Source organism: Culicoides brevitarsis, chromosome 1 (assembly GCF_036172545.1).
Source record: "Culicoides brevitarsis isolate CSIRO-B50_1 chromosome 1, AGI_CSIRO_Cbre_v1, whole genome shotgun sequence".
NCBI lineage: Eukaryota > Metazoa > Arthropoda > Insecta > Diptera > Ceratopogonidae > Culicoides > Culicoides brevitarsis.
Window position 1 is genome coordinate 34,537,554 of NC_087085.1, and position 576,716 is coordinate 35,114,269.

Below are 576,716 nucleotides of genomic sequence, written 5' to 3' on the forward strand. Positions count from 1 at the left end.
ACACCATTACAACAACATACTCTATCCCATTAAATGAAACAAAAAGAATTCAATATATGAAAAAAAAATATAAATTGTATCCCAAATAAAATAAAATAAAATAAAAAAACATTCACACACAATCACAGGATATTGCAAGTAATAAGTAAGCGACGACAACGCAAAAATCTGGATTTATTGTGCAATTAAATTGGATTATTTCTTTCTTTCCTCTTGTGGGTTTCCCCAACATATATATGTATGTACTAATAATATATAAAAAGCGATTGTAATCGAAAAAGAAAAAAAAGGAAGAAGACGATACATTTAATGATATATCATAAATTTTAGTAATATAAAAGCGGATATCATCATCAAGAAGTAGTTATCATCGAGTAAAGATAAAAAAAATATCTTATAAATCCAATTATTATATAAAAAAAATAATTATCATAAAATAATAGAAAATTAATGATAAATGTGTATATGTTAATTAATTGTTACTTCATATAAAAATAACATATATAATAATTATTAGTGTTCTTGTTCACTTTAAAAATTAACAGAAATAAAATTTGAATAAAAAAATAGTGAAAAATACTCCAGCCAAGCAAATACAAGACATCAAAAAAAAAGGAATTATTTTGAAGTTGAAGTAAGTATCATAAACTTTTCGATATTATATAACATTATACCTTGTTAAAAGTTTCCATTAAATAAAACTTGAGCATTTTACTTTGATATTTCTTCGTCAAATATTCAATTTTATTCAAAAAACAAACAAACAAAGTACTTGTTTCCATCTTTCGAGACAATCGATATCTTCGTATATATATATGGGAAAAATATTAATAATAACAATAATGAACATTGAACGTGATTGTTTCGCTCTTTCGATACATATATCGTTTAGGAGATGAAACAAGAGGCAAAAAACACACCATATCAATAGCTATTTATATTAAAATTGAATCTCGTTTCATCACGCAGCCAAGACATATTTTCCAAGACAAATGCTAGAAACAAATGGAAGAATGAGGAAAGGAAAAATGCGTATGACAGACCTTGAACTTTTGAATTATTTACCCACATTTTCGTTTTTTTTTTCTTTGTTTCATCACCATCATACATATTTAACAATCTGTAGGTACCGCAAAATCCGTGCCACAGTGCGTGTTTGTCTTTGTTTTCTTTTTATATCCAATTCTCTCTCGCTTTCTCGTACTTTCGTGTCTTAGTGCTTTAGTGTTAAATAATAAAATAAACAATCTTCAAATAAAATGTGTGTGGAAGTGAAATGTGGATGGCAGAAGTGGGAAAAAATGTAAATCGATAACGTTTTTTCGTCTCTTTGATTTTTTTTTCTCTTATCCATCATCAAACAAATGGCTCAAAAATTTTATTTTTTCTTTACTGAAGTGCGAACTCGTTGTTCAAGCTGTCCTTGATGATGATGGGAAAGCGGAGATGGGAAATATTTGAAATTTTCTCGGGATCCGTATTTATTTGTAAAAATGTTTATTTTTTTTGTTTAATTTTAGTTAAATTATTATTTATTATAATAATTATTATTAGATAAATATCAATTATAAATTTAAAAATTATTCAGTAAATTATGAGTTTTTTTTATATCTAAACTAAATTTACAATATTAATTAATAACAAAAAGTTATTCCCATGACTGGATTTAAAAATTAAAAAAAAAAAAATTAAAAAAAAGAAAAAAAAGTAAAAAAAAAAATTAAAAATTTAAACTTCATATGCGACTTTATAAAAATTAAATATTTTTTAATTTTAAAAAATTATTTAAATGTTCTAAAAATTTCAATACATTTTGAAAACAATTTTTTTTTGTATTAAAAAATTTTTTTATTAGGTATCTATGCAGTAAAATTATTTATAAAAAAAATTAAATCGTACAATTTTAATCTTAACATGAAATTTTTTTATATACCATTAAATTATTAAAAATCTATCTTATAAAAAAAATAATTTTACAAAAATTCCGTATTAATTAAATTAATGTGAATCGCGATTTTAATAATTTTTAATTTTTTTATTTAAAATTAAACAAAAAATTAAATTAAAAAAAAAATTAAAATAATTGAAATAATTAAAAAATTCATGTAATTTAATAAATATAAACAAATTATGGAAAATATTTTTTTATTTGAAAAATAATTCATTTTAATTAATTTTTTTTCATTTATACGAAAAAAATTTAAAAAATCCCGAGAACGTGGTTTTTCAGGCAACCTCACATTTTCCGCCACAGGATGATGGTGATGTATGCTTTCATCCAAACGAGGACAAGCAAAGTGTGTGAAAGGATAAATTATCTCAAAACTTTTTTTTCTCGTTGTTTTTTTTTTTTTTTTTGAATAAATTTAAACCAACCACACATGAAGCGCAAAAAAAATCTTACAAGTTTTGCCTTTTAAACGGCTGCTTGTCTCGATGTCTTAAGTGTTTTCTGTCTGCCATCAGCAAAAGGAAATAACAAACAAGCGAAAAAGATTAGAAGTTACGGCTTACTTTCACGTACAAACAACACAGGTCTCATGACAGATTTTTTTTCGTCTTTCTCTTCTTTTCAAGCAGTACCAAAAGAAGCGAAGATAAGACGACGCTGAACCCTATTTTGTTCTCTTTTTGGTTTAGTAAATCTCTATTTATACTCAACAACTTTACTTTTTTTTTATCTATATTTTCCACATAAAATTCATAACAATCATAAAAGTGTGTCATTGTTGTGGGAAAATTGTTGTGTGATGAAAGCTTAGGCGACACACACACACACAAAGGAAAATCTCGGATTTTTCGTTGTTGTGTCACGGTTTAACGTACGACTTTCATCATAAAGACGACTGAATGTTATTTTTGGGCTCGTTACATTAATTGTATAAATAATGCATTCCTATTGTTTTAATTTAACGTTCTTCGTTCGTTTTATGACTTTTAGTCGCGCTCCAAAATTCGACTTGCTGCAAAGATTTACGATTTTTTAACTGCGACAATAAAATTTGCTCGAAAGCTAACCCGTTTCGAGGCAAAATACGAAATTTTTTGAACATCCATAAACCTCTCAAGGACAAAATTATCATCATCATCATTCAACATTTCTCGTCATTTGTAACAATGTCGACGTCGTCGTCGACAACAACAACAAAGACGTCAACGGTTGTTTGATTATTTATATGAAAAGAGGCTTTGTGTTGGATTAAACATGTAAGCACTCGTTCTTTTTATTCCTCATTTCTTCTCTGTTTCTTTTTTTTTTTGGTTGGTGATATATTTCTCCTATCTCGCCTTCATCTATGCTCGGTTTCGCTGAAAAAAAAAAAGAAAAATTGTTTGAAACAGTAAAATTGCGTGAGAGTTGATGAATTTTATTTAGTAGATGAATTTTCACACTTACACTTCGGTGGGCAGAATGAACGAACAAAATAAAAGCAAAGGTGCGAAAAGTACACGGAAGCGGATTTAAAGGCACGTGTTTACCTGTAGGCTGAGAAAAAAAGCTTTAAAAATAGAAAAAAAATGTCACCTGTCTGTCGTTTTTTTTTTATCAACAAAAGATTTTCAATCATGGGACATCATTGACATCGCCACTCGTACCCTCATCAAAAATTCCTGATGTGTGTGATCAATAAAATAAATAATTATTTTTTATACCTGTCCCAAAAATATCCCCACTTAAATAAAATCTCCACACACGCGCGCATGGAACAAACAAAAAAAAATTTTAAAACCGATTTATTTTTACGGGATTTATATTCTGGACGTGTCGGTTCCTGATTGAAAATTTACATCACACATGAAAAAAATTGTAAAAACATTTTTTTTTTGCTTGTTTCGTAATAATTATTTTACAACGTAAAAAAATCTGTAATTTATTTAATTTTTTTTAAAAAATTATTCGCAAAGTTAATAATCTTGTTAGGCAGATATAGACTTAATATTAATAAAAAAATAAAAAGAATGAAAAAAAAATCCATGGAAACCCATGATTTTTATGGAAAAAAATAATAATGTGAATAACGGTAAATGTAAAGTAAACAATGATTTCATGATAATATTTTTCTTCAATTTTGTAATTTTTTCCATTTTTTTTTTTTGCTCCAACGTTCTCATTTGCATACAAATATCATGAATATATGATTTAATATTTATTTTTCATAAGTACCACGTTGTTGTTGTCGTATTTTTCTCTATCTACCTAAACGTCAGGTATCTAAAAGAGCTCTAAAGAAAAAGAGATTGCTTTTTGAGAACGCAAAAGAAGAAGCAGCAAAAAAAAGATGAAAAATAATATTAAATTGCCGATAACCTTTCATTTTCTATTTATTTATGTTTTTTCCCAAACATTTTTCTATCCTCATTTTTGCTTCCGCCTTCGTTCGTTCAAATTATTATTTTTTTTTTTGCGTCGAAAGACGTTCGTTGCATCGACGACACTGATGATAATATCAGGTACGTGCTCGAGTAAGTGAATCTAATAAATCGCTTAATATAATTTTTTGTTGCCTTCTATCGAAAAAAAAATGTAAGTTAACTCACTCATTCTCTTAAAAAAAAAATAAAATAAAAAAAAAAATCGGAAAAAATGTTATACAACGTTGTTTATTATTGAGAAGATGATTTTTTTTTTGTTAAAAAAAAAATAAAACGTCAAAAAAAAAGTAAAAACTTTAATCAGATTTTTCTCCGTCAGAGTGAATTTTATGCGAATAACAAAGCGATAGAGAAACGAAACGAAGGAGAAAAAAATATTATGATTTATGAATTTGTGCGCGTGTATGAAAATTTCACAAATCTTGAGAGAAGTTGTTGTTGTGGCGACAGCTGTATATAAATCAAAAATCCGAAGTTCAAATCGAGAAACTTTTGTCATTTCTATTATTTTACAATAATAATAAAATACATTTTTTTCACTTCTTGTTTTTTTTTTCAAAAAATAAAAAAAAAGAAAAAAACATCAGAGCGAGAAATGAAAAAAAAAATCTCGAGAAAAATGTTTTAAATGCCCTCGCGGCGTAGCAGCTGATTTTTGTTTTATGACTTTTTATAGAAAAAAAATGACAGACACGATTTTTTAAAAGATAATAATTAAAGTCGTTTTTCTTGATGCGAAAATTAAATTAAAAAAATTAAACGACAATTTTTTGATTAAATTTCATGAAAACGAAGCTACAATAAAAACTGCTTATTATTCATAACTTTTCTCTTTTTCTGCCGCTTTGTTAGTCACAAACACGACAAAAAAGTGAGCAAACGCATTTCATCCAATAAAACACAGGAAATTAAAAAGATATTTCCCTGTAGAGGGCATTCGTCGAAGAAAATTGCTTTGAAGAGAAAAAAAATAACATAACTTCAATGGCACACAAACAACAAATCGCAAAACACTAATTATAACAAATTAACATTTTTCTCATTTTTTTTTCTTTCGTTTTCATTCATTCCGGACATTGACATACATCGTCGTCGTCATCATACAGGCGTCAGTTATCGTGTTTCATGCCATTTAATTTTTTTTTTTCATTTTTTTTAAATGTTGTAGAAACACACCTAAACGACCGTCGGCGGTAAATTCTGGGAACGGGAAGTTGGTTGGTGTGTTAATAGCTGTTTAAGCTCGCTTATCACCCTCAAAGCACTTTTTTTTCTTAATTTTTTTTTTTTTTTTTTTTTTTGAGGAAATCGTCGATGGTTTCTTTTCTTCTTCGAACTTTTAATGACTTTTATTGCCATATTATTATTTCATAAAGAACCAGTTAATTTTTTTTTTGTACCGTTAGTGTGTGATAGGTAAATAATTTAGACCCCCGTTAATGTGCAAACAACACTCACGATAAAAAAAATTTCTTGTTTGACAAAAGGTCGAGCAACATGGCAAGTCAAAGTTAAATGAAGCTAATATGCGTCAATTATGTCATGTTACCGTACAAAGCACTTTATTATCATAAAACATTGCAGATAGCAGTTTTGATACAATTTACGTGATAAAATAATGACATTCAACACGACAAATGAGCGTTCCCTTTTATATATTCTGAATTAACTCGAACAAAACAAGCACACACATGGAAACAAACATCGCATGAACCATAACCTCAGTCACTATTAATGGGTTTTGGGTGAGAGGAGACTCTTTCTCTCTCTAACAGATAACACAAAAGTGACAAGATAATTTTTATTTATTTTTTTTTTCGAGGGTGGCAAATTGCTGTAAATTAAGGATTTTTCTTTTTTAATTTATCATGAAACAAAATTTCATCACGAATTCAATAGTTTCTTCCGTTTTTATTTTATTTTTTTGGGGAAATGAACAACAAAACAATTGAAACGAACAGAAACGAACGTTCAAACAAAAGCAAGCAAGAGTAGGTCACTTGCCTGTTATTAGCAATATTATTTTATTATTTAGTTTGAAATTCATGCTTGAAATTCCATTCCAGGGCACGATTATGAATGTTTGTGTATGAATGTGAGGCTTTTCATTTATTTATATTATATTATTATAAAATTTATTAGTCTAACAAAAATTCATAATATATATTTTCAAAATTTTCCTGGTAGCGTGGTGTTTCATTTATTTTCTATGTATTGACATTGTATCGCATTCACAAGTACAGATATAGAGTAAGCCTTTCATAATAATATTCATAATATAATATGAAATTTCAATGGAGTGATGCTAAAGTTAGGGATTTAATTGAATTCGAGAATTTTATTTGAATTATAAAAAATAAATATTTATTATATTTAATTTTAATTTTAAAATTAAAATTAATTAAATTAATTAAAATAAATTAAATTAATTAATTAAAATAAATAGCGTTTTAAATTAATTTTTTTAAATAAAATTAAAATAAAATTTAATAAATTTTTAATAAAACAAATAAATAATTTATACAGCATTTAAATTTAAGTATTTTAAAAAATGAAAATAAATTTTAAAAATAATTTGAAAATAAATAAACTTTAATTTAATTAATTTTAATTTATTTAATTTCAATTTAATTATTTATAATTTAATTTATTTAATTTTAATTTAATTTATTTAATTTTAATTTAATTTTTTTAATTTAATTTAATTAATTTTAAAAATATATTTAAAAAATTAAATGAATAAAATATTAAACTTAATTAAATTCAAATAGTAAATTAAAAAAATATTTATATTTAAATTATTTTAATAACAAAATATTTAAAATATATATTTTTCAACTTTAATGTGAAATAATAAAATTTGTTAAAAAAAAAAATATTTTATTTTTAATGTTACAAAAAATATGGAAAATTTTAAGATTTATCAGACAGACATTATTTTTTATAAAAAATGATCAAACATAATTTTTTTTCTTACTTTGGTACTTATTTTATCTAAATAACTTGAAATTTGAGTACTCAGACTCAAATAACAATAAATCATATTTTTTTCTTATTTTAATAATATGAACTTTGTTTGAACTTCCGAAAGCCTCTGAGCGTTTAACGTGAATTTTATCATGAGCTTTCTATTTTTATTCCCATCAAAAAATAATTTTGCCAAACAAATTAAACGGATGCAGACGAAAAAGAAATCAAATAAAATTAAATCTCATAAAAGACTAAAAGCCATAGATTAATCTTGAACTTTTTAGCAATATTCCGAGCTTCAAAGAAATTTTTACTTGGAATCACTCTGTCTGCTCAGTGGTTTAGTGTGTTAACGTTTCAAAGGATTCAAACAATAGATTGTGTGTATCTACGTCACCGCCATGCTACATAATAAAATTTGAAAATATCATATTTTTGCTAAAAATAAATGAAAATTGTGCTAATACATAAATATAAATTTTGTATGTCGACATGTGCGGAAAAAAGGATAAAATTCATATAAAATACATTATGATCATACTGTGAAAATATACAAATTTTTTTTTCTGTGGTTGCTTTATACAATTTCTAGGCAGAGTGGATAAAACTACGTGAGTTAAAAACTTTTGATGAAGGATAATAATATTAATATCGCAACTTTGAAGATTCGAGTGTCGTGCGGGGATTAATTTTGCCACAAAAATTAAAATAATTTTAATTATTAAAGTTACTTATCTATCTTTTTTTTCGTGGAGTGAGGCAATCCGATTAGATGCCGCCGAATGGATTTTTTTGTGTGCCTCCATTAATGATGAAAGCAATTAAATATCAACAAATCCATGACAACATCTTGTCATTTTATTTTGAATGACAATAGAGAAAAAAAAATCGTATAATGACGCAAATACGCCTGAATTTTGTCTCATTATGCGACGGATGATTGCTTATTATTTGTTACAGTTTATTGTGTCGCACACAGATTTTTTCATTGTGCCTTCATGAGATTTTTATTGTGTGCGCTTGACAAATATAGAGAAAAAAAACATAAAATAAAAGAGAAACAATAAAGACAGAAGACAAATATTGTTATTGTTGTTTAAAAACTTTTTTTTTTTTTGGTCGAACTTCTTTCTGAACCGAGCAGTGTCTTCTTCTCTCTCGGGTATATTGAACGGTCGGCTTCAGTGTCAAAAGACGAAAATATTGGCACAATTATCATAAAGAAAGATTGGAGCTATTTTCTTCTTCGTCGTCTTTTTTGGGTCGACAATAATGGTGAAAAAATGAATTTAAAGTGTACTTAGTGGACTTGAATCGAGAAATAGTTTCCTTTTATCGTTCCATTTTATTTTTATCCACTTTTATTATTTTATTCGCCTGAAAATCGAACAAAAATAATTTCCAATTAGGCTAAAATTGACGCAGAAAATTCTAATATTACAAATTTATTTAAAAAAAAAAATACCTTTTTCGGATACCTTTTCATTCGTCGTGATTTTGCCTAATAAATAAATATTTTTTGGCACAGTACATGAAAAGTAACGAAACGAGAAGAGGGATAACCTGATTTACAATTTTTCTTTTTTTTTGGGGACATTACCTTTTTTCAATGTTCATTCAGTTCGATACAAAAATAAAAATAATAAAACAAGGGGAAAAAGATGATAATTCACAGAGCCAATTCTGCCTTAAAAAAAACATAAAGCCGTAAGGGACAACACGCATACAAAAGATGGGGTTGAAGTCGGAATTTCCGATGTGATATCAATGTCTTTGTGCGATATATCGATTTAATTCCGGTTTTTTTTGTTGGTTGAGTGTAACAATTCCTCCGGAGGAATGTTATGTATCAATGCCAAAATTTATGATTTTATTTCCTTTATTTGGATTTTTCATTCAATATTTTTTTTTATTATTTTTTGCAAGAATTTTTTTGCTATATTTATTTATTTATTTAAAAATATTATTTTATTTTTAATTTTTTAAATTTTAATATAAAAAAAAATAATTTTTAAATTAATTAATTTTTTGATTGCCTAATTTAATTTGTTTTTAAATAAATAAATTTTTTAAATATTTAAATTTTTAATAATTTTTTTTAAAATAATTTTTAACATATTTTTATAATTTTTGATTTTTTATTAAATAATAATTTTTAACGTTAAAAATTTATTTAATTTTTTTTTCTTTTTTTAAATATTATATTATTTAATGATTTTTTTTAATTTCTTAAATACCTAATTATTAAAAAATTAATTTTATTTTTTCAAAATTTTTTTTAATAATTTTTTTTTGTTTTAAAAATAATTATTTTCAGATAATTGTTCATAATTTTACTGCCTTTTCATTATTAATATTCCATTATTAACAAAAAGTATGTTACCTAAAGAGAAATTAATTGCTACAAAAATAATTGAGTTACAACTCCTTGAAAGAGAATTAAACTGCGAGGAAAAAATTTTTAAATGGAATAATTAATAACGACCATCATTAAAACAAAAAAATATCTCATTATTCGATAAATATCGGTCCCACTTTTCATTAATAAAATTTTAATAACTCACCTCTTTTGTTGTGCGTTTTGTGTTAAAATTACCTTTTTTTTATCGCCATCGTTATTTTTTTTTCGAACGGGACAAGTTCCTCCTTTCTATTTACGTGAAAAATATGAAAAATGTCGGATCTTTATCAATTTGCCTGCGTCGCCAATAGACACAAAATAAAATATTTTGGCTCTTTTTAACAGGCATAGAGAGGAAAAAAAAGTCGCCACGCGGTTCGTTAATTTATTTTGTAAAATGCGATAAATATCTTTTAGGACGATGACATCATTTTTCGACACGACGACGACGACGTAACCAAAATATTTACTCGTGTAATACAAATTAAAAATTAATGAAAAAGATAATGATCTGTCAATTTCATTGTCCTCTGCGGTGTACTCGTTAAATTTGTGTCTTTGTCGTCGTCGTTCGTACCGAAAAAAAAGGAAAGACGAAAAAAAAAATGGAAAAACGACAGAAATTCGAAGTAAATTAATATAACATTTAATGATGTTGATGAAAGTTTTATTGCCATTACGGATGTCTCTTTCTCTTCGTTGACTTCGCACCGCATACCGAATATCGGTATCAAAAGGTATCGGATAAATGAATGAGCAGAGCGAGGCAGACCGATTGCAGACAAACTTTTTATGTTTGAAAATAATTTTCCCTAATTGTCATTAAGATGTAAACATTTTCTGTGCTACTGTGGAATGTGGTTTGATTTGTTGCTAAGCAAAAAAGTGTATGAATTTGCTTATTTTGTGGAGAAAAAAATTAAATTGTTACAAATTTTATAGAAAATATGCATTTTTCGTTAAAAATTTGATAATATAAAATTTTTGCAATTTTTATAGATAAAATTCCTTTGAGATTAGAATATAAAAAAATTATTTCTATCAAATTTTAAACAATTAAAATAAAAATTTAATTAAATTAATTTAAAAATTAAATTTAGTTAAATAAAAATTTAATAATTTTAATAAAATTAACAGAAAAAACAGAAAATCAAGAATCAAAAAAACAGAAAATCAAAAAAATTAAAAATTTATATTAAAATTAAATTTAAAAAAATAATAAAAATTTTAATTAATATTATTTAAATTAATTGATTTTAAATTAATTTTAATTAAAATAAAAAGTAAATTTTGATAAAAAAAAAAATATTTAAATTTCTCTTCAATTACGAGAAATCTTCCAAAATTATAAAAAAAAAACATTTTTTTATATAAAAAAAAAAAATACTAATTTTAACATTTTTTTTACAAAAAAAAAAAAAAATAAAATAAAATAAATAAATAAATAAAAATAAATAAAATCTTGAGATTTTCATGTTCCGCTGAAGCACTTCCGCACATGCTAATTGGCATAAAAAATAAACTTCTTGTAAATTTTTATCCTGATAAAAGCCTTTACAAAAAAAGCGGTGAAAAAAATCCAAAAGGAAATTTCCTCACTCGTCTCTCTCGACATAAGAACTCCATTTCAAAAATACTTCGAAAAATTATTTGAGCGAACAGCCACAACTAACACTCGTACCACAACCAACAATTCCGTGTTAATACATTTTCTCCCTCCGCATTTCGTAATACACTTCACGCTACTTGACGGAATTACATCACGTTTTATCCGGCAGGATTTTTAAAGTTACCTGTCATTCATTTCACTTCACAACCATCCGCCGCCGTTATTATTTTATGTACCTACACATTCACACACACGAACTTGCTTAATTAATTTTTTTTTACCTTTTTTTCGTGATTATTATATGAATAGCTGAGTCTACGTTGGAGAGGCATACTCGAGGGATGTTTTCTACTAATGTGATTTTCACGTTACAAAAAAAAATGCAACCAGACTAAAATACACAGAAAAATATTTTATGACTGAAAAAATGCTTTGGAGTGTTCCTCTTTAATTTAATGATAATTATCGCAGAGTGTGTCGTTGAACGAAGTGATTATTCATGATGTCACATGCCCGAAGCAGAACAAAAAAAAAATCCGTAGGAAAAGTTTTTCTTTACGTCTCGCAATTTTATTCTCTCTTTATTTAATGTTTTATTTAACTTTTTTCGGTTTAAAAAGTTTTGCAGAACGAGAAAATGCGGAGAAGAAAGAGACACAAAATTTCAAAATAATTTGGGACAACTCGAATTTAATGATGAGAAATAAATAAATATTCAAGACCGACATAACAACAAATGAGAAAAGGCAGCAGAAGAAGAAGAGCTTTCATGCGAGATAAAGTTTATAAGATTTTCATGTGTGTGCATGAAGCATGTGCGGTAAATAAATGTTTCAAGTGTTTTATATTCAGATCAGATGTTTGTGATAGTTTTCTTTCTCTCTCTCGCTTCGAAATATCTGAACTTTACTTGGTAAAAATTAAATTTTCTCTTCGTCTTGTTTATCGAGCTGCACCTTTTGCATCATCATCATTACGGCATTTATTCGTCGCCCTCGTTTACTCAATCAAAAGTGCATCCATTTACATTTTTTTTCTCTGTTTAAGCCATTTTCTGTGTTTTTTTCTCCATCTCTGATTGCAATTTTTTCTCTGTCTGCATCGTTCTGCGGCAAGCAGCACTCTGCACTAAACGTCAAAAACAATTTCAATTGTGAGAGTCTGTGTGTCGTTAGAAAATAAATTTCTGCAATTTTACCTATTTTGCATATAACCCCATTACTATTATATCAATTTGCACACACACAGACACAGAAAGATGCACATAGCGGGAGCACAAAAGAGACACAACGAAGTGTTTGTTCGTATCTAGAATCATTGCAATACTGAGTATTTTTTACACATACTCACATATGAGAAATAAGTGCAATTGAATTTCAATTTGAATATTGAAATCGTCGTCTTTTAGTATACAGGACGATGTGCGTTTTTCACGTCTCGCAGAAATTTCCGAAGATATTTAAAGAAAATTTTTATAAACTCTCAAATATTTTTGAAATTCTTTAAAATTTTATCGAATTTCTTAAAATTTTGTTTTGAACCAAAAACTTATGACTTATTACTTTATTTTTTAATCAAAAATTAAAAAAAAAGACTTAAGCTTAAGTTTAAGAAAAAAAAAAGTAAATCAAAAGTCAATATTTTTTTATTTTTATCCAAATTTGACTTAATTAGAATTTTTTGAAAATTTAAGAATTTTTATTTTTTTTTGTTGAAAATGTGATGAAGATCAAAAAAATATTTGACTTTTAACTTAAATAACTTAATTCTAACTTAACTTAATTAATTAACTTATTAATTAAATTATTCAAAAATATGGAAATTTATTGAGAAAATTCAAAATGATGAATTTCTTTCAATTTTTTTAAATTTTTAACTTTTTTGAGTTTTTCATCCTTAATTATCATATTTTAGACAAATTGAAACTCTTTTCTATTAAAAGTAGTTAAAATAAACCCAAAATTTGAGATTTTGATTGAAATTCCATAGAAAATCGAAGTGCCCTATTAGAGAATATGCCCTAACTCAGAGTTGCCCTATGATAGAATTTTCACTGTATTATTATTATTATTATTTATTCTTTTCTTCTTCTTAAAACTACCACTTCAGCATTTGCTGTTTTCGGTAGTAGAGAACATTAATTAGGATAACAATTCAGAGTTCTGACTAATTCTAAAACTTAAAGCTATCTTAAATTAAGGGACAAATCAATATACGTTGGTCAAGATTTTTTTCAGTTCAGTTTTGAAGTACACAACGTTATCAGTTCGACGGACATTCACAGGGAGTTGGTTGTAGAAGTTCAAACCCTCGTAAAAGATGCTATTCCGCGAGTAGTTCGTCCTGGATAGCGGGATTTGTAGTCTTGATCTACGTCGGGTGTTATGGCTGTGTCGTTCACTAATTAGGGGTATAGTCAAGTTCGTTTTTGTCATGCCTTTGATCATTTTGAAAATAGTCATGGTTCGCTCATATTTAATCAGTTCGGGAATTTTGAGGACTCGATATTTCTTGAAAAAACTGAACTGTATTTTGATTAAAACTTAAGTTTGAGTCTTTAAGTCATAAGTTTTTGACTTAATAACTTTTGCAGCTCTGGGTCTATTGTTTGTTTTTTTTTTTTGTTATACATGCCTGAACATATCTGAAATTTGTTTAAAATTACTTAATATCAATTAAAAATTCATGAAAAACTTACCTCAATAGTAATTTTTGGTTAAAATTTTGACTTTATTTATTTTTAATTTTTTTTTTCTATGAAAAATGTTAAATTTTCACACTTTATAGAAGGCACCTCGTTGATTTTTAATAAAAAGCTCCTATGAACGATCCACAAATCAACAACTATTCGATTATATTTTTATTTTGAATATTGATTCACTTCAGTTTTCTCTTTTCATTCTTCCTCTGCTCTTGTTTTTCTCTCTCATCTCGTACCTTTTGTGACAAGACAAGCCTTCACGTATAACAAATGTTTAAACGCCTTGTTTTAACTGCAAATATCAATTGCACATTTTTCTCTTTTTCATTTCTTTTCTTTTATTATTTTTCCACTCGTCTGAGATTCTGAGAAAAATACAATAAAAAAAAGTCGTCTTGAGAGCACATCTTGTGAAACGACGAGACATCACAAGAAAATGAATAAAAATGTCCAAAACGAGTAAAAATAAATGAATTTAAAAGGACATTATGAGGAATTTTTGTATGAATTTTGAATCATAAAAATTCCCCGGTGCGCACGAAAACCCATCGATTTGTCTTTATTTTCGGTCATGTCACATAACCCGTGGGAAAAAGTATACACATCACGTTCGAAAAATTATATAATCCCTTTATACTTTCACCAAATTTGTCTAGTTTCACCTCGTTTCTCGTGAGTTTCGTGTGTACGTCGAAAAAACAGCCCTTAGCAAAATGTGCCAACCACCCGCTGATGCGAACGTACACAATAGGAGTCGAGCATCGAGGGAGAAAGCTGACACATTTTAAAAACCGTGAAATATTCTGCCTGTCGGTCGTTTAAGCATTTCCTGTTACTCTGTTACGTGCATCGACTGGCAGCATCGCATCAGAAAGATAAACCAATTTACATGACCATGATTTTCCTCTTTTTGTGCGATGGCATGTTGGCTCGTTCGTTTGCATTCTGCGCGCGGGCACAAATATCAAACCGAAAAAGCTAATGATGTTCTTATAAAATACCCACATTTTCCTTGTCGCAAGTTACGGCGTACTTCGTCGTCGTCGTCGTCGTGTTTTTCTCGTGATATGCTAAGTGAATTCAGATGCTTTTACTAATAATACGCTAAATTACTGGCACTGGTGTTCATTGCAGCTGCCGCTTATTTTATTTGCTTTTTGCATGGAGAGGAGATTTGCGACGAGGCAGCACCAACATAACACAGTGACTTGATTTTATCTCTCTAAGGCATGTTGTTGCATCATGTTCTCCATTTGTACAAAATGGATTTTAATGAGCTTCAATGATAAAGAGCGAGTGTTGTTGTTTGAAACGAGAGACAAACGAGACATTAGATGAGAAAACTTTTGCATGTTATTACTTTTATATATCTCGTGCATGCACACTGAAAATATTCTCGGAAAATGCACACGAGATAATTTATTTTTAACCTGATTATGTACCATGAGAGCGTCTGGATGGACATGCTCCATGTAACAGGCGAAATTTATGGAGTCACGGGTCATGTGGGGAATAATTTTTGCTGCAAAAGTGATTTAATCCGTTTTGCCTTCCGATTCTCATATGACAAAAAAAAATGTTAAATTTTTTTTTCTGCAATAAAAAAAATGGAGAAGAAAGAAGGAGAAAAGAATAAAAATCAAAATATGTCATGCAATGAATTTGATATTATGAAATATAAAATAGAGACATATAAATATTTTGATACATTCCAATAAATTTTGTGTCATTTGTTGTCTGCAGTGCATATGTATTGACAGTATTGTAGAGATAATTCAAGTCATGTCACATTTGTAACAGAAAAAAATTGAGATGTATCACGTTGTTTAGCAGCATGGGCTTAGCTTTATAAACGATTGCTAGGTGATGTTGATTTATTGGGAATGGCTCGTTTGTCTGCTGCAGAATTTGTATTTTATTGTCAGAGATGGATTTTTTTGTCTGTTGGAAAAAAATGGACAGTGACAATATTTTTTGATTTGAATTTGGATATAATATGACTTTTTTTTTAGCTCTTGATGAGTTCTAATTTTAATATTGAAGTTATTCGTAATGAAAAATTTATTAGTTTTTTAATTTGAAATTTTTAAGGCAACGCCTTGAATTGAAAATATTATCTTTAAAAACTTTTTTTACTTATAAATTATCTTGAAATAATTTAAGTTGCTTAATTTTAACAAATTTTCTTTAATTAAAGCCCAAAAGTTGTTAAAGAAAGTTCAAGAGTAAAAAAGGCAACGCCTTAAATTATAAATCTCATTAACTCCATACATCTTGAAAAATTATTAGGTATTATTTATTTCTATTTAATCTGAGGATGTCGAATAGTGAAAAATTTGAATAAAAGCTGTCAAAAAATCTTAAGAAAGAACTTGAAAATAAAAAAAAGTCAACGCCTTACATTAAAAGTCTCATAAAATTTATGTAACTTAGAAAAATTTCTTCCGAATTATTTCTATTCAAATATTGTTTTAACATAAAGGATGTTAAAATTTAACGAAAAGTTAAAAATTCGATGAAAACATCTTAAGCCGAAACTCAGGCAAAAGCAACGCCTTATATCTAAATTCTTATTGGACTCATTCATTTAAAACAATTTTTAACGAATTACTTATAAATATTAAAATAATCTTAAATTGCGGGACTTTAATGAAAAGTTTGAAAAAGTAAAAAAAAACTTAAAGAAAAAAGTTAAAAATAAAAAAGGCAACGCCTTAAAATCCTTTTTTATAACCTAAAATGAAGAAATCTCTTCTGCAACCTAATTTTTATCTCACTTTAAAATCTTTTCACACACAAGAACATTAATTAAAGTACCGAAAAACTTCCAAAATCGGATGATATGTCAATAAAAACTACCTACATGTTCCCAACTGACCTTTTTCCTGTCACTCAACTTTTACGATGATGTCAACATTGATCGAAGTATAAATATAAATCCGTAAAAAGATATTTTGTCTTTATTCTCGGTAATTTTTCACTTTCGAAAACTTCAATAACACAAAAAAAAACTTTTTCTAAAATTTTCTAATCCTTTATAAACTCTATCAGTTTGGGAGATTTTTGACACACTTCCCATGAGCAATAAAATATATTTGCTTATCTTTTACGATCAACTTTTTCCTTCCGTTCTCAACTTGCTTTTTTGTGTGTGCCAAAACCAACTTTCGATCCCTAAATCCTTCGGTATCAGAGAGAGGAGAAAAAACGACCGAAGAGAACAAGAAAAAAGTTGCACCAATTTGTTTATGTTTCTGGTGTTTGTTGGCATTGGCACTACTTCTACGCAAGTAAATCTAAGTTTGAACTTATTTGAAAAAGTTTTTTTTTACTTTTTTTTTTTTTGGGAAAAAGGGAAGAAAAATTGTCCCAATTTATCTATCAAAATCCCTTCGTTTCGTTCCCTTTTTTAGTATTGACGTTTTATTGTCGTGTCGCAGTCAAACAAACCGAGAGAAAAAATGAAAACGAAACGAAAAGGAAGACATCATCCATTATTTATGCATAGTAATTTAAAACCAAAACTGTCTTTCTTCATTATATTTTACATTTTCCTTCGTGTTTTTTTGTGTGTCATACCTTGACCATTTATCATGAAAATCGGTCTTCATTGAGGTTGGAACGAGAACAACTAAAGCCAAGTTAATACCGCTCGCAATTACACTGCATGCAGAAGAAAAAAACAAGTCGACGAGGTGGATTTTAAATTCATATCATATTATTATGATATAGCAGCAACAACGACTGAACGACAAAAATGTCTGTTCTTGATTGCCGCAAACAAACTGTGTCATGGTTACCGTGTCATGTCGTCGTACTCTGTGTGTGCTTGTGTCATTTTTCGCAAAAATATATATTCAAGAAAAGAGATATGGAAATGTGTAATGATAAATATCATGTACTTTATAATAATAATAACAATGCAGTATGTTTGAGGCAGTCACAACAGTTCAGTCATTCACTCACACAAATAACTACGGAGAAGTGTGACGCAGAACAAGTTCTCAAAAAAAAAAGTGCTGCAAAATGTGCTTAGAAAACTTGTTGTGTGTGTCTGTGTGAAAACATGACAAATATGTCTATTATGCAGTGTCACACTTTTTCACACAAATCTCCTTTTATTGCTTGTCGAGGAGGTACAGGGCGATTTATGTACTAGACGAAAGCTCTAATTTTGGATTATTTTTGTGTTAAGCTATTTTTAATAATGTCGTTTAAAAAATTTTCTATGCATTTATTTTTTTTTAATATTTGGTAATTTTTGAGATATTGTAATAATTAATTTTTTTTTGTCAAGGATTCGATTTTTTAATCATTTTTAATTTTAATTTATTTTTTAATTTTTTTTTTAATTTTTTATTTAAAAATATTTGAAATATTTTTATTTTAATTTTTTTATAAAACATTTTTAAGAAATTTATTTTTTCTTAATAAAAAAAAATTAACACAAAATTAATCTTAAATTAAAATGTCTATAAATTTCGATTTATTTTCAAGAAATTTAAAATTTATTTTGTCAAATTTTTTATTTTTAAATCGAGTTTCTTTAATTTTTTAAAAATATTTTTATGTGCGAGTTTTTTTCATTGTTTTTTAATTTTTTTTTCAAATGTTTTAATTTCAAATTATGAAAAATTTAAATTTTATAGGTTTTATCTAATTTTCTTTTCATACATTTTAGTATTTTTTTATTTTTAATTATTTATAAATTTTATTTTAATTAATTTTTTTTTCTTTTTTTAATAAAAATCACAAATTTTCTCAAAATTTACCCTCAGATATCCAAAATGCTTCTCCTAATTCAAATTTTCTGATATTAATCCACTTTTTATTCAGAAAATGTCATCAAATTTATATTCCACGTCACGAACGCACGTCCGTACTTGCAAACAAAAAACTTGTATCTGCTGACCTTCACAGAATAACCTAATTAAAGACTTACGCCATTATGATTGTCCTTCACTCCGACACAGAACGAGAGTACAGGACACATAAACAAGGCACTTTATTGGTTGTCATCTCGCATGATTAATATCGAAAAAGACAAAGTGCATCGTTGAATCGACACAAATTGCGAAGGAAAGAAATCTCGGAGAAAAAATATTTAGTTTTTTTTGTGTTCATTATTGGACCTCTTCCAATTTTTTTCTCTGTTGTGTGCATAGAAAAAAAAATATGATGAAGGCAAAAGGAGAAAAAAAATCAAAGACATAAAAAATGGATAAAATAAATGAATGCCTTCGTCTCCTCTTGCCGCTTCTTGCCTCTCCTCAAATCTGTGCGTCTTAAATGAATAAAATGGAATAACGAACGACATTCATGTGGCTGCTGTCTATGACTTGGCTCAAGTTATTTGGATTAACAACGAAGAATGCATATGAAAAAAATGGCAGCATAAGTTTTCCTCTCTTTTATATCTAGAAATCGTATCGAAACCCCAAAAAAATAGAAAAAAATAAAAATGAGGCACAAATTTATGGATCCGTTCTGTGTACGGATCTAACATTTGCATATAATAGCATTTGGTGAGTTAGCTTTTTGGTCGGCAACAAAAAAAAACGTACTTAAATGAATGGGGTTGATTTTTAGGGCAAATATACTTTTTTTTATTGTTTTCTATTTTTATGCTTTTCTCTCGGTGAAGGAAAAGTTACATTACCGTTTCTTCATAAATTGCACACAGCACTTGTGATTCGTGCTCCTCCCCCCTTTTATGGACATGATTCAACGTGCAACATTTAATCTCAAATATTTTTCTTTTTGTTCCAAATATTTGCTCAGTAAATCGCACTTGAAGCTCTTTCATGACGTGAACAATTCGTTATCGAATCGCACACAATTCTCTCGAAGAAAGACAATGAATATTGAATAATAATAAAATACGACGATGATGTATATGGGATAAGGAAATCATTGCAGTAAAGTGGCTTCAACACGCGTTGCTTACATTTCTCACAGATGAATTCACAATAATTTTCTCGTTTCTTTTGTTTTTTTTGCCTCGTTTTGCCTTGTAAATGGAAGAGGGGGGATTTTTATGATGCTTTAATGAACTTTAATTTACTGAATTTGCTTTAATTTTCCTTTATGAGATTTTTTTAAATTTCAGATTGAAATAATTAAAGTTATTAAATTTAAGTTTTAATTTTGAGCAGCTTTAATTTAAATTAATTTATTTATTTTTATTAATTTATTTATTAATTTTTAAGTTTATTTTTTTATTAATAAAATAAATGTAAGAAATTTAAAAATTAAAGAGGTTTTCACGTTTCGACCATTTTTTCAAAAAAAAAAAAAAAAAATATATAATTTTCAGTAATTTTAATATTCCAAATTTTTAGTTGATTGATATTAAATTTTAGTCAAACTAATAATTGTTACAAAATTTAATTCAAATAAACTACAAATTATTTTTTTTTCTTTTATTCGGCCAAAAATCAATTTATATTTACTCAAAAATTTACAACAAAAAAAGTCAATTTTTTTTATGTTTTTTGTAGTTTAACGACCCTTTTTTTAATTTTATTTTGAGAAAAATGGGATTTTTGGTCATTTAAAAAATTAAAAATGATTTTTTAATTTTGCCGACGTTTCGAGTAAATTGGATTACTCATCATCAGGGTTTGTTTAAATATTTAAAAAATGATATTTAAGACAAAAATTTTAAAATATTTTTACGGTTTTAGACAAAAAAATAATAATTTTCATCTAAAACCGTAAAAATATTTTAAAATTTTTGTCTTAAATATCATTTTTTAAATATTTAAACAAACCCTGATGATGAGTAATCCAATTTACTCGAAACGTCGGCAAAATTAAAAAATCATTTTTAATTTTTTAAATGAGCAAAAATCCCATTTTTCTCAAAATATAATTTTTTTTTAATTTTAAAGAAAATTTAAAACACGAAACAGTCGAAACAAAAAATAATTAAATAATATTTAAATAAAAATTAGAAATTAATTGAAAAATTTAAAAGAAATAAGAAAAAAATAAAATTAATAATTTTTTAAATTAAAGTTCCGATAAAATATTTTTTAGCATCTAAAAATCTTAAATTCACCCCTTTTTTCCTCTTACGAAATACTAACACTTTTTTATGGAATATTATTGTCACCATCGTGATCTCTTCTAGATCAAGAGATTTCATATTTACACTTTGCTTTGTTTTCTCTTTCACTTTTTTTCCTCGCTGTAAAAACATTTTTTTACGTAAAAACACTTTCACGACACATAAAGACACTCGAGTTACACACACAAGAGATTTGTGAAGAAATTGACATATCCAATAAAAGCGAGTGAGCGACACAATGCGGAATTGAAAAATTTGTTGCGATCTATCACGGAAGTTAATGGAGAAAATATTGGTGACATTTATTGATTGAACGATTTGACGTCGTCTTTTTCGTTGCTGTTCTTGTTGTTGTCTCGACCTTCTTCTACTTTTTTTTTTGATGCGACGGATCTCACTCCTTTTGCAGACATTTTTTTTTCGTCGATGCCTAAGCAAACAACGCACCCTCGTCGAAAAAGAAGACACAGGATTATAAATTGCGCATTTGAACTTGATTTAAATTGATTGAACGGAAATATTGCTGTTTGCAATCAGATGGAACGCTTCAACGCAGAAATCTCGTTAAAAGCGATTTTTTCGTTGTTTTGGGTGAAATCGAGTTCATTGGAATGTGCAAAAGAGAAGAAAAACATTCGAAACCTTTTTAATATTTATTATTCTGTTTTTATTTTTTTTTTGTGCTTGAAAAATTTATCGTTTTTGGGGTTTTTTCTGCGTTATCGAGAATGAATGAATTTTCAAGAGCACTTTTCTCCCTAAATAATTGCGAACAATATCAATAACTCGGCAATTTTCTATGCCATTACGTTCTGAAGAGACCTCAATGAACTTAATTAGAAGCCCATAAAATGTTCGCTCTTTTGTCGGAGCGAAATTTACGTTAAATTAAAAGGGAAAACAATTTCCATTTCATTTCGCAGCGGCAACAAATTCGACCGCAGACAAAACTCATTTGCCATTCATTTACCTTTTGTTCTGATACACAAAAATTTCCTCCCCAACGAAAAAAACATGCTGAAGACAAAAGAAGTGAGTGTGTGGACATAAAAGATTCAAAGCTTTGAATAAATGAACGAGCAAAAAAAAATTGTGTGTTGTAAATTTATTGGATTTCAACCCCTCTCGATGAATAGTTACGAGAAATTTTCTCACCTAAACGATTCTGAGAAAAACTATTTTGCAAGTACGTAGAGTTTCCAATTTAACGAATTTCCATAAAGCGAAAAAAAATATCGCTATATAACGAATTCAAAGGTTTGAGTCAATTTCAGAAAGCCGAAAATGTGCAATGGGACGAAAGTTTTATATGTTAACTGGGGTAAAAATTTCCAAATGTCATCTGGGAAGAAATTTTTAAATGTGTCTTAGGTCAAATTTTTAAAATACGCATTGGGGGAAATTTTTTTAATGTACATTGGGTCAAAAATTAAGTTAATTGTGCATTGGGTTAATTTTTCCAATTACAAATTCCAACAATTACCCCAATTTTGACCTAATGCACATTCAAATTTTTTTTTTTACCTAATGCACATTTGAAAACTTTGCCCCAATGCGTATTTCAAAAAATTGACCTAAAACACATTTGAAAATTTCTTCCCAGATGACAATTTTTACCCTATTAACATTTTAGAATATCATCCCAATGCACATTTTCGGTCTATAGCAGTTTCATTAAATGGGAAGTTCTACGTAATTTTGAAAAAAAATGGAAAACGGGGGCAAATGATAACAAGAAAAGTATGAAAAGACGAGGGACACATTAGAAAAATATATATGTTCAGTCGTGATAATAAGTGCCAATGCATCAGATGTTCAATTTGTATTATAACGTACAAGTCTCTAATGTAGTTCAATAAGCTGCTCGGGCGGATGTTATGCTAGCTGGCACCAAATGGTGTAGAAAAAGTGCGAAGATTTTTATGTGTGTGAATATTAAAAAAAAAAAAAAAATAAAGTACATGGAGGAAAAAAAGGAGGAAAAAGTACGTCGGCACGAACGAGGAAGAGGAAAAAATAAACGGAAAGAATTTACAGATGGGAATGTCTGTTGAAATAGCATTTATAATCGATATAAATTAGAGAAGAGAAATCTTACATGATCCTGCCGATGCGATGCGATGGTGTTGCTTGCTTGCTTGCACTGCTTGCCTCCTGTGTGTGTGTTCCGTTTAATTTGAAACGAGAAAAAAGGGAGATTATGGAGGATTAGATGGTGGTGTGTGACGGCATTTAGCAAATTTTTAAGATATTCCGATGTAAGTAGGTCATGCTTTCTGGCATTTGATTGGATTAATCCTAATAATTATTGATTTTTACGTTACGTTTGTGGTTGTAACGATGCAATATTGCGTAACTAAGCCTCTTTTTTCATTTACGACCTATTAATTAATCTTCCCTCACGTCCTCATCACTGTCAAATAAAACCCGCTGTGACAAATTCCAATGAGAAAATACTTTTTCTAAAGCGGATTCCCCACTGCTAAACAATTACACAATTTTACTTTTATCTCCATGCCAACTTCGCATACGAAACACAAATTCCCAGTTAATTCTCACTTGCTCCGCACAAAAATAAATCTTTCTCAATCATCGCCATGTCATGCAATTCGCCATGATACGTGAATGAGCTGACTGACAGACGAATGGTTAGACAAGGACGTTGATGCAACGCACGATTGTTTGCGTCACAATAAATTCACGGATGCCATTGCACGATATCTACATAGCGGTAATAGCATTACTGCGAATCCATGTACGAAAAGTTCCGGATAAAGAACGGAGAAAAAGGAGATTTTCATGTCCCTCGTGGCATGGCACAGCTAAAAAATTATATTTTTGATCAAGTTAGCAACGATGGAGATGTGCGAGACAGATATGAATGAATAACACTCTCATCTCGTTCGTCGTCGTCGTCTCAGTTACAAAATTTAGATACGATATTTTTGGGATAGGAACAAGATTACAAAAATATTGATTGATGGGGAATCGAATAAATAATGAATTTTATGGGATATGGATGAGAACGAAGATTGGTTTCGAAAGTACTTTAGATTTTATAACGTTTGCTCGTTTTATTATGTATTAGCTGGGATTTTTCCAGATAAAAATTATATTTAAGGCGTTGACTTTTTTTATATCTCATGAGAATTGATTGAAGAATTATATTTTCATCAAAATTAATTTAAATTTAATGAAAAATTTGATAAATTACTAAATTTGATGATACTTACATTTTTTCTTTTTGGTTCTAAAACTAATAAAAAATATAAAGAAAAAAACTAACTAAAACTAAAACTAATAAAAAAAATAAAGAAATAAAAAAAAATTAAATATAAGGCGTTGACTCTTTTTAAAACAATTATAATTTAAATAAAAAATTAAAATTCAAAATTATAAATCAAAATTTTATTTAAATAAAATTTAATTTGTTAAAGCTTTATTGGACATAATTTTGACAATTTTTACAAAAAAAAAAACAAAAGAATTTAATCATATGTTAAGAATAAAAATTTAAGGCAACGCCTTTTTTATGGATGTCTTTATTTTCTGATTTTTTAAATTTTATTGAATTTTCAACAAAAACTCTCAAAAATTATTAAAAATTGTGGTTTGGAATGCAAAACAAATTTACCAAATAAAATTGAACAGAAAATTAATTAAAAGCGTCGCCTTAAATTCTCTAAAATCTGAAAATTTAAAGCATTAAGTCATATTTCTTCGAAAAATTATCTGAAATAACAAGCTTACATGTGTTAAATATAAATGGATTATGAATTCTTCACCAGAATTCCAAAAAGAGAAATTTAAGTGTATTCAAAAGTACATGATAGTATTCACATTCGTTACATTTTATCCACAAAACTATATTTATGCCATGTAATAAACAACAATTTTCCAGCACAAAATTTATTCTTCCTTGTAATAAATGTTAAGCATTTTTTTTTCTTTTGCTCTTACACAACTTTACTATATCTTATCCTCTTTTTTTTCATTACAGGATCATAAAAGCAACATCAACAATAATGTTAAAGATACAATATTATTACATCGTTTTAGTAACTTTTATGTTCTTTTATAATGGTGAGTACACATTCCTTTTGTGGCAAAAAAAAAAATAATAATAAAAATAACAAGAATAATGTTATAAATACATACACTATTTGTTTACTTTTTTTCTGCTTGTTTCGTGTGTTGTGACCTCGACAATAATTCGCGTATTGTCAGTCATGCAGTCAGGAATCGTGCAAACATCTACTTATTATTACACATGTTCGAAAGATATCGCGAAAAAAAAAGATGGAATATGTGTACAAGAAAAAATAAATATAAAAAAAACAAAAAAAAAAGATAACAATAACGATTATGTACCTTCTTTGTTTTGTTACACAACCACCGCGACTGGCTTGCTAGACAATGTTGTAAAAAGGAGGCGAATAGCAACGGTTATAATAATAATAATAAAACAGTTTTTTTATGTTTTATATGAGGTTTACACAACCGACAACGCAGACGACGATAATACGAATGTAGGAGTGTTACGATATCGACTAACCATAATATTACTCCTTTTATCACACTATGGTATCGGAAAATAGTTGTAAATAATAATCTAAAATTCTTGGAATTTTTTCATTGCAACCATAAATAGTTTCTCATGCATTTCATGAATTTACAAAATATTATTTTGCATTCGAAAAATTTTTTGTAATAAAATATTTTAACTTTTTGTTAAAAACTTTTGATGAAATCCATCAAAATAAAAGTTTTCATCAACGCAAAAAAAAAAAAATATCTGTCTAAACCAGTATCTATAAATACACATTTTATGACGTGCGGTATAATATTGAACATTATATTATGTTGGCACACGAGAAGAAAAATGGGCTCTATAAACAACGATAACCCTTTTGTTTGCTTTAATTAATTAGTTCAGGTATAATAATAAAATATTGACATTCAAAATAAATTTTATTTTTATTTACCACGCAACGTATAGCAACGTTCGAAAGTTAGTATTCCATAAAAAAAATGGGGGAAGAGACAAAGTATAAATAAAATTAGGAGTTGTTTATCGATAATTTTTTTTTGTGTTTCAGAAAAATTATTTTTGCAAGGTTGAACTAAAAATAGAAAAAATATTCGAACATTCTTTTTTTCATTTTTTTTATAAAATATTTTTAAAAAAAGTCAATACAGATTTTTGTAATTTTTTATTCATATGATAAAAAATTTTCCATGTATCATAATTATAATTACCGAATGAAACAAGAATTAATCGACAGAAAATTTTTTATATGTCCAATTAAACTCGGAATTAATGACGTTTATTGAACAAAAGAAAATGTTGACAGAATTTTTTATCTCAATTAAAAATGGAATTTATGTCCTTTTATTAAATTTTTCTTTTTATATTATTTTATCCATGCATTCATAATTATTATATACACTTAATGAGCATTGCCATTATTAAAAAAATTATCAATTTTGTGTATAAATTTTTTATTTAATTTTTTCGCAATAATTTAATCAATAATAAAAAAAAATGTAAAAAAAATATTTATTAATTTTTTATAATAATAAAATAATATTTTATTGGTCAAATATTTAATTTATTATTTATTTATCAAACAAATATTATTAATGAAATTTTCATTCCCACGGACATAAAATCTAATCAATGTTATATAATTTTTTGTCACTACTATTCCGTGTTCAATTTAAATTTAAATTTGATTTCGTTTGCCGCCTAAGCATTATTTTGTTCATACATTGAATAATTCCATCTAACTGCGAAAATTGGGCTGCCAAAAAATATTAAATATTTAAATAATTTCTCTTCATAATAAATATACTAAAACCTATAATACACGGAGGCGAGCTAATAATAATAATAGTTTACAGACAAGTTTTATTTAATTTTTCCATCCTTTTGTCGTCTTCTTTTCCAATTTATGCACGTTAAATGATTGCTATTGCAGTTTAAATACAGTGGCAATGGAGAATAAAATCCAATTAAATCAAAAATTCAAACTTAAATTAATTTAATTACAAAATTCAATTAAAACTTACAATTTATGTGACATCAAATGGCAGACATACAACTCCATGGAAAACTGATTTTACTTTTTTTCCTGTCTGTTTCTCTCTTTGTGTGTTTTTGTGTCACAAAATGCATTGCAATGACCACTCATCGCAAATAAAAATCAATAGAGGATTATTAAAATGGAAAATCAAAGCTAAATTGTATCAAATTTATTTTGAAATGTGATATATTTTTGTATTTTATAACGTTATTATATGCATTATATGTTTATTTTGTTAGATTTTAATCCGCATTTCAATCAATTTTATTTCAATAGTTGTCATTTATTTTTGGTGAAAATTGTTGATTTTTCAGTCGAGTGGTAACGAGAGTATTTTCATAATCAGGTTCAAATTCAGGGTGAAATATATTTTGTTAAAATTTGATAAATTTTGTATATAAAAGATGTGTCAAAGTAGACTAACAAGTATTAAATTTTGATTTGATATTTAAATAAATTTTTTCATTTAATTAATTTTTAGCTAAAAAAATAATTCAAAAAAAATGTTTATAAAAACAAAGTTTAAATTTATTTAAAAATTTTTATCTAAAATTTAAAACTTCTGAATTATTTTACGATAAAATTTTAATAAACTTTTAAAAAGTTTTATAAAAATTAAATTAAAATTAAATTAAAATTAAATTAAAATTAAATTAAAATTAAATTAAAATTAAATTAAAATTAAATTAAAATTAAATTAAAATTAAATTAAAATTAAATTAAAATTAAATTAAAATTAAATTAAAATTAAATTAAAATTAAATTAAAATTAAATTAAAATTAAATTAAAATTAAATTAAAATTAAATTAAAATTAAATTAAAATTAAATTAAAATTAAATTAAAATTAAATTAAAATTAAATTAAAATTAAATTAAAATTAAATTAAAATTAAATTAAAATTAAATTAAAATTGAATTACAATAATATTAAAATTAAATTAAAATTAAATTAAAAATAAAATAAATTTCTTAAATAAATATATTTGTTCATTTCTGATCAAAACCTATCTCTAAACAATTGCAACAAGCTCAAACAAATTTCCAATCCATCCGTATTGACACGTCATTTAATTCGTAAAATTATTGGATTTGCCTAAATATTGCACGAAATCGTCCAATAATATGATTAAAAGGTGTTTGTATTTTAAATTAGAAATAAATACGGTTGAATGCACGCTTGTTTCTCGCACAATCCCATTTTGCTTTTGATGTGAACGAAAAAAAAGCCATTTTCAATGCGAACGCAAACATAATCACCCCAGATATTGTTTGATTTTATCCACAACCTATATGTCTCTACATTAATTCACCTGTTTACCTGGATTTGAATATGCTCCAAACTGTCTATGAGGCACTTATGTGCTTGTGTGTGTTAATTAAATTGATTCAAGGATTTGTTGTCTATGTATAGAATGCTACAAGGTACAATACAAATAATAATAATAATAACATCACTTTCTTCAATAAACTAATTAAACTGTTGATGTGTGATGTAATTTCAATTTATTACGCTATTATTATTACGGGCACACACAAACGTCATAAGCCTCTTATGTGTCGAATCGGTTCGCAGGATGAGGAGGCGTACCTAACAAAGCGTTAAATCAAATCAAGTGACAGACTCACGCGAACAATAAAAATTATAAGGCGAAAAAAAAACGAAACCGGATGAACCACAAAACTATTAAATTGGCATTAATGCTCTTTTTATTTATCTTCCTATTTTTAACTTTTTTCTCTGTCTCAAATTTTGCTCTTCACGTTAATCCTCTTACTTTTCCTCGTTCGTTCGGACAACAACAACAACAACTCAACTGAATGGTGTGTTAAGTTAACAAAATACACATTATTGATGATTCAATTATATTTGTGACAAGCAAACAAGAAACTTTTTCCTTTCTTCTCTTGTTGATTGTTGAAAAAAAAAAATTTCGTTTTGTTTGTGATTGGAACATTTATAGTTGTGGCCATCACTTTAGTAACAAGCAACAAAAATACCTTCAACTTGCGGGGAAATATCAGTACTCGTTGTCATCAACGTCAGAGAAGCAAGGAAACGAGAAGAAAAAAAAAAAAAAAAGTTTTAAAAAAAACACAAATTCCTGAACAACAATCTTGTGCGGATGAACAAACAAAACTAACTTTTTAAACAACAACTTTCGTTTATATATTTTTTTTGCTCGTCGCTCCATCGTTGCTGCTGCTGCTGTTGTTGCATCCTGTCTGTTATTATTTCAATTTTCAACAGAAAAAAAAAATCGAAAAGTTTTATTGTACAGATTTAATTATCGGCGAGGGCGATAGAGCAGAAATACGGTTTGCGTTGGTCGTGTTAAAAAAAAAATAAGAAATGTGAAAGTTTTTTAACACCCAATGAATGAGGAAAATTTAGTTGGAAAGGAAATTAAGTGCGATAAAAATAAAATGACTTTGAAATGTGTGTTGGACAGTGTGTTCGTTTGAGACGTCATTAAATTTTATTTTTTTTCGGGATTTATTTTTTTTAATCGAACATGATTTTTTTTAAATTGGAGACTCACAGAATTTTTATATTTTTTTATGAGTTTTTAATGATTTTACAATGACAAGGAATTTAAGAACTTAAAATACTTATAAAAAAATTTAATTTTTTAACAATTTTCGATTTTTGTCAATTTTTTCTATATTTTCAAAATTTAAAAAAATATAGTTCAATGATGACTTAAAATTTATACTGAATTTCAACAATCATTAATGTTGTTAAAAATTATTTAATTAATTAATAATTAAATAATTTTCAAAAAAATCAATTATTAAACTATATTCAATTCTTTTTTAAAAGAAAAAAATATTAATTTAATTTTTTTATTTATTTATTTTAAACATTTTTTTTTTAATTTTTTAACTTCGTTAATAACTCCTTTATTTCTTCGATATTTTCACATTTATCGCGATTAAAATTTTTTAAATTTTAAAAAAAAATAAAAGTATTTTTAATCATTTTTATTTTTGTGTCTTAAAAAACAATAACTTTTTAAAGATTTTTCTTCATAATTTGTAAAAATTTCAAAAGTAATTAAATTAATTAAATAATTTATTTTATAATTATTTATTTTAATTTAATTTTTTTTATTTTTAACTTTTTTATAAATTTTTTCTTTAATAGAGATTTTTTTTATAAATATCTACCATGCAGAAATTTTTCAAATATTTAAAGTTTTGTGACATTTCAATTTCCAAACAACGTTCACGTCTCTCGATTTTTCCATGAATTTTCCCTTTTACCGAGAAACTTTCGCTTTTTCGCAAAAAATTCTCTTTTTCTTCGAAGCGCTCTTCAGAGAAGCAGGAATTGTCATCGTAATCCATCCTTTCACTTACATTCCGCTCCATATTTCCTCAATTTAACGTGAAAAACGCTCCTTTTTATTATTCATACACGTTTAAAATATTGTTATCTAACCGCTGTCATTTGTCCTTTTTGTGTCATTCAACAATTAGTGGGGCTCTCTCTCGTGCCATGTTCCTTCACCATCGTCGTCCTTGTTGTTGTTGTTGTCGTAGGTAAAAAAGCAGTCACTAACACGCACAAACAATTTACTCATAAATCCTTATGCAAATATTTTCACCTCTCACTCTCTTTCGTTGTCGCCGACCATCGCGCACGACACGAAACCATCTCGACTCCATCGCAGGTAGCAACGCACCAATTTTCGTCATATTGTTTAAAGTTAATAGTCATGTCACGATGCGATGAATTAAGATATATTGTCAACACGAAATACCTGTTTAAGCTTTTTGTTAGATACGATTACGCGGGACGAGAAAGAGAGAGAAAAAAGCTTACAATGTCATTATGTAGATTTTTCGGCGTGCCCCGTGTGCGAATTTGTGTCATAAGAGACAAACCCGAAACGAAATTTTCAAGAGACAGACCCATCTCAACAGAAATTAAGTTATTTTGCCAAAACTTTATTTATTGAGAATTTCCGTTTTTTGAATCCTTTTTCAAGGTTATTTGATAAAAAGTCGTAAAAAAAATCACTTTTTATGGCTTTAATTTAAAAAAAAATCAGTACTTTCGAGCATTTTATTGTCCTTTGTACCCTTTTTAGTTGTGACAAAAGAGAAAAGTCCCTTATGAACGTCATTCGTGGTTCGCTATTTATGATCAAACGACAGAGAAGGAGAAGGAGTCCTTTTTATTTATTATTTTAAATAAACTTTGAAACACAAACGAATAAATTTGAAATTACATCCTGTTTATAGAAATAAAGTGAAAAACTTTTATCTCCTTTACATTTATTTACATTTTATAAAGTTTCTGGCTTCGTCTTTGTATGCAGAAATTTATATTTTATTCCAGAACATTAAAAGCAAAGAAAAAGAATGACGAAGTAAAAGACGGAAATTCTTCAGAAAAGTCTTTTCCTTTGCTTTTATTTAGTTCTTTTTTCTCGTTTTTTTTATTTTAACTTTTAACTAAAAGGCAAAAATCCTTTTTATTGAAACATCCAGAATTTAATCAAATTTTTCGTGACATAACGTGTCTTAACAAATTGATTCCATTTTTCTCTATCTCTCTCTCGTACGAATTATGCAATGTGCATTGCACTAAATTGAAAAAGTTTTCTTTTAATTTTGGTGTGCGTTGATAGTTGAATGGGAAATTTTATAAAAAGCGCAACCCGTAACAAAAAGTCTGATGTTTTAATTGCTTGCACTGAATATATGCACAAAATTAAAACGCTTTGCTTTGTGTCTTGTATTAATTGACATCATTGCAACATAAAATATCAACTCAACGTTCATTTTTGAGATGGAAACAGGGATGGAAATGGAAAATTTTTTTAAAAATTTTGTGTTACTCAATTTTTTTTTTGTGGAATTTTTGATTTTTAATTTAAATTTTTTAAATAATTTTATTTTAATTATTTTAAATAATTATTTAATTTTTTTTAAATTAATTATTTTTTTTTTAAATAATTTTTTTTTTTAACCAATTTTTTTTAATTAATTTTTATTATATTTATAAATTATTTATTTATTTTAAATTTTAATATATATACTTTAGAAATTAATGCTCTAATTTTTTAAAATGGAGTTTTGTATAAAATTGTATGATGTTTTTATTTATTATTTTTATAATTTTTGCCTAAATTGAGATTTTTTGCTATCACAATTAGTTAATGAGGATTTTTATGAAAATTTTATTTTAAAAAAATTATTAAGAGAACCAACAAAAAATAAAATAATTTTTATATTAATATAATTTTGAAAAAAAAAATCAGTCAATTTTAAATATTTATTCAGTACAAATTTATTTTTAATTAATTTCTTTAAATTTTTCTTCTCAAATATACACACTTTTCAAGAAAAAAAAATTTGTTTGCCAATTTCTTGCATGAAAACTTAATAAAAGCTTCATATTTTTACAAGAAAATAATAAATTTTCCTATTCCTCATAAATTGCCTTTCAATTTCAGAATCGGGCCCTGAGCCACTGAATTTTTTCTCATGCATTGCCATGCAACATTATAGCAGACAAAAAAAAATCTACGACAAAAAAGTTCATTGCTTGGATGGCGTTCAAAAAGAAACTTTTAAACTAGAGATGCGAAAATAATTCATATATTCTTTTTTTTTTTTGTGCTCCCTCACAGTGCACTTTACGTGTGTTGTCTTCCTATTTGTTTCATAAAATACAAACAGGAAAAAGTATGTCTTCTCCTCTATTCTATTTTATATACAGGGTGTTCCGTATAATTTGGTCCGCAGTTTTTCTCAGTTTTTCGCAGTTTTTCACAGTTTATTACAGTTCTCAGTTTTGTGTCGTTTCTTCTGGTTTTTCGCAGTTTTGCTCAGTTTTGTAATGTTAGTGGTTTTTCCGTTTTTCTCAGTTTTTTACAGTTTATTGCAGTTTGCTTACATTTATTTCAGTTTTTCTCAATTTTGCCCAAGTTATCCCTGTTTGGTGCGGTTTATTACAGTTAGTACTGCTTTTACAGTTTTTCGCAGTTTTGTCATGTTTTGTATAGGTTTTTTAACGTTTCCTATAGTTTTCTAGAAAAAAATTTTTTTTCACAATTTTTTCAGTAAAATTTTAATTTGACTTTGAAATTTAATATTAAAATTGCAGTTTTATTAAAAAATTTTCGTCTTACACGACAAAAAAGTTCATTGCTTGTTTTATAAAATTTTGCCTTCAAAAAGCTAAACTTTTTTCCAAAAAATGTATAGAAATTACGAAACTTCTGAATGTTTTAATGCAGTTTTATATTGATAATTGGAAAGAAAATTTTTTTATTTAAAAACTATAGGAAACGTTAAGAAACCTATACAAAACATGACAAAACTGCGAAAAACTGTAAAAACAGTACTAACTGTAATAAACCGCATCAAACAGGGATAAACTGTAAAAAACTGTTTAACATTACAAAACTAGCAAAACTGGGAAAAAGTATGTCTTCTCCTCTATTCTATTTTATATATATTTTTTTCATTTTTTCATATTATTTTTTTTTTGCCTCTTTCGGATCTACTTGCTACTAACAATAGTTACGGGAGAGAAAAGAGAAGCCATATTAAAAAGTTATTATTATTGTTTATAACTTTATTGTTTGTGGATTTTAGTGCACTTGAGTGAATTTTTTCACAAAAATATTTTGCGAACGAGTGGAAAAGTAGGTCGTGCGCCTTATTTGTATAGCAGTTTGTACTTATTAATATTAAAAATTAAATTGTTGATTCAATCACATGGAAACTTTATCGGAATTGGAAAATTGTTTCGCTAAGACTTCTTTGTTGTTGATCTTGAGACAGTTGCTATTTGATTTTTTTTTTTGTTATAAGAGGATTTGGTGACCTTCATCGATTTTTCACTCGTTTTTGTCTCCATGCGATTTATTGTTATATTTTTCGTATAAAAGTCGATAGACAGACAGGCAACGATAATTAAATCAAAATATTAATTAACAAAAAATATTTGGGAATATCCCTCAATTATGGGGCGAGGATGATGGTGATATGTACACAAAACACAAAAAAAAATCAAAATTTTATCACTCACTTCAAAAGTGTCGGAAAAGGTAAATTTTTCAGGTGGTCGGGTTATGTTTACATATTGCCGCTATTATATTTTCGGTGCGTATATTTTGCGAAGAGGTAAACTAATTAAGTTGATTTGATTATTTTTGTGTAACAATCCCGCGTTGTAGGCATTGGAACATGTAAAATACAATGTTTCTTAATGTTTAAATTTCCGTTCTGAATTATTCATGGTGTTTATCGCGGTTTTTTCTCTATGCGGATAATTGAATATGAAATTTATTTCCTTCACCTTGCAAGGGAGTTATGATGAGAAAGACGAGATTTATGTCGGTAATTTGTTTGCCACTGACTTCGACAAAAAAATAAACGAAGGGGATGTCTTGTCCTAGTTGAGTCAGGGAGAAAACCATGAAATAATCAATATTCACCTATTTTGCATAAATTTATGATTTCTATCATTCCGTACACTGAAACGAGCGCAATCGAATAAATTTCCCCATAGATTAGACGTCTCAAGGAGGCAAATTGCGTGCGTTCGTCGGCACAAAATACAATTAGTCTTGATGTCAGAAAACAAGATGCCCATTACTGCCATTTATTATTCTAATTAAATTACAGGCAGCGCGCGAAATCGGCCAAGCGCGGAGGGGTGAGAGGTTCCCTATGACACGTGCTCATTTACGTGTATCTCCAAATGTCTTTATTAATGTTCCGTATTCGCACTACAATTATTATTCATCGCATGCAACAACCAACAACTTCTTCCCCATGCTGAAAAAATTGAAAAAGTAGTCGTTTAAAAAGAACTACATACTATACCGCATTTCGATACCTGCACTTTTTTGTACTCCTCACTTCACAATTCCGTACTCCTCTTTTTTAATTTTCGTACTCCTCATTTCAATTTTCTGAACTCCCTGTCATCTTTGGACTTTTCATATTAAAATGCATATATTTCACAATTTTAAACTCCTCACTTCACATTTTTGTACTCCTCATTTTACAATTTCGTACTCCTCATTTAAATTTTTCGAACTTCTTGACATCTGTGGACTTTTCCTATTGAAATGCATATATTTCACAATTTTATACCCCTCACTTCACATTTTTGTACTCCTCATAAGCCTTTAACAATTCCATACTCCTCAAAAATCCAAAGAACTCCCCATAGACCTTCAGAGTCTTCAAATAACTAAGAAATAAATCACACAGACAACAAGTCGAGTTTCATACCACATTTTTTTCTACGAAATGCGGTAAAAAAGCTCGTAAGTACGACAACGGAGGAAATAGTCATTGTCATGTTCAACTTAACGAAAACGATTCCAAAGTTGGTTGTGTCATCAAATTTAACTGTAGCTCTCATTTTGCTTTGTCTGTGAGTGTTGGAAATGTAACGCAGTTAAGTTACCCTCAACAGAAATTCTCTTAATACATCACACAAGGGAAATTTAGAAACGGTAACAGTAATTACAGCTTTACTTCCTCCTTTTATTTTATACTCATACACAAAATTTTCTTGAGGAATTTTTCTTTTTTTTTTCTTTCTCTGTGTGTTTGTGTTGAACATTGAGTGACGCCGACACAAAATAAAATCTATTACAATGGAAAAGTAGTAACACAAAAGTAAAATGATAAGTAATTTCTATTGTATTTTAGGTTATTTTTTTTTCGTGCGCGCGTAATTGTTCCAACGGTAATTTTAGCTCAAGCCAAGGAAAGGGCGGGAGTGAGAAAGAAGGAAAGAAAAAAAGAAAGACATCAAAAATTTAACAAGAAGTGGAACAAAAACAGGACGACGACAACGAGGATGACTGTCGTTAATGCTAAATAATGCACAATAAAAGTTAAAAGTTGCTCCATAATTGTTGAATGGAGACGACTTTTACTTAATTTTCCGAAAGACGAAAGGTGTCGCGCAATGTTTAACAATCAATGAAACAAATACAGGCAATAAAAAATGTAGCTATTAATGGAGAGTAATTAAAGTTTATGTAGTTTGACGTTAATCAATAAATTATTTGCATTGGGAAATGGGGGAGTTAAAGAGATAAATTTTATGTAAAAATTTTGGATGAAATTTTTAAATTTCTATTCTAAATTTATATCATTTAAAAAAAAATTTTTTTTTTCTAATTTTATTTTTTTTTTTTCAAATTTTAATCCAATAGGTCAAATTTATTAAAATTATATAGTAGAATTTTTAATAACATAAAAAATTAGTGAATAAATTTTTAAAAAATAATTTCTTAAAATATAAAAAAACTTTTCAATAAATTTATTAAATATAATTAAAAAAATTAGTCTCTTAAAATTAATAAATTAATTGATAAATAAAAATAAATTTTAAGAAATTTCATAAATAAAACTATACTTATTTAATGTTTTATATTTTTCTTTTATTCTTTTAAAATTAATTATTTATTGAAAAAGTTAAGAAATTAAAATTTTTAAATTTTATTAAAAAAAAAATTTTTAAAGGATTTTTAATGAAGGTTATTTTTTAAATTTCAATAATAATTTTTAATTATTGAAAAAGTTAAGAAATTAAAATTTTTGAATTTTATTCGAAAAAAAATTTTTTAAATGATTTTTAATAAGGGTTATTTTTTAAATTTAAAAAAAATCGGAAAAAATAAAATATATGAAAATAAATCGTTTTTTTTACAATTAATTATCTAAAAACTGTGAAAAATTTGTATTCTCATTAATTTTATATAATTTTTCTCATTAAAAAAAACCTTTGAAGTTATTTTTCAAATTCCCCAACAAAAACGCTTAAATCATCATAAACCCCCAACAAATGCAAAATATTATAAACGACGCAAATTACTCGCAATTCACTCACTCACCCACTCACATTTTCTCGTAAATACAACAGAAATATCCTCATAACATAACAATTACTTTTGAAATGAATCGTAATTGGAAGCGGCAATTTGGGAGGAAATGTCAATTTTATTGTTGCTGTTTATTTTTACGATACGAGACTTTAAATTCTTTTTTTTTTCGCCAAACTAATAGCAAAAAATAAAAATGTAACACCCAAAACAATCAAATGTCCTCGTGGCACGTAACATTATTATTTTATGAATTTTCGCCTCTTTTTTTCAAATGCAATACTTTCTAACCTCAAAACCGCACGTTCAGACAGAACGAAAAAAAAATTGCAAAAGAGCTGAAATGTCTCCAAAATAATAATATTGTCCTTTATTTATTATTAACGATCGAATGTGAGGAAAATACAAAGCGCTTTATAATGATTGAAAATGCGATGCAGAAGATGCTTCGTCTTCAATTTTTTTTTTTTTGTATTTTTTGGCGAGGCGTGCCTTGGCATGATGAAGCGACAGATGCAAGATAAATAAATTTATTCGTGTGGTGAATAAACTTTTTTTTTGTCTGTTCGATTAATCCTCAAAATTGCTGCATTGCAAGATTTCTAATGTATTTTAGATAATTGCGAAACTTTCTCGTGAATTTAGTTGAGTGGATTTCTCGTAAGTCTATCATTCTGTGATAATCGCATGAACTTTGTAAAAACATTTTTCTTTTCTCCTAAAGAGCTTACCTCTTTTATTTATAAAATATCATAAAAAAAAACGAGAAAAACTTCACAATAAATCTTTTATCTGGGAAAAAATCGTGTTCCTCTGTACAAAAACCACTCAAATAATTCCTTTCTCCGAGCTTTGAGAGGCAAACGAACGAAAAATTTTATTAATATTATTCTTTCTCCGACTCCGAGAAACGAGTTCGCAACAAACAACCGAATTTTCAATCCAATTTTGTCTGCATCTTTATTATTTCTACATGTTTTCGCTCGAAATAGACACAATTTCACCTTTCATAAACATTTGTTTTCCATTTCTATGGCCGCCCTTTGTTCGGAGAACGCGCGCAAAGTGCTCGCGAGAGCGTAAGAAAAACAGCTTTTACGCGAAATCTTTTATTCATAAGTTATAAATTTTGTGTCATATAAAATGGTACCTAAGAGAATTCCATGACAAATGTTTACTGACATTTTTCACTGCTTTCGTTCTCTTCCGTGAAAAACGAGCAAATTTCAAAGCAAAAAAGTTCTCCGAAAAAAAAAGAAATTATTACATAAACGATCCTCAACATAATTTCCGTCCATCATTAAAAATGTAAAACTTTCTATTAAAGAGATTAAGAAAATTTTCGTTTGATAAAAAAAAAATGACATGCTCATTCCCCTCGTTGTTGCAAAATTGTTTGACTTGAGAACTTTAGATCAAGATTTCTTTCTGCTTCAGGGAATTCGGCGAAATTATAAATAAAGGCGGAAATTGAAATTTATTTTTTTATTTATTATTTTTCGTCTTCTTTTGAAAAAAAAAATTTTTTTTTCAGATAATGACGAGAAATTTAACGTTTTTGCTAATTTGGATCCTAATTGAATTAAAATAAGAACAAGGTCGATAAGTAACGCGCCTAACAGTGACGACCTTGAGCTAAGGTTATTAATTACATGAAATTTATTCGGTGTGTACACAGAAGTTTATGATGTCATTTTATGTACGAGATCGGTGAGGATAAGGCGATCTGTGTTAAAATACTTAATAATAAGCAATAAAATAGCAAAATAAACAAAAGAAATTGTGAACAGGGGTGTTACTTGGAAATTTTCAATACTGAGATGATTGAATGGGCCCTGAATTGATTGAAAAATTAATTTTTTAATAAAAATTTGGTTTTTGAAGCACATTTTGGTTTCTTAATAGTCACAAATCTACAAAAAAAAAAGAATTAAAATAATTAAATTTTTTTTTTCGAATTAAAATAATTTAAATTTTTAATGTTCACTAAAGTGAACTATTCTTAAATTATTAAATCATAATTTTTATTTTATTTTAAAATAATTTTTTCATTGAAAAATTTAAACTCTAATTTGTTTTTTTTTTTTAAGATAAAAAATTTTTTTTCAAATAATTTTTTTTAAGTTTATAAATTAATTAATAAATTAATTATAAAATAAATTTGGAAAAAAAATTATTAATTCTTTGAATAATATTAAAAATGACAAAATATACATAAAATCTACTATTTAACTTCTTTTTCAATTAATTTTTTTTTAAATTTTAAAAATTTTTTAAAAGATTTTTTAATATTAAATTTATTTTTACTCAATACTTTTCCAATCAAATCGCTAAAATTTTTCAAAAATTATTTTTTTTTAATATTTTAAAATTAAGTTTTAAAATTTCAAATTTTTCATAGTCTCTCATAAAATGAAATTTTCAACATAAAATATTTTTATGAATGTCAATATCATAAAATTTACTCAAATTTAAACAAAACAAATTAAATTTAAAAAAAAATATAATAATTAAATGCAATTCTTGTAACGAAAACAGTCCCTGAAAACAATAAACAACGATCTAATTGAAACTCTATCTGTTCCGTGAAAAATTACCGTAAATAACCGGAGGGTGAGCAGAAAATTGATTTACCTTTTTTGTTGTTGTTGTTCGTTTTCATGCCATTTTTCTATTTTTATCCATTCATGCTCTACTACAAGACCAGTCGAGAGAGTAGATGTCATGCCAAACAATCGGATTTAATTATTTTTCCTCCCACTCTCTCCTTTTGTCTTTTGATTGGTTTTGCTCAGTAACAATTTTCGACCTTTTTTTCCTAAGCTGTCTGCCCATTGTCGAGCCATAAATAACGAGTAATTTCTTATCTTTTATTTATTGTCAATAATCTGATGATGATCGGAGAATTTTTTCTCGTGAATTTCTTGAATTTTGATGAAAAGTTGTTATTTTTATTTATTTTATCTTAGAAAAAGTACAAAAAAGACGAAACTTTGTCGTCGAATCAACAAATATGTGGCGAGGTTAACGCACAGCCATGATTTTCCACTTGAGAACGTAGAAACAAAAGACGCGCAACGTGATTGTCATGACGGATAACCACAAGACGTCATTCCAAAATTGGTCGCCGCGCATCGAAATGTCTTCCAGGAAAGTTTTCGGATATCTACGAGAGAGAAAAAAGCGAATGAAAAGAAGTTAATTACAGTAATTTTTGGCCAATTTCGGTCTGTCCGTACTTGTAATGACAGTAATCAGCTAAATTACAATCTAATGTAGCACGATTGCCGCCGTAAATAGCAGAGAGCATCCCTTCGAGGCCATATTTCAAGTACGAGACATATGTGCCCGGATACAGCCATGACGGCATGTCACGTAAAGTAACGCCAAAGCCAGCAAACATCATGAATGGCACGGCAATTGTGGGTCCCAAGAATGTGCCGTTCTGCGAAACACACGAAAAAAATTACGGGAAATTGTTAACCAGCAACGGGAATTTGTCACGAGTTGACTTACCACAACGTCAAACCACGCGCCAATCATCAAACCCATGCCCGATGCGACAAAAACGACAAGTTGACAAATGAAGAAGAACATAAGGAAGCGATCGCGCTCGAGTGGTTGGGCGCTCATCCAATAAATTATACAGGAGAAGATGAATGTGCAAATAATCTGCGGGCGAAAAAGGGAAGAAATTCATTTCTCGTTGTTTTTTTGCGTGCGTTACTACGGCGAACTTACCGAAATGGGTAAATCGATCAAAGTAACCGCTGAATAATACATTTTGAGCGAATACCATCGGTTAAAGTGCTCCTTTATGATAATACTCATCTCGAACGGGACTACAATGCGGAGGAATTTTGCGTTGTTAGTTTATGGAATGTTAGAACGGAAATATTTTCCGTCGATTGGACTTACATGTAAGAATGGTCAACATTTTTGTTGTCATCATGTGATGGATTAAAATGCCAAAGAGCAAATTGTAGTTGTCTAAAACGCGGGAACCTTCGTTGCCGGCTTGGATGAAAAGAAGTCCCAGCATCACAGCGACAATTATACTAACGAAAAATCTAAAAAAAAAAACAATTTAAATTTTTTTCTCAAATTTTAACAATTTATCTAAGATTTAATTGAGTAAAAATTGTTATTTTGAAAAAAAAAAAATAAATTAAATCTAAAAGTTACATTAAAAAATTTAAATTTGAAAATTAAATAAAAAATAAAATTACAAATTAAAGTAAATTTAATTAAAATTAAAGTCAAATTAAATTAAAATTAAAGTCAAATTAAATTTAAAAATAAATTAAATTACATTGAAAATTTAAACTTTTTTCAGATTTTATTTTTTTTAAAGCACAGAAATGAAAACTTTAATTTTTAGCAAATAATATTATGAAAATTTTCTCTTTATAAAAAACAAATTCAGGACACTGAGTTTTCTCAAAATTCTAAAAAAATAAATTTGTTAAATAATTTAAAAAAAAAATCTCAAAGATTTAAAATAAACTTAACATTTGAATTTTTTGAAACTTTGTAGTTTACACAAATTCAAAAATATTTTAAAAATTTTTTTCGAATATTTTTTTAAAATTATATAAAAATATTTTTAAATTGAGAAAAATTTACAAAAACTAAAGTTATCGTTCTAAAAAATAAAATAAATTTTTAAGATTTTTTAAAATTTTTTAAGAAATTTTCTCTAAAAATAATTCTCAGTATCAAAAATATTTACCTTAAATAAGTCAGCGTACTATCCCGTTTCGCTTTAATGTACGATCTCTTTAGCAAAACTCCCAATTGATGCGTTTTGCTTGTCGCATGAAGACTAGATGATCCCATTGACTCATTATTTAACGGATTTCTCTTCCGCAAAACCTCTAATTTTTGCACCTTTGACGGATCTGAGAACCAATCCAAACATTCTCCATTCGCCATTTGCTCTATCATTTTTTGCATGATTTCTTGTCCGTATTCACCGCTTGCCAATTCAATAACTGAAAAAAATAATTATTTAAAAAAACAAAATTATCACGAAAAATATTTTTTTTACCATAATCTGCTGGATTGTGATACAATGGGCATGGCATCTCGACACGTTCAAGGAATGGCAAAACGTTGTCCGTTGAACCTTGATACAAGCAATTTCCCTCCGCAAGGATGTACACTTGATCGAATTCCTTGAAAAGTTTCGCAGACGGCTGGTGAATCGTACAGATGATGGTGCGTCCTTGACTGGCGAGCGTTTTGCATAAATTAACGACTTGTGTGCAGGAGTGGCTATCCAAGCCTCTGTAAAATATCATAAATATTTCAACTTTTTTTCCACTTAATTGTTCTTTATTGCTTGTGTCAACGTTACTTACGTCGTTGGTTCATCCAAGAACATGATGGTTGGATTGTTGATGAGCTCCAATGCTATGGAAAGACGTTTCTTTTGACCCCCTGAGAGACGTTTCGTTAACGTGTGTTGATGCTCGTACAGCCCAAGCACCGTTAAAATGTCTTCAATCTAAAAAAAATCAATTTTTAACAAAAAGTTTTCTTTAAAAATGGAAATCTTACAATAGTTTCCTTCTCATGCGAGTGCAATTCCGTGCTTAACTTCAAATCTGCCGCTATCCGCATATTTTCCAACACCGTCAAGAGCATTTGTAGTCGATCCTCTTGCTGTATATAACACGACATTTTCCGAAATTGATCCAAATTACGAATTCGCCCATTGAGGTAAACCGCGCCTTGAGTATTGGTGATCCGGAATCCCGACAACACATCTAACAAGGTACTTTTTCCTACAATTTCACAAAAACATAAAAAAAAATAAATTTAATTATATTTTTCATTAATTACCGGCACCCGATGGACCCATTATGGCAATCAACTGACTTCCCGGAAATTTTCCATTGACTCGATGCAGGATTTCTTTCTTGTCTGCAGAAAAAAAATGATAAAAAAAATTAATTAAAAATATTTTTTTTTTATTTTTCGTCGGAAATCAGATTTGTGTCATCTTTGTTTATGACAACGATAGAGCACACTATCAATTCAATAGATGCCGTTCAAGAAGTGCGAGTGCGATAACAACTTTGACATTATTTCGTAATAACAGTATCAGTTCTCTACGCAACGTCATCTGAATGGACTTTGAGCCCACTTTGCACGCAGCTGTACGCGATGCGATATATGCAGTAGGAAGGTGAAACAAGATGTTGACACACATGAGACATTATTGGCCAAAGTATTTGCGGAATCTGTGTAATTAACTCGAGTTGCTGTTCAATTATTGTTTGTTGTGTTGCCACTTGATATACGAGGTTTGTTGACGTAACTTTTTGATTGAAATTTTGCTGGTTTGTCGGTAAATAGTAGATTTTTGCAGAAATTAATTTAATTTTTTTTCTAAAATTTTTTGAGTAAAAATTATTTTTATTTATATTTTTTTACGAAATTAATCTCAAATTAATTTTAATTAAAAAAAAAAAAGAAAATTAGATAAAATTAGAAAATTTCATAAAAAAACCCAGGTAGGTAAATTATTTAAAAAAAATAATAAATAAATAAATAAAATAAAATAAAATAAAATAAAATAAAATAAAAATAATAATAAATAAATGAAAATATTTTTCTCAAATATAAAATTAAACAATTGACTGATTTTGTAAAATTTTTACTTTTCAACGAATTAAAGTTTAATATTTATTAAAATATTATTTTTTATTTAATTTTTATTAAATAATTTTTTAATCAACTTTTTTTTAATTTTCGGCCTCTATTATTTTGAATTTCTCATATTTGATGGCAAATTAATTAAAAATTTCCAAAGACAAATACGCCAATTTTTGTTTTGTTTATTTTTATTTATCTTGAAAAGTAATTTTTATAGACAAAACAAATCAATAAATAAATAAAATAAAATAAATAAAAATATAAAAAAAATTAAATTAAATTCTTAAGGCTTACGGCAAAGAACAATTTATTTTTTTAGCGGCTAAAACATAATAAATTTTAATTTAATAAAATTTATTAATTTTTAATTATTTGTTTATTTTTATTTTTTATTATTATTATTATTTTTTTTTTTTTTTTTTTTGAATAAAAATTACTTTTTTTTATCAAGATAAAGACAAAAAATTTGTCAAAAAAAAAATACTTTTAAATTTTCAATCGATTAAATATCAAATAAAATTCTGTAACTCAGTTAATTTCAAAAATCAACTAATTCCGAATCAAATATCACTAAAATTACGTCAAATATCAACTTTGTACCGAATTACTATTTATCGGCAATAAAAAATTCATTGCTCACTTTTCACTTTCGTCATCGATCATCAATTATCCCAATTATCGGTCGCAAAAACATCGTTAACTTTTTTTTCACTCCGTTTTTTTATATTGCCGATGATTCATATATTCTACGGCCTCGTACTTGCAACTTGCTTGAGAGATCTTTTTTTACAACATTGTACATTGAACTATGTACAGTAATAATTGAACTGCATCAATTATTCGTCAACTATACGAAAAATAATCAAGAAACAGGTTGTTGTTATCACTTCTTGCTGTACGACGAATTGTGTACGGGGCGCTTCTTATACATACGTTAACAATGCAATCGTGTTGTGCAGCACTCAATTTATAATTTTATAATCTTTTCAATCAACATTGTGCTTCTTATCACCGTCAAAAGTATTGCTCGTACTTTGAACTTTTACACTGGCATTGTTTAACGAAAAGTCATTCCCGTGAAAAAGTTTCAGAAAAATTTAAGGAAGGAAATGAATTTTACAAAATAACAAAGGTTACAACGAGAAACTTCAACGAGTGATAAGATTAGATGTTTATTTGTGACCCTGAGCAATATCAAATCTAATCTTTGACGCAAATCTTCTTGGCAAAATGACGACTTACGAGAGCTTGCAACAACGACGCGCCACAAAAACAGGTTTTCTGTTGCTTCAAATGCTCGCTAATTTAATGCAAGACCTTCGCACGTCATTAAATGCACTTACTTTTTCTGAATACCCCAGTCTCGGCATAGTACGAAATGTCTTTAAACTGCAGATCGACGGGCGTTCGAGCGGGCAAATTGTTAAAATGTCTCAAATCGAGCGTGTCTTCGGTATCCACGACTGTCGCGCTGCTTTTTTGCCATGGAAACTCGAACAAGTCGTTTTTTTGGGACTTTGGCTTTACGTAGGTGGTTCTGTTGTAAACGGATTCCACGTTTAAATTTGGTGTCGATAACGCGTTACGCGATTCCAACCGAAGGAATTCCAATGTGTTCATTTTTTTTTCGTCGTTAATAAATAAATAGTAGTCAATTTTTTTGTGTCTTTAGAGATCGTTCATCTCAAAAAAAAAATATTTGCTTAAGAAATATTTGACAAAAATATTGAAGAAGAGGGAAAAAACGCGACTCTTTAGAGCTGTGTCCGGAATTGAACTAACATTCAATTAAAATGTTCAAAGATTGATTTGTGTGCGATGTAAAGTTTGTATTAACAAATACTTAACAAGTTAAGTACACATACTTTGATTCAATTATTAGTTGAGTGTAGTTCTCTCACACTTAGATTCGGCATACGAAGCAATATCGCTCATTATCTTGATAGATTTTAAATTATTGGAAATGTTACGATTGGAATTTCGTGTTTTTTTTTGACTGACTGAGGTGAATTTTGTAACTAAGTATTTAAAAAAAATTAAAAATTTAAATTTTAATTTACATTTATTTAAATTAATTTAAAAAAATTAAAAAATCAATTTAAATTTTATTAATTTAAAAATATTAAAAAAATTTATTTTTTAAAATTATTTTCAAAATTTCTTAAAGACTAATTTGACGATTTTTTAACTGAAAAAATTTATTATTTATTTATAGATCGCTGTATCAAATATAAGTAAGAAAAAAAATATTTGCTTTGACGAATTTTTGAGATAAAAAATAATATGTACTCTTTTATATAAATAATAAAAAAATATAAACATGAATAAATTTAAAAAAAAATAAATAAATAAAATAAAATAAACAAAAAAATAATTTAAAAAGTAAATTAAAAAAGTACCTGACGCCTCCTTTTTACCCATTTGATAATTTTGAATGATTTTTTTACATTTTTACTGATTTATCATTTACTGATTTATTTTACGGATTCTTAATTTTTTTTTAATTATTATTTTTTTAATAATTTAAATTTATTTAAATTAAATAATTTAAATTTAATTAAAATAATAATTATTTAATTTAAAAATAAATTTTTTTTTTTCATAAAAAAATCAACAAGCAAAAATTTATTTTTCGCATTTATAACTCTCCCTGAGTCATCACATCACATCATAAGCCAAACTATTTGTAAAATATAATCTGCTACTTTTCTCTGTATCGAGTGATTGGGTCAACAACCATCATTTAAATGCCTATTTACGTGTGTTAGTTCGTATCCGCATCACAACAGTCTAAATGAAATTTAAACTTAATTACACCTTAATAGATGAATGAATGACGAAGGGATGCCACTGGAGAGTCCCTTTGTTCGTAAAACATTTTCCTAAAAAGGTTACAAAAGGTGATAAAAATCCTCTTGAAAATACATTTTACTGCCACTTCTGCCATGAGGCAAGGAAAAGCAAGGCACGACACAAAAGTAAATAATTCGAACACACATCGGTAGAATGAGGGAATTGTAACTCGAGAAGGCAGTATTTCATAACACACAACAACAAGATCCTTTTTTGTTTATTCAAAAAAAAAAAAAAAAAAAACTGGAGAAGTATGAGTTGTCGTAACGTAATATGCTTACACATTTTTATTTTACCCTTGGGCAGCTGATTGAAGTATGAGGAACATCGACAGAGGCGAGTGAGACAAGTAATGACAGATTTAAGGATCAATACAAAAGGCTATGGCGTTCGACACAAAAACATACACGGATGGTTTTTATGGCTTTTTAATACCATTTTCTGTGCAGTTATCTGCCTCCCATATATCATCCGCACAAAAAGTACAACAACGGCGCCGTCATGTTTGGACAAAGCTATTAGAAAAACATGAAATTCCTTTATTAAATAGAATTTTGTATGAGGTTTTATGTTTCAATGTTTAAAATTTTTCATTGTTACTCCTTTTTTATGGGTTTTCCACAGTGCTGATGGCATCAATGCATGGATCGAGGGCATCCCTCATCAATATTCCGGTTTTTTTTTTATTAGAATTTGTTGAAAATCCCCTTTAAATTACATCAAGACCTAACCCAACTCTTTTTTATTACAATTTTTTACACATAAGCTTAAGTTGTATATAAAATCATGTCATTATTTAAACATAAATATAATGTTTTTTCCATTTTTTTTCTCTTTTCAGGTAAGCTTGTTTCACATAAAATTACGCTTTCATCGAGAACTTGATGTGGGACGACTTGACGCTCACGCACGCGGTAATTTGAAATATTTTTTCGAAACATATGAAATATCGCAATTTTGATAAAATAATAAATTGCCTATAAATGTTAATCGGACATGAGCATTATAATTATAATAATCATCACATAATCCTGTATAATGTTCTGTTCAGCCATTGGCACAACTATTGAGAGAGTAGATGACAGAGATGGAATGTCACAAGGGTTTATCTATGCTAAAGCTCTTAAATAACACAATAATATTGAAACAAGAAATTATGAGATTTAAGTTGGGTTTTAAAAGATTTTCGTTTCGATTTGTAAGTAAATAAATATTAAAAATTAATTAAATATTTTTTTTTCCTAAAAAGTCGATTTAATATGATTATTTTTAAAAACTTTACATTTTTCATTAGAAATTTTTCGATTTTATTTTTTTTTTTTGGAAATAAATTTAATTGTTTTAATTAATTTTTTTTTATTTAAAAATAAATTTTTATTTATTTTATTTTTATTCAAAAATAAATAATTGAAATATATAAAAAAAAATTATTTTCAAAATTATTTCACACAACAAAATTAACAGCTGAAAATTTATAAAAATGATAAAATTTAAAGGTATTTCAGCTTGAAGTAATATTAAGATAAAAATTATAATTTATTTGATATTTAAAAAAAATAATATAAAATATTCTCGACCTTAAAACTCAATAAAAAATAATTAAATAATTATAAAAATTAAATTAAATAATTATATTAAATAATTTAAAAAAATTTTTATTAATGATTTGATCTTTCAACCAGTTTTTTCAATATTTAAAACTATGAAAAATTTAAAAATAAATTTTCTCAAAAATTTAAGATTAACTTAAAATAAAATAATTAAGTTAAATAGATAATTAATAATTTAAATGAATTACTTAAATACATAGTTTAAAAATATTTAGAAAAATTAATGAAAAAATTAAATTATTAAATAAAATTAATAATTAAAAAAAAATTAACTAATTTTTACAAAATAATTTTAATTTAATTTAAATTCAAATTATTTTTAATAAAAAAAAACTACATTTTTAAAATTTTTTATGAAAAATTTATTAAAATTTTAAAATATTGCCCTTTATAAAAATTAAATTAGTTCCCGTCACTGTTTTGTAGATGAAAAAACAGCAATGTATCATGCCTAATTTAAGGCAATTTTGCTCAAAACGTTCTCATACACAATCGAGCGTACAGAAAATGCGAATAATAATAATAATAACAGTTTCATATTTGCATTGTTATCATTTTTATGATTATAATGATGATCATTATTATTATCGCGTCATTATATTGCGAAGCGTAGGAACAAAGAAGTTTCTTGTTTCTAATAGTTTTGTCGACGAGGATAATAATAATACTCGACGACACAAAACAACAATATGCGAACAACATACTTTTCAACAACAATAACAGCAATAATCGCACAAAATGACCGATAGAGCATCAGCATGATAATTAACGTTTCATTTAACATATTATTATCACATTATACTAATGACCTTTTGCAGTGCGCGCCATACGTTTGTTGTTTGTAAATCGATCATTATCACGGGAAAACACGCTCCTCAACAATCAATTTTCCAAAGTGCACCCGAAAAAACGTCGAAAAATCTCGACTTCAATCAATCAACATTAACAATTTGTCATTAAATTTTATAGATTTCGAATCGGTGCAAAGCAAAACTGTTCAATCATCATAAATGTTGGATTATCGTTCGGTTTGAGGGCTCGGCACGTCGTCGTCGTTGCATCCGTAAGACAACAACTCGGGGAAAAAGCAGTTGCGAAGAGGAAATGAGAAAAAAAAAAACATTTATTGATCACATCAGATTACGCGATTTATATTTTATTTCGCATAAATAATGACCTAGATCGTCTCTTTGTGCCACGAACCGGCATTTAATGATGAAGCACTCGGAAAAGCGCTGCAGAAAAACAAAACTCTCGGAAATGAATGACAAATCACAACCAATATTTAAGTGTTTGTGTGTGTATTTCATCAAAAAAAAAAGCGCTTCATTTATATTTTTTTCCGTATTTGTATTACTAATTCCCGTATTTATAAATCTAAATCGATCTAAATTGCCGTGACATTGGAAAAACTCATAGAAAAAAAACGCACAGCCCGAAAAAAGCGATATTTATGTGGGACAATAAAATTAATGGTATACAAATACAAGTTGATTTATAAATGTTTAAAGAAACGATATTCGAGTGTTTGTTCGTTTTTCCAATGATGATGATGACGATACGACGACGACGATGATGGTAGTGATGATAAATAAAAAAAAAGCTTTCATGTCTCTTTTTTTGGAGCATGGCCAGTTGTGCTCTTGGCACGATAGTAGGCGAAATGTCAGTTCTTGTAAAAATTACTGACCCAATGACTTTTTGCGTTGACCTGAAATCGTGCTGCGTTTACGCCCCATGAGTTGAGAATTGAATTTAAATTTGAATTGTGCTTGTTAATCGATTTTCGATTGTAAAACGCCTGTTTTGAGCTTTTTGATGGGCAGTGATAAGAAATTTTACTACAATTGTTTGAAAATTGAATTTAAGAATGGCCTTGAGCTTAAACTTTTAAAATTATAAAATTTTAAAGGTTATGTTTTAAACGAAAAATTTTAAAAAATTCAACTTTTTCAAATTTTTAATTTTTTAAATCTTAAATTTTTTATAAAATTTTGATAGAAATTTATCGTTTTTTTTAAATTATTTATAATATTTTTTTTTAATTTTTTTTAGAAAAGTTAATGAAAAAATGCTTTAAATTGAACGAAATTTTCAAAAAATATTTTTAAAATAATAAAATGTAATAAAAATAATTTTAAAAAACATTAAAATATAAATTAAATTTAAAAGATCCTTTAAATATTTTTTTTTTCAATTTTTTTTTAAACTAATAACAAACAAAAATAAAAAATTTTAAAAAAATTATTTACAATATTATAATGAAAAAAGTAAAAAAAATGAACAGTAAATTAAGAGAACTTTGATCCAATTTTTTTGATTTTTAAAAAAAAATTTATTTTATTTAAAAAAAATTAAATAAAATTAAAAATGAAGTAAAAAAAAAATTTAAAAAAATCAACAAAATTAGATGAAATTCGTTTAAAAAAAATTAAAAATTTACTTTTAAAAATTTTTTTTTCTAAATTTTTTGTCACTTTTTCATTTAATAAAATTCAATCAATTACTAAAATTTTCACTCATACCGTTTTAAAATTAATTCATGTCCCGAACAATAGTCTATAATTTACGTAAAAATTTGTTATAAATTTACAACCTAATGTCGAATATTGAATTTTTTATTTTTTTTTTATTTTTAATAAAAAACTAACTTTTACTGTGAAAAAAAATCCTGGGCATTGACACGAAGTTATTTAATGTTTGGCCATTAGTCGCGTTTTGTTGTTGCTGTGGTATTAGTTAGCAATCAGCAGCGTGCTCACTCGATGATGATGATGACGACGCACAAAACTACACGAGGACCATAAAAGTTTTTATTAATGTTTTTTTTTGTGTGTTATGATGTTGCTTAGAAAAAAATGTCGAAACCTGCGAGAAGAGGTGAATTCAAGTGCGGAATGGACGTTTTTATGTTGATTTATTGATACCATAAAAGGGTTGCTTTTTTATTCCGTTCGTTTGGCTGAATGAATTAATGATGAACTTTTTTTTTAATGGGTGGAAAATTTTTATTTGGAAACTTTTGTGTATTCATCCTTGATGACTTGATGCGGAGGGAAAGGGTCTTTGCCGATGTTGATGATGATTACATTTATTTACCTGACATGACCTACGATCAACACTGGATGGATGTCTGTGTTTGATGGCTAGACGTCGACATCGACATCGTCGTCGTTGTTGTTCTCGGTAGTGTAATTAAAATTTACACAAAAGGGTTTAGATCCGGCTAAATATTTATGATCTTGCTGCCTTCCACGAAATCCTCGAAATGAAAGCCGGTAGCATAATACGAACGATGCCAGTCAGGAAATTCACGGGAAAAGAATTACTTTTAAGATTATCGTTCTACGTGCTTCATTTTTTTTTGCGTTTTGGTCTACATTGCAGAAAATCTCATTAAATTTGAAAACAGCACACAGAAAAAAATTAGAAGCAAAAATTTAAAATGTTTGCTTAAAAAGCTACTTATGTACACATCCATTTATAATTGCGCGCCGGTTTCGTAGAGCTGTTACCACACTCATAAGAAGATTTCGACATTAATATTATGCTCTTGCGCTAATGCATCCTTGCCCTACTTTTCGAAATAAAAATTATTATCTTATGGTTTTATCCCGTACAAATGCCACTCGTGTAGCTGCGAACGTTTAGCAAAGTGTTCATGCAGAAGATTGTCGAGCGCACACGAAAAAAAGAAAATAAAACGGGAAACATGAAAGCATTTTAATTCATCTTTACAAAAATGATATGTTTTGTGTCCTGGCACTTATATTGTTTAATTTATCTCTCACACCATTGTCGTTTCAATTTCACGACGACGACAAAGACGACGAGCACCGACCGAAATGGGAGATTGGAAAACATTTTTATTATAAAAGAGCACGTTTTTACTCTTCATATTTTGTGTGTGTGAGGTATGCATGTGACTAAAATAATTGATCACCAAAACAGAAGAACGGAGAACGTTGTGTGTCACACATTAATTTTATTATGAAATTGGACCAACTCTTGGCTCTTCGATATTAATTACCATGATGCATGGCCTTGTTTAATAAAGAGTCTTCTTGTTTTTCGGTTCATGGTTATTTTTGCCAAATTAAGACTGATTTTCGATGGAAAATTTAATTAAAAGATTTTAAAATTTAATATTTTAATTTATAGAATTTTTATGGATTTAGAAAAAAATTAAATAATAAATTTAATTTTAATTTAAAATTTATAAAATTAAAAAAAAACAATTTTATTAAATTATTTAATTAAATTAATTGGATTAAAAAGAATATTATCAAAAATATAATTTTTATTACATTAAAATTGTACATTAAAAAAATAAATAAAATAAAAAATATTTTGGAATATTTTATTACTTTTACAAAAATTTTATCTAAATTTTTAATTTTGAAATTATTAATTATTTTCGAATAAAAAAAATATTTTTACAGTAATTTTTTTTATATAAAATTTAATATAAAATAAACTTCATTTTTTTAATATTTTAATTTAGTTCAATACAAATTTCAGTGAAAAAAATAATTAAATTAAGAAAAATAGAAATTTTCATAAAAAAATATATTTATTTTTTCAAGTAAAAAAAAAATTAAAAACTAATTAAAATTAAGTTTAATTAAAAAAAAATATGTTAATAAAAAAATTATGGAATCAAAATATATTTAAATGAGAAAAAAAAATATTAATGAAAATGAAATTTTCATTTGCAAAAAAAAAAAAAAAATTTCATTTGCCTCATGTAATTAAAAAAAAAATATTTGTATTTTTTTAAGTAAAAAAACGATTATTAAAAACTGATCAAAATTATTTTTAATTAAAAAAATATTTAATTAAAAAAATTAATAGAATTAAAATATAGGCATAAATGAAAAAAATCATTATTAAAAAATTTTAAATTTATGAACATTTTTTTTATAAACATTTTATTTTTTAAAAAAATATTTAATTAAAAAAATTAATAGAATTAAAATATAGGCATAAATGAAAAAAATTATTATTAAAAAATTTTAAATTCTTGAACATTTTTTTTTCTAAAAAAATGAAAAAAAATAACTTGATGCCTGCTAAAACAAATCTACAAAAAAAAATTACCCATGACCTTTCATTTCGAAGTGAAAGTACCACTGATTCCGTTCTACTTCAACATTTGCTATTTGTCCTAAACTAAAAGCGAATCTCCAAAACGTGACAATTTTTGAAACAAAAAGATTTGTCCTTTTTTCCTCGCACATTTTTGCCCATCAAATATCTAAATTTATCACATGAACAAAATCCTCAGCAAATAGAAATGCGAACATCTCCTTTAAAGTTTTGCGTTAATTCATTAAATAAATTCGTCAACCATCATCATACAAGTAACAATAATTAAATGCTACTTGCCATATTCGAAATTACTGTTAAGGATGAAATCATTGAATATGAAATAATTATTGTGTTATGTGATGCAATCCTTTTGAAGTACGAGCTCTTGACATCTCAATACGAGGATTATTATTTGTAATTATTATTAATTATAGAGCAGAACGTAAGCTTATTACAGGCTTTTGATTCATGCTTTATGCAAAACAAGCGAATTCTTGCGAATGGGGTCGCCATGTCGTCATCATCGTAAATATTATCGTTTCTCATTAAAATATTGAAATTTTTCCCTTTATTTCAATCTTATTTTCCGATAAGCCTTTTTTATGCGACCCGCGTCACCAGATTTTCTTTGTTTGTCTTTTGTCTTAAAATAAAAAAAAAATCATATTTTTCTGTGTGTGTGGAGAGATTATGACACACAAAACCACATCCACTGACTTGACGTTGTCTGCGATCAAAAAACAAAAAAAAAATGAGAAGAAAAAAATATTTACCCCCGAAAATGATTATCATATTTTTCGTATTAATAATACACAAACTCACACACAAGAACTTGCAAACTTTCGAGGATACAAAACTTTCGGAACAAAATCATCATTTATTCTCGTTATCATGTCTGCGTGTTCGTTATTGTTTGTTGTGTTGCCTTGTGGTGTGCTTTTTTTCTGTTTGCTTGTCCCGCATAATGTTCATTTTCTTGCAAAAAAAAAAAAATAAGCAGCAAAGTCAATGCGGGTAAAAAATATCCATAAAAATTAAAAATTTATTCACCAAAGGTTTTGTAATCATTATAACGACGACCTTTCCCTTTATTTTAAGAAAATTGAAGAAGTAAACAGCAAAAAGTAATTCTCATCATCAATAAACCGACCCTTATACTCTCTCCGAATAAAAATAACAACAACAACAACAACAATAATCGGGAACAAATGGACAGAAAAGCTTTTTAAAGTATTGATGATTTTTGCGTTGTTTTGTTATTTTTTTCTCTCTTTTCAATTTTTAACAACTTTTTTTTTGTCGTAGGTACCCGTTTTCTCATCATTATTCTAATGGAAATGCGCGACGTTCTCCTGTATTATGTAACGAGGTCTATTTTTTTGACGCGAAATAAAAAGGAAACTCGCAAATAAACCTGATGAATGAAAGAAAAAAAAGTAATAGAAAAAAATTGGAGGAAATTTTTCATTTTGTCGTTCGACTTCACTCAATTCGATACTTGGAGTGAATAAAAAAAAAAAAAAAGTGGGAGTAGTTAGATGATGTTTAATTAAGGAATTAGAATTGATTCATTTTTTCTTATATTTTTTTTTCTTCGAAAATGTATTTTTTTACGAAGAAAGTACTAATTTTTCATGTCATTTAATTCTTGATCAATTTTCATTTAATTCCAAATTGAAACATTATTAATGCCAAGTAATATTGGAAAATAATTACATTTTTTTCTGTGGAATTTCTTCAGCGCAGTAATTTTTCTTATTTTTGTACATTTGCCCATAAAATTTCGATATACGTGACAAAACAACGATAAAAATTATCATTATCAACAAAACAATATCCTCTTATCATTCGGAAAATGTCATGACACGATATTTCATTGGAACTGCTGTTCCTTAAAATGACAAAAAAAAAGAAAAAAATGATGATGATATAATAAGAAATAATAAAAAGTGGCGCCATTTATTCCAATTTTTCATGTTTTATTTTTATTTTTGTGCTTTCTTAAGTGTTTGATAGATAATGGAGGTTCAATGTGTGTAAATATATATATTTTTATCGTATCGCCAGTTATTTAACGTCTCTCTTATTTTTTTCGCTCGTCGATATCCCGCGCCATAAAACACTTTAATAAAAAATGATACACGCTAATAATTCTCTTTGCTGTCTTCTCTTCATATATATGTACTTAGACTTATATATGATTTCAATTTCATGGTTTGTGATTTCAATTTTTTGACTCCTCTTGGTGTGACAATCAGTGCAGGAGTTTAATTTTTTTTTTATTTGAAAAGGTATTTGGCAAAAAAAAAATAATCAAGAAATAAAGAATATAATTTTTCGACTAAAATTTTTAAAATTAAAATAACAAAATTTATTTTTTTAATTTTTTTAAATTTTTTAATTTATTTTTTTTAATTATTTAAACTAATTTTTAATTAAAATTTATTTAATTTTAATTAAAATTAAAAAAAAAAAATTAAATTATTAAAAATTAAAATTTATTTTTTTTTTTTAAAAAAATAATAATTTTATTTAAATTTTTGACAAAAGTTTAAAAAAAATTTATAAAATCAAAAAAATTTATCTGATTTTATTGCATTAAAACCATAATTAAAAATCTGTTAATTTTTTTGACCAAATTTTTTAAACAATCAAATCAAATAGTTAAATAAAAAATTAAAATAATTTAATAAAATCAAAATAATTAAATGATAGAAAAATTTAATTTAAAAAAAATTTAAATTTAATAATTTTATTTTATTCTTGATGGAAAATTTTAACAAATTTTTTTTATTTAAATTTTAAAAATTTGCAAAAATAATTTCTCATTCATAAAATTAAGCATAAGTCCATCCCTGGCAAGTACGAAGAATATGAGGCACTTGCGCGAATTAATGTGTCTTTTATTTTGTGAGTAACGACTTTTTTTTTGTTTTCTGAAGAGCTTTTGTGGAATGAGACCATAAGAAGGAAGATAAAAACTTTTGTCCAGAACAAAAAAAAGAATAAAACTGATAAAGCATGAACTTCTTTTTTTTTTGTGTTCCGTCATCATTTTTATTGTGAAAAAAAATTTTATACTTTTTAAACATCGTTTCGCATGAAATTCGATCGAAAAGTGGTTCAACAGCTGCTATACTCGGCGGATAAACGCAAATATTTGATTTTTGCGGTTACTGCGGGGTCAAAATATATAAAATAAAAAAAATTTGAATGCATAACGAGGGAAGCATTTTCAGTTGATAAAATAAAAAAGAAGAAAATTTGAAAGTTAAAAATTTATCGCTTTTTTATCGGATGAAGATTCCATTTCATGAATTATTACGCGGGGAACATAAAATGTTTTCCCTTCTTAATGTGTTATTCGATTGTGTGTGTGCGTATGGCGGTTGATAAATGCGTAACAAAATCTTTTACACTTTCCAACAACTAAACAAACACTCGAAATCAATGAATATATAAAACATGCGTGTTGCTGCTCTCTTTCGTCGTTCGTTAAATATTTCATGGAATGCAAATTTTTCTTTTGTGCCGAGGAATGTACGGCAAGAAAGAAAAAAGGAAACGCATGCAAGGAATGTTTCAGCAAAAGAACAAAACGAACACGAGAAAAGGAAACAACACATAAGTCAAGGCAAATTAAACATTTTGTAGAGATTAGTGCGAAAGATTTAATGGGCTTACGAATGTTTCGCAGCAGCAACAACAACATCTGACGTCACTTTACGTTACGTTCTTAGACATATGCTTTCGTTTCAGCGCGCATATCGATCCGATTTCTTTTTTTTCGTTTGATGACGAACTTTCTTGCAAACAGAATATTTATTTACGATTAGAACTTTTCCCTTATTACTCCACGACAGAAAAAAAACTCACATCATCAATAAAATGTTCGAATTACTCCGAAAAGAAAGTTTTATGGACAAACTTTTGCTTTTACGCAAAAAAAAAACTTTGGACCAGGCGTCTCCTCCTGAACCGAATTTAACGAGTCATTAAACGAACTGTCGAATTGCTTCTCATGCGCACGGAGATTAACAAGTATTCCATCGGTAATTTCGTAGTTGTTTGATGAGCAAATGTGAAGTTCAAACACACACGAGCTCACAAAGTTAATTTCGCTGTCATTCATTTTCATTTTCGTTTTTCACGGAGATACTTGAGCGGCACGAAGCTATATACAAATTAATTACGCCTGACTAAATACACAAATAATACGTCTATCCTTTTAATTTACAGAGAATTCTTAATCAAAAGGCCTATCAAAATGTGCAATGCATAATTTTGTGTATACGTGAAAAGTTTGTCTGACTTGCATTGCAAAATCAATTTGTGCGTCAATTAAATAATATATACAAGATAGGAGTTTTAATAGAGAAATCAAGCAATTAGTTTGCGCAAATTACACAGCTGTCAATTCGAGTTGGAAGAATTTGTTGGAAATTTTTGTGAGTTTATGAAAATTTTGACTCGAAAAACATCAATTGAGCAAAAAATTTACTTTTTTAATTTTTTTATACATACAATAATTTAATAATATTTTTAAAAAATACTTAAAAATCGAAATTAGTTGATTTGTTTTCAAATATTTTAATTATTTATTTTTAATTTATTTTAAAAATTTATTTTATTAATAAAATATTTTTTTTAATATATAAAAATTTTTAATATTAAAATGCAAACATATGGCGCAAGCGGTTTGAGCCGTTTTGAGCCAACTTATTTTTTTCATCAATTTTCTCATATTTAAGAGAGAGTTTGAAAGAGAAATGAAGTATGAGTGATCTTTATAAAAATTTTAAAAATTTTTCGATTGGCTCAAAACGGCTCAAACCAAACAAACCGCTTGTACCAATCGAAAGCTGAAAAAATTTTACGAAGATACTTCATACATCATTTCTCTCTCAAATCTATCTTAATATGTAAAAATTAATGAAAAAACTTAGTTGGCTCAAAACGACTCAAACCGCTTGCCATAATCAAAAATTGGGCGCAAAAACGTCTGATGAATGATCCCATAGTCTAATGACTTCAGTGCAAAAAATTGGATTTAAAAACTAATACAAAGTTAAATAAATAAATTAATCAAAATTAATTAAAATAAATTAATTTTTTTCAAATTTAATAAATAATATTTAGTAAATATATTAAATTTAAATTAAATAAAAAAATTAATGAATAAAACTAAATAATAATTAATTAAAATGAATTTAATTTTTTTTTAAATTATTAATTATTTATTTATTTAATTAAATTATTTATCTTTATTAATTTTTTGGAATTTTTAAATTTTTTAATTTCTGACAATTTTTTAAAATTTCATTTAAAAAATCGTTCCTTTGTATTCCTACAAAAACTCTTAATTACTAACAAAACCCAATTTAAAACTAAATTTCTTGCTAAATTATTCCAAAAATCATGCATTTTTCTTGTTTTCGGTGCATATATCAAACAAATTTCCAAAACACCTCGCAAAACATACACGAAATACGTTTCACATGAAATCAATTAACCTTTTTGTCTGCATCAAAATGTACTTCTCTCAAACAAATTAATGACTGTAGTAATTGAATCCTGCAAATAACAAGATGACACAGCATCAAATGAACGCTCAAACGAAAATTTCTACCCATTCAAAGCCTATTTAAAATAAATATATATTGAATCAGTTTAATTATTGACTGTGTGTTTTTTTTTCACTGCTGCAGGCAGACACTGAATTTTTTTTCGATCACAAAAAAAAATTAATTAAATTTCCTATCATTTGATCCGGTTGATCCTGTCAACAAAATATTTTTATCTCCTTTTAATTAAAACCCGAATGTGTGTCGTTTTGTGTGTGAGTGCGGAGAATTTTTTTCAAACAGAAAACAAATATATGAAAAGAAGTGCAAATAAAATTTCAACACAAATAAATTTCAAAAAAAAAAAAAAAAAAAATGTGTTACCTGAGCCCCAATGCAGAATATGGGACACAAAGCGACAATAAAAGCGCCAGTATAACAATTATAATTATTTGCTCAGATTTTATTAATGTTGATTTTTAATCCAACAAATGACCAATTTTCCACTTCAGTTTCAATTTTTTCGCGTTTACTGCAGCGTTCGACCAACTTTATGGGGATTAAGAGGATCATTTAAAATTAATTCGATCCACACATAAATAACGCAAGAGTGCGTGTTTGTCTCGTACCGCGCTTGATGAAACGGAGAAACACAATGTACAAATAATAATTAAAATATTTGAATTCACATAAAAAAAAACCTCAAAAGAACCGCGGATCAATAAAAAATTAATTGCGTGTCTTTTTGGGGAGTTCGCTGATGACCCATGAGAAGTGCGGCATTTGTGTTGTGAAGTGACTTGTTGAGCTGCGTATATGAAAATTTTTAATTAAAGGAAAATTATTGATTAAAAAAAGTTTTTTAAAGTCCAGGAATTTTTTTTAAATACTATTAATTACTATTGAAGCGTTAGAGGCGACATTTGACCTACTAAAAAAATTTACTCCCCTTTAAATTTTTTTTATGGTACAAAGTTTAAACGTTCTTGACGACGACATCACTAAAGCAAAAAAAAATGAAATAAAAATTAAAAGGAAGGAAAACTACATATTTTTTAAGTACTTCACACATGCCACACACACTTCGCTCCCACAATCCACTAAATTTTTATATGAAGCAAAGATTAAATTTACGCATCATAAAATTTTAATGATTTGCCAAGACGATAACTTCCATTTTTATTATTGTTGTTAAAAGTCAGCGCGCACACGAGAACTCGTTGTAGCATGCAAACGAGTCAAGTTTTCTGCAATAACAATGAAATGAATTGAAACGGACTTTTTACCGTTTCGTTCTCGTTCTCCCGTCTTTTTGCATTCCGGATGAGCACAGAAAAAGGGAAACGGAACAACTGATGAGCAGATCGTGCGTGCATTTTACATGACTTCACTCTAGACTTTCACGAGCGAGGCAGACTAAAAGAAGGAACACGAGCATGAGTGATTTGTTTGTTGTTGTTATTTGAACAACTTTAAGATTTTATTTGCAGGTTAAACTTTCATGAGGAATAAAAATAGAAGTTTTTTGAGAACATTTTTCAGTGTTGTATATGACAAAAATTCAAAAAAAATCTTATACCTATTGAACAAAAAAAAATTAAAATTTGTAAAAATTAAAAAAAAATAAAATTTTTTGAAATTTGTTAAAATTTAAAAAAAAAATTAGTAAATTTTTAAATTGAACTTACATTTAGTTTATTTTTTTTTAATTATTCATAATTATTTTTTATTTAATTTATTATTTTATTTATTTATTTATTTTTTTTTTTGATTGGACCTAAAAAATCTCTTATAAATAAAAACAAATTTATAAAATTATCATTTTTTAATTTACAAAAAATTCACAAAAATTTATTCAAAATTAAAAGTTTTAATTTAATACTTTTATCAAATTTGATAAAAAATAAAAACAAAAAAAATTAAAAAATTTTTTAATTTCATAATTTAATTTTTAGTATTTTTCAAATTTTACTTGAATTTAATTTTTCAGATCAAATTTTTAATTAATTTATTTTTTTATTATTTTTTAATTTTAATTTTTTGGATTTTCAAAAAAAAAATCATCAAATTCAAATAATAATCAAAATAAAAAATTTTAAATAATATTTCCAAAGTCTTGTTTTTTTTAAAAAATTGATTTTTGACAGTTTTATTTCGAAAAACATAAAATATTTAATTAATTAACAAATTTTCTTTTAAAAAAAATATTTGATAGAAAAAATAAATTGAAGAATATTTCATGAATTTTCCCATTTTTGAATAAAATCTGCCAAAAATCATCCCCTTTAGTCCTCAAGTTCCTCGTATTTTGTCAGTTAATCCAAAACTGCTCCCTCACATCCAACAATTTATTTAATTGCAATCCTTGTTCCAATGTTGTTGCCTCATCCTCGTACACGATTCGCCATCATTGGCCCATAAAAGTAATAAATATGCTTGAAGAAACCTTCCTTAATACGAATTTTGCTCCTTGTAAATCCTCGCATGTACTTCACTTAACTACAAAACATTGTAAGGTGTTTACAAAATAAATGTTATTTTTAGTACGCCAAAGCGTGAGAATGACACAAAGTCCGGCAGCAGCTACACACATGACTCAGTTTTATTGCCGCTTTTTTCGCACACGGAATTTTCTTGCAGGAACCGTCTTTTTATTATGATTGCATAAAGTTTAAGTGTCATTATGTGACTATATCTTCCCGGGCATCTTCTCGGCTGCGCTATTAAAAAATATGCCACATTACCATGATGACATGCGTAACTTAATAAATAAAATTATATATCTCATCAACGCAGTTTCTACCAATTTTCCTCGATTTTTCATCTGACTTCGCAGCTCAGCAGCTATTTATTTACTGACAAACGAGCGGGATTGAAGTTACGTGCCGCCACACGACGACGACGAAATGATAGAAAAAGTTTTTTCGACACATAATAATAGAGGGGAGCAATGTGTGACGTGTGTATGTTAATTTACCAAAAAAAAAAAAAAACTCACAGAGAAAAACTCCTGTCTTTTGTTGTTACGTTGTCAGAAAACACACAAAAGGGAAGATAAATGTACGTAATTGACAATTTACTTCAACAACAGCAAGCAATAATCGGTAGTTGGTTCCTTTTTTATGACAATGACGACATAATGACAGGTAAGATGGGACGTGAGTGCGTGGTACTTTTACGTCTCTATCCATCTGTTTTTCCATCCATTTTGCACCAAAAATTATTTTCTTATCAGATACGTTAAATGTCTTCTTCTTCTTCTTCGTATGTCCCCGAAAAATTTTACAATTTACCCTTTTTCCGCTGCCGTCTTTCAATTTATTTTGAATATTTGGCGTCGCGTGTGCTTTGCGGGCGACGATTATGACGAGCGAAACCCCCACAAAATTTTCAATCATTGAAGGGAAATTTTTAGTGAAAACACAATCAAATCATACCTTTTCATCTTAACGCATTTGAGATTTTCGACATTTGATAAAGAAACGCACGTTTTCGAACAAACACACACACACACGCACATTTAATCAAGTGTTTTCACGATCACGTCCTTTTCTCTATGCGTGAATGTGTGTTTTTAGTTTTCTGACATAACGTTGTTAAAGGTACCCTTTTTCTATGTAAAAATGTTTACATATGAGGTAAATGCAATTGGAGAAAATGTTTCACTTTTTATTTTTTTTATTTAAAGTTTCTAAGTTTTTGTTGAATTTTTAGGCTAAAATTTAAGAAAACGATATGAAAGTTCCTAAAAATTATTTAAAATGTAAATTTTTCAACAAAAAACCAAATCATATATATTTTAGATTTTTTTTTTTTTTGAAAAAAATAGAAATTAAAAAAAAAATTTAATAATTAATAAATAATAGAAAAAAATATGAATGAATTTGATTGATGAATTAACAAATAAATAAATAAATAAAAAAAAATATTAATAAATAGTTTAATTTAAATTTATAACAAATTTAAGGAATAATTAATTTTTAAACAATTAAAGATAGATATTTTAAATTTTTTAAATAATTTTAATTATTTTTGATTTCTTAAAATTATAAATAAAAATTATTAAAAGTTTAAATTATTTAAAATTAAAATAATTTTGAAATTTATTAAAAAAAAATCTCAAATAATTAAAAAAAAATTTTTTTTTGTATTTTTTTTATTTTTAAATAAAAAATTTTTTTTTAAAAATTCTTAAGAAATAAAAATTTTTACTTTTAATGACTTCATAGTTAAAATTTCCATTAAAATTCCTCTTTAATATTTAAAGATCTAAAATAATTTGAAGAAAAATTTGAACTGCTTTAACCTAAAAAATATATATTTAGTTTTCCTGCTAAATCCAAACAAAGCAAAACAAAAAAAAATCTTAGGTGATTGAACGGAATGACGCACAATCTGCGGTTTTTCTCTGATGCGATTTTTTTTTTTTTGTTTTTAAAGTTATCGTTCCATCCGAGACTGTCGAGGATTAGACGTCTACTATGAATAATAAGCACAAAGTCCCACAAGACTCGAAAATTGAATAAATCTCGTCTGTCTCTCTGTTTTTCTTTATTTCTTTTTTCATAGCTTTTGTATGGAAATGGAGTTGCCCGGTACAAAAAGCCACGCGGTGACAAATAAATTAAATCCTCTGACAGCTTTTCACATTTAAAGAATAAATAAATATAGAATGTGCGAGGTTAAAGCCACGACGACGCAGGATATGATGTGAAAAAATGCTAGAAATTCATTAGAATATTTTTGAATTTTTCTTTTTTTTTTGTCTTCAATCACAATAGAAGAACCGACAGAATAAAAAAAAAGTGGCAAAGAATAACAGACAAATAAATCTTATTTTTTCTACTGTCGCACACTCAAATTTTTGTATGAAAAATCTACTTAGCATTTTTTTTTTTCGTTTTTAGTAGAAAAAAGTGAAAATCTAGTTGAGATTTGTTTTTATAAGCTTTCTTGTGTTTAAAGGCAACACACATCATCATCATGATGTCGGTCGGTTTGGTCCTTCAAATAAAAATTACTATCATAAATATTTGATGAGACAGTTTTTTTTTGCCTTTGCGTTCCTCGAAGTTGCCTTTCTTGAGTTGTCATTTACTTTTATTATGTCAACTTCGTCGCTACGACATGAAATCAACGTAGAAAAGAGATTATTTTATTTGCTTTAATTTTACGAGGCATGTGATACGTATTTTTATCCCTTTCTAAAAGTCCGTTAGAATCGACGAAAGTCGTCGTATAAATAAATTGCACTACTCTGCTCGCTATCTCTCTCTCTCTTTTTCAACTAAAGTGGCTGTAAAATAAATTGAAAACACTCTTTTTTCGAGTGTCCTAGTTAGGATGTCATCCTATACGCCATCAACTGATTTTTTTCGTGTATTTACGAAAACGAAAAGAAAAAAATTCTGTCATAATGTTAAATTTATTTTTTTCTACAACATTTATAAAAAATAAAATAAAACGAAAAAGTTTGAAGGAAAAAAGTTAGAAACTTGTTAGGTCCTTTCGTATCGTTTTTTTTTCGTGCGCTGCAACTAAAAGACGCTCAGCTAACAAGCTGATAAAATAGTTGTTCATTTTTCGTTCGTTTAACGGTAACAGGATGCTCGTGGATGAAAAAAAGGATAATGAAATTTAATCTTGAAATGGACGACAAAAATAGACCCAAAAAAAAAGCAAAAGATAGCGGATGAGAAAAAAAAAATTTTTATATAAAATAAAGAGACAACGCGGACATGCCTAATTAATTTAAAAATGATACGAACCTTTTGCTAACGAAAAAAAAACCGAGGAGAGTTCGAGAGATAGATAAAAGGAATTTAAATGAGCAAGAAAAATGTTTAGCTAATCAAGGACACGGCTTGCTTATCTCTCGTTTTCTGTGTTTTTTCGTATTTTTAGAATTTGAATTTGATGATGATGATGGCGGGCGGCGAAAATGGTCTCCTAGCGATTTTAAGCGATTATTATTATTTTATTGTCACATCGGTTTGAATCTGAAAATGTAATAAATTTAACGGGATTATGGAATATAAAGGGATTGGAATCGTCATAAAGTCAGATTATGACAAGACATGGCCCATTCCATTGAGGCGCGGGCAGTAATTAGCAGTTATTCAAGCATGTATTTGTTTTTTCGTAACTTACACAAGCTGTAATTAATATGAACTGATGTTTAATGTTTCATAAAAAGAACAGTTTTTAACGATATGAGCGTTTTTTTTGTCAATTTTTCATCTAAATTTATTTTTATTTTTAATTATTTAAAATAAAAATAAATTAAATTCATTAAAAAAAAAATGAAAAATTAATTTAAAAAAAAATAAAAAAAAATTAAATTTATTTAAAAATTTAATTTTTTTAATTAAATTTTTTAATTTTAATTTTTAAATTAATTTAATTAATTTATTGATTATTTTATTTTTATTATTTTTTTAATTATTTATTTTTTTATTTAATTTTTTTTTATTATTTTAATAAATTTAAGGTAAAATATTTAAATTTAATAAATTAAAAATGTTTAACTTTATTTTATTTAAATAAATTTATTAATTAAAAAAATAAATCAATTTAATTTTTTAATTTTAAATTAATTAATTTTAAAAAAATAAAAAAAAATTTTAAAAAATTTTTTTAATTTCCCTAAATTATTATTTAATTTCATTATTTTTTTAAATAATTAATTTTATTAATTCATATTTTTACTAATTTAAAAAAAATTAATTTAATTTAAATATTTTATTTTTTTTTATTTCATAATAATTCCATTTAAAAAAATAATTATTAAAATAACCTTAAAATATTTTTTAAAAAATTATACTTAACGTTTGATTTAAAAATTTAATAAAAAAAAATATAAAATTTAAAAAAAATTAAACTTAATATAATAAAAAATACCATTCAACCCAAAAGAAACCAAAACTGAAAAAAAAACTTTATGAACTTGCAAACAAAAAAATCTATACTATAGCAACAAAGCCTACACTCATTGAAACAACGAAGAAACACCCTGCAGCAACTACCACGCGTCGTTCGTTACATGAATCTGATTAAAATAAGTTAATTAATCTAGGTCTCTTTTGCCGTAAATTTTCAAATTACCAAGAAATTTCGCCCACATTTTTCTCGTATATATGTCTTGTTTTAAAGAAAACTTCGCTATCTAGACCTTTTCCCTTCTCCTTATTTGCCTTTCGCTTGCCATTTCTCGGAACAAAAAGAAAAAACATCGAAACTTTACGACTCTTACCATAAATATGTAGATATGTAGATATTTTGTCTCGTTCCGGGCAAACTCAATGTTGTTTTGTTGAAGTTCATTAGATTCCAACTCGTATATAAAAACAAATAAATGACTTCGAAGTCAGTTTTTCTACGCACGAGAAACATAAATAACAAAGAAAAGCACGAAAAAACGAGGAAACAACGGAAAAAAATGATGCAAAAGCCAATAAATTGCCACGTACACGTATTTATGACCTTCTCTCCACACGTAAATAAATGTCCGAAAAAAAAAGAGAAGAGGAAGAAAACTAAAACAACACAAGCCGTCATAAGAATGGAAATGAAAGCAAATTGGCACTCATATTCATTAAGATGAGACGAGAGTGGCTTGCGTTCGGTGTGCTACGTGCGAGAAAACATGATGAGGACCACAACAACACTGGAATTAGTTATCGCATGTAATTATTCAGTATTCTCATCTTTGTTCCGCACAAAATACACAAAAAATAACGAAACAATGGTCATGGAACATCATTCTTGTCTGTATTCGACATCACAAGTGATCACAATTTTTCCACTTCCTTGCCTCCGTTTGCTTGCCACGTTCGTTCGACACAAATCTGGAACGAGAAAAAAAACTAAATTGAGGTTGGCTTGCTGTAAGACTTTTTGATACACGAAAAAACATCGGTAGAATAGACAAAAAAATTAAAATACAACAAATAACATCGAAAACAGGCAAAAAAAAACTACAAAAGTCACACATCCGAAAGAAAGGAAGATAGAGAGAGAAAAAGAGAGTTTTCTTGTCACTTATTGTTTAACGATTTTTTTTTTGTCAATTTTGTAATTTTATTTGTGTCATGTTTTTTTCTCCTTGTTTCTTCTCGGGATTCCTGGGTGTTTTTGTTTGCGTGTCACTGGGTTTGTTTCTGTTTTTTTTTCTTAAAAACAAAAAAATGCAACCTTGATCTAAGTTTTTTTTAGGAAAATTACCAAGTGCGTTGCCATAACTGTCTGTCAAGCGCGAAATTCGTTTTTATTTTTATACTTGAAGCAATTTTTCCCGCTAAAGCGAGAATTTCCCACTCTCGATGTGTCACACATCAATAATAAACTACCTGAAGGCAGATAAAATATACTTGTCTCAAGTGTCAAAACACAAAGTGAGTTGTCTAACAACCAATTATCCGGATTTTGTGAAATGGTCCCCTCTACGGTGTGTGTGTTTTCGTAACCCTCCCCGTAAAAATGATGGAAAAGAGTTGATAACGCTCTGCTCTAATAATAAACACAACAAGAAAGTGTGTGGGGTGAAACATCATGTCCTTGAATGATATGTAAATTGAAGTTTACAAATATTGACAGAGTAACATTTTTTTCCAATCATCTTCGGGACTTTTGAGGATTTCGCGGAAGAAACATTTTAAAAGTCGTTAAAATCTCTCGTGGTCCCTAAACGTCGCGCTAAATGCAGATTTTAAAGTGACGATAAAAAAAAGTGCCATTAATTTTTTTAGTCGTCGTGTCGGTTTTATGACGCAACACCGTGTTATTTATGACTTTTTTAGCGCTTTTAACTCGCGGGAGTCAAGTGTTCAGGCAATGCAGCGTGGTAAATGATTGGCATCGTAAAAAGAGGAAGAATTGAAGATGAAGAGGAATTTGGAGAAAGTTTTCATGTGAAAAATGACCAAATCGTAATTTGAATTTGAACCCAGTGAACATTTGTAAAGTTTCATATAAAAACAAAATTTAATTTTTTGTCCCAATGCACATTTTAAATTATATCCTAATGCGCATTTGAGATTTTTTGCCAAGAGTTTGATGAATTCTTCAGATAACAAGAATTTTAAATTTTTATCCCAATAAACATTTAAAATTCTTGTCCGATGGCACATTTTTCGAAATATTAAAATTCTGAAGGCTGAAGCTGAATTCATTCCAAATTTAATTTTTTTTTATTTTTATCCTAGTGAACATTTTGAAATTTTTTGTGAAGTTGCATATTAAAGAATTTAATTTTCTAGCATATTGAACATTTTAAATTTTTTGTCCCAATGCACATTTCAAATTTTATCTTAATGCGCTTTTGAAATTTTTAGCCAAGTGCACATTTAAAAATTATTAAGTTTCAAACTTTAATCAAAATTTAAATTTTTTGAAATTTTATCCCAATGCACATTTTAAGTTTTTAATTAAATTCACCTTGAATTTTTATCTCTATTCGAGTCCAATTGCACATTTTGATATTTTCTTTTGAGAAATTTTGTCGTTTCAACCCATTGCACATTTTTATTTCTTTATATCAAATTTTAGCCCAGTGCACATTTTAGATTTTTTTTATTATTTCATTATTTTTAATACTAATGTTCACATTTAAAACTTTTTATCTCAGTAGAAATTTTGAAAATTCATTCCTAGTTCACATTTAAAAAATTTGTCCCATGGCACATTTTGAAAAACTTCAAACAAAATTTGACACAGACATCAAAACGTAATAAAATCACTTTTTTTCTTCGAAATGTGAAAAAAATCATCGCTTCGTCGTCGTCGTTGTTTTCATCATTTTATCAGTCGCTGCGATTACGATAATATTTTTTTCCTTTTATTATTTGTTTTTCTCCGTACCTCCACGGATACGAATTTTCTTCTCCGATCGTGTACGAGAGAGATTTGTGTTGTTACTGCGTGCGCTTGAATATAAATTGGTGCTGTCACAGAGTTTTAATAAGCTCAATTCCGGTGTCATCGTAATATTTAAACAGGAAGTGAATTTATGTGCGCCTACGAAAAAAAGGGTGCTGCAAAAGAAGAAAGAAAAAAAAACGAATTGCTGATTCAAAATGATAAATTCATCCCTTTTCTCGCGATTTAAGCATTATTTTTCGAGTACATAAAGTGTGGCGGCACGTCTAAAATTTTTAAATTCATCCTGATTTACAGAAAAAAAAGAGCTCGAGATAATATCTTATGGCACTTTCTTAATCCATTTAATTTTTCACGTTGTTCATTTTTGTTTGTGTCGCTCGAACCATTTTTCGTGTGTTGTTGTTTTTTTCTCCCTTTTTATTATTTTCACTTCTTTGGTCATAATATATTTTACGTAATGCTCCCCCTCCATACACCTTCGCGGAAGACGACAAAGACCAACTGTTGTGTCGTTGCTCGGGGATAACACAATTTTTATTTCACAGGTCACTTCCTTGATTAAATGACGAGCCCTTTTCTCGGCCAAAAATAAACAAAGCAGCTCGCACTGATTATCTCCGTGCGTAAAAAAAGGCCGGATAATGTCTCGTAAATCCTGTAAATAAAAGGAAAATCGATGCAATCACGACAGGAAAGACGGACAAGAAACAACAAAAACGACGAAACGAGCTCAACGACGGTGTTAATTTATTTGGACTCACATTATTAATGATCCAAACATGATGAATGTGTGTCTTCCATACACACGTTCGCTGCTAACCAGCTAAGGTAAAAGACGAACGAGCAAAGGAAAAAAAAAACAATTAGTTAGCTGTCAGCGGTATTGTCTTCACATTTATTCAAGACACCTACGAATAAATAAAATAATTAGACGTGTCCGACATGGCGTTTCGCAACAAATTGCCATCGAGCAATAATTTTTGGGTGAACGGAGTAGAAAAAAAACCGGACCTCACGTGAAAAGACATTGATGAGGGAGGACAAACCTAATTTTTTTGATGACATGGCAAAGGACAAGATGCGTGAATTGCCTTTTAAATACACAAAAAACAACAAAAAATAGCACATGAGAAAAAAAAATAACGGTAGATTGATGTCATTTTTTATGTGGGACGGATTTACGGAAAAAGCTTTTGTTTTATTAAAAATATGACTTTTTGTCCATCAATTTTGCTAATTCATTCCCACACATTTTTTGCTTTAATTTATTAAATTGCGACAAGAAAAGTTGTGAAAAGTCAGTTGCGAGGTTTCTTCTTTTGTTGATGAACAATATAACAGAAAAAAACGTAAAACTTCATTCATAAATTGAGCTTCAGTGTTGGGTTTTACAAAAAATTATGAATGAAAATTTATCAATTGTGTCATCAAAAAAAAAAATCAATAAAAAAATTTAAATGTAAAATTTAAGGTTTCAAAGGACAATATATTTTTTTATAAAAATAAATAAAGGATTTTTTTACAAAAATAATATTTAAAAAAAATTAAATAAATATATTTAAAAAAATAATTAATTAATTAATCAAAATAAAATTTTAAAATGAATTAGTCTTAAATAATTTTTTTTTTAATTATTTTATTTTTTTCTTGTATTTCTTTTTCTTTTTTTTTGTGAAACAGTTTAATTTTTTTTATAAATAATTAATTTAAAATTAAAAAAAAATAATTAAAATTAAATCAAAAATAAATTCAAATTATTTTTTTAAATTTTTTATATTTTTTTAATTTTTTTTTTAAATAATTTTTTTATATTTTATATATATATATATTTTTTTAATTTAAATTCATTTATTTTTCAATAATATTTTTTTTTACTTTTTTACGATTAATTTAATGATTTTTCTGAATTTGAATAAAATTTATTTAAAAAAAAAATTTTAAATTTTTTATTTTAATTTAAATAAATATTTTATTTATTAAATTTTTTTTTAATTATTTGCTCAAATGACCGAAAAATTTCTTTTATGAATCGAATTTGAAAAAAAATCAACTTTTCTTGAACTAAAGACATAAAATCCTTCTTTTAATCTAAAAACGTCATGTATCGTCATGCAATCGTGACAACGTTTATGTGTCGTGAACGTGCGATGTGTGCGAAGAATCGCTTTTGTCACATCCGATGATGATTTTCTTCTGTGATTTCTCGTCATGCTCATGCTCTAAAATTGGATAGAAAAAAACAAAAGAAAGTTAAAAATAACGGAAGCAACATCCGATAATCCGCTTCTTTTATAAAAATTTTCTCTTGTTTTCACTTCTGCGTCTATAATAATTAAATTAATTGAATTTTTTTCCTCTTTTTTGTCTTAATTTCATTTTTTTCTAAAAAAAACATTGAATCAATATATAAAAAAAATAACTCAAAAAGTTCAAAGGAAAACGTTCAATTGCTCCAAGGGTCACGATAAATTATTCAATTTTCAATCAATAAACGAAAAAAGAAAAAATTGATAAATATTTGTGGGAAATGTTTTTCCACTTCCTCGGTCACGACAACGACGAATTCTAATTAAAAATATGCTAAAACATAATAAAATTTTCATTAAAAAAAAGGGGAACCCCAAAAATTTTAATAACAGACAACATTTAACCATCTTCTTCATCATCATGCTCGAAAATCGACACACGCACATTAATGCGTAGCAGTAATAATAAAATAATATGAAGAATTCATGAAAAACTCACCACAATTATTTAAACCCTCATTTTGCACAAAGGAGATTCTCGCTCGCGTTGTTTGCTTTTAATAAACATTTTTCGCCGATTTTTCACGATAAATGCCACAAAATGAGTAATGATGGAAATCGGCGATGAAGAAAATCGTCTCACACGCTGCTGTTGCTGCTTAAATGGTGAGGAAGACAATTACGCGTTTTCTGTGTTGTGAAAGTGTGTGAAAATAACAATAATGGGAGTTGCAAGCACACGAGCAGCAAACACAAAGAAAATAAAGCAAAAGAAAAAAAAATAACTGAACACAATTTGGGCTTGTAAAATATTTACTCGTGCTTTGAACTTTTGCTATGTAATAAATTTTGAAAGGAAAATAATTACACAGTAGAATTATTATATTAATAATATAATACCAAAAATGAGTGTCAGAAGGGCGCGCGCTCGTTTTTTCGTCTCATCCCTCGTCACGAGCGCGCGACAAAACATTTTTCTATAAATAAAATGGAATTTTGGTCGATTCCCGTTCATTTCACTCCGAATCACAATTAAACATAAATTCCGCGAAAACCTTTGATAAATTATTTTCTTTGTTTCACAAATTCGCGCAGTTTTTCTTGCCGAAAGCTGCATTTCCCGGCCAACAACTTTATTTATTTATTCCAAACTAATAATAAAATACAATACAAGGATCATCATCCAAGTTACTCGGGATTTTAATTAACATATTTTTTTTTTGTGTTAATAAATACGAAAATTCACTGGCACAAAAACAAATAACCAAAGAAAAATATCAAGTGATGGAACAAGAAACAGCAGAAGAAAATGTAGAAGAAGAAAATATTTACTTTGGAGAAACTTCCTTTTTTTTCGTGTTGTACAATATTTAACATGCACGAAAAAAAAAGTATTATTCCCGGTGCCATGATAAAGTTAATGCTAATTTTATAGGAAAAGACAAAGATAATTGTGCTCCCAATACGTCTTTTTTCTCCTTTTTTTTTCACAAAATCATGCAAAATACAAAAGAGCGAAAGGAGTAAACGAGTTAATTATAAAACATTTTAAAAGTTGTTTGGCGTGAAAGGGAAAAACTTGGCCCAAGTTACGATCAAGGGACTGCGTTTCGTGCGGCGGCAACGACGGCGACGTTCAATCCGTTCCATAATTTTAAACTTAATTTTTTTTTCTGATAAAAAGAAAGAAAAAACTTCGAAACTCATTAAAATAATTTATTCATGTTGCGTTCGCTCGAACGAACCTGTTTCGTACGGAAAGCGCAAGTAAATGGAGACGCCCAAAACGTACTTTTTGATTATTCATGATGATGACAGTCGAAGACGGGACATCAGTTCACCAAATTATACCAAAGTGGGTTACCATTGCGTGTCGACAAAAAAACTTTTAATAATAAATATTTATTATTATTTTATTTTTTTGTGAAAAAAAGGAACATTAATTGGACCGAATTCATAAATTCACGACTTGACATGTGACAAAATCTTTTAAATTTAATCTTTCATAAAAAACGAAGAAGAAGATCTTTTTCTAACTTTTTATATTTTTTCTTTTTTTTTCTTTCTAGGTAAGAGCTGAAGATGAAAGAAACATAAGTTTGAACGACATTTGCCATATGGAAGAGACCCAATTAAGAGATAAGCATCAAAGTTGATCCAAAAGAGTTTGCCAGATATTTTTTTTTACAACTTTTTTAGGGCTGTCAAACTCTTGACAAGAGAAAAAAAATCCTTAAAAAAAATTTGTTCAAATTGCGATTCGTTTCTATAACTCTCAAGGAACCACTTTATCCGTTTATTTTTTTTTTCTCGGTAGCAAGAAAATGTTAGAGTTCATCACTTGATATAATGATGATAGCATTTTGTCCTTTTTTGCTCACTAAACGAAGTAGTTTAAAAGGACAATAATGCCACTTATTTATTCAAATTGCTCGGATTTAGATTTTTTTTTGCCAATTTTGGTTCGATTAAATCCATTCACCCCGAAGATTTAAACAAATCTCTCTTCTCATTCATGAGGGAGAAAAAGCATAAAAAATGCAAAAGTTAAAACCCACACACCTGATATCGTTGTCTCTTCACTCTCATTGTCTGTCTGTCAATCTTCGTCAGAAAATTTTTCGTGTAATTTATCTCTTTTTTGCTCCGTACATTTTTCATATTTTATTATTTTATTACATTTTATAACAAAAATAATAATTTTAAAGCGACACGAAGAGCAACGAAAAAAAAATGTAATGCTCTGAAAATAAGCTCATAAGCAAACAAGCCATACAAAAAACCATATGATGTTCCGATGCTTATAAGATTTTTACAGCTCGTTCATGATGATGCTGCTCTGGTGGTAAAAAAAACTAGCAAAATATTTTTAAAAAAGTTTTTTTGTGTGTCATTCCTGGCATGCATGCAAAAATATGCGAATAAATATTTCGAGCATCACAAGGAAAGGATGTCGGAATTATGACTGATATGTACGGAAAAATTTATGTGTCTGAGATGCATGATAATGAATTTAATATGGGGACTCATCCCATAGATGCAATTTTTCCGGAGATGCAGTAAAAAGAGAATGACATAAAATGTGGGTTTTCTTGCGCCTCATGCTTTGCCATAAACGAGAAAATTTGCTCGAAAATAGAACGATAAATAGGATTATTTGTACAACATTAAATGCAAATATCAATTGATTTCCATATACTCCTCGCAAGCCACATCGCAAATGCGAGAAACGATGATACCACATTGCAAAGTCATTCAAATTAATTTTCGGAAGAGAAGGAGCTTGGTGTTGTGTATCATTTAAATAAGTATTTAAACCTATTAAGGGATTCAGCATGCTAATCGTTTGGAAGTCATCAATATCTCGGTAAATGTATTTGGAGCAGAGAATTAAAGGCGAAGAGGATCAATACAAGAGTTATTTGCATGTTGAGAGAAATTCTTAAGATGTGTGAAAATTGTTATTGCGGGAAAATCTTCGACGCGAGAAAATTCTTGCAAACGTAAACAAGTTTTCTATGTGATTTTTAAATAGAAGAAAATGTTTTTTATACCAAATAAGCATGAAAAATATCATAAAAATATTATTTTCTGATTTTTGTTAATTTTTTTTTTATTTATCGAAATATTATGAAAAATTATTTTTATGACCTTTTTGTGCAAGAATTTAAAAAAATTATTTTTAAAGTAAAAAAAATTAAAAATTTGTCAATATTTAAACAAAAATATTAAATTAAAATTTAATACAAAAAAATTGCAGAAAAATTTTTTCAGGCAAATTTTTTTTATTTTAATTTGACTTTATTTAATTCATTTGAAAAAAAATTATTTAAAGCTCTGTGAATTCTCTGAAAATTAATTTTCAGAAAAATTATAATGAAAATATTTTAATATTTATTTATTAATGAAGTCAATAGATTATACGCGAAAATTAATTTAAAGTGTTTAAAATTTATGTATTATTAAATTTAAAATTAATTATTAAAAATAAAAATTTATTTAAAGAAAAAAATATTTTGTTTAAAATAAATTTTTTACATTAAATTGAAATTTTTATTTTTAATTTAATTTAATTATAATTAATTTAATTTAATTTATTTATTTATATTTTGTTGAAATTAAATATGAAAGAAAATAATTAATTAAAATTAATTTACAAAAAAAAACAAATTTAATTATTTAAATTATTAATAAATAATTAATTTTTTGTAATTTAATTATTATTTAATTTAATTATTTTTTTGTAAATTAATTTTGTATTTTATTAATTTTTTTTCTTTAAATTTAAATTTTGTTTCATAATTTCAACCTTTAAAATACTTTCAGTCTTAATTTTTATTTAATTTCGTAGTTTTTACACGAGATTTTAGGACTTTTTGCACTCTCCGTTAATCTCCTCGTCGCCCACATGCACATACAAAAAACGTCATGATTGAAAGTAATGTGTGGAACTTTGTTGCACTCTGTCGCTTCAGTCCATTATCATAACAGTAAAAAAATAAAATAAAATAAAATTGCATGAAATTTCCACGCAGATACACAACGTCGCGAAGCAACAGCAGCAGCAACAACAAAATAATAATAATAATATTATAAACACCTGAGCAGTGACGAATAAATGAACATTAAAATGACATTATCATTTATATTTTTTTTATTCACTTTGCCCAAGCAATTTGCAACATTAAAATGCATTCAGCTTAGTTATTACGTGCAAACGACGAGAACGATGCCGTGTTGTCGTTGCCAATGTTGCCACGTTCCCATCAATAATCATAATATCATCATCATATTTAAATTACACGTAAAACCGCCGCATAAATGACCATTATCCTATTTTTTTTATACTCTGTTTAAATGCATAAATCTGTGGCGTACTTTTCCCCATCGCAGAAAAAAAAATTGTAGAAAAATAAACGTTGATTAAGGTAACGCGCGGTGTTCGCAAGAAAAATTCGTATTCAAAAGAAGAAGGAGGAAAAATAAACGTAATCAATATAGAGCGCAAATGAATTTATGTGTGCGACGGTAAATACGTCCTCGGTACAAAAAAAAGGTAAATTTGAATTTACAACGGATTTTCTAATGATTTTCAATGTTGGTAAAGGCTAATGTGTTTGCGGAACGAGCACGACGGCGCAGCGCATTGTTAATCGCATCGCAGATATGCCGCCGCATGTTCAAACAGAGAAAATTTCTAATCATAATCAAGGCAAATGTATTTTAATGGGAAATAATTGCGCACAAACTGCTATTTCTCTGCAATAACAATCACTTAAAATAGTTGTAGCTTCCTATCTTCATTTCTCGGGAATTTTACGTTTTGCTCCTTTTAATGACTGTGGAAATGACTCTGGAAATCTGCAGTAAATGGTGTTTATGTCATGCAAATGACTGAAAAACATATTCGGATAACAGGAGAGATACAAAGCAAGAAATGCACGTTTCTTGTATTAACAACATCGACCTCTATAGTTTTGAAGTAACAAGGGGTAGTTCATGAAAAATTTTAATATTTTTCAATTATTTACGAATTTTCTTAATTTTTTTAATTTTTTAATTTTTTTATTTTTTAATATTTTTTTTATTTACGAATTTCCTAATTTTTTAAGTCCAAAAATTTAAATTATTTCAGTTTCAAAAAATTTAACTATTTTTAAAGTTTAACAAAATGTGTAAGTTTTACCCGTGAATTGAAAATTTTTCACTAAAATATATATTTTTATTTCATTTTCAAGTTTTCAACAAAATTTCATATTTTTATGATTTTTCTATTAAATTCCATAATTTAAATATTTTTTATTCAAAAAATAATTTCAAAAAAATAATAAGAAAATTCATAAAAATATTTAAAATTTATGAAAAAAATGTATAAAATTTAATTTCTTCGACAAAAAAAAATATTTATTGTTATTTAACTTAAAAAAATATTTTTTATTGTAAATTTGGTAAACTCATTTTTTTTGTCAATCTTGGAAAAAAAAATTAAATAAATAATTTAATTCATCTTATTTTTTTTTAATTTTAAAAAGTAATTTGTTAAAAATTTTAAAATATTAAAATTAATTTTTTTTTATTTTTTTTTAATGTGCAGGAAGAAAAAATAAAAATTGTATTTATTTTAAATTATTTCCCAAAAACGCTTTTTAAAATTTTCTTGAACTATCCCTTGAACGCAAGTAACGAAGAAGTAATAAAAGCAACGCGCAAGATTACACTCATAATTGCCATAATAAATTTTAATTTTTGTACATTTTCTCTCAAAAGGAATAAAAAATAAAAAAGAGGACAAAATGATTGTTATTCATGCACCTTACCTTTTGTCGTTGTCGTCTTCCATTGTCGTTACTCTTTATATCGCCTACTCGTTCATAGGAGAGCAAAAATCCACGATAACACTCTTAATTCATACGGATAAAATTATTAAAATATATGAAAATGGGCATAGTCGTAAAATGTGCAGATAGGCCATAAAGCAAACGAACATAACTCTCCTCCACGCAAACTTTTCTCATTTTTTTTTTGTTTTCGGGGATTATTCATCTTTTTTACGCGCCACAAGCGACGAACGATACTTGTCTTGATGAAGTATTTTAATTGTTGATCTTTTTATGATGATGAGCCAGCCACAAATCATAATTCTGCTTTTGGCATGAAAAGTGTCGACCATTTTGTGAAAGAAAAACCACTGAATAGACAATGTGTCGTCATAATTTCCATTGATTTGCTGCTTTTCAACATAATGAACTAGTTAACTGGTAGAAGCAAAAGGAATTTCAAATGAAATTAGACCTTTCATGTATTGCGGCATTCACCAATTCCACAAATCGATTTGTCATTTCCCATAACAAGACTTGAGACATGACAAATAATACTTCAGGTGTGTCTTATTATGTTTCGTACATCGGTTGAATCTCTTATTTATTAGTTGGAAATGTATCTGTCTGGTTCTTAATTAAAATATTAGCTACTTGAAAAGTTTTGCCGAAACTTGTTCTGTTCGATGACAAAGTAAGAGCGTTGTTGTAACGAAATTATGCTTTACTTCGAGAATTACGTCCATCCTCGTTTCGATCCCTTCTTTGTTAATGCGTTCCGGAGTACATTCACTGGAAAATCGAATTAGTTTGTTTCAGACAAAAGATGGTACCTATTCAATTTAATAAAATAATAATAATCAGCTGTCTGGTAAATTTTTGTCTGTAACAAATTCTTGTTTGTTCTTTTTCGTACATTATGAAAAATACAAATTTCGAAAGCAAAAAAATATTCGCGAGACATGAAAATTAGGTAGATTAGGTAACAACTAACAAAAAAATGTGCATTGGGACAAAATTTTCGAATGTGCATTGGGACAAAAGTTTCAGAATGTGCTTTGGGGCTTAATTTCTGAATGTGCTTTGGGACATAATTTCAGAATTTACATTGAGACAATGTTTCAGAATGTACAATGGGCAAGTTTGTCAACCCAGTGTGCATTCTAAAATTTTACCCCAATGTACATTCTAAAATTTTGCCTAATGTACCTCATATTTATGAAATCCCAATACACATTCGAAAAATTTGCCCCAATGCACATTTTGAAACTTTGCCCCAATACACATTCTGAAATTTCGCCCCAATGCGCATTCGTAAAATTTTCCCCAATGCACATAATTTTTTGTTATTTGGTATCTAATTTTCAATAAAAAATTTTCATGTCTCTCGAATATTTTGCCTTGCGAGACATGAATTTTTCATAGACTGTACATTAGCTGTAATGTCGCAAATCAACGAAAAACTTTTGAATATAAATTAAGATTACGAGCGGCAGTCAGACAAGCAAATCTGTTCAACACATTTCAATAATTGCGTTAGAATTGTCGAATGACATGCCATTAGCAGAACACAAACAAAAAAAAGTCGTGCGTCATTTACTTGAAGAACAAAAAAAATGTAAAAATTAATCGTTTCTGAGTCTGCAATCAAAAAAAAACGTGAATGGCGCGATAAGCATCGACTTGATTCACTTTGCTACGTACTCACATTAAAATCCCTTTTGTTCTGATTGTGACATAAAACAAAACATTCATTAGCCCATTCAATGGCTTGTTCGCCATCCACGATAATGACGATCAAATATACGCCCGTCGCTTTGTTTCCCGTTATTGTTTTATTTGTACAAATTTAACATATACTCACACACGCTTTATCTCCCGGTCGTGTTATCATTATTTTATTCAAATCTAATCCTTTCTCGTCCATTCTCGTATTTAGCTCGAAATAATTTCGACCACAATTATTCTTCAGCCAAGTACAACGGCGAGCAACAACTATTCACCCCTTTGAGTTTATTTTCCGTATATTTTCCTGCGAACTCGCATATGGATGATGATGATGATTACACAATTAGAGAGTGAATGAGAAAGAGAATGGTAGTTACTCGCTACACATAATTTAAATAATGGTAATGGCACCACTGCTCGTAATTAACATAAAATATTTTTGGGGGTTTGCGCTGTGTGTTGGTTTATCATTCATTCTATCGAAAACAAGGAACGAGGAAAATTTGTAACGAAACTTACATAATAAATAGTGGGTCACACACTATTAACACAGTTTCAAAATTGTTACACATGTGTGGCTTTTTTCACAGATAGCTTTGAATTGAAATGTCATTAGTGTGTTGAGAAATTGGTGACAATTTTGTGTAAAGTTTCCTTTGTTTTCGGAATACTGTTTCATATAATAGAGAAGGTAAAATTTGAATTGTATTTTGTTTTATTTGGATTTATTTTTAGTTAAAAAGTTTTTTTTATCATTTTTTATATCTTTTTGAACTAAATTTTTAATTGGAGAACAAAAAAAGTTCAACACATTGAAAATTTTTAATTCTTTGGAATTTTAAGGCGTCGCTTCAAATATTTCAAAATAAATTATATGAATAAAATTGTTAAACTTTTATCCTTAGGTATTTAAAAAAAAGTTAAAATCAAATTAAAAGGTTTAATTTTTGCTTGAAAATTACAAAAAAAAATAACTTAATATAAAAATAATAAAAATTAAAATTAAAGCGTCGCCTTAAATTTTTTGATAAAATAAGATTTTATTAAATTTAAACCAATTAATTAAAAAATATTATTAATATTAAGCAAAACTATCAATAAAGACACTTTTCAATATAAGGTTGATAAATCTATGAGAGTTACATTTGTTAATAAAAAAAACAAAGCAACGCCTTATTATTAGTCCATTGTTCAATTTTTCCGTTTTTCTGTCACTTTTATTTTTAAAATGCAAAATTTTTTGACAAGTATTACAAAAGAGCACTCTTCATACCTGTTAAAACGTTGAAAAATATTCGAGGGAGCCATTTCCCGTTCTCTTGTTTCAAAAAATGTACAAATGCATGCATTTAATTTTTTTTTCTTCAAAATAATTTAACAAGTATTTTACTTGTTTCATGGAAAAACAATCTGACTGAATGGTAAATGAACTCCATTGTGCGTACATTTTTTTACAACAAAAATGGCTTCAAGTACAAAATGGAGCCCAAATTAACATGAAAAAGTATAAAATACTTTTAAATGTAAAAATACCTTTTTTTTATCGAGAACGTTATTTTCCGCGATTCATCACCTCATTTATTGATTTTTCATAATTTTTTCCCCATTTTTATTGCAAGAACGTTTAACGTCAACACCAACAATAAAAATGATAAACATCAACGTCGATGCATCGCGAATGCCTGCGATATTATTACTACGATTAAATATGCATTTAAATTTCACACTACATGAGATTTTATCCTCGTCATCAATCATTGAACTTGTGTCGCGGAGAAGTGGGAAAAAAACGTTGAAGAGCGATCAGACAATTTTTTTATGATTATTTAAAAGTTCCATGCATCATATTTTTCTGCTTCACTACAGGTGTTTCTCGTTTTTTTTTTTATTTTTAACATGATTGAGCAATAAACAAGCGCGACATATCCTCTTTCGCATCGTTTCTTGGTTTGCTGTGCTTGTGGATTTCATGCTTGAGCGCGTTCTGTTGACGTTGCATTCCGAACAAATTACGATGCATTTTTCCTGTAATGGATTTTATTCAAAAAAATAAATTAAAAATATTGAGAAAAAATTTTTTTAAATAATCCAATATTATTTTTTTTGATTCATTTCCATGGAAAAATCTCTCTAATGGAATCCAATTTCATTTTAAAATTACTTCGCACTCTACGGCATACCAGCATTTGTGCACAAGCAAAAGAGATGAAATTGCGATGATAACTTTTGTGACTTAACTCGGGGATGTTGCCAGCAGCGATGCAGTAATAATGATCAGCTATTTTTAAAGTGTGTAATGTAATAAAATGGACGATTAAGCTTATTGTAAAAGCATTTTATCGGATTTTGCACCGTCGTCGCCGTTCGCAGTTTTTGTTACAATGTAAAAAAAAATCAGTGCGACATAATTAAACATTTATATTGTATGACAAAATATTTGACGCCGCACAAAAGGACCTCCATCATAATGTGTCATAAAAATCTCGACGAAGATCTTTGACTTTTCAACGTCTCGTCTAGACATCTTAATTAAATAACGGATGAATGATCAAAAAAACTTTTTTTTTTCGAAAGGAATTTTTGGTATGAATTGTTATTACACCTATTCTCTGGTCTATTATACATATTAAGTTATATGGCAGACCCTTCAAGGAATTTTTCTCTTCCCCAACTTTTTTTATTATTTTATTTTTTTTTAAGAAAAAAAGATTAAAAGTTTAATTCACAAAAAAAAATCGTCGCACCTTAATTATAATAATAATAAATAATTAATATTGAAAACTTTCCAAGAAATCTCTTGACTTTTTTTGTTCTTGTAACTTTTAGATTATATTTTTCTTCGTAAGTAGATGATTTAAAACTTTTATTTAAAAGAAAAAATTGCAAGAAAAACAACAATAAATATCTAAACAGTCAGGAACAAACAAAAACAACAACAAAGAAGGAAGAAGAAGAAGACAAAAAAATATCCGGACACATTTCTTTAACATTCATTTGCCTTTTTTCTTGCTTGAATTTGACAAATATTTTATCCTATAAATATTTTTTTTCTTCTTCTTTCACATGCACAATGGCATAGAGACAACGGCAATATGTATGATGCCAAATGCCAAGCTCTCGTATCTAAAAACTGCCTGATGTACACAAAAATGCCTTAAAAGTTTTAATGAAAATATGCACAAAGTTTTTATAACTTTTTTCCGTTATATTTTTTTGCATGCCTCCCTCGCAGAGACACAAAATTTTATATTTTTCCCAATCCAACGCGAATCGAGGAAGTTCTCTCGTGTGCGTATATCTTGAGGGGCTTCTTTCTCAACAATGTCAGGTATGAAATTTCTCCGCGTTTTATTTCTGAGACGACCTTGTGACGATCGTTTTTTTTTTTTTTGTTTAAGTAACTCAATTTATCATCGATTGACTCGCAATGACTTGACTTGAATGACTGGTAGTAACAATGTAATTCCGAAAACAGACCATAAAATTCGTAGCAAATTCGTCTTTGCGATGTCGATGTCGTCGGTCGTAATATAATGTTTCATTCTTCATAAAATTCCATGTTTTATAGCGATTTTTTTTTGTGCCTCATTCACTTTTGCTTCACTCTGTTTGTCGTTTACTACTCTGTTGTTGTTGTCGTCGTCGAATATGGAGAATATTGTTTGTTTGTCTCTTGCTCTTGTGTGTGAGTGTGCATGAAAAAAATATAATAATAAAAATTAATAGTTTGGAAATAAATTCATTGTCATAAACGCATATGTACTGTGTGTGCAGGTTTTCATCTACGTCTTTGTTTCCTGAAAATATTTAAAAAGGGTAGATCAGTTTTTTCAAAAAAAAAAAAAAATAATAATAAATAATTTTTAAATTCATATAATTTCATGTAATTAAATTCAATAATTTTTAATTGCTTGAAATATTGTTAAAAAATTAAATATTTTATTGATATTATAATTGAAAATTAATTTTATTTTTTTTCTATTAAAAAATTAAATAATTTTTATAATTTAAATTTTATTAAAAATTTTAAAATATTTTTTATTTTTATCTAAGATATGTATTTAAGTAATAATTTTTATTGAAAAAAATAAATTTTTAATTTTAAAAATATATTAAAATAAAATTATATATAAAAAAAATATTTTTAATAAAAAATATTTGAAAAACAAAATTAAATTTGAAAAAATATTTAAATTTTTAATAAAAAAAATTTTTTAAATTAATTTTCAATAATATTATCTTTAATATTTAATTTTTTTGAATTATGGTAAAAATAGCTTTAAATAATATTTTAAAATATTTTTCTGTCTTATTGTCAAAGAGAAAACTTAAATTTTTGTTTTAAAATTTTTTCTACAAAAACGTATGTTAAATAATTTTTTTTTTTATATTTTCATTTTTTTTATAGCAAATAATAAATTGTTTAAAAATAAAAGTAATAAATAAATTTATTTATTTAATAAAAAATATCAATAAATTAAATAAATTTAGAAATAAAATATAATAAAAAAAAATTAGTAAATATTACTAAAAAATTATAAAAATATTATAAAATAACGACTTACAATTTTATTATTAATTTTTTTTTTTACATTTTTTTTTTAATAAATCAACTTTTTTCGAGAAAATTCAAATTTTCATAATCTACCCTGTATCAAAACCTTTCACGGCTTCCTCTCTGTGAATTTCCATCCAGAACCTCCTCATCGAACGTTCCGCATGCAAAATTTTCATACACAAACAAATAATAAAAAATAATATTTATCGTACATTTTTTCCGTATAAATAAATAAATAAATAATGGGAGAATATTTTTAGTGCTTACATACCTTGATATTAAACATTGTAAGCGAAAACGAGCGAAAATGAAACAAAGGAGCACAAAATTGTTGTAAATTGTAATATTTATTGGAGGCTTTTCGTTCTCTGATGCTCGTCGTCGTCGCCATCGTCGTTGTTGTTAATAATAATTGATTTATTTGCGTAAAAATGGAAGACCTGCAAAACCTCCGAGCAAAAAAAAAGTGTAATGACACGTCTATAATGCACTTCCCCTTTCATCGTTATTTCGTAATATTTCACGATAATGACACAAATACGACTTTTCACACAATAAATTGCAGTTTTTTCCATTCTGCACCACTTCCTGTTAACAATACCTTTCTATTTTTGTGCATACATTTCTTTTTTTGCCTCTTTTATTATTATTATCATTATGTTTTACATTATATTATTATAAATAGCTTGCCCTGCAGATATTGAAACAACAATGAGTTGTTGTGTCTTGACGTTGAGCATAAAAAGCGAAAAAAACCTTTTGATAGTACAACGATGATAATAATTGTGATATACAAGACAAACAAAAAGAATCACGGAGCGACCATTGAGAGTCATTTACAACAACTTGCAACAAACAAACAACAAAAAGATGTAAAGAAATGAAGATAACAAGGAAATACTAAAAAAAAACTCTCGCACATTTTCATGAATAATTGAATAATAAATTTAAACAATTTACATAATATTTTACTCGAATGTCGTAATAAATTTGATTATGATTTATTTCTTGTACATAACGGTGTTTGTTGTGTGATTGTCATTGTTTGTCACGCAGCACCGTACACCGGATGATGACTCAATGAAAGACGAAAAAAAAACAAATTTTCCGTCTTAACCTCAAACAAGCGAAATTTTCCCCCCATCCATCGTAACTGGGACACGGGAAAACTTTTTTTATGATTATAAATATATATTTTGTTGATAAATTGCATTCGATGATAAGAATGCCAGTTGTGACACATTTTACCGGAAAATAAAAAAATGTCTTTATATTCATGTTAATATCGTACAAGATGTTCCCGCATGTAGTTAAGCTATTTTTTTCTTCTTCCTCTACAAAAATATTACGAGCGTTAAATGCGAAGGGAAGAACAAAGCAGCATGTTACATGAAGACTGACATAAATTACGTACGTTTAAAGTTGTCATACGTGACTAATCAAAGTTTCAGATGCAAGGGATTCGTCAAGTGCTAATTCAGTGGAAGAGGGAACAAAAGAGTGCTTTACTGTTTTATCTCTCAAAAAAAAAAAAATGCGGAATAAAAGATGAGAAAAGTCCTTTGAGACAACCAAAGCTCTTCGGAAAGTCCGAAAAAAAAAACAAAAACTTTTTAATTAAATTCGAATTACAACAAAAATGCCTTTCCACTCTTCTTCGCACGACGGGTGTCATTTTTATCACGTATCATTCCGACAAATTCAATTAAACACTACCATGTACCGAAAAAAAAAATAACATGACACCATTTCGCTTTTCACTGTCACTCGTCCTTAACATCAAAGGAACTTTTTTTTTTTTTTGGGTAAATGACAAACAAACAAACAACATTGAAAAAAAATGCGACACACGAAAAAAAAATGCGAGCGAATCCATTGCTTTGTAATTTTATCTGGCTTGCTTAATCTATTTATTTTTATCATGACGGTTTTTGTCGTTTTTTGCCTGTAACTAACAAAGTTCGCAAGAAACAAAGAGAAAAATCATTCATCAAATAATCATGCTGAGAAACTTGCAAAGCGCTTTTTGGAATTTTTTGTGGAAAATTTCATTGAATTTTGTCTGTTTAAAAAAAAACAGGACAGACAGTGTTGCTATGTTACTCGACCAGCATCATAACGAAAAAAAAAATAAATTAAAAAAAAAGCTCAAAGAAAAAAAAATGTAATTGGAATTAGAAATTAAGACGAGAAAAATCTTAAACGAGTATTTAGTTTGCTAACATTTTTTTCGTGTCTCTCAAGCATGATGATCATCTTCAAAGACAAAAAAAAAGGAAAATATAAGATAACGGACAATCACTGTCAATTCGTGTTTCGCACATTACGTTAAACACAGCAGATTTATGGTCGGTCCTCGGTTTTTCGCTCTCGAATTATCTTACAACATTCACACTAATAACAAACATTGATCTGAATTTAATAAACCAATTAGGCCACAAGCGGCACAGTAACACATGTCTTCAAATACATAATAACATCATTGGTTGTTACGGTTATCTCTCCTTACAAATCCGGCGTCTCCTTCAAGACGAAAAATTTCATTTCCACATGAAAACAATTATAAAACCATTAGAACGTGTGTTTCATTATGGCATTGTTATTATACACGGATCAACAACAAACACACAGAAAGATAATCCAAAAAGGGAGCCAGAAGAAGATGTTCATCGGTCGTGTTATTTAATAAGTATTTTTGTTTTTTTGCTTTTTCTTGTCTTAATATCGAGACAAAGAGAACATTTGAACATCACAACGAAGCAATAATAATGAAAATAAAGCACAAAATGTGGACACATTTAAAATCGGGAGGCAATCTCACTCTATTACACGAGGCTACGAGAGGTTCGATAACAAAACATCTAAATGTGGATGGAAAATAATTTTAGGTTATGAGAACAGTAAAATCCAAATGTTACACTTATTAAGTACCGAACATACATATACCTACTATAATATTGATGTAGCTGTGTGTGTGCATGTTGTTTAGACATCACAGCGATTCACTCAGCTTGAAGCTAAAGTAATGGTTTGGGGTTTGGAAAATTGTGTTTTTCGGATGTTTCGATTTTTTTTTTAATTTTATTTTTTTTTTATTTTTCAAAATTGTCGTGTTATGTTTTAAAGTTTTATTTAAATTTTTATTTTTTTCTAAACTTTAAGTATTATCTAATACAAGACTTTACACAAATTCTAAAAAAATTAAAGTTCTTTTTTATTTTTGATTGTGAAAAAATAAATAAAAAAAAACTTAAAATCTCCTTAAATAAGCAAAAAAAAAATATTTATTTAAATATTTTATTTTTTATTATTTTTAAAAAATTTCAACTAATTTTGTTTTAAAATTTATTTAATTTAATTTTTTTAAATTTATTTTATTAAGTTTAAATTAATTTTTTATTTTAAATTTCTATAAATTAAAAAAAATCGCTCCAATTTATTCTTTTTTTTAATTTACTTAATTGAATAATTTGATTTTATTTTTTTTGAATAATTTAATTTAATTTTTTTTAATTTTAACTGTAATTTTACCAAAAGTTTTATTTTTTTTTTCAAATATTCAAAGCTCTTAAGAATAAACAGAAAAAAATCAATTTATACGAAACTGAGTTAAACTTTGAAAAAATATTTAAGTCCATTAATTTTTTATAATTACTAAATTATTCAAATACTAAAATAGATTAGAAAGTAAAAAAACTTAAACTTTTTTAAAAAATTAAAAAATATATATATTTAAAAAGTAAAAAAATGTGTATTTAAAAAATTTAAAAAAAAATTAAATATTAAAAAAATTAAAATTTGCAATTTTTGACAAAAAATTTAAAATATTATTGAATTTTTCTATTCTAAATTTAATAAAAAAAAATTAATATAAAATATATTGATTAAATTTGAATTAATTAAATTTAATTAAAATAAATTAGTTAAATTAAATTTAACAGATTAATTAAAAATTTATTTTAAAAATGAAATTTAACGTAAAAAAATTTTTAAATATATTTTCCTGCATAAAATTTTCTCGATTTTAATCTCCGATCATGTTCTTGCAAACCCCATGCTCTCTGATAGTTTTATGTTCAAAACACACATATTCCACTCATAAAAGTCTATCACACTGTTATTTTTATTCTGACTGTTTTCCGTTTGAAACGTTTGACTTGTTCACCGATTTCCTTGTTTTTGCTCTCCAAAGTTCATCCACACGATGGTCCATATTAAAAACGCGCGTGCAATTTATAGAAAAAATAATAATAATAAGTTGTTTTTGTTTCTTTTTTTTCTGGCCAAAAGGCACACTTGCCATCACAACGCAAAAACACACACACAAAAAAGCCATGCCACTTATTATTGTCATGCATGAATATGCGAAAAATTTTACAGAAAATTTTATCCATCGTCATCATCATCATCTTCTGGCGTCATCAGAAGAGCAGCATCACGTCACGTCGTTGTTGTTGTTGTTGTTGCTATTATTGTATCATCATTATTATTATCATTTATTATTACTACACTACGCTAGTTATGGTTTGAAAAGATGATGTTGACTTGAACACCAGTTAAAAACATTTGTTCAACATAATAATGATAATAATAATATTATAGGCTCTTTTATAATGTTAATCATGTATCATGTGATCTACGATGATGCTAAAAAAGGACGAATAAAAAAAGGCAAATGATCTATATTATTATGATGCTTTTTATAGGCACGCCGCATGGCAAATTTTTGTGGGTTTCCTCCTTAAAATAAAAATTTTTGATTTTTTTCATTTCATAAAAATAATATTAAAAACAAATGTTGCTAAAAAAAATCAAAATACATTTTTCAACAACATTAACCAATTTTTTTTTTCTTTTTTTTTCATTGCAGGTGAGCGTCACTAATTATTCAGTTTACAATCATTTACATGGAGAAAAAAAATCGTGTGCATGACAGCAACTAAAAACTGCGGATAAAAAAAAATTCGTTGTAGAACATAAATTAAGTACAAACAAAAAACGAATTGAAGCAAAACATTTTTCTACTCTCTCCTTCTACCGTTATTTATTTATTTATTTTTTTTACCTTTTTTTTTGCATGAAAAACATTTCTAACTTTCGTGTTTCTACACAATTTTAAATAAAAAAAAAATACACAAAAAAAAAACAAACGAAAACGAGATAAAATAACATTTATTTACATGCTGATCTACACGCATGCATAAATGACATTTCCTATGTGAGTGAGGAGGAGAAGTACGAGTGTGTTAACAATTTTATTTTATTTTTATTTTTAGCTCTTTTTTTGCCTACTGCGAGCTAGTTCCTTAACACAATATGATACCATCAGTGTGACAAATACATTCTTGGCATTGAAATTTAATTTAACTTCACATGGCTGTAGAGATCTGAAGATTGCGGGTTGGGTTTGGTGTGGTTTTCCTTGAATCTACCTAAAAAAAAAACGAGAAAATACAAAAAAGAAAGCAAAAAAAGGATTAAAATATGTTAATTTTGCCATGTTTTATGGCTGACATCATGTTTTAATGTATTTTATTTTGAGTTTGACAGAGAGCGACACGTTTTTTGCTGCTGTTTGATGTTTTTTGTGCCTGTTGATGATGATGGCGTTCTAGGAAATTTTCACAGAGAAAATAAAAAAAAAGTATACGGAAAATTGGCAAAAGTTTAATGAAAAGACTTTTATCGTTTAATTAAAATAAAATTTATATTACTTTAAAGTGGCTTTCTTTTCAACAATTAGACACATAAATAACCGAAAAGCAGCAGCAACAGCACATGCGATATGATATGCGACGACAAGTAGCTCAACTCACTCAACATAACTCATAAATATACATATTATTATTGTTATTATACAAAAAGGTAGTAGACACTTGCTTACGACGATGACGACGCAGGCAAAAGCAAAAGTTTCTCTTGGAAAATGTATTATAATATTGTTGAAACGGAATACAATATGCATACATATACTAAATAATATTTGTATGATTTATGTAGATGGAAACATCTTTTCATCCGATTTCTAACATGTGCACGTTGAACAATAAATCTGCATACACACACACGAACACGAACTAATAGAAGGATATGAAGTTGTCGTTGTGTTGCTCTTGTTGTTGTGTGCTAGGCTAGAGAAGTATCAAAATTATGGCAAAATTATATGCAAATTAATAAGAAATTTTCAAACAAACCGACACTTGTACACGCACGACGATGGAACATAAAGAGAAGCAAAAGAAGTAGAATATGAAAGGAGTGAAGAAAAGGATCCACAAACCATGAAAATGCTATACACCCACATGATATATAAAATAGTTCAGTTAGGATGGGGCAATGAGGAAAAATGTTTCAATTTTTTTTAATTAACTATTTTTTATTTTATTAAATTAATTATTTAAACTTATTTTTTTAATTAATTTTAATTAATAAATTTTAATTTAAATATTTTATTATTCAAAATAATTAAGTTAATTATTTTATTAATTTTTCTTAAATAAATTATTTTAAAATATATTTTATTTATTTTGATTTTGAGCTGAATTAAATAAATTAATTTAATTAAATATCATCATATTAATATATTAAAATATTGATAAAAATAATAAAAAAAATATTAAAATTATTTTACGAATTTTATCAAATTAATTCTAATTAGCTAATGTAATTCAAAAAAAATATTACTTTAATAATTTATTTTATTGAATAATTAATTAGGTAAATTAAATTAAATTATTAGTTAAATAATTTTTTTTATTTTTTTTTAATTAAATTAATTAATAAATTTTTTTTAGTATTTTTTTTAGTATTTTTTAGTATTTTTTAAAATATTTTTTTAAAGAGTGAAATAAATTTTTATTAATTAATTAAATTTAATATTTAAATAATTTGAAATTCAATTAATTTATTTAACATTTTTTATACAAAAAAAAAAAAAAAAATTAAATAAAAAAAATAGTTAAAATTAGTTAAGTTTTTATTTATACTTATTATAATAAATTAATAAAAAAATTAGTTAAATATTAATAAATTAAATTTAATTTAATTAATTATTCAATAAATTTAATAAAATATTATTTTATTGAAATTTTATTTAAAATAATTTTTATAAAATAAATTTTTAAATTTAAATTTGAAAATTAGACGTCTTTTATTTTAAAGAATAATTTTATATTCAAACAAAAATATAAATAAAATTTTGTGAAAACTTATTTCAGTGAAAAAAAAACATGAAACATTTTTTCCAATTACATCATCCTTAGTTATATTATTATATTATGAGGAATTTTCATACATATGTAAAAGTTTTTCCTGATCATTCATACACTCTTATGACACATAGTCTTTTGTTAAAGTTTAAACAGGAGCAACTTTTCTCATCACCAGCTAACGAGCGAACGCACGAACAACAGAGAGAGAGAAAAGAAAAAGGACTTTGCCAGCAACTCTTCGTACGCGTCGCACAATGGAACAATAGCTTTTGTTTTTCAACATGTTGTACTCTAAAGCACAAAAAAAATATAAAAATTATAATAATGTCGTCATCATACAACGACACAAGCAAAAAAGATGACTTGAGGAAAAGCACAAAAAATGGAAACGCCTTGTCAATCGTACGTTTGGGAGTCACAAAAAGTATATCGATCATGACTAAGCGAGACTGAGATGACGGAAAAACGACCCTCAAATTAATTGGAAATTTTTCACAATGTCATTGTTTCTCATTTAACTTCATCTTCGTCGCATGACACGAACGTTCTTCTCGTCACAACACGAAAAAAAATCCCACAAAAGGCACAAAGTTTGCCATATTTATGTGAACATTTCAATAAAACAACAGAAACTAACAAACTCTACGTCAAACTAAATGGAAAATTAATACATTTATATATGAACACATTGTACTAAATGATGATTATTTTGTATAGTTTTGTATAGTTGCTTGATTGCACGTTCCGCGCGTTTTGTTCTATGGGAACCTGTTGTTTCAATACGCTACAATGCAAAATTAAACAAAAGCGTTTTTTAATTAAAATTAAAACTAAACTTTGTAAAGTGGTACATTTTATTATATTAATTAATTAACAGTTTTGTGGTATACTATTTTATGATAAAAGCTCGCATTGTTCGAACTTTTCAGACATAACAATTTTTCATTTTTTCAAATTTTTAACGATATCCGTTAATGAGGTTAAATTTCTGCGGAAAAATGAAACTGTCGCGTCGTTGTCATTGCGCATCAAATTTCAAAACAAACATTTCATATCATTAAAGATATTTTGAGCTACCCATGGAAACCGTCGGTTTTATCATTATTTATCTAGAAATTCGAGTAAACATTTAATTTAAATAAAATTAAATATGTTATTGCCATTTTGCTGCTTTCGCTGTTGTTGAGGTTGCTTGTTTTTGTAAGAAAATGAGAATGTTTATTTAGAATTAAAATATTCTCATTATCATATGATATTATAATGTTTATTATATATTTTCGTCAAATATTAACATAAATAAATATACGAGAGTTGTTAACATTTCCTTAGAAAATATAAAAAAAGTTTTTCGATCGATATTTTGTTTTTGTGGAAGTAATTAGGGCGTTCCAAAATTATTATTTTCTATTGTAATATTTTTTCTAAGAATTGTTTATTTATTTATTTATTATTCTTATTTTTATATTAAGTACTATTATTATTATTTTTTAAAAATAAAATTAATGAAATCATAAATAAATGTTAATAAAAAAAATTAAAAAAAAAAATAAGGCGAATTAATTTAATATTTTCATTTTTCGTCCCATGAGGATTTTCTCGAGGGGGGGGGGGGTAAATAAAAAAATAAATATTTTTGAATTTTTTGTTTGTAATTTTTTAACGTTTTTAGACGTTAAACGTTGATTCTTAACATTTATTTAATTTTAGTTTATATTATTTTAAAATTTGAACTTAAAAGTAAAGAAAAATCAACAAAATCTCCCAAAATAAAAATTTTTGAAAAAAAAAAAATAATTTTGGTCACGTGACTTTCAAAAAAATGTTTTTCAATATTTCAATAGAAAATGTCGTAATTAAGCAAATTTCTTTAGTTTTTTGTATAATTTTACCATAAACAGTAATTTTCATGATTTTTTAATATAAAAATTCCAAAATATATCAAAAATATTTGTATTTTATATTTAATTTTTATTTTTCCCCCTGAATTTTTTCGACAAAATCCGAGGGGGGGGAGACAAAAAATGGATATATTAAATTTATTCGCCTAATTAAAATTAATAATAAATTTTATTTTTGTTATTTTTTTGTTGTCAAAATTTTCAGTATACATATTAGAGTAAAAAAAAAAATAATTATTAATATTTAATAAATACTTATTAATTATTAATAAATTATAAATATTTAAGTTTTTTTTTATTTTAACAAAAAAAAATTAAATTAAAAAATAAAATAAAAAATATAAAACTAAATAATAAAATTGAAATATGTAAAATTAGACCCCCTAAAAAATTAATATTTTTAGAAAAAATAATTTCTCGAATTAATTAATTATAAATTTATAAAAAAATACAATGATTGATGATTTATTCTCCAAAAAATATGATGATAAGCCAATTTTATGATAAATAAATAAAAAAATACGAATCTGTAAATAAATACCAAAAATCCAACAACAATAGGGACACGAATAAATCTGTTTTGGACATCTTTTGTAATGCTTATGTCTTTGTCAGTCATGTTCCATGTCAATATTTTGTCCAGATGACTTACAAGAAATACTTCTTTTGTTCCCATTCATGCATATACTATTTACTTCATATCGACAAAAAGTGAGTAATCAAGCGATGAGAATGGAAAATTATTGCAGATATTCGATCAATGAATGGCTTTTGTGCGTGATTTTGTCTAATTTTACTCTTTTTGTTCCGCAAATCGAGTTATTATATACATTTTCCTACAACTCACTACCGTAGAATTTATTTTAGAAAATTAGAAAGTTTGAAGCACAATCGAGGCACACAGACAACAAGACGACTGTGAGAAAGTGCTTTAGTTGAAATATGTCTTGCATTATTTTCCTCATTTGGATTATTATTAAATTACATGTAAGAGGTATGCAAATTATCACTACTCGGTGCAAGTTAAGCAAAAGTTGTTGTTGATAAACACATTTTCTTAAATGAATTAAAGGAAACATTAAGCGAGCAAATAAATGGTAGTTGCTGCAAGTTTTCTTTGTGTAGCGAGGGAAATAAATATAAACACATGCTAAAAGCTCTTTCTAATTATATGCTACGATACGCCAACTGCGTGGAAGAAAACATTTCTGAATAAATAACGACTCATTATTTGAAGACGAAGACGAGGAAAACGAAGAAGGCAGAGAACAAATGTGGCAACATAAACATTTGATTAAACATTTTGTACACAAACACCTGAAAAGCCTCCAAAATGAAACAACAATCAATCGCAAAACATTCACCTTCGTCATCGTCATCATCAACATGAATAACATTGAGACTGCTGCTACTGCTGCTGCTGCCATTATAAAACAATATAATAACAGAAAAACATGCAAAGTGAAATAAATCAGGAATTTTTGGTAATATTATTCACACTCACAATGAGAGAGAGACTTATTTTAGTTGCTGTTATGTTATAGTTGATGCAGATTAGTGTTATTGTTCTTTCTTATTATTCATCTGATAAACATTTTCAGTCGTTCAGTCGTCATATCAAGGTAGAATTCGTGCTGTTTTAACGACCACAAAAACAATTTGTTACGTGAATATTTAAAATAATGTGTTTTTAGGGGCTTTTTATACGTTGCCACATAGAATTTATTTTAGAAAATTAGAAAGTTTGAAGCACCATTCACGCATCAACGGAAAATTTTACTTTCCCAGCGGTCTGCATTTAAAATAATTAGCAAGAATATATATCGCGGAAAATAAATAGCATATAATTGAATTGATTAACAATTAAAAACGTTCATGCCCGAAAATGTTTTTACACGCAGAAAAATGTTAAAGTTAAAATATTTTTTTTTTTATAAAAAAAATAAATTTTATTAAGTACTTTTAATAGCAAAAAATTTTCAATTATTTTTAAATAAAAATAAAATTTTAATAAGTCAAGTTATTTTATTTAAAATTAAATTATTTATTTTAAATTAATTTTTTAAATAATTAAATTTAAAAAAATATATTTTGTTTTGAATTAATTTTAAAAATTTATATTCAAGCATTTAAATAAAATTTATTAAAATTTTGTTTGTTTTTATAAATTTTCATACAATTTAAAATTTTTAAAATATTATTATACAACTAAATAATGAAGAATAGCATTACTCTTTATAAAAAAATTAATTTATTTTTATTTTTAAAATTTTATAAAAATAATATTTTCAAACATAATTTTAAATTATGTGAAAATTTGTAAAAAAAAATAAATAAAAATTTAAGCTTCAAAAATTTTAAATATAAGATTTTTAGAACTATTCAAAAAAATATACATATCTTAAAAAATATATATTTTTTTAAATAAAAATTATATCATTATTTTAAAATAATTAAAAATATTCTTAAAGTTTTATAATTTATATTAGATTATAATACATTCATACAAATAAATAATAATTAAATTAAAAATAATAAAAAAATCTTAACAATAAAATAATAAACAATTAACATAACAACAAAAAATAATAAAAATAAATATAAATATTAAAATATAATAAAAAAAATTAATATATTCTAATAAAATATTAGAATAAAATAAAAAAATATTTCATTTTAAAATTTTTTTTTTCAATCAAAATTACCTCCAACACTTTTCTGAGTGTACAACACATTTTTGGTCATTTTTGTTCACAACATTAATTCATGTACCATGCATATATTTAAATAATTATCGGAATTTGTGTTTTTCATGTACGAAAAAATTTTATTGACTCCCCATTCGCTTGTATTCCGTATTGTTATTCACTGATTGATTACGCCTGAGAATAGTTTATCATAACTAACTGATACGTTAATGACTAAAAACATTTATTATAATGATTATTATTGTTGTTATGTTGTACAAATTACTGCTGCGCCGATAAAAAACCAAACTCATGCAATATTTTCAATATTTTTAATTAGTATAACTGCCGCGATAAATTTGCATATAAATTTTTTTTTAGTAGTAGGTATGAATATTTCAGTCATCAATATAAGTTGTAGTTGGTTTTAAATTTCGCTCGCATGAAAGTAGTTAATTTTTATGCATATTATTATTATTATAACAAGCTTCAACACTTTTATATTTTTTGAAATGCTCATACGGGGCCGAACATATGCTGCGAGCTTTTCACTCAAACAACATGAAATATTTTCCATTTTAAGAGGATATAAAAGGAAAGGCAGCAAACAATCCTCATTATGTTGATTATTATTATGATTATGTTCATTGCATTGTTGTAAATAGAAATAAAATGTTGTTGTTGTTAGGTTTTTATGCACTTTTTCAAACGTACTTTGCATCAATGTTCTCCATATCGCTCGTGAGTGTATTTAAACAAGAATTAAAACTAGAAAGCCATTAAAAGTGGAACAAAACAAACATAAAACTCACATATAACGATGTTATGTTACGTAAGTGTTTTTGCGAGCTTAAGCATGCATTTCCATGCAGAAATTCGAGCAGTAAAATGGACTTGATAACAATGGAGAAAAAGTTCCAGTTTCATCATTAAAATTTTAATTTTTAAATTTGCCTTGGAAAGAAGTTACGGGAGGAAAAAAATGATGTAGGCATCATTAAAATTTAAATCTGAGTAAATTAAATTAAATTCTGTGAAAGTTCTCTTGTTCTCTCATTATAATTTTTATTGCAACACCATTCATCCTAATTCATATTCATAATATTTACTCAAGAAAGCTGGCAACAATTTAAAATTATTCCAGGATTCGCGTAGAAATGCATAAATGCTAAAAATAATAAACTTATACACACTCACTATGCAAATTATATTTCACGCTATAATTTTACAACAGTGACTCTTGTGTGCTGGCGTCTCTCTCTAATTTCCATGCAATGCCACGTCACACCGAAAATTGCAAGCAAGCATCGTGTCGTCGTCGGTCTCGGTGTTCCCCCGAAAAAAAAAGAGTAAAACGGCAATATTGCACACATTTACTCCGTTCTGTCTTCTCGCATCGTACAAAGCGGTGTTATTTAATTCAAAATATTATTTAGTCAAGTCGCGTATTTAACCTACTTTACGTACGAAAAAAAAAATGTTTAAAGGCAGAGCGGGCGTGAATGCATATTAAACATCCTCACACACAGGGTTTACCTAAAGGGATGCAATGTAAAAAAAAAAATAAAATAAAATTGTGTAGGTGATAAATGTACTAACTAACAACGTATGTGTTGTGTTCTGGATAACAAATAACGTTCGCGCGTTCGCCAGAGTACAATGTGTGAAAAAAAAATAACGGAAAGCATTGTACACTTTTCTCTTTATTTTATAATATTATTCTTACATTTTTTGTGTGTGTATGTGTTGTTTTTATCATAAAGTGTGCAAGAAAAAAAAATTATTCAATGCAAATATTTTGCACCAGTTTTTGCATGTTGTGTGCTTACAATGTACACAAAGTTTATGTAATGTAAGTAACTTTTTTTTATTATTATTTTCTCTCGCTTCTATACATTTATTTTGTTTGTTAATTGGAAAAGAACGGAAATTTGTTTGGAAAGTTAGTCCTGAAAATCTTTGCCAGTTCTTCACACTTCACACACTGAATGCTTATAACATTTTTTTTTTTTTGCCAGAAACCCAAAAACAAAAATAAATGAGTGCAAGAAGTAATTATTCACTTAGGCTTTTTGAATAAATATTAATAATAATTTTCTCAATTTATATAAAAGTTTTGGCGAAACAATGCGGGAGTGTATAAGAAATTAAATTTCGACGATGCAAAATATATATTTTTTATTTTAATTTTTATTTTAAAGAATTTAAATTAAAACTCTATTTTTTTAAGTTTTTAAAAATATAAATATTTTTAAAATATTTTTATATTTATTTATATTTTTATAAATATTTTTAAAAATATTTATTTTTTTTAAGAATTTAAATTAGAATTCTATTTTTTTAAGTTATATTTCTCAAAATATTTTTTTTATTAATTTTTTGTATAATATAATTTCTATCATATTAAAAATATAATATTTAAAAAATTTTTGAATCAAAAATATTTAAATTAAAAATTTTACTAAATTAATAAATTTATTACAATTTAAATTTGATTTTAATATTTAGGTTTTATATTTCAAGTTATTTATAATGAAATGTAATATTTTATAAAAATATTTCTTAAAAGAAAAAATTATTTGAAAATTCGTAAAAATTAATTAATTAAAATTAATTAAATTAAAAATTATTTGTTTAATAAAAATATAATTAAAAAAATTGATAATTAGACAAAAAAAAATTTTTTTTTTTATAATTTTTAATCTTTCTTAAATATAATTAGAAAATTCAATTTAATTTTTTTAAATTAATTTAGTTTTTTTAAGTTTTAAATAAATAATAATTTATTTTTTGAATTAAATAAATATATTTATCAAAAAGAAAATTAATAAAAAAAAATCTAAAAAAATTAAAATTATTATTAAAAGTCAAATTATATTTAATAAATAAAATATCAAGTCAATAAAAAATTTTTTTTTTTTAAAAAATATTTAAATAAATTCTTTTAAAATTATTAAGCGAATGTTATTTAGAAATATTTTTTTTATTATTTGAAAAGATTGTAAATAAATTTTTCAGTACATCTCTGAAAACTCAAATGTCCAAAAGAACGAAAATTGAGTTAAAAAGTTTTCTTGGAAATTTTTACATGCACATGCCCCAAAACTCACAACAAGATACATATAATAATAAACAGACTTTTGTGTGAATTTTAGTAGACCACCGAGAGAGATAAGGCAAGCGTATATGTTTCAATTTTAGTCGCAAAATTTTAATAATAATAAAAGTTTCTTCCGAGGGAAGATTTGTTCAAATTTGAGTCAAAGCAGATTTCAAGGAAATTTCATTTTCTTCCATATTTTATTGGTTACTTTGCCTACTCAGCTTGGCAAACTGAATGAATGAGTTTAAAGAGATAAGTTTATCACCAAAACAGCTCTCTGCCTCACACACTCACATAATAATATTAATACAGATCTAACTGGAATACTTCCGTACTTTTGCCGCGCGCGCTTATAAAATGTGAAACTAAGCAAAAAAAAAAATAAATAAATTTCCAGTAGTTGCACAAAATACAAATAATATGGTAGGAAAAGTGAAATAAAATGTTTTAAAAGAAGTTGCATGCATAGACAAACAGATGAGGAAAAATATATTTGTGCTGCAGAGCCAGATGCAATTTCGGCATGTTTCTCGCAATTTTCTCAAGGAAACGAGCGGCACTCTTTTTGTGTGTGTGTGTAAGTTTTAATTTTAAAATGGAAAAGAAGCTGCAAGGCAATGCGATGCAATATAATGCACAGCAGCGAAAAAAAAAACTTGAGAATAAATGTTTTAATTTTTGTCAGACCGAAAAGGAGGCAATTAGACAGAAAATTTATGGTGTACCAGTAAATGTTAATGGTTTTTTAGGTAAAATTAAGTATTTCTCTCCTATCTATATGGCGCGACGGCATGCAGTTGAGTGTGAGTAAAAATTAAAACAGAAAATGAAAATGAGGAACGGAAGGAAGGAAAGGAAAGGCGCCAATTTTGTATCAGTTTTTTTTTCTTCGCCTCTTTGCGAACTTTGTAACTAGCATAAAACGAGGGTAAAGGAGAATTAAATCAAAACGAGAATTGGCGACGAGGAGGGTGAAAAATGTGTCAACTGGTCACCATAAACCACACAGTTATTGCAAAAATTTTGATATGACAACATAGAAAATGTGTTACAACACAAAAAAAAAATACAAATATGAGGCAAAAAAAAACGTGTGTCGCTTGCGAATGTTGGAAAAATATGTTATTTTTTTACATACATGAATATATACATTTAAATCTCGAAAATAAACATAGAATGTCGTAAAATTTCACATTTATTTTCTGTTCAATTTAGAACAAACATAACCTACAAATCCGACCAGATAACGTGCGACTGCTGGAAACTTGTACATTTTTATTTATGAATAGCAAAAAAAAAGTCAACTCAATATGCGAGAGCAGAGACACTAACAACAACCACCACGGAGTGTGTCACTTCGTCGTTCATTCGCCTGCTGTCTACTACTAATATAATTTCAGATAAAATTGTAATGCTGTCATAAAGTTTTTAACTTGTTCAGAAAGAGCGGGATAAAGTAAAAACTTTTTTTACTATCAGAGATGTAGACAACTAAAAATAACACGAACGCAGCATAATGATGGAATTTGATGGGAAAACATAAATCTGTTCGGTCACTTTTTATTTTTTGCATCATCAAATTTGTTCGCAAAAAAAAAATCCATGGCAAATTTTAGTTTCGAACAATAAAATATGAAATTCAATTGCTGACAAAAACCTAAATTCTGTGTGTTTGTAAATTGTTCAAACAAGAATTGGATTAGACGTGTGTGCAGTTAGATGCACATTGTGAAATTCTAAACGAAAACTGAACAAACAACGGAAAATTATTTTTGTTGTAAATATGTGAGAGAGTGGGAGAGAAAAAAAGTTTTTTACCTCGATTGTAATGGCATTTGTTGTTTGTGATTTTGCAGTAGTAAAATAAAATAAATATTAATAATTAGTTGAAAATTTGTGGATTTCAATGGAATTTGGTATATTTTTAAAGTTTACGCTTTGGGGTTGTTTACTACTAAAACTGAATTTTGAGTGGTTTTTATTGTTTTACATGAATTTCAGTTAAATATGAATAACTTTGGAAAATTATTTAAGCTATATGGAAAATTGAACAAAGTAGTTGTTTTAAGTTAATGAACAAAGCGATATTTTATGTTTTTTTTTAAATAATTTAATAAAAAAAAAAGGTTATGCTATTTAATGTTTTTTTCTTATTTTTTTTTATTTTACAATTTTTCAAACTAATTTATAAAAGTATAAATTATTATTGATTTTTTTATTTTTATTAAATTATTTATTTTATTTTTTTTTTATTTTTTAATTTTAAATTATTTTTTAAAAATAAAATTATTTAAATAAGTAAACTTTTTTTTAAATACCTTTAAAAAAATCTTTTTTAAGATTATATATCTTTTTTTCTAGCTATTTTTTAATTAAATTAAAAATAATAATTAGCTAGGTACTATTTTTTATTTATTTTTTTTTTTCAATATAATTATGTTAAATTTTTTATCATTAATTTTAATGTTAATGAAATAACAAAAATTAACCTATGTTAATGAAATAACATAAATAATTTTTTTAAACAACTAATAATATTTTTTTTTTTACCTTTTTTAAATTCCAGATGTTGTTAACGGCGACATCAGTTCCGCATCATCTCTAGCATTAAGTAAATTAGCATCAGGAGCAGCATTTTATACAGGTCCTTATTTAGATGGTAATGGAGTCACAAATATTACAACACAGATAGGAACACATGCATACCTGCCGTGCAAGGTAAGATTTTTTTTATCTTCTTCGTCACTTCCGGAGTTTCAAATTTCTATAAAAAAAAACTCATTCAAAGGGCATAAATCTTTTCCTCTAATCTATGAATATACACTTGCGTTGCTGTAAAGCGATCCATCACTATTGATGAATGATAAGTACTTTCCTTTTTATGTGTAAATAAATATAGTATAAAGAAAGACGAAACTTTCCCTAACTTCACTTGTTTTCAATCTCAATTCACACACATGTGAAGATATATAAAAGCAAGTGAGTGACTGATACAAAGTGCTGCTTTTCCATCATCATCTGTGATAAGAAAAAGAAGACGAAAAGTGTAATCAGACAACGAAAGTGTTGCTATTTTTTTCGTGCGCCGGAAGTACAACACCATGACTACTTAGCGCTTATCTTTATTGATTTTATGTGCAATGTTAAGCCATTTTATACTCTACGGTCGAAAAACGGATGATATTGATTCGTTAAGGGATCTGAAATCTTTAGAGGTTATTTAGAGGTCAATTTTAGAATTCATAGATTTAATCTCTTGAAGTATTAAAATTACTTCTGTTGACTTCTAAACAACCTCTAAAGGTTCTTAAGGATCGTTAATGAATCAATCTGATCTATTGAGAGGTCAATATGATTCCTTCAAGAGATTCACTGAACTTGAAGGACCTCTTAAAGGAATCAAATTGACTTCTTGAAGGGATCAAATTGAACTCTTATGGTATCAGATTGATTTCTAAAGGCTCAAGGTGTTAAATTAAACTCATAAGAGAATGTTCTGATCCTGATCCTTGATAAAAACAAACTAAACCCTTTAGAGGTTATTTAGAGGTCAAATTCATTACTTCAAGATATTGAATCATTGCTTTTGAAAATTGACCTCTAAATAACCTCTAAAGGTTTCAGATTGATTTCTTAAGGGATCAGTATCAAAACATTTTCTTAAGAAGTTAATTTAACTAATTGGACCTTCAAGAATCAATTTGAATCCCTTAAGACATAAATCTCACCCGTTTTTCGTCCTCTGGGTACCAAAATCCAACTAAATGCACAGAAAAAAAACGATGATACATCAGTGAGAAACTTTGGACAACTTTCTCCAAGTCTATGAACCTTTGTGGCACCTTAGCACACCGACCGACGAACGAACGAAAAACTTTCTTTGATGGAAAATGGCATAATCGGCATTTACTTTATATGTTATTCCGTGAACTATTTATAACGATAAGACATTATTTATAGAGACGGCAAACGCCTCACATTCGTTCACAGTGCATGATGATGCCGCAATGTAATCTTCTGTGCCAATCTAAAAATCTTTATTCATGAAAAAAGGCCAGAATGCATGAAACGAAGACTGAATGACTGAACATACACAAAAAATACAACAGGAAAATATATATGGGGGCTGTTTATCATACGTGAATACAAAGTTTGCCTTTTTCATTTTTTTTTCTTTTCATTTTTTTTTTTTTTTTGGAAAAGGTAAAAATCCTGTCAAATTGTAGGGGACGGGTTATATTATTTATTATTGGCAAATATCTGTTTGCTTTATACTTGCATGCGGAGACCTCGGATTATGATTTAATATTTTAAAGTAGCACACCAAAAAACACACAATTTTTGTTCGTTAATACATTTTTGCAGTACATAAAGGAATTTTCACATAAAAAAAATGAAGAAGAAAAGAATTTTTTTGTGATGTGTGTCAGATTATCTCCGGCATAGTTTTTTTTTTGCTTCTCGTTTCGCTTACATATGGGAAGTAGAAAGAACATATGAGACTTTTTGCGAGCGCGCTCTGTTTATTTTTTCGCATAAAACAAATAAACAACATTGAACAAAAAATTTAATATGTGAAGAAGATGATAAACAGAGGCATTGCATATTCGCAGCATGTTGATAAAATTGAATGTTGCTGCGACGACGGAAAAAAACTCACAGAAAAGTTGAACAAAAGACAGAAAATATTCATTTCTGCTGAAGGGTTTCGTGTGGGCGAAGGTTGTTCAACTTTTGGATGTTTTCATTCTTTTGTTTTTAATAAATTTTTAATTAGATCATTAGCAAAAGTTGAAGTCACGTCAAAAAGTACTTTTTTTCAAAATTTTTAATTAATTAAAATAATTAGATATTTTTTTCTTCTTCATAATAAAAATTTATAGATTTAAAATAAAAAATTAATTTAATAAATAAAATTTGTAAATTAAAAAATTAAAAATTTAATTTAATTTAATTTTAATTTTAAATTGTTATATATTTTTAATTTATTTTTTATGATAAATTTTTTTTTAAATTAATTTTTATTTTATTAAAATAAATGTAAAAAAATAAAATTAAATCAAAAGAATTATTAAAAAAATTTAAAACTAAAAATTAAACTTTTTAAATTTATTAAATATTTTTTAATTTTTTTTTTAAATATTTTTAATGTAAAAATTTTAACTTTAAGTTAGCAAGACAAAGTATTTTTTTTAATTAAATAAATTCAAAATTTATTTTAACCTTGAAAACAAATTTGATGTATCCAAATAATTTCTCCTGACAAAAGAGCAAAAATCACGCTACCAAATCAAATACCATCAAAAAGTTACACAGACGAGAAATCAATCCAAAAATCAGCAGATTTAAGCTAAAAATAAAGCGTTATTGAAGGGTTTGTTGTTGTTGTTGTTGTTTTAAGGCACACACTAAACAAACACACATAAACATAATCAAATCATGATATAAAAGTGTATTGCCTCCAACCTCTGACATAATACACCTCCTCCATCTACGACTCACTCTTTTGCTCGTTCGTCATGTGTTAAAGTCGGCATAAAGTGTTCATTATTTGTTTTTCTTTCTCCAACGAAAATTGTCGGCAATTTAGACAAATTTATGAAGTTAATATAATGCTCTCTGGCAAAAACACCTTCCCCCCTCTGTTTTCGGTACTTTTTTGATCTATAAATATAATATGATATTAAATTAAAGTATTGATTGCAATAATGTTGTATTTATGATAGACACTCTTTTTCATTTTTCTCTCGTTCTCTAACAAGTTCAATATGTTGTTGTTGTTGGCATAACGTTTCCAAATGCGCGCACCCTGAAAAGTGATTTTATTAATATTATTATAGCGTAGGAACGAAATGAATCTTAAACATGGCAAAAAGGGTAAGAACATAAATTTTCCCATCGTTCGTTGTCGTCGTCGTTTTAGCGCGCGCGGAAAATCGTGTGAAATTTTAAACAGGCTTATTATATTATTTTTCCAATTGCTTTATTACTGCTTTAACTTTATAACGTTAAATTTAATGATTGTTACATTATATTGCCCGTCTTCTTGTTTCTTTCAAAACATATTTTCTCTCATTTACGATGATTGCCTCCGTTTGCCTTTGCCACTAACGAACTAGTTTATTTACTTTTTTTTTATAACGAGCACAAAATGCTTTAATGAGTCGAACAGAGTAAAGAAAAAGGGGAAGACAGGTAATAATGGGCAGTTACCGGAGAAAAAAAAATAACTGAAGTTGATAGACGAGTTTTTAATAAGGCTGTTTTCCAGAATGAATTTCATTAAATTTTGTTGTTATTTGTAAAAAATTTTTTATTTTGTAGAGATGAGTTGTCTCGAACATTTTTCAAGCACTCTAGAAACGAACGCAATAAATAAAAGAGACTTTTTTACTAAAAATGACCTAATTAGACGAGGACATAATATAATGGCAGCAGCATCTGTCTTTACCCACGCAACGTTTTCTGGCACTTGTTTTTCGAATTTTGCTCGGAAACTGTTCCCTTCTTTGCGCATAACTTCTCGTAGCTGTATACTGAAGAGCGATTTTTGTTTTGTGAATATTTTACTTTTTGTTACCTAAAAAAAATATAAATAAAAATAAAATAATTTTAAAAAAATTTATTTATCAATTTTTTTAAATAAATTATTTATTAATTTAAATTATTTTATGTATTAATTATTTAAAAAAAAAAATATTTAATAAAAATTTAAATTATTAATAATAATTTTTAAATTTAAATTAATAAAAAATTATAAAAAAAAAAATATTTTAAAAAGAATCTTTTTTATTTGGGGCCCTAAAAAGTTGAAAATAAATGAAAGTTTTTCAAAATTTAAGCAAAAGAAAAAAGACATTCGAGTCCAACAATTTTATTTCAATTTCTTTTCACTTATATTTGAAGTTATTCTCACTTAGTTTGGCCTCGCATGCTTTTTTCTTTTGCTTAAATTTTAAAAAACTTTCATTTATTTTCAACTTTTTAGGGCCCCAAATAAAAAAGCATCTTTTTAAAATATTTTTTTTTTTATAATTTTTTATTTTATACTTTTTTATTACAAAAAATGTTTATAAGTCAATACAAATGTTTACGATGTTGCATTATTACAAAAAATGTCTTATAAGTCAATACAAATGTTTACGATGTTGCAAAATTTTCTCGAACATTCTATGTTTATCGAAGTTTCTCGATTCTATCCCGATTCTATGAAAAGCTTTATTTAGAAGCATTTTTCGAAGCTTTATGAAGTTTCTCGAACATTTTTTTCTCGAAGCTTTAAAAAGCTTCTATGAAGTTTCTCGATGAAGTTTAACATTTATGAAGTTTCTCGAAATGAAGTTTCTTAAATTCTATGAAGTTTTTCGAAAAAAGTTTCTCGTACTTCTATGAAGTTTCTCGAAGCTTCTAAAAGTTTCTCGAAGCTTCAAAAAAATTCTCAACATTCTATTATTTTCGAATTTTTGAAGTTTCTCGAACATTCTATGAAGTTTGAAGCTTCATGAAGTTTCTCGAAGCTTTATGAAGTTTTCGAAGCTTCTATGAAATCTCTCAACATTCTATGAAGTTTCTCGAAGCTTCTATGTCTTAAGTTTCTCGAACATTCTATTTTTGTCTCGAAGCTTCTATGAAGTTTCTCGAAGCTTCTATGATATTTCTTTTTTAAAAATTCTATGAAGTTTCTCGAAGCTTTGTGAAGAAATTTTCTAAAACTAATGCACATTTAAAACTAAATGCACATTTTGGGTCTCTTACGGAATTACCAAAGGCCCGCTACCTAAATGCACTGTAAAGTAAGAACGCCATCTTGTGGGAAGTAGGGAACTAAAAGCGTGACACGATGACAGAATGACAGACACCATTGGAATTTAAATAAAAAAGCATATAAAAATTAATAAATTAAATAAATTTTAATTTTTTTTTTTATTAAGAGAACATAAAAAAATTTCTTAAATAAAAAAAATGTGAAAAACAACAATTTTATATAATTTAAATTAACACGGTACTTTTATAAGAAATTTAACAATTTTTTTAAAATATTTAATTTATTTATTTGATTAATAAAAAATAAAAAATTTAAATTTAATTAAAACAAATTTATTGAATTATTTTTTTTTCTTTGATACAAACTTTTATATTTTATTATTTACTTTTGAAGAAGAAGAAGAATATTAAATTAAAATAATATGTTTAAAAAAAATTAGACAAAATATAAATTTCAATAAAAATTAAATATATAATAAAAAAATATATATAAAAATTAAAAATAAAATTTTAATTTTTTTATTAATTAAACAATTAATTATCGATTATCAATTTATTAATTTCCAATAATTTTCTAAATATAATATTTTAGTCGATGAAACCCCACGAAAAATTTCAGCAATACATGAAACTTTCACAACAACTCTTTCTCTTTCAACCAACAAGACAAACAAACGAACGAGAACGACGAAAAAGAAGATAAATTTGTATAAAATAAAACAAAATGTTATTATTACAACTTAAGTTCCCTCTTTCTGTTTCTTTTTTTTCGGTCATCGTCGTCGTCGTCTTATGAAACATCAACAACGTACATTGTCATCCTTTCTTGCCTCCTTTTTCATCATTATTACAGTCATTATTTTATTGTGATAAGAGAGAAACTATCACGCCATACACAAGAGCCATTAAACAGAACAAAGTTTAAGAAAGATTTTTTAATTAGTCTAAATGCTGCTTGTCGTTTTATAATATTTTTTTTTCTCTTCTTCGGTGCTTGAGTTTTCGGTCCGTAATTAGCTATGATCTTTCTCCAGCGACCAATTTTAACGCTGATTCAGATTTTTCTGCTCGACAAGCGAATTTCAACGAAGACGAAGCACAAGAATTGACAATAACATTTTAAAAAGTTAGTTTTGAAACTCCTTGAATATACAATTTTATGTTTCGAATAATATAATACAACAACGGGCATAATGTACAACTTATTATGAAAATTATACCGGGGAACAGCATCACACCGGACGCTGAAAGAAAAAAAACTTGTCTTGCCATATTTCACTTTACTATTAATTATAAAGTTTTAATAGGACCATTAGGAATCTCTTAAAAGTTCATTCAGAGCGAATATTTTTTTTTCTCGCAGTTACTCATTAATGCAAACATTTTTTTTTTAAATAAAAAATATTATTTAAAAAAACTATTTTGCAAGATTGTCGCATCATTTCGTTCTTGGAAAACTTGTGAAAATACAAAAAAAAAGTTAGGAATGCAAATAGAATGGTAATAAAACAAAATAAATCAAAAAGTTCTCTTTTTTCATCCTTTTTCCATTCCAGAGAGTAACTTTCAACAACAAACTTTTTTATTACATTTCATTTTTAAAGTAACAATTTTCTGTAATAATATTAATTAACCGTCCTATTAGCTTCCCATTACTTTGCATTAGTACCAGAAAGAGATTTTATTTATTAAGAAAATTTTTATGTGTGACCCGAAAACCTCAAATATTTGGCAAAAATGGCACAGAAATGTATGAAATTAAATTTTATGGTTTTTTGTGCCAACATATCTCGAAGGAGAACAAAAAATGTAACATTTTTTTTTAGAAAAATAAATAAAATAATAGAAAAGGACAAGAAAAGAGTTTGAAAAAATAGAAGAAACTTTTAATGAGGTCCCCTTGGATTGGCAAAAAGAAAAGGTCGGACATGATTGAAATGCCTGTGGCTTCCTAATGGAAGGAAAAAGTGGTCTTTTTATTGTAACTTATGATGATTTAGAGTTTTTTTAAACTTTTTTCCTCTCACATGTGCGAAAACATAATTTCATTAACACACTTTCCTCCTTTTTTTGTCTTTCTAGGTGAAACAGCTAGGCAACAAATCTGTATCTTGGGTACGAGTCCGAGATGATCATATCTTAACAGTTGACAGGTAATTAATTATTTGAATTTTGTGTGTCTCCGGTACGTCAGCTACATCAGCGGTCAGCAAACATACGTGAAATTGCAGTAGAGAGATGAAAAATAAAGGTCTTGACCACACATCTGTACACGTTTCTCGTCTCTATGTGTATGTGGGGGGGATGGAGGATTTTCGTTCGTTTTGTTTACCGCATCACACCACACATTAAATAATTTTCATGTGTGCGAAATATTTATTTGTTTGGTCAACAAAAGGAAGTTGATGCTTTGTGCTTTAATGTGCGAAAGATGAGAGCAAGTCCGACACTGCGTTGGAGGAATAAAATAAGACATTGATTAATCCGTATTATTTGTTAAGTAGATGAATGAAAGCTGTTTGCGTGTGTCTGTTTGTTTGTTTGTGTGCTTCGTTGCGAGGAGAAATGGAAATGAATTTAATAAATTCCTTCTTTGTGTGCGCTAAATGGATGTCAGAAGATGTTCGACAAAAGAATTACAATTATTTTTGCGTTCTGAGAGGGATTTGTGTGCTTAGTGTCTGAAAAAATCTTTTTATCCAAAAAATATTTCAAGGCTTTGAAATAAAAAAAGTGCTAATTGTTAAATAAAAAGTAATTCACATTTACAAAAACATAACCTTTAAATCTAATTTTTAATGAAAATCAACAAAAATTCGTGGAAATGTCAATTCAAATTTTGTCAGTTGACTAAGTCACGTGACCAAAAAATTTATTTTTCTTAAATTCGAACTTTGGATAGTCTCAATTAAATTAGAAATTAATCTATTTATGAAATAAAATCAAATTTTAACAAAGAAGGATCGAAAATTTGTGGAAATGTCAATTCAAACTTGACAGTTGATAAAGTCACGTGACCAAAAAAATTTATATTCTCTAAAAAACGAACTTTTGATAGTCTTAATTAAAAATAATTAACAGTTGATCAATTCACGTGACCAAAAAAAAGTTCTAATTTTTATCATTTTTAATTTATCGGAGGAAAATCTCTGCAAAAAACTCCATTAATTAAATTAGACCATCAAGTATTAAATAATAAAATAAAAATAAATTTTAATTTAAAATCAACAAAAATTTGTGGAAATGTCAATTTAAAATTCGTTAGTTGAAGAAGTCACGTGACCAACAAATTTTAACCCTCTTAAAATCGAACTTTGAATATTCCAAATTGAATTAAAATTTGATGTGTTAATAAAATGAAAACTGATAGAAAATTAAAAGAAAAATTTAGAAATGTCAATTCAAATTTTGACAGTTGAAATTATTAAGTCACGTGACCCAAATTAATTTAATTATGTATATTAAAACTAAGCTTTGCATAATTTGAACATCTTGTCATAAAAAAAATAAATTTAATAGAAAAATTCATAAATGTTGAAGAAATGTCAGTTCAAATTTTGTCAGTTAACATTTCAAGGTCACGTGATCATTTTTTTCTTAAAATCAACTTTTTTGAAAAAAATTAAAAAAAATCAACTTTTAAAAAATTTTTTCTTAAAATTGTTGGTTATTTCATAAACTTGTTGGTTAACAACAACTGCTTCGAGCAAAAATATGTTCGACATTTCCGTAAAATCTTTTTCATTTTGCACAATTGACATTAGCCTTAAAACTTTTTTAACTAACATCCTGAAAAACGCAAAAAAAAAATAAAAAGTTTTCACATATTTGTTTAGAAATGAAAGAGATTCTCGTTCCATTAACTATTCCTCCTCTTCATCGTCGTCGTTGTCGTGCGTCGTTGTTGTTGTTGTATATTTCATCATGATGAAATGTTTTCTTTTAATAGTTCCTTCACATACATTGTAGGCAAACATTGTGAGCTAAAAATTTTCTGTGTTTTATTTATTTAGTTCACACAGCTCGGAACAAGAAAAGCATAAATTCGAGCTTCCTACGCTTCTTCGTGCCGCACTCGTTTTTTTCCTTCTTTTGCTCCACAATTGTCTGAATCTCGAGCTATGAGCTATTGTTGCCCGCATTCACAATAAGAATAATAATAATAAAACAACTTTTGATAAATGTTTACTAAACTTTCTCCTACATAAAATATCCTGGATGTATGTTGCGTTGCTCGCAGTCGACAGTCGAAGTAGTACATGTGTCATGGAACGTCGAGTAATCATGAAAAGTAAAATAAAGTGAAATGTATTATATCATTCTTCATACATGTTGGATGTTGCTGTCGAGTGATGGAGCGACCAAATGAGAGAGAGAAAGGGATCGAGTTAAAGTAAAGCAAATAATAATAACAGAGAAAAAAAGCAGAAGTTTATTCCGAAGTGACACACATCCATGGATAAAACAAACAATAAATGAGTGAGTCCATCGTGTTAAACCAGATGGAAGGAAATTTCCTGAGAAACGCCAGAACAAAAGTTCAAGTTCGCATCGCACACACAAGCCGACTCAAGATTTCCTCCTAACAAGGTGCGGCAAATGTGTGCACTGCTTGAGACGACAAATAAATTGCGGAAATCAAACATGCGACAAAGCAACATCATTTATTTAGATAAATAAAATTTTTATATAAGACAAACATCGGAGCAGAAACAGCAGCAGAGAAGCTAGCAATATGAAGAAAAATATTTATTTTGAATTAACTTTGACATTTTTCTTCTTCTTCTTCTGCTTCGCATTTCGCACAATGGACAGAGTTACAGTTGGTAACAAAAGCATGGGATTTTATGAATTGCCATCACATCAATATATGATATTTATTTATAAGTCATAACAAGAAATTGAAAGGAAAACTTTCGGAACTAATGGACAGTGAGAGAAAAAGTACAAATGAAATGAAAATGATTGTCATTTTTGCTGGTTAGGTCTTGCGTGGTGAACTAAGCTGTTGTACGAAGGCTTTGATTTAAACCTCTTTTTATTGCGACTTATGGGGCGGAATGGACAGTGTTGAAGTTTTATTTGGAATTGAACTCGAAAAATATCGTTTTGGTGAGTTTTTATTTTTTTTATATTTTTTGAGCAATTTTTAGTTTTTTTTTTATTTATTTTGAAATTTTATTTTTTCTTTTAAATTTTTTTTTTTAATTATCTTTCGAAATTCGATTATAAAGCATAATAAAAAAATATTAAAGTTTTTTCCAATTTTTAAAATATTTTAAATTTTTATTTTTTTTTATTAAAGAAATTAATAAAGTCATTTAACTCAATTTAAAATGATTCTATAGTTAAAATAAAAAATTTAAAATAAATTGATATTCATTAATAGCATTTTAAAAAATTAATTTAATTTTAAAAAAGATTTGTTTAAAAAAAAAAAAAAAAAAAGTAAAAAAATATTGAAATTTATTATTTTTCAAAATAAAAAAAATATCTAAAAATTGAAATATATTTAATTTTTTTTTTATTTTTAATTTATTAAATTATTAACTTAATTTAAATATTTTTTCGTTAAAATTTAAAAAATAATAAATATAAACTGTATAAAAACATTATTAAAAAAAAATTAAAATCTATTAAAAAAATTCTTTTAATAATATTTAAATTTAATATTTAATTTTTTTTTTAAATAAAAGATTTATCAAAACTAATTGTCTAATTAAAAAAAAAATCTAAAAATATATAAAAAATTAAAAGAAAAATTAAAATTAAACATAATTATAAAAATAAAAAAAATAATATAATTTATTTTTATATATTAATATATTAATTTTTTTATTTTTATAATTATTTTTATTTTATAATTTTTTATATTATTTTTTTTTATTTTTTTAATTTTTTTTATTTAATTATTTTTTTTTTTTTTTTTTATTTTTTATCTATAAAATTTTTCATATAAAAAATCTCTTTTTGTTCAATGAAGCATTTTTCACAGTGTGCCTGTCATTAAGTGTCATTGCCGCATAAATCAATAGTCACCGGATTTACAGGTGAATCACTTTACTGCTGCAATACCCCCCTATACTCGCAAAAATAATAAATAAATTGATTAAGTGTTTATCATTTATGAGGTTCCCATGTCATGACTCACACACACACTGCTGATAGACATGAAAAACTAATAATAATGTTATATTAATATATCATCGTAGCAGCAACGAGAACGACACAACGACATGAGAAAAATAATTATTTATTTACTGAGTAAAAAATTAAGATAATCCCTAAATTTTTTGGTAGCAGCGATTTTGACATGATTGACATCCTGATACGACTATAATTATTAATGTGGTGTCAATTTGCAGCGATTTCCCGGTTAAATTAGATAAAATTTGCGCGATGACGACATAATCCCGCAAAATTTTGATTGGAAATGTAAATTTTTAATCGATATCCATCAGCAGGCATGCGACGACGCATGATGCTAAAAAAAAAGCGAAGCGAAAAAAAAACATCTTCAACATCTTTTCCATTTCTTGTGTAAACAGCGCGAAATAAATAAACACAGCGAGAAAATGAATGTGCGCTGCGCTGTTGTCTTTCCTCGGGGAAATTATGAAAGAATCATCAAAAATACAATAGACGTCGTAGATGGCGGCAAAGAAAAGAGACACAACGAGATGACAACTTTTTTCGTTTTTTTCGTATAATAATTTAATAATAAATACAACACCCGCGAATCACATTATTTATGATTAGGCCAAATTGAAATATGAGCAGTCGTTTAATTCATCAGTCAGGCGGTGCGTGCTACTAATTTATTAATACGCCATATCAGTGACATACCCGGCAATTGTGTGAAGATAATCGCAGTCATGACAAAAACAAATATCCGAGTGAAGCCTCGAGCGGCAAACTGGAGTTACGTAACTTTTTTTTTCTTTTTGCGTATTTGTCAAGCGCAAGGACTGACAATGAACCTGCTAATCAAATATTTTTTTTTGCAAGAATCGCCTCCAGATCCGGAACGAATGAATTAATTTCTTAAATTGGACCTCAAAAAGATGCCGCTCTCCATTAAACGTGTTATTGCTGTCTCTCGTGGGACGCCTTTTTATATTTAAACAATTTTCTCGTGCGAGTTTTCGAGTCTTTTTATATCGTCAAGTCGGCAAATAATTGAATTGCGAGCGAAATTACAACGGAAAATTGTTACAAGGAGTCCCACGTGTGTGTGTTCTTTTCACGCATTGCCTCTTAAAATAACTACGAAAAAAAAAATAAGTAGGTCATATGAATGCAGTTCATCTCGCATTATGTGACGAAGAGATGAGAAAAAAGCGATTATCGCACTTTTTCGCAATGAACGCAAACAAGCAAGCAAGTTGTCTCAATTAGACATTCGGAGTGTGTGCTCTGAAAATGGTGTGCGTTGTTGTTATTTAGAGCATGATGATGCAAAAATCTACACTTGCTCTCTTTTTACAGACGCACACACACTAAATTAGAATTAAGTGACAAGAACACTGCAGCAAAATTTTTCATTTGGGTGCAAAAAGAGTGCGGATGCGAAGACGAAGGTGTGTCGACGTCGTCATCATGTCAAACCGATTTTCATAGCGCAGAGATAAAACCACAGTTGGTGTGCTTTACAGATTTTCGGTTAGATGAAAGTTGCAAAATTTTGCATGGCGTTTCAATTAAAGGAACACAAACAGTCGAAAAATTCAATCAGTCAACGAGAAAAAAAAGTGCTTTTGATTATATTACGAAAAAAGAAACACAACCTACTTTTTTTTTTATCGCATTTCGAAAAAAAAAAATCGATTTTATACAGTTGAGATTTCGTTTTTTTAGAAAATTTTCAAAAAATTCATTAAAACTTAAAAATTAATTTATAAATTAAAAAAAATTCCTAATTGATTTTTTTAAAAATAATTTTAATTTATTTTATTCTAAAATCTCGAAAATTCTTTAAAAATTAACATGGCATTATTATTCGTAAAAAAAAATAATTATTTTACATAAAATTAAATTTTATATTTTTTTTTTCAATTGTTTGAAAAAAAATTAGTTTTTTTCACATATTTCTGACCAAATAAATTAATAAAATTAAAATTTCAAAAAATTTTAATTAATTGACTTTATTTAATTATTTTTTTTTTAATTAAAAAACAATAAAAAAAATAATTTTATACTTAATAATTTATATAATTAAATTAATTATTTATTTTAATTGCTAATGTTTTTTAATGTATTTAATTAATTATGTATTTTTTTTTATTTTTATTTTTTGACAAATTTTTAATTTAATTTAAATAAATTTTATTTTCAACAAAATAAAATGAAAAGAAAAATTTGGAAATTATTCAAATATAAAAAAATTCTAAAGGAAAACCTTTAAAAAAAAGACAACTCGCGATTGAAAATTTTAGAAATGCGATAAATGAATACTTTCAACTCACAATGAAAACCTTTTCAATCACATTTTTTTTCAAATCTGCACGTTTCGTTGCTGTCATCATCATCTAAATGAAAAATTTCATTAAGTCATTTTTTTCCCTCCTGCAACTTCCCTCTAAATCACAACGAAAAACGGATGCAAAAATTGGATAAATTTTTATTTTTTCATCAACCTCCTTTTTCAACGTTCAGGCACTCGAGCTCGTTGTACGACACGATTTGAAGAGGAGGACAACAGACAGACAAACAAACAAACATTGCATCGAGAGAACGATAACGACGACGTCGACAACATATTTTGTCATTCACTTCCGCATTTGATAAGTGAATCTGTGCAAATGTTTGCTTACTTCATGTCGGTGCGCGCTGCAGTAACGTGTGTGCATGATAAACGGACACGACACATCCGAGATTTTTCTTCTTGCATTATTTATTAATACGACGACGACGCCGCCAACGAAACGAGAAAAAAGGTAGAAGTTTGATTATTTTTCAAGAGTCCTTGTGAGAGAACGCAAAAAAAATGTTGGTTGATTAAAAAACGAAAGCGATTTTAATCAAAAAATTGGAATGTTTTCTGTCATGTCTTCATAAAATTCCTCGTATTTGTCATTTGAATTAGACATTTCAGCTGAAACGAACTCAAAAGTCATTCACTTGAAAATGTTTCCAGGTCAGGAATTTTCGGATTAGATCGCATTGCTTGAACGAATGGATATAATTTTTCACGAGAAATATTTCATCTAACATTAATTCGGAAAGCTTTGATTAGCAAAAAGTACGTCGTTTGCTCGTTTTTATCCATATTTATGAGAAAAGACGAGAAACAGGATGCACTGCATCAACTTCCGCCTTACCTGACTGTCTGTGTGTGTGTGTTTGGGGGACTTACATAATCGAGGTAGACCATTATCCTGCAACTTCTGCTTCGATACGTGAAACGATGACGACGAAAAGGAGGTTTGAGTGAATTTGTTGAAAAGTTTTTTTTTGTCGAAAAAAATTAGTTAAGCGCATTTTGAGTAATTTTATGTAATTCCTGTATAAAATTCTAAAAAAATTTATTTAATTAGAAATTTAATTATATTTGTTTTTTTTTTAAATTATTTATTTTTAATTTAATTAAAAAGAATAATTAAATATTTTGTAATTAATTAATTTAATTTATTAAAAAATGAATTTTTATTATTAATTTTTATTTAAAGTTTTTCGATAATTAGATTTTTAATTTTCGAGTTTTTCATATTTTTTTTTATTTTGAATTAATTTAATTTAAATATTTTTATTTTTTTTAAATTATCAAAGTTTGTTATTTTTTATAATTATTAATTAATTAATTTAAAATATTTTAATATTTATTTAAAAAAAAATATTAATATTTTTTATAATTTTTTTTTTATTTTTTATAATGAATTTTGAGCTAAAAAAAAAATTGTAAAAAATAAAATAATTAAAATTACTTCACTTATAAAAATTTCTGTTACTCAGACAGACATTTTCGAATAAAAATATGCTAAAAACGAATGCTTAACAACAAAATAGACCAAATTCATGTTGAGATGATATTAGAACGATGCAGATGAAAACTCATTTCCATTTGTATTTAGCAATGCACAACATTTACTCGTCTCTGGATTCAATCTAAAATAAACATACATTCATTATTGTTGCACACAAAGGCATAAAAAACCGCCTCACACCGCAAAAACATACAAGAAGCGACACATGCGGCATACACAGATAAAATAAACCACTATAACAGACAGATATCATCCGAATGTCATCAGAATTGTATTTAATTATATTTTTTCCTGGATATTCAACTTTTTTATTTTTTACATGAATGTCGAGGACGACTATCTCTCTTCCGTATGTCTGCGAGCTGCTTGCTGATACGTTTAACCGACAACAAAATATTTTACTTATTTTTTTCTGATGGTATTTTTTCTCTCTTCCTCGCTTGACAGAATAACATTTATTGCGGACGAGCGTTTTCAGTCATTTTATGTGGAAAGCAGCGGCATATGGACATTACAGATAAAGTATGTGCAGGCCCGCGACGCTGGCATCTACGAGTGCCAAGTTTCGACGGAGCCCAAAGTTAGTGCACGCGTCCATTTGCACGTCGTAGGTAAGTAAAAGTTTTGACATTTTAATAAAATGTTGAAAAAAAAATTACAATAACTCGATTTTTTTTTTCGTTGTAGTTCCTCGCACAGAATTAATCGGCGATCCAGATCGCTATGTCAAGGCAGGCAGTAATGTTGTGTTGCGATGCGTAGTTAGAGGCGCTCTCGAGCCACCATCTTATATCATTTGGTATCACGGTGCCCAGCAAATTTTCACAGAGAATCGACGTGGCTGGCGAATACAGGTAGAACGTAGTCCCGCAGATACAGACGGTGATAGTCATAGCACGGTAAAAATTTTTTTTTTTGAAATTTTGTTAATAGATTTGCGAATTAATTTTCTTGTGAATTTTGTAGATTGGCTCACTATCCATCGAAGCAGCGAGGAAAAAGGATTCAGGAAATTATTCGTGTAGTCCATCAAATAGTGCACCAATAACTGTAGCATTACATGTTATCAATGGTATGTACAATTTGTCCTATTTTTCTAAAAATATTTTTCTTTATGCATACCACAAAACGTTGGAATTTTGAATTTTTCGAGAATTTGTTTTTATTGAATGATGGTAGAATTACGAAGAAATAGAGAAAAAATACAAAATTGATGAAAATTGAACAAATTTCAACAGAAATTGAAAAATTTAATTATGATTTTAAATTGATGTCAACACTTTTCATTATTAATTCTCGATTTTTTTTCTTTTTTATGAATTTCTTGGAAGTTCATAACATAAATATAATAAATTTTACTGCAATTTTTGCCGCATTTCAATTTTTTTTAATTGATAAATTTTTCATTCAATTTTTATTATTTTTAATTTAATTTATTTATTATTTCTAATTAACGTAAAAAAGTTTGTTCATTATTTTAAAACAAATTGTAATATTTCGTGTTTTTTAATAATTTTTTTTTAAATTGTTACAATTAGTATAACTAAAAAATAATAAAAAATTAAACATTAAAATTAATATCATTATTAAAAAAATTTTAAAATTGAAAATTAAATTTAATTTTTTTTTTTCAAGAATATTTAAGAATTTTAACAATTTAAAAAAGAATAAGGCCGCTCCAAATTTATTTCGAACTTTTTGTCCCAAAAACATTTTTTCAAAATGGGGGGGGCAAAATAAAAAAAAAAATTTGAAATACTTTTTCATACAAAATGACAAAATTTAACAGTTTTTTGTCTTTCATCAATATTTTAGTTGATTTTATGGTATCTACATTGAGATTTGATAATTTAAAATATATCTTAGAGTATTCCAAGATAAAAATTTAAACAAAAAATTTTCGTAAAAAAAACTGTCAAAAAATTTTGAAAAATAATTTTTTTGAAAAAAAAAATTTAAAGAAGAAAATTCATGTTAAAATACGATTTTTAATACAAAAATTCTTAAAAATCAAAAATTTTTTTTTAAAATTTTGGGAAATTCCTTGAAAAAATATGGAAAAAGGCTAAAAAATGGTCAATTTTGATGAAATTTTAAACTTTTTTTGTATTTTGCCCCATTGGATTTTCGACTTTTTTGGAACAAAAATTTCAAAAAAAAATTTGGAGCGGCCTAAATATTAATAAAATTTTAATAAATGAAAAAAAATTCCCTAATAAAATTTTCTTGTTGAAAAAAATTTTTTAAATGAAATTTTTTTCGTATTGAATTTTTCTCTAAAATTATTTTTTTAATAAATCTATTTAAGTTAAAACACCAACTATTTTATATAAAAATTCAAATTATCGCAATTTTTCGACCATAACAAAATCTACTTGCATTTGAAAATTTTCCCGCATTTTCCTCACTTGAGTAACCCATAAAATTACAAATTAATAAATGATCCATAAATTATTTTTAATTGCATTTGCTTCCGTTTTTTGTAATCCTTCTCCGTTGTTGCTTTGTCTCCCCACACACACAACAATTTTCTGCAAGCCATCTGTCTGGCACACAGCAATAAAAATTGGATCACATTCAGTCCTTTTAAAAATGGCCTCAAAACAAATAATTACTTAATTGCCAATATTATAGCTGGAAAAATATCTCGAACAATTTATATCAATAAAGCAATTATTTCCATTAGATAAAAGTGCATCTTCAACCGCTTGTTTTTTTTTGTTTTGTTTCGTTTTGTGATCCTTTTTTTCTTTTCTCTTCGCATGAAAAAAAAAACAAAAAAAAAATAGAAGAAAAGAATTGTAGTGCAAATAGCAGCTCATCGTCAAACCTAACCACCATGTCCAATAATTGCATTTAATTTTATATAATTTTTATTTAAGTGTCTTCTCTTGTCGTTCGTTCTCTCTTCGATGCTGCTGCTGCTGCTGTTTGTTGTAATAATGGCAAAAGGTCATGAGAAAAGTATGATATTATTATTTTATTGGTCGATGTCTTCGATGTCGATGATTATGATGACGGCGATAAAATAAATAGAAAAATTTTCTGCAATTCTTCCTCTGTTCGATTTTTACTCGTCGAACAGTTGTTGGTCGATAAGCACTTTATTGTTTCATTTTATTGCTGTAATTGTAAAAAAAAGGTATTTTAATCGGCTTGTCATTGTACTCGAAATCGATGCACGTTTACACGGCAAAAAAAAAAATCATTTAATCTCGCTAAAAGAGCAAAAGTATTTTCATCAAGTTCGATGTAATAAACTATTCAAAAGTACTCAATAAATTTGTTGTGTAAAATCCATCCATTTAAATGTTAACTGCTCCGTTCGCCCGATGCCAGCCGTAGTGCAACGTCGTTGTTTTATGAATGTCCTTTACATGCAAATTGGCAAAAGCGCTTCATTTACCGACATAAATTTGAATCGATGTTAGTTACGTTGCCGAAGTGCATGAAAACGCGCGCCCATAAAAGTTAATAGAGTAAAATCTGTAAAATAGAGCACCAATTTCATCAACATGCAAAACTTTTCCATTGGCGAGGCAAAATTAAGACTTTTCATCTCGTAGGATTTTTTTTCCTCCGAAAGTGCTTGTGCGGTTTATGATAATGATTATTGATTGACTGACGGAGCCACAACCGCAGCAGTTTACGTGATAGCTTATGCAATTGCGAAAATCCACTCGACAACGACGAGAGAGATGTTCTTCCGACATTTTATTGTGCGATATGCAAAGTACACGAGATTATGCACCAAAAACTCTGTCTAGTGCGTTTTCGAATTCCATAGTGGGAGTGGATAAAAATGAGCTATTATTAAACTCAAAATTGTTATTTTTTTAGACAGTTTGGAGTATGTGTTTGTGAGAGCGGCGGAAAATAGAACACAAGTGTACTCACATGCAAAATGAATGAAGTGAAGTGAGTGTGTATGAAGAAATGAAAATGCAATTTATTTTCATAAATCACGTCAAAGGGTACGGAAATAGTGAAAAGATGAACGACGAAGAGGCAAAAAGTATAAAATTCCATTTCAAATTGCTTTTAAATATCAAAAAAATGTATTCCAGGCTTAAATATATATTTTTTTATTTTTTTTTTTCAATATAAAAAAATTATTTTTTGTTTTTTAATTTTAACAAAGTCGAAAATTTTACTAAAATAAAATTAAATTAATTTTAAAATAATTATTAAATTGAATAAATTTATTTATTTTTTTTTTAATTTTATTATTTATTAAATTTAAAAATTTTTTAGCTTAAATAACTAAAATGAAAATTAATTTAAAAATTTAATTTAATTTAATTAAATTTAATTTATTTTAATTTAAAAATCTAAAAAATATTTTAAACATTTTTTTCATCAATTTAAATTTTTAATTTAATTTTTTATCAAATATTAAAGATTTTAGATAAATTGTCCTTTTTTTCAAATAAAAACTTTTTTATAAATAATGCAAAAAAAATATATACGAAAAATAATAGAACGAACGTTATCAATTAGCAAATTGAACTTTTGATCAAAGAAAAAATCCATTTTCGAATTTTCCAATTTTTTAATGGTCCTAAAATCAAATCTCACAAAAAGAAAAAATAATCCTCTTGATATTCCATTTCCCCACAGTACTTTGCGATATAATATGATGCATGTCAAAATTATTATTTCATTCAGTAGATGGCTGAAACACTGCCTACTTACTACCCAAAAAAAAAACTTTGTACTCGGATGCCATGCCATCCAATGTTCCAAGCTATGTTGAATATTTATGCAAAACTTTATCAATTTTTATGTGAAATTTTTTGGATTAAAAAGTTTTTGATGAATTTTCATGTAGTCGAGTTTAGTCAGTGATGGACTCATATGTATGCTGCTGGAAAAAAACACAAACAATAAAGTACTAAATACACTCTCTTAAATTATTCCTGCATGTTGTCATTATTTATGTTACTTTTTTATCCGAGTCGACAGTTACGACGTGATTTTTTGGGAAAACTTTTTTTTTCCTGACTTTTTATAAGTTAATTAAACGGGAGCTTGAGCTCAGTGGAAATTTTCTTGCAATTATCTCGTAATTTTGCAACTTTTTGTGCAATTGATATCAATAATTGTAACAAATATCCAATGTTGTAGAACGTGATATGAATTTAATAACAATTCATTTTAAAGCGATTATTCGACGTCGTTGTTGTCTTATCTTCGTTCTTACCGCATTTCGTGGAAAAAATGCGGTAATTTATTGGAAATGTCGTCCGTTGGTGAAATAAAAATAATTTTGAGGTTGAATTTGCGACTTATGGATCAAAAATTTAATTTTTGGATGATGAGGAGTAGGAAAATGTGAATTGAGGAGTACAAAATTGTGAAATATTAGAATTTGACAAAAAAAAACTAACAAACTTTAGAAAGAAAGACTTTTTGGTCGATAAAATATATTTTAAAAATCCCGAGGAGTAAGGAATTGTAGAAGGGGGAGTACGAAATGGTACAAAGAGGAGTACGAAAATGTGAAATATTTGTATTTTATGAGAAAATCCACTAATTTTACGAGACAATCTTTCGAATCATGAATGAGGAGTATGAAATTGTGAATTGAGGAGTACCAAAATGTGAAAAATTGCTCTATAACATCAAAATGCGATAAAGTCCGACGTTTTTCTCATCACAAATTCAACACATTTTTTAATTTACAATTTTCTACAGAAAAAAACTGGAATAAGAGAATGAAAAAAGGAAGAGTGGCATCACGAAGATGAATAAATACCGACATAACATTGATCAGAATTTCAATTAGATTCAGCGTTGCAATGCATCCGTTGTCGTACAAAAACAGAAGAAAAAATAGAAAAGACATTGCACATTATTTAAAATGAAATGATGAAACAAACTACGTAACTTTCCAAGAGTGTCGAATTGCATACTAATCTCGTTGTCGTCGTATCCATCGAAGGAAAATGGATTTTTTATTGTTGTTGTTGTCGAACGTACAAAGTTGGAAAATAAATGAGTTTAATAATAAATTTTTCAATGTCTCTGCAAATAATTGCTCAATAAGTTATTTATTGTTGTCAGACTTGGGTATGTGAAGTGCGATCATTACAAAAAAAAAATAATTTGAGAAAAGGTCTCATTTTCAAGCACTTTGTGGTAACTAATTGCTGTGAAAAGTATACTTTTTCAAGAGAATTTATCACCGCATGAGTAAGTCTCTCATATTAAGCCATATGCAAAAATTTTACCTTAAAAAATAAATAAAAATTTTTTTTTTGCTTGTGTGCGTTTTTAAAGGTAAATTTCTACGACGTAATAATTTGAATAAAAAAATACCTTTAAAATAAATGTCGAACGATTAAAAAAAAAATTATCTGTTTCAAGTGTAGTGTTAATGACTCTTTCCTGTTTCTCCATACATTTTGTGCGATAAAACGAACGTTACGAGCAAAATTAATCCTCAAAGGTCCATCATTTATCCTTCTTTTGTCTTTTCCTTCTGCCTGCCTGCAAAATGTGCGAGACCACTAATGCCGTACACATGCCGACGCCACACAATAGAGGCTACTTTATGTTACTCTTTGGCAAAAAAGGCTTTGGACCGATACAAACACACCGCACATTGCTTGTTTTTCCGTTCGGAGTGTGACGTGTGAGTGGCAAGAACGGCATGAAAAAAAGGTAAAACGATAAAGTTTTCACGGTTCAAGTGATAAAATATATTTTTCTTCTTTTTTTCTTGCTGCTCCTTTGTATAAATTGATACTCAACAAATTCTCCGAGTTCATGTGTGCTTTTTTATTATCTCTCTTATAAATACTTGAGAGCAATAAAATCGCTCATCTAGAAATGTTGAAATCTTTAAATTTCACCCTTTTTCTCCCAAAAACAACACAGAAAAAAAAAGTTTTTTTTCATGTAAAATCCCCCAATAACACACAAACATTACTTTTACATAATCTTTGACCTTTAAATTTTTATCAATGAGACATGAGAGACATAATAAATAAGCAAAATAAACCATTCTTTATCTCCTTTTTGCGTATATATTTCGCACAAAATAGTTGTCAGACCGCCTGCCTCAAGGAAAAGCTGAAAATCCTTCATCATCAATTACGTTTCAAGCCTTTTTTACACTTTACTTCACATCAAACTATAATTTTTTGGTTTTCTCGTTCTCAATTTCGTGTGTATTTATTTAGATTATGACCACTCAACTGATCAATGGATCCTTTTTAATTGGTTTTTACGACTATTTGTAAATAATTTATCAGTTTCTGTGGTAAAATGTGAATATAAAAGGACATGTAATAGAGAAATCGCATCATTAAATACATTAAGGTGTCGTTATTATAGTGACCTATATACATTGAGATAGAACGAAAATTGCTTGAATGAGAGATATTTGGAAGTTTTCTTTGTGATTTTTGATAAAATTTAAATATTTTAAAAAATTAAAAACAAAATTTAAAAAAAAAATAAAAATAATAAAAATGGAACAGAAATTAAATTTTTATTTAAAAAAATTTTAAATAATTTTTAAAAAAATTTAAAAAAAAAAAAAATTTAAAAATTTATTTAACATTAATTAATAAAAAAAGTAATAAAATATTAATATTTAAAAATTAATTAATTTATTTATTAATTAATTTATTTAATTAAAATAGAATTTAAAAAATAACTAAAATATCCATCGCAAATTAAAAATAAGAAAAAAAAATTAAATAATTATTTCAAATTAAAAAATTTTAAAAAATATTTAATTATTATTATTATAATAATTATTTAATTGATAAATATTTTTTTACTATAATGAATAATTGATTTTTAAATAAAAAGAAAAAAATAGCAGGAAATTTTTAAAAAAATATTTTTTTAGGCAAAATTTGAGCTAAAAATTTTATTAAAAATTCATGTTTAACTAATTTATGAAAAAAAAAACTTTTCAAATATAATAGAATTTTTTTCAGAATTTTTTAAAATTTTTTTCAAAAAAACACAGCAAAAGTCGATAAAAATGTTATTCCCTTCTCTCACAAAATCACAATTTCAAGTTGATTTCAACTCCAACTTCATATTTCATTGCATTGATTTTCCAACGAACGATAGGTGAATGAGTCAGAAATAAGTCATGTTTGTTATATAGCACACATGCATAAACATTTAAACGGAAACTTTCAAAAGGCCCAAAGCAAAAAGAAAGACAGATATCATAATGGATCCTACTACAATATTTACATAAAGCATACGGGAGTCACCGATATCGTACCGAGCAACGTCAAACATTAAAATAGTCATAAGAGACCACACAATACAAGAAATAACACACAACTTTGTTCATATATCCCCCAAAAAGTTTTCCTCGCAAAGCCAGGCAATTCATTGATTTTTCATAAAGGCAAATTTTGATTTCCAATTGAATTAACATTTATATTTCTCTCAGGTCGGTCGATTGCTTCGCTCTCGTGCACGGTCGAACGCACGCATCATAGCAAGACAAGAGAGCACTTTTCTGTCAGAAGTCAATGATAATGTCTATAATAATAATACATAACAACATATATATGTACATACATTGCAAATCCAGTAAAAAGAGTAAATATTTCTCCAAGGTATTTCTGGTGTTCGTCTCTTTTATTATTATTATTATCGTACACACACACACATGATGACTGTAGTTTGGTTGCAAAATTGGTTGCGGTCAGCAAAATTAAATGTATGCAGTACGAACCGTATGTCGTTATCTGACGTTTTGTGGTTTTTAAAGCAACATTGTTGAAAAAAATAATGGAGACGCCCGGTTAATTATTACTTTTTTTTCTGTATTTACAGGTGAATCATCAGCATCTGCTGTGACATCGTCAGCGCAAAAACAAAATACATATGAGAGTTTAGTTGGTTTCATTTTGTCAGTTATCCTGCTTTGTAGGGCGTGACGGACTTCAATTAACGTTTAAATTATTTCTTACTTTTTTTTTAAATGAACACCAATATTGACTTGTAATGTAAAAAAATAAATTATTAGTTTATCTTTTTAATTCGTAAAATACTAATAATATTAATGATAAGAAATGTTAAAAAAAAATAAATATATATCAAAAAATGATAAAAAAAAAATACATAATATAATATAATTAAAAAATAAGTAAAAATTGATAATATTATTAAAATATCTCCCCAAAACATATACAAAAAAAAATTGCGCACTGATAATTTTCTGCAACAAATATTTTTTTATCATCGTAATTTGATATGATTTGTTTGTTCGGGAATTTATCAGTCAACATCAAAAAATACCTGTTTTATATTTTTAAAATTAAAAAATTTATAAATCAAATTACCGAATGAATGATTATTAAATTCCTTTGTGGAAATTGCAAACATATTCATGATCGTATACAATATTAATGTACATAAAAAATTTAAAAAAAATGGTTTTGTACATAGTTATATAATAAAATATTAATAAATAGCTGATTAAGCATGACTTTATAATAATAAATAATTAAAAAAAAATATAACATAAAATTTCATAAAAACAATAAAATAAAATAAAAACAGATAAATACACACTTCAGAAAAAAAAATAACAACAGCATGATTGTAATTGACAAGGATTAATTAAATTTAATAGTATAATAAATAAGTAAATAATAACAACATTTAATCCACAACAATTGAGATTGATGAAATATATCTGTGTTGATACAAAAAAAATATAACATAATTTCAAATATGTTACAATTTTTCAAATTAAAATTAATTGTAAGTATATTAATTAAATATAAATAAATAAGAAGGTAGAATAAATAATAAAATTGATATATTTATTGTAAATAATTTTCGTGTTAAGTTAAACATAATTTTTATATTGTTTATTATTTGTTTCACATCACTACCTACATTGAAATGTTCAAAAATAATAATATAAAAAATTAATAATGATAAATATATATGATAATATAATGTAAACTGAATCCAATGAATTTAAACTAATATTAATGATCTTCTACCGAAAAAAAAATATGATGAAAAAATGTTTTATTATTATAATTGTGAAGAGATATCAAAAATAAGAAAGGAAAAATCAACGAAAATTAATAATGTTTATTTATCTTAATAAATTTTATAAATATTATTAATATTGAATTTTTCTTTAAATCAAAAATAAATTAATTTTATATTTTTTTTTAAATAAATTAAAAAATATATATTTAATTTTCGGCTGAATAAACAATCATTAAAAAAAATCATATTTAAATTTTGTAAAAATGTTCAAAATTAAAAAAAAAAATGTAATCTAAATGGAAGACGCTAATAATTTTAATCTAGATCATTTAGTGTTATAATAAAAAGTAAGAAAAAAAATCTAAATAAAAAATACTTTTAAACGACAAATGTTTTGAATTACAGAAAAAAATTAAAAAATTTATATAAAAAAGTGAAATAAATAATAAAATCTAGATCGATCGCGAAAATACATGACATACAAGGAATGAAAGTTTTATTATATTATTATGAAAAAAAAAATAAATCCATAGGTAAATTATTATAAAAAATAAAAGAAAGTGAATGAATTAAAAAAAGAAGAAAAAAATAATGGAAGATATATAAATAAATAAAAAAAAATAAAGCTAAAAGTTGTAGGTTAAATCACGATTAAAATTAATAATTATTACTATTATGATTATGGAATAATAATAATTATAATAATGAAAATAAAGAAGGTTAATAAAATAATTTAAAAAAATTACTGAATGAAAATATCTTGTATAATGTATAAAAAAAATGTTTTTCTCTTATTTTTTTTCGATACACGTGTTCATATCAAATGTCAGATACTTCCTGAGAAATGGACATCCATCCATGATATTTTATTTCCCAAAATTTAAAAAACGTTCTGGAATGCAAAACAATAAAAAAAAATAACAAGGGAAGGGGTTCAGGAAAAATTCCATAATTGCCTTTAATTTTCGGTGCCTGTCTTAAAATCCACCTTTTTTTCGAAAAATTTCAACAACAAAAATAACATTGTATAAATATATGTTTATTTATATATAGGAAAAGCAACAACAACAAAAAAAAAACGTAGAAAAGAAGAACGAGGAAGAAAATTCATGAAACTGATGTTTAATTTACTATGTGTCAAAAGTTGATTGCTGTCAAAGTGTACAACATTTTTCTTTTCTGTTCGCTTTTTTTTATGTTGCACATAGAAAAGGTAAGAAAAAAAAATATTTGTGAACATGAGGCAACGAAAAGGTAAGACGATGATGGTAAAACGGAAATAAATAAGGAATGTTTTGGTGGAAAATACAATTAAATTTATTGTTATTTTAGGGATTGAAATTTTTCGAGTAAAATCCCTCATCCCTCAAATTTTCATAACTAATGACTCGTAAATTTCTTTCAATTATGACAAATGCTAGACAAAAAAGTTTATCCATCGACGTTAGACGACTCGTTTAATATCACACATTTACAAAAAAAAAAACATTGACTCTCAAACAAAGCAGAGGAAGAGACAAACATTTGTAAGTTATAATAAAATCAAATGAATCAACAAACTTTTTCGTTCTTTCGGTAGACATTTTTACTTTATGTTCTTTTTTTTATGACACACACACGAATGTCTAGCTCGTAAGGAGGTATTTTTTGTTCGTGCTATTTATGGAAAACATAACATAACATGGCACTGATGCAGACTAATAATAATAATCAACCGAATATTAAATGCTTCCCGCAGCCAGAAAAGCTGTTCGTGGAAATGGAATATGATTGACTGCTCGAGTGGATGAACGAATAATAAAAAGTTTGTTTTTGCATTAAAAAGTTTTTTTTTCTTGTTTAATATTTAATCGTATCCATGTCGTTGTTTTTTTTTTTTTTTTTTTTTCATTCGTTCATATGATTAACATTAGAAACGTTTCTTCGAATTTTTTTGACATATCCTTTGGAGAATATGAAAAATTAAAGGTTATCGTAAAATTAATTTTTTAAGCGCATTTTTATTTTTTGATTATATTTTATTTGTGATTTTTTTTATTTCAAATTTAATTGGAAATTAAAAATTTTTTAAAAGCAAAAAATTATATTTAATTAAATTTATTAATTTTTAATAATTAATCTAATTTAATTTTTACTTTTAATTTTTAAATAAATAGTTAATAATTTATTTATTAAAATCTTTAAGAATATTTTTTAATAATATTTTCACAAAATAACAAATTAATTTTTTTTTTGTTTAAAATTTTTTTAATTGTTTTTTTATTTTTTTTTTTTATTTTTTTTTATTAATAATTTTAATTTATTTATTTTTATTTTTTATTTAAATTAATTTTTATTCAAACTATTTTTTTATTTACTTAGAAATAAACAATTCTTCCCGATAATTCAAATTAATTATTTTTATTTAATTTTAAAATTATTAAAAGACATCAAAACATTTAAAAACCATTTTTGCCCAAAAATCTCAATAAAAATGCTTTTCAAAAAAATATTTTCGCTAACAACGCCAATAATCGGCGTGTGGGCTGAAAATTTTGCGTGAAACCATGCGAGGCACTTTCAATTTAATTACTATCATTCAACTCTCGTGGTCAATTGAGATGGCATGCCATACAGATGTGGTCTGTAGTCCACTTGTTTGCGTTGGCGGTCCATGAATTTTTAATGCTTTGCATAATGGGAAAACGTACGAGTGGAAAATTTAACCGCTTTGATATTGATATGATTTTAATAAAAAAAAATCGTTTTTGAGTTAAATGAAGGTCATTCAGCCAAATTCAAGAGAGAATTGAATAAATTTACTCCTTTCATTTTTTTTTTTTTTTTTTTTTTGAATTAAACAAACATTTATTTAAAAATACAGTAAATATATAATCAACTTCATGATAATATTTCAAAAAAAAAAAAAAACACAATAAGTATTTCATTCAGTCAAACATAACAAACGCAAACTCACAACTCAACACATGAACAACAAACGAGAGAGAGATCCGATCCACTTGAATGATAAATAAAATTTTTAATTAAAAATTGTAAATGTATATCATCACACATACGTTTTCCCAGTTATTATATTCTTCTGTTTCTGCAGAATGATTGTTTGTTTTCATTATTCTTACATATCATCATGAAATGCCTGCCTGCCTGTCTGCCATTCCATCGTTTCCAGGAGCAAAAGCAACCTAAGTACATTTACAGAGCAAAAATATTTTTTTTTTATTTTTTCAATGATAAAAATTCATCATAAACACAATCGTTTACGCATACAATAAATAAAAGTAAAGGAAAAAAAACAACAATATTGAACAACGTATCGATAAAATGACGATTGATGAGGACTTTCAAGTACGTTTACGAAGAAAAAAGTATTTATTTATCATTACTTTTCGTTGCAATATTGATGAATGTGATTCTGCAGAAAGAAAAAATAATAATTAACTTTGCCGTTTTGTCGTTCAGTTGTTTTGGTTTTGATCGAAAAAGGCTCAAAGGGAGTTTAAAAACAAAATATTTAAAAATGTATCGTAAAACAGGAATAATTATTCTGAATAGTGTTGCGCTTTGAATTTTAATCTCAACAAAAAGTTTTGCATGTATCCGCAAAATTTTAACGCTGGAAGGTGAAGTAATAATAATACATATTTGCGTAGGAGCAAATGAGAACTGAGAAAAGTTTTTAAAGTAAAGTTTTTTTTGTTAGTCAGGTGAGTTATTAATGATAGTTTTTATTAAAAATTAAAATATAAAAAAAAATAATTAGTTTTAAGAATATTTTAAAATATTATAAAAAATTAAATTTCAATCTCTGAGGCATAAAATTTCCATAAAGTAATTAATTTTAATTCCAAAAATCAATTAATTTTTGATTAAAAATAAAATTCTATGCGATAAAAATTAGTTTTTGGTACAAAATTCACCAACAAATTGGTTTAAAAATGGTTTTTTGGTTGTCCAAAATAATTAATTAATATGTATTTGGTACAAAATTTACTTTTATGTTTAAAATATTGCTTCTTGGTTGTTAAAATTTAAAATAATTAATCATGAAAAAAAATTCTCAGAATCATTAAACGAACTTTTAAGTATCGAAAATTATCTAATTTACGTAAAAAACTTTTTTTAGACCATTATTTATTTATTTTTTTTTTAAATTAATTTCAAATATTTTTTTTTATTTTTTAAAACTTACCTCTTAGCTCAGAAAATCTATCTATGATCTTCAAAAATTTATTCCAAGGTATCAAAAACTCACATAAAATAAATTTTAAAAAATTAAGTAAAAAAAATAAAATAATAAATATAATATAAAAGATATAAAATTAAAAATAAATAATATTAAAAATAATTTTTTGAACATCAAAATCCATATTTAAAGTTTTTTTTTACGTTTTGTTGTTCAAAGAATTTTTTTGACTCCATAAATATACTTTTTTATATCAAAATTTCCTTCAAAAGACAAAAAATCTGAGTTTTTCGAAAAAAATTAACATCCATCAACAATTTATCGATATTTATAGCTCATAAAATCCGCTCAAACCTGAAATTCCTCTAACATAAATTTACTTTAAAGAATTTTATATCGCTTCCACACGTTCCTGTCAAGCAATTTTCCCATCGAACAACTATGCACCAACTTCTTAAAAGCGCAAAACATGCACCTTACACTCGTTTTTTTTTATTCCTTCAAAATGTTTCATCAAAATTACTGCGAAGTAGAGCGAAGAAGATACTTGAACGACGAGCTTCATTCAGAACAGGAGTTGTAGGCAGCAACAACATAATATGTGATGTTAGTTGATTAGTTTTTGTGGTTTTGTTATGAAACATTGTAACGTTGTACATAACAAATTACAAGATTATTACCGTAGCAGAGGTGTGTTTGCTCTGTTCTATATTTATAATATTAATTTTTAGATTGAAATACCCGAACACACACACATGCATAGTAAAACTTACGTGTTACAGAGCTTTTAAATTTTATTTTATTATGACATAAAAGCATGACACAATGATGAAATTGATTTCGCAAAATGATGTTATTATAAAGTTTTATTGTCGCTTGTATGAAATTTTCACATGTTTCGTGTTTCGGTGCAAATTGAGTGTCAGTTTACAACTCATTTTGACACTAAAACAATTTAGAAATTGTTGAAAAAGTTTCAGTTTTCTCACTTTCTCAGTGTACCACGAATGTCACACGACGAAGAAAGTGTTGATCAAGATTTTGCACCGCAACTTGAAATTTTATTTAACGCCATTAGTTGCATTTAAAACAAAAAAAAATATGAGGAAAAAAATAATAATTATGTTTCGGATGGAATTTTGCACAAAGATCAACAAAAAGCTCTTTATGCTTCTCTTAACATTTTTTTTTACCACATTTTAAATAATTTTTAAAAAATTGCGATTTTGTGCAAATGTCCGTTATATTGTTGACAACATGTATTTTATTAAAAAAAAAAGATAAAAAAAAACAATTTTTTAAATTTAATTTAATTAATTTAAATTAATTATTAATTAATTATTTAATTAATTTATTAAAAATAAAATTTAGGAAAATTATAAAGATTTCGAAAATAAATAAAAAAAAAAATTAAGAAAATTTTAAGTATATGAAAAATAAATAAATAAAATAAAAATTAATTAATTAATTATAATTTATAAATAAATTTTAATAATTTTTTTAATGAAAAAAAAATTATTTTATGTTTTTTAAAATTATTTTTAAACATATTTTTGCCTTTTTTGTTAAGAAAAATATTTTTTTCTTGTTTTATAAATTCATATTTAATTTTTTTTATATTAAAAATTTTTTAGCAATAATTTGCTTCAATAATTTAATGATTTTTAACGAAATAATTTTTTAATGTTAAAAAATCTTTTTAAAAAAATAATTTAATTGAAATTAACGACCCAAAAAAAAATACGCTTAAAAAAATTAAAATACGCTTAAATTATTCCTTCCATGAATCCTTTTTTCCTCGTTTTTAACATTTTTTTTTTGTTGATACAAAGTACAAACAACAGGTTTCGTCGTTCTTTTTTCCTGTTTTTCTTTTAATGTCCTTTGCACCCTCTCGTTATTTATGAAGCGACGCTCACAGAAGAAATGCTCGAGTGAAAATTATGTTTAATATATTTTATCGCTTTGGGACTCATTATTTTATTGTAGACTGAGCACACTTTCAACTACGTTACGTTGCCGGAGTTGATGACGGCGACGATGGAAAACTCCTTTGAACAGGTGGCAATAATAATAAAGGGAATAATAAAAAAAAGAGCGAGGCAAAAAAAATAAATCATAGGTCAAATACCATGCACTCGAGCAACACTTTGAAGGACACCGCGTCGTTTTTATGTCCTTCTTGGAGATTTTTTTTTTATTGTGAGGCGTGGGAGAAAATTCCTTTTTCTCCTTTTCTCACTTTTTTTTTTGTTGTTTTCTCAAGAGATACCAACAAAATCCCAACTAATAAAAATAAGTACTTGAACATATTTTTAAATAATAATAATAATAGCGACACAAAAGCGGCACAGCACAAAAAAGCCCGTGCCATAAACTCACACATATTTAAAGACGTTGAAAGGTGCATTTTATTGCCGTAACACTCACTCACTCACATGACAACGACATGAATCTCTTCATTATATTGACAAAGTTTATGATAGGGAAATGTTTTTACATCGTCTTTTCTTCTCCTTTTCAGCTCCTCGTCGTTTGTTACCACTTAAATAATGGCGAGAGCAATGTTGATGCAAAATAATGTGAAACCGGATACACACACAAACGAGCAAAAGTCTGTCTTTGTCATCGACGTCGTAGCTGTTGTCGTCAAAGAAGGCACGGAACAGGAGAAGAGATCCATAAAATGGCATATAAGACAGCGTCAGTTTATGATCTTTCATTGTGTAATAAAAAGCTCACGTGTCTTTGTGTGTCGGATGCAGACATGCATTGATAATATATTTATTTAGCAGCAAGAGAAATGGGAGTGGAAAGTTTTCGCAAGGAGGCGATGTGATATTGAGGTGCATTTTATGGATTTTAGGGCTCTTAAGATTTTGATTTGAATTAATTTTTGCTACTCAATTGATTCCTTGGCGAATTTTTCCTCAAGACATATTTTTTTTTAGAGGAATTTAATTTTTCTTTAACAAGAATTATGAATTGCAGAGAAAAACAGAGTATTTATCAGTAGTCTTAAGAGATACAGCCTCCGAGTAAAATTTTCTTGAAAAAGCATCGAAAATGCAAGAAAATAGCGGGTGACCGTTTAATTTTTGAGTTTCGTGAAAAAATTTAGTCAACAGAATACCTAAAAAATAGAGAAAGTAGTCGTCTAAAGAACGACATACTATACCGCATTTCGATGTTATATATCTACGCTTTTTTGTACTCCTCATTTCACAATTTCGTACTCCTCAAGTCACATTTTCGTACTCTTCATGACCCTTTTGCAATTTCATACACTTTCAAAACAAAACCATGTCAAAGAAAAAAATTTTTTTCAGTTTCAATTTTTTGGCAGTTTTGAGTTATAAAATGATTAAAAATGATAAATTAGAGCCCTCTGACAAATTTTTATCCATTTGGAGCAATATTTGACAAAAATGGCTTTGACACAGTTTTTGACACAGTTTTTTTTTGCTCTTGATTTAGTTTTCAAAACAAAACTATGTCAAAGAAAAAAAATTTTTTCAGTTTCAATTTTTTGGCAGTTTTGAGTTAGAAAATGATTAAAAATGATAAATTAGAGCCCTCTGACAAATTTTTATCCATTTGGAGCAAGATTTGACAAAAATGGCTTTGACACAGTTTTGACACAGTTTTTGATTTAGTTTTGCTCTTGATTTAGTTTTCAAAACAAAACTGTGTCAAAGAAAATTTTTTTTTCAGTTTCAATTTTTTGGCAGTTTTGAGTTGTAAAATGATTAAAAATGATAAATTAGAGCCTTCTGACAAATTTTTATCCATTTGGAGCAAGATTTGACAAAAATGGCTTTGACACAGTTTTTGATTTAGTTTTCAAAACAAAACTGTGTCAAAGAAAAAAAATTTTTTCAGTTTCAATTTTTTGGCAGTTTTGAGTTATAAAACGATTAAAAATGATAAATTAGAGCCCTCTGACAAATTTTTATCCATTTGGAGCAAGATTTGACAAAAAGAAAAAATTTTGCTTTGACACAGTTTTTGACATAGTTTTTGACACAGTTTTTGACACAGTTTTTGCTCTTGATTTAGTTTTCAAAACAAAACTGTGTCAAAGAAAAAAAATTTTTTCAGTTTCAATTTTTTGGCAGTTTTGAGTTATAAAATGATTAAAAATGATAAATTAGAGCCCTCTGACAAATTTTTATCCATTTGGAGCAAGATTTGACAAAAATGGCTTTGACACAGTTTTTGACACAGTTTTTGATTTGGTTTTGCTCTTGATTTAGTTTTCAAAACAAAACTGTGTCAAAGAAAAAAAATTTTTTCAGTTTCAATTTTTTGGCAGTTTTGAGTTGTAAAATGATTAAAAATGATAAATTAGAGCCTCTGACAAATTTTTATCCATTTGGAGCAAGATTTGACAAAAATGGCTTTGACACAGTTTTTGATTTAGTTTTACTCTTGATTTAGTTTTCAAAACAAAACTATGTCAAAGAAAAAATTTTTTTTTCAGTTTCAATTTTTTGGCAGTTTTGAGTTATAAATGATTAAAAATGATAAATTAGAGCCCTCTGACAAATTTTTATCCATTTGGAGCAAGATTTGACAAAAATTGCTTTGACACAGTTTTTGACACAGTTTTTCTCTTGATTTAGTTTTCAAAACAAAACTATGTCAAAGAAAAAAATTTTTTTCAGTTTTAATTTTTTGGCAGTTTTGAGTTATAAAATGATTAAAAATGATAAATTAGAGCCTTCTGACAATTTTTTATCCATTTGGAGCAAGATTTGACAAAATGGGCTTTGACACAGTTTTTGCTCTTGATTTAGTTTTCAAATCAAAACCATGTCAAAGGATTTTTTTTTCAATTTCATTTTTTTTATGCCAAAAATTTTTTTATAAAATGTACAAAAATTATTCAAAATTCAGAAAAAATCTTTTTTCTTCAAAAATTTATTTAAATAATATTTTTAAAAAAAACTGACCACGTGACATAGTATTTTTGATAAAAAGAAAATAAAAAAAATCTCAAATAGACATCAATTTCCATCATGTAGTCGTGCTAACTGCACTTCCTTCCCATAAAAATGCAATAAAATGACACCTTCGTGTGCGACATAAATCCGCAGTAAATCCTTCACCATTTTGACGAAACTTTTATTTGCGAAAATTGTCTCCTCTCTTTTTTTCCGATTTTATTTCTCACTTATTTTAAAATCGACATTTTATGGCGCCAGTTAAATGTTCAATTTTGATCTGCTTTTATTCCGTGTCGTCGTCATCGCCGTTTTTATTATTGGGATAAATTATAACAATTTGAAGGGAATCGCTTGTACCGCAATAAAAATAAATTTTTGCTCTTTTTCGAATTTTAATTTTGATTTTATTTTGTTTTAAAGCCTTTTTTGGTGTGAATTTTGCGACGCGTGCAGTTTGGCTAAATATATAATTTTTTTTAGTCAGACATACATTTTTTTTAATTAATTAAAGAATAAATTTGACACTTTATCTCCTAACATTATTTAATAATTATTAACATGCTTTACATTTTTCTTCTTTTTTTCTAGTACAGTTGTGATTATTCATAATTTAAAAGGGAATGTTGCATTTTTAAAGAAAAAACAATTCAATTGTCTCCCTTTTCGAATGCAACATTGACGTAGGATCACAGTTTCTTTCGTTTCTTTTTGCGACAAGAGTCGGTTTTGGGTGTTTCGGGATGTTTTTCTGTGTCATTAGCAGTTTCGTTCGACGTAATTGCGGAAGTTGATTCCGTGGGGGCCGAATCTCATACAATTTGGACATTGATGCTCTGCAAAATGGCCTGATCAGCTTCACTCAACATCGGTTTGAACAAGGCAAATTGCTCCTTTTGACTGAAATTCTGGATAAATTTCGTGAGAGTTTCCTCCATGTTGCCCTGAAAGATGGGATCTTGCATGAGTTCAGCCATCATTTGTTCGTCATCTTCGTCGGTTTCGTCGTCGCCCTCGAACAGCATCATGGCGGAGAAGTTTTTGCCGTTTGCCGATGTGTTCAAGTCGCCGTTCGTGTCAACGCCTTCACTATCGTCTTCGGTATCGCCGTCGGAATCGTCAGCGTCGCGCACTTCTTGGATGTTATTGAGTTCGTTCAGGAGTAATTTGAAGATTTTCACGAGGCACGGGACATTGACCCATTGTTGTGCTGCTTGTGCTTGCGAACGAGTCTTCACTTGTGCCCCCGGAACAACTTGCAACTCTTTAATTTGAACATTTGTGAGACGAACATCGTTCGTACTGATGCCATGTTCGAAGAGTTTGCATAACGCCATGATGCTGACCTTGCGTTCGTACTGTCCGTAGAACAAATGTTGACGCGACAACCAGTTTGTGAGGACGAAATTCATGGCAGGCTCGCCTGTGGGTCCCGGAACTGTGCTTAAAAAGTTCAAAACTGCCTCCATTTGGATGAGAATCAAATGTGCGAAGGTCATCACGAGGGACATCATCACACTAAGTGCTTGGACAAGTTGCATCTTGCTAATTACAGCTTTCAACAAGAGATCGATGTGTTCGCCCAAGAAAGCGCCCGCCTTTGTGATAATTGTGATAACGAGACGCCCAATAAAAGTCGCTGTAAATTCTGTGTTTAACGGATTCAGTAACATTGTCGTGATCTGCATGACCCAATTAAGCCCTTCGCCATTTTTGTAACGACAAACTTGCTCCGGCGACGTGAAAAGATAAGCGCGAAGACATTCGCCGCCGCTTTGGATAACGGAATGATCTTCTGTGCGTAAAATGCAGTGAATGGCAGCAGGAAATGCGGAATCCATCAAGGCATCGGACAACGGGGCTTGCGAATATTTCACCACAGTCTCGAGAACATTCAAGGCGATATCTTGCATCGCTGAATTCGCTTGTTCTCCTTGCAAATTCAAGATACTAACGATCGTGGGAATCAATTTTTCCTGCAGTGCTGGCGAGCAATAGGGGTTTTGCGACAAAATTTTCATGACATCTTGCACATTATCGAGGATGTAGCGATCGTCGTGGTATTTTAACAGAATCGCAATCGATAAGGGGATGACTTTTCCACTAATTTGTGCTGTGAATCCTTGATCGAATGTCAGCATGGCACCAAAAGTCTCCAAAATGAGACCCAGCACGGTATTTTGACTTTGTTCGATGATCGGGAAAATGCCGTCAAACAAATTGACGAGTTTTTGTGAGACGCATTGACGTTGCTCGTCACTTCCTTTTTGCAAATTCGAACAAATTCCGTAAACGCTGCGTGTGGCACAGATTTTCAGGATGATTTCACGTTCAGGCGCCAGAGCTTTTGCTACGTTATCGATAAGTTCGATCAGCATTTGTGTGTTGTAGACCTTCGAGTCGACGTAACGTGATAAAATCCATAAACAGCGACCTGTGAGATATGGCGAGACGTCATATTGCAACAAGCCACGCACCATATTCAAATATTCGCCGAGATTAAAGAGACCTTCGTTACTTTCGATGACGGGTTTGTACGAGCCAACAGCCAACATGCTCGCTTCGTGGATTTTCCACCAATTTATTTGACCGGCAGTGCGATTGGCATCCGCTACAGCAACGTGTTTCGTGAGGGCATCCGAGAGGGGTGTCAACATTTTCTCCCCAAACTCTTCTCCGATGATCGAAAGGATGTCTTGACCCGAAGTGCGAACGCTGAAATTGACGCCTTCTTCATCTTCGTCCTCGACAAACTTCTCAGAGTCTTGTTTCCAATCAGTTTCTTGCTCATAAGTCATCTGCATGTAAACGATAACGATGTAAATCAAGTCCGTAAGTACCAAACTGACGTTTTGACGGAATTTCTTAGACTCGACGATCGAATGCACGAATTCAAAGACTTGCAAAATCATCTTTATGAATTCTTCGCTTTGATCCTCTTCTTCTGTCGTGTCAAAGGGGGATTCTTCCGAGTCGTTTACGATAACGGTGATGTAAACTTCCGCCATTTGGGTGAGTAATGTCCAAATTGGGTTCAAAATTGACGGTAAGTACGGATGGATGAATTTGGGCATCTCGGCAATCATAAAAGTAAGCACCCGAACAATCTCCATCTTCAGCTTGAAGCTACTTTGTTTGCCCAGCGGCGCTGTCAAGCCCGCAATTAGCTTCTGGATGAAACTCGTGAGTGTCGGATTGATCATATCCTTAATTTGCTGCTTGTTTTCGGCATGTACATTGATACTCTTGAGCACGGAACACAAAATTTCGACGGCACAAGCGCGCGTTTTGGTGTTGTAAATGTTCTCCGCCTCGAAAATGCGATAAACTTCCGACAAAATTAACGGACCAACTTCGATAATTTGCGTATTGAGTTCGTACGTGAACTCTACGAGCACTTGCATGGCTCCGTGAACGGAATTTTCGTTGCCGCCGTTCAAACATTTGACGATAATCTCGAAAAGCTCGCCCCAATCGTTGGGCCAGTCGAAGCTGGCAATTGTAGAAATGGTATAAGCAACTGCCGAGCGGATCTAAAAGACGAAAAATTATTAAAATTGATGGAAATTGTGGGGAAAATGACGTACTTTGCTGTTTGGATCGTAAAGTCCTTCAGGTAAAATGCTTTTGATCATCTTTTTCGCTTGATCCGACGCCAAAGGATGAATTTTCTCGGATTCGTCATTAATTGCCCACGATTCTTCCACATATTGTTTGAGCATGACTGATGCAAGTTGTCGTAATCCAAGGTCAAGGCCCGTATCTAACACCAATTCTGCGAGATATACCCCGTAACCATCTGAAAAAAGCATGAAAATGTAAGTTTTTGATGAAAATTCAAGGAAATTGTGTGAAAAACTTGCCTGTTACTTTCATCTGACTCAATCGCTCTTCAGCTTTTTGACGAATATTTTGGTCGGGACTCAAAATGTTCTTCAATTCATCGAATAACGCCAATTTTATGGCTTCCGTGTCTTGGAACGTCATTGCCATACTGCGATAAATGTGAATTTGCACAAGAAAACCCTCAAAATGCCTTAAAATTCGCGTGAAATATGGTTAAAAAGGTCCACAGTGTTCAATGTGCTTTTCTATTTTAGCGGGAACGATGAATGAGCGTGCGCCGTACCTTCTTCTACATACACCAATGAACGACGACACCATCGGGGACTTTCAATTGTCGCATGAACAACGTCAAAAACAGCTGATCCGTAATTTCAGTACGTGGCTCAAAAGCAAAACAACGTTCGGAGACTCCAAATCCACGATGGACATCACGCAGCTCTTCAAAGCGTGCATCAAGACGGCAAAATTGCAGGATGGAGCTCTTCCGGTGCCCGACAAAAATCGCATTCTCAAACAATCGATGAGCAAAAATGATTTTCTCAAGGCATCGCACACGATTCGGAACCAAGTAACGCAGTTGCGGAATTTGTTGATGGAGAATCGAGCTGCCTATCTCGAATATGCGTGCCATTTGAAGGATTCCGCCAAGATGACAGACAAGGAGCGTGATATCCTGGATGAGGAAACGTCGAAAATCATCAATATTTGCACACAAATGATCAACGACTTTCGCGGGGAGTGTCGAAAGAGGAAGCCAAGTCAGCAATTTGCCGATCATTTGGATGGCATTATCGAGTTACTCATGGATTACCTGAAAGCCATCGATAATTTGCACAAACAGCAGAAAGAATATCGCGTGAATCGCCAAATAGAGACTTATAAATTCCTAAAATTGGGTGCTGGCAAGTCGATTAAAGTGCGATTGTCGACGGGAGACAAAAATAAGAAGAAAAATGGGTTAAATAGCCATGGCGAGACAGATGAAGACGAAGAGGAAGAAGATTTGGAGACTTCTTTCGCAGAAAAACGCGAACAATCCGCAAGTTATAACAAAGTGCCTCCGAAAAAAAGTCCCAAACCGAAGAAACGCTTGTCGAATCAATCCTCAAACTTGCCGATGGACGACGAAGAGCTCAACCAAAGTCAAAGTTTCATCGCGGAAGAAGAAATTAACCCGGAAGACCTTCAAATGTTGGAACAGGAGAACAAACAACTCTTCACCGAACTGCAAGGACTCTCCGAGGAAGTTGAACAAATCGAAAAGAACGTCGTTGGTATCGCAAAACTCCAAGATATCTTCACTGAAAAGGTATTTTTTTGAATTTTCCCTTAAAAAATTAAAATTTTTAATAAAATTTCTTTTTTTAGGTCACCCTCCAAAAATCAGACATCGATAGAATAGCAAATTCCGTGGTCGGTTCAACGGAAAACGTGAAAGACGCTAATGAGCAAATTAAGCAGGCAATTCAGAGAAATGCTGGATTACGGGTTTATGTGTTGTTTTTCCTTCTGGTCATGTCATTTACGTTACTTTTCCTCGATTGGTACAACGACTGAGCGGAAAAGTCTCTCGTGTGTGTCGGTTTATGTGTAATAATAATAATAATACGAGATACTGATATTATGTTAATTAACTAGAAAAAATATGAGAGAAAATATAATATATAAGCTTTTTTTGCATTTATAGAAAAATTCAAAAAAAAATGTGTTAGAAATTTAAAATTTACTTAATTAGAATTCAGATCAATAACGAAGTTCCCTATGTTGGACTACTTAAAGCTTGATTTTTATTGTATTTGTATGGAAGTAACACATACAGGCAAAGGCAACAAGTGAGTCTGATTTGATAGCCGGCGTTTTTTGATCACAGAGAAGAAAATTTAACTTTTTAAATTGATCTTCGGTTTGGCCAAATAAAATTTAAATTAACAATTTTTATAAAAGTTTCAATAAGAATTTTTTGAAAAATATAAAAAAATTTATTTTTTCTTTAATTGAGAGATTTAATTACATAATTAATAAATTCAATTATAAATTATTTTATTTATTATTTTTTTTATATTTTTTAATTTTATTCATTTTAAATGGCTTTTTTTGGGAATTATTTTTTCAATTTTATTTTTTTACTATACGTTAGGTAATCTTACTTTTTTATATTTTAAAAATGGTGCGAGTTTTTATTTTTTTAATTCTCAAAATATTAGGCGAATAAATTTAATATATCCATTTTTTGTCTCCCCCCCCCCCTCGGATTTTGTCGAAAAAATTCAGGGGGAAAAATAAAAATTAAATATAAAATACAAATATTTTTGACATATTTTGGAATTTTTATATATTAAAAAATCATGAAAAATTACTGTTTATGATAAAATTATACAAAAAACTAAAGAAATTTGCTTAATTACGACATTTTCTATTGAAATGTTGAAAAACATTTTTTTGAAAGTCACGTGACCAAAATTATTTTTTTTCAAAAATTTTTATTTTGGGAGATTTTGTTGATTTTTCTTTACTTTTAAGTTCAAATTTTTAAATAATATAAACTAAAATTAAATAAATGTTAAGAATCAACGTTTAACGTCTAAAAACGTTAAAAAAATTACAAACAAAAAATTCAAAAATATTTATTTTTTTATTTCCCCCCCCCTTCTCATGAAAATCCTCATGGGACAAAAATAAAAATATTAAATTTATTCGCCTTATTAATTTTAAATATTTTTTAAAATTTTACATTATCAATTTTAAGTAATTTTGAGCTTTGAAAACTTTTATTATTTTATAGTTCAAAATATTATTTCCAACATAATTTTTTTTTAATTGCAACATTTAATAAATTATTATTTTAAATATTTTTTTTTTAATTTTATAAAATTCTTATATTTTTACTATTTATTTATTTTGAAAATTTTTGTTTATTATTATTTTTTTTAATTATTTTTCAATTAATTAATTTTAATTAGTTCTAATTTTAAAGTTAAGTTTTGTCCAATTATCTATTATTTTCATGATTTAACTTTTTAATTTTATTTTATTTTTTAATTTAATTTAATTTTTGATTTTTTTTTAATTCGAAAGCTAATTTTTCAGAAACTTCTAATTTATTTTAAATGTATCATTTTAAATTTTTATATTATTTAAAAATTTTATTTTTTTTTAATTTAGGCCGCTCCAAACGAAAATCAAAAATAAAGTCCAATGACCCATTTCAAAAGTAAAAAATCCAATGGGGCAAAATAAAAAAAAAGTTAGAAATTTCATCAAAATTGATCGTTTTTTATTGTATTTTCATAATTTTTCAAGACATTTTCAAAAAAAAATTATAAAAAATTTTCAATTATTTTAATTTTTGTTTTGAAAATCATATTTTAACTTCTATTTTCTTTTCTAAAAAAATTTTTCATAAAATTACAAAATTTTTTTTTCAAATTTTTTTGACAGTTAAATATTTTTTAAAAAATTTTAATTTTTAACTTAAAATGATCTTAAATCAATTTTTAATTTGAAACTTTCAAAGAAAATTATTAAAAAACAACAAAAATGTTAATCAACGATCAAAAATTGCTAAAATTTTGTCATTTTGTATGAAAATAAGTATTTCAAATTTTTTTTTATTTTGCCCCCCCCCCATTTTATTTTCAAAAATTTTGGAGTTTATTTTTGATTTTCATTTTGAGCGGCCTTAAGAAAAAATTGTAAAAAATTCTTAAAAATTTTTAAAAAATATCAAACAAAAATTCCAATAAAATTTTCTTCTCATTGTGAACTCAACATCACTACACATTCTCACTTCCCTTTCAACTCTCCAGCAAATCAACTCTGAATGATAGTCAATCACACACACACAACCACATCCTCAACGAATTACTTTTTAGTAGTATTCGCTTCAGTTGGAGTTAATTCGCCGGCCGATCAAGACGCATTTTTCGCATCAACTACAAGTTTCAACTGATTTTTTTTTTATTTTTCACAAAGTTTTTGTTCACGAGAAAATAAACAACATGCCGTACCACAAGCCCGCAGATAAAACCGTGCAAGAGCTCAAGGACATTGCTCACCGTTTGCGCATCCACTCGATCGAGATGACACAAGCCTCGAAATCCGGGTAAGCAACGAAATAAGAAAAAAAACGTGCTTCGTGACCTTTAGCAAGAAACGACGAAGGAACACTTTTTGCGATAATAATAAATAAAATTGAAGCAAAATAGGAATTGATGATACATGACACGTATTTACATCATCGCAAACTTCATCAAAGCCAATTGCAAGTGATAAGCGTCTTATCTGTACGAGTCGCGATTTGGCGTACAAGAAAGTACAAAAAAAAAGATTTTTTTTCTGGAAAAGACAAAAGTTGCATATGCTGCAGCATAAAACGTGTTCGAGACAACTTTCGTTGAATGTTTAGCGTGATAACAAGCGACGCTCGTGATTACCGGATCGAATTATTAAAATTATCATATTGAAAAGTGTAGCATTTTATGCATAATATTCGAGTAACCTCGCGCGATAATTCATGTCAAGGGTCTGTTTGGAACAAAATGACTTTCAAAGTTGTGTAATATGAACGTTCTATGACCTGACTATCGATGACGTCGAACAAAAAATGATAAAAAAGTGGAATTTTAATTGTTTGCTTTGGATTTTTGTTTGACAAATAGTGCGGTTTCACGTAAATTGTCTGTTAAAAAATACTTTTTCATCTCTTATCACTAAAAATGAGTAAATTTTTTTTCTAAAAAATTACTAAACAATGCTTGAAACACGTTAAAACATTCGTCGGAATACCTTTCGATCGAGTATAAACAAAAAACTTGAACACACAACGATGTCTTGTCTCGTCATTCTTCTTCTCATTAAATTTTTTTGATGGTATTGGTCGTTAGTACGTAATAAATGTGGCTTAGAAGTTTAGAACAGCGAAAAATAGGGGACGAGAACCGCGTTCAAGGTCAAACTTGTAAAAAATAACGAGATTTGATCGACTTTCATGGATACGTCTGGTAACTCGTGCCTTCTATTGTTCCCTGAAATGATATAAAAAATAAATAAGTGCGACTTTTACGTAATAAGGCGATTAAAATTATTTTTTAAATGTTTTGTTGCATGAAAATTTTGCTGAGGGGGAGTAAAATAATTAATATTTAATTAATTTTTTAATTATAAATTTATTTAATTAAATTATAAAAATATTTTATTATTAAATCAATAGTTATTGAATTAAAAAATTAATTTATTTTAATGAAAAAAAAATATTTTAGTCTCGTGACATATTTTTTTTATTTAATTGCTTAAATTTTATATAGTTAAATTTAATTTGAATTAAAATTTAATTTTATATAATTTTTTTTAATTCAGTTAAATAAATAATTAAAATTAAAAATTACTTATTAAATTATATTTTAAAAGATAAATTAAATAAAACTAAATAAATATTTTAAAATGTTTTAAAAATTAATTAAAACATTAATATTTTAACGATTTTCAAAAAAAAAAATATCTTGACTATTTTAAAATTTTATTTGAAAATTATTTAATTAATTTTTTTAATTCAATGTATTTTATAAATTAATGAAAATCACAATTTATTTATTTAATAATTAATTAAATTATTTTTTATTTTTTTACTATTTTTATTTATTTTTTTTTTTAATTTGGGACAAAACAATACTATATGACAAAACATTAAAAAAATAAATTTTAATCGCCTAAATTGAAACAAACGTTAAGTAATCGAGAGATAACGTGCTGTTTCACTGCTGTGTGAATTATTAAATAAATTTCGTTTAATCAATTTTCTTTCTTTTTTTTATTTTTTCTCCGCAGTCATCCGACATCATGTGCATCAATTGCGGAAATCATGTCCGTATTGTTCTTCAATACCATGCACTACAAAATTTCGGCACCCCGCGATCCCGCCGCCGATCGTCTCATCTTGTCAAAAGGACATGCTGCGCCAATTTTGTATGCCGCATGGGCTGAAGCTGGTCTCTTCCCCGTCGAAGACTTGATGAATTTGCGTAAAATCGACTCGGATTTGGAGGGACATCCGACACCCAGATTGAACTTTATCGATGTCGGCACCGGAAGTTTGGGTCAAGGAGTTGCCGTTGCCTGTGGCATGTCCTACGTCGGAAAAAATTTCGACAAAACCGGCTATCGCACGTATTGCATTGTCGGCGACGGCGAATCTGCCGAAGGATCAATTTGGGAATCGCTTCACTTTGCCGGGCACTATGGCTTGGATAATTTGTGCGTGATTTTTGACGTTAATCGTTTGGGACAATCCGAAGCGACTTCGTTGCAACATCAAACGGAAGTTTATCGCAAACGTTTGGATGCTTTTGGATTCAATGCGATCGTTGTCGATGGGCATGATGTCGAGGAATTATGCAAGGCGTTCTATGAAGCGGCAAATACGCGTGGCAAACCAACTGCCGTTATCGCCAAGACGTTCAAGGGAAAATTCTTCCCCAATATCGAAGATGCCGACAATTGGCATGGAAAGCCGTTGGGCGAAAATGCTGATGTCGTCATTAAGCATCTCAAGGGTTTGATTAAAAATCACGGACCAATCACTTTGCAAATTCCCGCTCCGTTGCAAGCTGCTCCCGTGGTCGATATCTCAAATATCAAGTTGGCATCGCCTCCAGCTTACAAAATGGGCGAAGCAGTTGCTACTCGTTTGGCTTACGGAACAGCTTTGGCGAAAATTGCTGTGAGCAATCCACGTGTCATCGCTTTGGATGGCGACACCAAAAATTCAACTTATTCCGACAAATTGAAAAAAGCCTTCCCCGATCGTTACATCGAGTGCTTCATCGCCGAGCAAAATCTCTGTGGCGTCGCCATTGGAACTGCTTGTCGCGATCGCACAGTTGCCTTCGTTTCGACTTTTGCAACATTCTTCACACGTGCCTTCGATCAAATCCGCATGGGAGCAATTTCCCAAACGAATGTCAACTTTGTTGGATCGCATTGTGGCGTCAGTATCGGCGAAGATGGTCCCAGTCAGATGGGTTTGGAAGATATTGCCATGTTCCGCGCCATTCCCGGAAGTACCGTTTTCTATCCCGGCGATGCTGTCAGTTGTGAACGTGCCGTCGAGCTAGCTGCCAACACGAAAGGCGTTTGTTTCATTCGCACATCGCGTCCCAATACGGCGGTTATTTATGGCAACGACCAAAAATTCGAAGTTGGCAAAGCACATGTCGTCAAACAGTCTCCCGCCGATCAAGTTCTTGTCATCGGAGCAGGTGTCACTTTGTATGAAGGACTTTCCGCAGCAGCCGAACTCGAGAAACACGGCATCAATGTGCGCGTTCTTGATCCATTCACCGTTAAACCGCTCGATAAGGCGGCAATTTTGAAAAATGCTGCCGAATGCGGCGGGCGAATTGTCGTCGTCGAAGATCATTATTACGAAGGAGGTCTTGGAGAAGCCGTTAAATCAGCAGTTGCTGAGCATCGTAATGTCGTCGTTAAGCATTTGGCGGTTCCAACTGTTCCCCGTAGCGGACCTCCAACTGTTTTGTTGGATATGTTTGGCATTTCCGCGAAGCATGTCGTGAAAGCTGTTCAAGATGTCTTGAAATTGTAAAAAAATCAAAATCTTCAATCGTTTCCTTAAACTTTTTTTTCATTTTTTTTATACTGTTAAAAGGCGAAATTTTCAACTAAATAAAGACATTTGTCTGAAATTCTTTTGTTTGTTTTTTATTTCATATTTTTTTATGAAATACTTTCATATTTTTTATAGAAAAAATTTTAAGAAATTAAAAAAAAAAATTTTGGGTAGAAATTAAACAATTTTATTAAAATTATTTAAGGGTGTTCCAAGACCGTTTTCTGTTTTGCGTTTCCTTCCCGCGTTGTTTTAGCGATATTTAACTGTTTTCTAACAAGTTTGACATTTTGCACTATTTAAGAGGTTATTTCGATTAAGAAATCAAGAATTAATTTTTTTGTCAAAAAATAACGATCAAAAACTGTATCAAAGCCATTTGCACTATTTAAGAGGTTATTTCGATTAAGAAATCAAGAATTAATTTTTTTGTCAAAAAATAACGATCAAAAACTGTATCAAAGCCATTTTTGCCAAATCTTGCTCCAAATGGATAAAAATTTGTTAGAGGGCTCTAATTTATCGTTTTTAATCATTTTATAACTCAAAACTGCCAAAAAATTGAAACTGAAAAAAAAAATTCTTTGACACAGTTTTGTTTTGAAAACTAAATCAAGAGAAAAACTGTGTCAAAAACTGTGTCAAAGCAATTTTTGCCAAACCTTGCTCCAAATGGATAAAAATTTGTTAGAGGGCTCTAATTTATCGTTTTTAATCATTTTATAACTCAAAACTGCCAAAAAATTGAAACTGAAAAAAAAAATTTTCTTTGACATAGTTTTGATTTGAAAACTAAATCAAGAGAAAAACTGTGTCAAAAACTGTGTCAAAACTGTGTCAAAGCTATTTTTGCCAAATCTTGCTCCAAATGGATAAAAATTTGTTAGAGGGCTCTAATTTATCGTTTTTAATCATTTTATAACTCAAAACTGCCAAAAAATTGAAACTGAAAAAAAAAATTTTTTCTTTGACATAGTTTTGATTTGAAAACTAAATCAAGAGAAAAACTGTGTCAAAAACTATGTCAAAAACTGTGTCAAAGCTATTTTGTCAAATCTTGCTCCAAATGGATTGAAATTTGTCAGAGGGCTCTAATTTATCAATCATTTTATAACTCAAAACTTTGCTCCAAATGGGATAAAAATTTGTCAGAGGGCTCTAATTTATCGTTTTTAATCATTTTATAACTCAAAACTGCCAAAAAATTGAAACTGAAAAAAAAAATTTTTCTTTGACATAGTTTTGATTTGAAAACTAAATCAAGAGAAAAACTGTGTCAAAAACTGTGTCAAAACTGTGTCAAAGCCATTTTTGCCAAATCTTGCTCCAAATGGATAAAAATTTGTTAGAGGGCTCTAATTTATCGTTTTTAATCATTTTATAACTCAAAACTGCCAAAAAATTGAAACTGAAAAAAAAATTTTTTCTTTGACATAGTTTTGATTTGAAAACTAAATCAAGAAAAAACTGTGTCAAAAACTGTGTCAAAGCCATTTTTGACAAATCTTGCTCCAAATGGATAAAAATTTGTTAGAGGGCTCTAATTTATCGTTTTTAATCATTTTATAACTCAAAACTGCCAAAAAATTGAAACTGAAAAAAAAAATTTTTCTTTGACATAGTTTTGATTTGAAAACTAAATCAAGAGAAAAACTGTGTCAAAAACTGTGTCAAAGCCATTTTTGCCAAATCTTGCTCCAAATGGATAAAAATTTGTTAGAGGGCTCTAATTTATCGTTTTTAATCATTTTATAACTCAAAACTGCCAAAAAATTGAAACTGAAAAAAAAAATTTTCTTTGACATAGTTTTGATTTGAAAACTAAATCAAGAGAAAAACTGTGTCAAAAACTGTGTCAAAACTGTGTCAAAGCTATTTTTGCCAAATCTTGCTCCAAATGGATAAAAATTTGTTAGAGGGCTCTAATTTATCGTTTTTAATCATTTTATAACTCAAAACTGCCAAAAAATTGAAACTGAAAAAAAATTTTTTCTTTGACACAGTTTTGATTTGAAAACTAAATCAAGAGAAAAACTGTGTCAAAAACTGTGTCAAAACTGTGTCAAAGCCATTTTTGCCAAATCTTGCTCCAAATGGATAAAAATTTGTTAGAGGGCTCTAATTTATCGTTTTTAATCATTTTATAACTCAAAACTGCCAAAAAATTGAAACTGAAAAAAAAATTTTTCTTTGACATAGTTTTGATTTGAAAACTAAATCAAGAGCAAAAAAACTGTGTCAAAAACTGTGTCAAAGCCATTTTTGCCAAATCTTGCTCCAAATGGATAAAAATTTGTTAGAGGGCTCTAATTTATCGTTTTTAATCATTTTATAACTCAAAACTGCCAAAAAATTGAAACTGAAAAAAAAAATTTTCTTTGACATAGTTTTGATTTGAAAACTAAATCAAGAGAAAAACTGTGTCAAAAACTGTGTCAAAGCCATTTTTGCCAAATCTTGCTCCAAATGGATAAAAATTTGTTAGAGGGCTCTAATTTATCGTTTTTAATCATTTTATAACTCAAAACTGCCAAAAAATTGAAACTGAAAAAAAAATTTTTCTTTGACATAGTTTTGATTTGAAAACTAAATCAAGAGAAAAACTGTGTCAAAAACTGTGTCAAAACTGTGTCAAAGCCATTTTTGCCAAATCTTGCTCCAAATGGATAAAAATTTGTTAGAGGGCTCTAATTTATCGTTTTTAATCATTTTATAACTCAAAACTGCCAAAAAATTGAAACTGAAAAAAAAATTTTTCTTTGACATAGTTTTGATTTGAAAACTAAATCAAGAGAAAAACTGTGTCAAAAACTGTGTCAAAACTGTGTCAAAGCCATTTTTGCCAAATCTTGCTCCAAATGGATAAAAATTTGTTAGAGGGCTCTAATTTATCGTTTTTAATCATTTTATAACTCAAAACTGCCAAAAAATTGAAACTGAAAAAAAAATTTTTCTTTGACATAGTTTTGATTTGAAAACTAAATCAAGAGAAAAACTAAATCAAAAACTGTGTCAAAGCCATTTTGAAAACTTTTTTAGATTAGATTATTTTTTTAGAAAAAAATTTAGTTCAATAATAGTTTTTGGAAAGGAAAAATTAAGTCAAAATGCTAATTTTATAACAATATCATAGAAAATAACTCAAAATTAAACAATTTTATTACTTTTTCATACTAAATAGTACTAAAAACGAAAATCTATATAAAATTTCTATATCCCCATTCCCCATGGATTTTTTTTCAAGCATGTAACGCGAAATAGAAAACGGTTTTGGAACACCCTAAATTTATCTAAAAATTACTTTTAAAACAATATTAAAAATTTTTGAAAAAAAAATTAACAAAATGGATTTTCAAAAAAAAAAAAATAAATTAAGGCAAGAAATTTTTTTAATTTTCGATTCTTATAATTATGTAATTTAAAACATTTAATTAATTTTGATTTTTTTTTTTTAGTTTTTAGTTTTTTTTAAATTAAAAAATTGATAGAAAAATTCAAATAAATAATTCGTCAATTAAAAATAAAAATAATAATTCTCAAAAAGTATAGGAAAAATCCCAAAGAAGAAATTTATCCTTCGCATTCAAAAAAATAAAAAAATAAAAAAAAATTAAAACATAAAAAAACTGAAAGATTAAAAAAATCAAATTTTAATAAAATATTAAAGTTTTTTTGAAATTTTTTTTAAAAAATCAAACTTATTTAAATTCGGTAAAGAAAAAAAAATATAATTTCATAGAACATAGAAAAATTATATAAATTTTTCTTTACCTCATCTCGTGGAAATAGAGAATTCTCGAAAAAAATTTTTTTTAAAAATATTTTATCGACTTTCAGACAAATAACAAAAAGTTTCAAATAATTTTTCTGCTTTTATTTGGAATTTATTTTTTCGCTATTACATTTTTTATGATAGAACAGAGGTTATTTTTGACTGAATTCTTTACTCGAAAACTGTTTTCAATCCTAATTGTGGTTTATCGTAGCCAATTTCCTCGACAGTCAACACACCGAGTTCATCCAAGGTTGGTCGGATCTCTTGCAAAATGTACTTGTAGACATTTTCATGACCGCCGCATTTGTCCTTAACGCCTTCCATCCATCTGGTAGCCAATGCATAGTCATTGTTGCGACGACAAGCTCTCAATGCGGCACAAATGATTTTGGGTTCAGGTACAAGATCCATGCCGAGCAAATCGTTCATGGCTTGACGGATTGCCCATCCATCGATATCGGGGCGATTGAAGTAGGCTTCGTAGCGGGCATCAAAAGCCTCATCTGACTCAACGGGTCCATGGCTGTAACGAACTGATCCGATGGCAGCCAAACGGGTTGCCGACAAGTTCATGGATCCACGAACGACGTTCATCAAACGACCTGAGACGGTGCGCAACATTTTTTCGCTTCTGATTTTACGTCTAAAAGAAACGAGAATCGATTAAATTTTGTGTGTTTGCGTGTCGGACGCAGCGAAAGAGTGAAATGCAAACAAAATTGATGGAAATAAGTGAAAAAGACGAAAGAAAAATGATTAAGTAATCACCTTTTTTACTCACGACAAGAAAAATTGTGGAAAACAGTTTCGTTCGACGACAAATATTTTGACGAGGCAACTCAATGACGTTTCAGACTCACCTCCAGATCATGCATTGCTCATGCATTACAAAGTTCGTTCGATATCGGGATTTCATGTGGATTTCATCGTGAGTTTCAGACCGTCTTCGACTGAATTGACTGAAAAAACCATTGAATCCGGAACAAAAAGTCGAATTTATCTGTAATATCTCCCAATTTAATCAATCAAATCTATCAAAAGATGACCTCAGACCAAGTGTAAGTACAAAAAAGGCAAAATTCGCTCGCCAATTTCCCGAAAAGTCTCCGAAAATCGCAAAAAATCGGGGCGTTTGACAGACATGTGAAAAATTTGACGCCGATTGGCGATTTTCTTGTGTCCCGACGAAACGATTCTAGATTTTTCGAGAAATTTTCGTGTGATGACCTTTCGTTGCGTCGTGCATTGCCGTGCAAAAGGCGACATTTAAAGCATTTTTCATTGAATTCTTTTGTTTTTGACAAAAATTAACCTAAAAATAATACTTGCAGTGTTCATCCACAAATCCTCTGGGCACAAGACAAGAAACAGCTATTCTTGACAGTGAGCGTCGAGTGCAAAGATCCCGAGATCAAATGGACAGACCAATCGTTGTACTTCAAGGGCGTCGGATCGCCGGAGAACAAAACGTACGAAGTCACCATCAACTTTCTACACAAAGTGCTGCCCGACAAGGCGGTGAGTAAGAACATTACGCGATGCATTGAATTCACGGTGCCGAAGGCCGACGAAACGCTCGGCTTTTGGTCGAAACTGACAACGGACAAGGGCAAGCTCGCCTGGCTCAAAGTAGACTTTAACAAATGGAAGGATGAGGATGACGAGGGCGACGACGAAGAGATGGGCGGCAATTTTGGCGATTTCGGCAACATGGATGACATGTTGAAGAACTTGGCGCCTCCAAAGATGGGAGCTGGCGGCGACGATAAGCCCGCATTCGACGACTCTGACGACGAAGAGGACTCGGATCAGGATATTCCGCCAGTAGAGTAAGGTGCTTCGTAAATTTAGAGAAGAAAAAAAGTGTAGCCAAGCTCATTTTACAACAACAACCACAAAGAAAGAACAATCGCGTTGTTAACTCCGATTTAAATTTAAAGATTAATTAAAAATACACCAAAATCCCGATTCATTCGTAAATTATCTAGAAATAATATTGAAATAAACTTTCAGCTGTATCACCCTCTCATGTAATCATAAAAAATAATACTTTTTTTTCGCACATTTGTTGGTGACAAGAACAACTTTTTTTTATTTGGTACTCTAGTCTTAAGTATTCAAGCAAAATCATTTCTTCACACATTGAGTTTGAAAGGTGTTTTTTTCGTACTGCATACCATGTAGATTTAATAAAGTAAACAAAAAAAAAATAAAATTAATCAGTTAGATGGTTTCATTTTTTAGACTTTTTATTGAAATTTTTTTATAGAACTCGAAATTTCTTAACCTTTGTTTTCCTCCTTGAGCCGTCAAAAACTTTAGGACTCTAGCTGAATAAAATGAACAATATTCACCTTTGGAATATCGAAAGAAGGCCTCGGGATCTAAATTTTATGGAAACTCCGAAGATATGAACACGAAAAGTCCCCATTGAGGCGAAGGAAATTGATAAAATATCGAATAAACTAATGGCAAATTCGAGAGATTGCAAATATTCGACCTTTTCCAAACTCGAGATTCGGGATTGAAGCTCGGTAATTTTCTTAAAGCTCGAATTTCGATTATGAACCTTTAATGAATTATGTTGTAAAAATTAATTTGTTTTTGCAAGTTGAGTGTTTGAAAAATTTGTAAGCTGACAACTAAATTCAATGAAAATTTAATTAAATTTAGTAAAAAAAAACTTCTTTTATCTTTCTTATATTTTTATCGAATTATTCCAAATTATTTTTTTTAATTTATCTCTAAACTCTGAATTGACTCTCAAAAAAAATAAATATCAATCGCATTTTTACTAATTGGTTTACTTAAGTTTTGAGTCAACATTTTCTCAAAAAACCTTAATTGAATATTCTTTCTTTCGACTTTCTTTAAAAAAACAGAAGTTTGCCCCAAAACTATGCAATTAACGAAATTTTCAAAATAAATCAAATAAAACTCTCATGATGTATGCAATGAATCTTACATAAAATTTTCTTAGTTTTGCACGAATTTTTCCAAAAATCATCCTGAAGGTTAAATTTTTCTTTAAAATAACTTAGCCTGACATGTTAAAAAAAAGTTCCAAAAAAACTCGTCAAGTAGAATTTAATTTCATGTTACAAAATTCGAATGAATTTTGAGTTTTCATTGTAAAAGAGAAATAATTTAGGCCGCTCCAAACAAATCTCAAAATTTTTGAAATAAAAATAGGGGGGGCAAAAAAAATTTGAAATACTTTTTTCCATACAAAATATCAAATTTTTTAAAAATTTTTGATCTTTAATTAATATTTTTGTTGTTTTGAGTTTTTTACATTGATATTTGTGTATTAAAAATTGATTTAAAAACATTTTAATTAAAATTGAAAAAAATGTATATCACAAAAATACTAATTGTCAAAATTTTTTTTGAAAAAAATTAAATAATTTTCTTGAAAATTTTTTTTTAAATAAAATTTTATGTCAAAATACGATTTTGAATACAAAAATTACTAAAAATTGAAAAATTTTTCTTAAAAATTTGTTGAAAAATTATGAAAATACACTAAAAATCGGTAATTTTTGATGAAATTTTTAACTTTTTTTTTGTATTTTGCCCCATTGGATTTTCAAATATAAAATGGGGCATCGGACAAAACTATTGATTTTCATTTGGAGCGGCCTTAATAATAAAAATAATTTTAAATACCTAATTCTAACAAAAATAATCAAAAATATCTTAATTTATCATTTTATCAATTTATCAAAAAAAATCGAAACTCCATGACTCAAAGCTCGAACCCCGAGCATTCAAAACATTCCGTGAATTTGCAATCTCTTCAAAAACCAACTGTCAACAGAAATTGAGAAAATTTGGAACTCCGTAAGTCTCGTCGAAAAACCCCCTGAAAACTGCGAAAATTGCATGAAAAACCACAATTACCGGATAAACGGATGCGACAACTCATAAACTAACGTAAGTACTTGCCAAAATGCACTTTGTGCCTTAAGTAATTAGCGAAATACGCAATTTGTGGGACGACAAGAAAAAAAGTGTAACACCACATACAGAGCGAGAGAGCGAAAAAATCGTTACAGAAAGCGAAAAAAAGTCAAATGAAGCGGCATATGACTCAGAATTGTGTTAATTATGAAGTTTCGCGGGCGGAAATTCAGGTGATAAGACGCCAATCGGACAATTAAGCGCGGAAATGACACAAAATCGCGAAATAGACAAAGAAAGCAAGTGACAAAGAAAGCAAGGAACGCAAAAAAAAAAGATGAAGGGAAATTCTCATGCACCGGGACCGAAATAACTTCACAACGCAGAGTTCATTGTGCAGCACTTTAACTTTTTTTTCTTTTTCGTGTTTGTCGTGACAAAAATTTCTAAAGTTGGCGGAATGACTCAGGTTTCAGAGTTATTTAGAGAGACGAAGCTCTTTTCATATACATATGCATGGATTTTATGGGAAAAAATTCGTTACGATATTGTGTGTGACGTACACTCGGCATACAGAATTGCGAACGACGACGACGAAAGAAGTTGATGTTATTTGGAACTGCGCGATGAGAACATAACAGTGATCAGTATTGTGTTGCCGTTCGTCTTGAACGGAGTTGTTTTTGTTGTGTTTTGTCGCTTTTTATTGTACTTTTGCTTTTGTTGCCGAGTTCTTGACACTGCAAAAGATTAATCTTCCAAGTAAATGAAGGGCAGGATATTGATCCAAGGACTTTGCAGGTGACCTGAAATTGCCAAAAGTGATTAAATTTTATCTTTATGGAAGGAAATTAAGTCATAAAAAGACTTTTTTAAGCTTTTGAGGAAAATTTTTTATGAATTTCAGACGAAAATTTTATTTGTTGACAAATTTTCGTTCAAACTTCGATATATGAAGTGCTTAAAAAACTAAATTTGAGTGATTTTTAGTGAAATTTTTATCATTTGACGACACTGTTCTTAAACATTCAATAAATTTTAGCCTTTTTTTTATCGAAAATTTAATCATTAAATGATTTTTGTGTCAAAAACAAGTGATTTCAAGCCTCTATGCGACAATTTTAGTTCATTTGAAGTCTCAAGAGACCAATTTAAGGAAGTTTAAGAGTTCAGTGTAACATAATTTAGTGATTTTAACACTTTTTTAACGAAAATTTACTCTTCCAAAGAGAAAAGTGCTTTAAAATTTTTAAAATTTAAATTTTTGTGAACTAAATTTATTTATTTCATATCAAAATTTAGTGATTTAAAGACTCTGGATGACAAAAAATTTCATTAAGACAAAAATTAATTAAGTAAAAGGGAAAATAATTTGACCTTGGATGAAATTCCTTAACAATTCCCATCAAATTATGCAAAAACTAACTTCCTGATTAACACTTCTTAATGGTTATTGCCCTGCCCCATCGCTAACGACTTCCTTTTTGACCCAGAAATTAGGAATTCACGAAGGGACGACAATGACGAGGCGCACATTGCATGTGTCAAGGCATAATAATTAACTATTTTTGGTCGTTGTCACGGAAAATCGATAATAATCAAACAAAAAAATGTTTTCCTTTCTATTTCCAGCGAGTAGCAAGTAGCAGCGACCACAACGATAAACAAAACAAACACAATTCAAGTACACAACCATCGGGAGTTTTTTAAACAACAAGAAAAAAAATCGATAAGTAACTCATTCGTCGTGCAGTTGTTTGAATGTTTAGACCTAAAAATAACGAGTGACAGTAATTTTTGAACTAAAAAAAAATAAAGTGATAAAAAATGGAAGAAGATACGGAATACAAGAAATTGCCTGTTGATGAGCGATGCGTACACAAATTATGGAAGGCTCGCGTCGATGGATACGAAGAGGCAGCAAAACTTTTCCGCACAATTGACGACGAAAAGGCGCCCGAATGGAACAAATATCTCGGTTTGGTGAAGAAATTCGTCGTCGACACAAATGTCATGGCACAGGAAAAGGGTCTCGAAGCCACATTAATTTTCGTTGAAAATTGCGGAAACGCGGGAAAAACAGTTGGAGAAGTAAGTTTTCATTAAAAATTATTTTTAAAAATTCAAAAATTAAAAAAAAAATTTTTTTCAGGTAATTTCTGGGATAATTTTAAAATGCATGGGCTCTCCAAAAGCCAAAACAAAGGACTTGGCAGTCCAAATTACCCTCATGTACATCGAGATCGAGCGACACGAAACAGTTCTCGAAGAACTTCTCAAGGGCACAGACCAGAAAAACCCGAAAATTGTCGCAACTTGCATCTCGACAATGACAACGGCGCTCCGTGAGTTCGGAACAAAAGTCGTAAATGTCAAGCCGATTGTCAAGAAACTCCAAACACTTCTTTCGGATCGCGACAAAACCGTACGTGACGAAGCCAAGAGTCTCACAATTGAAATGTATCGCTGGATTGGCCCGGCATTCAAGACACAAATTGCCTCCTTGCCTCAAGTGATGTTAACCGAGCTCGAAGGTGAATTTGAAAAGGTTAAAAATGAAAAAGCCGTCCCCACGCGTTATTTGCGATCGCAACAAGAAAAACAGGCGGCAATTGCAGCACAAGCTGAAAATGACGGCGATGGTGATGGCGAAGGAGGCGCTGATGAAGCTGACGACGCTGAAGAAATTGATCCAATGGATTTAATTGATCCCGTCGACATTTTATCCAAACTCCCAAAAGACTTTTACGAGAAACTCGAGGCCAAAAAGTGGCAAGAACGCAAAGAATCGCTCGAAGCACTCGAACCGTTAGTGGCAAATCCGAAGCTACAAGCGGGGGATTATGGCGATTTAGTGCGCGCCCTCAAAAAAGTCATCACAAAAGACACAAATGTCGTTTTGGTAGCGATGGCGGGCAAATGTCTCGCATCTCTCGCCAAAGGACTTGCCAAGAAATTCCAACCGTACGGCGTTTCGTGCGTGCAAGGCATCCTCGAGAAGTTTAAGGAGAAAAAACCGAATGTCGTTGCCGCTTTGCGAGAAGCCATTGACGCCATTTATCCCTCAATTTCGCTCGAAGTGATACAAGAAGACCTCATTGAAGCGCTCAACAACAAAAATCCGGCGGTAAAATCGGAAACAGCTTCTTTCATTGCACGAAGTTTGACAAAAACGCAACCCTCGGTCTTGAGCAAGAAACTTTTAAAAGCTCTCGTGACGGCTTTATTGAAAACTTTGAACGAAAGTGACCCCGTGGTACGTGATTCAGCTGCCGATGCTCTCGGAACTTTCTGTAAATTGTGCGGTGACAAGGCAATCGCGCCATATTTGACCGAAGTTGACGCCCTTAAACAAGCAAAAATCAAGGAATTCACTGAAAAAGCTGTCATTACGGTAAAAATTGTTGGAGCAAAGAAGGAGAGACCCGCAACTGGTAAGTGAATTGAACTTTTTCTACGATAATTCGTAACAAATTGTAAACAAAACGAGTTTGTAACGCACAGTAATTTTTTTTTTGTGGGGGAGTCGGAATTACAATTAAACCGGCTGACGAATGAATTAATTCAATTTTGACGTATTCAATACCTCCAATAAAATTGAATTGAGACACACAAAAGTGAAACACATGATAAACAAGAGAGAAACAAATGTGGGCAAAAATAAACTTGCTCTACATAAAATATTAAAATATAGTATTGATCGTCCGAAAAAATGCGTTCAATGACCATAAATGGACCAAAAATGTCGTTTCCACGCTAATTTTTAGATATAATTTAACGGTAGCTCAGAGGCGGAACGATATTGGGCATGAAAAATTGTTTTAAAAAATTCTAAAAAAAAAATCAAGCTAAAATTTTTCATTTTTAGGATCAAAATTTTTATTTTAAACCATCAAAAAATAAAAAAATATATATTTTTCACGATTTTTTTTTTAAATTTATAAAAAAAAATCTATTATTTTAATTTGAAAAAAATTGAAATTAAAGTCATAAGAAAAATTAATTAAAAATTTAAAAAATTGTAAAAAATTTTTTTTAAAAATTTTTATTTTTTTAAATTTTTTTATTATTTAAAATCTTATTTTTTTTTTTTTTGAAAAAAAATTGAATTTTTTTTTAATTTTTATTTTTTTTTATTTTAATTCAAATTAAAAAAATTTAAATTAAATTTTTATTTTTTTTTATTATTTTAATATTTTTCATGTTTGAAATTGTATAAAAATAATAAATTTATGACAAGAAATTTTAAAATGTGTCAAAAGTTTTAAAATTTTTCAAATGTCAATTAAAAAACCGCCAAAAATTATCCAAAAAATTGCTTTTTGACTTGTTAAAAGTTCAAAAATTTGTCAAAAAAAATTATTGAAAAATTTTAAGAATATCATTTAAAGTTGAAATTTATTAAAAATCAAAATATTTTGTAAATCTCTATGAAAAAAAAATATCGACAAAAATCTAGAAAAAATTAAATTAATCGATAATCAAATTGACAATAAATTCATAATTGATACAAAAATTCATTAAAAATTTAACGGATACGCCTCTGTCGTTATTGATCGACATTGAAGAGAGTTTAAAATGATAAAAAAATTAATAAATAAATGAGCTTGCGAGAAGACAAGAGAAGAGGTGTGTCGATAAAAATTTGTCACGAATGCCAAATATGGCAATTTATTTTCAAAATAAACAAATTTTTCAGCAAATTAATTGGTTTCAAGTTGCGAACAGCGCGCGTTGCATGACGAGATAAATATCAAATTAATTGCGTTTCTCCATTCAATTCAAATGATATTTTTTTTTCTTGCACTAATTAATCTTATTAGTAGCGATCGTTTCAAAGATGCATTGTTTTTTTTTATTTTTTTGGTTCAATCTCTCTTTAACCTCTATTAAATTTTCAAACTCTTCCATTGTTGTGCGATACAGACCGTTTTCGAATTAATTTTCTGCTTCATTAATTTTTGTGAACTTCAAATGAACTTTTAAAAAATTCTGTTTAATGATCCCTAACATTTTTTTTAAATTTTTTTTTAGCTCCTGCAAAGCCTCCTGCTGCTCCGAAAGGCGGAAGTACCGAACCAAAACCCGTAACTCGACCTCAAACGTCAGCTGTAGCGAAGAAACCTGCAGCGGGCATCAAAAAATCCGCGTCAAGTAACAATAATGCCGCAAAAACATCCGCTGGAGGTGCCAAAGCTGCATTACCGACGGAACGGGACATGACTCCAGAAGAAGTTGATGAGAAAGCTTCGGAAATTTTGCCGCCTGATGTGTGTTCGGGACTTGTAGATTCCAATTGGAAGACACGTTTGAGTGCTGTGGAGTCATTCCAACAAGCAATTACTGAAATTGAAGCAGGTCAAGGTGTTTCACAGACCTTAATTCGTACAATGGCAAAGAAACCCGGATTGAAAGACAATAATTTCCAAGTTTTGAAAATTCGTTTGATGATCATCCAACAAATTTCGGAGAAATTCGGGATCACAACGACCTCCGCTGAGTACATCATCAACGATATTGCCGAAAAATTGGGCGATCCGAAAAATAGTGCAGCAGCAGCGTTAGCATTACAAGCCATTGTCGACGGAATCAAACTCGAATGGGTCGTTTCTCGTGTCATGTCGTTCGCTTTCGAGCAAAAATCCCCAAAAGTCCAGCAAGAAATCCTAAATTGGGTGAATCAATCGATCAAAGACTACGGTTTCCAAGTGAATGCGAAGCAATTATTAGATGACGTTCGCAAAGCTGTTCAAAGTGTGAATCCAGCTGTGAGATCGGCAGGCATTGGATTAGTTGGAACGATGTATTTGTACATGGGAAATACACTTACGATGTTTTTCGACTCCGAAAAACCCGCATTGAAGCAACAAATAATGCAAGAATTCGAAAAGTATGCGGGACAAAAGGCTCCTGCTCCATCACGAGGCGTCTCGAAGAGCAGTAGCAAAGCATCTTTCGGAAATGACGACGATGGCGCTGCTGAAGACGAAGCTGCTGACGAACCAGAACCCGTAAATATTGGCGACATCATTCCACGCGTCGATATTTCCGGTCAAATAACGGAAGCACTCTTGAACGAGATCTCCGACAAGAATTGGAAGACCCGTAACGAAGGCTTGGACAAAGTTAAGTCGATTATTAGTGACGCAAAGTTGATAAAATCGAATCTCGGTGACTTACCGCAAGCATTAGCGCAACGCCTGATGGACTCAAATGCGAAAATCGCCCAAACTGCATTGGAAATTGGACAACAAATTGCCACAGCGATGGGTCCTGCATGCAAAATTCACGTTACGACACTGTTTCCGGGATTTTTCAAGTCTTTGGGAGACAGCAAGGCGTATATTCGTACGGCGGGCATCACGTGCATCAATACTTGGTGCGATCAATGCGGCTACAAGGAAGTTTTTAGCGGCGAAATGATCGCAGATGCCCTCAAAACGGGAAGTCCCGCATTAAAAACCGAATTATGGGGATGGCTTGCGGAAAAATTGCCCAATATCCCGACAAAGACAATTCAAAAGGAAGAATTAATCGCAACTTTGCCGTATTTGTATGCATGTCTCATCGATCGGAGTGCGGATGTGCGACGAAATGCTGGCGAAGCTGTCTTGGGAATTATGATCCATATTGGATATGATGCCATGATGAAGGTGTGCGAAAAGCAAAAACCCGCATCGAAAAAGGATATTCAAGCAGCTCTCGATAAAGCTCGTCCCAATTTGCCCGTCAAACCGTTGCCAAAGGGCAAGCAACAAGCTCCAATTGTCGAAGATGCGCCGAAATCCATCAAAACGGGCGTCGCTCGAGGACAAAAAGTTGTCGTTAGTAAGCCCGGCGCTGCTCCAACACGCGCCAAAAAGGAAGAAGAGGTCGATTTGTCGCCGTTACTCGCAATTAACAACACTAAAAGTCAACGTTTGCTCGACGAGCAAAAGCTAAAAGTGCTGAAATGGTCATTTACGACGCCACGTGAGGAATTTATCGACTTGCTGAAGGATCAAATGACGACAGCGAACGTTAATAAGGGTCTCATGGCAAATATGTTCCACGAGGACTTCCGTTACCACTTGAAAGTGATTGAATCTCTCATCGACGACCTGAACGAAAATATTCGGGGATTGGAATGCAATCTGGATCTCGTGCTGAAATGGATTTCCTTGCGCTTTTACGACACAAATCCGTCGGTACTTCTCAAGGGACTCGAATACCTGAACCAAGCGTTCCAGATTTTGGTCGAAAATGGCTACAACATGACCGAAAACGAGGGAAGTTGCTTCATTCCGCATCTTTTGACGAAAATTGGCGATCCGAAGGACGTTGTTCGTAACGGAGTTCACACTTTATTGCGTGAAATTTGTCTCGTTTATCCACACACGAAAATTTTCTCGTATCTCATGGATGCGTTAAAGTCTAAAAATGCTCGTCAACGCACCGAATGCTTGGATGAGCTTGGATACTTGATCGAACAATACGGAATCACAGTTTGTCAGCCAACGCCGCAGGCAGCTTTGAAGGAAATTGCTAAAAATATCTCGGATCGCGATAATTCCGTGAGAAATGCGGCACTTAATACGGTTGTGCAAGCGTATTTCCTTGCGGGCGACAAAATTTACAAGATGATCGGACAAATTTCGGAAAAAGATGCTTCGATGTTGGAAGAACGGATCAAGAGAACAAAGAGACCCGTGAAAAAAGTCGAACCGCCGCCACAACCGAAGGCGATAGCTGTTGCTGTGCCGCAGCAGGAGCCCGAGGAGGAAATGGATGACATGCCAGCTGACGATGAATTGCCGTCGGAAAGTGATTTGCCGCCAACGAACACGAGGTGAGTTTATTTTTTAAATTTTTTTTTAATTTTTCATGCAAAAATTTTCGATTTGAAACACGAAAAAGCGAAAATATTGGTTCCGAGCTCATTTCGCCGTCACAAATTAAACCAGAGCCGGAATTTACGATAAAACAAGAGCCGAACAGCTTCGAAGAGAAACCCACGATGATGAATTCTCCGTTGAGACCACGTCTGAGACCAACACTTGAACGTCAAACGTAACGTATTTGCAAAATTTTCTTCGATTTGTGGGTTTTATGGGAATTTACGAAAAAATATTTTTTGTGGAAATGGATTTTGTCTCGTTCATGTGTCGTCTTTATCGAATTTTTCTTTAAAAAAAATTCTAATTTTATTTTTTTCATGCATTTTTAGAACCTACGAGATTCAACCTGCGCAACCCATGCGTGTTACAGGACCTTTTGGACTCGATCCGACAGTTATCGAAGATATTGAACGCGATTGGGTGAAAAGTCATCAACTGAAGAAGACGGAATTCAAACCAATTGACATGACATTCATGGAAAAACCACTAAAAACGGATGAACGCTATCCCATTAGCAAATTGGAGAAGTTGATGTGCCATTCGTCGCCTCAACGAACGCAAACGGGAGGCGCAGTATATAACATGAGTCCGTTACAGGGAGCGCAAACTACGACAATGAGACATTTGCAGATGCAATCGCCGCATCAGAGTCCAAATGTGTCGCTTGATCGATCAAAGTAAGAAATTTTTAATGAAATTTTAAAAATTTTTTGACTTAAATTTATTTTTTTTTACAGCACAATCACCTTACCGCCCCGTAACGACCCAACAATGACAAAATTGATCAACAATATTGCAAGTTCCGATCCAACGTTGGCTCAAGCAGCGCTTATTGAGATGGGCGATCTGCTGGAGAACAAAGAAAAGTCAATTCTACTGAAGGACTTTGAAGTACAATACATTGACAGTATTCTTTTGCAGTACAAGGTAAGCAAAAAATATAATTTTTCACTAAAAATCGACTTTAAAATGATATTTTTGAACAGCATTTATCGAAAAGACCCGTTGCTGAGGCATTAGCTTTGTATCAACCGTTGCTCCATAGCACGTACGCCTTCTTTTTGGCTCCGAAACTCGGTAAAAACTTGCCCATCAACAGCATCAAGCAAATAATGTCAGTTCTTCTTGGATTAATGGCTGATAACAAACTCGATGGCGTCGATGATCCCCAATATATGAAAGTAATTAACGGAATTTGTCTCAAAGTGCTCGACGCGACGAACTTTACGAACCTTAATTGGTAAAAAAAATTATTTTTCCTCAAAAATTTTTTATTAATCAAAAATTTTCATTTTAGTGCATTGATTCGCTTGCTAAAAGAAACCTGTTCCACGAGTGCCCTGCCAAAGTTCACGGAGCTTTTGATGAAATGCATCTGGCGTAATGTCAAAGTGTTGCCCGAACGCTTGGATGAATTAGATTACGACGCCGTGCTGAGTGAGATTAATGAATTTTTGATATTTTTGCCGAGTACTTGGTGGCAACAACGACCTTCAGATACTCCTTTGAGGTAAAAAATCGAGAAATTTCTGAAAAAATCAGTTTTTAATGAAAAATTTTACTTTTCAGAACAATCCGAACGATCATTCACAACATGACAAAAATCAAAGGAAACGCAATTTTGGTTCATGTTCAAAATATCTCAGCAGCAAGTGAGTTGCATCAATATGTGCTGAAAGTATTGAAGGTAAAAATTCAAAATTTATATAAAATTTACCGATTTTTGAATAAAAAATGTTTTTTTCTTGTAGAAAGAGGCACAAAGCGGTAATTTGACAGATAATACAAACCCAAATCCTGCACGCGAAAAGCGTCTTAGTCGTTCGATTCATGAACAAGTGACAAATATCTTCAAATTAATCTCTGACAAAGAAACTAGTCAAGAGGGACTCAGTCAACTATACGACTTAAAGGTAGTTTTCACTCAAATTATTCTTAAAAAATAAATTTTTAATGAAAATTTGATATTTTTAGACAAAAAATCCCGAAGTAGACATTACGAGCTTACTCAAAGGTGCGAATCCGACGTTCCAGAAGTTCATTACCGATGCACTTGCGGAAATTGAACGCGAACGCACAGGATGTGATAATAAATGTAAGTCCCTTTTATCAAAAATTTTAAGTTTTTATTAATTTTTTTCATTTTTTATGTTTAGCTGGCGGTGATGTAACTCGTCCTGCAGCCCCGGATCAATGGATGGAGCGATTAAATGCGTTAAAGGTATTTTTTCTTCGAAATTCCTTTAAAAAAACCAGATTTTTTAAATTTTATATAATTTTAGCAAAAAGCAAACATGGCATCCAAAGGCCCTTCAGAACAAATGACACATGCAATGGTCGACAACAAGATTGCCGATGAGAATCTCAACATGAATCAATTTCAAAATGCAAAAGCAGCGGCTAATCGGGTAAGAATTTCAATAAATTTTGAATTTTCAATCAAAAATTAATTAAAATTTTAATTTCAAGGCCCATCCAAACGTCTCCGCATCACGACTTAACCTACTACAGGAACAATTGGCCAAACTAAAACAAGGAGGTCCATCGTAAAATGTTCGAATCCAACAGTAAAACTTACAATTAATCGACCAACAAGTGTGTTTGTTCCTGCAAGAAGAAGCCTGAAAGAAAAAAATGTACAACCTAACTAACTTTTTTTTGATGATAATGATGAAAAATTCCCTGAAATTGAAAAACAAAGAAAGAACAAAGCGACAATTGAATTGTTATTTGATTAGTACGTAAGCTATTGTAATGATAATTATATTAATTAAAAATTGAAGGTAATTCACACGACACTCATACACAAAAGAAACCCCCTCATATACCTACTGCTAAATATTCATACTATTTTTAATATCTACCTTTCCAATACCTAAATTAACTTATACAAGAAAAAAAACATAAAAAATATATTGACCAGTGTGATTATTATTCCATTAAAATATATCATGAAATTAAAATAAACATAAAAATATCAAATTATTGTCAAACATCACGTTTTTAATTGTTATATCAAACTTAGTTGTCACTTCTCGTTAAAAGACTAAAAAAAATATGTTCATTTTTAAACTTTTTTAGCAATCTCATTTTGTGTACTGAACTGAAAAATATTAAAAATTGTTAGTAAAATTATTAATTAAATATTAATGTTACACAAAAAACACTTTTAAAGCCATTTTAATTATTTCTTATCTCTTTTTTATAACTTTTTAATTTTTTTATGATTTTAAAAAATATTAATAATAATAAAATTTACTAAAAAAAATATTTATCCAACATTTATGTTTTTTATTTATTTATTTTTCCTTTTTTTATTTTAATTTTTCCCCAAGAATTTCAGAAATATTTTTTAATTTTTTTAATTATTATTTTTTTTAATTTAATAAAACTCCATCCACTTCATATTTTTACATAAATAGGTTTCCGAAGGTGCCAAGGCATAGTTTTTCTACATTTTTCTGTTATTATTAATTTTCTATTTTAAAAATAGGAATTTCATTCACCTTTGTAGGCCTTTTGTATCAGCTCAGTTAAATAAAAATATATACAATAATAGAAAATAGTAAAAAAAAATCATCGCTTCTCATCAACGATCATCAATATTGCACGTTTGTGTTAAAAAAATACTTGATAAAAAAATATTATTAATAAAAAAAATAAATATTGAATAAGACATGTGTATATTATCATATTTTAGTATAATAAACCTATATATTCAATAAAATAAAAAATCCTTTTCAATTATCAGTCGTTAATTTTTGCTCATTTCGTTCACTTTTAAAATGTCATTCAAGATTTTTTTTCACAGTCAAACGTCTTTCATACAGGAGTCCAAGCATCGAAGAATGAGCATCAAACTGACAAATTCTATCTAAAAAGGATTTTGTGACGTCATTTGTACGGAAGTGAAGAAAAGTTTGGGTTTAGCGAAATATGAGAATTAATTTTTTGTTAAAAAATTTGTCTGTTTTATATCGAAATTTAGAAAAAAATTATCTTTTTAAGTCTACTTTTCAAATTTGGCTCGTCTTAAAATTAAATTTAAAAAAAATATTTAATTTTTGAAACAAAAAAAATATCGTCAGTCATTTAAATTTTGCTTTTACATCAATGCATAACCAAATTAACCTCCGCACCATTTCAAGTCGATTTCAAGTTACCGATAGATCTCTCCTTGGAGTCCATCCCTGAAACATAATATTTCATGTTTCCGATAGGCCCTAACGAGCCTATCCATGAATTATTTCAGACTATCTATGTGTACTCCGCTAAATTAAGTTAGCATTTACTACCGGCCGAATAGTTAATGAAAAGCATCAGACTGACATGGAATGCAAAATGGTTAGTACTCCTATATATACTGAACGTTGCGAATTCTCGTTTTAGCGAGATATAAGAAAAGTTTTAAACGTAACTGATTTTTTAAAGTTTTACTACAATTTTTTAGATGAAATTCAGAGAAATTAGATGTTTTAGTTTCGTAAAAAGTAGATTTTATTTTTATAAATTGAAAAAAAAATTAAAAGAGCGAAAAAATCAACAATCAGTCATTGACTTTGCTTTTTCATTATGAGGAAACACAAGTGTCACGTACTATTCCTAGCATACGTTTGAGCTGATCGAACTCATCGTTTCTTGGAACATTTTGTACAGGTTGTAATGAAAAGCATCAAACTGACTGAATCAAAGCGAATATAATTTTGTTATATACTTTACGTTTAAAATTCTTGATTTAGCGAAATATAAAAGTAAAATTCATTAAATTCGTCTCAAAAATTTAAATATATAAATAAACTTTTTTTTCTCCTCATTTCACAATTTCGTACTCCTCATGACCCTTTTGCAATTTCATACACTTTCAAAACAAAACCATGTCAAAGAAAAAAAAAATTTTCAGTTTCAATATTTTGGCAGTTTTGAGTTATAAAATGATTAAAAATGATAAATTAGAGCCCTCAGACAAATTTTTATCCATTTGGAGCAAGATTTGTCAAAAATTGCTTTGACACAGTTTTTGACATAGTTTTTGACACAGTTTTTGCTCTTGATTTAGTTTTCAAAACAAAACTGTGTCAAAGAAAAAAAATTTTTTTCAGTTTCAATTTTTTTGGCAGTTTTGAGTTATAAAACGATTAAAAATGATAAATTAGAGCCCTCTGACAAGTTTTTATCCATTTGGAGCAAGATTTGACAAAAATGGCTTTGACACAGTTTTTGACATAGTTTTTGACACAGTTTTTGCTCTTGATTTAGTTTTCAAAACAAAACTATGTCAAAGAAAAAAAATTTTTTTCAGTTTCAATTTTTTTGCAGTTTTGAGTTATAAAATGATTAAAAATGATAAATTAGAGCCCTCTGACAAATTTTTATCCATTTGGAGCAAGATTTGTCAAAAATTGCTTTGACACAGTTTTTGACATAGTTTTTGACACAGTTTTTGCTCTTGATTTAGTTTTCAAAACAAAACTATGTCAAAGAAAAAAAATTTTTTCAGTTTCAATTTTTTGGCAGTTTTGAGTTATAAAATGATTGAAAATGATAAATTAGAGTCCTCTGACAAATTTTTATCATTTGGAGCAAGATTTGATTTTGACACAGAAACCGAAAGTTTTTGTAAATATTTAAAAAAAAATTAATCATCAGTCATTAAATTTGCTTTTTCATTAAGACTAACAAAGCCATTACCCACGCATCCTTGCTGGTCCATTCCAAGTCCAGTTTTTGCTCTTGATTTAGTTTTCAAAACAAAACTGTGTCAAAGAAAAAAAATTTTTTCAGTTTCAATATTTTGGCAGTTTTGAGTTGTAAAATGATTAAAAATGATACGAGGTCTATTTTTGCTTATTTAGTATTCGCACACCTTCTTACACACTTGGATCTGACAAATTTTTATTCATTACCATCATCCATGCGTTGCAGGCTCCGATGTTAGTCTTATCTAATTGAATAGTTAATGAAAAGCATCAAACTGACTTAAAAAATTAAGCGAATATAATTTTCTAATATACTTAACATTCGAAATTTTTGTTTTAGTGAAATATAAAAAGGAAAATTTTAAAGTAAAAATTCATTAAATTGATATCTTGGCAATCAAAAAAAAAAAAATTCTGGACACATCGAACCTTGAATTTTGAAAGAATTTTAAAAAATTTGTTTTTAATTAAAATTTAAGATTTTTTTTAAATTCACCAATATTTTAAAAATATTTTTTTATTTTTTTTTCAAAATGTTCCTTTATAAAATTACTTAAAAAAAGTTTTAAAAATATTTTGTTTGTTGTATAAAAATCATTTTTAGGTTAACTCCAATGTTCAGTTTTTCATTAAAACAAAATAAATATGTATAATAAAAATTACCTCTACCATTTTAGAACAAAAAATAATTTTTATAAAATTTTTTTCCGAAACTCTTTTAAATTCTTAAATCTCTTATTTTTAAACAAAAAAAATCAACAGTCAGTCATTCACTTTGCTTTTTCATTAATCTGCTTCATTATTCCAAATTTTCTTATGCATTACAAACTTTTTACAATTTTTCATTTTACTTTTTCCATTTAACATATTCCATATAACATTTTCTTTATTAGTACAATTTTCCATTAATTTCATTACAATTTACCATTTGTACAATTTTTTGTATCGATACATATTTCGCTAGCTCATATCACACTAATCGGCCGAATAGTTAATGAAAAGCATCAAACTGACTTATGAATCAAAGCGAATGTAATTTCCTCATATACGGAGTGTCTGAAATTTTCGTTTTAGTGAAATATGAAGAATATTAAAAAAAATAAATTAAACATTTAATATAAAAATAAAAATTGTAATAAAACAATTAAATTATAAATTTGGTAGTAAAAAAAAGTAAAAAAATAATATTAAAATAAATTATATAAAAAATGTCAGTCATTAATTATGCTCATTCATTAACAGGAAACAGAGTGTCTCACGCGCGCGACGAATCTCCTTTCATACAGTTTTTAGGCTCCAAATGGTATCGATGACCTATCCTTGAACTTTCAAATGTGTATATACTGTATAATGATGAGCAACAAACTGACACTTTCAACACCGAAGTTAATATCATTTTGTACCGAACATTTAAATTTATTGCTTTAATGAAATATGAAACTAAAAAATTTTTTTTAAATTCTGAAAAAAAATCAACTGTCAGTCGTTAAGACGTTCATGTGTTTAGAATTCACACAGAATATTCGGGGAGATCACACAGCAGCCCCATTTTTCTTAACTGACCACACAGTTCAGTTAATATTGTAACAATGAACAATGGACTAACTTGAGCTACGAGGAAATTAAAGTTGGTTATATACGAACAAATGGAAGTTTTTGGTTTAGCGAAATATAAAATTGAAGTTAACCCTTATTCGCCCGATGATTTAGCAAAATTTACTATCGATCAAAAGCAAAACTCAATTTTTGGCATCGAGAGGGAAAGGGTTAATAATGTACAGTTCTAGTTGTTTACTTTCGTTAAATTTGCAAGTCTATTTAATTATAATATTTAATTAAAATATTTTTAAAGAAAAAATAAATTTATTTAAATGACATTTTTATTTTTTTTTAAAGCAAAACATAAATTTTGATTTTTTTTTTATATTTTATTTAATTTTTTAATTATGAGAATAATCATTATTTTTTATTTTTCATAAAATTTTATTCGTTATTTTTTTTTAATTTTTTAAATATTTAAAAAATTATTTTTTTTTCACAAAAAAATATTTAAATTTTTTTTGAATAATTTTGTCATATTTTGAATTTTTTTATTTATTTATTTTTTTTTTATAAAAAAATGCGCCACGCGCTTGTCAGTCGTTAATTTGTTCATCCATTGTTAGCAGAATCGCATACTTTGACGGTTTTTTTTAGCAATTTTTATCCATTTTTATATTCTCGCACTGGCAGAGAAGATTTTTTAATATTCTTACTGGCGAAGAGTATTTTTTAATTTTCACGCACTGGCAGTGAATATAGGATTGTTTTATAAATACTGATCAGATTTTATGCATGCATTTTTTCATTGCTTACTTCACACAACACCATCAATTGAATTCCTCTGCTGAACTACTGGCCGGGTAGCACAACGATGAACATCAAACTGACTTGCTGAGACGACTTCATTTGTTCTATTTATACTAATCAACTAAGTTTTTAGGTTTTGCGAATTATAACAAGTGTCAATTTCTCCTCATTAAATTTTTTTTATGGATCGTCAGCGAAATTTTTTGTTTATTTTTCTTAATTTTTTTAAAACAATAATAAACAAAACATTCAACGGCAACAAAAAATCAGTCATTAAGAATTGCTCTTAACTTAAAGCAATGCAAACTCATCTCGCTGTTTAGGGGAGTGAAGTACGTACATTCTCGTAACGCCTTTTCAGGCGGTGATTTTTCGTTAATTTATTAAATTAATTACTTGTCACGTAGTAAAGAGCATCAAACTGACTAATTTTGCTAAGTTTTCATTTCATATTTGAATTATTCAAAATTTGCTGTTGTTTTAGCGAAATATAAAAAACTACAAAAATTTAAAAAAAAAATCAGTCATTGCTCAAATCCAGCTCATTCATTCTGATTGTCGTCCTTCGAACACATCGCGGTTGCGACAAACGTGACGATGAACTTCAAACTGATATGTTCGAGTACATAAACTTTGAATTTTCTATTAGTAGATATTGTCGAGTATTTTTACTTTAGCGAAATATATAAATTTTTCATGCATTTATTTAAATATTAAAAAAAAAATTTTCTTACAATTTCTTCAAATTTTTAATTTTATTTAATTTTAATTATTTAAAATTTGTTTTAAAAATTTGTATGAAAAAGTATTTCAAAAATAAAAATTAAAAGCGGCCAAAATAATCGCTATAAAATTTTTTTAGAATAAAATATAATAAAAATATTTAAAAAATAAAAAAAAAGTTAATAGAAATTAGTTAATTTGATAAAAACCTTAAATTATTTTTTTTTTAATTTTTAAAGGTACAAAAACTACAAATTTAACAAAAAAAATAAATAAATAAAAATTTGGAAAAAATCAGTCATTCAATTTTTTTGCTCATTGCTCTCGCCGTATTTTCGGCTCTACGCCGGAACTCGCGGCTAAAGGTGTAGCGATGAGCACCAAACTGATCTCAAAATACATAGATTCAAATTTCTCATTTGAACTTATCATCTAAATTTTTATTTTAGCGAAATATAAGTGACAACAAATTTCATAACCTCAATTTTTTTGACTTAAAATTCACTTTTTATTAACTCAAACAAAAAATATTACAAAAAAAAATATAAAACACTCAAAAAATTAAATTGACTGGCAGTTCATTTAAAAATTGCATTCTTTGTGTACTCAAAGACGTTTACAAAGCAATCCATGTAAGACCATAGCAAGTATAAGATGAAACCATAAACGCACAATTGGACAAATCGATCAAGATAGTACAGTCTAAAAGGAGAAAATTATTAAATTAAAGAAATTTTTAAAAAAATTTGTAAAAAATTACCTTTTCAGATTAGCCCTTGCTTTTGGCAACGTTTCTGGAGGCTCATTCAGAATATACGTTCTGGTACATTTTGTGTATTCCAACAAGTATGGTCGCCAATCCATCTAAAAAAATCAATTTTTGTATAAATTTTCGATAAAATTTAGTAGAAAAACTCACCGTTGACGTATCCATGTAAAATTTCTCCTTGTCAGACTCACACAAACTCTCTTCCAGCGCCGCGTAATTGTCTGTCTTGAACACCCATGGCTTCGTTGTGTAATATTGCAGGACCTTCAAGCCGTTTGAGACTTTTTTCTGTACGCGCCACATGCTGAAATTCAATTTCGTAAGTTTTTTGATGGATTATTTACGAAAAAAATAGCTACTTACAATGGTTTCTTCCGCAAAACGATCAAGAGACCATCGATCAAGAGTGCTGGCAAGTAATGGAAAAAGATGACACACAACAAATGATGATAATAATTTGACTTGAGCGATCCATCGGGATACCACAATGCAAAAGTGAGGGGATATTCGAAGAAATTTTCACGTCCAATGTCCAAACTTTCGCCCCAGGTGAGGAAATTTGAGCGTTCTGTGAGATTTACATAAAAAATATCCTTATCGCTGTGAAAAAAAAATATTTTTTTTTAAATTTTTAATTTTTTTTTCAGATTAAATGACTCACGCTCTCATTCCACGTTGCCATGCGATGGCAATAATGCCGTTAATTGTCACATCAACAGGAATTGCATCAATATTGTAGTCTGGATTGCAATGCATGGTACGAATAACGCCACGAGCTGCTCCAATAGCTAATCCAGTTGGTCCGTTCATGCCTTCAATCCATCCGGGAATGGGTTTTTTCAAGGCAGCAAACACTTTTTAGAAGAAAAATGTTGTAAAAATTATTTTTTTAATGCAAAAAATTAGTTACCGATTGAAGGTCTGGCAACAGCAATGGGAAATTTGTCTCTGTAGTCCCACAATAACTCCTCAGTGAGACCTTTTGTGTAAGCGTAAGTGTTTGGCAGTCCATTCAGGAGTCTAAAAATAACATTTTTTTAAGAGAATTTCATTAAAATTGAATTTTTTGTAATTTTTTCTTAAAAAATTTCAGATTTTTCATCAACTTACTTTGGAGTAATTTCCTCAATCATGTCCTCGCCCAACATATTGCACATTTGAGCGACTCCCAATGGGTGATGTTTCGCCGGATATCGTCTTTCCTCGAGAACTTCTTCGTTACACTGACAATAAGTCGTGCCAACATGCACGAACGCTTGCAATTTCTTCATATTTTCTGCCAATTGCAACATTTTGTACGTGCCCAATGTGTTAAATTGCACGGCGCCCTTCAACGGCTGATCAAAACGCACATTTGCGGCACAATGGAAGACAATGTCGATCTTTTCGTGCAACATATTTCGATCATTTTCGCAAATTCCGAGCTCTTCTTCCAGCACATCGCCTTGCACAAACTTAATTTTGTCCAGTTGACGCGGCATCGTTTCCCGCAACTCCTTGAAGACCAAATGGTTGATGTAATCTTTGCGACGATCCTCGGGTGTTTGACCCCGTTTTGCGCGAACCATCAAATATAACGCACACAAATCCGGACAATCGCGCAGAAGTTTCTCAACGAGAATTTTTCCGAGGAAGCCCGTGGCGCCGGAAATAAAAATCTGGAAAAATTTTGATAAATTAAAAAGAAAAAAGAAAAAAATGAGAAATTTATTACATTTTTGTCAGCATACCACTCCGGTATGCTGATCTGCTTGCCCAAATTGCGATTCATACGTTTCTGGGTGCCCTTGGCGGTGTGATGATGTAAGAAATCTGCAAGTAAAATGCATTAAAAATGAGAGCAGACGATGTGATGCGACGCATAATAAGCTTAAAAATGAGAAAAGTTGCGTAATTTTGCACATCAATAATTTTTTTGTGTACATAAAACCTTCATTGGTCATTTTTTGGTTGCTGTTTCTACCGAAACGTTACGTAACTTTCGCATAAAAAACTCGTAAAGTTCATTCTTTTAAGCAAAAATTGCATTTTAGTCATAAATCATTAACAAGAAGCGTCTCAAAGGGTCGCCTTTTCAAGATTTTTTCAACAATAAATTATAATTATGAGAAGTTGAGCAATTGCCACTCGCATGACAGTGCAACAAAAGACTTCACTTAACTTTGATACAATCTAAAATCATAATTATTGAGCGGTTAACCAACTTTTTTTTTGTTTTGTTTAGGAATCAAAAGGTGCAACGTTCTATGTTGCTTGACACACAGGCACTTAATTACCGTTGTTAAACAAAAAGTGATATTTATCGCAAAAAATGCCAATAATTACGAGACAACTAAAAATTTATGGATATTGCGTGATGTTGCGAAACGAGTGTAAGTAAGATCGATAACGGCTGATTGGTACTTATTCAATAAAGTTACTTAATACTTAAAAAAATTCTGAAAACTAAAATTTTTTACAAGGATTCGAAATCCAAACAAGATTTTTTTACAAGAATCGGTCGAGCACATATCCGATAATTATTATGATAAAAATTATTTATTTAAAAAATGAATATTATTAATTGATGGTAATTACTACTTCTTTGTTTAACTATCCATCCGCCCATTTAATTGCAAGTTTAATCAATTTTCAGTGAGAATCGGATAATAAGGTGAAAAATAAGGCTTGGAAGATGTAATTATTGGACATTAAATAAATTTTATGGTATTAATTTAAAAGGGAAATCGTAGAAATATTTAAATGGTAATTTTTTATTGAGTAATTTATTATAAAATATTGCAAGAATTTTGATTTAAATGGAAGTTGATCGTTTATTGAATGGAATAATTTAATAAATTTAATGATAATTTATTAAAATATTTTTAGGATGCGAAATAATATGACGGAACATGAGTGGAATGAAGTAAAATTTTCAATAAAGTTAAAATTATTCAAAAATTTTTATTTTTTTCTTCTTTATTATTTTTTAGAATTTTTAGAGGGTAGGTAAATATATAAAGTATCTCAAAAATTAAAAAAAAAACATTTTTTTTACATTTTTGACCAAAACTAAGAAAAAAATATCACAATTTTTATTAAAATTATTGCTCGGAGCATTCTTCATATTTTCTTATATTTTAAATCTTTTTTTTTGTGAAAAATTTTTAGTTTTGAAAAAAAAATATGCAAAACACATAATTTTGCAAATCTACATACCTATATGTACAAAAGCATATCAAAAATTTTAAAATATGAAAAATTATAAATTTTGATGAAATGTGAGAAATTTTATTTAAAAGTTTTTGTGGATAATTTTTAACTATAAATTGAGATGTTTAATGCCAAATATTTAATTTAATTAAATTTAAAATGGTTTTTCACACGACTCATGACAAATTTCTATATTCGACCAAAAAAAATTGTTCAAAAAAATATATTTAAATTTATTTTTATTTTATTTATTATTATTATTATTTTTTTTTTTTTTTTTTTTGTAAAAATTTTTAAATTTTTCTATCTTTAGAGCGTTTAATTTAGAGTAATGAAAACTTTTTTACGTCAAAATTTATATTTTAGCAATTTATTTTCAAATATTGAGAAATCAAAGTTGATTTTTTCACTAAAAAATTATTTTTGATTTTTAAATAATTTTTTCTACACAAAATCAAACACAAAATAATATTGAATAATTTTTTTTTATCAACTTTTTGACCATTTTTTTTTTTTTTTTTTTTTGAAAACTTTATTTAACAATCTTTAATCTTTTTAAAAAAGTTCGCTAATTTTTCTTCAATTTTAATTTTTAATTTTTCTATTTCTTAAAAGTCTTTAATTTTTATTTCCTTATTTTTTTTAATTAATTTTGTCATTCACTTAATTATTCAATAATATTTCTTTTAATTATTACAAGACACTTGTCACAAGAATTCATCACAAGACACTTTTTTTATTGAAAAACTACTCAACACATCACGATAATTCATCACGACAAGATTTTTGCTCACCTGTCGACTCCATTGCACTTCATCGAATGACTATTGTTCGATGCACTTGCCTTTAATTTATATATTTTTAATTGCACCCCTCAAACGCATTAATAATAAAAATGTTTTTTCTTGCAGTTGCTGTTGCATGAGTGCAATGCCCAACAAAATTACATGTCAAGCTGAATTCTAACAATATCGAAGGTTGACTCTCGCTTTTCATGTGAATTGGCAAGTAAAGTAGCAAAGTTGGTCACACATGAAAATTGCGAAAAATTCTGATGTAATCGCTTTTTCGAAGAAATTCATTCAATTTTTTTCGATTATCGCAAGAAGCTGACCTACAAAGAACTTGAAAAAAAGCGACAAATGACAAAATTACGACGAAACGTGAATGAACATTGTAACAACTTGTGTTCCGTCTTGGTTTATTGGCTTCAAACATCATAAGCAACAACTCGTCTGTGCATTCGCCGACTCAAACTCATGTCTGGTTTTTGTCTCATTGCGCGCAACATACCAAACAAGTTGCCATTACGCACGTACAACAAACAACATTTGGTCAAGTTCACATATTTGTTACAAATTTCAATGTTACGGTCACTCAAACGGATTTTACGTGCCCTTTTTGAAAGGGCTGTCGTCGATAAGAAACCAAAATTTTGACCGGTTCGGATTTTATGACGTTGAAAACAGCAATTAGCCTTCTTGCCACAAAAATTTCCGAAACCTGTTTTGTCAAAGAAGTTACTCACCGATGGCAATGAAACCGAAAATTGAAACAAAAAGTGATTTAATTACGGCACTAAATAGTAAAAGAACCGTAACTCACATGTGTGAATTGTGATGAATAAACATTTTTGGCGAGTGATTGAAACGGCGTACATTACTCCAAATTGTGACGTAACTCCCGATTTGTCTGAATAACTCGCATTTCTTCAGGTTTACGAGGCATTACGAAGGGCTTCAAGGTTGAATTTCACGGAATTATGAGTAATTTGTAAAATAATTCTCTTTCACTTGTCGATTTTTTTTTTGTCACAACATGATTTTTTTTTTTTGCAAACCATGGTTTTGTTGACAAAATAAACATGCAAACAATTAAAATAGTGCAAGTACGCACGTCAAGGTTTCCTTCTTACTCTGCAGTTGAACTCACTTGATCTCTTTTTTTCAAGATTTTTTTTTTTAATTTTTTCCTTGTTTCGCATTTTTCGCGTGCAAGTAATCAGGAACAATCGTTTAAATATTTTTGCAATAAATTGCGCGATTTTTTTCAATGATTTTTTATGACTTAATATTGGTTGAATTTTTAAAGGGAATTATTTTTGTCTCGCAGATGACCTGCTTTTTGGTATTTTCTTTATTTTTATTTATAAATATTTTTGATTTATTTTTTTATTTTATAAAATTATTTTTTAATTTTTTTTATATTTTTATTTTTTTTATTTAATTTATTTTTTTAAATTTATTTTTTTTTTAATTTTTATTTTTTATTTATTTTTTTTTTTTTTGATTTTTAAAAACAATTTGATTTTTTTAATTTTTTTTCTCTGAACAAAAAATATTCAAGAAAATGTAAATTTTTTAGAACGAGGGTTTCTAAACTAGTTTCGAAAGTTTACATGGTAATGAAGTTGTTTTTACTAATAGTTGGAATTAATTATTTTTTTTATTATTATTAAATATGAAGGTATTATGCATTACTTTGCGTCATTATTTTGAATAAATTAATTACTCTACCATTCATAAACAACTTTAAGAATTTTATTATTCTTGGATTCCTGTGATTGAAGTCCATCTTCCATGTCGTTGAACGTCATTTTATGATTTTTTGTAGTTCAATGCTCCTTTTTTTCAAATTTTCGAAAAAATAATAAAAAAAAATCTTATGAAAACATCAAAATTCAGGCAAATATTAATATTTTCAATAAGGGTAATTTTTAAAAAAAATTTAAAATATATATTTTATTTTTGTTTAATAAAAATCTTTAAAATTTATAAAAAAAACAAATAATTTATTTTTTTGAATTTTTTTTTATTTTGAAACATGCAGTTTAATATAATTTTAAATTATGTAAATTAATTGAGCAAATCAGAAATTAGAGTTTTTCAACTAAAATGAAAAAATAATTTTTTATAAAAAATAAAGGAAAGTATATTAAATTATTTTTACAATTTCAGGTGAAAATTTACAAAAATTAATTTATTTTAAAAATATTTATTTCAGAAAAAAATTAAATTTAATTGTAAAATTTTCAATTTCTCGAAGCAACACAAAATTTTATTTTAATTTATAATTTTTTAAATAAATTTTTAATCATCAAATGACAATAGCTTAAAATTAAATTTTAATTTTTCCACATAAAATATTTTTTATTTATCTAAAAGCTTGAAATGCACTAAAATTAACACCAACTTTGCATAAAATTTAATTTCCGTATATTTAAAAAATTTTTCACGATTTATTAAGTCTCTTTTGTTGCATTTTGCATGTTATCTCTTGATAAAACATTTAACAAAAAAGTTCCTGAATCAATAAAAAAAATCACAGTTATTTTTTTTAATGTCTTGTAATATCAGATAACTTCATATTACAATGTTTCTTTAATCGAATAGGAACAAGTTACAGTGACCTTATCTGCAAAATGACCTCCAATATCGCGCGGAGTACAAAAAATGAAAGGGAATTTTGTAAATCTTATATGAGACGAAAATTTCTCTTTTAAAAAATTAATTAAATAATAAAAATTTTTAACTTCTAAAAATTTTCATCTTCTAAAAAAAATCAAAAAAAAAAGATTAATTATTTTTTTTACCGTTATTTAATAATTAATTAATGATTTAATTCCATAAGACTTCACTTTTTTGTTGAAAATAATTTTTTTTATCAAATTAATTATTCTTTGATGTGAACGAAACGTGTGAATAAATTTAATTAGTATCACAAACATTAACATTGAGGTAGGTCATCATCATAATAATTCCAAAAGTAAACCAGCAGCATTCTCTCTCTCTCTATTTCCACTTTTAATTAAATAATATCAAAACATTTAATTAAAATAAACACTTTTAAACCACAAAAATTTTAAGCACTTTCCCTCGTTTACACGAAAAACCCGAAATTAATTTCATGAACAAACAACTCTCGTGCATGCACTTGCCGAATTTTTGATCCTTTTACATAATCGACTCATATTTTTTTTGTGGCTGCGATTACATTTTGTCTTACAATGGCATTGAATTCTCGTTTTTTATATAACTTGCACGGCGTCGCAGACACATATTAATTAAAATATTGAGTAAATTATTATCCAAGTAACTGTTTAAAATAAAATTAAAATAATTCCTTTTGATTTTTTTTTCGTCGTTGGTATTTTACACGTGCAAATAATCCAAAATTACAAGCCCATATAATTATCGGTCAATATTTAATTTTTTCTTTCGACCTTGCTTCTTGTGTGTCTTTTTTTTTCGAAATTTTGTGTCAATTTTAACAAGTTCCATTTTTCCTTGCAGCCATTTCGACAAACAAAAAGTTAACACTTGCATCACTTACTTCTTCTTCTTCTATTTCTTTTTGTTAAAAATATCAAATATTTTTTTTTCGGCTACGCAACCGTCGACGGTATTTAATTACTTTGTAAATTGCTCAAAATTAAAAATTGTTTTTTTTTCTCCCGCGTTCAAGGCGAAAAATTAAATCCAAGAGACGTCTTAACCGAGTGTCGACCGAATGATCACTGAATGTCTTGTCGCGCTGACTGCTTCTCCAAACTGCTCGCGAGACAATAATAACAATAATTTACTTTCATACGTTACCTCGTCGAACGTGAATTATTATTTAATATGCAATACGAGGCCCTGTACTTGTTGGCTGTGGCGTTGTAAGAGCGAAGAATGAGTGGCTCGGCTATGAATGAAATGAACAGCCCTAATAAAGTTTATTGGATCAGTTGCACGTTGAAGCAAGATGAAGTTCATGAGATACTGAAGAAGAAGAAGAAACACGATGGAGACGTCTCGTTGACGGAATTACGGAGTTGATGAATCTTGACAGATTGATAAAAGGTATGTAATTAATATGATAAAAAGAATGATCGTTGAGCGAGTCATCGTGCAGTTTGAATGATGTTCACGAGGTTTTAATGCGATTTTTTGAGAAAATTTATTAATTTTTGTTTTTTGAGATTTTTTTATGAATTGCATGATAAAATTTTATTTTATAAGAATTTCGATTTTTTTTTAAATAATTTAATTTAAATTTTTTTTTATGAAAAAATAATTTAAGAAATTTAACACTTTTTTGTCATTTTTAAAACAATATGCTCTCTGAAAAAAATTTTAAAAATTTTTCATAAGTTTTTTAATTTTTTTTTTTCTTTTTAAAAAATTTTTCCTTTTATTTGCAAAAATCGAATTTAGTCTTTTTCATAAATTTCTAAAAAATATTTGAAAAAAATTTCATTTTAAAAATTTTCTGTATCGAAAGAAGTGATTATTTTCAACATTTTTCAATTTTTTTTATACATATTGCTAATTTTTATATTTTCATACATATTTCGAAATTTTCTATGATTTTTTTTATTTTTTATATTTTAATGAAACGTTCTTAAATTAGCAAATATCAATGAAGATAATTAATTTAACAATTTATGAAAATTAATGTTTTTTTTATATCAAAAATTAAATTTTTTTGTCAATTAAAAAATAGGGAAAAAAATGTGGGACAGAAAATTCTTACTAAATAAATTTAGAATATTAGACAAATAACAAAATTTTCAATTTCATTTCTTGAAAAAAATTTAAAAAAAATTATTTGATCAAAAAATATTTTTTACTTTAATTTTTAAAAAATTAATTTTAAATTTTTAAAAATTAATTTAAAATTTTTTGAAATTAATTTTAAATTTTTAAAAATATTTTTGATATTTAAAAAAAAATATATTTCAATAATGAAACATTTTTTCAAACGGCAAATGCATAAAATTTTATTTTTTTTTTAATTTTTGTACTTTGAAGAAAAAATTTTGGTAAATTTTCTCATAAAATCGCATTTACAACCCACTATTGATGCAAACTTGTGTTTAACGACTCTCTTAGGTGCATTATTGCGGAAAAGAATTTATCAGAGTCGCTTAAGTCTGAAACAGGAATAAATTATCATAATTTGTTCTAAGTTTACGTAACAAAATTGATCCTTTTGAATGTTCACGATAAATCAAATACGCCAAAAACCAGTTTTTCGAAAATTTTAAAGACAAAAAATTGATTCAAATATATATTTTGATTTATTATTTTTTTTTCAATAGAAGCATAAATAATACAATATTGGATTGATTTTTAAATTTTTAAACAAAATTAATAAAAAAAAAACGGGATTAATCCGCAGGATTGCTAGCAAGCACATGAATCTGCAAACTTTTTGTCGAATTATAAATTTGCCCCGGTTGGAATGGCAACAAGCGAGGCGAATCTGTTTTTTGTCCCGCTGAAATGTATTTTGACAATCGAATACCCGGCAATGGAAGAAATCCCGCAGATAACGGCATGACATCCAACGTAATTGATTCCTCGTTATTTTCGGCGAGAGTTGCGACGCCAGCTGTTCTTCCACAAATTGCCCAAAAATTCTGATCTGCAAGTACCTCGTACATGAGTTGCTTATGTGGATTTTCGTTGACTTTCGAGATCGTTAGATGCAAATGACACACGGACCCAACTCTACAAAGTTCGGATGGCTCAATTTTCGCTTGGATCTTGAATAATGTCGTGTAATCCATGACATCGAATGTGCAATTGAAATTTCTCTTCTTCGCAGGAATCGTCGCTTCGCAATATTGTATCCCGAATTCGACTTGAATGACGGGCAACTCAATTTCCGTCTTCAGGGGTTCAACTTGAATCTCCCATAAATACGAAACTTGAACACTTTTCGTGATTCCGATCTCATTTTGCGTCTTCGGATTTATATCGGTTAAGGAAACGCCATCGGCAGTACATTTCATAATGGCATTCGACAAAATTAATTTGCCCTCATAAGCACTTTTGACAATTACTTGTAGGAACTTGCGATTTCCCGAGGAATGGAGACGACACGAAGCAAAAAGCGCCGGTTGGAAGTGCAACGGAATGACAACTTCGTTTCGGGTCCACGGGCATTGCAACTTGACTTGTTGCTCGATTTGTTTGTCATCACGACGACCTGGCATGAGATCACAAATGGCTTCCAGCTCGATAATGCGTTCTTCGAAAGACTTGAAATCCGTTAATTTGACTGTTGTTTCACGTTCAAAGAAGTTTTTTAACACGTCATCGGTTTTTTGACGCATCCGCAGATGTTTGGAGCATTTTAAGATGATACTGGCGTCTTTGGGGAAATGAAAACTGCCTCCTGACACGATTAATTTGACACTTTGCTCCAATCCGGCAATCAAATTTTTAAAACTCAGTACGACGGAGGAAGATTTTGTCGTTATTTCGAAGCCAACAGTCTCTGGCAGCGATTCTGACAAAAATTCAAAGGACTTTATGTGAAAAGCGGCTTGTTTAAGTGCCCAAAATCCAACGCGAGTCGCTTTCGTTGAGATTTCGATCATATTGAGGCCTGGCTTGAGTAAAATATTTGTCGCGGAGAGAGCATTTGTAAAGTCCGTTCGATTTGTAATCGATACTTTTCGTCGTGCACTGCTTGTACGTCGCACAGGCAACTTTCCTTTTGCCCCGCAAGCCACTGAAGCACAATTCAAAGTGCCATCTTGCTTGTAATCCAGTACGAGTCGCATCGGTAAACGCGCATTTTCGAATGCAATGCCTCCAAAATTGTCCGTTAACGCGTCCTTGTCGCACATTTCGAGCGAAACTTGGCATTTTTCCATGAAAATCTCGCGCGGAAAGTGACTATCGACCGTTAAGATGACAGAAACTTGCTGATCTTGTATCACGGGACCTTCGTTCTCCAAATGAATGTCAACAATTTTAAAATGATCTTCCAACGCTGCCATTACCGATTGATTTCCCGCCTCGACATGCTCCGGCGTCAATTCTTTCGGCGCCATTCCCTTATCCAGGAGCTTTAAAAATTCGTCAAAATACTTCATGCGATCGAGGATTTCCAATTCGACGGAACACGCAATTGCCGCACACGTTTTCGCGTAATTTACTTTGTCGTCGGTTTTTTTGTAGCATTCGACGAGTTTGAGCAACACTTTTCCAAGTAAGAAGCCCCAACTTTCGGTTTTAAGTTCACGTAGGATGTCAGTGTAAAAAACGACGGCTTTTTGCGGTTCATTCAGCGACATGTAAAAATCTCCGAGATCCAAACCGACGAGACGAGCGAAACGCAGACGAGAAACGTGCTTGTACGTGCTGATTGACAACTCGCTCAACTCCAAATAGAGCTTCTGGAAGGCTTGATTCGTGCCGAGAGCTTCTTTCAAACGTTCAATTGCTGATTTTCGGATGCGACGAGCAGGCGAAGCGACAACTGACTTCAAATCGGGTTCCTGAATCGGCTTGTCGGTGTTGTGTTCCATGCCAGCTGATAAAAGTACGACTTTGTGCAGTTGTTCTGACGTTGGGGAATGTCCCGGAAGCAGTCCGCACATCTCACCGAGCTCATAAAGCTACAATTTAAAGGTAAAAATATCAAATTTGATAAAATTTTTAATTAAAATTTAAATTTTTACTCACTTTATCCTTTGCTAGATTCCAAATCGCCGCCGAATATTGCGAACATTTGAGAATATCTTTGCTTTCTTGTACCTGATCGCACAAATTTAGCACTTCCAAGCCACAAATGAACTCCCAGCAAGCCAATGATCCATCTGCCGTCTCAATATTCAGGATTTCCAGCTCTTTTTCTGTCGCATACAAAAATGGCATCAGTCGTTCTGCCGTTTCCCATGGTTTTTCCGCTGCACTCAGTAACGTGCATTGTCGTTCGAACAAATAAGTTCGAAAATCGAGCAAACTAACACTGCCTTCGATGATTTTCTGACGAATTTGATTCAATTGTCGCTTCTCGAGGTTTATTCCGATGAATCTGTTGCATGGTTGCCCGAAAGTTTTCAGCCAAACGGGTTTGTCGCCATAAATTGAGTTCAAAATGAATTGCGAAAACATGGCTTCAAGTTCGTCATATTGCACCAAAGCTTCCATCGGGAGTCCCAGCATCTCCAAAACGAACGCCAAATCTTCCTGCAACAGAAAATACTGAAGAAAACTCCATCCTTCCTTGTTTCGTCTATCACGATTGCCTCGAATTAGCTCCTCGTACTTGTTAATGTTCTTGTTGTAACCGGTAAGCATGAGATACCGGATGCGCTGAAGGAGCGAACGAAAAGATTCCGTAGCACGAGACTCAAATTTGGTCGGATTTAAGATGGAAATGACGCGATCTCCTTGCTTCGACCCGAAATCGAGACGTAATTTGTCGAGAACTGTCGTTCGTGGCAGGATATTTTTCGTTTTTTTCATGTCGATTGTCTCTACGAGCAAAATCATCCAGTCTTCGACACCAAATGACGTCAGTTGTTTCAACCATTGTTCGATTTCTTCTTTAACAGTCGATTTGTAAGTCTCTACATCCTAAAAAATGGAAATTTTTCAAAAATTTTTAATGAAAATTAACAAATTTCATTCACTTACAGCACATTCTGTGACAAAAATATGCAAAACAGGCTGATCAATGACACTCCATTTGCCCATTTTATACGCCTCGAGCGATTTGGGGTCAAAAACCTTCGTGGCAGCTCGTTTAAAAGTTATATTTTTCGTGGGTCGCCCATACGATCGTCGCCATTCACACGAATCATTGGAAATTGACGTGATAATTTGATTTTCCAGCGACCGAAATAAAGGAATGTCCCCGAAATCTGAAAAAATCAATCAATTTTTGCATTAATTCAAAGTTCACAAGGTCAAGAACGATTCGTTTACATGAAATAATGGGCGTTACGGTATCCACAACGAACGTCTCCATGCTGGCACGTCACTGCAAGATCCCAAAAGTGACTTTACTGTGAAAAAAATTCACTTTTTCATGTAAAAATACACGAAAATTCGAAGGAAAAGTCTTCGGAAATTTATAAACTTTCTTCAATCAGCTGTTTCGGACGTAAACAAAGGATCACTTTCAGCCGACTCATTTTTAGTTTCATTTCCTGCCGTATTTCCGCTTTGGTGGCTCCAAACAGGATATGGACCTGGTGCCTGCAGCGCCATCTGGCGACGTCATCACTTTCAGCCGACTCAATTTTAGTTCAAAAAGTCCCCGCACTTCCGCTTTGGTGGCTCCAAACCGGATATGGACCTGACTAATCAAATACCAAATACCCCAAATTTCAGTGATATGAGCAAAAAATTGTCGAAAATTAGCGAAAAATGTCAATTTTAAGGAATTTTCGCTAATTTTCTGGATGGCAAGGTGTTGTAGAGGCGTTTTATTACCGAGACAAGTCCGTAACAAGCCAAATCCTCTGCAAATTACGATGATAAATGTTTGTTTACATTTTACGAGCCATCCAAATTTTTTGCACAACACGAAAAAATCTAAAATTTGGTAAGTTTTTGTTTGATTTTTGTCCTAAACCATCATTTGAAGTTCATATTTTCAGGTCAAATTGATTAAAAAGGACCTCATCATCTCACACAAAATATAAAAATGAAGACAATACCCTTGGTGCAGTTTGATAAGAAGTCCCATAATGTATTCCGTACATTCGAGTGGCGAGAATTCGCATGTGGCTGGGGAGCGGCCTTCGTTAATGTTTGTTCAAGCATTCTTTTTTTTTTATCTCGCATAAAGATGTGCTAATCATTTTTTTTCTGTAGATTACCGTCACATACCCAATTTACAAGATAATCTTTCGACAAATGTTGCACGGAAGCTCGATACGAACGGCTTTTCGTCAAATCAAGGGCGAGGGATTCTTTTATCTGTATCGCGGGATGTTGCCGCCGCTCGCACAACGCACGTTCTCGCTTTCGCTGATGTTTGGCGTGTATGATGGCGTCAAGACTCCCATGATAAATGAGCTGCATTGCAATCCGTATTTCGCCAAAACGATGGCAGGATTGTTTGCGGGAACAGTTGAAGCTGTTTTGATGCCCTTTGAGAGGATACAAACGGTGCTGGCGGATGCCACGTATCATGAGCATTATAGAAATACGCAACATGCTTTTAGGTAGATTTTTAAAGAGAATTTTGATGAATTTTTGCGAAATTTTAATTGAAAAAATGTTTTTTAGACTCATAATTGCTGAACATGGTTTCCGAGAATTGTACAGAGGAATCGTGCCGATTCTGTGGCGAAATGGACCCTCAAATTCTCTCTTTTTTGTGATGCGGGAAGAAGCGGAAAATCGACTGCCGAAACAGGTTTGTTAAGGATTTTTTTATTTTTTTAACAACATTTCAGAAATTGAATTTTTTTCTTAATTTTTTTATTGAGTTTTTGTCCTTCAAAAAAATTTTTAATTGTTTTCTTTTTATTGAATTAATAATTTTTATTTTTTTTTATTTTGAATTTGAATTATCTCTTGAACAGTTTTTTTTTGCAAGATTTTTATTATTTTTTTTATATTTTATTTTATTATTTTTTTTTTTATTTTATCTTTGATTCTATTTTTTACAAATTCTTCTTCTTTTCTTACATTTATTTAATTATTTTAATTGAATTTAATTTTTTTCTCAAAAATAAAAGTTTCATGGATAAAAATAATTTTATTCAATTAATTTAATAATATTTTGTTCTATTTTTAATTTTTTTTTTTTTCAATTTTTTTCTTATAAATTTTCCTTTTTTTTCTCAAAATTAATATTTTATTAAAAATTATTAATTTTAATATTTTTTTCAAATTCATTTTTTTTTTCAAAAATAAACTTTTTTAAAAATTTTAAATTTTTTTTTTCTCAATTTAAAAAAAAATTTTTTTCAAGACTCAAAGAATCATTAAATTTTTTATTTTATTTTTTTTTTAAATTTATCGTTTTTGTCGATCTTTTAAAAATAAAAATTATTAAAAAATTCTTTTTAATTTAAAATTTTTCAAAAATAAACTTTTTAAATTAAAAATTTAATTTTTTTTTCAGACATCAAAAGTGCGTCACAGCATACAGGAATTTCTGGCAGGCGCATGCATCGGGGCATTCCTAAGTTCCCTCTTCTATCCCATCAACGTACTAAAAGTCGCGATGCAATCGAGTGTCGGGGGACCCAGTCAACGTATGTGGGTCGTGGCAAAGCAAATTTACGAAGAACGTGGCTGTCGAATTAGCAATGTGTACAAGGGAGTGAGTGTAAATTGCACAAGAGCCTTCATCAGTTGGGGCATCATGAATGTCGCATACGAAAATCTAAAGAAAATGGTCTACTAATAAGTCACAAAAAAATTATTCGTACTACAATAGAGATATTCGTGCAACACGTAAACTAGTTAGTTAGTCATAACAAAAAACAAAAAAAAAAACTAGCAAGAACGTATTTTAATTAATTTTACGTTTTTTTACACCAGAATTTTTTTCTCTTGGATATAGTTGTCTAGTCTCTCCCTTTACCCCTTTTTATGGAAAATAATTGTAAATATGTTAAAATTTGTTGAGAAAAAAAATCTTGCATTTTGTGAGTCATATAATCATTAAAAATAAGAAAATTAATGGTTGAAACTTGTTTAACATACACAATAAATGTCAAATTTAGAAAAAAAAACGAGTTTTGATGCGAAAAAAACAAAAGAGGTAAACAAATCCATTCTCATTTTTAAAAAATTGTCTTAAAATATCAATGAAGTCATTTTTTAATGATTTTTTTGTATTATCGTTTTATATTTCACCATTAAAATTAATTTCTCACAAATATTCATTCAAAAAATAACGAAAAACTAACATCTAAATTAAAAACTAGCTAAATTTACTATGCAATTTTTTTAAATGACGTCAAAACGTGTCTCGTGCTGTCGACTCCAAAGTTCCAAATGCTTAAAAATGTGTTTGCATAGGTCCAGAAGAAGTACAAAATTAATCCCATGAAGAAAAGTTTCGTGATTCGGTCTAAAATGTACAATCTGAAACACAAAAAAATCAATTAAAAGACGAAAAATGAAGAAATTTCGAGAAAAAATTACTTTTTCAGCAATTTACGAGCTTTTGGAATAGTTTCTGGAGGATCTTTCACCACATACGTTCTCAAACCAATAGCGTATGTTTTGATATATGACTCCCAATCCATCTAAAAAAAATATTTTCAATGATTTTCTTTAATTTTTAGATAATAAAAAGGAATATTCTTACATTCCAGATGTCAAAGTCGAACGTTTCTCGATCCGAATCCGCTAAACTCTTGTAAAGTGCTCTCAAATTGTCATTTCTGAAGGTCCAGCGGTTGATTGTGAAGTGTTTGTACTCGAGCATGCCTCTGTGTGCCTTGCGATATAATTTGAATAAGCTGTGAAAATAGAAATTTTTTAAAAAATTATCGATTTAAGCAATTTAAAACGCCTTACAATGGCTTTTGTTGGAACAAAATGAGCAACGAGTCAATAATAACGGCTGGAATGTAATGCAAAAAGATGGCATAGATCATATAAACGAAATAATTTCCGTGATTCACGCCAAACGGATACCACATCATCTTGGAATAGGGATTTTTGTATAATTCATTTCGTCCAATTGTGAGTGCGTCATCCCAATTTATGCTGGTTTCGCTTTCGACGATGTTGTAATAAGGTAATTCGTTGCTGTGACTGAAATTTTTAACAATTTTTAATTTTTTTTAGTGAAAAACAGAGAATTTAACTTACGTTTGGACACCACGATGCCACGCAATGGCAATTGTAGCGTTCGCAACTTGATCTACGGCAACATAGCATGAGGGCAAATCACCAATGCAGTACATGGCACGTAAAATTCCATGTGCGCCGCCGACAGCGATGCCATTGGGACCATACAAATACTCCGTGTAACCCGGCAAAGGTTCCTTTTTAGCGATAATGATGACCGAAGGACGAGCAATAGCGATTGGAAGGTCATTTTTGTACTTTAGCACAAGAACTTCCGCCAACGCCTTTGTGTAAGTGTACGTATTGCAGTAATTTTTCGCCATGAGACGCGGTTTCAGCAACTCCATGCACTCCTCGTTGAGTACTTTTGTCATTTCAATCACATTCATGGGATCGTGATCTGTCGGATATGGTTTTTCCTCCAAAACAGTGCCAATTTCCTGACAATATGCCGTCGAAACGTGCACAAAAGACACGAGACGCTTCATTTTCTTCGCCATTTCGAGCATTCGCCACGTTCCGAGCACATTAAATTCGACACTTTCCTTCAGCGGCAAGACAAAACGAACTGTTGCCGCACAATGAATCACAATTTCGACATTTTGGAACAATTCTTCGCGATCTCCGTCACTTATACCGAAGCCGTCTTCCGTTACGTCACCCCGAATCAACTTGAGTTTTTTAAATGCATCGGGATTTTCTTTGTTCAAGACCGAAAAAGCTACTTGATTTCTGTAATCGTCGAACCGTTGTTTGGGACTAAGACCTTTTTTCGTGCGGATCAGCATGTAAATTGTGTCAATGTCAGGGCAGGAACGCAAAAGCTTCTCAATTATGATTTTTCCAACGAATCCAGTTCCGCCGGTTATGAAGACCTGTTAAAATTAAAAAGTTTAAAATAAAACAAATTAAAGAAAAATTTAAATTCTTACCTTTTTACCGGCATACCATTCAGGAATTGTACTCATAGCAAGATTTGACGACATTTCTCTTTAAAAAAAATCTAGAAAAAATTAGAAAAAATGCAAATTTAAGTAGAACACGTAAATTTAAATATTTTTTTTTCAAACACCTGTTAAACGAGATTTTGATTCAAAAAATTACACGAAGAAATGTTTGACATTGAACTTGATTTTTTGGGTCGATTTTTGTCGGGATCATTTGCATATTTTTTGAATTTTTATGGAAATTTGACAAAAACCGTAAGGAAAAAAATCAAAATTTAGTTTTTCATAAGAGGAAGTTTGATTTTCAAGTTCACATTATGTTGATGCGTGCCGTTCATCAACCTTTCGTGACACTTTTCTTCCGCCGACACGACAAATTTATGCAAAATTTTGGTTCCTGATTCGTCTCGTCTGCTGCGTTCATTCACAAATTTTTGATTTTTTTTTTGTTGGCATCTGAACTAAATGACTAACATAATTTTGACAAACAAAAAAAAATAAATTTCATCTTTTGTAAAGTAGTAACGTTGAAGTGCTAATCAAGGTTTTCAATGAAATCAATCTATATAAAAGTGACATCGTTTGACGAAAACACATTTTTTAATTATTACCCGTTATTGCCTAATTTTTTTAGAGCATTTTTTCTAAAAAAAATGTTTTTATGAGTCTGTCATTAATTTTTTTAACAATTTATTTATTTATTAATTTTTTAATATTTTAAATTAATAAAATTAATAAAATTTTAATTAAAAAAATTATTTTAAAACAAATTTTAAACTAAGAATTCGCAATTCATGAAAAGAATTTAAAAATTTTAATTAAATTCTAATTCCTAAGTTTTGTTAAAATTTTTAACTAAAATTTTAATTTTAACCAAATATCTACAGATTTGGAATTCTAAGCACTAAGCAAATTAAGAATTTTTCCTTTAATTTTTTTTTCTTTTAAAAAACTCTTAATTCTTCCTCTTATTCATCCTTGAACTTTTCTCATTAAATGCGCTAATGTCAAATTTCTTGTCTTTTTTTACCGAAATCATTGAATGACATCTCATATTATTGTATTGACGGACCCTTTTTGATGCGTTTATAACATTTTTGTTTTCAAAACCACGTAAAACTTGTATTTCCTAGTTATCTGACTTGTTTTGTTTAGTATTACGATCCCATAGTTTATTGGTTGATGACATGTTTCAATGATACTTTGCTACATCAGTGTTCCAGATGAATCATTTTTTCCACACAAAGGAGCAAAAAATGCTTTTAATCCATTTGACTTGCGATTTTTATTTTTTTTAAATAATTTTTTATCCTTTAGAACTTACTTTTCTTATTTAAAAAATTATCACTTTTATTTTTAAAGTTTATTTTTTGGTATTTTTAAATATATTTTTGCCACTTTTGGGCTCAATTCTATTTTTTAATTATATTTTTTTTTTAGATTTTTTGCATCTGCACCGTGCGAGCACCAAAAATAAACTAACGAAATTTTATTAAAGTTATATTAACTTAAAAACATCTAACATTTGCATGGAAATTTGCATAATTTGTACGTCAAACGATGATATTTTGGATACTTACCAAATAAACTGCTGTACGAAGACGATTTTTATTATAACATTGAACTTGGAAAACGACGAAACACGAGATTTAAACTTGTTTTTATCTAAATGTAGTGTCTCTTTTTTTGAATCTAATATTTTTTTTTGAGGAAATGAAATAGAAAAGACTTTGTGAACGGATCAAGGATCACAACTCGATTCTATTTTCGAAATTGCAGCGCGCGCAAAGTTTAATGGTAAAATGAAACGCCGACCCGGTACTTGTCGATCCTTTTATACATTTTTCTGAAGAACAAAAATGTTCTTTAGGAGTGGGAGAGTTGGTTCTAGCTCTTTGCTTATTTTTTTTCTTGTAAGTACAAAGAAGGTACTAAGAATTTAATTGTGAAAAATTGAATTTTGCATAATTTTTACTTTTAAAAAATTTGCGATTTTTAAAGAGAATAAAAATTAAATATTTTTAAAAAGTTTTTTTTTGACAATTTATATCTTCTAAAAATATTAACAAAAATAATAAATAAAAAATAAATATTTATTACAAACAAAAAAAAAATCAAAACGCCAAATTTCACATTTTTATATTTAAAAAAAAAATATTTAATAATTTAAATAAAAAATAAATTTAATAAAATTATAAAATAATTTAATTAAAAAAAAAATAATAATATTTTTCTTTAATCTTCTCGAATTATTTTTTTAAAGCGCGAAACTTAAAATTTTTACATTGCGTACGAATAACTTACAAGGAATTACAAAAAATAATGTAGAACAGGAGAAGAAAGAAACATATCAAAGAATTAAAAAAAATAAAAAAAATCGTAAACTAGTTCAGTGAAGGTCAAATAAATTTTTAATCGTCTTGAACATGAGTGTTAAGATATGTGTAATGATAATAATAATAAAAATTAAATAAAGAAATTTCGATTACAGGAAAAATTTTACTGTCTTTAAAAGCATAAAAAAGTTTTGTTTATTTTTTTTTTTAAATTTTTATTACATGTCGTTAAAAAATTAAGTAGTTAAGTATCATTATTTCATTAATAATATTAATTATTTTTTCACGTGCCTTAAATTGTTCATAAAAAAATTTAAAACTAAAGAAATTCAACTTGACATGATTTAATGGCTTGCCATTTATTTATGATAACATCAAAAAAGCGACAAAAACCATAAAATGATACGCGCTTTCCGGAATGCATCCGGATTATCTTAATAAAATCGGAAATAAAAAAAAGAAAGGTCAAAAATGTATTTTCTTCTATTTTAGTCGAAGAAAACAACCAGGCGTTACAATTTGCAAAACTTCCTATAAATTTTTAATTACCTTATATAAATAAATCTTAAAATAAAATTTAAAAAATTATATAAAAATAAGCAAAAATTTTAAAAATTATTTTTAATACATATTTTTAAAAAATTAAGAAATTTTTAAAATTTAATATAAGAAAAATATTAAAAAAAATATTCAAGTTTACCAAAAAGGTTAATTTTTTATTTTTTTTTATTTCATTTTTATTTTTATTTTTCTATATTTTTTCATATTTTCATTATAAAATAATTAATTTTATTTTTTTTTATTATTCTTTTAATTAATTTAATTAATTTAATTTTAATATAATTTTTTTTAAACTCTGGAAGAAAAAAAGTCAACCATAAATTCAATTCCTCATCAAATCAATCAATAACGAACCTTGGATTATTATTACACATCTTTCATTACATTAAAATTCTTACGGTACCATTAACTTACAACAAGGAATCATAAAATGAAAGTAAAACGAAACCTGAAAAACTGCATGACTTGCAATTATTTACTGCGAGAATGACTTGAAACGGTAATTCTCATTCCTTCTTCTCCTTTTAATTCCTGCCGTCATTCTTGAAAGGGCGATAAACTACATACAAGAATTTATGGAAAAATAAAAACAAAACAAAAACAAGAGAATTGACGTCATTTTGCGTCATTGACATGAGAATTATATGAAAATAAACAAAAATAAAATTGTTCTTATCATAAAAATAAATTTTATTATTATTTTTTTATTTTAAAAAATAATATTTATTGAAAATTAATATTATGAGAAATTCTCAAATAATAAAAATATGCGGAATTTATTTGTCCTTCGCTACAAAAATTTTTTTTACATTTTTTAGCAAAATGAAAAATAATGCAGAAGTTGACGTCAAATTCGCGTCAAATGATAAAAAAACACCGAATTTCTATAAAACAACATTAGTCAAGTTAGTAAAAGATCGTCTAAACCGGTTTCATGTTGTTTTTAGTAATTTGACGGTCAATCGGTTCAAATCACAACCAAAACAAAAATCTCACATTTTTAACAACCAACAAAAAATTTATATTTTATAATTAAATAACAAACTTAATTTACGAAAATGAAAGAATCCGTCACGTATTTGACGCCATCAAAAATCGGTGCGTAAACGGACCAAAGAAACCACAAAACAAGTCCACAAAATAGCAATTTCGTCAGGCAGTGTAAGACATAAAGTCTGTAAAAAAAATTATTTAATCAAAAATTTATTCATCCAACAGTCGAAAAAGTTATCAACTCACTTTTTTAACAACTTTTTACCCTTTGGTATGGTGTCTTCTGATTCCTTTGCGACGTACGTTCGCAATCCATAGGCGTACGAAATGATGTAGTCGTGCCAGTTCATCTGAGTGAAAACATTTGCATAAAGTTTGAGTGAATTAATTTTGGTTTTGTGAGTGTTTCGAACTTACGTTCCACAAATCGAAATTGAAATTTTGTTGGTCGACGTCAGATAAGCGTTTGTAGAGTGCTTTGAGAGAGTCGTTTTTGAAGGTCCAGCGGTTTAAAGTGAAATGGCGGTACTCGACGAGGCCTTTGTCTGCCTTTTTGTACAACTCGACCATCCTAAAAAATAAAAAAAAAAAATAATAATTAGATGAATTTTCATTAAAAATTTTAATTTTTTTAATATGTATTATATTTTTTTTTTAATTTCATTGAGAAATATTAATTTTCATCACAAATTTAATTAAATTTGATGTAATTTTTCAAAAATGCTTTTTTAAGTAAAATTTTATGTCCGAAAAAATTATTTTTAATAAAAATGAAAAAATTTAATTTAATTCAAAATTTTCACTAAAATTTATCTCAAACGAAGGATATTAAATTAAAAATTAACGAAGAAAAAATTAAAAAATTATAAATTTTAATGTTATTTTTTAACAAAAACTTAAAATTTTAATTCAAACGAGGGCCTTTTAAATCTTCTTACTCCATTATTTTGTAAAATTTTTACTAAATTTTAACTCAAAAGCATCATATTAAAATAAAAATAAATAAAAATTAATGAAATTTTTTATAAAATTTTTATAAAATTTCACTCAATTTGATTTTTAAAGTAATTTTTACGTTTTAAATAATTATTTTTATTTAACAAAAAATTAAAAATATCAGTTCATTATAGGGCTTTACGCACTAATCATTCAAAAATTTAATAAATTAATATTTTTTTTTATAAATTTTATATTTTAGAAAAATTTAAATAATTCAATATTGTGTGAATTTTCATTCTAATTTTTGAATTTTTTTAACTCAAAAGATGAAAATTTAATAAAAAAAATTGTTAAATATTAATTAAAAAAATAATAATTTTTTTATGTAAATTTTTACTCACTGTGGCTTCTTTCTGAACAACACGAGCAAGAAATCAATCAAATACGCCGGAATAAATTGCAGGAAAATCGTATGCAATCTATAACTCAAGTAATTATCGTGATTCCTGCCAAACGGATACCACATCATCTTCGAGTACGGATGTTCGTACAACCAATTATTGGCATGTGTCAACGCCTTGCCCCACGTAATACACGTTTCACTCTCGACAATGTTAAAAAACGGCGTCGGAACATTCAATCCCTTCGTTCCACGGTCATAAGCAACCGCAATTGTCGCATTTGCTACAACATCAACCGGCACATAACAAGTCGGATAGTCATCATGGCAATACATCACGCGTAAAATCCCATACGAACCACCCAATCCGACGCCATTTGGTCCATGTCGGTATTCCGTGTACCCCTTAAATGGCTCCGCTTTGGCACACAAAATGATCGAGGGACGTGCAATGGCGACAGGAACGACATTTTCGTACTTTTTCACAAGAACTTCTGCCAAAGACTTTGTATAGGTGTATGTATTGCTATGCCTTCCACGCATCAGTTGAGGTCGAATGAGCTCCATGCATGCCTCATCCATCACTTCGGTCATGCGAATCACTTGCATCGGGTCATATTCCGTCGGATATTCGCGTTCTTCCAACACGACGCCAATTTGCTGGCAATAAGCCGTCGACACGTGCACAAAAGACACGAGTTTCGTCATTTCTTTGGCCAGTTCGAGCATGCGATACGTGCCTAAGACGTTAAATTCGACACTTTCGCGCAACGGCAAGGTAAATTTCACAGTTGCCGCACAATGGATCACGACATTTACATTTTCAACCAGTTCGCGCTTGTCAAGTTCATCGAGCCCTAAACCATCTTCAAGGACGTCACCTTTTACGAGATGAAGTTTCCTAAAGACATCGGGCGAATCAGCTCGAAGGGTGCTGAAAATAAGATGTTTTGTGTAATCCGTGAAGCGTTGCGTCGGGGGAACTCCTTTTTTCGCGCGCATCAGGAGATAAATCTTGTTGATGTTCGGGCATGACTGCAAAAATTTATAAACCACAGCTTTTCCGACGAAACCACTGCCTCCAGTTAAAAATCTGAAATTAAAAATTTCTATTAAATTCTTTGAAAAATTAGAAAAAAATTAAAACTAACACATTTTTTCCTGCGAAAAATTCAGCAACGTCACTTTTTGTTCTCAAATCCATAATTTTTTTCCAAATATTTTTTTAAACCATCCAAAATTGCATCTAATCGAGTCAAAATCTAATACAAGACTAACAAGATTTCGTTTTTTGGGTAAAAATTATACGAGTTTGAATTTAATTAGCATATGTCGCAATGTTGATCAAGTTTTTGATTCAACCATGGATAAAAACGTTTTTACGGGGCATCCATTTAAAAAAATAATTTATTCGGTCATTAATTAAAGCATTTGTCGTTCCTCTGTTGAGTTCTTGTTAAAAAAAATTTTTTATTTTTTTTTAATTATTTTTGTTTCACTTCATGCTTTTAAAATTGCAAAAATTTGTCATTTTTTGTCAACATAAAGATTTTTTTGATACGATAACACATAAAATAAATAAGAGGAACCAGTTATAAAAATGATAATTTTTGCGTGTTTTGTTGTGATTCACAAAGGTCTGGGTTAGAAATTGCACAATTTAATTGTCAATGTTGTTTGATTCATTGGATGCATTTTTTGTTAGGTGTTTGATAATGAATTTTTTGCCATTTTTTTGTTTTCAAGTTCAGTAAAAACTTTTTTTTTATGTTTGGATTTAAATATTATTGAATAGCGGTAAGAGTAGTGAAAATACAAGACAAAATCGTAAAAATCATTCAAAAGGAGATTAATGGGACTGTCAATGAAAGTTTATGATTTATTTTGGTATAAAAAATATGAAAAAATTAATTTTTTAATTATTTTTTTTTTTTATTTAATTTTTATTTTTTTTTAAATCAATTAATTTTTTTAATGGAAAATATTTAAGAATAACTTACCTAATATTATTTTTTTAAATAATTTTTTAAATTTGAAAATAAAAACAAATATTCAACTAGTAAAATTTTTTTATTAAATTTTTGAAGATAAAAGTGCAAAATAATAAAAAACAATTATTTTTTTTTTTAATTTTTTTAAAAAAATTTTTAATTTTTTTATTTTTTTTAAATAAATAAATTTGAAAAAAAAAATTTTTAAAAGTCCTGAAAATTAATAAATAATTTTTTAATTAATATTTTTTTAATTTTAATAATTTATTAATTTTTTATATTAAATTAATATTAATTATTATGAAGTCTTCAAATTTTTATTAAAAATAATCAATAAAAAACTTTTTTTTTATAATTTTATACAACATTAATAAATTGTTTATTAATATATTTTTCCATTTATTTTTCTATATTCAATTCTTATCTCATACGTTATTAAAAAATTGTAAAAATTGTTTGTGTTAGTCGAGAACAAATTTATGACAAAAATTAAGATTCTTACAAAATATTAGTAAAAACTTAAGAATTATTATTTTATTTCAATAACATATTAATAAACAGTCAAAAAATCTTTGGTTAAACATTTTAACAAGTTAATTAATAATAAACATTAGTAGTAAAAATTTTTGATATTTGATATCATGAAAAAAATTTCAGAAAATTCCTTTTCAAAAAACCAGCATCACCATAAATTTGTACTAAATTCTGTTTTTTTTTTTAATAAATTTTATTTAGATTTGTAAATATTTCAGAATATAGCCATCTGTATTTTTATTTAAGTTTTGATTAAATATTCAACATTAATATACATTTAATATGTTTGTAATTCTTTTTTGTGTATAAATGATATTTTTTTCTTTTTTGTCCTTCATCATTCTTTATTTTTAGGTATAAACTTTCTTTTCTGTTTTTAAAAAAATGGTGTGCTTTGCTTATTAAGGTAATATATATATTTTTAATTTTTTTAGACAGTTAATAATTCAATGTTTGCTTATTTTAATGCAAATGCAGATTTTGGCTTTGAGAATGATCCACGTCTGAGTGAACTAATACTGCCGATCTCGTGATGTTCCAAAGACTCCGAAGAGAATGCTGTTTGTTAATAAATGTTCGTTACGAGTAAAAAAAGTAAAAGAGATAAAAGGCACAAAAATTGTCAATTTTTTTTTTAGATAAAATCGTTTTTACAACAACAACAATTCAAAGAAAATATTGCAACTAGAGAGAAAGTTAATTTAAAAAAAAAATTATATAAAATTTAGGAGGAAATAACAACAACATCGATAAAGAGAGGGTTGTTATTAACCTTTGTCCGTTGGCGAGCCGAGCGTTAAGCTGCTCAAACTCGAGCTCAAGTTGTATGGTCGCGGTGAGAGAGGAACCGGAGGTGTTTCCTCAACACTAAATAAGCAAGTTTCGACCATTGCTTCCAGGCAATTGACGAAAAGCTCGGATGATTCGACCATCATGTTGCACTAAAAAGAGAAATTTGTCGTTAAAAAATTTTTTTAGCAAAAAAATGTTAAAAAATTACATTTGTGAATGGTCCCGCAAACCTCCATAACCCTCCAAATCCACAAGTTTGCAAGAAATGCAATGGCTGCTGTCCCGAATCCTCGGATGCCAACATGTTCTGGATGATACTTTGCACGGAAGCCAAGATGACCTGATCGTTATTGATCACCGACAGGACATTGTTGATTTTTTGATCCAAAAGTGAGTGACTTTAATTACAAAAATTCATTAAAAATAAAATTTTTCGAATTTTTTTAAAGAAAAACTTACATAACTGGAAAAACTTTTGGAAAAACGACAGACCCTTCCGCCAGATATTGATACAGGACACGCGTTTCCTCGTCAGATGTGGAATACTTGACCATTGTTGCGAGTACGGTAAGGACCAAGGCCTGTGTTGACGGATCCGGAAGCACTTCGGGGTCCAACAAGACATTCGACTCGTTCGAAACTGAAGCACGGGACCCACGTTCCTAAAATAAAGTCATCGGTAAAAGAATTCACGAACACGCAAGCAGCTAAGGGGCATTTTTTTTTAAGCAAAAGCATTTTTTGTGATTAATTGTTTTTTTTTTTGCACAGCGTGTAAGTTTTTTTTTTCAAACATTGCTTTTTTATCTACTTTTTTTTTACAGAAAAGGAAAAAATAGGAAAGTGATTTTTTTTGCAATATTTTTGCTCGTCATTGAGTTTTGAGATGTGAAAATGAGTGAAATCTATAAAATTAATAATTATTTTTGTGTTTTTTAGCTACATATACCTGATGTTCTATTCCAGATTTACTACAACTATTTTCGTTAGTTGTCGGTACAGAAAACGATCGCTGTGTCTTAAAAAATTTGCGAGCTCTCTGTTTTTTTTTTCAATTTTTTATTTTGTGTCATGTTGAAATGTTACAACAATTTAATTTTTTTTTTATTTTTTTAGAAATTAAAAAGTCCAATCAAAGCAACAATTAACGAGAGTTCAGAAAATTCAGAAAATCATGCGAACCAAATGAAAAATAATTAAGTAAGTATTGAATGCGATTGAAAATTAAAAAAATGATTTTTTTTTGTGTGTTTTGATGTTTTTTTGATAGAGAATAGAATTTATGCCAAATAATCCAGAGAGACAGATTTTTTCACAACAAGCACCAATATGCGCAGGCAATATATAAAAAAAAGAATAGAGAAAAATTTAACATAAAAAATGTGAATTAACTTTTTTTTTTTTTTGAAAAAAATTTAAAAGTGAAAAGAAATTCCTCAAAAATTTAATTGAATTTCGTTTCACTTTAATTTTATTTTTTAAGTTTTACACTTTGGACGAACAAAATTAATTGAAAATAAACAAATAATTGGAGAGATAAAAATAAAAAACGTCCGCAAATGCACACAAAAGTCAAAAAGATGCACAAAAAATTTTCACGCCACAATTTCTTTTTCACTTTTTTTTTTTAGAAAATTATTTCTGGAGGCTTCATACGCGAGCTGAAGATGAGAAATGTTGCTGCAGTGCAAATGTAGTTTTTTTTCTATGGAGAATACATGAAAAATGATGATTCTAATTCTAAAGTAGTTAACAATAGTGAACTCAACGAGTGTCGTGATCGTTTTTTTTTAGTAGTAGAAATGCGATTTTTTGCGTTTTTTTTGGCAAGCAATTAACTCGTAATGGAGAAGTGGAAGCGTGTATGTGAAGTTGAGAGAGAGATAGAGAGACCATTTTTACAGGAAATTATTTAACAGAGCTTTTGATGATTTTTATGAAGATAATTGCCAAGAGTCTCATATTTTTTTATCTAAAAATTTATTTCAAGTAATTTTTTTTTGAAAAATTAAATTTTTTATTAATTAATTATTTTATTTTTAAATTTTTAATGAATAATTTTTTTTTAATTAAAATATTTTTTTTTAATTTTTAAAAAAAAATTATAATTTAAATCAAAATGCAGTAAAAAAAATTTTTTTAATTTTTTTTTTAACTTTTTTAAATTTAATTTAAATTTAATTTGACACAAATGAGAAAAAATAAAAACTTTAAGCAATTATTAATTAAATTTATGTAAATTATTTTTAAATTAAAAAATTTTATTTAAATTTAATTTAGCAAAAAAAAAATTAATTAATTTTTGAATTAAATTCATCATTAAAGAAATAAATTTATATTTAAGAACAGTTAACTTAATTTTAAATTGGCTCAAAAATAATTTTTTAAATATTTTTTTTTAAATTTTGTGACCAAATTAATTAAAATTAATTTAAATTTAATTTTTATTTTAAAAAAATTAAAATATAGAATAAAATTTTAAGTTAAAAAAAATAATTTATTTTAAGAAAATTTGCATAAAAAGCTTAAAAAACATCAAAAAGCTCTGTTAAATGCAAGAAAAAAATCAATAGAAGGATAGTAGAAGAGAGAGAGAAAGGAAAAGTTTGAAGAAGTAAAAGATAGATTTCCACTCGAAAAATGCGGAAAAAGTAATTGAACGTTTTTCAAGATGCTTAAAAACAACAGATTTAACAAAATTTATTCAAAATTTTAAGACAGAGTAAAAAAATCCTTAAATTTAAAGTAACTTTTGAACGTAGCAAACTTTTTTTTTTAAGAAATTTTTATTTATGATAAAGAAGAAAGGAAGAATTTTAAGGAGAAGATAGAGAGTGTTTGACAGAGAGATAGAGAGCTAAGAGAAAACTTTATTTTGTGTAATTTCTGGATTTTTCTTGGATGGCTTACTTTATTTATGTCTGTCATATTTTGTAGACAATCAATAAAACGGTCTTCTTTTGACGGAACATCGTCCTCGGGTAATAAATCGCAAGTCGCGTCTTTACTGTTTGTGGGAGTAAGGACTTTCGACGAGGTCGACGCAGTGCTCGATGTTGACGTCGTCGCGTTCTCCGCCGAACCGAAGGCACTCAGGAAAACCTGCTGGTCGTGCACCGGCTCGGACGACGAGCGACGCGTCTTAAAATCATAATGATTGCGATGCGAGCTAACTGTGAGGAGAGAATTTTGTGTTGTCGCGCCAGTACTACTACTACTACTAAAATTGGATATCGTGACGGCAGAGGATGCGCCACTCGAACTACTTGGATTGTGACTCAAGTCGAGACTGCGCCACGATTTGCCTCCCTTGATTGCCGGTTCCTGTTATATGTTATGGGTTAGTATTTTTTTTAATTTGTTTTTTAATAATTTTTCACACAATTCATTCGTGAATTTGAAATTTTTTAAAAAATGTCCTTTTTTTAGATAGATAGAAAGAGAGAGAATGAAGATTTAGACACATTCACACACTCTTGTATGAACTTCAACAAAAAAAAAATGAAAAAAAAATTTTTTTCAACTAAAAAAAATTACAGGGAAACATAAACTGCCAACTTTTTACTTGTCTTTTTTTGTAACAATTTAAAAGCGCCAGGTTTTCAAACAAAAAATCAAAAAAATTACATGGAGGACACTTAAAAAAATAAAAAACAGGAAAAATACAGAAAAAATCGTACCTGATGTGGTTGAACTTTGTGTTGACGAGCATATGTGATGGCACTTTGATCCAACATATCCCACGATTTCTGTCGACGAACATTTTGACCGCTTGGAGGATCAATCATCGCTTCGTTGGGCGCTTCAGGCCATCGGGGAATCGAATGTTTGACATGGCAACGTGATCTTACTTCATCAGAAACGCAAACAAGAGCTAAAAATAAAAATTTTTAATTAATTTCGAGAAATTTGAGGAAAAAATCAAAAACTTACCCGTTAAATAGGCCACACTATCAGCGGTGACTTCAAATTTATCGCGTCTTAAGGGTTTGGCGACAATTGCAAGTAACATCGCGAGTACACGAGATGTTCGGGAGACTGTTGTTGGAGTTGGATGACGGAAGCCCTGAAAAATTTAAGAGATTTTTAGTGATTTTTAATGATTTTTCACGTAAAAAGCCGTTATTTGTATTTTTTACGCCATCTGCTTCTGTAAAAATATTAAAAAAGCGCCTCATGCGACGACTTTTGAACTAAATTTTGTTGAATTAGCGTGCGGCGATTATTTAACAAAGTCGGGAAATCGGGGAAAATTGTGTTGTTAAATCAATAAGAAAAAGAGGAAAAATCTCGGAAAGAAATTCTGTATGAAAGATGAGTGGAAACGGTCTTGAAACGGCACCGACGAACGGCAAAAAAGACGGCGAATTCCACAAGAAGCCCCGCGAGGAAAAACTGCGAGAAGCGAAAATCGAAGACCAGGTACGAAGACGACACGGAAAAGCATGTGAAAAATTTCGCTGCACGGGAAAATTCTATTTTTGGAAGTAATTTTTATAAATAACTTTTTTCTCCGCACAGATAACAAAGGGTCTCTCAAACATCAATTCGGACGACGAGAAGATACAATTTTTGGTCAAGCGATGCGTGGAAAACGAGAAAAATCTCAAAAAGTTGCAGCAAACGCAGAAACAGTTTGACAAAGTAGTCGAGCAGGTGAAAAAAGAGAAAGAGAATCTGCAACAGGAGTTCAACAAGACAATTTTGACGAAATCCAAGCTGGAATCGCTGTGTCGCGAACTGCAAAAACAAAACAAAAGCATCAAAGATGAGAGTTTTTTGCGGATTCGTGAGGAAGAGGAGAAACGGAAGGAAACACAAAACAAGTTTCAAAAGTCCCTCAACGAGATTCAGCAACTCATGAGCGAAAATAACGACAAAAACATGAAACTCAAAGCCGACAATCAGGAAATGACGGACAAATTCAAGTTTATTTTGGAGCAGTACGAGTTGCGGGAACAACAAATGGAGAAAATCAACAAGCAAATGGAGTTGGTGCAACAGTTGAGTGATGCCAAAATTGCCAAAGCTGAGATTGAGGCGCAAGCGGAGCGGGAACATTTGACAGCGTAAGTGATTTTTTCTCAAATTTGAACGAAATTAGTAAAAAATTTATTTTTTTTTAGTCAACGAACGTTGTTGGAGAACGAATTGCTGAAAACCAAGCAAGAAATGCTCCAATTGCAGCAAGCGGAGAAACTTTTGCAGGAACAAGTGAACATCTATGCCAACAAATACTCCGAATTTCAGGGTTCTCTGAAGAAAAGTCACGATGTCTTCGCCGGATATAAAACCGACATGGAAAAAATGTCGAAAAAAATCCTAAAACTCGAGAAGGAAACTGCCGCATGGCGCATGAAAGCGGAAAAAGCCAACTCCATTGCCATCGATTTGGCGTCGGAGAAGGCGGTACGCGACGAACATATCGCCAAAACCCACAAACAAGTCTGGCATTTGCAGAAATTGTGTCGCACGCTGCAAGCAGAACGCACCGTCTTGATTGCCGCCTTGAAAGAGAACAAAATCGAAATTCCTCCGATGCCAGAAGTGCCGCCAGCGTCAGCCAACGAGAAAGAACCCGATTACGAAGCACCTGCGAGCAAAGGTCCCGATCGTTTGGAAGTCATGACAAAAAATTGTGCCGAACTCAAGAAGAATCTCGCCGCGTTGCAAGGACAACTGACAAGTATCGAGAACGAAAATGGCGAAAACACGGAAAATGTCGCGACAAACAACGCCAAAAAGGGCAAACAGAAGAACAAGAAGAATAAAAATGCGAATAAACCACAAGAAAAAGTCGAAAGTAGCTCAGAATCCACCGAAAAATCAGAAACAGAGACAAATGTCGAAGTGACAGAAAAAGTTGAAGCTCAGGAATGAACACGAAACTAGCAAGCGGCACACAAATTACTTAAATTTTAGGTTTTTTTTACACATAACGCGTTTCAGATTTTCACGGAAAAAATTAATTTGTACCAAAAATACTTGATTTTGAATCAACTTTGACTTGTCTTCAGTTAGAGCCAAATTTGTTTGAATAAAAAAATAAAAAAAAAACTTTTAAAAAATGTTTCTTACCTTCAATAAATGTCCAACAAGGGCGAAATGGAAGTTACTTTTGAAGCTCAAGCCTACCGCGTGATCTAGTTGCTTGAAATGCCATTCCAGCGGTTCACGTGTACTCATCATTACGTCAGCCAAGTTCTGAAAAAAATATTAATTTATATCTTTATAAATATAGGTTTTTATTTTTTTTTTTTATTTTTGTATTGAAATTTGTATTTTTATATGAATTTTCTTGACTTAAAATATTTTTATAAAATAAATTCTGAATTTATTTTTTTTTTTAATTTTTTGACCATAATTTTTTATGAAATTCTATTTTGAAATATTTGAGTAACTAGAAATGGTCTGAAATAAATTTTAAAATTAAAAATCTCAATGTCGAAAATTAAAAATCAACAAAAATCAATTGTCAAAAATTGTTCTAATTTTGTCATTATGTATGAAAAAAGTAGGATTTAAAAAATTTTTTTTTTTAATTTTTAATTTTTTTTTTTTTGTTAAAAGAAGAAAAATGAAGGCAATTATTGTAATTTTTTTTTTGTAAAAATTTTAAGCAATCGATGAGAAAATTTCTAAAAGTTGGAAAAATTAAGAAATTTTTCAATTTTTTTTTTTTTTTTGATGCCCCTAAAAAAAAAAAAAATTGGGAAAATAATTTTTTCTCATTTTTTTTTTAAAACAAAAATTTAAAAAAAAAAAAACTAAATAAGTTCTTATGTCTTCTCGTTCATTTTTCAAAAAAAAAAATATATATTTTATTTAATTTTTTATGGTGTTTTTTGAGGTTTTTAACAATTAAAATTTCACAAAAATTTAATTGAAATTCAAATTTATTTTTTAAAAATATCTTTTACATACTAATTGAACTAAAACTTCAGAAAATTGGACTAAAAATTTTTTTTTATGATATTTTAACATTTTTGATTAAAATTAAAAAAAAAAAATAATTAAAATTTTAAGAAATTTTAATTATATATATTTTTTAAAAAAATTTAATAAAGTTTCAATAGTTAATAAAGCAAAAATTATCAAAAAATATTTTTTTTTCCCCGAATTTTTTTCGAGAAAATTGCAGGGGTTGACTTATAGTTTTTTTTCAATATTTTCCATCTTTCATAAATTATTTCATCTATTGTTTTATGAAAAAAAAAAAAAATTCTTAAAAATTTCTCACCTGTTTATCGAACAATCCCTGCGAACTAAGCGTATGCAAATTTTGTTCCAACAATGCCAATCCCGCGGCATACAACGTTGCTTCATCCAACTGTAATACTGAAACAGCTACCCAAAAGAGAGCCCTATGAATTGGCGATTCTGGTCTCAACAACGGTTGCAATCGCGTGAGACACATGACAAGAGCTTCGAGCAAGACAATATTAAAAGACTCCAACGCCTTGACCAAAATCCTCAATAACTGCTTGACATCTTGATCTGTGATGGTTTTCGTGATGCACCCAAAAACAATTAACGCTCGCGGTTGCAACGCCGGATTATAGCAAAAGGCGAAACTCTTCGCAAGCGCAGTCCACGTCTGAAGCCAATCACAATCCGGAATGTCTCGCATGCAAGCTTCCATTATCTCAAGTAGCGCATCTGTGATGACTTCCAACGATGGCAAGGCGAGTCTTTCACGATCTGCCGGCGGGTTTTGCGAAACACGTTCATTGCCGAGCCATCGATCATTCGGGTGACGACAACTACTGCGAAATGCCGTAACTGCTGCGGATTTTACTTTGCTGATGCCGAAGAGAAGGTAAAATTTGGGGAGTGAAAATTCATCCAAGGAGAGACGAAGAACGCGCTGCGTGTCTTCCGAAAAGGACGGTTTTGTGCAGGTACATAGGGAGTGGATGATGTTGATGACGAGCCCGTGCGTGGATGCGCGCATCGAAAGACTGCCCGTACACACGAGAAATGTCACGCTATGGAACAAATAGGGCAAATGTCGTGCGACATCCAAGCAATTGTTGAACGACAACATGAGCAGGTAACGCGCCAATATCGCAATATCGTCCCATAACATGTGCTGCTCGAGATATTGGTACGGCGATGTGCAAGTTTTGTCAATGACGCGACACAATCGCCCAATTACCTTCTTCGCGACGAGCTGAACGTTCGCCGATGCCAAAGCAACTGCCGTATCTGCCATAATTTCCACTTGAATTGTTCCCAAACCAGCTGCGACACTTTTCTGGATGAAATTATCCAACACCATGTCGATTAATTCCGGTATTTGTCCAATTGATCCCCAAATTTTTGCCTGAATCGACGGATACATCTCCCGCTGTTCAACCGTCAAATTTATCAACTTTTCCAAAATTTGCGAAACTTTGCGACGTTTCATCTCGTCCGTTGTCTTGTGTCGCACCAAGTTCGGGAGCCACGGCGTCATGTATTCGAGACACAAATGTTTCAGCTCGATTGTGCTGCGTTGGAAGCCTTGAATGCATTCTTCCAAAAACTCCAGAGTCAAGTGTGGTTCATTCGTTGCGAGTTTTTCGCTAACTGCCTTGATGAAAATTGTGTTATTCGACGGGATACACAACCCAGAAGTCTCCAAAAGTTGTCCTTCGATCTTCAGATCGAACGTTGCTGTCAAAGCGCATAATTGGTTATACGCTGCAGTTCGTAAATTCGGGTCAGAACTGCCCAAATTCAACAATGCCATGTTCAAAAGTGTTCCGGGGACATCTTTCGGGCGAATTTTTTGATGAACTGTTACTGAATCTGGTTGACTGAGCTCCCAGCGGTTCCGGATGTGGATAATTGCTTGCACAATGTTGTCGCAATCGTTATGGATGAAGCTCAGTTGACTACTTTCGTTTGCGATGGACAACGTGAACTGATTATCGTCGACGAGACAAACTTCCTCGATCTCTGAGGCGTAATAGACGTCATTTAGCAGTACGGAGTGTGCAAGAACTTTTGTTTTTTCCGCTGACGTGATCTGAAGTGCAGTTGGACCAACCTTAATAGCGACTTTTGTGTCTTTATGACTCAATTTCAGGGCGTTATTGAAGACTTTCAAGTCCTCATCCAACGATAAAGTCGCTCCCGGCAGTTTTTGTTGCTCAATATCGATGACATCATTCAACTTCGCCGGCGAATCCAGAAAAACTAGCTTACGATTACCTTTCAAAGGCGCCAAAATGCGATCATGGAACTTTGTGTACTCCCGAACCCATGAATTGCAATTGTAGATGTAGGCGGCATGTAAATTCTCGTAAGCGACTTTCGGTAAGACGTAGAACCATTTTTGGAGGTATTCCGTGCGGAAGCGATTATCCGAAGAGGTGTGTGTAAAATCGATGACAATCTCAAAAGGTGATTGACAGAAGGGTTTTAGCGTTAAAATGACGTGATACATCAAGAGATCGCCATTTGTCTCGCCAATTTTGTAACGACGTGCGATGTAGTAGAAAACGGGATGTCCCGCACGACTTGTTCCAGCTTGGTAAAAGATGTTCATCGACTTGAGTGTTTTGAATTCTTCTTTTTCGTGCATTTGGTGCTTCACCATGATCTCCTCGAAGTTTGTCGAGGACATGTCAATTGAATTCCAGCGGGCGTACGATGAAAAAAGTAAGTGAGAATCGACGGGTTTGTGTTCCGGAGGTCCCAAATACGCCAAAAGTGTTGCCATTTTATCGAAAGGTCTTCGACCAACGGCTTTGTGATCTCGACTGCTGCTTAAGTAATCGCCGATTTTTTCTTGATGTGACCATAAAAGACGATGAAGTGCTAAAACATTTGCATCTGAGATGAAACTCATACTATGCGCAGTTTGATCCAAAGATTCGCAATCTGACGCGATTTGGATGAAAAATCTTCGGCCAGCTTCAAAATGTGCTTTTAGGAAGTCGTTGAAACACACCATGTGTTGCTCTTTTGTGAATTCCACGTGATTTGCAATGTTCTGAAGAATTTTTGACATCAACATTAAACCGCGTTTCACTTGCGGCGGGACTTGTTTGTCCAAAATGCCCGTTTCTTGCGGCGAAACAATCGCTGGATTGATGAAACGAAGGAAAATTACCGTTCCAACGGCGCCAATGTTGTTTTGGAGTTGTGTTGGGAAGCGTTTGCTAAGTACTTGGTACAAACAATGACACATGGAACGCAATTGGGGAGGAAAACGATCCGCAGAACTGATAATTGCATCGAAAACCTTCTGTGTGAGAGCGATTAAGTTGCGTCGATTGAGTTCGATGTCTTCATTAGCTTCCAAACGGGCAGGATCAACCTCGAAACTCGTCGTTGGATCATCAAGTAATGGTCTGATGAGGGGTTCTAACAACGCTTGTAAGTAACTTGCGCCATAAATCTATGAAAAAATGAATTTCAAGTCACATTTGTCGTCAAAAAATGATAAAAACGTAATTTACCTTGAAACAAAATGCCATAATTTTACTCCCCAATGAGTTTCCACGGAATAAAGTTTGCATACAATCCGAAACCTCTACTTCGCGGTAGAACATATTCCATAATAACGGGGAAAGTAAGTGTTTGGCATCGAATAATGTTACCAAAACACGCGCCAATTCATCCATTTGTGACGAGAGAACGACATTTGCTAATGCCATTGCTATCGGGAGTTCGCCTTTGTCGCTGATCATTGTCACAAGTTGAACAAGTTGTTCAAAGCGATCCGCTAAAACAGTTTCTGCTAATGTATCGAACTCTGTTCCTTGTTGCAAGATTTGGGTAAGTACTTCCATGAAAGCTGCTCGTGTTTGTAAGTCAGGATTGTAACCCAGATCTGAAAAATAATGTAAGTAAATTTATTAAAATTTATTCAAAAAATTATTCAAATTTTTGATCGACAATAAAATTTCCAAATTTTAATTTTGTTTAATTTTTTGGCAATTTTGAGTTATAAAACGATTAAAAATGATAAATTAGAGCCCTCTGACAAATTTTTATCCATTTGGATAATTTCCACACAGTTTTTGAATTTTGTTTGAATTTTTTGGCAGTTTCAATTTTTTGGCAGTTTTGATAAAACGATTAAAAATGATAAATTAGAGCCCTCTGACAAATTTTTATCCATTTGGAGCAATATTTGTCAAAAATTGCTTTGACACAGTTTTTGACATAGTTTTTGACACAGTTTTTCTCTTGATTTAGTTTTCAAAACAAAACTGTGTCAAAGAAAAAAATTTTTTTCAGTTTCAATTTTTTGGCAGTTTTGAGTTATAAAACGATTAAAAATGATAAATTAGAGCCCTCTGACAAATTTTTATCCATTTGGAGCAATATTTGTCAAAAATTGCTTTGACACAGTTTTTGACATAGTTTTTGACACAGTTTTTCTCTTGATTTAGTTTTCAAAACAAAACTGTGTCAAAGAAAAAAATTTTTTTTCAGTTTCAATTTTTTGGCAGTTTTGAGTTATAAAATCATTAAAAATGATATATTAGAGCTCTCTGACAAATTTTTATCCATTTGGAGCAATATTTGTCAAAAATTGCTTTGACACAGTTTTTGACATAGTTTTTGACACAGTTTTTCTCTTGATTTAGTTTTCAAATCAAAACTATGTCAAAGAAAAATTTTTTTTTAAGTTTCAATTTTTTGGCAGTTTTGAGTTATAAAACGATTAAAAATGATAAATTAGAGCCCTCTGACAAATTTTTATCCATTTGGAGCAATATTTGTCAAAAATTGCTTTGACACAGTTTTTGACATAGTTTTTGACACAGTTTTTCTCTTGATTTAGTTTTCAAAACAAAACTGTGTCAAAGAAAAAAATTTTTTTCAGTTTCAATTTTTTGGCAGTTTTGAGTTATAAAACGATTAAAAATGATAAATTAGAGCCCTCTGACAAATTTTTATCCATTTGGAGCAATATTTGTCAAAAATGGCTTTGACACAGTTTTTGACATAGTTTTTGACACAGTTTTTCTCTTGATTTAGTTTTCAAATCAAAACTATGTCAAAGAAAAATTTTTTTTTAAGTTTCAATTTTTTGGCAGTTTTGAGTTATAAAACGATTAAAAATGATAAATTAGAGCCCTCTGACAAATTTTTATCCATTTGGAGCAATATTTGTCAAAAATTGCTTTGACACAGTTTTTGACATAGTTTTTGACACAGTTTTTCTCTTGATTTAGTTTTCAAAACAAAACTATGTCAAAGAAAAAATTTTTTTTCAGTTTCAATTTTTTGGCAGTTTTGAGTTATTAAATGATTAAAAATGATAAATTAGAGCCCTCTGACAAATTTCTATCCATTTGGAGCAAGATTTGACAAAAATTGCTTTGACACAGTTTTTGACACAGTTTTTTTGCTGTTGATTTAGTTTTCAAAACAAAACTATGTCAAAGAAAATTTTTTTTCAGTTTCAATTTTTTGGCAGTTTTGAGTTATTCTGGTTTTTAAAAATTTTAAAATAATTAAATATGTATTTTTTTTTTATAAAAATTTTAGAAAAAAAAATAAACAAAACGTTACTTAAAGTTTTGTTAATTTTAAAATATTTTTTTTAACTTTAATTTTTTTTTATCAGATTGTGAAAATAAAATTAAATCAAGTTCATTTTTGATGCAAAAGAAAATTCGTAAAATATTTCTAATTTTAGTATTTTTTTTTAAAATTTTGCATCAAAATTTTTTTTAAAGTTTTGGAAATTTTTTATATAAAAAAAATTACTCACCAATTGAATGCATCAATCCCGAATCAATATTAGCACTCAACAAGTTCGACATCGCCTGAATTGTCGCATTCCTCAACGCACTCAATTTTCCCGCAGCAACTCTCGGTCTCAGCGAATGAACCGCAATTATCGCATCTTTGTCAGCTTCCGATCCATCGACGCAATCATTCAACAAATTCATGAAAAGTGTGAAATATTTCAAGAACAACGCACTTTTTGCATCCATCAAGTCACCCCGATCCGATTCTTCAGGTTGCAACGGCAATCCTCGCAATAACGCAGCAACTGCTTCCATGCAAGCTTGATCCAAATCACGCGTAATAATTGTAACATCGCCACTGGAAGGCGGCGCAATTTGATGCGACGTGCCCATAACCCAATCCGTTAAATATTCCACGAGTTTATTACGGAATTTCATCTCTTGTCGGAACGCCAGATCATCTCTGCGTTTCATCATGACTTCGACAAGTTGACACAATCGCGTTTTTATGTGAATGGCATGCACGGTCATATCAAGATGACGCACAAAACGCACAATTGCCAACATCATACCTTCGATACTCGTCACTCCGAGATGTTCTGACGACGATGGTTGCTCCGTGTGATCCTTACTTTGCCTTCCATCCAGTATGGATTTCATGATGTAAATTGTGTGTTCGATAAATTGCGTATTGATGTCCGTAACGACGACTTGACCCTGTTGATCGAAGAATTTCTCGACAATTGATCGAATTTGGTCGAATAATATTGGATAAAGTTGCGCCGACATTTCTTCTCCGATGAGTTCTTTGACGTATTTTTGAATTTGCGGTCCAAATTTCTCGTTATTGCACACCAAAAGACGCAAAAGTTGCCCAATGAACTGTGTAACGGGACAATATTGCACTTCTTGAGCTCCTGCTCCGATTGAGGAGACAATTGACGACACCGACATGGGATGCGAAATCATCGAACCGCGCCCGGAACTCGTTGTTGACGAAAGTGACGTCGTTGATTGCACAAAAGAACCCATCGCCGACCCCAAATTGCTTTGTCCCGAACGAATTGTGCGTGGGCGTTGCAAACAAACGCCTCCCAAAGCGAGAAGGAACCACGTCATATTTTTCCATTCCATGATTTGTTCCTCCAAATCGTGTTCGGAGCTTTGATGACTTGCTCTCCGTTTGCCCATGGTACGATGAAAGACCTCCGTTTGTGCGTCATCTTGTTTCCCCTTGGGATACGTTTGCAGCAACTTCGACATTCCCTCCCAATTGCGGAAAGTTTCTTCCCATCCGGGCTGTACGCCGTTCACACAATGCTCGATCCGGCGTAAAATCGACATAATATGCTTCTGCAATGCCTGTCGCCCTTGCGTATGTTCATAAAAGCAGTACCGCGACTCAACATTTCCCGTCGATAATGAACTCGAAGCTTGTGCCAGCTCCTGAAAACTCTGATAATTCGGCAAAATATACTGAACTGTCAACTCATCGGATCCCGATCGAATTTCCGCTTCCTCACACAAAAGCCCGAAACACGAAAGGGACGCCATGCACGCATCCAAATCGATCGACCACAAGTACATGAAGAAGACAACTTCCAATTTGATATGGGCTTGACGGCAAATCGCGATTTGACTGCCAACATTTGCGTAATCTTTGTGTCTCTGAAGGAAACTATTGCGACAAATTAGGATTTCCCGCAGCCATTTAAGCACATCGCTGTAATTCCCGATCTGATGTTGGATGAGTTTTTGCGAAATGGAGAAAAGTACTTGAGAACTGACATCCCAGAAGGTATTTATCGGCGATTCGGGGTTCCAAACCTCAATTTTGTCGGGGGCATGTAATGCGAGGAGAGCTTCCATGGCTTCTTGCGCCACATCGGGCATCGTTGGTTGATGTACGAGACTCACAAGACCATTAATGAGCTCCAATGTTGAACTTTGAACTTCATGCCCGGCTTTTCCAAGGGAATTTAGCATCAACATCGGGTCAGCGTGGATTAATCTGACCAAAAGTAACAAAAGTTGTCGATGGGCGACACCTTCCTCGGGGCGATTTAAGCGACTTTGGGTGTCTTTTGACTTCAACGTGAGAGAAGTGATCATCCTTAGAGGCGTATGTGCAATATATCCTTGCGTTGCTTTGTTCAAAGTATCCGTAAAAAGTGCTCGTAGCTCCCCAGATCGCGCATAAACCAAATCTATCTGAGGCCACCAACTAAGTCGCGGTTGCGTCACAATCTTATAAAGCGAATTCACGATGACAAAATGATAACTCGGGGGCGATGACATCAAAAGACATACTTTGAGAGCTTCATTATTGTGTGGCTTGATGCGGAAACAGGAAACCCAACAATCGATCATGAGATCGATATCGGCATTATTGTAGCCCTGACCTCGCGAAAATGGCTTTGACGGATTGAAAAGCAGGGATTTCAAGTCGTTGATCACACTTTGAACCAGCTGGAACGTCACGTTGTTCGAATCGTTGATGTTGATGTAAGTTGATGCCTTACAAAGTTTCACGCAAGCAATTGCAGCGGATTCTGTGAGTTGTTTCGACGCCTGACCCAGGTTACGTTTAATCAAGTCCATGAAATGTTTCTTTTTTAGGTGACGTGGCGAACATGGGGCACCTGTGTCAGCATTTACGATCTCTTCCAACACCTTGGGGCTCAAAATTAGCAACATTATTTGAAGGGGCCACACAGTAGAGCGACTTTTCTTGTTTTCCGCATACGAATCGAGGATATCGAAGAATTGTTCGCTGCATTTAGAGAGTTCCTCGTTCGGATTTCGTTGTAAATCCTCAAATTCCTTCGGATGAAATTCGATCCAGTTCCATAGCGCCTTCTCGAGGGACGTTAAAAGGACTAAATGTGCGGATTTTTTGAGTAACTTGAATTTTTGGATGGCTTCCGTGAGTAATTTGGTCAATTTATGCACATCCAAGTCAATGTGTTGTATTAGCTCGATGTCACTATAGTCGGGATTTTCTTCGCAACATGCCGACAGTTCTTGTAGTCTCGCCGAAATGCGATTAAATACCGCGGTAAAGTGATTTTGTGACAGTGCGAAGAGAACTTTTGATGCCAAAGCCTTTAACGCTTGCGCACTTGGATTACTTTCGTTTTTCTCATCGATAAATTGGCAAATTTCGCGTAAAAGTAACTTTACGTTCATCGCTTCTTCGTAACGGGCGGTGTCTTTGGTCTGTCCGGAGAGACATCGTTCAAGTGTTTGCAAAATTATGATGAGAGACTCAAAAATTCGTTCGGGATCGTGAGGACGACTCGGTTGAGGTTGCTGCTGAGGCTAAAAATTAATACAAAAAAAAAATTAAAAATTAAATTTTTAATTAAAAAAATTTTTCTTACATCATTAACTCGTTGCAGCATCTTGGTCAAGTTGGAAATAATCAGCGAAAAGCGATATTTCGAGATATGGATGAGACATGCCATCGTTTGGTCGATTTGCAGTCTTGCCTGTGTTCCGTGCGGGCCAGTGCGATATGGCAACTGTAATAAAAAATTAATATTTTCTTATCAATGAATTGCATTCATTCAGTTTTCTGCCAAACAAACGGAAAAAAAATCACAATGAGCAAAAACAATCCGATTTCATTGATAAAACGACGAATGTAGATGACATGAAGAAAAAAAAACGAGAGAGAACGAGCTTCTATGAATGAAATAGTAACGGGTGAGAGATGTAAACAATGCAACAAGTTACTACCGGCACGTTCATTCATAAAAAAAATTTGTTCTCTCGTTCTTGTTTCTCCTTGAAAGCAGCTGATTCAATTTATTGATTTTTCAAGATGAATGAAAATTTTTTCAATTCACTTTTTTCGCTACTTTACGTTCGATTTTCGTCAAAAAATCACTTTTAATCCTTCATTTAAGCCATAAATTACCCGCGAAAACTGTTAATTTCCGTGGAAATTTGAGATTTTTCACTTTTTATCGAATTGCACGCAAATTCCATGGCACGACGAAGAAAATTTAGGAAAAACGCGAATAAGGGTTTACCTGCTCCTCGAAACGCCCGAGCAAACATATCGCCCATTCACTTGGCTTTTGCGTCGTCATTTTGCGATATTTTCACTTTTAATTCATTGATTTTGCAGGAAAAATTCGACGAAAAGCTGGAGCTGATGTTTCGTGAAAAATTTTTGGTCACTTTTGAACGTCTCGGAATTTTACGTGAATTAGCATGAAGGCAAATTTGAAGCTTCGTATGTCTCGTACAGGCGTAGTGTTGACGATAAGCGTATAGCCCGTGCAGGCGTGGGACGTACAGCGTACAGTTATCGTACATAACGGGAAATGTGCCGTAGGGTTATCTTTTTGCCGTAAAACGTTGCTTTTGGTCACGTGGTTAGACTTTAAGGCGGAAATTAACTCGAAAATTCAATGCAGTATAAAATAAATAATTTTTTAGTAGAATTTCTTAAGATTTTGCATAATTTTTGTGCATCAATTTTAAAAATTTAGAGGGAAATAATTGAAAAGTTTTTTTTTTATTTTAAAAATTAAACATTTTTTACTCATTTTTTTATATTCTTATAATTTTTTTTTGTTCGAAATTGATTAAAAATGTAATAAAATTTATATCATCAAATATCTGAATGTGAAAATTTTTTGGTAGGTACCAATTTTGAACAAAAAAAAAATAGAAAATATATCGAAACTTCCGTTAAACGCTTAAAATCAGGTCAATAATTTTTTACTTTTTTAAGTTTTGAGTAAAAAATGTTCAATTTTGTGAAGAGAAATATTAAAGTATAAAAATATGCAATATTTTATTCAAGATGGTTCATTTTTATATTTTTGTGTGAACTTATACAACTTTCAATTAAAATTTAATAATCTTTGTTTCTAAATATTTTGAAGAAAAATTTTTTTGTTGGATTTTATCAAAAAATTTTCAATTTCTATCGACTTTGGCTTAAAAAAAGTTGAAGCCGACCAAAAAACATAAAAATTTTTAAAAAGATTGTTGCTTTTTATCTTCGAATGAGAAAATTATTGAATTTTCTTGATATTTTTCGACCTAAAAACCATAATTATTTCATGTAACTTCCGTTTTTTCCCGAATTTCCGGCATATTGATGAATTTTTGGATGTAATTTACGAGGTTACGATGTTTTTAACACTTGATGTTCTTCCGACAGCCGTATTTTTCCACACAAAATACACGCAAATTGGAATTACTGGAGCATAAATTCATCAAAACAACTTTTCAATGGGGAACTTTTCCATTGTACTTATCAGTTAATGGCCTGAAGACATAAAAAAATTCATAAATCCCCGAGAAATTTTTTTTTTCAAGCGAAATTAAATTCCATTCAATTCCAATCAGGGATTTCCAAGTACTTAAAACATGATAACAATTTCATCTTTCAACAAGATTATTTTTTTTTCTTTGTTTGATCAGTTGTTTCATCACCCGAAGTCGTCCATCAACGAAGGTAAATGTTTCTCCTTGCTCTTTGTAAACAAAATATTTGAACAACAGAACTTCCGATCACGTCACAAGCGTAAATTTTTTGTTTCATCGCTGGAACTAGAATAGTTCTCATGAATAATAATGTAGCAATTTCACGATGAATAAATTAATTACAGCGTACGAGCAGCGTAAAAAGAAGTGTGAAAACAAGCACGGGTAATTCCCAAACAAAATAATAATTAATTGGAGTGACACTTTGCGTTGTAGTTGTGTTTTTGTGTGTGAGTGTAGAAAAAAAAATATTTAAAAAAAAAGTTATCAGCAGTCGAGAATTCAGCGGTCAAACTGGAACACATTTACATTTTATGATTTTATTGCAATTTTTATTTTTTTTACAGATTTATTGCTTTCAATCAGACAGAATTTAATTAAAAATAAACAATTTTTTTGATAAATTTAAAAATAATATATGGGAACTATTTATTATAAAAGTAAAAAAAAAATTTTTATAAAATAATTTATTTAAATTATTTAATTAATTTAATTTAATTAAATAATTTTATTTAATTTAAAAATAAAAAAATTTTTCATTATGTCATATGTTTTTTCTATAAATTTTAGAAATTAGGGAAAAACCGCCTAATCCAATCAAAAATATTAAAAATTAATTTTAAATTTAAATTATTAAAAAAAAAATATAAAAAAAAAATTAATTAATTTAAAAACTATTTTTTATCAAATTATTATTATTAATTTTTTTTTTCAAAATTTATTTTTTAATTATCAGATATAACTCAAAAAAATTATCGATAAACTTACATTATCAATAATTTTTTAAAATTTAACAAAAATAGAAACATATCATAAATGTCGATTTTTTTTAGTATTTTATTTATTTAGGTTGTAGAATTGTTTCAAAATAAAAATTGAAAAATCATTACCAAATTAAAGTTAAAAAATCATTCGTTTAATATTTAATTGAAGACAATTTAAAAAAATATTATTAATTAAAAAAAATATAAAAATTAATCAAAAGTTATAACTAGTTTCAAAACTTACCTACTTACCAACAAATTTCACACAGCAAACGCAATAAAAAGATTTCATCGTAAACAATATTCGTAACGTAGTGTTCGTGAGCCAGACATCGACGACAACACATAACAAATCAATGTTTAAAACCAGTCTTAATCGAGCAGTCAAATTGTGCAGTTGTAAATAAAAAGTGAAGCAAAAATATCATAAATAATTTTTTAGCAAAGGTGTGTTGTGAACAAGAAAATTATATAAGAACAGTAAAAAAAATTGAACAATTGACAAAGGTAAATAAAAAAAAAAATAAAATTATTCAAAAGAATTTAAAATAAATTTTGACGCGTTCAAGAACCTCGAACCCTAAATTAAAGCAATTTTTGCGAAATTACTTTTAATGATAATAATGTACAATTTGACAATGAAACACTTTTTTTTGTTGTAAATTGAAGACGGAATAACAAGTGAATAATTGGCAAATCAAAAAAAGTGGAAATTCCAAGTTTCAAATGGATTGTGAGCAAATGCATTGTTTCAGCTCGTAAACAATGTTAACTCATTTTTTTGCTGTAATAAACTGAAGTTAATTGAAAAGTGATTCATTTACGTGACAATTTTTGCACAAACAAAGCTTTCCGGACAGTTTTAATCTACATTTTGACGAAACCGGTTCTCGTACTTACTCGAAGAGGCAAGAAGAATATTTGTAAACAAAGTTTTTAATTGAGTGTGATAAGAACCTTGACGCGGCAAATCTCGTGATTTTTAATACCAGACGTCTCCATCGAGGAAATTTCCTTGAAAATTAAATTTAATCGTTCATTATTGAATCGATTACCGCCTTTACATCGCATCGCATCGCACATAACACATATTACGCCATCGAAAGCGATTACCTCATTTCTCCGATTCAATTCACAGATCGTCTTACGTTCACGAAAGCGGCAGCGTCGGAACGATAAGTTACCCAGAGAGACTTTTACATGCACATGTAGCAGAGTAGAATAAGACGTTGAAAAGTGAATTCAAACAGAGAAAGTGAAATTTTGTTACTTACTCACTACTTGACTTGCTTACTTGTATTACGTTTCATCAGTTTCTTCATTAAGGCCGGTTCAAAATAATTTTATTAGTTTTGTGTGATGCCCTATTTTAGAATCAGAAAAATTAAAAATAAAAAAAAATAAAATATCGGTCAAAATTTTATCAAAATATCGATTTATAATAATTTTTTTTTACTAAATTTTCTGAAGAAAAAATTTTAATTTGTTTCATTTTAGGGCAGGATTTATTTTTAAAAAATATTTTGTTAATGTTTTCATCAAAAATTGTAAAAAAAAATATTCTGAATTTTTTTGAAAAATATTATTGTTCTAATTTTTAACTTAAAATTCCCAATACAAAGTCATAAAAAATTGATTAATTAAAATTTGACTAATTTTAATAATTTATTTTTTTTTAATTTTTATATAATTTTTATTAATTTAAATAATTAATTAACTTCAAAATATTTCAACGAACAAAGCAAAAATTTAATAATTTAATTTTTTTAATTTTTTATTTATTTTATTTATTTTTTTTTTATTTTGTTTCATTTAATTTATTTATTTAATTAAATTATTTTTTTAATTTAATTTTTTTACTGATATTTTTTTTTTAATAATTTTAGACAAAATTTGTAAAGGCCTAATTTATTAAATTATCTCTCGTCTTTCTTTCTTTTTTTGTCTTTGGTGACATTCGATGACAAACTGCTATTCATTATTATGCAGCGATTGTGTTGCAGTATATAATTTTTTATGAAAATTTTCCATTAAAAAATATCTGGAAAGAAATGAAAGAGATAAATCATCAAAAAATGATAATTTTTGCGAATTTATTTTATTTATTTAAAAAAAAATTTTTTTTTTCAATTTTTATTTCAAAATAATTAAATTTTAATCAAGAACTTACTTTCTATGGCATTCCAAGTCTATTCTTCTTATCAAAAAATTAAATTCCAAACAACATTTAGTCATTAAACCTGATTATTTAGTCATTAAACTGTTATTTTGTTGACCATTTGACGTCACAAAATGACTCACATTTCGAAAATATCACGGATATGAATTTTGAAATAGGTTTTTTTTTGTTACTTCACATTTTTTTTCATTACCAAACAAAAACATTTACTATCTCATATTTTTTTTTTTGTTTGCAGGAATCATGAAACACGTTTTCGCAATAATCGCGCTGTTATCGCTGACCCTGGCATGCGTTCTTGCCGCAGATGACGACTGTCCTGCTGTGTCAGATCAACAACCGGCAAACCTCGACACAAAAACGCGTCTTTTCAAAGGTCAACAGATGTTTACGATCGACTTTTTGGACAAATTGCTCAAAGCCTCGCCCGATTCGAATCTCTTCTTTTCGCCATACAGCTTGTATCGCGTCATGCTGCTCACCTACTTTGGCGCTCGCAACGGAACAGAAACCGCTTTAGTCGAAAGTCTCAAACTTCATTGGGCTCAAAGCAAAAATGAGGTTTTGACGGCTTACAAGCAAGACAAGGAGCTTCGCGTGCAAAATAGCAAACATGAACCAACCTTGGAGTTCGAAGCGGTTGACAAATTTTTCTTCGACAAGGGAGTCGAGATCAAAGATTGCATGGAGAAGACTTTTCCGATGAAATTGAGAGACTCGATATTGCAGGAAACGTTGAGGAGGCACGACTTCATATCAATAAGTGGGTCGAGAATGTCACACATGACATGATTAAAGATCTCTTGCCGCCAAATGCGATGGATGGAAAAACGCAACTTGCGATCGCCAATGCTGCGTACTTCAAGGGCTTATGGGAGTCAAAATTCGAAGCGGAACACACAAAAAAGATGCCGTTCTACGTGAACCCGGAGAAAATTGCTTTTGTCGATATGATGAGTCAAGAGGGAAGTTTCTTGTTTGCAGCGAACGAACATTTGGGATGTCACATTTTGGAAATGCCGTATCACAAATCAAATTCCGCCAATGATGGCACGTCATTTGTCGTATTTTTACCGCCTTTCTCGAAAGCGAACGCTTTGGAAGACGTTTTAAGCAAAATTACGCCTGAATCGCTGTCACAAGCCTTGAACGAGGGACATCCCCAAAAGGTTGACGTGAAATTACCGAAATTCACGATGGAAAAAACCGTTCAATTAGTGCCGGTAAGTCTATTTTTCTCTTGAAAACCTAAAAAAAATCTAAAAAATATTTTTTTTATCTTTCAGATCCTTCACGAAATGGGACTTGGTGCCGTTTTATCGCACGACGCTGACTTTTCGGGCTTTTCCGACACCACAAAGATCACATTTAACGATGCCATTCAAAAATCCAAGATCGAAGTTGATGAAAGTGGATCCCGAGCTGCTTCAGCTAGCATCATGTTCAGCTTCAGATCATCACGTCCCATCGAACCGGTTGTTTTCCATGCCAATCATCCATTTATGTTCATGATTTACGATCATAAGACACGTGCGATATTGTTCGCTGGCATCTACAGAGGACCCGAAGCTTAAATCTCTTGTGAGAAAAAAATTGAATCTCGAAAACTTAAAAATTTTATTTTATAATTTAAGTTTGAAAATATTTATAAATTAAATTTTGGGACAATTTTTGTTGTCCTTGAATTTAAAAAAAGAACAAAAATTTTAAAAAATAATAAACGTTGGACAAAAAATGCCAAAGTGAAAAAAAAAATCAATTTTTTTTATTAATATTTTTTTTTATTATTTTTTTTTTGACAATAACATTTAACTTTTAATGCATCTACAATTTTTTTTTTCAATTAGTTTAAATTTATTTTTATTTATTGCGGTTATTGAGTACAAGAAATACTTTTTTCTAAAAATTTCAAGCCTTTTTATTTATTTATTTTTTTTTTTAAGAAAGACCAAAGAAAAAATCGCGTATGAAAAAAAAATTATTTACAATATTTTTTAAAAATATTTGCAGTCTATCAAAAAAACAAATCTAAAATTAAAAAAAAAATATATTTATTTTAAACGCATTTCAAACGTTTTATTGGCGATAGAGAGTGATAGAAAGATGCAACATTAGGTTATTCGTAAAAAAATGTAACATAAAACTAAAGAAAAGTTGAATTTATTTACAAATTGCTTTGTAAAAACGATAATAATGTGGTTTCATAGTGTTTGCTCGCCTCCAAATTTCGGATCGAGTGTCGCTCGTTCGGGTAAATTTGCAGTTTATACGGTTTGTTGGCTTTAATAAGTGCATTTACGAGTTGTGACGTGTGGAAAAAGTGAACATTTTCATCGATCAAGCCGTGAATGATCAACAATCGATTGTCACTAAAACGAAAAAATTCAAATTTTAATTATTTTTTAAGAAATTTTTGATAAAATATCACTTACTCATCCGGAAACTCGTTAATGTAACTCAAAACGGACCCAGCCAGATATCCAACGCGATTATTTTCGGGCAAATCCATGTACCGTTCGGTATATCCGGTGTCGTAATATTCCCAATTCGTTACGGGCGCACCGGCAATTGATACTTTAAAGATGTCGGGGTATTGGATGAGCCCCATGAGACTTAAGTAACCGCCTGAAATTGGTTTTTGATGAGTTTTTAAGGAAATTTTTTAAAAAATTTAGATTTTTTGTACCGTAAGACCATCCATGAATCGCTACACGATCCATATCGATGTATCCAAGGGTGTCTGACAATTTTTTGAGCACTTCAACTTGATCCGCAAGCTCGACGGTGCCCATTCGATGTCTTATGTGTGACTCAAACTTCACGCCGCGATGCTGCGAGCCACGCGAATCGATGCAAATGACACAATAGCCCTGTGAGGCAAGCATGTGCATTCGTAATTGACGCATACCCTAAAAAAATTAAATTAAAAAAATAAAATTTTTGAATTAAAAACGAAAAAAAAATCTTACTTTGAAGGTATTGCTGACAGTTTGCACTTCGGGCCCTCCATAAACATTCAATATCGTCGGATATTTAACGCCTAACTTAAAATTATGCGGTTTGAATACCATTGCATACAAAATATCACCGCTCGAGATTTTGGGTGTGTAAATAATCGGTGAGTAGATTTTCTTCGGTGTCGAATTCTCGAGCAAGATTCCCATGGAAACCAAATTGATGCTATCAACGCCTTCAATTTCGTCGTCGTGAGCTATTTTTATCACTTCCCACTTCGGTAAATTACTTAAATTACATGATGCTTGAAGCATCATACTGCAGTCCTGTGAAAAAAAAATGCAAAAAATTAAAATTTTTCGAAATTTTAAAAGTAAAAAGTGACTTACGTCGTTAAGTTCTACAGTATAAGAGAAACCTCGTGTTGTAAGAATGCGCGTGTAATCGGCTTTGCGATAGCTGACGGCATACAAGTGTTTTTCGAGCGGCGTTTCTTTGAGCCCGAGGAAGTAAACGAGACACCGTTTCGTGTCGACCCAAATATTTTTGGCAAGAACTTCCCATTCGCCCTTCGTTAACGTAACTTTGCTAATAATTCGTGGCGATAAATTAATCTCTTCCTTACAACTAGCAGTACTAAAGATATTTTGATCCATTTTGAGGCCGTTTGGCGGAGACGACGATGACGACGCTTCGCACGCTAGACTAGAGGTGATTAAGTACAAATGGCGGAATCCCGTTTCCTCAGATGCCCACAAAAAGGTACATGTATTGTCAGTAATTTCGATAAATCGCAGGAGATCGTGCACGTTGATCCATGTCGAGGATGTTTCTTGGTAAATGACCTAAAAAAATATATTTTTTTGTTTAATTTCAGTTTTTTTTTGAATATGTTGACCTACTCTATTGAAAAAAATTAAAAAAATAAATTAAAAATTTTATAAAAAATTATCATTTTTTAATTTTTTTTTTAAATTCTTCAAGAAACTTTTTGAAAAAAAATTTATAAAAATTCAAGGTCAAATTTTTTTTCTAATAAAATTGGTATTTTTTCATAGATTTCCCTCTCGAAAAATAAAAAAAAATATTTTCTACAAAATTACTAAATTGAAATTAATTTTTAAAATTTTTTTGACAATTATTCTATACCTATAAATTTTTAATTTAAAAAAATTAATAAAAAATTGATAAACAGTCAAAAATTGTTTAAATTTTGTTATTTTACATAAAAAAATATTTTAAAATTTTTGAAAAAAAAATTTGAAAAAAAATTTTTGGATAAAAAGTTCTAAAAAAAATTAAAAAAGTTTTTAAAAAATTAAAAATTAATAATTTTACTTGTAATGGACTAGATGACTTATCGCTTGGAGACCTCCAACTACTACTACTTCCATCATCGTGACTCGGCGTTGACGATGCACTTTCATATGGCTCACAAAAATTGTCTACGGGTATCAATACTACGACTAAATGTTGTTGTAATCGGTCCAAAAGTTGTGCCCACAAACTAAAAAATATAAAATTTCGTTAGAAAAATTAAAAATTTCTTAAAAAAATTTAAATTTCATTGAAAAAAATAAAACAATCGTTAAAAAAAATAGAAATTTTCTTACAATTTCGAATTCGGGGTCCATCCAACACGCACAATATATTCCAGCCACGGAAACGAGTAATTCAGGGGACATTGCAAGTCCTTTATGCACACATCGGTAATCTGCAACGCTTCCGAAAGACGAAATTGCACGAGTTTCAGCTTGGATTTCGCATTTGGACTGCCAGCTCGCGGAAATCTATACTCTTCGTATTCCCCGCCAACGGATTGTGACGACGGAAAAGTATAAAGCCCAACGTCACTTTCATCAACTTCCTCATAAACGATGCGAAAAATGTCGTCTTCGCTATCTGGCTGCCACCAAAATCCCTCGTAACGACTAAACTCCTCTTGCATCACGTACGACGGCACTCCAGCGCTCAAAGGATCATCCGGCAAGGCTTTTCGCCCGTCATGCGCGTACGTGAGTCGATGTTCGTGCCCACTTTGCGTATGCGTTACCCAAATATCACCGCCGCAAATGTACGCGATGAGATCGGAATTTTTGGGACAAATTTGCGGATCGATCGCTGCCCATGTCTGGCAAATCCGCAGCTCCCACGGAAAGAGAGGCGTCGTATTGAAACCCGTATCGAGACAATGGTACAACGTGCTGCATGCGGGAAAGACGATTTTTCCGCTGGCATTGTGCATTTCGTATGACGTGATACCCCAAATCGAAAGACGTTTCCGTTCGAGTAGCAACTGCATTTCACGCGAAAAACTGTTGCCTGTTGCTAAACTACTTGTTGGCTCGAGCAAAACGTTCAATTGCAACCTGTTTCAATGAAAAATTCAAATTTTTTAATGAAAATTTTCTTTAAAAAGACAAAAACTCACCTTTGGGGATACATTTCGTGACTTGGGGTATCGGGCCCGACATCGACATACAAGAGTGTGGTGTCGCCCCATCCATTGGGGGGTATTGAGAGAAAATAAATCCGCACTCGATCATCCGCCAAAGTCCGAAATTTGATGTTCATCGGAAATAAACACGACAAATTTTGCATCTGCTTTCGAATATCGTTCACGACATTTTCTGCAAATGACGAAAATTGTTTATTTACTTAGCGATAAGGTTCAAACAATAACAAAAAAAAAGTTGAATTGTCACAAAAAAAATCACTTACTCAGCTCGGACCAAGTTTTTTGCGTTTTTCCAGCGGAATTCGTGTCATCAGGTTGCTTTCTTATGTAACCGCTGCCCGATCCGCTGTTGCTGCACGACGAAGTGCTGTCAGGTCCATTCATTTTCCACGTAGCCCTATTTTTAGACGCGATTTCGTGGATGACCAGCAAAAAGTGAGCACAAGAGACTTGCAAGAAAATTTCACTTGCGTTGAGCTGCTACGGAACACCACACAGAATGACAATGTAAAACAAAGAGAAAGGGGATGAAGACCAAAATGTTGACTAAAAAACTCGAAAATTCCAGAAAGTTTGACGAATTAACGCACTGCGCGGCTGCTCCGACGATTGAGCGACACTTTTTACGTGATTTCACGCGATAATTTCATCCTAAAATCGATTAAAATGCAAGAAATTTCGGAACTTTTACAATTTTCGGGCGACGTTTAGCGATATGGCAAGATGTCAAAACAATTCAGTGACGGAAATTTGCATTCGAATTTTTGGGCAATTTTATTTTTTTATTAATTTCATAAAATCTTACCCTCAAAAATGCTTGAAAATCAAATATTTAAGCGAAAAATCCTCAAAACTTTATAAAAAATTTTTCAAAAAAATTATAAAAAATTTGAATCTCAGTTCCCGAGCAATTTCAAACCCCTTGTCTGTCAAAACAATCGCGGCATGAGTCATTTCTGCCTTGTTTTTAGTGTTATTCACCTCGATAATTAGCAAAAAATCGCACAAAAAGTGCTCTGAAAATCCAGAAACGATAAAATTACTCAAATTTAATCAATTTCCGACCATTTACGAGCAAAAGCTGTTCAAGACATGACCGATCCACGATTGAAACAGATAAAAATCAAAGCAGGTGTAGTCAAGAGATGCACAAAAGACGTGACGAGCTATGAAAAGGAAGCCAATGTCCAACAAGGAAAGGTAGAAAAACTCAAAAGTGAGGGAAAAGACGAGCACGACATCCGAAAACAGGAGGAAGTGTTGCAAGAATGCTTGATGATGATTCCAGACTCGAAAAGAAGGTAAGAAAAAATCGCTTCGCAGGTTATGCCGGAAGAATTTCAACGCCAACTTTGCTTTTTTTCTTAGATTACGAAAGTGTTATGAAGAATTGACGAATATTTTGGAAGGCGAGAAGGAATTAGAAGAAGCTGAAGAGTACAAATTAGCTGTAACAATCGCTGAAGAAGCAAAAGCTCAGTTAGAACAAGAGTAACTGCGACATATTCAACCGCAAATTACCTCAGCATTTATTTAATCAACTTAATTTCTTTTATCTTATCACAAAACTAACACGTAATGCATCAACAATTTCCAAATTTTAACGTTCCGCCTCCGAATTTTGCACCGATCGATGCACCTGAAGAGGATTTTGACGCCAAAATTGATTTTTTCTTGAAGAATCATCATTTGGGACCCAGAAAAAGTCATAAAAAGGAAGAATTTGAACCAAAATTGAAACTTTCAGACATCCATCGTCGATTGGAAGACGTCTCAAAACTTAAATCCGAGTTGAAATCATCACTCGAAGCCATAAAATCACAAGTTCATGACCTAAGCGAAGAACAATTTCAAGCAAAAGTCCTCATCACAGAACAACTCCAACAAAAAATTGACGAAAACTTGAAATTTCTATCAGAAAATCGCCAAAAAATCCAAGAACTCATTCAAAAACGCAGAAATAAGCGAAAAAGTCAACGACGAAATAGAAAAATCCTCAAAGATCGAGCAAAAGAAGCCCTTTTAACTCGCGAACAGAAGCACAAAGAAATCGATCACAACTTGAAACAACTCCACGAAGCCTTGCGAATCGAAAAACAATCTCTTTTCGAAAAAGAAGAAACCAAAAGAACATTATCGCAAGTCCACAAAAAGATCCGAAATGCCAGAGAAAAATTAGATCTCCTCAAATCTCTCGTAAAATTACGTCAAATTCGGAAACAACAATCACAAAGACCTGAACTCGATGTCAATGAAGCAGATTTTTTGGAAGAAATGGAAAAAATGAAGCATTTATGGAGATTGGCACTCGAACAACACGAAGCGGAGGAACAAAAACTGCAAGAATATCTAAATGAAAAATTCAAACCACAAAAATCCGTCGAACAACAATGGAACGAAACAATTTTTGGCGTTCCTGAAGTAAAAATATCAAATAAAAAGGCAACTGATCATCCTTTGTTGAAAGCAGAAAGGAGTTTGGAGGATTTTTTGGGCATCAGACGAGAATGGGACGCTTGCCTATCGGATGAGGGATCAAAAATTCCCTTTTTTTGGGTGTTGCCTAATGGAAATAATACTGAATGGGATGATTATCGTTACGAAAATTCATGAAAAATTAATTTTTTGGTCTCAAATCGACTTCAAAAAATCAAAAATTAACTTTAACTAACAAAAAATCGACGTTTTTAACTAATTTTGACATTAATTTCCCTAAATTTAAGATTTTTCACACCTTTTACGACTGTCAAATAATTTTTACGGAGGACTTTTATAAATAATTCCACTTTTTTGCATGTAATTATTACAATTTGTATGTATTAAACTTATTTTTGTAATATTATTTAGCATTAACGCATCACAAAATTGTTTTATTTATTACTATTTTAAATTAGATTACAAGCTAAGTGCGTCATCGTCTCGAAAGTGAGGGTTTTGTTCAGTTACAACTTGATTGTATCTCCCAGAATAATTTATCGTAGAATGTTTCTATGCGTTAATGATTGATGAAATTTAATGAGAAAGTTAAAAAATCCATTTAAACGCAAAAATTGCCACTCAATTCATAAAATTAATTCCAAATCCCGGCATAATTGCCGATCAGCGTCGCTGGCAAGGGCCCTCCTGCGGTAAAAAGTCTCGTTCCACTTTGATCGTAGCAATGCGTATAGATCGCCGGCACATATTTAATCTGTTGAAAGCCATCCATTTCCTCCTCGGGGAAGACATATCCGCGACTTGCCTTCAGCACAACCGTTCTACTTGCCGAAATACTCGATTCGAGATATTTGTTCGCTCGCACGTCATAAAACATGAGCATTCCCAGTCCCGTGCCAATAGTCAAAATGTTTCCCTGAAAACTTGCGGATCGGATGCCGCAACCGCTGTAACGTGAAGCGATTTTTTTGACAGCTTGCAAGGTGCGGGGATCGAGTAGCAACGTATTTGAACGACATCCAACGGCATACAAGCCATTCGATTGGCAGGCGATGCAAACATTTTCCTGACAATTCGGGAGTTTGCGCGAAATTTTTTGTGTAAATGTTTCGGCGTTGAATAAATGCATGTAGCCATTGAGCGAAAGTAGAGCAATTTCCTTGTATTCCTTATTGAAGCAAATTGCGCGAATTTTTTGTGCGGCCCGCACTTCTTTGACACAAACGGCATTCACATGCGCATACGTCGGGCACGTTTCTTCCGTATTTTCCGGAAAATCCATCAAGTCTTCGTTAAAACGCCACAATGCGAGTTTCGTGTCACGTGAACCCGAAACCAGGAATTGATCGTCGAGCCAACACATGTCAAAAACCCAATCGCGATGCGCATTCTCGCCAATGCAAACGGGATCGAGCGTTGGAAGTCTATAAATTGCAATATCCGCTGAGTGACGAGCTCCTGTCGCAAGTAGCGTTCGACTCGGGTTAATTTGACACGCGTGAATGCCACTCTGCGTGTCGGGATTTGTACCGCGATTGTTGTGCAGCGTCGGAATTGCATCCACACGTCGCATATTCACGTCGTACACCATCAATTTATTGCATTTTGTGCCGAAAACTACTTGTCGATTGCTTAGCCATTGCGAACAGAAGACTTTGTTGATGTTTCCGAGTGCGATCGGTGTCTCCTTGAACATATCATGCGTCAATATGTGTCGCGATGCATATGAAGGATCGATCGAACGCACTTCTCGCAAGTCTGATTCGCGACTTCGCACGTAATCCACAAAGTTATAGGACGTATTTAGCACTTGCTTTTGCTGGGCATTTGTTTCCTCCTCACTATCGCTGTCTTCGTACGTCACAAAGTCATCGGGTTTGTCGGGTTTTCGTCTGCGTTCTTGGCTGCACATGAAAAATCAATAATGCAACGAATGTAAACAAAGGGGAAAATCAATGAAGGACAAAAAAAAAGAATTCTTACCGAATAAGTCTTGCTTTCTGTCGTCTCTCCTCTATCCTACTGAAAATATAAGTTGGTGGTTTGCGACCATAAATCGGTCTTTTAATTGTTTTCGACATGACGTCGACGATGCGAGAAACAGGTTCGAAATTGAAGAGAGAGATGAAAAAAAATTATAATAATGGAGGATTGGGATGAAAAATTTAAACTGGAATTTTGTTCACTTTTCGCCTGAATTTCACACAATTTTTTGCGAAATCGCAAAGTACGGAGCGCGTTGTTCGTGTTTCAATAGGTTTTTCTATTGATTTTCCACGAAAAATGGTCGATTTTCAAGTGAAATTGGGCAATCGAAGTTTTTTGTTTGCGATGAGTTAGCTTCGAATTGTGACATGGGAAGGATGCGACCCAGCATACAAAAAAAAATCGAAATATGCTAACTGGGTCGGCATTATTGACTTGAGCGCATTTCCAACTTTTAAAGCAGTTTTTGAAAAAAAATATTTGAAACTTTAACAAAAATTAGAAAATTAAGAAAAATTCGAGGAAAAATTTTTGGATAAATATAAAATCGTAAAAAATTCAAATTTCGTTGATATTTTTTTGAACATTTTTAATTTTCCTCTAATTATTTATAGATTTTTAAAAAATTTAAAATTTTTCTTAAGATTTTTTTATAATATTAAAATTTTTTTGAAAAACTATTAAATTTTAAAAGATTTATTTAGAAAATTTAGGTATTTATCTTAAAAAAAAATAAATTTCTTCATTCATAAAATTTTCAAACTTTTAGAAATGATTTGAAAATTTAAGATTAAAAATTACAAAATTTTCTTTCAATGAAAAAAATTTTTTAAATAATAAAATCTTTAAATAAATTCAAAAATTTTTAGAAAGATTTGGATTTTCTCTTATTCAAAAAAAAAAAAAAAAAAAAATTATAATAATAATTATAATAATAAAAAAAAATAATTTAATTTTTTAATGATTTTTTAATTAAAATTTCAATTTTTTTTAATTTTTTTATTGAGATATTTTTTTTTTTTTCTTAATATTGAACTTAAAAAATTAATGAATTTTTTCTTAAAACCACATTTTTTAAAATTAAAAATTAGTTAAAAATTTATTGAAAAATGTTCAAACCATTATGGAGCTCATTTCTTTCTTTCAAACGAACGCCTCTTAACAATGCACGAAAATAAACAAACAAAATTAGGAAGTCTCAGTCTAAAATTAGCCATCCTTTTGATAGGAATTTCAGCAGCTATTTTCGTTGTCAGCTCAAACGAAGACACAAAAACGGCAGCCAAAGGTCTTTCCAACATGGGAAAGTTATTAGCTTGCGATTTCGAGGTTTTTGGAATCGTTCAAGGTACAAATTAAAAACTTCACTCTTTTGAAAATAATTTTTTAAATAAATTTTTGATTTCAGGAGTCTTTTTCCGAAAACACACAGAAAAACAAGCAAAAGCCCTTGGAGTTCGTGGTTGGTGCATGAATACGCGAGACGGCACCGTAAAAGGTCAGATGGAAGGCGAACAAAAGCCGGTAGAGGAAATGTGAGAGTTCATTGACATTTATTTTTTTGTCATGGTTACGAGACTGAATTTAAATATTTTTTGTTAGGAAACATTGGTTACAGACAAAGGGGAGTCCCCAAAGTCGCATTGATAAAGCTGTCTTTTCCGAAATGAGGGAGATTGAAAAATATTCGTTTGATGGATTTGGCATCAAACGCTAAAAAACTCGAATTTTGTGCTCAAATGCCGGTTCATTGACACTTTCCTAAATTTTAAGTACCTAATTTATTCCTCAATAAAAAAAATATTATAAAAAACTTCAAATTTTTTTTTAACATAAAAATAATTCTATATTTTCAGCTTTTCATTTTAAATCAAATCTTCTTCGTAATTTTTGTTATTCGTTAGTAATTCAATATCGACTCTTTGTGCCACTTTTTCCTTACTGCTGAAAAAAGGATCATCCTTTTTGATGCTGCTTTCGAGTGTTGTTCTTCGTACGGAAGTCGGTTCTATCATATTCATCTGAACTTCATGTGTCGGCAAAGTATAAGTCAATTTATATTTCCTTGCACGTTGTTTGAACAAACCGAATCTTGAAAAAAAAAAATAAAAGAGAAATGTGATTCTTTATTTTTCACAATTTATTTTTTTTTCTACATGAAAGGAAATTTTTTTATTGAAGAAAATAAAATTCAATTGTAATGATAAAAAATATTTTTTTGGTAAAAAAATTCAATTTTCAGGAGAGAAAAATATATGAGACAAAAATTTAAGGTTTTCAGAAAAAAAAAATATGAACTAACATTATAAATTTCAATACGTACTCAATTTAAAAAAATTAAAATTTTAATACAATAAACATTTAAATGGTATTAATATCGAAAAATGTTTGAAATTGATTTTTAAAAATTTTAAATTTTAATTATTAATTTTTGTATAAAAATATTGATAAAATTATCAAAATACCAATTTAAAAATAAATAATTTTAAATTAATATTAATTAAAATAAAAAATTAAATTAAATTAATAAATTTAATTAAATTAATTTAATTAAATAATTATTTATTTTTTTTTATTAATTTAATTAAAAAAATTATTTAAATTAATTTTTATTTTATTGTCAACATTTTTTATTGTTTAAAGATTTTTTAAATTAAAAAAAATAATAATAATTTTTTAAAGAAAAATGATGTTATTTAACTAATTTTTTAAAGAAAAAAATAAATAAAAAATTAAAATTAAATATGCAAATTTTAAAAATAAAATAAATTTTAATTAAATTTTTTTTTTAAATTAAAAAAATTAAATTGATATAATACTTTTTTTCCAGTTTAAAACAAAAATTAAAGAAAAAACTTAAACAGAAGACTTAAAAAGAAAAAACATTTTTCTTTCTTGCATTGGCCTTGAAAAAAAGTCCCTTTAATAAAATGCAATTTATTTGTACTTACTTTTCCAACAGCATAAATAAATCTCTTCTGTACTGCGACGTTAGAATCGCATACAAATAGGGATTTGCACAAGAATTGATTGGATAAAAAAACACCAAGATGATCTTTGACTTGGTTACATCGATAAGTGGATGCCCAAACAAAGCCGTTATTCCGAAAAAAGCGATTGGCGACCAACAAATGAAATTAGTGAATACCTAAAAAAATAGTAATTAATTTTTTGTCGATAGGTAAATAATTATTTGAGACTTTTTCCTACCAATAAAGCCATTTTCTTGGCAATCGTCATTTCTCCCTTCGAGCCTTGTCCCCCTCTTCGGGTTTCCTTCGCTAACGAAAAGTAAATTCTGGCGTAGCAAAAGAGAATTACACAGAAGGCAAATCCATTCAATGCCAGTACAACAAATAGGAACACGATATCGTAATTATCACGGGCTTCCATGGGTAAGCAGATACTAATCAAAATGTATTTTATTTATTTAGGATTAATTTTTGTTGTTTTTTTTTTCGTTTCAGGTATGTAATAAAAATAATTGGTCTTGTTACCTTGTCGATGAATAATTGCTCACTCCAATTAAGGGTAAAGATGCCATAGAAACAGCATAAATCCATCCTAAAAACATCACGTAACGAGCAGTATTGAGTTTTATTCGTCTAAAAGCAAAGTAAAGGATATCAAAACGTCAATAAAGTTTTGTTTTAATTTACCGATTTAAATATATAGCATGTCGAATAGCGAAATATCTCTCCAGCGTGATGACGGTTAGTGTAAAGACAGACAGATGGCTTGCGAAAATTGTGAGAAATCCCGCAGCTTTGCATCCAGGTCCGTATTGCCAGTCGAAAGCAAAGTTGAAAAATTCTCCTTTTGACACATAATCAATGGAAGCAAGCAGGAAGAGATATACTCCCATACATAAATCGGCAAATGCGAGGTTACAAATGAGCAATTTGGGGACAGTGAGTTCCGACAAAAATGCAAGAAGAACGAGTAAAACGGCAAAATTTCCAAAAAGAGCCATGCAGACAACTAACCACACACTGCAGCGTAACCAAGATGATCCCATGACGTCTTCGCAGGGATTTAGTGCATCTGGTTCAGGGTAACATTTAATTTTTGTTTTGTCATAATACGTTCTGGAATGAGAAAATTATATAAAAAAGTTAATTAAACTGCTCCTAATTAAATTGTTCTTTATTACTTTTTTCTTGAATCTGATTTTTTTATTTATTCATATATTTCAAAGTTAATTTTGTTTAAAAAATTGTAATAAAAAAAATTAAATTAATATTTAATTTAATGTAAATTGTTATTTAAAAAAAACTATAAATATTTTTTTTAGTATTTTAATTTAATATTTATTATTTTATTTTAATTTAATTTAATTAATTTTAATTATTTTTGTAAAAAAATATAACAAAAAAAAAGAATACCTATAAAATTTAATTAAATTAATTTTAATTTTAAACAAACATAAAAGAATATTTTTTTATATTAAAATACCTAAATAATTTTTAAATTTTTTTTTTTTGAATATTTTATATTTAAAAGTTAAGAAAAGTTTAAGCTAAATATTTTTTTTTATTATTTTTAAAAATTAAAAAAAATATATTTTTTAATTTTATATGAAAAAGTACAAAAAAATAGATTTTGAGCATTAAAATTTTTAAATATTTTTTTTTGTCTCAAATAATTTGTTTATTAAAATTATTTTTTTTTTAATTATTATTTTTTTAATTTTTTTTAAATATTGAATTTCATTTTGAACGACTTTATTAATACAAAAAAAAAATACTTACTCCAATGTAATATTCCCACATCGTGCATCCACTTAGAAAAATGAAATTGCCTGATTAAAGTACTTTTCCATAATAGGAAAAAAACATTTATTTATTACCTAACATATTATTCGGTAGTAATGTGACAGCATCATCAGTAAATTCTCCCATTTCATCATCGTCTTCATCAACATCTTCCAACTGCAAATTTCTTTTGGATCTTTTATTATCTTGCCAGTCTTTGATGCAATTTTCCTGCAGTTTCTCGATCCATTTTAACTTTTTTTCATACAGGAATTTATCATGCCGTTTCGGGTATTTGAAGGCGCAACAATGGAATGAATGTGTAAGGTAAGCAAAACGTAAATTTTTGAAAAAATATAACGAAGGAATTTGCTTTAAGGAATGCGTGTTTTGAATTATTAGGATTTCAAGTTCCTGCAGTCCATCCGTTGGCAATTTTTCAATCAGTGTATTCGAGAGATCCAACTCATTTATGCTTATGCATTGGGAAAATGCGTGTTCGTGAAGGGCTTTGAGCCGCTTGTTATTTTTTAAACTTCTAAAATTAAAAGGAAAAATATTTTTTTTAGCAAGAAAAATAAAAATTCATGAGAAAAAACGTACAACTTTGCTATTTGTGAGCCTTCAAAGGCATCAGCTTCTATGTAACTTATTAGATTATTGTCGAGTACGCTGAAAAAAAAAAATTAATTTTTTTTTGAATAAATTTTACAAAGTTTCTTACAGTTGTTCGGTTCGAACTTTTACAGATCTTTCGTTCAAATATGTTATTTGATTCCCTTCAAAGTCTCTGAAATTGTACAAATAAAAAAAATTATCATAAATAAATTATTCAAAATAATTTTCAAGCCGTTCTTATAGAAAAATTATGGCATATTTTAATGTCTGAGAGCGAAATCTTCAGAATTCTCTCTTATCTCGGCTAATCCACGGAAAATTTCCCAAAAATAATGAGTAATCCTATTATGCAATCCACTTTCACTTGACGAAAATTAGATTTGGAAATAACAAGTGGCTTATAATTTTGTATTTTTTTTGTCTCTCGTTAAATCTTTTTTTGCTGATTGGATTAGTGGATCGATAAAATATTTTTTATATTGGAATGATTTTTTTTAAAGATTTTTTCTAAAAAATTTTAAAATACAGTTTTCCACAAAGGATATTCGATAATAATTTGTGTTGGTGTTGCAAGCATAATAATATTATCGGGACCATTGTGGTGTTTTCGGTAATAATATTAAAATATATCTATAATTAGCAACCTACATAAAATATTTTCCCTTTCTATAAATACATTTTAAAAACTTTATAAAAAAATAACAAATTCAGTTAACTTGATACAAAACAGATACGGGTTAAAAAGAAGTTCAACCTTATAAATAAATATAATCAGATGAAAAATATAAGAAGGTAGGCATAAAAAGGAAAAATCGTAGAAAAATAGAAAAGTTTGCGCTTGAATAATTTTTAATATTGTAAAAGTGTGTTTCTATTGTGCCTTTTTTTGACAAAACAATATGTTTGAATCCTCATCAAATATTAAAGAACGTCTAAATTTAGGTATTTCAAGCTTTTTTCTCATGATTTGATTTTTCTTTTGAATAGGGACGATTTTTGAATGATTTTTTTTCAAATAAAAAATTTTTCATTATTTGACGTTCTTTTTAATTTTTTTTTTGTTATTTTTTTGAGAAAAAAATATAATAAATTGAACATTTATTAAAGTTAAGATTTGAAAATTTTTTAAATATATAAAATTAAATTAAGTTTGTATAATTTAATTACTTAAATTAAATTAAAAAAAAATAAATTAAAAAAAATTAAATTAAATGTTTTAAATAAAAATAATTTGGATTTTTTTAAATATTTTTTTTAATAAGCAATTTTATTTATTTATTTTTTTTTCAAAGAAAATTTAAAATTTTTTATTTTATTTTATTTTTTTAATAATTTAATATCTAATAATTTTATTTTTTTTAAATATCAATTTTATATGAAATTTTAAAATTTTTTTCATGTCATGTTTAATTTTAGAATTTAAAATTGTACAAACGAAAGAAACAATTTTTACAAAGATTTTATTATAAACTTAAAAAAATTCCATAAAATTTTTCTATCGGCTGAATAAAAAGAATTTAATACATTTTTAATAAAATTACTTACACTACATGTAAAACGTGTCCTATAAACGACAAATCCGGAATGTTTCGCAAGCCACTGTATGTGATGCGCCTACAATTTTTATTTTAAATCCAATTAAAAGTTAAATGTATTGTTAAAAGTGTAATGTAATGTTAACAAACAACACTTAATAATAAGTGTTTTCACTATCAAATAACCTATCAGGCAATTGAGATTAGCAGAAAGTGATTCCGATTCATTTTTCAATAATCTATTTCTTTACTGGAAGTCATTTCAAGAGACAATATTTTATTTTATTGAGTTCTTAAAATAATTGGAAGTTAAGCTTCATAATAAAAAATAAACAATTATTTCAGAAAAATAAAATAAAATTTGTCAAATTTAATAACGAGTCATTTAAATTTGTTTTTCAAATGTTAAATAGGTTCGAATAAAAAAATAAATGATTTTTGATCACTTTATGCTGCAATAAAATTTCGATCGTAAAAAATTTATTATGCGAAATAATTTCCAATAATGAATTGTTTTATTACTTACAAAGTTTTGAAAGACGACGAGACATTTTTAAACATAGAAGCGCTAATTGACTGTAAATTTGGTGCTTGAGATATGTCAAAAGTGCGAATGTTTGGGAACTCAGACAATAAAAAATCATCTTGAATAGCAATCAATTGAGGAAAGTCAGAAAAAATTCTAAAAATTAAAGAAAAAAAAGTTAATTATTTTTTTTTGGGTTTTAAAGAAAATTCTTACATATCCCTGAGATAAATTCTTCCCTGGCCAATATCACGCATCGAAAGGAACCGTTCACTACATTTACTAATTGAAATACTTGCGAGTTTGATGCAACATATTTCTGGATATTTTGGTCCTATGCAAGTGCATTCATGTAAAAACTGAAAATTGCATTAAAATGAATTTTTAATTTGATTTATTAAGGGCTTTTGTTCCATTATTTATTCATTAAAAAAATATTTTTTATTGTAAAATTTTCGGTCGTTAACACTTTGTGGTGGTTTTTTCCTTTTAAAAATCATTATTTATTTTAAAACATTTATTTAATTAAAATTAAAATTAAATATGATAAAAAATAAAATTAAATATGATAAAAATGAAAAAAATAAAATATTAATAAAAAAAAATAAATTATTTAAAAATTTTATTTTTTTTCAATAATATTATTTAAATTTAATTTTTAAAAAATTAGAATATAATAAAAAAAAATAAATAAAATAAAATAAAATTAAAATTACGACAAAATTATAGAAATTTCTAATTTTTCGTTTTACTTTTGTTTTTCAGTACCATGAAGATAAGTGAGAAAAAAAGAGTAAATAGATGCGGGCAAATACTTTTGAACTTACAATGGGGTTAAACTCCGCAATCCAGCATTTGCAGTGCGTTTGGTTATTTAGCTTGGAGACATATTCCGTTGTTGACACACCGTGAGACAAAACATCCGGAAAATGTTGTACGTGGGATGATGATACATTTTCAACTTTTGTGTGTGAACTCGTGATAACAAACCAAATTTGAAGGGCAAATATCAGTTTGTTCAAAATACATTTATAAACTTTACACATTATTAAGGTAGTTACAGTACCAACTTTTAATTAATGAAAATTAAAACTTTTGCTATTATTTAATTTTTTACGATATTTTTGTTTCGTAGGTAAATTAAATATTGAAACCACATAGCACTTCATGATGTCGATGAGCAGCAGTAACATTTAATCCAGAGTAAGTTGTCAATCATCACATCACAAAATTTTCGGTAGTGTTTAAATATTTCGTTATTTCGCACAAATTCTCTTTTTTTATTTACATGAACAATCAATTTACAATAGAAGGAAACTCTGTAACTGGCCTGCAGAAATATGTTTTTATTTTTTGCACTGGTTCAGAGTGTAGTTGTAGTATAATGGACATTAATATATATGTATATTTTTTTGGCTTTTAATGATAATGGCACACACATTTTTTTAGGCCGATGGTGTGAAAATTAACACAGATTTTTGATTTGATTTATTTTTCATATAGACTCGAATTATTTCGCGAATGTTGTTCCATAACCGACGGAAGATAAAATAATACTGAGACACTTCATAGAAGTGCCAGGGGTATTGTGAGAAAATGAAGCTGAAATGTAGTTATAGAACATATGGGAAATGTACATTAAGAGCGACGCGACTTGCGCATCGACAACATATGAAAGTGGAGAACCACTTGTTGATATTCTCTATTTATAGTGTCATAATTTTATTTACATTTGATACGCGCATCTACCATTGTTTAATAGACATACGAGGAAAAATTAATGCATTTTTTATGAAAACGTAAAATTTTAATTTTTTTATCCTATTTTAAAATTGAATTTGATAATAAAAAAAAAATTGAATTGAAATAAAAAGAATTAACTGAAGATTTTTTGGTTAAAAAATAAAAAAAAAATGTACTGATTTTTGAAAATTGTTTAAATTAGCTATATAATGTTAGCAAAAAAATTGATTAAAAAAAATTTAAGTCGGTTTTGCGTTTTCGATTAAATTAAAATTAAAAAATAATAGAATCATAAAAAATAAAAATAGGTATAGAATTGTTAGCGAAAATAATTGATCAAAAAAAAATTTCAGCCAAAATCCTCTTATTATGAGGGCTCATGTACCGATTTTTCAAAATTTTTTCAACTTTTGTAGATCACGGTTCTCCAGCTCAAATTGAAGGTTTTGGCATTAGAAACAACTTTTGTTTTGGAATTTTTCTTAATTTTGCGTTTTCGATGTACAGGAGCCATTTAAAGTGTTAGGTTGTTAAAAATTAAATTTAAATTTTTTTTCTGACATATGAAATTTCAATTATTAGAAAATTATTAATTAATTAATTATAACTATTAACAGAACTTTTAATATTTTTTTTTTCGAGCTTGATATCTTCGAGTTATTGTTTTTTACAAATTATTTTTCTTTACAATATTTTTTACTTTATTTTACTTTTTTTAATTATTTAATTTAATTGACATTTTGATAATTTTTATAATTTTATTTGTTGAATTTATTTAAAATTTTAGTCCTTCAATTTTTAATTATTTGATGATTTTTCAAACAATTAATAAGGATTAAACTCGAAACATCGAAAAAAAAAATAATTAAATTGAAAGCCGAAAGCCATGATTTGTAGAAAAAAAAAACAAAATTCTTTACTCTTGTTTAATTTATTCAAATCTTCAGTAATTATTTCAAATTGAAAGACAAAATAAAAAGGAAAGCATCCGGAGGCAAGTAATTTTCTATTTTTAGTAAATCCCATCGGTTTCACAGGATTATCGTTATCTAACGATAGCACATTATTATTCTGCTGAACAATGAACTTGATTTGTTTGTTGAACCATAGACAGATTGTATCAGCAATGTTGAAGATTAATTAAAATATTTTGTTAACATAACTGAGAAAACGTTGACAAGAAATTTTGAAAAATTAATTTCTTATTGACAAAACCAATAATTGCTTGAAATATAAAATCATTCAAATTGAATTTCAATCATTGTATGATTTTATACAGAAAAATATTAAAAATTAAACCTCATTAGCTTTTTTTCCAACGTCATGACGAAAGATTGCATAAAAAGAATGAAAATTATTGAAAATTATCAGTTCCGATTGAAAAATCAATCATGGAGGAAGACAAAAAACCAAAACTGGACGATATTTTAAAACTTTTTCACAAAGCCGAGTTCCTGTCTGGAGTATTTTTCTTCAAAATCATCTCAAAAACTCCCGTTAAATGGACTAAAAAGGAAAAATTGGCACAAATCAATGCAATTTTGTATCCCTGCATGTCTTTTCTCTTCATGTATGGAACAATTGCTTCTAACCGATACTCGACCTTGCTGGGATGGATTTTTGTGACATCGAGACTCACCATTGAGTTAACTTCATTCACGTTGATCTACAATTGCATCATTAAACGAAAGAAACTTGCGGAAATTCTAAGTTTTTGTGAGAAAATGTACTTTAAGGAGACATTTCAATGGAAAGTACGAGAAATTGCGGAAGACAAAGTTACCTTGAATCATCATCGATCAATTAAAACTATGAAGTTATTTTTCAATGTTTTTGGATTGAACATTATTTTTATGACGATTGGCATAACTCTTGTTGGATTTTTGCTGCCTGAAAGCATTTATCCGAAGTTTACGTTGCCTTTGCCGTACTTTTTGCCCTTCAAGTGTCAGGATTCGTGGATCGTTTATGGAGTGACACTCATCGTACAAATTAATTATTCAATCGTGCTCGCATTTCAATCGACGATTGGTTTAGGAATTATTTTTTTCGTTGCCTTTTTCATCGTGACTTATCTGGAAATCATTCAAAAATCAATTATTTTCATGAATGATGAGTTGCTGAAATTATTAAAATATAACAATCAAAGAAAAATTACCAAAGAAACTCAAAAGTGGACTGCAATTGTCGTCGATATGATTTCCGAAGCACAAGAAAAAATTATCGATTTTAACGAAATTTTTTCGAATTTCTTTTTGACCATGGAATTTTGTTGTTATGGAGCTCTTTTCACATTTGGACTGCTGGTAATTGTCGTAAAAACTCAAATAATGTACGGAATTTGCTCTTCGTTGTTGGTTGTTGCAGTATTTTTCCAGCTAAATTGCATCAGTGTGAATTTGGAGACTACATTTCAGGATATCTTTGATAATTTGTACGATGGTCCATGGTATACTCTCAAACCGAGAGAGAGGAAACAAATTTCAAGGATCATGATGTGCAGCAAATTCAAAGCAGGATTGAGAGTAGCAACATTTAGTCACAGATTAAATCTTCAAAAGTTTGGAGAAGTCTTGAAAGCAGCTTTTGCTAACGGACTTGTCTTGAAGAATCTTGTAACGCCCTAAAAATTAAAATTAAAAAATTAAAAAGTAAAATTAAAAAGTAAAATTAAAATTAAAATTAAAATTAAAATTAAAATTAAAATTAAAATTAAAATTAAAATTAAAATTAAAATTAAAATTAAAATTAAAATTAAAATTAAAATTAAAATTAAAATTAAAATTAAAATTAAAATTAAAATTAAAATTAAAATTAAAATTAAAATTAAAATTAAAATTAAAATTAAAATTAAAATTAAAATTAAAATTAAAATTAAAATTAAAATTAAAATTAAAATTAAAAAAAATTAAAATTAAAAAATTAAAAAGTAAAATTAAAAAGTAAAATTAAAAAGTAAAATTAAAAAGTAAAATTAAAAAGTAAAATTAAAAAGTAAAATTAAAAAGTAAAATTAAAAAGTAAAATTAAAAAGTAAAATTAAAAAGTAAAATTAAAAAGTAAAATTAAAAAGTAAAATTAAAAAGTAAAATTAAAAAGTAAAATTAAAAAGAAAAATTAAAAAGTAAAATTAAAAAGTAAAATTAAAAAGTAAAATTAAAAAGTAAAATTAAAAAGTAAAATTAAAAAGTAAAATTAAAAAGTAAAATTAAAAAGTAAAAAGTAAAATTAAAAAGTAAAATTAAAATTAGTAAAATTAAAAAGTAAAATTAAAAAGTAAAATTAAAAAGTAAAATTAAAAAGTTTAAAATTAAAAAGTAAAATTAAAAAGTAAAATTAAAAAGTAAAATTAAAAAGTTAAAATTAAAAAGTTAAAATTAAAAAGTAAAATTAAAATTAAAATTAAAATTAAAATTAAAATTAAAATTAAAATTAAAATTAAAATTAAAATTAAAATTAAAAATTAAAATTAAAATAAAAATTAAAAATAAAATTAAAATTAAAATTAAAATTAAAAATAAAATTAAAATTAAAATTAAAATTAAAATTAAAATTAAAATTAAAAATTAAAATTAAAATTAAAATTAAAATTAAAATTAAAATTAAAATTAAAATTAAAATTAAAATTAAAATTAAAATTAAAATTAAAATTAAAATTAAAATTAAAATTAAAATTAAAATTAAAATTAAAATTAAAATTAAAATTAAAATTAAAATTAAAATTAAAATTAAAATTAAAATTAAAATTAAAATTAAAATTAAAATTAAAATTAAAATTAAAATTAAAATTAAAATTAAAATTAAAATTAAAATTAAAATTAAAATTAAAATTAAAATTAAAATTAAAATTAAAATTAAAATTAAAATTAAAATTAAAATTAAAATTAAAATTAAAATTAAAATTAAAATTAAAATTAAAATTAAAATTAAAATTAAAATTAAAATTAAAATTAAAATTAAAATTAAAATTAAAATTAAAATTAAAATTAAAATTAAAATTAAAATTAAAATTAAAATAGGTACAATAGGTACTTTAGACACAAAAAAAACGAAATTTTAAATGGAAACGAGTTTGAAAAATTCAAGTTGTCATTTTTAAAATGTAAACTTGCCCCATATGGGATACATAACTGTCATTTTCTTATCATTCTACGTCGTCGTGTTTTTACCAAAAATTGTGTTTTTTTTTGCAAAAATTTAATTTTTTTCGTAAATTTTGATATTTTTAAAAATGTCTTTTGTTCGTAATTTGCGACAATGTGTCGGAAAACTGCGACATCACTCCAAAATCTCACAAATTAAGGTAACCTTGAAGCTTTTTTTTTGCCAAGCAACAAGTTGTTCGTTCCACGTAACTAAAATTTTACATTTTTTTGTAGCGATTTCAATGCACAACATCGTCTATGAGCCAAAAATCCCTTCAAGATGACTCTCAATCGCCTGCCTTTCCGGGTTTCGCTGACGTTCAATACGTGTCACGTCCCACAATTGTGTTGCCCGAAGAATTTCAAAAAATTCCCATTTATCGGGTGATGAATCGCGATGGCGTGATCGAAGATTCGTCGCAAGACCCGAACTTGAGTCAGGAAATGGTGACAAAAATGTTCCGGGACATGGTTTTGCTCGACACGATGGACAAAATTTTGTACGAATCTCAGCGGCAAGGCAGAATTTCCTTCTACATGACGAATTTTGGCGAAGAAGCGGTGCAAATTGGGGGAGCAGCGGCACTTGACAACGAAGACATGATTTACGGGCAATATCGGGAGGCAGGAGTGCTTGTATGGCGCGGATTTACAATTTCCGAGTTTGTGAATCAATGTTTCGGCAATTCCGAAGACGAAGGCAAGGGGAAACAGATGCCCGTGCATTACGGAAGCAAACGTTTGAATTTTGTGACAATTTCGAGTCCATTGGGTACTCAAACGCCCCAAGCTGCGGGTGCTGCTTACGCTTTGAAGCTGAAAAAAGACAATAAACGATGCGTTGTCACGTACTTTGGCGAAGGAGCTTCGTCTGAAGGCGATGTTCATGCTGCTTTTAACTTTTCCGCGACACTCGGATGTCCCTTGATCCTATTTTGTCGCAATAATGGATACGCAATTTCGACCCCGGCTCATGAGCAGTACAAAGGAGATGGAATTGCATCACGAGGACATGGTTACGGCATTGCAGCGATGCGTGTTGATGGCACAGATATCTTTGCGGTGTACAATGCGATGAAGAAAGCGAAGGAATATGTCGTTAAAAATAACAAACCGATAATTTTTGAGACTTTGGCTTGTCGTATCGGACATCATTCGACGTCGGATGACAGCAGTGCGTATCGCAACATTGGAGATTTGGAAGTTTGGAACACGACGGAGCATCCGATCACGAAATTGAAGAATTATATGAAAGCTCGCGAATGGTGGAATGAGGAAGAAGAGAAGAATTTTGTCAAATCAGTGAGAAAACAAATTTTGTCGCAAGTTAATCAATCGGAGAAGATTTTGAAGCCGGATTGGAGAGAAATGTTCAATGATGTTTACCATGAAATGCCGAAACATTTGAAGTAAGTAAAATTTTTCTCGTAAAACTTATTATTATTTTTGAAAATTTAAAAAAAAATTAATTTGAAATTTAAAATTAAATTTTTAAAAAAATAATTATTAAATTAATTAATTAAATTAAAATTTTTAATTAATTTATTTAAGTTTTCAAGTCAACTTTTGGTATAAAGACTAAAATGAGAGTTTTTTTTTAATTTTTATAAATTAATTTATTTAATTCTTGTTTTTTTTTGCAAAATTTTAATTTGAAAAAAAGTTCTTAGAAAATATTAAAATAAAAAAAAATAGATTAAAAATATTTGGAATTTAAATTTTAATAATGAGAATTAAAATTTTTATTTTTAAAAATTAATTCGAATTCGATAAAAATATTTAAAATGTTTATTATTTTTAATAATTAAGAAATTTTCCAACCTTGTTATGAAGTAAAAAAAAAAAATTAATTTTTTTCAAGATTTTTTTGTATTTTTTTTTTTGTAAATATTTAAAATAATATTCTCAGAAATATTTTATTACTGAAAATATTTTTTAAAATTTTTTGATAATTTTTTTTTTTTTAATTTTAGATTTTTCTTAATTAATATTTAAAGAATTTAATTCAATTAATTATTTAATTAAGCAAATTGACTTTTTTCTCAATTTAAAAAAAATTTAAAAAAAAAATTAATATAAAAAAATAAATAATTGTGGGAAAACATTTAAGAATAAATTAAGAGCAACGAAATTAAATTAATTTAAGAAACGAAAATTTATACAAAATTTTATTTTCAGGGAACAAATGGATGAATTGGAACAACATATCAAGGAACACCCAAGCCACTATCCTCTCAAATCATTCAAGGGCTAAGCAAAATCCATCGTCGATGAGCTACAACTACCTGGTGTTTGCATTTATTAGCATTAAATTTTATTTTTTTACTACTGAAACAACGTCTTCCGCCATATTTTTATAAAATTTTGTTAAAAATGTGCCTTTAAATAAATATTTTTATCCCAATTCGCGGTGCTGTGACTAAAAACTTTAAATTTCTTGCTTTCAAACACTCGTTCATGTCCATAGTCAATTTATTTCATAATTTTTTCTGTTTAAAAAAAAAAGTTAGTAATACAAGAAGTAAATATAAAACTTTAAAATCTCTATAACCGATGGTACTCGGGCGGCGTATTCACATACTGCGACATGCTAAAAAGTGTCTGAGATTGTTTCACGAGGTATTTAAGGAAATCCTGGATGTGCACGAGCAACGCTTGAACCGATTTCTCGTCCAACGCCGTGAACGCCAACAAAGATCCGAGTTTTACGAAGAGTCGTAGCAAATGGAATGGACCGTAGATCTTCGCCATCGTCAAGTCGGGATGTTTTTTCAAAATTTCCGCATATTGGGGTCTTTCGAATTTATAAAGGAGCTGCGAGCCGAGCATCACATTGAAATACTCGATAATGCCTTGGGCGACGTCGTTAACTGCCGTTTCTTTGACCGTCGTGTTCGTTTTTGCGTTTTTCTTGAACAAAATGTAGCCGTCAACGATGTCTTGTACTGTTTTCTTCGCCGGCAACTCGCAGAGTTTGTGTTGATGCGTAATCGCATCCCAATCGTCAACGAGCCAAGACTTTAATTCCTCCGGGATTTTGATCTTTACTTCGACTTTTGACAGGAATTTTTCTTCCGACTCGACGGTATCCGCTTCGACGACGCGTTTTTTCGACGCAGGCTGTTCTGTCGGGATCGGTGTGCTCGGTTTTGAGGTTCGGGCACTGCTGCGACTCGTTGAGGGCGTTTCTTTTGCGTCTTTTTTGCTGCTGCCATCGTTAACTTCCTTTGACGGTGTCGATGCTCGTGAATCGCTCGAATCTTTGCTACTCGAATTCGCAGTTGCGGTTTCCTTCTTTTTGTTTGCTTGCTTCTTGTTTTTCGCAGCGATCGAATGTTGCTTGGAAATTTCCTTTTGTTTCGCGATATTGGCTTCGTTGTACTTGAGAACACGATTTTCCGGCACCCATTCGTCCCAATTTTTGTTCCAGCCTGCGTAATGGATGAGGTATTTGACTTGTTTCGAGTCCTTTGAAATCTGAGCTTTCAATGCTTTGGCTTCGTAGATGATGGGTCCGTGGAAACACAGGACTTTTTCACCTAAAAAATGATGAAATTTGAGATTTTTGATTAAATTTGTGTAAATTTATCATTGAAAAGGACTTACCTTCAGCAAATTTCAACTTTGGCGGCATCTTTTAAAGGGAAAATCGAGTTTTTTTCCTTGTTTTTCTTCTTTGTTGTGAATATCGAAGCGGTGCGTACGCTGAATTAGGGGAGGCAAGGGTTATTATCACTTTCATTCGTCCCAACTGACAAAATTCTTGAATTCGCGTAAAGGCAATTTCCAATTTTGAGACGAATGAAAGTGATACGCCAAAACAAAACAACAAGCGAATTTTGGGCATTATTAATTTTTGATGCAAAGCGAGGAAAAAGGAAAATTCCTGACTTAAAAGTGGTGCAAAGTGCGTGAGAACGATGAACGAAACGAAAAGCGTCAAAGTTGACAATTGGGGCGTGTTTTTCCTGCAAAAATTACAGAATTTCTTCAATCGTACGGACTACTGCGATCTCACGCTCCAATTTAATGATAATTCGCAGTTAAAAGTGCATCGTCTCGTCTTGAGCGCCTGCACGGACTACTTCAACTTGCTGGAGCAGCAATGCGAGATGATCGACGACATTTTAATCATGCCCGACGAGTTGCAAGCCGACGTTGTGCTGCCCATCGTCAATTTCATGTACACGGGAAGCCTCGAGTTTCAGTACAATATGTTCGACAAGTTGCTGAAAACAGCCAAAGACATGAATATGACGGTGCTGCTGAAGCTCCTTGAGGCACATCACTTGGCGACGCGCAACATTCGCAAACCCACGAATCCCGTTGTGCTGAATAAGCAGGCGCCACGTAACATTTCGACGACATCGGGTCTAAGTCGGGCCATTTCTGGTGTGCGACCTGTGCCAGGCAAGGGAAAAATCGTCTATAAACATCATCAAACGACAATTGCGCCAGTTGTGGGATCCAAAGCCTTGCCCGAACCTGTTCAGGTTATCGCGAAATACAGTTCGGCAATGTCGAATGTTCGAGGTCCGACGAGATTTGAGCTCGATGATCCGTCACTCGACACCTTTGAGGGGCAATTTGATGCAATTTCGTACGAAAGTAAGCCTCTGTTGACGGCGGAACAGATAAAACGCGAAGAAGAGTCATCAACGTTCGAACGTTTGAAGAAAGATGTGACAATAAAACGACCTCCGCCATCGTCGTTGACGTCGCCTCCCGCAAAGAAACCAAATTTGGAAGACGTCAAAGAACTTACGGAAAATATTCGGTTGCGGAAACAGCTGGCAAGTGAGGAAATGGAAGACGATGCCGACGAATATTTCGATGATACGCCATTTGACGATGACGATGACGAAGTACAGCCCGTAAATAAGGCATCGAGTGGCAAATCGTATGGAACAGCGACAAAAACAAGTCCGCGCACGACAATTTCCATCAAAGAGGACAACGGAAATATGAATCATGCGAAAATTATCAGCGAAGTACTCAAAAAGTATCCGCATTTGGTTAAAAATAACAAAAATATCAAACTCAAGATCATGCAAAAGGGAGGCGAAAGCACAATTGTTACTCAAAAAACACCTCCAACGGCAAAGGTGAGTTAAATTTTTCATTTTTTTGAGCAAAATAAAATTTTAGAAATTAAAAATCGAACAGGGCAAAATAAAAATATTTCATAATGTTGCCAAATTTTACCAAATTGATCGATTTTATGGTATTTTATCACTTTTTGCTATATTTTCATTCAAATTTTTTTTGAAAAATATTTCATTCAAAAAATTTTTTATACCTACGTGTTTTTAAATTAAATTAAATTAAATTTCATGAGAAAAAAATTTCTCATATTTAAAAAAAAAAATTAAATTTTAGACAGATTTTTTTTTTTTTTCCGAAAATAGGTAATTAAATTTTTTTTTTAATTTAAAAAAAAAATGTTTTTTTCTGATTTTGCTAAAAAAATTAATTTTGTGAAAAAATTCCTCACAATAAAAAAAAAAATAAAATATAAATCAAAAATTCAATTAAAAAATTTTTTTAATTTTGATTTTTTTTTTCCAAAATCCTATTTAAAAAATTTTATTTTGCTCCTCATTTTTTTTTCTAAAATTTTAACTTTATTTTTTAACTAAAATTTTTTTATTTTTTAATTAAAATTTTCTAAAAATTAAATTTTCCAACTTTTTTTTAGGTTTATCCCACAAAAATCACAGCAGCAAATCAACAAGCAGCAAAAGCAATTCAAAAAATCTCGCCTCAAGTAAAAGTTGAGCAAAAGCCAGCAGCAGCAGCAACGCCTACCGCAGCACCAACCGCCAACAAGCCTCGTCGTATCGACGCGAAAACAATGCACGAACTCATCGCAAAAGGCGCCGAAAACACGACAGGCCCGTGGCTTTGTCTCCGTTGCGGCATCGATGGGCGCCCAATTAGCATTCCGTCGTACAAAGGCTTCCGTCGTCACCTGATTGCCGTGCACAAGGAACGCATCGACCCGAAACTCTGCGAAGAATGTGGCTACAAGTCAACCAGCAAGAACGACTTGCATTACCATCTCTTCCAAAAACATGACGTTGCACCGCCGAAAGAAGTTCGTTTTCCGAAATGCGCTGAATGTGGGCATCTTGCCGCTACGCCCGCCCAGCTGCAGAAACACACACAAGAGGAACATCCGAAAGTTGAGACGCCCGGCGTAAAGACGATTCAACAATGTTGCTATTGCGAGAAAGTTTTCATCAAGGAATCCACGTTAATGGGTCACATTAAGCAGTATCATCGCGAAGAAGCGTTGGAGGACAGCGTACTCGAAGATGACGAGTATATTCCGAATAATCCGACAACGGATGCGAAACAGATTAAAGTGTTGTCGAGCGTGAGTTTACCGTCGAATAAGAGCTTACAATTCGTTTTGGACTCGACAACGGGACAACAAGTCACCCAAATTGGCGGAAAATCGTCTCAAACGTTAAAACTCGAGCCCAGTTCTGAAGCTGATGCACTTAGTAAAGTCGCTTCTGGTATCGCGACAAGCTTGCAACTTGTCGGAACTGCCGATATGGGACTCGATGATCAATTCCAGCAAGCACAATTCACGGGAGACAACATAAATCTCGGAGGCGAAACGAAAATTCTCACGGAAGACGGGCAAGAATTGCAACTCACGCAATCGCAACGCGATGAAATCATCTCCCAACTGCAAAGTGGCGAAGGAAACAACGTCATAATGATTTTAAATCAAGAATCTTACGATACGCAAGTACCCACAGTGGTTTCGGGCACAGATAACAACCTTGTCGTCTTCGGCGAATCCACAGATGCGACATTTGTACCATCACAAGCAGTCCAAATCCAACCACGAACCATCGTGAAAGACGAACCAATCATCGTCAACATGCAAGAAGCGGAAGAAAAGTCCGAAAATGTCGCCGAAACGCACGAAAGCATACAAAAAGAAGTCGACGCATCAGCTCCGGCAACAGAAAAAACCTCCACAGAATCCAGCGCAAGCACATTAGAGACACAAAAACCCGCAGAAACCGAAGTTAAAGACGCCCAAATCGAAGATGAGCTTGAAAAATTGGGCGCTGCAACTGTTGTCACGGAAAATGATCTCTTGGATAAATCCGACGAGGATTTGCTCAACCCGAAAAATGCCGATGCCGAGGAAAAAGCAAAACAAAATCTCATTTCGACGTTGCAGGGGGATTGGACAGAGGAATCTGAAGATGAAAGTAGCTTCCATAAAACGGAAGAAGCGGAAAAGAAAGCTGATGAGAAGCCATCTTCGCCAGTTTTGGAACCTGCTCTCTTTGAAGACCTCGAGAAAAAGGTAGAAGAACATGAAACGGAGACAGCTGCGAAAATCGCCGATGCCGTAGATGACTTGTTGCAAGAACTCGATGGAAATTTCGTGGATGATGTTGAAAAGGAGAAGTCAACCACGGAAAATGACGGGGAAAAAGCAAAGGAAGAAAAGTCAGAAGTAGCAGAAAATAAAGAATTGAGTAAATTAATGGATGATTGGGATGATGAGGATCTATAAAAGGTATGAAAATTTTGAAAAATTAAAAAAAAATAATTTTTTAAATTAAAATTAAAAATTTGATAAAAAATTAAATTTAATTTTAAAATAAATTTTAAATAAATTTAATTTTTAAAAATTATTTTTTTAATTTTTTAATAATTTTATGAAATAACTTTAATTCAAAAAAAATTATTTTATTTTCTAAATAATGTTTTAAAAATTAATTTAATTTTTACTGTAATTTTAATTAATTTTTTTTTAAATTAAATTTAATTTTTATTATTTTTTTTTCAAATTAAAAATTAATTTTTTTAAATTAAAAATTATTTTTTAAAAAATCGATTAAAATTCAATTAATTTAATTTTAATTTTTAATTATTTTTTAAAAATTTATTTTAATTTTCAATTTGATTTTTTTATTTAAATTTTTATTAATTTTTTAAAAATTATTTATTTTTTAGGTACTCTTGAAGTTTAACTGATCTATAGGAAAAATCCAATTTCTGCACATTTCCTTTACCTATTTAGTTTTAAAGGTATCAAAATTACCTTTCCTTGTAAGATATTTTAATTTTTTTCATAATTTTAATTTTCACTTTTTAAGAAATTATTTCTAACGAAAAAAAAAACAATCAAACCTGAACTTGCGTTTAATTTTTTTTAGAAATTATAGGCAAGCAGTATAATAGTAAAATATTAGATATATATATGACTCCTATATATGAAGAAAATTAACGAAATTTAAGCTGAGAGATTTATTTGAGTTTAGCATAATAATTAATTTTAAGCAAAAAAGCATGTATTTGTCCTCAATATATAAATAATTAAAAAAAATATAAAAAAATAGTTGTACTATCATCAATCATTTATAATATATTTTAATTTTTATCACACACTATAAATAATTAAATTGACTAAAAAAGAAGAAGGTTTAAGTTTATAGCGGAGACGAAATAAAACTTATCATAGAAATTGTGTCGTTTTTTATTTTTTTAATAAAATTTCTAATGTTGTGATATTCCCGTTTCTTCCCATGGTCTCGGTATCCGCTTTGGCTCCCAATTGTCAATGTCGATTTTCTTGACTTCCTCGTAAACTTCTTCCAGCGTTGCTTCTTTATTCATTTTTATGCCTGTTTCTTTCTCGAGCTCCTCTCGTGTTATGGATTTTTTCTTCGAAAATGTGTATCGCAGTTGTGAAAACTCCCTCAGGTAGAATGAGCCGCCGACGACAAATATGACAAACGGTAGTCCGTATCTGACCGTGTGATGCTTTGAATATTTCTTTAAAGTTTCCATTGAAGATTTTCGTGTGTTTTGATTGTTATGTGAGGGTCAGAGATGGAATGATGAGGGGCTCGAATTTGTAATTTTTTATTACTCCTCACGTGATAAGGCAAGTCAATTTTGAAAAATGTTTCAAATATTTTATTTTTTTTCTAAAATTTATTCTAAATTTTCTAAAATTTTTAAAAATTAAAAAAAAATAATAAATAAAAAATTAAATTAAATTAAATTTTAATTTATAAATTATTAATTAATTAAATTAATTCATTGCATTAAAATAAAAAAAAAATAAAATAAATTTTAATCAAAAAAAAAATAATTAAATTAAATTTTAAGTAGGTAATTAAATTAAATTATTAAATTGAATAATTTTAAAAAAATTTTTTCAAAATTATTCCCAAAATTAAAAAAAAGTGAAACATTTTCCGCTATTGTACTCGCCTCTTTTTGAATTGAATTAGCAAACAACATAATAATTGGCTGCGAATTTTGGAATCGCTTGCATATTTTTTGATATTTCTCAATTAAACACGAACAATCTTGCTCCAAAAATATCGTATGTAGCTGAAACGAGTGTTGCTTAATCGAAACAGGTAATTTTTCGCCCCGAAATTCCTATAAAATTGGGAGAAATTTACAAATTTTCCCAAATGTCGAGATCCGTGAGTAAATAATCCGCAAAAACACCTTCGTTACATGATGTCGCAATATTTTTGTCATTAAAAAGCGATTCAAAGTCAATAAAGTTGCAATTACAGACGAACTTTTACATTTGCCGGTCGAAATTTGCTCATGTCTCGCTTTGGTTGATTGCAGTGTCGAATGTTCTTCATCGCTGTACGATATGTTTACTTTGATTTTTTTCTCTTTGCAACTTTAAAAAAAAATAAGATGAAGAATGGTTGACCTATTTTTCAATGTTTCTTGTTTATTTTGGTGAAATTTTTATTTTTTTTTCAGGTTTTAGGATTTTACTTTGATGTAGCGCGCAGCGGAGTCGATCACATGTGTTGTTCGGGAAAACATTTGGAAAAAAGAGAAAAAGTAGAAGGATGTCAGTGAAAATACAGTTTGAAATTGGGCATCAGGCAAGTCTCATACGGGATCCCGTTGGACCATTTACGCACAATTGGGAGTTATTTGTGCGTGGCGTCGATGGAAATGACATTAGTTCGTACGTCGATAAAGTGGTTTTCCACTTGCACGAGTCCTTTACGAAGCCAAAAAGAGGTTTTTATTAAAAAAATGTCCTTTTAACGAAGAAATTTTAACTTTTTCGATTGTTTTTTAGTCATTAAAGAACCACCGTACATCGTCAAAGAGGCGGGATATGCAGCATTTGAGATGCCAATTACCATTTACTTCAAGGGGAAGACGGAGGATCCAAAAAAGGCCGAATTCAAGTACGATTTGGATCTGCAGCCATACAAAGTGCAAAAGGAAGAATATGTTTTCCACAATCCAAGTGAGGATTTTCGACGGCGTTTGTTGAAGGGAGGCGCAAAGTCATCCAGCAACAGTAGCGATGCGAAAAAACACAAGCACAAGGACGAGCCAAAGGTGAATAATACGTTCAAGACACTTTTTGGCACGCCCATCACGAAAACGTCGACAAAAGTGTCGCCAGACCCGAAATCGCAGATGCAGCAACAACAACAAAACAAAATTTCACCAAATAGCGTCAAGTCGAGTAAGAGCGACAAGTCGGAAAAGGTCTCCAGTTCCTCCAGTAGTAATAAGGAAAAGTCCGAAAAGTCGGAAAGTAAGCACAAGAGCAAACATCATTCGCCGAGCAGGGAACGTACGGCGGAAAATAAGGACTCGCGAAGCAGTAGGGACGACGGCACGAGTCGACACGAGAAGAAAAAGGACAAAAGTCATTCGAAAAGTAGCAGTAAGTCAAAGACGAAAGACAAAGCACGCAGTCCGAGCCCCAAAAGACCGAATAGCCCGCCGCCACAGATCAAGAAGCCCCCCGAACCACCTGTTGCCGTACCGAATGTCGACAAAAACTCGAGTTCCAGCAGCAAGAAGAGCAGTAAAAAGGACAAAAAGAGCTCCGATCGCGACAAAAAAGATGCCAAAAGTGGCAGTAACGACAAAAAATCCGAACATCCCAAGTCGAACAAGGAAAAGGAGATGAAAGTTTCGAATAACAGTACCAAAGATGTACTTCAGGAGAAGCCAAAACACGAAAACATGAAGATAATGGAGCATTCGCCTGCGACACCCGTGAACAATGATGTCAATAAGCGATCCGAGAAGGGCAGCGGAGACAGCGAACGGAAACACAAACACAAAAAGAAGGAAAAATCCAAAGATCACGATCGTGAAAAGGATTTGTCGTCATCTAAGGAGAAAAAATCATCCGCAAAAAATGTCAAAGTGAAAGATGACACGAGTCACGCTACGACGCCGTCTCCTGCGAAGCAACAAAAACGCCCCGACTCACGAAAAATGCAACAGCAGCAACAACAATCCCACAATGAAAATACTCTTCAGTCCTCGGCAGCGCAGAAAATGTCACGTGCCCCCATAAATCACGATACAAGTGACTCGGATGCCGACAGCAATGCCAACAGCTCGTCAAAAGCTGATTCCGATAACAGTCCGGATCGTCGTTCCATCAAACGAGAAGACAGTTCGCCATCGCCTCCGCCAATTATCCCAACTCCTCCAGCGCCCGAGCGGCAATCGAAACGCGACAAGCCCGTAAAAGAGGAGAAAAAACGCAAAAGACGCTCGAAAAACGACTCGTCGGATCACAGTCCATCGCCATCTCTCATGGAACCGCCGCAACAAAAATCGCGCAAAGATGTCGACATGCTGAAAAATGGCGAACCTTTTGGCACGACACCCAATAATTACGACACGAAATTCGTTTCGCCGTCAGATGAGCGTGCCACGAACGACTACATGACGGAACTCAAGGACTTGCAACATAAAATCATGACGTTGCAGGATAATAACTACTTGCAACAAGTGGTTGAGATGATCGCAGCAACGGGACAGTACGAGATTACGAGTAAAACATTCGATTTTGATTTGTGTGCCCTCGAACCGGGACTCATAAAGCGATTGCAGGATTTCTTCGGGGCGACGTCGTGCTCGTGACGCGACATGATGATGATGATGAGCGATAACGAGGAAGATGATTAGAATTTTATGAGATCTTTATTAGTTGAATTCGTTTATTTTGTAGAAATTTTTAAGTTTTTTTTTCGCATAATTAGAGATTTAAAAGGAGATTTGTAAATATTTTTTTTTTGAGATAAGTTTTTCAAACATTTATTTATAATTCTATTTAAAACACGAAAAAAAACGGAGATGAACAAATTTCCATTAAAAATTTGTATCAAGTGCAAAAATAGTGTTCCTTCAACAATCAACTATTCGACGAAAATTTTACGTAAAAATCGTATAAACACAAAGATAGACTTTTAAGACTAAAACAGGAATAATTTTTTTGAAGGGAATAAAAATTAAATTTAGTACTTTGGTCATTTAGAGATGAAATAATAAACAAAAAATTGACTGAAAAAATAAGAAACGTACGTCTCCATTGAAAATTTTTATATTTTTTGTCATTTTCTACACTCTATCTATCTCTCATTCTGTGTATTTATAAATAAATTTCTATGAAAAAAAATGGAAATGTAACCTAAAATGTATAAGGGATCAAAGAATTTATCATTGAAGAAATGATAAACGAAAAAAATAGTCACTTTAGCAATGTAAGAAATTATACACAGAAACATATGAAAATAAAAATACATAAATTAATAGCAAATAATAAAATAAATAAATATTTCAAGAAAAAAATAACTCGGAGAAAAGTCACTCTTGAAAACCAATGTAAACTTATGATTCCATAAAGGTCCTTTTTCTAAAGCAGTAAAATTTTAAGAAAAAAAATAATATTACCTGATACCATTAGACTTTAAAAAAATAACGTATTTAACAAGAAAATAATAAGTTTAATAAATATTTAATTAAAATTAAGAAATGCTGGGACAGGTGTGTATAAGTGTTTTCTCATGAAAATATCGTTTATAAATAAATATTAAAGAAAAAATAAATTAATATAAAATATTTAATAAAAATAAAAATGAAAAAAATTTAATAAAAGTTTTTATAAAAAATTGAAATAAGAATTGAAAAAACTTTTAAGCCAAAATTTTAAGTCAAAGGAAAAATTTTTTTCAGTTTCAATTTTTTTGCAGTTTTGAGTTATAAAATCATTAAAAATGATAAATTAGAGCTCTCTGATAAATTTTTATCCGTTTGGAGCAAGATTTGACAAAAATGGCTTTGACACAGTTTTTCTCTTGATTTGGTTTTCAAAACAAAACTATGTCAAAGAAAAATTTTTTTTTTCAGTTTCAATTTTTTGGCAGTTTTGAGTTATAAAATGATTAAAAATGATAAATTAGAGCCCTCTGACAAATTTTTATCCGTTTGGAGCAAGATTTGACAAAAATGGCTTTGACACAGTTTTTGACACAGTTTTTCTCTTGATTTAGTTTTCAAATCAAAACTATGTCAAAGAAAAAATTTTTTTTTCAGTTTAAATTTTTTGGCAGTTTTGAGTTATAAAACGATTAAAAATGATAAATTAGAGCCCTCTGACAAATTTTTATCCATTTGGAGCAAGATTTGACAAAAATTGCTTTGACACAGTTTTTGACACAGTTTTTTTGCTCTTCATTTAGTTTTTAAAACAAAACTATGTCAAAGAAAAAAAAAATTTTCAGTTTCAATTTTTTGGCAGTTTTGAGTTATAAAACGATTAAAAATGATAAATTAGAGCCCTCTAACAAATTTTTATACATTTGGAGCAAGATTTGACAAAAATTGCTTTGACACTGTTTTTGACATTTTTTTTGCTTCTTGATTTAGTTTTTAAAACAAAACTATGTCAAAGAAAAAATTTTTTTTCAGTTTCAATTTTTTGGCAGTTTTGTGTTGAAAAATGTTTAAAAATGATAAATTAGAGCTCTGATAAATTTTTATCCATTTGGAGCAAGATTTGACAAAAATTGCTTTGACAATTTAGTTTTTTAAACAAAAAATTGAAAAATGTTTAAAAATGATAAATTAGAGCCCTCTGAAAATTTTTATCCATTTGGAGCAAGATGATTTTTTTTCAGTTTCAATTTTTTGGCAGTTTTGAGTTGAAAAATGTTTAAAAATGATAAATTAGAGCCCTCTGATAAATTTTTATCCATTTGGAGCAAGATTTGACAAAAATTGCTTTGACAGTTTTTTTTGCTCTTGATTTAGTTTTTTAAACAAAACTATGTCAAACGAAAAATTTTTTTTCAGTGTTTTAAGTTTTATTCCCTCTGATAAATTTTTATCCATCAAAAATTGTTTATTTAGTTTTCAAAACAAATTTGCAAAGAAATTTTTTTTTCAATTTTTTGGCAGTTTTGAGTTATAAAATAAAAAAATCATTCATCAAATTAAACTAAGAGCATCATCGCATTTTATCAACAAGCTTCAAATTTATTGAGCTCCAATCTGCGTAAATTTAGGAAAATCTCACTAAATGTCAAACTCCAACTGCGCTATTGACTAATTAAGGTTGACATAAAGTACGACAAGGCATTATTAGCTTGTAATTAAACACCTTTTAAGGCAATAATCGCTGTGATGCATAAAAATCTGGATCAAAATTTATCACAAAATGCACTTAAAATTCAACATTTATCGTGTCCATAACTCAAAACAACACACGCTGATTCCTATCGCACCGCAATTATGCATAAAAAAATCATAAATCATGAACTTAAATAATTTTACACAAAACATATTTCACACGCGAAACTGCAAACAACTGACCTTCAGAAGTGTCAATCGATTTTAATCAACTTTAATCTAAATTGCGAGAGAGACAGTAGTTCGCCATATTAAGATTTGATCGTTTTAGCAAAAAAATAAAAAAATGATGATCGAGAGATAAAAAATATGCCGTTACAAGTGATTTGTCATAAAAAGGGACTGTTTGATGGTCAATTTGATAGGAATCTGCTCATGAATGAATTGACAACAAACATTAATAGCAAAAAAATATTAAAAGTAGTTACATGTGTTTACATGCATTTTTTGTTATTTAATATTTTGTTTAATTATATGACCATGTGGCGTTCAAAAGATTCCTTATATGGAATGATTTTTTATATTCAATAACAGTTGACGATGTTTTTTTTTTGTAAATTTATTTAATTTCATTGAGATATAAAAATCAGCTGTGACGTCCCGTCATGTTGACTTTTATGTTTATTAATTATATTTTTAAAAAAATGTGAAATTAAATATTTTTCTTTAACTGAATTTCAATCTTTTAAAAAATTTAACGCAATTGGAGAAATTAATTAAAGAAAAAATTATTTTATTTATTTTTGTATTTAAAAATTATTAAAAATTATTATTTAAAATTATTTAAATAAAATAAAAAAAAATATAAAAAAATATTTAGGTAAATAATATTTTTTTTTTTGAATTAAAAACTCGATAAAAAAATAAAATCAAAAATATTAATAAAGAAGAATAAATATTTTTTTACATTTAAAATATTTGAAACTTTAAAAATACCTAAATTTAAATTCAAAAAAATAAAATACTTAAGAAATAAAATTTAAAATTAAAAAAAACATTACCTAAATATTTTTTTTCGAAAGTAAAAAATTTAAAAATATTTAAAATAAAATTACTTTTGAACTAAAAACTCAAATAAAATAAAATAAAAAACAAAATAAAAAAAATATTAAAAACTTTAATAATAAATATTTTATCAATTTTTTTTTTTAATTATTGAAAAATGATTAATTTGCATTAAAGCAAGATGCCAAATAATCCTTGAATTATTTTTTTTATTATTCAAAAGAAATAAAAAAAATTCAAGAGCACCATCGTGAAATCGCACATTTGTTACAGTTTCCATATAACTGAGGATTATTTCTTTCCTAATTCCCCATCATAAAATTCACAGCTCAATTTCAAGTGAGATTCTCACATGCATAAGTCAAGGTAATCACGACTTATGAACATTTACGGCGAAAAATGAATTAACAACAAAACTTGACTTGACTCACATGGCTATTTTTAGCATATTTTTTATGATTTTCGTGTCGGTTCAGGGAACAACAAGGCGCCATTCGAGCTAATTTGTATGCAAAACGCGTCAAAGGGATTTATTGATTGGTGTTGATTGACATATTATGACTACTTTTTTTTTATCAATCGACTTAATATGACAGCTGAACTAATCGAGCGGTGTGAAATTAATTTTTTTTCGGACATTCCGATGGAGACGAATGGTTGTCCAGCGAAAAAAAAATATTAATATGCAAGTGAGATAGGTCATGTCCGTCAAAGAAAACGACCCGCGGTGTACTTTTAATCACTTTACCAAAAACGAAGTCGCGTTACCGACAAACTATTGCCAAAAATGGCGTTAAAAGACGCGAAATTATTTATCGTTCTTTTCATTAACGACCTAGGTCGATCATTAAAAATAATAAAAAAAAAATATGAAAGCTGCTGTTAAAATCAAAATCTTGTAAAAAAAAATAAAAAGATAAGATGCGAACGAATGCAGGGTCAAGCGATTAATTAATGGAATTAAAATCATTTCCAGACTTAATTTTTTAGCTCATCAGACGTTATTTTGCAAGAATCGATGTAACTCTATCCGTGAACCCATTTCCCTTTTTTTCTCTTTCCATAAAATACAAGATTTTTTTCTTCACATTGAAATACTTTAGAAACCAAAGATCACACACAAAATTTTTTTTGTGGGTATATTTTGCACACCTACATACAAAAAAAATATTTTTTGTTTTTTTCTTTTAAATTTTTGTATGAAAACGCCTCAGTAATGTGCGAGAAGTAAAAATAGAAAATTTTACATGCGAAATAACAACAACAACAACGAAAATATAACGAAACATATTTTTTTTTTGTGATCGTGGTTGCAATAATTTTCTTCTTGATTTTTTTTCGAATAGATTTATGAATAGAAAATTTTTGATGCGATCACAATACTTTACTGAAAGTTTTTCCGAGGCAAGGAGGAAAGTCACTAACACAGATGAGGTAAGTGAAAATCTTTTGTACGATCGAAATTAGGGGTGAAGGAATTTTTTCATTAATTTTTGGCTATGAAATTAACAAAAATGATAAAACTTGGTATGAAAGTATTGAAAAAAATATTTAAATTAATTTTTTAATTTAATTTTTTTTTTTAATTTTTAAGAAATTTTTTTCAGAATGATCTCAAAAATTTTAATTCTATTAAAACTCTCATCAAAAATTATTTTTTCTTTGAAATTTGTCACTTTACAATCTTATTTGATTTTTTAAAAAATTTAAGGAATTTGTATGAAATAAATTTTAGGTTTAAAACATTTTTTTGAAATTTAATTTTTAATGACAAATAAAAAAAAAATACAAAAATATACTAAAAATACAAAAGAAATATTAAATTTAATTTTTTTGTACAATTTTCCGCTTAAATGAGAGAAAAAAAAATTATTCAGATAAACGTTCAAATCTCATAAAATCAAAAAAAAAAAAAACTTTAAAAATTATTATTTTCTTTAAAAATTTAAGCCTAGGAGTGAATTTTTTAATATATTTTACAAACAAATTGAGACAAATTAGTTAAAAATTTGAAGTTCAAATTCGAAAATATCGAAATTAGAACAAAAATTCATAAAAAATATTCAGGTAAATATTAAAATCGATCAAAATACAAAAAAAAAATCTTTAAAAATTATTTTTTCTCTTTAAAAATTTTAGCCAAGAAGGTAGAAGAGTGACTTTTTTGACATGTCTTACAAAAAAAAAAATTTTTTTGAAAAAAAAAAATAATATTTTGTAATTGGAAAGGAAATTTCAGACAAAATGGTTCAGGTAAAATCTTTTAAACCCCTTAAAATACGAAAAATTACCTCAAAAATAATTTTTTGTTTAAATTTTCAGAAAAAAAAACTGATGAAAATTCCTTAACCCCAAGTACCACTTTTACATCAATGAAAATAAAATAAAAGCCAGTTGGAGTGGGGATAGCGACACGATCATCGCACGTATCGCACAGACACACACCGTTTGTCGTCATAGTATTAACTTTACTGTGTTGTTCAAACCTAACTCAGAATTTGGCCGTTTGTTCGCTGGTTTTCAGTTCGCTGTTGAACCGTTCAAGTCGCGGATTCAAGTGTAAGTAGACGTTTAATTTTAGTTTTCTGCTGTAAAAAAAAATAATTTTTTCTGGCAAGAAAAATTGAAAAAAAGTGTGAGAAAAAGTTCTACGAAAAAATTCTAATTAAAAAGTTTTTGATTGATTTTTTTTTCTGTGATTGAAAGAAACGAAAGAAAGAGTGAAGAAAAAGTGATTTTTTTATCCTGAAAGAAAAAAACAACAACAACAACAAATGTCCATCAAGAACTTTAAAAAAATAAAAAATTCTTTAAACGAGAATAAAATTAAATAATTAACGATTACTTAACAAGTCATGAAAAAGAGAAAAATACGAGATTAAATAATGAAGAACAAAAAGTGTGACAATTTGATCCGATGTTCAGAGGGAAAAAACCTCACAGACCATATTTATACGCGCGCGCGCCACACAAAAAATTTTCATGTGATCGAAAAAAAAGTTTTATTTTTAAACCAGGCACCTACAGAACGATGCGATCGGTGTTGCGTTACTTTTATGATTTTTTTCATTCATTCATAACACACAACACGAGAAACGTGTGAGGGTGTTGGTGAGACGAAAAGTTGTTGTTGTAGTTGGAAAGTGTTGGGAAATTGTGAAGGAAAATGCTCAACACACAACGAAATGACGAAAATGTTTTATTTATGCTTTTTTTTCGTGTGTTTGTGAGTTTCGGTGCGTGTGTGGGATGAATTTTTTTGGCAACGATCCAGAAAATTTGTTTTTCAATTTTTATTTTTTTTTCTTGTTCCTATAATAATAATTATTATTACGAATTTTAAATACCTGTTGCCGTCTTATGTCATAATGAGTGAGAAAATGTGGAGGATTGTTCTCTCTTTCTCTCGATTATTGCGAAATTTTTGAATTTTTTGATCGTTTCTGAAAAAGTAAAATTCAAAAATTTAATTCTAAATTAATTTTTAATATTTTTAATTTAATTTTAAAAATAATTTTAAATTAATTTTTATTAATTTTTAATTTTAATTTAATTTTAAAAATTTATTCTAAATTAATTTTAATTATTTTTAATTTAATTTATTAATTTAATTTTAATTTAATTATTTTTTTTAAAGAAAAAATAAATTTTTTATTCAATGATTTTTTAAATGCTATTTTTGTCGATGAAATTTCTCTTAAGGTCGTTAATTTTGATATTTTTACCTAAAATTTGTTTAAAAAAAAATTAAAAATTTCGCCTAAGAGCCTTTTAAATTAATTTTTCAATCAATTAAAAAAAATTAAAAGCTTAAAAATTTAAATTTTGCTCGAATTTTATCCAAAAACAATCAAAAAAATTATTTTCTTCCATCAAATCCTCTAAAAATTACCTCAGAAATTCAAATTTCTAACTTTCAACCTCAAAATAATCCAAAAACCGTTGAAGCTTGCACCAATCACTCCAAATGCATTCACTTTGCATCGCAACAACTCACATTATTCTCGTCCAATGATCCATTGCTAAACAAATACTCTCTCATGTGAATTCCGGAAATGATGAGACTCCATTAATTCCGACTGAAAGCTGTGCAAAGCCAACAAATGAACCGTTTTCAATGACATTTTTAGGTCATTGCACACACAAAGAATGGATCTTTCACTTTTGTTCAAGTTTTTAATGCATTTCCCCCCATTTTTATCGCTCGAATCTCGAAAGAATGCAGAATTTTCTCGAAACGCACCATTGAAATGTCTCAAATTTCCCACAAAAATCACTTTTTTCGCTCGCGGTAACTTCATCTCGCGAATTGAGGTTGCGCGTTGTAATCACTTTGCACCGTCTTGTCACGAAAAATTAATGCAAATCACTGCATCTGCCGTCGGAATTGTTCCGTGTGAATTATTAGTAATCAAAACGTATCAATTTACGTGCCATTCCGATATCCGTTTGTTTGTTACGAGTTTAAATCAAGTGATTCATGATTTTTTTGTGCGAAATAAGGTCAAGTTGTGCGATTTATGTGCTCCCCTGGTTACTTTGACGATGACGAGAGGTCAAGAAAGTAACAAAAACACTCGCGCATTCCAATGTTACTGAGTCAGATGTAGCGTGAATGAGATGCAACGATGCGAAATGCAGCGTAAAACAAGACCTTAACACGTTTTATTGTTTACTTCTCATAAATTTTGCTTTGCGGAGAAATTGTTTGTTTGTTATTGTTGCACGGAATTTGTAAAATGCACAAAAAAAGTGCATGAGTTGCGAGAATTATGTAAAATTAAGTCACTTTGTTGATAAATTTTAAAGAATTCTTGCAACATTGAAGTTGGAGTGACATTGAAGATGATGCGGAAGAAATTTTTTTAAATTTTTTTCTAATTTTTGTTTTTTTTTTAATTTCAGATCCAAGTATTTTTTCTGTAGTGTAATCAAAAAGAAAGTCAAAAAACTCTCATCATGGACGCGATTAAGAAGAAGATGCAAGCCATGAAGCTTGAAAAAGATAATGCCTTAGACCGTGCTCTCCTCTGTGAGCAACAAGCTCGCGATGCCAACTTGCGCGCCGAGAAGGCCGAGGAGGAAGCTCGCTCTTTGCAAAAGAAAATCCAAACCATTGAAAACGATTTGGATCAAACACAAGAAACCTTGGGACAAGTTAATGGCAAACTTGAAACCAAAGAAAAGGAATTGCAAACTGTAAGTACAAATTTTCATTTTTTTTTTTTATTTTAAGGTAAAAAGTCCAAATTTTGACATTATTTAATTAATTTTTCACAAAGTTCTTAATTCTATTGAATTTTGAATATTTTTATTAAAAAAAAAGAAAAATTCTAGCTTAAAAATTGTAAATCTAAATTTGATAATTTTTTAAATTAAAATTTAATTTTTTAAATATTAATTAAAAAATTATATAAAATAAAATTAAAAAAAAAATTTTAAATAAAATTAATTTTTTATTTAAATTTCAATAAAAAAAATTAATTTTAATTAAAATAATATTTAATATTTTAATTTTATTAAAATTAATGAATTAATTTATTTTTATTAATTTTTAAATTAAACCAAAACAATAAATCAACAGAAAATTTTTTAAAAAAATATTTTTAATCAAAAAAAAATATTTTAATAGAAAAAATAATTATTTTTAAGAAAAATTGATATATTGATATTGAAAAAAAAAAAACTGCATCAAAAATTTTTAAAAATAATTAATTAATTATAAAAAATTGTCAAATTTAACTTTTAAGTTATATTTAAATTTTTAAAGTTTTAAAAATTTAATTTTCACAAAAATCAATGAAATTTGTCAAAAATTAACTGTCAAAAATTAATTTTGGACTTTAAGCCTGAAACCTTTTTAATTTTTTCTTCGACAAAAAATGCAACTTCATTTCGTATGACCTTGAACTAGATAAATTCGTCTTTCCTGTAAGAAAAATTGGAGTGCAATTGAAAGAAATTATTTTTTAATGAGAGCATGAGACATGTTTAAGAGAGAACTATTAATAGAACATTTGAAATGCGTGAAAGAATGTGAAAAATATTGTCGATTAAAATCTGAACGGAAATTGAGATCATCAAGAAAAAATCTATGGGTGTGGTTTTTCTTTCTTTCACTTTCTACCATTTTTTTTTAATTTTTTAAAAAAAAAATTGAAAGAAAATTGAAAAATTCATAAAAAATATATTTTTTTTTTGCATTCAAATGTGAAAAATTGACTCAAATTCGAAAAAAAAAATGAAATTTTTTCCAATAATGAGATCATTTTCGAATTTTTTCCAAATAATTTTCTAACGTTAGACATCTGTTCGTATCTTATTTCGCTATTAAAGTCGCTCGCACTCGCCTTTGTGATTGCAAATAATTTATTTTTATCTTCGACGCCAAATACGGACTCGCGCGAGATGTTTCGTGCACGACGACGAAAAACTCTGCGACTGCGTCGGAAAAACGATTGTCACTAACACACACTTACGCCGCTGCCGCGATGATGATCATGATGTGTCGCTGACGATCATTTTATTTATTTTTCGCCCGACTGACTTATCTAATGCTTTAAAATTTTTTGTTGCATTGACGTCGACGTGGATCGACAACAAATTAGATGATAAAAATGTCACATCCTGAGAGTTATGTGCAGAAATATGAATCATTTGCAGGCAAAACAGTGAAAAGACGGCGTATTTAAAGGGGATGCATTGCGAAATTCGAGGGCAGTTTAACGCAGAATTTTCTAACAATAATTATTTGCTCCCGAAGAAATTTTTTTTCTTGAATTTTGTTTCGTTGTGTGCGTTTCAATTTAAATAAACAACGTACCTCGTACATTCGAACGAGTGTACGGAACAAAAAAAAATATTTTTCGTGATCATGTGGATGATAGGCAGAACATCATCAAACAGAGTCTCTAGTAGTAAGTGAATACGAGTTGTATAAATAAAAGGTTCACAATTTTAAATGAGAATTTAAAAAAAAAAAAATTTTTTTTAGAAGCAAAAATCAGTTGTTGCAGGAGCGGTAAATGGGTGCAAGTGAATGCAACGAAGAAACGTCAACGAAGCACAACGTTTGAAAAAAGCAAAACTTCGAAGACTGTTCAAAAGAGAGTATCGCAAACAGTACAGAGTAACAAAAGTTCGAGGGACGGAAACAACAACACGCAAATCGTTAAAAAGAAGAGCTCGGTCTCGAGAAATGTCAAAAAAGTGAATAACAAAAATACGACCATCAGCTGCTTCGACGACGACGACAACTTTAGAAATTATTCGAAACCGTGTTTCGCTAAAAATAGTTCCTCGTACCATTATGAGATGGTAGATCGTGACACATCAACGTCATCTAAAACAGATGTAAATATTTGTGGAAATGACTCGACAACAAGTACAAATAACAATCCCGCTGTCGATGGGAATTCCAACAAAACTCCCTCAAAGTCTTCCGTTCAATCACAATCCGATCCAAAAGCTTCCACGCTAGTAAGCAATACGCAAAGCAACAACAACGAAGGTGCATTATGTGATAACAATAACCCCCCAGCCGAAGTAACTGTCGAGACTGCTGCAAAAAAGGTGAAGAAATCGAGAAAAGACAAGGGCGATGGAAGTAGCAAAAAATCCTCGTCATCGTCGTCCCGCAATCCGGATTCTCACAAGAAACGACGAACGAAAGTTGCTCAAACGGACTATTCGACCATTGAGAGGACTGATGCCGAAGGTGCCAGTTTGGAAGACCTACTGGGCGGCGATTGGGAAACGGATCCCGATGCAGCGGAATGGGCAAAACTGAGGTGCACGAGTCAAAGTACGGAAGTTGTGCAGGAACGGGAGAACCGCAGGAAGAATCGATGCGCAGACTATCCGGGACTGGCATTCGGACGAAGTGTCTTCAGCTCCGACACACTCATGAAATTCAGCATTATCCGCAATGAGCTGCACAATATCATGAAATCACAACTGAAACGGGTAAACTTTGTTGCACCGCAATTCACTAATTATCGAAATTCTGTTCCAGCCTGCAGACGATGAATTGTGTTGGTGTTTCGTGTGTGGCTCAACTTTTATTGTTATTGAATATTTGCGTGTTTTTTTTTGTTCGTACCTTGCACGTCTCGCACGTCGTCGTCGTCGCGGTGTGACGTCACACGAGTTTTCTTACAAAAGAAATTTAATTTAATTCAATTAACTTTCAATTCAAGAATATTTGAGTAGAAGAAGGGCTGACACACTTTTTTCTTTTTGCGTTCAATGAAGTGTGACTTGACAGCGAAAATTGCTACAAGTTTTACCTTTAATTAACACTTTTAAGTAGTTCATCCATTAAACAACTTTTTTTTGTTGTTTAGAAAATTTGAACGCGTTGGAGGGATTTTTGGCACAAATAATTGTGTCATTTTCAAGTGCATTAATTTTTTTAATTTTTTTTTTAGATTTTGACGTCATTAAAATACATGCAAAGACGAGTTAATGTGAAGATTAGATAAGAAAGTTTGAATATTAACAAAAAAATGTGTGATAAAGCGACAAATTAGGAAGGCAGACAACTTTTTGGCACCTTTGATGACTTGAAATAGCATGAATGTGAGACGTTGAGTAAGAGATAAGAACGAAATGAGGTGCAATGGTGATTTTAATGTCATAATTGGCAGTGAATTTGTAGATAAGATTGATGAGTGTGGCAAATAAGATGTCATAAGAGGGCGTTTTTAATGCGAATTTGATAATAATGGAATGATTTTTAAAGAAATTTTTACGAAAAAAATTTTATGGATCGAATTTTGATCATTTATGGACAAATTTTTATTTTTGGGAAACGTTTTAACTCCAAAAATATTCTGAGTTACCAATTTCATCAATTTCTATTGAATATCGATGAAAGAAAAAAAATATTTAAATGCTAATTTTATCATTAATTTATTCAAAAACGATTTTTTAATTTATTTTGACAAAAATATTTTAAGTCATTAATCAATCTGATAAATTTTGGGCCTTGGAAATAATTAAAACTGCTAATTTTATCAGAAAATTTTATTTTGTAATGACTTTTAAAGCACTTAATGTGCATTTAATTAAAAAAAAAGTTAAAAATAATTTTTTTTTTTTCAAAAATTATTTTTTTTTTTGAAAAAAATTGCTTTAAATATCAAAAATTTCCTTAGTTATTTTTTTTAATCAAAAATTTTAAATTTAAAAATAATTTTAAATGTTGGGTTAAATGTTGTTAAATGACAATTTTTAAGTTAAAAAATTTTAACTTCCTAAAATAGAGCAATTTTAATTTTTTTTGGGTTAAAATTTATTGCTTTGAAATAATTCTAAAAATTTTAAAGCCAAAATTTCTTTAATTATTAAAAAAATCATTTAAAAAAAATTGCATTAAAATTATTTTAATTTTTTATTTAAAAATTTTTTTTTTTTAAAGTTTTACTTGTAATGACAATTTCAAAGCCCAAATTATTTCAACTTCCCAAAAAAAATAAAAAAATATTTTTTTTGCTTAAAAATTTTAATTTTTTTAAAAACATTTTAGGCCATTTAATGCCAAATAATTTAAAAAAAAAATTCCCGTAGTCACACACCTGACATTTTTCATAAAATTTTTGATCGTAGCCGTCATCATAGGAGGGTCCCCCGATTGAAAAGTCACACAAAACCCAAGGCACCCAATTGAAAGTCATTCAAGCGCTTCAATGCGTAAATTGTCTCGCATAGTTTACGATTAAAATTTTTATTTTTTTTAATGAATTCATGATTCTACTACTTTAATTGTTGCTCATGCATGTTGACGGTCCATGTATAGCAAAACATTATTTTTTTTTGTCTACGATACAATGACCAGACTGCTATCAACTGGTAGTAACAGCATCGAGTTGTTGATTGAATTGAAACGGAAGCACCCACCTTTCGGCAATGCCATCAGAATATAATTTTTTATTAATGAATTTGAGTTTTTTTTCGATTGTGTGAATTTTTTTGAATGTTTTTAAGCTGGAATGACTTGCAAAAGACAATTTTCGGTGAAAAATCAAAGAAAATTCAAATAACGATAATTTTTTGTAAAATTAAATTGTGACGTATTCTTTGCCGGTTAGTCGATTCTCGATGAAACTCGATGAAAAACGCATCGAACCGCTAAAGAGACGGGCGTGTATCGCCAACACGCACACACTGACACCCTTTTCACCCGAAAAGCAGTCGTTCATTGAATGAAAAGGCACGGAATGAATCACCGTAGCAAGTCCCTAAATGGCAAAAAATGGATGTCAAAACGACATTTCCATAAAAAAACGATGAATTTCCGTTCAAGGCATTTAAATGGCCTCGACGTGAATATCGAGACACGTTCCGATTCTCAGCAGGATGCTTCAAAAATTGTCTCGATTGCTGAATTTTGTCACTTTTTTCTTCGATTCATTCATTTATTTGAATACACCGGCGGTCACAGCCTTTTGACAGTCATTCATTCGCGATTCATTCAGCTTTTGTGTCGCTACACGAACAGTTGTGCTTGTAGTTGTGGCAAACGCAAACTCCAGCCCGTACAACAACTCGTAGGTACGAGTTTCAAGTCAGTTTATGTGGAAGTGGAATCGAGTAAAGTAGTCGAAAAAATATAGGCTCGGCAATAAATTTTTTTTTGTGCTTGAAAAAATCTCTAGTTGGAAGTTTTGCGTGAAATTCGGTGCGAAAATAGCCTAAAATTGTGGAAAATCGGTCCCTAAGTACGGTGCACGTTCGGAAAGCTACTCGAAATTGAAGGAAATTTCAAGTGAACGACCAAATTATCGCATACAGAAAGTTTTGCACTTTTTTTTTATTACTGTGTTCATCATCATTCCATACCTAGAGTATATTTAAACCTATATAAAAATATCATATAGGAAGAAAATTCAACACATACAACAAAGTTGCTCGAAAAAATACGAAAAAATCCGGAAAAAAGTATAAAAAATTTATACTTTTTCGAATAAAATTCAATTAAAAAAAAATTTCAAGTGAAAAAAAAAATCAAGTAAAAATGACGACAAATTTGCAACAAGGTACACTCTTGGATGTACTTAAAAAGAAAATGCGCGCAACAAAAGAGGAAATGGAAAAGTACAAGGATGAGTGCGAGGAATATGTTAAAAAGTTACAAGTTGAAGCGATCAGACGCGAAGAAGTAAGTGCCCAAAAAATCAACAAAATTTTTCCTTCCACGCATACCAACTTGGATGAACGACGACGACGACGACAAGTTGTCGAACCATTCGCGACCAATTTTTGAATTTCACGTCAAAAAACACGCAAATTTTGATTAAAATCGCATAAAAACTCGTAAAAATCGGAGTAAAGTTGAGCAAGTGGTCAAAAAAAAGTTAAAAATAGTCAGTTACGGATTCTTATTAGAATCGAAGAAATGAATTAAAGTGAAAAGTTGTGCTTGTGTTGGTATGGCAGCAACAAAGTATGCGTGTGAATGGCGACAAAATAAATACATTTTGAATGAATCGGAGGTTTATTCAACTAAACCATGAAATATGCTGGATGACTGAGTGCAATGTCAAAAAAATTGATTCGTTCATGAAAGAGAAGAGAAAAAAATATATATTGAGGGGACCGAAGTGATGATGACAACAAAAACAAATGACGACGTAATATGTAATTTTTGTTGCGTTTTTAGTGCAGCGCGGTCCTTTTGTGATTGATGACGAATTAAAAATGGACTGGAAAAGGGGGAAAATGTGACGTAGTTTCTTGATTTTATGCGAAAATTCATCAAATATGTTAAAAATGAGCCCAGTTTGAAGAATTTTTCAAGAATTCTTAATTTTGGAAGTCAAAAAATGAGTTTTACAGATTCTAAAGATGTAAAAATTAAAGATTTTTGTCTCAAAAACAAGAAAAATCACTTTTAAAAAATTTTTTGACATCTTAAATATTTTAGAGATCAATTTTGAGGCTTTTGAAGATCTTGTCATGCAATAAATTATAATTTTTAGCATGAAAAATAGTTTTTTCAAAAGAAAACTTTAATTTTTTTTTACTTAAGATGACATATTTAGCATTTTTAAATAATTCTTATTAAAATTTAGTTAAAAAAAATTTTTTTCAAGGTTCTGAAGTATTTTCTTTGAAATTTAGAATCCGTTGGGAAACCTATTTTAAGACTTTTAAAGTTCTTTTTATCACTAAAAATAATTTTTTGAAAAAAAAAATTGATTTTTTGTACTCCAAATGGCATTTTTTTCATCATTTCAACATTGATGATGATCTTTAAGTTTATAAAAATACCTGAAAAAAATAATTTTTATTAAAAATTAAAATAATTTTTAATATTTTTAGTCAAATTCTTACCAAAAACAGCATTTTCCGCTTCATACTCCAGTTAAAAACTCTTAAAACGTAAAATATTATCATTAAATGGCATTACTTTTAATAAAATAATCATAATAATAATAACATTTATTATTACGAAACGACACGAAAAGAAATTAACGCTCATTCATACATTTTTGTATTTATATTTTTTTTTACCGTATACCTACCATGACACATAACGGACCTGATTTCAATGCCATGCCATCATCGCCGTACGCGAACTACGAACATCATCATCATCAGCAGCAGCATCGAATACCAACCAGTTCTCATTACCGTATTAAACATTTCTTTCTTGCCGTTTTCGTTCCAAAAAGGTGCATAAATTGTGTGTGAAGTTGCATTTAAAACGCTGAAAAAAATTCTATACTTAAAGAAATTTTTTTTTGTACGAGCTATATGAGAATTTTAATGCTGACGATGCTCAGTTAACCGGTTATTCGCTTTTTAGCTGCTACTCGTAAATTATTTTAAAAAGAAATGGACGAATAGTTTAGCCAAATTTCCATTGTTTTGGATTTTTTACGCGTTATTATTTTTTTTTTTTAGATAATAATTGAATGAATGGACAAAAAAAAAACAAGAAAACGTGAAAAAATAGACAATAAAGAAATTTTTTTCTTGAATTTATTAAGATTTTACATCTTAAAAGCCCATAAATGTGTGGAGAAAAGGTCAAGTTTACACAATTCAACGCTCTTGTTCACAATTTTTCTCTGAATATTTCATGAATTTATTTATTCGAGAGAGTCTTAGTCATAGTTTTTTTTTTAAATTTGCATAATTTATGAATTATGCCACAAGCCACAAATTTTCAGTATTAGAAATATGTGACCTACTCATGTAAGCGGTGATAATGACATTAAACTAAAAAATTTAATCGCAGGCACGAGCTCGATGCAAGCAATAAAAATATTAATTGGTCAGTGAACTTCGGTAGTCAAACAAATGAAGCGAAGTAAATCGAAATAATCGAAAAAGTAGAGAAAGAGATCGATAGTTTTTGCATCACGTCAATTTTTACATCAAACCAAAAATAAAAAAAAGTTTCTTCCAAAAAAAATATTCGATCGGTACGAACGAAAAGAAATATGTTATTATTAAATTTCTTTTTACAACCTAAATATTCGGACATAGTACCGTTAGTTATTGAAGGTCACTTATGCTTCTCTCTCTCGGTGTTTTTTTCTTCGTCTTTCGATTTTTTTTTTGAATGAAAGAAGCTTACAAGAAAAAAAAATAAATAATAATATCAAAACTGGATTTCTATTTCGGTCTTTTTTTATCAACGAGCTAATTGTTGAAGTCATTCAAAATCATGTTCAATAAAAAAATTATTTGAAATGAACTGAGTATTAACCTTGATACACAACATTTGTTGATGATGAACTTTTATTATTATTAAACAAAAAAAATCGCTCAATTCAGGTCATGTTTATTATTTTAGCGTTTAGTTTATTGAATTGAACTCGATAAATAATGTATTGTAGCCGATTTTGTCGAATAATGATCCGATGAACGGAGATCTTGCGTGTGATCAATGGATTTTTGTTTTAATTGTGTGACGCAACATACTTGAAAAATGTTGCGAAAAATAAAAAATATGAAGTTAGAATCAAATTAAGAACTCTCAATGTTTAATTGATATCTCAAAATTATTTTTGTTTCCTCAAAAAAAATTTTTAATTTCGAATTGACAAATTTTCGAAAATTCGAAATTAAAGGAAAATTTAAAAGTTTTAAACATTTACCTAATATTTATTTTCAAGTAAAAAATAGTCTTTTTTTTTAGAAAAAAATTTAAAAAAGACAAAATATATAATAAAGTAATGACTTGTTATTTTTTTCAAATTTTCGAAAATTCGAAATTAAAAAAAATAAAAATTTTTAAATCAATAAAATTTTTTTTAAAATAAAATAAATAATTAATTTTATTAAAAATTAATATTTATCTGATCAAAAAAATTAATTTTGAATAAAAATGTCAAAAAAAGATTAAATAAAAATTATTCTAAAACTTTTCAAATTTTCGAAAATTCGAAATTAATTTCGAAAAATACAAATTCACCACAAAAACCCGATTTTTCATCTAATTTTGAAATTAGAACTTCAGTTCACTGAAATAATTTACTATTACGAGCCTAATCATCATCATTATTATCATCACCTGTGTTATCAGAAATTCAAACAAATGAGCTAAGCATGAGTTTATGACCGATCACTTACGATATCTTATCACCAACAAGTGACTTCATTTCTCGTCATTGCTTTTCAGAGTAAACAAATTCTCATAAAAAAAAGTTTCAAACTCAATCGTTGTAAAAATAATTATTAAGCAAATATTTTAACGTTTACGTCACTATGGCGATTCATTAAATTCATTACATGCGATCAAATTAAGTCTTAATTTGATGAAAATGATACATTTTGATACCAAATATGGTTTTACGTTAAAACTTTTCAACTTTTGGATTAGAAAAAAATTATTGCATAATTTTTTTTACATCAGGTAAATCAAATAATGAATAAAAAAAATAGAAAAACACGGGAAACGCCCCACAAGTCGTTAACTGATAAAGAATAAAAAAAGAAGAAACGACGCGTCGAACATAAATGTTTCTCTGTGTTAGTTGATGACATCATTTTTTTTCGCATAATATTGAATAAATAATACAAATGTCACTTTTTTTACTCCTTATAAGGTGTTATTCATACATTTGTCGTAACATTGATGAACGAACGTGTTTTTTTTTTGTTCGTCGATTTGTAAATGTTTACTTTTCGATGTAAATACAAAACAGACTCGGTTCCCTTGAACGGGCGAGATCGATTCTAAAAGATGTCAATTTCCTTCTTTCACTCGTCACAGACTTTGCGGCAAGAAAAAAATGACGTAATCCGCATGCCATGTGTTGTTATTGTTCCAATGAAGAATTGTTTGCGAAACTTTTTAATCAAACTTTTGCACGCAATCGTGACGACTGGATTCAAGCAAATCAGTGCACTTGCCGTTCAGAGATCGTTTGATGATGCAATGCTCACAACATTTTTCGACCGTTAATGAGTCGCTAAATGAATTTTAACAGCAAGAAGCTGATAATGTGTTATTTATTGTCTGAGACGATGAACTCTTCTTGTAACAAAAAACACACAATACTCCATAAAAAATGTAAAAAATGAAGTTATTGTTTGTTAAAGTAGCGTGAAAATGTGCAAAATGAGATCTTTTTCTCTTTTTAAGTCGCTGTGAGTCTTGACACGAATCACTTTCATCAGAATTTTAATTGAATTTCCCTTGTGAAATCATTCCAGCGTGATTTCCTTTCACTGTATGCGCTCCGTTGGCGAACAAAATGCATTAAAAAAATAATTAACAGCATAAAAGTTGCATATTTTGATTATGACGGACGTGAGAAAGTACAAATTTAGTGATTTACGATCCGTTTTTCCGACATGAAACAGGAAGTTTTTGAAATTTACGGCATTTTCATGTCATTTTTAAGCTCCATGTGACACAAATCAGTGCCAAACTTAAATTTTTGAGATCTTATGTATGTTTGACTCTCACAAAAATCCTAAATTCGTTAAATTTATTGCTTGGTTTGGATTAATTGGATGAGATTTGAAGCTGAAAAAGAAAATTAATTGCTTGGTTTGGATTAATTAAATAATTTTTAAAGCCTTAAGAGGCTTAAAAGGCATTTTTGGGCCCTTTTTTGATGAAAATTGTTCCAAATAATGCTCAACGCCCCATGTAACAATCCCAAAAATACATTTTTAATCAAAATTGATAAAATCCACGATAAATTGCGTGGTTTACACGAATAAACTTACAAAGTTGACAATACAAAAAATGTGTAATTCACATTTAAATGAGTCAATAACGCACCTTTTCTGTTCGGAAACACACGTACATTGTGTTGTCTGTCCGAATAACATTTTATTACTGGACTTATTTGGTAGCGCAGCAACACTGCGGCTCGTTATTGTTATTGCATCGCAGTTTTTACACTTTTTAATTGGGACTTTATGGTGTCGCGCGGTGTCTTTTTGACTTGCGCCGACAATTAATTACAAGTTTCCTTATTTTACTGCGTTACGAAATGGCAAAAAGTTGACGACCTTGAACCTCAAAAGGCTTTCATGGAACTTTTTTTTGTCCGAAATGACGATTCGAATCGAATTTTGTGCCAGAAATGTTCTTGGATTAACAAAAACTTCACGTACAATTGTCAGTCGTGGGGAATTTATGCTAATTTTTACATGAATTTCATGGAAATCGCCGGTTTAAAGGCAAAAAGTAACGTTATCTTGAACTTTTTGTTTACAATTCGTTAATAAATTGCATTAATTCGCATTTATTAGAGAGAATAGCAGATCTAGATAACGCAAATAATGTAATTTATACTTCATAAGCGGAGATAAATTAAGAGATAAAACTTAAATTGCATAAATTCATACAATTCACTTACGAGAAAGGTGGGAAAAGTGAAGTTGCATGCACTGTCATTAGACGAGATCCGGATTTTTGATAAAATTTCCGCTTCAGAAAGCAAAAGAACCACCCATGGCTCTCTTGATCTCATTTATTTTGAATTTTTTGAATGAACGCAGCTGTTCTAATCCTTTGACTTGACTCAACTTTGAATAATTTTCGATGACTTGTTGAGTCATTTGACGTCTCAGGTATATTTTTACAAAGAAAGCCAAACAATTTTCTGTTTGCTAAGCATTCCTCGTCTTTTCAATGTATATTATTTCATACAAGCAGCCGGTGTTTCAAGTTTTTTTTTTGCCTCTCTTTCTTTAATGAATACTCCATTGCGATTGTTTAAACAAACAAAAAAATGTATTTATTTAAATAAATAAAAAATGTAAAAAAAAACACTCACACAATGAATGAAGATATTAAATCTCGCACGAACACTCGCAAAATTGTCCGTAGTGTGAATGTTAATTTTACCGGCAAAAAAAACGAGTTTTCGACTCATGACACATTAATTTTTTTTCTTTTGATTTGCAATTAGCGATCGCGAACTACTTTCTGTTTTGAAAAATGAGACGATCTCCTAAAAAGGCTATTGTCTCCGATTATGACAGTCTTCCAAAAAAATTTTTTTTTGAGTAGGCGAGATTTTGATACAATTACGAATAAAAATGGTCATTCATCCTCTCGACGAAAAAATTTGAATAGAATGAGAGATGAATAGAAATTAATTCGTTTTTATCAAAAAAAGAAGTTCCTTTTGAATTTTTTCAAATCAAAATTTCCTTTTACAAAAAAAAAAATGAATTTTTAATTGTCATTGACCATAAAAGTTGATGAATAACTTGAATCAAGTCCGATCGATAAACTTTTTTTTAATGATGTATTCTATTCACGTCTCGTCTCACGGGACGATCGGATCGGAAGTTCATCATTAGTCAATAAATATAAAATAAAAATAGGCATTGATAGAAAATGTATTCAAATGAGGCGGATGCAATTAGCAAAAATGTTTTTGTATGAAATCCCACGTGTTTTTAATTAAAATTAATTTTTTACACAAAAATTGGAAAAATTTTGCAAAAATTTAATTTTTTTCAAAAAGTTTTATTTTATAAAAATATTATTGATAATTAATTTTAAATATTTTTAAAAAACCAACATTTAATTTAATTGAAATTAAAAAAAAAAAAAAAATATAAATTTTATTCTAAAAAATTTTTAAAAAATTTATTAAAATATAATTTAAAAAAAAATAAATAAAAATTAAATTTAATATAATTTTCAACAATTTCTGAGTAAAAAATTAATTTTTTAATTGGAGTCAAAAATACATAATTGCCATTAAAAAAAAATTAATAAATATTTGTAAAATTATTTTACAAAGTTGGTAAATCATTCAATTTTTATAAAAAAGTATAATTAAAAAAAATAATTAAATTTAAAAAAATATTAATTTAATTAAATTTTTAATTTATTAAAAATATTGTGTAAAAAATTAATTTTTTAATTAAATTTAAATTTTGCTAATTTTTCAAACAAAAAAAAATAAATAAAAATAAAATAAAACAATTTCACTTACTGCATCTGCCTATTTTCTCTAACGCGAAAGAATGATGTCACCTAACAAGCTAAAAAAAATAGAGAAAAAATGTTGTCAAGCAGTTAATTAAAAAAAAAGTTTGCATAAATTTCTATACCTCTACCACACACATAAAAATAATCAATTATTTTTCCAACAAAAGCTCGATTTACTAATAAATCGTTGAAAAGTCACTTAACAAGATTGATAAGCAACGCGTACCTGCTGTTGCTCCAAGTTATTTTTAAACTGGATTAATTTACATTTATTGTGTTGTGTGTAGATAAAAATACTGTTCAATGAACTAGAAATCTAGTCTGACACAGTAATAAAATAACTTTGTTATGCATTTTCCATCATAAATTAATTAATGATATTGTTTGAGACAACAAAAGCACTTCTGGAATTGGCTCATAATAATTAAAAAAATTTCTCATCACAGTTAATTTAGTTGAGTTAACGCCAATTCCATTTAAAAAAAAGTCAACATTCTCATTAAGAACTTTTTTTTTGTTGAACTTCCGGTTTTTTTTTCATTTATTATAAAAAAAAAATAATTTTTTTATTAGAAATGCTCTTTGCATATGAATAAAATTTATTTTTTGGATGCACTCAGTCAGTTCGTGAATGCGTGTTCGTTCAAACGGATATGAACAATGGAGTTGTGGGTGTGAGTGATTTCGAGTCTTATCATTTAAAGGTCATCCAACTCTCTTTAAATCTATGAAGTTGCATTATTTATTTTTTTTTTATCAAAAATTTACGAAAAAAAATTTCCTTTGAATGGCGTTTGAGAGAAATTTCTTTTGCTTTGCAGGCCGAATCTGAGGTTGCTGCTCTTAATCGTCGTATCCAATTGTTGGAAGAAGATCTTGAACGTTCCGAAGAACGTTTGGCATCTGCTTCAGCTAAGCTCTCAGAAGCTTCCGCTGCTGCCGATGAAAGTGAACGGTAAGTCGTGTGACATTTTAGGATTTTTTTTTTCGAAAAACAAAAAAATCATCGAATTTTCTCATAATAAGTTCGAAATTCCCTTAATTTCTTATTAATTTTTGAAAAAAATAATTTTCATGCATTCATGACAATAAAAAAAATCGAAAAACAGGATAAGAAAAGCTCTTGAGAATCGAACAAATATGGAAGACGATAGGGTAGCTATATTGGAAGCACAGTTAGCACAAGCAAAATTAATTGCTGAGGAAGCCGATAAGAAATACGAAGAGGTAGCAACGAAAATTCTCTTGGTTCTGTTAGGGACTTGTTAGGGTTTGGTCTCTTTCGGCAGCGAAAGACGGCTCAAACGTGTTAGGGCTCATAACTTTTTGATTTTTCAGCATTTTTTATGTATTGGATGCCCATCAATCGTGCGATCATCACGGAAAAACTTTTCACTGAACCTTTTCTAAATAATATTTTTTTACAATTTTTCATCAATTTGGACACCAGTGCACGCAAAATACTTGAAAACCGCTCACTTGCCGATGAAGAACGTATGGATGCTCTTGAAAACCAATTGAAGGAAGCTCGCTTCTTGGCTGAGGAAGCCGACAAGAAATACGATGAGGTTGAGACCGAAGATATTACTTGATTTTTTGTTCCGTTTTTTCTCTTTTTTGCTCTGAAATTGACTTAACAATGTCACACTTACTAACTCGACGCAAAAAATCGTATCAGATTACTGAATTAAATTCAGTAGACAACAACTTCTGAGTACGCAAGATTTTTTTTTGAAATGGAAACGGAATGAATTTGCAAGAAATGGCAGCTAATCAACAAGAATCGTTTAAGAAACGAGACTTCTACCAATAAACCTTAGATACGGAGAAGACGAACCAATTAATTAATATTTTAGAAGAAGAAGAAATTAATATAAATCATAATTAATTAATCAATAAATTTTAACAACAACTATTATATATATATTTTATCATTTATATTTGTTTAACAATTTATTTTTAATTGAAGAAAAAAACTTTGATCATTTTAATCCCAAAGAAATAGTTTTGACTCGACCCGATAAATAATTAATAAATGACCGATGCCTTAAAAAAATAATAAAAATAGGTGCTTTAAATGTACTTGAAACGAAAAAAAAGAAAAAAAAATAGAAATAGAAGTTGACACATTTTATCATAAATAATAAATATTTTTTACTTAGAAAGTTGCAGAAATTTTAATAAAAAAATTGTAAAAAGGCAGCAAATTTTAAATGTATCAGTCTGAATTAAAATGATAATTTAACTAAAAAAATATAAAAATATATATTAATATATGAAAACTTGGTTTTATAAATTTTTTTCGTCGTCCTGAAGAAAGATGGTTGGATTGTTGGTTTTTGCTCAATTTCGATTCGTATTGTCGATTTATTCGTATTTTGAAGAAATTTTCCAAAGATTTTCCCTTTTCTCAAGATTGTGGTCGATATTTTTATTATTATTTTTTTTTTTTTGATAATTTTTTAATTTATTTATTTTAAATTTACTTTTTATTTGGAAATTATTCATCTTGGATTTAACAAAATAATTTTAGAGAATTTTTTGCGGAATTTTTATGAATTTTCAAATATTTGAGAAATATTCAGCTAATTTTTTTAATAACTTATTTTCTAAAATATTTTTTAAATATCTAAATTAAATTTTGTTTCATGAATTTCAATTTTTATTAAAAAATTTATTTTTACTTTAATTAATAAATTATTATTAATTTAAATTTATTTAAAATATTTAAAATTTATTAATTAAAATAAAAATATTTTTTAGATTAAAATTGATAAAAATCAATTTATAAACCTCAAATTATTTTTTTGCAAGAAATTTATTACGAATATAATTTTTTCTATTTAATGAAAAGTTTTTTAATCAATCTAATTTTTCTTGAATTATTTTATATATTTTTATCTAAAATTTGAATAATTTTTCGCTAAAGTATATTTTATAAAATTAAAATTATAAGTATTCTTTTCTGCTAAAAATTCTCTAAAAATATTTTAAAACCTAAAATTTTTTAATTATTTGTATAAAATAAAAATTAAAATAAATTCTTCGATTTATTATTTTTTTTTTAAATCCAAAAAAATTATTTTTATTTTCAATAATTTAAATATTTTGGCTTTTAAAATATTTTTCGATATATTTTTGGTAAAAATTAGATTAAAAAATTAGCCTTCGTCGTCGATTAAAATTAAATTATACACTCTTTAAACTTCGAACGAAAATCAACTTTGAGCAAAAACTTCCATTCAACCAACAAAAAATGTGTCAACTTCTGAATTCTTCTCTTCTAACGAATCATCTACTAACAAAAATTTCAACAAACCGCATGATTTTGGATTTGTGTGTCTTTCCACGCCAAAAAGAACGAACAAAATTAATTCCAACAAAATTTTCTCGTCGCCCCGTCAACTTAGGTCGCTCGTAAATTGGCTATGGTTGAAGCCGATCTTGAACGTGCTGAAGAACGTGCCGAAGCTGGTGAAGCGTACGTCTCATAATTTATTATTTTTTTCAGTTTGATTTTTATTTTTTGTTGTTGTTGTTGTCGCTTTTGATTTTGTTTCTAATGACAATTCAAGCGCGCGCGTTGCATTCACGCGTCAGTTACACATATTGTGACAATGCGATGATAGATGCAAGGACAAGGTCAAGTATAAACTTGGTTTGATGTGAAATCGAGACAATCGCGATCAAATGTCTTGACTGGTTAAACGACTATCGAGACACGCTCAATTGCATTTTCTCACATTTGAATTAAAAGTTTTTAAACTAAACTAACAATTTTTTTTACAGGAAATTTTAATTTTTTTACATTTTTTTAATTAATTAATTAATTTAAGAAAAAATCAGCTAGCTAGATTTTAAATTTTAAGTCTAACCAAAAATTTTGCATGAAAACTAATCTCTGTTGATTTTTTTTTTACCTTTTTTTTATGTTGTTTGATGTTAATTTTGCCAATTATCTAACAATGCCAAACGTGTGAAACACTTTTACGAACAAAAGGTTGCCAGAAAATTAGTGTTGATGGAGCAAGACTTAGAACGGTCAGAGGAAAAAGTGGAGCTTAGTGAAAGGTTTGTACGCTTAACTAACAATTTTCGTTGTTTTGATATTTTTTTTCATTAAATTTTAATTAAAAATTTGAATTAATTTGATTTTTTTTCTAAATTTACAGCAAGATTGTCGAACTTGAGGAAGAACTCCGTGTTGTAGGCAACAACCTTAAATCCCTTGAAGTCTCTGAAGAGAAGGTAATTGTTCAGTTTACTAACTTCGCGAAATTTTTTTCAATTTTAATAATGATGGCGTCGAAGTTTTTATGAATTTATAAAATTAAAAAAATTCACAAAAGCTTCAAAACGTCAAATTTCTCTCACAGATTCAAGAAACGTTTTATTTAACGAAAAATTCGCAAAATTCTTAATTTATTATAATTTTATTGTTGAAACGCGCGCGGAATTAGAATTAGATCTTCAACGTATAATTTAAAGAAGAAAAAAATTCTCAACATATTTTTATTTTATTTAATAAAAAAAAAACGGTAACAGGCCAACCAACGTGAAGAAGAATACAAAAACCAAATCAAGACCCTCACAAACCGTCTTAAGGAGGTATTTAAGCGCGTCGAAATTTCTCTGAGTTTGAGTTGTTGTCGTTTTTGTTCTTCTTCCGAGTGTTTTAAAAATCGATGTTGTAATTCGAAGTTTTCTCTAACCCGATTTTTTGTTGTTTTATTTTTTTTTAAATAACTCGCTTATACTTAATAAAAAAAATATATAATTATGATTAATCAAAAAATTTACGCAAAAACACACAAAAAATACCACACGTTAGGCCACACAACGAGAAGAATCATTCGAGGGCCAAGTGAGATTATTGGAGAAACAATTGAAGGAGGTACAGTGTAAAAATGAAGCGAATCGAATTTATTTTGTACATACATGACTTCAGATCGGCATCATATTTGTTCAACTATGTTATCATTTTGTAGTCTTGATTCGCTATTTTTACATGTTTTTTACGGGGAATTACAAAAAAAAAACGTTTCTCACGAATATAAATAAAAAAAACTTAAGGTGGCGGGAAAAAATGTTTTTTTTAGCTATTTTTGTTAAATTTTTTCGTTTTTAATTTTTTTTTTTCATGTAATTGGTCAAAAAATCAAACATAATTTTGTGTAATTCAATGAAACAATTAATTAATAAATGTTCAGGCTGCTGTCTCTCGTGAGTCCATTGAAGATAAGATTCATCATTTAACTGAAAAATTAGCAAGTGTAAGTTCGAGTCACGAAATTTACGGGATTAAGGGATTTCACACAAATATTTAACAAGAAAAATCATTTATTTAAAAAAATAATTAAAAATAAATTGACTTTTCTTGTTAAAAAATCACTCTCTCTACACTTGTATCGTCTTGAAGTAATTAAAAATAAAATTTAGCACGAAATTTACACAAAAAGGAATATGGCAACGTATAAAAAATTAACACATTACACAAAAAATTTGCTAACTTCTTTCAGTAAAGTTCTAAATTTCTATTATTTTAACATTTTTTATTGTTTAAAGTTACTAAAAAAAAATAAAAATTTCAAATTATTGTTTATAAAAGTAAAATTAATGCACAGTTCAGTAAATGCACTTTTACTAAAATATGATGTCGAAGTAATTTTTTGCATGTTTTTGTCTTTCTGTTAGAAAAAATCTTAATTAAAAGTTAATTTTTTAATTATTGAAACTTTAAATTAAGATATTTTAATTTTATTGCATGGGGCATGATTTTTTTAAATGTAAAATTGCTTTAAAAAAATCAAGAAAAATCAAGAAATTTTAATTTTTAAAAAAAAAAAAAATAAATAAATAAATAAATAAAAAAATTTAAAAAAATAAAAAAAAAAAAAAAAAAAATAAAATAAATTTTAAATTAATTTTCTTGATTTTTTTAAATAAATTCGCAAAATTTTGTTAAATTTAAATTTTTCACTAATTTAAATTTATTTTTTTCCTTTTTAAAAAAAATAATCATAGGCTGAGGCTCGCGCTGAATTTGCCGAACGTTCCGTTCAAAAGCTCCAAAAGGAAGTGGACAGACTCGAAGGTATGTTTCTCTTATTTTTGTACCGTACCAAAGTCGTACTAAGAACCTGCCTTAACGAAAATCTCGAAGTAATGCGTGTCGTTTTGCGATTTGGAGATATTTGTAAAATGATTCAATTAACATGATTTTTTTTTGTTTTATTGCAATTACTTGAATTACCAAAGAACATTTGTATTAAAATAGACCAAAGATGTAGTTTTAGATTGCTTGTAATTATTTATTTTTTGATAAATTGCCAAATATTTGACGTAATTCATGTAATTTAAAATATTTTTAAGAATTGTGTACAAAAAGAAACGCTTGGTTTACATCAGTTTTTTTTTTTCAAAATGCACCAATTTTCATCAGTAATGTTGTACATACGAGCACTTTTTGTGTTTAGGAGCAATTTGTATCACTTTTTTTTTGTATTAATTTAAAATTTGTATAAATCACTCCTGAAATGCAAAGTAACTGTGTAAGCCAAGTAATTTTTTTTGCACAAATTTTATATTAAAAAATAATGAAAAATTAATTTTTTAAATAATTTTCATAATTTTTTAATTAATTTTTCCCTAAATTTTTTTTAAATATTAAATTTTTGCCTTTTTTTATTTTTTTTTATGTTTGCCAATAAACTTAACTTAACTTGTTGTTGTTGTGTGTGTAAAATCCTCTAACAGACGATATTCTGCACGAGCGTTCCAAAAACAAATTGCTCCAAGAGGAGATGGAAGCAACTTTGCATGATATTCAAAATATGTAAAAAACAAACAAACAATCAGCGTTCAACAATTACTTTGTACACATACAAAAAATTATAATATTCCAATTTAAAAAGACAAAAAAAAAAGATCAAGAAACAAAACACGTACACAAAATAAATAAATTAAAAAAAATGCATTTGAAAACACCAGAATGTTTGTTAGGATTTATAAATAACTTAAAACAGATTTTAATTTAAATATTTTTGCAAATTTTGCGTGAAGAAGCGAAAAAAAGAAAGCCATGGAAAATTTCCAAGTCACTTTTTATCATTATTACAAAAAAAAAAATAAAATTATATTATTATAGCCTTATCTAAGATAATTAATTATTATTATTATTATCATGATTCTTTGTGAAAGAAAAAAATTACTGCCTTGGATATTTTCCTAAACAAATAAATTAAAAAAAAAAAAATAATATAAACATAAAAAGAAAAGACACACAATTTTTTTTAAAGATTTTTTTATTAGCTGAGAAATCGTGTCGTCGTGCCTTTTATACTTGAGATACTTTTAAGCTTTTATACAAAAAAATATATATAATTTATATATTGAGCACAAATCATTCCAAAAAACAAACTTTCCAATTAAAAATAATAATTCCATTTTTTTTAAATAAATATTTATATAATAACAAAGACAAGAGAAATTGTGTGCCACACATTTGTGTTTTTTTTTTATAAATTAAATTTTAAAAGTCAAACGCTCTTCTTCCAATTTTTAAAGTAGTATAATAATGATGATGATTTAATTTTTGTATTAATTGATTATTGTTATTATTAGAAAGTACACTAAATAAAAAAAAATATAAAATACAGTCAAGTGCATTATTAATGATAAAGTATTTTCCAAACATTCAAACACATTTCCAATTTTTTATAATTAAATATTAAAAATTAAAGTTTTACTAATAAAAGAAAAAAAAAGTATGTGAAAAAGTTGTACGATTTTTTGACATAATCCTGAATCCTTTTTGATTTTGAGTGTTTATAAATAATTAATAAAGAAAATAAAATTTAATAATGATAATAATAATATATATTATTTTATTTTAAAAAAATATTTGTTGTTGTGTTTTATTTATTTTTCCCCTGAGTGTTTTATTTTTTTAATTGTAAAAATTATTTTTTATTTGCTTATCTTTTTATTATTTTTTTTTATTTATTTATAATTTTTTGCGAATGCTTGCCAATCAAAAAACATAACTGCTAACGACTAACGCAATACACTGAAAATAAAAAAAAATAACTTGCGGTGCATCAGACGAGTTAATTGTCGAAAAAGATCGCTACATGGAAGTGGGTGACGAACTAGACTTCACATTTGTCGATTTGATCGAAGGCATTGAGCCAATTTACACGGTGCGTCGTCCCAAGCCTCCAACTCCCCCACCAAAGCCTCCAAGTCCTCCAAAACCAACGCCCGAGGAACTTGCTGCGATTGCCGCTGCCGAAGCTGCTGCAGCTGGAGGCGCCGCGCCGGGCACTGAAGGCGCCGCTCCCGCTGAAGGAGGCGAGGCAGGAGCTCCAGCTGTCGTCATCAAGGATGCAAGTCCCTTCGATTTACAGAAACACTTGCCGCCAGAAGCTGCCGAAGTACCATTTGTGCCATCACACGAAGAACCAAAGCCAGCAACGCCCGAGCCATCGCCTGCCCCAGCTGCTGAACCATCTCCAGCACCCGAAGCTGCTCCAGCTCCCGCTGAGGGAGAAGCTGCTCCCGCTCCTGCCGAAGGAGAAGCAGCTCCCGCTGAAGCACCTGCTGCTGAAGCTCCTGCTGCTGAAGCTCCTGCTGCCGAAGCACCTGCTGATGCACCTCCAGCGGAATAAATTAACACCTTTTTGCCTTTTTTTTCTAACTTAAACGATCACGACGAATTTACAAGCTGCCAAAAACTAACTCTCAAAATTTTTTATTAGTCGCTTTTTTATTATTTCTTTAAAAAAAAATATTAAATATTATACAACATTACCATATTATATTTATTAATTGTACGAAGTCAAGCCAGAAAAAAGAAAGACATGAAATTATTAACTGAACTTTTTTGCTTTATTAATCTTAACAACCTGCGCGATGCATTTTTGAGTTGATGTTGTGAAAATTTTTACTTTTTTTAAGGTAATTATTCAAAAAATTAAAAATTAATAAATCATATAACAATAAAATGCGATAAATTTTGCTTTTGGCTTTAAAAATAACAAAAAAATGGTACAAAAAAAATTAAATTTATTGTTTTTGATTATTATTTTTTAATAAAAAATTATTATTATTATTAAATTATCGCTAAACAGACGAGTTGGTCCAAGAGAAGGAGAAGTACAGAGAAATCGGAGACGATCTCGACACTGCCTTCGTCGAGCTCATCCTCAAGGAATAAATGCCGCAACAACATACGTTACACATCAATTTGTTATAATAATTGCAATGATTTTCGCCGAACACCTGCTGAAACAATGGCCAAACATTTTAACAAATTTGACTTTTTCTCATGTCCCGCGACGATCTGCGTGGATGAATTGATCAATTTATGTGTACATCATTATTTATTTGTGTAACCATAAGATATATATCAACAAAATAAGAAAAAAAATTATGAAGAATAAATAAAACTACATCCTTATTTATTTATAAATAAATAAAGAACAAAAAAATAATAAAATTTATATATATATATTTATAATAATAATCATGCAAAACAAAAACCAAAGGAGTCGTTATTTTTTTTATAATTCGCGTTATGTTATGAAATATGCTGTTGGCAAAGAATCTGGCATGTCATTAGAAAATTTATTGTAGAATTTGTAGAAAAATTTAAATTATTTTTGCACTGTAATTTTTGCATTTTTAGTATTCTTTATCTGAGTATTTATGAGTTTCCTAATTTTTCTTTGTTCTTGTGTAAAAAAAGGTAAAAGTTGTATTATTTGCTCATTTTTTATTTATTTTGGTATTATTTAAGGTAATGTATTATAATTTTTTGTATTTTTTAGTAAATTATTGATTATTTTTTTGTATTGTATTGTAAAATTGCCTTCAATAAATTTATTGTAAAATTTAGATATTTTTTTTTGCTATAATTTACATGAATATCTATTATTAGAATATTATTTCAATGCAGATTTTGATTTTTTTTATTATCTTTATAAAAAAAAATATTTATTTATAATTTATTTTTTGGTAATTAATTAAATTATTATTTATAATTAGAAGCAATAATAAATAAATTATTAAAAAAAAATAATTTAATTTTTTTTGCTATGCATATTATTTTTCGTTATAAATTCTTTTTTTTATAACATCATTTTAATATGATTATTTTACCTACGGTATATGTAACCTACATAGACATATTTTTTTACAAATTAATTTTTTAAATAATTATTTTTTTAATTTTTTTACAAAAGTTATACAATTTTAATTGAATTTTAAAAAAATAATTATAATTATTAATATCTCTATTAATTTTTGATATACTTTTCTATATTATATATTTTTTATCATTATAATAAATTTTATAATTTAAAAAAAATATTTAACTATTATTATTTCAAAAATTATGTATTGAGCACTTCAATCATTTAAATTAATTCAAATTTAAATTTATGTATTAGCAATGCAATATTTTTTTTGTACAATATAAAAATATTCAATTTTAAATAAATTTACAACTTATACTTAAAAAGTATATAATATCTCCAACATTACTTTTTCATAAAAAAAATATATTATACAAGTTCAAAAAATTATTAATATTACCTTTTTGCTTCATTTTACTCATTTTCCCCTCATATCATTACAGAGGAAATTGGCAAAGAAAAGGCAAAATACAAGGCAATGGCTGCTGAAATTGAATACGCTGAAGTTGCTGGCTACTAAATACCTTAACAAACCAACATTCCACACTAACAACAAAAATCTTTCAACATTCATCATTTTTCGACCACGACATCTCATCATGCATCATTTACTCGTAATGCATCCTAAATAACGTATATATATTATTTTTTAAGACGAGACGAAATAAACTTGCATACCTGTCTATGTATAACAAAGATATATAAAAAGTTATATTTACAAAACATTCATTAGAAATTAACAAACTATAAATTTAGTTGAACCAATTCGAAGCTTGCTAACATAAAAAAGTGCATTTTACTAAAATATAATGTTTAATATTAATAAAAAATAAAAACTATAACATGTCATGTATGAATCAGGTAGCGATAATCCATTCCAATAATTTAAAGAATTAAATTTTAATATTATTTTTTTAAAAAATTAAAATTTACCGCTGACAAACAATCCCTCGTGACAAAATATTTGTTAGTAATTAACGTAATCGTCTATCACAATCAATGATCCAGATTTTTTGGCTCAATCCTAAGTAGAAAATACACAATTTCACACATTCGAAACATTCCAAAGGCACCGAAATAATAATGAGCTGGTGATATTTAAGAAATATTTATGGGACAAGTTACATACTACTGAAACTAAACTATTAAAATGAAAATATTTTCCATCCATTTTTCTCAAGAAACCAAATGAAATTTTGTAAATTTGTGTTTGGGTGGCGATGAAATGAGAATGTGAAATTGACAGTTAAATAAAAAAAAGGTGGCAGAAAATTTTTGAATAGCATAGTTAGTAAGGTATAACGCAATTTGTTGGCAATTTGAGTTTTTTTCTCTCTTGTTTTGTAACACATCATCATCAAAACACATAAAAATATATATTTTTAGTTACTTGTGAGTAGCGCAAAGTTTTTTTTCTTCGTTTTCAATTATGTCACAACTTTATTGGAGCTTATTAATATTAAATATATATTAAATGAAACAACTTTAGGTCAGATTAAAAAAATATTTGTTTTTTTTAACTAGAGAGGTTTCATAATAACTTTTTTTTTGTTTAATAATAAAATTTATATTCTTTTTTATATTATTATTAAAATGTATTAATGAAACAACACACAAATTTTGAACTCACACAACTTTAACTGCCATAGTTTATATAAAAAAAAATTAAAAATAATACATTTTTGTACGATTTTCTTCCAAAAACAGAACTTTAGGAAACAATAGTCGCCAAAAATTTAAATTTACATTTTTTGAATTTTTTTGATTGAGTTTTATAATAATATATATTATTATTAATTATATATTTTTTAATTAAAAATTTGTGCTGGTGAAAGGAAACAAAAAATAAAGTTAAGGAATACAAAAAAATGTCAGTGTGCTTTATGCCTTATGATAAAAAAAAAATAAAATAAAAATTATGATTTGCAGGACAACAAAATAATATATTAAACATTATTTTTTTTTTTGAATTATAACTTCAATTTTCAATATTTTGTGTTAAAATTAATTAAAATAAAATAATAATAAATTTATTAATGAATAGAAAAAGATTCTAATGATTCAAAAAAGATAAAGAACGAATAAATGAAGTCAATATTTTATGCTTGAAATGGATTTTTTGTTTTTTTTTTCTTATAATAAAAGTATCAAAACGGTGAGTAAAAATAACATTAAACATTATGTTAATGAAAAATAATTGAAAATCGTTTTAAAAGTGAAGGTTAAGCGAAAATTGTTTAAAATTTCAATTAAAAACTCATTAAAGTACATCTGTAAGTTATTTTCTCGGCATGTTATATTTTGCAAGTAAGTAAAGTTAAAATAAAATAAAATCTCATCTCAATATATATTGACCCACGTTCTCAAGTTCGACCTGATTTCTTTCACTTCTAAACTAGGAAAGAAGCTTGGAAATATTTTTGTAAACAAAATTTTAATTTTTTTGCTTGAATTTTATTTTCGTTCGTACCTACGTGCACGCATGTTTGTTGTGAAAAAAGAGGATAGAAATATTTTGAATTTCATAAAGTCCGATGAAAAGGAAAAAGAAGAAATTTCCACACACATATTTTCGGGTTTTTTTTCTGAACGGATTTTGTGGGAGCTGTGGAACTACGACAATGTTGTGAGATGTGCGTGTCGATGTGTTGGTTTCGGACAAATTTTCCCCAAGCATGATGAAAAATTTCTGTTCGTTGATCGTTGTGAAATTTGTGATCGTTTGAATTTTTCTAACAGTTTTATATGAAATTTCCTTTAAAAAAATATATTAAAATAATAAATAAAAATTTAAAAAAAAATATTTAAATATATTTTAAAAATTATTTAATAAAAAAAAATAAATAATGAAAAAAAAACAAAAATAATTAATTTAATAATAAAAAATAAAAAAAAAAATAAATTATATTTTATTATAATTTTTAAAAAATAATAATTGACTATTTTTTATTATTTATTTTCATTTATAAATTTGATTAATTTATTATTATTATGTTTTTATTTTTAAAAATTAATTACAAGACCAAACATAATTTTGGCATTAAACTTTTGATTTTTATTACCTATTTTTTTTACTTTTTAATTCAAAAATATCATTTAAAAAAAAAAAATAAAATAAAATTTTAAAAATTAAAAATAAATAAATAAATATTTTTTTTGTATTATTTTCCATTCAGGATAAAAAACAAAAATTAAATAAATTTTAAAAAATATTTTTGATTTTTTTCAAACATAAATTTCTATTGAAATTTTTAAGTTTTGAGTTTCATATCGTAAATATAATTAAAAAAATATTTTTAAATAGTTTTTTTGCTCAAAATTTAAATTTTCCAAGAAAAAACAATCAAAATCTCATTCAAATTTCTTTCTCAATCGCACTTTCTACGACACAGTTTCTACGTGAAAACTCGAGCTCAGTGCCCACGATCATTTTCTTCGAGCGTTTCCGCCATAGGCATCATACAAATCCGAAAAATTTCTTCATCTATTTTTAAACTCGCGATCGTGCCTGCCCGTTTGTTGTGTGCCCGTGAGGGGAACCGTCGAATTTCGTGTGTGACGTCACCACGTAAAGTAGTTTAATTTTAGGGTCATTCGGGCATTAAGACGTTGCACTCCTCAGTGCTATCGTGTATTTGCTCTCGCGAGGATTGTTCTAAGCGCTCAGGTTGGTTTTTGCTTTAAATTTCAAGATTTTTCAAGCAGCAAAAAGTAAAAAAAAGAAGAAAATCAAGAAAAAATCTCGTGTACGACCCATGTACATGTATGGAAAAATTTGCTGTGTGTGTGGATGTTCATATGGAACAGGAAGAAATACGAATACCGATCAAAAAAATAATCAAAAGGAAAATAATTTGATTGAAAATTAATTAAAGAAATAAAATAAAAGAAAAATAATGAAAAAGTGAACTGAAAAAATTAACAGCAAAAATTTTTCATTATATAAATTTAAAAAAAAAATAAAAGTATTTAGAAACGAAGTGACGAAAAAAGACAAAAGACGATAAAAAAATGTGAAAAAAAATAAAATTATCCTAAAAAAAACGAAACAACGACATCCAAGGACATCAACAATGAAAATTAAATTTAAAAATAACTCAGACGATTATTTCACAATTCATAAAAAAATATTTAATCCTCTCCTCGAGTTACGCGAGTACTTTCGTAATAATTTTTTTTTATTATTAAATTAAATAACAAATAAAAGTAACGATGAAAAATGAATGAGTGGTCAGTCCGTGAATTAAAAAAAAGAAAATTCTTAAAATTAAATAATATTTTTCCCAACAATCATTTCTACATTTGGATTTTGTAACATTAGCATAGGCGCTCGCTCGGTGTGTGCAATTATTTTTAGATTTTCTGTTGCGGTGTGTTTGTGTGAATCGCCTCACACTCACACACAAACGTCGGTGTATTGGGAAAATTATTTATTTTTGTAGAGATTTACTCATACACACTTTCGTTACGTGGCCAGCACTAGCAGCATCATCATCGAACATAAACAAGCTCAGAGTCTGCCTACTCACGAAAAATGTTACTCCACAACGGATGATCTCATCTCTGTTTGTGTCGCGCATACAAGACAGACACGATCGGCGATCATGAATTTTCATCTGTAAATTTGACATGATTTTTTTCTTCTTTCAACATCGTCGTGTTGGTTGGGATTTTTTTTTGTCGGTTTTGTTGTTGTTGTATTTATTTATGTAGTGCGCACCGTTAGTAATTTTATATTTTTTAATATTTAAAAATATATTTTTGTTCATGCTACCTTGATAGAGACTCGTTGTGAAAGTGTTAAATTTATGTTCTGAATCATTTGTTGCGTTACGAATTTACTTTATGAGTCCTTGGAAAGTTGTTTTTGGACGGCTTTGAGGAAGTTTGTAGAAGATTTTCATATTTTTTGAGACCTAAAATGGAAAATTTTTATAAAAAAATTATTTTTGAGACGAATTTTTAATTTTTACGAGTCCTTTTTTGATTTTTAATTAATTATTTTTAATAAAAATTTTGACTTTTTAACAAAATTTTAATGAAAAAGTAATTTTTGAACATTAATTGTTTATTTGACAAAATAAAATACATTCAGAAATTGCTTTCAATGTTTTTTTTTAAATTTTTCAATTAATATTCGTTGAAAATTTTAAAATTGCGAAAAAATAATAATTTTTTATATTTTTTTTTAATTTAATAATTTAATAAATAATTTAATAATAATTTTTAATTAAATAAATTAATTAAATTTAATTAGTTAAATTAATTAAAATTAATTAATTAATTAATTAAATAAATAAAAATAATTTAAAAAAAATACCAAAATTGGTCAAAAATCTCCTAATTGAGTCTCACGATAAAAAAGACTCAAAAATGTTGTAATATCTGGCGTCTAAATATTTTGAACCACCTGTCCTAAACATATAAGACGAGAGAAAAAAAAATATAAATACAATAAAAATCGAAAAAAATGATGATGAAAATATGTCGAGTGTTTGCTATAAATATCTCATACGAGAAGTAAAAGCTAATAGGAAACATAAATTGAATTCTTTTGTATAAAACGCAATTATTTAAAAAAATAATTGTTAAAGCTTTTTTCTTACCACACGAGCACACAATTTCTTGATTTTCTTCAATTTTTCAACTTTTGGATGATTTTTTGTTAATTTTTTTCCGTGATTTTTGCAGATCCATATTATATAGAGTTTATTTTTTTGGGCCCGGAGAAAACACAAGCAAACCGCCAACATGGACGCCATTAAAAAGAAGATGCAAGCCATGAAGCTTGAGAAGGACAATGCCATGGACAAGGCCGATACCTGCGAGAATCAGGCCAAGGATGCCAATCTTCGTGCGGAGAAGGTCAACGAGGAGGTCAATGAGCTCCAAAAGAAACTTGTCCAAGTTGAAGCCGATTTGGAAACCGCCAAGCAACAATTGGACCAAGCCAACAAAGACTTGGAAGAGAAGGAAAAGCAATTGACTGCCACTGAAGCTGAAGTTGCCGCTCTTAATCGCAAGGTCCAACAAATTGAGGAAGATTTGGAGAAATCCGAGGAACGCTCCAACAGTGCCACGCAAAAGTTGTTGGAAGCCACCACAATGGCTGATGAGAACAACCGGTAAAAAATCCCTTTTTTTCGATGATTTTTGAGGAATTTGACGAAATTTTTTTGTTTTCAGTATGTGCAAGGTATTGGAAAACCGTGCTCAACAAGATGAAGAGCGCATGGACCAACTTTCCAACCAATTGAAGGAAGCTCGTCTCCTCGCTGAGGATGCTGACGGTAAATCCGATGAAGTATCACGCAAGCTCGCCTTCGTTGAAGACGAATTAGAAGTCGCTGAGGACCGTGTCAAGTCTGGCGAAGCCAAGATCATGGAACTTGAAGAAGAATTGAAGGTAATTTAATTTTTTTCTTAATTTTTGACAAAAAACTCACCCGAAAATTGTCCGTAGGTCGTAGGAAACTCCCTTAAATCTCTTGAAGTCTCCGAAGAGAAGGCCAACCAAAGAGTCGAAGAATTCAAGCGTCAATTGAAGACTCTCACTGGCAAATTGAAGGAGGCCGAAGCCCGTGCCGAACAAGCCGAGAAATCTGTCAAGAAGCTCCAAAAGGAAGTCGACAGACTAGAAGGTACGCAAATCGCTAACATTCTCACCCAACTCCTAACATTCCATTTTATCACAACTGCCTTACCAACATTAACATTAAAAATTACCGCGCCGCGTCTTTTTTGTAATATTTCTTCTCTTTACGAGCTTCTTGAGTAATTCTAACCTGAAAAAAAAAAACAAAAAAAAAAAATATAAATAAAAAATCTAACTAAAAATAGAAAAAAAAAAATCAAATATTTTTAGGTGATGCTGGTTTTTTGTGTGATTTTTGATATTTTTTATACAAATTTTTATAATTTTTTAAAACTTTTTAAATTGTGAATAATAAACAAAAAAATAATTAATTAATTAATCGCAGCTGAGCAGAGCAGATCGTCGTCACCCCGTCAAAAAAAGATCCCGAACGAAAAAAAATTTCACTTTTTACCACTTTTCTTCTTCTACTTACTCTTCTATATTAATTTACAGACAAATTGTTACATGAAAAAGAAAAGTACAAGGCGATTTGCGACGATTTGGATGCCACATTTGCTGAACTCACAGGATATTAATTCGAATTCGAACAAAAACTTTATAAGAAAAAAAAAATATACAGACAGAAACACAGAAAGATTTCAAAAGAAACAAATTTCACTTCAGTTCTCTCTCTTTATCTCTCATTTTTTTATCCTTTTTTTACTATCATTTTAATTATTTCGTTTGATTATTATATTTTATTATTAGATTTTTGTTATTTTTTTACACACACCTTCCAAAAAATTCAAAAATTTAATTTTGAATCAAAAAAAAATTTCCAAATTAATTTTTTTAGTCACTTTTTTTGTTTATGAATGAAAAATTTGCTTCGTTCAAAAAAATTTTTTAGACATAGAAGTGTTTTTTTTATCCCATAAATTTTCTTATGATTTTTATCGTCGATGAAACGCTGCTGTGATTTCAATTTTCTTTGAATTTTGGATAAACTTCGTTGCAAAAGCCTTATGGGAAAGAACTTTTTGGGGATGATACAAAAAAAAATTAAAATAAAGCTTGACTAATTCTCTCTACTTTTTGCTTGGCTTCTAAATTTTTTGAAATTATTTTAATAAAAATACTGCCACACATAACATTATAACACAAAATAAAAACACTGCTTGATAATATTTAAAAAAAAAAAAAAATAAATAAACAATATTGTAACAGAATTTAATAGAACAAAAAAAAATTAATAAATTAAATAAAATAAAATATTGCGCGCACTAATTTTCAACTAAAGTCTTCTGAATTGGCAACCATGGACGAGACATGAGCGCTTTATAACATTTAACATCGTACATTTAAAAGGTATCTACTAAAATATTATTTTTTTTTTGTGGCGTTGTGTGTTTTTTATAATTTTTAAAACATTTTAGCACTCATTCAAAATTTAAAACTTTTTTTTATAAATACAATAATTAAATTATTATCAATATATATAAATATTCAATCATTATATACATTGTGTCCCATACATTATTATAGACGAATTGGGCATCAACAAGGACAGATACAAGTCTCTTGCCGACGAGATGGATTCAACATTCGCAGAATTGGCTGGCTATTAAATATCCATTTGTACTTTATATATATATTATATACCTTTAATGTGTGTATAAAGCAATCATTTTGTGCAATCAATTAAAGATATAAAAAAACGAACATCAACATATATTTTGTATTCTGTATATTTTTAACATCCTAAAGCAAATAGAACACCATCGCTTTCAAAAAAAAAATTAACATCTACACTTTAGAAACATCCAATATAGTAAAACAAGTAATAAAACGCAATGACATTATCACGATTCCGAACATCCACGAGTCGCATACGAACATCCTTACACTATTTTTTTTTTTAAATAAAAACAAATAATATTTAACAATGTATAATAAATAAATCCTCTATTCTATATAATATCTCTTGGAATAAAAAAAAATGTTAAATAAATAAATATATAATAAATTATTTAAAATTTGTATAAATATGATTTATTAAATATAGTCACATACACATAATACACACACACATTAAAATAATAATAATTATTTATAAAAAAAAACAAGAAAATTATTGATTAGTGCCTTATATAAAAATTAATAATTTATTTAAAAAAAATCAAAGAACAACAAACAAATGCTGCAGAAAATAAAATGAACTTCGAAAATGAAGAAAGAATATGGAAACATCAAAATTATTTTACATATTACACAAACATGCAAAAACAACAAGCACTTGCTATAAAGTTATTTAAATAAAAAAAATATACTTAACCCACTACTACATTATTTAATAATTTTTACTGTAAAGTTAATTTATTTTACGAATTAAAAAATGAACAAAAAATTCTAAAAAAACCAAAAACAAAAGGAATTTTTACACACATTATTTATTTTACGGTCTTCGGTTTTCTTTTGGTTGTTTTATTAAGAGTTGTGAGAAAATTTTATAAGGTGAGTAAACATTTTTCCTTTAAATTATTTATTTAATTTACTTTATTTATTACTATTATTTTTTAATTTAAAAGTTAAAATTATTATTAAATGTACCTATTTATTTTAATTTATGAAAATTAATAATTTAAATTTTATTTACAAAAGATTCTCGATTGATTAAATTTAAAAAAAAAAAACATTTATTTATTTATTTAAACTATAAAAATGTATAATTATAAAATATATAATTTTAATAAACGTCAAATAAAAAAAAATAAAATTTAAATGAATTTAAAATTAGAAAATAAATATATGAACCATGTTTAAAAATACTTTTAGATTCAAAATATTTAAATGTATAACAAAAATTATAAAATATTATAAATAATAATAAAAAATATTTTAATTATAAAAAATTACTTAATTAAAAAAATAATAATATTACACAATTTTAAATTTATTTTATTCAATTTTAGCTTATTTTCCAAAGTACTTAAAACAGTTCAAAATAACTTTTTTAGTACAATTTTAGTTTTCTATATCTTTATTATTTTTCTTAATAATTGGAATATATTTTTTTCTTAAATATTTATTATTAAGACTTAAAAAAATTATTTTAATAATATTTTATATATTATTTTTATTAAAATAAAAAATAAATAATTAATAATTTTGTATAATAAAAATTAAAAAATCAGATTAATTTCTTACGAAATTTTTTTTTCTCTTTTGTTAACGATTTCTTGTATTTAATAAACTGAAAAATTACTCAAATACCAAATACTCAGTTCAAGTTTTGACATTAAAAGTTCAACCTTACACACTTTCCGAACATACCTCAATGTGTGTTTATTCGAGTATTTTATTTATATTTACCATCATCATTAATATGTGTACAATTTCATCAAATCTCGGTCGTTGTTTGGTCGTGTACAGATTAAATCAGTAATTGATAATGCTTGGAACATTGTCAACAAATCGAAGAAATTCTCGAACTATAAAAAATCGCGATTACGGAAATTTTCAAGAACAAATTGTTCGTCGCAGCGTTTGGTACGTGAAAATTGTCCTTTTTTCAATTCATGTGATACAAATGGCAAAAGGAAAAAATTCACTAAACGACTATTTACAATTTATTTAGTGATAAGAAAGGTCTTTGTACAACACAGAAAGTGCATCAAATCGTCAATCGTGTGATATTTTTCACAGGAACGTATGTTAGTTCGTGAGAAATATTTTTTTTTTGTGAACGCAAGTGAAATAAGAGACAAGTTTTTATTAAGAAATTGATGCATTATTTAATAAATTTATGCACAGCAACATTCATGCGGGCGAAACATTGTTGTCGGGCATGATTAATAGTTTATTTTGTCTGCAACTAAACTATTATTAGATGGCCCAATTTTGAGTTTGTTGTTCCGTCGACAAGGATATTTTTTTTTGTGCCGGCATGAAGTTCGTTTCTCTGCTTGAATTGCGTGAACGTCTACTGGCTGTCGTAAAAACAAATAAAAAAATTTAAAATAAGGGACTCGATCGTTCCCCCTTCTTATTTTAATTAGAACGTATCAGATGCAAAGCAGACAGAAATTTTGTGGTTGTGTACTCATCCGGAGAGTTCATAAACGATATTGACAGTGAACTAAAAAAAATGTATGTTTCGTTAGTTAGTTATTCATTCACAGACGGAACAAGTGCCTTATCAGTAGTTTCTCATATTTCTTCTCGCATAGTCGTTAATAAATATCGTGTTGTACGATCGTTTTATGATTCTAAACATGTTTTTCATGTAAATATTTTATATCCGGGCAATGGACACGTTACGTTTTGCTAAAATTTTGACGGAATTAAATACTTAAGTGGTACATAAGGGAATATTTTTAATTGAAATTTGATATTTTTATGATATTTTAGTTAAAAAAATATTTTTTCGAATATATTCTATTTACCAATAGTTTTAAAAATATATTTTGAATCATAAAAAAGTGACAGGTGTTAAATTTTTTTAACACAAACTATCAATTTTCAAAACAAGTTTAAAAAAAAATTAGGTATTTTTCATAAGATTCAAGGAAAAATAATTAAAATATTAAATAATATAAATTGAAAAAATTAAATTAAATTAAAAAATTTAAAAAAAAAATAATTTTTAAAAATTAATATTTTTTAATATTATTAAGAATTTTTAAATATTTTAAAAATAATTAAATATGTATATGAATAATTAATAAAAAATTAAAAATATTTTAAAATATTTTTTTAATTCTAAAATAATTTAAAAATTCTAAATATGCTAAAAAAACAAATTTTTATTCTATGATGAAATTTTAAAAAAAATTATCCAATAAGAAAAAAAAAATCACGATCATCTCTAAAATATGGAAAAACCATAAAGTTATTATTTTAATATTCCATTGTTAAATTCTTCACAATTTAACTGTCGAACGTCACTTAAAAATTGATAAAAACACATTTATCCGGTGCGAAACAATTTTAAAGCTATTTATTACTAAAAATTTTTTATCAGAATTTTTTCCTTATTTTTTTTTTTATTTTTATTGCTTTTTCATGTCAACTTTTGTTCCATTTTATTTTTCAGAGTAACAGCAGCAACAGAATAGACATCAAAACCCGAATGCAATAAAAAAAATACTGTAAAAATGCAACAGACGTTTCAGTTGGAATCTCGTTCTCTGTGGAACAACATCAACAATGATATTCTTTGTAAAGTGGAGTAAAAAAACGAAACTGCGATTATAAAAAAATTGTTTATCACAAACAAAAAATTTTAAATTGAAACAGAAAAAATCTCATTCATCGTCGAGGAGAAAAAGAAGATAAAATTTTTAGTTGTAGGAAGTTAATATTAAGAAAAATTGCGAAGTGGCAACAAAAACGAAAGTGAGGTTGCTGTAGCAAATAGTTGAATTATCGTAGAAATGGGACAGAAAATCATCGATTATGGTGAGTTTTATTTTTTTTTCTTAAATTAAAATTAATTTTTAGAAAAGAGAAGAAGGAAGTGATTCATTTTATTGAAGATTTAATAAGAAAAGTTGTAAAAATTAATAAAAAAATAATTTTTATGTAACATATTATGAATTTTTAACACTAAATTCAAGTTAAAAGTAGAATTTTAGTGAAATCTACATAAAATGACATTTATGACTTGCTCATGAACATGTGGCGACTTTTCTTATGTGAATGTTATCGAACCTTGAGCAAATTTTTCATGCGGTTAATTATATATTTAATTTTTTTTAGATAAAAACATATTTTGTTTCAATAATTCTCTTATAAAAATAAATTTTATTTTTAAAACAATTATTTTAATTTTTTTTTAAATTAAATTTTCAAAGTAATTTAATAAAACTTTAAATATATTTTTTAATTTTATTATTAATTTTATTAATTTTAAAATTTTTAAAAAAAATATTTTTTTAATTTATTAATAAATTTTTTTAATTTTTAAAAATTTATTTTAAATTATTTTTTAAAAAATAAAAATTTGTAAGACATTTTTATAATTTAATTTTTGCTTTAATTTATTTGACAAATTATTTCGTGACAAAAAATTAAATCAATTTTCAATAAAAAAAATCAATGATACATGAAAGTAAGAAGCGTCACTCTCTTTAATTAATGTGCTTTTGACTTCAACTGATCAATTGAATCACGCAATAAATGCTGATCTTTGACATGTACGCAAAGTAATCTAAAAAATTATTTGTCACAGTTCTTTAGTTGATCACTCATGCAGACAAATCAATTGTTTATTATGTAAAAAATGTGAATTAAAACGATCTGTACAAACATCCAACTTGTTATTATTTGCACTATAATAAAACTATTATGCAAAACAAAAGAATTCTGTATCGCTTTCCGTTCCACACACAGAATTTTTTTATGATGAATGAAATAGAAGTAATTAAAAAATGATACTCTTGATTTTCGATTCGGTCTTTTGTGTAATGCGACACACATTTGAAATGCCCATGTACATGTAGTGAAAGTAAATATTTGCATTTAGAATAGAATTAATAAAAGTTTCATTAGAATTGGAGCACATTCCCTTCTCTTCTCTCGCACAATTCACACGGTATCATGTCAATAATTGTCTTTTTTGTAGGTACGAGGCCTCCCGTGAATCGTCGTTTCATCGTAACACTCGCGCTGGGCGTTGCTGTGGGTTTTTCGCTTGCCCTGCTGATCGTGTCGCCGCCTTCCCGTTTGGTATGGATCCCGGAAATGCATCGACACAGCAGCGTTCCTTCCGATCCGCATTCTAGTCAAGATCTCGCCGATGCCGCTGGACCCGAAATTGACGTTGGCACGCACAGTGGGCACGAAGAGGCTCATATGCACGAAAATCGAACGTTGCAGAAGCAATTGTATGATGATGTGAAGATACTGTGTTGGATCATGACGAACCCAAAGAATCACATAACGAAGGCGAAACACGTACTGAACACATGGGGCAAGCGATGCAATAAATTGTTGATCATGAGTAGTCAGTTGGATGATCAATTGGATGTTGTAGCGTTGCCCGTTAAAGAGGGCAGGAATAATTTGTGGGCAAAGACGAAGGAAGCGTTCAAGTATATTTATCAGCATCATCTGGATGACGCGGATTGGTTCCTCAAAGCCGATGATGACACGTAAGAATTAATTTTTTATTTAAAAATTATTATTTTTTGTCGTTTTTATGTAAATTTGCTTGGTTTGGATAAAAAAGTATCGATTTTTAATTTTTTTTCTTACCTTTTTCCAGTTATGTCGTCGTCGAAAACCTCCGTCACATGCTCTACCCCTACTTGCCAAGTTACCCCATCTATTTCGGATGCCGTTTCAAGCCCTATGTCGATCAGGGTTACATGTCGGGCGGCGCAGGATACGTTCTCAGCAAAGAAGCTGTCATCCGACTCGTCGAACAAGCGATTCCCGATAAATCCAAGTGTCGTCAAGACAATGGCGGCGCCGAAGATGTCGAAATCGGCAAATGTTTGTCCAAAGTGAACGTCAAAGCAGGCGATAGTCGTGATGCCGAAGGCAGAGGGAGATTTTTCCCCTTTGTGCCGGAGCATCATCTCATTCCGGGACACACGGGCAAAGATTCGTGGTACTGGAAATACATCTACTACGATGCCAAGGAGGGAATTGAGTGTTGTTCCGATAACGCCGTGTCTTTCCATTATGTCTCGCCAAATCTCATGTACGTACTCGACTATCTCGTGTATCATTTGAGACCGTATGGCATTATTCCGCATCCGCAACCACTGCCCGAGAAATACACGATTGCCGAGATGCAGGAACGTTTCGAAAAGAGTGAGATGAAAAACGAGATTGGCAACGGGGATGACGATACATCGACTACAGAAAAACCAAATTAACAAAAAAATTATGAAAAAAGTGATGTATAAAAATCTTAAAACATTTACAAACCAAAGACTAGAAAATAAGATTTTTTCTGATAGCGACGTAAGAATCCAATACTTCAAAAAACTACTTTAAGTGATCATAGCGATAACTGAAAGATGCCATGAACTCATCTACTATTTACTCTAGAATTTAAAAAAAAAACAAATTTTCATAAATAGTGAAGTGTAGCCATAATTTATAAATTTAAAAATTGTGTGATTTGCACGAATTTTTCTTTAGCAATAATAATTTTTCCTTAAAAATTCCAAATTTTGATTTAATTTTAATTAAAATTTCATGAATTTAGTTCCTAGTTAATTTTTTTCCTTATTATAAATTTATAAAAATCACGTGAAAAAGTAACAAAGCCCGAAAATAATGCTCGAATATATTTATTTAATAAATTTTTTTTTTTTTTGCATTAAAAAAAGGTAATTAATTAATTATTTTTAATTTTTATTAATTAATTAATTAAATTGAATTAAATTAATTAATTAATTAAAATTAAAAATATTTAAAAAATTAATTTCAAAAAAAATTAAACTGTTAAACGTTCAAATAAAAATTAAATAAAATAAAAATTGGTTCAAAAATTATTGATATTATTTCGTGTTTTCGGTTAAAAAGTATAGAAGTGATTTTTGAAATGTATTTTATCCAAAAATAATTAAATAGCTAGTCGATAAGAAATAAAAAAAACTTGAAACCAGTAATTTTTAAGTCAATAAAAAATAAGATAAATTAATAAAAAAAGTCATTCATAAAATAAAACTGATAAAAAATAATTAAAAAAAAATCAAGTTTTAAATTTCTTTTTCATTTCTTCCAGCGTCATTTTTCGTTTTAACTGCGATGATTTCAGCAAATTTTCCTGTGGTTTTAAGTCATAGATCAAATAATCCATTACATACATCATTTTCGGATCAATATAATGAAACGAAATTCCCGATTCGGAGCAACAATTTCGCCCTTCTGTCGTTCGATAAAAGGATCTTCGGTAATACCAATTATCTTTAACGTTATGATATGGTGTCAAATGATCAGCAGGAGAGAATGGCAGAAATCGACTTCTACCGTTTTTATCACGTGCATCACCTAATGTGACTCCTACTTGTTCTAAGCATTTTCCCAAAGTCACGTCTTCCGCCGTTTTATCTTGTGATATTTCACATTTGGTCTTATTTGGAATGGCTTCCTCGATGAATTTCTTCATAGCTGCTTTACTTAAAACGTAACCTGCTCCTCCAGACATGAACTGGTGAGATTTTTCTTTCGATTTTATTTTACAACCGAAGTAGATGGGGAAATTTGCGTCGAACGGGTATAGAAAGGTGCGTAAGTTCTCGACAATAACATAACTGTAGAAGAATAATGATTAAATTTTGTTAAAAAATTAAAAATTAACGAATTTTACGTGTCATCATCAGCTTTTAAGAACCAATCAGCATCATTCAGATGATTTTTGTAAATATACTTGAACGCTTCCTTTGTTTTTTCCCATAAATGGCCTCTTCCTTCTTCAACAGGTAACGCTACTGCATCTAATACGTCGTCTTTCGCACTACTCATGAATAAAATTTTGTTGCATCTTTTGCCCCACGTCTTTAAAACATGAATTGCTTTGATTTTGTGGTTTTTTGGATTGGTCATTATCCAACAAAGTACTCGAACTTCTTGGTAGAGATCAATTTTATCGCTTGATGTATCATTAGAAGTATAATAAGTAACATTTTTGTGTTTTATTAACTCAGATTCATAAAAATTTTTTACATAGAAAATTGAAAAAATGTTGAAGATGATCAAAAATGTCACTAAAAAAATAAAATAATGTTAAAAAAATATATTTAAAAGTATGAAAAATTAAACTTACTTAAAAAATTTATTTTGCTACGAGCAAAATAAAGAGGACTATTAACACTCATGATCAAAAGTTGACTAAAATTTCAAAATACATGTTTGATTTTGCAGAAAAAAATAAATTTGTTCAGCTTTTTTTTCAAAAGCGTGTGTCAACCAGAAAGTTTGTGAAAAATTTTTAAGTTTAAAAGCTCGAGCTTTTCGAGTTTCTATCGTTCAAAGGTAAATTAAAAATTTTTAACAAAAAAAAAACATATTTTTAACCTGAAAATTTATTAAAAATTAAAAAAAAAATTTTTTTTTCTAGCTTACATTTAAAATTCTTGTCGATAAGAAAAAAAACGTAAGAAAAGACAAGAATCAACCTTTTAAATATTATTCAATTTATTTTTGATTTTTATTTTCATTATTTTCTAATTATATTTCTTATTTTTACAGAAAAATCAGTTTTTTTAAATAGAATTTTCGACTTTGAAAAAATATATGCGGGAAATAATGTATATAAAAATTTTAAATTTTTTTTTGGATTCATAGAGAAGAAAAATGTTTTTCGAATAAATATTTAGTACCTAATATTTAAACAAATTTTGTCAAAAAATCGTACGAAAATTATTTTATTAGCAGGAAAGCGCTAAATTTTTTTTAAATTGAATTTTTAATTATTTTAGAAAGATATAAATTTTTCAGAAATTTTTTAATCAAGTTGAGCTAAAAATATTTTATTTATTTTAATTATTTTATTTAATTACGATAAAATTTTAATCATTCAAAAATCTCAAATAAACTTTAAAGAAAAAATAAAATATTTTTTTCACTAAAAAATTTTTAAAATTGCAAAATTTAAATTTTTCTTTAAAAACAACATTAATTTATTTTTTTATTTTCAACTTTAAACTTTTCTTCCATTTGACTAATGCTCATTTTTTGCACTCCCAGCTCCCATTCTGGCTCTATTCCGTATGGCTTCAGATGATATATCATATATTCCAATCCGTACATGTGATTTTTGCCGACTCGATGGAAGGAAATCCCGCTGTGCGAGCAACAATCGAGCCCTTTCTTAATCGGATAAAAGCTATTTCCCTTATACCAGGTATTAATGTGTTCCTTTTTTTCCAGAAACATGTGTTCTGTCAATTTATAAGGCAAAAATCTGTTTTTTCCTTCGGCATCACGAGCATCTCCAGCAACAACTCCCACGTTTGCGAGACAATTTCCCATATTTATGTCTTCAAATCCGCCGTTATCTTGATTGCATTTGCTCGGATCTGTCAAAGCTTCTTCGATAAAACGCTTGAGAGCTTCTTTACTCAATACGTAACCAGCACCTTTGTCCATGTAACCTTGCACCGTATCTTTAGGGTTGGTTGACTTGAGACGACATCCGAAATAAATGGGGAAATTTGGATCGAACGGGTATAAAAAGTGACGTAAGTTTTCCATGATGACGTATCTAAAAAAAAAATTAATTTAAAAAAAATATTTTTTTTAGAAAAAAAAATTAAATTTACGTCTCATCATCAGCTTTTAAAAACCAATCAGCTTCATTGAAATATTTTTCGTAAATATATTTAAAGGCCATTTTTGTTCGCAACCACGGCGATTGCCCATCTTCGACCTTCATAAACTCCGTATTGCCGAAATTTTCTGTTGCGGATGTGCTTAAGACGATTAATTTGGTGCATCTTTTACCCCATGTCTCGATTGCGGGAGTTGCATTGTTCGCTAAATGATCGTTCAAGATCCAACAAATCACTTTGACGTCATTTTTGAGCTCTTTAAGCACTTCTGAGTCGTCATGAACGTGCGGATCGTGACTTTTTTGCTCTTGAGTATCGATTTTTCTTTGGTTTTGAGGTTCTTCGTCAAAAACTATTGACTCGAGAGACCATTCATTAAAGATAGAAGTTCCGAAATAAAAGCCGACACCGAAGCTGAGAAGTAAAAGGGACACCAATTGACGGTTTGAGGGATAAAAATATGCTGAAATGGTGAGAAATGATAAAATTTTTGATTTTTTGAGAAAATTTTGACTTACAATTTGAATAATTCCACATTATAAAAAGATAATGATATCCATAAGAGTCGAATATTAACTAAAAGTTTCATAAGACTGAAAAAAAAAATTCAAAAAATTAATTATTTGCTCTCTCAAAATTTTTGTTTGTTCAGCTTTTTTGTTCTTTCAATGTTAAAAAGTTAGAAAACATTTTTTTAAATTTTTTTTTTTATTTTCCTTTGAATCTTTCATCCATTTGCATGAAATTAAGTCTCTTTTTCAGCGGTTCCTTGTGCCATGTCCTGCCAAAAACCCTCATATGATACACCAAAAAGTCAATTTCGTACATTAGCTCGGGATTTACGTAATGAAATGACACCGCAGTATCCGAACAACATTCCATTCCCTCTGTGATGTTGTAATAAATTGCTCTCCAATACCACCAATCATGATTTGGATCAGCAACTAAATGTCCTTCAGGCACAAATGGGAAAAATCTTGCACGAAATTGATCATCGCGACTATCTCCAGCGACAACGTGGACATTTTGCATGCATCTCCCAAATTCGGCATCTTCAGCTCCGGCATTGTCAGAACGACACATCTTTGGATCGACAAGAGCTTCTTCAACGAATCGCTTAAGAGCTTCCTTGCTGATGACATATCCAGCGCCGCCTGACATGTAACCTTGAGGCTTGACAATCGGCTTGAAACGACATCCAAAGTAAATTGGGTAGTCCGGGGGGTAAGGATGTAACATGTAACGCATGTTTTCGACGACGACGTAGCTGGAAAAAAGGTAAGAAATTAAATTAAAATTGATACTTTTTTATCCAAACCAAGCAAATTTTACGTGAAAATGACCAAAAACTTTGAATTTTGAGTCGAAATTTAATGATTTTTTAATTGAAAAATTAATTCTTACGTGTCATCATCGGCTTTCAGGAACCAATCAGCATCATTAAAGTGATTATTGTAAATATATTTGAACGCTTCCTTCGTTTTTGCCCACAAATTGTTCCTGCCTTCTTGTACAGGCAACGCTACAACATCCAATTCGTCATCCACGGCACTTGTCATGATCAACACTTTATTACATCGCTTGCCCCAAGTGTTCAAAGCATGTTTCGCTTTTGACTTGTGATTTTTCGGGTTCGTCATGATCCAACAAAGAACTCTAACTTCATCATATAATTTTTTCTGGATTGTCGTGTTCTCATTTTCGTGTTCGTGATGCTTAAGAGGTCCAACATCAACAAATGAGGAATCCGCATGATCATCTCTGTCGAAATGGGGGTGCAAGTGATGCGTGTGCACATCTGAAACAGATAGAATTTCAGAAAGTTCATAAAGAACAAAGGCAAGTCCCAATCCAATTATGAAGCCGAAAACGATGGTTAAGAGAATTCGTTGAAAAGGCGAGATATGGGTGGCTGAAATTAAAGAATTTTAATAAATTAAGAGGAAAAATGAATTTTTTAAGCAAATTACCAAAACGAATCCTGCCAGCCATCTTTTTTGATAAAAATTAGAATTAAAAGTGACAATTTTCTATAAAGTACACATCAATACTGTGAAGACAAATGAAGAAAGACAAATCATTTGATGAGAAGTATTCTCTAAAAAAAAAATTAAGTGAGTAAATTTTGAAATATTTTTTTGTTTGAACAGCTTTTTATGTCTAATTTTTTGTTTTTTGAAGCAATATTGAAATTTAATTTTTTTGTTAAATTAAATTAATTTTTTTTTTCCTAAAATTAAATAAAAATTATTGATTTAAAAAAATAATTAAAAATTTTAATTTTATTATTTTTTTCTAATTTCTATGTTTTTATTTTTTTTATAAATTAATCAAATAAATAAATAAATAAATAAAATTTTTAATTAATTTTTTTTTTGTTAAATTCATTTTTTTTTAAATATTCTTTTAATTTTTTTAATTCCATGATTATTAATTATTTAACTTATTTCAATCAGTTTAAATATTTTAAAATATTTTACAGACAAATTTTATTATTTTATGTTTTCATATGTTAAATGTACATAAATTTCAGCTGATCAAATACTCAAAACTTTGAAAAGAGAAAAATTTTGTTTGTATATTCTCAGTCAAGGCATAAACTCTGTACTCGGAAGTTTTTAGAATGAGGCATGGTAAGTTGTTTTTCGTATTTTAATATTTTTACAATAAAAATTAATTTTTAATTATTTTTTTTTTCAAAGTTAGTCTCATCAGCACTCTTTTGGGAATATTTATCGGATATTTTGTCGGATCACAAATTGTTCACGATTTAAATTCAGAAGATGAATTTATGTACGATAATCGATCTCAGCCTCAAAATCATAAATTGGATCATGTGCATGAAGAATCAGCTGTTCAAAAGGATTTATACAAAGAAGTTCGAGTTCTTTGTTGGATCATGAGCAATCCAAAAAATCTAAAGAAGCAAAAAGCTGTTTTTGAGACTTGGGGAAAGCGATGTAATAAATTTCTCATCATGAGTAGTGAAAAAGCAGAGAATTTACCGGTTGTAGCGTTGCCTGTGAAAGAAGGAAGAAAAAATTTGTGGGCAAAAACGAAGGAGGCTTTTAAATATGTTTACAAAAATCATCTTGATGACGCTGATTGGTTCTTAAAAGCTGATGATGACACGTAAAAATTTTAAATTTTTCACAAAATTTCGAATAATTTTAATTTTTTTTTTATTTTTTTTTAGTTACGTCATTCTCGAAAACCTTCGTGCCTTTTTATATCAACACGACACAAATGATCCTATTTATTTCGGATGTCACTTGAAAGGAAAAGTCGAACAAGGATTCAATTCTGGAGGTGCTGGTTACGTTTTAAGCAAAGAAGCTCTCAAACGATTCATTAAAGAAGCTCTTCCCAACAGCGAAAAATGTCGTAAGCACCCAAATGGCGCCGAGGATGTCACTATGGGCAAATGTTTGCAAAATGTGGGTGTCAAAGTAGGAGATACTCGTGATAAAGAAGGAAAAAGTCGTTTTCTACCAATGAAACCGAACACTCACATGTTCCCGAAACACAATAATTTCGATAAATGGTACTACTTGCATAGTTTCCATCCAACTACGGAAGGTCTGAATTGCTGTTCCGAAGAAACGATATCCTTTCATTACATTCCTCCCCTAAAAATGTACGGATTGGAGTATTTAATTTATCATTTGAAGCCGTATGGAGTACAGCCGTATTATGAATTGCCCGAAAAAATCAAGAAAAATTAAACTGAAATACGGAAAAAAATAATTTTGAATCCTTTTACGCTTTGTAACCGCATCCCATGGTAATCATTTTATCGCGCATGTTCCTCAGATATTGATTTCCCACTTTTGACAGTTGCTCGACACTCGGTAATATCCATACCATCAACATTATTATTGACCAGTTTTGTAGAAAACGTAGAAATTTTAACATCGACGGGTTGTTTTGCATCCTAAAAAAAATAATAAATATTAAAATAACAATATTGCAGTGAAAAAAGTGACGCAAAATATCGAAAAAAATTAAAATAAAGAAGAAAATTAATTAAAATAAATTAGAAAAATAAAAAAAATTGCGAAAAACACAAATAGAAGTGGAGAACAAATTCTTGTTTTCAAGTCGTGGTGCTGCAAAACAGAAAAATAATCAGCTATATCATTTTAAAATACTAAGCAAAATGGGCGACACAGGCCCATCTACTGACACAATGGATTACTCTGCATGGGAAACAGGCAAGTATCTAACGCGAAAAATTTCAATCAGCATAAAAAAGAGGATACTGCGTGCTAATAATGACATAACTTATCGCTATTAATCATTCTTTTTGCACATATTTCGTAGAAAAATCCGATCCGTTAATCCTTATGTTAAACTTGCTGTTTTTTTTTGCGTACGAATGAGAATTTTTTGTAATGTGTGGGGGAAGCACATAAACGTCATTCAGATACAAACAATGAACATTTTTTATTCTGAGCATGATTTTAATATATTTTAATACATTTTCAGATTTTTTTTTTTATCACATTTCGAGATAAAATTTTTTTTTTTAAATTTAATTATTTTGCTTCGTCAAAGAAAAAAAACACGCAAATAAAAATTCAATTAATTTGATATAATTGTGTGACAATTTACGTCAATTAAATTAGACTTGTCTAAATAAACAATTTTATCAATAAATGTTCGACTTTATTTTGTGTGCGACATTGATGTGAGAGCTAAATTAAATTATGTTTTTTTAATGTCTTTGACAACGTTAATAAGTTTTTGATTGCTTGTTACTTTATTATTACTTATTATTTGTTTACTGAGGATTTTGCTTATTTAGGATCCGGAAATTGATCCGTTTTGGGATAAATCAATCAAAATTCTTAAATTGACTGAAAGATGATTGACAAGAAATTATTTTTTTATGGATTTTTTATATTTATTTATTTATTCTCTAAAATATTTTTTACTATAAATTAAATAAAACCGTAAAAAAGTTTTATTTTATTATAAAAGTAAATAATATTATTAGCAAAGCTATTAATTACGTAAGAGATTAAAATTATTTGCAAAACTTTTGTTTATTGTTGTCGTTTTGTAATTTTATTGATGTAAATATAATACAATGTCATAACGAGTCGAATCCAATAAGAGCGGGTATATAGCTTTTCATTATTATAAAATAAATAGTATAGTAAATAGAAAAAGTTTATGCAAATGACGCGTTGGAGGAGTAAGCGTATTCCGAAGAGTGTCAATGTCAATGTTTGATGAAGGAAAATTTTTATAAAATATGTAATAGCTGGTCAAATAATTTATTAAAAATTCATGAAAATATAAATTTTTATAAAATATTTAAAAAAATGTTGTTCTTGTTATTTATATTATTTATTTATTTTTATTAAATATTATTTATTTTTTTTCTTTGAAAAAAAGTTTTTTTTTATGAATAAGGATTTAAAGAACAATTATTTAAAAAAGTTAATGAATTTTTTACATATTATTTTTTTGCTTCAATATATAAAAAAATTAATTTTAATAAAAAAAAAAAAAAAAATAAAAAATAATAATAAAAAATAATAAAAATAATAAAAAAAAAAATAAAAAATCAAAAAAATAAAAAAAAAAATATAAATCATTAAAATTTGGCCGCTTTTTTTAAATATTATGAAATGATTTTAACATTTTTTTAAAATCATATAAAATAATTTTTTTAAATAATTTATTATCATATATGTATAAATATATTTTTAATAAAAAATAATTTAAAAATATTTAATACTAACACAAGAATGATGAAAAAAATATTTTTATTGTTTATAAATATTAAATATTGATATTTTTTTATTATTATTTAATTTTTCTATAAAATTTATGGTTTGATTGAAAAAAATTCAATAATATTAAAATTTATTAATTAAATTAATTTAAGTATTAATAAATTTTTTGACTTTTTATCTTTGTATATTTTTTTTAAAAAATTAAACTTAATTTTAAATATAAAAAAAAAACAAAATTATTCGCTTTGTTATGAAAATATCTCTTCAGACAGACATTTGTCACAACATAAATTTGCATAAATCCGTTATAAACAAAGTTGAAGAACGTCTGAAGGATATAAAAGTTGTTTTGAATAGCAGAATTAAATTAATTAAAGATCTCCAAGCCACTCAGATTCTTTCTACAAAAAAAAATATCACTATAAATATTTTCATAACTTATTCTCATCTTCGTCGTGCGTCAAATTGTTTATCAACATTTTCTCGAGTGAAAATTCATTCAAAGGATTTAATTATATTAACTACAAAATTATACATTTTTTCCTTGTTTTTATTTCTGATGAATATAAAATTCTTATTTTTTGCGTTGTGAAAATTTATTGTCTTCTCAAATCTCCCGCCGATTCAGCAGTTTTTCGCAATTCAACGACGATGATTATTATTTTTATTATTTTCTCGTAAATATTTTTCCTTTTTCATCTTCTCGTCGGAGGATCGATTTTCCTATTATGTATTATGACATGATTGCTTTTGTTGCTAATGCTCTTTTTTGTGACATGACTAGACAAGAATTCGCTCATTACGAGAAAAAATGAAGCAGAAAAAACATTGTCAGATCAATTTTCAAGGTTTTTGGCTGAAATAAACGTCAATGTCATCATCATTAAGGTCGTTACTCTCAATAGTAATTATAATTACCGAATAATTTTGAGATGTGATGCCGATTGGCTTACATAATGACGGAAAATATTAATTACTTTATAAGCCTACAAATAATTTATTGACTAAATATCTCATTAATTTTGCTTTTTCTGAGTACTTTAAGCTCTCTCCCATAATTTGTTTAAATTTTCTAATGCAAATCACAGCACCTGGTGCCAAGACGCAAAATGATTCCATGTAATTTTCTTCGAGCAAATAACAAAATATTTAAAATTCATGAGCTGAAATGTGATTGCATGCCGGGCGCATTGCATTGAACCAGAGAGAACAATTGTAAATAGTCGAGCTACAAAAAGGAGAAAAATATCGAAAAATCAATATAAATGACGTTGTTTGTACGTAATTTAATACTCTACTTACATGTATAGCTGAGTCACAATATTGGCTAGCCAGTCTGATGCCTACTTGGAGATACGTAAGGAGATATTATTTTTCGGTTCCATGAAGTCGAATATTTTACTGTAGGCGACATTTTGTTCAAAATTTTAATGAATATCAATTGTTCTGTTGCTCAGTTGGTTCGTTGGTCGAACTTTTATTCACAAAGGAATTTCAATTAAATTTTAAAGCAAAATTATTGTCTCGACGTAGAACAATGTAAAACACATAAATTTACAACAATAAACTTTTTCCTCGAATAAATGAATGAATTCAGGTGTGCAATTTTTTTTTTTGAAATTTTTTCCATTCATCAACTTCTATAAAAGAAAAACTTTTTTTTTCATCAATTTATTATAAATAATTCTCGAATTTCTTTCGTATTTATAAAATTTGTTGAGAAAATTTGATTTCATTTGAACTCATTACTGATTGAAACAGTTTTGCGCATGGAAATGTTCAAGAAAATTATTTGTAGCGATCTAAATATTCAAATTAGATGGATTCAAGCAGAGACGATGATGAAAAGGATGAAAGTTTAATCTGGTGAAATGAAAAAATGCGGCATTGTTTCTTGTTTTTTAAGACAAAATCTTGTTAAATTTTATAGGAAAAAAAGAATTGGAAATGAATTTAAGAGCTTAAAATGTTTTAATTTGATTGTAATCGAAAGTTTAACATTTTTTTTTTTTATTTAAATTAAAAGATTTTTTTATTTAATTTTAATATAAATTAAATTAAATTTTTTTATTTATTTTAAACTAAAAATAAAAAGAAAACATTAATTAATGAAATAAAATATTTTTTTTATTTATTTATTTTTTTTTATTTAATAAAATTTAAATATTAAAAAATTGATAAAAAAAAAAAATAATATTAATTATTATTCAAAAAAAAATCTATTAAATTTTAAAAAAAAATTTTTAATATTTATTAAAATTAATTATTTGAATAAATTTAATATAATTAATTAAAAAATTAATATTTTTTTTAATTTTTTCAATAAATAAAAAACATGTCAATAAACCAAAATAAAAAAAAAAATTCCCGAAAATTAAAAAAAAAAACGAAAAATTTTCATTCAAATCGCATAAAACGTTCACAAAAATTAACAAACCAAAAATTAATTGCCCGTATTTCTTCATTAAAAACGCGGCAATGACTCGTATTACAGCCAAACACGGAAAATTCCTCTAAAAATTAGTCACCTGGGATAATTAATTTGCATAAGTAGACTTTAAATTGAGATGTTTTTGCCTTCGTTTGATTGGAATTTTCGTTGCTGCCGGGAAAAATTTTCTAAAAATAAATTTTTCATGCTGGCAAACACAAATGATGATGAATGGAGAAAGATCTTATCTGAGAAAAAATACGTCTTAACAAAGGAAAATTTTGGTTCCGCAGAAAAATGCGCTAAAAATAAATTTTTCGTCTGTTTTTGAATGTTTCTAAGAAAGAATTTAGGCTTTTATGTCTATTGCGTTCAACTAAAAACGTAGAAAACCGAAGAAAAAATTTTTCTGACGCATTTAAACTCCATTTTTGACCGAGTTCAGGATCACGTTGTCATAAATTTCATTTTTTTCTAAAGATTTTTCTTAACAAAGACTAACGTAAGAGCAGAAAAATGTGTTTTTATCACAATTTTTCTCGAATGTAACACGGTAGATTATCATAATGTACGACATTTTGCAACAAATTACAGACAAATTGCTTGTCGCGCGTTCTTTTCATGCAGAAAATCTCCTCAAGCGATGTACAAACAACGAAACTTCTGATAACCACACTCATTATGGCGACTTGTAACCGGAAAAACATTTCTATTTTTGGTTATTTTGCATGCGAAAATCCGATTTTCGCGACACGAGTGCAATAAATTTTTCAACAATTAATTCGAGTACTCCTAAAAACCATGCGAATGTGGTTTTGTGTTGTTGTGCGATCAAACAAATGTTGTTCTGCTAAATTAAATTTAATGGGTTCAGGTTAACAGTGGAAATTATTCGCTTTGTTGCAAAAGTGCTCATGCTTGAATGTTGATCTCGCAACGAAACGAAGGGAAAATACGGAGAGAGACGAGAAAAGTGTGTTGCTCGTGCATCTGGTTTGTTAATTAAAATAATTATGTGGGAATGGAATGTAATATCACTTGTGCAGCTTCGGCTTAAATGATTCATTGTGCGACATAAATGGGAAAATTGTTTTAGAAAAGGATGCATTTTCATGATATTTCAAATATTTTTTGTCAGATTTATGAGTAAAATTTGTATTTTTAAGAGAAAAATCAATTTTAATTTTTTTTTTAATTATTAGAAAATTTTTGATACCCAGAAAATTTGACAGTTGTCAAATTTTTTTATAAAATTTTAATTCTAACTTTATTAAATAATTAAATTTTTTAATAATAATTTTAATCTGAAAATTTCGTAAAATTATAATAAAAATTCAGATTTAAAAAAAATTGTTAAATTTTCATATTAAAAAAAAAATTCCATGAACTCACTGGAATTAACTTTTAAAATATTTTCATCAAATTTTGAATTTCAATTTAAAAATTTATTTAAATATTTTATTTTGAATAATTTTATACAAAATATTTTTTTAGCAAAATAATTTTATAAATTTAATAAAAAATTGTTCTAAAAAACTGCAAAATATTTTTTTTTCACGGACCAATTTTTCTCTTGATAATCAATCATCCCAAAACGATCATTCAATATGTCAAAACAAATAACGGAAAAAAAGTTTCAGGCGATAATCCTTAAATAATGAGAGGTGATTGCCCTTGAAACCTATTTTTTTTTGTCTATCGACGTGCAAGCAAAAAATATTTATTCATTAATAATTAATGTAAGCAACCTCGTTATTCCCCAGAGACTTTTCTTCGTGCTAACTAAACAGGCATGAGGCATCCATAATTAATATTTTTTTCTTTCAAAGTTGCTCAATGCACACACAAAAATGATAAAAATTTCGCTAAAACAAACAACTTTACCCTTGTAAAAGTTTCCGTCGAGAATTAATCAACCTTTTTTTGGCTCAAGCGCGACATTTTTTTTTTCTGACATTCATTCAAAGAACGTCCTAAATTGCTTTATAAATTACCTCAAGCCGCAAAGTATTTCATCCATCCTTTGATGAGAGTGAGAGAGGAAAAGTCACTCAGTCTCATTTGTTTTGTTTGTGCTGCTGCCTACGCTACTTTTAATGCCATTGTCATCATCATCATCATCATAAATGTTAGGCCGATACAAAAAAATAAAATTTTACCCTATAAAATATTAAAAAAGAAATCTGTTGAAAAACTAATAAAAATTGAATTTTCTCACGAAAATTAAAAAAAAAAAATAATAAAAATCATTTTACAAAATTTTTACAGTTTTTTACAAAAATTTTGAAAAATTAATGACGAATTTAAAGATTTTTCATTTAAAATTATCAAAAAAATTATATATTTATAATTTTTGCATAAAAATTAGTTGAAAGTAAACTGAAAGTTGAGTTTTTGGCTTTTTAAATACTTCTGAAAATTTTATTAAAAAAAAAAAAAAAAAAAAAAAAAATTAAAATTTTTTTTATAAAAAAAATAAAAAAAAATAAATGAATAAATAAAAAATAAAAATTAAAAAAAAAATATAAAATTAAATAAAAATAAAAAATAATGAAAAAGAAAAATAAAATATCAAAAATTTAAAATCTTTTAAATTATTTGGATACATGACATAAAATATAACTCAAAAAATTTCAATTAGAAAGAAATCGAAAAAAATTTAAATTATTGTTCTGCCCTTATTAAATAGCTGTAAGCCCGTAACCGCTCGAGTGTTTGCGTTAAAGGGGTTTTAATGGTAAAATTAAGGGTTTCGTCTGAAATTCTGTGACACATGACATTTTTCATGCAATTGTAATAAAAATCCCGTTTGACAATTTCTCTGAGAAAATCTGCTCTGACGCAACACAACCACACGCTTTTCTGTAATTCCATTCAGAGATTTTATCTAGAAATATTTTCTCTCTCTCACATCGTTTGAATAAATAAATTTACAACCCATTTTCAAAAGTAAACCGACATCAAAGCAAGAGACGCGCTCTATAAATAAACTTCTGTTTATCATAGCAGGTGAATTACGGATTATTTTCATTCATTTCTTTCTATTTTATTTTAAACTCGTTGTATATTTTTATTTTTTCTAAATTTATTTAATCTTGGCTTCGTTTCCATGACATTATTGTCTCTGGCTGATGAACGCGATAAAAATACTTTATTTATGCTCCTATTCCACAAATTTGAAAACTTTTTTAATTTTCTTTATCTTATATTATTGTTATTATGATGAGCAGAAAATAATGGAACGACGTCTCCTAAGAGTTGAAAAAGCACAAAAATAGCTCCGAGGCATGTAAGAATTAAAGGTGAACAAAAAAATGTGCAATACAATGTAAAGTCTGTTGTTTTTTTGTTTGTTTTTTTTGCAATAAAAATATTCGGGAGATACGCTAGACAAAATAAATAATGATAATTCCTTCGAATTTTCTTCTAAGAAAACTACGAAACGATAAATTTTCCTGCATGGAAAGTTTTTTCTCCCATTTTTTCTTCTTTTTTGACAGATTTACAGTTATATTGCTTCTCAATTTCTTTTTGGGTATTTTTTGTTGATCCTTTGTAAATAATACAAGCTGAAAGAGTGCTCTAGAGACTTTTGTGTGTAAGGTTCAAGGTGAATTTTAATGGAAAATTTACATGTTCGATACTTTTTTGTCATTTTATACTTGGATCTATTGAAAATTTCTCAGATTCCTTCGTTTTTCTCTTCCATCAAGGCAAAGCGACAGATAAATTCCTGCCATTTTTACACGCGAATAATATAAATTCCACTCTAAAAGCTTTTTCAAGCGTAAAGTGCGGTAAAAAAAAGTATCAATTTCACTCACATATGATGGCTCTTATTCGTTCAATCCTCTTTTTGGTGACCTTCATTCAGGTCGCATTCCAAATTTTTACATGAATTTTTTGGTTTTCATTGAATTCTGGTCAAACTCACAAAAATTTAATGTTTTATGAAACACTCGTTTTCGATGCAGACCACATTTGGTAACCATAAATCAGGAAAATATTCAAAAATTTTACATTTACTGCTTTTTTATACGAAGTTCATTCAGTAAGTAAGTGACTTGTGTTGTAATAAAAAGGATTGTTTAAATTATAATATTTAAATGTGAAATGTTTCGTTGTCGTCCTCGTTGCTTACTCACCAACTGAAAGCTGTAAGAAAAGAAAAAAAAGTAATTTGTATAAATAAATATTTACGTTTTTGTTTTACTTCGAACGCGTGCAGACTTTTTACTTTGAACATTCTTTTTAATACAAAAAAAAAAAAGTTCAGACATTGTTCAATAAAATGCGAAACGTGTCTGGATAGTTTTCAGTTACATTTTGCATTTTACTGTGGGGATTGAAAATGAGTTAATTTTTAATATTCTGCTGTATTTTTTTTAATAAATTAAATTTTACTAAATTTAAGTAAATTAATTAATTTAATTTTTTCGAATTAAATTTATTTAAAATTAATTATTTAATTAATTAAAATAAATTAAAACTTTAACACGAGAAATCATTTTTTTGGTCACTAAAAATTTTAAAATTAAAAAAAAATTACGGAAATTAATTTTTAATTTTTTTCTCAGCTTTCAAAATTTTTTTGAACTGAATCAAAAAATTTAAAAAATTATTTAGTTATAATTTAAAAAAAAAATGATTTACATAAAATAAAAAAAAAAATTAAATGAATTAAAAAGTTGTAAAAAAATAAATTTAAATAAAAAATTAAATATTTAATTATATAAATTTATAAAATATTTTTAAAAAATAATTTTGATTAAATTTTTGCTAAAAAATAAAAATTTACATTTCAAATATAAATTTTAATTTTTTAATATTTTTAATTTTTTTTAGAAAATTTCAAATAAATTTAAAAAAAAATTTTTTTTTATATTTAATTAAAAAATTTAATTTTTCAATTTTGTATTTTAATAAAAAAATTTTATTAATTTTTTTTAACGATTTTTTATTTTCTTTTATTTAATTTTAATTTTTTTATTAAATTAAATTTTTATTCAATTTTAAGATAAATTTTTAAAAAATTATCTTTCAAGGACCAAAATTTACCTCTTTTCAACCCATATGATTCAAATATTTAAAAAAAAAATTAACGCGGAAACTGACACCTTCTGTTCAAATAAATGCAATTTCCGTGTTTCACTTCTCTATTGACTCAAACCTCCGTTTTGCCTACCTTAATAAACAATTAAAGCATTTTGTTAGCATTTACTGCACGTTTTGTTCGCCTTTTTTCATGTTTTGCGGCAAAGTGTGTTTTTGTTGTGTTAGTAAATTAGGACACACACTCTTTCCATCACTCTGTGCACTTAATTGATTTCATGTCCTGCCAAGTTTTGTTCTGGATTTGAAATGATGTTACTCGTGTTTTGCCATGAACAAGGACGTTTTTTGTCCTTTATTAATTTATTCAATGAAAATTGATGAAAAAATTACTTTTGAAGTTATTTTTAACTCATTTTTGTCTAAATTAGCATGAAATATTTCAAAAAATTCCAAGAAAAATTTTTTATAGATCAAAAATTTTCGTTTTTTATGAGTGTTAATTGTTTCTTGAACGATTTTCTCATCATGGAACATTTTATACTCATGACATAATAAGCAATCATCACCAAGACAAGCTCTTCTTTGATGTCTAACAAACTTTTTTTCAAAGAAATTCCTCTTTTTCGATCGTTTTTCATTCATCTGCTGATCCTACATTCACTTCAGGCACAAAAAAGATGCCAGAAAAATGTTTTTTCACACCCACATTCATCCTCTTTCGACAAATTAATTAACTCAGAACCGTAAGTTTATTTCAATTCATTAAGCTAATGGCAATTCAACGGGATCATGAATGAGTAATGGTAATTAACTCAAAAAAGATGCTTTCTCGGAATGCGATTTCTCTTTGATGACTGCGAACGAGACCAAATTTGTGATATCTCTCCATTGTGTGCTCAAAATTAATAATTAAAATTAAATTGTTGCGTCAAATATTCATTTTGTGTGTTGTGCGTCAATTGAACAATGAATTAATTTGATTAGGATTTATCTGTTTTTGAATGCAATGTGCACTCGCTGCGGGACCTTCTAATTACGCAGATTTTAATTATCGCTTGTTTCGTGGTAATACAATTAATGATGAGCATGAAAATGGAGGCGGTTGGTTGCAAAAAATCTAAATTTTTGTTCAACATCGAGATAAATCACTTTCGGAACACGCGTTTGTTGACTCGAGCTGAAAGAGAAAGAAAATTGCTACGTGATATTTTGCTATAAATAATAATAAAAAAAGCATTGTTACCTCGCAATTTTGCCTTTTTAGTCATTCCAGAGTTCATTGTTTATTCAATAAGCGTGAATCCCACATGCAAACGATGCACAACGGATATCAGTGAACTGCTTGAATGACTTGCAGGTAATTTTGTGTTCGAGAGATGTTTTCAATCATCATTTTGCGAAGGATTCCTGGAACGTGTTGTTGAATTGAATCCAAGTGGGTTAAGAGATGCTTTTTAATGGTTTGTGGGAGGACTATCGAATATTCTGCCAAAGAATGAAATAAACTGCTTACCTGAACAATATTTTTTTGAGAACAATGAAATTATGGCATTTGACTGACAGAGCACTTATCAAAGATGAGGGTGACTAAATTTAAATAAAAATTAAAAAAAATTAAAATTGGAAATTAATGTTCGAAAATTCTTAAAAAATATTTTTTAAAGTAATTTTCTGAATTTTTATATTTTAAAGAAAATTTTAAAAATTTTACCTAAAACTTATGATTTTTTGTGATTGAAGTAAGATTAAAAAATTGATTAAAAAAATATTTTTTTACAAATTTTAAAATAAAATTTCATTTTTTTAACTTTTTTAAGCTTCATGTATAATTTTTAATTTTTTTACAAAATAAAAGCTAAGTTTATAAATCTTAAATATAAATATAAATCTTAAATAATTTAATATTATATTAATTTTTTTTTTAAATTTCAATAAATTTTTAAAATTTTAAAAAAATTATTGAAAAAATTTAATTTAAATAAATAAAATTTATATTAATTAATTAAAATTAAAAAAATTTTAAATTTAAAAAAAATTAATTAATTTTAATTTTAAAAAAATTTAATAAAATTTATTTTTTTCATAATAAAAAAAATTATTAATTTTTTAGATAAAAAAAATTTTAAAAATATTTTTATAAATATTATTTTTAAATATATTATATTATTTTTTTAAAAAAAAATCATAAGAAAAAAAATTTTTTTTTTATAAAAAAATAATTATGTAATATTTTTTTTCTATAAAAAAACAAAATAAATGCTTTTGAGAATTTTAAGCCATGAAATTCATCAAAAAATAATTTCGAGTCATCCTAAATTTGATAATAATGTCACTTTTCTTCTCACAAATTATTATTAATATTAAAGTATGTCACTTACGTATAAACATATGTTAAACATACTTTGCCAAAAGTTGCTCTTCTTCTTCTACTGTCACCATTTTCTTGCCTGGCATGCATAATTCAACAACATCACTTGACAATTTATTATTTCTTTTTTTTCCTTTTTTCAAATTTAAACGAAGATTAGATTTTCAGGACATGCACAAAATTTGTCGTCCTGCCATGTCACCTACTTTGAACGAAAATTGTACTTTAGTGAGTCATAAAATACAAACAGACACTGAACAGAAGTCAATGGTGTGTAAAAGATATACCTCTCTGCTACCGGTAAAAGAAAAACTGTACAAAATAATGGAAAAAAAACTGCAATCGATTTTTATTTTATTTCTTTTCAAACATTTTCCGTCCTTCGTTGCATGTAGATTACAATTTCTTCAACCATGCTTCGTGAACGTTCGTTGAATGAAGTTCTTTTGAAACAACTGCGGATGACAAACTACCTAAAAAACATAAAAAAGTGTTACGATCCATTATTACTGTTTTTTTTTTGGAAGAGAAAATTGCTTCACTGCGCTTGGCAGTCGTTTTTCGTTTGAACATGATTAAAAGGGTCATTAAAAGAACCATTGGGAAAAATCAATATTGATGTAACCGGTAAATATTTAACGAAAAAAGGTGATAAAGATAAGAAAATGTGACATTAACACTTAATTCAATGGAAAAAACGGAAGGTAGGTCAGGTCCAAAGTGATTTATTACCAAAAAAAGGTTCAAAATTGTCAAAAATCTGTGGATTAAAGGAATTTTTTATTCATTAATCATTAAAAAAAAATTTTTTACTCACCTTTTTGGGACATTTTCGGTTAAATTCAATTTAAAAAGTGTCAAAAACGTCCTTTTTGTGGATTTTTCGAGCAAACTTTCGTCGTTCGTGACGAAGATGAAGAACAAACATTTTAGCGAACGATTGAAAAATGGATCTCCATTAGTGCGAAATCGATTGAATTGATGTGGCAGTGATTTTAAAACGAATTGCCGCAAGTTTATGGCGCATGAACGTTTTTTTGTTGTTGATTTTTTTCGCTATCAATTGAATCGCAATTTTTCTTCTCTAACTAAGAAGATGAATTTGTTCGTGGAAATGACTTGTGTAAAGAAAAGAAGCTTTGCGTAACGTCAAAACTCCCACACAGACAATTCCTCATCACATAAATTGCCTGGTTGATGCCATTTAATATGATTACTCCGTCTTTTCTCCTCTTCTCACATGTTGTTGTTCCGTAATAAAGCCCGGGAGATATTCGACACATGGAGTAGTTTCTTGCGTGTTTGTCTCATTAAACATTCAAGTCCTTGTGTCTGCGTCAGTAATTTATCTAAAAAGAAAAAAAAAAAGTTTTTTCCTATGAAAATTGTCAAAAGACGCAGTCTCCAGCAATAAAAATGAATTATTTCTAACCTTTTCTTAATTTCTTTTCAGTTATTCCCGCCGTTTTGGGTCTCACAGCTGCAGCAATTCTCGCAGTTTCGGCATGTTTTTGCGCACGTCGCTTGCGAAGACAGAACAAAAAGATGAATCACGAAGCGGCGTTTCCCTTCCAAGCACCGCGCCCTCCCAAAGCAGTTCGTAGCCCGAGTGGACAACCGCCGCAATACCTGAAGAAAAATTCGCCATCGCCCACGACAATTAAATTGCCGCCCGGTCATTTGTCGCCGCCCGAACAGCAGATCCAAACGATGCAAAATACCATCAAGTACAGCGAGGAGCACGAAACGATACCGAAACACGTGATAAATGGCACGAGCAGCGAGCCCGATACACTTGACGAAATGACGTGCAACAACGAGGACACGGGAAAATTGGGAACAATTGTGTTCAAGTTGCGTTACTTGACGGAGCGGAATGCAATTACGGTTTCTGTGGTGCGTTGTCGGGGATTGCAAAAGCAACCGGTAAAGGAAATTTTGCATTTTTTTTGCTTGTTTCGGGTGATTTATGACTTTTTTTTTGTTGTAGAATCCGGATCGTAATGGCGTTGAAGGTTCGAATGGCAAAACACAAGGAGCATTGGATCCGTATGTCAAGCTGCAACTTTTGCCGGAGAAGCAACACAAAGTGAAAACTCGGTAAGTTGATGCTTGATTTTGTGTTCAGTGATGGATTTTGAGGTGTTTTTGAATGATTTTCGAATAGGTTAATGGAAGTTTTTTGTTGAAATTTATCATTATGTAGTAAAATTTTTTATACAAATATTTAAAAAAAAAAATAAAAATAATTCAAACTAAAATTAATTAATTAAAAAATAATTATTAAATTAAAAATTAAGAAAAATAATTAATTTATAATTTTTGTTTTTGATCAATTTTAAAAAATTCTCATCAATTAAGGATAAATTTTTACTTCTAATCATTGAACTTTAATTTTCAATGATAAATTAGTTAAATGTTTATCATTTTTTTGACTTCATAAGTCAATATTTGTCGTAAAGTTATATTTTTTGTCCTAAAAATCTTTTTCGAAGAAAATTTTTTGAAAAAAATGGCTTTCAATTTTTCCTTTATTCGTTCAGAGTTAAATTTAAAAGAAATTTTCACCATTTTCAAGTCAATTTTCTAAAAAATTTACCATTTAATTTATTTTTTTAATTCAAAAAATTATTTTGAGCAATTGAATTTAAACTTAATGAACTTAAATACAAAATTGTAGAAAATTTACAAAAAAAAAAAAATGAGTAAATGCCCCAATAAGAGACAAAATAATTGTAAAAAATTAAATTTTATCATATTTTTATAAATTTTTGCTTTTGATAATAAAATTTTGTTTAATTTTAAGAGCTTTAAGTCACAAAATTTCTTCCTTAATTTATTTTTGATAAATAATAAATAACAGTTTGAACATTTATTTTTGAAAGTGTACCTAAATAAATAAAATAATCAATTTGAACAACCCTATTTTTTTTTATAAAAATATTTTTCATCTAAAGTAAAAAAAATAATTTATGTTTTTAAATTTTAATTTCATAAAAATAGTAAAAAAATATATTTTTTTTAAATATTCAACCATTTTTATTTTATTATATATTTCATTCATTTATTGAAAATTATTTTTTTTAAATTTAATTATTTTTTTTATCTTTTTAAATGAAAAATAATTTTTTTTATCAAGTTAAAAATGCTCTAAGGGTTGAAATTCCCTTTGGAGTGTTAAAGTTTTTAGAATGTTCAATTTTAACATTTTAGAATAAAATTTTCTTAATTTTTGTTAACATTGGGTCAATTTTTCATCTGAATTTTGTCGGTTTTTTTTTTAAATTTTAAGCAATTTAGTGCCTTTTAAGAACTCAAAATTTCTCAAATGCTCAAATTAAAATTTTCTATAATAAAATTCATAAACTTCAAAGACATTTTGAATGAACTAAAATAAAATTTCTTTTAAAACTTACCTTTTTACATAACTTGTACCTTTCTCAAACAATTCTTCAAACGTGCAATTACAAACAAACTTGAACACATCATTGCTCTTCATCACATTTCTTTCTCTTATCCTTCCACGTTTATCGTTGCGGTTTTTCATGTGATGAATTTCATGTGTGCGTTTTCGCAGTAAAAATGTGACTTTAAAACGTTTTTGTTAGCATGACTTTTTTTTTGTTCAAGTACGAACCTTGTCTGCTGCGAAAACATGTGAGAAGCGATAAATTCCGAGATAACTGTCGTTTTCCATTCAATTACTTCGTCAACGACGTCGATGAAGACGATGACAACGACTTATCAAAACACAACGTCAAAACAAATGTAAATTGAAGGTTTTCGATCATGCGTATTTAATTTGTGACGGACTCGATAATTCGCCGTTGATGACTAAATTTTAGCCGAAGAACGCATGCTGCGAGTATTTTTTCGGATGTTTCTAAATTAGGAAGTCGAAAATGTCTATTTTAGGTTGGGTTTGTTTGTTTATTTATGGTAAATGTGCGTGATGTGCCTTCAATTCGACGCAAAAATCGACTTGAATGAAACTCCTACACGAAAAAAAAAAGAAAATCGTCGACAACCCCTTTTTTGTGTAGCCGGCAATATTTTGTACCCTGGATTCGAGTGAATGTGCCTCAAGACACCACGTAGCGTCGAGTTGGCTGAATTTTTATGCGAAAACCCTCGTAATCCGCACTAGAAGTCATAAATTATATCAAGAAACAAACGTTAAGTAGACACATAAACGTCCAATGTTTGTTATTTATTCTTTACATGAAGAAATTTATGCTTTTTGCCGGTTATTAAATAACACTTTTATTGCTACAAGTGCATTAAAGACGATTTGTACTCGCCCTCAATTGCGATTTTATTTTATTTTTTCTGAAAAATACTTCATTTTTTGCTATTTTTTTATTTTTTCAGCTTGACTGACAGATTCTCGGTAGAAGATAACGACAAATTCCACGAAAATTAATTTATGGCGTAAATATTCGTGACTCGTGTCAAGCATTTCTGTCACTCAATATTTTTTTCGTTTTTTAAAAAATAATTTTTCGATATCAAAAAATAATATTTCATTCAATTTTGCTCATTTTTTGTGTCATGACAACGCTTACCTGGAGAAAAGATGCCAAAGAAGATATCAGAAAATTAATTTTTAATTTATTTCGTTCCTTCAATGGACTTTCAATAAAAAGTTGGAAATTTTTTTCAAGTTCATTCATGACAAAGATCCTTTGTTGAGAATGCTCACATGAATGAGCAAAAGTGTAGGTGTCTTTTAGAGGAGAACAATGTGATACAATTTTATGCGCTTCACGAGTGGAATATATTTGAAAGTATCATAAGAATAAATTTTTAGAGTCGCATGTGTTTGAGACTAAAGAGCTTTTAGGGGGTTTGAATGACGATGTGTTTCTTTAAAAGTCATAAAAATTGTGAAATCAGGCTCTTGAAAAGGTAAAAAGTGGAATTTTATGGAAGATTTAAGGAAAACATTTAAAAAAGTCAAATTTAGACTAAAAAAAATTATTTTATGGTTCTTGATTGTGAAGATCTTATATGAAAAATTAAAAAAAAAGATTTAATAATTTTTAAATAAAATTTTGAGCAAAAAAAAATTTAAAATGAATGATTATTTAAAAAAAATTAAAATTGAATTAATAAATTAAAAAAAATTACAAATTAAATTAAATTAATTTAAAAAAAAATATTTTTAAGATGGAAACTCATTTTATATTTTTTCTTAATCAAATTTAATTAAACTTAAAAAAAATAAAATAAAAAAAAAATATAATTAATTAGAATATTTTCTGTTAAAATATGTTTTTTAATTTTTAAGTCAATTTTATATTAAAGTAATTTAAATCTTTTTATATGAAACAAAAATCGTATATGCGATACAAAAACAATGTTTGTATAAAAAAAACCTCTTTTGATTTTATTGTTTCCGCAGCCTCGAATTTTTCCGATAAAAAATCATTTCAGCACTTTTTCATTAAATCACGTGGAGACGTCTGGTTTTTTTTAAATTTATTTGCCACGCGCCGTCAAAAAACCTCATAAAGTTCAAATTAATTTCCTCTATGGGAAAAATAAATTTATAAAATAAAAAATCATCACAGAGAACCCTTAGAATTGTTGCAAACTTTTCATTTTGATCATGATTCACTGGCAAAAAATAATAATAAACAGCATGCAAAGCGTAACAACAAAACCCGCTTCATGTCTAAATAGCAATTTATTACTAACTACTTCTGCTATTATGCAAAAAAAAAATTCTACGAAAAAAATAAAATGAAACTATTTGCTTACGAAACGAACAACGGGAATGCTCTTCATCATAAAAACACAAAAGGATGTAAAACTTCTGACATTTTGTGTCGTAGCATATTGTTGTTGTTGTTGGATGCCCTTGAAAAAAGTCTTTTAAAGAGAGTACGAAGAGGAAATGATAAAAATTACAGCGATTTTCTTCTATTGCAACGCAAACATCGTAATAACGGCACTTATCAGCAGTATCAATTTTGCCGTAAAATGAGAAAAAATAGTAAAGAAGATGTTAGAAAATGTCATTTCGATTTCCATTTCAAATCTAAAGAAGATTTCTTTTTCTTATTTTAAAATGATAAAAATTCTACTGCGTATAAAATAAAATCCTTGGAGGTAAAATGTCGTGCTGTTTCCATTACGATCTCATCTTGCTTCCAGCCATAAAATGGATTTTGATATATTTTTGCTCTCTAACTCGCGCAAATATTTCAAAAATTTAATATTTTCGATATCATTAGGCGTAATTTGTTTATTCAACATTACAAACCACTCAATGAAATTTATTTTTATCGCAGTAACGAGGGAAAATTTTCCTTTTTTGAACGAAAATAACTTAATTTTATCACCTTGACAGTGATAATGAACTTTATTGGGCGGAGACGACTTCAGTGGGAATTTCAATGAGAAACGTAACGAAATAAAAACGGTAGATAAATGTACTTTCTGTGAATAATATAAAGAACTTAAGTTAATTATAGAGAAAGGTAATTCGATGTAAAAATAGAAAAGATCGTTTTAATTGTGAGGTACGAAGGTTAAGGTTACATAAAAAGAAGAAATTCGAGAAGATTAATGAAGTAATTATCGCAACGCTTGCAAAAAGGCAGAAGTTGTGATGAAAATTTTGATATTAGAGATCGAATTATGCGGTAAAATGAGACAATTTACATAAAGATAAGAGGATATTATGGTTAATAATGGGTTTTGGTCTTCCTGAAATTTGAGTGTTTTCCTATTTTATAGGTTCATGAACTTTATTGAAGAAATTTATATCAAAAGAATTTGAATTTTTATTTAAAATTTTTAATAAGAAAGAACGATTTTTAAAAATTTTAAATTTTTTGTTAATTTAAAATAAATTATTATTTTTTAAAATATGTTCAAATTAAAAAAAATAGAAATTTCACAAATATTTATATTTACTACAATGGACTTTTTCCCCCAAAAAATTTTAGTTTTTATTACATATTTAATTTTAATTAATTAATTTAATAAATATTTCATTAAAAATTTTATTTTATTTGGGCATTAGGTATTATTGAATTCCATTTGATTAAATTTTTTTTTATTATTTAATAAAATATTTAAAATAAATTAAATTATACTAAAGTTAAAAAAATAAATAATTTATTAAATTTATAAAAAAAATTAAAATTAATTAAATAAAATTTATATAAATTATAATATATTAATAATAATTTAAGTTTATTAATTTTGTTAATATAAATTTATTTTTTTTTATAATTTTATTTAAATAATTTTTTTTAAAAAAATGCTACTTAAAATTATTATTTATTTTGGCGTCAGTACTGAAGTCCATAAAAAATTTATTACTTTTTTTAAATTAAAAAAATATTAAATAAATTTAAAATAATTTATTATTAAATTAAAAATAAATCCAATATTAATTATTAAAATTTATATAAAATTATTATTATTTTTAAATTTTATTTTGCATTTTCAATTAAGACATCATAATTATTTGTTTAAGAAATTTCTTGTTAAAATCAAATATTACAATCGCAAATATTTATTCATTAATTTTAAAAAGTTTTTCAAACATTAATTAATCGTTTCATTATGAATCAGGAAAATTAAATTCATATTACTTAATTTTTTTGATTATGAACGCTATAGCGTGTACGTAAATTTGTACGTGTATACGAGAGAATTATAACGTTTTCATAATTTTTTGATTTCAACAGTGCAAAAAATTTTCAAAATGAAAAGATTTTTGTAAAATCTTAATATAATTTTCGATGTAAAATATGACATTCTGAAATAAAAATAATTCAGAACTTTTATAAATTATGAAAATTAATAAATTTTAGATTTATTTTTTTTTTAATTTTTGGAATAATTGCTCCCGTATGATCAAATATTTTGTTAAATTAATTGTTGAAAAAATTGCTCGAAATTCTAAAAAATTTAGAAAATTTTAATAAAAATTACATTTAGCATACAATTTTAAATTAATAGTTTTTAAAATTCTAAAATTTTAATATTCGCTAAAATAAATATGAAATTTTTCATGTAATTTTTAAAAAATATCTCAAAAAACTTTCAATTGTAGGGCAGTTTGCTTTTAAATTTTTCATTAAATTACAATTGAAAATTTAATTTAATTTAATTATTAATTTTGATATAATAATTTTTTATTTCATTTTTTTTTCGACAAAAAATTAATTATTTTTGAAATTTTTCACTAAAAACAAAATTTTTATAAAATCCATTCTTCATAAATTCATTTTGTTTAAAAAATTTGAACAAATTATGTTTATGAATTTATCAATTATTACCATTTATGAACGTTAAAACGTTCGCAATGATATTTATTCATTCAACTTCTCAAAAAGTTTTCTCAAACAACGTAAATATACTCAAAGTTACATTAAATCGTCATTCAAAACGTCTCATAACAAAATTTCCGCCAACACATGTTCGAAAGTCATGTAACAACACGTGTTTCATCCCATTTTTCGGAAAATATTTCCTTCGTTTGCGGTTACGTACTATTCTCTTATTTCTTTGAATTCCGATGCATTCAAACAAAAACCAACAAACTTTGTTTTGTTTGCCAAAAAAATTGCAAGGAACAACCTTGAACTTTGAAATTCTGTTACATTTTGCAGTAATTTCATCCACCCACATTCCAAACAAGAAATTTGTCGTTTACATGCGTCTCTTCGAAGATTTAATTGAGATAAACTTTGTTTGATTAACACCTGAGGATATTGAAGGAAATTAAGATTTATCGGCTTGAAATGAAATTATCGACATCTGGAATGAAGAAACGTGAATGAACGAGTTTTAATTGAATTTTGTACAAATAAAAAAAATTCTCTGTGGAATACGGGTCATATATAAAAGGAAAATATTTACATTAAAAAAAAGATTTTTATCAAAGAAATCTGAACAAAAACGAAATTTGAACCTTTTTTCCTTTTTTTTTTTGTATTTTCAGTGTGGTTCGCAACACAAAAAATCCGATTTACGACGAAGACTTTACCTTCTACGGACTTTCGCTTGACGAGTTATCGTGCATGTCTTTGCACTTTGTGGTCCTCAGTTTCGACAGATATTCGAGAGACGATGTCATTGGCGAAGTGGTTTGTCCCCTGTCATCTATCGATCTTCATCAAATTGAGAACCAACAAGTTGCGTTGAGTCGTGAAATACAACCGCGAAGCTTAAAGGTGAGTAAAAGACGGCAAAAAATGACGTGAAACATAAATTTTTTGTTTTTCCCCTGTGATTTAGATAAAAGCCCAAGGACGCGGTGAATTACTGATTAGCTTGTGTTGGCAACCGGCAGCAGCGAGATTGACCGTTGTTTTGTTAAAGGCACGAAATTTACCTAGAATGGACATTACAAGTAAGAAAATGATTATTTTTTTTTTTTTTTAATTAAAATCTTGATTTTTTTAGATTTGGCTGACCCGTATGTGAAAATCTATCTCTTGTACAACGGACAACGCATTGCAAAGAAAAAGACTCATGTGAAGAAACGAACACTTAGTCCGGTGTTTAATGAGAGTTTTGCTTTTGATATTCCCACAACAGAGGTACTTACCGATTTTTTTTCCTTTTTTTATGAGAAAATACGAAAACTTCAATTTTTAGGGTGCCGGAGCAACTCTTGATGGTGTCTCGCTCGAACTGATGCTCTTGGATTGGGATCGCGTAACCAAAAATGAAGTTATCGGACGATTAGAACTCGGACCAAAAGGCACAGGCTCCGCTTTGAATCACTGGAAGGAAGTTTGCAATTCGCCCCGTCGTCAAATCGCCGACTGGCACAAGTTACGCGAGTAAAAAGGTACAAAAAAGGATGAAAAATTAAAGCAGGAAAGTTAAGTAGTGAGAAAATTTATGAAAAAGTAGTTGAAACTGATGCAATGAATATACGAGACACACGATGATGTTGATGTATGATGTAGAAAAGAGATTATAATATTAAGGTCGTTTAAGTTGCTTCATTGTTACACACTGAAAAATGATGAAAATTATTAAATTACATGCAAATATTGTTTAAGAACTCTTGCTTGTAGGTACAGTGTGTTACTATATTTTTATTTTTTTTAAACTTTAACAAGGTTTCCAATTACAAAAAATATTTTCTACTTTTTTTTTTATAAAAAATTTTCTATTTCAATTACCTAGCCTTAGAAAATCCCTTTAGAATGCTATTGAAACACACTGTACTACGACCAAACCCCCAATATATATATTTGTAGTAAATTCTATATAATGTAGTTGTATAATAGAGAAACATAACCAACATATATGCATATTAAACGTTAAAGTGTACAAGAGACAATTTGCGAAAATAAGGAAAATTTATTAAGAAACTAAGAGATTTTCCTTCAAGCAAAAAATGCAATTAAGCTTGGCATGAAAGATGGTTGCAATTTTGTATCATAAACATGAGAAAAGAGTTGAAAGAGAAAGTTTTTCTTTTATAAAAGTTGTTAAGGCTTGAATTACGAAAAAAACAGAAAGAACTATTATATTATATTATAAAAAAGAATAAAAAAAAGTTTAAACAAAAATTGCGGGAAAAGGAAGATTAAGTTATAATAACAAGATAAGAGCTTGATAAAAAAAATCTTTTTTTAAAAAAAACACATTTGTCGATTACCGCTTTTGTAGAGATTTGTCAAGTTTGATACACATACACACCAGCCATAATAACAATATTTATACTAAAAATTAATAATGTTGCTCATCTCACACCATAAATAATAAAAAATAATATCAACTATTTCAAAAATATCAATTAAAAATAAAAGAAATATTTATAAAAAGACATAAATGTGACAAAAAATAATCTCTACCCACTATTACATACATTACAAAAATATATATAAACCATAATAATTAATTCATCATATATATTAAAAATTTTTAATTAAAAAAATAAAAATATATTAAAAGGTAGGAACAGTAGAAGTTAAGCTGTATATGTAAAGGTGCTGTTAAACGCATTTCCCGCCTGTAGAAATTGTACTCACCCGTTAATGGATTTTTTTTAAAAATTATTTTTAAAACTATTTTATATTTTTTAATTAAAAAATTCCTTGAATTATAGAATTTTTAATTAACATAAAAAATATTTTATTAATTAAAAATTAATTTTTATACAAATTTTTTAAGTTTTTATTAAAAAAAAAGTTTTAATGCAGATTTCAAAGCATAAGTGAAACAATAGTAGGAATATTGACTCGCACAACAGAAGTAAAAAAAACATACGTATATATTGATTGTTGTATTAAAGAAATAAAAAATTAATACTTACTTACTCAATTCGTCTTACAAAGATGATGATATTATTATACTTATTTTAAAACTATATAAATACTTTATAAAAACAAGTATTTATATTATTAACAAAAAAGAATCAAATTAGACTTATAGTTGAAAAATATTACCTAATATTTATAAAAAAATACACAAAATAAAATTTTGTGGTGCTTTGAAAATCTTTTAATTTAATAAGAAAAAAAATATTATTAATAAAACTGCAATAAAAAATATTTAAAATATAATAAATAATAAACAGAACTGAATATGGTAACAATTCAACATGCTTTTTATTATTAAAAAAAAAATAACTAAATAAAAAACCAATATTTTGTAAATATGAAAAGTTACATATTTGGCAAAGATTTTATAAAAAAAAAATAATTATTTAACAAAAATGTTAGAAATTTTAAATTATTTTGTTCCTTGCTTATTAAAAAAAATGTTAAGTTTAACTTCTAAAATATTAATCATATTAATTTATAAAAAAAAATGTATTATTATATAATAAAGTATATTAAAACTACAAAAAATCATTAATATGTGAATATAAAATGATTGAAAAATTTCAAATGATCTCAAACTTGAATATATTAAATATATAATAGAATGAAACGCTGAATACCAATTATACATAATATATTCAGTGTCATTCTTTATATACATATATATATAATTGTAATGATTAAAAATATATAACATTATGTAAAATGATATGTTAAAATATATATGATTATAAATTATTATTATTATAAATAAAGAAAAATAAAACAGTATAACGTGTTTTTTATTATTTATTTTAATTTTTAAACAAGGATTTTACTTTGAAGGAATTTTATTATAATTTTTATTGGAGTTAATATTTAACATTTATACATTTTTCTAATGTACATTTAAGGTAAACATCATTTTTAATTACATTTCAAGTGTAATATTATTATTAATATTATTTATAATGCACTTTTTCTTACATTATCGCGATTTTCGATCACATTTTGGTCATTTGCGGTAAATATTTTTAAATATTATTTTTTTTTTGTAAGTACTATTGAGCTGTTCTTAACCTTAAATTTGCAATATTTGTCATTTTTTAATTTTTCTTAAAATTTATCATCTTTCATCGTGTCCCGTCGATATATTGTCTGTGACATGTTCTGCCGCTCGTCTCAATAATTTATTCATTTTTTTCCCAATTGCCTTCGGATATTCATTTTTCTTGATTCTCTCGACTTTAGACTGATGCGGCACCGCGCCATTCTCCAACTGCACCTGACACAAGTGATTTAGTGGCTTGACGAGATCCTCGCGATATTGCTCGTTGTCTTCGAGAATTGCCAACGCTTCAATGGCACTTTCGAACGTCGAGAGACACTTTTCGTGTGGTTGCGTTCGAATAATGTAACTACTATTTCCGCGTGGAATCAACTTGATTGGCTGCAATTTGTGTAGTTGCGGATTGTTACTGTAAATTGCTTTTGCCTGTTGCCATGTGCCATCGAGAATCAATATGTTGTAGGGGCCTTTGTCCTTTGGAATGTTCGCAATGTCGATGGAATCGCGACTCGGATAGAGCAAAAGTGAATTTTCCGATTCGAAAATCTCCTTGAGTTCGTCGTCAATTTTCCAGTCGAGAAAACGTTTTCCTTTGTAGATGAGACATTTTCCTTCGGCGAGTCCGAGTTTGAGCATGGGAGCGGTTCGCAGGCAACGTTTCTCCTCTGCCGGATGTTGGAGCAAGACGATGCGGTTGCGGGGCGTCAAAGGAACTTTCGGCAAGGCAGAGCACCAACAGGCATTCAAGGGACGTCTAAAAATTGAAATTTTCTTTAAAAAATGAAAAATTGGTAATTTTATATGAAACTTACTCGCATTGAAGACACAATTTACGTTTTTCAGATTTTTCTGGCTCGAGACCGCACAAATCGCTCCATGCCTCAGATTCTTCCATATTTACTGAAATCCTCTGGAAAACCACATGAAATGAAGTTTCTTTGAAATTGAGTAAATGAACGATGCATGATTTGGACATGACACAGAAATTCGCCTTCATTCTAATTCAAACTTCCGGCGGTAAACTAGAAATTGAGGGCGCTGTACCGGAAATTAATAATTTGATTGAATTAGCATAAAAGGCGATTTCTTAAGATAGAACGACCGGTATTTTGTAAAGAAAAAAATTAAAAATTAATGAAAAATCGTAAAATTTTCTTCATACACTTAATTTAAGGATGTTTTTATTTATTTTCCATAAATCATTAGGTTTAATTACAATCAGGAATATTTATTTTGAATGTTTTTTTTTGTGTTACAGACAGATTTCCTTAAAATTAATTTCTAATTTTCTTCTAACTTTTTTTCTTTTCATTTTCTTTTACACTTTATAATAATTGATAAAATTTTTATGAAAATTTCTTCGTCCTCCGTTCAATATACATTTAAAATTACTCGTTTTTTTTATTAGGGAACAATGTACATTCATTCAAAAAGTTGCTATTTTTTTGAAATTTTCTTAAAAAATGGAGACACATTTAGATAGTTAGTTTAGTTTTCAACAGAAAATTGTATTTTTCCTTTTCTAAACATTAACATTAAAAATTAGTATGTTAAAAATGTACACAGTTAATATGTTTTATATAATAATAATAATAATTTTTATCATATATATATATTTTTTTTAATAAAATGTTTCTCTATTGTAGATTTTTTTTGCATATATTTGTATCACATTGCTGTATATAAAAAATTTTGGTTCTATTGTTCGTTGTTAGGATGGTTTTTTCTTCTGTATTTTTTTTTATTATAGTAAATATTTTATATCATATATTTTTGTTTTATTAATAATTCCTGGATTATTGTATTTGTGCTTTTTTTGCCAAAAATATATTTTTTTCTGTATGGAACTGTTTTTTTTTTATTTATTTAATTAAAATTAATTAATAGTGACTTATGTTATAGTTGAAAGTATACATTTACAAGTTTTTTATAGAGTTATTCTAATTTAATATTATTATACTTACAAATTGCTGTTAAAAAGCTCAGAAACAAAAAACAAGCTAAAATTATTAAAAACATTTAAAAAACACAAGAAAAAAGGGTTCGCGCCTTGCTTTTGGAAAGTTCTTTGAATGTTATTCATCTAAAACGTTTATCACAGTTTACAATTATGTATATTTTTCATTTTAAATTAATATTATTAATAATATATAATTTATAGTGAGCAAGAAAATTTAAAAATAAAAAAAAACTTGTTAATAGTATTAAGGTGGTGAATAAAAAAAATATGTAATTTTATTTTTGTCTAATTTTAATAGTGAGCAAGAAAAACTTAGAATAAAAAGGTTTTCATACCTTTTTGGAAAGGTAAAAAATAAATCTGAAAAAAATATTATTAGGCTTAATTTTTAGGCTCTAATTAGGCTTTTGGAGGCTTTTAGTATACATTTTTTAAAATTCTTTCGATTTTTTGTTGTTTTTTTAAATTAAGTAAAAAATAGGTGGGTGTGATTTATTGTGTAAAAAAAATAAAAATAATAAAAGTGTATTGCAATTATGTTTATTTTTGTCTAATTTTAATAATAATTAATAATAATAATAAGTAACAGTATTTATTTTATATTATTAAAATTAATGATATTATTTTTTAAAATGCAACATTAAACATATATATTAAACATTATTATATAACAAAAGAAACCTAAAATAAAAAAAAAATATTATTTTATTTATAATATTGCAAGTACTATGTGATAAAATAATAATAATAATTAATTATTGTTTTAAAGTAACCTGTTTCCGATATTTTAATATCCTTCTTAATTTAATATTTTTTTTATAAATTTTAATGTTACAATATATTATAATGTTATATTATTTAGTATAATTGTTATACATTTACATTTTTTTCTATTATTATTTAATTTTTAAGTTTATTACATTCAATTTTAGACTAAATTTTATAATATTATGTTTAATATTTATTTCATCATATATAAATGTGTGTGTGTATATGAATGTTTTTTTTTCAGTAGTATATGATCATTCATTATAATAATAATAAAACATTAATCCGCATACCTCTCATATACACGACTATATTAATTAAAACTTTTTTCACTTTTTTATCTTCATTATTATCATTTTTAATTTAGTTTGCACTACATATACATACACATATGTGGATGAAGTTATATATGTAAATATAATTAATTTCACATTAAATTAAAATGTATTTTTTTTTGTTCATTATCAAGTTAGAAGTACTTTGCTAATCCTTCAATCCTTTGCAATTAATGTTCGGACTTGTTGAAAAACTGTAAAGTGCACAATAGTTTTTCGTTTTAACTTTCCTTTTTTCACGTTCATTTAATTTACTAACATTTTTAATGGAGATGATGGTGCTTTTTTTTTTGTTTCCCTCATATAGGTATATGTAGGTAGTATAATAATGATCATCACATGCATTATTTATTTTTAAGTACATTATGTATGTTTTTTCTGTTGTATTTTTCTGATTCAATTATATGAAGTTCGGACATCCTTTTAATAAATAAATTTAAAATAAAAAGCTGTGTGGGCTTAAAAGTGAGTGTTAAAAGGTTTCTCTTTCGTGTCGCCGGATTTACGAACACGAATACTCATTTAATTATCCCTTGTCTTTCCCGGGGCCCACAGTGACGCCGCTCAGCAAATGCTCGCCCGACATCAAGCCGCTCGGTTGATGCGCATAATTCCTAATTTGATGCAACGAGATCAGTTGATTGGGAAAACTGTTTCCGGTATTTTGGGTGACATTTTTGTTGCTCGGGAAACTGATGGCGTCATACAAATACGGTCGTTGTGCCAGTTGATGATGGTGTCCTAAGCTGTTGAGATGCGGCGGCATCGAGTTAATTGGCGTGAATGCGGAATTCGACGTGGATTTTGGTGTGCTGTCGTAGTTTGAAGCGATCGACATGGGCGTCGAGGAGGGCGGTAGTTGCCCGTTGTTGTTATTCATGTGACTATTGCTGTTTTGGCGTGCCGACATTGCCAGATCTTCGACGTCGTCGCCGCGATGATGCGAATCTACCATGCTATTTTGCGTGCTGTTACTTCGATGATGTTGTTGTTGTTGTTGCTGCTGCTGCTGTTGTTGATTTTGCGAGATATCGGGATGTCCGTTTTGCTGCTGATTCGAGTGATTTGGGAACTCGTGCGACTGCGGTTGCTGATGCTGGATGATTTCCGTGAGATTTGCCGCCGAATCGGGACTCACTTTGGGCCAGTACGGATGATCGCCCGTCATTGCCGGTATCGCGGGCGTATTTAACGTCAAATTTGAGCCTTTTGTCGAGCCCGAAGACGCTGCCGGTGCCGGTAAACTCGAAATCGGTGGTCTCTTATCCGTGCGTTCGGCATGTTTTTGCATGTGTTTCGTCAAATACGTCTCTTGCGTGTAGGATTTTCCGCAATATTGACAAATGTGCGTCTTCAAGTGCTTCGATTCCTTGTGTTTTGGGATGTGTTCGAGCAACGAAGGCTCGTCGGAGAAACATTTGTAGCACGAATTGCATTTGTAGGGTTTGTCCGTTTGGTGACATCGCGAATGCGATTGCAAATTCGAGAGTTGCGAAAATGCCTTTTGACATCCCGGATGACGACATTTGTAGGGCTTGTCGCCCGTATGCGTGCGAATGTGCTGCTGCAGATGCGACAATTGCGTGAATTTTCGCTGACAAATCTCGCAGCGGTACGGCTTGATGCCCAAATGGATGCGTGTGTGCTGCGACAAGTAGCTCGAATTGGCGAATGCCTTTGAACATTGGGAACATTTATATGGTTTAGCTTCACGCATATGCACTTGAGTGTGCAGCTGTAAGTCAGCTTTTGATGTAAAGATCTGAAATTAAAGAAAAAAAAAATAAAATTAGACAAAAATTTCATAAAAAAATTTAAAAAAATGAAAATTAAATTTTTCGCAGAAGCAAAAAAAAAGTATCAAATATTTATTTATAGCACAAAAACGAAGGAGGAAAAAAATTCATTCAATTAATATCGAACCTACGTCGTTATCGTGGTATGTTTCTGATGCAGAAAAAAAAACTTTTAACTCGTCATGGCGATCAAATAAATTAAATTTTAATAAATTTCTCATTAAAAATTTATTTCAGGGTAGAAAATTTATACTCGCACTCACTCATCGGGTTCGTCATAAAAATTTTGTAGCAAAGTGTAGCTATTTTTATAAAAATGTGAAAGGATTATATCGGAAAGAGACGCTTGTTAGAGATAGGTAGGACGACAAAGTACCGAAAAAATAAACAAAATTAATTTTTTGTTTGTAAAAAAAACTTTTTTTTCGTTAAAAAATTGTAAAAATATTAACTTGTGTCTCAACCTAATGCTCATTTTTCACAAAAAAATTATTAAAACAGTATCCGTGATGAACGTAAATTAAAAAAAAAACTTATTAATTATTAAGAGAATACGAGCATAAAGATAAAAAAATAACAATGTAGCGGAAAAAAAATTTAAGCCTTCTAGCCAAATAGAATTTTTAGCGCGCCTGCTGAACAGCTAGACACAAAAGTTAAACGTAGTAGCTCTAAAACATTTTTTTTATTAAATTAAAAGAAAATAAATGAAAAAAAATGTACATATAACCGAAAATTATACATTTTTAATGAAAATAAATACAAAACAATCGTTTTCATCGGAGTTGCGAGTGCATGCGAGACGAATGTCAGCCAATCATGTGTCCAAACACAGAATCGGGAGGAAAGCATGAAAAAAAAAATCTCGAACAATACTTTTTTTTTGATACAAATTTATTCATTTCCCCCTTTTTTGTTTCTAATGATAGAGAAATTGCTCGACAGTCGCACCCTTTCTTTCGTTCTTTCCTTTTATCTCATTAATAATTTCCCATTAAGCATTTTTTTTTAGGTATTCGATTGTCTCATCTGTCTGTCAAACACACAAATTCGTCAGATGGAGAGAGATTTCAATGCTTGTTTGTTACTGCAACTATTTATTTCCAATTGTCACTCATACGACATTATGAACAACTAAAATAACAAAAAAAAAAAAAAAAAAGAGCAAATCAAAGTGTGAAAGCTAAAAACAAAAAAAAAGTTTATATAGAATTAGCAAGAAAATTTGGTTATAGGATATGTTTTAATTATATTTTATATATTTTTTACAAAAATATTTTTATTTTATAAATTTTTCTATATTTTTTTTTTGTATTCAACTACAATTTATTTTTGATGAGAAAAATTATTTTGAAAATAAAAAATTTTCAAAAAAAAAAAATAATTTAAATAAAAGATTTTAATTAATTTTGAAAAAAAAAATCTAAAAATAAATAACAATCTGAAAAAAAGTATTGAAAAAAATTAAAAAAAAAAAAAAAAAAATTAAAAAATTTATTAAATTTAAATAATTTAATAAATTAAACGAAAATTTAAATTTAATTTAAATAAATTTTTAAAATCTTTTTTTAAATATTAAAAAAAAAATATTAAAAATTAAATTAAATTAAAAATTAAACAAAAATAAAAAGAATAATATTAATAAAATTATACTAAAATTTTCAAAATAACAAATATATTTAAAATTTACTTTATTTAAAATTTTTTAAAAAAAAAATTAAAAAAAAATTATAAAAAAATTTTTTAAAATTAAAGTTATGACAGGATATATTGTTTTTGCATGAAAATTATTTTTTTTAAATAGCACAAAAAATATATATTTTGACAAAAACAATATAGTATAAAAAGCATATTCTACAAAACTGTCAGCATTTTTTGTTCAAAAATAAAAAAAATCATTTCCTTGCATATATTTAAACATTGTCGGTTTGTGCGTCTGTTTTGTGGGCAAAAATTTGTGCGTGTATGCAACAAACAATGTATATGTGTTTCGGGAGAGAAAAGAAGAGTTGGAATGATTGTTCGAAGAAAAAGAATTAAAACAAAAAATTTGAATAGAAAAGTTTTATTTAATGCGTCGAAAAAAAAAAATGTGAAAAAAACCAAAGGGGTGAAATTTCTATTCTATTGGTCCGATCGTGAAGTATCGTCGTCATGTCGTGTTTTTTTTTTGTTTGAAGAAGCACGATGGGAAGGAAGGAAAAGGGAAAATTGGAAAAATAATCAATAAATTAATTAAGACGATTTCAATGAACCCACTCATTCTCTTATTTTTTTACAGATTTTTTTTGTGCATAAAAATTTTTTTGGATACTAACAACAACCGACAGAAGATGTTATTTGAGAAGTTCTTTGAAGGACAGGCTATGTACCTACAGAAATGCTAACAAAGTAAGACAAACATACGTAACTAAGAAGGCGCCAACGTTTTTTTTTTTATTTTTTTCTTAGAAGGCTCATGTTTTTCCATCGTAATTTGGAGGAAAATGAACATATTTGACGGGGTTTGATTGACTCTGAGTGCAAATGTCAAAATTTTACTCAAAAAAAGTAATGGAAATGGTCAAAATTGGTAAATTTGGTCTGTCATTGAAAAAAAATTGGCAGAAAACTTATCATTAAAGTGCAAAAAAATTATTTAAGTCACTTTTGACGTCATTTAATGCTGTTTAAATGTCAAATTCACTCTCAAATTGCAATAAATGCGTCTCAAAATCAAAAAATTACGATTTTATTGGACATGAGTTGCTTTAAAAATAGCTATAAATGACATTTTATAGCTTTCTATCAAAGAAACAGCTAAAAAAATATAAAAATTAAAAATATTTTAAAATATTTAAAAATGTTAAAAAAATATTAAAAATATTAAAAATATTAAAAAATATCAAAAAAATATTAAAAATGTATTTTAAATATTTATTTTCAAAAATACAATTTTGCATTTAAAACTTAAATAAATTCACAAAATAAATTTTAAAAATAAAAATTATGAACAAAAAAATTTTTTTTAGATTAAAAATAAATTTTCTTTGACATTGGTGCTTTTTGTCACATTCAAGAACCGAAAACAAATCAAAAAAAAATTTTCTTTAAAAATATTTTAATTCTCTCACACGTTAAACACTAAAAAACAGAAAACACTCACATTTTTCTTAAAAAATTGCATCCAATTCACAAAAAATTAGCTACTTATCAAAATTCTGAGCAATTAGTCACACAATTACAGCTTCAGGTGCTTTTTCGTGCCCAAAACAATGACATCAAAAGCCTTTTAACCAAAGTTTTTTTTTGTTTTTACTCCTTTTCCTTCATCTCCTTGTTAAAAGAAACGAATTTTAAGTGATTTCACTCAAAACTTTCATTACAAAGGACAATAACCCCATTTTTAAAGGAGTATAATTTTTATACATTTTTAAAATGTTTCTCTATATAATATAATAATAAATGAAAAAAAATATACACTCACACAGCTTCATACATTTTTTTTTTCGTTTCGTGGAATGAGGCACGAACGACGAACAAACTAGGGAAGAAGGGCGCATATTATGTGTTTTACTAAAAAAAAAATCTACAAAGCGTACAGTGAAAAAATCTCATTTTAACTGTTGAAGGGGACGATAATTAAAAACTTTACGCATATAATTTTTTTTTGCAGTTCAACGAAGACGACGTCCTACCTTCATGTCTTTCGTTTGACCAGTAGTTGGTCCGGCAATCAGTTCATCCGATGTCTCTGATGGCGGATGCTGCGGCGATAGTTGGTCCGTGCTTTGATGCTGCTGCTGCTGTAATTGTTGATAAGGTTGATGCTGCTGCTGCTGCGTCTGATGATAATTATTTGTTTGTTGTTGGTGTAACAAAGACACGGACGAGGAGGAGGACGATGATATATTATTATTGTATGAATTATTGGCAGTCGCAGTGCGATTATGTTTGCGATTTTTTCGATAACTTTTTGTTTTTATTTCGGGCTGCGTCGACGTCATGCCATGTACATTGTTGTTTGCTCGATCATCCATCAGATTATGATTATTGCCGTTGCTGCTGCCGTGATGTTGCTGGTGCTTATTTGATTGATTTTCATGGGCATGATGGTGCTGATGTTGGAGCTGATGGTGCATTTCGCCGTTGTTGCGTTCCGAGTTACTCATGAATGATTTATGGTTGAATTCAATGGCCCGCAGATCGGTTGTGCTCGCTGCATGCCCGCCGCTTTGCAAGGGACTTGAAGTGGCAATTGTCTGAAGGACATCGCGCTCATTTATTGTCGTCCGTAGCTGGTCAATGGAGCGATAATACGAATAGTCACTTGTCGGTATCTCACCAATTAAGGGGCTACTGTGGTAGTCTAAGCCTCCTCCGGGACGCGGATATTCAATTATGCGACTTTCCATCATTTTTCTCACGATTTTTTATTTATTACATAAAAATTGACACTTTTTTTTTTCATTCAATCACTTGTCAATAAGTGATTTCTGGTGCAAATTTACCAATATCGAATCGACACGAAAGCACAATGCACAAAAAAATAGTTATTTGTTCTATTTTTTTTTTATATTTTATTGTTGTATGATTTTTTTATTTTAATTTTTTTCAGTGAGTTTGAGTTCAGTCATTCATTCAATGAATGCAAATAAATTTTTGATCCGCACTTTTGTGTATTCGTTGTAGGTGTGCACATTTTATTGGGTAAAAACAAACAAAAATCACTTTTTTTCTCCTGCGAGCTTACCGCCATCAACTTCGCATATTTTTCATTTTTGTTTGAACCTGAACCTGAATGTGCATATTTATAAACAGGACACCGCAGTTTTTTCTCTATGCAGCAGTATTATAGGGTGAGTTTCTTCAGAAAAATATCTTTTGATCAACTTCTTAATATTTTTTGGTCCAAAAAGTATTTTTGAGTGTTTTTTTTTATTGAATTTTGATGGATTTTAATACAGAAGATGATAATTTTTGTCTTTTAGGATGAAGTTTTTGAATTTTTTTTTAATTTTTATAAAATTTTTTGGTATTTAAGCTACTTTGTCTCACGAATTGCTTTAAGTTTATATTAAAAAATATTTTAGTTTTTATTTTTATTAGTTGCTTGATATTCTTCTATCACTCGAAAAAAGATTTTTGTCCCAAATTTTTAATTGCTTTTTTTTTAAAAAAGCTTTAATTTTAAAAAAAAAAAATATTTTTTTAAGTCTTTTAATTTTTTTTAATTTTTAAATAAAAAACTTTTGAATATTTTGTAGAGATTTTTTTATCTAAAAAAAAATTGTGAATTATTTTTTTTAAATTTTAATTTATTTATTATTTTTTCTCGATTTGTTCATTAAAATAAATAAAAAAATTTTGAGCAATTATTCATTAATTTGACAATTTAAGCCAAATTTTTAGTAAATTTTAAAAGTTTGAGAAATTTTTTTATTTTTAAAATTTAAATAACTTTTGAAATTATTTTAAAAATTTTGCGAGTTTCTTTTAATTTTTTATTTAAATATTTTAAGCATTTTTAAAAAAAAAATTTTATTTTTTAAAATTTGTCACTTAATGTTTATTTAAACATGATTTTTTTGTATTTTTTCGATTTTTTTTAATTAAAAAATTTTATTAATTTTTATTATTTTTTTTTTTTCAGAACCTCAGCAAAAATTATTTATTTCAATAAGTTCTTCTGTTCACCCTATGTCTGACTACCTTTCGCCTTTGAACTATTCTACACTTAGTTAACGGAGCTGAATGTCAATATTGCACTTGTATCTATTTTATTATAGGTAGTTTTTATGACACTCAAAAAAAGGGTGAGAATAACAATATTTTTATTTGAATTGTTTTTCACTTTTTTTCACAAATTTTAATAGTTTTTTTTTCAGGTTCACCAAATCAAACTTTTTTGTATATATTTTATTTTTTTATTAATTCAACTTTGTGCCGTGCAAATATCAACGATGACGACAAAAAAATGTGGCAGTCTCGAATTGCACTTTTTTTTGTGTTGTTTGATCACACGTTAGTTTTGGGATCCTGTTCTCGGTAACAAACGAATTTTTTTTCGCACTACTAGTTGTTGCTACTTGCGCGGCATATACGGGCAAGGCAAGCGCGTCTGTTCAGGGGATGATTGAATTAATGGACAAACACACACCGAAAATAATGAATAATTTTTCAATGTTGCTCATTAGAATGTAAAAATTCGACTGATTTAAAAAAAAGTGTTTCATGAAATAAAAAGTCTATCTAAAAATTTACAGCAATAACAAGAAGAATGGGGCACAACACACGTGCTGCTGCTATGTGAGCTGTTTGTTCGCGCGTTCTCCTCTGTGTGAGTGAGTGGGTATCATTACTATTCGTACAGCAAGCGGCGTGCTAGTCAAGTAGCTTCATCTACACGGCCACGACGACGACGACGATGACGACGAACAACAAAAAAAAAACATGAAAGAGTAATTTTTTTCCAGTTTTTATACAAATTTTTTTTCGGTGTACTTCGTGCCGATGCCACTTCACTCACTCGTAGTGTCTACTTTAGCGTTAAAACACAAGCCAGCTCTCTATAGATTCCTCATCATTTATATTATTGCCATTTTCCGTACACTCATTTAAAAAATCCTCGTAGTGTGGCGCTAAAAAAAAAGAATTATAACAACTTATCCCTCATCACGTATGAATCCCGTTGTCGTTGCTGCCATACGAGAATGCATCCCATTCCCCGTCGAACGGCAAAAAAAAATTGTACATGAACATTTTTTTAACATCTCATTTATTAGCGTACGAGACGTGCATTTTTTCGGGATTTTTTTCACTCCCCATTCGCGTACAGCGACACACGATCCATGAATGAAAGTGATATTAAATGATAATTTAAATGAGCAAAACAGAGAGCAGCGCATTTCATTAACGCACGAAACGCGGCAGCACGAATCGACACTCGCTACGGGGAAAAAAATACGGGAAGAAAATGAAAAATAAAAATCAAGAAAAATAAGTACGACACACACACACGATGGGGTTTTCCCGCATGACTCCTACACAAAGTGCGCTCGTGTGTGTGTGTGTGTGTGTAATGAAATGTACTTTTTTAAATAGCGCCCGGCACATTGTTTGTATTGCATTCCATTATGAGTGGAACATAACACGTTATAGTTGTGTTTTTCTATTTTTTTTTTTGTTTTTATTTTTTTTTTCGTTGAGCCTTTTTTTCGGGAAAAATGTTCGGGTGCGTGTCGGTTTGCATGAGTGTTGCGAACTTGTGGAAAGAGTTGGAAGGAGGACGGGAGATTGGTCGAAAAATAAAATAAAAAAGAATTTAAAAAGGGGTTGAAAAAAATGTTTTAAAAAAGTTTGTTAAAAAATGTCTGATTAAATCAGGATGGGGAGATGGATTGTCGTCATTTGATTTTTTTTTATTTATAAAATTTAATTTAATTTTAATTTTTGTTAATATTTTCTTAATTTTTTGAATAAAAAATTGTGAATTTATTTAAAAAAAAAACCTTGACATAAAAAATTTTTAGTAAGAAATTTTTATTTTTGTGTAAGTTTTTTACAATATTTTTTTTAACTATTCTTGAATCAAATTAAATAATTATTTAAAAATATTTTCATAAAATATATTTTATTACTTTGAAGTTTTAAAATTATTTTATGAATATTATTACAAATATCAAAAAAAAAAAAATAATAAAATGGAAGTTAGAATTAAATAGATTGATTAAAAATTATTTAACAAAAAAAAAAAAAAATAAATAAATAAAATAAAAAAAGTAAGTACAAATTTTATTTTATTTTTAATTTTAACGAAATTTTAAATTAATTTTTATTTCATTATTTTTTTTTATTTTTAATCAATTTTTATCTAATTTATAAATTATTGAATTTTAAATAAAAAGAAAAAAATATTTAAAATTAATAAAATTTAATTAATTAATTTAATAAAAATTATTATTTAAATTAATAAAAAAAAAAATAATAATTAAATAAATTTAATAATTAAAAATAAAAAACTTCTTAAATTAAAATTAATTTAGTTAAAAAATAAAATTTATTTTTTTACTCAAATTTAAATATTTTTTTAAATAAATAAAAAAAATAAATAATTTAAAAATAATTTTAAATAAATAATATTTATTTTCAATAAAATGATAAAATCTTGCCAAATTAAAAAAAAAATCAAAATTTTAATAAAAATTAAATTTCTGCTGAAATTTGTATGATCAGTGCTTCGTCTAGCTCATTTTATCGGAGATAAAATAAAAGCAACAAGAAGAACACGAAAAAAAATGAATCAAACAAGAGGGTGGTAATTTTTTCTAGACACCTATTTTCAATAGCAACGAATGTACACTCACTCGTACGACGGAATTTTTTCCTCTCACAAACACATTTTTAAATTTTCCGTACAAACACAAACGCATTCGCTATACGTTCTGTCCATGCTCGTTACTGTCCGTGGAAAAACAAAAAAAAATAGGATAAAAATTACGAGTACGAGAAAAAAATTCGAATTAAGTACACAGTAACGTACAGAAATGTGGATTGGAAAAAAATGCAAAAATCGAGGGGAAGTTGCATACTTTTTTATTTCCATCACACACGATGCGTATGTGCATTCAGCGTGTTGTCGAGCGGGAATAAAGGAGTAAAATCTCACGAAACTTTGCTTGTTTGACCGGTAGTTCAGTGTCAGAATTTCAGGATAATAGATATAAAAAGGATTATCTTTCAGGACAAAAATAATAAAACTAAAAAGGGAGATTTTATTTCTTTTGAGTTAATTAGCATAATCATCTCATGAGGTCGAAGGTTAATTTAAAACTTCGCATTTAACGTAAGAGGTACGTGATTTATTCAAGTCTCCGACATTCAAAATTGAAATATGAAGAAGTTACGTGATCTTTAATAAATAAAGATTCTTTAATTGTTATTTAAAGTGGTCAAAGTTTTTTTCTTGGTTTTTATTAAAATGAACAAAAACGACACAAATTTGGGCAGAAAATCAATTATTCGGGAATTAACGTGACTTGACGTCTTCACGCGCTTTTTTTATTTTATTTATTTATTTTTTTTTGTGAGAAGAGACGACCTTGACTTTAATTATTTTTTTTTGTTTCGCGTGTCTTCCTATTTTTTGCTTTTTTTAATATTTAATTTCAATGTTTTTCTGCTTAAAATTCATGAATATTTTGATATAATTAATATTTTTCAAGAAATTTTCAAGCTTTAATAAGAAAAATTATTTTTATGATTTCAGAGAAAATTAAAATTTAAGAAATGACCAAAGAATGAGACAAAAAGTAATTTGTTTGTCAAATGTCTGCAAAAAAAAATACGGAGAAAGGATCAATATCAATTATTTTTTTTAGAAATTAAAGATGTTAAACATTTTTAGACGTTTGAGAATGTATTTACGTAAAAATTAAAGAAATATTTCTTAATTTTTTTTTTTTAGTAAAAATTTCAAAAAATTCATATGAAAATAATTTTTCCTGCAAATTTTTTAAATTTAAAATAAACAAAAATTAATTTTTTTTTTGATTACTTTATTTTTTTTAAATAATATTTTTATATGTATTTAATATTTTAATTATTTTTTTTTAATACCTACTAAATATTATTTTTTTCTTTTATTTTTTTATAAAATATAAATTTTTGAAAAACTTACAATATAAATATTAATGAAAAGTAACTTTTCACCTTAAACAATAATTTTTTTATTTTTTTTTTTTTGCAGCAAAAACAGAAGTTGACCATTTATTGCATCTAACGAAGCACTCATTACGGCAGATATTTATAAAAAATAAAAAAAAAATCGTTGAGTCATCTCATAATCGATCAAAATTAGTTCAGTAGTGTCAAAATATTCATTCGGATCTGAATGGTAAGAATTTCAATTTTTTTTTGTTACATAACAATTAATAATTAATGAATTCTTTTTTTAGAACAGATCAAATAACTAACAAGCAAATTTATTCAAATCACCGCACTCAAGTACCCGCAAGAAGAATACTTCAGACAATTGTCCCGGAATAAAAAATCGTGTTTCACTTTTAAAATGATATTTAAATCATTTGTCGAACAAGTCTTTTGTGTACAGATTGTAAGTGTTCTTTACCATTTTCGATCGACATTTGTTAAAAATTCTATTCTTACACGATTGTAGGCATTTCAAAACTATTCGCATGATTGAATGTTCAAGGTTGCCGTACATTTTTATCGAAATAATATTAAAATTAAATGAATTGTCACACAACACATTCGATTTGCGACAAAAATCTCCCACACGAAATTCTAGGAGCGCGAAAAAAGGTATTGATGTCTGTCAAAGAAGAATGTCATTTGAATTGTTGTGCAAATAAATGGAAGATTTTTGTTTGGGAGAGTTGGTCAAGTGTTGAGGGATCGAATTGCGAACGGAGTTTAAGATGAAAAATTGACAATATCAACGTTTTTTGTTATTTTTCGCTAAATTTTGAGAAAAATTATTAAGAAAATTATTTTTGAGTCTCATTTTTGAAGGAAAATATTTTACTAAAAGGTTAAAAATATTTAAAAATTATGAAGTTTTTAAAGATATTTTGATATTATTTCTAAATTTGAGTAAAAATATGCTACAAAAATTATAAAATTTAAATTTAGAACGAAAAATATTTTTTTTAAACCAAAAATCTCGAAAAAAAATATTTTTGGAAAATTTTTCAAGTAATTTTTGAAAATTTAATTTAAAAAGTACATTTTTGAGAATTTTTTATTTTTTCAGTACAATTTTCGTAAAAAAATCAAGAATTTTAAGCAAATTTGAATAATTCTAAAGTACAGAAGTAAAAAATCTCAACTTTTATGAATCACAAGTCAAATGTCATCCCACACAACAAACAATGAGGTAACTTTTAATCGTTTTTAAATGAACTGAACATCAAAATAAACACCACATCACGCCAAAAAATCATCATTTAACACGATTTAATGTTCAAGACTACATTTATGAAGTCACTAATGATGGGAGGAAGATCTTTATCTCCGAATCCAAGACAATTGTCGTGAACAAACCAGCAAAATTCGTAATAATGATTGTAATTGTATCAACATTGTCGACCTTCACCGAAATTTTGGACTGCAATCGACCTTGAGAAGCGCTTCTGCGTTGACATTTTGTCTCTTAATGACAAGTGTCTCTGTGAAATTCGGGTTAAATTGTCGTAAAATGACGATTCAAGAGTAATTATTGTCGGTGTTTGACGATAAACGACGATAATTGTTGGTTTGCACACGCATTAATTATTTTCCGAGACCTTTTTCGAAGGTTTCTTAGCTCATTTCCGGTTGTAATTAACTTTTTTTTTTCGTTTTGCAGGTATTTGTCGTCACATCAATTAGCGCCTTATAAATTAATTACCAAGATAAACAGGATAGAATATCAAAAAAAAAACGCAAAAAAAATATCGCATGCCTTGTTAAATTATTCACAAAGAAATTAACTTACACCTACCTGAGGACACATCTTGCACTGATACTTTCTTCCGGTGCCATTAGGCATGCCGTTGGGCATTTTTGATGCGTTAATTGGCTGCGGGACGACAAGCAAGGCAGATGCCCCGCCGTGCGGATGATGGTGCAAGCCGCCCGGCGAATTGCTGCTCGATGAAACCGATCGTAGGGCATTGGCGGCACCGTAAATCGATGCTGACGGCATTTGGCTCTGTCCGAGATGGTGACCGTCGTCGATGAGACCTGAAATTTATTCAAAATTCATTAAAAATTAATAATTTTTATTTAATTTTAGGTCAAAAATTACCTTTTTGCATGTTACCATGATGATCAATGGAACTCATTTTAGCCTAAAACACAAGAAAATGTCAACAAAACAGGAAAAAATCACAGAAAAATGAAAAGTACCTCATATCCTTGCTTCATAGACATCGGATTTCGGGGAGCGGGCCATCCATTATAGGAATCTATGTCCTTGTGTTGTCCACATTGCTGCAAATTTCAAGAAAACCCATTAAAATTTAATCAATTTTGATATTTTGAGGCAACTTTCGTACTAAAATCAAATTTTTAACCAAAGCCCTAAAGTATGCAATGAACATTTCAACATCAAATCTGGTTTCAAAGCTCTCAGAATCGATCATCAAGTGTAAAAACTCGATTTTAACACATAAAAATGCAAATGATTGATTTTTTCTTCACATTTCAATCAATCTTCGAGATGGATTTTCCCTTCTTCGGCAGTCAACGGTTTGATGGATGTCTTGCAGATAATGTCTTTCATCATCGGCAACGGCTAACGTGATAATTTTATGGATTTGGGTGCATTTTACGACCTTAAAGCCTTTCAATGGATCAAAATATGGATTTAAAAGGGTGGATTTCTGTAAGAGTTCATAGCAATAAGCTCATAAACAAGGATTTTTCTCTATTTTCGAGAAAACTTGTCTGCCGGTATTGATTTTTCAATCAGTTGTTATTTTTTTTCTATTTATTTACTTTTTCTATTGTGTGTTTATCGAGTGCAAGGCACACCATACATTCACTCATATGACAAAATGCACTTAGTTACTTACATGGAAGGAACCTTGATAAGACTCTTGTGCATATAAATTATTATTATTTTTATGGGGAGGAAAAACTCTTCTTCTTTTGTGTTTTGTCAGAGGCTTAATGTTTTCTACTTATTTTTTTTTTCATTTTTTTTTTAAAAAAAACAAAAATTGATAAAAATATTTACAATTTTCTGCTTTTTCTTGTTTTGAATTTTGTTGCAAGTCAAGAAAACGTCTACGAATCTGTTATTTATGTGTTTACTGACTTATTTACTTCTTCTTTCGTTTTGTTGTCGTCATCGAAATACGCAATGATGTTCTTTAGACTATCCCTGACCTGCACATTTGTTGATGTATTGAGACTATCAAGGGTGTGAGCGAGTTTTGTATGTAACTTTTTTTTGTCGATTCATCGTTTGTTTTGTTATTTTTATTACTTTTGTAGATTTTATCAGAAAATTGTTCGTTTTAGATGATTTAATATGAAAATTTGTTTCAATTTTTTTTTGTTATACTTGAACATATTTGAAGTTTTAAATAATTTTGCGTGATTTCATAAAAATAAAATATTTTTAGAAAAATAAATATTTTTAAAAATATAAATAAAATCTAATATTTATTAAAATTATTATTAAAATAATTTTTAAAAAATAAAAAAATAATAATATTTAAAATTAAATTAGAGCAAAATTTTTAATTAATTATTTTACTATTTAATTAATTAAAAATAATAAAAAAAAATAAAATAATTTAAAATATTAAATTAATTAATTAATTTACTTTATTTAATTAGTAAAAATAATTATTTACATATAATTTTTATTTTTTTTTCATTATTTTTAAATTAATTATTTTATTTTTGAAACTTTTATTTTTTAATAATTTTTTTTATCTCAAATTGAAAGAAAAATAGAAATATATTAGATTTGACCAAAAATATCAAAAAAAAGTAATTAAAAAAATTTTTAAAATAAAAAATTTTTTTAACTTAAAAAAAATTAAAACTCAAGAAAATTTTTATTTTTTTTTCATTCCCTTTTCATTTTTCAGCTAATTCCAGAGAACTTCAATAACATGACATGACATCATGCCAGTATTCACACCTTTTGTTCGCCATATAAAAATACCTATCACTCCAGCGAACCTTTATTGAAGATGCAATAAATATAATGACAATGCAGTCGATAACGTGCGCGTTACTTTTTTTTATGTGCTGCACATCAAACACGACAAAGGCATTTATTATTTATTTATCTGCTGGCAATTTCAGGAGATTTCTGCGAAAAAACGCTAAAAAGTCTAGACATAAAAGCAAAATATTTTCGTTTGGAATGACTGACATGGGACAAGGCGTCTCCCTTTTAATGATCCATTGCGTCTTCGTAAGTCGTCGTTTTACTGCTTTTTGCTTCGACATGATAGAAAAAGGCTGCATTTTATAGTTTTTCATCTCGTGTCGAAGATAAATGCATTTTTTTATTTTTTTTTTCTGTATTCGTAGTTTTTATTACATTCGATACTCCGTGTGAGGATTTTACGTATTTTTTTCTGTATTTGACGATAGAACAGGAGGAAAGGGAAAAAGAACACCTCACAGCTTTTTTAATGTCTTATAAAAAATTTAAGTACGGAAAAAATGGAAGTTGCGCCTCTTTTTATGTGAATTGTAATATTAAAAATACATTTATGACACTCACATCGACAGCTCCGTTCCACATGTAGTGCATTCCAACGGCAGGATCGTGATGCGAATTCGATGTCATATGTTCCGCCATGACGGCGCTCATCCAATGGACTAATCCCTGTGTAGGATTTTGTCCTTGGACCCCTCCTGGCACCGGCATTCCGCTTGACGAAGTCGTTGTTGATGAACTTGGGGTGCTGCTGTTGGCGTTATTTGACTGATTGTTGGCGTTACTTTGCGCCTCACTCGTGTTATTGTTGTTGTTATTTGTGCTCGAGTTGTTATTGTTGTTCAATTGGCCTTGCTCAGATCCTGTCCAAGCATAAGATTTCTGCAAAAAAATGAGAAATTTCGTTAAAAAAATTCAAGATAAAAAATTTTGTTTGAGAAAAATCATAAAAAAGCAGAAAAAAATGTCTTATCAGTCTTCAGAAATTAAGTCTACCTGTTCCAAAACATTGGATTTATCCTCGTTTTCGAGGTCGGAAGTCGATCCCAATGTGGGTGACTTTTGCGCACACGAGAACAACAAATTTCTCGGAAACGGCGTGGTATTTTGCGTTCCCGTTCCTTTCTCGCAAGGCTTGCTGCTATTTTGCAACATCGCCGCTGAGGCAAATAAATTCTTGTAAAATTGCGCCGGCAACAAAAACGGCGAAGATTTCTGGTTGCCGTGATGGTGATGATGATGATGATGTGACGTCGCATTATTGACGCCCGAATAGTTCTGAAACAAGTTGAGACTTTGCGATAAGCCGCCCATTGTGGCGGCGTCGAAAGTTGTCGCGGAAGGTGGATTTGTCGTCGTGTTTAACATGAGAGGCGGCGATTGCGGAGGACTTTGTTTAATTTCCTTTATATCGTCGTCTTGCGGTTGTTGCTGCGGCACACTGCCAGACACACTGGCAACACAATTATTTTTTCGTTCATTCATTAAAGTTATCGTATCTACGCTACTGTTCGTACAACTACTATTGCTTTCACTTTCATCACAATTTAGTGCGGACACGTTATTGTTATCGTTACTCACTAACTTGTTATCTGTGTGTGACGACGACATTCGTTTCCTCTCTCGATTGTCTTGGCTTTTCTTTTTCTATTTTATTGTTGTTGTTGTTGTAAGGAAAAAAAAACAATTTATTTAAACTTTTTTTGTTTTATTTTCCGGGAACAGTTTAAAATGTACTGTTGTGGTTTCCCAAAATGTGTACGTGAAACACACACAAAAACACGGACTTGAGTACATGAAAAAGTTTGTTCGAAAACTAACCACGTGATTTGATAAGTTTTTCCATCGTTTCATGAATTTTGTATGAACCCGAAATCATGTGAACAATTTTCGAATTAGGTCTGTTAGAAACTTAACTTTTAATTTAATTTTACAAATATTTATATATTTTATTAAATATAAAAAAATATATATATTAATTAATTATTAATTACTAATTATTGTTAAATTAAATTATATAATTTTTTGAAGATACTTTTAAATGAATTTTATTTATTTATTTCAATTATTAATATTAAAAAAAAAAATTATTAATATTATCATTTATTTAAATATTTTTAAACATTTAATAAAAATATGTATAAATAAATGTAAATAATTAGAAATTATTAAATATATTTTTATTAAAAAAAATATTATAAAACTGTTTTCAAAATTAGGTAATTATTTGTAAAATTATTTTTGAAAAAAAAAATATTTTTAAGATTATTTTTAAGTAATTTTATCATTTATTTTTTTAATCGATTCTCTAATTGTTTTTAAATTGAATAAAAAAATAATTATTAATATTATTATTTATTTGAATATTTTTAAACAAACATTTAATAAAAATATATCAAAAAATATAGATATTTTAGAAAATTAAAAATTATTTAATTAATATTTTTATTTTGAAAAAAATTATTATAAAATTATTTTTTAATTAATTATAAATTTAATTATTTATGAAAATATTTTTAAATAATTTTTTTATAAAATATCAAATCAAATTTAAAAATGAAAAAAAAAATAATATTTTTTTTTAATAAATTTAAATAAAACTTTTAATATATATTTTTTTCAAAATATATTTTTATAAAAATATCAAATCTCGTAATTTTTATTTTAAAATATAAAAATGTCAAAAACAAACTTTTTCACATACACCTAATACGTTAAATTGAACTTTATTTGTCGATACAACAAAACAAAATTCTTTTAAATTACTTTAAATTTATAAAGACAACCAATAAGTTCAACAAATCATGTTTATATGACTTTCAATTTGTTCACTTTTTAAAACATTTATTGTTTTATACGGAAAATTGTATATTTTCAGGAACTTTTTATTATTTTAAATATATTTTTGGAAACACTTATATATATTATATATTTATTATTATAAAATACACTTATCACAAATTATTATTATTTAATATTGTTAAAAAAACATTTATTAATTGCTTTTTTATTATTATTTTTTTTTAATTTTAGAGGAACTTTGGTTACAAATATTGGCAAATATAATCCAGGACTTAATTTTTTTGTAACTGTTACATTTTATTATGTAGGTTTTTTTTATTATATATGTTATATGTGTTTTATAACACTTTATATTATAAAATTAAGTTTGTAACCTTTAAAAACTTTTTCTTCTCATCACATTCTTCCATTTCTCTTCTAATCTTTTCACTCTCGTTTATTCTTTTTGTTGTAAATTTTTTTTTCTCGAAAAACTTCTTCAACTCAGTCACTCGTCGTGCAGTAAGGCAAACTTTGGTTTCATTTCATTTTCATTTTTCGTCAGTTGCATTAACTCAGCTGGATGATACTTTTTTGTAAGTTTTGTGTATGTTATATGTATGTATATTACGACAATGATTTAATTATTTTACTTTCGTTTTCATTCTTCTTCGTGTTTAATTATTGTTGCACTCTTCCTTGATAAATTAATTTTTGTTTACAAATTTTATTTTATGTTTAATATAGACACATTTTTGTTTGTATAATAATATATATGTTGTATATAATAAATAATTTTTTGTTGTTTTTATTAAAAAAGAGACATTTAGTACTACAACAATTGTATATAAATTGTTATTTTTTTGTATGTAACTAATTTTACAACTACAAAATTCGTCAGCTACATAAATAGGAACTCTTGTTGTTTATTTTTTAGGATTTTTATTTTTTAATCCATCACACTTTTAATAATTTATATTTTTTTGTGTAAATATGAATGTTATTGAATTATTATTTATTAATAATAAATTATATTTTTTTCTGAGCGTTTCTGGTTTAAAGTGTATTCTATACTACCAGAAAAGTTTTTTTTACCATCGCGAAGCTAACGTCTTGACGTTCGCGTAACTACTTCTGGTTTTACTCTTTCAAACAAAACGAAAATGCAACGAAATATTTTTCCAAGTTCTTTTTCTCCGCACATGCCATGCAGTACCGCGCGTCAAGAAGAAACACACACTCATATGTTAGCAACGATCGTGTGTGTGTGTGTGCATCAACAACAAGCAGAAAAAAACATGTATTACACATCATGGATATGCATGCATTGTGTACAAAAGAAATGTGTGTAGAAGAGTAAGAGTAAGGCAATTTCGTTGCATTTCTTGCTTAGAAATTTTTCACATCTCTATATTGTGTGGAGAGCGCGCGCTACAATTTTTTTTCCTTTTTGCAACTCCTCGCATTGTGTGGCGTGCAGTGTGTTACAGGAGATGTCGACGACGACGACGACGAAGGAGAATATTGAACATAAAATAAAAGGATATGCATCGTATGTGTGTGCATCTGGTAATATTACAGGGTGACTTTTTTTAGATAAAAAAAAATTAATAAAAAATATATAAAAAAAAAATAAACTGAAAATAAATTAAATTAAAAAAAATAATAAAAAAAAAAATAAAAAATAATAATTAAAATATTATTTTTTAATTAAATTTAAATTAATTTTATTTTTTAAAGAAACAATTATTTTTTTTTCAATAAAAAAATAATTTTTAATTTGAATTTATACAAAAATTATACATTTAAAATTGTTTCATTTTTTTTTTTTTTGATAATAATAATTTAATAATTTTTAATAATTAATAATTTTAAAAAATTTTTATTTATTTTTTTACCCTAATTTTTAATTAAAAGAATTTTTGTAATTTTTTTTTATATTAAGAATTCTTAAGTTTTAACCTTTTTGGATTGCAAAAAAAAAATAAATTTTGAATAAAATTAAATTAATTAACTAACAATTCATATTAATAATATTAATCAAATAATTAATTAATTAATTAATTAAAAAAAAAATAATAATAAATTTTTTTAAATAAATATTTGAAGAAATAATATATTTTTATTATTTTGTTTTAAATAATTTTTTTTTATTTTTATTTAATAATTCAATAAAATTTTAAAATAAAAAAATAAATTTTATTTTTTTTTTATTTTTAAATTTTTTTTTTAGGTTAAAAAAAACGAAAATAAATTTAAATAAAAAAGATAAATTAAGAAACAAATTAATGAAAAATAAAATAATAATTTTTTAAAATAAATATTAAAAGAAATAATATATTTTAAATAATTTTTTTAAATCTAATTATTTTCAATTAATAAAATCAATAAAAAATAAAAAAAATAATTAATTGTTTATTTTTTTATTAATTTAAAAAATAAAAAAAATTACACCCTGTTCAGAAAAAAAATCTAGAAGAAAAAAAAATGCATTCACTCGCTATGTATATTTATGTATAACACGTGTGCTTGTTATGGCTCTACATTATATATGTTGCTAGATATGTGCTTTGCTGCTACAAACACAAACAACATTTTTCCAATGATTTTTTCTTCTTGTTATTTTCCTCTCTCCCATTTTTTTTTCTTATTTTTTATTATACATACAATTTTTTTCTATCACAATAATGATTCACAATGCAACCTTACATACGATTTTTTTTATTCCTTTTTTTCCTTGAATTACTTTGTACTTTAGATTTACTTATTATTTTTTGTGGTGATTTTTTTTTATTTTTTTAAGAAAAGCTTCAAAATCGGACAATAGATAAAAAGAAAGATCTGCCCTACCCCAAGCAACTTTAAGTTATTGTCAGATCGACATGTTTATTTGAGTTTGGAACGTCACTCATGTGTGCAACATTTTTTTTTTGCTATCCTCGTCTGTTTATTATTTGAAGGAAATCATATATATTCTTCATATATTGTTACCTCGAAGGCATAAAAAAAATTTTTTTTTTCGTTTTGTAACGCGCGGCACGAAAGTAACTTATACATATACTACCAAGATGATGAAAAAATAGAAGAATAAGGATTATGTATAAAATGCATGTGAAGACGACGACGACCATGTATTTTTTTTATAGACATCGCAGTACATAAGAAAGAAAGAAACATGTGATGATGAAAAAAAGCGAATATTTTTTTTCTTCGATATTTTTTTGCTTGCATGCCCATCAGCATCTCACATATCCTTAACAGGAAAAACACATAAAAAAATAAAATAAGACGGAATTGCATTATTCACGTATCATGTGCAATGGCAAGGACTGAGGAGAATTCTTTGAGAGATAATGTTTCATGAGCGTTTTTCATTAAATCTCGTGTAAAAATTGTAACTTTAAAGAAATAATGAGACAAAGCTCTTTCTACGAATTGCTTGTCGTGATAAAAATACGAAGAAAAAAAATCTTATTTTCTTCTGTAATGATGATGCCTGTATGCCGCCAGGAGCCTTCTTGGCTTACAAGCGTCTTTAGTACATAAACGTATATATTTATAACATAACAAGAAATGCATTTCTATGCCCGCGCTTTTTTTTCCTTTTTTATTTTTTTTTCTTGATTTTTTTTTACAAAAATAAAGAAAAAAAAAATAAAATCGTTCCACATATCCCAGAATTTACTATTTCTTCCCGCCCGCTGTTTTTTTTTCACGACGTACCCGGCGTTGTCGCTGCCGTTTTTAATACTTTTCTCGTGTCGTTACGACCTTACAGCAGCAGACGAAACGTGTGGCAGAGGAACGACAACGACGATCCATCCATCCTGGCTCAGAAATAGTTTGACGATGAAAAATATACATGAGTGTGTGATATGAGGTGCCACGATGGTGGTAGAAACACATTTATATATGTCGTGTCGTCCAACGGCGGCGGTACGTGCGAGCGAGAAGAAATGCACATGAAATGATGTCTTGCAGAAAAAAAAATAAAAAAAATAAGAAATTGATATAAAAAATAATAGTGGAAAAGCCAAGCTAAGCGAGAAATGCTACATGGCTCGTATTGCAGAACGAGAGTAAACCATCAAGTTGCACATGTACATAAAAAATTGTTTTCCGTTTTTTTTTCTTATTTTATTTTATTATTTTATCCGAAGCAAGACGTACTTTCTTCATGTGTCTTCAGGATGTTGCAAAAAAAAAACAACAAAAAAAGAGGAAAAAAATGATTCTGCATATTATCAGCGGACATGAGATGTAATTTTTTTACGTTAATGCCATTTATTATAATGTACAATGCATTTCTTGCTTTTGTGGAAAAATTCAAGATGAAAAATTGAGTAAATTTGAAGTGCCGCAAATGCAATTTTCTTTGATTTTCTCTTTTTTTATTTATTTTAAACATTTTTAATGATTGAGCCTCGGTTTGAGCAAAAAATTAAAAGTTGAAGGTCATAAAAGGTCACAAAAAATAATGAATTAAATTCCGTTTTCCGATACATTTTCCGACACATGTCCCCTATTTATCCATCCATCCATGCAAATATTTGTGCGGAAATGTCGTTTTTCTTCTGAATAAAAAAAAGCGATACACATGAGTTATGTTGAATAAGCAAAAATATGCAAATTCCATGCGATTGAATGACTTATGAGCTTCTTTTAATATTTTTTTTTCTGAAGGTTATTCGGACATTCACCTCAAGTTTCGATGAAAATTTCATTAAATTTTAAGGAAACGCCTGGTTTTTTATTCCAAAAACTCGTAATGGGCGTAAATGTCACGAAAAAAAAATTCACTATGGACATAATGTGTCAAATTTATAATAAATAAAATTTTACGATGCGACTTTTTATCTCTTTCTCTAAAAATAACAATTTCGATGGATGAAGGAAAATATGATAAAATTTAACAACATTCACATAAAATATTTAAAAAAGAATAGAAGAAAAAAAACACAAAAGAAAAATGCACAATGCACGAAAAAAAATATTTTCTTTTAAAATGGGGCAAAACTTATTGATGGACTTTATGACGCCAAAATATTGTAAAAAAAAATTTGTTGTTTTTATTGTGCTCGTGACATATATGGAAGAAAAAGTTTTTCTTTTTAACTTTTATTTGGATAAGTGCAAGTTTTTTTTTCATGTCTGAACATGACACATTTTCACATCATGACATTTTTTTTTAAACTTTAGTCCAGTCGTTAATTTTTTTTTTTATAAAATTTAATGAAGGTCGGTTTGTTTTTTTCAAGAATTTTGTATTTATTGGTTTCATTAGCAAATGTGAGGCATTTTAGCCCTTGTTGTTGTTCTTAGATAACTTTGATATTAAAACTTTCTTTATACTTTTTTTTTTTTTTGAAAAAAACATAAATCATATCTTGTTGTGCGCGCGGCAAACAAGTTGAAAGAAGGAGAATAATACCAAAGATAAGGAAAACAACACGCGTGCATTGCAATGAAAAACTTTTCTCTTTCTTTTCTTTTTCGCTATTTTCACATGTCATTTATACGACAAACAACACACACACACACAGTGAATTTATTTGTGCATCGGAGAAAAAAAAGTGCATCATAACCATAAAAAGGCGAACATTCACAACATTTCCAATCTACCAGTCGAACGAAAAAATGAGACGAAGCGGCTGAGCAAACACACACACACACACATAAAAATACAGATATTCATTTTCTTATTTTTTCAGCGTCTTTCTTTTATTGCGAGCGTCGGAAAAAAAGGAACGAAAATAAAATCCAAAGAAAAATGTATAAAATTCTAATGCACATCCAAGAACTCACATGGTAACATCTAAGATTAAAAAAAAAAAAAAATAGTGTGCACCGTATATGTGAAAAGGCATAAAAAAGCTTCACTAAAAATTTATGGGCAATGTAGTTAGTTGTAAAGAGTTTCTTTCTCCGTGCGCTGTTTGTGCGATGCCAGAGCCATGTTAGTCTCTGATGACATGGATGTAATATAAGAAAGAAAAAAAAATGCACCTACACATGCATCTTTTTTTTTCGCTTTTCTTTCCTGATTATACGTCTTATATTACCTTGGAGAGCTTAGAAAGTATCAGGATATGTTAGCGATATGGAGAGAAAAGTTAACGGGTTCTTCGTTTAAATTGAAATATAAATAATCAACAATATTGTCACACGTTTCGGGTCGGGATATGGATCTCAGGGCGATCGTGAATGATGATGGTTTTTGGTGAAAAGATGTCTGAGACGTTTTTTTGTGGGGTTGAGAGATCAATATGAGATTTGTGAAAAATTAAAATTTCTCAAGATTTAAATTTTTCAATAAATTAAATTTAATTATTTTATTTTATAAAATTAATTAAAAAAAAAAAAATAATTTAATGAAAATATAGAATTATTAAATTTATACAAGAATTCATCAAAAATCGAAGTTCAATAAAATTAAATTAAAAAAAAAACTTTCATTACTTTAATAAAAAAATAAATTTGTTTAAAATTTATAAAAATTAAAAACAGTTATTTAAGAAAAAAAAAGTTAAAAAAACTTAAAATAGATTAAATTAATTTTTTATATTACATTATAACTTTATTGAATTTTATATTATTTAAAAATATATATTGATTTAATGAAAAATTTATTTAATCAAAAATTAAGGACTTCATGGCGCCAAAATATAATAAAAAAAATTTTTTTTTATTTAATTTAATTTTTGAAAATAAATTAATTAATTAGTTTGAATTAGAATAAAAATCGGTTTTAAAATTATTTATTTTTATTTATCTTTATTTAATTTTTTTTTTAATTAAAATAAATAATTTTAAAACCGATTTTTATTTTAATTAAATTTATTAATTAAAGAAGACTAAAAATATTTTTAAAAATTTTTTAATATTTTTGTTAAAATAAACAGATATAATTTCAATAATTTAATTAAAAATTAATTAAATAATGATTTTAATTAAATATTGTTAAAATAATAAGATTCACTTTTATTTTTTTTATAAAAAATCTTAATTTTTATTTAAAATTTCTTAATTTTATTTTTTTTATTTACAAAAAAAAGTCGCAATATATTTTTTTGCTTGCGAGACATCAATCTTTGACACCAAACTCATCTTTTATCTTGTCTTCAAACATCATTTCTTCAAATTTATTATTTTTTTCGCTTCATATGAAAATAAAACTTTTATTTCATAAACAACAAACCGACGACGACGACGACATATCGTCATTTTATTTAGATAGCTTCATCTCATCATAACTTTATTCTTTCTCCAAATTCTAATAGAGAGACTATAAAAGAGCAGCGGAAACACGCAACAACAGCGAACTATTCTCCGCCAATGCAAAAAAAATTATAATAAAAGTACGAAATCCTAAACAAAGCAAAGTATTTTTTTTTTTTCATATCTTTTTCTCTGAATTATTTCGCTTCATACAAAAATGGGTGCTTTTGGGGGAAATATTCTCGTCTCCCATATTCCTGCCTTTGTATGGATGCACGGTTTTGTAAAAATGCATTTTCATTTTAAATAAACACACAAGACAAGTTTAGTTTTAGATTTCGCAAGATAATAATATTGAAAAATGTTTCGGGGATTCGCACAGTGGGCCGAATTTCCATGAATGGATGTTCTTCGAGGCATGTTCTTGATGCTGGCTCACTGTGACACTCAACTCGAAATAAACTTGTCATCATGTAGAGACAACGGAAATCGACGAGCGAAGAAGATGCACTCGCATATTTTGTCTTCTTATATATTATAATAACATTCATATGCAACTTTTTCCCTTATCAAGATTTTTTTCCATAATAATAAAATATTTTATTTCTTTTACTCGTATTTTTTTTTCGAAAAAATTTTGTTTCAAGAAAAACAATTTCTATATTAGATTTTTTTTGCTCCTATCATATCCGGAGGAATTGTGCATCATAACATCTCTCCGCTTCGTCTTCTCATGTTGTTTGTTGTTGTATGCAATTCTACTTCAATTTTTATCTATCTATGCATAATACCATCAAATATAATGCAAATTTTTGCGAAATCATAAAACCCAAAAGCGAAAAAAAGCAACAAAATGCAGATAATATCAAGAGCTCGAACGAGGAAACTTAAAAAAAAATGTTAAAAGTGAGTTGGAGAGCAGGCAATAATAATAATAACATTACAAAGCAGACCACAGCAAAGCATATTTTCAATAAAAAAATCTAATTTATTTAAAAAATATTTCTGAATTGGTTCCTGTTTTCTTAATTTTTTTTTTATTTTTGGCTTGTTGCACTTTTTCTCGTGCTAAATATTCAAAGGTTCTCGAAAGAAAAACAAAAATTGGCACTAGATATAACATAAACCAAAAAAAAAAAAAAGAATATTCAAACTCACACAAAAAAGGAAGTTTAAATAGCTTTTTTTATTATTATTATAAGTTATGCATCTGTATAACACTCCAAGTGTGTCTCTTAGTTTGCCATAAAATAAAATAAAGGACAAAAAGTGTGGTAAAAATACGTGTTGTATATAACTTAATTTACTTGTTTGCTTATAAAAAGAGCTTTTTTATTGCATTGCTATGTGTTTACAAGTGATGTGTCATTAACAAGTGAATGCAACAATTTAATGTATGGGTAACCTGTTGATATCTCTGTCTTTTCTTCCGTACTTTTTGGGTGTGACGTTGTGTCTTTTAATGGAAAAATGAATATTTTTGTGTATGGAATGATGTTTTTGAATGCAATGTATTTTTTTTAAATTATTTTGTGCGAATTTTAATTTTTATTATAACATAACCGATTTATTTTTTGACAAAAAAATGTTTTAAAATATTATTATTTTTTTATTCAATTTTTGTATTATTTTTATTTGTTATTTTTTATTAGTTAAAATTTAATCAAATTTTATTTTTATGATAATATTTGTCAAACATGTATTATGAATATATATATTTTATGTTATAATACATAAAATCTGAAATTAATAAAAAAATTTCATTTTATAGAAATTTTATTAAGTTTTTTTTTTATTTTTTTTTTAATTTTCATTTTATTTTTTTTATTAAGTAAATAATTTTTTCTTTATAAAAATTTTTAAAAATTTAAAAAATATTTTTATAATTAATAAATAATTTAATTATTAAAAATAAAAAAAAAATATTAAATAAAATAAAATAGAGGTTTATTTTTTTTTAAAGTTTACTTTAACTATTTGTTCTAATTTTTTATATAAAAATTTTATTATTTTATATTTTTAAATAATTTTTTTTTATATTTATATTTATTTTAAAAAATATTTAATGGATAATTTTCATTATTTTTATTAAAAATAAATCAAATTAATTTTTTTAAACATTTATTACAATAATAAATATTTTTCTTGTATTATAAGTTGGTTCATGCGCATGATATTCCATGAATTCAAAAACATACACATTATATACACAAAATTTTCCTATACAAAATTTCCCCCATTTTCCATAAAATTTTCCATGTTCAGCACTCTCTTACGGCAAAATTACAAACTACAACTCTAAACTTTAAATTTTCAATCGTTTTTCAAATATCTCAACAAAATAAATAAAAATTCTCATCAACACAATAGAAAAAATTTCATTTAAAACATTTCTTAAACAATTTTTTCACTATTATTTCAATTAATTCCTCATTATTTTTATTACCATCATAACAATTTATATATGATTCACAAACAAAACCCACATACCTCAACATCATTCCGTGTAAGCACAAAAGGTATATATTACATTTTATGCATTTAATCAGTATTAAATGAGCTTATTAACGTTTTTTTTTGTATTTTCATTTTTCGAATGCAAAAATTATTTTTATTGTTTTTATGCAAATTTTGGAATGCATGTTTTTGTTACAAACATTTATATTTATTTATATAGTTTGTAAGTCTAGGTAAGTATTGCATGAAGCATTTTTTCACTTAATTAGGTAAAAAGTAAAAAAAAAATTATAAAAAATATTTTGTTTGTAAGTTCATGAACGATATTTAAAAAATATTTTTCATTATTATAATGTGAAAATGTTAGAAAAAAATAATAATTAAACGGTTTAATTATTAACGGATCGACGCTTTGAGACGAAAAAAAAATATAATTAATTTTATCACACGTTACATCTCTTCATCCGTTGTCAATTCAAAAAATATACAATGTTGAGGAGGAACATATATCATAATAACAATAATAATTATAATTAAGTGCATTTTTTGCGCATGTTCCGTACCTGGTCGACGACATTTATAATGAAAACAGTAATGAATGAAATATTGACGTCTGAATTGATGCAAAAGTAAGGCAAGCTGTAACTTTAATAAAAATAATAATGAAACAAGAATGATATACTTGATGCATAAATAAATAATGTATATAAAATAAAATAAAAGTGTAATGATGACGATGTTGATAATATATAATGATGATGATTGTCTGGTTGTCTTGTTTTGCTGTTTCAAATATTTTATAATTTTTTATTATTATTATTTATTTCCAGTTTTTTTTTTGCAACATATATTTTTATTGAAATAAAAGTGCAATGACATAGCACATAATGTTTGTCATAAAATATGGGTGAACTTTTTTTTTTGCTCCGATCAATTTAGCCGTACATTGCTAAAAATAAATAGGCTACCGAAAGGGTGGTAGGTGTGGCTTCTATTCGCACGCCTATTTTTTGCTACTGCTTCGTTCTCTAATAGAAATATGTTTATAAAACTTTTGTTAGTAGCGCAATCGATTAAAAAAAATACTTTTTTTTGGCGACATCAAAACGACACAAGGACAAACTTTTCACGAAATTTCGTACAAATAATGACATAAAATATAGGTAACGAGAGAAGAGACGTTACTGCTACTGCTTCAATTGTTATGCAGTTAAGGGGCCCGGATATCCTTAATGGTAATTTAATTCAAGATTGCAGATGTTTTGTTTCATATTTTGTGTATTTGATGTTTGTTTTGTATTTGTTTCGTACTCGTTATCTTAAAAATTAAAGTACTTTTTCCATGCAATCAAGTAATTTGCCATGAGACACAAAATTTTTCGCATAAAATGTGTCTCCTTTGTAATTTATGACAACCTGCAGAGACGTCATTGTGACCTTCTCACTTAAACCAAAAAATAAAGTCCGATGTCCTGAAGTCAAAAATGGGGCAAAATAAAAAAAAAGTTAAAATTTTATAAAATATTACCATCATAATTTTATATAAGATTTTCAAAAAAAAAAAATTCTTTTAGTAATTTTTGTATTGAAAAAAAAAAAATATTTTTCATATTATTACTAAAGTTATTTTTCGTATGTATTATTTTTATTTTTTAAAATATTATTTTATGTAAATTTTCTCAAATAATTTTGTTTTTTAGTAAAAATAAGAATTAAAAAAAAATAAAAATTATTTAAATTAATTAATTAAATTTTTATCTAAATTAATTTTTTAGTTAATTTAATATTTAATTATAAATGTTATTTAATTATTAATTAATTAATTTAATTTAAAAAAAATAATTTTTGAAATTTTGTAAGAAAAAAAAATTTAAAACTTTTTTTTACATGTTTTTATTAAAAAAAAAATATTTTTATTTTCTCTATTTTTGAGTTTTTTTTAAGAGACCTTATCAGAAAAAAATTAAAAGTGTGCGATGAAAAAAAAATTAATTTAATTTTCAGCAACATGCAACTTAATGACATGCCACATCATAAAAAAATGTGAGAGACAAGAGAAAAAAAGGCATAAAATTATGATTCAATCATCATCTTGTTGTCAATCAATATTTTTTCTTGTAACTCTCGACGTGTTTACAGTAAAGTGTTTGGTTTGCATAAAAAGTGGCACCATGTTTAGTTCGTTACAAAATACAACATTAATTAATAATGACATTAATAACAATAACAATCATCATTATTATTAGTGTCTTGTGTTTGCTTATGGGCAAAAATGTATAACATAACAAAATTATTATAAATTTATGTACAACAACAACTTTGAGCTTGTACTGCAAAACAAGTACATTGCCTTTAATATTGCATTAAGTATTATTATTATTAGTAGTTGTATTACTATCATTACTAAATTGACTGTTTTTGTTGTTGTTGCGTTGTCTTGTTATTTTCATGCTGAGTGTTCCACTGCCCAGATAGAGATTTAATGTTATGCATCATTTGAATGCAAATGTTCTCTCTCTCTTTCATACAAAGTTGATACATATTGTTAATGTATGAAGAAAAAAAAAAGTTGCGTATATTGAATTAGGTTGACGATACTATATAATTGTGTCTGCCATACCAGAGCCAGGTTCACTGCTGTTTTTTTTTGCCTTCTTGCATTATTCAGTCTTTAAAAAGTGATGTGTGGCGATGGCGAAAAAACATTCGTATAATGATTTAAATTTTTACACCGCGATGTGTGTGGCGCGCAAAAAATACATTGCTCCTTTTGGAATACATTTTCAACGGGTTCTTGTGGCGACTTGTAACGTACAACGTTTGTTATTGATTTAGTTGGAAATTTGCATTTTCCTTTCGAAAAACAGTTGACAATGTAAATTTTTCTTTGCAGGTTTTTTTTTTAAATGTTTTGTTATGATAATGAATGCAGTTTGTGACACAAACGTTGATTGATAAGAGAACACAACGGGCCAATCCTATTTTGTTGGTGACATGAATGTTTCAGGTCGAGGGATATTTAACGAGAAATTTTTTTATATATTTTTCGATTTTTCATTTGTTTTAATGTTTTTATTCAATTTTTTCTTTTTTTTAATTTTCTTAGATTTTTAATTTATTTTTAAATATTATTTAAATATTATTAAACAATTTTTAAAAATATATTTTATTGTTTAACATTTTTTTTTTTTAAATATTTAAGCAAATTTTTAATTTTTATATTTATTTTAAAGCATTAAATATTTTTTTTGACATTAAACATCATTTGAGCTATTTTAAGCACTTTAAGAATTTATTTATTATTTTTATTTATTTATTATTTTTTTTTTTTTATAAAAACATTAAGAAATTTTTATGTCCTAATTAATTATTTTTTTTAATTTTAATTTATTTTTAATTTTAGATTTTGTTACAAAAAATATTTTATATTTTCATCATATAGTAACAATGTATTTGTTCATTAATTTTTGTTTCTTCAATTAAGATTTATAAGAAAATAATAAATAAAAAAAAGTTATGTTTACTTTTAATTTTTTTTATTATTTATTGAACAATTTTTTAAATACCTTTTATTCATCTATTTTTCTTATTTTATTAATAAATACATATTTATTTTAAAAAAAATTTAAATATTCAAAAATATGATTTTTAGGCCTTTTGTAATTCTTTTGAATCAAAAAATTTTAAAAATAATGTTTTAATTAAAAATAATTAAATTAAGTTTAATTAAATTTAAAATTAATTTGGCATAAAATAATTCTGTTAAAAATTTATATTTTTAGAGTTTGCTTGTGAAGTTTTTTTTTATTATTTTTTAATTTAACCAAAAATGCAAAACAAAGATTTAAAAAAAATCCTAAAAGCAATTTAAAAAAATTTCTTCCTTTCATCCATTCATAAATCCATCTCAAAAGCATAATAAACTAATAAAAAATGCAAGTACACCAATAAAATTACTCGAATTTACCACTTCCGTTCGATCGTCATTACGATTATTATTATGCATCCACAATATTCTAACCAATGCCAATAATAAAGGCATTTATGTATAAATATCAATCCGCATCATCAATTCAATTGGCATTACTTCAAAAACCGCATTTCATTCATTGCAGCAAAAGTCATGAATGAAAACATGAGATTACGAATAAACGTTGCTCCGTCTTGTTTTGCTACAATTTCGATAATATCATCGTTTTAAGTGCAGCAGACAGCCACCGGGTAGTAATCAATGAGAGAAAATTGCATGTTCGCTAGAATGTATCTGCTGGTAGGTAGCGGAGAACAAGTAAAAGGCATACCTAGTTCACCCTCAGCTATAAACTGCCGAAGACGACGACACTAATCAATCACTTTGGATTTTTATGTTTGTCGACAGCATAAACATAAACAGGCGCTGCAACACAAAAATATTAAGCTAAAAGGTATAATTAGTATAATTGCAATTTATTTTTGTGTCTTAATCCGTCAGTCAAGTCAAAGTCCGCCGCTTCGCAGTCGAGAGAGCGGAGGCACGATGATAGATAGTTTCGAGATGATAAAGACGTTAGATGCGTGAAGATTAACACAGAAGCGATAAAAATGTACACGAAAGAAATCATTTCTCAACAGGGAATTAAAATGACGACAGACCGTATTTATTTATATAAGGCCATGTCGATGTCGATGATGATGATGATGTTGTGAGAAACGATGAAAAATTATCCCCATATCTATTAATGAAAGAAAACAAGTGAAAATCGATGACAAAACAAACCAGATTATGCTCGGAATTAATGATATCAGTTGTTAAGTAAAGTATGGGGATGCGCTCTAAAATGATAAATGAAAAAGTGACATTTCCAGAACGGAACTCTTCTTAATGGTTTTAGCGTAATTCACAGGAATTTGTCAAAGACAAGGCCACTTAATTCCCGTTGTCATTAATAAAATTGAAGATTTTCACTTATTTTTATTTTTAATGCATTTTTATAAATTTTTGATAATTGGCTGAAATTGTCGTCTGTCTGATCTCGTGGTAAAATTATATTAAAATGTGCACTGGGTTAAAATTTTAAAATTTTGATTAGGTTAAAATGTGCATTGGGATGTAAAAATTATTAAATATTCGTAATTTCGAAATTTTTACTAAAGATAAGTTAAAAATGTGCATTGGGATACAAAACTAAAATTTTAGGAAATTCGAAAAATTTGCTGAAAGAAATTTTAAAATATGCATTGGGTTTTAACATTATTTTATTGAAAACTATCTAAAAATTTTAAATTGTAAACTGGGTCGAAAATTTAGAATGTGTATTGGGAAAAGTCTTAATTTATCTAAAGGTTTATGTATATGAAATAATAAATGTATGAGAATCTGTTAGAATGTTTGTTGGGGTCAAAAGTTAAAGATTAAGAAAAAAAAATAATTTTAAATTTTGCAATAGGTCAAAATTTTAGGATGTTGAAAGGGTTAAAATGTGCATTGGGATTTGAGAGAATTTTTTACTTCAAAATATTTAAATTGTAAATTTGGACAAAAATTTAAAATGTGTATTGGGTAAAATTCTAAATTCGTAAATAAAGCCAAAAATATACATTGGGATGAAAAAATGGAATTCTCACTGGGTTCAAAATTCGTAAAAAAGCATTTCAAATTGTGCATTGGGTCAAATACTTTAGATTATTTTTATTATTGCCATGAAATTATTTAAATTTTAAGTAAAAATTTAATATAAAGAAAAATTTCTAAATGTGCATTGGGATATGTTAAGATAGTTTTATATTAAAATCCAATTAAATCGTTCTTCTGACGACAACTTTCTAATTTTTTTTTATGAAAATTTCGATGCATTCAACAAAATTGCGGTAAGTGAATCCCCTTGTCATGCCATAAAAATTAAATTTTGATACATGTTTCATATCTTTTAACATCATTATCATAAAAAAAAGTGTAACATCATTACCAAAGAAAAAAAAACAAAAAAGACTAGACTGTTGTTTTTTTTTTCAAATATTTTTTTGACTTTGTTTTTATTATTTATGAAGATATCTTTTGTTTTTTTCCATTTTTCTAGTTCATGGAAGCGTATATTCCCTTCGTTTCCATCAAAATAAAAAAAAATGAAAAAAGAGGGTCGTAGTGCGCGTAAAACGGATCATTATTAATGTTATACTCAATTAATCAAACGTTTAAAGTGAAGTCGGCTAGTTAAGTGGGTTACGACGTTTTGGTGAAAAGTTGAAGAAAAATCCGAAAAATTTTCCGTAAACGCAAGCTTTGTTGTTGTTGTATCAACGAGATGGCTAATAAGATAAAATACCAAGCAATGTGGTTAATCATCAAATATTTCAAAAATGGCTGTAAAAATCTCTTTAAAGAGGAAAAACATGGCATGTGCTTTATTCATTTTTTTTTCGTAAGACATGGCAAATTTTCCAAAGCGAGCTTCAACAAACATATCTATTTCGCTTTTAGTCATTTGTCCGGTAAAACGAGTATCATGTTAATTTTTCAACGCACATTTTTAAAATATATTCTTTCCTTGTTTGTCACCATCGCACCAATACAGTTATTATATTTATATATGAGCATTATATAAAATTATGGCGCGCAATAGCGAAAAAAATAGGTGTTGAAACGAGAAAAAATAGTCGCGATGTCGGTTTCTGACTTTATATAAATAAATAAAATAAATCTTTTTAATTACATTTATTTTCCATAAAATGTAGGTGCCTTTGCTGCGATAAGTGAGGTATGGTAGAAAGAGGAGAACAATTTAAAATTTTTGTTTTAATTTAATTTAAAAATTGCTCTTTTATACTTTGTTTGACGACAACTCGCGATGATGATAACAATTATAAAAAGTGGTGAATAATTGTTTTTTCTATATTCGGTCGCAACTAATGGCTATATCAGTAATTTATCGCCATTTACAATATATATCTCGGAGTTTTCATCTATCCAATTAATTATCGCTTCGATTTTGTTATTTTTCTGCAGCGACGTGCCTGTATTTCTAAAAGACGTCATTGACTGATTAGAACTCTTTTTTTTCGTATAATTTTCATTTTGAAAAAAAGTGCGGTTTGGAATGTTGACAAATGTGTAATGCATAAAAGATGCAATAAAAGCGAGCAATAAAACGCGTGTCAATTAATTATAAAAGCAAACTTTCTATTTTCGCATATCTCCTACATACATTATTAATATTATTAATGAATTTTATATACTTATTTATGCAACAATTAAATAAAAATATATATTAACCTCATAAGTACTTCTCGTTTTCTAATCAAACATAGAGATCTCGTGCCCAATGGAATATCATTAAAATATGTATCGCTCTTTTATTAGTGATGCAAGTCACACTTTTTATTTAATATAATGAAATTTATCTGTTTGTCCGTTCAACGAGTCTTTAATCATTAACACGCTTCGTGCAATTATGTGCGATGCTGCAATTGTTAATATTAAATTTATTTTTTACAATAAAATCCTTGTAAGATAAAACGTTTGAAAATTTAAAATATCATAAAAATCTTTTGTGCATACTTTTTAATTGATGTTTTGTGATGAAAATATTAATTTTTTTCTTGAAAAATTTTTACATCATGCAATTTAATAACAAAAGTAACTTTTATTTATGAAAATTAATTAAACAATGGTAGAAAAAGGTGTTTTGATGTTTATCTTAAATGAGTAATTTGTTCACAACTATTGTTTTGTTAGTTTATTGTTTAATAATTTTAACTAAATGTTGTTAATTGAAGTTTTGTATAAACATTTAAAATAATTATTTATTAATATAACTTTAAAATATATAATTTTTATAACTTTTTTTTTATATATTTTTATGTATTTTTTATTAATTTTAAAAAAAATAAATTATTAAAACTAAAAAAAATATAAAAATTTAAAATGTTTTTAGTATATAATATTAATATTTATATTTATAATTTATATTTAATAATTTAAATGTTTATTATTATTTTTTTTAAATTTTTATTTTCACTCATAAACGTATGAATTTATTAATGGAAAATTAATTAAAATTATTAATATTAATTATCGATTATAATAATAATATAAAATTAATTTAAAAAAAATTTTCATAATAATTATAATAAAAAAATTTTTCTGTATAAGTTATCAAAATAATATTATAAAGTTATAATTTTAATATTAATAATAAATTTTTATCAAAATGTATTTATCAAAATGTATAAAAAAATAATTCTTTTAATTTATTTGAAGACATTTGAAAATTTATGTAACTAAAGAAAAAGTATTTTTTATAAAAATGCATGTTTAAGTTACATAAATTTAAAAATCTCATCAAATAACTCTAAAAGAATCAATCGTCAATGTCAAGATTCTTCTTCGACAGTTCGTGATATATAATTAAAACGTTACGGAAAAAGATAAAAATATACTTTTACAGTAATAATTCCATATCATTTTCCTCGCTAATTGACATTTTATTGTACATTAGCATATTTTGTTGGTCTTTTATTAAACATTTCAATTACAAATAACATGCATTATCAACAAACATACACACAAAACATTCATTCATGTTTGCAAAAGTTTATTTATTTAAATTAACGTTGAATGTGTGTGTTTTGTGATGTAATTAAATTCCATGTGTAGAGTTATAAACTGGTGATTTTAACATAAAATTGTACAAAGTTATTTGAATAAAATTCATTATTTCTTTCGTTTTTTCTTTTATTTATATTTTTTTCTGCGTTATTTTTGTAAGTAACAAGTTGATTTAATTTGTTCTGTTTTGTTGGTATACATTTCAATTCAATTGTTGTTTGATTTAAAAATGTTTTGATCTGAAACAAATCACTTTTGAATTGGCATTGTGTCTTGCTAGCGGATTTATTTGTGAGAATCTTTTGCTTCTTGCTTTTTTTTATTAATTTTCTTCTTTTTTGTATTGTTTTGTTGTATCTACTTCCTTTTTCTCTTAACGTTACTTGCTCGCAGGAATTGTGTGAGTAATATTAAATGATTGTTGCGCTTTCGAACATCTGGAGTGGCAAGAATGAGCAGGAATTAGTGATGTAGAGTAACTTTCGAGTGTTAGGGGTGTGAAAAAAATTAAAAATAAATTAAATTTTTAAATTTAAAAAAAAATATTTAAATTCAATTTAAATATTCATAAAATAAATAAAATAAAATAAAAAATAATTAAAATTAATTTTAAGGAAAAATAAATAAAATTTTAAGATTTTTTTAATTTAAAAAATAAATAAATAATATTTTTTTCATAAAAAAATTAATAAAATTTTTAATAATTTATTTTTAAAAAATTAATTAATTTTTTTTAAAAAAAAATTTATAAAATTATTTATTAATTTTTTATTATTAATATTAATTTTTTCATTTTATTTTTTAAAAATTATAAAATTATTTTTATTAATTTATAAATTAATTATCATTTAATTATTTTATGTTTTTAAATGTTATTATTATTTTTATTAAACAAAAAATGGCAATCCCTAACACAAAACCAGACATTCCTTTTGAAAAATTAATCGTAATTAAACAGCCACATGTTTACACACACAAATCCAATGAATGACGCGGTGTAACGCTCAAGTGTTGATTAATTACAGATTCGTCATACGTTAAATGTATCATCATTCATCATATATAAAACATTTATTTTAGTTCCGTATCCATCCGACAGCAGAATCTTTGATGCACAAGACACTTTAATTTCTTCTCGCATTTATTATTAAATTGCAGCAAGCGAGCTTTTGGGTGAAAAATTACAAGTGTAATTGCAAATTACTGTGCAATAAAACAGATATCATGCTACACTTTTATTGTTATTATTATTACGCGTTATTATGCGCCGCACCGACAAAAATTGCAATTTTTACTGAAATATTGTGCCTGAACAAATTCATTTAGGAGGAGATGCGGAGGAATATTTATCTTCATTAGCACTTTGATTGTTTCGATGAATTAAATAAATAATTTTATTGCACTTTTGCCGGATAATCTAGCACATGTGCTATGATGAAATAAGTTTTGTATCTAATGATGATTACCTGAGCGAGTCTATAAAAGGGTCGTGGCGTGGGCAATTTCAAGGTCTATTTTGAAGCAAAGTGAAATTTTTGCATCTATTTACCGCACATATGCGAAATGATCAATCAAGTTGACGCACAGTGGGCCAATTTGGATTTTTTTTTATATAAAAAAAATTTCTAATAGTTTTTTTCATTAATTAGCAAATAAATTGAATTTCATTCAAAATTCAAAAATTTTTTCCAAAAATATACACAGTGGTCGAAAAATAAAAAAAGTGATCAAAAACTACAAAAAATTTAAACTCAATTTTTAAAATTTTAAACCCAGTTATTTTTATTAATTTTGGCTTTATTTTAAGAATTAATTATAATCAATTGTTTTTAAATTAATATTTTTTAATTAAATAAAGATTAATTAAATAATAAAGTTTTTATTATTTTAATTGTAGAAAAAAATATTAATAAAAGCAAGAAAAAAAAATTAAAAATAAATTAAATTAAATAAAAAAAATTGCAAATTAAGGTTAAAAAAAATATTTATATATAAAATTTAAAAAAATAGATTTTAGACTCAAAAATTAATTTTAGCCCACTGTGCGTAAATTTAATTTGCAAAAAAGCATCGCTTCACGTTAAATACTCGATCAATCAATTTGCCGTTACAAAACGTTACAATGTCGTCATGTTATGTAAGAAAGTGCAAAAGCATTTAGTCACTTCACCTTTGACAAGGACATCCACTGACAAACTCCCCACGTACTTCTTTATAAAAAAACGGTATAATGTAATCAAACACTTCACACATTCGATGTAAAGACATCTCTTTTGCAAACAATTGATCATCATTTTTTTCTCCTTTTTTCTTCGCAGTATTCATGAGTCACGTGCATGAGAGACAAAAAATGTGTGTCACAAATCCCTCATGTATGAGAGAAAAAAAATCGTTGAAAAAAAATTATAATAATAATATTAGAGGGAATCAGAACTGCATTAAATAATGTTATGACTGGCATTGACGATGACACAAAAAAACACGTCGCTGATCAACAAACGAAAAAAAATGATGCACAAAAAATTCCTTTGCTTCGTACATGATTCAATGCGTGTCTGGATGCCACAACAACAAAAAAAAGCTGCGGAGGAGAAAGGAACAAGAAAAAAGGGCGCATACAAAAAATGTTTTATATAATAATATTAATACAAATATTTTTCATATATATTGTACGAGCATATTATCAGCTTCACTTTTTTTTTGTGGATTTACTGCATGGGAACATATATATCTTGTGCGTGGCAGCATTTTTTGTGTCTCCTCGTCATCATCATCATCGGTGCGCGCAGTAAGTGATATGGAATGACAAAATGTACGGCAAAAGTGTAAGACCAGTAGTAAGTTGTGAGTAGCAAAAAAAAAGTCAAGAATGTTGGAGGAAAAATTAAGCGTAGACAATTTTTTATATTTGAGTCTTGGATGTGAGAATAACGTATGAACTTGAATGTGGTGCGTTTTTGTGGCTAATATTTTTTTTCTTTTATTTTTTTGTGTTATTAGAATAAAGTTATAATTGTGTGTGGATGTGTATGAATGCAAAAATGAACAATGCGAGGAATTCCAAAAGGAACGTTTTTTGTCTGAAATGAAATATTTGCGATGATGGCAATTAATAATTAGTGCAGACTTTTTTCATAAAATATTTTTTGATACATTTTCTATTTTTTTGTTCGTTCGTTTCTTTTGTGATTATTTTTTTTTTATTAAATTTTCATGGTTAACCATGAACTTTAATTCGGTAATTTTTTTTAATGGTTTAAAATTATCCCGACGGATTATTTTTTTATCATAAAAATATATATTTTAAAGTCGTGTTGATATAATTTATTAATTAATTAAAGAAAAAAATACAGTTTCTAGCAAATTTTTAATTGAATCATCACGAAAGATTTAGATTATATTAAGATTAATTTCTGGAAATTTTGTGCAACTTTTATTAATAATTTATTATTAGTACACGATTTTATTGATAAATTTACAAACAATGATATTGCAGTTTTGTTGTAATTCAAATGAAGTTGTATGAATAAGTTTTGAGTGCATTTGTTAAATTAATATCAAGTATTAGATTTTTTAATATTATTTAGTAGTATAGTTTATTACTATTTATTTACTTTATTATTTTTTTTAACTTATAAAAAATAATTATTTTATAATATTACTTTTATTCAAATTAAAATTATTAAAATTATAATAATTATAAAAAATATTAATATAATAATATTATTAATTACTTTTAATAAAAATTATATTTTATTAATATTAAAAATTAATTTTTTAATTATTTTAAACATTTATGTTTTCTTAAGAATTTTCTAATATTAGATTAAAATGTAAATAATTACAAAATTTTATGCATATTCAGATTTTTTAAATTTTATATCGTTTATTTCAAAAATATATATTATAATTATTATACGAATAACTATAAAGTTAATATTATTATTAATATTTTAAAATAGTTTTAATATTAACTTTCATAAAAATAATAAATAAACCTATTTTTATTTACTTTTAATGATAAAAATTAATTATTATATATCCAAACCAAGCTCTTTTACTAAAAAAATCACCAATTATTAGTTGAAAAGAATATATTGAATATTAATTATTAAATAATTTTATTAAAACTTCATAAATACTAAATTTTTAAAAAATTGAAAATATGTTAAAATTTAAGTTTTTTAACAAAAAAATTTTTCACTTATTTAAAAAAAATATATATAATTTGGTATCATTCACTTGTTTTTTTTATATTTACAAGTTACATGAGTTTTAATTCAATTTACTAACTCAACACACAATTTCTCAAGCAAACAAGCAAAAAACCAGTTATTATAGAGTTAAACATGACGAATGCAGCAATTAATATTGCAAATGAATTGATGCATCTTCGTTTTCTTGACAAACAAGAGGAAATGTTTGACATTGTATCATCCCCAGAAGAATACACGCACATGTACGAAAAATACTTGAATTAGGTGTTGTGCACATTTCAAGTGTAATTAATATTATTATCATACATTATGAGCGCATTTTTAAGCATTTTAGATGACAATATACTTTCATGTTATTTTTTCTTTTCTTTTAATGCGATGCGAGATCATTTAACATAAAACATGATTTTTTTCCTTCTTTCTTCCTTCTGTTTACGCAATAATATCACATCTCGTCGATCATATACATAATAATTATCATTGTTTTACTCTTATTACATTTATTATTTGTCGTTCTATTTCCATATTTAATTCAACTTTTTAAATGATAATATAAAAATATAATCATGTTTGTGGCATTTAATGATAGTGCGAAGTGAGAAAAGGGAAAAAATCATTTTAATTTAATTGGTATTGTTTATTTGTTCATAAAAGTATCGCATTTGTGTGTAATTTTTTTATCTTGTTGTCGTCGCGTCGTCATAAAAAAAATGCCTATAATTGTTGATTATTATTCGAAGTCCATATAAGTGTATATTTTGCATAAGGTTATTCAAGTTTTTCCATTGAACTTATGACTCCCAGCGGAGAAATAATGACAGTTACGATTTAATAATAACATTACTCGCACGCGGTCCAACGAGTCAGGGTGAAATATTTTTGATCTAGTTTCTAAATGTCTAAGAAGTTACAAGAAGCAAGCATCCATGAAGTGTTAAATCGTTTTAATGCTTAGACACCCAACAACCACGGAGATGATGATAATGTAATAATAAAGCAATAATGAAATTCATGGAACAATTCCGACGGTAAATTTCGACGAAAGTTTATAAAAAAAACGTCAGTCAAGCAAAAAAGTTCAATAATTTACCATAAAAAAGATACATAAAATAATATTTAAAGTAAAACTTAACAAAACAAAAAAAAAAATAAAACTTGCTTACCACACGCATTTCATGTTAACAATTGTCTTTAACATATTTGGTTCAAACTCGATACATGTTTAAACTTTTATTTTGTAATATTGTACGACGTCGATCTGACTTCTCTGAGTCAAGTCAAAAGGTTGCTTGTCGATACAAGAGAAAAAATGTTTAAAAAAAAATGTACATGACGAACAAGTAAAGCGCCGGAAATGGATAAAATAATGATACATTTCAATAGAAAAGACAATCAAAAAATAATTAGATCAATATGCTACTGCTTTAAAAAGACAAAAAAAAAACTGAAGAAATAATTATTGGCGTCTTTTTTTTATTTCAAGATTTTTTACTTTGTCTTGAGGATGACGAAGCTTCACAGATGTTAGATATTTTAGAGAGAGAGAGAACTTGAAACCACTGATCACACTCCGATCTTGATGGATAATAAATTACACATGATTCATAATGATATAATTTTGGGGTGTTGTGCGGTTAACACTTTCAGCATAAAAATATAAAGATAAAAAAATAAAAAAAAGTTAATAATATTATATGAATAAAGTGATGTGTTACGCACGTCTGGCGCACACTTATCGTTTATTAGAAATCGTAACTTTAGTTTTTTTTCTTCATTGAGAAAAAATAATATGAAACTCGTCAAGTGATGTGTGAGTAATTCTGTACAAATTAATTTAGACAAGTGTTGGAAATATGCTAAATAAGTAAAATATGTTGTCTGCTTTGTCTAAACAAAATTTGGTTGTTCTATGTGAGTCACTTGTAATTAAAAATATCATGAATATTTTTTTTTTTTTCAAATAATAAGTTGAATTATTATTTTATATTATATTTAATATTTTATATCATAGTTATATTTTTTTAAATTTATTTTATTTAATAAAAAAAATATTTTTTAAAATAAATTTATTGTTTAATAAAAATCTTATTGTTTCTATTTTTTTTTACAAATTTTTAAATTTTCTAAATTTTAATTTTTCATGATTGAAAAATATCAAAAATTTTTATTAAAAGTTGAAGTTAATAAAATTATTATTAAATCAATTAAAATATAAAAATTATATATGTATATAATTATATAAAAAAGTTTTGATTTATAGATAATATTTAATTATTTTTGAAAATAATTATAAATAATAGTAAAAATTATATTTTTTTGTAAAATATTGAAAAATAAATTGTTTTAAATAAAAATATTTTAATAAAATAAAAATATAAATTATTTTTATTATTTATTTATTAAAAATTTAAAAATATATGTATTATATTGTTAATTTATTTTATAATAATAGTTTTTTTTATAGCAACATTAAATATTTTCATAAAATTTAATATTTTGACGACTTGAATTAATTTTTATTTTCTTGACTGATAAGACACTTTTTAGTTTAAAATTAATAAGTATCCAAAAACAAAAAAAAAATATTAAATTTTCTTAAATTTTACTTAAACACTATCTTACCTTACTTTGAGATGCGTAATCTAATGCAAGCATGCAGTCGTTAAATCCTGCTTCAGTTTTTATTGCTGTTGTCAGAGGACCGGAATATTGTCCAACGCTGTCTCTATACCAAGAATACATTCTCTATCACTCTTTTGTGATGCATTTTAGATTATTGTTCAATGTCCACAAAATTACAAGAAAAAATAATAATATTTGATAAAATTTTATTTAATTATTTTTTTTATAAATTGTTAATTAATTAATTTAATTTATTAATTTTTCATCATTTTTTATCACTTAAATTCTAATATATTTTTTTCTAATTTTCTTTTATCTAAAATTTAATAGATATTCATTAGAAAAGTCGTCACTGTTTTTTTTTTAATTTTTCAATTTCACGTTTTTTGTTCAACTATAGGAAACTATAGAAAAAATTGAAGAAAAACACTTTTCACACCTTTTTATAGGTCTTTCGTTTTTTCTTTCAGTTTTTTTTGTCGTTTTAACTTTGCACCGGACCGCAGCGTTAATTCATACACGTTTCTTTTGCCGAAACAAAAAAAAGTTCACACATGACGTGAAGGACGTTCGTTTTTCTTTGAATCACTTTTCGAATTTAGCGGCATAAATTCACGCGGCGATTTTATTATCAAATTTTATGACGATGGAATTCTCGTCCGATATGCTTAAAATAATTTTCGAAACTATTTTGAATTTTTGCGTTTTTGGAATCCTGTTGTGTGTTTCTTCTTCGTCTTCCTTTCCGATAATAATAATATTTTTTTTGTGTTATCTTTCGGACGACGCGCTTTGCACACCTTTTGCGTTCAAGAATCAGTTGATAAATAATTTTTTGTATTTTAAAATATTTCGTTTTTCTCGATTATTTTTTTTTTCTTGTATTTTTCCAAAACAAGTAGCTGGAGTTTGCACGAGTAAAAATTCAACAAACGAAACGGGTCCGTGTATTTGTTGATAATGAATGTTCGTTCGTTGCAAAACTTCAAAAGAAGTTGCTTGGTTATTCAGTAAAGTATAGCGGCATTTTTGTGTACAGCGCACCACAATACACTCGCATGGGGGGAACAACAGCAGCCGATTGAATGAAACGGTTTATTCTCTCGCCACGTAGCTCGTGCTGGCAATGGGAAAAATGAACAAACAAACATCGATGCTCGGTACGGAGTATTTGAAAATCGTTTTTGAAATAAGACAGACAGGGATTGTTTAGTGTTTTTTCCTATAGACTATCTCTTTTTTACTGCCTTTGGGTGCTTACTACTGGTGTTTCGTGTACGTGCGTGCTACGATCGTAAAATCACTATAAAAGCTCTTTTTTATTCATTTTGTGTGCGATGATAAAAAGAGAATGCATTAGATCGAGTTGTTTCGTTCTGTTCTGGGCAACAACGTGTACGACGGGCATGCACAGAAAAGAAAATAAATGATAAGTTTTTGTTCGCTCGTTACTCTACGACGATTGCGTCTGCGTTTCAAGTGATTTCTAAAGCAGCAAGCGATTTAGTCGATGTTCGGCATTGGCAGCGAGAGGATATTTGGTTTGTGTTGTTTTTCATTCGTTTCGAGTTTGACGAACTTTGTTCCTTCATAAATTCTGAAATTATTAAAGAAAATTTTGCAAAGTTAATTTTAATTTTATTTTTTGTAAAATTAATCATAAAATATTTAAATTTAATTCTTTTTATTACATTTATGTAAAAGTTTGGAAAACTATAATTTTATTGGTTTTTAACTATTGAAAAATATATTGAAAAAAAAAATATTTAACTGAATTTAATTTAATTTAATAATAAATTTCAAAATATTTTTTTTCTTAAAACATAATATTTTTCAGTTTAAGTAAAAAATAAATTAAATTGTCAAAAATTACCAAAAAGAATTCAAATTTTTAATAAAAAAAATTAATATATGATAAAACATTTTAATTTTTTATCAAGAAAATTAAAATATTTAATAATATAAAAAAAAATATTTATCAATTTTCATTGGAAAAAAATATTAAAATTAAAGTTAACAATGAATTTAAAAAACATTTTTAAATAAAATTCTATTTTAATAAAATAAAAAAATAAATTAAAGTAGTTAATTAATTATATTAAATAAATTTAATTTTAAAATTTAAAACAAAAATAATTAAAGTAAAAAAATATTTAAATTTATTTTTTATTTTAATAAATAAAAATTTTAAGTAAAAATTAAATCAATTATTTTTACTATGAAAAAAAAATTAAAATATTTCACAAAAATATTGATCAATTTTTATTATAAAATAAAAAGATAAATTTTAATAAAAAAAAAATTTCAAAATTCAATTCTTTTTTTTTTTCAAAATAAAAATAATGTTAAATTAGGTACTTGACGAAAAAAACAATTTAATTCGCATTTTCCCCAAATTCATCAAAAACTGATTAAAGTCCCATTTGTCTTCTTATCTGCCATTGTAATCCGCAACCCGACAACAACATAATAACAACAATATTCTTAATTGAATTATATACCAACCTACATGAAGACCCGACGACGACGCTCCTACCATCACAAAGGAACAATAATGACTCGGAGCAAAAAAAGCGCGATCGCCTATCTTTAATCAGATAATAAAGATAATGCATTACAACAAAACAAGGCATAAAGTCATGCGCTTATAATTTTCAACAACGGCTACTTGTTCGCAACTTTTTTTTTCTTCTGCATTGAATTTCGGCTTAAGGGCAATCGCATGATCAGATCCTTATCACAACTCTGTTTCGTTTCTTAATCGAACAAAAGGCAATATTTAACAAGATTATGAGTTTGGATAAAAATGTTAACACGACATTTACCATTGTTTGATAAATGCGACAATAAATCGATATTTAAAAAGACGTGCGGGCGGTAATTATCACTAAGTTTGCATTTTTTGCAGTTGTGAGGTAATTCAAGTTCGCGAACGTTGTCCTTTTATTGCTGAAAGGGAGTTCCATCGGTGAATGTCGGTCAGATGGGAATTAATAAACATTGTTTTGTCAATATTCATTCGCGATGTTTTTTTAATTCCCTGAGTATTTACAACTGTAAGCGATGCAAAAAAGGTAATAAATGAAATTTCTTACGACATACGCGTAATGAATATATTTTCTTACGTGTGTGTGTTATCATAAAAAGTTACAAAAAATGTGTTTTTTCCTCGCATTATAATATTATATAGACATCGAAAAAATGATATGCATGTTTTTATAAAAATTAAGTTCAACGATGTCAAGCAAAAAAAATGTTTACTGTTTTTGTGAGTCTTTTACTCGTTTCTGGGACAAAACTTGACTTCAAATCAAAAAAAAAAGTCTAATGAACATTACGAATCGATCATTTCCTTGCACTTTTTTTTTCTAATAAATAAATATTTTTCTGTCTTTGTGCATTATTTAATGTTGCACACCAGATGTACGTAATAATAATCATTTGTGGTATCATTATTCGAAAGATGGTAATGGCATACAAAAAAAGTTCTAACAAGATGAGTTTTTTATGCGGCGATATTTTTTTTTGCATCTGGTTCGAGTCATTAGTGTGGAAGATGCGGAGATGATGAAATTGCATATTGAGGAAGCAAATTCGATTGTTTCAGCGAAGCGGGGGAATAAATTTTATGAATTACTTTGGGATAGGTCAGGGAGACAATTTTTTGTTGCCTGACGAGAGGATGAGGATTGTTAGTTTAGCGGTTGCGTGAATTGGAGTGAATGAACGGTATAGTTGAGTTTTTTTTAAGTTGGAAAGGAAATTGGAATAGAAATTGCTTTTATTTTAATTTATTTGACTTTTTTTTTCAATTTTCAAATCTTTTATTTTTCATTAAAAATATTTCTTTAGTTTTTAATTTAATATTTTTATTCAATTAATTTTTTAATTAAACTTTATTTCTTGATATATCAAAGATTTCAATAAAAAAATTTTTTGTCTTAGTATTAAAGATCTTTTTTAATCCAAGTTTTAATTTTTCGTCAAAAAACTTCGAAAAAAAAATCATTTTATTATATTTTCCATTTTAAAATAATTTTATTTTTTTTTATTTATTTAGGTAAATTTTATTAATTTTTTTTAGTTATTATTGTTTTTAATTTTTTTATTATTTTTTTTTATTTAAAAAAAATTATTGCAGAAATAATAAAAATTAATATTTATTTAAAAATTATGATTTAATATTTCTGTAATAATTTTTTTATAATTTTTTATTTTAAGGTTATTTTTTTAAAATTTAAAATATTTTTTTCTTAAATTTTATTTTAAATAATTTTTTAAATTTTGAGTAAATAATTCTCAAAAATACCAATTTTATCTCAAATTTTTATATTTCTTTTAAATATTTTGAAAAATAAAATAAAATGCCTTTTAGAAAAAAAAAATTAATTTCATTTCGTGAATAAAAAAAAATCGCTCAAGTCTTTATCACTCCATATAAAGAACCAAACATCAAAACACAATAAAAATATTCAAACATCTGATTCATTCAAGAAAAATTATGAATTCAATGAGAAAAAATGTTTTGATGTTTTTCTGGTTAGTGCTCTTCATATCAACTCTTAATATGTTGCATTGCATTGACTTCCACTCCACACATGTGCCATACATTGAAACCGTACTTAATGGATGAGAAAATAGAGCGAAGAAATTTTTCTAAAGCTATTTATCATTTCCATCCACAGTTCTCTTTATATTTGTTTGCATTTTAATATGCGTAGGATAGTTTTTTTTTGCGTTTGTTTGTTTGTCGTGCATACATTATCTCAAACTTTGTATTTTTTTCCTTCATGACAAAGAAAAAATCTTTTGAAAAAAACCTTCCTGAAAGAATTTTCAAAGTCGTTGTTCTTTATTCATGACGTTTATTTTTATTCATCTTCATTATTTTCATTATTATTTAACAGACGGAAGGGAAAAAACTGAAATTGTTGACAAATGGAATACAATCGTATGAAACTAACGAGCAAGTGAAGAAAAAGTGAGCGAGCTGGAACGAGTCGTCTGGAGTAAATATGATGGAACAGAAAAAAGATGTCTTCCGACTTTTTTTTCCTCCGTCTTGGAGGTAGGAAAGTTCTTTTGTTTTTACTTTTTTTATATGAGTAATCATTCAAACTTGGAAATAATTGTCTGTGTTGACCATGACTTGAGCTTTATTGAGTTATATTTGACACGTTTTTTCGAGGTACTTGACATTGAATTATTTTTTATAAAAAATTTTTTGGCGCTTAATTAAATTTTATCTTCATAAAATAAAATTAAATAATTTTGGCAGTAAAAAAAATTACTAAAATTTAAAAAAATATAAATTTTTAAAAAATTTTATGAATTTTGCAAAAAAAAATTATTTTAAAATAAATTTTATTAATATCTTTAATAAAAAAAAATATTTGTCACAAAATACTGATAAAACAAAACTTTTGCCATATATTCACAATTATTATTGTCTTATCTTTGTTTCATGTTGTTGTTGACTTTTTTTTATAATAAATGTCGCAAGCGACAAAAACCTATCTCGTCGTTGTATGTTTGTTCGAAAGCAAAGTTTTACTTCAATTTTCATTTATTATAATTTTTGCACAACAATCAGCAAGTTACATGCCAACAAAAACTCTATCTAATTTTGAAAACATAACATTTTTGCCTTATATGCAATATTCTCGTTCTGTTCTTTTCTTGAACTCCAAAAGGGTGTCCGAGAATTTTCACGAAATTTTCACTGAGAGCTGATTCGAAGAGACTTGGAGACACCGCAAAAGAACAAAATTTAATATTATTATATTTCTCTCTATGCAATATGAATGACAATCACCACAATCCAATTACACAAAAGCAAAAGAAGCAACCAAGCAACAACAACAAACAAGACGACACAAAGCAAAGGCAGGCGGCAAATTTCGCATATACACGACGACGCTACACTATTATTGTTATTTAAAAAGCCAAATGGAAGGCTCTGTCATACACAACGCTGTTCACTTTATCTTGAAAATTATTTTAATTTTATTTCATGCCATCCGTACGAACGAACGTGTAACGCAGTCGCAATTACGTCACTCCGCCTCTATCCAATCGCGGTAACCGGCAACTTGTGTTCACGTTTTCATTGGTTGGTGGATGAAATTTATGTGCGCGATGTTGATATGCGGCTTTGCATGTGTTGGTTTGATAAATAAAAGAATTGAGAGAGAGGAAAATTTGTGAGAGAATTCACCTGCTGCGTAGAAAGAGTTTCTTGTGTTCATTTTGAGCCGCAGAAGAAGGTTCGAGTGAGACAAGACGTTAAAGTAGGAACGAGAGGACTATAGAAAGCGATGCATTTGATCAAAAGTAAAGCTTGTTTGGTATTCTATTCACAAATGGATAAAATGTATGATGCACACGTGCAATAGTTACAAAGCTTTTTGTGCGGAGCTGTCCTTACGTGCGCTTATAAAATGGTTTTTGCAGTCAAGTGACACATGCAGCAAGAAATTTATGCAACACAATGGTAATGTAAATGTGAACTCTCCCTTGTGTGACGCTTTTTACTTCGAGTAGTAGGGTGTCTCATATCATAAAAGTCAATTTTTTCACTTTTTAAACCAATTTTTGAAGTAGAAGTAGAGCTTAACGAGTTAACGAGTAACATTCTTGCTTGGTTTGGATTAATTTATAACTCCTTAAACATTTCAAGTTATTTTTGGCAAATTTAAAAGTTTTGAGACTCATTTTTGATGAGCTTATAGTGGCTTTACATATCCAATAGGTACAAGGTATCGAGAGGGAAGTGCGAGAATTGTGGGAGAATTCTTTATTTTTATTGAAGAAAAATGTGAAATTAACTTATTCAACCTGGTCGTTTTTTGCTGGAATATTAGCTATAACTCTATTAAGAAAATGTATAAATACATTTACCTTTATAATGGTAATTAAGATAGTTCACACTTAGAACAATTAGATAAGTGTTGGACATCTATAATGAGAGGATTTGTCATACTTTTAAGAAAGTCCTGATTCTCACCGTGATCAAATATATTTTTGATGGGAATGTGGTAAGTCTTTCTATTTTCTCTCATAATTTTTCTCATCTTCCCAAACTTTAACTTCGAGTGTAAAAATCGATCAGCGTAGTTAACTAATTTTAATTTGATTCCTCAAAATCACGAAAAAATAGCAGAAAAAAGTTTTCGACATAGACATCTGAAATCGAACCAGTCTTCCTTCTTATAGGAGCTGTTTAAAATCTGAAATTAAATAAAATAAATAAATTTTTAATTTATACATAAAAATCCTTAAAAACATTAAGAAAAATTTTAAGAACTTACTTGATTACTTTGAATAATTCTCCTGAATACTGAAAAAAAATAAATTTTAGAATTAAAAAAAAACTTACCAAAAATTACATTTTCTGTTCATCCTACTTGCCCCCGTGAACATTAACGTTTTACAAAATGCATTTTATATAAATTAAACGCGACTTGAATGCATAAAATAAGAGCCATCGCAACAACAGTTGTGTACTTTAGTTTTGTTTTGTTAAAAATGGCAACCATTTACCATAAGCCTCACCCTCGTTGTCGTCGTCGTCGAGCCAGCACACGAAGAGGGAAGGAAATAAAAACAAACAATTGCATTATATCAAAATGAAAAAAAATATCTACTACGAGCAAAACATTACTTTCCACACAGAAACAAAACTAAAAATGGCACAAAAAACTATTATCATCATCATCATCTGTAGAGATATTGTGGCGATAAAAAAGCAGTAGCCTAATGAATATGTAATTTTAATCAATATTTTATGTAGGTACAAGTCGAGTCGTATACGGGACGACCAAAAAATAATCATAATATGAAAGATCGTTAAGAGAGTTGGCAATAAAAAATAGTGTGCAACTTTTTTTTGCTCTCCCTTTGCTTGCATCTTCATTACGAACGACGACTTTCGTTCGTTGGTTAACTGATGATGAAAAGAAATAAAAGTCCATACAATGCCAATGATTATAATTTTATTATTATTACGACGACTTGTTTCTCGTTTTTTTTATTATTATTATTTATTGTTAGAATGCTCTTCATTTTTTTTCTTCGCAAGGAGAGCGAATTAAGGCGTTAAGACCTTAACTTAAGTTTACTCGTAAAATTGAAATTAAGTTCACTTCATGGAAAAAAAGGTTAATTCACTCACGAAAATGACCAACTACTACTTAATAAACGAGCAAGTCAACAAGCAACCAAACAGTTGTTGTGCTACATATTTTTTTTACGATTTTTTAAAAAACTTTTTTTGTTACTGACGAATTACTTGAACTTGCTTTCAATCTAGTTGAAGGTGAGTAATTTTTGTTTATATTCGCGCGAATTAAAGTGTGTCGACCTTTACGGTTTTTATTTATTTCCTTAAAAAAAAACTTTTTTGTCATCATGGCTACTGAATTGACCTTTCTAAACTTTCTTCGCGGTAATTATCATTTGCAACTTAATTTCTCTCGCAAAATGGCGCTAACTAATGACAATATTTTTGTGGCTTGAAATGCAAAAAAAGTACCTCCAAAGACGCTTAAAATTAATTAATAATTATCCTAGCGGCTACTTTTGTTTACTATTTACTTCTGAACAATAGAAATTATCATTTAAAAAATTTTCATAATTACACTTGACCCTTTCAGGCACTTTTTCAAAAGAAACGCAGTAAAAAAGTTTGCATTAATTGCTACCGTTACTCCCCTTTTTCCGCACAAATCGCATCATTTAAAAACTTACAAAAAAACTTACCTGAGGTCTTTGGCATCGTCGATGACTTCAAAGCAAAAAAAAACTAGTTGTTCACTGTTCATGCAAAAATATCGCCGCCGCCTCGCGAAAAAACCTAGAAAAAAATTCAATTATTTCATAAATGGTAATCGCCGTGTAAAAATACATCAGTCACCGTTTATGTGTTTGCATCTTCCAAGTTACATTGCTTGATGATGAAATAACACTTTTTTTTTAACGTTTTCTCTCATTTTCACACAACTTGCTGTCCTTCCACGCCAAAAAGTGCATTACACGCAAAAATGAGATAAGACGCGAAGGAAAAACGAAACAATGTAATTTTGCATTCATTTATGGTTATTGCGCACCAACAACAAAGACAATTTTGATAAATGAACTCATTAAAGTAAGTGATCGTTAATAAAAGTAAAAACAGACAAAGAAGAAAAACGTTGCTCACTTCTGTGCATGCGGTACATGTGTGTGTCAGTCAGCAATTAAATATCGATGAAGAATCGTTAGTTGTTGGTAATTATTTTTGAGTTTTTGCTTCAATGTTGCAAAAATCATCATCTCGACGGTTTTTGATGCTCAACATTGCAACAATCAATAATTTTTCTATTAACAAAAAAAAAGATGCGTCTTTAATTGAGTATATAAACGCTTGCTTACTCGCAAGTCAGAGGTCTTTCTCTTTTGCTTGCAGCAATTATGATGCCTTTTTATGATTATTATTTAGCGATTAATTGCAGTTTTATTGTGTTTACAAATAATAGAGAGAAACAAGTTAAAGTAACTGCGAAATTATTTACTGCCAAACTAAAAAGAAATAAATTTTGTTTGAGACATATTTCATGACAATATTGGCTTGATATTTATCGATAAAATATACAACGCAATGAAACGCCTTGAATTTAAAAGTAAACTGGCAAGAGTTCAATCCGAGAAAATATTTGTCTCTATCTGAAGCTGAATATCAAATACGAATCTTGCGCATATTTTCTTGATACGGTGACCATATGGTAAAAATTTTATTAAACTCGTTAAATTTTCAATTGTTAAAAAAATTGCTTAAAATTAGGGTTTTATAAGATTTTGATCAGATGTTTGTTTATATTTGAATGGGTTAAAAAATATTTGCATAAACCAATAAATATTGAATATTTCAAATTACACTTTTACCAAAAATATAAAATTTACAAACTATTTTATCAACATAACTAACGAAAGCTTTTAAAATTCTATTTTGATCAGAAAAACATTTTTTCCATCGAATTGTCACTTTTAAACCTGCTTTTGAAATAATTTTTTCTTTTGAATGTATATTTCATATTATTACTCTAGCTTCGACAATTTCCAAACAATTTTACTCTCAATTGTTTTGAATGATTTGTTAAATTTCTGTGCTCACTGTCACTGTTACTTATATTTTTTTTGTCTTCGTCATTTTATGGTTGTAAATGTACTTGTGTAATTGAAAGGGCGAGACTTGTATTTTCTTTTAACGAACATAGTCTTTGCATAGTTTACATAGTTTGTTCATAGTCTAACACTTCGGCTTCCTGATTCCATTTGTTACGAGAAGGTTGGTTCTTTCCTTTATTGATTTTTTTTGTACTGATCATCCAGTTTACTTTAGGTTTTACAAGCGAAGGGTTACGAATTATTTCAAATTCTATTAAATTAAAATAAATAATTTATTTTGGTCTATTGGATATAAAAGAAACCAAAGCTGAAAAAATCATTTTAATTTTGAATATAGTCTATTAGAAAAATTTCAAAAATTTGTATTCTTCTCGTACTCTGCATATTATTACATTAGGATCCTTGATTTTTATACGAAACAGATAGTCACCGTATTTTCTGAAAAGTAAAGGATTTATAAACAACCCAGCATGTGGTTTAAAAATGACATTATTTTCGAGAATATTTTCGTATATATTTATTCATTAAATAATCGTGAAGATTAAAATCTGCAACTATCGCAAACAATATTTTCCCGAAAAAAATTCTCCCTTCATAAAAAAAACTTACTTTTATCCATGTCGGCAATCTATTATGTAGAAGTCAATGACGTGCTAATGCAAGAGAATTTATTGAATGCTTCGATTCCTCAAATAATTGACCATCGATATTATTTTTCTCTCTCCTCGAGCGTTTAATCTCCCTGCAAAGCAAAAAAATATACATTGTTATCATTTATTAAATTTGTTGTCGCTTTTGTGTAATAACAAGTTTTATTTTGAATCACCGGAACCAAAAAATATTGTGTCATTCATAAAATTCCAACGCGCAGTAATATGTAATAATCATCGGCGTCATCATCATTATTATTGTTCCATATGTATAATTTTTAATAAATTTGTAGCACATCATCTGCTACTGCTCTGTCCACTTGTTCCGATGTGCGTTTTAACTTTTATTTTAGAATCGGATGTGAGTGTAGGTCGTTAATGGCACGACGTGGTATTAAAAAGGCGTTATATTTGTCACACATTAGTGACACGCGGATGAACAATTTCATTATAAATAAGTGTAATTATGATAATAGAGACGAGCCATGGGTGAATGAAGACGCGACTTCAATGTAGGTCTCGCGCTTGTTTGCTGCGAAATTGTTTGGATAATATTTTGAGGTTGTTAAAAGTTAATTACGGTATTTATTTTAATATTTTTGGAGCATGATTCATGTCTTGAATATGGTGCGGGATAAATAACAAACCCTCGCGCAGAAAATAAATTACACTTGAATAAATTTTCGACTTTCCTTTTGCCAAGTATTTGACTCGTGTCACCACAGACGATATTAACATTTTATTATATTATATTATTTAATAAAAGGAAAAGTTGACATTTCGTGATTCGGAAGTAAGTGGCGTCTTGATGCCGATGCCTGTCGTCTATTTGCGACAAAGATAAATTTCTCTTTTATATTTATTCAAACACTCACTCATGCCATTTTGCCATGCAATTGGTAACAACATAACAAATTTGAATGGAAATGTCTGTCTAACAAATAAAACATACAAGAAAATGGAATAAATTTTCCAACATTTTTCTTCGTTGGTCACTCGTAGCAGCTAGTTGACCAAAAGTTATGTCAAGATGAATTATTTCATAAACATTCCCCTTTAGACAAACTAATTACTCTTAAAAAAGATGATTAGTGAGATTAGAGAGAGATGTTTGCCTTGGAGCCGACAAAAGGGGTGAACGAAATGAATTAATCTTTTCCGTATCACACTTACTCAGCAACAAATCTGTGTGTGTTGACCAAAAATATGAAAAATATTCCAAAAGACATTCCGAAAGAAAATAAATAACTAAATGACCATCAAGTGACCAGTTTTTCTGCCTTTTCCAAACATTTTAAAGGGTGATTTGTGATTTTTTAACCCCTTAAATGCCGAGATATCAAGTCAAAGTAACGCATTGGTCAAGGAAAATTTATTTATTTATTTTGCCTCGTAACGAGATAAGTAAAGACGATATCTCAGTCAAAACTAATAATAAATAGAATGATATTTATTAAATTGTCTGGTATCTTGTTAAATGAATTATAAACAATTTATTTTCCTCCGTTCACACATATGTATATGAACAGAAAGATGATGTATGAATTGCTACGTTGGATTTATGGGGCAAGAATATGAACAGTCATGATCCCGAAGACATGTAGAGAGAAATCTTTTTTACGTGTTTCTTGTGCTCAAAAAGGGTTTTTGGTTACTTATCATGATTAAATATTATGGTTGGAAGATTGGTGGTGAGTACATATTGATTTATTAGTACCATTGAATGTTTTCGAGATAATCGAATTTCGGTAAGATGTAATTTTGTGTAATAAATTTGTTCAATAAAATGTTTTTTGATTAATTTTTTACGGATTTCAGAATTTTATTTAATTTAATTTTTTATTTAAAAAAATAAAAATTATAATTTATTTTTAACTTTTTTTTTCTTAATAATTTTAATATTTTTTTTTTTTTTTTTTTTTAAAATGCTAAAAATTATTTTCATTAAATAAATTTCAGTGAATTTTCAATGAATAAATTTCAGAAATAAGAAGATTTTTTTTAAATTTATTTTTTTTTTATTAAATTTATTTAATTTTTTTTTTATTTAATTGCCTTAAAAATTTTTTTTTACTTTATAATTTTTATTTTTTTTTTAATTTTTAAAAACTGAAATTTTAATATAATTTTTTTTAATTTTTTAAATAAACAAGAAAATTATTATTGACCAATAAATTATCACTCAATCTCGCATTTCCGAGAATTGAAATGGAAAATTATAACAAAAACCGGAAACAATCATTAAACACAACGTGATTTATTTGAATAATTTTCTAAATAATAACATTCAAATTAGTACTCAGTTAAACGCGACACATTATAGAACCCGAGTTGCGTATTAATTATCATCATCATTGAATTTAATATTTCACAGAAAATAAATATGTTTCATCATTTCATTATGACAGTTATCAAAATAATTGGTCATGATACGATTCAGCGATTTATGGAACAATAACAAGAGAAAATTGTTTAATTTATTAAAATATTTCGAGATATTCGCCGGAAATTTAATAAAAAATCCATTGAGGTGCATTTGACTCAATATAACTTCGACACCTGCGAAAATTCACAAAGATATTTTTAATATTCATATTTTCTTATTGATTATTCGCATCTTGCCTTAGCTAAGCTAATAATAAATATAAAGGAGGGTGTTGGACACGCAAAACAACAAAAAAGATGCAAAACTAAGGGATAAATTCAATAAAATGTATTAATATCGAAAAACAATGGAGATAAGGAAAGAATATATCATGACGATGACAAAAAATGCTCGGCATGGCATAAGAAAATGTGTTTGGTCATTTCGTTAATGGTATTCATAATGTTTGTTTTCTGGCATGCAACATATTTTATGTTCACATTTTCTCAGATACGACGACAAGAAAAGAGATTTTCTTGCATTTCTTCGGGATTTAGCAGCATAAAAAACGACAAATTGTATGATTAAATTTGGAAAATATAGCTTTGTTTATGCAAGCTTTTACTAAAATTGAATTTTTTTTAAGATTCAAGCAAAAAATGAACAGAAAAAACTGCCAAAGAACGCGCGACAATTTAAAAAGTCTTACAGAATTTTCAATTATTATTAAATTCTTGTGCATTATCATCGTTTTTCGTCTTTTCAAATCCAAATCCACACAAAAAAGTATAAAATATTTATTTACGTTAGGTTATGCGCACATTATTGTTATTTTATCCACATTTTTTGCTGCGACTTTGAAGAAAAATAAATACCATAAACAGAAAATACAAAAATCGTCAATAAATTGTCTAATTTAATATTGCCGACAAATATTTGACATATTTTTAAACATTTTTCGTATAAATTATTATTATTTTTCCTTTTCGACGCAAAATTTATAATTTAGCACACAACTTAAACTAATGATTTTTAAGACGGGATTGGATTATAGAATTTATAAACGAAATGAGAGGCGGCTTTTTGACTGACAATAACAATCATTAAATTGTATATCATTAAAAGTCTTAAAAGCTCAAGAAAAAAGGATCTTAATTGTGCAAAATAGAAAGAAGGAACAATAAAAAAAATAATAATTTATATGAATTAGTTGTAATAAATTAATAGACAGAGAGAAGGAGAGAGACAGGCAAATCAATTTTTCTCACGTTAATCAATGTCATGCACTTTGCGATCCGTAATAAAAGAAAAAGAAAGAGATCCAAACAAAAGATTCCTTGATTATTATTGTTATGATATAAAAATATTGTTATAGTAGCTAGCGGTTTTTAGCGAAGTAAGTTGTTATTTCATAATTTATTGTTAAGCTAGGGTGTCGAGGAAAAATTTCAAAGAGCAACGATTGCAGAAAAAACTAACTTTCGCGGAATGATGCATCTTCATCATCATCATTAATGTGTTGGAGCAATAAATACAGAATATCTCGTCATAATGAAGATTGATAAGAATTGTGTTCGTTTAAATTTTGCTGAAAAGTTTTTAAAAAAATTGCTTGGTTTGGATTAATTGAAATATTTTTCAATTAATTTTTTTAGATTTTTCAGTTTGTTTCCAAAAATGTTGGCCTTCGAAAGTTATTTTCCTTCGTTCCTTCTTCAAAATGTCAAAGTCCAAGATGCTGTCAACGCTGATTCAAATCTGCAAAGAAAAAAAGATCTAACTTAATAAAAGCCCTTAATAATATAATTAAACAATTATTTCATTAATTATTCGCACATACACAAAAGAGAACACGACACATCAATTTTATATCACACACTCGTCTCACAACTTCGATATGAAATATGATGATGACTTAAAAATACATTTATTTATATTATTATGAAGGATTGAAAGGGGAGTAGAAGCTATTATTTAACCTTTTATAGTAGTAAAACAAGCATCCAAAGTCTTTTCAGAGTCAATTCGAATAATTACAGTTTTAATTCTACACACACACACAATTTCTGACAAGTCATTTTGATCCGGAATGTTACACTTGCCACATAACATAATAAATTGTGTGCGAGTTTTAAAGAAATTTTAACACTCATTCACCATTATCTCTCTTTTCATTTGAAGGGCTAATAGGATAAATCGCATAATCGCACTTTTTAACAAAATTAGGAAAAACAATTTTCAGTGTTCTTAAATTTTTTAAGTTTTTTAGTTTAAAAATTTATTTTCAAACTAATTTTTCATATTTAAGCTTACAAAAAAAAATTAAAAAAATCAAAAAAAAAAGTTATAGAAAATTAAGAAACAAAATATTAAAAAAAATAAAAAATTATGTTAAAAATAATAATTTAAAATAATTAAAAAATGTTAAAAAAACACACAAAATAAAATTCAAAAATGTACCAAAAAGTATAAAATAAGGGCTGTTTTGTTAGCGAAATTTCATATAAAATCGAGATTTGTAAGTCTTCTAAAGATTTTTTTGGTTCAAATTGACTTTTTATTGAATAACAAAGCAGAAACAACACAAAAACTGGAAAAAACATAAAGAAAAATTTATTTGGAGAAATTTTGAAATTTGGCTTGTCAGCAATTTGTGCGATTTTTTATTTTTTTTTAACTTTTGTAATTATGCGAACTGATAAATTAATTCAGATTTTATAAAAAATGTATCTACAAATACTGATCCTTAACTAAAATTTTGTCAAAAACTGCAGTTATGCGATTTATCCTTCCAGCCCTTCATTTAGACTAACTTGGCGCATATATAGAACTCCACAATGTTTATAATAATAATGAATGAATGAACATACCGCAAGACATGACAGCTCTTCACGCTTTTAATAACAATAATGTGGTAGCGCTGCTGCTGCTCCGCAACTTGCTCTCCCTGACGATGTTTGTGATGGAAAACAGCTACTGGATTCAGCATGACAACACAATATCGAGGCCGCATTCTTGCCGCGCGAATGATATGGATTAATATTCCCTTTGTGAAATTAAAAGTGAATTAGTTTGAACGTACATGTACACTTTGATTGGTTTGACATGCAATTAAATTTTATTATTTGCGATTTTTTCTGCATTCACTTCTTCGCGTTGTTTCAGACTTAGAACTGGATGTAAGTCGATCTGAAAAGGACAAATGTAACATTAATAGGTCAAGATATTCAAATTAGATGCAATTAGGACACAAAAACTTTTTAACAAGGAAAATTACCATATTCAACATCTACAGACAGAAAAAAGTATCCCAATAAAATTGGTTCAATTTAAACTTTTTTTTTTTTTGCTAAAAGACAAAAAAAAAATAAAATAAAGCAATATTCGTAAACAACTACTAGATAAGATTCTATCTAAAAGTTTAAATCTCTTGTTACTCATAAAAAAAAATCGAAATTGAAGCCACCATAGTTGATATTTTTTTTCGACTTCAACTTACAGTTACTCCTTTTTTTGTGTGTCTCTATTGATCACGAAGCTCCAAACAATTCGAGCACAATCAAAACAAAAAAAAGAAGAATTTTGCATTTCAGCATATTTTAGTTCGTGTTTACATTGTTGTTCGTTTTAACACACAACAAGACGCTGAAATTGACATTTGAATTCGACGATAAAGACATAAACTGTTGTTATTTGCATTTTTCTCGTATTTATGCATGGCTTGAATTTTACAAACTTTTTTTTTGTTGGTTGGTTTTGCATGAATGGGTGAAATTTTTAGTTGAATTTAAAATAACTGAGGAAAATTATTATTTTATTATTAATGTAATCAGGGCTGAAATATTATTAAGTCAAAAAATTATTTGGCTTATGACTTAAACTTAAGAAAAAATTACTTAAGTTTGACTTAAGTCAGATTAATTGACTTAAATTGCAAAATTTTTTAAAAAAATTTTCAAAAAATGATATTCTTACGAATTAGGGTCGAAAATCCAAAAAATAATTAAAATTTGACATATTTTAACTTTTTTTTTCAAACTTAAGCTTTAGTCGAAAGTCAATTAAGTCAAAATATTCTTCTGACTTAAAGCTTAAGTCATAAGTTTTTGCAGTTTTTTCGAGCTACTGATGCCGATTAACACTAAATTAACAAATCATTAGGATTTTTTTTTTATTATCACTTGAGAAACTCTATAATCGCACCAATAATAATAACTTTAAAAGCATAATCTTCCAGTTTATAGCTCACAAGTGATGATTGAAAAAAATGAAACAAAAAAAAGTTACAACAACAGCTACCAATCGCCCGACTGAAGTGCTTTACCATTAATTTTACCTCAGTAAATAAAGATAAAAATACATTCAATTACTCTTCTCTCATCATTAAATTCATTTTTATTGAAGATACTTACTTTACTTGAATGTTGTGATGATTGAACTTGTCTAATAAAAATGCTAAAATATGATTTTGCTCATTAAATTTCATGCGGTGATGTATTCTAGGAGCTGCAGCCACAATAAAAGTAAATTGTTTGTCAGAAGTAAAAAAAAAAATCACACACACACGAAAACGTCACATAAACAATCGCAAATTATGGATATTGTTCGGAAATTTATTGGAATGCATGTCAAAGACCAAGGTAGTTGCCGATAATAAAAGTTAAAAGTAATTTAATTTAAAGTTTGTCTAGATAGTTTTGCACGAAATGGCGTGTAATTATAATAAATTGCCATACATGAAAACGGAATTGTGTGATTGGAATATTAAATTTGGGGCGGTTCTGTCTAGAAATGAGAGAGACACTTTTACTATAAATTTTAATTATTATTTATTTGTGGAATTTTTCATCAAAGTTATTTTTTATGTCGAATGGTTACGTTTTTAATAAACTCTTTTTTCTCGGTATTAATGAAAAATTTAATGATGAAAAAAGAGTTTATTTAAATTATGAGTTTATATCACTAATTACCGGCATCGACATGTAAATGCACATAAGTCGGTCAATACCTATCAATTATTTCTGCGGTAGCTGGTTAATTTTATCGTATGAGAACGTGTGTGCGAAAGATTTTTTGTTGTTTTTACACTGAAGCACAAGTACTTTGGGACGATGTATAGTTAAAAAAATTGAAGTGTAAGTTAATTTCGATATCTTTTTATTAAATTTTTTTTTTAATTAATTTTAATTAATTTTTAAAAATTATTTATTTTTCATTTATTTTACTTTTATAAATAATTTTAAAAATTTCCATTAAATTTTTAGTATATTTTCCGTATTTTCATCTTATTTTGATGAAAATTTTAAAAAATATTATTATTGAAAATATTTTTAAAAAATCTTAATCTCTTGAAATCAGGTTTTCAGGAAAAATTTCCAACCTTTTAAAATTTTAAGTCAAAAATGTTTAATTTTATAAGGAAAAATAAATCATTCTTTGTAATAAATTTTAAAAATTGATGAACAGAATTCTTTATGAACTTTGTTAATTTTTTTTGTTAATGCTGCTTGATACTTGATGATGAGAAGGCTTTTTATTTGGAATCGGAAATTGTTTTACCTGCAGAAGGCAATTGGGACTATTTTTTCATTTACGTTGTTTCTACTTGATGGTTGAAGGAATAATGAAATTAAATTTGATATTTTGGGAAAAAACTGTTAAGACCAGATTTCTATGATTAATTTTCTTTCGCCGTTAGTTAATCGTTAAACACGTAGCACTTGGTATTCGTTATTTTTCCTTCCTAATATTCTGAAGGTCTATGAAATCCTAAAAATTTCAAAAATTTTATCATCCTTACTTTTTTAAATTTTTTTAGATCTAAAAGACTTACAAAGGACAAAATAATGAGAAATACAACAAAAAGCTATTTTTCTCGATAGTTTTAATATCTTAAAAGTAAGTTTTTAACTAAATTTTTGTTATTTTGGTTTGAAAAACCTTTCCTTCAAAAAAAAAACTTTTATAAAGATTGAAGGTTCAAGAAATTTTGCTCTTCAGTGTACCTCACATCACAGATGTACGCATCAAAAAAAGGGAGTATGATAATGCCTTTTCTTGGTAATTTGTTAACTCTTCATTTTTTATTTCTTCAGCATTTTATGAACCTGCAAATAAACTTTCCTCCCTTGCTATCATAAAAGTGTATATTTTGTCCAATTCGCAACACACTCACCTGTGTATGATGGGAATATAGTTTTTGTATCGCAGTTCGCAAACATTTACCATAAAAATAAAATGATATACATTACCATCGTATCATCTCTTATTTAACATAAATTATGTTCGCAGAATTGGGTCTCAGTCAACCATCAAAATGTATATATATTGAAATCGATCCTCTTCGTTCATTCATCGCATCGCATATTAATTAATTCTGATAAAATATTACTACTTCGTCTTGTGCTTCAAACATTTTGTTCCAATTGACTTATAATTTCTTCGTGAAATAAAAACATTAAAAAGCAACGAAATAAAATGGAATAAATAAATATTATTATATATGTTCTCGGAAATTATTTTAAGTATATTGCAAAAGTACAACCAACCGCGAATATGTTCCAGCTACTGTTCGGCAAAGGTAGATCTCTCGTTATAGGTCCGATGGCGCTTATTACTTGCTATTCCACTCGCATGCGAGACAACGTAAATTATTTTTTGGAAAACAAGTTCAAAATCTTGCGTCGTCTTCGTGAATGAGAGACGCCACGCATATAAAAATGGAAATGTTTCACAGAAGGGTGCCTTCGTAGCATTTGCATTCAGTCTCTGCCATAAGGAATGAGCGAAGATAAGATTGAAACAGTCGCAAAAGATAATTGTTATATAATGTGCGTGATCTTTTGTATGCGACTCCAAACACTTTTATCTACTGGTAATCTAGTAGCTCTATCACACTTAATAAATTTATGTGAGCGGCGAACGTTTTGTTCTTTTTGCAATTTTCTGCATATAAATATTTATGAAGAAAACTAGATTTATGGATTTTCTTGTGCAAGTGCGATATGAAGACTAATCGTTAAACACGTAGAACTTGAAATTCGTTATTTTTTCTTCCTAATATCCTGAAGGTCTATGAAATCCAAAAAATTTCGAACATTTTATCATCCTTACTTTTTTAAACTTATTTATATTATATTTTTTTTAGATCTAAGACTTAAAAAGAACGAAATAATGAAAAATATAACAAAAAACTATTTTTCGTAAGTTTTTAATTAAATTTTTGTTATTTTGGTTTGAAAAACCTTTCCTTCAAAAAAATTTTTTTTATAAAGATTGAAGGTTTAAGAAATTTTGCTCTTCAGTGTACCTTACATCACAGATGTACGCATCAAAAAAAGGGAGTATGATAATGCCTTTTCTTGGTAATTTGTTAACTCTTCATTTTTTATTTCTTCAGCATTTTATGAACCTGCAAATAAACTTTCCTCCCTTGCTATCATAAAAGTGTATATTTTGTCCAATTCGCAACACACTCACCTGTGTATGATGGGAATATAGTTTTTGTATCGCAGTTCGCAAACATTTACCATAAAAATAAAATGATATACATTACCATCGTATCATCTCTTATTTAACATAAATTATGTTCGCAGAATTGGGTCTCAGTCAACCATCAAAATGTATATATATTGAAATCGATCCTCTTCGTTCATTCATCGCATCGCATATTAATTAATTCTGATAAAATATTACTACTTCGTCTTGTGCTTCAAACATTTTGTTCCAATTGACTTATAATTTCTTCGTGAAATAAAAACATTAAAAAGCAACGAAAAAAATGGAATAAATAAATATTATTATATATGTTCTTTATTTTAAGTATATTGCAAAAGTACAACCAAAAACGTGAATATGTTCCAGCTACTTTCGGTCAATCTCTCGTTATAGGTCCGATGGCGCTTATTACTTGCTATTCCACTCGCATGCGAGACAACGTAAATTATTTTTTGGAAAACAAGTTCAAAATCTTGCGTCGTCTTCGTGAATGAGAGACGCCACGCATATAAAAATGGAAATGTTTCACAGAAGGGTGCCTTCGTAGCATTTGCATTCAGTCTCTTCCATAAGGAATGAGAGGAGATAAACTTAAAAGAGTCGCAAAAGATAATTGTTATATAATGTGCGTGATCTTTTGTATGCGACTCCAAACACTTTTATCTACTACTGGTTATCTAGTAGCTCTATCACACTTAATAAATTTATGTGAGCGGCGAACGTTTTGTTCTTTTTGCAATTTTCTGCATATAAATATTTATGAAGAAAACTAGATTTATGGATTTTTTTGTGCAAGTGCGATATGAAGACTAAGACGACATCGGCTTTAAACGACAAATAGACAGGGCCGAAAAAACTTTTTACTTTTACTTTTGCCACTTTTTGTTTTGAAAACTAAAACTTGTGTCAAAAACTATGTCAAAGCCTTTTTTGTCAAATCTTGCTCCAAATGGATAAAAATTTGTCAGAGGGCTCTAATTTATCATTTTTAATCATTTAAGCAAAACTGCCAAAAAATTGAAACTGAAAAAAATTTTTTTCTTTGACAAGTTTTGTTTTGAAAACTGTCAAGAGCAAAACCAAATCAAAAACTGTGTCAAAAACTAAAAGCCTTTTTTGTCAAATCTTGCTCCAAATGGATAAAAATTTGTCAGAGGGCTCTAATTTATCATTTTTAATCATTTAATAACTCAAAACTGCCAAAAAATTGAAACTGAAAAAAATTTTTTTCTTTGACACAGTTTTGTTTTGAAAACTAAATCAAGAGCAAAACCAAATCAAAAACTGTGTCAAAAACTATGTCAAAGCCTTTTTTGTCAAATCTTGCTCCAAATGGATAAAAATTTGTCAGAGGGCTCTAATTTATCATTTTTAATCATTTAATAACTCAAAACTGCCAAAAAATTGAAACTGAAAAAAATTTTTTTCTTTGACACAGTTTTGTTTTGAAAACTAAATCAAGAGCAAAACCAAATCAAAAACTGTGTCAAAAACTATGTCAAAGCCTTTTTTGTCAAATCTTGCTCCAAATGGATAAAAATTTGTCAGAGGGCTCTAATTTATCATTTTTAATCATTTAATAACTCAAAACTGCCAAAAAATTGAAACTGAAAAAAATTTTTTTTCTTTGACACAGTTTTGTTTTGAAAACTAAATCAAGAGCAAAACCAAATCAAAAACTGTGTCAAAAACTATGTCAAAGCCTTTTTTGTCAAATCTTGCTCCAAATGGATAAAAACTTGTCAGAGGGCTCTAATTTATCATTTTTAATCATTTTCTAACTCAAAACTTCTAAAAAAACCAAAATGTTGTTTTAAAGCAAAAAATAATTTAAAACTGAAAAAAATAAAATAAAAAAAAAAATTTTGAAAATAAATCTAATTTGAGCAAAAACGAAATCAAAAAAATGTGCTTTTCAAAAAATAAAAATTTTTTGACTTCTGCAAGACTTGTCCAAATGTAAAAACTTCTTTTCAAGACTCTAATTTATCATTTTTAATCATTTAATTGCTTTTTTGACTGAAACTTAAGCAAAAGTAAAAATTCAAAAAGTTTTGGTTTAAAAGTTTTTTCGGCCCTGCAAATAAACTGCTTTAAAGATTATTTCTCGTGACCACAGAAGCAAGGCAAAACTTCAATCAACGTGTGTGAATAATTAATTCGAAATGATTGGCGAAAAATAATGTAAAAGTCATTGTCCACTTCAAATTATGATGACCAAAACATGACAAGAAAGTTTAAATCTGCAGAGGACTTTTTACATAATTAATGAACGGACTTTAAAGTTACTTGTTAAATTCATTTTTGAACAAGGTGAGTTGCTAAATTCATAATTTTTGGGGTTTTATCCCTCTTTACATTCAAAAGTTGCCAGAAAAAAATATTCTGGTTCTCTTTAAAAAAATATAATAAATTAAAATAATTTTCCCTTCAGTTGTAACGAGCATTAATTACTCAAATTATGAACTATGGAACATTTTTTGTGTGTTTTTAACAAAAAAAAAAAAAATGTAGAAAAACAATGACAACTGAAGCGCGTACTGAAAAAAAAGTGGACAAAAAACGGAGATAATAATTAAATTTCATGTTTTTTCCCCTGAATTGTTGGTAAGTAATGTTTCACCACTTTTATACATAAAATAAAATAATAAAAAAAAATTAAAATGAATTATTACTTTTACATGCTTGACCTTGCAATTTTCACCAAGCAACAACGTTCCGCGGATGATTTCTCGGTCATTCGCCTTTTTAAATTTGACCAAAGATGACAATAAATCAAACAATGAAATTGGTTTCGGCACTTCTCGATTGAGTCATTGTCTTTTTGGTACAAAAGTGATCTATTTACCGCTTGAGTTGTTCCGAAAAAAAAAATCAAGTTCTAAGACATTTTGGTGCCAAATATCCATCGAAGAATAAACATTTCATCTACCCGGGTGAGTAAAGTAATGTAAATAATCGATTTAATATTAATTTAAACATGATTGAAAAGTTTTGTCGATTCGCCACAGTCCAAGGCAGCGCAAATTTCATTCATGAAAATTGTCTTATTTATTACAATGAAAGACACCGACTTCTTTTCATTTGCCAGCGCATCGCATCGTCAAGGTTTAATGCATGTGTTATGTGTTTGTGGACACAAAAGTTAACATGCGTGAAGCAAGAATATTGTTGTTGTGATTGTCTCCTCCGGGCAAGATTTTGAAATATTATTAATGGTTGATGATTTCATTGAATGGCGCATTCAGTAGCTCTCTCTCGCGCTTCGCACAAAACGGCAAATTTGTGCCAAGAACGATGACTTTTGTGAAACACATGTTACGTACAAACGTGTCGCCGGCGATTATTAATGGAGCTAGAAGTTGTAAATCTTCTGAAAAAACTCACGTAACTCATATAAATGTCTTATAACCCTCTGGCTGATTTATGATTTTCTCACCATTTCTGTTTGTGAGCTGGACAATCAACTTAGCAGTCGTCTAAACAAATAAAAGTTTAAGCGACAGTTTTTTTTGTCCAAATTTTGTCTCATCTACATTTTCTCTTTCCCATGCGATCGTCGCAAATAATGTACCTTTGATGACCCATCGCATCTGTGGCATGCATGAATTGAGTGAAAAGAGAGCATTAGACCGCATTTAATTTTAAATTGAGACATCATTTGAATAAATTGAATTTAATTACACGAATAAATAACATTCAAGTCTTCGCAAATTCTCTCCATCACATATTCGTAACGTTGAGCAGCATCCCTTTCTGTCCTACGTGTACCTTCTGGTTTGATTTTTTAAATCATTGTTACTACATTGTGAAAATTTTGTGTTTCGCATCATTTTTTTTAAACAAAATTTTAATAAAATTTTTTTTTTAATTTCAGAATCATGAAATCAGATGGCAGAACTGATCAGATAACCAAACTAAAAGAAGCAATTGAAGGTCTTGAAGATAAATATCTACAAAATGATCAAAGGTCTCATAAAAACGAAATAGTTCAATCATCTTGTTCGAGAGCGACACGATTACGACACAAGAAGAAATTCTGGACTCCAAATCCCGCTATCCCAAACAAACTACTCTCGGCATAGTATTTTTCATGAGGGTTTAAACTTCTTTAACAAACTTCCTATGAATATCCGACGAACTGAGAATGTTGTCCATTTCAAAGCTGAACTAAAGAAAATCTTGACAAACGACTACTGATCTGTGGATTGTCCTTATGTACCTTTAATTAAGATGGCTCTAAGTATCAATTTTGAGTCAAAACTTCGAACCAGATTCATTCGTTTGAAAACCTTTATATTGAAGATTCCTATCTTATGAGTCCTGTCCAACGAAATTTTGATTAAAAATCATCCTCTGCGAAATGTAAATTCTCTACAATACCCTAAAACCACATGACAAGGTAGCAGAATTACATTGATTACCAAGCTCATCATCATACGAGAACGGACATCGTAAATTTGTTAATTTTTCCTTTATGTCAACAAATTCGTCGTTCTCATCAAGTTCATCATCACAACAATCATCATCAGCACAAATTAACCTTCTTCCTACTTAATGCTGTGTGTTTGTTTTGGTCTTTTCATCTCATTTCATGTTAAGTGTTTCCTTTCAATGACAACGACGACAACGAAGGAAGGCATATATGGGACAAAAGTCATATTTTATCCTGTCTCCTGCATTCAATGTGTTGCGTATGTAAATAAATAAAACATCTTAATGCTTGAATTATAATGATAATACACTCGAAACATATGCACGAGAAAGAAGAAGATGATGCGAATAAATAGTAGAAGGGAGACATTTTACACACATATAAAACAAATAACTCCGTAAAATTCCTTCTTAATCTTCTTAAAATGTTCCAAGATTCTGTTGAGATGTCACCGCACTCGGAAGATAAAGAGTCAGAGAGAAAAAAAAACTTTTTAAAAGGAAAACTTTATCTTTTAAAGTTTATTTATGTGCCTAATATTGTTTGTGGGAAGTTTATTAAGTTCTTTTGTGGCTAGCTGCGGAGAAACAAATAAGGAACGTCAAGTCAACCCGCAGCGACGACGAAGCAACTTGTTTTATGGCATGGCGGAAAATTTATGTCTCACAACGATTTATTTTCCCTGCATAACTAAACTACTAAATTATTTCATTTTCCGGGTCGCAGTATTTATTTTTCGGCGAGCAAAGTACAAAACGCCGCGACGACAGGTGATGATAATAATAAATGTACAACAACGACAAATTACACGGAAGGAGTCCTTTTGTTCTTACGTGGATTTCTTTAAAAAAATAATTGTCGTTGTCGTAAATCTTGCACAGATAAATTACCCAAAGTACCGAAATAATCCTTAAAGTCCTTCATGTCGTGTTGACAGAACAGTTTCGACGTTAAATAAATGTTGTCTGTTTGTTTGAATACTCACACCGGAACAAAATATATAAGTCAGACTAAATTGACATCATTTTTCCCGTTTTTGTTTTTCTTTTTTTTTTCTCGCATCAACGACGAAAAAAAACTGGCAATTCATTCATATCATTCCATTCATGTGTTGTGTCTTGTTTTTCTGGTCTCATAAATACACACGCTGACTTTTATGCTATTTCGTGTATTGAATTGAGACAACATCGAGGGTAAAAATGAAAAATACATGTTTTCCATGTGGGAGTGGATCGCATCTTCGTGTCTCTCTCTCGTTTGGTTTTGGTTGATGATTGTACATGATTGCTTCAGACATTATCATTTATTATTAATGTGTGACTTTTCTGTTTTTGGTGGTTTTCAAGGAGGAATTTTTGTGACGGAGAAATTTAGGAAAAAAATTTTTAGTGATAAATTCTTTTTTGAGTATTTTAGGACTATTGATTATAAAAAATGAATTTTCAAGATATTTTCAATTTTTTTTTCAAAAAAAAAAAAAATAAAATAAATAATAATAATAAATAAATAAATAAATATTTTTTTTTATATATCTAAAAATTTAAACAAATATTTTAAAAAATATATTTTTAGTTAAATTTTTAAGAAAATAAATTCGTAAAATTATAAATTTAATACAAAAAAAATTTAAAAAAAATTCAAAGTCTTTGGAATTTTTAATTCCGCTAATTGATCAAAAATGATACAAAAAATATTCAAGTACTTTGAAAAAAAAATTTACATCACGAAATGTCAACGAAAATGTTAAAATAACCAACATCTTGCATTTAATCACCTATTAATTGATTCCATCTAATTTAATTGCCATTTTATGACAAACACTCTCAAAAATTCTTCCCTTGTCATGTTTTCGTTCTTGTTAGTTAAAATTTTATTTACACACAGCTCAATTTGCATAAATTTTTACACTTATTAGTCAAATTCTGCCGAAACAACTGCTTGCAACTTGAAAATTACTCGTCTTGTACTTTGTGCAAAAATTTATGAAACATTAAACCATAAACACTTTGTCGTATCGTCGCATGAAACGAAATGGCACCAAAATGGCATCATCAACGTCAAAAATAATTTGCATAATGTTGATGATGCATTTTATGCGCTGTCTCTCTCTGTGTCGCTGTACCACCCAAAAATAACGAAAGAGACAGTGCGGAGCGCCAGAAGGCAAAGACGATAATAAACACATAATTTTCTGAAATAAATGAGTAAGCTGCTGTGAAAAATCTGTTTATGATGATTTTGAGAACGAAAAAAAACGAGTTTAAATTGGGTGAAAATCGTTTTTTTTTTATTTTTTGAAGGAATTTGCAAATAATTTTAAAATGATGAGATTGTATCAAATGATTTGTTTATTTTTTGAAAAATGAGAATTTCTGAAAAAAAAAGTTATCTTTTAGCCTTTCGTTTGTCATCGTGCCATCCATCCATCTATTTGTCGTCTGCGATGTGAAAAATGAATTGAAATACAAGTAAACAGGATACACGACACAAACATTTTTTTCATCATCATCATCAAGAATAACAACAACAACAACAACAACTACTGCTAAGACGACATCCCTATCCCTGTCTTTATAAATTTATCGCAATGCATGACGACGTAGCGCGCGTTATTCTTTCGCAACATGATTTATTATCGTTTTATGTCACTGACTGACTGCTAAAATACAATGAGCGATCTCTGCTTAAGAAATCTGTATCATCATTTGTCTATCTATGGGCGAGAGTGAGGTCACAAGACATGATAAACTACCGAGAAATGCCATTGTAGCGAAAGAAAAGAAGTCGAAAGTTGTTTTCATTGAATGAAAATTGTTTGTTTTCGTAAAGGAAATAGTCTGAAAGTAAGTAGAAATTTATTCTAAGAACATATTTTTTAAAAAAATTTCAAAAATGCTTCTTACAGCTTAAAAGTTATAAAAGTTAGACTTAAATTAAAAATAAAATAAAATTTAAATAAATAAAAAATATTAAAAAAATAAAAATTAAAAATAGACTTATAAAACTGATATAATGTCAAAATTTTAATTTTATTTAATTTTCGTTAATTAAATAAAAATAAATAAAATATAATTTAATTAATTACATAATAATAAAAATATTTGAATATAATGTAGAATATAATTAACAATTAATAAATATTAAATTTTTTAAATATTGAAATTAAATTAAAAAATATTTTTTTATTAAAAAAAATAAATAATAATAAAAAAAAATATATTTTTAATAATAATTTAAAAATTAAATTATAAAAATATTAAAATATTTGTAATTAAAATGAAAATAAATATTTTTTATTTAAATTAAATTTTATTAATTTAATTTAAATTTAAAAATTAAATTTATTAAAATTAAAATTTTAAATTAAATTAATAAAATTTAGCAAAAAAATTTTTTTTTTTGAAAACGACGAATTAATGAAGATTTTTGAAAATTTCTTTAAAAAATTTAAAATCTCTATCAATTTCTCGTTCATTCTCAAAAAAAATCTGATAGATGATGAATTTCGAATGTTTCAAATCGTCAATCTATCTTTTTTCGTCATCATCAACAACATCCCATCATTTGAATAATAGCTTCTTTATGTTGTCAATGAACGCTTTTCTTTATTGTTATTCTATTGTCATTGATCTGATCATTATTCATAAGGGTTGAAAATTGTCATCTTACTTTTTTTCTCTCGGATTTTCTCGACAGTAACATTGTCGCCACACTCAGAACTAGAAAAGAAAAGAATAAACAGATTAAAGTGCACGATATTGGAAAAAGTTTTTAAATTTAACTTTCAGATTAAAACCACAATAAAAGCGATAATAAAAACATTCCTCCCATTCGTGTATTTTTTTAACTGTTATAGACGTCTTCAGGGTCGTTAAGGGAATTGTCGTCTTCGATATGTGTCACTCCAATAAAACGATAAATGTTTCGTGTTGATTTTCTGAACGATTCGAACAGTTGATATTAAACAAAGCAACGCGCGTGAATCTCGTGATTTCAATTAAAACCAAACCAAAAACTAATTTTTGGCGGTTTTTCGGTTACAGAAAATTCATCAAATAAATTTGATTGAAAAATTCTCGTTTTTGGCGAAATTAATCGCAGTAGCAACGCGTTTGGTGTTAAATGATGCCCGTGAATTGCACGCATGATTTCTCATCTTCATCATCGTCATGCTACAACTATCAAGATAATATCTCGAGGATGTTGTGGGAGATGATGCTAAATCATCATTACATTGTACAATTATTATTATTTTTATCGTCAGACTCAAACTTGCACGAGGATTGATTATTATTATTACAATTTGTTGTGAGGCAGCATCCTTCAAAGTTAAATGATTTTTTTCATGAAAAAAATCCATAAAAATATTAAACAATTCACCACAAGTAATAATAAATAATAAACAACATGCACCTCTACCTGGACACAGCGAAATGCATTACTGCGGTTTCGGTTGGTCATTATTAAAATCTCTTAAAACTCGGGCAATTTACTTCCTTCCAGCGGTAGCGAGTAATTCCCTTCATTCATTCTCTCGCTTCGTATGTATAATATTAATCAAAAAATATAAAGTACAAAAAAAAACATTATTATGAATGAATGAAATCCATCCAGACGCAGACTGAATGAAAGTGTGCATGATTATATATAATTTCATTCAAAAAGTAAAAAAAACGAAGTAAACGCAAAGAAAAAAGCGATTTAGGATGGCAATCACTTTGATATTATATTATATTAAACATGCTACTGGTTTATCTTTATCGTTTAATAATCGCGATCAGACAATTTTTTTTCCTTTTTTATCTTGTATCATATACATATATACAACATATATGTTATACAAAAAAAAAATAATTTAGTGTTTTTGATAAAAATTAATAATATTTTACGAAAATGTGATTGCCAATCTAACATTTTTGTGCACGCAATCAAAAAATCAAACAATTAAGGAATCAATCAATGACTTAAACACGATAATTTTGTACCTTCTGGAATTAATTGAGTATTTAACTTTAAAATTTTTACGTTAAAAAAAGTTAAAAATAAAATTTAGCAATTCCGAGAAGTCTTAAATAACATTCACAGGTGCGAGTTTCGCGATTTTTATTTATTTATAAATAAATATAAATATTTTAAATAATTTATTGTTATTATTTATATAAACATTTTTTATAAATATATTTTTGTATATGAATAAAATTTATATTTATTTATTTATTTTTGTTGTTGAATTTTGTGTCCTGACGCTTTTCTACTTTATTGCGTCTTTCGAGACAATTGATTGAAGGATATCTATCGCCGCACAATAAAATATATATATTTTATAATATTCCGCAAACAAATAATAATAAAGGCACCTGATGTATCCATAATGAGACAGTCATCACCCGTTATATTCGCCACTTTATAAGAAAACATAAAATAAATAAATAAATGTGTAGTTTTTATTTTATTTTATATTTCATTCTCTTGTTGTTGTTGTTTTTTGATGTTTCTTGCTATCCTGCATTTACTTATCATTTATAATTTTTCATCTAGAACCGACCGAAGCACAAAAGCAAATATTTACTTTATTTTATACAATTTTCGGGAAACGACGTTGATGAGCCATCCATCTGCGCTGTTGTCACGCTGTTGTTAAAAATTGACGATTTGCAGCGGGCTGATCACCTAATAAATTATGTATGTTGTTTATTGTTTTAAATAATTATTTTATTTTATGCTAAAATGTTTACAATGTTATATATATTATTAACTTTATTAATAAAAATAAATAATAATTAAAACATCTTTCCTTAATGATAATTCTTGAATAATATTTTAACGACTCAAATCCATAAAAGGTTGAATAAATGTTAATTTGAATTATTTTTCGTTTCCCTTTTATTTTTATTTTTGCTTTATTAATTATTAAATATACATATAACATTGACCAAAATATAATAATTAAAAAATAATTATTTCATCAGAAATTTTTTGGTCTTGCTGCGTTTCACGAACGTTACAAAGTCACGAAGAATTCATATTTCACACACACTTAACATTACCTAATCTGGTTGTCTCTCATTCACAAGATGATAATAATACGTTACAACAATGAAACATTTATAATTACTATATAAACATTTATTATTAATAATAATATTATATTTATAATTTTTGCAACACAAACAAATATTTAGTTCATTATCATCTCCGTTTCATCATATCATCAACACATATCATTAAAAATTAATTTTTTGTTTTGTTGCATTTCCATATATGATACAATTCATAAATTCTTTTGAGGCATATTCTCGTCGACGCAAATATGAGTAATTAAAAACTGTACCAAACAAGACATACGCATGCATATTTATGAGAGTGTCTCGTCGCAATACAAGATGCAGCAAAAATTATTAATTTATGCATTTTAATAATAAATATAAAATGTTTGTGTGTGTGATGTGTGAATGAGGTTGATTAACATTTATTTGTTGTACTCGCCTCCGTTTATGCCATTTATGATATAATAAGTGTATTTATGCATGTTTTATATTGTTTTTGTTTTGTATGAATGATGGTAATTGTGACGGTTTATAGAAGTAGTAAACATGTTTCGAATATTTTTGCATGAACTTTTATAGCAAAGTGATAAAATATTGAAAGTTTAGGGGGCTAAGTTCATGTTACATTGAAAAGAAATTTTATGATTATTATTTTTGTAATTTAAAATAAAATAATTTTTTCAGGTCTTGAATGTTTTCCAAATATTCAAAGAAATTTTTTTAAAATTTTTATTAAGAGAATTATTTATTTTTTATTTTCTAAAAAAAAATTAAAATAATAAAAATTAATGAAAAATTTTCAAAAAAAATCTTTTTTATTTTCTCAAAAAAAAAAAAATAAAAAATAAAAATAATAAACTTAAATTAATAAATGAATATTTTTATGAATATAAAAAATTTTCATGAAAATAATATTTTTTTAAATTTTTCTTAAGTTTCATTTAAAAAAAAGAGTATAAAAGCCTAAAATTAAATTACTTATAAAATTAATTTTAATTTAACTTTAAACTTACTTTTAGTTTTAAATTAATTAATATATTAAATAAATATTAATAATTTTGAATATTAATTTTATCCTAATTAATTTTTTTAAACATTAATAGAAAATTTTACCATTTTTTTCAATTACTAATTTTCTTATTAGAAATTTTTTTTTAATAATTAATTTTAATTTAACTCTTTTAATTTAAAATAAAATCTTAAAAATTAAATAAAATTAATTATTTTTATTTAAAATATTTATAAAAATTTAAATTAAAAAAAAAAATTAAAATATTAAAATTTAATAAAAAAAAATATAAATAATAAAAAATCTTAAATTAATTAAATTTTATGCTTAGTTTGGAATAAATAGTAAAAATTCAAGTAGATAGCTTCCGTGTGAAACTGGCGCCTTTGAATAGCAAAAAAATAGCTAATTAAAGTATTTTTCCATTCATTAACATATATCGCTAGATTGGCGCTCAAATTCCACAAACATCCTCCTAAACATTGAAATCGAAGACGTGACAATAATAATTATGACCAGACAAACACTCAAAGTTCTTGCATACCTAATTCACTGCGACTAATTAAAACGTCTGCAGAAACTTTGGATGCAGAGCAGATGCAAAAGCACAACAAATACAGTAAATGGAATGTGTTTGAAAATGCATCACTATTATTCGTTTGTCTTTTAATTATTCCCTGTTTACGTCTCGTTGCTGCTGCTGCTGCTGTATAAATATCAAAAAACCATTCGAGCTGCAATGAAATGACATTCCACAGTCGATACTGTCAATAATTGGCATGCCGTATTTCCACATGCGGAATGTCTTCATTTAATTACTATCATTTTCGATTCCTTAAATGGCCTCATTCAAATGCATCGCAGTCCTTCATTCAAATTTGTAACTTTTTTTTCGCCTTTCTCTGTGTGTCGCGTTGAGACACATAAAAAAATTCCACGGACACAAAAAAGCTAAACAATTTTTTTCCTCTCGTTCCTTTCTCTGTCATCACAACAAATGGACGTCGAAAAAAAAGTTTCCAATTCATTAATTTGTCTTTGTCTCAAAAAGTTGAAAATTTTTGTTTGTTTGATTGTGGGAAAACGTTCTCTTGTCTCATTTACTCCTCATTTTAATTCAGTTAATTTAAATGACATGAAAATACTTTTTTTCTTCGTTAATGATGATGATGTTACTGAAAAAATCTGAAAATAAAAAAAAATAAAGAAAAGGATGAGAAAAAGAAAAATTAGAAGTGATTATCGCGAAGGAAAAAAATGGGGGTGCAATTTTTTCTTAATCTTTTTGTCATAAACTTCAGCTTTGAAAAGAGAGTTGATTGAAAGTTGTTGTCAAACTCAGACAAATTTTTACGAAAATCAACTAAAAAATAGAAAGATAATCGATTGATTGATTTTTGAGAATAAAAAACTGAAATTTGCGTGCAACTAATCGCGGGACGTTGTACCATAATTAGTCCGAAAAATCAGAAAACTTCAAAAAAACGAAGAAGTCAATGTCTGACTTGATCTAATATTGATAAAATAACACGTTCTCAACTTTTTTGCTTCATTTTAGCGGCATGAAGTTTCTAGCGTTGAATTTTGTCACAAAAGAATGATTTTTCAAAACCTTATAATTTACTCTTTAACGCATCACTAACTAAAAATGTTAGCAGCCGCATAAAAATTTCACACTTTTATGTACGTTCCTTGGGTTCACCGCAAAATTACCAATTAAAAACTAATCAAACTAAAGAATTTTTCGTTGTAATAGTTGGTAGCGCTCTGAAACTATTTAATAGATACTAAAATAAATATAGAGAAAAAAATATTATTTAGCAACAGTTGGTCGCTATGCGGTTTTAATAATAGCTGTGGAGCAGAAAGAAATTTCTTCATATATGATGTCGGGACAAAAAGTGTAAATTAGTTTGGAGTTTTTTTTTGTGTGAAACGTGCTTCGTATGTTTATGTTGCTGACTAATCTATAGAGCATTTTCTACGAGTGATGGAGACAAAATTGAACCGGATGACAAATAATTTTATGGACAACTATTTTAAAGTAGATTGGAGCATGAATTAGCGAATGTAGAGGATTTTTTGAAGACAAGTAACATGGTATATTTTTTTTACTAAAATAATTTAATTTTAAAAAAATAATGAGTTAAGGTTTTCAGTTTTAAGACAGAAAAAATTTTTTAGAAATTTTTTAATAGAAAATTTAAATAATTTAAGAAATTTTTTTTTAGCAGAGCAAAGAAGAATTTTTTATCCAAATCAAGCAAAAAAAAAATATTTTTTTTTTGAATGAGCAGAAAAATATATTTTACCAATAAAGTTTTTCATATAAATGAACTATGATAAAAATTTTGAATATATTTTTTAATTTAAAAATTTTTATTACAATTTGAGTTGTTAGTCTAACTTATTTTAGTTTTATTTAAAATTAAAAATAATTAATAAAAAATAAAATAAAATAAATAAAATATTTAAATAAAAATTAAATTAATTAAAATAAATTTAAATTAAAATATTTTTAAAATTAAAATAAATTAAATAAAAAATAAATAAAATAAATAAAAAAAAATTAATAAAAAAATTTAATTGGAAAAAATATTTATAATTAGTTTAAAATTAATTTTTAAAATTTTTTTTAAAATTAATTTAAATTATTAATTATTTAATAAAATAAAATTTTAAAATTCACAAAAATAAATAAATAAGTATATAAAAAATAAAATAAAAATATTTGAGTAATTTTCCTCAATTCATCAAATTAAATTTTTAAATATTTTTTTTTTTAAATAAAATTAAAAAAAAAAATTTTTTTTTTCATTTTAAGTTGATTTCAAGAACATTTCATCAAATTTTAAAAACTTATGAACGCATAACATAAAATTACTGCTCCAATAGTTATTAAATTTAATTTAAAGTAACAACAAACAATCTATATATTGAATGGATACAAAATTTTTCAAATACTTGATCGTTTTCTTAAGCTATTTTTAATGACTCATGCAGAGAGATAGACAATTAACCGCGTGTCTTAGGTCACACAATTTTATTTATTTTTTTTCACATTTTCTCTTCCTCTCAGAATGAGTCTCCGCGTGTTATTATTTCAAAAAGTCACTGATGTTACGATTTCCGTGCCATGCCATGTGTTTTGTCTCAATGCGCCTCTAAAAGCGTGTAATAATAAAAATAATCACTGTGATCCACTAAAATAGTGCTATAATAATGGTCTGCACTCGTGCGTCATGTGTACTTACTGCCGTCTCTTTAATTTGCTTACACAAACAATAATTATCTCAGGTACTCAATTTACTTTTTTTTTCGCCTCCTGTATTTTTCGGTCCAACAAACGACGATAATGCGCGGCACACAAAAAAAAGCACTACACATTTATATTTAATTGAGGCCGCAAAAAAAAAATTATGCGACACAAGAGACATTCGATCGAGCTAAATTATGTTAACCAGGCACAGTTGAAAAAAATTTCATCATGTCTCTTATTTGAAAAATCTTTTTTGAAAAAATTCACACATACATTTTGACGATTATTTTTGCTTTTCTTTTCTTGTGCCATCATGCCACGGCATTTATCAAGCCTTATTTATCATTATATTATTAATAGCAGCGCACATCAAAAGTCGTCAACGCGCGCATAAGAAATTCGTGTGTGCAACGAATGAATGAAAAATGACAAGAAACGAAAAAAAAAAGTTTTTTGATAAAAGTGCAAAACATAATCAAATCTATCAAACATCAAATAAAATTAAGAATTTCGAGAGAGATGAAGAAAAAATGTGCAGTCTGCAGCACAACGAAATTACATAAATAAGTCAAAAAATATTTGATAAAAAGTGAGATGGAAAGGGAATCCTTCGAGAAAACAAAACAAAAAAAAACGCAGCAAAAGACAAACGAACAAATAATAAAATTATACCCGAAATAAATATTAAAAAGGAACAAAAACGATTAAAAAATTGGTTTCAGCAACAGCAGGCATCAGTAGCTACTGGAATTTAATTTCGTTTAATATTCTAAAATAAATTTTCGGTAAATATTGGTTGGTATATATGATTATTGTCGGCAAATGCCTTTTTTTTCTCTCGTGACTGAGAATGATATATTTTTATATTATTTTTGGGCAACGCAAAAAACCAATCAAAATAACAAAACAAATGTTTGGATATGTATCAACAATGTTTTAGAGTTTTTTTTTTGCCTTTCGTTCTTATTTCGTCAAGATTTGATATGATGATTACAAATGTAAAATTAATTCATGATTTATCAAAGATTTTTTTTTATTTTTTTTTTTAATAAGAATTTGTTTTATTTTTTTTTTAATTTTATTATTTTATTTTTATTTATTTATTTTTATTTTATTTTTTATTTTATTTATTTTTATTTATTTAATTTTTTTTTTTAATTTTTATTTTTTTTTATTTTTTTTATTATTTTTATTTTATTTAAGTATTTATTTTATTATTTTTATTTATTTTTTTTAATATGAATTCATTTTATTTTATATTTTTTAATTTTTTTATTTAATTTTTTTTAAATTTTTATTTTATTATTTTTTTTAATTTTTTTTTATTTATTTTTTTTATTATTTTTTTAATTTAATTTAATTTTTTTTAATATTTTTTAGCGAAAAAGTGTCCTTCATGAGTCATGTGAAGCATTGAACTCAAAAAAAGAGAGAAAAAGTCTGCAGACAAACTTTCTCGCGATGGATTCCCGAAATTCCAAAGCAATAAATTAGAACATCGCCCATAGGGACTATTGACCTAATTCGAACAATGTTACTCCCTAACCATATATTAAGTATAGGATGGAACGCCAGTAGCGATTTTTATTGTTACATGCCGTTATCACATCGCAAATCTCTAATTTTTTCAAGAAAACCGATAATAATCTCCTTAATTGTGGAAAAAAAACTAAAATTACGAAAAATTAGGTCTTAAAGCGATGATGAACGGTACTTGAATTATCTCAACATTAAAATTTCTCCTAAAATTCGCTTCAAGCCTTCTTGTGCTTAAATTTTTTAACGAAGAAAAAATTAGGTCCTTAAGGGATTTACTTGAATTTTTTCGATTTTTTTAATTTTTCGAATTTATAAAAAAATTTTTTGACAAGGCGACGTAATGTCTCATGGTCAAAAACCTCCAAATTTATTCAAAAATTATTTTTTTGATGTTTCAATTCAAAATAATTTTTTTTTTTTGTAATTTTTGCCACGATATGACTTTCTAATGATCCATTTTTTGCATGATTTATTTTTTTAAACGCCATTAATGATGCGAAATTTTAGTAAAAAATAATTTCTCATGATTACACGTTTCGTGTGTGTGTGTGCCAACTTCTATTTTAAGTTACAACGATTATTTTTTTTAACCACAAAAGATTGTTTTTCCCGAAATTTGCATAATTTTTGGCCAAATTATGGTGTTATGTACACGGAGATGAATTTAGGTTGTTGTAAAAATGTTATTCCAGCTTCTTATTTTCATATCATAAAATAACACATTTTTACGTTGTATGCAAATTAGCAATGTCTGGATGCTACGCGCTAGACAGCTACTACTTTGCTCGTCTTCTTCTCTCGTCTTTTTCTGATAATGATAATAATGACGACGATAATGAACGTGATTATAAAGTTGCCTTAACGATTGATTTTTGACTTGACACAGACTTTTCTTTAAAAAGTTAATTTTTCGATGGATTAGAAGTTGAAACACGCAGACAAGCACTTTGATGATCGTCAGACACAAAAATGTTTCAAGGCGACATATTTTTGATAAATAATTCGCATTCCGAACGGAGACACTGCGGAGATTGAACATTAATATTTATAAAAAAAATTCCTTTAAAAAATGGAGCGAAAACATAAAAATTTGTTCTTTTCATTGAAAAGTTAAATAATTTCATTACCGTGTCGCTAATTGAGTGCGAGTGGGTAGCCAACTTGCCAAACAAATAAAAAATTAACATAACAAAATATTGATTCTTATTGAAATTTCCTGAACTCCAAAGAACATGTTTTCATTTTTTATGAGAATTTTTTTTTTCGTTGTTAATATTTATAACAATAATCATAACAATTAGCAATCATCGTGCATATGCACTGACCGAAAAAAGTTAACAACAAATATTTCGTGAAATTTGTATCATTTGCATAACAATTAAGTGGAATGTCGTGTGTCTAAGTGTTTCGCAAAGGTATACCAATCAACATAAAGAAGGCGGAGTAGCAAAACATTTTTGTTTATATTTGTATATAATATAAAATATATATAAACAAACATATATGTTTTGTATATTATTTAATATTTGGTTCATTCCATGCTTAAAAATTCGAAAATCAATAAAATTTTTTAATTTGTAATTTTAAAAAAAAAAAAAAAAATAAAAATTAACAATTAATCATTTCCATATATTTTATGACATGTAATAACTCAAAAATTATCGAAATTAGTGACATGGTCATTAAGAATAAATTTGCTTATTTTTGTTTAAAAAAGATTTCAAAATTAAAAAAAATATAAAAAAAAAATTATAAAAAATCCGATTAAATTTTATTTTTTTATTATTTTAAACGATTCAATTTAAAATTAAAAATAATTTTTTTTTTAATTTGACTAAAATATATATTCGATTCTGTTATTGTATTATATTAAATTTTAATAAATTAATTTTTAATAATTAAATTTAATACATTAAATTTTTATTACAATAAATGTTATATACTACATATTAGATTTTTTGGCAATTTTGCGAAAATTTACTTAATACAAAAATTTTTAAAAATAGAATAAAAAATTAATATAAAATTAAAAGTTATTTTATTAGATTAAAATTATCTTTCTCCAAAATAAAAAAAAAAAAAAAGCTTTTAAAAAAAATTTTTCTCCATTAAATATTTTTTCAAAAAAATTTAGAAAAAAAAATTAAAATTATATAAATATTAAAAAAATATTTTAGTTATATATATATATTTACTGTTATTAAAAAAATTATTTAATTTTATTTTTTTTAATTATTATTTTGAAAAAAAATTAAAAAATTTTTTTTTAATAAAAATTTTTTTTTTTTTAAATTTTTTATGATCATTTAGAAGATATTAATTTTCGAATTTTATAAAATGGAACTCACCATTTAATATATTTAATAAAATGAACAATAAATGCTCTTTTGCTTGCATCTAATGTGCTTTCTACAGCTCCCAACTATATTTCTACAGAAAACTGACATTGCGCAAATGCAACTAAATGCATTAAGTATATTACATAAAAACCATGGCATGGAAAATATATATAGTGAAGCCATTTATATTATATTATATTGGTTTTAGATTTAGATCATAAACTAATGATGCTAGTTTTTGTCTTCATGGTTTCATCATAATTGGAGGGAAATTAGAAATAATAATGGAAAATTTATTATAAATCATTATCTTAATAACATAAACGACACTCGACGACGGAGCCTCTTATGCAATTCATTGTTTATTAATAAATAATAATTAAATTTTTTATAGATTTTTGTCTCTCTTTCGACGAGGCCATTACTAAACAACCTTTTTTATATGCAAATTTTTAGAGTGCATGCGTCGATGTAATTTTGTGCACCATACCGTGTAATGAACGAAGTAATGGAGGACCATAGATATCTCGTGTATGTGCATAAATTAGCTCGAAATCGCATTAAATGACGAAAAAATGGAAGACAAAAGTGGAAAATAAGGGGTGTGAGCTATTTCATGATAATTCTATTATTTTTTATCGCCCACAAAGTTTATTTATTTACTCACCAAGCTCGTTATTGATCCATAAAATGATGTTTTGAATTGTTATTGCGTCATAATAATAACAATAATCTTGAATGTTATTGACAAACTGTTGATTCCGAAAGTTTTTCCAAAGAATTTTTACCGAAAATCCTCCCCTTTCCAAAGTATTGAGTCGCTTCATTGATCCAAATCGACGCTAGAACGAAAGAAAAATCAAACAAAACAACACAATAAAAGAATATAAAACTTTTCAGTCAGCTAATAAAAGACACATACCTATCTCATCTCTCTCACACACTCGTCATTTACTGCAGCTAATTTCATAGAATAAAAAATTCTCACACACACGGAGTTTGGTGCACTTGAGTTATTCCGTCGGTATTTGATTTTGTGCCGTTTTTTGTGACTCACTCGCATTTTTTGCCGACTTTAAATAGGGGGAGAGCGAATTTTTTCTGCGTTTTTGGTCCAAACAAACAAACAAATTGTGAAATAAAAAAAGAGATGAGTGCACTTTAATTTGGCTGACAGAGAGAGGGAAGACACACAATGAAAAAACTTTGGCATTCTACTTAACGAAACGAGCGAGAAAAAACAACAAGTACTTTAAATTTTTATTTTAAACGTCAGGGACGGGAATAAAGAAACGAAAAAACGTTGAAAAAATAATGAAAAATGCGGCACTGGAAGGAATCATTAAAAAATTGCAATAAAAAAGTCAATAAAAAGTTGTTTGTTTTTACTTTTTTTTTGCAACTTTTTACTTTGACCGTACTTGACTCCATAAAAAAGTGAAAGAAAGTTAATCAAACTTAATTGCGAACAATTGTAGTTTTGAATTTTTGCTCAAGAAAAGCTATATTAGGTGTTGTTTTGTTTAAAAAGCGGCATTTTTAAAGAATTATTTTTTTATATATTTAGAATAATGTTTAATTAAAAATCTTATCCTTGGGGAATTTTGCCTTTAAAAGTTCAGAACACGTCAAAATTATCATATTTTCTCGTCATATTCCATAAATATTTATTAGCAAAGCCAATAGGAGAGATAATTTATGTCGGTCTGACGAAGTTAATACAAGTAGCAAGCAATTACTTTAGCTAAACACCATTCTTGTGCTTCGCATGTAACAAGTCTTGTTATAGTTTCATAATAACAATAATCATAATCATAATTGTAATTTTCAATTAAATATTGAAAAACGATTTAATTTTCTCGTGTAAGGTTGCGTTGTGGTATTATTATTTATGATATTATGTTGTGAACACGTTATTTGACATGATCATGTTGGTTGCATTTAAATACGATGGTGTGTGCAATAATGTTGCTATTTTGTGCACGTTAATTTATGTGTGGCGATAAATGTGAGTCGTTTGCCTTGTAAGAGTGTTGATGACATATGATAGGATATTATAGATGACGGTAGCTAAATAAAAGATGTATGAATTAATATGTATTAAAATTTTATAAAAAATTATTAAAAAAATAAAAAACTTATCAAAAATAATTTTTAAAAAATAATCAATATTTTTAAAATACTTAAAAAAAATGAAATTTTCTATAATTAAAGCGCCATCTAGCGAATAATTTTTAAAAAATTCTTTAAGTTTTTTTTTTATTTTATCTTTTCAAATTTCATTTATTTATTTTTTAAAATATTTTCAAAATATTAATTTTCTTTAAAATTTTATTAAAATTAATCTTAGATTCATAAGTTAGGTTTAAAGTTAAATATTGGAATAAAAAATCAAAAATATTTATTAAAAACAAAATTTAAAAAAATTCAAAATTAATAAAAATGAAAGTGAAAAATAAACTTTAATATTTTTAAAAATATAATTAAACAATTTTTTAATTTTTTAAAAAAATTTTACAAAAATATTTTTTTAATTTTTTAAGATTTTAAAAAACTTTAATTTTTTTATCCCTTTCCCGGTTTTGTCCAAAAAAATCAATAATAAGTTTTAGCTTTAAAATAATTCATTGTACTTAAAAAATATATTTAAAAAATTTTGAAATTTAAAAAATTTCAAAACGCACAAAAAATCGAAAAAATTTTGGCACCGGAAAAAAAAATCAATTAAAAATTTTATTTAATAATAAATAAATAAAAAATTAAAAAAATATATATAAAAATTAAAATATAAAAAATTTGATAAAAATTTAAATAAAATTTACCTAATGTATTCAAAATAAAATTTTAATATTAAAAAATTAATATTTTAAAATAATAAAATTTTTGAATAAATACAAAAAAAAAAATTAAATAAAAAATAATGTAATACAAAGTTAACGTTGTAAACTTACGTTAATTCACTTCCCATTCCCTTTTTATTATTAAAAGTACAAGCATAAGTACCTCCATTATTTACTTTTATAGACAAATATTAGTTGAGAAAACAATCTTATCAACATATATATCCAATATGTAGGTATTTAAGCCATCATAAAATCATCACGACGTATTACATTACATTTAATTACGCTCTTGACATGTTCTTTGCTTTTCATATTTTCTTCACGTGAGTCGACTACCGAAGTTCTTGATGTTATTTCAACCTTAAGGGGATTTTCTGTAAATATTATTAAATAAATAAATAAACACTTGTCTATTATTGACGACGAGACGAGAGACCTCAACTGACAGAAAGTTGAGCATTTAGACGGGAAACAATAATTTCTGTTAATTTAACACAAAAGTGCGTCATTTAACGTTTTAATTTGCTATTTATGTAAATAAGGTGCGAACAATTTTGCTCAGTGTTACAATTTTTATGACGTGCCATTAGCGGATAATTATTTCGCTTGCATGTGCTCAATTGATTGACGGGCAATTATCGACTTAGTTCACATTGACATTAATGTTTTGCGACTTAAAATGATGAAAAGCTCACGAAATTTCTTTTCTTTCGCAGGAAAATGGAAATTTTTCTCCACAGAAGCGACTTTTGAGGTTCCCGAGTTCAAACTTCATCGTTTGGAAGAAGGTCCTTGTCGAAAAGTGTCATTATCGAAAGAGGATGCCTTGAAATTTTACCATCAAATGTACGCGATTCGTCGATTAGAGGATGCCTCGTCAGTTTTATATCGCGAAAAGGTTATTCGTGGATTTTGTCACTTGTATACGGGACAGGAGGCATGTGCCGTTGGGATGAAAGCTGCTTTGAGAGACATTGACTCCGTTATCACTGCTTATCGTTGTCATGGATGGACTTATGTGATGGGCGTTTCGTTACATGGCATTCTAGCTGAACTCACGGGACGCCAAACGGGATGTGCTCGCGGCAAAGGAGGCTCCATGCACATGTACAGCAAGAACTTCTACGGCGGAAACGGGATTGTTGGTGCCCAAGTACCTCTCGGAGTTGGAATTTCCTTCGCGCAAAAATATCTCGGCACCGGAGGAGTTTGTTTGGCTTCGTATGGCGATGGCGCCGCCAACCAAGGACAAATTTTCGAAGTCTATAACATGGCAAAGTTATGGAAAACTCCAACAATTTTCGTTTGCGAGAACAACGAATACGGAATGGGAACCTCGACTAAAAGAGCAGCTGCCAACACGGATTATTACACGCGAGGAGATTTCGTACCCGGAATAATGGTCAACGGGATGGATGTCTTAGCAGTTCGAGAAGCGACGAAATTCGCAATAAATTTTGTGCTGAAAAACGGACCAATATTGGTCGAAAGCAAAACTTATCGTTATACGGGACATTCGATGTCTGACCCGGGAACAAGTTACAGAACACGCGAAGAGGTCCAAGAAGTGCGAAAAACCAGAGACCCAATAATTTCTTTCCGCGAAAAGATTTTAGCAGCAAATTTAGTGACAAATGAGGAAATTAAAGAAATTGAAAATAAAATTAAAGATGAAATTACGGAAGCCTCAAAAAAATCTAGAACAGATGAAGAAGTCCCAATTGAAGAATTAACAACGGATATTTACTCCAAAGCTGCAAATTTAAAAATTCGTGGGATTCTTCCCTCATCTGAGCTTGAACATAGCACCAAAGGACTCGCTATCAATTTATAAAAGAAGAAAAAATTAAAAATAATTAAAAGAAGCGAACAACGAACAAAACAGGATTTTCCCACATTTTGTCTCATAAATAACGAAACTCTTTTAATAACATAAAATATGTATCATAAAAGAAAACTTGTTGTGGTTTCTTCATTTTTTCATCTCCTCCATCTCATTTGGCACTAACATGCTCGGAATATTAAATACTTTAACTCTTGTTTCTTCTATTTTTGTACTACTACGACAAATTCCTTGCGATTTCCTTGGTGCTCTGAAGATGCGTATAATAAATAAATAAGGAAACGTTGATAATATTACTCTTCTTATAAGAATATCATAAATTCATAATCCTGTCACATGTTTTCTAATAAAATTTTCGACATATGTGAAATGATACATAAATAATATTAAATAATGGCAAAAGAATTAGGAGCAAAAATTTTTTTCTTTTGTCATTTGTACGTAAAAGACCTTTTGTTACTGGATTTAAAAGACTTTTGAAAGAATTAAAATTTTTGTGTTAATTAAAATTAATCTTTTTGAACTCTTTAATTCTATCAAAAAAGTTCAAACGACAAATTTTTCACACATTTATCCCCCTTTTCCCCTCATGCAAAAGAGAAAAACTTCCCTCAAACATGGAAATCAAGATTTTCGAATTCCGCAAACAATTCAAGTCGGTCCTTGAATTTGAACATTATTTATGGCCTTGCATATTTCACATCTCGCTCCTCTCACTTGTTGTTGTTTGTGCGGGACTCTTGGAAGAAAACTTGCATGTGACACTTTCGAGTCATATATCACACGATGCGAACATCGGAATTTTATTTACATATTTTTGCCCTCTTTTTAAAACATTTCGAGACAATTTGTCGTCTCGAGTGAAAAATTGAATATAAATAGAGCAAAGAGAATGCGGGAACAATGTTTGCAAATTATTGATGATGACTTAATATCCGATTGGATATCAGATGCTGATTTTTTGTGTTGCTGTTGTTTATTCTTATTAAAGTTATCGGTTTAATATTAAAATTAAATTTATGAAAAAAAAATCGTGTTGTATGCAAGTAGGTACGAGGAAGATTATAAATCAAAGAGACAGGAAAGGAAATAATTTTAATAAAAAAATAGACAATTTTCTGTCTCTTCTATCGTTTCGTTTGGAATAATCTCGATATAATAAAAAATCAGATTTAATTTAAAGTTGAGAGAGATATGAAAAAAATATATGAAGCAAATATGAATAAAATTATCTTTGCAAGTAATAGAAGAATAACAAAGAAAATTGAATTCTACAGGAAATAATTTCGATTGATTTTATCTTTTTTGTACAATTTTATAATGTTTATTAATTTTAATATTTAAATACGAAAGATGTTAAAGTTATATATTTTTTAAATTTTTTATATAAAATTATATTAAATTATTGTTTTATTCTTTTATTATAAGCATTATAAGCATATTTATAAGCATATTTCATACATGAATTAAATAATAATTTGAAATTAAATTTTGTTAAAATATAAGTTAATACAAAATTTATTTTAATATTAATATTTTATATTTTTTATAAAAAATATATTTTTATATTTTTTCTAATTTAAAATTTAATAATAATTATTAAATAATTATGAAATAATAATTATTAAAAAATATAATTAAAATTATTATTATTTTACGCAATTAAAAATAAAAAAATAATTGATTTCTAATCAAAATATAAAATTAAAAAAAAAATTAAATTCAAATTTTTTAAATTTCGATGTTTATTGAATTGATTATTTTTCAAGAATAAAAGGAAAATAGTAAACTTTAATGTAAATTAATAATAATTATAATAATATTATATAATTGAATATTATTAATTATTTAAAAAAAAATTTTTTATATTGTACAATTAAATATTAATTTAATTTAATTTAGTTTAATTATATATTGTTTAATTAAAATGAATAAATTTGTTTTATTTTTTAGTAGAATAAAAATAATAAATTTTATTTCAATTATAATTTATAATAATTATTATACATTAATAAAAATTAATTTATGATTTTGATTTTATTTTATATATTTTTATCATATTTAATTTTATTAATTTTGTAAAAAAAAAATTGTTTCACTCTTCATATTCTTTTACAATTATATTTCATAAATAATTAAATGCACAAAAACAATAATTTTTATTAAGTTAACTTTTAACCTCATTATTACGCAACAAAACCCGTTAAACCCCGTTAGACTTATTGACGCATCAAACATAATACTTTGCACAACTCAACTAAATAGCAACAACACAAAAAACTATAAAACACACAGACAACTGCGAAATTCCTCACATTTTTAACTCATTTCTTCATAAAGTACATCTAAACTATTTATATTTATCATTAAGTTAAAAAGCAGGCATTCAAGCGTTTTACATGTGTGTTAATTTTTTGCGCTGCAAAATCTCTTTATTATTATTTTTATTTACCATAAATCAGTAATCCAAACAATAAAATGAAATAATTTTTAATATTCAGAAAAAAAGTGGAGGAAATTTTTTGTATTCGTGTTTTTTTATTTCAAAAAAATAATTTATTTAATAAGTGAATATAAAGTAAACATACATAAATATAATAAAGGTAATAATAACAGCGACAAAAAATGGGCGTGGTATTTTTCTCATTACATATTTACCTTTTTTGCTACAGCTGAAAATGTATATTTCTTTATAAAATAAGGCAAAAATATATATAATAACAAGACAAACATATTATACACATCACCAACTTTTGCACAGAGACAATGCGATTTCAATTTTATTTTTATTTTATTTTATTTTATTTACTCTCTCGACTCGTCTCTTGATCGCTGATTATTTTTATTATTATTAACTATGGCACGGCACAATCGGATTTGATTGGTTTACGTATCCAACTCGCTACTTATCTTTTTATTAAATAAAAAAAAATAAAAATTACAATGCCACATGAAACTGAAGCCATTTCTGATGTTCTTTTATGCATGACGACAAACACTTGAAGAAAGAAATAAAAAATCGCAAGAAACGAATGTGAAAAAAATGTGCGATAATTTAAAAAACAGTATTTTATATTCAGGTGAATCGGGTGCGGTGTGAGAAAAATGCTTAAAACATCATTTTGTATTTAAATTTCTTCGGCAGCAACACCATATACTCTGCAGCAACTTCCATTTTGGGACAATATGGGCTTGCAGGGCGCTCCAATTACCAATAAAATTGTAAATTTTGCCTCTTTCGCGTATTTTTAATTCAAAATTAATTGCTCATTTATCACTATTTCGAAATCGGTGCATTTTTGTGGTATTTTTCTCATAAATGGCAAAGCGAGATTCCGCATTCGCAAAATTTCTTTCAGAGCATGGGAATTTTATACATGGAAAGTTTGTGCAAGTTTGGCTTTAAAAGTACAAGTCCAAATGTCAAAGTGCTAAGGCAGTGTCTGTCGGTAACAAAAGCCGGGAACATAATTCATCGTCTCATTGTTGACCATCAGCGATAACAAAAGGAAAAGTTTTACGTATGACGTGCTAATAATGTATAACAAGAGAGGAAAACATTTTTACAACCCCTCGTCTCAATAAAATGGATTGTTTGGCAAATAAAATTCCGGACACAACCGAGAAAATTCAGCAGAAAATTTGTTCATGCTGGACAATGTTCGGTTGTGAAATGGAACGGAAATAGGGGTAAGTGGATTTTTTTATTTTATATTTTTATAAATTTTCTTTTGAAAAGTCAGTTTTAATAAAATTGAGAAATTTTGTCTTAAAATGAGATATTTTTTAAATTAATTTCCTTGACGAAAATTTTCTTAAAAATCTATTATTTAAATAATTAAAATTATTTTAATTTATAATTTAATCTTAAAAATTAAATTATAAAATTTATTATTTTTAAAAATTTATAAAAAATATTTTAAATTTATTTATTTATTTATTTTATTTATTGTTTTATTTAATTATTTAATTTAAATTTAAAAATTATATTTAATTTTTTAATTTAATTTTTTGATTTTTTTTTTATTAAAATTAATTAAATTAAATTTAAATTAATTAATGACAAAAAAAATTAAGATTTTTACTTTTAAAACTCATTTTTAATTTTTTAAATTTCTTTGAAAAAAAATTAATAATTTTTAAATTTAATTTGAATTTTAATTGAATTTAATTTAAATAATTTCGTATAATTTAATTTAATTTAATTTTTCAGACAAAAAATTATTTTTAGTAATTTTTTTTTTTTTTGCAAAATTTCTACCCCTAACTGCTAAAATAAAAATCCACCCGACATCAGGAAAACGATAATAAGTATGAAAAATATTCACTTTTTTATATTCTTTTCTGCAATCCATCCCCCTCCTTAACATCACATCGCAAGTGTAATATATCAAACTGAGGAATTTCTCTTTTGCACAGAAACGAAAATGTAACACATTTGCAGCGTTCACAACATGTTCGTAAGCGGTCTGTACACTGGTTGATGAAAAATGTAAAATTATTTGGTGAGAAAACAAGGTCAATTCTTGAGGGTAACACACAAAAGTCAGATGGTCAGATGGTTTTTCTCATTTTTTTACGCATTACGTGCGTTTTTTCCTATTTTTTTCGTTCAAAGGCAACATGTGTGTGAGAATTTTCATGAAAAAAATATTTTCTTTCAGATTTTGCACAAGAATCAGTTCATATTTTATGCATGGTCTGTTCAGATATCGTGATTTAATATGCTGCGGACAGTGTTGACCCTTTTTCTTATCATTTTTGCTCGCTCGTTGATCATGCATAAGACGATGATTATTAATATTTTATTACTTTTTGATAAAAAAAAATGTTTTTCGATGATTTATGAGAATTTTCGTTTATTATTTACTTCTTGTTAACTTTTGAGCACGAGAGATTTGAACAAATGGTTTGTCATAATTTAAATTTCGCATCATTATTAGTTGTTGGAAGCTAGAAAAATGCCTAGACAAACATAAAAATCCAAATCACCGTTTGTCGTATTCTGGCCTCTTTGCTGTAAATTACCCCTAATAGCTTATTTATCTTTCTGAGTGGTTGGATTACAAGAAAATAAATTGATTACATTAATTTTATTATAACATAAAACGTTTAGATGGCCCCCCGAAACAATGCTATGGGAATAAAAGTAGGTAAGGTAACAAGGAACGAATTTAATTCTACCTTAAATTGTGCTCGATGGTCAGAGGAAAAAAGACACATGCGACAAAGGATAAAAATCCTCACACTAACGGAGGTGAAAAAACGACAAAACGGAATTAATTTGTATATTTGCAACAACACAAAAGGAGATAAATTCCCTATTCCCTCATTAACCTTTTTTTTTCTCGGAAAACATGATGTCGAGATGCTGTGTAAACATGATTGCCCTTAATATGTCAAACCACGTCGTCTCACGATAATCCGCAAATATTCCACATTTTCGGACTTTGCATGATTAAGTCTTCACAAAAATTCAAAAAGTTAAAAAAAACCATATGATGTCAGACGATCCTTTTTTCCTAAATAAAATTTCAAACATGTACCTGTCTCATGTTTATAAATATCATTATGTTACCGACCTCTGTTTAATCTCGCCGGTCACACTTCAATTATTACGAGTGTGCCTTTCGGTCCAACGTTTAATGATGGCACAACAAAATAACAATCATCATTGTTCCGAGATAATGTAACTTCCGTTTTGGAAATGGAAAAAATGACTTTAAATCGACGCGCGACCAGCAATCAAATCAAAAATAGTGATTGTAAATGATGATGATGACGGCGATAATTTGTGGCAAGTGACTTTTTGTTATTCATTGATGAAATTCTAATTGTCGTTAAGAGGCATTGTGGGCATGAATAGGAAGAGAAAACTAGATGAAGATGCGTTAAGAAAAGATAAAATGATAGTCATCGTCGATGTGTTATGGAGCAAAGACAAGTAGTAGGTTTTAATTTCACACTTGATATTTCAATAGGTAGGCACGTTTTTCGCAGATTTGTTAAATTTGATGTTGGATTGGAGGGAATTTAAGTTTTTATGCTTGGTTTGGATTAATTGAAATAGATTTGAGGCTTGGTTTTGAGAGCCATTTGGAGTTTGCTCTAAATGCATTCCAAAATTCTGAAAATAAATAAAAATTAATTAAAATATATTTTTTATTTTCAACGGATTTTTATAAATGAGACGAGGAATAATTTTAAAAAAAAAATTTTTGAATTGTTAATAAATTTATTTTTTTTTCATAATTTTTTTAATAATATGTAATTTTTATATAACTTTTAATTTTTCAATAATTTTTAATTTTATAACATTTTAATTTTTTAATATTTTTTTATTTTTAAATTTTTTTAATAATTTATTTTAACTTTTTAATAATATTTAATTTTCTAATTATTTTTAATTTTTTAATAATTTCAATTTTTGAAACCTAAAATTAAAAAAAATTATTAAACTTAAATATCTAAAAATAAAAAATTTTGAACAAAAAAATATTTTAGAAATTTTTTTTTATTTTAAATTTCATATTTTAATTTTTTTAATAATGTTTAATTTTTAAACAAAATTTCGAAGAAACAAATGCGGTATTAAACTTTTTCGTGTAAAATTTTTGTAAGTAAAAAGGGTTTTGAACAAAAAAATAATTTTAGAAAATTTTTTTAAAAATTTGTCATCTAATTTAATTTTAAATGTCTTATTTCAGCAAAAAATTGTTTTTTTTAACATTTTTTATATGATTTTAATTAAAACTTAAGAGTTTTTAATCATTTTTTAACTCAAAACTGCTTTTAGATGATTTTCTTTTATTAAAAAAATGCCCAAATTTGCCAAAATTTAATTTATATTTTTCCCTTTGATTTTTTTTGACAAAATAAAATATTTAATTTATTAATCTAATAATAAAAATAAAAATAAAAAGCTAAAAATACTTACCATTTTTGAATAATTTCCAATTCATTAAAAAATCTATTCCTGTCTACCGCCAAAAGATATCAACGATCAGCGACAAAAAAAAAATATGTTGTACCTACAAAATGATAATAACAATAATCATAATTCATAACACAAAATTGATTTTACTCGCGGGGATATGTAATCAAATGTCGATCTTCTTCAATTATAACCACTCTTCTTCATGCAGCAACGAAAACGATCTAAAGAGGTTTCGTTTTTTTCTCTTTTCCGTTTTCTGTCATAAGTTATTACTACTTTCCATACTCTTTTAAGTAAATAATGATAATGTAGTGCAGTAGCTGTGATGTGATGATGATTTTCAATTTCATATCCGCACTTCTGGGCATCACTTAGTTGGCAGCAGCATTACATTGTCGTTTGGCTTAAGTGACTCGCGTCTGCGTTGATTACTATTTATGATTAAAAATTATTATGAATGAATCGAGACAGATGTGAATGAGCTACCTTTGATGACTTTTTCTCGTCTAACTAAAAGGAGTCGAAAGAAAAAAGTGGTTAATGAATTCCTCATAAACAATAAAAATTGATTCAGGTGCGATTCAATTTACTTTTTCATCGTGCAGAAAAACAAGTGTGGACACAAAACATTTTGTTTGCAGCTTTTTATCAAGATAATAAATTTGTGTGTGCATGCAAGGTGTGTTGCTGATGATTTTTTTGCGTTTACGGTAATGGCTTATTAGAACATTCGTCATTAATTTTTAGTGCTTTCCACTCCTCAGCATGAAAAAAAATAAAAATGCCTTTAACTCGTTCACGATCTAATAAAATTCAAATAAATCATGAGCAATTTCGTATCCAGCTGTGCTCAAGACGGCAAGAATCGAACTATTTTTGCACTTTCCGTTACATTTTTTTTGTTCACTGTGCAAAGTTTACAAACAATTTCTCACACCCATGCGATTTTTCTTAATTTATGCATCGCGCTCCACATTTTCCGAGGCAGTCTGTCGCTCGTCTCGACAGCACAGACAAATTTGCGGCCATTTTAGCGGACCTCATGTTGCTTCGTGCCTCCGTTGCTGCCTGTAAATTACTCAAAAATGTTTGAATAAGCATCGCCATCCAACATGGACGCTATGAGAATATTAATTAACCACGACGATGATGACGACAAGTCTCAACGATGACTGACAACGACATGACAATCGCAATGATTTCCCATTTTTAATCCTTTTTCTCCATTTTCAGCGAGCGATTCTGCAACAAAAAACGCAAACTTTTATGGAATGAAATGCATGCAAGTTCAAGGTTATGTAATTATATGCGAATGTGGAGGGAACATCAACGATCGTTTTTAATTTATCATCATCATTATTACATTTTATTATTATTTTAGCCAATATACGCATCGCATCGCAAATGTGGCATAAAAATTGCCGAGTTGACGTTAAAAAATAAATTTTTTACCATAAATAGAAGCGAGTGACATTAATCGTTATTTATTTACAGCGGAATTACTGCGAGTTGCTGCTACTGCTGCTTCTGTGTTTTATAAACTGCTATCATTATTATTACTATTTTAATGTTATCATTAACATTAAAACTTTAATAATGAGAATTGAAAATGGAGAAAAAAAAATTACAAGAAAATAAAGAAATAGAAGTTGATAGACGCGTGTCATACATTTATTTAATGTTTTTTCTCTCTCGCTCGCTTGCAAGCCTCTTTTAATTAGTCAGCGAGGCGTTTTTGTGCGCGGAATTCCAGAAGCTATTAGCTTTATTACCCTAAACTTCATAAATATTGCATGAGCTGAAATGCGCGCTGAAATGTAGCTTGCGATAGTAGCAACTGATAAAACACTCGAACAATAATTTATGATGTTTTAGTAGAGTTACTTATGTTTTTGCAAAAAAAAAAAATGATAATTAATAATCTATCAACACAACGAGTTTTAGAGTTGTTCGCGATAATACAACAAAAAATTATACAATTTAATCGCACTTACATTGTAATAAAAATGACTTGCCTGATGTTGATCAATTGGTGTATATGAAAAAAAATATATGAATGAAGATCGTCATTGATATACGTCGTTCATGATCAATGATTACCAAAATTTAGTTTGGCTAGCGGGCAGCAGATGGCGTTCCAACGATTTTTTTCGTCTTTGACCAAAAATTTTAGCAAGCTGATACAGAATTGAGTCCTTAAAAGTCCTTTTTGGTAATTTTAAAACTTTAATTTGACAATTCTAAAAATCTGAAATGAAAAAAGAAATTTTTTCAGGTTAGTAAATATAATAAAAATTCTATCATAAGGCACCCAAAAATTTAAAAAAATGTACCAATAAGAAAATTTTTAAAAAATGAATTTTAATAAAGGCATATCAAAATTCACAAATTCATACATCTTGCAAAGAAAATTTATTAAAAATTTTCAAATATTGTAATAAAATAACAGTTCAATAAAAAATTCATGCGCCAATTGAAAATTCACGGCTCAAATCTTAAAATTTGAACATTTAAATTTAAGCAAAAATTTTTTCATTATTAAATCTGTTGTTTGTGTGACGGCTCCACAAGGGCGAGCAGGACTTTCAAGATAATTCCATTTATGAAGTCGATTTTTTTGTGTAGTTTGCAATCTGTTGAGTTTGCAAAAAGCCTTCAAGCTCGAATTGGTTTTTTCGATCTAAGTCCATATTAAAGAGAATACTTCCTCTACCATTGGCATTCCAAATTGACTTCCATTCGTTATTTGCATCGAAATTTGTCAAATTCAGTTTTTCGTGCAAGTGATATTGCAGGCTTGAAAATTTATTAAAAATTTGAAAAATGTATAAAATAAATAAATTAAATAAAAAAAAAATTTTAATTATTTAATACTTAAAACAAAAATTTTTAAAAGGAAAAATTTTAAGTTTTTCGACACCTTTGAACTTATTTTAATATTAAATACTTTCAGGTTCTTCTTCTTTATTTTTCACATTTTAAACAACTTTTTCGGATGAAAATGATAAAAATTTAGACAAAAATTAAAATATTGATTGAAATCATATAGGACATTTTTGAAACTTATTTAATTAAATTTAGTTACTTAACTTCGGTTTGAAAAATAAATTTGAGCTTTTTTCTTTATTTTTGTAATATTGTTAAATTTTTTTTACAGGTTTATAGTCAAATGTTAATTTTTTTTTTAAATTCTTTAAAAACTTAAATTTCAGCCAAAAGCATTTTAAGTAATTTTTTTTTTACTTTTCTTAAACTAAAGATTAAGTTTGAGTTTAAATTAAAAGTTTATCTGTCTATTTTTCAAAAAAAAAAAAAAAAAAATCCGGAAGAGAACATTTCAGATTTCTTTTAAAAACTTTTCAAGTATCAAAAAATCTTTAACTTCCTTAACAATCAGAACATTGTCGGAGATTCTATCAATAGCAATAAAAAGTATTGATCGTCTCGCATGATTTACTTGAACCAGAAACAAAATAAAAACATCATTCTTTTCTCTTTGTTCATTCATTCAACACAATTACACTTCAATCCAACTTCGACCTTGAATTAATCTGCGCGTCAATACAAAAAAAAACTCTTAAAAATCACCTGCTAAGCGAGCAAAATCTATCATTATTCCACATAAAATCATGTCTTATCTCATCACTTTATCGTCAATAATAAATAAATATTCGCGCGATGTGACTCGCAAGAATTCCGTTTTTGAAAGGGAAAAATTCTAACAATTAATTGTTTTGTGTTTGTGCTGAGAGGTGCGACTCGATTCGATTGTACATTAGCTCATCGATCGACTCGAAAAAATGATTCAGCAAGAAATCGAAAGAGGTAATTTTGTGTTTCCTGCTGAAAAAAATGTGACATAGTGCCCTCTTGGCGGATAAGTTATGAATTAATTGATTAAGATATTGATCTACATTTCACTTCCGACGAACCTCCGTGCATGAAGTGACATTTGCAATGAAAGTAACTTACCGCTCATTAGCTGGTAATTGCAATCGGAAGCTTTAACACTCGGTTTATGGATCATAAACTTGCAAACATATCATTTAAATTTTATTTTATATCGTACGATCGAATTATTATGAATTAATTAACTTGACTGGAATTGTCCAAAATGTTCCTTTCAAATTTGCAACTTTTATCACTTCACGAAATCGATTTGAAACGAATGTCTTATAATGAGACGAAAATAAAGGAAACAGTATCAAGTTTAACTGGCTCAACATCCGTATTAATACAATTTCTCTCTTTTCAGATGCAGTCAGTCGCATTTTTATGCGAGCCAACTATTAGCAACTGTGATTGAGTGACGCTCTTCTGCACAAACATAAAAGAAGAAGTTACAAATTTTTGCAACAATCGATCGATAGTTGTAATTTAATGTCACTTTGGAGTTGCTGTATGCAGAACATGATTACGGAATGCCATGCGAGATAACTGTTTGGCTCGCCATGCAATTCAATCGCGGAACGCATCACTGTGTGGAGAGTGTAAATTATTGCCAACTAAATAGTTTAAATGTATATGTTTTTTCCGTCCTCGCATACGATTGTGACAGCGAGAGTTATTTTATTATTGCAATATATGGATAACATCCCTTTCCGGTTGCCATGCCATACACATACGAAACAGTGACAGATATAATTAAAACAAATAAAAAACGATTATTACAGTTTTTTTTGCTCTTGCATTTCTTCGATGAGACAGCAGTTTTATATCCCATGTATGTTCTTTCCGATTAACATAGATAAATATTAGAACGGATGAGTTTAAAATTGCTCAATGTGGGACGACGATCCGTTATTGTCTGTCGTGTCATGCGAAAAATGATGCGAAATCTGACATAAATGACTGATATCGATGAAGAAGATTGAAATTGGTGCGATTTTAACCGCAAATGCATTACTGTCCATTACTGCGGTACGAAAAAAAATTCACCAATTGCTGCTGCCAATATTGCAAAGTAGCCACAAAAGCAAAAAAAAAAAAAAAAAAAAGAAATTGGATTCATTCATAAATCTTGGCGTATTGAACTGAATTGAAGTATAAATTTCGTTTCAAAGAAAAGAAATCAATGAATTGCGCTTTTAACGAGACTGTCCGTGGCTTATAGGATCGATGCATTGGAAACCTGAAATTTAATTTAAAATGTGCTCATTGGAAGTAAACTGGTATCCATGTAATGGGACAAACAGGCAGTGCCCAATTAAATGTGTTCACATATGACTAAAAAACAATAATATCAATACAAGAGAACATTAAAGAGATTGAAGAACATAAATATCAGACAAGATAGACATAGAAGGTAAAATAGTAATTTCAAGTGTATGTCACAAAGCTTCCGTATCCGTGCGCCAAAATACTGTCGATTCATTGCTTCTTGAACACATCAGGAGTACCATCTTATTGCCATTTCAGTGTAGTTTAGTCTAAAAAAGTAAAAATGTTACCTTACCTTACTTTAAATTTAAATTATAAGAAGCTACGTAAGACTTACCAATGTTTACAAGTATATCTTATAATCTAAAGTAATTTAATTTGAAAAGCCTCAATTCATCAAAAACCTTCCAATCCAAGGAATACTCCAGTTTAGTAGGCACAAGTGACTGAAAATTGCTTAAAAATGCCTCAGATGCCAAAATGCGCTCAACCTCAAACAAGAACTAACAAACTACAAGTTTCAAACAAATCTTTTTACTTTTCAAATAAGAACTTACTTTGCTCAGCATAACAATAATAACCACAATCACGCATGATTATTTGAAGTTCCTGTTAACAATAATCAAAAAGTTCATTCTTTTCTTACCAACGCACGCGGTAACAAGTGTATAATAACAACACTCGAACCAGACAATTCCGATCACGGGCATAGCAATGAAACGCTTGTGGTCGCCACGCTCTTTATCGAAACTAATTTTCATGGTTTAATATTCACATTCATTCAAGAGTCTGAATGAAACATGAATGAGATCCACACAAAGACCCAAAGATTCGTTTCGCCATTATAGCAATAAGAACTAAGAACATACCCAAAAATCCTCTTGATATTTGATCAATTCTTTAAAAATCGTTGTCGTCGTCGTCGTTGAAAGTCTCCGTCAGCATATTTCGCTGATTCATTCACATCGTCATCGCTTTTGTAATTAACTAAATTGTTAAATTTTCTTGAGGCACTCAACATCGAGATATATCTATAATATGAAGAGAGAAATACAAACGATGATAATGAGAAATATTTGGTTAAAAGAGTTTAATACACTTGCAAGATGAAGTTCAGTTATCTAACGCGAAATTTATTATTAAACGCCAATGAGTTGTAAGATTCTGATGAATATTCAACAACAACGCACTGCCGTAAAAACTAATAAATCATTGAGTTTAATTATGTTTCTAATTAGAAATAAATGATTAGTTGTTGGCCCACAAAAGTTTTGCTTAAAGTGGCACACGAAAATTGTTTTTGAACGGAATTAAAGTAGTTTTCGCATCCATCTATCCTTCGACAAAAATAGATTAGCATCGCAGAATCATTAGTAATTTTTTTTTCTCGTAGATTACTTTTGTCTCTAAATTACCTTCAATGTTTCGGATCACCCAAGGAGGAAAATAAAACAAATGACCGAATAAACTGCTACTGTCTGAGCATCTATTTCGATCCATCTTCTGCAGAAAATCTCGCCAATCATCATTATCGTTCCGCTGCACTATACAAATCATCCTCGTCGTGCATCGTTTGACGAGAGTAGAGAAAAAAATTGGATAAAACTGAAATGAAATGAAATAAAATAAAACATTAACATAAAATATCATTAGTGATATCTCAATAATAATATCTCTTGGATGAGGACGTGAATGTGATACGAAACATGTTTAAGGTAGCAACCGACACACAAAACGATGTGTCTTATGATTAAATTTCACTTAAAGCGTGGCGGATTGTCGATAAATAAAAATAAAATAAAAGGAAAGGAAGAAAAATACAATCAACACTCTCCTCTTGAACGCTACAAGTACACGAAAGATACGGCAGCAGACTAATTGTCTTAATGTACTTAATGACCAAAAATGTTGATTAATGACTTTGTCTCTCCATTTCGCTCTCGGTTTTTTAAAAAATATGAAGATCGTCGAGATTACAAATGAATCGAGAAGACAGACGAAGACGAATGATAAATACAGCAACAACACAGGTGGATTTTCCTTTTACTTTAATTGAATGGTACTGAACATTCAAATTAACAAGCAACGAAAGAAAGTCATCATCGTCATCAGTGGCAATGTCGAGATCACTATCACGCCGAAATCGAATAAAAATCGGCTGAAACTGAGATCAAAAGCAATTAAATCAAAGAAATTTTATAGAACGATGCATCATTCTGATGTTACAGACGCATGTTATTATATGGACCGGAAGTTTTAGTCACGTTATGTTATTACGTTACTTCTTGCAGATCATTAATAATGAATCAGGTGAGACATGTAAGTAAGTGATGTTATTATTTGTCGTTAATACGTTTAAAATTGGATTGTTAAGTATTTGAAGTTATTAACAAATTATAGAAGAGTAAAACCGCGAATTAACGTTAAATACTTTGAAAATCCAATAGATGTCACTTTTTAAATTTTTGTTCCTTTTTGTATATGAAAAATATCCTTAAACATAAAATTATATGAAAAGGATATTTTTTTCATATACATTTTTCGAAGGACAAGGTTCGTGTCTCGAATAATAAATTCGTTAAAAAAAATAATTTTAATTCATTTTGGCAGTGACGTTAAACATCAAGAAAAAAAAAATCATAAAATTAATGACAAGCCATCAAAAGTACTACTTCATATTAATTGGTAATTAACCATGTTCGTAATTTAATATTTTTCACAAGTTTAATGATAATGATAAAGTAATTTGTGTGCAATCAATTCACATTACATGAACAAGATCAATCCGATTTTTTTTTTTTTTAATGAAAAGTGATAAATTTTGACTTAATTGCAGTTTTATAACCCAAAATAAAGTTTTAAAAGATATTTAAAAAAAAAAATCTTAAAGGTTTATCGAAAGTTATCGACTCGATATCGACTTCAAGCTGGAAAGTTGATTGCAACTAAATTTTTTGCAAAAAAAAAAAAGTATTACAAAATTTTTAAAATATGGATTGAAGTTGAAGAAATAATAATCGTTAAAGATAAGAGTGTTACATTAATTTGCATTCGAACACTTGAGCTGACGTTAATTGTTTCCTTTACGAGCAAAATGTGAAGTAAGCAAGTTTTTGTCTCGGTTTGAGGTAAGTTAACAGTATTTTGAATTTATTAATGAAACTTTTTTTTCAGGGTCTCTAACAGGAATCAAGAAGTTTAGTAAAATGCATCGAAGGAGAAAGAAGGCTGATATTTAACTGTCAAGATATTTTTATATATAAGTGCTGTTCTTGGATAAAATCTTCATCATTCTCTCGTCAATTCTCTAAAAAAAATTTGGTATTTTACGTCAATTCAAAAACTTTTTCAAATCTTCTGTTTTCGAGAAATTTACAAAAATCAGAAAGAAATTTTGAATTTTTAAGAGAAAAATGGAGAAATTTTATAATTAAAATTTGTAAACTTGCTCAAAAAATTTATAAAATTGATAAAATTTAGGATTCTCTTCATTCTTGGGGTGAATAGAATTTTGGAAAATGAATTTGGTTCCTGGGAAAAAATAAACTTTTTCATCACGTTTAATGAAATGTCGAAACAATATAAAACAGACTGTTATAGTATTCAAGAATTTAAAAGAAACGCTTTGAATTACGTGAAAAGTGCAATAAATGTGAACGTTTAAAAGTATACCTGCCCAAATCATCGCAAGATGGACCTGACATCAACAACAACAACAACCTCTGAATCTTCTTTTTTTGTAACTTTAACTATGAACTATGTCGAAAAATCATCTTCGACTCTAATATAATCAAATTCTTTACTAAAAAATGACTCTCCATTATTAAAATATCGAAATTTAATAACCGTTCGTCGATCAGAGTTCCAAAAAAAAATTTTTTTAAATCTTCCTTGATGAGTTCGGTATCAGCTGTTCACGCAAATCCAAAAAATCTTTCAAATATCTTCAATAAAATTTTAATTCTTTTTCGAAAAGATTAAAATATTATTAAACAAAATAATTCCAAAAAGATCCATAAACATCTCTTTGTACAAACAAAAAACACGACGGTTGATTAATTTTTGGTGACATCTTTTTAAACCCCTTTTGAGTGAATTTAACGAATGAATCATCTCAAAAAAGGGAAACACTTATAAAATACAAGAACAAACAACCGCGCTCCATAAATAAAGAAAATATGAAAATTCATCTACTTTAAAGTCACCTTCTTTGACATTTTGCCGCTAATTTAGAATTGTAAATTTTGCGTGTTTCTTACGCATTTTTATTTTATTTTATACCAACGAAGCATCTAATCGGCATTGTTTAAAGAAAACTTCAAGATGGAATTTCGCTTCTTCTTAAAAAAAAACAAAAAAAAGAAAGAACAACAAATCGAAAAAAAATGCAATATTTGTCACGTTCATTTTATGCACTTTATCGTTAAGCCCGGTAGCGTCATGTAAAGAAACGATCAATCAATTTATATAAAAAAAAAGGTTGTAAGCTGATCAGGAAAACGTTTGCAAAATACATAAAAGTCTTTCCTGTCCCAGTTTTCTTGGAATTAACTGGCGCTTGAATTGCAACCTTTTTTAAAAAAATTGCATTGCCAAAAAAAAAACGTAATTAATATTCTATAACTTTCAAATTAATTAAAACATTTTGTGTCTTGTACCTACACACAGCATCAATGAACGGAATATATTCGTTTTTTTGGTTCGTTTAAAACAAGCGACAGCTCGTCAAGCAGCTTGTCATTTTTTTTTTACTTCATGACCGCACAAAGTAAAGTTTTGTTGGTTTATTGGTTTGCACGGCACTAAAATGCTGGTTTTCTTAATTTACATTACAACAATAATAATAAAATAAAAATATTTCGTGTAAAAATAATTGTCCGAAAAAAAAATAAATTATTTTTCGAACGGAAAACCAGTTACAAGAAACAGTAACACGTCAACATTTGTAACTGCAATTTTTGTAAAAATTTTATGTTTTAAATGTTGTTGGCATGATCACTTTTATGTTTATTGATCTTTCATTAAACTTACTTTTCTGCGTGCTTTTAATGACTTAATAGCCTTTCTCACGATACGCGAGATGCCCAGAGAGATGAAATGACCGAAGACATAAATTTCCATAAAAACTGCATCCAATTATGACAAAAAAATAAAAATAAATAAATTTATTCTTAGAACATTAAATAAAAAAAACAACGCCCTCGATAAATTCACTTTCATTTTTTATAATTTTTTGTCTTCATTACAAAAAAAAAATCGTTTGTCATTATATTGAAGAAGAGGCAGGCAGCAGAAAAAAATAGTAAACAACAATCTAATGAAGCATCAGAAGTAGCAAGCGAGCGCAACAAATACGAACTAATAAAAAAAGCAATAAAAAAGGGTTTGAGCACACTCTCCGTATACGACGCGGTAACTTTTTTTCTCCTAAAAAGTTTTTTTTTCTCGTCTCCTCAATTCAAACATTTTTTTCTTTTAAAATATTTTTAAATGATTATTGCTCAGTTCAGTAGCTTTTAATTTTTTTTTTATTTCTTCTTCGTACATCGAACGAAAGGAAACACGATTTTTTGTTGATTCAATTTTTTTTTTCTTTCGAGAAAGGATATCGAGTGAGAGTGAAAAAAAAATTTTGGGAACACGCGTTCCAGATGCATCATGCGTGATCATCGTATTTTGATAAGGAAATTTATTGTTTGTCAAAGGCCAGTATGAGAGCTTTAATTTCAATTAATTTTTTTCGTCGTGATGTTTAATTGAGGATGTGCTAGAAAAAAATTATTATTTATTGTTGACCGAATAGCTGCTGCTCGAAATTTGAATATTTTATAAAAAAAAAAATTAAATATTGATAAAAAAAAATTATTTTTAATAGGAAATGCGTGGGGTGAAGTTTTTTTTAACTCCTTTGAGTTTTTTTTTTTAATTTTAAGACTCGGAAGTTCAGAAAAGAGATAAAATTTTAACTAAAATCGGTTTCTCATTGAATGAGATTTCCACAGAAAAAATAACCAGAAATCCAATATTTTCTTTTAATTTTTTTTTCTCTTTTTTTTATTGCTGTTTTAAGGAAAACAGCAATTTCCCCACATTCACATCAAATCCAACAACGAACGTTGAATATTTTGATGAAAAAATAATATTTATTTTATCATTTTCAGTTCATTTTTTCCATTCCTTCCACATTCGACGGTTTCACCGCCAAAAAATTCTTGATTGAAAATTGATTCTTGGAAATGCGTTTCGTGTTCAAACGTGTAATAGTCAACTCGCATAACCAGAAACCACACAATAAAAATGGAAAAGCCGCTTTTCACTGAAAAAATACACAAACAATTAATTTAATATTGACTTTGCAATTAAAAATTCACCATTTTCTGGCATTATAGCACGTAATCCAATTTTTAATATTATTATTATTATTATTTTCGCCCTAATTATGTAATTGGATCTTTGTTGTGTGTTTTCCGTTGGATAATTATGTTAAATATGTGTGAATTGTTTCGTGTATGGTGTTTGCAGTTAATTGTCCGGCAGACCTTTCAATTGATTTAAATGTTGCATGTCGCGGATTTAATTATTTAAAATAAAATAATTGATTCGTTATCAAAAGTTTTTTTTTAATAATTTTTCAAAATAAAAAATAATTGAAGTGCTTGTTAAAATACAATTCATCATATTGCTAATAAACTCCTTTTGAAAAGGTAAAATTACATTATTTTCACACACTTCTAAACATATAAAATAACAATAAAAAATGTGCCACAATGAAAAATTGCAACCACTTAGCATAAATTATAGAGTGCAAAAATTGTTCGCATTTAAAATCAAATAAAGTATCTGTTGATCCTTTTTTTGCATACCTTTTGCATGTGTCGATGCGGCGTACAGGTAACAAAAAACGGAACCTTTTTAGCATAATTTTCACCGATTATGTTATTATTATTATTTTAGATAATTTATTGGTATTGCCTTTCTCTTTGTTCAGCGCTTGTAAGGATCTTTTTTTTTTGCGGCGGTGATACTGTTGAAAGTTGTTCCGATGATGTTCGATGAGAATGGTTTGTAATCCATTGTGTGGCATTTTGGATTATGAGTCGTTATAATGCATGCATATTTTTGCGGAAGACTTTTAATTCGCAACATGCGAGGTGAGGAAAGATATTGAACATTGAAAGGGAAAGGAATGAGGTAAGAAATGTGTTATTATAGGATTTTCGCTTGTAGCTGTTATTTTTTTAGAAAATTATTTTTAAAGAAATATCTTAAGAAATTTCAGAATTAGACGAAATTTTTGTTTTTTTTTCTAAAAAAGATTTAATTAATTAATTAATTTAAAAATAATTTATTAATTTTTTTAAATTTATTTTTAAAAAGAACTTTAAAAATTTCAAATTAAATGATAAATTATTTAAATTTAAAAAAAAATACTTAATTAAAAATTTTAGTATTTTTTTTTAATAATTTATCATTAAATTTTAAATTTTTAACCGTTTAAATTTTTAATATTTTTTTAAATTAAATTTATATTTTTAAAATTTATTTCAAACGATTTTCAGAATGTTACTTAATATAAAATTTTAAGATCGATAAATTTTACTCAAAAATTATTTCTGATATTTTTCATCTGAAAAATGAAAAAAAAATATTTTTTTTTTAAAACTTGCCTTAGGTAGGTACTCCTAAGATATATATTTTTTAATTATTGACTTGAAAACTTATTAATCAATCGAAATTCAAACCGTAACATCCCAATTTGCTCCTTGTCTTTTGTAAATAATTTACAATCAACTCTCCATTTATCCGCATTCGGCACCATTGGAGGAATCAAAGCCTGCATCTCCGGAATCCAGTCCTTCCTATATCGCGGAATGACGATTTGAGTCATGTTATAAACGCCAGCTTTCACAGGACACTCGTCTGGAATCGACGGAGTGAAAGTTTTCTTCACCCCATGAGCCATTCCGCCTTCGGAAAACCATGCCGAGCACATTTCGTCTTTCATCCGAGTAAAAAGTGGATGCCATCCGCCATGATCTTGACGAGAAACGACAACTTCAGACCATAATTCGTCACTGAAAGGAGAGTTGACAACCCAAATTGGCTTCACAACTTGATGAGTTTTGTTGATGCGCTTGATTGTAGTTGTAACACTTCCAAATGGCCATTCTTCGGGAGTTCCAACGTAGTTGACGATTAGTTGATCAACATATTCCTAAAATGAGAAAATGTTTTTTTTTACAAATTTTTAACTGAAGAGACAAAAAAACTTACCGCAGTTTTAATAAATTTCAGTAAGTAAATGAAAACAAAGATTTTTATTACGATTGTCATTTTTTAAAAATTCTTTTTACGACTTTTTCAGGAAAAATTCAGATGAAAATTGAATTCCGAACGAAGAAGTCACTTCATTTTATACTCAAACTTGGCGTGATGATGCAGAATTTCATAATTTTTCCGTGATTTCCAATGTAATTGATAAGGATTTATTGTCAGCACAAGCCAATAATTGCAGTCTGAATAATTATTTCAATCATTGTTTCTCAGATAATCTTGCCACATGCCATTTTTTACACATTTTAAACACCCAATCTACTCCAATAAATCTTTTTGATGATTGATTTATTGGCGTGTTCATTAATTAAGTTTTTCAACACATTTTTTTTTATTAATTTTAAAGATTTTTATCTCTTTTTAAAAGAATTTTTTAATTTGAATCAAATATTTTTATTTTACATATTTGAATTTGAACTTGAATTTTTTATAAAAAATATTTTTAATAAAATAAAAAATTTTAATAAAAAAATAAATATTAATTAATATTTTTAATTTATTATTTATTGATAATAATTTATTTAAAATTTTTAAAAAATATTATTTTAAAAATATTAATTTTATTTATTTATTTTTTTTTATTATATTTTATTAATTAAAATAATTTTTAGTTAAATATATTATTAACTATTTTATTTAAAAAAATTTAGTTATTGACTTAATAAATTATTTTTTATTTTATTTAAAAATTTAAGCTTTTTAGCTTCTTAATGTCAAAAGACGTGTGCTCTAATTTTTCATATTTACTTTAATTCTTTTGATCACACGCCTCACATGAACCCTTTTTATTGATTTTCCGTCAATTTATATCATAAAATGTCATCAAAAACAATACCACAAAGAAATATCATATTTTTATTGATTTTCTAACACAAAAAATCTCGTGAAATGTCTTGTGTAAACATTGGCAATAATCGATACGCACAACTTCAGGTAGGTAGGTACCTAAACGAAAAAAGGCAAGATAATGCACTTTTGATATTTAAATGACTATTCAATATTTTTTTTCACCCTAACCCGAGCAAAGATGCAAAACACGAAAAAAAAATCACACAGAAAAAAATTTACGATACCAATAATAATATTTGAGGGTTTTTAAAGGGGTCGCAAGAAAAAAATTGACAATGCCGAAGAAAAGGGGTAAATAATAATAATAAACTTATTGACAAAATATGCACCAAACTCCTTAGGAGAAGATGTTACAAACAGATGATGATATATCAAGAGGGATTATTAGCATTAACATTTTTTTTCTTGGTTCGTACGTGACTTGCAGGTACGAAAAAAATCTGCATTACTCGTTGCAACAACGGAAATTATGACATCAATGAAAGGAGAAGGTTGATTTTTAGCACTTTCACAATGCATGCGACTTTGTGTCTACCGCAGATAATCGTTTTTTGCCATTGTTTGCATTTTGTTTTGCAACATTTTTATTATTTGTTGATTGAATTATGATCTGATAAAAAAAAGTGAGGATAACTGCAAGTGTGCCACGTTTCATTGTTTGCTCACGATAATTTTTATTTTTTTTTTTCAGGAAAAGTAAGTTTTTTATAGGATTTCGTGAGATTTTTTCCGTTTTTAAGAGATAAAGACAGAAATTTTGCCCTCGAGCACTTCCTCTTCCTCGTTCAATGCTCACCAATTATATGCAAATCTTCCTCTCTGGATGGGACTTCCAACAGATAACGTGAGAAAATCAGTTTAAAAACTGCTCGCAAACGGAAAAAAAATCCAATATCGGTTATGACAACATCAGCCACGAGAGATACGAGTTGCTTAAAAAAATATTCCGAACCAACTCACGGAAAACTTCGCAATTTCCTTTATTTTTCCAAGCACATGCATTAAAAATATTTTCTTTTCTCATGAATGGTAAACCATTTTGACGATCCAATTTAAAGCTTTTTTCCGATATTGGGTTCGGTTTTTATTGTATTTTTTCCGTCAATATGTTTTTTTTTTATTTTTTTGTTATTACACTCGGTTTCATGTGTGTTGCCATCGTCGTCATGCGAGAACAGAAAAAAGACAAAAAATATTCATTTTGATTTTTCTCCCAATTCGGAACGAAATGACAACTTGCCTCTTGTTTCCTTGTTCACTACAGATGTGTCGAAAACTTTTGTTATTCTATGGAAAAATTATGTTTATTTACATTTTTGGTGGTTTTTTGCAGGAGAAGTGGATGAGAGGAGTTGGAAAATGTATCACATCATCATGAATCATCCGTGTTGCCGGTTTTTGTCGTCGTCGTCGAATATGTTAAGGTTTTCTGCATGAATGACTTGCGAGACGTTCTGGAATGGGAAATACATGACGGAAAAAATCTTGTCGTTTAAAGTTTTTTTTTTATTTTTAAATAAAATTTAAGTCATTTTTCGACATTTTTTTCGAATTGAAGAAAAATCCTGAAAAATAAAAAAAAATTGAACTTAAAGTTTAAGGTCAATAACCCAATAAAAAGGTCAATAATAATAATTTGATAAAAATTTCATGATAATTTAATAATAATTAAATTTATTAAAAATATTAAATTAAATTTAAATAAATTAATTAAATTAAATAAATTTAATTTATTAAATTCTATATTAATTAAATTTAAAAATTATTTATTGTTTTTATTTTATTTTTTTATTGATTTTATTATTTTATTTATTTTTTTATTTTATTTTATTTTTTTATTTATTTTTTTATTTTATTATTATTTTTTTTTTTTTTTTTTGTTTATAATTTTGAAGCAATTTTCTGTATTTTTTATTCAGAATTTTTTAAAGCATCTAAAAATTTAAAAATAAATAAAAAAAATACTAAATTAAACAAAATTTGAGCTTTTGTTAGACGTTAAAGGTCAAAATAAATAAATAAATAATTTTTTTGTTCAAATCTTTAATATTAAAGGTCAATAACCTTTCAAATCCCACTTTTGACCCAATTTAAAATTAATTCCAAGCAACTTTAAAAAATTTACCTTCATCCATTTCACAAAAAAAACTCTTATGCAGTCATTTTTCATCTTCATTTTCTCCAGAATCTTCGTTGTTACGATGCAAGGTACTAAAAGTATTTTCTCTTCGTTTCAGTTATCCACATATCGCTAACACGTGAAGAAGTAGCGCCATCGTCGACGACGAAGCCGACGAAGGAAAAAGGATCACATAAGATTGCCATGGTATCCAAATAGCTCTAGAAAATGAAAAAAAGTAGCCAGCAAGAAAAAAAAGTGAATATGTGTGATGTTTTTATTACAGTCGTTCGTTGTCCGTGGCTCACATACCTACCTCGTTAAGTACTCTGCTGACTTGAGTGAAGAAAAAAAAGAGAAAAAAAGAAAAGAAAAAAAAATAATAATAATAAAAAGGAAAAAGAAAATATATATAAAAGAGAAAAAAATCTAGACTACGAAGCTTGTTAGCTGCTGGCTGCATCATGTGCTGCACACACAACAATAATATCTGATAGTTGAGTAGGTACATGGCGAAAAGCGAAGAAAAATACTAGAGAGTGTGTGTGTGTGTTTACATTGAACATGAGGGGATACGAGAAAAAAAAAGAAGGAATAAAACACATAAAAATAAAATAAAAATAGACAAGACTGGCACGGCACAAAAAAAAATATACACAAGGAAAATTGTCGTTGCATTTCTACAACATGTACAGAAATGTACACAAATACACACATATTTACAATATATATCGCCTCCTTTGCTGCTGCTGCCTGCTGCTCCCACAGTCAAGTCATGGGTATTCGCATGAAAAGAAAATTCGCAAGTAGTTTTCCAACCGTGAAGACGTTCATACACGTTTCTTGCCGTGCAACAATAACAATTGTCGACGATTTTTCTTCATTTCTTCGCTTTTTTTCTCGTTTCATCATCATTAGTAGCGCCACAGAGACGAAACGAGTCTCATTACAGCGCAAAAAATTTCGTCAACCGGGTCCGTGCGAAAGTGAAAACATCGTATAATTGAATAATGCAAAATAAGTTTACAACTTTTCCGTACAACGTGCAGTGTTCGTATAACGTAGAAAGTACATAGACCTTGACATAGTGTCATATTTTCCTTGTTAAAAAATTGAATTACTACAAAAGTGTCTACATGTAAAAATAGAAATGCAAAAAGTTTGTACCTATGAAAAGTTTTGTACGGAAAAATTTTGAATTGTGAACAAAAAAAAATGATATTGGATAACTTTCATTGTTTAGTAGAAAAAGACGAAGGAAAGATGATAAAAATATCGTGAAAAAGTTTCGGGGGTAATGGAACACAGACAAAGTGAGGAAAATTTCATGTTCTCACCCCAAGTGTACAAACATCTTCTGACAAGTCCCTTGTTCCACAAGTCTCATACGAGTAAAAAAGGTGAAATGGTGCGTATTTGTGTGTCTTTAATTACCTTGATTGCCGTCGATTTGCACAATTTTTCATCGTAAAGCCTTTCTTTCGTTCCCACGACAACGAAAAGTGACGATGATGACCATGGATTGAATTCAATTTCCTCTTTTTTACCGCATTTCGAGGAAAAAATGCGGTATTATGCATGTTTTTATGGCAGTAAAGGGTCACGTGGTTAAAAATATTAAAATTGTAATCTGATGTATTTGATTTGGTTTAAAAAAAATAATTCTACAATGGGGCAAAAATACAAAATGTGCATTGGGATTTATTTCAACATCAAAAAAATAAAGTTGGTAGAATTTATGGAATATACATTGGGTTAGGTCACGTGGTTTGAAATTTGAAAACGTGCAAAGTTGCAACACTTCAAAATTAAATGAACATTCATAATGTGCCTTGGGCAAAAACTTAAAATGTACATTGGGTCAAAATTTAAAAATTTATGCGAAGAACTCATTTTAAACTATAAAATTTTTAAAAAATGGTCACGTGGTTCAAAATTTTCATCTAAGGCATTTGAAATTGTGTATTGGGTCAAAAAAGTGAATTGTACAATATGGCGAAAATACAAAATGTGCATTGGGATTTGTTTTAAAATCAAAAAATGAAGTTGAAAGAATTTATCAAATTTACATTAAGTCACGTGGTTTAAAATTTCAAAATCTACATTAGGACAAAATTTTATATGATAAAAATTTAAAATACGAATTAGGATAGATTTAAAATGTGTATTGGGCTGAAAAAAAATAATTTAACTTCTTTTGCTTTTAAATCGAAATGCGATAATTTCTGTGATTAATTTCTTGACGAAAACTTTCAATAAGTTTTTTTTATTATTTTAATTCCAACACGATGCACAGGAAAAGATAAATCAATCAAATAGAGCACACAAGGAGCATCAAGGTCTCGTGCATTGGATGAACGCAGTCATGGCTGAACACATGTCACAAAGTTCCCCAATGCAACAACAACATTCCGCTGCTACGAGTGGAGCAGCAACGTCAACATCTGCCACGTCTTCATCGTCAAATTATCCTTGGCCAGATCAAAATGAGGTAAGTTCATTAAATTGATATAAATCTCTTAAAAATTTATTCAAGTATACAAATTAAGTGAAATGTGTAAAAATTCAAATATTTACCAAACAATTGTTCAAAATATAAATAAACAATTACTTCGAAACATCTTTTAATGAGAGAAAAAAAAAGTTTTTATCCTTTTTTTGTGTCAAACAGAAAAAAATATCATCACGGCAAAAAAAAATAAAATAAAAAAGTAAATATATATTATCATGCCCGAAGCTATTTGTTTTCATTTATTAAATTTTCAGTACGTCTCTGTGACATAAAGGATCGCGTTGAGATATTTGTAATTCATTTTTATTTAAATCCAATTCAGTTCTAAATTTACAACGCAAGAAAAAAAATGCTGTACGAGTGCTTTGTTTATTCATGTGCTGCAGTACGGAGATAACTGGGTTCATATTTTAATAATAAAAATTATTATTATTGTTGATAAAAAAAAAAGTTGTACAATAAAAATGAGCAAATGAATGATGGAAAAAGCGGCATATGTTGCGATGTGTGTAATGGCACGTCAAGTTGTGCGCGACAAATTGTGTTCAGTAAAGCACCAGGTGATCTCGTGTATGCCCTGAGCGTGTGTTTAATGAATAAATGAAGGAAAAGTGAGGAAAACTAACTAGTTTGTTTTGTGTGTGAAAATTTGTGTGATAGAGAAAAAATTTGCTTCAAAAAAAAGTTTGATGGTAGAAAAATTGTTTGACATTTATGATTTTTATCACAAGTCTTGTTTTAAGCAAATTTTTTTTTTTTTTTTTTTTTTTTTTTTTTTTTTTTTTTTTTTGATGAAAATATTCACGATTTGATATTTTAAAAATCATTAAGGATTTTAGCTTAAAAGTAATAAAAAATTAAAACTGAAAAAAAAATCCTTTGATCTAGTTTATTTTGTGAAAATAAATAAATAAATATTAAAAAATTTAATCGTAAAAAATATATTTTTTAATTTTTAACACAAAAATGGAAGGATGCAATAATTTTTAAAAATTATTTAGCTGAAAAATATTTCAAAAAATAATAAAAAAGTATTTTATTAAATAAAAAGTTAAAAATAAAAAAAATATATTTAAATTTATTTTAAATTCTTCAATATTTTTCATTATTCAGTAGAAAAATATTTAAAAAAAATTAAAAAAAAATATTAAAATAAATTAAAAGCTAAAAAATAAAAAAAATTGTAAAAATTTAAAAAAATATATAAATTTATTTTTTTTTATTTTTAAATCTTTAATATTTTTCATATTTTTTTTTTATATATTTTTTAATATTTTTTATATTTCTCTTTAAATACACTTTTCCATCATCCTTAAAAATGTTTTCTAGAAAAAATGCCATAAAACATTTCCATTTAGGCGCGCTTTTTTTCTACTTCACAAAACACACAACATTTGAACCCCGCCAGTTGGTACACTATAAAACATTTTTTATTACTGTCACTTTCAATGAGCAGCAGCATAGGTACCAACCAAACATATTTATTTGAATATGAACCATTTTTTGTTTAACTATTTTTTTTTTGTTTTCCTCAAATGAAAAAAAAATGAAAGAAAAAACTACGGAACAGGAGAGTTTGAATAATATCAGCCTAATGTATGTTCGTTTATTTAACGCACACTCACAGAGCAATTCAATAAATGTGAATATAATGAAATTAAAATAGTTTTTTATAACTTTTAATTTTTTTTTTTGTCTTGAATTTTTTTTCTTTTTTTTTATTAACGAGAAAAAAAAAGTTTCATATGGATGAAACGAAGAAGAAAAAAACTAATTTTAATAAGGGTTGTGTCTGGCATCGTCGTTGCTCATCTCCTCGAATGTTTTTTCTCGTTACATTTAAAAGGGTTAACATTTTTTTTGGTAAGATTTTTTTTTTTCATAATTTTTTTTATGAAAATTTAACGTTTTTTTCTGTAGTTTGATTTATTTTGCCCTTTTGTTAGTTGTTAAATTAAATAAAAATTTATGTGCAGCGCATCGTCGAGTCATGACGAGTTCAATTTCGAAGCGGAGAAATGGAAATGCAGGAAAATCCAACAACATATGCTTGACTAAATGACGCGAGGACTTTCTCACTCTCATAAATTTATTGAAAATTTATTAGTTAGTCATCATTGACGAACACACCCGCCTTGCCTGCTGCCTTGATAACAGCCAACGCCACACACACAATGCAGACAATTAAAAATAATGATGTGATCGTCTTTTGTTGTTTATTTTTCATTTCGAGCTGTGTGAGTGGATTCGGTTTCATATCCAAGTTTTTTTATGTGATTTTTTTTATGAATTTCTGTCGAATGACAAAAAAAAAATCGTAATCATACATGGATGTTTATTTATTTTTTTTTGTTTCATATTCAATTTGTGTGAGTGATGCGGCGCGAGTTGAGAAGCTTTTTTTTTGTCTTTTTTAAAATTCAATAAGGCAAATTACATTTTTTTGTACTTGACGTTTTTTGTCGTGAGTGTAGATACCTGTGGGAAAAGAAGGGGGTGTGTTTCCTCGGAAATGAGACAAAAAAACGCCACAAAGCGTGTTTTGTTCGTTTTGAATCAATGAATTAATTATCGTACGTTAATGAAGCGCGGAGGAAAAATACATGTGTAATTAATTGTTTGTTGTTTAAAAATAATTACAAGTCATTAATTTTTTTCGTTGCATTGAAATGGTCGACGCTGAAGTAATATTTGTAATTGCAATTGATTTTATTGAAAGTAAATTGAATTGAAACAGATTGCGTAATGATGGCGACGGAGAATGAACTCTTTTTGGGCTTTTATTTTTGTCAATGACTTTGCTGTAAAACATTGAAAGTATATTAATTATAAAAGTATTTAAGGATTTTTAAGCCTTTTTTGTTTAAAAAAAATCAAAAATTAATGAGAATGGAATTAAATTCCTTAAAATAAATTTATTTTTTATTTGTTAATTTGTTTATTATTTAATTATTTTTTTTTATTTTTTAAAATTTATTTATTTGCAAAGCAATTTGTTTTTTTTTTTTATTTATTCATTTAAAATTAAAAAAATAAAGAAATGTAGTTAAAATAAAATTTTTCAAAATTATTTTTTTTTTAATAAATTAAAATTTTAATTATAAATAAATTTAAGTAAATTAAAGAAAATTAATTTTTTTTAATTTTTAAATTTAATTTTTCATTTAATTAAAATTAATTAAATCTTTTTAAGAATTTTTTAACTCATTTTGATTTAATATTAAAATTTTTATTAAAAAATGAAGATTTTTTTTTTTTTTTTTTTTTTTAGTTTTTCAAAATTTTAATTTTGAATCAATTTTTTCAATTTTAGATTTTTTGTCTTAAAAAATTTCGTTTGTAATATTTAAATAATTTTTTTTTAAATATATATATTAAATAGATAATTTTCAGATAATAATGAGGACGAAAAAAATTTTTTTTATATTATAATGAAAATTTTAAAAAAGAAAAAAAATAATATTTTATTAAATTACTTTCAAGACATTCTAAAAACTCTTCATAAGACACTTCAAAAGAACTTTCTCATGAAAAAATTGACAGTTAAATAAATAGCCGTCAGCACTACAAAATTTTCATACCAGAAAAATGATAAATTAATGTATGCAAATCCTCCGATCGAGTCTCATCTCCATAGGACACCATCGTTTCTCATACCAAACTCTCACAAAATTTCTCTTCTTTCCATTTAATGACACTCAAGAATAAGCGAAAGGATTACTATTTAGACCGAGAGCTCTAAAGAGGTACAAAATTCCTAATGAGATGCAAAATAGTTGAAAAAAATTCACCAATTTCTTTAATATGTTTACTTATATTGACATAATTAATGATTGATATCAAAAGACGTGCATATAATTTTTTTTTCTTTATTCGTGGGGTGACATTTTCTATCACCTTTGATTTTTCATGGAATTTGTCGGGAAGAAAAGAAAGGATTGTCAAAGGCATCTGCAACATTAAGTTGGTTTTTAATTCTCTGTGTCATGCAAATTACTTGTCTCCGATGTGAAATTTCATCAATTTTACGCGAATTAAAGTCATTAGTCGATCAATGTTCGTGACATTTGTGAATTTATCAATTTGAACATCATTTATCATCTTATTCTTACTAAAAAATTATAACAAAAAAAAATATTTCACATAAAAAAATGAAGCGCATTCAGGAATAAATAATGATATCTAATAATAATTCAGCGTAAATTTGGATCTATTAAAGTATTATGTCCTGAAGGATCGCTATTTTGCATAATCAGGGCATGAATGAATGGTTTGACGAAGAAGATTAGTTCGGTTTCCGTGTCTTTTCTTGAGAAAAAAAAATCTCAACCGTCATTTTTTTTTCCATCGTCAAAGACAATCACTTAATAATACGTTGCGTAGAGATATACCGAAAAAACATCATTAGAGTAACCCTTTTTTGAGAAAATTTTTTTATACATTTTTTTTTGTTTCAGGTACACGCACAATAAAGCGACACAATGGGCTTGGGTGATGTTTTTGCATATCATTAAAAAAAATATTTGTTTCGAATGCAGGAAGTTTTTTTTTTAATTTTTGTCAGATTTGATATGCTCTCTGGCATAATTTTACAAGCTAACTCATGTGTGGAAGAATTTATTGAATTTTTTTTTATTTTTTGTGAGTATTAAAAATTATTTAGAAAAAATGTCCCTAACGAACTTTTTTTTTAGTGAAAAGTAGTTTCGTGAAGAGCCACGAACTTGAGTGAAGAAGATGTGGCCAAATAAAAAATATTTCTTGACATGACAACAAAAGATGCTCTATTTACGCTTGAGATGATACCTATCGGTTTCCTTAATTAGCGGTTGAGATTTTTTTTTTTTTTTAAATACATTAAAAAAAAAATAAATTCAAAATAAAAAATTTAATAAAAAAAATTAAATTAAATTAAATAATTGCAATGAAAAATATAAAATTAAAAAAAATAAAAAGTTAGAAAGAATAAAAATCAAAAATTTAATTTAAATTAAATTTAAAAAAAAATATATTAAAATTAATTTCTAAAAATAAAATTAAAAAAAAAAATAAATAATAAAATAATAAAAAATATTAAATAAATTTTAAATTAAATTAATTAAAATAAATTTTTAAATATCTCAAAATTAAATTAAAATTAAATAAAAAATTAAATTAAAAAAAATAATAAAAATTTAAATAAATTTTTAAATTAAATAATTAAATTTTAAAATTTTAATATAAAAAAACGGTTAAATAACTTCAAACATCTTCAATTACTGAAATGATAAATTTAATTCCCATTGAATTTTGCCTCCTCTTTCAATATGGCTCATTAATTTTTTTTTCGCATTAAAATTAAAATAATTTTTTATCGATAATTTCGTAATTGAAAAGAACCTTTTAAAGTGGAATAAAATGCAAAACAACTCAATTAACCAATTTCTCGACACTTTTTAAATTTTTTATATTTTATTGATGATTGCAAATCAATCAACGAAGCGCAAAAATTTTAATAAGCATAACAAAAAACAATTTGTCATTATTTTATCCAAAGAGCAATAACAACTTTTTTTGCATCCAGGTAAAAAAAATATATTATTACTAACCAATCATGCATACTTTTGGAAAAATATCACATTATTTTGCATAAGGAACGCAAATATTTTCATGCAACTTTTTTTGTTGTTGTTGTTGTAGCGATCGATTATTGCATTGATTAATTGCGTACAATCGATCGTTTACCAATAAAAAGAAAAGAATTTTATTGTTAACGATTGAAATATTATTGCGATTAAATATTCAATCCAGCAAATAAAACCCTTATCTTGTGTTTAACTAACATTTGTTAAATTCCAAAGATTAAAATATTAGAAGGGTTGGCAATTTCTTAGGATGACTCCCAATTGAAAAAGATTTTTGCAAGAAGTTTTTGCTAAAATTGCGAATTAGAGACACCCTTGCGAAAATAAAATGCACCCTTGCACTTTTCCTAACAAGGGATAATTTTTTCTTTGGGGTTTATTAAAAAAGAATATCTGTCGAAATGTCTAAATTTATGATTATGATCTCTTTTCTTGCACAAAACAGAGAACAAAAAAATATTTCATAAACCACTTGTGTATTTTGTCATAACACCTTGTTACCCATTCATGCAGTTTTTTGTTGCACAATTTATTTGTGTGGCGTGGTGCACTTTTGTGTCTTGTTTTCTGCAAAAAAATAGGGTTGGATCACTTTCGACTTACTTTTTTAATCATACACTTCATGACAGATTCCACGGAAGAGAAATCCATTGAATGCAACTGTTGAAGGTGCGCCAAACACAATTTTTGATGCATTGAAATGTAGCATTTTATGTGTGAGGGGAGATTTTGACACTTTTTTTCTGATTTTAATGTATGTAATTTTTTGCAAAAAGTGCTAATTAAGAGTTGTGACGTAAATTTTAATTTAATTTAAAGACGTCATTCAGTGATGAAGAGATTCGTAAGTGATATAAATGCAATTTTTGAAGAGATTTTTCAAGTTTTCACATAAATTAGCACTTGAAAGTACAAAATTTCGTTTGGAGTCCTCTTAAAATAAAATTACGGCACACTTGTAGATTTATTTTTCATATTTTTTTTATCGCTTGAAGTCAACTTGGAATTTTTTTTAGTATCATTGAATAATATTTTTGAGGATTTTTAACAAAAAATTGTAATTTATTCACAAAAATTTTAATTTTTGACTTAAAAATTATTTTTTGTTTTGTTTTTCAATTTTTTATACAATATTTTTTATAAGACTCCTTTTTCAAAATATTTTAAAAATATTTTTTTTAAACAAGAAAAAATTTATTTTTTTTACATTTCAATTAATTTTTAAATTATTTTTGTATTAAAAAATTTATTTATTTTTTAGAGTAATCTTCTTTTTGTTTTATACTTTTTTTAAATTTATTTTTATTAATTTTTATTTTAATTTATTTATTTATTTAAATTTAATTTTTTATGTTTCTGTTTTACTTTATTTTTTTAATTTAATTATTTTTTATTAATTTTTTTTCTTTTTATGGAAATTTTTATTTATTTTTTTTTATTAGTTAAGTACCTACCATAAAATTATTTTTTCTCTGCAAAATGATAACTCAATCCTTAAAAAGTACCCATTACCGCGCACTTATCTCACGCAACCCCATGCTAAAAAATCTTCACCGTCAAAAGATCATCCTTCATCTCTTAATTAGTGCTCTAATATTCATCTTCCTTCGTCTACCGGATTTCAAATTTTTTAACTGCCAAAAAAAATCAACGGATACATTTTTTATCGTTGTCATTCCGTCACCGACGAAAGTCATCTTGATTCCCAGGGTAATTTAAAGACAAAAAAAAATCCTTCACTATACACATAAAATTACATGCCATATTTTAGTTTTTTTTTCTTTTTGTGAGCCAAACAGAAAAAGGATGAAACAAAAAAAAACTCGTTTATGCATAAAAAATCACACCACTCGCTGAAGAAAGGGTTAGTCATGCATACGAGCGAGCGAGCGAGAAAAAAGCAATAATGAGCAGTAGAGACAAATACACGAAGAAACGAAGGAACAAAAGACGACCCTTTGGCATTCTATTATTCATCCTTTTATTCTAAACGCCACTTTATCATTATATTCAACAAATCCGAGGAAAAAAATTAAAACGAAAAAAAATTACGTATGCATATTTTTTTTTGGTTCCCATAGAAAGTTACACGAAAAAAAAAATTATTCATTTTCTTAATTCCGTATCATCATTTTTTTATTTCGAGACAAGACGAAAAGTGGTTTGGTGAGCAGCGTCCCTTTAATAAATTTTTTCTCCGTAAAGAAATCAACCGAATGGGCATTAAATCGAAATATGCATATTTTTTTCTCGGTACCTGTCGTTGTGCATCTACAGAACGTACGTTTTATCACAATATAAAGGGGTTGATTTGTTGCTGCGATGATGATATTGAAGAAAAGAATAGAATAAAAAAAAAATCATAATAATAAAAAACCATTATACACAAAGACTAAAGATCGCGGTTCTCTTGTCTCTTCTTCTCCGATTTTTTTTTGTACTTAGGTAGAGAAACAAACAAACATTGTGTGTCGTTGTCCTCGTCGTCGTCGTCGGCTGTAATGATTATGCAGATGAACCTATTTCATTTTTATATTAAAGAATTATGTTCTTTCAAACATAAAAAATAAAATAAAAGGAAAAAACCTTACATAATTTGCATAATCAAGTTTTTTAAGTGTGAGTCGATTTATCTCCGTGATGTGCATTATTAGGAATCGCGTACATTTGTCTTTCGGCATAGACATACCTGGCTTGTATTAATGAGAAAAAAAAGTGTAACTATGTTTTTTGAGACAAGAACTAGAGTTTTTTTGTTTCGTGATGTACAGATGGTCCTCGTTGTTGGTATTAAATATTGTAGTAATAAAAAAAGGATTCGCGTGATTTTCTCAAGGAATGAATAGAAAGACAAAAAAAACGTGAGTGACGGTTAAGAAGTTGATGTATGACAGGAAAAAAAGACAATGAACTTTGTAGGTAAGGAGAATGCACTTTCACCCGTTTTTCAATTGTTCTGGAAGATTTTTTTTTGTATTTTTAATTTTTTATTAAAGATTTAAATTAAAATGTAGGTTAGTGAGTTAAAAAAAGTTGCGTGTAATTGAAATGGGTAAACCATAAATTAAGATTTTTTTTTAATTTAATATCTTCATTTTAAAAAATTTAACAGAAGAGCAAAAAATATTTAATATATGAAAATTATATTTTATATATGGTTTTAAAAAATAAATAAAGTTAAAATTTTAAATTTAATTATAGTTATTTTTTAAAATTCAAGAAAATTTATTTAAAAAAAAAAAATGGTAATTAAAATAAATACAATAAATAAATAAATTAAAATTAATCGACTAATTTTTAGTTAATTAAAATAATAATTTAATTAATGAAAATTAATTTATTTTTATAATTTAAGATAAAATTACTAAAAAAAATTAATTAAAACTTCAAAAATTTGCTCTCTTCAAAAAAAAATAATTTTAATTAAAATTCTAAATTTTTTTTAAATTATTTGATAGAAAAATATATTTTATTTTAATTTTTTTTTCCCCTGAATTTTTTCGGCAAAATCGTTTAAAAAATAAATAAATTTAATTTCAAAAAAAAAAATTAATTCAATATAAATTTATTAACTTTTTTGTAATTTAATTTTAATTTAAATTGTTAATAAAAAAAATTGTAAATAACTTTTCTGTCAGAACTTGACACTGATAAATAAAATACCTACAATAAAATAATTAAATATATTTTTAAATATTTTTTGACAATTTTTGAAGAACAGCTTAAAAATAAAATAAAGTATGAGAAAATTAAAATTTTAATTTATTTAAAATTTAACATTTTTTAATTTAATATTTTTTTTAACTCAATATTTTTGTCAATTCTAAATTTTTCTTCCGATTAGAAAAAATTTAAAATAATTATAAAAAATTAAAAATTAAAAAATGTTTTTTTGGCATTTATTTTAATATTTTTAGAATTTTTATGAACTTTTGTAATTAAAGACTCAAAATAAATTTTTCAATTAATCCTCTTTTATTAAATTTCCTCTTAAATTCCTAATGATTTATCTCCTCGAGTGTTTCTATCTCTAATATTTTTTTCTCATGCTCCTAACGGCACACCTAATCAATCACAACAAGAAAAATTATACAATTGTTATTAACCAAAATCTTACGATTTTAATGATAATATTGCTTTTCACAATAAAAATTATAAGAATAAATTTTAAAAATTTACCTTTAGACGTCTTCCAGGCATCATTCCCTTTTTAATGCATAAATCTTTCGATATTCAAATGAGCTTCTAATCAAATATGCACCAAACGGTAAATTTCTTCTGAAAATTTTTATGGACCTCGAACGTCGGCATTGATAAATGTGTGAAAGGTACACAAAGGCAGACAATAGCTAAAATGGTAAACTGTTTTTGAATAATTACCTTTGAATCGGGAATCGAAGAATAAATCGAGATGCAATTTAATTTGCATATGAAATATGAAAAACAAATAAGGGTGTCAAAGAATCCTTTCTTTCCGTCTCTCCAGAGATTTTTATTGATTGCAGACGCTCTTGAACTTAAAGCGAAAGAATTTTCTGAAAAAAATTTAATTTTTAATTTATTTTGGTTTTTTAATTTAATAATTAATAATTTATTAATTAATTTTTTCAATTTTTTTTACTGGAAATTTTTCCCCACATTTTTTTTTTTATTCCAATTTTTAATCCTGTTTTACCCCTTTTTTGCATGTATTGTGAGTGTATTGCATTTCTTCAATAATTTACATTTTTTTCCATGAACACAAAAAAAAAGTGTGAAAAAAATCAAACTTCTCACCATCAGAACGGCAACGACGACGAGCACAGTAAATGATAAACAGAACGAGAAAAAAACTCATCACATTTTTTTCCATTCGCTCCAAGTGAGAGTAATTTTTTGCACTCGTCATATACCTTTCGGTCGTCCAAAATGTTTGTAGGTCGGGTCAGGGATTTTTTCTGCACACACACACAAACACACAGCAGTCGTCTCCTTATCATGGTAATACATTTTTTTTTGTTTCGTGCTTCTCTCTCCCCAAACAACTCACACCCTCGGCCCGCGACGAAGTGAAATAACCACGACAACCACAGTACTCCGTGCACGCAGCCAAGAGGAGGCTTAACGTACATCATAATAACGTACAAAGTGATGTTAAAACTCGTGTAGAACACAGTAATATTGGTACGTCGGCGGTACGGAGCGAAAAAAAAAGAGCCGAACACCATAAAAAATCGGCAAAAAGAAAAATAGACGAAAAAAAATGTGTTTTACACCAAAAAAAGAAGAAAAAATACGTATGTCACACACGCGTGCACGAGGAAAAAAAATATAAAAATTCTTTCTACATCCATGGGCTGTACGGAGCGATGATGGTTGGAAACTCGCGCAAATGTGCTTTTAGAAAAAATTGTACTCCGTAGTGGGCACATGAAAAAAAAGAGAATTGATTGAAAAATCAATAGAAGCAGACAGAAGTTTATGAGAAAAATAAAAAAAAATGCTCAGAATTTGGACGTAAGACGGGAACGGAACGCGCTGCAAGGGACTGCACGTTATTTCATTACACATCATTCTCCGTTGAAATTCATACTTAATCATCGCCCGCGAAATTTTTCATCAACTCAGACTTTTCATGGTTCATTTTCTTTTGAGGACTACTCATGCCGCAAATTTTTCTCCCTCACACATGCGAAAACACAGAAAAAAGGTAAAATTCAAAAGAATCAATTACGAGTCAATTTTTCGATGTGTTTAGCTAATAATATAAATGTCGTCTGTGCCTCGTTCCTCATTAAATTTTTTCACGAACTTTGCACAAAAAAAAGCATCAATCAACAGGAGGCACAAACATTTTTTTATCGTCGTGTGCGTTGAGAAGAAATCAACAAGGATTTTGTCTCGGCAAACAAATTATATTTTTTATTTGACACGCGAGAGAAAAGGCAATCCCCGATTTATAAAAAAAGCAACAACAAAAAATACATATTTTTATTGCTAGACACTTGACAACAACAAACGACCTTGTCTGATGTCTGGAGTTTGGGAAAACCTTATTAGTGAACGAAAGAAAAAATATATTGCGTAGGTACCGATGAAGTGGAAAAAGGAAACATTATTCACGAAAAAAATGATGAAATAAAGAAAAGTCTGGACAGGTGTTGATAATTTGATTTGACTTGTTCCATTTTTTTTTCTCGTTACCTTTTATTATAAGAATTAAGTGGGTTTTATCGAAGGACGTTAAAGATGATAAAGTTTTATCTCAGCAAGAAGAAAAAAAAAGGAAAAAACGAAATTAGTTAAGGGTGTTTAAGCATATCTTTGGCACGGAATTTCGTCTAAAAGAATGGAAAACAACCGCCTTCAACAGGTACCAACGAAAACATACAAGATCAGAAATTGAATTAACCCAAGGTTGAATAAAGTACGTGTGTTTGCTGAAGATGTCTGGAAACCTGTTAAACTTATAAATAAATATACACAAACAAATTTTTAATGTGAATTGTCATGAAGCGCAACAATTCAGTGTTAGGGATGTGCAGAATTTTCATATTTTTTTTTGTTTGTTAAGATTTTCTTTTAATTTAATTTAATTTTTAATTTATTTTTTTTTTTAAAATAATTAATTTAATTTATTAATTAATTTCTTTAATTTTTTTGTATGAAAAAAATAATTTTTCAATCTTAGGTACTTTTTTAATTGATTTTTAAAAAAATAGAAGAAATAACTCTTTGAAGTTAAAATTTTTCGAAAAAAAAATTAAAATTATATGACACAGGATATTTCTTCAAAGTGGCATTTACAAAACCAAAAATTTTGCATTTTTTGTTTTTATTTAAATTTTTGGTTTATCTATATTTATATTATATTTATTAATATTTATCTTAATTTTAGCTCTTCGACGTTTATGAAGATAGATAAAAACCTCTCATGAAGACCTACTTCTGCAAAATGAACTTGTAAGGAGACCATAGAATATCTAATGTAGAACATTCGGAGATCAAGGAAAGTTGTCGTGATTGATAAAAATGGAAAAATAAAACTGTGTAGTTGGTTCAGAGTCAAACCAACTAAACAACCAAGAAAAACGTGAAAATTTAAATAAACTTTTTTTTTGAGAAGGGAAATAATGTAACGGCGAACCAACTCGTGTTAAACGACGTCCTTATTACGCCATCTTCCAAGTTATTTTATTTAACCATCGGTTAAAAGTTTTCGCAAGTGAGCAATTGGTTCAACAACCACAAAGAAAGGGAAGGACATGGAGTTTTTTAATAAGATACCAGAAATAAAAATTTTCCGTTCTTAGTTTAAATTAAATATGCTGTGTAACCTAAAGAAAGGAGCCGTCTTTAACTTTTTATTTTATAGAAAAAGTTATTAGCTTTAAAGAAGCTTAAAAATCAAATACATAAAGAATACTTGAAACTTTTTTATCGTTGAAAGTCAATCTACTCAAATATTTTGATTTTTCGAAAAATAATCAAAATAATCGTTAAAAAAATTTTATAAAACTGGAATTAGAATTTTTTAAAAAATTTTTATAAATGTTTATATTAAAAAAATTGAGTCAAATATTTAATTTAAAATTTAAAAAAAATAATTTCATACACCCCTAATCCATCGAAAAAACATTTAAGACGATCATTTCATCTCAAACAAGTGATGAAGCAAAGTACAAGAAACAGCAAAAAAAATCGTGAATAGAAATGAATTCAATAAATTGTATTATTATTATTAAATTTATTTGTGTTGAACATCTGTTTGGATCTGCGTTCAAACAACAATAAATAAAGCTGTATAGTTGTTGCTAAGCCTTCTTTGCTCTTACGCATTTACAAATCATTACATTTTTATTCAGACATCGGAAATTATTACTTCTCTATTCAAATTCAGTCAAACTAATAGACGTCTGCTTGTGTGGCTCGACTCACTCACAAGACAGTTTTTTTGACGTATTCTTCTTCACTCTTTAATAAAATGCAAATTCATCTTTAATTGACGTCCAATCATCATATTTTTTTTGCATTACATAACTTGTGCGATTAAAGTTCAATTATTATTACTATCCACGTAAAATTTGATATTTTGGAACCCCGTGTCGATCATTTTCTCATGAAATCCCAAAAAATTCGATCAATGTCGTATTTTTTCCCATCAATTTTAAGGGATTGCTCGATTTGACGCAATTTTTTTGATATCAAATTTATATGAAAATTGATCACCGCCGACACTATTGTCCGTTCAGATAAAGGATCCTGCTGTGTGTTACATTCAATTCTTCCCATTTTTTACAAAAATTCTATAAAAAGCGACAAAAATTCACACAATTCCTCAAATTACCTGAGAGCTACTTTACTTTTGAGTAATCGTGAATAATCAAGGTCAGGATGTACCAATTATTTATCGAAAAATGCGTAAAATGCGTATCAAAAAAATAAAATTTTTATATCAAAAAAGTTTTTTTTATATCGATAAATACCTGTTTCATCTTACGTCTTGTTTTGTGTGTGTGTGTAAAAATAGAAAAGGTACGAACAATGATTTAATTGGACGTCCTTTCGAATCAGATTTCGTCTAGAAACTGTCTGTCTCTCGTTCCTTTGTGTTCCTTTCTTTTTATTGTGCGTTAATCTTTTATTTATTTATTTATTTTGGTTGAAATTTTTCCGTATAAAAATAAAATATTTATCGTTCAATGCATAAAATACTCGAAAATTATTCAACATGAATGGACTTTTAATCATGGCATGTCCTTGATTAAAATCTGGGGTATTTTATTGTGCCGTGTGATTGAATCTCGGATAAAAAGGTGCCCAAAATTGCCTTTATTAGTAACGAAAAAATGATAAATCAAGTGGATAAGTAAAGCGATTTGGATAAAGAAATGCCAGGTGAAGGTAAAGTTGAAACTCTCCCACGATGCGATTTACTTGATAAATCCTCAGGATCTCCCAATCCCATATTTTATAATTAGTTTTGCTTCCCTAAAGCGTTCAAAACAAAGCGCCCCTCACTTTAATGACTTTCATTAATAAGAAATTTAAAAATCTAATTTTATTTTAAATGAATGACTAATGCGAATGAACGTAAAATAGTGAGGAGAGAAGAAAAAAAAAGTCTCACGCCTTAATTTTACCGAACCACACTTTAGTTCAATCACAACAAAAATCCTTAAACATTTGATGCATTACAACTGGCGCACACGTAAATAAATCTGTTCCGCCTTCACTTGTGATATTGTCGAGGTCAGGTTCCATCGATTCACGCAACTTTCGAACATGTGTATTCCCAGTTTAGTTTCTTTCTTTCGAAAATGTCTCCCCTGACACAGTGCACGACACTCAAACACACAGACGAGGTAAGAAAACACATGATTTATTTTTATTTTTTTGTTGTTTTCAATTTAAATCCCAGTTGTTTTGTATTTTATTTTTGTTTTTTTCTTCTTGCCAGTACCATGAAATGTGTCGTTGTCGAGTTTAAAAACAAAAAAAAAAGACAAGAGGGAAAGCAAAGTGTAAAAAATGATGATGAGGGTGCTTGGTGCATCTTCTTTTTTTTACCCACACCTTGAGCAAACAGCAAAAAAAAAAAAGGAAAAAGTTCAATGTCCTTACGATATATCCCTGTCTGCGTGTCTGTAATGTTTCTCTAAATAATTTCATGGTTATAAAATATTTGTATGGAGCTTCTGTTTATCTTCTGTTAATTTTTTCTCTTTCTCTCTTTGAAAGTCTCTCTAGGATACTTTCTAAAAAAATTAAAATAAGAATTAAAATACCGTGAATGTACAAACATCTCTTAAAAATTATCTGTGAAGCGTATTTAAATGTCAACAGTAATAAAATAATGAGAAAAAGAACAGCAACTCCAGAGATCATAAGGTTACCAAAGCAGCAGCAGAAGAAGAGACAGTAGTGAAGTAATGTGTGTCATCGTCATCGCGATGCATGTGTGGGAAAAAAAACGAGTACTTGAAACATTTTTGACGAATATATAGGAGAAGAATATCGTCTTCGTCGAGAGGGTGTTTTGTGTATACTAATTAGAACATCTGTGGATAATCTGTCATAATTCATGTCTTTTAACAGATTGTTGATGTAAACATACAGAAATGTTCTTGTTCTACGCATTGTTGAAGTTTTAAAGTACTTTTAGTGAGCAACTTTTGAGAAAATTTTATTTTTTGAGTGAAATTTTAGTAGATTTGTTAATGGTTTGTTTTTATTAAGCGGTAAAAATTAAAGATATTTTATCTTTGAACTTTAGATTTTGAAAGTTTTTTAAATCTGGAAAAAAAAATTATCGAAATTTTAGTTAAAGGGTTAATTTTTAAATGTGTTGATAAGAAAAATTAAATGATTTAAAAAATTATCATTATTTATTTTTTTTGTAATTTTTTTTAATAAATAAAAAAATATTAAATTTAATTTAATTTAAATTATTAAAAAAATATTAAATTTAACATTTAAAAAAAATTCAAATAAAATAAATTATTTTTAAATTCAATATTTATAATATAAAAAAATAATTTTGGATTTTAGTCAATATTTGATAATTTGTGTCAAAATTAAATTTTTGCATAAATTAAATAAAATTATTGAAAAAAAATATTTTAAATTACATTTAAAAATTATGCTTCATATTCAAAAAACGCTGAGAATATCAAAATATTTTTTTTTTTTTTAATTTAAAAAAATATTTTTTTCATTTTTAATTAAAAACAATTTTTATTTTTAGTTTAAAAAAATAATTCAATGAATTATAACAAAAAATAATTTATAAATTAATTCAAATTTATTTTCTGCTGTAAAATTATTAAATTTTTACCAAATAATTTTTTAAAATTTATTTATGTTTTTGAATTCAATTTTAATGGCTTTAAATGTCAAATTTATATTTCATAAATTTTTTAGAATTTATAATTTTTTTTTTTTGAACATTAATTTTTTTAATTTATGATTGTCTTAGAATATATTTTAAAGCTTCATGAATCTCCTTGAAATTAAGAAAAATATTCATAATCCAATTTTTCCTTGAAACACGTGTAAATCGCTCACCGTTGCGTAATAAGTACATTCAAAATTGATAACAATCCCTTTTAAAATACCTGCCGACGGGTTTAATGAACGCAAATTTCTTTCACTTGTCCACTAAATAATCTGTGCAACATAAATGTAAAGGTCATCGACTCCTTTCAACGAACAAAAAAAAGACAAAACCTTTAACTTTTAATGGGAGGAAAGGGAAATGTCATCACCATCAACAATATTATCCTTTCTCTGCGAACCGAAACAAAAATCGAACAACTTTCATTAAAAACGTTTAAGAAAAGTAAATGTAATAAAACACTTTCCGATTGTCGCCTCTCTTCATTAAATTTTTGTTTAAACTTTTCCTTTTCATATTTACACGAATCTCGATCATTAACTTCCCAAAAAGCAAACATATTATATATTTTAAAATATTATCTTACATTCCGTCACTCTCACGCATTCATTCATTAATAAAAACAATATTTGACGAGTTCTAGAATTTCCTCGGCGGAGGAAGGGAAGGGTAAAAAGATCATTTTTAAGTGCATGAGAATGTTGGAGATGAAAGTGTCTAATAACGAAAGTGCGCATATGTAAAAATCAAAATCACTGTCTATTTTTGTGTTTAATTATCAAGAGAAAAGACAAACATATTTTCTTTATTTATGAATATTTGGAAATGGTTTAAATGTTTATAAACATGAAGCAATAAGAGGGCAACCGAGAAATTTCGTGGGAAATTTTTAGAAACACTTGAAAAATGTCATTTTTGTTTAATAGAGGCGTTTAGAGGGGGAGCATATTGTCACTTTCACCACCTGTGCAAATGACTTCTGTGTAGAAATTTATTTCCTCTTTGAGAGATTTATGTCATGGAATTTCTCACATATAGTTTAATTACTCATTCGTAAATTTTTAGAATATTTTTGAAAAATTAAATTAAAATTTTTAAGTACAAAATAAATAAATATGTACTAAAATTATTAAATAAATTTATAATTTTTCAATTAAATTTAAAAAAAATAATTAAAATTTTAATTAATTAAATTAAATTAATTTAAATAATTTTAAAATTGAATTAAATTTTTTTTTTAATATAGAAAGTAATTTTTTTTGTTTATATTTAGGTAAAAAAAATTATTAAAAAATTTGAATCAAAAAGTAATAAATTAATTTATTTTTAAATATTGGATTAAATTAAATTAAATTAAATTATTTTATAAAAATAAATTAATAAATAAAATTTAAAAAATATAAAATCGCTCAAAAACTAGTTTTAAAAAATTCTTTGCCCTCCATTTTTTAAATAATTATATATTTTTTTTTTGTTTCATAATAAAAACAATCAGAAACTCGATAAAAGAACAAATTTTGACCATTAAATTGCCTTTTCTCACTATCCAGCCTGATTTTTCACACATTTTTGTCCTTTTTGAGTTGACCATTCTTTAAAACCTTTGACAAAAAAGGTGTAAATGACATCCTGTCTTTTCAAATTATTTCTTGTCCACGTCGTAAAATGTCATCATCAAGTCCTTATGATGCATTTTTAAGTGGCTTTTAATTTAATTTTATTAAAAAAGACCGGATCTTGGACCATTTTGAGTGCAATTCATTGCAAAAACTTAGAGGAAATTTATTCTTAATTTTTGTTTAAAAAGAAATAAATGAAGATTTTTATAAATATTTATCTCAGCAAGGGACAATAATTTCCTTTATCACGCTCTCGAGTGTTATTTGAGCACATGTTTTGTTTAACACAAAATTTTTTTTTCGCATATATTTTATTTTTATTATTAATATTTATGAATAGCGAATTATTGTATAAATAAACAAAAATTTTTGCCATTCCATGTGTGATGTTTGTACAAATGTATTTTGCCCATCCCACGACATTAATTGAGTTGTTTTATAAAAATATTTTATGGAGTTTACGATTATAGACTTTAATACTTTTCATCTGTTACTGTCAACATTAAGTATCTCTCTGTGTCTATGATTATGATGATTATTATTATTTTGTAGTTTTGTAGAAAATAATTTCAATGAGCCGCAACTACAACATAATCTTGTACCATTAATTACTTTTCTTTCGTCAAACGAGTCGTAAAACATAAAAAACTTGGACATAATTATTCATAAATCCAATGTTTATTGAGATGTGTCTGTCTAACTAACTCGTGTTTTGAGAAAAAAAATTCAATTGAGACAACTGCAAGTACAGTCGTAGGTTTAGTTTTTGTCGTTATATAGTTTTGTTATTATTATTATGGATGTAACAGATGATAAATATGTAGAATTATAATTTCGGTTAGTGAATTAAATTTCGTTAGCTAGTTGGAATGTCGTCACATATGGATATTTGTTAAGATTTTTTGGTCTAGTTTAAAGATTTTTGAATTGAATTTAGTGACAAATTAGATAATTTGTCAAATTTTTCTTTGTAGTTTCTGCGATGTAAAAAAATATTTTGAAAAAAATTTTGGCATAAAATAAATAATTTAAAATTTGTAAAAGATTCAATTTAATTAAGTTTGACTCATTTTTTGCCATTTTTAAGAATTGATAAAATAAATTATTTTTTTTTAAATTAAAAAAAAATTAAAACAAAATGAATTTGAAATTTCTCAAAAAAAAATTAATAAATTTAATTTGAAATATATTTTTTTTTATTTTATTTTACTTTTAAATTAATTTATTTAATTAATAAAGTTATTACTAATGAATAAATTAAAAAAAACAATGAAAATTCAAAAAAACTTCAATTTTTTTTTAAATTAAATTTAAAGTTTACTTAAGTTCAATAATTTCTTTTATTTCTTTTTATTTTATTTTATTTTTTTATTTTTTTGATTTATTTTTTATTTTTTTTTTTTTTTTTTTTTTTTTTTTTTTTTTTTTTTTTTTTTTGAAAAAAATGTATTTCTTGAAATTTTGAAAGTTTCCTAACTCTTCCCAGTCTTAAATAAGTTCTTAATCTACTAAAAAAAAAAAAAAAGAAAATAATGACTTAATTTAACCGTGGCGCACAAAATTAACGAGATTACATTAAAAATTCAATGTCCGCTGTGATAATTAATTTTTGATTAGTCGGTAGCTTTTGGCATTGATTTTTTTTTAATTACTATTTATTTACCTTGTCTTTCTCTCTTTAAAATATTATTTATTAAAATAAATCTAGAGAGCTCAAAATCTACAATGAACCATTAAACAAACAAATTTTTCGTTAAACGTTTGATTTTAATCTATTAACAATCGTTTTTTTTTCGTTCAAATCGTTTCAATAACTAATTAAAATTTGACTTCTGGAACAAAAAAAAATATCCAAAAATGATTAATTATTGTCTTCCAGATTTTTTTCTATCCAAAACGCGATCTTTCTTTTTTAAATACATAAACTGCTCGTTATTATGCAGGAACTTTAAATAAACCTCTTAGAGGTCCATTACGATCAAACATTAATAATCATCATAATAAGTTGTTGATGTTGGCCGTAGGATAAAAAGAAATCGACAAAACTTTCAAAAAATTAACTTGTAGTGATTTCTGATTTAAATAAAAAGTCATCCCTTTTTATGTTTTTTATCTTCTTTCATGATTTCAGGGCAAACGATGTTTCAGCAATAACAATAATGGGAACAATGCCAGCAATCGAGGAGCCTTGAAATGTAAGTAAATAATCACACCTCGCAAAATTTGTGTCGAAAGAATAATTATTCGGATGTCTTCATATTTTATGCTAATTTATCATGCATCTTACGAGATCTTGATGAGTCGCGATGAGAGAAGAGAGAAAAGGTGATAAAAAGTCATCATCAACTTCAGCACAAAATTTATTTATTTAACCTTTCGTGTGTTCGTCGATGGCAGAAAGGAGTTAAAAGTTGAGTTGAGTTAATCTAATGTTTATTTTCGTTATGGCCTTAATCATCTCGAGAGTATAAACATCTTCTTTTTCTTCTTCAGTTGATGCTTTATAATCTCAAATAGTAAAATATAATAATAATAATGGAACAAGTGTTTGCTTTGGAAAAGCAAAAATATTTTTGTTGACCTATGATTTTTGCCATTAATGGTAAATTATTTAAAAATATGTATTTATAAAAATATTCAAAACGCGATAATTGAGAAAAAGAAAGCGAATAATGAATAAATGACTGAAATTATCTTCATTACGGATTAGAAGAAGATGATTCAGACATTTCACTTATTTCGTTTTAGCTAATTTCGATTATTTTTTATTTTATTTTTTTTTATTTTAATAAATTTTTTAAATTAAAATAAATTATTAAATTTAAACAAATTTTTTTTATAAAAAAATTGAAAAAATATCGTAAATTTGTTCAGTTTTTGCTTGGTTTGGATTAATTGAAAGTTTAATTGTTTTAATGTCAGATATGAAATTTTTTCCATGTTTCGTTTAGATGATTTTCAAATCAAATTTATCTAAAAAAAAATAAAAAAAAGTATTATTAAAATTTAAATAAATAAATTTAAAAAAAATAAATAAAATAAAATAAAATAAAAATAATTAAATTAAAATTTAAAATATTAGTAAAAAAAATATTAAAAAATATTAATTTTTAAATTAAAACACTTTTATATTATTTATTTATTTTTTTTATTTTTTTTTTTTTTTTTATTTTATTTTATTTTATTATTTTTTTTTTTTTTTTTTTTTGATAAATTTATGTATACCTATTTTTATAAATTTTTTAATTTTAAAATATTATTTTTTTATTAAAAAAAATTTGAATTAAATTTTCAATAATTATGTTTAAATAAAAAAAAATAATTTTGAAAAATTTAATTTAAAAATAAAAATACTCAAACCGATCAAAAACTCATTAAACACGTCGTTCAAGTGCTCCACAGCAGCAGTAGTTGAAGTCCGTCAAATCATTGACAACTGTTAAAAATTTAGCAGCAAGGTCTCTCGATGTTGGTCAGAAATACCTCGCAAATGAATTTATCATGCTGCGATTGATCACTGTCTGCAATATATAATAAAATAATATTTAATTACAAGCACGTTTAAGTGTGCCTTTGATTTGTCTTGTGCCACAAACATGTCATGCGAAATATTTGATTGCTTCATAAACGCATTTGATTTTGTAATAAATACATCAAGAATTGCAATTAAAAATTTTTATTATTTTTCATTAATGACAACAACGCGCGTTGCTCTGATTTTTTTTATCATTGAAATTTAATGGATAAAGTTGTTTCACACCTTCAGTCAACAACATTAATTAAGGTTGCTTGAAAAAAAAAAATAATTTTTTTCGGGAGAAATGGCGAAAAATAGAAAGCCCACCCACTTTGTAAGCCAAATCATGATTTACAATCGCTCGCTTGTAACTGAAAATCTTTCCGCATAACTTTGGCGACATATCGATAAACAAGGCAACAAGCATTTCGCGACAACAACGACGACAAGCAAGCAAGCAGCAGCAGCATTCCATGTCGTTGTTGTTTAGTTGTAATTTAATTAGTTTTTACTTAATTTATATTTCGTTCGACACAATGACAAAAACGCAGCAACATGCAACATCAAAAGGTACAAGACGAGAGCATTTTTAAGCAAATTAACATGCGATGGCGCGGCGACCGACCCTTAAAACAATGACAAACTATTGCGCCGGCACAATATTGTTTAAGAGAGGTAATACGGTAAGCATGTAATGGAGTAAAAGGCCCACCGCTGATACTATTGTTTTAAAAATTACAAGGCGATCGTAATAAGACGCCACATATACAAGAAAGAGATATGCAATTTTTATCAGATGCAGATTTTGTGATTAAAATCTGTTTTTTCTTTCAATTTTGTTGTTATTATTACATTATTATTATTTTAATCGCTCTTTCTCTCTCGTGGTTTTAATTTATTGACTACAGTCGCGGGTAATTGTTTAAAAGTATTGAACAAGAACGAGGAAGAAATGCACGGTAATGAGTTCGATGGGATGGCGGCGTCAATAAATTATAAATCAATATAACTATTTAAAGTCCTTTTGGTGAGTTGTGTTTTTTTGTTCATCTTGAAAACTTTTTTTTAATGAATTAGCTTTTGCTAACATTTATTTTATAATTTATATAAAGTCTTAAAGAGTTTTCCTAAATTTTTTTAAAATAAAAAAATATTTCAAAATAAATTATTTATTATTATTAAAAAAAATTAATAAATTAAAGTTTGAAAAAATTTTTAATAAAATAATTTTAAAAAAAATATTTTTATTTAATATTTATATTAAAATAAAATAAATTAATATTTTTACTGAAATTAAAAAAAAATAAAAATTCTTTAGTTAAAAAAATTATTAGGTAAATTATTTTTAATTTTTTATAAATAAAATTTTAATAATTTTTAAAACAATAATTTAATTATTTATTTAAATTTAAATTTTTAAAAAATATTTTTAATTTAAGATTAAATAAATATTATTAACAATTTTATTCTATTATTTTATTTTTGCTTTATTTTATTATTTTTTAATTTTATATAATTTTAATTAATTATTTATAAAGTTTTTTTTCTCATAAAATTATTTATTTAAAAATTTATTTAAATTTAATTTTTTTATTTAATTATTTATTTATTAAAATTTATTTTTTCTTTAAGATAAAAATCAATTAAAATATTTTTTTTCTAAATATTTAATAAAAAACTTACCAAAAAATGCGATTTGTTCTCATTTTCTAAATTATTTAAAACTTGCATCCAAAGAGCTTCATCCAAACGAACATCATGCAATCTCCTAAGCGAAATCTTGTTGCTCTGCTACATTTTATATTTGTGTGAAATTTATATATTACTCTTCTTCTCCTTTCTTTCTGCTCTCTCACAACATAAACGAACAAAAAAACTTTTGAATAGACATTGAGAGGCTTCCTGGCGCCAAATAAAACTTCTTTCTCCTTTTATATTTTGACTTGTTTTTAATCGATACCAATTTTTTTATTAAATAATAATAAAAAGTGCTCGTGTTTGCGACTCAACCTACACGATTTTTTTGTATATTTGCGAAAAAAGTGTCAATATTTTGTCAATCTAATAATAAATTTTGCTTGATATTAAAATGTAAGCAAAAAAACAGGTTTTTATCACTTAATTATTGAGTGTTTCAATAAATCAATCATCAAAAAGATTTATTGGAGTGGATTTGGTATTTAAATTGTGTTAAAAATGGCAACACTTGAGAAATAAAAATTAAAATAATTATTTGGGCTCAGATAAAAATTATGGAAAAATTTTTAAATTCTAGATTTTGAGGAAAAAAATCGAAATTCAGCTGAAAATAAATAAAAAAAAATAAAAAATGACCCGAAAGCCATCAAACAACCCATTTAAGTCACATTTGCATGAATGACTGACTTTCATTGGACTTTCTTCCTTTCGCATCTCAACTCAACTCAACTTTGTGCGAGCGTCATGTCCATTATTCGGCGATAATGATACCATTTGACCGCTTAATTAGCCACGATTGTGTCAAAAAAGTTAACATGCGCCGAAAAATTTGCACGCAATGCACTTTCTTTTGCCTTCTCTGCCCTGCAATTAACTTAAAGTAACTTGTCGTCTCGTCATTCTGCGAAAAATAAAAAAAAAGATAAAATATTAACAAACGCATGCACGCATGACATGTGTCAGCGTAAAAAATTATTATTTACCCGAAAAATAAATAAAAAAAATACAGGAATGCCACACAAAATAACGAAATAATTAGGAGTTGTGTGGTGTCAGGTCAAAAATCTCTCTCATTGCTGCGGGACACTTTTTTTTTTGCATTTTTAACATAAAAATGTCAAAACAAGGATTTGCAAATGTGTGAAGTAATTATTTTAAATTTATGTTTACATTTTTTTTACTTTCACAAAAAAAAATATTCTACTTTCTAACATTTAAAAAGAGAAATATTAAAATAAATTTTCAATTCATTGCGAAAGAATCAACTCATCAATCAACATTCAAATTAAGTCTTAATAAAAATGTAATCTTTAATAGTTTCTACTGCCCCGCAGCAATTTCCTCTAGCAGCCACAACTATATTTAAAACACAATTTGGAGCCATAAATGGACTTTCCGACTCATAATGTCTAAAAAGTGTTTTGTTATTAACTTAACCAGGCACAAAGCAGCAACAAAAAAATGTGTCTTGTTTACAATGTTGTTGCTGTTTTTTTTTCTTCGTTGCTTTGAGAAACAAACGGTACAAGAATGCAGAGAGGTAAATGTAAATAAATCAAAAGTGCTTGCGTATAAAAAAAAATTAATCATATTTTTTTGGCTGTTTGCTGTCCTTGAAATGAACATAGGTAACACACGAAAAAAAAAACTGTAAGTTATATTTTGATGTGTGTTTATAATTTTATACAAGAGAGCAAAAAAAAAATGTGCATGAAGTTGTGTACACAACGACGCCGCACCGCGAGCAGAAATACAAGTGTTTACTTGTTGTTGCTTATAATGACTTGTCTGTCTGTCTGCTGACGAACGACGAAGACTAAATACATGAAAATATGAATGTTAGATCGGTTAAAAAGTTTTGACGGTGTGTTAGAAAATTTACATTTTTATAAAATTTTTTATTTTTTTTTAAATCTTTTTAAAAAATTTCAATATCTTAATATTATTTTCTTATTATTTTTATAATTTTTAATAAATTTTTTCTTAAGAAAAATAATAAAAAAAAATTAATAAAAAAAAATTATTTAAAATAATTAATTAATAATTAGATCTAAAAATATTTTTTTAAGTAGAAATTATAGATTTTTGACAAATTGATAGATTTTCAATTAATTTTATTTTATTAATTATTTTTTTGTCAATCCTATTTTTTTTTTTTTGCATAAAATTAAGATTTTTAAAAAAATTTATAATATTTGGTTCTTTAAATTTATAAAATTTATTACAGAAAGTATTAAAATTGAAGAAAATTTTATTTAAATGAATTTTAATATTTTTTAACTTTATAATTTTTAACTATTATAATAAAAAAAAAATTTTTAAAAAAGTATTTTTTTAAAAAATATAAATAGGTAAAATAAAAAAAATTAAATTAAAAAAAAAGTTAACATTAAAAATGTATTTTTTCTAATTTTATTTTTTTATTCAATTTTATTTAATATTTTAAAATGTGTATACCTTTTAATGAAAACTTAAAATTCCAATTCCTTAAAAATTCGAATTTTCGTATATTTTCTCTCGTTCTTAATTTTTTAAATATTTTAATATAAAAAATTTATTTAAAAAAAAAAGTTTTTCATAAGAAAAAAATAAATATAAAAAATAAAATAAAAAAATAAAATGAAGAAAAATAAATGATTTAAAAAAAATAATTAATTTTTATAATTAAATAATAAAAACAATAATTTCACAATTAAAGTTAAAAATTTCTTAAAATAATTTAAATTAAATTTAAAAAAATAATTATTTAAATTTATAAATTTTTATACAAAATTTTTCAAGCTCTGTAAAAAAGCTTAGGAAATTCTAAACTTTACGTTTTACAGCGCACTGTGAGTATTAATTCTCCGACAGCTATCTATAGAAGTAACTACTTAAGATGTAATTCAACTATTTTATTTATAAATCGAATTCGAGACACAGACAAAAAATGTTCAAAAATAGCTTCCTATATACCGTATCGAAAATTCAACATTCGAGACAAGTTGCGTCTGTCTTGCTTTTAACCATTTATTTATGTATTCATTAATCAATTACGTTCGTCATATTTGGCTAAAAATGTTCAATGAAGCCCGAAAATACAAACGAATGATTAAACAACACACACTTTACCTTTGACACAAATTGTTACAAGTACACTCACGCAATCGCATAATTGTAATAATTTTGTGTTATTTGATGATCTCTCCCGCCGAATTTTTTTTGAAAAATTTTTATCTCTTGAATATTCAGGTGGTAATAACAACTACAGCCATAACAATAACAATAATAATGATGATGATGATGAGGACGATGACGAAGTCGATGCTGGCAAAAATGACCATCAGCTGCGCATCATTGCCAGCAACAACAATAAAAATAGTCATGAAAATACGGAGATGAAGCACATCAAGCAGGAGATCATGACCTCGTCTGTAGCTGTTGTCGACGACGACGACGAAGATTCCGACGGCAACGAGCACTTGTGCAACTTGTGTCCCCAGGTGAGTCGAAATTCATATTTTTTTGTTAATCTGATTACAAAGAAAAACGAGAAAAAATATCAAATGTCAAAAATTTCGAGAATCAGATTGAAAAGAGAACAAAAACCAACAAAAGCCACGTGTATGTTGCAATTGCAACACAAAACATGATCAATCAAAATGCAATTATTAACCCTATCACATTTTTTTTGTTCTGTTCCGTTTTTTTTTCTCCGACAAATATTTCGACAGACACAAAAAAAAAACACACGAATGCTAATCAAATCTTATCCTTTCGATAGAAACACGGCAAATCCAAAAAGAAGAGATCTTAATCAATAAAACTAACTAACTATTTAATCTTTTGTGCAGTGAACGAGGCACGTTGTTGCATTAAAAAAATAATAAATTTGAAGGAATGCACGAGGGTTGAAAAAAATTGCATTCCGTAACAGAGTTGTGGTTAGCACCCTTGTTTTTTTTTGCATCAATGTGAAATGTGTGCGGATTTTGCTAATGATCAGATATGACATGACGGGTTGTTTTTGCAACACAAAATTTTTAATCTGTTGTGTGATTGCGATCTAATCGGTAAAAAGGGGGAATTTTTTATGCTTTTACTTGGATATTTAGTTTTAGTTCAAGGTTGATCGGAAAGTCAATATTTTTATACGAGAGTCGGATTGAGATGTCAATCGGTTGTTCGTTGCGGCAGTCAATCATTGTGCAAAGTTGACTTTGTGCCCTATTTTTTATTGAGTGAAAGAAAGGAAATTTTGGTGATCGAGATATTAGTTGGGAGAGAAGGTTTGAAATTTAATAAAAATGTTGAGTGTTATGATAGAATTTATTTAAAAAAATAGAAAAATATTTAATAGAAAATAGAAAAAAACTTAAATAATTTATTTTTTTCTCATTTTTTTTTTTTAAAAAACATTTTTTTTTTATTTTTAACTTTTAAAATTTTAAAGTTTTTTAATTAAACGTTTTTAAACATCAAACGATAATAAATTACATTAAAAAAATTCTTTACTTGGTACATTTATTTTCACAATTAAAGTCAACATTGAAAAAAAAATTAAATTAACTTTCCCAAAGTAAAAAAAATTAAGAAAAAAGTTTAATTTTGCCACGTGATTAAATTTTTTTCATCTAAAGCTCTAAATATCAATTCAACATTTTTTATTAAAGTAGGTAATTAAAATTAATTTTAATATCTTTGTTTATAACCTGGCTATTTTCATCGTTTTTCAACAATAAATATCAAAAAAGTTTTAAAAAAAATTCTTTTTACTAAAGATTTTTTTAAAATTTTTTCGATAAAATCGAAAGGAGTTTAATAATAAATTCAGTAAAAATTATTTTTTTTTACAAAATTAATTTAAAATAATAATTTATTTTTTTTGTAATTTTATAAAAAAAAAAAAATTAATTATCAAATAATTAATTAATTAATTAATTAATCAAAAATAATTAAAAACTTATATTTTGTTACAAAAATGTTTTAAAAAATTTTTAAAAAAATACTTTTAACACTTACCCTTCGTTTAAAATTTAAAAAAAAACTCCAAAATTGTCAACTTCCTTCCTCATTTCTCAATTTCTTACAAAACTCCTTCACTTTTTTATAAGAAATTCCCATTCGACACATCTCACCTGTTTGTATTTAATGTCACTCACTCTTTACTCCACATTTTTTTTTTACAAATTTATTGCATCTTAATCTGCTCTACAATTCCTATAAATAAATAAAAAAAACATAAATAAATAATTTATAAATAAAAAATATTTTTCTCCTGTCAAATCGAACAACATCTTGTCATAACAACAAACTTTCCTTCCATACCTACTAAATACTCTCCTTTACTTCTTTTTACAATTTTACGTGCAAAAACCGTGAGAACTTCTTGATATCTTTATAATGAAAAAAAAGCGACACAAAAAATCGATTCATTTTTTTCTTGATCTTTTTTAGTGTGATTTGATATGAAACTTGTACGCAATTGAACGCGAAAGAACACAAAAAAAAAGTAGAAATGTGCGAAGAAGAAGGCAGGAACCGGAAACAAATCCCGGAAAACTGGTTTAAATTTTTGCATGGATGATGATACTTTCTCATCGCTTTTTATTTTATTTATTTCGCTCATATGTGGGAGTCGCCAATATTTGTCCCTTTTTTTGCTTCACAACGACGTGGATTAAAATTAAATTCCATTCCATTTGAATAAATCATGAATCGTAACAGAAGCCGATATTATTTATTCATTCTGTCCAGCAACGAGATCTCGAGAGAAGAAAAAAAAAGACACAAGTAAGATATTGATATGGAGATTAAAATACTGCGATCCCTTAACAACAGCAACGAACATTGATAGCTGAACAAGTCATTAATGTGACAGCTTTATTTGTTCTTGTTCTGGTAAAATATTTTAATGATGTCTTTATTATTATAAAATTGGTCTCCTCTTCTGTCGTTGTCGTCGTCGTCTCTCGTTCTCTCTAAGAAACAATTGATTTCACATGTAGGTACACACATTTTTTGTGCTCATCGTTGCCATTTATTTATTTTTTTTTTTTTTGTTCATAAAAAAACAATTGGATGTTAAATTCAGAGCAAAAAAAAGTACTTGCATGCATTTTTTGTGTTTCATGTGAGAGATAGAGCATGAGATTATGTTGTTTATGCGTATAACGATGATTTAACAATAAAACGTCTTGTGAAGTACATTCAAAAAAAAAATTCAAGGTAAATACTAAGTAGCAATAGGAAGTAATAGCTACGAAATTAAATTGAACAGAACTTGGCTGCGCCGCATGAAATTATGTATTAAGACAAAAGAAGTACATTTAAGCGCGCGTATCGAATGGATTACGAGCTAGACCTGTTAAGCTTGACACGAAAAGCCTTGATCATGAAAAATAACAAAAATATTATTAATTAATTAGGACGCTCCAAATGAAAATAATAAATAAAGTTCGATGCCTCCTAAAATTCAAAAAATATGATAAAATTTAAAAAAAATAAAAATTTCATAAAAATTACCTTTTTTGCAATATTTTCATAATTTTCAAAAAAAAATTTTTTTTTTCGTTGAAAATCGTATTTTTACATGAATTTTTGTCTGTTAAAATAAATATCATAAAATTATTGCACTTATTTTTCAAAAATTTTTGACAACTAATTTTTATAATATTTTTATTTTTTTAATTTTTACTTTAAATTTTCTAAAATCAACTTTTAATTTCTAAATTTCAATTAAAAAAAATTACAAGTAAAAAAAATTACAAATATATTAAATTTTGTCATTTTATTTGAAAAAAAATATTTAAAAATTTTTTTTTATTTAATTTATTTATTTAAATAATTTTTTTTAAATTTTAATTAATTTAATTAATTTAATTAATTTAATTAATTTAAATAATTTAATTAATTTAATTAATTTAATTTTTAATTTAATTTATATAATTTTAATTAAATTTCATTTAAAATTTTTAAATAATTTTAAAAATTTTAATTTTTTTTAAGTTTTGTTAATTTTCATTTGGAGAGGCCTTAATTATTTGTAAAAAAACAGAAGCACCTGAAAATGTAATTCCATTAAAAGAATTAATCACATTTCACTTAATCTATGGGAAAAATTGTTACACCAACTGACATAATTTTTATTACTAAAATCACGACACAAACTCAACTGAACATAATTAATATTAATTAACGCACTGTTCAGCCCATGCTACCTTTTTTTATTATAATAAAATTCTGTGTGGCCTGTTATTGATTCCCTAATTCTGGACAAATTCGTAATTCGACACCTCCGAAAAAAATTTTTTTTAAAGAAATTACAAGAGGATTAAATTTACAACAACAGAAAAAAATCTGGACCTACATCAAAGAAAGCATGTACCGCGTGTGCATTTTTTTCACCAAGCTCTAAACGTGTGCTTTACCACAAATTTTTATTGAAAAGAATTTTATGCATGAAATATTTTTATGTTGTCTCGCAGAGACATGAACGACGAAAAAAAAGATCATTAAAAAAAATTAAAACAAAAAGAAGAAGGGAATTTTGCACCTGATTTAGCGTGAAAAAAACATCGACAGACAATAAAATGTTAATGAAAAAAAAATATATATATTCATTCATAATAATAACTATATGGATAAAAAACGGATGTTAGACACACAAACATAAAAAAAAAATAAAAAAAAATTGTGGTTAGAAAAAATCCAACAGATTTGTTGTCGCTCGTTCACTACTAATTCTCGCAAAATAAAAAAAAATCTGGTCTAGATATAATCTGATGGTACAACGATGAAAAAAAAAATATGGAAAAAAACTAAATTCCAGTTTTTTTTTTGTTTTGAGGAAAAAAATAATTTAGTACAAAGAAAAACAGTAGCATCATGTGAGCAATTTAACACCCCATTGACATTAAAGTGTGTTGTGAGTTTATAAATACCAATTTTTTTTGTGTGCCGGATCGTGAGAATTTACCTTCAAAATGTGGTTTAAAGGTGAAAAATGTTTGAATTAACGAGTGTTTACAAGTTTTTTACTTTAAATTGCTTTAAAAAATTCTTTAAAAAATTTTTTTTACAATTTTTACTTTTATGTCAAGAATTTTATTAAAACTTCATGATCTCAGGTTTAAAAAAAAAATTAATTAATTTTTATTTTAAAAAATTAAAAATTTTAAAAAATTAAAATAAAATTAATAAAACTAAGATAATGATAAAAAAAATAAATTAATAAAAAAATTATTAAAAGTCATAAATTTTCCCAATAATTACTGCTACAGTTAAAATTTTTCGTGAATCATCAAATAATAAAAAAAAAAACGACCTTGTTACATAAAAAATTAAGAAAAAAACGTAAACAAAACGTTTTTTCCTTTAAACCACAAAAAAAAGTAAATAAATAAAAAACTAATCCAGACAAAATAACTTAAAATTTATTACAGAAAAAAATCTTCGACATAAAGTTCACTTCACAGCCAACACCTTTTTTTTCACACTCACGATATTTAAAAAAATAAAAAAAAAATTAAACTACAAAAACTAACGTAGAAAGAAGATAAAGAGAAAAAAGTTGCAGAAAAAAAGCTTCAAATAAATTTAAAAACTAAACTAGGGTAGTACAGCACACAACCTTTTTTTGTGACTATCTAATATATTTGATCGTCGTCACATACAACCGAGCAACGAACGAACGGCGACAAAAAAAAACGTTGTAAACACACCTTTGTTTACATTTTTTTTGTAATTTTTTATATTAATATACTTTTTTTTATTGCTGTAGTAATTTCTTTTTATGTTATAAAGTTTTTTTTATTACCACTCACGTGTGGCAGATTAAAATCTCTGTCTCTTCACGAGTCGAGTGAGTGAGATGTTTTTATCATTTTTTTTGTCTGTTGGCTTTGTCGTGACTCACTATTGAAAAAAAAGTGTGAAAAAAATCTCAAAGTATAAAAAAAAGTTAAATTGATGATGTGATAAAAAAAAAGCTTTTGAAGGTATTTTGCGACAAGTGTCAATGGATGCAAATTTAGCAAAAAATTCCATAAAAATAATAGAAATAAAAGTCGGTCAATTTTTTCTAATATTCTTGTTTACGAAAAAAATGTTTGGTTCGTGCCAAAATTTTTTTTTTTTTTTGCATCATTTTTTTTATTTTTTTTTAGAGAAAATTATTTGACAGAATAAAAAAATAAAATATTTATAAAAAATAAATTAAGAAAAAAAATAATTTTTTAAAAATTCAAAACTTAAAAATTTATTTTTTTTAATTAAAAAGGCCTTGGCAAAATTTTTTTAAAAAAAAATTTAAATTATAAAAAATAAATTAAATTAAATAAAAATTTAAAAAATAATTTAAAATAATTAAAAAACAATTAATTAAAAAAATAAATTAATAAAAAATTTTAATCTATAAAAAAAATTACTAAAAATTAATTTTTTTAAAAGACATTCAAAAATTCACTTAGTAACAAAAAAAATTTTTTTTTGCCATTTATTTTTAAAACGCTAATAAATATGACATTATGTTAATTTTTTGCAATCAATATCTCTCTTCTTGTTTTTTTTTAAATGACTTTTTCTCTCTATTCATTTATTTTTTTTACCGATTTCGATTCGGGTGTCATTATTATTATTATATTTTTTATCACTCCAAAATGTAAATCGTGCTGAATTTTATTTTATTGGCCAACAACGCAGCACGTCGCAGGTGAACGGAAAAAAATTTAAATGAAATGGCAATACACTTCACGCAGTTTAAGGTAATTAATTGTATCATTAGGACCCGGAAACTCTTATTATTGCCGATGACGCCAGAGTCGTATTTGAATAATTAAACAATTTCTAATCACGTCTGATAATTATCGAGAGTGTTGTTGTTAAAAATCAATCGGGCGTTTGCATCTCTCTTTTATTTTTTTGGCCATTTCTCCCGTTTATGGGCAATTAACTGTTAATTTTGCATCGCGAATTAGCAATAATAATTAATTTTCTTTACAAATTTCAGCCATTTTTTATTGATATTGAGTGCGCGCGGCGTCTATTCAAATTAGTTGGTAACACACATGCCTGCTTTTGTACTTGTGAGTCATCGCGGGACATTTTTTCGCAACACCTGGCCAATTCTTGTTAAGCCAATTATATTTTGATTTGCAATTCCTATACACACAAAAAATAAATTTATAAAAAAAATCTTGTACCTACATGAGAACTTGAGTGTATTTGTACTCAAAATACAAAAATAAATAAATGAATGGATGATTAATTTATTTTTAGTTAGGGTAGAAAAAAAAATATAAATTTTTATTGACCAAGAGTAAATTTTCTCGTGTCTTGTGTCATGACATGACCTTCATCTCAAATTATTTCATACAAAAAAAAAACATTTTTTTAGACACGAAAATTTCTGGAGTAATCATAATTTTTTATTTCCTGATTGTCTGATTGCAGGACTGTACAAAAATATACGAAACAGGATGTCCCCGGGCACACACAAGAATTTCTTAGACAGAAATTCTAAAATTACCTCAACGCGTTTTAGTATGATGTCATTTTTTGTTAATGAATGTTTGTTCCTTTTTTATCGAAGAATTTATTTTGTGTGTAGCTAAAATCGCCACGTTTTTTTTTCGTTCGCTCAAATAGTCAAAATTAAATAATTTAAAAATGATGATGAGCTACAAAAACATGACTAATGATTATCAAAAGTTATTAGTTAATAATCATGTAAGTCGCAGCGCACATCTCATGATGATTTAAACATAGATTTCCTGGGTTTTTTACGAACATGACCGATTAATTCGTTGCCATACGGATTAAAGCTATTATTTATTGCCTCCCAAATTAAGTAGAAGAAGATATTAAGTCCCAAAATTATATTTCTCTCATAGGACTTCATTAATCAATTTTTTCGACGTGATCGTGACCTTTCATGAACATACGAGTTTTTTTTCAACAGGTTTGTTTTATGAAATTCACTTGCTTTCCGAAAAACGTACTTGTCTCAATATTTTTACCATTTGTGATCGAGGAGGATCAACCAGCTTGTTTAAAATATATTATTATTCATTTATTGCTTAAGACGCCACAGTTACAAAAAAAATAAATTGAAAGTTATCATTCCAAGAAAGATTAATTGAAGATACGCGCTTTAGAGTTAAACTACGTTACATAGCCCAGTTTACATTTTCAAAAATTCTCACAATGTATATTTTGATTTTATTTCTAATGAAAATTTTATGATTAAAATCAAAATGTAATTTTAAATTTTTTGACCCCGTGCATAAATTGTAATTTGGACCTACTGCAATTTTTTTTTACCCAATGCACAAAATGAAACTTTAATCCTTTAAAAAAATTAAAAAATTTATTCATGTGACTTTGTAAATTCCCTCCCAAAAATCAAATAAAATTTTCATACAAATTCATATTTTTAATTTTAATCCCAATGCACATTTTAAGTTTTTTTTTCGAATACATATTCTTTAAATTCGAACTTCGTGACATAACCCAATGCACATTTTAAAATGCCTTTTCTAATTGCATTTTGCAATTTATCCAAAAATTTATTAAAAAGTTCATCATAATACAAATTCTTAACATTTTGACCCTATGCATATTTTAAATTTTGGACCTACTGCAAATTATAATTTTTGGCCCAATGCACAATTAGAAATTTTTAAAGTTTGAGCTTCAAAAAAAATTAAAACAACGTGACTTTCTGAGTATTTTTTAAAAGCAAAATTAAAATTTTTACCCAAATGCAAATTTATAACTTTAATCCCAATGCACATTTTAAAATTTTTTAACTATAAGATCAAATCAGAAAGACATCAAATCATCCATAAAACCAATTTTTTCTTCGTAACTCTCTAAAATTTTGACATCAATATTTCTAATATCTTAATTTTGAGTTACGAGACAAAAAAAAAATATCAATTTATTCATAAATGTGAAGCGCCAACGGCTTTCTTTAATAACGTGTTGTTCAAGTATGTGACTATGATTTATCTAACAACTTTGATATCATTGTTGCATCCAAAATGAATATTCAATTCCTATCGAATTTCGTGTGATTTGTGTATCTTTTTCGAACAATAAACTGTCACAAATTAATTAATTGCTTCTCTGATTAAAAATAGATTTATGAAAGTGACAAAAATTTCAAAACCAAAGGTGACGATTGATTTTTTTTGCATTTCAATGGACCTTCGTCAAATTTCAAAAAAAAATTAATAAATTTTTGAGAACCGTTCAACAGTTTGCGTGTCAAACATCTTCGACTTTCTTCATCAGACGAACAAAAATAATAATAATAGAAATTTTCTGCACGAAAGTCTGCTCAAAACGCACAAATGTCTCGTAAAAGAATAATCCCGTTATGCGAAACACATTAAAGTCAGCATCTTCATCGATTTCCTATCAATGCAAATAAATGAACCACTTAAAAAAATCCAGAAAGAAAAAAAAGAAAACAATACGAGGATTCGTTGCCGTAACGGATGTCTGGACGAAGAATTTTGATGCTAATGTCCGAGAAAGATGCCGTTATTCGTCTTTTATGCAGAAATTCAATAGAAATATTGAAAAATTTCGTGTCACACAGTTGTTCTGTATAATCAAATGTTCTTCTTTTGGATTTAATAATAGGAATTTGATTGTTTTGGATGCGCAGGTACCTAAAAATATCGGTCATCGCAAACATTAATCATGGTTTTCAAGATTTTTTTTATGTTAAATATTTGGTATTAAAACGTAATTTCCTGCTTGACTTGAAGTGAAGTTCAAGTTGATTTGGGAGAATTTAGAGCCGTTACGGTTGAAATTCATAACGGTGAATGAAATTTGGCGCAATTCCTTGTTTAAGAGCTGATTTTAAGGACAGGAAATTTGCTTTGATTTTTAACGATTTTTTTTTCATAAAAAAAATTAATGATATTGTTCATATTTTAAAATTGTTTACAAAAGTTGGTCAAAAAAATAAAAAAAAAATTAAATTACATTTTAAAAAAATAAAATTAAATATTTTCATTCATTAAATTTTTTTCAATTCTATTTAAAAAAGTTAAAGATTTTTATCGCTTAATTCATTTGAAATCGTCAATTACAATTTACAATTAAAATTGATTTTTGGGAATTTTAAAAAAACTTTTCTTCAAAAATTATAAATTTTGATAAATAAATGTGTAAAAAATTGTTTCTTAGTAATTATTCCAAAAATTAAATTAAAAATAATTTATTGATTGTAATTAAAATTAAAAAATAAAAATAATAATTTATTAAAAATATAAATTAATTAATTAATTAAAATTTTATTTAATTTAATTAAAAAATTAAAATAAAAAAAATTAATTTTAAATTTCAATTAAAAATATTAATTTCAGTAAGAAATTTAAGCTAAAAAAATTTTAAAGTAACAAAATTATTTTTAAAATAATTTTTAAAATTTTTATCAATATTATATGAAATTTTACCTAAAAAGGTAGAAAAAAAATTTAATTGAAATATCAAATATTTGACAAAAATCATAGAAACGGCTCCTTTGTCATACAAATTTAGTATCTAAAGATCACCTGATACAACCCGCAAGATTGTGTTGCGATATCTCAGAAGCTAAACGTTCTTCTCACAAGACACTTTGTTACATCATGCTCGCAGTTGGTGTTCTTCTTAGCCTCCCTCAATTCATCATATTCCTAAAAATTAAAAAAAAAACTTTTAAATTGATTATTCAAAAAAAAAAAAAATATCACTTGTACTACTGTCTGAAGCCCATCATATTCAAATAAGCACAAAATTCAATTAAATTTGACCCTCTCACTGCGTAAAAACAACAGAAAAGCATTTTTTTTCTCGTCTTGCCTGACTTCAAATTAATAACAATAATAATCTATTAAAAAGTAAGACATGATTGATTACAACATTGTTTCTTATTCTCGTTCCTTTTGTACTTTCCTTACTCACGAAAAAATCGTAGAAGAGAGGATCAAACCATCATTTAATGACCCACATCTCTCATCAGTCTTCCTTGGTAGAACAACATTAATTATCTCCCGGTCGAAACACGGCGTAAATAGACAAAAATGCGTCAAAAATCGAGCAGAGTCGTGAGAAACCTTCGTCGGAGGATACAAAGTTTCAATTAATCAACGGATTTTTGGTCCAGACAATTTTAATGATCGCGTCGCGTTACGCCATGGAGTTAAAAAATGTCCGAATTTGCTTAAAAATGACCCATAATTAGCACCTTGTTAAGCAAATTGATGCGAAATCGAAACACATGTAGGACATTAGTACCCATTATTACAACAAATGTGTCCAAAAAGTATCTTATCGCAGTGCAAATCTCGAAAATTAATGTAAAAAACGAAAAAAAAAAATATTTTGTGAGAATGAATTTACAAGTGCTTAAGGCCCTTCTAAAAAAACCGAATGTTTACAAAATATTAGAACATTTTACATTTTTTTTTTAATTTTTACGAAATTTTTTTTTATCGTGAGTCTCATCTGTTGAAATTTCCCAAGGATATCATCCGCGTCTGATATTCTTTCACTTGAATGCATCAATTATTGCAGCATCAAGCAAAAAGGAGTCGAGACAAAGAAACAGAAACTTTTTTTCAAGCACACACGAGCACCCGAGTAAACTTAAAAAGAGAGAAAAATATGATGTTACATAATCCAATTTCAATTTAATTTTATAGCAAAAATGATATAAATCTACCTGTTTTGTTATACTAAAAAAAATATTCACTCTCTTTTTATGCAACAACGTGTGCATTCGAATAACCAGAACCACCCATGTCAAAAATTGCAACCAGATATCTTGAAAAAAAAAAATTAAAATTAAAAAACTCAGATAAAAAAGTGCATATTATAACTCAACTCAATCACCAATAAATGTCTGGCACTCGGTACTAATTAAACTCAAAAAGCAGTAAAAAAAAAACGAGTTACATGCCGGCTAATAAAGCGACAAAATATCATAAAATTTGGAACATATGCAGCCAATGAATTTATTATTAAAATTCTACGAAAACCCGTGAAATACAACAAATTTCATGATTTACCTGCCTTTCCTCCGCAAATGAGTTCAATGGGACAAAACATGTGACAACAGGTTATTTGTTGATGTTTTTTCTCGATTCAAGAGAGAGACTAGATTGACCGGTATGCAAAGTTACAAATTTATTTAAGTTTATGTGATGCGATTTTTTTTTGTGTTTATCTATTTAATGGGTTTAATCCTACCTACATAGTTTTTGATTAAAAAATTAATTTCAGTAAAGTTCTGCATTGCGGATTTCTTTACAGGGGGATTAGCGGAATTTTATGAGATTTGAGTTGAATTTATTGTCAATTTGTGAAAATTTGAGTAATTTTGTTGATCTGTGGTGAGTTTTTAAGTAAAATATGAAAATTTTATATTGAATGAGAAATATATTTAAGAAATGTTAGATTTTTTTTTTTTGAAAGAAATTTAAATTTATTTAAGATTTTTTTTTTTTTTTGTAATTTTTTATGAGTTTTAAACAATTTTTGAAATTTGAGGTGAATTTTTAAAATTTGTGGTGAGTTTCGAATAATACTTTTTATTTCGTGATTAATTTAGAAAAATTTTGTAAGTTAAGCTTTTTTTTCTTTAGTTTATGGTCAATAAGTTGTTGAGGTTAATTTTTATCAATTTTTAAAATTTTGTTGAAAATAAATTTATAGTGAATTGTAAAAAAAACGTTTTTGTGTTGAATTTAAAAAGTTTGGTGAATTTAGACAAAATTTCTAGTAAAATTTCATGAAATTGTATAACAATTTGTAATTTTTTATTGAATTTTAATGAAATTAAAACATTTTTAGCAATTTGAGGTGAATTTTTATTTGAAATTCTAAATTTGTGGTGAGTTTCGAAAAATGTTTTTTTTATTTCGCGAAGAATTTAAAAACAATTATGATATGTTTTGGTAAATTTAGATTATTTCTGTTATTTTTGGTGAATATTTTAAGTTTATGAGGTGAATTCTTATTGATTTTTGAAATTTTGTGTTGAATTATTTATTAATTTATGGTAAATTTTCAACAAAATTTGATTTTTTGTGTTGAAATTTAAAATATTTGATAATTTTGGGAAAAATTTGATGAATTTTAAACGATTTGTGGTAAATTTTAAATATTTTTAAATTTTTATACGAATTTTTAATTTTGAGGTGAATTTAGAACTTTTAATAAATTTACATCCAATATTCAAACATAAAATCTTTTAAAAAATATTAAAAATCATTTCAAAGCTCACTGAATCGAATAAATTTTTTGCAATAAATCCATCATTATCATCAAACATCCGCACTCATCACGTAAATCCAGCGATTTTTATTATTTTATTTTTCAATAAACATAAGAAGAAAGGGTTAATGACCGTCGTCCATTTGCATAGATTCGCCTTTAGCCATTTTTGACTTATGACGATCATAAAAAATTATTTGCATATAAAAACTTTTTGTTGCTCTTCTTTTTTTTATTTAATTTTTTTGTTAATATAATCTCCATACAACATTGACGAGCAGAAATCCTGCAAAATTTCTTGTCTATCGCGAGAAAGGAGAATCACTGGTCTAAAAATAAAGAAGAATAAAAAAACTGGTTTGCACAAAAAATCACAGCATAGAGAGTAGGTATGCAAAAATAACAGCTTAAAATTTTTTTTTTATATTTAAAAGTATGAATATTAATATTGGATAAAGTGCGATATACAAAAAAAAATCATTCAAGAGGACGCAAGAGATGGCAAGAAAAGTTGTTTGACCACAAACGTTATTTTTTTCGTATTATTACTATTTTTGCATAAATTTTTAAACTTTTTTTGGCGTTTGGACCCGAATCGGGTGCAAAGTCGGTCCGTTCCTCATTAAAATGCGAGCGCGAAACACTTTGACGTGCCTTAAAAGGCATTTTTACGCGTGATTTATTTGTTATTTTTACATTTTTATATCTTTTTTTGGCATCAAACCATCTGATAATCTCTCTGTCGTCTTACTATGTTGTTATTTTTTTTTGTCATCACGGACCTAACTCAACAATAATGTTTTGTTGGTAACAAAAATCGTAAGCAGTGGCTCGTCATTTGCATAGAAATTGACTTGAACAAGTGTCAGATGTACGACGAAGAAGAAATTCTTCCACGCAATCGATCAAAAAATTTTTAAAAGTAATTAAGTTTCTTGTAAATATAATTTTTTTTTTTGTAACCACAGGTGATTTTTTTTCAGAGACTCACCAAAATAACTTTTTGAATAGCTTTAAATTAAAAATAATCATCGCTTGTCATAAAGAACGGTGGCGTCATACGAAGATGATGATGTTAAACAATGCCCACGAACACAAAAAAATCCTCATTTGTTTATTATTATTGATTGTTGTTGTTATAAAAGCACATTGATAAGCAATTTTTCAGCTCGCAATAGGTGTTCGACGTTGTCCTAGGCGACTTTGAAAAATTATTTATACAACTTTTTGATCGACAACTGACCATTATCTATTTTATTCTGTGTCTGTTCTTGAAAAATTAATCAATTTATTTGTCTGAAATCAATTAAATTTAATTTTTTGGGAGGATTCAGGTAGGCATGAGATCATTTAGAAAAAAAAAATAAATAAATTTTGCAGAGATATAGAATTTTGTGTTCAGCAATAAACTGAACGGACAACTTTCGAAATAATTTGGATAGAAGTTGATTAATGGCTGGCACTTGTCTAAGTACTAATTTACATAATTGTTGCTGAATTCTTATGAGGAATTTGCATGTGGTCATTAATAAGATTTAAAGGAATCAATCAAGCTGACGCAAATTTTGTTTTTTTTCCTCTTGTCTGATGGAGTCTGGAAAGAAAAAATTATTTAAAAATATTTGCAAAGTTATTTTCATTAAGTATGAATAATAAGAATTTTGTGAATATTTTATTAAAGCAAAAAAAAATTAATGAATTTTGATACAGAATATTTAAATTTAATTGAAAAATATTTTCAATTATTATTTTTGCATTTTTTTTTATTTTTTTTTAATTAATTCATTAAATTAAACTCTTAGATTATTTATTTAATTTTAAAAAAAATATTTTTTCCACAAATATTTTTTTTTTATATTTTATTGATTAATCTTATTTTTATTCCGTATATAAAAATAAAAAAAAAATAAATTAAAAAAAATATTTTTTCTTTCTTAAATAAAAAAAAATTAAAAAATTTATTAAATAATTATAGAAATTAAAATATTTTTAATTTATTTTTTTACAATTTTTGTATTGTTTTAAATTAATAATTTATTTAAACTCTTTAATTTTTTATTTAAATTTCGAAAAATAAAAAAAAAATTTTATCACATATTTTAATATTTTTTTTATTAATAAATATTAAAAAAAAAAATATTTTTAGATTTTTTTCTTTCATTTTAAGTCACGAGCCAAACACAAGTTTGTAAAAAATTACCAAAAATCGTTTAAAAAAGCAAAATCATATCCTCACAAAAAATCGAAAAAAAAATATTAAAAAATCTTCTCTATAAATACGCCACATTTACGACAAATTGTTCAATTTCCACGGTTCTCTTGTTGCATAAAACATAAAAAATCTCATAAAGAACCTTAATTTTTTTTCATCCATCCATCTATCCTTGTTAATTGTGCGGGTGTTAACGACGACTATCGTATGTCCTAAAAAATCTAAAAAAAAAATAAAAAAAAATTATAAAAAAACGTTGAATGAAAGTAAAATGATCAGTTTTGTACGAAAAAAAAATTACATAAAAAATTAGGTATTATTTGAAGTATTTGAAAGTAGAAAAAAAAAATCATAAGTACGCCTGAAATAAAAAAAAAATAGAACGCGATGCAGTCTAAATATAAATATCTTTTTTTTTATCCCACGGAAATGATTTTGATCCCCAAATGGTGCATGTATTGTTCCACTGTTGTTTTCATTTCGCTCTCTATGCACACTTTTTATGTAGACAATTTCCTTTTCATCATGCGGCGTGGTGCATCGATGGGCGCAATATGTTTCATTTATTCCTTTTTTTTGTAATCTTCACACACAGGATGAATGAGATTTTTTATTCTATGAAAAAAAAATTGGAATGAATCATAACTTCTGTCTAGTTTTAATGATTATGCATTTTTTTCTTTATTTTGTGTAAACATCTGATGAAATATCGATTACGAAAGTTTTTTAAGGAATAATAAATAATGAACAAAAGCCACTGATTTTTTTCACTTTTTAGATTTGAATAAAATTAGAATTAAAATTTAAATGAAAGTCGCGCTTGACACATGTCCTTATATCTTTTGAATAATGAGAATCGTGATAAATAAACAAAAAAATGAGTATTTATCACTTTTGATCACGAGATAAAAACCAAAGAAAAAAAGGAAATAATTTTTTTGTGGACGGAAACGATATTTTTGATCAAATTTGTTAAAAATTCTTCGATTTTTATCATCAATCAACCATCATGTGTGGATTTCATTGTAGAATAATGGACACTTCATGGTCAATCTCATCAAAAAAAAAATCAAGATAACACGACACGGACAAGAACTAGACAAAATATTCGCTTTGTAAACGATTTTTTTGTGCGTCAATCCGAACCGACGTCACACAATTATATTTTTTCCATGCTCATTAAATAATACTTAAAGATGATTAAAAAGATTCAGATTGTTATATAATAATCTCCGAGTATCGATGTCATGTCTTGGCCAAAAAATTATGCGAGAGAACTTGTTTCTAAATATAAAAATTTTTGTAGCTGCGAGAAGAAACGTTTTGGATTGTTCAGTGAAGTGAAGCGATGTAGAGATCAAAAAATGGCATCGTACGTGAACAAATCTATCAAAATAATTTTTGACTTTTCAAGGGCAAGCAACACGAACGTATTTATTCATTGTTCGTTTAATGGCTCGCAACAGGTTGTAGTATTGTGAAGTAAGTTATAATAAGTTATGAATAACGAACGTTTGTGATTAATTTTTCACGCACTTCATGTTGCTTCGAGCCACAGCCACTCTAATGCTTTAATTATTGTACTTAATTTGGTGAATAAGGAAAAGAACGGCTCTTGTTGTTGACTCAAAGCAAGTTAACCATAATTGGAGTGGAATTTGAAATTGATACGTTTTTTTGAAACAGGTCAAGAGGAAATATTTTTGCCAGAACCCTTTTATAGGAGCTTGTAGTTAAGGCGTCACAATTTTTATTTTTTTTTAGAATTTTTTCAACTAAAATACTCGTTAAATTTATTTAATTTAAATAAAAAATAAATCAAGTAATTTAATAAATTAATTTAAATAATAAAAAATAAATTAAAATAATAAAAAAATTTAAAAAACATAAAAATTAAATTTAATTACAAATTATATCAAAATAAATTAATTTAATTTATATTTTTTTAATTTAATTTTTTTAAATTTGATTTTTTTTTAAATTTTATTTTTTTTTACATAAATTAATTAAATTATTATTTTAGTTTAAAATTTCTTATAAAATCAATTCTTTTGTTTGGTTTGAATTAATTAAATTTTTGATTTTTTTTTATATTTTGAGAGAAAAATAAAACTTACCTTTTCAATATAATTAACTTCCTTCCAAAAATTTTAAATTTTTAAAAAATTCCATAAAATCCAAAAAAAAATTGATAATTGTATTGGACTTATTCTACTTGTACATTTATAAACCAATTTTAGGGAGTTGACAAATTATTTCAAATTCTTTGAAGTTGACATGAATTTGCATAGTCAAGAGCAAATTTGACGTCATTCTACTGAAAAAAAATAATCTATCAGTATGTTTTTAATAAAAAATAAAAATTCACCGATTCCTAAAAATTGATCGTATCTGGTGTCCAATGTTTACCCATCTCCAACAGCAAAAAACTTGCAAACAGTGCGTAACTAGATCAGGCAGCAGGTAGGAAATAACAAAAAAAAACTTAATTTAATTAAATTTGCCAAAAAGTTGTGAGTATTGTGAGAATTCTGTGACTCTCAAAATCACTATTTGTTGCAGGAATTAAATTTCAGGAATTTCACAAAAAAGTAACAAAAGTTGCAAGAAGAAAGAATACATGAGAAAAATGTGGATTATCAAATAAAAATATCTAAGATTTAACGAGATTCGACAGGATTATGGATACCTTACCTTCTGTTACTCGCCTTTGGAATTATTTAAGTTTCTTTTCAAGGATTTTTGTTGTTTAAATATTACAATTGCACAATTCGGACATCTGATACATAAAACGAGACATGTGAAATTGGCTAAAAATAAGCAAGATCATGACAGTTAATTGGGAATTGTTGCGTGAAAGGGACTTTTTAAGTCGTTAAAAAACATGGTATAAAATATATTTTTTTTATTCAAAAAAATGAGGCTTAATTTGAAAATTTATAAAAAAATAAAATAAATTTTTAAATATTTTTTTTTTATTTTTAAAATTTTTTTTAATAATTTTTAAATTTTTTAATAAAAATTAAAATTTAAAAAAAAATTTAATTTGAAATTTTTTTAAATAATTTAAAATTTAATTAAAATCATGATTTCAAATATTTTTTTACTTCATAGCAATTTTTTTAAAAATTTAGTCATTAAAAAAATCTCTTACCTTCCATCACTTTTCCTTTCCTTCGTCACATTTTCTAAACAAGTTCAAGGTAATAATAACTCGCACACAAAAAAAATCCATTATTACATAAATTGTGCTACTGATTCCGAACTAATCTTCGTCTCTGCCTTAATTCTTCCATTCTTCTCTTCTCATTTTTTGTGTCTTCGTCAATTTTTTTTACACAAAAAATAACAAACATTTTTTTTTTATTTCAGTATTGTAACACTCGTACATTTGACTGACATCAGACTACTGGTCACACAAAAAAAATCGTTGATCCAATCTTCTTCTTGAAACGTTGATGTTTTGACGAATGCAATTTTTTATCATATCGTAATCCTGTATGAGTTGATAATCTTTCTTTTTTCTTTATTTTGTTTCTTTTTTGTTCAACAAAAAAATGCTTTTTTGTTGTATTGAACACCTCTGAGATGTAAACACGAACAGTTGTACGGCAAATAAGGAAGAAAAAGGTGCTAAATGTATTTTTTGTTGTCTGTTGTCCAAATTCGATGCACGAAGATGACGATGACCGACTACTGATTTTTCGTGTTCTCTTCATCTAACCGCATGATAATGACTTTTATTTGTTCTACTTTAATGCGTGTACATTTTTTTATGATGATATCGATGACGAGATTGATTTTTTTTCTGTGTTTTTTTGGACGAAAGTGAATGAATGGATGCGGTGTTCGTGAATGAATGATGATGACAACATATGTTAGGTGTGATATAAGAACGTATTATCGACTGCGGTTACTTTTTGTGTTGTTATAAGGATTAATGGTCTAAGACAATGACCAAACAAAAATCCTATCGATGCCTTTGTTAGTAGATTTTGTGGACTGTGGCTCAGGGTGTGGCGTAATTAAATTAACTTTTATATTTAGAAGTAATTCTTTTTAAATTTTCTCACAGTTTAATAAGAATTTATTTGTTGAAAAAATAGCTAAACTAATTTTTAAAAAATATTTTTAAAAAATCCTTCAAAAAATATAAAAATATCAAATATTTTCATTTAATTTTAAATATAAGTTTATTTTTTAATATTTATTTTTTTTTATATAATATTTCTCAAAAAAAAATTAATTTTATTTATTTTATTTATTTTTTTTTTCTAATTTTAATTTTATAATTTTTTTATTTATTTTAATAATTTTTTTTTATTTTTAAATTAATTTTTTTTATATATATTTTTTTTTATTTTATTTTTTATTTTTTTTTTTATTTTATTTTTTTTTTATTTTTTAATTTATTAATTTAATATTTTTAATAATTAATTTTAATTTAGCTTTAATTATTTTTTTAATTTATATTAATTATTTTTGGTAATTTTTTGTGTGTTTTGTAAAATAAAATATATAATTTTCATACAAGTTCCTATAATTAATTTAATAAATTTATTTAAACCAACAAATATGTATGTAAAATTCATTAAAAAAATTAAACAATAAAATTGTTTAATGAAAGAAACCACAGTTAAATCGTGTCAAAATTAAATTGCAAACAACTTGTTGCTCATTTTATTTAAATCTTCCATTATTATCATTATAATATTATTTTATTAAAATATAATAAAAGGCACTTGATTTCATATCATATTAACAACATGATATTATTATACATATTTGCGACTTATTGTTATATTATTATTAAAATTACGTTCAACCAAAAAATTTTAAACCACCGATTTCCAATAAAAATAATCATATTGAAAAGACTCACGAGCGAGAACACACAAATAATAACAATAAAATTATTATAATAATTATATTGAATGAATGAATGCAAAAAACGGGTGCGAAACCCAAAAAATATGTAAAATAATAATTTTCAATAAACTCTGTCTCACCACATTGCGCTCGATATGTGCTGCGAAAAACCATAAACTTAATATATTTTAATAATTTTATATTGTTATGTGGAGGCATTTAAACCCCTTGTGTTACAATTTCGCCCGAAAAATGTTTGAAAGAGAAAATTAACATTAAAATGCAGCAGTTCAACAATAACGAGAACGAAAACGAGAGTGAAAGAATCTTTTTTCGATAATTTGATCTCCAATCGTACCTGAAATCATGAAAGCAACCCTTTTCTCGTTTACCTATCTATTAACCGTTCAATTAAGTTGTTTTGGCACAATAAATTAATAGATGAATAGACGAGAGTACAATAGCGAAAAAAATATATATTTATCGATCCTAAACTTAAAATAAAATAAAATATGCTCACGCGGAACAATAAAAATCAGGTTAAATTTTTGAATTTATGACAGGAAAACGCGTGTAAGACACGAGAGTAACATAGCGAACAAAAAAAAACAACGAAAAAAAAATGTGTAATAAATTTTATTGACGTGATTGGCATTTTATTGATGGAAAAAATATGTTATAATGCGCGATTGAGCGAAGAAGAGCGATAAAAGTTAAATGTTTTTAATTAATTTTACAACTTTTCGTTAATCGGCTTTCTACATAAATTTTATCGTCGCTTTGAAAGTTCAACGCTAAATTAAAATCTAAAAGTTTAGAATTTTCTGATTTCAATCAATCTTTTTAAATTATATTTTTATTCAAAAATAAAATAAACGCAAAAATTTAGCCCCCTTTCAAAAAATTCACTAAAATTAACAATAAAATCACGTCTTCAACAAAAACTGAACTGCACCAAAATTTTAATAAAATGCTAATCAAACTAACAATCAAAAGTAAAGTTTTTACACAGAAATACTCAAACATGACCATCATCGATCAGTTCTAGTCTAGCAGTAATAAACGTTCACTTTTGTGAAGCGTCATGACGGAATATGATTGATATCGTCGTTTTCATGTGAACGTTTGATTGTTGGAAATCCTGAAAAAAAAAAATAAAATAAAATAGAACGGCGCGTTTTAGACAAAGATCCCTATAATTATCGACTGATTTTATATGTGTTTTGTTATGGTGTCTGTATTAATAATGGGTTTTGTAATGGATGGAGATTCATAACTTGAAATTATTACGAGTATTTATTTTACCATAAATTTAAAAAAAAATTTTTTTTGTTTGTTTTGGTAAAAGTTGAGGTTTTCAGGTGTTCAAAAGGATATGAATTTAGTAAAAGTTTGGTTAAATTTTAGTTCAAAAATAAAAAAAAATAATTCATTTAATATTAATAAATTTTAGTTAATGTGTGATAAAGGATCATTAGAAATAATAAATATTAAAAAAAAATAAATTTATAAAATTTTTAATTTAAATAAAATAATTATCTAAATAAATAAAAAAAATAAATTTTTATCTAAATAAAAATATTTTAAAAATTCTAAAATAAAATATTTAATAAATTTATAATTATTAAAACATGTCAAAAATAAAAAAAAAAATTTGACAAAAAATCTTAAAAAATTAATTAATCAAACCTTAATAATTAATAAAAAATAAATTGCAGTGAATTTTTTTAAAAAATTTTTTTATCATTTTTTGTATTTAAAAAAAATTTTTAAATTAATAATTCAATATTTAAAAAAAATCCTATATTTATTGTAAACATATCTTTTATTGTATATGTATTAACAACAAATGATCATAACCCAAAAATACCTCATAAATTATCACAAATCGTAAATCGCAGTTTAAAATGCGTGCTTAGATTTCATTGCACTCTGCGTTCAAACCTTATGGAAAACTTGTAATTATTACTTCAAAACTACAATTTTTGCCTCTAAAACGTATAATTTATCGCAAAACCTGTTGTTATGTTATATTCATGTCTCACCATTTTAATTATAAATAACACTAAACATTATATTACATTAAAATATAATTTTTAACAACATACATTTATGAATATTTATTAAAAATAATTCATTATAATTTTTTTATTATTTATATTATTATCACCCTTTGAAAATTCTTTATAAAAAAATCTAAAAAAAAAATCATTCAACAAGTTCTTAACACTGTCACAGGTATATAATTAATAATATTGCACAATAGTTGAAAATAAATACGCATTGTGTGACATAAAAAAAAGTACCTTGCCATTTATTCTATTTTTTTATAAAATAATTATATAACGAAGGATGGTGCATTTTTTGCTTAATTTTTTTTATAAACATCCTTCTCGTTTCACCTTACACTATATTTTTACAAGATTAGGGCAAAAAATAAAGAAAGAATTGCACAGTTGTTTGTCTAAGAGCAAAGAAAAAATCCGTAAATAGGAAAGAAATTGTGAATCAATTGTTTAGAAAAGTATAAAAGAGCACTTCCTTGATTTTTTTCTCTCGTCTACATTTCGTGAATATTCATAAATTTCATGAAGAAAGCGTCCAATTCCGACGTCTGTTAAACGAATAAATATCCAACAAGTAATAATAATAATAAAATAAGAATAAAGTGAGTGCACAAATGTACATAACATGATATAAATATGCTGCTACTGATGATTTTTAAGTGTGTTGTATACCATACCGGTTTCGATAAAAACGTGGGAAAAAAATCTTCGTATCATGTCTTATTGTAATAAAATGTGTGCATAATCATATAAAATTTATTCTTTCTGTTAAGTCTGCCCCAGTGTATGTTTGTCGTATCTGCACGAGAGAAAGAGAGTCGAGTCGTGCGTGCGTGTATTGTGTATCGCAATGCGAGACCAGACCAGGCGCAGGTAGATTTTTTTTTCTTCATTCTTACTTGAGAGATATAAAATTATAATAAGTGTGCAGGACAATTTTTTTTCTTGATTTGATTGTGCGTGGATGAATGATGATGAGTCGAAAAAAAATAATGGTTTGAGAGATGCACACACGACGAGAAAGTGTGAGTCGTTTTTTTTTGTGTTCTAAGTTACTTTACTTTTTCGATGGATCTATCTTTTACAGATGATGTTGACCAATCAGTTTTATACTTTTACCAAAAAATTCTTATATTTATAACGTTTTTTTAAATTTTATAAGAGCTTTTGGTTTATCAGTCAAATATTCAGGAAGCAAATTCTTCTATATTCGGGTCTACTTTCAGATATTTATCCAAAAATCATGAAAACGTTGAATTTTGAGCTTAATTTAGATTCATCGGAACAGAATTTGAAATAATTTCTTCTTTTGTAATATTTTGAAGAAATTTTTCCTTTATAGTCTTCTTCTTCTTCTTTGCTTTATTAAAATTTTTCGTCTTAAAACTACATAATTTTTGTCTTGGTTTCAATTAATCAATTAATTGGTCTAAGGTTAGCATCATTTTGACTCTAAAAGAATCTCAGTCGTTGCCTCGGCTCTTGTCGCTGTCGCTGTTGATGGCTCGTTGAATAAATTATTCTTGCGGGTGTTGATCAACTTTATGAAACCATGCGATTCTTTCTTTGTGGATTTTCTCAGTGACGGTATTTTGAATTTGCAAAGACCTTCTGATGTGCAAGCTTTTGATGTGATCTAGTTTTGTCACCCCGCTGCTCATCCTCACAAATTTTTCCTTTATAGTACTTCAGCCTTATAGACAAAAGATAGTTAAATAAGTGACTTGTACAATAAGATTTTCGTTTCTTTATCCAGCATTTTCTTCATTCGAGTCATGAAATAAACTTTTTTAGATGAAAACTTACCTTCTGATGATTTTAAAAGTGCCTGTAAAGAAAATTACTTTAAAATTTTAACCAAAGTTCATTCACTGTAAAAAAAAATAAGAGAGAAATTTATTACCCATCACAATTTTTATACGTTTTTTTTCGCAATGGTCACTTGATTGTCTCGTCTCCTTTCTTTCTTCCTTCTCCATGTTCCAGATATTCCGGTTTCCATCGTACAATTATTCGCAACCCTCGTATTTATGAACCATTTAAAAATAATAAATAAATAAATAATTTTAAATTTACTGCAAGAACCACAGTTCGCTCCCATTTATGTACGCAACTCTTTGTGTCCGAGCAAAAATTTAAATATGAAAGATTCAACGAGATTTGCATATAAATAAAGGTTTTTTGACGAACTGCTGGACAACCAAAGTAACCCTAACATGTAAAAATTTTGTTCAATTTCATCCATTAATTCGTCTTCTTTTTGAGCGCATGGAAATTTTAATCGATTGTCGTGCAAGAAAAACGTACTTTACGCAAATTATGACGCCTTTGTGTTCCCGTCAAAGGCATTAATTATATTAATGTTCGTGAAAAAAGAAATGCTTACCAACAGCGAAGGGTGATTATTTCTACGTTTCAGATTTCTTCACAGTAACAAAGTGAAAGAAAGAGGGGAGTTCATAACATAACGTCACATGTCCACAGTCCAGCATCTCGCAGTTTGGCCTTGACACACCAAGTCGTAATAATTATGCAGAGAAACGTCTTTTTTCAACTCGGCAGCTGCATTGATGACACACATTACTGCTTGAATCTTCTTCATATAATTATTTTTCTCTTATTTTTTTTTTTTTTTTGAAACCTGTTGTCATAAAACCTCTTGTTGTCTATGAAACTACTAAAACGAAAAAAAAACACAAAAACTTTCGTACAAAGCTGTAATTAAGGCTTACTGACCTTCATATCGCGCTGCTCATCACATTATCATCAAACCGCCATCCATCCATAATAATAATCGAAATTACATTCGAGATACATTAAGATAAATTTTTTAATAAATATTTTGGAGATCAACACTCAACTACGAAAAAAGGAGAAAAAAACATTAGAAGCTAATAGAGATTAAAGATTACAGATTTACGCGGTATCGTTTGACGCGTACACACATGCATGACTCTCGATTTTCGTTCGCGTTCTGATGAACATTTTAATAGACAATGAGATATTAATGAAAGAAATGGACACAGAAGCATGCTATTAGAATTAAAATAAAATACAGCTACTGTGAGTTTTTGTTTCAAAATTTTTAAAATGCGATACAGAGATAAAAGATCAATAATTTGAAAATAATTTAGATCATGCTGACAAAAATATTTCTTTGATGGAATTTTGGAACCGTTGGATCCTTAATAAAAATTATTTTTAGACATTTCTCGCGTGTCTAATTTTTTTTACTTTAATTAAACGGGTTCAGTTTTTTTAAATGTTTTTGTAGTCGAAGGATTATTTTGAGCAAAATTTATTCCCAAATTTCAAAAGTAGCTTTTAATGACGAATTTTTTAATTAATATTTTATTTTTTTTACTTATTTTTTAAGCTTTAATTGAAATTTTGAAGAAATTAATTTAAGTTTTGCTTTTTACATAAATTTTAATAAAAGGAGTTGCTTTTAAGAAATTTAAATTCAGAATTTAAACGTCTTAAATTAAAAATTTATTTTTCATTAAATAGATTTTTAATGAAATTTTTAAAAAAACATTTTGATTTTTTTTTTTGAAGAATATTTTAAAATTTCTAAAAAGTCGAAAAATACGTTTTTTTTAAATAAATATATCAGCTCCAAAAACTCAAAATTACAAATTATTAACGTAAATTTTAAGCAATTTTGTCTCACTTCAAGTAGAAAAATAATCAAAAAACTTACCAAATTCTAATTTTCTTAAATTTTTGAACTCCAAGATGAAAATTAATTTCAAAAATTAAATATCTGTTAACGAAAAAATATTAAAATTTATAAAAATAAAAATTGTTTTAAAAAATAAATTAAAATTTAAAAAATAAATTTAAGAAAAAATATTCAAAAGAAAAAAATCTTACCAAATATCGATTTTGAGCTCAGAAAATTTTAAAATTAATCCCCAAGAAGCGTTGAGCTGTAAAAATCTTCTAAACAACATCAAATCCATCCAAGACGAAATTTCAAAGGAAACATTTTCATATCACTTAAATCTAAAAATAAATCCAGAATCAGTTAGTAACACAAAAATCTTCACTTTACGCATCTTTACGACGACGGACATGGTAAAATAATAATGAGGGTACCGAATAAAATCTGCAAAAATCTAAATACTTGCATACACAATAAAGGCCAAAGGTCTTCAACCGATCTTTTAAGATTTATTCGTTGCTTAGATTATGACATCCATTGTCGTCTTTTATCTAAAATTTTGTCAAGGAAAGATGTTTTAATATTATTCTCTAATAATTTTTACACAATAACTTCTAGGCAGTCCAGTTTCTTTTGTAAAACTGACAATCTTCGCAAATCATGTATGAAGACAGGAGGAGAGACACAAAAAAGACAAGAAACCCAAAGCATGGAGATTTCCTGATAATTCTGCTAAAAATTGCGATGTAACGAGGGGGAATTTCAAAGTTTCTTCGAAGAAGCAGAAGAATTTCAGTCAAATCATGATTGGAAATTACAGATTTTTTATTTCGAGACTAATTTCATTAACGGCGACTTCCTTGTAAATAGATCGATCGCTAAAACGCTGCGTCACCGTGTACAACAAAGTAGGTAACGATCGCTAATTAGCGTCCTTGTCATACATTTAGAAGCTAATATTTATTAAATAATTAAACGTGAAGCATCAATCTTCGCAGAGAGCATCCGTTTATTATTCCGATTTTTTTTTCGTTTCTTTTGTGTGTCTCATCATGACATAATCGTAACATTTTAGCGCGGACAGATTTTTTTTATGTAATCGACGAAGCGCAAAATCTTCAATTGTTCCAAAAAGTAGCAAACGAGCGACGTACAGTCTGTGCCGTTAATTATTAATTGTGTCTACGATTTATGGCAAGAATGTTTCACACACATTCTATTAGCATTTTGCAGTGCCCGAGGTGAGGTTCACGGGCGTTCGCGTAGTTAAGCCTTTTGGGGTTAACGGCACTGCGAGAACTCGGACTGGGACAACAACATTATTTAACGAAATAATTAATAATAAAAAGATCTGAAAAGTAATTTGAATAAGTGATGTATTTTGCAGTTTTGTGATGCTTAGCACCGTTTACTGTCCATTAATCACACAGAAATGATGTTATTTTTGCGTATAAGTCGGTAAACAAAGCAAATATGTATTACAATATGGAAAATTAGTGTTTCGCATGCAAATTTTATATAATTAAAAAAAATGTTTAAAATGAACCAAAATTATAGGAAAAAAATATTTGACTTAAAAATAATTATTTTTTTTTTTTTATTTTATTTTTCAAAATATTTTTTAATATTTTCTATTTATTTATTTTTTTTTTGTTTTATTAATTTTTTTATTTATTAATTTTTTTTTATTTTAAATATTTTTTTTTATTTTATTAATTTTTTTATTTATTTATAAATCTTGGGTTCAAAAGTTTTATTTTAATTTAAAATTTTATTTCGGTTCCATTTATTTTATTTAATTTTTTATTAATCTTTATTAAAATTTTATTTTATTTAATTTATATTTAATTTATTATTTTTTTACAATTTTTTTTTTTTTTTTTGATTTTTTTAATTTTTGAATTTGACTATTAATAATTTTTTAAAATTATTGAATTAGAAATTTTAAAATTAAATAAAATTTAAATATTTAATTCACAAAGAATATATTTTTTTTTAAATTATTGTAAATTTTTTCGTTTTGCGATACACAAACTTTTTACAATATAACATGCTAACAACATGTTCTGAATGGGAATACCTATATTTTTGTTAATATTTACCACCTCCACTAAATATATTCTGTGTTAAATTGAGTGATGAGACGCGGTATGGAGATATCTGAGAAGTAGTAATAAAATTACAAAAAAAAAAAAAATATTTGCTATATGATGAGAAGCTTGTAGCCTTCTAAGCGTCTTATTAGTGCATTGTTGCCTATATAAATAAGTCAACAAATTTTGTTTTAGAATCAGTATTAAATTGACCGGTTAGTGAATAAGAAGTTGCGTAATTTTTTATAATAAATTTTTTTGCTGACACAAAAAGTGTGAATTCCAAACAACATGAAGAAGGTGTGACTCTCACTTTCAATAAAAATAAAAAAAAAATATCGATTTGACAAAAAATATTTTATTCCGCAGTTCACAGTTGTGTGTCTTGTTTTGGTGATTTCGACGATACTTCCTGCTGAAAGTACCTTCTTTGGCAAAGGCGGAAGCGGAGGATGGTCATCAGGCGGAGGAAAAGGCGGATTTGGAAGCCTTCTCGGAGGATTTGGAGGAGGAGGTAAAGGAGGATGGTCTTCTGGAGGAGGTAAAAGCTTCGGAGGATCATCTGGATGGTCGTCAGGCGGATCAAGAGGTTATGGCGGAGGATCTTCTGGATGGTCTAAAGGCGGAGGAGGCTTTGGAGGATCATCTGGATGGTCTTCAGGAGGCGGATCAGGCTTTGGCGGAGGAAAATCCTACGGAGGAGGATACTCAGGAGCATCTAGCTTCGGAGGAGGATCTTCTGGATGGGCGCCATCTGGCGGATCTCGAGGTTTTGGAGGAGGATCAAGTTATGGCGGAGGACATTCCTCTGGAGGATGGTCTTCAGGCGGCGGATCAGGTTTCGGCGGAGGAAAATCCTATGGAGGAGGATACTCAGGAGCATCTAGCTTCGGAGGAGGATCTTCTGGATGGGCGCCATCTGGCGGATCTCGAGGTTTTGGAGGAGGATCAAGCTATGGCGGAGGACATTCCTCTGGAGGATGGTCTTCAGGCGGCGGATCAGGCTTCGGCGGAGGAAAATCTTACGGAGGAGGATACTCAGGAGCATCTAGCTTCGGAGGAGGATCTTCTGGATGGGCGCCATCTGGCGGCAAAAGTTACGGAGGATCATCTGGATGGTCTTCAGGAGGCGGATCAGGCTACGGCGGAGGATATTCTGGATCTTCTGGTTTCGGAGGATCATCATCTGGAGGATGGTCACAAGTTGGAGGCTCACGAGGCTTCGGTTCAGGCGGATATTCGTCAGGAGGAAGTCAAGGATGGTCATCATCAGGCGGATCTCGTTACGGAGGCGGATATGGCGGAAGCGGATGGTCTTCAGGCGGCAACAAAGGATGGTAGAAAAAAACCATCAATATAAAATTTCTGTGTTATTTATAAGCCATAAACGTTCGATCGCGAAATAAAACTGCTTTTTTATAAAACATTTTTCTCTTTTTGAACATGCACCACAAAATCCACACAATTCACGCTTTGGAGGAGCTTAACACAGATTTTATGATTTAATAAAACAATAAAAGATAATTGAATAATCATGAGAACGTTATTAAAAGCACCGTAGTTACTTGCATTACGAAATTTCGATGTCAAGGCTTCGCATTTGGCCTAAACTGCGTTTAAATTGCGTTTAAAATCATGCAGAAGCTAATTCTGATGTCACTCTTTCTACCTTTTTTTTTGTGTTACGGCTAAATTCGGTGCAATAAAATATATTTTCTGATTGATTGAAATAAACGCGTCACATAAAAATAGGTGTAATAAAAAAATCTCGAGTGATGCATTTCCATTAAAACTTTGATAGATATAAATTTATTTTTTAAATATAATTTTTTTCTATAACTAACTGCGATCCATTTTTCAATAGATTTGTTTTAATTGTTTATCACAAGCGAGTATTTGGTACGTGTGCGGTTTTCCGCTCGTTTTGAGTGCAAATTGAATCAATATTTCGCTACCGCTGCACAAAAATAGAAAATTTATATTTTTTAAATCTGATTCACACAATGAAGTGGCGCTAAATTGACTATTTTTTGCTCTCTCACTTATGTTTATTTTTTTGTTAGATTTTATTCGATATTATATTTTATCACTTTTTATGTGTGTTCCCTCTATTTTTTTCCATTCATGCCACATCGGACAACGGTACACACAAAAAAAAAACTTTAGTGTCTCAATAAAGATTGGTGTGACGACGACGCGTGCCTCTTTTTTCTTCAAACTTTTTTTTTATCTTCGTCTCCGAACAATGAGTCAATAAATGAGAAAAAATCTTTGAGGTTCAATAGTTTTGTCAATAAAAAAAATCAATTCAAGTACAAAAAATTGAGAAAAATAAACATAATTTATCATTTTTTCATCAAAAAATAAAAAAAAAACTTCGAAGACTTTCAATACATAAGTACGACAGGCAATAAATAATGTCTTTCTGTGTATCATTTACATTTCGCACTTTTATCTCTTTTTCTTTGAACATTTCTTGAAGAAGTTTTTCGGTATTATATCACAATTCACAAGATTTTTCAAGCAATTTATTGCATCGTACATCAAATTACACATTTTTTGATAGTGTTTGAATCTCTTTGGACCTGTTTTACGAGTTTTTAATTTTTTTGAAACCCCTTCATTTAATAAAATATTTTTATTTTCATATAAAAAGACACTTTACTTAATGTTAAATGTGTTACTTTGTTTTTTTTTCTAAGACACAGAGAAAAAGGTGTTTTAAAAAATTACGCAGCGACCCCTGAAAAAAATCTTTTTTTATTGTTCTGAACAATTTTTGTTTAGATTTGGGTATTTTTTAATGAAATTAGAAGGAAGACCGGTTTTTTCGATGTTGTGTTATGTTACGTAAAATAATACAAACTAGATGAGGTAAGATAATAGTTTTTTAATTTGATCCATTATTTCTTTCTTTTCTATCAAAAAATAATAACAATAGAAGTTGTTGTTGTTTTACGTTTTAAATAATTTTAAAAAAGATTTTTTTCGTGTTTAAAGAAGTTTCAAGGAGACTTTGTCACGCATATTCTAGCTTTTTGTTTAGGTTTTGTCCTCTTCGGGACAGATGATGTTAAAGAACATGCAAAAAATGACGAAATTGGACACGGGCAGTAGAATACTTCCGCAAATTTTTTGAAGAGGGTCATGAGTTGGTGTGAATGAACGATAATTAAAAGTCGTCATGAACATAAATTTTATCAATTATCTGTAATTAAAATAATTTTTAAAATTTACGTGGTATCTCAAGTCATGAAATTCTTATTATTTTTATTATAAAAATAAAATTAATAAATAAAAATAATTTTTTGTTATATTTTTTTATTTATTTTAATTTAAATAAAAAAATGTTTAAAAAATTATTTTTAGTTTAAATTGATTTTTTAAATATTTTTTTTAATTTTAAAAATTAAATTTATTTAAAAAATTAATTTATTAAATAAAAACCTTGATTTTTTTCTTTATTATTTTTATTACCAAATTTATATTTTTAATTAATATTAAATATTTTTTTATGTTTTTTAAATCAAATATTTAATTTCATATTTATATATTATTAAATTCGTAAATATTTTTTTTGAATATTTTTTTTTAAAATTTAAAAAGTTTTTGAAAATTCAATAAATTTTATTTATTTATTAAAAAAAATTATTAATTCTTAAAAAAAAATTATTAAAAAAAATAATTAAAAATTTATTTTCAAAAACATTGAGAACATCTAATAATTTTCTGATTTTAAAAAAAAATATTCATATCTGTTGATTTTTTAAAATATAAATTTTTTTTTTTTTTTTTAAATAAATAAATAATAAAATATAAAAATAATTTAAATTTATTTAAAAAAAATAAAAAAAAAAATAAAATTATATTTTTTATAGAAATTTAAGCATTTTTATTTTTCTTCATTTAAAAGTTCAAATAAAATATTTACGGACAGACCAAAAAATTATTTCAAATTCAATAAATTGCTTAAAAAATAATTTCTTTCATAACTCATCATAAAAAAAAGTCTAATAAACAAACAAAAATATTAAATTTCTCTTCTAACATCGTCTTTCTGTCTCTTCCACTTACCTGCACACTAAAACAATACTTGCCTCATCCTCATGCCTTAATCCCTTTTACTTCTTATTGGAATCCCTGTCCGTCACAACAATCGAAAGTAAAGGGTTAGTTGTACAACATTCCTAATTACTTACAAATTTTACTCCTTTTCAACCCTTTTCCCATTCACAATCGGTCATAAACTTCTGTTCATAACTCGTTTATTGACCGACAACGACGACGACGACGCAAAAATTTTAACAAGGAATCCTTTCAGCAACAAAAAAAAGACATCCATTCATTCATCATCATCCAAATAAAAGCAAAAGTTTGCATTGTTTGTCACTTTTTTTTATGGTGCTACTTTTTTCCTATCTCCGAATCATAAAAGGATGCCGACCTGGACATCTCTTGTCGGTATCTTCTGTCAAATGCTGAAAAAAAAACGAGAAATAACAAGAAAAAAGAGTGCAATAAAAAAAATTTTGTCAAAATAAATTGCATTGTGTGTGATGCAATTGTTAATGGGGCAGGCGTACGATGAATGAATTTAGGAAAAAAAAAGCAAACAAACAAGGTGCAATAAATATTTTTTATTTTGTGTAAGCGACGAAATGCGAAAGGGTTAGAAATATTCGATTTTTTTCTGCTTAATCCTTTTTTTTTTCATTGAAAAGGGCAAAAAATATTTTTTTTTCTTCAAATTGAAGGACTTTATTGGACAACGCATGTATCATCCGATTAGTTTGAAAAAAAAAAAAGAATTTACGAAAGTGTTGCAAATCGCTTGGAATTTGAATTTAATTACATCATTTGCTTTTCAGTCACTTTTTATTCAAATTTTTGGTGTGGCTTTCGCAGCAAACAGCGCACGGCATGCACAGAATTCGAAAGAAGTGCGAAAAATGTGTTGTGCATGCCTTATCGATCCAATTCCTCTACACTCGAAATTGCAAGGTTATCAATTAAGTTCTTTTTTTCGCGTGTATTCCTTCATTCATTCACAATTTCTTGAATTCTTATCACGCATTTATTGGCGCTCCGTTTTTTTTTTCGCGCAACACAAAAAAAAATTGTACTCTAATATAGTTTTATTTTATTTTTTTTCATGTAGGTCTACACATGTCTTGTCATTTATCATACAAAGACGTGTTTTTGAACATTCATAGAAGAGAGCGCGAGAGACGATGATCGCGTAATACACACACGCGTAGATACATATTTTTTGATCGTCGTGTGGTTGTCGTCGTCATTTGTACACTGAACTCTAATAATTGAAATAATAGTTTAATTTTTGCATGTGTCTAAGCTTTTTTTCGGAGATTTTGGCATGACGAAAATTTTTTATCAATTTTTTTTTTATAATAAAAAACGAAAAATTAATTTCAATTAAAGAAATTTTTAAAAAATCACGAATGACGTCAATGATAAACTTTTAGAAGTTCAGTGGTTCGAATGTCAACTTGCCTACTTTCTAAATGCAAATCTATGAATATTCAACGTGACTGATAAATAACACGATATTGAAAATAAATGATAGGATTTTTTTTAATTTTTTGGAGGAAAGAACGTGAGAAGAAAAGATTTTACCTCCTGCATAGAAAATCAGTCCTTGTTGCGTGTTGATGTGTGGATGAAATATTTTGTTTTGTTAGACGAGTTAGAAAAAAAAGTTCAATGGCAAGTGTATGGAGAAAAAATTTACGCAGGCAGAGTTACGGGTTCAATGACTTTAATTTTGTCTACATTTTATTAAAAAAAAAAATATTTTTTTATTCACATAAAATTTAAAAAAAAATTAATTTTAAAAAAATATTTTTTTTCAAAAATAACTTTAAAAATTATATTTTCTAAATTTTTATCTAAAATATTATCGCACTAAAAAATTTATTAATTTATTAAAATTAAAATTAAATTTATTAAAATTTATTAAATTTATTTTTGTTCTGTTTAAAAAAATATCTTTTTTGATCTAATTTTTTTTAAATACTAATTTTTTATTTACAGGAAATTTTTATAAAAATTGAACATAAATTTAAAAAAAATAAAAAATTTTAAAATTAATAAAATATTATAAAGTCTTTACAAAGCAAAAATTTTCAAGAGTAAAATTAAAAATAATTAGATTTTTGCTTTGTTTTACTGTAAATTTATCTTTTTTTCTTCATAAAATTAATGATACAAAAAATTAAATAAATAAATTAAGTATAAAATAATAAAAAAAAATTATAAATACCTATTAATATTATTTTACGAGCACATGATTACAATGATTACATGATTTTCTACAATGTTTTTTGCAACAAAAAAATATAAATTTAAAATTTAAAACATTTTTATCTTTTTTTTCTATTTTTATAAAATTAATCTTGAGAAAATGAGAAATTTTAATTAATAAGATATTTTTGAATATGCTTATAATTGGTTAAAACAATGAAAAAATGATTTTTTTTTCATTATTTAAAATTTTAAAATGTTATTAATTTTAAAATAAAACATTATATAAATTTATAAAAAAAAAATAATTTATTAAATATCTTAAATTGAAATTAAAATTCCAAAATATTTAAAGATTATTTTAGAATATTTTTTATCTAATTTTTTTTTATAAAAATTACCCGTTACACATATTTTGTATAAATATTTTTTAATTCATAAAAAAAGTAAAATTTTCTTTAAACTTAAAAATAAAAAAAATCGCACAAAATGAGCAAAACTTTCCTTCAAAACAAAAAAATCCTCAAACAATTTTTCCTTAAAAATGCCATCCTCTTTAATTATCTTCATCAATGTAAATCAAATTTTGTTCTTCGCTCTCTGTCGCTCATTCCCTTTTTTTATTATTTTACAAAAGTACAGCCTCAGCGAAAAAATACACTGTCAAAAATGAAACACGAAAAAAATCAGGACAAATAAAAGGGAAAGGGGTAAAGAAGGAAGTTCCTCGTAGTTTTTATATTATATTTTTTTCAAAAAAAAAAAAATAGAACCAACCAAATATATGGATTGATAGTTGAATAGAGGAGCGAAAAAAAGTGCTGTGTATATGTTATATAATGCCCATACCTACATCGAAGCTATACGTTTGCATATAAAAAATGCAATGATTTTTTTATTCGCGTATCCCTACTACTACCAACCATCGTACTGCTTAAAAACATGTGTTTCCCCTCCTCGCCGCATCGTCGAAGCTCTTCAAAACCCGAAAAAAAATTCAAACACACATACATACACGAACGCGTTACTTCCAATATAAAATAAAAACTATACCGACGTACAGCGCGAAACACAAAAAAATATGCTAATTTTTTCTCTCTCTACCACTCCAGCAACATTCTAAAATGTAAATCGCCGGCTTTTTACATGCATGCAACGCTGGAAGTCGTACGGGAGAAAAATGAGTAATAATATCAACAAAAATCGTGTGTATGTGACCCATATACAGGCACGTGTGTACGACGACGACGACTGGAAACGACGACGAAAAAATTCTGTACAATTTTTTTCCATTCATATTATTGTTGGCATCCCTGTCCCACTTGCGCTTGTGTTTGAATGTTTTTGCTCCGTCATGCATCGTTCGCACGTTTTTTTTTTGTTCCTCCGTACAGGGAATCATAAAAATTCTCTCTCTCCTAATAATGCCCGTACGTGAATTTTTTCCCCGATTTTTTTTTCTCTTCGTGTGTCTTTCTCAAAAATTATTCAATTTTTGTAAGTAAGTGTGTGTGTGTGTGGAGGTATGTCACGTAGAAACACATACGATGACGACGACGACGAAAAAGAATACTCACACACACTCATATATAGACAAAAATATTGAAACGAGAAACTTTTGAGGACCAAAAAGTTGTGCGCTGGTTTAGCATTTTTTTTTTAAATTTCTCAGTCGAGTTTTTACTTTGTGGTGATTAACACACATTTCAAAGATTTTTTTGATTATTTATATCAAACAAGATATACTCAACATATATATTTGTAATATTAATAATAACATTTATTATTATTATTAAAATATACGAAAAAATTCTCAAAGTTATTTAAGAACAAAAATTCGCCGAGAACAAGAAAAATTCGCGTAAAAATAAAGAAAAAAAAATTAAACTGCGTGTTTTATAACAAAAATAAATTCATCAACAATAAAAAAAAAGTGAATTTTTACAAACTTTATAAACAACAAAAATTAAATAAAAATTTACGAATTTTTGTGTTCTATACAAGAAAGAAAAAAAAAATTAAAATATAAAAAAAAACTTTGCAGCGAGAGAGTATATAATAAAAAATTTTATACATACCGCACATTTTATACAAAAGAACACAGAAGTAGAACCAACATATACTTATATCAGACTTTATATTCGTCACCCTCGCTTTTCCTTCGTTTTTTTCTTCGATTTTTTTATATTGTTATTATTGTGCCGACTTACATACTACTCTACTCTATATGTACTAAATCGCTCTTAGTATATATACCAACAAACAGACTTACACCTTCTTCAACATTCAACAATATACTACGAGAGACAGCACAACATTATCGTATATGCAACATTTTCATACAGAAAAATTTTGCGATTACTCTTTCTCATCGTGTGCGCCCGCTTTTTTATACAATTTTTTTTTTTTTGCTGAATTCTTATAAAATTGTTGTATTAAAAAAAAAAGTAAAAAACTGAAAGAAGAAGAAAACGAAGTGCAACAACAACAACATATATGCAACATTTGAACATTCTCCTCTGGGATAGCTGCATACAACCAACTGCTTGCTTGAAGCAAAGAGAACGAAAAAAGACGAGATAAGTCATATAATCATATTAAAAATATATAAAAAAAAAATAAATATATATAAAAGAACAGAGAAGAACCAGAATTTGAACGAAACAAAAAAATTGTCTGGCATAAAAGTGTTGATCTCGTGCTCTCTCTCTCTCGTTCGAGTGCGAAATTTAAAGTAATTTAAGAAAAAAAATTATTAATTGAAAGAAATTCAAGGCGAAGCAGAAACGGCCGCCACAATTGCTTCCCGAATATTTACAAACACGCTGGAGGGTCGAACCATTGAATATCGGCCCGGCGGAGGGCTGGATTACCACAACTCACCACTCATGGCAGAAATACCGGCAGGCGAATATACCTCACACATCCATCGGTCGATCGATCAGTTGCGTCAGATGAACGAAAAAAATGCGGTTTATACGCTCGGCGCTTTAGCCGGGGGCACGACAGACCTCCGATTGCACGATTACAAGGCATACACGGATTTGCGTGCGAACGAACGCATGGACTACTCCACGAAGGATGACAGGCACAATACCGCGGCGAATAACAACAACAACAATATGCCGCAGAATGGCGACCAAGTTGACCAAAAACCCTTCATTGGATCGTCGCCCGGCACACCGCCAACGCCGCTCTCAATGACCGAACAACAAATTAACGATTCTAAGGTACGTTTTTTTTATTATTTTTATTTTTTTTTTATTATCGTGCGGTGAACAAGAAGAACAAAAAATGAAAATAAATCATTAAAACAGAAAGAATTTCATCTAAAAATACACATTGTTTGAAGGTAACGCGCGATGCGTTTCGATGTTCTGTTATGACAAGTGGCTTAACAATTTTATCTAACGAAGAAAAAAAATCGTTTCCGATGAAATTTGCGTCATTTTAGTGATTTTAGAGAACAAATGTGTTTTTTTCGACGTCAGCATGGGAAAATCTAATTGGAATTTAAATTTTTATTTTCTTATTGAAAAGAAAAAAAAAATTTTTTTTTAATTTATTTTTTTTTTAAGAGAAGGAGAAATTAAATCCTTCAATTAAAACTTTTTCCTCAGACACGACCTTCTAGGTAGTGAAAACTTTGACAAGAAAAAGTCGTCAGTCACACGAAAAATATTACTTTTCAATCATTAAAACAGTCAAAAATTGAACGTGAAGACGAACAAGAAAAACACATCATTAAAGTAGATGTTAACGCTGTCAATCATGCAAAGGAAATGTTAACAATTAAAAAAAAAATTTTTTTTTGTTAAAATTTCTTTAAAAAAAAAAAAAAGAAAATAAGCCACCTTTCTATTTGCGTCACAAAAAAAAAATTAAAAAAAAATTCACCAAAAATCTAAGAAGAGTTGTTCTTGTCAAATTCCATTCTTCAAAGATAAATAGCTGCGAAACGCAAACATTTCTAAAAGAAAAAAAATTGATTATGCAGACACTTCAAACGACAAGAACCTTGTACAGTACATGAAAGTCAATATATCGCATCAAAACAAAACACCCACTCACGAAAAAAAAATTATTTATTTTTTTCCTTGATTTTTTTTTTCGAACATAAAAATTAAATTACACTTTCTTCGATTTTCAAAAAAAAAAATGTTAAAAAAATTTGCTTGTTTTTTTCTAAAAAAAAAATGTCAGAAGGTGCGCGTCGTTAAATAATAATTATCTAAAAAAAAATCATCCGTGAGCCCTCATAAAAATTTTTTTAGCAAAAAAAAAAATGCGTGTGCTTATTAACGCAAAATATTTGGGCTTGAAACGGCTAGAAACATGTAAATATGCAAGTTTTCAAAATATATAACTAAAACAACCAAAATAAACAATATTTTGCTACTTTTTTTAGCCACCTACCATATCAACGAGAGTAACTTACACATATACTGGCTTTTTTTTAATTTAAATGTAAAAAATAAAACATTAAATAATATGTGACAAGACCTGCTTGGGCATATGATAATGAGCGATAAAAAAAAGTATATTTATAAATATCAACTATTTTTACATGATAAATATATAAACATAACAACTTTTTTTTTCGTGTCATATTTATTTCTAAATAAAATAAAATTTTACGCACAAATGTGTGTGACACACAAATAATCATTTTTCATAATTTTTTTTTTTCGAAAAAAAAATACACGATTTTTCGCAGACTTTTTTTGCTGTGTATTTTATTTTTTGTTTGTACAACTTGCGTTAGATGTGTGACGCGAAAAATTCTTGATACACGTGCCGAAAATATTTAAATAACCGTAAGAGCTCACGAAAAAAACATTTAGCGCTTGTTATAATAATAATGTCTATATGAACAGCTTTCTTAACTCTTCTTAATTTTTTTTTTATTTTTATTTTTTTATTTGCCTTTAAAAATAAACACAATGCGTAATAAAGTGAATCAGATACGGATTGAATTTTATCTTTTTTAATTTTGATAGAAAATCTAATAAAAATTGAATAAAATTAATTTAAATTAAAAAATTATAAAATAAATATTATAATAAATAAATAAAAATATTAAAATAAAAAAAATTAATTAATTTTTTTTTATTATTATATTATTTAATATTTTATTATTTTTATTTTATTATATTTATCAGTGCCAAGTCATACCAGAAAAGATATTTACAATGGTTTTTATAATAAACATTTTTTTAAATTAATTTTTAATAAAAAAAAAATTAATAAAAAATTTAAAAAATAATAGTAATAAAAATATTATGAATAATATATAAATTATAAATTAAATTTTATTATTATTTTTAGTAAAGTGATGACATTTTTATTAATATTTTAATTTATATTTAATAAAAAAAATTAATTATTATTATTAATTATTTTATTTTATTTTATTTATCAATGCCAAATTCTAACAGAAAAGTTATTTACAATTATTTTTTTTATTAAATTTTGAAAAAAAAAATTTTTAAATATTTTTAATAAAATAATTAATAAAAAAAAATAATAATAAAAATATTAAAATTTTTAATATTAATTTTTATTACTAAAGCGATGACATTTTTATTAATTTTTTAATAATATATTAATTAATAATTTATATTAATAATAATAAAAAATATGAATGAAAATTACGATTACCGCGTAAAAAAGACAATTTTTAAAATAATAAACAAAAGATTGTGAGCTAGACGCGTATTAATGAAGATCATATATACATATATATTAAATATTTATATATAACTGATAACAAAAAGGTTATCAATCTGTATTTTTTACGCAGTTTTTTTTTTTGTTTATTTATGAATTGCACGACTAGATAAGATTAATTTAGCGTCAACATAATTTTTTCGGAGGTTTTTGAGTCAAAGACCATTCAAGACAGGGGCGTGATGTGTCTAGTCATCTTCTTCAAGCAATATTAAAAATTATTTTATTTTATGCGACAGACGAAAAAAAGTAACATTCAACATCCGAAAATAAAAAAAAAATTATCTTCAATAAAAAATCTATATTATTAGTTTCTTTTCTTAACTTTTTTGTATTGCGTAAGAAATTGCCGCCCGCCCGAGAACCAATGGTCATAAAAATGTCCACTTCTGTCCTTTTTTCTTCGTTTTCTTTAACATGAAAGGACATTTTCAATGATGATTGTTTGCAGCATGTGTTTATTTGTTGCGTATGTAAACAAAGTGCATTGTCTCTATTGTTCTCCTTTTGTGTTATTTTATTGATGAGGTGTATCGATTCGATGTTTGTAATAAGATGTGTAACGAATGTTGAACACACAAAACATAAAAAATAAGATTTACGAACTGAATTGCACGAAATTTTTTTTTATTAGTTTTTTTTTCTTTTATTTTTTGACAAAAGTAATAAAATTGTATAAAAAGATATATATAACGACATGTGAAAACTAGCCAACTCTAAATAAAAAGCAGTAGCTTAAGATTGTCTCCCGCTGTGAGAGTATGTGACAAAAAAAAAATAAAATTTAAAAAAAAATACGAAATTGGAGTAAAATTATATTACTTTGTGTACAAACAATGGAAATCACGCTCTTTCATGCACTTAGGTGATAATTGTCCGTTTAAACATAATGTTTATTTTATACATTTTAAACATACAAAAAAAAGTAAAAAAAAAACGATTCATCATATATGCCATGTTAAATGAATAGAAGATTCATCATCATTCATGTTATTATTTTTACTATTTTATTATTATTATATATGTATAAAACACTTGTCTAACAATTTTTTTATTATTATTATTTAACATACATTAATATATATGAACAAATTGCTTTTATACATAATAATAATAATAAAACACAAAAATTTAACACCATCTATGGAAAAGACAATACTAATATTCATATAATAATAGTAATGATCGCACAAAATATTATTTTTTTTTAAATAAAACAATGCATATTAATGTGTATGTCTTACAAACTGACACCGTCTACCTGTCTGTCACTCAAAACCAAAAATACAAGTAAATATACGACAACGCACAAATAATTGTTAATTCAGCGAATATATATATTTTTGTACGGCGAGGCGTATAGACAACTGTAACTAAATAAAATGATAATCATAATAAAAATAATAATAATAAAAAAAATCATGGAAGTGTAACAACATGTAAAACTACGAAAAATTAAACATTCATTTTTTGTTAGAAGTGATTGTTATATTATTATATACTTTATGTACAATTATTACTATTATTATTAAATATATATAAAAAAAGAACACTTTGATGACCTTGAACATATAGACTTCCTAAAATCGTGTCCCGCTAACACACAATTTTTTTTCGTATGTACTTTGTACGATTTTTTATTAAGTCTTGTTCTCGTACTTGTTCGTGTAAACTAAATTAGTTTTTTTCTTTGTTTTCCTCTTTTTGTGTATTTTTTGGCAGTACTTATTATTTAAATTAAAATAATAATAATAAAAGCGAAAAACGCACAAATGTGACAAATGTAAATGTTTTAATATTATCATTTAAAATCTTGTAGTTTTTTAATGTTTTTCAAAAAAAAATATATAACATTAATTAAGGCGCGCGAAATCCACGTCAACAGATTCATATACATAAATATATATTGTATTTTTTTAAGAAAAAAAAAATTCATTCAAAAATTTAAATTTATTATCAGTAAATTCTTTGCGTACAGTCATCTTGTGTATTAAACATATATTATAATAATAAATCTATATAAAAAAAAACGTAACATTATATTTTATATTTGATTTATAATTCTTTTTGAACAAATGTCATACAAACTGTATAATAATAATTTAAAACATATATAGACAAGACGCGTACATATATGTTATAATAAAACATAAGTATGATCACATTTATATTAATAATAATAAAAATCATGAACATCTCTCGCTCTCTCCCGTTCTCTTGTGTCGTCGCCGCTTTTTTTTACGAGAGTCTCTTACATTGATTATGAAAGATGGGTGTATCATCGCAGAACAAAATAAAAAAAAATATTTACTGAATGCAAATGAAATTCGCACAAATGATAATAAATGGAGGTAAGGAAAAGATAATAAAGAACGGAACAAGTTAAAATTTAAAAAAAAAGTGATTGGGAAAAAACGTATATGACGTAATCTTAAAAGTGCTGAATCAAAAACTATAAATAGAAAGAAGTAAAAGAAGATTAAATAATAATTTTTAATAAAAAATCTCGCTTTAAACGCAACATATATATGATAATATACATTCAATATAATAAATACATTTAAACGTATTTAATAATAATAACCATAATTTTCCGATATATTTGGACATTTTAATACGATCATTAACAATCATAAATATTTATAAAGCGAAATTTGATAATTTTTTTTAAAAAAAGTTTGTTCTATGAAAAAAAAATAAACAAAAAAAAATTATAAGGAACATTTATCGATTAACTTCAACAACATACATATATATCAGGACAACTCCTTTTTTTCCAAACGACTGCTCTTGATAACAAAAATCAAGCACATTCGTGAATTCAATCGACCTTGAAAGCGTATATTCTACACTCGTTGACGTTTGTATGTATGTTGTGTATAAAATCAATATAAAGAACTCAAGTGTACGAAATTTTGTATTTGGGGGTATATCTAATACAAGAAAGAATTTTTGCAATATACATAAATTTTGCCTACAACAAACTCTTAACGCAACAAATTGAAACAAATTAAAAATTCGTATCCGTGTTTGCGTATAATTTTAAAATATTTTATAACTCTATGCATGATGATGTCGATAAACAAGCCGAAAAAAAAATTTAATTCGAGTGTTTTCGTCAAAGCGCATCGTCGCATTCGTCACTAAAAGTACTTTTCCAGTTGTCCATCACGTTCTAACAAAATATTTCTTTTAGTTTTTTTTTGGTCAGTTACACATGTTTTTCGTACAAACATCATGTAACTTGTTTATATTCTTTAAATAAAATTTTATACTCTATATATAAAAAAGGTGTAATGTTTATAGAAAGACAAAAAAAAAATTAAACCAAAATATTATCATTCTTTCAGGTACTTGAACAAGTTTTTTTCAGCTGCTACATGTTTTTTTAGTAAAATAAAATGCGACCGATTAAAAAAAGTGCACTTTAAAAAAATCACTTTAACTCATTAAATATGATTCATGAAGAGATTCTCTCACAACATATATTTTTACTTTTTTATATATTTAAAAAATTACATAATTTTAACATTTTTTTTAAATAATTCGAAAAAAAGTGTTAACAAAAGTGTGAATTACAATTTTTATTTTAACACCTGCATTAAACATTATATTTTTTGTATACAATATCAATACTATATACAATGTACTTACTCATAATATAATAATAACATAATGGAAAATATTAAATATACATGTAAAAAGTACGGGTTGAGCATTTTGCGTTAAAAAAGTAATAATGTAAATATTTTTATATATAATTATAATAAAAAAATGTTACTAAAAACAGTTTAATTTAATATTTTGGTAATTATATTGATTTAAATTTTTAAAAATATATGTTTAAAAAAAGTCAAAGAGAAAGGTCGTCATGTTAAGAATCATAATGCGCTCTCTCACACGTCTTTCTGTATATAATTTACAATCATTAACTTGTTGCTGCTGTGTATCAATAAAAATTATATATTATCTAATATGTATGTTAAAGTCATAATTTATACAATTTTTCATTCACTCACGTACGTTACATTATACATATATGTATATAATATAGTATTAATAATAATAATTGATAATTATGTGAACGTGTGTATATTCTATAAAAATACAAATTTTTAAATATTATTTACATTCACCGCAGTAATTGTCAGTCATTGTACTTTTTTTGGTGCTTATACTTATTTATAATAACAATTTTCGTTAATACTTTAAAACAATTCACTTGCACTTTTTTTTGTGCAAAATGTGATACATTAAAAAATAACCATAATTAAGTTGTGCATGAAATTATGTTTCTGTTCTCATTTTCTTGGAACAACGTGTGTGAACATTCACTTCTTTATGATATTAAAAAAATATATAATGACAGCGATTGTGTGATAAAACATAATAATTGAACGTTATATTTAATTGATTGATTACAAAATCCGTAACTTATGAGATTTTAAAAGATATTAATATATAATTTATACTTTTCTTCTAATATTAATAAAAATATATGATTGTTACCGCCTGCAAGATTCAAATCTTGCTCCATTAAAATTTACGCTGCTTCATTAAAAAATTTTAAATCAGTCGTCTACCGTTAAATAAATATACAGAAAAAGGTGGAAATTTAAATATAAATTTGACATTTTGTTGATTTATTTAACTTTATACAAAAATCTATATAATATACAACATACATATATGTTATATATGTTGATTGAGAACAAATTATTAATATATACCGAAAAAATCCAATCAACAAGGCGTCCAGATTTTTTTTGGTCAATCACCATACTTTATAATAATAATACATAAAAAAAAATAAATTAACATACATATGCATAATTGAATATAATTAATGTTTGCATATTTTTATTATTGACATTATTATTGTTGTTGTTGTTATTTTATGCTTTTAAGGGAGTGTATAAAGGCAGACATACTTTAGATTTTTTTGAAGATTTTTTTTATAAATGTATAATTTTAAAAGGGTTGCAAACCCTAAAGGTATATTGACTTATAATAATAATAATAATTAATAATTAAAAAATACATATGCTCAATAAAAAAATAATTATTTTTTATTAATTGTATTGTCATTAAAATACTTCTGTTTAACAGAAAAAAAATTATTGTTATTATAAACTTATTAAAATGTATTTAAAAATAATATAATCTTATAAATCAACGTTAATTTTTTTATATAACATGCAACATATATAATTAATAATAATAATAAAACCGCCATCATTAACATTTTAAAGTATCAGTTATGCTTCTGTTACTCATCAAAATACAAATTCATTGAAAAATTTTGAAGATTTTTACATAATTTACACATTTCAAGTGTTTATCAGAAGAGCATCATCATCATTACTGTCTTTTTTTATTTTTGTTTAAAACGGTGTCGATGAAGTGCTTATCGCAAAATTATTAACGAGGTGTGAGAATACTTGACAAAAACTAAATACATCATCATCATAAATGACTGTAGGACACTTTCTGTCAGCAATGTTTATTTATTTTATGTGAATTTTTTTTTTAAGTTAATTAGTATATTGAAATAAAATAAAACATTTGGTGATTAATTATTTAAAAAAAAATAAGAAAAAAGATAAGAAAATGTTTCATGACGTCAATCTTGATGAAGTATAATTATTTATGAAATTGACAATCACCGAAATTTAAAATTTTAAATTAAAAAAGTGCAAGATAGATTAAGGTCGTACGTTTTTTTTTCATATATTTCCATGTAAAAGTAAAAGTTATAATTTTTGTATATAATTTTTTGACGTACATGCAAAGAAAAAGTATTCAGCTGGAACAAAGTGCGTCATAAACGTTCTCTTTCGCGATATTCTTTTACACTTGTTCATAAGTTTTTTTTATTATTCTCAATTATTATTATATCTTGTTGAATGCTGTTTATTTATACATACATATAACATATATGATGTATAATATATAACATATATGTTATATAAGAACTCATATGTCTGCATATTTAGAACGAATTTGCATACTATATAAATAAATAAATATAAATGTATAAATATATAATGAAAAATAATTCATATGGAATGATTTTTGGCAGTTGTTATTCATTTATACATACGCAAGACAAGAAAAAACAGACTCTTAATGGCATATACATTAAGATCTTGATTGAGATATGAGAACTACAGACAACAAATATTTTTTGTACAACCTGTTGCCTCGCTACAAGAATGAGTTTGACCAATTTTGACTGTTTTTTTATGTATGTTAGTGTCATGTTTTAATGCATTTTATTTATCATATATATGATTATTATTTTTTTTTATAATTCAAAGTGTGGCACTAAAGTGTCTGGTCAGAAATTTATATTGTATAAAAAAAATCGCAAACAAAGTTCTTTCTTGCATTAATGTTTGCTCTTTCTCTTCTTTTTATTATTATATTACATATTATTATACATAATACAATATAATATAACATAAAATATAAAAAATCACGTTTATATAATATATATAATTCGTTATGACCGTACATTTTACACGATGTTGCCGAGTCGTTGTTATATTTTAATGATTTTTTCTTTCACTTTATTCTTTTTTTTTCCTTTTTGTACGATATTCTACATTCATATATTATGTATAATATACAAATATTATGTTACAACTCAAGAACTCTTCATACAATCATATATATAAACATTGAATTCTTTTGCATACTTACTAACTTTTCATTCTGTGTTTACTTTTCAAAAGAAATAAAACTATTTTTATCATAATCATTCGCCAGGTGACATTTTTCTCGGTTCCAGTATCGCGCTTCACACATAAAAGGACAATTTTAGGTCGAAATTGGGCATTCATGTGCATGATTTGAACTTTTTCTTTCATGAACTATGGAAACTATACATAAAAGTGATCGTTTCACCAAAATTGGACAACATGACCTTTAAAGCTTCGGTCTCCATTCCATAAACATTTTATTTATTTATAACATTATACATAAACTATGCATCATGTATGTTCAAAAAAAAAAAATATTTTGCCAAAAAAAAAATTGGGTTCACTTCCCTTCATTTAAATGTCATGCCATGATGAAACTAGTTTATTTTTTATTTTTCATGGAGAGATAAGTAACACAAGCTAAGCTCAGCTATTTTTTTTAATGTTTGTACTTTTCGTGGATACTTTGATATATTTTTTTAACATGTGAAATAAAAGTGTAGGATACATGATTGGATACATTCGACTGTGTATCATAAACTGATCGGCGTTGCATGTTGTTCTTGTGTCTCTCTTGCGTGTTTTGGCGTTATTTTTGGGTCGTTAATGTATAATCTTGTTTTTGAAAAAAAAATGTTGTAGGTAAAAAAGTGTCTAAAATGTAACAAAATCAAAGTGTAATCAAGGTCGTTGATTGTCGAGTTCCTGTCGAGACTAACAAAGAATTTTTTGACCTAATAAAATCATCTTAATTATTGTTAAAAAACAAAATAAAATAAATAAATAAATATTGAAAAAAAAATAATGTATGAATAATTCAAGCAAAGATAATCAACGTGGACAAATTAAAAGAATTAACGAACTTAATTCAAGCGTGAAATTTAGTTTCCTGGTCCAAAAATTAGTCTGACGAACAAATTAAATGAATTTTTGCATGAAGGGTATTTATATTTTTTACGCGATCAAATCTTCCGTCGCGTTTTTAAAATTTCAAATTTATTTTTTTTTTTATAAAGATTGCTTTATATTAATAAAATTATTAAATATAATACAACTACAAATAAATAAATAGTACAATTAAATTTATTTAACTAAAATTAAAATAAATTTTAATTTAATTAATTTTATTTTAATTAAAAAGTAAATTATTTTAAATAATTTCAATTCATCAAGTTTATTTATTATTTTAAATTAATATTAATTTTTAAAATTATTATTTTTTTTTAAATAATTTAAAATTATTTTAAATATGAAATATTTTACTTTTTTAAAAACTATTAAAGTTGAATTATTAATAAAATAAATTAAATTAAAAACTAAAAATTGAATTTAACCAAAAAAAATTTAATTTTAAATAATATTAAATTTTAATATTATTTAATTTTTAATAATTTTATTTTTTTAATAATAATATATTATTATTTTTTAAAATAATTTTTAAAAAATTATAATATAAATATAAATTATTTTATTTAATAATTAAAAATTAAAAATATTTAAAAATTAATTAAATTAGAAAAAAAATTCAAATTATTTTTTTTTTATTTTTGATTATATTTTCTGTAACAAACACACAAAAATCGACATCTTTTTTTAATAAATAAAAAAAAATCTGTCTTTTCATTCACGTGAATAATATAATGCATCTTGCACTTGACTTCTTCTCGCCTCGTTTTTATTATATATTTTCGTTCTTCACGCGCACATGAAATACATGATTTAATGACAACGATGAGTGATGAATAATATGAAAAAAATATATTATGATCATTTTTTGTAAAGAAAAAAAATAAAAAATTATCTTTTAAAAAAATCGGGCACGAGATCAACGAAAATAAAAGTTCATTATTTTTGTTTATAAATAAAAAAAAAATTATTTATATTTTTTACTGCGATTTTTTTTCAAAATATAATTTATATTATAAGGAAGTAACTTGTAATGACTTTATAACGCATTATAAGCTCATAAAAATATTACATCATGCGCGTTGATGTGTGTTACAGTCATTAAAACGCATTAAACCAAACATCATTAGGCTAAACATTAAACTATAATTTGGTTATTTTAACATTTTAACTTTAATGCGGGACAAAATTATAATTATACACACAAAAATCTTACTTTTTCACTAATTTTAACTAAAATTTTCTCGTATAAGGGTCACATTGAGAGCAGATAATTGCAATTTTGGTACAACTTTGACTACATAACACGCAAACAGGTTGATTTTTTTCGGTATTTACATAAAGTGTGAGCGTGCATCGGTTTCTTAAACATTTAAAAATAATATATATGTTGTATTTTGGTACAAAACATGACCTTTGAAGTAACTAAAAAAAAACTGTCTAAACTAATTTTAATGTTTGAGATTATGTTTGAAAGGTCAAAGCAAGTTAAGTTTAGCGAGTGAACGAGCGGCTCTTCTTGTGTAACGTAAAAAAAAATATTTTTTTTCTCTTATTAGACAAATATTTATCTTTAATTTTTGTGCTGTTACTACAAGATATACCTACCGTAGAACGATGGAGAGAAGTGAAGAGAGCGAAGATGTAGAATGATGACTGACTAGTCAGTCAAGTGAACTCAAACAAAAAATAAACATTTTACGATAGAAAAAATTGACTTGAGCGCCTTTTTTTATCTTTAACATTTTTTTAAATTTATTTTTTTGAGTTCGAACACTTGACTCTAATCCAAATATTGCTTTTGAACAGGGAAAAAAATGAAAAAATGGACAGAAACAACAAAAATAACGCGTAAAAAAGAGTCAACAAAGCTACTTGTCTTTAACGCGCAGCTTCCAAAAAAAACTTCACTATATTTAAATTCACTATTTACCGAAAAATTATCTTCCAACTCAAGCAAAAACAAATAATTTTGTGTTAATCATCATCATGAAGCGAACTTTTTATCATACATATTTATAAATATTTGCCAAAAAAAAATTTTTTTTTTTTATTTTTTGCTTCTAAACAAAGTCAAGTGCATCCAAGATTTTAAATTTTTTCGTGAAATTTTTATTTTTTGAATTATTTCGAGTTTTATTTTTATTTATGAAGTGAGCGAACGAATATTAGCATTACAATGTTATGTGCAAAAGTCCATTAGCATATACGTAATTTCTAATATTTGCTCATTTTATGGTGAAAAAAAATTTTTTTTATTTTTCGCGAATATGACGGTGTGCGGTTTTATCAATTAACGTATCATCATGCAAAAAAAATTTTTTTTTTTTTTTTAATTTTGTTTGTACTGCTTTCTAATCGTTGACACGAAAAATACTAATAAATTAACGTTTTTTGTTTATTTTCAGATATTTGCATCGAAAGGTGACTTGCAGATGCACTCGCAACTCCATATGCGTGAGTCGAAGCCCTACAAATGCTCGCAATGCGTAAAGTCGTTCGCCAATTCGAGTTACTTGTCGCAACATACGCGCATCCATTTGGGCATCAAGCCGTACCGCTGCGAGATTTGTCAGCGAAAATTCACGCAATTGTCGCATTTGCAGCAACATATCCGAACGCACACGGGCGACAAGCCCTACAAATGTCGCCATGCCGGCTGCCCGAAGGCATTTTCGCAACTTTCGAACTTGCAGTCGCATTCGCGATGCCATCAAACGGACAAACCCTACAAATGCAATTCGTGCTACAAGTGTTTCGTGGATGAAGCTGCCTTGCTGGAGCACATTCCGAAGCACAAGGAGTCGAAACACTTGAAAACGCACATTTGTCAGTATTGCGGCAAATCCTACACGCAAGAGACGTATTTGGCGAAGCATTTGCAGAAACATTTGGAAAAGGAGGCGAAAAAATCGGGAATTTCGGGCATCGCGGGCCTCAATTTCAACAATAAAAACTCCTCGAGTGCCGGCAACAACAACGGCAGCAGCACAATCAACAATGAGCACCCGTACTGGCCAAAAGTGAGTCCCGATTCGGCAGCCAGTCTCGCCGAAGCGATGCAACAGCAGCAACAAAGTCAATACCAGGACTTTGCGTTGAGCCAACAGAACCACAATGACCATCGGGCGCACGAAAATGGCGAAGATCTCGTCGTAATCAGTCGTCAGCAGCAACAAGCACAGCAGCAGCAGCAGCAACAACAGCAAGCGCAGCAACAACAAAACTTAGGCCAAACGAACCCACCATCTGTGACAAGCAGCTCTGCAAACAGCTACGACACCGCCGCAAGCATAACGAAAGTCACGACGCAATCCGCTTTCACGCCGATCCAGACGATGGTGCCGCACCAACTCGCTCAACGCCCGTATTTTTATGATGCCATCAACTTCGGACAGAAGAACGGCAACCAAAGTGTGCCCAATAGCATCCCGAATCAGTTCATTTCGCTGCATCAAATCAGGAATTTCGCACATCAGCCGGGACTCATGTCGGGCGAACATCTTCTCGCGATGGGCGTCGGCGCCGGCATCAAAGACAAAGCTCAATAATACGGAAAAACCACAAATAATTAATAAATGGGGCACAAAAAGTATTTTTGCGGTGAACAATGGATGATATCAGAACAGTACTTAAAGAAAATTCTCATAGTGCCATTCAAAAAAATTTAAAAAAATACAAAACGGTGCAATAAATATCGAAAAATATGCAAATAACAAAAAAATGAATATTCATTAACTCAAAAAAAAATCGGCAGCTATTTAAAAATAATAAAAACCAAACATTCACCGAAAACTCCTGTAAGCCCATTCGATCCGATATTTATTGATTGTACAAATTAAAAAACAAAAAAGTATATCAAGCTATAAAAATATTATTAATAATATAATAATAATATCATTAAAATCATTAGAAAGTTAAGCATTAAAAGATTATTAATATTACTGAAGATATTAAATAATTTGTTTAACTTTGAAGATATCTTAAAAACAAAAAAAGGATTAAACTGAATTCCTTTTTTTTAAAAAATTAAAAATATTAAAAAAATATTTTTTTTTAATTTGAAAAAATTATACGATTATTTATAAGATATGTTTGTACATATTATATATTTCATGATAAATAATTAGAAATTCTTATTTTTTAAAAAATAAATAATTTTGTATATATTTTGAGAAAAAGCACCGGAACATGATCGAAAACTACTATTATTATATAATAATATATATAATTTTACATTTTTAGTTAGAATCTCAAGAAAATTAATGTTAGTTCAACAATGGTGACTAGTTTGATCTCTTATTGTAATTTTCTTTTCTCTATAAAAAAATTAATTTTGTCGAGTAAATAATAATATAATTTTAAAAAATTAACTGGAGAAGAGGAAAATACATTATACCATTATTTTCTTATATTTTATAACTTTATTTTTTGATAATTTTAAAATAATAATAATAATCATAATGATTGATTCATTATATATATTTTATTATTTATAAACTTTTATCTTGATTCCTATAAAAAATTATAATTTACGAGTAGTTTTAATTTAATAAAAAAAATTCTTCCTTTTATTAGTATAAAGTTTATTTTTAATTATATCGACTCTTGTGTGTTAATTAGAACCTGTGTCGAATTCCGTACTTTTTCATTAATTATTTTTCTTTCGGAAACTCGAAAATAAGCTTTATCAAAATTAAAAGGATATTTTTGTACAAATAAAAACTCGACCTTTTATTCTTTTATTATGTTTAAAAAAACCGATCTGAATATCAATGTGACAATTAATATTATTAAATTAATTTCTTTCGTTACAAAGAACAATACATACAATAAAATGTGTAAAATTTTTCATCATGTCTTTAAAAAAATAAAAAGATATAATTAAAATTATATTGAATAGTGATGCAGACATTCATAAAATGTAAAATTTTTAATAAATATTAAGGATGATGATTATTATTATTAGTAGGATAAATATAAAATACATAAAAAAAAAATATTGAATGAGGAAAATATTGATTACTATTAAACTTATTGTAATAATGATAAGAAATATTTAGTATTTAATACATATATAAATATAAAACGTATGAAAGTAATGAAATTTTTTTGAAGGTATAAATTAATTTTTAAGGATATGTAGTTTAACTTTTAAGGATATTATATATAAATAATGATAAAAATAGTAGAGAAGCAAAAATAATTGAAATAATAAAAATATTTTACATTATGAAAAATAATTATTTTGAGTTTTCATTAATTTAATATTTTTTTTACAAAAAAGAAGAAAATAATTAAAAAGGTAAAGTATAAAAAATACAAAACTTACCATAAATGTTTAATAATTTATAATTAAAAAAAAACAATTTTTTATATATTTTTAAAAATGTTGTCTTTTTTTTATTAATAATAATAATATTTAATAATTATTATAATTTAATAAATTTATGAACAACTTTTAAATATCGTTCTATTCCATTTTCACGATACATACAACTTTCTTTAATATTTATATTTTTTTCATATATTTTTATTCCCTTTTTGTTCATTATAATTAATAATATTTAATAATAATATTAAAAGCATTTTTAAAAACTTTGTTATAATTAATATTTTCACCTTTTTTGTACAACTTATTTTATAATAATATACATTTATTTATTTTTTTTTTTAATTTTTGGTTTTAAGTTATACAGATTTAACTTACTAAGTAAGAAAAATCTTTTGTATACAATAGGAGATTCTAAAAAATATAATAAGAAAGTGATTGAAGGATTGAGGAAATGTTGCAGTGTTTATAAAAATAAATAAACAATAACAACCAAATACCTGTATGATGTTTAATTATAATTTATTTATTTTACGCTTGATTAAATGGTTGTCAGCCATCGTGTTATGGCGAAAAAACAATTCAACTAATTAAAATAATCTTTGATAAAAATTTAAATCTTATATTTGTAGTGAATAGGTACTTACACAATATTTATACACAGTTAGAGTTTATCTAATTATCATTTTTTTTTTATTTTTTTTTTCAATACTTTTTTTTAATTATTTATTTATAACAAGACCATTCACATTCAGTACATATATAAACACATTCATCATATAAATCTTTTTTAAAGATGTTTGATATTATTTTGTTACTTTTCTGTATGTTATATGTAAGTTACTTTTTTTTATCTTTTAATATGTATGTATATAAGTTTTTGCGCTAATCCCTTACAATTCCCATTCAATTTGTATAAAAGCATTTATAATCGATTAAAGCACTTTTCATTTCAATCATAATATAATAGTGTGTTGTGTCTATGGTTGTTCATATATATTTTTTTTTTATTTTTTTGCATGTGCTTGTGCACAACTTTTTACAATTAATGGGCATTTAAAGCAAAATTATTTAAAAAAAAAATTAAATCGCGACATTTTTGAAGCCCATTTTAATTTAAATTGCTTAATTAATTTTTTTTTTAATTTTTTTTCTACTAAAAAAACATCTAAGGCTGTGAAATATTTTTAGTTGGTGCTTTTTGTGTAATTTTTTCACTACTTTAATTTTTTGCTACACATATTGCCCGCTAAATTTAATTTTTTTCATTTTTTTTCTTTAAAAAGTACAATTTTTACTCGGATTTTAACGGCTTTTCCCGCCTGGGGAGTGAACTGCTTTAATTCTTATTTTTCTTACATTTTTAAACTAAAAGCTACCATAAAGTCTCATTGCGTTTCCAAATTAATAACTTTTTTTTAATTGTACAATTTATCTTTATACATTATTTAACATGACGGAAAATTATTTTGATCACAAAAAAAAAATATTTTAACACAAAAAAATTCATTTTCCACTTAAACCTATTTTTTGATTTTTTTTTCTTCTTCTAACACAAACTACAAATTTTTTACAAAAAAAAATACTTAAAGAAATTCGTTAAAACCTTAAAAAAATATGCTCTTCTATTGGTTTTTCTGTCGTAACTACGTGTTTTCGGCATGTTTTGTCATACTATCTAACTGAAAGATTGTTTTTAGAATATCATTTAGCAGGACGAGCGTCAACCGAATATTGAGTTTTTCATTTTGTAGCATTTGAAAGAAGTTTAACAGGCCGTAGCGTGTTGTTTCGGAACCAACAACGTGTTTGAGATCGTCTAAAATGAAAAAAAAATTGAAAATCGTGACTACAAGACGTTAAAAAGCAACACACCTGATAAGAAGGCAAATAAGGAAACACGAGCTGCCATGCGTGTACGAAGTTTCGTATTTTCCTCTCTCGTGATTTGTTGTGTTTGGAATTTGCCATCGGGCCAAATGGACTCCCTAAAAATGATTTTTGTTAATTTTTAAAAATTTTTGATTTAAGAGTTACTTACAATATCGCAACCAGCAACATTTCAACTTTTTCTGTATCCATTAAGCTTTTTGCGCCGTTGATTAGTTTCTTGTTTGCAGTGTAACTCACCCATGGAGCACCTGAAAAATCAAATTTAATCATTAAAATAATTTTTCTTAAGAAAATGTTTAAAGAAAATACCTAAAACACGATTTATAAGGCCTCGTCGAAGCCATTGAGATCGTGCCTGCAAGTCGAAAACCTCGTCCAAAAGATTTAATGCGGATTTTAATGCTGGATAGTCACTTGATTGCTAAAATTTTAAAAAAGAATTGAGATTTTTTGATGATTCAATGAGATTTGAGTAAATTACCTCCAATTGATATGATGAGTAATCCAGAAACGACGTATGCTTCACAGGTTTATTACCTAACATAATTCTAGAAATTCCTCCGAGTAGCGTATCAGGTATATTTTTAATTGTTTTAATGCCAGTCTTGAATGGGTTGACGATGCTTTCGAGCTAAAGAGAAAAATAATGAAGAATAATGAAAAAATAATGAAAATAATTTCGATTTTTATGTTAATTTATTATAGAAAATTAAAAAAAAATTAATGGAAAAATATTTCTCAAAAAATAAACAATTAAATTTCAGAAAAATTACCAAACAAAAAAAAAACAAAATTTAATTCTAAAAAAAATAAAATATAAATTTAATAATTTTAGAAAAAATAAATTTTATTTTTGAAAATTTTTTCAGTAATAAAATTATTATTTTTGCCTAAAATTTTATTATTTTGAAAAAAAAAATAAAAATTTAATTAAAATTAAATTTAAAAAATAAATAAAATTTGAATTAAAAATTTATTAAAATTTACATAAAATTTAAATAATTTTAAATAAAATTAAATGAACTCAAAATATATAATTTGAAATTTGAGCAAAAATTAAGATTTTTTGAAAAAAAAATCCATAAAAAATTAATTTAAAAAGAGGAAATTTAGGAATAAAAAAATATTTATGATTTTTTTTTTAATTTAATTTTTTTATGTTCTGTTGTTGAAAGTAAGATACTTTTTTCACTAAAAAAAATTATCTTCTTCGCTATTTTGAACAATTTTTGGTAATGAAGGAACTCTTGCACTAAAATTTCAATAAAAAATGAGAAATTCGTGAAAAAAAAACTTACCGTTCGCACCACAGCTCCTCCTTGCATTTTCTTGTCATTCGTATCTGGCTCGAGGAAGTCTCGGATCACAGCGTACATAGCTTCATTATTCTCTGCTCTAATACAAATAACACTTAAAAACTGATTTAACACATTCATCCTATGCTCTAGTACGACACGTTGGGTATTTTGGAATGCTTTTTTCGCGGGAAACGGTAACTTGCCCAGCTGGGTAAAGCGTTTCGTGAGATACTTCTTCAGCTCGAGGAACTTGGAGTACCGCCGATAAATGTGCCAACTTTTGTATTGATTATCCTCGATCACAGTCACTTGAATGGCGTACACGGCATACTGCCCATCCACATTGATTGCCGTATTGATGATTTTTGCGGTGAGTTTTTGCTTTGCCGCCACTCGCAGCTCCGAATCTGATTGTTTTCGTTGCTGATAACTACCGCCGCTCGCACTACTGCCACTACTCGAAGGTCTCAACAGATTATTGCCCGTATCTGTTTCGTCGTCACTCTTGCTGAGACACGGCGTTCGTGTCGCATTTGTATTTCCGCTCTTTCGGAGCTCCGGAATATTCAGGCGATTCACGTTTTTCAGGATTTCCGTGCAATCGCTTGCGGAACGGGCATGTTTGAGGTTACTGACTTCCAACAGGCGATTCGGCACATTCGGTTTGTTCGCAGAACTCGTCAAATCGTACGTTGTCCCAAGCGTTTTCGACTTTTCCTTGTTCTTCAAATCCATTTCGGACTTGACGGTGTGCAAATCGAGCTCATCGTCCTCGTCGAGTAACAAATCTCCCGAATTGGAATCACTTCCGCTCTCCATACTGACTGTCGTAAGTAACTCCGAATCTGTTTCCGTCTCGTTATTCACCTCTAACTCGAGCAATAATTTTTTGTAAGCGGCACTTTGGTAGAAATTGTTCAGAAAAACATCCTCGTTCTTCAATTTTTCATAGATAAATTTACAAATCGACTCGAACCACGTGGCATCCGGCATCACTGTCGTGTCTTTTAGCTTAATTTTCAGCACTTCAATGAGTCCCGGATCAACTTGCAGAAAATTATCCGACAACGGGATCAAGTAGTCCTTGTAAAGTTTGTACGCTTTATCACGAATTGTCTTGATGGCATCGTCACGATTCACTTTATGCTTGTTGATGTCACTTAGTGACTGTGTCGTCGTCTCTTTCCAATCTAAAAAAATAATTTTTGTTAATAATTTCTTCAAATATTGACACGAAATGGTCTCACCTTGTGCAGTCAGATAAAAAATCACATACTTTTGCAAATTTAAAATACTTAAATAATCTAAATAATACGAAATTGCCAGCTCTTTCTTCAGAATCTCGTCGAGACTTAATGTCGGAAGGTGAGTAACCAGCTTATCAGGGTACTTTTGGTAATTTTCTACAAGAAAAAAACAAATTTTAACGATTTAAAGGTCAAAAATTATCATTTTTTACCATTTCTATGATTCTGCAAGTTACTCATCCGCAAATCGATGAGCTGCTGGGCATATTTAAGACTTGCTAACTCGGCGGAGCAGTTATTATCGCGATATTTCATATCCATTTCCTTCGTTATCAGATGCCGCACCGCCCGTAGCTCCGTGATATCTGTACATTGTCGTATCATTTTTATCAGATATTCGCCCGAGGGTACATCTTTCGTGAACTAAAATTGAAATTTTATTGATTTTTATGCAATTTTTCAAGAAAAAAAATTTTTTTCTTACCTGTCGTGCAATTTGCAAGTTAATAAAATCGGGATCCGCTAACATGTAAATGAGTGGCTTGAAAACTACGTTCGCCAGAAGTGTGCTAAGGAACGTGCGAAGGATCAAACAGTCAAAATCCTGTTCGGGCAGCGTGTAATAAAGGATTGTTTCGGTAACGCGCGTCAAATATGTCTCCAAAGCCCGTTCATCCAAACATTCGTCCTTGAAGTCGCTGCAATTTTCGAAAAAAGCGTGCAGCAGACGCGTTTCCGGATCAATAAACTCCTCTTCCGTGTAAAATTTTGAGTTTGCAACATTTTTTCCCGACATATGACCCAGATGCCAATTGAGGTCGGTGTCACTTTTGTTTCTGCGATGACTTCCTTTCAAGCTGTTCCGTTGCGGCGACAATTTTTCGCGTAATTTCATCTTTTTCTGTTCGGCTTTTTTGTTGGTGACAGCCTGTGTGGCATTTCTGTACAATTTGCAGTGCGCCGCGACGTCGTCAATGAGCTTTGTTGTCAAAAGCGGGAGTAACGGGGCATTTTTGATGCGTTCACAGATATTTATCGCAGTTTCTTCGATCGAAACACGCGTCGAAACTTCGGTAAATTCTTTGCTGCTTGACAAGGAACTGAACCAGGAATCAATGAAATCCCGTATGATGTAGTCGATGATGGTATGAAGCAAGCTGTCGAGATGTTTGTTGCCACTGATGACTTTTTTCTTCTTTGGCGAGTTGCCGCTCGCGTATTTTTGCGCCATTACCGTTGCATCTTCGCCCAGCAAGATTCCCTTTTCTTCTTTGGCTTTTTTGTCTTTTTTCAGCTTCTCAAAGGGCTTCCATTTCGCCGATTTGGCTTCGTCTCCGGACTCGTCTTCGCTATTTTTGCTGCCTGACTTCTCCTTTTTGAACAACAAATCGAAGCCAGATCCGAAAATTCCTTTTTTCTTGCCGTCGGAGCCATCCTTGTGGCGTTTCAATTCTGTACTGTGAATTTTGATGTTGGGAGATATCACTTGGATCGGTTTGTTATCGCGAACTGCAATGAAAAAAAATATTTGTACTTGAACTTGGCATTGAAAACACTTGAAATTCAATTGAAAATCATCAAAAATGCCATTTACGGGCAAAAAATGTGCCGTCGAAGGACAATCGTAAGTCGCGTATGCGATATAGCGTGACTGACGACGACTAATGTGCATAAAAAGTAACAAAAGCAAAACAAAGGAAGCTGTTGAAGTGCATCAAAAACGTCATTTTTCGAACAACTTACGGATATTTAAGCCTAATGACTTCGTTTCCAGACTTTCCAGTGGGTTATCGGATGGATTTTTGTTCAAATAAGTGTCCATATCGTCATGGTTTAAGTACAAAATTGTCAAAATGCTGCAACGAAATTTCAAAATCGAATTAACGATTAAAAATATTGGAATGCGGACACAATTGAATGGCATTCGAGATAAGCCCGTATCAATCAACTTACCCCAAAATGAACGTAAAAACGGAGAGCAACAGAAAAATAAACCAGAAAATTCCCAGCGTATGAATGCAGAATCCCAGCATGAGAATGAGCCATGTCGTGTATTTCGTTTCCATGTCGGCTCTCAGCTCTGCGATGACGAATGAAAGAGAAAAGGTGAAGAAGGAATCCGGCGTAGATGATTAACAGATGATGACTTTTTTTTCGTCGTCGATCGTCGTCGTCGTCGTCGGAGCCACTAATTATTCGACATTTTAACTAATTTGCGTTGCGTTGTTTGATGCGTGTTGCTTGTTAGACGTTAGCTGCATTCGTTGAGTAGTTAGTTGTGTGTTAGTACACCGCAAATGGGGTATTTTAAGCCCTCCAGTGCTCCGTCAGATGTATTTCAGTCGGAGAGTTTCGTGTTTATTTTGGATTTAATTGAGACGAATGAAAGTGATAAAACGATTTTGCAATTTTAGTCGCATTTCCGAATTGAGGGCGTGAGTTACAGGAAGTATGAGGGCACTGTACCGGAAGTCAAACGAACGAACTGTTTGAATTAGCTCAAAGGCAATTTTTAATAGCTCTATGTTCTGTTTACTAAATTTTTCTTGGTCAAAACTCGAAAATTTCTCGAAAACTCGAACTCAACAAGTTCCAAAAAAGTTTTACAAAAAATAACGATCAAAAACTGTGTCAAAGCCATTTTTGCCAAATCTTTCTCCAAATGGATAAAAATTTGTCAGAGGGCTCTAATTTATCATTTTTAATCATTTAATAACTCAAAACTGCCAAAAAATTGAAACTGAAAAAAAAAATTTTTCTTTGACACAGTTTTGTTTTGAAAACTAAATCAAGAGCAAAACCAAATCAAAAACTGTGTCAAAGCCATTTTTGTCAAATCTTGCTCCAAATGGATAAAAATTTGTCAGAGGGCTCTAATTTATCATTTTTAATCATTTTATAACTCAAAACTGCCAAAAAATTGAAACTGAAAAAAAAATTTTTATTTGACACAGTTTTGTTTTGAAAACTAAATCAAGAGCAAAAAAACTGTGTCAAAAACTGTGTCAAAGCCCATTTTGTCAAATCTTGCTCCAAATGGATAAAAATTTGTCAGAGGGCTCTAATTTATCAAATCATTTAATAACTAAAACTGCCAAAAAATTGAAACTGAAAAAAAAAATTTTTTTTGACACAGTTTTGTTTTGAAAACTAAATCAAGAGCAAAACTCAAAAACTGTGTCAAAGCCATTTTTGTCAAATCAAAAACTGTGTCAAAGCTCAAAGCCTAATTTATCATTTTGAAATTTTGAGGGCTCTAAATCATTTTTAATCATTTTATAACTCAAAACTGCCAAAAAATTGAAACTGAAAAAATTTTTTTTCTTTGACACAGTTTTAATTTGAAAACTAAATCAAGAGCAAAACTAAATCAAAAACTGTGTCAAAGTGTCAAAGCAATTTTTGTCAAATCTTGCTCCAAATGGATAAAAATTTGTCAGAGGGCTTTAAGTTATCATTTTTAATCATTTTAAAACTCAAAACTGCTAAAAAATTGAAACTGAAAAAAAAAATTTTTTTATTTGACACAGTTTTGTTTTGAAAACTAAATCAAGAGCAAAACCAAATCAAAAACTGTGTCAAAGCCCATTTTGTCAAATCTTGCTCCAAATGGATACAAATTTGTCAGAGGGCTCTAATTTATCATTTTTAATCATTTAATAACTCAAAACTGCCAAAAAATTGAAACTGAAAAAAAAAATTTATTTGACACAGTTTTGTTTTGAAAACTAAATCAAGAGCAAAACCAAATCAAAAACTGTGTCAAAGCCCATTTTGTCAAATCTTGCTCCAAATGGATAAAAATTTGTCAGAGGGCTCTAATTTATCATTTTTAATCATTTAATAACTCAAAACTGCCAAAAAATTGAAAATGAAAAAAATTTTTCCTTTGACATAGTTTTGTTTTGAAAACTAAATCAAGAGCAAAACTGTGTCAAAAACTATGTCAAAAACTGTGTCAAAGCCATTTTTGTCAAATCTTGCTCCAAATGGATAAAAATTTGTCAGAGGGCTCTAATTTATCATTTTTAATCATTTAATAACTCAAAACTGCCAAAAAATTGAAACTGAAAAAAAAAATTTTTCTTTGACACAGTTTTGTTTTGAAAACCAAATCAAGAGCAAAACTAAATCAAAAACTGTGTCAAAGCCAAAACCAAATCAAAAACTATTTTTTTGTCAAATCTTGCTCCAAATGGATAAAAATTTGTCAGAGGGCTCTAATTTATCATTTTTAATCATTTTATAACTCAAAACTGCCAAAAAATTGAAACTGAAAAAAAAACACAGTTTTGTTTGAAAACTTCAAGAGCAAAACCAAATTGTGTCAAAAACTGTGTCAAAGCCATTTTGTCTTACAAAAATTTGTCAGAGGGAAAAATTTTATCATTTTTAAATCAATAACTCAAATACTGCCAAAAAATTGAAACTGAAATTTGCAAGATTTTAAAATAATTATTGAGGAAAAAATTCAAAACTTTTTCGACAAATTTTAATAAAATTTTTAAATATAAAATTAAAATTTTGAACTTTCAAAAATTTAGCCTTTCACAATGTAGTACATTAACAAAAATATACCCATTACGAAATCGCAATGCTAATTCAATCGATTTTACGTGTGAACTCGAGTGATTTTTTTCAATAGGGGAATGTGTGTGTTGCATTAATTAAATTATATCGATTTTGATTAGAAAACGAGCGACATTTGACGAGACAGTTTTTCGGAAAGACAGTTTAGAACGCGTGCAATTATGTTCGAGGAAGGAGCCGAGGGATTTTCATCCCTTTTCCCATACTATCTCCTTGTACTTTTTCCGACATTATTGATTCTGAGTCCCTCCGTGGTGACTGCAAATCCACAAAGCACTTTTCCCCTCACGGTATCGCGGATGAGCCAATTTGATTTGTACGGAAATTTCTATGGTAAGCCCATCTTCGTCTTTTATCTGAACAAATTTCCTTCTAAAACACGCTTTTTTGTAGGTTGCCGGGCCTCAGCATTGAATTTGGAAGCAAAATCACTCTACACATGGAGCACTTCACGTCACTGCGTTGTCACAAAGTTGGAGGACCTGACAATCGATCATTACAAGGAGATCCGAAGCAAAGCTGGAGGTCTCGTGATCCTGATGCCAAAGGATTTCTCCTTGCTTTCGTACGAGGAGAAGCAAGTAAGTGACCTAAATAATTTTTTCGTGCAAGAAAAATAAAAAAATTATTTTTTTTTAGCAAATTCGAGTATTGGAACAAGTAATGTTGCAACTAGACATTTCAATTCCCGTTTATTTTGCGCCATACAAACCTCAACTCGAAGAAGTAATTGGCGAAATATCGCGAGCCTCCGATTCACGTGACACAAACAAAAAACGAGAATCAGCGTTGACGGAAATTTTCAACACAATTTCCGCAAATGGGTACCAAATCATGGTTCAGGGAGCTACGCATGCCGTCAACAAAGCCTCAAAGATCCCCATTTTACAAGGAGAGATGGTAAAGCCTGTCAGCAAAAATACCGAAGCCGATTCAAAGTTACCGATGATCATGGTTGTCGCCCATCTCGAGAATTTCGGTCTCATTAACCAGCAATTAAGTAATAATGATGTCGCAATTTTGTTGTCGCTCGTAGATTTGTTCAGCAAATTGAACAATGGCATCAACACATCGCCAAAATACCGTCTTCTCTTCTTGGTTACGGAATCGGGACCCGTTCTCAACTACCAAGGCACCAAAAAGTGGTTGGATGTGAATATCGACGAGAACGCGTTGTCCCAAAAGCCCGAATTTGTCGTTTGTTTGGATTCGTTGGGCCGATCGACGGAAAAGATGTTCATGCATGTGTCGAAACCGCCCAAGGAAGGCACCCAAATGAACAATTTCTTCAAGATTTTGAAGACAAGTGCGGAAAAGTACGGAAATATGTCGCTCGAGGGCATCCACAAAAAGATTAATTTGGCAGATGTGACGCTGGCATGGGAACACGAGAGATTCAGCATGAAACGGATGCCGGGATTGACGATTTCCAACATGAAGGTGAGTTAAATGGACAAGTTTGACCTACTTTTGAAAGGTTTCTAATGCAATTTTGATATTTTTAGAACCATAAAGAACCCCTTCGCACGACAATATTTGAAGATGAGGACTCAACAAGTATGGAAGCCATAGAAATGAACACGAAGATTATCGCAGAAGCCTTAGCGCGTTACGTTTATGACATTAATGATGGTGAAATTTTCACTGGAACGATGGTAAGTCATGAAAAACGTTAATTTTGAGTCAAAAATTATTTTTCGAAGATAAAAAATGAAAAAAAAATTGTAATTCTTGACCAAATTTGAATAATTTAGTCTCAAAAAGATCAAATCTCATAATTTTTTTAAAGTTTTCACTCAGATTTTTCATACTTTTTGATAAATTTTAAATATTTTTTTTAGAATTTCGCAAAAAAGGTTCAACTTCAGATAAAATTTAATTTTTGGTCATTCATTTTATAAAATTTTCTCATTTTACATGCTAAAATAATATTTTGTAAAACAAAAATATCTTTAAAAAATTATATTTTTGTTCAAAAATTCTTATTTTAAAAATTTTAAACCAGATTTTAAATAAAATTTTCGACCAAATTTTACAAGTCAAAAATCCATCAATTACATTAAATTTCTTCGTTTATCTTCATAAAATAATTTTAAATTAGATTTCTCATAATTTTTATTTCAAAAAAACATTTTGAATAAAAATTTATGAAGTTTTTTTGTCATTTCTGATCAATTTTTAGCCAAACTTAAATAAAAAAAAATCTCAAAATTCATTCTAATAAAATTTCTTCAATAAATAAAATCAAATTTTAACATTTTTTAACATTTTTTTTTTTTTAATTTCAGGCCGTAACTCGCAACCTCATCAAACCGTGGCTCAACATCAAATCCACGCAACTCAACAACGACCTGAAAAACGCATTTGAAAAATACCTCAAGAACGTCAAACTCACATACGAGAAACCCGATCCACGTGAACCTGATTTCATGCTCTACACAGGCCACGACGCCCAATTAAATGTCTACAACGTAAAACCTGCCATTTTTGACTTGTTCCTAACATTTGTGATTGCCATTTATTTGTGCGGCGTCTACTTCGGCATTCTCTACTTCCCCAAATTCTACGACTTGGTGTGCAAAATGAACATTTGCTCAGGCACATCAGCCAACGGTGCAAACAATTCAATCAATAGCAATAGCAACGGCAAAGCCAAAGCCCATTAAAAAAGTAGCAAGTCATCAATCCGATCAAAAATTACTCAGTTTTTGCCACCAATGCATTTTTTTGTTTGTTTGTTTCACCGCAGGATTTTTTTTCTGTTAAAATTTATTTAAGATTTTAAGAGATTTGTTTTAATTTTGAATAAAAATATAAAAAATATCTAGTGATTAGTGGTTAAAACAGTTCATTAGGGGAGATTTCCTTCCAAAGACTTGAAATAAGACGATGACGACACGTAAAAAATAAAATTTTCTATCTAGATATCAAATTAATTAAGAAATTAATTGTAATTAGGAGAAAAAATTGGTAAAAAGGGTCGAAATTAAAAAAAATAAGCAGTCATGTAGGATTTCAGGGTTAGTTGTTAGAAAAAATCTTTCCGTCTCGTCTTATACTCTGCTAAAAATAATAATTTAATGGATTTTTAACGTAAATTAAAATAAAAATAAATAAAAAGGAAAGTTAAACATAATTAGGAATGATAAAAATAAATTAAAATATTTAATAAAGCCCAAAAATGTTGTTTTTATTATGACTTACCTCACGTGTAAAAATTTAATTTTTTGTAAATTTTCAAGAAATTTTTATTAAATTTCTTCATTTTTTTATTTTTTATTATAAAAATACCTTAAATTAATTTAAAAAACGCTAAATTACGAGAATTTTTAACACTATATGAGGAATCGTTTATCAATGAGGGTCTTTTTCGCCAAATTTGTCTTGGAAAATTTCTCTACAACGGCTGAGAATAACTAAAAAGATAAAAAATTTTCATTAAAAATCAATTTTTGACTAAATTTTATCAAAATCTCACCTTGAACGTTATTCCAATAATTAAAATGCTGAAGAGAAAGTCATCTGTGAGGATCAGAACGAGACAGAAAAGCATCAATTCAAAAGTTGCCAACAAAAATTCATTCCCGTAGAACAAAACTTTGTCGAAAGAATGTCCATTGTCGATGTAAAAGATGCCTTTGCTCTCGTTGATGTACGTTTGGAGCTCACAATCCATCAGTTGTTCGATAATGGATTTCTCTTGAATGACATAATCGAGGTCTTTTAGTGCCTGAAACGGATAAAAATTAATTTTTTGTTGAAAAAAAAATTTTTTTTTGACTTACATGATCGATAAATGCCGAAAAAAATCGATTAATGTTGAAATACGAAGCTAAAATCTTATCCGACGTGTATTCCAAAGCTCCATTCAAAAATCCATCCGGTCCATGACTGATCGCGCTAATGTTGCTCGTCTTCTTCGCTTGATTTATCAACCTTTCGTACATCAATCTCAAGTTCCTCGGCGCTAAAATCGTGTAAGTTTGTTGTTCCGAGCCTGGAAGTAATCCGCGATGCCCGCACATGTTCTCCTCTTCGCGCCGAAACTGCATTATCATCGAGCACATGTCAGTATCGGAGAATCCATGCGGCGATCTGCCGTGAATATAAAAGCCATACGACGTCATACTGAGGATCAGCACGGAAATATTCGAAATTGAACAAACATCGACGAAATTCTGGATCGGATTGTCGATGTAACGTTCGTGGAAGATGAAATTGTAGATGATTTGGGCGAAATAAATGGTCGAGTAGATGATGATTCCGACAGCGAGCTTCAGAATTTTGTCCGTTGAAGTGTGAGAATTGAGAGTTGGATGATCTGCGTGAAAAGGACCTCCGCCCGTGGAAAGAAGAAAATCAGTTGATGACCAATTTTGGAATCCAAAGACGAAAAAGGCGAAACAAAGAAGGATGAAATGTGCGAGAAATGAGATTTTTCGTTTAGTCATCAATTCTTGCCATTCGTTAGCGATGAAATACATTCGCCATGCCGAGACACTTTCGACTGTGGTGTGTTTGGTCTGAAATTGAGAAGAAAAAATGTTAGATTTTAAGAAAATTTGAAAAATTTTGAAGAATTTTTCATTCAAATTAACAAAAAGTTTATTTTAAGAGCTAAGAAATTCATTTCAAGAGCAAAGAAGTTCATTTTAAAAGCTGAGAATTTTATTTCAAGAGCTGAGAAGTTTATTTCAAAAGCTGAGAAGTTCATTTTAAGAGCTAAGAAATTAATTTCAAAAGCTGAGAAGTTTATTTCAAAAGCTGAGAAGTTCATTTCAAAAGCTGAGAAGTTCATTTTAAGAGCTAAGAAATTAATTTCAAAAACTGAGAAGTTTATTTCAAAAGCTGAGAAGTTCATTTCAAAAACTAAGAAGTTCATTTCAAAAGCTGAGAAGTTTATTTCAAAAGCTGAGAAGTTCATTTCAAAAGCTGAGAAGTTTATTTCAAAAGCTGAGAAGTTCATTTCAAAAGCTGAGAAATTCATTTCAAAAGCTGAGAAGTTCATTTCAAAAGCTGAGAAGTTCATTTCAAAAACTAAGAAGTTCATTTCAAAAGCTGAGAAGTTTGTTTCAAGAGCTGAGAAGTTTTTTTCAAAAGCTAAGAAATTAATTTCAAAAGCTGAGAAGTTTATTTCAAAAGCTGAAAAGTTCATTTCGAAAACTAAGAAATTAATTTTAAGGCCTTTGACGATTATTTAAAGGCCTAATTGCTCATTTTCATTCACAAAATTTTAAAATATGAGATTTTTTTTATAAAAATTTGATAATTTTCATTAAAAAGTCAATTCAAACACTCACCGTGATTCCCGATGCAATCGATGGCGTATCAAAATAATTCCTGGAAGTACTTTCAAACACTTTTGGTCTCTCCCAATCGATGAAAAATATATCGACATTCACTTGCAACCAAAAATGACGCAATATCTTCACAAACTACAAGAAAAACTTCTTCATTACCTTCGATTCACGTCATGCGATAACAAAATTTCTTACCTTAAATGCCACCGCTGCATAAACGAACACCTCCAAAGCCTCCTGCTCGGCAATCGGAAGCAATATTTTTACTTTTTTCTGCGACTTGTAGGTGCACAACACGTAAATGCTAATAATAATCACTACCAAAAACAGTGCATTCGCTATCGTCGAACACAAAAAAATTAAAAAGTTGGAAAATATTTCCATGTCGTAAAAAATCTTGTTTTGCCGTATTTTGTAGCAAACCGTTTGGAAGATTGCCATTACGAATGCCAGCAATATGAAGATCGGAAGCAAAATTTCCAGCAAATAATCGAAACTGTAGTGTTTGTTGAACGCAATTTTGAACTCAAAGTCGATATTTTCCACGTCTTTCGCGTCTGTGTGATTCAAGACTCCATAATCGACGATCAGTAACGGCACGGAGACTCTATTCGGTTTTTTCTCGTGATCATGCACTTTGAACCGCAATTCGATGCTTTTGGCGTAACGAACGTAATTGAATTGTTGCTCGAATTTCGGTTCCTGATACAATTCCGGCTTGAAATGAAGACTCGCGCCACTCAAAATATCAATCAGGGAAAATCTCTTCACCAAAATCCATTCTTCGGCATTTTCTTCGTCATTTTGGGTGCCAAACATGTCGCGAATCAGCACAGGAACTGTTTTTACCATCCGATGATTATTTTCCCAATAACTCAGATACAAACTCATGAAAGTCATGCCCTGCCGCATTTCATGCCGAATCCAACTATCGAGATTGAGTTTGCATGTACTTTGCCAATTGCGCGCAAAACGAATGCGATTTGCTGTCCCGCCGGAAAATTTAGCGCACATGTTCAAGTCACTCATCAAGCTCAAAGGACGAATGTTCAAGAGTTGCCCGTGAATGTTGTAACTGACCATTAGGAATTGCACGGTGTTATTTGGCTAAAAATAGAAGAAAAATGTTAAGAATTATCAAGTTATTTATGGTAATGAGAGGAAAACACACAAAAGTCATAAAATTAAGTAAAAATAATTACACGACGGCGTAATAACGAGACTTTTTTGTTCGTTTTTAACAGAAATTAAGATAAGAGCAGCAATTTTCAACAAGTTAATTAATGAAATTGTTGATACAATAACCATAAAGTAGGTTTTTGAGGTAAAGATTTGGCGCTTTTGAAAATTTTTTTTAAACGAGCAAAATTTTGAAAAATCTATCTTTTTTTACTTATTTTTGATTTCTAAAAATTCGAAATTCAAAAGTCTTCTTAAAACAAAACTTGGTATTTTGACGTTAGATGGCGCTTTAAAAAAAAAAAGTAATTTTTTATTTTTAAATATTTATATTTTTTGAAGAAAATCTCTCATGAATAATGAAAACTGAAAGTTTTTTCAAAACTTATTACAATTGTGCTATTTGTATGAAATTCTGAACAAAATTCTAAAAAAAATTGACGTTAGATGGCGCTTTATAATTTTACTTTTTTCAAACGAAAAATTTTTTCCAAAATCTATTATGTTTGAAAGATAAAATTTATTTTTTTTTATTAAAAAAATTGTAAAAATCGAAACTCAAAAGTTTAAACAAAAATTGGTATTTTAACGTTAGATGGCGCTTTATAAAAAAAAATAAAAATTTGGATTAAATTGTGAACAAAATTCTTTCATAAATAATGAAAACTGAAAGTTTTTCCAGAACTTTTTACAATTGTGGTTTTTGTATAAAATTCTGAATAAAAATTTAAAAAAAATTGACGCTAGATGGCGCTTTATAATTTATTTTTTTTTAAACGAAATAAATTTTTCAAAATCTATGAAGGCCTTGAACTTTTTAAATTAAAAATCTCTTAAGAACGAAATTTAATTGTCTTTTTGAAACAAAAACTTGAAAATTGACGTTAGATGGCGCTTTATAAGTTACAAACTCAAAAGTTTTGAATATTTTTGATAGAGAATCTCTATAAATTGATAAAAAAGTGACGAATAATCATAAAAACTTAGGTCTGAGTATAAAATTCTGAAACAAAAACTTTTAAAAATTGACGTTAGATGGCGCTTTATAAATGAAATTCTTCTAATTTTAAGCTCTCCTAAATAAAATGTGGCTCAATTTTGTATTAAATAATAATAAAATCTCTTTTAAATTAATTCTACTCTAATAATTACTCCTAATCAAAGGTCCATAAAACCATTTTCGGTCATTTAAATCGCATAACGGCATTTTCTAGACTTCTTTAATCACAGTAGCAAATCAAAACAAAGCTTTCATGCATCAAAAATAAATTACTATATTTAGGTCACATGCAACAAAAATAAAATTACCATATCGTCCTCCATATTATACTGAAAGTCCAGTGCTCTATCGAACAGCTCAGTGACGTACTTTCCCTTGCGATAAAACAAGAACGGTCTCATGCGTTCGTTGTAATTACTCCCAGCAATTTCCGACGTTTGTGTCATGTAAAACTGATGACACGGCGAATTTCGGTTCATGCTGTAGTGCGACAAGATACAAAGATTCGCCAACTGCTGACATGCCGTCTGATTCTTCACCAAATGACAAAAGAGCATGAGAAACTTCATCTGGCTGTACAACGGACTCGTCTTGAAACCCTGATATTGCTGATATTCCGACAACAATTTCAGCGGGACACAAAATTCGTTGAGATACGTCGCGTGTGACGTCACGTTGCATGTGCAATCGCCATTAGTGCCATCATCGTTTGAACTTTCGTAGATTTGAACATTGATACGATGCGATGAATAAATTGTGTAGTTCATTTGTTTCAAATGGCATTTTGATTTGTTGCTTCTTCGTCGCGCTGCATTATTAATGATTGCCGTGTCATTTTTCGGACAATCGGTAGTCTTGTCGCAAACCTTCTCGCAGATGGGACGCTGGAAAATGTTGTCGAACGTGTATTGAGTGACGGATTTGGCGTCGCAAATGCACGAAAGACCTGAAAAGAGACAGAAAATTGGACAAATATTAGTTTTGACACCCACTTGATGCACAATATAGCGTCATTAAAGATAATTTTCCGATCAATTGTGGAAAAGTCATTAAATCGTAATTACTCGTATCGATGAAATTGATGCCCCTCACGGGTTAACAAAGTTATTATTGCGCTGACAATCAAAAATTACGTAATTCAAGCAGACTGGAGTATCGTGTTTTCATTAAATAAGCAAGTGCGATTTCGCAAATTTTTCACATTTCATCCTAACTTTATTTTTTCAAAAAATTCAGGTAAGAAAAAAAATGCAGTCAAAATTATTGATTTTTATATTTTTAGATTTTTTTTTGCTCAGTATCATAAAAAAAATTAATTTCGAATTTGAATCTTTTTTAATTCAAGCTTTAAAAATAATTAAATTTTTTGTAGAAATTATTTTAAAATTTTTCTCAAGACAATTTTAAATAAAAAAAATAAAATTTCATTCATTTTTGATTCAACTTTTAATTCAAGTTTTCTTGAATTAATTATTTTTAAAAAATACGTAATTTTTAATCTATTTCTTATAAAATTTGTTAAGAAAAGAATATTTAAAAAATTAAAAATATTGAAAAAAAATTAAAAATTTTGTTAATTTCAAATTTTAGAGGATTTTAATTCAAGTTTTTAATATTATTTTTATTTTAAAAAATTTAATTTAATTTTTTAATTGAAGTATTTAAAAAATTTTAGACAACTTTGATGAAAAATTTTTTAAATAATTTTGAAAAAATTAAAAATAAAATTGAAAACTGTAAAAATTTTTAAATTTGTTTTAAAATTTAACGGATATTTTTAAAATTTAATTTAATTTTAATCAAAAATGTTCATTATTTCTCATTTTAAATACTTTGGAGTCTAAAATAACGTGAAAAAAATCTAATTGCCTTTGCCTTGCATGCAAAAAACGGTAATCATCAACAAAATTCTAATCAACAGTGAATGAATCATCACATCCGTTTCCTTTTTGTCGTTTTCATTACCGTTTTTGCTCAGTTTCGTACAAAACTTCATTCAAAATGTGCTTTGATGTCACCGAAGTATCGTTCGATAAACCTGGAAGAGGTAAAAAAATTTTCAAAAAAATCATAAAAAAAATATTATTCTCATATTTTTTAATTTTTTTTTAGAATATCATCCCGGAGAGCAATTAAATTGCGAAATCATCGTGATCCCAACTTGCATGTGGAACATTTTCAAACTCGATTCAATTTCTGTGAACGTCACTTGTCCTTACGAGAAAATTCCTGTGCCGTATTTCCAGTTATCTAGACTTGCGAATTTTGATGCTCCAGCTCACGAAAGACTTAGACTCTCGCGTCAAGCATCGAGTTCGAGACGAAGTGAGATGGAGGAACTCATTTGCAGGGACTTTGAGTTGTCGAACGGGCTGAATCGGTTTAATGTGTCGTTTAAAGTGCCGAATGTGTCGAATGGAACATTTAGAAGTAAGATTTAATTCTTAATAAAAAAAATAAAGTTAAAAATTTTAAATTAAATATAATTTAATTTTTAATTATTTTATTTTTTTATTTATTTTTTTTTAATTAAAAATTTTTAAGAAAAAAAAAATATTTATTTAATAATTTTAAATTATTTAATTAAAAATTAAAAAAAATAATTAATTTAAATTTAATTTATTTTAATTTTTTAATTGATTTTAATTTAATTTTATTTTATTTTAAATTTTTAATTAAATTTAATATTAGTTTTAATTAAATTTAACTATTTTTATTTTTTTTTTATTTTTTAAATTTTTTTTTAGCTCATGACCAACTAATCCGCTGTAAAATGCAAATAATTTTATACATTCGATATTTACCGCGGATCCCAATCTTTTTCACCAACGAATGGTTCGTCCTTACGCCATCGAATATCAAGGAAACGAAGGAAAAACTCCGAAATGTGGCTTTACGACTCATTAATAACCTTGAAAATTGACATTGACTCCCATTGAAGGACTATTTTTAGCGAAATTGTGTTACAACAGCGGAACATTCCACTTCCTTTCACGCTTCATCGCTCAATAAATTGTGCCATCAACACCTTAATTATCGATGTTTTGATTCCTCCTCGGTGCTTTTGTCTTTCGTGTAACATTTATTTTTATTGAGCAGCATGTCGTTGTTTATATTTACAACCAATGCAGCAATAAAGCACTTGATAATTTACATTTTGATGAGTGACACGTGGAACGAGCAACGAGCATAAATTTTGAATGAAAATGAATCTCGTGCTTGAAATTTCGATTTTTTTTTGTTTATTTTAGCGACTGTCTGGATAGAAACGAAGAATGTCAAGCAACTTTACAGACAATTTTTTCACGAAAAAAAGGAGACTTCTGGTAAATTGAAAATAAAAAAATAACAAAATTTACTAAAATGGGCGTTAAATTTGGGGCAAACGATCAAATCAAAATCGTGCTTCTTGTCTACATTGATAAAAAGTTTCAATCTATTTTTAAAGTAAAATTCATTTTTACAACCCGACTAAAAAAAGTTTTATTGTTAGAAAAGTATTAAAATAACTTTTATTTTATTGGATTTAGTGAGTAAGTTGTAAAACTTGCAGAAAAAAACTACGTAAATAGCTTATTATACAACTGGATTTTTTGTCCCAATGCATATTTTAAGATTTTAAAGTAACATACATACGATACTTATCCCAGTTGATATTTTAAAAATATGTCCCAATGCACACTCAAGATTTTTAACCCAATATACATTTAAAATTTTTGACCAAATGCACATTTTAAAACTTTTACCCAACGTACATTCAGAATTTTTGCCCCAGATGACATTTTAATATAATTGACCCAATACAAATTCAACACTTTTGACCCAATGCACATTTTTTTGAGCCAAAATACATTTAAAACTATCATCCCAAATGAAAATTTGATATTTTTACCCCAAATCACATTTAAGACTTTCGTCCCAATGCACATTTTCGGTTTCTAACCCTGTTCACATTTATTTAAATCTTTGAATTCGTAATATAGCGAATTTTTTTTATTTTTTTTTTAACTTTTTTAAAATTTCTCATCCAATATGATTCTAATCAATTTCTGAACCTCAAATTGAAAAAAAGGCATTTTTCAAATAAAAATATATTTTTGCGGAAAATTTTCCTTTTATATGTGCGCAAAATATGCAATTAGGTCTTCGTACCTTTTATTCTTTACTCATATTGTACACGCAAGTCATAATTTTGACTAATAGCACAAATTGTAGTCGCATCATGTAAAACACTCATCAAGAGCTAATTATTATTACTTTTCTGCACTATTTTATTTGATTTAGGCGCAAAAACTTTTTATCGACTCATATAATATAATTTATGTTGCTCATAAAATCAAATTAATGAAAGAAAATTTTCCTTGTTTATAGCTTTTCAAAAAAAGTTCTTATTTATCGCTTTACTAACAAGAAAATTATCGAAAAAAAATATTTGGAAAATTTCTCCATTAATAAAAAAAAATTCATTCATTTTTTTTTTTATTTGTTCGAATGATCAATTCCGACGACGAAAAAAATAAAAACAATAAAAAACGACACAAATTACGAAATCAACCCTTTTTCCAGTCAATCAAAGCAAATTAAATACTATTTAAGAGGGTTGGAGTTGATTGTTTATAAACAACAAGAAATTTTCACTTTCATAGCTTTTTTATGGTTTCCATCATTCACACAATAAAAGTGAAGTTTTTTTCGTATCAAAGTGCTTTTTAATAAACGATTTGATTGATATAATTGGTGCAAGGCTGTTAAGTGGCAAAACTAAATATTTGAAAAAAAAAAATAGTTCACGACCCATTTCACGTTTAAATATTGATTAAACATCGAAAAAAATGTCAATAAAAATTAATTTCACTTACGATCGTTTGACGGCACTAAATTATATCCTGATTCACAGCGTTTACAGTCGAAGTAATGAACGTCGTAATATTCGTTATTTTTGCATTCTTTGATGTCGTGGTAGACAAAAGTGTGATCCAGTGTGTAAAAGTCGTCGGATTTGACAATTTTAATTATCGTCGTTAAGACGAGTAAAATTAATTTTAAAATTTTTGTCATTTTTTTTTTATTTTTTTTTTAATTCATTTTATTTTAATTAAATTTTTTTTATTTTCACTTTTTCTTAAAAAAAATATTTTTTTCCGCAGTAAAAATCGAGCAACCGTTTTCGTGTGTCGAAGGAATAAAACTAAATGTAAGCCGAAAGTAGTGCAAAGCGTTTACATAAATTTTGTTTATTTATTTTGGTATCTTAGTGACCAGCTGTTTGTTGTTGTTTTATATTTTTTGCCTATTTACACGCACGCACACCGAAGACATCACAGACCGCAAGACATGCACAACAACAACAAGTGCGCTCATCTACATATGACGACGACACGGAAAAAAGGACGAAATGTGGCTTTTTCGTGTATGAAAGTTAACTTGGCAGGCAAAAAAAAGAACTAATTAGGGTGCGAATTTTTATAGTTTTACTAAAAATATGCAAAAGGTATGGAAATTTTTCTATTATTAAATGTTTTATTGGCTCCAGCAGGTAAGAATTTTTTCTTTTTACGGAAAAATTTTTCTCAAAGGACATTTTTACAGGATATTTTTAGTTTTTTTTTTGATAAAAAAAAACAAAAATTCAGCAACGCAAAAAATGTTAATTAATAGAATGGTCACGTGAGTTCATACAATAACGTAAAGCGACATGTTTCGTTTTGTTTATAAATAAACACAAAAAAAATTCCAAGTCGTCACAGCTTTTGGTATATTTTGTCAGTGGACATAACTTATGAACATTTTTTGTGTCTACTTGATATTTATAAGCAAAAAAATAAAAAAGTTTTGTTAGAAGGATAACTTAAGTGCAATTTGAATAAATAAAAAAAAAATTAATTAATATAATTTAAAAAAATTAACTTTTAATAAAAAAAATAAATTTGATAAATATAATAAAATTTTTATTAAAATAAAATAAAAAAATTAAAAAAATAATTAAAAAATTAATTATTTTTAATAATAAAACTTTAAAAAAAATAAAATAAAAATTTAAAAATTTAATAAAATTTATTAAAAATAAAAATTTTAAAATAAAAATAAAAATTCTTTTTTATATGAACAAAATTTTAACATTCACTTAAATTTTGTATTTAATTTTAAAATTGTTAAAACAATTCAATATTTTTATTTTTTCATATTTTTTTTAAATGAAAGAAATTATATAAATTTCCGAATATTTGAGTATTTTGCTTAATTTATTTAATTAATTCAAAAAATTAATTCAATTAATCAATAAAATAAAATAATAAAATAAAAAAATAAAGCAAAATACTCAAATATTTGGAAATTTAATATTTTTACTAAAAATATTTAAAAAGAAAAAAAAAATATTTATTTTAAATTTTTATATAATTTTTTATTTATTTATTTTTTTATTTTAATTATTTTTATTTTATTTTTTTTTTAAATTTGTTGTTCAAAAAATATTTAAAAATTTTTAACCCGAAAGACGTTTCAAAATATCACATTTTTTTAATTTTTTTTTTAAATGCAGTAAAAAACAGAAGAAACAACAGTCGTCACGACAATTACGTTGTTGTCATTACAACTATAATTTTATTGTTTTGGGTTGTTGTTTTTTTAAGTTTATACGGTCAATATTAGAATTTCAGGTGCATGCAAACAGATGTGTCGCCTTTTTTTGTTATTTTAGTTGATTTAAAGGAAATTCAACAAAAAATCAATTTCAAAAGTTCACCAATTGTGTCAAGTTGAAGGTTCATTCACAACTACGAGATTGAACTGCAAAAATTATTCATCGCCAAAACTCTTCTTTTTGTCACCAATTTCAAGTCTTCAAGCTCCAACTGCGAAACTTTTTGTATTTCCTTCAATTTTTCCAAGTCAGTTTTGAATTCCGTGACGATCAGCTTCATCGCTTGCAAATCCGTGCGAAATTCCGTCACAACGCCGCTCAAATCTTGCCATGCTTTTGTAAATTTTGCTTGAATATCGTTTTCCATCTTTTGAATTGCCTGCTTTGAGCTTTTTGTTAAATCGTTGATGATTGATCTGACTTGATTTTCCATCGATTTTATTTCTTGTTTTGTGTTTTTAGTTAATTCCGTGACGACTTGTCGTGCTTCATTTTTCGCATTTTGTGTAATATTGATCATTTCGCGTCGTAAATTTTGAAATTGACTCCCGAATTCGGTAAATTTTGTGATTAAAATTTCGTTTCGTTGATTTTTTACCGCGGAAACTGCTTCAATTATTCTGCCGTTTAAGCCGTCGATGCAGTCAATGCCTTCAACTTTCTTCACGGGATAATTTTTATTGCGTTTACTTCCGTTCGCGGACTCTTTCGAGATGCCACGAAGTTTAGTTGATGCCAAAATATGCTCGATTCGCTTGCACGGGATGTCATTGTTGTTAAATCCGAAGATTTTTAAATTTTGCAAGTAACCAAAGAGCGATTTGTCATCAATATCCAGCAATTCATTGCTTTGCAAGTACAAAGAATGCAAATTTGAGCAATTTTTAAAGACTTCAACAGGCAAATTCCTCAAACGGTTCGACGCCAAATTCAAAATCCTCAAATTTTTCAAGCTACTGAACAATTGCTCGTCAATGCTATCCAAAGAATTCTCATTTAGCTGCAAAATTTCCAGCCTCGTATTGTTCCAAAACGTATTTTTCGCTAATTTTGTGAGATGATTGTTGTTCAATTGAATCGCCGTCACCGCCGAACATTGACTAAAAGCATCCGAATGAATTTCTTTGATGCCTTTTTTCTCCGCTTTTATTCGCAATACGTTCGAATGTGATCTGCAATAAGAATTATCAAGAATATGAGTTGGATTTTTAACAACGACGTCAAATTGCGCGACAACGACAGTCAGAAAAAATAAAAATATCCACGCGAAAATGCTCATGATGAACCGAATTGAACGAAATTCACGAGATAAATGAAAATTTCTAATTCTAAATGATGTCGAGAACTAAAAAAAAGGGTTTAATGACAGTGATTACTCGTTGGAACAAATTAATTTACCATTTAACATGAGTAAATAAAGGCAAAAAAAGGTTTGTTGAGTTTTTATGAGTGTGAAAACTACTATTTTGATGCTTTTTAATGAAAGTGAAAAGATATGGGGTTTAAATCGCAATATTATGTCATGTTATGCTGGTCTATCGAATGCCATGGAATATAAATTTCGCATTTTTGTAATTTTTTATTTTTTTTTTGGCAAAATATTTAATTTTTTAAATTTTTTCTAACAAGAAATTATAATTTTTTCTAAATTTTCTGAAGAAAGTTTTTTTTTGTACTTTTCTGGCGAAAAAAATTATTTTTGCAGTTTTCTGATAAAAAAAAAAACTTTTTTTAAATAAAACTTAAAAAAAATTTTTTTTTAATATTTTTCGACAAAAAAAATTTTTTTTACATTTTTTCTTAAAAACAAAAATAATTGTTCAAATTATTTAACTGAAAAAATATTTTTTTATATTTTCTGATAAAAAAAAATAATTAAATTTTTGCAATTTAATAAAGTTTAACTTTCTCACGATTTAAATAAAATATTTTTTCAATTTTTTGAGAAAAAAAATATTTTTCTTACATTTTCTGACCAAAATAAAATATTTTAGCATTTTCTGATAATTTTTTAACAGTTTTTTAATAAAAATATTATTTTTTTCTTCCAATTTTTTACTTAAAAAGTACATTAACGGTCTTTCAACCACGCGTTCGTCTTTTCTACTTACCAAAGGTACGTCTGCGCATCTTCTATGAACATTCCCTTCTCGATATTTTCAATTCATAAATTTTACGGTATCAGCCGGTGTCAAAATCCACATCATTCTTATCACGAATTCGACGAATATCCTAAAAAAATTTAAAATTATTTAAAAAATTTTAAAGAAAATAATTAATTTTTACCAAAAATTCACTGAATTACCTTCATAAAAGTATGAAATTTTAAAAACATCACAAAAGAACGAGATAAGAAGATGCTTTCATTTAAAATTTTGCTCATATCAATAATTACACTGGCAAATTCTATCGATTTTTCGTATGGAAACGGGGCCAAACAATCGTTCAAAGTTACCAACAAAATATGTGAGCATTAAAATTTTCGTTAAAAATGATTTTATGTAATAATTTGTTCCATTTTAGATTCCAATTTATTTTTGCGACGACGAGAGGAGCACAAAAACTTACTGCAGCACTTGACGACGACTGAAAAATATGAAAAACGATACAAATTAATAGAATTGGCATTTCAGAAAATCATTAATGTAAGCTCTAATATGGTTTTTCCTAATAAAATTCTTCAATTTCCTGCCTTTTTAGGGTCTCCGTGAGAGCAAAGCCACGCTGGAAGACGCCAATTATCGCCCACAGTTGGAATTTCCCGAAGATCAGGGCATCGCGGATGCTTTAGCTTTTGTTTTAGAGAATACTTGTCTTATTGGCGACCTGGTTTTACATTTTCCTGACATTTCGTATCGAATTTTGAAAGGAGTTCGTGATTGGAAGCCCCTTTTTAACTGGTGCATCAATTTCGCAAAGAAAGTTGATCAAATCGTGGATGAGCTTTCAGTTCGGATGCTCGATTTGTTCTATCAGGAGATCAACGAGGACGAAAGAACGCCGGAATATTTCAATCCGTATCTCGAAGCGAACCAGAAAAAGCATGCAAAAGCTGAAAACGGGCAAAAGGACAAAGTGAAACCGACAAAAACGAAGAAAAAAATCAAAAGAGGTCCACAATTGGCAGGCAGAACGGAACTTTAGAAGAAAAAAGTTTTTTAGAAATTTAAATTTTCATCTGTGATCCGTCCTGATAAGAGAAAAAAAGCATCCTACGTTGTCATAAAATATTATATTAGGTAGTTTATCAGCAATATTTGTCGTAATTACTTATTAAATACAAGAAAAAAAAATGTGATTTCTTTTCATCCCCGACTGTCGTTCGTGTTTGGTGCGATTTTCATTTGTACAATTTTGCCGTATCCGCCGCGTCCTCCATCGTAATCTGTTCGATACTCGTCACGCACTTGCCCGCCCGACTTTCCTCTGCCATATTGTCGTCCCTCCACGAAGCCGGCATCCCAATCGACTCTCACGATGCGATCATCCAGGCGAGTTCCGTTGATATAACGCATCGCTGCTTCTGCATCTTCGCGCACGTAATATTCGACGAAGCAAAAGCCACACGGGGTCTTCCGGAATTTGTCGAGACCCATCACGATACGTCGCACATCGCCGCAACGCGAGAATAACTCGTGAATTTGTTCTTCCGTCGTGTAAAAAGCCAAGTTTCCGACATACAAGGTGCTCGATTGGTGCAGCAAACGATCCTGTTCGCTGCGAGAACCCTAGAAGTTGCGAGAAATGACTTTAGTTTTAAGAGATTTTGGGGATTTCATGAGAAAAATACTCACTTTGAAGTGTTGATCGCGATAGGAACTTAATTCAACTGAATCGTTCGACATGTTTTGGTCTGTTTTGAGCGCGATTTATCGGGAAATTCGATAAATTTATGGTCTTTGTGTGATTTCGGCGTTTTTGTTTACGATTTCATGAATGGCAGTCGTTTTCAAATTGTGAACAGGGATAAAATTTTAATTGAATTAACAATGTGGCAAAATTAAACTTTCAAAATTTGATTAACTTAAGCAACTTAAGCTTAACTTAAGCATTTAAAATGACTTAAGTTCAAGTAAAATCATTAAGTCATTTAAGTTATTCAAAAATTGACTTAAGCTTAAGTTTTAGATGTTTTTTATTAGTCAAATTATTGAGTAAAAAAAAAATTTTTTTGCTTAAGTTTTTTTAATCAACGTAAATAAAAATTTTTGAAATTTATTTCAAAAGTTAAATAATTTTAAAAAATTTATATTTTCCAAAAATCTTTTGTTTCTAAAAAAAAATTTAAAATATTTTAAAAAATTTTTGAAAATTCCTTATAAGAAAAATAAGAAAAATTGTCAATTTTGAAATATTGGATTTTCGGCTTTTAAAATGGGGCAGGGGACAAAAACATAATTTAAAAATTAAAAAAATTTTAATAAAATTTCGAATTTATTTTAAGAAAAATTATTCTTGCTTCATGAATATTAAACAAAATCAAAATATTGTAAAAAAATTGAAAATTTAACTTCAGTAAAAATTAAAAAAAAAATTATTTAAGAAAAATTTAAATTTAAAATAATTAAGTATGACTTAAGAAAAATTTGTGAAAAAAATTTTTAAAAAATTGAGTAAAAAATGTAAATTTTTTTGACTTAAGCAAACTTAAGTAAATATTAGTTATAAATAAAAAATAGAGAAAATTGAATTAATTTTAAAATTTCGATTAAAAAAAGAAAAAAATAAGACAAACAAATAAAAACTTAAAAATTTGTACTTTTAACTTAAGCTTAAGTTAAAATGACTTAAAAATTTCCGAGCATAAAAAAACTCGATTTTTGGTCTAATTTGTATTTATTTATTTATTTTCTTGGTAGTACAACATGAGAAAGTACATTCATATAAAGTTTTACAAATTTTTAACATTAATAACGTCAATATAATATCAATAAATTATTTCAATAAATTAATCATTTCCATAATTTTATTGCGATTCGCGTGCATATAGGCCTTTGCCTCCCACAACATATTCATCAACACGGCATCGCTTTTCTCATCCATAACTACATCAACTGACATTTGCGGATTAAATCTGAAATACGGCACGCCAATCATCGAACACCATGCCCGAGCACGATCTACAACTCTCCCATCCGAAGCTGTTGCCTGATCAACCAACAAATTTCCAAGCGCTGAGATACCGTAAGCCAGTTTCGCCGTATCCCAAATGCTATCTGGTCGAAAAACGTCAATTTCCTTGAGTTCTGTTACCGGAATAAGTCCTGTGCCCAGAGAAACAACGACAGATAACGGAACAACTTCTTTTTCGCGTCCCACGGATTGCAGTGCCATGTTGTATTCGTGAATTTCGGTCATCGCGTCGAGCGTTGGATTGTTAGCGATCAAGCCGCCATCGAGAAAACGCCCGAAAGCACGGAAATAACTTGGAGCAGCGCCCGTTGCACGTGCCGCTCTCCACAAAAGTTGCTTATCGGGCGGCGGCGGAGGCACACGACGATTACTCGTTGCCGTAACGATGCCTAAAATCTCGCTGGCGCACTTGTAGTTGCGGAATAAATGCAAATCGACGGGTTTGCGGTCCGCCATGACGCCAGTTACCATCAATTTGGGATGCTTAATGTCACTCATGACCGTGAATTCGCCCAAATTATCTTTTAAAACTTGTTCCAACGGGTCTGAGGGATAAGGGCGCGAACCAACAAACGCAATTTCTTTCATACGAAGATACAAACACATGCATTGCATCATCGTTTTACCGCATCCGAGACCCAGAGCGAGAATACCGCCTGTTGAAGTGCCCGCAATCCAGTCAAACATGTGATTTATCGGCGTTTGAGACAATCGTTCGATCTCCAAGAGCAGTTGTACGAGAATTAAACCTCGAATTCCGCCGCCATCTAAACACAAAAGTCGTCCTTTGCCGTAAAAAGGTTTTTCTTCTTCCATTTTTTCGGGTGCTCCGATCATCTCGACGTCACTATCGTCACTGACAACAACTACAGGCTCCTCTTCGGTACTGGCAACCTTCGAAGTGCTTGGAGATGGGGTCGTTGGAGTACTTTTTCGACTGCTAGATGTGGCAGCATCACATTTCGCAACAGCGACTTTGCCCGTGAACATCGAAAGAAGCGCATCCATGACACTGGCGCCCTTTTGCTCGGGCGTTATATCAACAAAACTCACATCTTCCTTGGGTTTCAGCGAATTTAGAGCGTTCATGACACTTTCCTTGCGATTCTTGCTCGTACTTTGCAACACAGTTTGAATGTGATCTCGCGTATCCATCGTTTCGGGTTGCGCTGGCGGAATTCCGTTGTACGTCCCAGTCGCATTGCATCCCGGCGGGCAATCTTTTTTCGCATCACTGCAACGTTTCGCGCCAACTGAATGCAAAATGTACAAAATCATGTCGTCATTCGTGCCATTGGCGTCTTTGCCAACCATGTGTCGCGGCGTTTTGCCTTCGTGATTCGGCATATCGATATCACATCCAAAGACAACGAGTGCCTGGACAATGGGAATGTTCTTTTTCTCGACGGCAATGTGAAGTGCGGTATTTCCGTCTTTGTCTTTTAAATTAATCTCCGCTTCGTGCGACAACAAACACACGACGCAATCCAGACGTTCGCGTGAAACCATGACATGCAAAGCGGTTTGTTGGTTGAAATTCAAAGCGTTTACGTCGCAATTTCGATTAATGAGAGCACTCAAGACTTCGCGAGATGAGCTCCAGTGTAAGGGAGTGCCGCCGTATTTCATGTCGCTCGTAAAGAGTTTGTTCTGATTGTTTTGCAGGAAATCCGCGACAGATCCGGGATTCGTTCGGTTCACCTGAGGACCTCGTTCGGTCATGACAGTGCCATTTGCAACCATTGGAGGACTGCGATTTGCACTGCTTTGTGTCTTGTTGGTCACGTTATTGTGTTTTGCGGTGATGTTGACATCAGCTCCCGCAAGTAAGAGAGCTTTAACACACTCGGGCTTGTCTTTGATGCATGCAAGATGAAGCGGAGTGTACCCATCTGAGTTGAGATGATTCAAGTTTTCAGTACTTTTTGCAGCGAGGAGCTGAAATTAAAGGTGAATTTATTTTAAAATGTTGAAAAATTAATTTAAATCATTAATTTTAATCAAACTTTTTGTCCCAAAAATTTTATTTCCACAAAAAAATTTTTTTTTTAATTTCTGAAATATATTTTTTTTATAAAATGAGTTAATTTTTACATTTTTAAAGGAATATTTTTGATTTTCTATATTGAAATTTTCTAATTTAAAATTGCTTTCAAAAAATTAATAAAAAAATAATTTAAAAATTTCTTGAAAAATATTTTCAGTTCAAAAATATGAGGAAATTTTAATTTTCCTAAAATGATCAAAAGATCAAACAAACTTTTAAAATAAAAAAATTTTTTTGGCGAAAATTTTTAAATTTAAATTTAAAATAAAAAATTTTTGATAAATTTTTAAAAATTTTTTTTTCAAAAAAAATTTAAGAATTGCTCAAATATTTTTCATAAAAAATAATATTTTGGCTCATGATTTTAAAAAATTCCTCGACATTTATTTTTTTAAAAATATTTTCAGGAAAAAATACTAATTTTGGTACAAAAAAATTTCAAATTTAAGACCAAAAATCTTAAAAAATCTATTTTAATTTTTGAAAATTTGTCAAAAAATTTTTTAAATATTTTAAGAAAAGAAATTTTGTAAAAAAATTTCAAACTGTAAAAAAAAAATCTTAAAAAGTTAATTTTTGTATTTTAAAAAAAAAAAAATAAAATAAAAAAAAAATTAAAAAAAATTGTAAAAAAATTTTTATAAATTTTTGAGTATCTGATTTTTAAAAGGGACAAAAAATTTGAAAAAAAAATATTAAAAAAGCCTCATTTAAATTCTTACGTTTATCAGTTCTTTGGTCGTTTCTGCGGCGAAATGATAAATGGAGTTGCTGTTAATGTCCAGATGCTCCAACTTGACCAGCGGAAGCAAAACCTTGACCATTTCAATGTTGTTGGATTTAATTGCGAGTTGCAGCGGCGTCATGTAACTGACATGATCGGGCAAATCAACATTCTCGAGAATTGTTGGATGCATGAGGTATTGTGTGAGATTAAAGTAGGCAACCAAGTGCGTAAGAGACCACGATTGGTTCTCAATCAAAGCGTCACAGATTTTTTGCAAGCCATTTACGTTGTACATATCCTTAACGATAGCCACGAAAGCGGGAAGCCTTTGAAACAGCAAATTAAATTTTTCCTCGGCATCTTCCAATGTTTGCGCACGATACAAGCTGCAAAGAAAAGCAATTAATTGAGTAAACATCGTCGATTTCACGCTCAAGCAACTCGAACGTCGTTAAATAAACCAAGTGAGCAAATAATCTAATCACCTGTATCCATAGACGTTGGCTTGTTCCGAGTACGGGCGATGCAAAATAATTTCGTAGACAGCTCTTCGGTCGCCCTGACCTGCCGACGGTCCATACAAAATCAAATTATCGTCACGAAGAAGCACCGTTAGCGATCCATGTCCATCCGTTTTGATTTCCTGAACTTTGTTCGGAGGTGTTTCGCCTCCTAAAATGCGATGCAGCACTGAAAAACACAATAAATTATTCGTAATTTATTAATAATAATAATAATTGATGACGCATGAAGCAAAATTTAGCGATGACGATGATGATGAAATACCTGCTCCAGTTGCGAGTGCACCAAATCCCAGCCAAGCCATTTAAAAAATTCTTATATCGAAAACTTGTTCCAAAAAGATGATATGAGACTGTAGAAAAATTGATTTGTTTCTACAAGGAGCCCATTTGAGACTTCAGTGGGAGATTTCGTGATGTACAGTACAAAAATCACTCTGATTAGATGGGAAATGACTCGTCAGTGGGGATGATTCAAACGATTCGCGATTTTTTCATTGTAGTTTTGTATTTACGAGATTACATAGTGACAAAGAACGAAAAAAAGTTAAAGCCTTGACGATAAATGGATGGAAATGACGTGAGCGCATTTTATATTTATTTAAAAAAAAATCCAAAAAAATGAAAAAAAAAGTTGAAAGCAGTATAATAGTAATTTTTTGGATTTCCTGCTTATTAAATAATTTATTCGAGATATTTTCAGAAATTTAAGAAGCAATAATTTTTTTCATTTTTAGCACATTTTGTTATTGTCCATTTTTTTTTTAAATTAGGTAAATATTATTTTTTTTTTACATTTTTAATTATTTAATTTGATTCAGGTTTTGTTTTTTTTTTGTTGATTGGCTCTCGCTCTATTTAGAGCATCAATTCTTGCCTCTCTTATCATCTCAACAGTACTTCCCGGAAAAATTTTTAATATTTCTGTGTTTGAAAGTGACATGATGAACATTTTAATTATCCATTTTTTGATTTTTTATGTCTCCCCACTCGAAAAATTCAGCAGCAGCAGACAAATTTATTTTAAGTTTATCGGATAACTCTTTCATTGACTCTTCCATGTTTGACAAATAATTTGATACTGACTTGTTGACATAATAAAAAAAATTTGCCAATTCAATTACAATTCCTCTAATAGCTGGAAAGCTAAAATAAGGCGCCAATTATCAATTACGTCAGATAAGACGCCCTATGGACAAAAAGCGGGTCAGATTAACTCTTTTAGAGATCAATTTAACTATTAGTTATCCGCAGATTAAAAATTTTAACACCTTCTCTTTAAAATATTTTTTTAAGTTTTGTCCCTTCAAAAGAGATTAAATAAACCCCTGAAGGAGTCAACTTTCAAGGTCGAAAAAACTTTTAAGTCTTTCTAAAAAAAACTTTGTTAAGAAAATGTCTCAAAATTAACTAACAAAATGACAAAATTTTAACAATTTTTGATCATTAATAATTGTATTTTAGTTATATTTTTTAGGTATTTACATTTAGATTTAATAATTTAAAATTGATCTCAAAATATTTCAAGTAAAAAATTCAGACAAAAAAAAATTCATGAAAATAACTGTCAAAAAATTTTGAAAAAAAATTTTTTCGAAAATATTTTAAGAGAAGAAAATTCATGTTAAATTTCGTTTTTCAATACAAAAATTCTTGAAAATCGAAAATATTTAAAAAAATTTTGAAAGATTCTTGAAAAAATGTAGAAAAAGACCAAAAAATGGTCAATTTTGATGAAATTTTTAACTTTTTTATTATTTTGGATTTTCGGCTTTTGAAATGGGGCAGGGAACAAAAACATAGAAAAAAATTTGGAGCGGCCTAACTCCCAAAAAATTTAAATGAAAATCTAAAAACAAAAATCACTTGGGCGGACAGACAAAAAAAATCCACAAAGGAGCAACTTTTCCATTAGAAATTCGCAAGAAAATCGAAAACTCGAATTGCGCAATGGGCTAAATGCATTCTTCTAATTAGAACAGAATTATCGATCAACCTGTCTGTCCGTTAACTCCTCAACATCATTTAATCTTTAAAAAAATATTTTTCCATCTACTTACCATTCATTATTTCCAAAAACTACTTTTTCCGATTTTTACAAAAATCTCCTTTTAAACCAAAATACGCCTGTGCGCCAACAATTTTTGACAATTTTCACAATCCGGTGTCTTCAGTACAGTACGTTGTTATCATTAACTCGCAAAGTCGCAGCAACTTTTTTTTGTTTTTATTTAACTTCAAATGTATCCAGTTGCCAGTCTCGCAAGAGTTTTCAACAAAACCACATTAATTCGCAGCACTTTACGGACATTTTCAACCAGCAAAATGGTCTTGATCAAGGTGAGAATTTCGCTAGATTTTGTAAAATTTTTCGAGTTGTGAACTTATCACCGAAATTATATAATTTTTTGTGTGTCTCGCTATGACGACCGTGAACTTGTGTCGGAAACGAAGTAAATAAATGCAAATAACGCAAAATGTAGTCCAGAGAAATTAATTAAAAATTTTAATTAGTTCGTTTCTCTCTTCTTGCGGTTTAGTTTTTAATTTATTTTTTTCACAAATAGAAAAAATTTATTAACTTTTGATTAGTTTTTGTTTCTCTTGGTAACTTTTCAAGGTTTTTCATTAGAATATTTTGTTGCACTTTACACCAAATCAATATTTTTGAATTATTTAATAGTCAAATGCATGACGGGAACACAATTTTATCCTCGCAACGTCATGTTCTCATGTAATTTTTCTTAATTTTATTATAATTTTGTCGTAAATTGGCAAACTTTGTTAACCAAAAAAAGCCTAATTTTGTAAAGTGCTCCCATTATTTTTTTTTTCGACTTTCCTGTTTTTATTTTTATTTTGCTGATGTATGCAAATCCCACAAGGACTCGATTTACACGTAATTTTTATACGTTTTTACCGACATAAATGTTAAGCACTTGTGCCAAGTAGCTCATGCATAAGAGCGAACATAACAGGTGAACATTAATATTTAATCGGCCTCTAGCTATTATTTTCCATCTCTTCTCTTCGTTTTTCCATTTTCCTCTCACTTTTAATGGCAAAACAATTTTCATCATTGTGTCGATGCGAGTTACACGAGTCATTGTTATGTGATAAGTGCCATGACTTGCTCTTATGTCTAATGATTGATTTTTATCGATTGGCAGGAAGGAGATAAGGTTCCCTCAATCGATCTTTTCGAGGACTCTCCCGCAAATAAAGTCAATTTAGCTGATTTGTGTGCCAATAAGAAGGTTATTTTGTTTGCCGTGCCCGGAGCTTTCACTCCTGGATGCTCAAAGGTAAGATTTTTCAATGAAATTCATCAAAAAAATATTAAAAATTTAATTTTTTAGACCCATTTACCCGGCTACGTCGAAAAAGCTGACGAATTGAAGAATGCTGGTGTCGCTGAAATCGTTTGCGTTTCCGTCAACGATCCTTTCGTCATGTCGGCATGGGGAAAAGCTCATAATACTGCCGGAAAAGTTCGTATGCTTGCCGATCCGAATGCCACATTCACAAAAACGGTCGATTTGACGGTTGATTTGCCCCCATTGGGAGGTGTTCGCTCCAAACGCTACTCCATGGTCATCGATAATGGTACCGTGACATCGTTGAATGTCGAACCCGATGGCACAGGCCTCAGTTGCTCATTGGCGGACCGCGTTAAGGTCTAAGGTGAATGCGAAAAGTCGCAGAAAAAGTCAATTTAGATGAAAATAGTCACCTAATATTCTAAAAAAATTGAAATATCACTCACTCACGAACTATTTTTTAATAAGAATCGCAATTAAATGTCAAAATTCTTCCAAAAAAAAAAATGCAAAAATGTTCCTTATAGACATTCCCCCAAATGCAATACAACTTGCCTTTTTCGCGTTTCTCGAATTTTTTCCCACATTTTTCAAAAAAATATTGCTTGAAAAATTTATTTGTTAAGAAAATGAAAGAGTAACAATAAAAAAAGTCATTCACCACGAAGCATTTTTTAACATTCCTCCAGCTCCATGTCGACTTTCTTCTTGGATTTGGACAAAATTTGATGAACTCGTCGCGAATTAAACTCTTGTGAGAAATTTGTGCGGATCGAGGACTCGTAATCCGCTACACTCGTAAAGGGGAATGGCACTTCCTGTACTTGGTAATTGTTTTTCGGTTCTTCCGCGATATGAACTCGTTTCCGTTTTCGCTCTTCCGCACGAATTTTCGGTCTTTCGTCGACAGGTTGCGAGATTGTACGCGTATTTGCCCAATTTCCCCAGCCAGGAAGTCCCGAAAATGCTTTTGTCTTTGCCTTTTGCTTCTTGGCGAGCAGTTCGTCGATGCCGAGTTCCTCGTCGCCACGATTTAACATTCCCGAGATGCTGTCGAACATGCCAGCGTCACTTTGTTTGATCATATCGACGGAATCTTTGCTGAGCTGCAGCCGAGAATCGCTTTTCGGAGCGAGTTTGATGTGTTTTTGCAAGTCGATCGTGATGGGAAACGGGGAATCTTCTTCTTGGTCTGCTTCGTCAAAGTCATTTTTGCGTAAAAGGAGGTTTTTGAGCTTTTTCGGTTTGACATCTTGTTGTGCTTCGAGCTTTGCTTTGGATTTCTTCAAGGCCTTGGACTCCTTTTGGATGGATTTGTCGTTGGAGATTTGGGCTTTTGATGCTTTTTGTTTTTTTGCCTTCTTTTGTTTGATTCGAATCATTTTCTGAAAAAGGAAGAAACGTGATTTTTAACCTCAATGAGAAATAAGTTGAATTGGTTTTTACAAGTTTTTAAGAAAATATTAATTAAAAAATAGAAAATTACCTTCAAATTTATTGAATTTATTAAAAATTAATCAAAATTTAATGAATTATTTGAAATTCAAATGAAATTTTGTTTTGTTTACTTTTTTTCATGTCTCGATAAACCGGAAATTGATATTTAGTTCCAATTTACGCCGTCAAATCGAAAAACAAAATTCAAATTTTTTGAACGTTAACATTGAAAGAGATAGTATGAAGTCCTTTTTCCTATTTTTTATTAGATAAAAATATAAAAATAAAATTAAAAAAAAAATTTTAAATTTAAAAATTGATAAATAATAATTGAAATGATTTGCATTTTTTTAATTTTTTAAATAATTTTTTTAATTAATTATTTTTAGTTTTTTTTTATTTTTAAACATTTTAAGTATTTAGCTAAAATTTTTGTTATTTTTTTTAAATCACATATTTAATTAATTTTTTTTAAATAATTTTAATAAATTAATTTTTGTTATTTTAAATTTTTTAAAATCAATTTAATTTTTATGTTATTTATTTTTGAAATAATTTTAATTAATTCATTTTAAAATAATTAGGTAAATAATAAATAAATAAAATTTTATTTTATTTATTTAAAATATTAATTTTATTTTTTTTTTTATTTTTTTTAAATTTTTTTAAAGAAAATTTTATTTTAAATATTTTTCATTTTAAATAAAATTTTAAAAAATTAAAATAAAAATAAATAAATTAATTAAAATTATTTTTTTGCTTTCCATTTTTTCATTATTAATTTTTTTTTAAAAATTTTTATTTTTTTTATTTTTATATTTTTAGTTATTAAAAAGATTTTTTAAAAATTTAAAAAATAAGATTTTTTTTTTTTATTTTAATTATTTTTTAAATCTATAATAAAACATTTATTAATTTTTTTTTTTAAATTTTAATGAATTTTCCTCGGAATTTTCATTTTTAAATTATTTTTAATTAATTTTTTTAATCAAAAAGAAAATTAAAAAAAAAATTTTTTAAATAAAATTTAAAAAAACATCAAATAATTAAGACATAAAAAAGCAAAAAGAACAATTTTCACTCTAATACACATCAATTCACTTTACAACTTCCTATTTTGTTGTTATTTTCATTTCATTCCACGTTTTGTTATTTTTTCCATCAAAACAACAAAATAATTGCTCGAAAATAGGGTTCGAAGAGGGTTAAATTGTATCAAATTTGTTGTTTTTACAAGTGAATGATGAGCACGAGTTATGTTTGGACACCTGGCATGGCTCCGATATTATCAGTAACGCACACTAAAAATTTTACGAAAGGCAAACTAATTGACCTACAGAAATTAATATCACTTCCGGCTATTATTTTGTAATTTTTTCATCAAGATATCAGAGATTTTCAAAAAAAAGTTAAAAAAAAATCCACGTGTCAAAAAATAAGAGGATCAATTCGAATTCAATTAATGTAATTCTTCGTCAATGAATAAAAAATAACAAACAGAAACACTTGAATGAATCACTTAATACCTCCGAGAAGCGCGTCACATGTTCCGCTCATCACTCAAAGGAAAAAATTTTCATTTTCAAAAGGGGAAACTTTGTAACTACTTTGTTTATTTATTTAAGTTTAAATACCCCAAAAACCTTCTTTTGTCGTAAAATCAAGAGGAAAATGGTTTAAAGTGCACGTGCACAAATTAGCAGTTCTTAACTTGTTATTAGAGTGTCATGAGGACATTTTAATTATTATTTAACGGCATGCGAGTTGAAAATCGAAAACTTATCGATAACATTGTCAGTTGTTGTAATTAAATGCAGGTGCACAAAAATGTCGTGATATCATCCAACCGCACACTGAAAAATGAACAAAAATAGGGAAAAAACAAAAAATATTGTAATCATTTATTGATAATATATCATAATTTCACTCACCCCATTCCCGACAAGCAAAACAAAAATTATTGTTATTTTTAGGAGGAAAAAATTTCGTTCGTCATTCAATTCAAATTTACCTCATATCGGCATCACACCCCCTTTCCATGCATGATTACCCTTGTTTTTTCGACGTTTTTACAACAAAATAAAGTTCTTTATTGTAATTTTTAGCAATCAGATACGGTGCGAACACGGAATATGGATGTTTATTTACGTGAATAGTCCACTAATTGTTGATAACTATCGCAATTGCATCATTTATTCTTGCAATTCACTGTTGAAGTGTGGTGCCATTGTCAAGAGGTGACAAAGTATTGTTATGAAAATGGGTTGAAGTTGGTGATTCGTGCAAGTTGAGACCATGTAAGACATTTAAATTTCACTTTTTAATGCAATTGTTGATGATAATTTTTGTTAAAAGTTATTTTTAGTCTTTAATTGTTGGTTTAGTGAACATGAAGTTGTTGGAAATTTTGATTTTTATTCAAATTTTTAGTTTTTTTGAGGTTCTTGCTACTAAAGATGAACAAAAATTGGATTTAAAGACGTCTGAAAGCTCATCAGCTGAAAAAAGAATAAAAATTTTATGTAAAAATAGGTAAAACTTTGATTTTTTTTCGAATTTTCGAATTTTTTGATAAAAGAAATCGTCAAAAATTTTTATAAAATTTATATTTTTAATTTTTTCTTAGATGTAAATTTACTATTTTAATTAAAAATGTCACAAATTTAAATTAAAATTGTTCTAAAATTAGAAAAAAAATTTTTGAACGTAAAATAATTTTAAATAAAAATTTTTAAAAAGTAAAAAAAAATAATTTTTGTGTTTAAAATAATTTTGAAAATTCAAAAACTGAAAAATATTAAAAATTTCGACAAAATTAAAATTTGTCATTTTTTTTTAAAGATGAAAATGTATTATTTTATACTAAAAAAGATAGAAAAAAATCTTAAAATTTTTCAAAAATAAAAAAAAAAATACCTTAGAGCATAAAAATAATTTTTTAAAATTTTATTGAACCTTGAAATTGTTTAAAAATTTTAATTTTATCAAAAATAATTTTCTTTTAAATTATTAAAAATTATTTTTTTAAGCTCACATTTTTTTTTACAGAACATCTCAACATTTTCTGTCAACAACACTCAACTCCGATGAAAATTTCCTCAAATCTCTCGCCGACAATCCTTTGGTTTTCATCATTCACGGTTGGATGACGCACATGAACTCATCTTGGATGTCAAACTTAGGAAACATCTTCATAACTTACACTTCCGTCAACGTTTGTGTACTCGATTGGACCTTCCTTGCTAATCGCGACATCTTCAGTGCCTCAAAAAACGCCCAATCAGTTGGATATTTCTTAGCGGATTTCATCTCAAACTTAAAGGAAAAGCAATTTATTGACCCAAAAAACGTTTTTTTAGTTTCCCATGGAATTGGAGCTCAAGTAGCGGTTCATTGCTCAAATTTACTGCAAGAAAAATTGGGTGCTATTTACGCTTTGGACCCAATTTCGCCGGAATTGACACCCAAAAGTGCGATTTATACTCAATGTATCATCACAGGAGTTGCGAAATTTAAACAATCGCTTGGATCGTGTCATGCTAATTTCATTTTCAACGGAGGACAGAAGCAGCCAGCATGTGACGATGCGACAAAAAACCCTTTTTGCAGTCATCATATTGCTATTTTATATTTTGCCTTCGCACTGGATGTCAAAAATGTCTTTGAATGTACTTTTTGTCGCGCAAAAATTTTTGATACTTTTTGTTTGTTTCCCGAGGACGAAAGAATGGGCATCTACGCTCAACAAAAAGCAGGAAATTTCGAATGTCGAACCACAAGAGAAGCACCTTATGCAATTCAACTCAAATAAATTCTCACTTTCTTCGTGTCTTTCTCACATTTTGCGTTCGTCTGTGAGTAATTTGTCAATTTTTGTTAATAAAATTGGGCTTCATGCTGTTTTTAGTGTCTTTAACCCTTGCACGACTTTCGTTCTGTACTGAAATTCTTATCTAATGTGCGTTTTTGAAGACTTTTTGGTACTCGGTGAAGGTTTAAACGATGACAAAACACAACGAACCCAAATATTTCGCAAATTTGGGACACAAAATTGCTTATAAAAGGTAACACAGAGCTTAAAACGACAGTTTTTAGCAGCAAATTGGTCAATCGTGATGTTACGTACTTGGTTCTTGTTAAATATTTTCTTCGAAAAATCAATTTTGGACAAAGCTTGTGATAAAATGAACTTTTTATCGTCTGTTGCGATAGCTGATGAAGTAAAAATTAAGTGTACAAAGAGGTAAGTTTTAAATTTTTTCATGAATTTTCAATTTTTAAGTCATTTTTTGCAGTTCAAGTAGTTTTTACGCTGCTACAAATCCATTTGACTCTGAAATTTTTGATAAAATCAATCAAAATTTACCTTTATACTTCATTCTTCACGGTTGGAAGGAAAATTTCGACGTTCCTTATGCTCGAGAAATCGCTTCAGAGTTACTTTTACGTACAAATTCAAGTGTTTGCTTACTAGACTATCAAAATTTGGTTGAAAATGACATTTTGACGAGTGAATGTAACGCCATGCAAGTCGGAGAGTATTTGGCTTCGTTTATAACTTTTCTTCAATCAAAGGGATTTCCAACGTCAAACGTTAACATCATCGCTCACAGCTTAGGATCGAAAGCTGCTTCGGTTTGTGGTCAAAAACTCGGAAATGGACGCCTTGGAGCAATTTACGCCTTAGATCCTGCAGCTCCGGGCTTCGATCCGAACAACGCTGCCTATACTCAGTGCATTTTCACAGCTTTTGGCGGATTTCGACCTCAAATCGGGGATTGTCATGCAAATTTTTACATGAATGGCGGTGTGATGCAACCCATGTGCGAGAATTCGACAAATTTTTATTGCAGTCATAAGACGTCACACACGTATTTTCGCCATTCGCTCGATCCGGAGAACAAATTTTACGGAAATGCGTGCGTTTTGAGTGTTTTTGGGATGTTTTGCTTGTACGAAATTCAAGATACGATGGGAATCTACACAAAAAGGTAAGGATTTTATGAGGTTAAGGTCATATTTTGATGGATTTTTTGTCTTTTTTGTAGACGACGAGGGAAATTTGACTGCCAGACGATGAATGAGCCACCGTATGCCATGAAAATTAAGGTTTTGAGTGATAGACAGCAAGGAAATTGAACCATGCGCAATGAAAAGTGATGAAAAATTAAATAAAAATTAGTAAAAATTTAAGTTTTTTAGCAAATTTTCAAGAAAAATTAATTAAAAAATAATTTCAGACTTCAAAAAAATTTCAGAATAACAAAAAATTGTCTGAATATTTCACAATAACAATGAAAACTCACCAAAAGAAAATTTCACTCATTCAAAAAATAAAAATTTGGCATTTCAGAAATCTTCAAAAAAAACAAACTGACGTTTTTTTAAATAACCGAAAATTGAATGAAAATCTCACAAAAACAATGAAAACTCACCAAAAGAAAATGGTTCACTCAGAAAAACTTCAATTTTCTCTTCATATTGGAAAAATTTGGATTCCTATTGGACCATTTCACGCGTTAGCTCCTCCCATTTCCTATTAGAAATGCTCCCTCAGTTGAAAAACTGTTGCTCGAAACGCACAGGACGACACAGGAGAGTGCATTAAACCGTCATACAGACACTATTTATGTGGTTTTATTGATACATCAACATCAAACACTGCTGTAGGGAAAGAAAATTTCATATTTTCAGTAGTCAGTAATTCGTCGTCGATTAAAGTCGTGATAAAACGACCGCGGAAATTATTTAAAATTTTCATAATTAAACATTCAGTGGAAAGGTGTTATCGATTTAATTGATAAAAATTACAAATTTCACCCGGAAAATGGATAAATAAATGGAAAATTTTATATCTTCGATTATTGTGAAAGTAAGTTAACGTGCAGATAATCGCTTGAAAAATAAAAGATAACAAACAACGAACGACGGTCAGGAGCGTGTCGATTGTTAAATAATTTGTTGGGATTGTTTGCTTTGTGCCAAATGTCGTTAAGTGTTAAATAATGTTTATCGAAAACATGGAATTAAGTGGCAATTATGATATGATTTGGGCGGAAAATGAGATGCACGTGACCAACGTGAGAAAATCTTTTGTGTTAAAAAAGGATTAAATAAAAGAGTTAAATTTTGAATAAATTAAAGATTTAAAAAAAAATTAAATTTTTTAAAGAAAAAAACTTAAAAAAGAAAAAAATTAAATAAAAATTTAAATTAAATTAAAACAAAAATTAGAAATAAAATTAAATAAACAAAAAATAAAATAAAATTAAAATAAAAAATTTTATTTATCAAAAAAGGGAAAGTTTTGTTAAAATAAATAATTTTTATTCTAAGAACTTATTTATCAAAGCAAAAATATCTGAAAAATATGATTAAGAGATAGAAAATAAAACAGCCGACGCTTTGTGAAAATTAAAAAAATTATTTCTTATTAAAAAAAAATTAAAAAATCGATTTAAAATATTTTTATGATAATTAAGTGAAGTGAATTTAATTGAATTTTTAGAACAAATCATAACTCAGTATCTCAAAAAATTTAAAAAGCAATTTTTTTAAACTGAATTAAATTTTGATATAAAATCTACGAATTTCACTAAAATTCTCGAAAAAAATTAATTGAATAAAAACCGTGCAAAATATTTTTTTCTAATTTATTTTTCTTCTAATTTATGAAAATAATTATTTTTAATTAATTATTTTTTTTTATTTCAAAAATATACATATAATTCTAAAAAAAAAATTAAAAAATTTAAAGAGATAAAAAATTTTAATTTAAAAAAAAATTAAACCAAGAAAAATTATTAAAAGTTAATTAAGAATTTTTTAATGACAAATAAATTATTATTTTGAGAATTTTTTAAAAATTTTCTTGAAATTTTCACTAAAAATTTTTTTATTTATCTTCAGAAACCAATATCGTAACGTAACTCCAACAACAAAAATGTATTTTTAAATACAGTCTCTTCGATAAAGAAGCAACAACAAATTTTCACCTTTTTGAAGCAAGTCACGGAAGACATTCCGCTCCGATCCAATGATGTTCAACATGGATTCCTTCGAATTCGATGCGATGATGAGTCGTCATCTGTTCGAACAATCAGCATCTACGCCGCCAGGATATCTCACAAATGCATCGTCATCCAGCTCGGACTACTTTTTCTTCTCGGAAGACAGCGAATCGAGTTGCGGCTACAACAGTGATCAAGAAAATACTCACGATCACAAAGAGTAAGTTCTTTCTCTTGAATTTTTTAATGAAATTTTTCATTAAAATTCGATTTTTTCAGGTATTCGAACAGCAATTCCAACTCCAACACACCGCGAAAACGCATCAAATCCGCAACGCAACAAATCCAACAACGTCAGGCGGCAAATATGCGAGAACGGAGACGCATGCAAAGCATCAACGAGGCATTCGAGGGCTTGCGAACACATATTCCAACGTTGCCATACGAAAAACGTCTCAGCAAAGTCGACACGCTGAAGTTGGCGATCAGTTACATTCAATTTTTGGGTGAAATGCTGAAAAAAGACAAAAATGGAAACGACACAGGACTAAATGGCTTGTCGCGGAACATCAAGAAGGAACCGCCGAAGAAAATTCTGCTGCGAGGTTCCGGTGAGTTTTGAATTTTATTGATTTTAGCTTAACGTAGAATGAAAAAATACATCGACGAAAAACACTTAAAGCATTAAATCCACCTTATCGTGGGAAAATTTGTGAGTGGCAACAAATGTCGTCGCTCTCTTCTTCAATGCTTGATACAAATGGAAGTGAAACGACATGCGTGAAATTTTTATGTACTGGTAACAGTTTTCACCATTTTCCTCACAAATTGGAGCCGCAAACATGCAAAAGGGGAAGTTGCGTCTCTATGAATTGTAAATAAACAACTGACGACATGATGATTTGGCAATTTGTGGCGTTTAATTAAGAGTTGGTGATGAACACTTGAACAAAATTATTTGCTTTAATTATTAAGATTTTTTAAGGAAATTTTCGTGTTTTTGAACAAAATTTGAGTTTGAACTCAATTTCTTATAAAAAAAATCCATTATTTTTCCTAATTTTTTTTAATAAATTTATAAAAACTGAAAATTTTGGGTCATAAAAAAGCCTTTTGTTAATAAATTTTAAAACTTTCTGATACTTTCTTTTAAATTTAAAATTTTTAAAAATTTTTTTCGAATTTTTTGAAGAGAATTTGAGTTCAAAAGTCACTTTTTAACAAATTCTCAAAAATTTTTGCAAAAAATTTATAAATATTTACTTTATTTGTTTTCAAAATTTTTGTTTTATTTTAACACACATTTTCAGAAAAATTAAAGAATTTTTAAAAATTTAATTTTTTTATAAATTTTAGATAAAAAAAAGCATATTTTTTTTAAATTTAAATAATTTTTCTCAAAGATTTTGATCATTTCGAAACATTTTTTTGTATAAAAATGGAAGTTTTTCTCGTTTTTGTTCAAAATTTTAAAGATTTAAATTATCTATCTTATTTAAAGAAATTTTCAAAAATTTTCTCGAAAAACCTAAAAATTTTTAAGAAAATTTTCAATTTTTATCAATACTTTTCTACTTATTTTCGCTTTTAATGAATTTCAATTAAAAACTAAAAAAAAATCACTAAATGACAATGAAGAACATCCCTTTATTTTCACCTCAAACCATCACAACATGCAATCCCTGCATGATGTATGCATCTTCCTCACCTCGAACATTAATAAAAAAAATATTTTTTTCACGGTACCTTTAAATCCAATTATCTAAGCGCAATTCATAATTCATATTTAATATTTTTGTGCACCAATTTCGTGATTAACCCTCAATTTTCGCTCGATCTCTTCGAGCTTTTGGTATCAACCGGCTGTCCAAAACGAATTTTCATTTCAATTTTTCATGACACTCTGCGAGAGATCCTCCGCAGATCGACACGAACACGAACTCTGATTGTCGATGTCGGTATTTTGTGACTAATGGATCATAATAGTAACTTAATTGGTTTCGGTTTACGGTGAATTACGTTTCCCTCGGTGTGCAACAATAGAACATTTAATGATATGTATTTGGAGTTTTTGTGTGTCAAATGCACTAAAAATTCGTTTTCGATTAAGAACTCCATTAAAATTTCATAGAAAAACGATAAAAATTGCAACCCTTGATTAAATTTGCGAATTTTTGTCTTTACAGGTGGCCAATATCTGCATTCACTCTCGTGGCAGAGGAAAAACGAGAAAAGCCCGAATGGTAGGTATTTTGCGAGAATTTGGACGCCAGAGGAACCGGGAGACAATCAACGACATGGATTACCTGATTGTTCAACATTTTCTCCATTATTATAAGATTCATAAAAATTTTCTAGTCATAAAAGAAAAATTTATAAAAAAAAACTTGATTGAATTATTTTAATTAATTTTTAACCTTTTTACCTCAATTTGCTTTAAATTTTGTTTAAATTCTTTTAAAATGTTTATTTTTCTTTTAATAATTCCATAAAGTTATGGAACACAAGAAGAATTTCGATAAAAATTGACAAAAGTTGCTTCTTGCATTATTTGAGATTTTTACGAAAAAGTAAAATTTGTTCAAATAAAGCAAAAACCAACAAATTAAATTTTTCTTGAAATATTTTTGTGTGGAGTAAAATTTATTTATGTGCTTGAGAGAATGAGTTTATCAAAAAACTGCAAATTTTTGCTACATTCGTTCTCTTAATTTTTTTTTTGTTTTTCATAATTTTCTTAAAGTTAGGGAAAAAATTGTAAATGAATTAATTTTTAAAATGATACGAAACATAAAAAATGTAAAAATAAAATAAATGAAAAAAAAGTCTCTTCTTCTAAGAAAAAATAATAAAATATTATATGGATGAAAATCAAAATTTTGACTTTTTATTTAATTTTAAATTATTTTTTAATCAAATTTTAATAAAAGAACTTTCATTTTTTTAAGGTTAAAATGAAGAAATCCCAAAATTTATGCATAATTTATTTAATAGTTTTTTATTATAATTTTTTATTATTAAAATTAATTTTAATAAACTTTAATATTTTTTTAATTATTTTAATTATTAAAATTTCACCGTTTTCAAGACATTTTTTTAATAAAAATTTAAAAAAATTAATAATTTTTTTTTTCATATATGTATTTGTATCATAAATTACAGCTTTTAAGATTTTTACTTAAAATTTTGAGGAAAAAAAAATTAAAAATTTTTTAAATAAAAAAAAAATAAAAATTTTTTTAAAAAAAAATTAAATTTTTAATATTTTCAAAAATTTTGAGGTTTTCTTGAAATTTTATGTAAAAAAACCGTAATTTTTGCTAAATTTTTAATGAAAATATTTTAATTTTACAATTTTCAAAACATTTGAATAATTTTTTGGAGCGAATTATTAATTTTGAAGTTTAATATATTTTTTTCATTAATTTTTGGATTTTAATTTAATTTTTTAAGAAAAAAAAAATTTAAAATTTTTTAAATGAATAAAAAAAAAATTTTTAGGAAAAAATTTGAGGAAAAATATTGAAAAATTGCGATTAATTTTGTAAAAAATTAAAAAATTTTACTAAATTATGTTAAAGAACGAATTTAAAACTTATTTTTTATTAGAACGCATTTTTTTTCCAAAAATTTAAAAATTATTAATTTTAATATTTTTATTTGCAAAAAAAAAATAATAAAATTAATAATACTTTTTTTTTGATAAAATTTGTCTAAATATCTCAAAAAAATTATAAAATTTCGATAAAAAAATTTCTTTTACTGAGAACCCCTTAACAAAAATCTAAATTTTGCCATTCAAAAACTAGAAACAGGTAAAAATTTTTTTCGCTTTCATCAAGTATGTCACCAAAACAACCAACAAAAAAACCCACAAAAATTCCATTTCCTCCTCCAATTGAATCACTTTTGATCTAATGTGACATAATTGTGTTTCAATTGCGGACAATTAAAACCCACAAAAAAGGAAAAGGATATCATTCATCATCTGAATTCTGTCATCATCGTTCATCGACGACGAAAAAAAACTAAATAAATTAATCCCGACATCTATTAATTCACTCAAACGCACAAAAATGATGAACTTTCATCTCTGAATTATGACAAGATACCGACGAGAACCGACGAGAAGAGGGGTGATTCGTCGAAATAATGTTGTTTTTGCATGAAAAGTACAATTTTAACAACAAAAGATTCAACATTTTTACCTCTCTCGCTGATATGCAAGCCGCAATCTATCATTTTCCATCTTTGGTGTGCATAAAAAAATAAATATCATTTCATCCCTTGTTGAGTTTTTTTTTTGCACCGGTGTTTAATTTTAATTTATCTACAATACAGGGGTGCGCAGGAACATCATCAGGAACGAAGATTAATAAGTTTGGACAACAACAATTTAAATTTAAACTTTTTTTTTGTTCGCAGTTCATCATAATTTTATTAGGATGTGAAGTGGTATCACTTTGAGGGATCTCGAAAGCGTCATAATACCTTTTTTGACGAATTTTTCGATGCACTGCGGCTTTAAAATACGGAATCCGATTAACTGGGATTTTGGAAAATTATTTTTTTGAAGTTGTTGGAGAGAGATATGAATTACAGATAAAATTAGTTGTTATCTCGTTGATAGAAGACGAGAGATTCGGAACACTTGGCATGTTTCTCTCTCATATTTCGAGTCAAAAACTTGATTTTTGATAATCAAACGAAGAAGAAGTAGAAAAAAATCAACAAAAATATTCTCACTTAGTCTCTTTTCAGATTTTTGAGCATTAAGACAGCTGTTTTTAGTTGTTATCAAAAAAATTAAATTCAGGTTATCAACATTTTTTGGTAGATATGGATCGACTTTGGGCCACTTTTAGAGGTAAAATATGCAAAAATTAATAAAAACTGTTTTTTACATGAAATTTTTTCAAAATTTTCAGATGACATTGAAATTATTTCCTACAATGACAAATACAAAGAGAGTTCAATGGCCGTAAGTTACAATTTTTTTAACACTTTTGTCATAATTTCTTTAATTTTTTGTATTTTAGGCATTTCGGGCGTCATTTCTCGCTAACGAAATGGTCTGTTGTGGCACAGAAGTCAACAAATGTGAACAAGCAAAGGAAGATCTCTCACTTTTGTGTCTCTACACCGCTAAAGATGGCATCAGTTTGTTAGCACGCGACAAAAATACCGGCGAAATTGTTGGAATTCTCTTCAATAAGATACAATTTCCATCCGATGAGC

At 27.9% G+C, this 576,716-nt stretch overlaps 49 protein-coding genes across 58 annotated transcripts in view; 30 read left to right on the forward strand and 19 right to left on the reverse strand.

Moving 5' to 3' along the window:
- Nucleotides 1–579: 579 nt before the first annotated feature.
- Nucleotides 580–125,185, forward strand: LOC134834779 (zwei Ig domain protein zig-8). Its single transcript, XM_063849557.1, has 8 exons — nucleotides 580–634; nucleotides 25,128–25,210; nucleotides 101,058–101,209; nucleotides 108,338–108,408; nucleotides 116,686–116,849; nucleotides 116,926–117,137; nucleotides 117,205–117,310; nucleotides 125,056–125,185. The coding sequence occupies exons 2-8, from the start codon at nucleotides 25,153–25,155 to the stop codon at nucleotides 125,157–125,159; spliced, it is 867 nt and encodes a 288-aa protein (XP_063705627.1). The 5' UTR covers nucleotides 580–634; nucleotides 25,128–25,152; the 3' UTR covers nucleotides 125,160–125,185.
- LOC134828094 (ATP-binding cassette sub-family G member 4) lies at nucleotides 38,886–45,503 on the reverse strand. Of its 2 annotated transcripts, XR_010161850.1 has the most exons (12): nucleotides 45,090–45,503; nucleotides 42,931–43,011; nucleotides 42,646–42,872; nucleotides 42,447–42,592; nucleotides 42,134–42,372; nucleotides 41,816–42,077; nucleotides 41,002–41,153; nucleotides 40,825–40,925; nucleotides 40,600–40,755; nucleotides 40,323–40,528; nucleotides 39,718–40,249; nucleotides 38,886–38,996 (listed from the first exon to the last, which is right to left on the reverse strand). XR_010161850.1 is itself a non-coding variant. In XM_063841061.1 (11 exons), the coding sequence occupies exons 1-11, from the start codon at nucleotides 45,364–45,366 to the stop codon at nucleotides 40,108–40,110; spliced, it is 1,989 nt and encodes a 662-aa protein (XP_063697131.1). In that variant the 5' UTR covers nucleotides 45,367–45,503; the 3' UTR covers nucleotides 39,604–40,107. The 2 variants fall into 2 exon arrangements, 1 of the variants encoding a protein (XP_063697131.1); XM_063841061.1 differs by lacking the exon at nucleotides 38,886–38,996 and having other exon boundaries at nucleotides 39,604–40,249.
- Nucleotides 125,186–135,414: 10,229 nt separating the features above from the next.
- Nucleotides 135,415–139,454, reverse strand: LOC134834112 (importin-9). The gene is made up of 3 exons (XM_063848665.1): nucleotides 139,224–139,454; nucleotides 138,948–139,159; nucleotides 135,415–138,893 (listed from the first exon to the last, which is right to left on the reverse strand). The coding sequence occupies exons 1-3, from the start codon at nucleotides 139,351–139,353 to the stop codon at nucleotides 136,173–136,175; spliced, it is 3,063 nt and encodes a 1,020-aa protein (XP_063704735.1). The 5' UTR covers nucleotides 139,354–139,454; the 3' UTR covers nucleotides 135,415–136,172.
- A 132-nt stretch (nucleotides 139,455–139,586) lies between these two features.
- LOC134837189 (syntaxin-18) lies at nucleotides 139,587–141,093 on the forward strand. The gene is made up of 2 exons (XM_063852551.1): nucleotides 139,587–140,515; nucleotides 140,575–141,093. Exons 1-2 carry the CDS (start codon nucleotides 139,628–139,630, stop codon nucleotides 140,761–140,763), a joined length of 1,077 nt encoding a protein of 358 aa, XP_063708621.1. The 5' UTR covers nucleotides 139,587–139,627; the 3' UTR covers nucleotides 140,764–141,093.
- Nucleotides 141,094–143,099: 2,006 nt separating this feature from the next.
- On the forward strand, nucleotides 143,100–146,903 carry LOC134827793 (transketolase-like protein 2). Its single transcript, XM_063840625.1, has 2 exons — nucleotides 143,100–143,308; nucleotides 145,030–146,903. The coding sequence occupies exons 1-2, from the start codon at nucleotides 143,205–143,207 to the stop codon at nucleotides 146,801–146,803; spliced, it is 1,878 nt and encodes a 625-aa protein (XP_063696695.1). The 5' UTR covers nucleotides 143,100–143,204; the 3' UTR covers nucleotides 146,804–146,903.
- A 3,783-nt stretch (nucleotides 146,904–150,686) lies between these two features.
- LOC134827262 (cytochrome c oxidase subunit 5A, mitochondrial) lies at nucleotides 150,687–151,469 on the reverse strand. Its single transcript, XM_063839845.1, has 2 exons — nucleotides 151,371–151,469; nucleotides 150,687–151,245 (listed from the first exon to the last, which is right to left on the reverse strand). The coding sequence occupies exon 2, from the start codon at nucleotides 151,221–151,223 to the stop codon at nucleotides 150,771–150,773; it is 453 nt and encodes a 150-aa protein (XP_063695915.1). The 5' UTR covers nucleotides 151,224–151,245; nucleotides 151,371–151,469; the 3' UTR covers nucleotides 150,687–150,770.
- Nucleotides 151,470–151,509: 40 nt separating this feature from the next.
- LOC134827250 (uncharacterized protein CG16817) lies at nucleotides 151,510–152,836 on the forward strand. Its single transcript, XM_063839836.1, has 2 exons — nucleotides 151,510–151,660; nucleotides 151,934–152,836. The coding sequence occupies exons 1-2, from the start codon at nucleotides 151,644–151,646 to the stop codon at nucleotides 152,433–152,435; spliced, it is 519 nt and encodes a 172-aa protein (XP_063695906.1). The 5' UTR covers nucleotides 151,510–151,643; the 3' UTR covers nucleotides 152,436–152,836.
- A 1,573-nt stretch (nucleotides 152,837–154,409) lies between these two features.
- Nucleotides 154,410–165,565, forward strand: LOC134828077 (protein mini spindles). Of its 4 annotated transcripts, none has more exons than XM_063841029.1 (15): nucleotides 154,410–154,538; nucleotides 156,138–156,596; nucleotides 156,658–157,939; nucleotides 159,540–162,333; nucleotides 162,402–162,554; nucleotides 162,712–163,059; nucleotides 163,120–163,309; nucleotides 163,369–163,622; nucleotides 163,680–163,892; nucleotides 163,952–164,069; nucleotides 164,134–164,295; nucleotides 164,357–164,477; nucleotides 164,539–164,603; nucleotides 164,665–164,790; nucleotides 164,852–165,565. In XM_063841029.1, the coding sequence occupies exons 2-15, from the start codon at nucleotides 156,333–156,335 to the stop codon at nucleotides 164,930–164,932; spliced, it is 6,171 nt and encodes a 2,056-aa protein (XP_063697099.1). In that variant the 5' UTR covers nucleotides 154,410–154,538; nucleotides 156,138–156,332; the 3' UTR covers nucleotides 164,933–165,565. The 4 variants fall into 4 exon arrangements, with proteins under 4 accessions (XP_063697099.1, XP_063697103.1, XP_063697100.1 ...); XM_063841030.1 differs by having other exon boundaries at nucleotides 154,418–154,538; nucleotides 156,145–156,596; XM_063841031.1 differs by lacking the exon at nucleotides 154,410–154,538 and adding an exon at nucleotides 155,080–155,152 and having other exon boundaries at nucleotides 156,145–156,596.
- Nucleotides 165,566–171,659: 6,094 nt separating this feature from the next.
- On the reverse strand, nucleotides 171,660–179,604 carry LOC134838484 (putative fatty acyl-CoA reductase CG5065). The gene is made up of 9 exons (XM_063854026.1): nucleotides 179,444–179,604; nucleotides 173,634–173,731; nucleotides 173,030–173,577; nucleotides 172,830–172,939; nucleotides 172,581–172,773; nucleotides 172,283–172,519; nucleotides 172,070–172,223; nucleotides 171,911–172,014; nucleotides 171,660–171,852 (listed from the first exon to the last, which is right to left on the reverse strand). Exons 2-9 carry the CDS (start codon nucleotides 173,688–173,690, stop codon nucleotides 171,729–171,731), a joined length of 1,527 nt encoding a protein of 508 aa, XP_063710096.1. The 5' UTR covers nucleotides 173,691–173,731; nucleotides 179,444–179,604; the 3' UTR covers nucleotides 171,660–171,728.
- Nucleotides 179,605–181,152: 1,548 nt separating this feature from the next.
- On the reverse strand, nucleotides 181,153–184,986 carry LOC134828845 (trafficking protein particle complex subunit 10). Its single transcript, XM_063841835.1, has 4 exons — nucleotides 184,825–184,986; nucleotides 184,534–184,760; nucleotides 183,577–184,473; nucleotides 181,153–183,509 (listed from the first exon to the last, which is right to left on the reverse strand). The coding sequence occupies exons 1-4, from the start codon at nucleotides 184,865–184,867 to the stop codon at nucleotides 181,266–181,268; spliced, it is 3,411 nt and encodes a 1,136-aa protein (XP_063697905.1). The 5' UTR covers nucleotides 184,868–184,986; the 3' UTR covers nucleotides 181,153–181,265.
- Nucleotides 184,987–185,210: 224 nt separating this feature from the next.
- On the forward strand, nucleotides 185,211–187,564 carry LOC134836747 (mitochondrial nicotinamide adenine dinucleotide transporter SLC25A51). Its single transcript, XM_063851951.1, has 5 exons — nucleotides 185,211–185,446; nucleotides 185,502–185,653; nucleotides 185,719–186,071; nucleotides 186,136–186,265; nucleotides 186,980–187,564. The coding sequence occupies exons 2-5, from the start codon at nucleotides 185,549–185,551 to the stop codon at nucleotides 187,262–187,264; spliced, it is 873 nt and encodes a 290-aa protein (XP_063708021.1). The 5' UTR covers nucleotides 185,211–185,446; nucleotides 185,502–185,548; the 3' UTR covers nucleotides 187,265–187,564.
- A 10,055-nt stretch (nucleotides 187,565–197,619) lies between these two features.
- Nucleotides 197,620–215,034, reverse strand: LOC134827575 (neurofibromin). Of its 3 annotated transcripts, none has more exons than XM_063840284.1 (13): nucleotides 214,896–215,034; nucleotides 214,242–214,382; nucleotides 210,879–214,179; nucleotides 208,609–208,982; nucleotides 205,398–208,547; nucleotides 204,236–204,361; nucleotides 202,091–202,223; nucleotides 201,838–202,031; nucleotides 199,107–199,196; nucleotides 198,617–198,819; nucleotides 198,366–198,555; nucleotides 198,138–198,306; nucleotides 197,620–197,923 (listed from the first exon to the last, which is right to left on the reverse strand). In XM_063840284.1, exons 1-13 carry the CDS (start codon nucleotides 214,953–214,955, stop codon nucleotides 197,823–197,825), a joined length of 8,232 nt encoding a protein of 2,743 aa, XP_063696354.1. In that variant the 5' UTR covers nucleotides 214,956–215,034; the 3' UTR covers nucleotides 197,620–197,822. The 3 variants fall into 3 exon arrangements, with proteins under 3 accessions (XP_063696354.1, XP_063696353.1, XP_063696355.1); XM_063840283.1 differs by lacking the exon at nucleotides 199,107–199,196 and adding an exon at nucleotides 201,068–201,481; XM_063840285.1 differs by lacking the exon at nucleotides 199,107–199,196.
- LOC134827576 (alpha-taxilin) lies at nucleotides 202,380–204,176 on the forward strand. The gene is made up of 3 exons (XM_063840286.1): nucleotides 202,380–202,579; nucleotides 202,679–203,226; nucleotides 203,284–204,176. The coding sequence occupies exons 1-3, from the start codon at nucleotides 202,472–202,474 to the stop codon at nucleotides 204,035–204,037; spliced, it is 1,410 nt and encodes a 469-aa protein (XP_063696356.1). The 5' UTR covers nucleotides 202,380–202,471; the 3' UTR covers nucleotides 204,038–204,176.
- A 2,451-nt stretch (nucleotides 215,035–217,485) lies between the features above and the next one.
- Nucleotides 217,486–220,924, forward strand: LOC134832379 (serine protease inhibitor 88Ea-like). The gene is given in 4 exon segments (XM_063846417.1): nucleotides 217,486–217,637; nucleotides 219,548–220,006; nucleotides 220,009–220,532; nucleotides 220,596–220,924. Coding segments are annotated over 3 exon segments (1,266 nt in total). The 5' UTR covers nucleotides 217,486–217,637; nucleotides 219,548–219,552; the 3' UTR covers nucleotides 220,884–220,924.
- A 263-nt stretch (nucleotides 220,925–221,187) lies between these two features.
- Nucleotides 221,188–225,507, reverse strand: LOC134837811 (dipeptidyl peptidase 9). The gene is made up of 9 exons (XM_063853204.1): nucleotides 224,986–225,507; nucleotides 224,696–224,894; nucleotides 223,878–224,633; nucleotides 223,603–223,771; nucleotides 222,654–223,109; nucleotides 222,279–222,590; nucleotides 221,996–222,218; nucleotides 221,742–221,934; nucleotides 221,188–221,678 (listed from the first exon to the last, which is right to left on the reverse strand). The coding sequence occupies exons 1-9, from the start codon at nucleotides 225,104–225,106 to the stop codon at nucleotides 221,474–221,476; spliced, it is 2,634 nt and encodes an 877-aa protein (XP_063709274.1). The 5' UTR covers nucleotides 225,107–225,507; the 3' UTR covers nucleotides 221,188–221,473.
- Nucleotides 225,508–225,673: 166 nt separating this feature from the next.
- LOC134830877 (tubulin-specific chaperone A) lies at nucleotides 225,674–226,224 on the forward strand. The gene is made up of 2 exons (XM_063844490.1): nucleotides 225,674–226,023; nucleotides 226,091–226,224. The coding sequence occupies exons 1-2, from the start codon at nucleotides 225,815–225,817 to the stop codon at nucleotides 226,215–226,217; spliced, it is 336 nt and encodes a 111-aa protein (XP_063700560.1). The 5' UTR covers nucleotides 225,674–225,814; the 3' UTR covers nucleotides 226,218–226,224.
- A 76-nt stretch (nucleotides 226,225–226,300) lies between these two features.
- Nucleotides 226,301–227,581, forward strand: LOC134830869 (mRNA export factor GLE1-like). The gene has a single exon (XM_063844478.1). The coding sequence runs from the start codon at nucleotides 226,301–226,303 to the stop codon at nucleotides 227,333–227,335; it is 1,035 nt and encodes a 344-aa protein (XP_063700548.1). The 3' UTR covers nucleotides 227,336–227,581.
- Nucleotides 227,513–229,494, reverse strand: LOC134830861 (DDB1- and CUL4-associated factor 12 homolog). Its single transcript, XM_063844466.1, has 2 exons — nucleotides 229,142–229,494; nucleotides 227,513–229,062 (listed from the first exon to the last, which is right to left on the reverse strand). The coding sequence occupies exons 1-2, from the start codon at nucleotides 229,237–229,239 to the stop codon at nucleotides 227,793–227,795; spliced, it is 1,368 nt and encodes a 455-aa protein (XP_063700536.1). The 5' UTR covers nucleotides 229,240–229,494; the 3' UTR covers nucleotides 227,513–227,792.
- An 810-nt stretch (nucleotides 229,495–230,304) lies between these two features.
- On the forward strand, nucleotides 230,305–230,939 carry LOC134838521 (acylphosphatase-2). Its single transcript, XM_063854065.1, has 3 exons — nucleotides 230,305–230,492; nucleotides 230,553–230,679; nucleotides 230,747–230,939. The coding sequence occupies exons 1-3, from the start codon at nucleotides 230,309–230,311 to the stop codon at nucleotides 230,859–230,861; spliced, it is 426 nt and encodes a 141-aa protein (XP_063710135.1). The 5' UTR covers nucleotides 230,305–230,308; the 3' UTR covers nucleotides 230,862–230,939.
- A 64-nt stretch (nucleotides 230,940–231,003) lies between these two features.
- Nucleotides 231,004–238,101, reverse strand: LOC134837030 (lutropin-choriogonadotropic hormone receptor). Its single transcript, XM_063852340.1, has 13 exons — nucleotides 237,405–238,101; nucleotides 236,794–236,936; nucleotides 236,578–236,733; nucleotides 236,062–236,130; nucleotides 234,623–234,688; nucleotides 234,502–234,570; nucleotides 233,994–234,436; nucleotides 233,896–233,926; nucleotides 232,804–233,232; nucleotides 232,642–232,749; nucleotides 232,355–232,550; nucleotides 232,096–232,292; nucleotides 231,004–231,235 (listed from the first exon to the last, which is right to left on the reverse strand). Exons 1-13 carry the CDS (start codon nucleotides 237,621–237,623, stop codon nucleotides 231,010–231,012), a joined length of 2,352 nt encoding a protein of 783 aa, XP_063708410.1. The 5' UTR covers nucleotides 237,624–238,101; the 3' UTR covers nucleotides 231,004–231,009.
- Nucleotides 238,102–242,445: 4,344 nt separating this feature from the next.
- On the forward strand, nucleotides 242,446–244,869 carry LOC134827930 (2-oxoisovalerate dehydrogenase subunit alpha, mitochondrial). Its single transcript, XM_063840837.1, has 3 exons — nucleotides 242,446–242,623; nucleotides 242,700–243,874; nucleotides 244,644–244,869. The coding sequence occupies exons 1-3, from the start codon at nucleotides 242,552–242,554 to the stop codon at nucleotides 244,717–244,719; spliced, it is 1,323 nt and encodes a 440-aa protein (XP_063696907.1). The 5' UTR covers nucleotides 242,446–242,551; the 3' UTR covers nucleotides 244,720–244,869.
- A 50-nt stretch (nucleotides 244,870–244,919) lies between these two features.
- On the reverse strand, nucleotides 244,920–246,181 carry LOC134827938 (mortality factor 4-like protein 1). Its single transcript, XM_063840849.1, has 2 exons — nucleotides 246,072–246,181; nucleotides 244,920–246,004 (listed from the first exon to the last, which is right to left on the reverse strand). Exons 1-2 carry the CDS (start codon nucleotides 246,097–246,099, stop codon nucleotides 245,010–245,012), a joined length of 1,023 nt encoding a protein of 340 aa, XP_063696919.1. The 5' UTR covers nucleotides 246,100–246,181; the 3' UTR covers nucleotides 244,920–245,009.
- Nucleotides 246,182–246,285: 104 nt separating this feature from the next.
- Nucleotides 246,286–250,916, forward strand: LOC134827063 (centrosome-associated zinc finger protein Cp190). The gene is made up of 3 exons (XM_063839595.1): nucleotides 246,286–247,570; nucleotides 248,164–250,017; nucleotides 250,458–250,916. Exons 1-2 carry the CDS (start codon nucleotides 246,386–246,388, stop codon nucleotides 250,012–250,014), a joined length of 3,036 nt encoding a protein of 1,011 aa, XP_063695665.1. The 5' UTR covers nucleotides 246,286–246,385; the 3' UTR covers nucleotides 250,015–250,017; nucleotides 250,458–250,916.
- An 836-nt stretch (nucleotides 250,917–251,752) lies between these two features.
- LOC134837054 (protein AF-9) lies at nucleotides 251,753–254,760 on the forward strand. Its single transcript, XM_063852367.1, has 3 exons — nucleotides 251,753–251,875; nucleotides 252,243–252,512; nucleotides 252,574–254,760. The coding sequence occupies exons 2-3, from the start codon at nucleotides 252,335–252,337 to the stop codon at nucleotides 254,394–254,396; spliced, it is 2,001 nt and encodes a 666-aa protein (XP_063708437.1). The 5' UTR covers nucleotides 251,753–251,875; nucleotides 252,243–252,334; the 3' UTR covers nucleotides 254,397–254,760.
- Nucleotides 254,761–260,450: 5,690 nt separating this feature from the next.
- On the forward strand, nucleotides 260,451–285,229 carry LOC134834800 (tropomyosin). The gene is made up of 9 exons (XM_063849586.1): nucleotides 260,451–260,507; nucleotides 262,854–263,147; nucleotides 277,194–277,327; nucleotides 277,823–277,940; nucleotides 279,783–279,853; nucleotides 280,545–280,620; nucleotides 280,918–280,980; nucleotides 282,397–282,466; nucleotides 284,476–285,229. The coding sequence occupies exons 2-9, from the start codon at nucleotides 262,908–262,910 to the stop codon at nucleotides 285,039–285,041; spliced, it is 1,338 nt and encodes a 445-aa protein (XP_063705656.1). The 5' UTR covers nucleotides 260,451–260,507; nucleotides 262,854–262,907; the 3' UTR covers nucleotides 285,042–285,229.
- Nucleotides 285,230–290,181: 4,952 nt separating this feature from the next.
- Nucleotides 290,182–294,877, forward strand: LOC134834787 (tropomyosin-1). 2 transcript variants are annotated; one of them, XR_010162179.1, is made up of 6 exons: nucleotides 290,182–290,235; nucleotides 292,260–292,693; nucleotides 292,755–292,974; nucleotides 293,032–293,209; nucleotides 293,659–294,513; nucleotides 294,691–294,877. XR_010162179.1 is itself a non-coding variant. In XM_063849571.1 (5 exons), exons 2-5 carry the CDS (start codon nucleotides 292,320–292,322, stop codon nucleotides 294,771–294,773), a joined length of 855 nt encoding a protein of 284 aa, XP_063705641.1. In that variant the 5' UTR covers nucleotides 290,182–290,235; nucleotides 292,260–292,319; the 3' UTR covers nucleotides 294,774–294,877. The 2 variants fall into 2 exon arrangements, 1 of the variants encoding a protein (XP_063705641.1); XM_063849571.1 differs by lacking the exon at nucleotides 293,659–294,513.
- Nucleotides 294,878–296,532: 1,655 nt separating this feature from the next.
- On the forward strand, nucleotides 296,533–301,492 carry LOC134835225 (glycoprotein-N-acetylgalactosamine 3-beta-galactosyltransferase 1). The gene is made up of 4 exons (XM_063850098.1): nucleotides 296,533–296,694; nucleotides 298,241–298,605; nucleotides 299,771–300,299; nucleotides 300,413–301,492. The coding sequence occupies exons 2-4, from the start codon at nucleotides 298,581–298,583 to the stop codon at nucleotides 301,029–301,031; spliced, it is 1,173 nt and encodes a 390-aa protein (XP_063706168.1). The 5' UTR covers nucleotides 296,533–296,694; nucleotides 298,241–298,580; the 3' UTR covers nucleotides 301,032–301,492.
- A 363-nt stretch (nucleotides 301,493–301,855) lies between these two features.
- LOC134837726 (glycoprotein-N-acetylgalactosamine 3-beta-galactosyltransferase 1-like) lies at nucleotides 301,856–304,973 on the reverse strand. The gene is made up of 5 exons (XM_063853113.1): nucleotides 304,955–304,973; nucleotides 304,428–304,899; nucleotides 303,805–304,369; nucleotides 302,474–302,805; nucleotides 301,856–302,417 (listed from the first exon to the last, which is right to left on the reverse strand). Exons 1-5 carry the CDS (start codon nucleotides 304,971–304,973, stop codon nucleotides 301,856–301,858), a joined length of 1,950 nt encoding a protein of 649 aa, XP_063709183.1.
- A 171-nt stretch (nucleotides 304,974–305,144) lies between these two features.
- LOC134837727 (glycoprotein-N-acetylgalactosamine 3-beta-galactosyltransferase 1-like) lies at nucleotides 305,145–306,428 on the reverse strand. The gene is made up of 3 exons (XM_063853114.1): nucleotides 306,407–306,428; nucleotides 305,841–306,348; nucleotides 305,145–305,703 (listed from the first exon to the last, which is right to left on the reverse strand). Exons 1-3 carry the CDS (start codon nucleotides 306,426–306,428, stop codon nucleotides 305,145–305,147), a joined length of 1,089 nt encoding a protein of 362 aa, XP_063709184.1.
- Nucleotides 306,429–307,059: 631 nt separating this feature from the next.
- Nucleotides 307,060–308,161, forward strand: LOC134837729 (glycoprotein-N-acetylgalactosamine 3-beta-galactosyltransferase 1-like). Its single transcript, XM_063853115.1, has 3 exons — nucleotides 307,060–307,069; nucleotides 307,139–307,568; nucleotides 307,633–308,161. Exons 1-3 carry the CDS (start codon nucleotides 307,060–307,062, stop codon nucleotides 308,159–308,161), a joined length of 969 nt encoding a protein of 322 aa, XP_063709185.1.
- Nucleotides 308,162–308,346: 185 nt separating this feature from the next.
- Nucleotides 308,347–331,544, forward strand: LOC134836790 (synaptotagmin-4). Its single transcript, XM_063852011.1, has 7 exons — nucleotides 308,347–308,650; nucleotides 321,491–321,963; nucleotides 322,028–322,137; nucleotides 329,003–329,234; nucleotides 329,299–329,413; nucleotides 329,467–329,603; nucleotides 329,662–331,544. Exons 1-7 carry the CDS (start codon nucleotides 308,596–308,598, stop codon nucleotides 329,851–329,853), a joined length of 1,314 nt encoding a protein of 437 aa, XP_063708081.1. The 5' UTR covers nucleotides 308,347–308,595; the 3' UTR covers nucleotides 329,854–331,544.
- A 621-nt stretch (nucleotides 331,545–332,165) lies between these two features.
- On the reverse strand, nucleotides 332,166–333,327 carry LOC134838213 (tRNA-uridine aminocarboxypropyltransferase 2). The gene is made up of 2 exons (XM_063853691.1): nucleotides 333,207–333,327; nucleotides 332,166–333,148 (listed from the first exon to the last, which is right to left on the reverse strand). Exons 1-2 carry the CDS (start codon nucleotides 333,287–333,289, stop codon nucleotides 332,452–332,454), a joined length of 780 nt encoding a protein of 259 aa, XP_063709761.1. The 5' UTR covers nucleotides 333,290–333,327; the 3' UTR covers nucleotides 332,166–332,451.
- Nucleotides 333,328–335,916: 2,589 nt separating this feature from the next.
- On the reverse strand, nucleotides 335,917–378,863 carry LOC134837961 (zinc finger protein rotund). 2 transcript variants are annotated; one of them, XM_063853360.1, is made up of 6 exons: nucleotides 378,802–378,863; nucleotides 351,487–351,804; nucleotides 349,143–349,226; nucleotides 349,042–349,084; nucleotides 348,730–348,977; nucleotides 335,917–337,219 (listed from the first exon to the last, which is right to left on the reverse strand). In XM_063853360.1, exons 1-6 carry the CDS (start codon nucleotides 378,832–378,834, stop codon nucleotides 335,984–335,986), a joined length of 1,962 nt encoding a protein of 653 aa, XP_063709430.1. In that variant the 5' UTR covers nucleotides 378,835–378,863; the 3' UTR covers nucleotides 335,917–335,983. The 2 variants fall into 2 exon arrangements, with proteins under 2 accessions (XP_063709430.1, XP_063709429.1); XM_063853359.1 differs by lacking the exon at nucleotides 378,802–378,863 and adding an exon at nucleotides 351,919–352,127.
- A 42,818-nt stretch (nucleotides 378,864–421,681) lies between these two features.
- Nucleotides 421,682–422,782, forward strand: LOC134827109 (probable pyruvate dehydrogenase E1 component subunit alpha, mitochondrial). Its single transcript, XM_063839662.1, has one exon. It carries the CDS (start codon nucleotides 421,793–421,795, stop codon nucleotides 422,780–422,782), a length of 990 nt encoding a protein of 329 aa, XP_063695732.1. The 5' UTR covers nucleotides 421,682–421,792.
- Nucleotides 422,783–448,555: 25,773 nt separating this feature from the next.
- On the forward strand, nucleotides 448,556–475,832 carry LOC134837730 (nuclear transcription factor Y subunit gamma-like). The gene is made up of 4 exons (XM_063853116.1): nucleotides 448,556–448,681; nucleotides 468,953–469,016; nucleotides 475,268–475,518; nucleotides 475,800–475,832. Exons 1-4 carry the CDS (start codon nucleotides 448,556–448,558, stop codon nucleotides 475,830–475,832), a joined length of 474 nt encoding a protein of 157 aa, XP_063709186.1.
- A 27,537-nt stretch (nucleotides 475,833–503,369) lies between these two features.
- LOC134827265 (loricrin-like) lies at nucleotides 503,370–504,618 on the forward strand. Its single transcript, XM_063839844.1, has 2 exons — nucleotides 503,370–503,500; nucleotides 503,570–504,618. The coding sequence occupies exons 1-2, from the start codon at nucleotides 503,492–503,494 to the stop codon at nucleotides 504,539–504,541; spliced, it is 981 nt and encodes a 326-aa protein (XP_063695914.1). The 5' UTR covers nucleotides 503,370–503,491; the 3' UTR covers nucleotides 504,542–504,618.
- Nucleotides 504,619–512,102: 7,484 nt separating this feature from the next.
- On the forward strand, nucleotides 512,103–526,660 carry LOC134838164 (zinc finger protein rotund-like). The gene is made up of 2 exons (XM_063853635.1): nucleotides 512,103–512,691; nucleotides 525,210–526,660. The coding sequence occupies exons 1-2, from the start codon at nucleotides 512,350–512,352 to the stop codon at nucleotides 526,350–526,352; spliced, it is 1,485 nt and encodes a 494-aa protein (XP_063709705.1). The 5' UTR covers nucleotides 512,103–512,349; the 3' UTR covers nucleotides 526,353–526,660.
- Nucleotides 526,661–529,004: 2,344 nt separating this feature from the next.
- LOC134827910 (sorting nexin-13) lies at nucleotides 529,005–534,907 on the reverse strand. Its single transcript, XM_063840787.1, has 11 exons — nucleotides 534,525–534,907; nucleotides 534,315–534,427; nucleotides 533,056–534,080; nucleotides 532,784–532,994; nucleotides 532,572–532,727; nucleotides 531,325–532,514; nucleotides 530,508–530,657; nucleotides 530,336–530,447; nucleotides 530,175–530,274; nucleotides 530,009–530,121; nucleotides 529,005–529,952 (listed from the first exon to the last, which is right to left on the reverse strand). The coding sequence occupies exons 1-11, from the start codon at nucleotides 534,635–534,637 to the stop codon at nucleotides 529,780–529,782; spliced, it is 3,456 nt and encodes a 1,151-aa protein (XP_063696857.1). The 5' UTR covers nucleotides 534,638–534,907; the 3' UTR covers nucleotides 529,005–529,779.
- A 2,288-nt stretch (nucleotides 534,908–537,195) lies between these two features.
- Nucleotides 537,196–540,334, forward strand: LOC134838107 (BOS complex subunit ncln). The gene is made up of 5 exons (XM_063853564.1): nucleotides 537,196–537,494; nucleotides 537,555–537,742; nucleotides 537,801–538,601; nucleotides 538,667–538,816; nucleotides 539,450–540,334. The coding sequence occupies exons 1-5, from the start codon at nucleotides 537,323–537,325 to the stop codon at nucleotides 539,825–539,827; spliced, it is 1,689 nt and encodes a 562-aa protein (XP_063709634.1). The 5' UTR covers nucleotides 537,196–537,322; the 3' UTR covers nucleotides 539,828–540,334.
- Nucleotides 540,335–540,470: 136 nt separating this feature from the next.
- On the reverse strand, nucleotides 540,471–545,654 carry LOC134837731 (meckelin). The gene is made up of 7 exons (XM_063853117.1): nucleotides 545,633–545,654; nucleotides 544,949–545,586; nucleotides 542,657–543,568; nucleotides 542,462–542,596; nucleotides 540,947–541,684; nucleotides 540,640–540,891; nucleotides 540,471–540,577 (listed from the first exon to the last, which is right to left on the reverse strand). The coding sequence occupies exons 1-7, from the start codon at nucleotides 545,652–545,654 to the stop codon at nucleotides 540,497–540,499; spliced, it is 2,778 nt and encodes a 925-aa protein (XP_063709187.1). The 3' UTR covers nucleotides 540,471–540,496.
- On the forward strand, nucleotides 545,431–547,729 carry LOC134833179 (uncharacterized). Of its 2 annotated transcripts, none has more exons than XM_063847426.1 (4): nucleotides 545,431–545,876; nucleotides 546,619–546,687; nucleotides 546,753–547,070; nucleotides 547,388–547,729. In XM_063847426.1, exons 2-4 carry the CDS (start codon nucleotides 546,642–546,644, stop codon nucleotides 547,561–547,563), a joined length of 540 nt encoding a protein of 179 aa, XP_063703496.1. In that variant the 5' UTR covers nucleotides 545,431–545,876; nucleotides 546,619–546,641; the 3' UTR covers nucleotides 547,564–547,729. The 2 variants fall into 2 exon arrangements, with proteins under 2 accessions (XP_063703496.1, XP_063703488.1); XM_063847418.1 differs by having other exon boundaries at nucleotides 545,432–545,876; nucleotides 546,562–546,687; nucleotides 547,388–547,726.
- Nucleotides 547,730–553,494: 5,765 nt separating this feature from the next.
- On the forward strand, nucleotides 553,495–554,562 carry LOC134830256 (coiled-coil domain-containing protein 134-like). The gene is made up of 3 exons (XM_063843679.1): nucleotides 553,495–553,749; nucleotides 553,807–553,928; nucleotides 553,984–554,562. The coding sequence occupies exons 1-3, from the start codon at nucleotides 553,641–553,643 to the stop codon at nucleotides 554,425–554,427; spliced, it is 675 nt and encodes a 224-aa protein (XP_063699749.1). The 5' UTR covers nucleotides 553,495–553,640; the 3' UTR covers nucleotides 554,428–554,562.
- LOC134830266 (nuclear cap-binding protein subunit 2) lies at nucleotides 554,497–555,220 on the reverse strand. The gene is made up of 2 exons (XM_063843690.1): nucleotides 555,078–555,220; nucleotides 554,497–555,011 (listed from the first exon to the last, which is right to left on the reverse strand). Exons 1-2 carry the CDS (start codon nucleotides 555,126–555,128, stop codon nucleotides 554,589–554,591), a joined length of 474 nt encoding a protein of 157 aa, XP_063699760.1. The 5' UTR covers nucleotides 555,129–555,220; the 3' UTR covers nucleotides 554,497–554,588.
- Nucleotides 555,221–556,107: 887 nt separating this feature from the next.
- Nucleotides 556,108–560,253, reverse strand: LOC134833396 (85/88 kDa calcium-independent phospholipase A2-like). The gene is made up of 4 exons (XM_063847708.1): nucleotides 559,977–560,253; nucleotides 559,676–559,880; nucleotides 559,186–559,576; nucleotides 556,108–558,354 (listed from the first exon to the last, which is right to left on the reverse strand). The coding sequence occupies exons 1-4, from the start codon at nucleotides 560,014–560,016 to the stop codon at nucleotides 556,219–556,221; spliced, it is 2,772 nt and encodes a 923-aa protein (XP_063703778.1). The 5' UTR covers nucleotides 560,017–560,253; the 3' UTR covers nucleotides 556,108–556,218.
- A 1,583-nt stretch (nucleotides 560,254–561,836) lies between these two features.
- Nucleotides 561,837–563,694, forward strand: LOC134827626 (peroxiredoxin-5, mitochondrial). Its single transcript, XM_063840361.1, has 3 exons — nucleotides 561,837–562,051; nucleotides 562,882–563,016; nucleotides 563,071–563,694. The coding sequence occupies exons 1-3, from the start codon at nucleotides 561,953–561,955 to the stop codon at nucleotides 563,392–563,394; spliced, it is 558 nt and encodes a 185-aa protein (XP_063696431.1). The 5' UTR covers nucleotides 561,837–561,952; the 3' UTR covers nucleotides 563,395–563,694.
- An 11-nt stretch (nucleotides 563,695–563,705) lies between these two features.
- Nucleotides 563,706–564,617, reverse strand: LOC134827625 (uncharacterized). Its single transcript, XM_063840360.1, has 2 exons — nucleotides 564,518–564,617; nucleotides 563,706–564,416 (listed from the first exon to the last, which is right to left on the reverse strand). The coding sequence occupies exon 2, from the start codon at nucleotides 564,411–564,413 to the stop codon at nucleotides 563,706–563,708; it is 708 nt and encodes a 235-aa protein (XP_063696430.1). The 5' UTR covers nucleotides 564,414–564,416; nucleotides 564,518–564,617.
- Nucleotides 564,618–568,652: 4,035 nt separating this feature from the next.
- Nucleotides 568,653–569,607, forward strand: LOC134837732 (lipase member H-like). The gene is made up of 3 exons (XM_063853119.1): nucleotides 568,653–568,711; nucleotides 568,764–569,459; nucleotides 569,517–569,607. The coding sequence occupies exons 1-3, from the start codon at nucleotides 568,653–568,655 to the stop codon at nucleotides 569,605–569,607; spliced, it is 846 nt and encodes a 281-aa protein (XP_063709189.1).
- Nucleotides 569,608–570,215: 608 nt separating this feature from the next.
- On the forward strand, nucleotides 570,216–573,901 carry LOC134827258 (pancreas transcription factor 1 subunit alpha-like). Its single transcript, XM_063839840.1, has 4 exons — nucleotides 570,216–570,340; nucleotides 571,378–571,698; nucleotides 571,758–572,089; nucleotides 573,665–573,901. Exons 2-4 carry the CDS (start codon nucleotides 571,505–571,507, stop codon nucleotides 573,814–573,816), a joined length of 678 nt encoding a protein of 225 aa, XP_063695910.1. The 5' UTR covers nucleotides 570,216–570,340; nucleotides 571,378–571,504; the 3' UTR covers nucleotides 573,817–573,901.
- Nucleotides 573,902–576,238: 2,337 nt separating this feature from the next.
- LOC134827024 (uncharacterized) overlaps nucleotides 576,239–576,716 on the forward strand; it is a 962-nt gene continuing 484 nt past the window's right edge. Inside the window, exons 1-3 of the mRNA XM_063839550.1 lie at nucleotides 576,239–576,345; nucleotides 576,407–576,459; nucleotides 576,518–576,716. The exon at nucleotides 576,518–576,716 is cut by the window's right edge and continues 484 nt beyond it. Of these exons, the coding sequence (XP_063695620.1) occupies nucleotides 576,318–576,345; nucleotides 576,407–576,459; nucleotides 576,518–576,716 (280 nt within the window). The 5' untranslated portion in view covers nucleotides 576,239–576,317. The remainder of the gene's footprint in view (nucleotides 576,346–576,406; nucleotides 576,460–576,517) is intronic.

Coding starts and splice junctions, on each gene's coding strand:
- LOC134834779 (XM_063849557.1), top strand. CDS start 25,153: ATGTTAAAGATACAATATTATTACATCGTTTTAGTAACTTTTATGTTC. Junction 116,850..116,925: donor CGTCCATTTGCACGTCGTAG/GTAAGTAAAAGT, acceptor TTTTCGTTGTAG/TTCCTCGCACAGAATTAATC. Junction 117,138..117,204: donor ACGGTGATAGTCATAGCACG/GTAAAAATTTTT, acceptor TGAATTTTGTAG/ATTGGCTCACTATCCATCGA.
- LOC134828094 (XM_063841061.1), bottom strand. CDS start 45,366: ATGAACACATTGGAATTCCTTCGGTTGGAATCGCGTAACGCGTTATCG. Junction 42,593..42,645: donor CGCATGAGAAGGAAACTATT/GTAAGATTTCCA, acceptor GATTTTTTTTAG/ATTGAAGACATTTTAACGGT. Junction 40,926..41,001: donor AATGTTGACCATTCTTACAT/GTAAGTCCAATC, acceptor TCCGCATTGTAG/TCCCGTTCGAGATGAGTATT.
- LOC134834112 (XM_063848665.1), bottom strand. CDS start 139,353: ATGGCAATGACGTTCCAAGACACGGAAGCCATAAAATTGGCGTTATTC. Junction 139,160..139,223: donor GAGTCAGATGAAAGTAACAG/GCAAGTTTTTCA, acceptor TGCTTTTTTCAG/ATGGTTACGGGGTATATCTC. Junction 138,894..138,947: donor TTTACGATCCAAACAGCAAA/GTACGTCATTTT, acceptor TTCGTCTTTTAG/ATCCGCTCGGCAGTTGCTTA.
- LOC134837189 (XM_063852551.1), top strand. CDS start 139,628: ATGGACATCACGCAGCTCTTCAAAGCGTGCATCAAGACGGCAAAATTG. Junction 140,516..140,574: donor AAGATATCTTCACTGAAAAG/GTATTTTTTTGA, acceptor TTCTTTTTTTAG/GTCACCCTCCAAAAATCAGA.
- LOC134827793 (XM_063840625.1), top strand. CDS start 143,205: ATGCCGTACCACAAGCCCGCAGATAAAACCGTGCAAGAGCTCAAGGAC. Junction 143,309..145,029: donor ACACAAGCCTCGAAATCCGG/GTAAGCAACGAA, acceptor TTTTCTCCGCAG/TCATCCGACATCATGTGCAT.
- LOC134827262 (XM_063839845.1), bottom strand. CDS start 151,223: ATGTTGCGCACCGTCTCAGGTCGTTTGATGAACGTCGTTCGTGGATCC.
- LOC134828077 (XM_063841029.1), top strand. CDS start 156,333: ATGGAAGAAGATACGGAATACAAGAAATTGCCTGTTGATGAGCGATGC. Junction 157,940..159,539: donor GAAGGAGAGACCCGCAACTG/GTAAGTGAATTG, acceptor ATTTTTTTTTAG/CTCCTGCAAAGCCTCCTGCT. Junction 162,334..162,401: donor TTGCCGCCAACGAACACGAG/GTGAGTTTATTT, acceptor AACACGAAAAAG/CGAAAATATTGGTTCCGAGC.
- LOC134838484 (XM_063854026.1), bottom strand. CDS start 173,690: ATGAATCGCAATTTGGGCAAGCAGATCAGCATACCGGAGTGGTATGCT. Junction 172,774..172,829: donor TGTTGCCAGACCTTCAATCG/GTAACTAATTTT, acceptor TCTTCTAAAAAG/TGTTTGCTGCCTTGAAAAAA. Junction 172,520..172,580: donor TGGCAACGTGGAATGAGAGC/GTGAGTCATTTA, acceptor TTTTTTTCACAG/CGATAAGGATATTTTTTATG.
- LOC134828845 (XM_063841835.1), bottom strand. CDS start 184,867: ATGGAGACGTTCGTTGTGGATACCGTAACGCCCATTATTTCAT. Junction 184,761..184,824: donor CGTAACGCCCATTATTTCAT/GTAAACGAATCG, acceptor TGATTTTTTCAG/ATTTCGGGGACATTCCTTTA. Junction 183,510..183,576: donor GGAATCTAGCAAAGGATAAA/GTGAGTAAAAAT, acceptor TTTAAATTGTAG/CTTTATGAGCTCGGTGAGAT.
- LOC134836747 (XM_063851951.1), top strand. CDS start 185,549: ATGAAGACAATACCCTTGGTGCAGTTTGATAAGAAGTCCCATAATGTA. Junction 186,072..186,135: donor AATACGCAACATGCTTTTAG/GTAGATTTTTAA, acceptor AATGTTTTTTAG/ACTCATAATTGCTGAACATG. Junction 186,266..186,979: donor AAAATCGACTGCCGAAACAG/GTTTGTTAAGGA, acceptor TTTTTTTTTCAG/ACATCAAAAGTGCGTCACAG.
- LOC134827576 (XM_063840286.1), top strand. CDS start 202,472: ATGAGTGGAAACGGTCTTGAAACGGCACCGACGAACGGCAAAAAAGAC. Junction 202,580..202,678: donor AAGCGAAAATCGAAGACCAG/GTACGAAGACGA, acceptor TTCTCCGCACAG/ATAACAAAGGGTCTCTCAAA. Junction 203,227..203,283: donor GAGCGGGAACATTTGACAGC/GTAAGTGATTTT, acceptor ATTTTTTTTTAG/TCAACGAACGTTGTTGGAGA.
- LOC134827575 (XM_063840283.1), bottom strand. CDS start 214,955: ATGACGACGCAAAAGCCAAGTGAATGGGCGATATGTTTGCTCGGGCGT. Junction 202,032..202,090: donor TAGTGTGGCCTATTTAACGG/GTAAGTTTTTGA, acceptor TTTTATTTTTAG/CTCTTGTTTGCGTTTCTGAT. Junction 197,924..198,137: donor CGGCTCGCCAACGGACAAAG/GTTAATAACAAC, acceptor ATTAACAAACAG/CATTCTCTTCGGAGTCTTTG.
- LOC134837811 (XM_063853204.1), bottom strand. CDS start 225,106: ATGAATGGACCTGACAGCACTTCGTCGTGCAGCAACAGCGGATCGGGC. Junction 223,110..223,602: donor AGTCATCTAGTCCATTACAA/GTAAAATTATTA, acceptor ATATTTTTTTAG/GTCATTTACCAAGAAACATC. Junction 222,591..222,653: donor ATACTGTAGAACTTAACGAC/GTAAGTCACTTT, acceptor TTTTTTTCACAG/GACTGCAGTATGATGCTTCA.
- LOC134830877 (XM_063844490.1), top strand. CDS start 225,815: ATGACCGATCCACGATTGAAACAGATAAAAATCAAAGCAGGTGTAGTC. Junction 226,024..226,090: donor ATTCCAGACTCGAAAAGAAG/GTAAGAAAAAAT, acceptor TTTTTTTCTTAG/ATTACGAAAGTGTTATGAAG.
- LOC134830869 (XM_063844478.1), top strand. CDS start 226,301: ATGCATCAACAATTTCCAAATTTTAACGTTCCGCCTCCGAATTTTGCA.
- LOC134830861 (XM_063844466.1), bottom strand. CDS start 229,239: ATGTCGAAAACAATTAAAAGACCGATTTATGGTCGCAAACCACCAACT. Junction 229,063..229,141: donor CAGAAAGCAAGACTTATTCG/GTAAGAATTCTT, acceptor TTTCATGTGCAG/CCAAGAACGCAGACGAAAAC.
- LOC134838521 (XM_063854065.1), top strand. CDS start 230,309: ATGCACGAAAATAAACAAACAAAATTAGGAAGTCTCAGTCTAAAATTA. Junction 230,493..230,552: donor GGTTTTTGGAATCGTTCAAG/GTACAAATTAAA, acceptor TTTTGATTTCAG/GAGTCTTTTTCCGAAAACAC. Junction 230,680..230,746: donor CAAAAGCCGGTAGAGGAAAT/GTGAGAGTTCAT, acceptor ATTTTTTGTTAG/GAAACATTGGTTACAGACAA.
- LOC134837030 (XM_063852340.1), bottom strand. CDS start 237,623: ATGTGTAAAGTTTATAAATGTATTTTGAACAAACTGATATTTGCCCTT. Junction 234,437..234,501: donor GGCTCACAAATAGCAAAGTT/GTACGTTTTTTC, acceptor TTTTAATTTTAG/AAGTTTAAAAAATAACAAGC. Junction 233,233..233,895: donor TGTGGGAATATTACATTGGA/GTAAGTATTTTT, acceptor TTCTCATTCCAG/AACGTATTATGACAAAACAA.
- LOC134827930 (XM_063840837.1), top strand. CDS start 242,552: ATGTCTTTTGTTCGTAATTTGCGACAATGTGTCGGAAAACTGCGACAT. Junction 242,624..242,699: donor CCAAAATCTCACAAATTAAG/GTAACCTTGAAG, acceptor ATTTTTTTGTAG/CGATTTCAATGCACAACATC. Junction 243,875..244,643: donor GAAATGCCGAAACATTTGAA/GTAAGTAAAATT, acceptor TTTTATTTTCAG/GGAACAAATGGATGAATTGG.
- LOC134827938 (XM_063840849.1), bottom strand. CDS start 246,099: ATGCCGCCAAAGTTGAAATTTGCTGAAG. Junction 246,005..246,071: donor AAAGTTGAAATTTGCTGAAG/GTAAGTCCTTTT, acceptor ATCATTTTTTAG/GTGAAAAAGTCCTGTGTTTC.
- LOC134827063 (XM_063839595.1), top strand. CDS start 246,386: ATGAACGAAACGAAAAGCGTCAAAGTTGACAATTGGGGCGTGTTTTTC. Junction 247,571..248,163: donor AAACACCTCCAACGGCAAAG/GTGAGTTAAATT, acceptor ACTTTTTTTTAG/GTTTATCCCACAAAAATCAC.
- LOC134837054 (XM_063852367.1), top strand. CDS start 252,335: ATGTCAGTGAAAATACAGTTTGAAATTGGGCATCAGGCAAGTCTCATA. Junction 252,513..252,573: donor CTTTACGAAGCCAAAAAGAG/GTTTTTATTAAA, acceptor ATTGTTTTTTAG/TCATTAAAGAACCACCGTAC.
- LOC134834800 (XM_063849586.1), top strand. CDS start 262,908: ATGGACGCGATTAAGAAGAAGATGCAAGCCATGAAGCTTGAAAAAGAT. Junction 263,148..277,193: donor AAGAAAAGGAATTGCAAACT/GTAAGTACAAAT, acceptor TTTGCTTTGCAG/GCCGAATCTGAGGTTGCTGC. Junction 280,981..282,396: donor TCACAAACCGTCTTAAGGAG/GTATTTAAGCGC, acceptor AAATAATCATAG/GCTGAGGCTCGCGCTGAATT.
- LOC134834787 (XM_063849571.1), top strand. CDS start 292,320: ATGGACGCCATTAAAAAGAAGATGCAAGCCATGAAGCTTGAGAAGGAC. Junction 292,694..292,754: donor ATGGCTGATGAGAACAACCG/GTAAAAAATCCC, acceptor TTTTGTTTTCAG/TATGTGCAAGGTATTGGAAA. Junction 292,975..293,031: donor AACTTGAAGAAGAATTGAAG/GTAATTTAATTT, acceptor AATTGTCCGTAG/GTCGTAGGAAACTCCCTTAA.
- LOC134835225 (XM_063850098.1), top strand. CDS start 298,581: ATGGGACAGAAAATCATCGATTATG. Junction 298,606..299,770: donor ACAGAAAATCATCGATTATG/GTGAGTTTTATT, acceptor TCTTTTTTGTAG/GTACGAGGCCTCCCGTGAAT. Junction 300,300..300,412: donor CTCAAAGCCGATGATGACAC/GTAAGAATTAAT, acceptor ACCTTTTTCCAG/TTATGTCGTCGTCGAAAACC.
- LOC134837726 (XM_063853113.1), bottom strand. Junction 304,370..304,427: donor TTAAAAGCTGATGATGAGAC/GTAAATTTAATT, acceptor TTTTTTTTTTAG/ATACGTCATCATGGAAAACT. Junction 302,806..303,804: donor AAATGGAAGAAAAGTTTAAA/GTTGAAAATAAA, acceptor TATGAATCTGAG/TTAATAAAACACAAAAATGT.
- LOC134837727 (XM_063853114.1), bottom strand. CDS start 306,428: ATGGCTGGCAGGATTCGTTTTG. Junction 306,349..306,406: donor GGCTGGCAGGATTCGTTTTG/GTAATTTGCTTA, acceptor CTTTAATTTCAG/CCACCCATATCTCGCCTTTT. Junction 305,704..305,840: donor CTGAAAGCCGATGATGACAC/GTAAGAATTAAT, acceptor CCTTTTTTCCAG/CTACGTCGTCGTCGAAAACA.
- LOC134837729 (XM_063853115.1), top strand. Junction 307,569..307,632: donor TTAAAAGCTGATGATGACAC/GTAAAAATTTTA, acceptor ATTTTTTTTTAG/TTACGTCATTCTCGAAAACC.
- LOC134836790 (XM_063852011.1), top strand. CDS start 308,596: ATGGGCGACACAGGCCCATCTACTGACACAATGGATTACTCTGCATGG. Junction 322,138..329,002: donor CAACACAAAGTGAAAACTCG/GTAAGTTGATGC, acceptor TTGTATTTTCAG/TGTGGTTCGCAACACAAAAA. Junction 329,414..329,466: donor ACCTAGAATGGACATTACAA/GTAAGAAAATGA, acceptor TGATTTTTTTAG/ATTTGGCTGACCCGTATGTG.
- LOC134838213 (XM_063853691.1), bottom strand. CDS start 333,289: ATGGAAGAATCTGAGGCATGGAGCGATTTGTGCGGTCTCGAGCCAGAA. Junction 333,149..333,206: donor AAATTGTGTCTTCAATGCGA/GTAAGTTTCATA, acceptor TTCAATTTTTAG/ACGTCCCTTGAATGCCTGTT.
- LOC134837961 (XM_063853359.1), bottom strand. CDS start 352,077: ATGTTGCAAAATAGCAGCAAGCCTTGCGAGAAAGGAACGGGAACGCAA. Junction 349,085..349,142: donor CTATGAAGCAAGGATATGAG/GTACTTTTCATT, acceptor CTTGTGTTTTAG/GCTAAAATGAGTTCCATTGA. Junction 348,978..349,041: donor TCATGGTAACATGCAAAAAG/GTAATTTTTGAC, acceptor AATAAATTTCAG/GTCTCATCGACGACGGTCAC.
- LOC134827109 (XM_063839662.1), top strand. CDS start 421,793: ATGTACGCGATTCGTCGATTAGAGGATGCCTCGTCAGTTTTATATCGC.
- LOC134837730 (XM_063853116.1), top strand. CDS start 448,556: ATGGCTGAACACATGTCACAAAGTTCCCCAATGCAACAACAACATTCC. Junction 469,017..475,267: donor CAATCGAGGAGCCTTGAAAT/GTAAGTAAATAA, acceptor TTGAATATTCAG/GTGGTAATAACAACTACAGC. Junction 475,519..475,799: donor TGTGCAACTTGTGTCCCCAG/GTGAGTCGAAAT, acceptor TCCTTTCGATAG/AAACACGGCAAATCCAAAAA.
- LOC134838164 (XM_063853635.1), top strand. CDS start 512,350: ATGGCAGAAATACCGGCAGGCGAATATACCTCACACATCCATCGGTCG. Junction 512,692..525,209: donor AACAAATTAACGATTCTAAG/GTACGTTTTTTT, acceptor GTTTATTTTCAG/ATATTTGCATCGAAAGGTGA.
- LOC134827910 (XM_063840787.1), bottom strand. CDS start 534,637: ATGGAAACGAAATACACGACATGGCTCATTCTCATGCTGGGATTCTGC. Junction 534,428..534,524: donor GTTTTTACGTTCATTTTGGG/GTAAGTTGATTG, acceptor ATTTCGTTGCAG/CATTTTGACAATTTTGTACT. Junction 532,728..532,783: donor CTTGCAGAATCATAGAAATG/GTAAAAAATGAT, acceptor TTTTTCTTGTAG/AAAATTACCAAAAGTACCCT.
- LOC134838107 (XM_063853564.1), top strand. CDS start 537,323: ATGTTCGAGGAAGGAGCCGAGGGATTTTCATCCCTTTTCCCATACTAT. Junction 538,602..538,666: donor TGACGATTTCCAACATGAAG/GTGAGTTAAATG, acceptor TGATATTTTTAG/AACCATAAAGAACCCCTTCG. Junction 538,817..539,449: donor AAATTTTCACTGGAACGATG/GTAAGTCATGAA, acceptor TTTTAATTTCAG/GCCGTAACTCGCAACCTCAT.
- LOC134837731 (XM_063853117.1), bottom strand. CDS start 545,654: ATGACGCTATATTGTGCATCAA. Junction 542,597..542,656: donor ATGCAGCGGTGGCATTTAAG/GTAAGAAATTTT, acceptor TTTTTCTTGTAG/TTTGTGAAGATATTGCGTCA. Junction 540,892..540,946: donor TTTCGGCATTTATCGATCAT/GTAAGTCAAAAA, acceptor TATCCGTTTCAG/GCACTAAAAGACCTCGATTA.
- LOC134833179 (XM_063847426.1), top strand. CDS start 546,642: ATGTGCTTTGATGTCACCGAAGTATCGTTCGATAAACCTGGAAGAG. Junction 546,688..546,752: donor GTTCGATAAACCTGGAAGAG/GTAAAAAAATTT, acceptor ATTTTTTTTTAG/AATATCATCCCGGAGAGCAA. Junction 547,071..547,387: donor GTCGAATGGAACATTTAGAA/GTAAGATTTAAT, acceptor ATTTTTTTTTAG/CTCATGACCAACTAATCCGC.
- LOC134830256 (XM_063843679.1), top strand. CDS start 553,641: ATGCTTTCATTTAAAATTTTGCTCATATCAATAATTACACTGGCAAAT. Junction 553,750..553,806: donor CAAAGTTACCAACAAAATAT/GTGAGCATTAAA, acceptor GTTCCATTTTAG/ATTCCAATTTATTTTTGCGA. Junction 553,929..553,983: donor CATTTCAGAAAATCATTAAT/GTAAGCTCTAAT, acceptor CTGCCTTTTTAG/GGTCTCCGTGAGAGCAAAGC.
- LOC134830266 (XM_063843690.1), bottom strand. CDS start 555,128: ATGTCGAACGATTCAGTTGAATTAAGTTCCTATCGCGATCAACACTTC. Junction 555,012..555,077: donor ATCGCGATCAACACTTCAAA/GTGAGTATTTTT, acceptor CGCAACTTCTAG/GGTTCTCGCAGCGAACAGGA.
- LOC134833396 (XM_063847708.1), bottom strand. CDS start 560,016: ATGGCTTGGCTGGGATTTGGTGCACTCGCAACTGGAGCAG. Junction 559,881..559,976: donor TGCACTCGCAACTGGAGCAG/GTATTTCATCAT, acceptor TGTGTTTTTCAG/TGCTGCATCGCATTTTAGGA. Junction 558,355..559,185: donor CGACCAAAGAACTGATAAAC/GTAAGAATTTAA, acceptor CTTTAATTTCAG/CTCCTCGCTGCAAAAAGTAC.
- LOC134827626 (XM_063840361.1), top strand. CDS start 561,953: ATGTATCCAGTTGCCAGTCTCGCAAGAGTTTTCAACAAAACCACATTA. Junction 562,052..562,881: donor GCAAAATGGTCTTGATCAAG/GTGAGAATTTCG, acceptor ATCGATTGGCAG/GAAGGAGATAAGGTTCCCTC. Junction 563,017..563,070: donor TCACTCCTGGATGCTCAAAG/GTAAGATTTTTC, acceptor TTAATTTTTTAG/ACCCATTTACCCGGCTACGT.
- LOC134827625 (XM_063840360.1), bottom strand. CDS start 564,413: ATGATTCGAATCAAACAAAAGAAGGCAAAAAAACAAAAAGCATCAAAA.
- LOC134837732 (XM_063853119.1), top strand. CDS start 568,653: ATGAACTTTTTATCGTCTGTTGCGATAGCTGATGAAGTAAAAATTAAG. Junction 568,712..568,763: donor AAAATTAAGTGTACAAAGAG/GTAAGTTTTAAA, acceptor CATTTTTTGCAG/TTCAAGTAGTTTTTACGCTG. Junction 569,460..569,516: donor ATGGGAATCTACACAAAAAG/GTAAGGATTTTA, acceptor TCTTTTTTGTAG/ACGACGAGGGAAATTTGACT.
- LOC134827258 (XM_063839840.1), top strand. CDS start 571,505: ATGATGTTCAACATGGATTCCTTCGAATTCGATGCGATGATGAGTCGT. Junction 571,699..571,757: donor AATACTCACGATCACAAAGA/GTAAGTTCTTTC, acceptor CGATTTTTTCAG/GTATTCGAACAGCAATTCCA. Junction 572,090..573,664: donor AATTCTGCTGCGAGGTTCCG/GTGAGTTTTGAA, acceptor TTGTCTTTACAG/GTGGCCAATATCTGCATTCA.